Source organism: Cervus elaphus, chromosome 28 (genome assembly GCF_910594005.1).
Source record: "Cervus elaphus chromosome 28, mCerEla1.1, whole genome shotgun sequence".
In the NCBI taxonomy this organism is placed as follows: Eukaryota; Metazoa; Chordata; class Mammalia; order Artiodactyla; family Cervidae; genus Cervus; species Cervus elaphus.
In genome coordinates, this window is record NC_057842.1 from 60,294,874 (window position 1) to 60,753,689 (window position 458,816).

Sequence of the window (458,816 nt, forward strand, 5' to 3'; positions counted from 1 at the left end):
CTATAGTGTATCCCAAAATAATTCCAGAAGGAATTGTCTTTAAATGTTCATACTACTGGTAGGCAGAAAGACGCAGAAAAGTTCAGGGTTGAAAGAAAAATTATGTTGGGGTCTAGATGCCCTGGGATCCTGTTAAAATGTAGATTCTGGGATCAATCAGTCTGCAAGTGGATTCTGAAGTTCTGCTTTTCTGACAAGCTCCCAGGTGATGTTGACACCTGTTTGGGACATTTTCAATAGCAACTCCATTCTCTATGCACCCATCCTCAGCTATTATTAGATAAAGCAAATAAAGTCTTGCAAAGTCTTTTGGGGGCTTGCGTGAAGTAAAAATATTAGTTGATCAAGATATTGCTTAAAAATGGTACAAATGAACCTATTTACAAAACAGAAATAGAGTCACAGGTGTAGAAAAGAAACTCATGGTTATACCATGGGGGAAAGTGGAGCGGGGAATAAATTGGGAGACTGCGTTTGACATACACACTACTATATATCAAATAGATGAGTAATAAGAACCTACTGCATAGGGAACCGGCAGTAAGGAACCCTACTGAACACGCTGTAATGGCCTATATGGGAAAAGAATCTAAAAAAGAGCAGATAAATGTATATGTATAACTGATTCGCTTTGCTAAAAACAGAAACTAACACACTGTAAATCAACTATAGCCCAATAAAAATTAATTTTAAAAAACTGTCTCTAGGTAGAGGCATAACAAGGGCCATCTCTATCAGCAGAAAGAGGTGTCTGAAAATCTTAACTAATATTAGGGAATTTGCAATGTAATCTATCATTTTCTCCGAAGGGATCTACCTTTGAGTCAGGGCTGGAGGGAAAGGAAACTGCTGCCCACAGGCCCTCTGACAGCGCCATGTCAGGCCTGGGGGCAGCTGGTGAGAGACACGTGTTGGGGGGTGTGTCTTTTCTGGCATCCCCCAGCCACTTTCAAATACTCTGACTTCAAACATGTGTCTTTTGAGTCCTGTACCTGAAATAGCCAAAAACAAATATTCATGTGTTATGTTACAGACATTTCAGTCAGTTCCCAAGTGTAGAATTATAACTTAAAAGACTACAATCACCACAGCTTAAGTAACTGTCCATTTCCCACAGTATGCAGCACCAGTGTGTGTGCTAAGTCACCCCAGGCTCCTCTGTCCATGGCACTCTCCAGGCAAGAATTCTGGAGTGGGTTGCCATGCCCTCCTCCAGGGGATCTTCCCGACTTAGGGATGGAACCCGGGTCTCTGAGCTCTCCTGCATTGGCAGGCCGGGTCTTTACCACTAGAGCCACCTGGAAAGCCCATTTAGCACCATGCCTTGCTCAAAGTAAAGCCCTAATAAATATATTTTGACTGAAAGAAAGGGTGAGTAGAAATTTATTCATAGCCCTGGGAGGTATGATGATTAGAAAAACTACTAGTTTTTCATTGGTCCTCATAGGCAAAATTACAAATATAAACTTAATAATTCAATTAGTTTGCCCTGAAAGGATCAACTGATCTCTTATAATTAACTTCAACCTTAAACTTTACCCAGTAGGCCCTGGATTCAGCCTCTGTTCTCCATGGAGAATTTCTTAGGGCTTCCCAGGTGGCACAGTGGTGAAGAATCCACATGCAATGCATGAGATGCAGGTTCAATCCTTGAGTAAGGAAGATCCCCTGGAGCAGCAAATGCAAACCCACTCCAGTATTCTTGTCTGCAAAATTTCGTGGACAGAGGAGCCTGGCAGACTATAATCCATGGGGTCACAAAGAGTCAGATATGACTGAGCGCATGCGCGTACACACACAGGGGTTCATATGGCAAAAGTATGTCACCAAAGACCATAAAAATTTCAATACTCTTAAAAAGCTCCAATGTAGACAGCAGATCAATGAATGAAAAGATGTATTGATCCTTGAAGATCCCTACAATCACTGAATAAATGACATGAAGTTATTTTCATTATGAACAAATTTATTTCAATTTTCCTTTTTTCACTGAATATTGGTTAATACACTGCATTCAAAACACCACCTTTTCTTCTTTTGAAGAAAGAGCTTCAATCCTAAGATGACAGATTTGAAAAAAATTTTTAAATCACAAACCTTTTTATTAAACCTGGGGGGAAATGAGTTATGTTAAGCTAACCCTAGAGTTTTCAAAATGTAATTATTTCATATACAGCTCAGTCACGAAGTTCAGTGAACTTTTTCCCCCCAATCAGTTTTACTGAGGTGAGAGGGGGAGTGTGCCGCTTGATGAGTTTTGACAAACATGCCTCCACTACCATGAAGATACAGAATACACATCTTGTCCCCCAAAGTTCCTTCATTCCTCTTGTGATCAAGGCCCACCAACCCTGACAACTACACATCTGCTCTGTGTCACTGAGGTTTTGCCTTTTCTAGTTATTTATATAAGTGGAATCACACAGTAGATAGTCTTTTTTGTCCAGCGTCTTCCACTTAGCCTGTTGCTTTCGAGATTCATCCTATGTTGTTGTGTCTTTCAGCAGTTAACTCCTTTTTATTGCTAAGAACTATGCCATTGTGTGGATATACCATGAGGGGTTTATCCATCCAGCAGCTGATGCACATTTGGGTTGTTCCTAGTTTAGGCCTATTGTGGACAAAACTTCTATGATATCCATGTAGAGGTCTTGGTGCTGGACATAGCTTTCCTTCCTCCTGGGTAAATGCCTCTGTGTGGGAGTGGTGAACATGAAACGGGAAAGGGTTAGTCGCTCAGTCGTGTCTGACTCTCTGCGACCCCATGGACTGTAGCCTACCAGGCTCCTCTGTCCATGGGATTCTTCAGGCAGAAAACTAAAGTAGGTTGTCATTTCCTTCTCCAGGGGATCTTCCTGATCCAGGGACTGGAGCTGGGTCTCCTGCATTTCAGGCAGATTCAGAGCCACCAGGTAGAAGGCAATGGCACCCCACTCCAGTACTCTTGCCTGGAAAATCCCATGGACGGAGGAGCCTGGTGGGCTGCGGTCCATGGGGTCACTGAGTCGGATACGACTGAGCGGCTTCACTTTCACTTTTCACTTTCATGCATTGGAGAAGGAAATGGAAACCCACTCCAGTGTTCTTGCCTGGAGAATCCCAGGGACAGAGGAGCCTGGTGGGCTGCCATCTATGGGGTCACACAGAGTCGGACACAACTGAAGTGACTTAGCAGCAGCAGCAGCAGCAGAGCCACGAGGGAAGCCAGGACTTGTATGGTGAATATATCAGTTCACTTCAGTCACTCAGTCATGTCCAACTCTTTGTAACCCCATGGACTGCAGCACTCCAGGCTTCCCTGTCCATCAGCAACTCCCGGAGCCTACTTTAACTCATGTCCATCACATTAGTGATGCCATCCAACCATCTCATCTTCTGTCATCCCCTTCTCTTCCCGCCTTCAATCTTTCCCAGTATCAGGGTCTTTTCCAATGAATTGGTTCTTCACATCAGGTGGCCAAAGTATTGGAGTTTCAGCTTCAGCATGAGTCCTTCCAATGAATATTCAGGACTGATTTCCTTTAGGATGGACTGATTGGATCTCCTTGCAGTCCAAGGGACTCTCAAGAGTATTCTCCAACACCACATTTCAAAAGCATCAATTCTTTGGCACTCAGCTTTCTTTATAGTCCAACTCTCACATCCATACACAACTACTGGAAAAACCACAGCTTTGACTAGACAGACCTTTGTTGGTAATATCTTTGCTTTTTAATATGCTGTCTAGGTTGGTCATAACTTTCTTTCTAAGGAGTAAGTATCTTTTAATTTCATGGCTGCAGTCACCATCTGCTATGATTTTGGAACCCAAGAAAATACAGTCTGTCACTGTTTCCATTGTTTCCCCATCTATTTGCCATGAAGTGATGGGACCAGAAGCCATGATCTTATTTTTCTGAATGTTGAGTTTTAAGCCAACTTTTTCACTCTCCTCTTTCACTTTCATCAAGAGGCTCTTTAGTTCTTCTTCACTTTCTGCCATGAGGGTGGTGTCATCTACGTATCTGAGATTATTGATATTTCTCCTGGAAATCTTGATTCCAGCTTGTGCTTCATCCAGCCCAGCATTTTGCATGATGTACTCTGCATATAAGTAAAATAAACAGAATGACAATATACAGTCTGTCTTGACATACTCCTTTCCCATTTGAAGCCAGTCTGTTGTTCTACATCCATAATAAGTGTATATTTAACTTTATAAGAAACCACCAGACAGTTTCTCTGAAAGTGGCTATGTCATTTTGCATTTCCACCAGTAGATTACGAAAGTTCTAGTTGCTTCATAGTTTCACCAAAACTTGGTACTGTTAGTTCGTCTCATATTCGCCACTCCAGTGTGGGTGTAGCAGTATCTTGCTACTTTAATTTGCATTTCCCTAATGACTAATGATTCAAACATCTTTTTTTTTTTTTTTCCAATTGGTCATTCGTATATCTCCTTTAATTAGCAACTGTTTACAATGGTTTTAGAGTAAAACCTCATTTTAAACATCAATGAACTCAGGTCAAGAAAACAAAATATATGCACTCACATTTATGCCACAGAGCTCCTGAGACAATGTCCTCAAGAAAGAAACGAGAGGTTTTATTAAAAAACAGTTAAGAAAACTGGCATGTGTGAATTTCCACAAATACATTTGCTGGTCTACTTAATAGAGAGAGAGATTTGTGGGCTTCCCTGGTGGCTCAGTGGTAAAGAATCTGCCTGCCAATGCAGGAGATGCAGGTTTGATCCCTGGTCCTGGAGGATCCCACATGCCAGGGAGCAACTAAACCTCTGCACCACAACCCTGACCCCACCCCCGCCCTAGAGCCCAGGATCCACAACCGAGCCCTCGTGCCTTCAGCCCGTGATCGGCAGCAAGAGAAGCCACTGCAGTGAGAAGCCTGAGCAACGCAACTCCGGAGCAGCCCGACTCGTCACACCCAGAAAAAAGCCCGCACAACGACGAAGACCCAGCACAGTCAAAAAACACATAATTTTTTTTTTAAAGTTAAAAGGAGATTTTTTTTTTTAAACACAATAGTATAATTTTCAAATGAGGGAAAAAAATTAAATCCTAAATTAAGGAAGGGAAAGAAAATACTTTAAAATGTTGATTGACAAATTTAAACAAGATCAGCTTTGGGTCAGATTTTGATGTAAAGAGAATATAGTGTGGTGGGTTACAGTGCTGGTGATAAAGCCAGTCTGGATTCAGTCCTGGCTCTGGCACATGTGTACTGATAAGCCAGGTCGCTGAGCTCTCGGAGTCCAATGTCTTTATGTATAAAATGAAAATGATAATAACCACCGCAAAGGTTTGTTGAGATAACACATGTAAAGTGTTTAGAATGGTATCTGGCATGTATTAAGTGTAATGTAATAAATATTAGACATTGTTATTCTGTTGATGATATTATTATATACACTCTTGAAAGCATGAGATTGAAATGTGTAGCCACCAAGCTAAACAAACAAACATGAGATTTGCTCTATTAATAGACCCTTTACGAGATTGACACTTGAGATCAATCCAGGTCACCACTGGTGGAATGAGGTCTATTTTCCACCTCAGAGCACGTTTAAGGAGGACTCATTTCTGCAAAATCATCTCCTGTAATCTGCTAGATGAACTGTCCTCCTTTCTGAGAGGAAGACGTCACCTCTTTCAGTACTAAGAAAGAAGACTATGGTTCCCTGAAAATAAAACCATAATTTGATCTTCAACCCCAGTAATTAGCCAGTGGCTCAAAAGGAGTTTCTTTGTAAGACATTCTGTATATGAGGCCAGTCACTTGCTGAAACAGCAGCTTCCAACCTTATATAAAAATAAATTAAAAATTAGTATAGGTTATTAACTATGAATAAATCATAATTAATTATGAGTTTACTTTCAATTTTTATTGAAACATAGAAGATTTACAATGTGCTAATTTCAGAGGTACAGCAATGTGATTTAGTTATACATATATGTAAAAATGTATATATTCTTTTTTTACATTCTCTTCCATTATTACTAGATATTGAGTACAGTTCCCTGTGCATACAGTAGGTCCTTCTTAATTATCTATTTTATGCATAGTAATATGGACACTTTAACCCCAGACTCCTAGTTTACCCCTCCCCCACTTTCGCTTTTGGTAACCATAAGTCGGTTTCCTATGTCTCTGTGAATCTATTTCTATTCTGTAAACAAGTTAATTTGTATCCTTTCTTTTAAGTTACCACATATAAGCAATATCATATGATATTTATCTTTCTCTGTCTGGCTTACTTCGCTTAGTATGATAACCCCTAGGTCCATCCGTGTTACTGAAAATTGCATTATTGCATTCTTCTGTATGACTGACTAGTCGTCCATTGTATGTATGTACCACGTCTTCTTTGCCCATCTGTTGTTGGGCACTTGGCACCAATAATTTGATATTGTATTTAAATTAATACTTCAGTAATCATTTCATTTTCTACCTACTTGTGGAAAATAGTACACATGTATGTAGGACAGTCATTCATTAGATCAAATAAAAATGTTTGCCGAGGACACTTGCAGTCACTCCAAGTGCCCCTTAAGGTCTGAGGCTCCCAGATGGGGAACCTCTATAACAGAACATACATGCAGATTTTCTCAACCTTGCCTCCCCACATCTTTTGTCCAGAGACATCTTCCTGCCCTAAGATTATAACAACTTCCCCAAATGTTCTGTGTTTATCATGCAGAATGTATGTATAGCACATAAACGATTGTAAAGACCTCCAAGCCCAGGAGAGACCATCCAATTTCTTCAAATACTGAATTGTTCTCTTGAGTGTGGTTTCTAGTATCTTCCTTCTGCTTCTAGCAGGATCCTTTCTGTAACTGGTCCTTACTGCTTTCTGTGGGGATGCAGAATGGAGAGACAGTTCCAACTTACTCAGCGAAAGTGCTCCAAGTCCTGAACTCTTTTCTACCGCATGACAAAGATGAGCCTTCTTTTCTGTGAGATCACAGGTGCATCCGTACAGGTGTGAGTCCCTTGCAGGCCCCTGGGAGCTTTGTGGGGCCAACACCACAGAGCTTTGTGGGGTCAGGTGCTATCCATTCACCTACTCTTCACACAGTGGTGGAAAACCAACATCATTAACACAGGCAGGAAGGTGAGTCAGCAACGAACGGTTCTTTCACATCAAAGACCAACTGGTCGTTTGCATTTTTAGTGAATTCCAAAAATCTGGAGTCATTTGAGTCCAACCGGGGAGCTTGTGAGAGCAGGGGTGGGGCAGGGGGAGCAAGGAAAAAATAGAATCAATTAAAAATATGCCTTCAGTGTTTATGCTGCTCATTAGACCGGCACTGAACCAGTACTGGTATGGACTGAATAACTGATACTTTTTATAAGTAACTGAAGAGCTATAAAAAGCCTAGCATTTAAGAAAACAACAAACAGCTGTGTCAAATGAGCAAGAAAACTCTAAAGAAAGAGCCTGTCTGGGTGGCAAGAGGTCACACTGCTTCATGAGGAAGTACTAAAACATCATCAACATTTGCTACCTCCGTGTGTTTTCCTGGCTGTTCATACTACTCTTCCTTCCTCAGCCCCACTTCCCTATTGAAATAGAAAAACAAATGCAGGTCACCAGAATGCTCGGCGATATTTCCTGGAAACAGCATTTCTCTTCTGTGCATCTAACCACGGCTTAGGCGGTGGTACCCACGGGGGGCTCCAGATCGGCAGGGTGCACGAACACCTTGTGTGTTCAGGCTGAGCCTCACTGCCCTGGGACCCCGGGGCTTGGCTCACTTGTGTCTTGAGGTCCTGCCCAGCTGCCCTTCACTTTAACGGAAAATGCCATCTGCAGGTTCCACAGCTAGCAAAAGGCAGCCATGAACCTCCCTGCTTCCTCTGGTAATTATCCACAAACTCAATAATGAGGCCATTACCAGTGGGAGGCAGCATGTAAGGAGATCAAATATATGGGCTTGGGGCTCTGATTTCCAGCTCCAGCACTTACCCCTGGATTGCCTTGAGAAGTTAACTAACCTCTCTGCACCCTAGTTTCCTTTACAGGAATTAGTAAGTCAAACAAAGTTCTCTCCCCGTGTCCTTCAGCTGAGCCTCAGGTGGACTTTTGGACAACAGTCTATGATGACTCTAAGAGGGCACACAGGCTTCTTCCCTAATTTCCAAGTTTTAGATGCTTTTTCTTAATGGTACACAGTAAGTGTTAGTTAGGACAAATAGAAAGTGAATCGTGGGTACAGATGAACCTATTTCCAGGGCAGGAATAGAGATGCAGAGGTAGAGAATGGACATGTGGGCCCGAGGGTGGGGGCAGGAGGGGAGGGTAGGACGAACTGGTAGCCTAGTATTGACATATACACACAGCCACGTGTGAAATGGAGAGTGGGAAGCTGCTGAGCTTCCCACAGGGAGCTTGGTGCTCTGTGTTGGCCTAGATGGGTGGGATGGGAGGGCGAGAGGGAGGTCCTAGAGAGTGGGAATACATGTATACACATAGCTGATTCACTTCTGTGTAAGCAAAAAGCTAACACAACGTTGTAAAGAATTATATACCAATTCAAAATAAATAAAATGCATTACAATTTATAATTTCAAAAGAAAGTGAATAGGAAACTGATAGATAGATCAAATCATATCAATAATTACATTAAATTTTAAGTGGACTTTATTTAAAAAACAGGTGGTCAGAACACATAAAAAGTAAAACCCAACTAGGTATTGCCTATATAATATATACCTTAATCATAAAGGATTCAGATCAGTTGAAGGGAATTGCGTGGAAAAGTATGCCAACAGTAAGCATCAGAAGACTAGAGCGGCTATAATGATATTAGATAAAGTAGACTTCATTACAAATAATTGGCCATAGGAAAAGAGGAACTTCTCATAATTCAACAGAAAGATATAATAATTATAAATGTCTATGTACCCAATAACAGAGCTTAAAATCAGTTCAGTTCAGTTCAGTCAAGAGCTTAAAATACATGAAATAAAATAGGCAATTAAAGGGAGAAATAGAAAATTCTACGATCATAGCTGGAGGTTTTAACACACACACCCACAGCCATTGATAGAATAGCTACACCAAAAAAAAAAAAAAATCCATAAAAAAGTAGAGGATCTGACCTAACTATGAACAAGTATCAGTTATAATTTTCTCTTCCTTCCATTCACATTATCACTCACTTGCAAAGCTGCCAGCTCTGGCTTGCCGCCCCCCCAGCAAGGAAGCCGCTCAGGCCTTTGTCCCTTCAGAAGGCAGAGAAATGCGGATGACATTATGCTTGGAGAAGCTTTTCAAAACTTAGTCTGCAGAGAACCTTCTGAATGCTGTAAGGTGGCTACATTTTTTTTTTCCCTCCTCAGACTGTTTTATATGAACCAAGTCTAGAATCACCAGTCTGTTCCCACAGCCATCCTGCCATCTGCTCAGCTTGACAGCCATTGCTGAAGCTCTCAGGATCCTTCCCTAAGATATCTGCAGTGTGGCCACAACAGATGTTTAACCATCGCATTTCATCCATGCTGCCTGGGGCAGGACCTCCGTGTGAGGACAGTGCTGGAGGTCATGTGGAACATTAAAATCCTTTGAAAGTGTCCACAGCAAAATAATTTACACTTTGACTCTGCCCCTTAGGTGAACTCTAAACAAATACAGCCCTCATTTATCTTTACATCTATTAGCAATTACTCAGATAAAATTGAAGATTGTATTTGAAAGAAAAAAAAAAGACAAAAATATTGTCCTTTTGAAAACTGTGAAAGATAAGGTTGCACCTTAGAAATATTTGTCCCGGTTTCTTTTCTGCCCAAGGCTGTTGTTACCTTGCAGCATTCCATTCCATGGAGTGTCTCCAGAGTAATATATGTGTGATCCAAGGGCCTTATTATTCCAGCTGAACTGAGCAAAAACTTCCCCAAATAAGCAACTGATTTTTTATTCACCTGAGGACGTGGACCTCAGGTAGACCGAGTTTCACTTTAAAAGTCTGCATGCAGAGAATAAGGCATTTCCGAAGCTTGTGGATTTCACATGTGTTGGCAACTCTAACCACCATAAATCTATCCAGCGTCCCATTCATCCCAACAGCCCTTGCTATGCCAAGGCCAGGATTGAGGGTGGACAAAGTCTAGGGAGTATGGATGTGAAACAAGAGCGGACCTTTGCAAAGGTTTTCTTTAAGACCATAATTTAAATAGCCCATTCAGTCATAGATAATGGCATTAATGGAAGTGGAGAAACCATTTCTGAATAATAAAGCCTTCTCTTTAAAGGATGTGCTCCCAACGCAGCATAGCTCCCAGGGAGAAGAATCTACTACTGTTCAAACCCTTTTACCTCCAATCCCATTGGCAACGTTGGTGCAAGCATGCTAAGTCACTTCAGTTGCGTCCAACTCTTTACGACCCTGTGGACTGTAGATTACCAGTCTCCTTTGTCCATGCAATTCTCCAGGCAAGAATACTGGAGTGGGTTACCGTGCCCTCCTCCAGAGGATCTCCCCAACCCAGTGATCCAACCCATGTCTCTTAGGAACAGCCTGATTGGCAGGTGGGTTCTTTAACACCAGCACCCCCGGGAAGCCCGGCAACTTTCATTTTCTCTCCTTAAAGAACACCCCTAGCACTTCAAATGGCAGCACCAAAACGCAGTCAGCTGCAGAAGACTTGGCCACTTGATCACAAGATCTTTTCCCCCTTTAGGATCTCATTCACCTGGACTCTTCCTCATGATACAGCCTGTTAAAAGGGACAAAATTATAAGATCATCCCCTTTTTCAACAGAGTAGTATTCTTGGCTAACCAAAAAGAGAGTCTGGCTCATCCCATGATTAATCTTTCCAATGCTCTGCAAGGACGAATAGGTAAGAAGCACGAGGGTAAAGCATTTCCACGAACACATTTTTTTTTTTTTACTGGAACTTGTCCTTTTGCAAAGCTCTTCTGCCAGATTCCATTAGGAAATTGCAAGCAGATTCATACATCCAAGTGCTTCTCTCTCTCCTTCTCATAAATATATAGACATCACATGGCGGGGAGTGGGGGGGGGCACTGAGTCTCCTGCATGGCATACCCCGCGCGGCAGACGCTCAGGCAAATGCGAATACTCGACTCGGCGGGGCGTGCATATATGCATATGAATATATATCATGTTATTACTCCTTGGCAGTGAGATTCCAAGTAGCTACAGAAAGGGGAGGGAAAAGTCATAATCAATACAGCTGCACTTCAGAATGTCAATTGAAAGCAGACAATGATAAGAAGATGGGCAGCCTGTCCCTAGCAACATGAAAAATAAGAGCCAGGACCACCTAAGGATTGATTAGGGACTGGGCCAAATTCCAGCCCTAAACTCATCACAAATTATGCTAAGAGCTCCCCAGGGAAGGCTCCAATTGGTATTTTTGAGCTACACGTCCCATTCTTTTGATATAGACATCAGGACTGCCTGGGAGACTATCGGAGAATGAAAAGGCAAAGCAAAAAAAAAAAAAAATTCAGGAAGAGTTGTGCTCTCATCCAAATGCTTTCAAGTTTCCAGAGAAATCCTTCAGCTTCTTTCAGACAAGCTGATATTATTATTCCACTTTGTCATTCAGGTCCCCAGTGAAGGGCACAGCCAGCCCATAGAAAGGTAAAGAGAACTGTAGATGAACATGTCAGTGGACAGGTAGGAATGCTGCAGCCTGGCAGAGCCTTCTAGCTGAAACGGGAGGAGAAGTCCCCCCCAAACCTATTTTTCAGGCAATGTACTTCAAGATTTTTTTTTTTCCTTCTTCCAGGAACACTTAGGTCCTGTCTTTTTGCAGACAGAGACATACACTTAATCGCAAGCATATTGCATGAAAGAAAAATGTACAGACCTTCTAGACCCCCAAATACATAGCAACGGTTCCAATTTTCATTACCAGAAATAACCAGAGGAAATGAGAAGCAGGTGTGGGAAGGCTTCCCTGAGCGATGCCAGGGCTTCATTTTAATTCAGTCCTGTATGGCCTGCTGCTGCCTCCCCGCCCTGCTGCTCACATGCTTAGAGGTCAGGCTATTTAAACCAGCCCAATACACTCAAATTTGTTTCTTTTAGACCCCAGCTCTACATGGTTTACCAACAGAATACTGCACCAACTTCTGGCAGAAGCATCACTGTACCTCTTAGGAAATAGAGGCTCTTCTCAGGTGACATGAAATCTTCGGTGGCATAGCTTTGAGGAGCTCAGAACTTATCCAAGGAGAAGCGCTCATACATAAAGCATGGAACTACTTTTGGGTGGGTGGTAGAAATATAAAATAAGTTCCATAGTTCTTCTATTGGTAAACTAAATTTTAATGGAGTATGGACTATGGGGCTTGTTGTTATTGGGAACTGTTGCGATCACATCAATTTCTGATAATGAACTTTGTTTGAGGGTGACCACCTGGAAAAGTGGAAAGTTGACGTAGATCTGAGGGTCTACTTTTTTTTTTCCTTTTCATAAATAACCCACATTTGCTTCTTTTATGTCCTTTAGGCAGCCCTTTTAATTCTTTGAAAATTTAGCATTGCCCACAAATTAAAAAGACATTAGCATCTGCTTTGAATGTATCTATCAGAGACCAAGGCCCACAGAGAAACAATAAGGGCTCATTTAAGGGACAGGATTCCCCTGCAAGTGCCTGTTGCTGTAGGATAACTCTTACTTTACAGCCCAGCTCTGGGATGACCACATGCGGCAACGTCAGAAGAGAGAGGGAAGGCTGGGAATACACTCAAGCCCTGATTCTGCCACTTCCTGGTGGCTGACCTTTGATGAGTAATTTAACCTCTATAGTACTTAATTTCCTAATCTATAAAAAGAGGGGCTGAACTAGAAGATTTCCAAGGTCACTTTCTGTTATAAAATTTTATGCTTCTAAGTATCCAGCCCTCTTGAAAAAAGCTTATCTGGCTGTGCTTGTATGAATTGACTACACTTGGCACTCTAATGAGCTAAGAAAGATCTTAAAGTGACAAACTATTATATCTGATGGTAAGTGTGTAGCCATGATCTTAATGAGTGAATTTGCTCATAATTCACCTCCATGGAAGGGTCAGAGACACAACAGTGGTCTTCAGCTATGGTAGACTGTTTGGGGGCCAAGCCTCAGCAAAAGGTACCACAGAGAAAAGTCAGAGCCTCAACTTCAGTGCTTGAACTCACCTCCCCTGGAATTTCACCCACTGGTTGTCCGAAGAAGGCCCACTATCCCTTCCTAAGCCTTGAATCCAACCAGGAGACAGGCTGTGACTTCACATGTGGATGTGCAGAGCTCCTGGATGGATAGGAATAAACCCTTGATGAAAGGATGGGTAATTATATTGGCTGACCAACATACTTTCAAACCAAAATGCTCATGTTTAGTGTGAGTTTTAGTGGATGGAGGGCCTCACTCCTTCTAAGACCTAAAACTCACCCAGAACTGCATATACTCTTAGATCCACATCTCTGCTCATGTTCCCCTTTAACTGCGGTAATCCCAGTGTTTCTCTCCCTTGACGGCACACATTCACCTGATTTACATGACGGACTTCTAAGTGTGGGAGCCAGCACTGACACAAACGTGCACCCTGCACCCACGGGGTTGGTGTGCCTGGACGCACTCACACGCGTGTGCACTTTCTTTTCAAAGATTATCATCAAAAAATAAATAAATAAGCTCCTTGAACAACCTCAAAGTCAAAGTCTCAAAGTTTTGAAGTGTGGCATTTGCATTGATAAACACCAGTGTTTTTACAGGGTACTGTACCCTGGTGTTTCAAAAAAAACTGTTTAGTTGGATCACTCTTTTCCAGATTAGAGTCCTCCTCGGTTAAAATCGTGTGTGTGTGCCCAGTCGTTTCAGTCGTGTCCAGCTCTGCGACCCCATGGACTGTAGCCGCCCAGGCTCCTCTGTCCATGGGATTCTCCAGGCAAGAATCCTGGAGCGGGTTGCCATGCCCTCCTCCAGGGGATCTTCCCAACCCAGGGATCAAACCTGAGTCTGCTGTGTCTTCTGCATCGCAGGCAGATTCTTTCTGCTGAGCCACCAGGGAAGCCCCATTTAAAATAATTAATCCTCATATATGAAAAACATATTCAAACTTTTTAGAACCCTGAACTTTCCTTCTGAATTTAATAAAGACAATAACATTGACTACTGTGGAACTTTATATGAACCTACTGGGCGTGCATGTCACTTGAGTCATGGCAGACTGTAGCCCGCCAGGCTTCTCTGTCCATGGTATTCTCCAGGCAAGAATACTGGAATGGGATGCCAAGCCCTCCTCCAGGGGATCTCCCGATCCAGGGATCGAACCTGGGTCTCCTGCATTGCAGGCAGATTCTTTACCATTGAGCCTCCAGGGAAGCCCCCATGAACCCACTACTTTTGGAATAAATTATCCCTGGCTGATAGATAAGCAACCGTTATGGGTTGAGTTTTGTACTCCTCCCCCAAATACACATGCTTAAGTTCCAAGCTCCAGTCCCTGGGAATGTGATCTTATTTGGAGATAGGGTCACTGCAGACGTAATTAGTTGAGATGAGGTCATAGTGGAGCACGATGGGCCCCAATCCAATATGACTGATGTCCTTATCCAAAGGGGAAACTTGGAGACAGACACATACAGGGAGAACACGATGTGAAAATGAAGGCAGAGATCCTGGTGTTGCTTCTTCAAGTCAGGAACAGCACCATTTGCCAGCAAAACACCAGAAGCTAGAAGAGAAGCATAAGCCAGATTTTCCCTCGCAGCTCTCGGATGGAACCAACCCTGCTGACACCTCGATCTCGGACTTCTAGCCTCGAGGCCTATGAGACAATAAGCTGTCTGCCCTTTAAGCCTCCGTTTACAGCACTTCATTATGTCAGCCACGGGAAACTGAAACAATAACCAAATTTGGGAATTTTCTCCTCTCGGCTTATTTCTAAATTATCGAGTCCAAATGACTCAAGCAATTTGTATAAGGCTGCTTTGTTCCTTCTGCTAACTGCACACACACAGCCACGTCCGTACACGGAGAGGAGTGACCGGACTTGGCCCTGCTGAGCGCCGCTGCCGGGAATGCCCCGGAGACCGCGCCGTCGCTGCAGACGTCAACAGGGGTGGTGTTTTCTTACTCTCAGTCTTGAATCAGTAAAAGACGGAGGAAAAAAAAAAAGCACACTTGCGTATTCACTGGTTTGGGCCCAGTCATGATTCCTTTAAAGACGCTGCCAATAGATTTTAGTCATTCTCTGGCAAAGGTTTCTCTTCAACCGCACACACTGCATAGTTGCAGAATGACTCGCCACCTTGAGTCATCTAACTCCTTGACCAGTACACGCCTGCGGCTCTCAGCACACGCTGTCTTCAGAGCTGGGTTTTGTTTTGCTCTTTTCTCCCAGAGCTTCTTTCATACTTTCTTAAGGACACGGTAAGGGATTTACTCTGAGTCCTCAGAGAGGATAAATCTTGCTTCCTCAGCAGCCTGCGACCTGGCTACTCATCAAGAACCAAAATGTGAAGTCTTATTAAGCTTTCTCATACCGTGAGCTAAGCTAGAGGTGGCGTGATTACTGCAAAAAAGCAGTAAGTGTGTGCTGAAAAAAAATGCTTTCCCCAAACTGGAAGCTGTTTGCTAAAGAATCTAGGGGAAAAACAAAAGGGAAGATGCTGAATGGTGTTCCAGGAAGGATAGTGGAGTGGATCTCACCCCATGTCACCAGCCAGGGTCCCACAGAGACTCAACCTGCACCACCAAATAACACCCAGATGTTATTTCTATCAATAAAGTTTAAAGAAAATAAACTACCTCTGAGCTTATTTTCGCATGATTTTTTTTAAATGTGTGTTACAGGTATTTTCCCATCCAATATATTATAACCACAAGCTGTTTTGTTCTTTAACCAAGAAGTAATTTTTTTTCTCCAAGGCTGATAGATTGAAACATTTTGAATATTTGTAACATTTTCTTTCAAGAAGAATTTGTATGAGTTTCTGGCCAGCACTTTTTTGAGTTGTGTTTTTTTTTTCCTCTTTCTTCTTCTGTGAGTGGGTTCCAAAATTGTGGAGATAGAAATTGGAGAGATGAAACCATCTACAAAATGAAAAGGCAACCTACTGAAAGGGAGAAAAATATATGCAAATTGTATGTCTGATAAGGGATTAATATTCAAAATAAAGAATTCATACAACCCAAGAGCAAAAACCCAAATAATTCAATTTAAGAATGGATAGAGCAACTTAATAAACATTTTTTTTTCCAAAAAAGATATACAGATGAACAACAGGCACATGAAATGATGTTCAATATCACTAAGCACCAGGGAAAGCCAAATCAAAACCAAAATGAGATACAAATGTATACCTGCCAGTATGACTAAAAGGACAATAAATAACAAGTGTTTGCAAGGATATGGAGAAAAGGGAACCCTGCTGCATGGTTGATGGGAACGCAAATTGGTGCAACCATGATGGAAAACAGTAAGAGGTACCTCAAAAAATTAAAGCTAGAACTACAGTAAGTAAGTGTTAGTCACTGAGCCTTGCCCGACTCTTTGCGACCCCATGGACTGCAGCCCACCAGGCTCCTCTGTCCACGAGATTTTCCAGGCAAGGATACTGGAGTGGGTTGCCACTTCCTTCTCCAGGGGATCTTCCCAACACAGGGATCAAACCCGGTCTCCTGCACTGTAGGCAGATTCTTTACCAACTGAGCTACAAGGGAAGCCCTAGATGATCCAGCAATTCCGCTCTTGGGTATTTATCTGAAGAAAATGAAAATACTAACTTGAAAAGCTATCTGCATGTCCATGGTCACTGCAGCATTATTTACAATGGCCACAACATGGAAACAACTTAAATGTCCATTGATGGATGAATGGATAAAGAAGATGCAATACACACACACTGGAATATTATTCAGCCATAAAAAATAAAATTGTGTCAAAAAATAGATAAAACCTTGTCATTTGCAGCAACATGCTAAGTCACTTCAGTCATGTCTGACTCTGTGCGACCCCATAGACGGCAGCAACATGAGCAGACCTTAAAGGCACTGTGCTAAGTGAAATAAGGTGGAGAAAGACAAATACTCCGTGATCTGATTTAAATGTGGAATCTAAACAAACAAAGCCATGCTCATAGGTACAGAGAGCAGACCAATGGTTGCCAGAGGTGGGAGGTCAGCAAAAACAGGGGAAGGTGGGCAAAGAGATACAAACTTCAAGTTACAAAATAAGAAATCCATAGGGATGTGATGCACAGCATGGCAACTCTAGTTAATAACACCGTATTGCATATTTGAAAGTTGCTAAGAGAGTAGATCTTAATTCTCATCACAAGGAAAAGAAGTTTATAAGTATATATAGGGACAGAAGTTAACTAGATTCATTGTGGTGATCATTTCACAATATACACAAATATCAAATCACTATATTGCACATCTGAAACAGATATAATGCTGTTTGTCAACTATACCTCAAGTTTCTTAAAAAAAGAAATGAAAGAAAAGTTCTTTAAATTCATTTCTGCTATGCTGCTCTATTCCACAGCCAAATATAGGAGAGAGAAAGACAGATCTTAAGTCTATGCTGTAAATGGAGATGCTTTCAGAACAAGGTGAAGAGTGGCTGTTTAATAGTATCATTTATAACTTATATTGGCATGTTAACACACAACTCTCACAAAACCCACTTCACCCTCAACACAGCCCTGAGAACTAGATATACAACCACTGAGGAAACAGAAGTTCCCAAGTTTTTTTTTTCTTTTTTTTTTTTTTTTGTAAATTATTTATTTTAATTGGAGGCTAATTACTTTACAAAATTGTGGCGGTTTTTGCCATACATTCACATGAATCAGCCATGGGTGTACATGTGTCCCCCATCCTGAACCCCCCTCTCACCTCCCTCCCCACCCAAGTTCTATGGAAGGTGTTGGAGCAAGGACTCTCAGCTTAGGGCTCTTCATTCAGCATCCTCTAAGACAACTCACCCTAGACAAGAAGCATAGCCATTTGCCACAGAGAATTCTCCAGTTAACATAGGATCAGACTCCTTTCCACCTAAGGACGGCAAAGTGAGCGACAAAACTTCTTTAAACTTCTCATCTGCAAAATAAGGACAGTGCCACCAATCCCCACAGGATAAGATGAGAGTAAAATCCAGGGGTACCAGTGAAAGAGGGTTAATAAGCCATAAAGCGTTAGGCACATGTTACACAAAGCCCTTTTCCCAGAGCTGTATCAGAGTGAGTAAGGACACTTATTTGAACGTTTGACCCTAGACAAGTTTCTTCATATGTCTAGGGCTCATCCTCATCGGTAAAACAAGAACACGACGAGGACCTTGCTTGTAAGATGATGGTTGAAACACAGAGGAACTGATCCATGCCAAGCACCCAGCACTGGTCACAGCACAGACACAGCAAGTTCTCAGTAAAGCTAGCTTTCACTGTGAAGCTGTTTGTGTTTGATCCCAGCCCTTTACCAGCTGAAGGATAAGCAAACAGCCCCAGTTGTGTCTATCCAGACTCTTCACTCTGATGGCTGTTTCAACCCTATCTTCTCAAGAGACCTATTTGGATGAGTTCCACTTACCCTTTGTTTTGCAAAATTAACATCTCTGGTCCGTGGCAAACTTTCAGCCCCGCCGAGCATGGTTTGCCCTCCTTTTATTCCTACATGGCACAGGGTCTGGTTGGATAATATTTACCCCTGTTCCTGATAGCCAGGGAACAGAACCAACCCACTCCTCAGCTTAGGGCTCCTCCCCAAAGGGCAGCGTGACAATATTACTTCAAAAGTTAGCTGGCAGTTACAGAGCCAAGTTTTTGAACACACAGGAGAATATATCATTTTATGTACTAACTAGGAAAAGTCAACTGTAGCTGTCAGTGAGGAAAGGAATGTAAAAAAGCATCAGGGTGCCTGACATATAATTGGCACTTAAGACAAGCTGGGCTAGAAGAGAAAAAGTAACAAATTGTCTTCCGGATTGGATTGGTGTCTGATCATAACTTTGAAGAATGTTTTCACAGGAAAAGAAGAATAAACACCAAGCACAAACTAATCTTAAAATCTCTTTCGTCTCTGGCTATGAACACTATTCCTTAATCAGGTAACTGCATTTTTCTGTAACTTAGATCATCCAAATGTATGTATATGTATATATATCTTAATGTATTTCCTGAGGGTCATGTAAATTACACACATCAACACTCACATGAATGGAAGCTATTTACCTGTGTTCAGGTATGGTGGCGGTGCATGGGCTGGTTCGTCAGACTTGCTTTCAGGGAATGCTGAAACTCTGAAACGGCCCAGTGATTTTCAGAGGAGAGAAAGTGAAACTTGGAAACTAGATGCAGATGGAAGCATCCTGAAATCCTTGCCATTGCCTTGTTCCTGAGCATTTCAGAAGTCGGTGTGTTCATCCTCAAACATTTCACGGTTCTAATTCTTCCCTCTAGGTGGTCTGTGTTTCAGATCTTAGACTTCCTACCCTATCCATTTTGCTTTTTCCAGAACTTCAGCGTTTGAACTTGTGACTTGCTATCATGGTATGGACTCTTGATTCAGTCAGTGAATGTTTATGAAGTGCCTGCTCCCTATCAATAAAAGGCATTGTACATACAGGGCACTTTATGCACATTACAGAATACGTCGTTGATACTGTAACCCCCCAGGCATCTCCAAACAATGTCGAGGGCCAGCCCTGAAGATATACATTTGAATAAAGCCCAGAACCTTGCAGCCTAATATATAGACAAGTGAGGGATGCAGGCAGATAAATAATTACAACACAACGTGAAAAGTGGAAAACAACCAGACGGTCTGTGGGTTTGCCCCACTTGCTGACTGCCTGGCTGAAATTCATGAGGGGACTTGGGGGTGACGTCTAAGGACCTCCTGGGGAGGCAGGGCACTGAGCCCCAGCCCCAGAGTAGAGCCTGCTCCTGGCCCTGGATGGAAACCCACCCCGGCCGTCTGCCCACATTCCCACAGAGCACGTTCCTCTTCTTTCTCCTGAGAGCCATAGCCTTTCCCTTTAGATCTGGAGGAAGCCTTCCACTGGGGCCCCTCGCCTGTCCCATAATTCCCTCTCTAGTCTCTTTTTTTCTCCCGCCAACCCCACATCTCTCTTGGTGTCTGTGACTTGCTTCCTGTCCCATTATCCAACGCCCACATTCAACGTCCACATTCCAACTCCCACATCACACGGCCTCCCCGATATCACATCGTGTAAACGGCTACCTCCCCGGAATATGGGGAAGTGCGTCTTTTGCACTGTGGGTAGTTAGAATATGTAGCACTGAAAAGATCTGCTGCTGCTGCTGCTGCTAAGTCGCTTCCGTCGTGTCTGACTCTCTGCCACCCCATAGACGGCAGCCCACCGGGCTCCTCTGTCCCTGGGTTTCTCCAGGCAAGGGCACTGGAGTGGGTTGCCATTTCCTTCTCCGAAAATGTCTGACACTACCCTATTTAGATTTTGTATTTTTATTTTTTTAATTACTGTTGTTATTTTTTAAGGCTTCTCATTAGTTACCTAGTTTACACATAACACTGTATGTCGGCCAAGCCCGATCTCTCAGTTTATCCCACCTCCCGACCCCCGCTTTTCCCCCTTGGTGTCCATATGTTTGTTCCTACATCTGTGTCTCCATTTCCGTTTTGCAAGTAAGATCATCTATACCATTTTTCTAGATTTCACATACACGCGTTAATATACGATATTTGTATTTTTAAACTGAAAGCAAACATCTATAGATGAAATATTTCTAAGACAAAGTGTAAGTCAAGGACAACCCAAAAAAGAGCCTTCACGTGACGCTGACCCAAATGAAAGCAGGGGGAAAAGAGAATTACATAACTCTGAGCATTTCCTCTCTGTTTCAAGAGGGATACATTCCGGGGGGCGGCGGGTGAGGGGGCTGGGAATCAAGAAACAGACAGGCAAGAGACAGGCTGAGCCAGGGTGTGAGTCTCTCTCCATGTGGACCCCTCGGGGCTGCGGCTTCTGACGGGCGTCTCTAAGGTTCCCCTCCGCCCCGGGCCGGCTCGGAGGCCTGGGACCCGAGGCCGGGCGGCCCGGGCCCCCTCCGCTCCAGGCCGGTTCGGAGGCCGTGCTGCACCTCTGGGGTGCTGGGGCTGCGCCCAGACTCTAGAACCTGACAGAGAGGAGGCAAACCTCAGCTCCATCACTTACAAGGTGACTTTGGGTTGGTTACTAAACTTCTCTGTGCCTCAGCTTCCTCCCTGTGAAGTGGAGAAGACAGCAGAGCCTCATGGGGTCCTCGTGGGGTAAAGTGAGTTAGCATTGATGGGGCTTCCAGAGCTGTGCTGGACATGTCTACTATGACAACGCCCACGAACCCAAGAGAAATCTAGTTAAGGGCAAAATGGTCTCCTTTATGTGGACATAAACTGTGAAATACCAGCATTCAGTAAATTTAAATCTCAAGTCACAGAATGACAGATCCTAAAGACAGGTCTTTTAAAAGGTGTAATTCCTGGTGATACTGTAACCAACAAATAAAATAGAGGTGCTGAGCTGTGCTTAGTCGTTCAGTCATACCCAATTCTTTGCAACCCCGTGGACTGTAGCCCACCAGGATCCTCTGTCCCTGGGGATTCTCCAGGCAAGACTACTAGAGTGGGTTGCCATGCTCTCTTCCAGGGGATCTTCCCAACCCAGGAACCTAACCCAGGTCTCCAGCGCTGCAGGTGGATTCTTTACCATCTGAGGCTCCAGGGAAGGGCTTCTCGGGTGGCACTCGTGACAAAGAACCCACTTGTCAATGCAGGAGCTGCAAGATCCCCTGGAGAAGGGCACGGCAACCCACTCCAGTATTCTTGCCTGGAGAATCCCATGGACAGAGGAGCCTGGTGGGCTACAGTCCAGGGGGTCACAAGAGTCAGACACAGCTGAAGCAACTAAGCGTGTACACACACACAGCAACACAATATACAGGATTCCGCTGAGCTGTTTCAAGGCAAAAGAGGCATCAACACAACAAGAATAGGTTTGTGTCCTTGCCCTTTTGTGTACATGCCTTTCAGGACTCAGATGTGTATGTGGTTCCAAAAAAATGGCCCCATTGAGATGGACAGACTTTCTCCCCAGATTCCTGGGTTCAGAGAAACTCACAGTTCACCAAGGCAGTTTGCTCAACTCTAATTAGGAATCTGATTGCTGGTTGGCCTTGCACAAAGGACTTTTAATTAGGGCTGAGAACGCTTAGAAAAATCCACTTGGCAAGTCAACTCCCTCCCTCTATCTCTTTTTTAACATCTTGCCAAGATCATAAGGAAAGGGAGAGCTTAATTACAGTTGGTGTATATATCTTTAAGAAAAAAAATACATTAAGTGCTTTAAAATAGGCTCTCTTGGCTCTGTGATCACAAGGATTTTACTCACTTCTTATCCCTGATTGGTCTCATTCTCAGTTACAGATGAATCAGACACATTTTGAGCAGCTTTAAGATTTGCTTTTCATCCAAAGCCAAGTAGGCAAATGGCAGTGAATTCACAAGCTTTTCCAAATGATCTCATAGGTTCCTCCGGCTCCATGGTGGGGGCCGTTTGCACTCTGCGATGCTGTTATCTTAAACACCCCCAGCCTGCTTGTGTCTGAGGGGTGGCCGCCTCGTAGGGCTGGGTGAGGTGCTCCACTCTCTAGAAGGTGAGTTTGAGTACCTTCATAGGTGCATGTGGTCGCAGCAACCTGAAAAAGAAAATAAGCGCAGGGAAGACCCTCAGCCTTGAATTTGGGCCTGGAGGAGCTGGGGTGGACGCGGAGCTTTGGAGATGGATGCTGTCCTGAAATCAGCATCTCTTCACGCATCAGGAGAATCATCCTCTCATTAAGTCTCCCAGCCTGAAAACAGGGGACCCACACTTACCCTTCAATCCACTGGCCCTGGAAGCCAGTGACTTTCTCATTATTTATGTGAAATAGCTGACAGGGCATGGAGGGGTTGAACCCGTGCAATATATGCACAGGGTGACCTTGGGACGTTCCAATCAGCCCCTCAGAAGCATGAGAGGTTTTCCGCCTGAAGTTTGTGCTTTATCATTCCTTTAGTCTCTGCCTTTTCTTTTTCTTTTTTTTTTAACAAGTCTTTGTGCCTTGGTGCTAAGGATCCCTTTCATCTAATCTCAGACACCTGAAGCTCTGCTCTTGAATTACATTTCTTCACTTACTATTTATGTTTGATGCAAAAATAAGAAAGCGAGTGGGAGCAAAAGGCACTGTCGCTTGCCTCTGAAAGGGATCTGTCCATCATCCCTGAGCTCCATCCAGCTCTTTCACACTTTTTCAACATGATGCTTCTGTGCAGATTCTTGACTTTGGCTCCGTAGAATGATCTTAACATTTAGGCACATCCTTCTCTGTTGAGCTCGTACTGATCATGGTCAATAGGAATTTTTAAATCTTCTGCCTTTTGACATAGACAACTGGTGAGGGAGGGAGGGGCCACGTTGCTCTGAAACCGTTCCCAAGCCCTGGGAATATGTGCCGGCTACCCGAGTGCCTTCCGACACAAATATCTTTCTAAGGTCTCGCTGGTTCTGTAGTGGCAGCTGTGGCAAATATATTTCATGATTTTATGGTGAAATGTCACTGGACTAAGAACTCCTTAATATCAAAGAAAATATTGGAGGGAGAACAGCTTTCTAACTCAAGCCAGGTGAGTTTCCAAGATACGGGGCCGATTGATCGCACCATCTGTAGCCTCTCCTGGACATTACTGTTACCCCATCTTGAGAGAGATCAGACATGAATTTACCACCATTGTGTTCTTCTTGCTTTTGAAAATAATCAAGTTTCTGTATTACCTTCTTTCCTAGCTGCCAAGAACACACTCCAGAACTTCACATTAGCTCTTCTGATGAGTTGGAGAGGGAAATGTCATTATCCTTGTTTTACAGATGGAGAAATCTGAGGCTCAGGGAGGCTGTTTTGCCTAAGGTGAAAGTGTTGTTTTAATCCTCGACTTTTATTTTTATCTCTTCAGATTTCTTCCTGAGGGTGGTAATGAGCTCGGAGGATTCATCAGGACTAAACCTTGTCTGAAGACTTGTTTATAAAATTATTTCAATAAAATCCGCAATCAGATTGGCTGGGGCGGGTCTTCAAACCAAGCGGCTTCCCTAATGAGCACAGGGCGGCAAAATCTCGTTACCAGCCGGCTTCTCCCACACTTTGTCAAGGCGGGTGGTGGGGGATGGTAGAAATTTATTAGTAATAAAGACCAAAGCTCTAGGAGCTTTTATATGAGAACCTCGTTTCTTTTTTGTTTCTTTAATTATTTAAAAAGTTAGGTTGGAAAATGGCTGTGCAGCAGCTAATAACGTGACTTCAGAGCAGGGAGGCTGGGCCCGTCCCACTCATTAGCTCTGAACCAGCTTCCTGCTGGCTTTGCTTGGTGAGCTACTGGCTTCTAATTCCTCTTCTTGGGGTTGTGCTATCTGCCCCTCTGATTCCTATCTGTCCCCCTGATTCAACTCACACATTTAAGTTATATATACAGAAGACTGAATTTTCGTTGTAAAAAGAAACCCAGAAGGAGGATTTTTATGTTTCAGAGCCCAGGGCTTCAGAATCCTCATGGGTCTGGGAGCCACCATGGACTGCTGTGGGTTAGGAGTTTGTCTTCCATGTTTTCCATATTTGTGATGCTTTAAAAGATAAGGTCTTTGGTTACTCACAACAGGACAACACTCCTGAAGACAGGAGGCCAAACTATAGACCACTGTGGGGCTGGGTTGTCAAAAGGCCCCTCACTCAAAGACAGGAGAGTACTTTTCAGTCCTAAGGATCCACCATTTCTTGAAATAACTCTTTTTGAGGTCTGTTCATGTTTTAGCATGTTATGATAGCACATATTTCTTTCTTTTTTGATTTAATGTTTGATTCATTTTTATTGATGAATTCTTTGGTGTGGATATATCTAATTTTCTCTCTTCAACAGCTGATGGGCATCTGAATTGTTTCCAGTTTGAGGTTAATATAAATAATCCTACTATGAATATCTGCATACAAGTCTTTGTGTAGATGTTTCCTTTCTCTTGGTGACTCTAGGAGTAAAATTGCTGGTCCTCTTTCTAAATGTCCATCAACAAAATTTAGTAAATTTCAAGTTTTACTTATGTTACTGGATAGTTTAATATACCATAGAAATCACATGTTCTCTAAAACTTTGCAAGAATTCTTATTAAGCCAGCATGACCTGAAGAGTTTTTGAAAGCAGGTTTGTTTTTTTTTACATTATTTTTTGATAACTTTGTCAGTTCCTTCTCAAGGTTATTGGTTTTCTCATATATATAATTTATTTAATGAATTTTAGCAATTCCCACAGAAAATCATCCACTTATCAATATTTTCATATGTATTAACATTATCTTTCACATATAACATTATCTTATTTCATTTAAATCTCCTCTGCAATATGTCAATATCCATTTTCCGTATATTATTAGTTTGTATTTCCTTTTTCTCTAGATTCAAATGGTGAAAAGTATCTCCATTTTGTTAGCCTTTAAAAATATGAAAACACTTGAATCAATTGATTATACTTAACTTTCTAATTTGTAAATTTCTGTATTTATCTTTTTTGTCTATTTCTGTTATTTGGATTTATTTTATTCTTCTATTTCTAATTTTTTAGTCATATGATTAGCTTTTAAATTTTCATTTTTCTGGTTTAATTTTGATGGTATTTGAGCCTCTAAGCATACTTCTTGGTACTGATCTGGCCACATTCCATGAATGCTTATATAAAATTTTCATAACTTTCTAAATAGCTTGCAGTTATAGTTTTGATTTTTTAATGAATACTTATAAAGGATTTTTAAAATTTCCAAGTGGTTGAGTTTAGATATTTTTATTCTTATTTAAATTTGTGAAAGATTTCTTTGTGGTCTTATATATTATTTGTTTTGCTCAGGGTTTCAAATAATAGTTTTTAAAAAGACTCATTTTTTGTTGTTATAGACCAAAATTCAATATTGGCCTATAAATGAACTTTCATAATTGTAGTATTTCAAACTTTGGTGTCCTCTTTTTTCTTGTCAAAATCTGGTAATTTAGGTCTCCTAATGACTTATTATTTTTCTGTCAATTTTTGTTTCTTAATGTTTAATGCTGTGCTTTCATCACATGACTTTTATCATTGTAATATTTTCATTCTGAGTTATTCCTTTTATCAACATTATATACCAAATGAATCCTTTGTTCCAAGGATTGCTTATGACTCTTACTTTTTCTAATTATTTCTGCCATTCATCCTTTTATTTTTATCTGCTTGATTAAGATTTGGCTATTGTTTTATTCTTTTAGCTATTTAGAGTTAATTGTAGCACTTACTGATATTTTTCCTAATTTCCAAGTGAATTCATGTTCATTTCAGAAATGCTGGCAACTACAGAAAAGCACAGACACACAAAATCATTCGTTACCCAGAGTTTTCTCTGTTCGCATCCCCTTCTTTTAACACTGTCTTTGATATGTTCAAAGAACGCCAGAAGAGCCTAGTCAGGGCCTACGGGTCACAGGCCAATTAAACCAGAAACCGGATCCTTCCACAGGCCAGAGCGTGGAGAGGCAGAATTATCAAGAAACGCGCTCCTGTTTCTGCCTCATTTTTTAAAATTCAAAAGCAGCAAATCACATTCCTCTCTTGTCTGCTGTGGGAGCGGAGAAATAAAGTGACTAGATTGCCAAGGGTTCAAAGTAAGCATGATGTGAGGGAGCCAGGCACCTCGGGGCAGGGGCTGAGGGAAGGCGGTTCCAGGGGCCGCCGCTGAGACGGAGGAGCGGCTTCAGGACGGGCCTGGGTGTGCGGCGGTGGACGTGGGTGTCGCTGTGTGTCTGTGTGTTGTGTGTGTGTTGTGTTGTGTGTTGGGTTTGTTGTTGTGTGTCCACGGTCGTTTGTGTTTATGTTGGTGTGGTTGTGTGTTAGTTCTGTGTGTGTGTTGCCGGGGTGGGTGGGTGTCTTCACGTCTGTTTATTCTTGTCTGTATGTGCTGTTGTGTGTTTGCATGTGTGTATTATTTTGTGTGTGTGTGTGTGTGTGTGTGTGTGTGGTTGTTGTTGTGGGGCGGGGGGTTAACAGTAGCAGCAAGGGTTTGGCAGCAGCCGGGAGGTCCTGCTGAGAGCAAGCAGATAGTCAGCTCAGCTAAGTTGTTTTCTTCACAGTCGAGAAATTGGGTCTGAGAGCTGTCTCAAGTCATGTTCTGGCTGAGAAGTAAGGTCCAGAGCTTAAGCAAAAATGTGTCCTACGTCAAAGGGTCTGAAAATAGGTTCTTCAAGGAAAGGTTAAAGGGTTCAATCCCTTTAACCTAAAGGAAGAAAAGATGAAGTGGCTACTTAATTACTGCCATCAGATCCACAAAGATTCTGCTAGAGAGTGTGCAGTGGTTTTCAACTTTCTGTAGAAGACAAGGTGAAATGCAATCCACTTAAAACAATGGCAAGATGAAGGAGTTTCTCAAACAGCAGATTTGTACAGCATGGAAGAGTCTTCAGGGAAAGATTACAGAATTCCCAGCCCCAGCGATCTTTGAAGAGAGATAAACAGCCCTCTAGAATACAGGTGCCATGACCTATAGGAGACCAGCACAACCTCTGGGTCAGGAAGACCTGGGCTAGAATTCTAGCTCTACACAAACCCCAAATATTACCTACCGTTTTACTCTTAGTTTCCTCATCTATAAATTGGGCATAATGACAAAATCTGTAGCACAGACTTTTGTTGGATTAAATCAAATGACAAGCTATATAAATCCCTCAGCCCCATTGCCTGGTACATAGCAGTTACCCAGCAAATGTTAGCTTCCTCCCCCGTTCAGCTAGCAATTGATGAGCAGTTAACCTTGCACACACTCTGATCACTAAAGAGAAACCTAACTCAAATCCATTTACTAAAGATTTAGCGAGCACCTCCTTTATGTAAGGTACTAGGGCAGAGGTTTCACTCCCCAGCATCCACTCGCCCTATCTTTGGTACGCCTCCAACTTTCGTGTGTGGGTGCATGCATCCACCCCCAGTCAGTTTGGTTTTGCTGGAGCTTACTGGGTGACACCTCACCCAGACATTGCCAATCAAAGCACCTGACCGTTCGTCAAGAGTGATTGGTTCAGGAATGGGAATATGACACCATCAGAGGCAGTGAGCCCCAAGGGGCATTACTTAAGTTTGCTGGACAGCAGACTTTAGCTTCTCCCAAATTCTGGGAGACTGAAGCTAGCACACCCATCCAACCTCCTCAAGAGCCTGAGAATTACAACATATAGAAGAGAGCAAAGCTGAGTCTAGAAACCAGAGAGAATCCAGCTCAATCCCAGGGCTTCTCAGCTATCAGTTCAGTTCAACTCAGTTCAGTTGCTCAGTCGTGTCCGACTCTTTGTGACCCCATGAATCGTAGCACGCCAGGCCTCCCTGTCCATCACCAAATCCTGGAATTTACTCAAACTCATGTCCGTCGAGTCGGTGATGCCATCCAGCCATCTCATCCTCTGTCGTCCCCTTCTCCTCCTGCCCTCAATCCCTCCCAGCATCAGAGTCTTTTCCAATGGGTCAACTCTTCTCATGAGGTGGCCAAAGTACTGGAGTTTCAGCTTCAGCATCAGTCCTTCCAATGAACACCCAGGACTGATCTCCTTTAGGATGGACTGGTTGGATCTCCTTGCAGTCCAGGGGACTCTCAAGTGTTCTCCAACACCACAGTTCAAAAGCATCAATTCTTCAGCACTCAGCTTTCTTCACAGTCCAACTCTCACATCCATACCTGACCACTGGAAAAACCATAGCCTTGACTAGACGGACCTTTGTTGGCAGAGTAATATCTCTGCTTTTTAATATGCTATCTAGGTTGGTCATCACTTTCCTTCCAAGGAGTAAGCGTCTTTTAATTTCATGGCTGCAATCTCAGCTATATGACCCAGTAAATCCCAATTTTTGTTTAAACCGGCTGAGTTGGGGTTTTATGTTGCCAAATGTGTCCAAACTGATAGAGACTATGTAAAATATACAAAAATAAATTAGGCTGAAAAGCTTATAAGTTATACATAAGATGTTTACAAAAACAATAATAGTACAGGTCAAGTATTCATTATATACTATTTATCTAGGGCTTATTACATGTCAGGCAGCACACTAAATTCTTTGCACACATTGGTTTATTTAATCCTCACGACAGCTACTTTTATGGAATGAGCAGTGTTTGACTTTGAACTTGAAAAATGGGTAGAAATGGGGTGGGTGTGAGAGGAGAGAAAAGAGGGTAAGCAGAAGAGGGAACAGATGGAGACAGGAAAACACAGGGACAGTTTAGGGAGCAGCTAGCAGTGCTATTTCTTGGGGCCTGGAGAGCAGGAAGGACAGTAACGCGGAATAAGACTGCAAAGGCGAACTGAGGTCAACCCATTGGGAACTCGGGAATGTCGAGGCAAGGAGTCTGTTGTTAATACGAGGTTTTTCAAGCAAGGAAGGAACGGATTCCAATCTGCTCTCACATAGCTTAGATTTACCTGGGGAAAATATTCTGATGCAGGACATAAAGATTGCTCCCAGGTGAGTAGAAAAGGAGAAATAAAAATTGTGGGAGTATTCACAACTTTTACCCTCATCCCTAACTCTGATAAAGACTGACACTTCCTTTTGAGTCAGCAGTCAAATGCTCTCAACTGTTCAGAGTCTAGGTGATGAGAAAAACACAGCAAAGACAATCTGAGATGGTTGGTTGGTCTGTAAAGGGTTTAGGTGATGGGCAAGGGAGATAGACAACAGGCCTGAGTTGGAAGTCATGGGGCTAGAATTTGAGGAAGAAAAAAAGAGAGATTCTTAAGGAGCTATTGTCATCCATACGAAGGAAAACAGGAGGGAGGGTTTTTTGAATGTGGTCTTGTGAAGTTTCTTGAGAGAAAAAGCCAGGGTTTGAAGCACGTCCTCATAATTACTTTTTCACTTCCAGACTGTAGATGCTGAGATATGTTATCATTAGGAGGAAGCGTTTGTTTTAATATTTACTGAAGAGTATCGCTAACTGACTGAAGATGGGGAAGAGGAAAAAGCATTTTGAGTTCAGCTTGAGGGAATACCAGGGATGGGTGCATCCAAGGAACACTACTCTGAGAAGAGGCACCCCCAAAAAAGTGATAACAGAAGGTGTGGGTATGTCAAAACCATATGAGATGTTCCTCCAAAAGTTAAACCAGAATTGCCATATGATCTAGCAATTCCACTTCCAGGTATAGACCCAAGAGAACCGAAAGCAGAGGCTCTAACGCACACTTGTATCCCAGTGTTCACAGAGCACTGTTCACCAAAGGCAATGTGGAAACAATCCAAGAGTCTGGCAACAGGTAAACGGATCAGCAAAATGGGGTATATACAGTGGAATAGTACTCAGTCTTAAGCAAGGAAGCAAGTTCTGATATATGCTACAATGTGAATAAATCTCAAAAACATTATGCTAAGTGAAATAAGCCAGACACAAAAGGACAAATAGTGTATGATTCCGCTTACATGAAGTATCTAATACATGCAAGGGCTTCTCAGGAGGCTCAGTGGTAAAGAATCTGCCTGCCAACGTAGGAGCCGCAGGAGACTCAGGTTCAATCCCTGAGTCGGGAAGATCCGCTAAGATAACATGGCAACCCACTCCAGTATTCTTGCCTGGAGAACCCCATGGACAGAAGAGCCTGGCAGGCTTCAGTCTATAGGGTTGCAAAAAGTCAGACACAATTGGAGCATGCATGCTTGCAATATATGCAAGTTCCTAGAAAATAAAGGGTCTTCCCTGGTGGTACAGTGGATAAGAATCCTCCTGCCAATGCAGGGATCGAACACTGGTTCCCACATGCTGTGGGCCAACTAAAGCCGTGTGCCACAGCTTCTGAGCCCGCGCCCTGGACCTCACAAGTCACAGCAGCTGAGGCCTTGTGGGCAACTGCTGAAGGCCACACATTCCAGGGCCTGTGCTCTGTAACAAGAGGGGTCACGACAATGAGAAGCCCGCACACCTCAGCTAGAGAGGAGCCCTGGCTCTCTGCGATCAGAGAAGTCCTGCAAAGATCCAGTGCAGCCAAAAATAAACAAAAAAAATTTTTTTAATTCCATTAAAAAATAAAGAAGTAGAGTAAAGGTGACCAGGCCCTGGAGGAGGGGAAGAGGAGATGAGGAGTTATTGTTTAATGGGTACCGAGTTTCTGTTTGGGATGATGAAAAAGTTCTGGAAATGGAATAGTGATGATGGTTGCACAATGCTGTGATTATTAAGGCCATTGAATTGTACACTTAAAATTGTTAAAATGGTAACTTGTGTGTGGTGTGTATTTTACCACAATTTTTTAAAAGCCACAGGGGATATAAAGCTATTGATGCTGGATTAAGAAGTGGGGGTTGTCTACTGTCCCCAGATAGAAGCCTGGGTCATAAAGGAGAGCTATCAAGGGTTGTTCTAAGGAGATTGATCAGTAGCCACGAGAGAGAGAAGTCTGGACTGAGGCCAAGCACTTGCCGAGGTTGTGAACTTTTAAACCAGTGTGCGCATGTTTGTTTAGCTGCTCAGTCGCACCCGACTCTTTGGGACCCCTTGGACTGTAGCCCACCAGGCTCCTCCGTCCGTGGGATGCTCCAGACAAGAGTACTGGAGTGGGTTGCCATTCCCTTCTCCAAGGGATCTTCCCGACCCAGAGATCGAACCTAGGTCTCCTACACTGCAGGTGGATTCTTTACCAGCTGAGCCACCAGGGAAGTCTTCAAACCAGTAAGAATGGGATAACTCTAAGAGCCAGACAGGGGAGAATTTAAGGGATTTTTGATAACTGGATGGGGACAGAGACACTGGAGAAGTCAGGCATTTCTCATGACTTAAGCATTTTTTTCCCCTTACAAAATGTTTGCTGCAGTGGTTAATTTCCATTTTTTTTTTTTTTACCATACTAAGTATTTCCTTCCTAAGATTACCTAACTTTACCTTTCTCCACTGCTGCCATAAATAGGATTCATCAACCACAAAGTCGCTAGAAAACTGTCAACCTCAGCCGATAAAGAGCACTCAACCATATGGAAAAAAGTGGGCAGTCATGACTCAGGCAAAGTGACTCTGCTTTTCTGAATGGAAAAAACATTCCACATTTTGGTCTTGACCAAGAATGTCACTGAATGCAACTCTGAGGTCTGTAAATAAACCTTTTTCTCCCCTTTGGTACTGCAATGCTTCCTATTGCATAACCATATGCTTTGACAAAGAGACAAATGTCAAACTCTCACCTGATCATATAAAAGCCATCTTACAACCTGTTTTTCAGGATCTCCCTTTTTCACTCCTTGTGTTTTGTAACCCTACTATTCCAGTAATATTCTAATTTCAATTTCTTTTATATCTTTACACAAAATCCAAGACCAAGTACATGCTTATGTAAAAACCTGAATTCTTCTTACAGGTTCAAAAACAATTTTGCTGCTCCCTCAGACACAGCTTAGAGGTGTTTTATTATCGAAGGGACCCTGGTGTCTCTTAACCACAAATGAAGTTAAAGCAGTTAACCTGTTTACCCCACTTACCGCCCAATGTCACATCATGGCAGAGCAGAGTTTTCAAAGACTGGGAAAGAGGGAGGTATGTTTTGGTAATGAGGAGAAAGGTCTGACACCAAACCAGATTAGTGCCACAGTGAGAGGCTCTGAGCAGATCACAGAAGCAAAAAGACAGAAGAGAGGATGAGGGGCTTGCAATTGATACGATACCTCTGCCTACATCACCCCCATGTTATTAATCCATGCAAAAGGAAAAGATTAGCTGGGGTGTACCAGACTAGATCCCTCCAACAGCTGGAGGTGTAGGTGATGGTCTTCTCCAAGGCATCTATTCACATCCACTGATCTTTGCAGAACTTTGGGGGCCTTATAGGAAAAACACTTGAGCCTTGCCACTTCAGGAAGATGCATGTATATTCATTGCACAAATACTTACTGAGTACTTCCTACTCTGCCAGACACCGTGCAAAGTCCTGGGGATAAAACTGTGAAGATAAGAAGCCTGTCCTTCAGGAGCCTACAGTCTTAGTGGAGGAGACCATAATAAATAGAATAATAAACAAGTAATGTTCATGAGAATTACAATGAACAGAAAGAACAAGAGTGAGGAAGTAAATAGAAACTGCAGCAGGCCACCTCAGATGGGGTGTTCAAGGATGTCCTTAGAAGTGGGCAACATCTGAGCTTGATCGTCAAGGATGAGAGAGAGTCAGCCAGTCTCCCCTTGGGGGAAGCTTCCCAGAGCAACACAAGTGCCAGGCCTGGGAGCACATGATCAAGAGAGATAACAGAACCTGCAGTGGCTGTGACTATGCTACAAGGCGCCTGGCAGAGCTGGCTAAAGCCAGATCTTGAGGCTCTTGTAGGCCACACAGGGGTGGTCAGAAGCCACAGAAGAGTTTTAAGCAGGAGCCCAGGGCTTCCCTGTGGCTCAGTGGTAAAGAATCTGCCTGCAATGCAGGAGACCCAAGTTCGAGCTCTGGGTCAGGAAGATCCCCTGGAGAAGGGAATGGCAACCCACTCCAGTATTCTTGCCTGGAGAATCCCATGGACAGAGGAGCCTGGTGGGCTATGGTCCATGGAGTTGCAAAGAGTTGGACACAACTTAGCAACTGAAGGATAACATGATTTTATTTACATTTTTAGATGATCACTGTGACTACTGTGAGGAAATGGAGGTGAAAGTGGAAGCACATTACTCAGGAAGCCACCATGACAGCCCGGAGAAGTGATGATTGCAGTTCAGACTAGGGAATGGTTCTCAAAGCAGGGTCCCCAGCACCTGGCAACTTGTTAGCAATGCAAATTTCAGGCCCCATTCAGCCCCAGCGAATCCGCATCTCTGGGGTGGGGTCAAACCGTGTGCACATTAACAACGCTTCCAGGTGATTCTTTTATTTATTTACTTTATGTTTGGCGGCACTGGCCCTTCATGCTGCTCTCAGGCTTTCTCCAGTTGCGACAAGCGGCTACTCCCTAGTTGTGGTGTGTGGGCTTTGGACTGCGGCAGCTTCTTTTGTTGGAGAGCATGAACTCTAGGGTTCATGGGTTTCAGCAGTTGCGGCTACTCATCTTACTGGCGACTCTGTAAGGGTCTCTCAATTATTCCTGGCCTCTGGCCTCCTTCACTGCAGTGGGTCACCCCAGAGCACTGCTTTACCCACCATGCCCTGCTACATCATTAATCAATTCTTAATTTATAAATTCTTAATTAATTAATAAATTCTTCAGAATAAAATTCAGCTGATTAGATTGATATTCAAGGTCCTATTTTTCCTAACTTGGGCTTCCCAGTGGTAAAGAATCTGCCTACCAGTACAGGAGATGCAAGAGTTGAGAGTTCGATCCTTGGGTCAGGAGATTCCCCTGGAGAAGGAAATGGCAACTGACTCCAGTATTTTTGCCTGGGGAATTTTTGCCATGGACAGAGGAGCCTGGTGGGCTATATCCCAAGGGTCGCAAAGGATCCGACACAACGGAACAAGTGAAACTGAGCATGCACATTTTTCCTAACTTACCTTCTTATACTTTCCAATATATACCTTACACTCAAAAAAGGCTGGCCTATTTGTAGTCGCCTGGGCATGCATCATGTACAACCACCCACACCGCCTCTGCCCCAATCTAGAATGCCTCTCCTCTCCACTTTCTCTCCAAATCGTTCCCATCCCTTCAGATCCACTTCTGTCCCCACCTCTCTTGGGAAGTCCTCTTGGACTTTCCTTACCCACAATGGTCTCTCCCTTCTCTAAATCTTTAACACCCATCCTGTCTGTGCCAGTCATCTGATGCTCCTCACGCACTGCCTAGCATGACTCGTTTCCTGTCTGTGGGCTTGGGCCTTATCGCATCAACCAGATTGTAACCCCACTTAGAGCAGATGCCACATTCTACACAGTGATTCACCATGATGATTACGTGACCTCTTAGGTCTCCTAGACTAGATCGTGGAGCGTGATGGAGAACACAATGGAAACACAGATAAGCAAGGATATAGCACACGGGTCTCACTGTCTGCCCTGTTCGTGGCCCCTTCTGAGAATCTTTTGCGTCCCTTCAACCCAAAGCAGCAAGTCCAGTGTGAGAACAGCCGGATGTGGCCTGACGAGGCACTTCCGTCTGAGGTTCTGCCTGAAGAGACACAGAGGTGGTCGTCAGCTGGTGGTGCTCCTGGGGCTTGGAGCTCAGGATGGAGGGCTGGACTGGCAGCTTTGCCAATGCAGGGAGCAAGACGGCCGTGCAGAGGAGACTGGCTTAGGTGGGAGGCCAACAGAGACAGCGACTCTGCGGCCCCTAGAAACAGAGAGAGACTCAGCTCCTGTGGCCAGCTGGTTCTCAGGGCCCGTCTGTCACTCAGCAGGAGTGTCCATGAGATCCCCCTTTACCATGTCAGGACATTGGAGCTCGCTGGGATGGCTTTCTGGTTTTTGCCTGCAAAGGAACTTTGGCTGGAAAAGAGGCGGCACAGGCTGATATTAACTCTACCTTCCGCTCCTGCTGCTCCTCCCAGGATGGGCTCCTCAGGTCCTGCCCTTCCCTTCTTCTAGGACTGTCAGAACAAGGCATGATTACTAGATTCCTAGCATTGAAAACCAAGAAGCAATTGCTCAAATGCTGTCAAAAGTGACATCCACGTTTGAGTGACAATGATGGCTTTGGTCCTGTCCCCATCCACTTCTCTATTTTTAGTTCCGCTCCTGCTCTCTGCAATTACAGTGCCTAGCGCTGAAGCAGTTGCCAGGAGTTATTTAACAAGTACCTTGCCCTTCTTTGAAGACGGTGCTTTGATCCTGAGCTTACATCCTCCTCTCAGTAACAGAGACTTCAGAATGTGCCATTTCACAAAACACTGAGCCTCTTCTGGTGTTTTCTTTGAATGATGGGCTTGAGCCCATGGTCTGATCATGGACATTGGAGCTTATCAAAAAGAAATTACCCCAAACGCAGTGTCTTCAGCTATTTTCTCTCTATCTCTAAAATGGGACTAACATGCCCAGGTTTTCTCAAAAAGGCCAGGAAATGAATCAATATAATGGGTGGAAGTGAAAGTATGAAAGTCACTAAGTCGTGTCTGACTCTTTGTGACCCCATGGACTGTAGCCCACCAGGCCCCTCTGTCCATGGAATTCTCCAGGCAAGAATACAGGAGTGGGCTGCCACTTCCTTCTCCAGGGAATCTTTCCCACCCAGGGATTGAACCTGAGTCTCCTGCATTGCAGGCAGACTCTTTCCTGACTGAGTAACCAGGGAAGCCCCATAATGAATGGAAAGAACTTTGTAAATACATTCCACATAGTATCATTTTTCTAATTACCAATGTCCATTTATCTTCAGGTAGATGATTCAAGGTGTAAGTGTTATGTTCAAAGAACTAGGAAACACTTAGAGCTTTGTTAGGCTGCAGGGGCTCCTTGAGTCCCCTACTAAATAATGCTGATGGACATGCTGTAGTGGACATTCTCGCATGCACATGTATTTATCTAATATTGGAATTTTTTACATCAAGTGCAAATTCTGATGGTAAACCCCATCAGAAAATCCTGTGTATAAATTAGGGATCAATCAAGGGTAGGAAAACTGGGGAACCACACCTGCAGGAGAGTGAAGAAAGCCAGATAGGGGAAGAGAATTTGGACTTTATTTCATCACAACAAATGCCTCCATGGATCCCGAGGACACTGGGCTGACCCTGCAGACTTGTCCCAAGCGAAGCCAAGAGGCAGAACTCTGTACCCCCACCTGTCAGTCACTGGGTACCAGCTGACCCCAGGAAGGGGTATCGCCTTCATCTGAGAGCAATTCCTGGGAGGGGCTACTCAGGCCAGCTGTAGGCTGGGGAACGAGCTTGAAGCAGATGCGGAAGCAGGGGATGCAAGGATCTGAGCACAGTGCAACATCTGTCACAACGCGCCAGAGCCACCTTTGCGTCTTTTCATGTGTCAATGACATAAGCAACTCATAAGGAATTCCCTGAAGAAAAGCTGGTCTTCACAATGGTCTTCTTGCTCCAAGGACACGCTGTAGGGAATGGAGCGTACCTCAGACTCCCTGGTATCTGACCCACGGGGCTAACAGGAGAATCTGCGGCAGGACGCAGGAAAACTCCCGACATGACCCTGCGCCTACTCCCCAGCCAACAGCACACACCGCTGGCTCCTTAACCCACAGACTCACGTGTCTCATCACAGGTATTTCACTCCAGGAATGAGGTCCTGGCCTTAGCTCAGCTGAAAGGGTTATTTTGCTTTTCATGTTCGCCATCTCCTCTAGTACATACACCTAAGAGCCGACAGTGTTATTACTTCAAAAAGGCTTATGGCTATTAGCCTGAAATTAAAAGGTATTATCAGAAACAACTGGGAGAATTAAAAGATCAAAAATAACATTTGAAACCTTTGCAATTCCCCCATTAAATGACAGGATGTGCTAAAACTCATCTCTACTCCATTTTGCAGGAGGAACTCCTCCCAGGCTTTCTTAAACTTTTACACAAGTTTATTCCTTGCAACATTATTATTAAACTTACTGAAATATGTTGTAGAGAAATACACCTTTGATTTTTATCAAAACTATGTATTTCTTCTAAGTCCTGAGGAAAGGCATTCTCTCTCACCTAATGAAATTGTAAAGTGGCAGCTCTAATGGTCTCTTTGTCCCGTCTTGCTGTCCCATCTAGCTCAGAAATTAATCAGTTCAAGAAGACGTATTAACTTCCTGGTTAATTCAAAGATCAGATTCCCTGATTTTTGTTCACCTATAATGGACAATGTGTCCGAGTTATTATCACCTAAGAGGATCACCATTTAAGCTTTTCCTGGATGCTCAATTCTTCTTTGTCCATTTGCTAGCATTTTTATCTTCAACCAGGAAAAAAATGTACATTGTCATACATTCGCGGTTTGGCAGATTATAAGTGATCATTGTTCCTTTCTCTTTTTGATGTTCTTCAGATTTTTAAAAGTGAGCTTAACAAGTGCTCTGAGTTTCCACGGTCCTTTCCAGATTATCACCGTCATAATTGCTGATGTGCCTCATTGACAGACAAATAAACATTTATCTTTTCTGCCTGAGTATTAAACCAGTCCCTGCCTGCACTTGTTGGTATGGGTGAATTCTCACCAACGTGTGAGGCTATGAAAGTGACTGGCTGAGAGCATGGATTCTTTTTCTTTTAATTGAAGTTGATTTACAATGTTGTGTTAGCTTCAGGACATGTGCAGTAATCATACCTGAAGTGTCAGCATCCAGCCCAATGCTCTCTTCAAAGAGGGCACTCAGATGTTTATGGTAAATGAATGGATAGTTTAATTGGCTTGGATGTCATCTTTGGGGTGCCTGTGAGTGTGATATACAACATGATCCCATCTGAACTAGAAGAGAATGATTACATCAAGTGACCCAGATACATAGATATCGTCTTTTTCAGATTCTTTTCCCATATAGGTTATTATAAGGTAGTGAATATAGTTCCCCGTGTTACACAGTAGGTCTTTATTGTTTATCCATTTTACTTTATTTTAAAAGAGCGAAGGAGACACAGGTTTGGGGGTGTTTTTTCTGGTATGTTGTTGTTTAGTTGCTGAGTCACTCATTGCACCCCCATGGACTACCGCCCACCGGGCTCCTCTGTCCAAGGGATTTCCCAGGCAAGAATACTGGAGTGGGTTGCCATCTCCTTCTCCAGGGGGTCTTCCTGACCCAGGGATCGAACCTGTGTCTCCCGAGTTGTAGGTGGGTTCTTTAACACTGAGCCACCTGGGAAGCCCCTGTTTATCCATTTTATACAGAGTATTGTGTATAAATTAATCCCTAACCCCTAATTTATCCCTCCCCTACTTTCCCTCTTGGTGATCATACGTTTGTTTTCTATGTCTGTGAGTCTATTTCACTTTTGTAAATATGTTCATTTGTATTATTGTTTTAGGTTCCACATGTTAAGCGATCTGGTATATTTGTCTTTTCCCACCTGACTTACTTCACCCAGCGTGATTAATCTCTAGGTCCATGGATTCTTGAGCTGGATTGCCTGGTTTCAAATTCCACCTCTGCCACTTAGCTCTGGAAAAAAATCACAACTTCTTTGTGCCTTCCCGGGTATAAAATGAGAATATCTATTCACAGGGTTACTTAAAATTTTTAAGTTTTAAAAATTTTAATTAAAACTAAAACTGTTAGAGTTAACTCGGTTAAAAGCAGGGTCTAACATGTGATCTACATATTTTTATACGTGTGCATGCATATGTATACCAGTTATTATTACTAGTGTGCTTATATATACTGGTAATAGTTGTTGTACTAGTATTGCTATACTATTTTTAACAGAAAACCCAACAACACAAATTTAAAATTATTATCAATTATACAGCTAAATTATGGTATCTGTCAATAACAGCACAAAATTTATTGTGACGTAATCATTCGCTTCTATTTCAGATGGGATCATGTTCTATACCACACTCACAGGCACCCCAAAGATGATATCCAAGCTAATTAAAATATCCATTCATTTACCATAAACATCTGAGTGTCCTCTTAGAAGAGAGCATTGGGCTGGATGCTGACACTTCAGGTGTGATTACTGCACATGTCCTGCCTTCCGCACACCGTTCCTCCCAGCGGTCCACAAGCACCAGTCCTCCTGAAGTCAAATAGTGAAACTTCAAGCACATTTTCTTATCTCATATTTATTCTTAAGCAGTCATTATTAGCAAATGTCTTTATATCCGGTCATGAAGCTTCCTCTCAGGTCATTGAAAGCTTAAAGGAGATAGATATTCCACATTAGTGAGCGAGAGGAGATTCCAAAGAAAGGCTTCAGCAGTTGTGGTGGTATTTTTCTACAAAATCATTGTGATATCTCCACTGATACCTTTTTCTAGGCAGGTGCTATATCGCTAGACCCCTTTTTACACATCTGCAACCAAAGAGGACTGACAGAACTAGTCTTTCCCACTCCAGGCTTCCCAGGTGGTGCTAGTGGTAAAGAATTTGCCTGCCAGTGAAGGAGATGTAAGAGACACGGGTTCACTCCCCGGGTCAGGAAGATCCCCTGGAGGAGGGCATGGCAAACCACTCCAGTGTTCTTGCCAGGAGAATCCCCTGGACAGAGGAGCCTGGAGGGCTACAGTCCAACTCCATATCATTCCTTGGATAATGGTTTGCTTTCACAAAATTACTTGTTCACTCTGATGACTCCCTAGTGTTTATTGGGTATATAACTGATTAAGTCATCTGCACAAATTCCATACTTATTACGTGATAAAAAATTATACCATAGAAAGTGCAGGAAATAAAAATATCAAAAGTGGTGTTAACCAAAATTTATAATTGAAAAAGAATACAAAAGTCATTATAGCGCATTGGAACTAATCAGGGACAGGTTTTAAAAAGTGAATTTTAAGCCAGTAAAGTTACATGCATGGACTGGTGATATTAAAAGCAGACAAGGGGGTTGTGGTATCCAACAAGGTACAGAGGAAGGCATTTGAAAATCTGTGCGTGCACGCACACACACACACACACTCACACACACTCCTCTGTCCTTCCCAAACTCATGTGCATGTATCGGCAAAGATAGTCCGGTCAGTGAGCTTGATAGATGGCTGCGGAGCGTGGGCCACGTGGCTGCACGGGAACCCGTGATGGTGTGGTCCCAGCCGAGAATGAACTTTCAAGCTTTCCAGGTGCCTAGAGCCAGGCCTCCCTGGGCACATGGATCCCTGGGTGCCCAGTGGAGCTCTCAGCCATCAGGTGCCTGAAGCATCTGTCCTCGACCACCGATAGTTGAGGTGACTCTCGACTCTGGTAACGCTCTCAGGGCCTGTTGCCTGGGGAGTGCTCCCTAAAACAATCCAGAAAGAATTTCAGCAGTGCCCAGCTGGAAATCGGATGCAGGGAGCTCCTAAGGGGTGTGAAAACTGCCCTCCTGTGGCCACAGTATGGGAAAGAATCCAGAGATACCGCACAGTAAGAAGGCTCAGGTTAAGAGCTCAGAGAGCCAAACATCCTGCTCGAGTGCTCGCCGTAGGCCAGCAGAGCCTGAGAACTCTCTGGAAGCTATGATGAAGGCCAAGAAGCAAATGTCTACAGCAGCAGGCAGACAAGCTGGCGACAAGATCAACGTGGTGCATCTGAGTATAGGACCAGAAAGGCTTCCAGCAATTCCTGTGCGGGCAGACACTGTGGCCAGACATCAAAATCCATGCCTTTGTGCGATCTCAGGACAGAGAGCAAGTTCAAGCTCTTTCAACCAATTCTTTGGTCTTCATAGAACTTCTACATAAAACATCCCTTCATTATCTATATATATACCTGGACCCAGTGGTCACTTACCTTGAGAGTTAAGTTCCCAGGGCTTGGATCAAAGCAAACAAACCAGCATCTCCCACCCTCTCTGCCCCCTAAGGAATTGTCTTAAAAGAATGATCTGTGTGTCAGTGAGCCACGCCGGAGAGTGGCTCATACCTGGAGATGAATCCCGTCCCTCCATTGGGCTGGTCTGATGGGCCAGCCTTTCAGGGACAAATCTATGCACCTGAACCTCCTCTGACCTTGAACTTCCACTCCAAGGCTGCCCCAGCCAGCCTGGTGTAGGAAGACGGAGAAACCCAGTCACTTTGGCATTTTCCCAGCCTTCCTTGGTTAAACTTGATCCTGTATTATCTCTCCGCTCATTCATTCACTCATCCATCCATTCACTTTTTAAAACTGGAATATAAGCTTCCCAAGGTGGTGCTAGTTTCTGCGGTACAACACGAATCAGCTGCATGTGTCCATGCACCCCCTCCCCTGACGCCTCCCTCCCACCCCTCGAGGCCCTCGCGGGGCGCTGAGCCAGGCTCCCCCGTTACACAGCCTTCGCACTAGCTGCCCGTCTTACACGGCAGTGTACAGATGCCACTGCTTCCCTCTCGATTCGTCCCGTCGTCTCCTTCCCCCACCCTGCGTCCCCAAGCCTTCTCCAAGTCTCCACTGCTGCCCTGTAGTGGGTTCATCAGTGCCGTTTCTCTAGATCCTATGTACGTGTGTAATCCACCACGTTTGATCTTCTCTTCCCGACCTAACTCTGTATGACAGACTCTAGGCTCACCCACATCACTACACATGAGCCAGTTTTGTTTCTTTTTATGCATTCATTCACTTAAAGGGCTCATATACAGCACTCACTAAGGGCAGGACACCCCTCTAACCACTTCAGGAATTAGCCCGTTTACCGCGTACAGCTCCCTGTCAGTGCGGCAGCTTCTGCACACACACACACAGAGATGCACACACACACGCACATGCACACACGCACACACACGTGCACACACACACACATGCTCACACACACATGCACACATGCACACACACACACACAAACACACACGCACACACATACACACATGCACACACGCACACACACGTGCACACACACACATGCACACATGCACACACACACACACAAACACACACGCACACACATACACACATGCACACACACGGGCACACACACACATGCACACATGCACACACACACACACAAACACACACGCACACACATACACACATGCACACACGCACACACACGGGCACACACACACATGCTCACACACACATGCACACATGCACATGCACACATGCACACACAAACACACACAAACACACACGCACACACATACACACATGCGCACACACACATACATGCACACACATACACACATTCACACACGCACACACGCACACACATACACACATTCACACATGCACACGCACACACAAACACACACACACATACACGCACATGCACACATGCACACACACACACAAACACACACGCACACACATACACACATGCACACACGCACACACACGGGCACACGCGTACACACACACACATGCTCACACACACATGCACACATGCACATGCACACACAAACACACAAACACACATGCACACACATACACACATGCACACACACACATACATGCACACACATACACACATTCACACACGCACACACGCACACACATACACACATTCACACATGCACACACGCACACACACGCACACGCACACACACGCACACGCACACACAAAGACACACACACACACATACACACATGCACATGCACATACACGCACATGCACACACGCGCACACATGCACACACATACACACATACACGCGCGCACACACATGCACACATGCACACACGCACACACACACACATCCTTTGCCCCTCAAGTGTTTCTACTTCTTTGCCTGTGCCTCATATGTGATCACACATCATGCCCTTATTTATGTGTTTGCATTCTCTCGAACTGGATTAACAGCTCCTAACAGACGAGAATGCTCTGCGGACACTTACCCAAATGCGGGGACTAGCAGGGACATCAACAGTTAAGTTCCCTTCCAGGAAATTGCTGAAGAGGGTGCCACTAGCTGATGCTGTAGCTTCCTGAGGATAAAATAGCTGGCTCCCCTTTCTCTTTTGGGGGGTGTCTGTCTAAACCATCATCACTGTTTCAGGTACTGCTGTTTCCACACACCCCTGCCCCCACACAGGTAACAGCATTGCTGGGATCCCTGGAAAGATGTCATTTTTCCTGTCAAATTACAGGACACTGTGGATGAGGGGCCATAGAGTTTGCTCCTGCATCCAGGCCTGGCTCCACCACACACAGCTTTACCGTGGCAGGGAAATTCTCTTTATGGAGTTCTGAGTGCAGCAGTCTGGCAATTGGGGGCTTGACAAATGTTTTTTCATGATACTGAAGCTGACGTTCAGAGGAACAAAATATTTCCTGGAACAAAGGGGTACATTGTGAGTGAATTCACCTTTTATTACGAGCTGTCGGGCCACCAGATCCCTCTGTGCCCAGCATGCAAGGAAAACAGACCACAAACATGAATGCAGGACGGGACGTGCAGAGACTGGGACCACAGCACCAAACTCCTCAGCACCAAGATGCGTCTACCGTGCAAAACAAACCCTACATTCAATAACCAAGTTGAGGAACTATGAACAGACATGAAGGATTAGGAGCTCACAGCCTGGCCTGAGCAAAAATTCCCAACTGATTCCAAGCTCAAGAGCAAGTGTTTATTCAAAAACACTAATTAGCAGGCAAAATGCGGGTTCCTGAAACAGCACTCTCCAGAAAGTGAGGAAGGATGGAGAACGCGGGGTGGGGGCAGTGGGGGAAAGTAAGACCATTTCCCTAGTGAGAATGATGAGAGAATTGCTTGCTCAAGGGCAAATTTTATGGAAAATCATGATCCAGTGCTAACAGAGGAGAAACCTTTCCAAAGAGTTAATGGAGCAGTTAGAGAAATTCAGTTTCAGTAAATCATGAGGACTGGGAGTATTGATCTGAACATCCTGGTGGATGAAAATATGGAGCTGAGCTGCTGACCAAACTGTATAATAGAACCGCTCTTCCACAGAGGATGCGGATTTTTAGTTGCTGAGCTGATGCCGCAGTCTTGCCCACCCAGCTCTCCCTCTCAAGCTGGTTCTCCTAAAAAAATGCTTTCCACTCCGTCCTGGAAGTTGGTCGACTAACCTCCCGCTCACATAACTGCCCTTCTCATCTCTGATGAGTTCCAAATCTACAACCTCCAGCCCAGGCTCTCATCTGACCTCCAGGGGGACAGTTCCAGGTCTCTCGGGGAATAGGGTAATTCACTGTCACAACGAAATAGCCGCTCACCCTGCCCAGAGCCCTCACCACCAGCATCAACGAGAAAACAAAGCAATCAAATAAACTAATCATTTCAATCATGTTTCCTGTCTGCCAACTTTGAAAATATGGGTTTACCTGCAATCCTCCCTTTTTTCAGCTCCTCTACCCAAACTGTCAATAATATCAGCATTTCACCTTGGCCAGTTGTTCCAGTGATTTCTCTAATTCTGTTATGCCATCTAGAGAATGAAAATAAGAGAATCACATGAAGACTGACCAAAAACCATGTGTGTGGAACACTCAGGGTGATACCAGGCATTTCGTTATTATACACAAGCCAGCACTGGCATTGCAGGAAAATATTTCTTCAATTCTTCCCTCTAGACACTCCACCAGCATCACATCAACACCTTCATTGCCTCAGCCATTGGAGTTTGGGATGTTAAGTTCCCAAGCCTTTAAAGCCAGGAGACTCCTAAGAGAAATAAAGACCAGTCCTTGCTGCTTGCCACAGTCTGGTGGGAGTTAAAAAAAAAAATAGATACCAAGCCCCAACCCCAGACTTACAAAATCTAAAACTTGGAGGGAGGTGTGCCTAGAAGCAGTTTGCTTTTTTCAGCAGCCTCTCTGGGTCTTCTGCTGCAAAGTCAGGTATGGGAACCACTATATAAGACAAGGCTACTGAGTATTCTCATTCTACAGATGAGGATACTGAGGCAGAGAGAAATTAAGAGACCGAATTAAGGACACAGAGCTGGGAGGTAGCAGAGCCAGGAGGATCCAAATCAATGTCAGCACCGTTCTACAGATCAAATGTTATTCAATCTTACAAAAGTAATAACTTGCTGGCCAGTGTTACATGATTATGCTGATCTCCTGCATCAGGCACAATCTTGGCTCTAAGATACCAGAAATAAGAGTTCTAGAGCTCCTTTGGATATCTGGTCAACCTTACAGACTGGATGGACTAGAATAGTACCATGAAGGGAAGAAATGAGTTCAGGCTTGGACATTCATCCACATAGTATTGGAGGCTGCGGACTTCCTTCAAGGAAAGCCACAGAAATTATAGGGGTAAGTGTGGGGACCCAAGGCAGGGGTCCTCCCTATGGGTAAGAGGAGTACCATCTCATCAGTGGGTTAATAGATGGGGATCTATGGAAGAGTACTTCAAAGCCACTTTTCAAAGCTTTATATAGATGCCTGGCCAACTGCATTATATGTTAAATAAGTAGGAACTTGGAGGCATTAAAAATTAATAGGAAGCTGTATGAATAATGAATCTGTGGCAGTGTATAAAATGATCATACATTACCTCCAGGTTAGGCAATGCATCTTGGAAATGGTACAAGCTGTGTGAACTTACAGAGTTTTCACTGGTGGCCTGAGAAGAGGAACAAAGGAGAAGGTAAATGAAATCTGGGCTGAATGAAGGCTGCACAAGTTACTTATGCTTTGAAGCAATGTATCTAAGGATCTCCACATACCCTGTCCCAATCAGAGACATGTACCACAGCCCTGAGCCTCTGAACCCAAATTGCAGAGGCTGATTCCGATCTCCTATGACAGAGAGATCCCTTAGGATACAAGTAAAGCAGGCTATAAGTAAAAGTTACAAGTACCCCTTGGGCTACAAGTAAAGCTAAAGGCAAAGGAGAAAAGGAAAGATATACCCATTTCTTTGCAGCCAAATATGGAGAAACTCTATACAGTCAGCAAAAACTAGACTGGGAGCTGACTGTGGCTCAGATCATGAACTCCTTATTGCCAAATTCAGACTTAAATTGAAGAAAGTAGGGAAAACCACTAGACCATTCAGGTATGACCTAAATCAAATCCCTTATGACTACACAGTGGAAGTGAGAAATAGATTTAAGGGACTAGATCTGATAGATAGAGTGCCTGATGAACTATGGATAGAGGTTCATGACATTGTACAGGAGACAGGGATCAAGACCACCCCCATGGAAAAGAAATGCAAAAAGGCAAAGTGGTTGTCTGAGGAGGCCTTACAAATAGCTGTGAAAAGAAGAGAAGCGAAAAGCAAAGGAGAAAAGGAAAGATATTCCCATCTGAATGCAGAGTTCCAAAGAATAGCAAGGAGAGATAAGAAAGCCTTCCTAAGCGATCAACGCAAAGAAATAGAGGAAAACAACAGAATGGGAAAGACTAGAGATCTCTTCAAGAAAACTAGAGATACCAAGGGAACATTTCATGCAAAGATGTGTTCGATAAAGGACAGAAATGGTATGGACTTAACAGAAGCAGAAGATATTAAGAAGAGGTGGCAAGAATACACAGAAGAACTATGCAAAAAAGATCTTCATGACCCAGATAATCACGATGGTGTGATCACTCACCTAGAGCCAGACATCCTGGGATGTGAAGTCAAGTGGGCCTTAGAAAGCATCACTACGAACAAAGCTAGTGGAGGTGATGGAATTCCAGTTGAGCTATTTCAAATCCTGAAAGATGATGCTGTGAAAGTGCTACACTCAATATGCCAGGAAATTTGGAAAACTCAGCAGTGGCCACAGGACTGGAAAAGGTCAGTTTTCATTTCAATCCCAAAGAAAGGCAATCCCAAAGAATGCTAAAACTACCGCACAATTGCACTCATCTCACACACTAATAAAGTAATGCTCAAAATTCTCCAAGCCAGGAGTTCAGCAATACGTGAACTGTGAACTTCCAGATGTTCAAACTGGTTTTAGGAAAGGCAGAGGAACCATAGATCAAATTGCCAACATCCACTGGATCATTGATAAAGCAAACGAGTTCCAGAAAAATATCTATTTCTGCTTTATTGACTATGCCAAAGCCTTTGACTGTGTGGATCACAATAAACTGTGGGAAATTCTTCAAGAGATGGAAATACCAGACCACCTGACCTACCTCTTGAGAAACCTGTATGCAGGTCAGGAAGCAACAGTTAGAACAGGACATGGAACAACAGACTGGTTCCAAATAGGAAAAGGAGTATGTCAAGGCTGTATATTGTCACCCTGCTTATTTAACTTATATGCAGAGTACATCATGAGAAATGCTGGGCTGGAAGAAGCACAAGCTGGAATCAAGATTGCCAAAGCCTTTGACTATGTATATCACAACAAACTCTGGAAAATTCCTAGAGATGGGAATACCAGACCACCTTACCTGTCTCCTGAGGAATGTGTATGCCAGTCAAGAAATTAGAGGATTCTAACTGTATGTAGTTAAAAATGGACATAGAACAACAGGCTGGTTCCAAATTGGGAAAGGAGTATGTCAAGACTGTATATTGTCACCCTGCTTATTTAACTTAAATGCAGAGTACATCATGTGAAATGCCAGACTGTGGCACAAGTGATGAAGCACAAGCTGGAATCAAGATTGCCAGGAGAAATATCAACAACCAGAGATACACAGATGGTACCACCCTTAAGGCAGAAAGCAAAGAAGAACTAAAGAGCTTCCTGATGAAAGTGAAAAAGTTGGCTTAAAACTCAACATTCAGAAAACTAAGATCATGGCATCTGGTCCTATCACTTCATGGCAAACAGATCGGGAAACAGTGGAAACAGTGAGAGGCTTTATTTTTGGGGGCTCCAAAATCACTGCAGATGGTGACTGCGGCCATGAAATTAAAAGACACTTGCTCCTTGGAAGAAAAGCTATGACAAACCTAGACAGCATATTAAAAAGCAGAGACATTACTTTGCCAACAAATGTCCGTCTAGGCAAAGCTGTGGTTTTTCCAGTAGTCATGTATGGATGTGAGAGTTGGACCATAAAGAAAGCTGAGCACCAAAGAATTGATGCTTTTGAACTGTGGTGTTGGAGAAGACTCTTGAGAGTCTCTTGGACTGCAAGGAGGTCCAACCAGTCCATCCTAAAGGAGATCAGTCCTGAATATTCATTAGAAGGACTGATGTTGAAGCTGAAACTCTAATACTTTGGCCCCTGATGTGAAGAGCTGACCCATTGGAAAAGACTCTGATGCTGGGAAGGACTGAAGGCGGGAGAAGGGGATAACAGAGGTTGAGACGGTTGGATGGCATCACTGACTCAATGGACATGAGTTTGAGTAGTCTCCGGGAGTTGGTGATGGACGGGGAAGCCTGGTGTGCTGCAGTCCATGGTGTCGCAGAGTCAGACAGGACTGAGCAACTGAACTGAATTGAACTGAGGGCTTCCCAGGTAGCACAGTGGTAGAGAATTCGCCTGCCAATGCAGGTGATGCAAGAGAGGTGGGTTCAATTCATGAGTCAGGAAGATCCCCTGGAGGAGGAAATGGCAACCCACTCCAGTATTCTTGCCTGGGGAATCCCATGGACAGAGGCACCTGGAGGGCTACTGTCCATGGGGTTGCAAAGAGTCAGAGATTACTGAGCAATGCACACCCATGCTGGTAATTTTCCATGCTTCCTTTTCATCCTACCAGTATCCAGTTACTTGGTCATCTCCTTCTCTGTCTCTCTCTCTCTCACACACACAAACACACAGACACACACACACACACACACACACACACGCAATGCTGGCATATGCTGGCTTACAGAGTTTTAGATACTATGTTGGCGCAACACGAAACAAGCAGACCAAAAAAAAAGAGCATTTCCTGCAAATTAAAGACAGGCAGAGCCTGGTAACACAGGTGATGGGGTGAACATTTACAAAGTCTGCCTCTCAACACTGCTTCTTTGATGCACTTTATTTTGCCCTAAAGGAATTTCATGGTAATGAAATCTGTACTCAGAAATCAAGCCTTCCTAACTAGAGATACCTTGGGACTGTTTCTTCTCTGCTGTGTAGCTGTGTGTGGCATGACCCTGTTACGGAGTGTGTGTTGGGGTGGGCAGCGGGGGGGGGTGGGCGCGGGGAATGTTGCTATCGATGTATGATCTAAGTCTGCTTTGAAAGCTGATCCCATGGGGTAAAGTAAGATACAGGTCTAATTTGATGAGACAGTAAATTCTGACCTGTCTTGCCTAACAGAATTCTGGTGCTTGTTTTTTCATTATAAAGATTTGGGGTAATAACTTTATTTAGTGCTTGCTTTTCTCCCCCACTGGATTTCTAGCAGAAGTCAGAGATCCCGATTTACAAACAGAGGTTTCTTAAGTACTATTTTTAGAACAATGCTGTACCAGATTTATAAGGGGGGTTAGGGGGAGAAACTACAGTCACTTTCGAGCAAAGTAGCATTTCACTGCATAATAATGAAGCACTAATTGCTCTTTGTCATCACTTTTTATGCAAATTGCCCTGGAGCATTTGCCCAATATGCATTTTACATTTTAACAAAGAAAGTGGAGTCTTGACAAACAAGAATAGTATACCCAAGCAAAAATAAAAATATCAGCTATAAAATAAAACTGCTTAAGGTGCATTCTCTATGGGTATAAATTTTTCTATTATATCATTCCCATTATTAGATCTATTTGACCAATAAGATTTCTTTGAATCTAAAATAGCAGTTTATGTGTCAGGCAAGAAATAAGTTGGTGGGCAAAACCTTCATATTTTGCTCATCATACAATCTGCAATGGAAGTTTGATGTGAAAATTATGTTCCCAGCAGAATTTAAATAGACCAGGTCAAAATCTAGACTGTCAAAAGAATCCAGTTGTGTCAAAGCATTTATAGCAGGCACAAATCTCACTATTTTAGAGGTTTCGGTTATTCTAATGGTCCCTATTTTCATAGAGACAGTCATCAGCGTTATAAAAAAAAAAGAAAAATATGATTTGCATATAACAAATGGGTAGAGAGGTTAAAACATATCTCAGGATGTGTGCGTTCAAATTCCAGTCTGGAGACAGTTACTAGTCACTATCTTGGTGACCATCAGGCAGTAGAGAGAAAAAAAAAGAGAGAAATGTGATTTATAAGATTTCTGAGACCTTCAGAGTAATCTAAAATTCAAACCTGGTCTTCTAGGTCATTATGAAGATATATTTGTCAAGGTAAGAGGATAGAACATATTTTATTTAACAGTCTGTTAGTTTGATCTATACCATTTAAATATTTAAACATATGGTATGTGGCCTCCATTTGTACTGTTGCCCTAGGCTCCACAAATGTTAGAGGCAGGCCTACTTCCTAGAACCACTCCTCCACTTCCAATTCACAAGCTTCCATCAAATCTGGACCTGCTTATTCTGAAAACAGAATACAATTGGCTCAAGGCAACTGATGTCCAGAACTATCACTATGCTATTCGGTAAATTCATACTTTGCAAATCAAAAAATACATTATATGACAAGGTACACTGTTTACAGAGAAAAAGAGGATTTCTTTCCAGATGTACAGCAATGAGCTGTTGCCTTACTAAATGACCATTGTAACGTATTATTTCCAAAGTAGGATAATTCCTGGAATGATAATGAATAACGGGAAGCTTGTTTAATTCCAGACTTCTAAGCCGTTTACAGTCCTAAAGTCATCAGTCCACAGTCCCTTCTTCTGCGCTGGATCCACAAGGTATGAGACACTCACTTTTACAAGCACCCAGGCCCGGAGAAGTATTGCCTAAAGTCACGGCATGAGTCAGGGGGCGAGCGGAGTGCAGAATCGCTCACGGTCCCAGACACCCTCCATTAGACAACCCGATTATGAGATGAAATACGGGTAAACACAAGCTTCTGTACCCAGGAAATGCACTGTGAAGGGCATAATGAATTACTTATGCTGTGTGGTGTATGTATAAATCATATTAAAGCATGCTGAATGGTACATTATCATGCTTCTATTTTGCATTACAAAAGTAACTAATGTAAGCTGCAAAGTGTACTTTTAATCCATTATTCATTTCTAAAAGTAGTCAGACCACTATTCAAGTACCATAAAAGGCTACCAGGATAAGCAAACCTGCTTTTCAATGGATGAAGATGAAACAGCAAGATTTTAAAATCAATTTTAAATTAGTCAGGCTGTATTTATCAAAACTTGTATCAAATCTATGCATTCCCAGTTCAGATGGAGGAATCATGACAAACCATAACTTTTTCTACGCCCCCCCCCACACACAAAAATTCTATTTCTCCAGTCCAGCATCAATATAATTACTTTTATTATGTGTGATTCTCTGATACTGTTTATTTTACCTCATTTTTAATGTTCACACTGGTTCAAAACACATTTTTAGTTTTCCTTCTCATTTGAGTTCAGCTCTGTACACTCTAGTTTTTCCACAGGGGCTGCCCCAAGGAGTTAGCACTTTTTCTACAAACTTTCCCTAACACAAAAGCAAGAACTTGGGGTGTCTCTATCAAGCCCCTAGCACTCCATATAAAGCACCCTGCAAAAGCCTTTTTAGTCAGGGTTCAAAATCCAGGAGCCATAGAAGAAAAGGCTGATACACATTGATACAAAAGCAACATACACAGGAAACCCAAGTGACAAACTAGGAGAATGTTTGCAACCTGAATCACAGAGAGGCCAGCCGCTGAAGGTTTCATGAGTCTCAGAAATTGAGAAGGACTTCCCTGGTGGCACTGGATAAGAATCTGCCTCAGAAGCCAAGCACCACAAAGACGAATAGCTCTCGCTCACTGCAACGAGAGAAAGAACTTGCAGAGCAACGAAGACCCACTGTGGCCAAAAAGAAATAAATAATTGCTTTAAAAACTATTAGAAAGAAAAAAAAGAAATCGAGAAAAGTCCAACAGTCTAACTGAACAAAAGTAATGAACAAAAAATGTACAGAGGGGGAAATACAAATGAAATACATATGAGAAAACTTGCAACATCACTCGCAAAGTTCAATTCAAATTAAAGCTTCACAATGAAACCATTTCAAATTGGCAAACATTACCCCAAGTTTGATCATATAACTGTTGACAGGGCTGTAGGGGAAATAAACACATATGCTGGTGGGACTGCCAATTAGACTAAATCTAGTGGATAGCAGTGGGGCAATCCTTATCAGAGTTACTTGCTTCGACCAGTAATCCCACTTCTGGGAATTTATCCTACATAGAGATTCATCTGTACCCTTATGGAATGATATATATGCAAGGTTACTCACTACAACATGATTTGTAGCAGCAACACTTGGTCCATTAATAGATGTGATGGCTAATTTTATATGTCAGTTTGACTGGGCCACAGGCTGCAAATTATTTGATCAAATGCTATTCTGAGTATTCCCATGAGGCTGTTTTTGGATGAGATCTGAAGCAGGAGATTGAACAAAGCAGACTGCCCTCCCCAGTGTGGGTGGGCTAGTTGAAAGTCTGACAGTACATGTTAGAAACAGTACTCACTACAGAAACACAAATGGGGATGACCTTGGTGAGACCTAGGACACATTAACTAAATAACTGTTATGAATAGATCAAAATGTATTAAATGCTCGCCTTTACATGAAAAGGGAGATAAAGATACATATTGGTAATTGCTTATATTCACATTAAGACATATTGAAACACAAAAGCAGTAAATAAGATCATTTCACTAGGGTCAGAGTGAACCAGGATATATATGCATAAAGGGATGCTTTTTCAGTCCTTTTGCTTTTTGAATCATGTGAATATATTTCTTATTCAAAAGAGCTAAAATAAATTTTAAAATAACTAATAGTGTTTCTTGATCACATCACCCTAACTGGCTTCTTCTTTGGCACTATCACCATCGGAGAGATTCTTGTTTAGTTACTAGTTTCCCTGTTAGCTGTGCTTTAGGACAGAGGTCAGCAAGGTATAGCCCATGAGCCAGTCAACCCACCTCTTATTCTAGAAATAACGTTTCAGCAATAAACAGCCACACCCATTCATTTTCGTATTTCTCAGGCTGCTTTTATGCTACAGGGGCAGAGGTGAATGGCTGTGACTGAGACCATATGGCCCAAAAGCCTAAAATATTTGCCATCTGGCCTTTTCCAGAAAAAGTTTGCTGACACTTGCTCTAGAACTCGAATTCCTTCTTAACAGAATGTGAGGGTAGGGGCTTCCCAGGTGGCAGGTGGCAAAGACCCTGCCTGCCAGTGAAGGAAATGTGGGTTTGAATCCTGGGTCAGGAAGATCCCCTGGAGGAGGGCATGGCAACCCATTCCAGTATTCTTGCCTGGGAAATCCCACAGACAAAGGAGCCTGGCGGGCTACAGTCCAGAGGGTCACAGAGAGTCAGATACGACAGAGCATGCACACAGGCACAAGGGTAGGAGGCTTATTTGGTCTCCACTGTATTCCTTCAGTTCAGTTCAGTTCAGTCGCTCAGTCATGTCCAACTCTTTGAGACCCCATGGACTGCAACACATCAGGCTTCCCTGTCCATCACCACCACCCAGAGCTTGCTCAAACTCATGTCCATCAAGTCGGTGATGCCATCCAACCATCTCATCTTCTGTCATCCCCTTCTCCTCCCGCCTTCAATCTTTCCCAGCATTAGGGTCTTTTCCACTGAGTCAGTTCTTCACATCAGGTAGCCAAAGTATTGGATTTTCAGCTACAGCATCAATCCTTCCAATGAATATTCAGGACTGATCTCCTTTAGGATGGACTGGTTGGATCTCCTTGCAATCCAAGGGACTCTCAAGAGTCTTCTCCAACACCACAGTTCAAAAGCATCAATTCTTTGGTGCTCAGCTTTCTTTATGGTCCAACTCTCACATCCATACGTGACTACTGGAAAAACCACAGCTTTGCCTAGACGGACATTTGTTGGCAAAGTAATGTCTCTGCTTTTTAATATGCTGTCTAGGTTTGTCATAGCTTTTCTTCCAAGGAGCAAGTGTCTTTTAATTTCATGGCTGCAGTCACCATCTGCAGTGATTTTAGAGCCCCCCAAAATAAAGTCTTTCACTGTTTCCATTGTTTCCCCATCTATCTGCTGTGAACTGTATTCCTTACAATCTTGAATAAGGTCTAGGTTGATTTTCCTGATAAACCAACTCTGATCAGTGAACAGAGGCTTCTTAGGGCTGCTCCTAGGATCACCTGAGGGAAGGAAAGGAGACGGGAGGAGGAGGGGGCGGTGGGCAGGGAGCGCGGCGGGGAAGAGTCAAGCACCCCCACCACCCTGCCCCCTCCCCCCAGTCTCAAAGGACTGTCTCACCTGACCACAGTGGCGCTTCTGAAGGTGGAATGACCCTTCAGAGCTCCAGATGAGTTGAGAGGGCTGGGGCTTTCCGGCCCCACTTGGATCTGTCATTGTGTGGGGGCATCCTGGAAAGGAGATATGACTTTCTTTCTTCGGTCGAAACAAATCCTGAAGCAGTGTCACCAGTGACAGCTGTCTGCCGACAGGACTCCCCAAAGCTGGGATGTGAAAGTGAAAGCGTTAATCACCCAGGTGTGTCCAGCTCTTTGCAACCCCAGGGACTGTGTAGCTCGTCAGGCTCCTCTGTCCGTGGAATTCTCCAGGCAAGGATACTGGAGTGGGTTGCATTTCCTTCTCCACAGGATCTTCCCAATAGAGGGATCAAACTTGGGTCTCCCACATGGCAGCAGATTCTTTCCTGTCTGAACCAGCAAAGCTGGGATAATAAGTATTTAATTTGGGATGGAGGAGCATACGACATAACATCCATCACAACATAGCATTCGTCCCTGACAATATGTGAGCAACCGTGTGAGTATGTGAACATGTGTCTTCCAGCGATGACTCCATCTCTTTGGAAAGTCCCCTGGAGTAGATTTTATTCTCGTCACCTTTCTTTGGGTTTTTCAGCATTTGCCTTAGTTTGTGTGTGCTCAGATGCAGACTCTGAAACAATGACTGGCGTTCAAATACTCTCTCTCTCTCTATCTATCTATTTTTATATATATATATATATATATATATTTTTTTTTTTTTTCCCCTTCCTGAAACGCAGGGAACACCAGCAGAGGAAAGAAGTCAGACAGAGAAGATAAGGCAGTTAACCCACTGCCTGTGGCAACAGAGTCATCCCCTAGTATCTGAGGGCCATTGGTTTCAGGACCTACACTAGATACCAAGTTGCACGGAGGGTCACGTGCCTTGTATAAAATAGCATAGTACTTGCATACATCCTACACACATCCTCCATATACTGTATATCATCTCTAGATTACTTGTAGTATCCAGTACAATGTAAATGGTATGTGAACAGTTTCCGGTAAATGTCAGATTCAAGTTTTGCCTTTTGGAACTTCCTGGAATTTGGGGGGATTTTTTGGAATATTTTTTAACCTTAAACCCACAGAGGCAGAACGTGAGCCACGTGTATGGATTACTGCTGCTCAAATCGGGGTTCAGGGAACAGTGGTCATCCAGGAATGGTTTGTCACTAAGTTTACAAACTGCAGTTGTTGTCGATTCCACCTCATTCTGATCCTCAGTTTCTGGGCAGAATTTTCCCCCCATTCACTCAAAATCATTAATTATCTTGAACTTAAAGTTAAGAGCCAATGTCCAGTGGAAAACACTACACCAATTACAGATTGGTAATTTTCACAGTTTTCCAGCAGGTGAAATAGCTCCCATCCCAGACTCAAGTTTTTATCCTTTGAATCTAGAGAGTCTATATTTCTCATTGTAAAACGATGGTTCCCATGGGAACAAAGTATCAGTTTCTCTTAGCAACCACTGCAGCTCCTATAACACTGACAAACTTGGTATCAATATCAAACGACTTTTACTAAGTGCTTACTGTTACTGTAAAGCCAAGCTTACCATAATTTAACTTAAAAAAATCTAAGCAGGATATAAAACTTCATGTAAACTGTAGTATGTACAAAATAAAGTATGTATAAAATACAAAAAGACCTCAGAGAAATAAACTAAAATATTAATTTTTTCTTTCTTGATGAATGTGTGTTCTAAATTTTTGTTTTGTGCACTAAATAACTATAACATCAAAAAGAGAGAGAACTCTAAACACAACACAACATCTGTTAACTCAGAGATGAAGTTGAAATTCATCTTATTAACTGCCTGTTAAATTCATCTTATTAATTCTTTCTTTCTTGATGTCCATGTGTTCTAAATTTTTGCTTTGTGCACTAAATAACTGTAACACCAAAAACAGAGAGAACTCTAAACACAATATAATATAAACACATCTTTTAACTCAGAGATGAAGAGTGGAAGTGTCATTAAGCTCTAAGCTATTGGTCACAGCATTTTCTTCTCTCTGACTTCATGACTATATCATTGGATGAGAGGGTGCCAATCACTTAACCGCTGGCCTTTGGATTCTTTCTGTGAAGAGTGATGTCTAAGTTTCTTTTGACTTCTAAAAGTCAAAAACTTTATAATTTTACTTTTCCACAATAATTATTTGTGGAGGCTTGCCCCAATAGTATTGAAGCAGTTTGCAGGTTTGGGAGAGCATAATGCTAACCAGGGGAATACGAAATAACAAGTGTTGATGCCATGGAGAGAAGAGAACCCTCGTACACTGTTAGTGGAAATGTAGATGGGTGCAGTCATGATGGAAAACAGTATAGAGTTTCCTCAAAAAATTAAAAATAAACCTGCCATGCAATTCAGCAATTTCACTTCTGGGTATATATGTGAAGAAAATGAAATCGCTATCTGGAAAAGATACCTGCACTCCACTGTTCATTGCAATATAAATTACAATAGCCAAGACACTGGAACAACCTAGCCAGCCAAGGTTCACATGGATGGACCTTCCATGCATTAAGTGAACTGAAGTCAGACAGAGAAAGACAAATACTATATAATCTCACTTATATATGCAATCTAGGAAAACTGAACTCATAAGTATTGAAAATAGATTGGTGGTTGAAAGAGGTAGGGAGTAAAGGGTGGGCAAAATGGGTGAAGGAGATCCAAGGGTATACTTTCAGTTACAAAATAAATAAGTTCTGGGGATCAATATACAACAATACTATGTTGTATATTTGAAAGTTGCTAAGAGAGTAAATCTTGAAAGTTCTCATCACAAGAAAAAAAAATTATAGCTATGTGAGGTGATAGATTTTCACTAAACTTATTGTGGCAAACATTTTTCTATATAAACCTGTCTAGATCGTTATTAAGTTTGTACACCTTCAACAAACACAACATAATGTGCCAATTATATCTCAACAAAACTGGAAAAACATAAAATAAATAAAAAAGAGGATCTCCAGGAGAGTTTCTTATAAGCTGATGACCGGGCTGCACCCTCAGATCCTCCACAAGTAGTTTAGACTAGGGCATTTTTATCATGGCTTCCCAGAGGTTCTAATGTAGGTCACATTTGGGCACAACTCCACAATCTTTGCGCAAATCTTGAGACTTAAAAATCATCAAGAAAAGAAACCATTTGGCATAAGAGAATGAGTCTTATGAGATCATCCAAAACTGAGTGGTACAATTGGAACTTAGGGCAGTTGGGGTCCTCAGGTATTTAACTGAGACTCATCTATTCGTTCCAGTCACTCGTTACATTCATCCTAGACCTCAGCTCCATCAGTATTTTGTTCAGTCTTTGAAGCGTCACTCTGCACCACCTGTAACATCCTCTGTGACTCATCACAGAAACAGAACAAGACTGTCCACACGTGGGGCCCGGCACCTGGAAATAGACACGCTTTTCCCTCAGAGAGGAGAACCGCCTCACGCTCTCGAATGGAAACAACGCCTGCTGTGTCCAACGCAATAGCAGCCGCCGACCTGCCACTGGTGATATGAAAGCTCACGATAAAGGATGGAGACAAATGTAAAACAGTTTGTGTAATATATTTAATCCTCCATACTCAGAAGCAGTTGAGAAACTAAACTGCAAAGCCAGCAGGCTTTTACTGGAAACTTTCTTCTACCACGAGTAGCAAACAAGGATCCACCTGTGAGCCAGGAGGAAAAATCTTCCTTAAAGGGGTCATTTCTTGAAGACAAGCAAATTTTACAAATCCACAAGAAATGTCTTTCCCAGGTGTTTACTGCAAGAAGATGGTTTTTAATTTAATAACCAGGAGAAAGCACTCTACGAGCTGTATGATGCTGGGTTTTGATGTGAGGCTGGAATGGGAAAGGTGTTCATGTCTGTTGCTTATTATTGTTCAACATAAGTTCTGTTTACTTAAAATTTGTTTTGCCTATTCTCAAGTGTTTTTACCGAATTACATAACCATCAGGGGTAGATGAATGACCCCATGGCTGCACATCACTGCCCATGCCTGATGATATCAAAGTTTTAATGTATCTGCCAAACACTGCATGGGGGAAAGTGTTTCATTGTTGCTTCTGTTTGTCTTTATATCATTACTGTAAAGTCGGTCGGCTTTTTTTTAAGTCCACAGGTCGTCTCCTGCCTCTTCTGTGAAATGACATCTGCTTGCTTTGCTTTCATTTCTGTTGGCTGTTTTCTCTTTTTATTTGCGTGAAGATGTGCTTTGTGGATTCTGATGTTGGTGCCCGGCCATGGCTCCTCTTTAATGCATCGTGGGTTTAAGAAAACGTAAGGTCTGAAAATCAGTGCATAAAACACAGTGGAGCATAATGAAACACATTTCAAGTGCACCCTTACCTTCACAAAAAGGTTATTTACGTGAACTTTGAAACAAGAGTAACCCCTTCAGCATTTAAAATATCACTAGTTTGGTTATAATTTATTTCTTGATCTGGGTGCTGGTTATATGTATGGGTGGTTAACTCTGTAAAATTTCATGGAGCTGTAAATGCATAAGTTGGTGCCCTTTACCATAAGTAAGTTATATTTTAGTTAAAAGTTTACTTAAAAATTCATTAGATTTATATCTCAATGTGCATACAACTTTTCATGGATGTAAGCCTGCTATAACTTTTGTTGAAGATGGTGCATTAGAAAACTCAGCGAGGGAGGGAAAAGATAACAGAACAGAACGAGCTTCTATGAGTTCAAATGAGGCCACAGGAGGTAAGAAAGAAGACCCAAGTCAAGGTAAAGGGTAACTCAATGTCAACAGGATGGCATGCTGTCTAATACAGCCTTTTTTAGGATAAAGCAAAATGTCATAACTGATCATTTTTATTAGTCTCTTTCATTTAAAGAAGACTAATAAATCAAGATACAGATCGGGGCCATGAAGGTAAAAAATGTCTCGCCTCTGGAATACCATTCCTAAGAGAAGTAGAGTGAAATTACAAAAGACAGGATTTGAAAACTGAACTGGCCACTCCCTTCTCACCTGAGCCCTCGTGTATTCAGTTGTAAAAGGGAAATAATAAAAACAACCATGTGGGGTTGTTATGAAGACTAAGAAAAGCACACACATGAAGAACTCGTCCAGTGTCTGCCTCAAATTATAGTAATTATGATTGTTTCTGTCCCAAGATGTGAAAATTTTAAGGGAAAAAAAAATGTTTCTATTTAGAATTACTTAATTTGTTGAAAGGCAAAATTGAATTTTCTTTTTTCCATGGAGCACTAAAAACACTTTCAGGACCAATATGTGATTTCTATGTGATGCAAGAACGTGACTTGGTGTTTTTCCCTGTTAGTTTTTGAGCATGATGTACAGGCTTCTAAGTAGGCACTGGTGATTGCTGCTTAAGCTCTTAGCAGTTAATATAAACCTTGGATTTACATGGCTTTCAATTTCCTTTACAACAGTTGCCTGAGTCGGGTTTATCACCCTTGTCCTGGTGCACCCAAGAGGACAGAGAAGGTGGAAAGAACAATCAAGCTGGTGAGGCTGTCTTAAAGTAAAAATGTTTTGAGCAAGCAGCAGCTATAATTTTTCTGCCCAAATCAAAATCTCATGAAGTTGTGTTTAGACAGGGCTTAGTTCTAGACCTCAAATTTACTTGTGTACACTTATATAAATACCTAAGGATTCAAGTGGGGCTTTTTTTTCCCCCCATAAATTACCTTATGGCAATCATAGGCTGTTTGGTTAACATCAAGTAGATCTATATCTACAAAAATCTTTCTCAATATAAGCAGGAATCTGAACATAAAAACCCTTTAAAATAATACTGGAGCCCAGATTAAACTCACAAACGCCAGGAGGGTTAATAGGGGTTGAAGGACACCCTCTCCTCCTTCACTCTGCTGTTGTGATTGTTGAGACTTGGTGAACTGGAACGAAATTGACAAGGGGCAAGCTTGTCGTTTCAAGTCTCCCAGATTAAATTGACATCTTGTTTTTAATTTCATTTCCTTTTTTATTTAAAAAAAGAACTTGTTATTCACATCTTGTAATTACGCTAAATAATTTAACTGTCCCAGCAGTCTCTCTGCCTGGTTGCTCACTGGACAAAACACAAATGTGTTATCAAAAATAGCCTCTCAGCCATAAAAAAAAAAAGAATGAAATAATGCCATTTGCAGTAACATGGGCGGCCCTAGAGATAGTCATGCTGAGTGAAGTAAGTCAGACAAAGACAAGTATCTTGTGATATCACTTATATGTGGAATCTAAAAAAACAATGAACTTAATACAAGACAGAAACAGACTTTCAGACAAGCTTACAGTAACCAAAGGGGAACGGAGAGGGCAAGGAATAAATTGGGAGTGTGGGATTAACAGATACTACAGATAAAATACACAACGAGATCCTACTGCCTAGCATGGGGATCGCTACGCAGTATCTGGTAATAACCTACAATGAAAAAGAACTGGAATATATATAACTGAATCACTTTGCTGTACATCTGAAACTCACACAACATTTAAAATCCACTATAATTTTTTTTAATTAAAAAAATAAATAGTCTCAACACAGGCAGCTCAACACAAACATTGATGTTGGCTGAGCAGGGGTCTAAGGAGCAAAGTAACCTGCATCTGGACATCTCCAACCCAGGGCGCTATACAAAACATCACCCAGATCTTCATACTCAAGTTCACTGCAGCTACTGGAAAACAGAGGCAGGAATTGAGTCTATATTTCAAGAGGAAATTATGGGGAAATGGAATTAATCACTGACTTGAGTGAAGATTTGAAGCTAACAGATCTCTGGTTGCTAAACCTTGACTCATTCTCAGCAAGATTTTGTGACTCCAGTTTACTATCGATGACATGAGAAAAACACAAGCAAGCTTTATCTTCTACAATTGTTGTGCCCTTAAAACTTGTGTGAACTGAATTGTGGAAAATAAAATTACAAGCTCTGAATATATCAAGAGAAAAGAAATTAAAAACCAGGAGCGTCATGTGACGTGGACACACGTACAAACATCACTCACAAAACTTTGAATGAGTAAGGTTTGAATTATCTGAGATTTTTGTAATGGAATAAACAGTATGTGTCTATTTCAGCTAAAAAACATGAGTAGCTTTGAGCTACTCATGGTTTTAAATAAACTAATAATAGATTGGAGCAATTTTTATTGCATTTGATTATATATTGGGGCCAGATTTTTCTCTGTACCCTCCTCTTTAGGTGAACAAAGGATGCTGTTACATCTTTTTCATAAGCCACGACAGTTACTGTTGTGGAATACTAAATGTGACTCTAGTGGCCCGGCGGCATTACTGAATCTTCCAAAAGTGCCCACTGTTCCCCTTGGAAATAATGTCATCAGTGACAGGCTGCAACTGAGGAATTTCTGATAAGCAATGAGCACACACCAAGTCCAGGCATATTATGCAAGGGTTTACTCTGTTAGCAGAGACATAGCGGGGCTACCTGTTGAAAAGCATCTGTGAAAAACTTCTGCTATTATTATGGAAGCAGTAGGCAATATTCAAACAGAGGCAACTCAGTCATTTAAATAAATGTGTTTTTAATCATAAAATGTGACTGCTCTACAGACCCGTTTTTTTCCTATTGACCTGTTGGAGATACTGTTGATGAGATTTAATGCTTTAAGGGCAAAGTCTTACGAAAGGCAGCATAGAAGGACACAGCAGTATTCTTCCGAAGCTGTGAATCATTATTTATCTGTGTGAAATCTGATGGCACTTAAATCTGTATTCAAATCACCTAAGCAACAAAAACACAGACTTAGATGACCACACAAGATGTGCCCACCAAGATGCTTCTCCTCTCTGTTACTTTCACACCCCTGCCATTGCTGCCGCTGCTGTTGAGTTGCCAAGTTGCATCTGACTCTTCTGTGACCCCACCAGCCTCCTCTGTCCATGGGATTTCCCAAGCAAGAATACCGGAGTGGGTTGCCATTTTCCCTTCTGGGGGATCTTCCCGACCCAGGATGGAACAAGTGTCCTTCTTGGCAGCCAGACCCTTTGCCACTGAGCTGCCTGGGAAGCCCCTCCATGCCCCCGAGAAGAAAACAAAAACAAGCAAAAAGCAAGGCTGGAAGCTGGAATACTGGGGGCGGGGGAGGCCACGAGTTAGTATTTCAGAAGACAGCTCATTTTCAACATATGAATGTGTTCGAGGTATTGATTACAGCTTAGACCCCAACAGTCCCCCTCAAGACAGGCTGCAACTATACACACGGCTGCTGAAGGGGAAGACTTGGATGACCTTGTTCTTTGGTCACAAGGGCGTCAGCCCTTTCCCTCTCCCCAGCCCCGTCTCCCACTTGGTAATTGTTGATCGGATCAGAGGTGGGCTTCTAACCCACCCAAGGCAGCCATTCTGGCCATCTAACGTCTGGCCATCAACTACACTGATCAGATTTCTTCTCTCACAATGTTGAAATAAGAAAGATTAAAAAAAAAAAAATCTGGAAGGGACCACCCTGGTGGTTCAGGGGTTAAGACTCCCTGCTTCCACTACAGGGAGTGAGAGTTGCATCATTGGTCAGGGAACTAAGAACCCACATGCTACATGGCGCAGGCAAATTAATTAATTGGTCAGCTTTCAGATATATTAAAAAAAGAAGAAGAGTCAGAGCCTTAAAAAGGCAACACTTGCTCCTGAAATTTTCAAGGAATAAAAATGATGGGTATAGAGGAATGTCTTGGAGGGGCCACATGCTGAGACTCAGCTAGGCATGGATGTGACGGCAGGTCTCACCTCCCCACCAGTCTCTGCATTCAGCTGCATTGCCCAATCGTCCTGGGGTTGCACATACCCATTTGATGAGCCAGCGGAGGAGACAGGAGAACAACAGAGGCTGCATCACAGGGAGCAAGCTCAGAACCCAGAGAGGAAAGGAAAACAAAACCAAACCCCCTAAACAATGAAGACACCCATTGGGCTGGAAGGGTCGGCTGGATGATGCTTTGAGAGCTTGGGTATCAGGAGAGAATTGTGGTTTGGGGTACAATCTTAGAACTCTACCTGAAAGCTTGAAGCTGTCTTTCCCAGTCTCCCCTCCTTCCTCCAACCCTTCCCAGGCAGTGGGAGGATGTATAATACAACCCAAGATCACTATCATTTGCCATGGCAACCATCTATCCCCAGATCTCCTGGACCAGAGGAGACTGGAAGGAGAAGACACTTCCCCAGGACAGAGAAGCATAAGAGTGTGTAAGCAGAAACCCTGGGGTATGTCGGAGGGCAGGGCTTGTCCGCACTGCCATGGGGCAGCGTGGGCTACGCTGGTGGGAAACCTCAGTGAGGGTTAAACTAGCAGCCAGCACAGCAGAGGGCAGAGCCTCAGAAGCTGTGATGGCTGATTTTATGTGTCAACTTTATTGGGCTCAGGGATGCCCAGGTAGCTGGTAAAACGTGATTTCTGGGTGTGTCTGTAAAAGGTGAACATCTGAATCAGTAAACTGAGTAAAGAAGCTCATCCTCCCCAATGTGGGTGGACACCATCCAATCCACTTAGGGTCTGATAGAACAAAAGGCAGAGGAGGGGCAAAATTTGTCTCTCTCTAGGAGCTGGGACATCCATCTTCTCCTGCCCTTGGACGTCAGATCTCTTGATTCCTGGGTCTTTAGTGTGTGTGCATATGAAGTCACTTCAGTCGTGTCCAACTCTTTGTGACCCCACAGACTATAGCCCGCCAGGTTCCTCTGTCCATAGGATTTCCCAGGCAAGAATACTGGAGTGCATTGCCATGCCCTTCTCCAGGGTATCTTTCCGACCCAGGGCTAGACCTGCATCTCTTGTATCTCCTGCGTTGGTGAGCAAGTTCTTTACCACTAGCACCACCAGGGCAATTCGGGTCTTTAGACTCTAAGTCAATAACCCCACTGGCTTTCCTGGTTTTCCAGCTTGCAGATGGCAGATTGTGGGACTTCTCTGCTCCCATAACCATGTGAGTCAATTCCTATAATAAATCTATCATCTATCCATCCTGTTAGTTCTGTTTCTCTGGAGAATCTTGACTAATACATAAGGTAAATGAGCCACCTCCCTACACACACCTTAAGGAGGAGCAGAGCTGAGGTTTCGCCACCTGGCAAAAGAAGACTAGGAATAAGGTGACAACTAAGTGGGTGACGCTCCACAAAGATGATGGAGGAAGCGGAGGAGATGAAGGCCAGTCACAGAGAACCAAAACCTCACCTTGCTCCCCCCCACCCCGCCTTAAAGTGACTTCCCCCTTCCCACCACCCACCACCCCCCACCAGGGGACAAACCAGGTAACAGATCTGGTCCCCATGCTCACTCTGACCAAAATAAAAGGCACAATCAAAAGCAGAATAAACCCAATCTGAGAGCCAGGGAGTCTAGAAAGCAATCTTTGGCATTTTGTCAGCAATAAAATGCGAGTTTCCATTTTTAATTTTGGGAAATTTCATATTGCACAATTTACTATGTCTCCTTGAGCTGCCAGTACTATTTGCCATCTATTTGGTATCTGGACCAAACCCAAGCATTTACTGGCAGAGGCTGCTTTTACTGGTTTGGGCTGCATTGCAGATTAGTCAGAAGAACAGTCTCTGAAGCCAGACTTCATGAGTTCAAATCCCACCTCAGTTGCTTGATAGGGGTGCCTCTTAAGGAAAGCACTCCACCCCTCTGTGCCAAGATTCCCACCACCCAAGGTGGTTGTGAAGATAAAGCCGAGGGATCAGCTTTCCTGGCTTGCTCAGGACTGAAGGGCTTCCCTAGGATGCTGGACTTCCAATGCAAACACGGGGAAGGTCCTGGGAAAACTAGGAAGTGCCGGTCACCTAAGGGAGAAATAAGCTATTGCAGGTAAAGCGCTAAAAACAATGGGTGCTCAACAAATATTAGCCACTGATACTAGTGAACTTGCTATGAATGTGACTACTGCAAAGGTCATTGCTTCCCCTGACCTTGGAGGTCTGGGACTAGTGTCCTGGTCTTTTCTGAAGGATAAGATCACTTCCATTTCTCCAGAGCTCTGGAATCACTGGAAACAGAGGCAAAGATGAGGGTGATGTGCCTGGGCTGACAGCCGAGTCTGCACACACAGGGAGGATGAGCCAGACTGCAGCCTCTTCTTCCGGCCTGGGATAATGCCGGAGGGGCCCCGACCCGCCCCACTCTGCGATGGGTCCACCTGAGCCCTGCTGGCTGTCCGGCTGGTCTGCACTGGAGATCTACAGACAGAGCGTGGTCTGCTGAGTGAAGACTTCTAGTTTTTGGAATCAGATTTCTCCTCGGGACAGCCTGAGTCTCCCCAGAAATTCCAAGTGAATTTTGGAAAACGAAAGGACCATATGCTTGCACACTCTGATCTGGCATCCTGGGAGTTTCCATTTCTCACAAGCTCTTCAAACATTTCATCAGTGAGGGGTTTGTGAGTTTCCTCACTGCCTGGTCTCGAATATAAGGCAGAATGATGTACATGAGAGGCACTTTGGTGTAGAGCTTAAGTGTTTAGGGATTCTAGATTGCTTCAGGGTGATCATGGGCAGCTTTTCCCCTTTAAATCTCAGCTCCCACAATTGCCACATTGAGATAATGATTGCTAAGATTTACAAAGCACTTACCATGTGCTGAGCAACTAATATATCTTAATTAATCCTTTAAGACAAATCAAGGGTTATACATTTTAAGAATCCCATATTATAGAAATCTGAGGCACAGAGAGATGAAGTAACTTGTCCAAGGTCACACGGCTTGCAAGGAGAAGAACCAGATTCAAATTTGAGAAGTCTGGCTCCAAAATTCAAACTTTCAACAAAGTGTATTCTGACTCTATGCCCACCTCACTGGCTTGTTGCAAGAAATAAAGTAACACAAAGATGCTTAACATATAGTAAGCATTAAGTAAATCTTCATTTTATTTTTTTTTTCAGGGTAGGGGGCTGAAAAGATAGTCAAGATAAATGGTTCAGCATAATCTTCATCCACATATAAGAATAGACAATGAGTCTACTAAGCTAGCCTGACATTATTAGAAAAGTTTAACTAGTATTTATTGAGCATGTATCCAGTGACTATTGCTACACAAAGAGCTTGGAGTGGAGTTGTGAGTGAAACTAGACACTGTTTCTACACTCCTGAAGATTATTACCCAGAAAAAGAGATTAAAATTGAGTAAATAATTCCACCTGGAAAAGAAGAAAATGAACAATCCAAAAAGGAAATTAAGGAAACAATTCCATTTACCATATCATCAAAAGAATAAAGTATTTAAGGATAACTTAACCAAGAAGGCAAAGACTCATACACCTGAAGACTACAAAATGTTGCTGAAAGAAATTTTAAAAGACACAAATAAATGGAAAACCAACCTGTGTTCATGGACTGGAAGATATAAAACTGTCAAGACGTCAATACTTTCCAAAGTGACTTACAGATGTAATGCAATCCATACTGAAATTTTCAATAGCTTCCCCCCCCCCCCCCAAAAATAGAAATATCCATTCCAAAATTCGTATAGAATTGCAGAAGATCTTGAAGAGCCAAAACAATCTTGTAAAAGAAGAATGAAGTTGGAGGTCTCACATTTCCTGATTTCAAAACTTACTACAAACTTATAGTCATTAAAGCAATGTTGTATTGTCATAAAGACAGACATAGAGATTAATGGAATAAAATAGAGAGTACAGAAATAAACCCTTGTATACATGTTCAAATGATTTTTGACAAGGGTACCAATATTATTCAATGGGGAAAAGACAGCCTTTTAAACAAATAATGTTGGGAAAACTGGATATCTGCATGCAAAAGAATGATGTTGAATCCTTACCTTACACTATATAGAAAAATTAATTCAAAATGGATTAAAGACCTAAACACAAGGGCTAAAACTATAAAACTCTTAGCAGAAAACATAGAGGAAAGCTCCTTGACATTGAATTTGGCAATCATTTTTTGGATATGATGTCAGAAGCACAAGCAACACAAATAAAAGTTTATAAACTGGACTCCATGGATAATTAAAAACTTCTGTGCATCAAGAGACAATCAAAAGAGTGAAAAAGCAACCTATAGAACAAGAGGGAATATTTGCAACTTATATATCTGATAAGGAATAAATACCCAGACTATATAAAGAACTCCCACAACTCAATAAGAAAACAAATAACGTGATCAAAAAAGTGGCAAGGAACTTGAACAGACATTTCCCTGAAGAAGATACACAAAAGACCAACAAGCACATGAAGTCTCAAGGCCACTAATCGTAAGGGAGATGCAAACCAAGCCACAGTGAGATGCCACCTCACACTCCTCAGGACGGCAACTGTCAACACCACGAAAACAAGAACAACAAGCGTTGGCAAGGATGTGAAAAACTGGTACCTAATGTAGCCAAATTCATAGAGAAAACAAGAAGAAGAGTGACTGCCAAGGGCTGAGGAAGGGAAGAAATGGGAGTTGATGATGGATATCATTGGAAGGACTGATGCTGAAGCTGAAACTCCAATACTTTGGCCACCTCATGCGAAGAGTTGACCCACTGGAAAAGACCCTGATGCTGGGAGGGATTGAGGGCAGGAGGAGAAGCAGACGACAGAGGATGAGATGGCTGGATGGCATCACCCACTCGATGGACATGGGTTTGGGTAGACTCCGAGAGTTGGTGATGGATAGGGAGGCCTGGCATGCTGTGATTCATGGGGTCGCAAAGAGTCAGACATGACTGAGCGACTGAGCTGAACTGAACTGAACTGAAAGAGTTTTCATTTTTTAAAATATTGTTTTGACGTGGACTGGTTTTAAAGCCTTCACTGAATTTATTAAAGTATTGCTTCTGTTTCATGGTTTGGTTTCTTGGCCGTGAGGCATGCGGGATCTCAGCTCCCCAACCAGGGATGGAGCCTGTACCCCCTGCGTTGGAAGCTGAAGTCTTAACCACTGTATCACCAAGGAAGTCTCGAGAGTTTTCCTTCAGCAAGATGAAAGGAGTTCTGGAGAAGGATGGTAGTGATGGCTGCACAGAAATGGGAATGTACTTAACGTCACTGAACAGTACACTTCAAAATAGTTAGGACGGTAAGTTTTATGTGAGATCCTGCTGCCGCTGCTAAGTCGCTTCAGTCGTGTCCGGCTCTGCACAACCCCATAGACGGCAGCCCACCAGGCTCCCCCGTCCCTGGGATTCTCCAGGCAAGAACACTGGAGTGGGTTGCCATTGCCTTCTCCAGATGTTATATGCATTTAACCACAAATTTTAAAAAATGCATTTAAAAAGAGGAGTGGAACGTATGTGTAAAGAATGATGCAAAGGATTTGGGTTCAAGGTCCACATAAGGCCACCCTGACCTGGGAGGGAGGGTGGGTGAGAGGTCTCACTAAGCGCAGAGCTGGGTGAGTAGGAGTTTGCTGGGGCAGGAAAGAAGCAATGAGAAAAGCATTGAGAAGGCCTTGTGGGGTGAAGGTGCTTCATTCATTTCGGAGGGTTTATTAATCATCCTTTAAGTACAAACACTTCTTTCCACCTGGTTATTTCTACCTTTTTCTTTTTAAACTGAGACATAGCCTACAAACAAAGATTGCAAAACCTTGAACGAACTGCTCAGTATATGTAGTACCAACACTCTGAATCAAGTAACAGCCAAAAGGAGTATTGCCAGGCTTCCGGCACCCTTCCTGGCCCTTCCCCTGGAGACAGTAGGGGGCAGAGGCAAGGAGACATCAACAGAGAGCTGGTCCAGAGGGAAGGAGACCAAAGCGATGTGACAGCTACATGAAACCGTGATCCTGAGCTGGATCTTGGACCAGAAAGGAAAAAGATGTTGCTGGGAGAGTCGGGGAAAGCCGAATAGAGTCTCTGGATTGGCTGTCAGGGTTGCAGCAATGCGGACTTCCTGATCTGGATGCTGCGTTGTACCGATGCAGGACAGAGTCATTGTCTCTTGGAAATATTCTCTCACGCATTGAGGGGTTGATGGGCATGATGCTGAAGTGAAGTGAAACTCATTGCGATGTGTCTGACTCTTTGTGACTCTGGGACTCTTTGTGACTCTCTGTGGACTGTACAGTCCATGGAATTCTCCAGGCCAGAATACCGGAGTGGGGAGCCGTTCGCTTCTGCCGGGGATCTTCCCAACCCAGGTCTCCCACATTGCAGGCGGATTCTTTACCAGCTGAGCCACAAGGGAAGCCCATGATGCGGAAACTTGCTTTCAAATATTCAGAAAAAGAATAATAATAATAAGTGTGTATGCAGATACCTATAGATAGAAAGGGGGAGAAAGGGAGAGAACACACAAACATGTCAAAATATTAACAATCGGGATATCTGAGCTGGAGGTGATACGGGGGTTCTATGTATTAATCTTGCACCTTTTCCAAAAGTTTGTAATTATTTCTAAGTAAGATATTTTTCAAAGATATTCTTTATGATTGAAAGGAACCCACAGGTGAGGCTGTAGGTAACAGGTGAGATTAGAAAGGAATAGCAACGCTGGCGATCGCTGAATTGGAAAAAGGAAAGTTTGGGAGAAAAGAAATTCGTGGTGTTTCCTGTTGTTCTTTTCAGAGCGAAGTAGGCTATCCTGAAACGAACTCACCGGAGGTTATAGACATTAATACACAAGCACTCGGATTCAGCATCTGTTTGGGTTCACGCGAACTGGTCGTCAGACCTGGGAATCTGGGTCCCTTTTCTGGATCACGGCCCAGCATGATTCTGAGACATATCCCAGACCCACCTTCACACCGCCCTTTCCAGCCTCAGAAAAACGAAGGACGGAGGAAACCTAACAACAGGGTCTGGCTGACGACGACGGCAAATCCGGGCAAAGCTGTAAATCCAGAAGGTGCTGAAGTGAGACTGGAACATACACAGGGACTCGGTGTTTCCATCCATCTGCGAGATCACCCGACGCCCCGTTCAAGTCCGGGCACGAGTCGCCAGGTTTGCTCACACACCCACCCCCTGAAGTGCAGCGAGGTGCTCGCCTGGGTGTGTTGTGCAGGGAGGCGTCTGCAGGGACCGCCTGGGGAAAACGCCGGGGGAGCAGGCCCGGAGCTCGTCGTCCACGCCCGCGCCGCGCCTGGCGCGCACACGTTGGGTGCAGGACAGCTGCGCTGGCCGGCGCGTGCCTGGTACCCGCGTTCAGGTTGGGCGCCCTTGTGTAATTATATCACATAAACAAGTTTGTTTTTTAAAAGCAGACTGAAAGCGCTAAGTACAGCCTATTAGATTCCTTGGGGAAAACTGCTATAGGATTAGTGAACTCAGCTCTGTGCCCTTCAAAAACTCAGAAGCTGGATTGAGAGGGGGGAAAATGTAGAGTGATTAATACATTGGTATTAGAATAAAAGCATCCAGGCTCTCTTTTCGTAGTCATTAGGAAATTGTCAGATTACTTCTGTCTACAACCAGACTTTTTCAAGTTTCTTAAGCAAATATGTAATGATTGGTGAAAATAATCCATTTATTGACCAAAAACATCTTTACCAGGTGGGCAAAGGAAGAGACAAACATTGAAATTTTACTTACTCATTTAAAAAAAAGCTAGGCATCGCAACAAGCTCTGAGAGGAACAAGAGAACATTGCTTGAGTTACTTATTTTAAAAAGGGGAAAGGAAAGCAATATTATTATTATCATTGTTATTATTATTACCAATACTATTATTTTGCTTATTTGAGCTTTGAACTCATCACCCTCTTTCTGTGGGGAAAAAAAACCCAGCTCTCAACCCCAATTTTCTTACTTATCCTGAAGTCTCAAAATTTTATCATTGTCCTTTCTTTGATGATAATCCAGTTCATTTTCAGGTTCCACTTTTCTGACTAGATACCTGCTGACCGCCCATCTGTCCCCCAGATTATGTTTAATGCTCAAAATGAGCACAAGTGTCTGCCTTTCTCCGTCCACCCATTGGCTGCTCCTGCCCACCCAGAGTTCTGGATTCACGCTGTATTTCCTCCTTCATATCCTGTGCATTTGCCTTTATCTCCATCCTTTCATCTCCAGTCTCTTCTTCCACGTAGGTTCTACCTCCATGTCTTTCTCAGTCCCCGCAGGGACCCACATCTCCCATTCATTCTCCCCCTCCCCATGAAGTGGGTCTAGACCCTCCCTGCTGTCCCTCCAGAGTTTTCCTTTTTGTGGGATGCTGTTCCCAGACCCCTCCTTGAGAAGTCCTCCTTGCTATTGTTGACGTGCCCGTCTCTGGACCATCTCCCCTCCAGTTAGCTCCATTCCTGCCCACACCCATCCTCAACACTGCTGGTAGAGTTCCAGCCCTCCTTCCTCTTCACGTCACTGCTTACCAGACTGCTTTTTCCCTCCTCCCACTCCCCAGGATCAGTTCTTCCCTCGGGTTGTCCCTCCCCCTCCCCATTGCCTCCTGCAGATGATCCTTACATCTTGAATATCTCTGAATGTCTTTCGGTAGACCCTTTCCTCTTGTCTCAGTCCCACTCGATGTGTTCGTTTGGGCTCCTATCATCTTGTTCCTGGATCTCTGCTACTGTCTCCAGCTCCTCTGGCCCCTTCACGCTGCCGATGCTGTGTTCTTGTCTAAAACCAAAACTGATTATGCCCCTTTGACAGCTGGCAACTGGTCGTTGAAAGCCACCCAGCCAGGCTTTCCTGAATCTCCGAGCAACTTTGAAGACACAGATAAACTCAAGGCATTTTCCTACAGTGCATTGATTTTAATCAAAGATTTTGAGTGTGGGAGAAAAAATTTTAGTCCTAATGGACACCAAATTATTTAAATAAGAGTTTATAGTAAAATCAACTCCTGTTCATCAAAGAGGCAACAGAAGTTTAGTTGAATTCTTTAACATATAAGAGGAGATCTTACAGACACACCATGCCTGGAGAAGAGCATCTGGCGCCATGTTTTTGTTCCAGGATTCCTAGTTGTTCGCATCCTGTCTCTGCCATTTTACAAGCATGTCCCTGGAAAGTTGAAGAGGCATTGTGCTCTATGGATAAAATTAAATCTTCATGCTTTTGATCCACGTCCACCTCTCTAGTCTTATATTGTGCTGCTGGCTGTTACTTTTAACATTCTACCATTCTTGAACTTTCACTACCCCAGTTTCCCTGCTGAGGATGACCTTCCAACCTCCTTTGACCAAAATCTCCTTGTCCTTCAGAATCAAGGCATCAGGGAATGTATGAGAGAAGTGAAGGCAGGCAGGTAAGGGATTGCTTTCTAACAGATACAAGGTTTTGGCCAGTGAGAGGGGAAAGGAAGGAGAAACCTGTTTCTCAAGAACCTGTCACCATGACAATGGCCCTCCCTCGCTTCAGCATCCGAGGGCTCCTTGCTGGCCGTGACAGCAGGCAGTGTCTCCCGTAACCTTCTGATCGACTTTTCTTGATGGCGTAATGTCTTAACTCCTTCCTAAGACTCCAACACGTGGATGGTTTGGTCAGACCAAATACAGCCTCTGGGGATACTTTGGTGTTGAGTGTCCAGCCACTTTTCGTCTTCTGAATCCTTCCCAGCCTTGATGTTCAACTCAAATTCCATCTTCTCAGTGAAAACCTTCCTGGCTGTTTCAACCCTCATAAAAAAATTTTTTTTCCCTCTTAACACCTACTTCACTTCAGTTCTTATTAGAATTTAATTACACACATCTTGAATTTTATAACTTTTATTGGCTTTCTTTATTGTAGAAGTAATACATTTATATTAGAGAGAGAAAAAAAACAGTTAAGCAAAAAGAAAAACCACTCATAAGCTCTCCTTTAACACTGGCTGTATATCCTTCCACACTTTTTTTCTATGGTCACTTAGGCAGTTTTTCCGCTTTGGGGATCATACTATTTTGCAGTTTTTTAAAGAAAATGTACTAACAAAGCACTAAAATACCAATATACATACTTTTTCAACATCACCTTTTATGAATCTGTGATATTCACTTTTATATATAAGCCACCACTAATTCAGCCAATCCTCTGCTATAGGCATTTAGATTTTTCCTTTTTTTTTTGCCATCATACAAAAAATCTTTAATTTTTCAATAGTATAAATTCTAATAAATATCATATCTATGTAAATAATTTTAAACCTTAATATAAGTAATGCATGAAATAATTAATAAAATTAATTAAATATAAAATCACTACATTTGTCCACTGTTTCATTTGTTAGCTTTGACTTTCTACCTAAATTTAAGTGTCTTAAGGGTAGATCTAGCGTTTTCTAATTTTTCATCTCTCATCAGGACAACAGATATTCAACTGTGCCTGAAGAAGAATTAGTTTATTTCACTTAAATTTTTAGATAATAGTGGCATCAATTCTTCATTGTAATAGAAGATCTTGGGTTATGTTACCATAGATAATGATGTAAGAACATGTTTTCCTCCTAAGGACTATTTCCAGTCCTTCTTAGGAACTGAGGTGAACTTTGGGGGAGGTAAAGATGTGATAAATAAGACGAATGAGTAGTTAAAAAGCAAAAAGGCTGCCAGCTAAATTTAACAATAGCTAGCAGTAAAATTTCTGCATGGTCCTAGTTACTCTGAAAAATTACAGCACTCTCTAGTGTGGAATACATTGATTATTTTTCAAAACTTGTATGAGAGTTTATATGATGAGAAACAAGTCTTCTTGGCAATGTCCTGTCCATAAAGACTCTAGTAGTGACCCTCAAGCTCCATCTGAGCTGCTCAGTAGTCCTGCTACATCGCGATGCACTGGTCCACTTTCCCCTCTCCTCCAACTCCTACACCCTTCTCTTCTCCACCATCAGCTGAGTCCTCACTCCTGAGTCTCCTAAGAAAATGGAATCACCCAGACAAGGACCCCCGGCATCTCCCACCACCCCAGACCAGCCTCCCTGAGCATCCCTGCCTGAGCCGCCTTCTTGCTCTTGCTGGGGGATGAACTGACCCAACCTGACTCAAGAACTTCACTCTAGAAGTTGTCCACTCTCTCTTGACTTCAACAGTTTCCCCTCTTGACTGGATTCTTCTTACCAACAAGGTCTAATTTCTCCCATCACCCTCTACCCATGTCTCCATTTTGCCTTTCACAGCAAAGCTCCTCTAGAGAGTGGTTCACATCCACTGCCTCTACCTTCTCGCCTCCCAGTCTCTCCGAGACTCACTTCAGCCAGGGTGAATCCCTATCACTCCCTGCTGCCAAAGACACCAGTGCTCTTCAGATCATTCAAAGTCAGTGGGGGGGACTTCCTGGGTGGGGTCCAGTGGTTAAACCACTGAGCTTCTGCGGCAGGGAGCGACAGTTCCATTCCTAGTTGGGGCACTAAGATCACATATACCCTGTGGCGCAGCTGAAATAAACAGAAAACAAATAAATATTCAATTTAGAAAAGAGTCGATGGTACGTGCTCTTCAATAAGTCGCATCAAAGCACTGGCACCACTGATTGGCCCCTGCTTCTCGAAACATCCACTTTCACTTGGTTTCTAGGATGCTACGCTGCCCTCTCCCCGACTCTCACCATCGCTGTTTCTCAGTCACCTTGGCCAGATCTTCATTTTATTCCTCTTCTGGCCTCTGAAGGCTGCCCTGCTCCGGGGCTTATCCTCAGACCTCTTCTCTTCTCCACCCACGTTCCCAGACTTTCTGTGTTGATGACACACAGATTTCCAACTCTAGTCTAGACATCTCTTCTGAAGTCTCAATCTCCCATGTTTAATTGTTTACTCAACGTTTTCACTTAGACGTCAACAGGTGTCTGAAGTTTGGTGGTTGGTTGGCTGGTTGATGGTTTAGCCGCTAAGTCATGTCAGACTCTTGCAACCCCATGGACTGTAGCCTGCCAGGCTCCTCTGTCCGTGGGATTTCCCGGCTAAGAATTCTGGAGTGGGCTGCCATTTCTTTTCCAGCAGATCTTCCGGATCCAGGGATCAAACCCAGGTCTCCTGCATTGCAGGCAGATTCCTTACCAACTGAGCCTCCGGGGAAGCCTGACGTTTATTTACTTTCTCCAAATGCAAACATTTGAACTCCTCCCTACCCCATTACCTGTTCCTCCTGTAGCCTCCCCCATCTCACAAAACGGAATTTCTGCTAATCTGCTATTTAGGCCAAAGTCTAGAATTTCCTTTGACTCCTTATTTCTCTCACATCCCACAGCCGAATCATCAGTAAGTCCCGTCTGGTTTACTTTGAACATATATGTAGATTCCATTTGCAGCTATTATTGCAGTCCAAATCACCATCACCCCCCTCTTAGCCCATCTCGATAGCCTCCTAAATGCTCTCCGTGTTCTCACTCTTGTTGTCTCCTCCACTTGCCAAACAAAATGATTTTTTAGGAGCCAAGGCCAGACAGGGTCCCTTCTCTGCAGAAACCCCTGTAAATGCCCGTAAATGTCACCTAAACTAAAAGCCTGGCTAGCTCTCTGGCACGGTCTCCCGCTTCTCCCCTTCCTGCTCTTCTGCATCAGGCACTGTGGCCCTGCTGGCCCTGTCCACCCTGCCTCAGACCTTTGCACCTGCTCGTCTCCACGTGTGAAAAGCTCTCCCCTGAGATAGCTCTGTTCTCTGCTCATTTATGTCTCAGACTGTACATACATACACACACACACACACACACACACACACACACATATATGGTCAAGTAGTATGTTTTTTATATGTAAATATATATATTTGTTTCATTGTCTGTCTCTCTCCCCCACCCCAGTCTCATCACTAGAATGAATTCTGCACGTCAGCTCATAGAACAGTGCCTGCCACAAAGAGGTGGCTGAACAATTATTGAACAAAACACCACTCAAAACTATTCAAATCTCACCAGTTCTTCCAGGTGTTACTTGTGCAGTACTGAGCTGAGATTCTACAGAACATCTGGTTTTGAAATAATAAATCTCAGTCATAATTCTGAGGACTTTGCCCAGTGAGTAGAACTCAGAACTTTCTTAACAGACATTTCCTCCAGTGTTTCGCCTCCCTTTGTCTTTGATTGTCTCCCTCTAAACACCATACTGCATTCTCTCTCATCTGACTTTAACTTTGCCCTGCTATGTCTTGTTCAAGGTACAACATTTCAAATTCTGCCTAAGCAAAATGACTATATCTTCTCCACACCCTCAGATCCTTTAAGAGGGTGCTGGAGGAGGAGAAAAGCAAGGACTTGAGAACCGCTCACTTCTTTCTTCTGTCTTCCTTTGCTCTTTTTGTTTCTGCATATTTCAGTCTTTCCTATTTTATTTTACAAAATCAAGGGGGTTTCTGGGGACAAAGTTTACTGACTTCAATACTATGGTACAAATTACTGTCTCTGGAAATCATATCCTGCCTTTAAGAAACGTACCACAGATGAAGCCCCTATTCTGGATCAGCACACACATCTAATTAGGTAAGAAGAACAGTATATCAGGAAAGGTTGAAAGTTGCAGGCATGGGAAATAAATTGACTTCTACTCAAGTTACCGCCGTGAATATACAGAGGAAAGGACCTGCATCTGGTTCACATCGTAAAAGCCTTAGTGCTCCGAGCAGCATTTCAAGCCCAGGGGATGGCCAACAAATGCTCATGACAATGATGCTGAGGCCGTCCGCAGCCTGACCTCTAGAGCAGTTCTGGTAAAGAGTGTCCAGTTCTTGATTTACCATCTTAATTTTATGTGATTCTGAATATGCTTTACAGGCTTTAATTCAAATTACCCACTTCTGACTTTGAAAATGAAATAACTAACTGCCTATCAGACTTCCAGCTCCTCCAGGGCAGAGATTTTTGTCTTAACCAGCCGCCACAGAAGCCCCTGATGTGCAGTCCTGGACTTAACTTAGAGGTCAATTCCTTCTAATTCCACCTCCCTGAGTGACTAAATGAAACAACCTATCATAGTTGCACCTCTAATTGCTGTCCCATCCCATACTTGAGAATTTCAAACTAAGAAACTTCCCCTTCTGAGTCTTTGGCAAATAGGAAATGACCTAATAGCCTTTCTTGTATCCATATTCATCCTGGACCAGAAACAAGGTGGCAAGATTGGCTTCCATCACACCCCCACCCCCCCCAACCCCACCCTCTCACCACAACCAACGCCAACCCCCACCCTCTCACCACAATCTACCGTGATGCACCCAGCTCCATTCACAGCTGGGCGGACACAGATTGTTTTCAAAACAAATTAATCTACTCCACCCTCCTAGCGATCTTCTCAAGCCTGGCACTAGGGAGAAAACACTGCTTGATGCTACTAAAAAGCAAAGTTATCACATTGACACTCACATGCTTACAAGAATGAGGAATGCAGAAACATCACGGTTCAGAAGACTATAAGCAATGGCCCCGCCAAGGCAGATCATCAGAATTCTGTCCTGACGGTGAGGCCAGGCAGGGACCTCTGAGAAGCCAGGATGCTTTGTCAAAAGGGGCACCAGATTCATGGCACCAGGGGACTGAAGACTGCTCCTACCCCTTGGACCGCTGTTCATCAGAAAACTGGAGATGCTAGCAGAGGAAAATACCCAGTGTGGGTCTCAACCTATTCCAGGAGGCTCTGCAATGCTGCTAGAAAAATTACCTTGGCCCCTTCCGCTTCCTCGCAGCCATTGCTTAGCTTTCCACGCAGACGTTCAAAATGGGGCCTTTGAAAACTCTGCCCTCAAACGAAGGTGGTTCAGAGCAACACTTTGGCTGATATCACAAGACTCCCAGGGCAGCGCTTCGCTGCTTCCTCAGCATATGCCAGTGCCCATTTTACAGGGGCGATTTATGGTCCTTCTCTCAGTAGAGCGAGCCAAAGTTTTATAATCTTCATTAAAAGTCAGCACCACATGTAATAATACAGAATACTGCCTGTACACAAGGGGGCCAAGTTATAGGTGTTCAGGGAAACGTGGCAGAATTTCTCGGCCCTGGCAGGCGTAAAGTTGCAGGCACTAGCACTGTACTAACACAACCCCCTTTTATTGCAAATGTTCCTTCAGTCGAAGTCCTAATTACTTTCTGTAAAACCCTAACCACCATCAAGCTTTCTTCCGACAGGGCAGCCGCGCGCTGGCCTTCAAGTGCAGCAGCAACACCCTGGCGGCCTCTGGAGTGGGCGGCGGGCAGGGGGCTGGACCCCAGCGGGACTGGGGAGGCAGCCGCGAGGCAGGCTCGTGGGTGAGCTTCGCCATCGCACGCGCCCCTTTCCAAACCCTGGCGTGTGGACTCAGAGGCCACCTCGGTGGGACAGGCGGAGGCCCTCCTGGAAAGGATTCCAAAGTCAGTATCAACGTGAGGTCAGAAGCTACTCTTTCTCACCCCGTCTGCTCCCAACAGGGGGACCGGTCAGCTTTGAGGGGCCCGCGGCGCATCTTTTCCTGCCCCTTCTTGGGAAACCGCTAGGCAAGCCCGGAATTCCAGGTCTCGAGGTCCCACTCCCCTTCCAGGGTCTGGCGCCCGACTCTGCCCGCTCCCCACGTGCCACACCAGCCATCACCTCTCCAGCCACCCCTCTCGCCCCCCGTCCTGGCCTTTCAAGGCCCCTGGGCGAGTCGCCGGCCAGGCCGGACCGAGCCAGGCGGCCAGGAGGGCCAGGAGCAGGGGGCTCTCCAGGCCGCGCGGCCGCACAAAGCGGGGAGAGCGGCGGCGGCGTGAGGCGCGCCCCCTCCCGCGAGCAGGCCGAGCGCGCGCCCGCCCCGTGTCCCTCCGCCCCAGCCCCCGGAGCGCCATTCGCGGAGCGGCTTACGCTAGTCGCCGGGCGTACGGCGCCCCAGCGGCCGGGGAGGTGCGCTGCCCGGCTCCCGTAAAGTTATTGTGAATGGGGAGCGGGTGACGTCAGCGCCGAATGTCAACAATGTAGCGATTGAGAGTGTGGGCGTTCCGGGGAGAGCGCGAGCCGCGCGGCGCGGAGCAAACAGCGCCGAGCAGCCGCCGCCTCGCCAGCAGCAGCAGCGGCAGCGCCAGCGGCAGCAGCAGCGGCAGCGGCCACCGTGCACGCCCGGCTGCGGTCGCAGCAGCGCCAAAGCCAGCGCCCGCCGCCGCCCTCGCCACCCCGCCTGCCCACTCCCGCGGCCGCCGGGCTCTCGCTTTCTCCCCGGCCTCCCCTCGACCCTTCCCCTCCCCCTTCCCGCCACTCCCGGGGGGCTGGGGACGCGCTGCCATGTGATGCGCCTCCTCTCCGGGAGCTTTCGGTGACCCCCACCCCTCCCCGATCCGCCGACCGCCGGGAGGGGGCTGCGGGCTGGGAGGACGCGGGCAGGAGGAGACGGAGAAGAACGCAAAGTTCTCTGGCGAGGTGAGTCCGTGGCCCGCGGGTCCCGGGCCCCCGCGGCGGGGCAAGTTGGCCGGGGAGGGGGCGCGGGGGGAGCGGGCTCGCCCGACTGGCGGGGAGGCGTGAGGAAGCGGCGCGGGAAGGGAGCCGCGGCTGCCGGGCGCGCACGCAGCCGCCAGCCGAGCGCCCTGCCCGCTTTGATGGCATTTTCTAGGAACGGGAAGGGGGTGGGAGCTGAGCAGGCGGACGCACGGCTCCGGCCGTGCGCTCTCTCGCCCGGCTGTTTACGGCGGGCGAGGCGGCATTGTATTTTGCTCGCGTCGACGGGTGTTTTGGAACAGCAGGGGGAGGAGGAGCAGAGGGTAATAAGTCAGGCGTGGGGAGGGCGGGCTGGAGGGAGGCGCGCGTCCGCGCGACCGGAGCAGCTGTCAGACCCACGGCCCTGCGCTCGGGCCCCCGGCCCGCGATCGCGGTGCCAGGCCGGGCGGCCTCCTCCCAGCTCGCGGCGTCGGCGCCCGGGGTTGCTCCGCGAAGCTTTGCGCTCGGCTGTCAGCCGCCGCTTTGCGCTCGGCTGTCAGTCGCCGCCGGGTAGCTGAGACTACAGCGACTGGCGGGGTATCAAAGCCCAAGTTTAGGGTCCCGGGAAGAGGTAGCCCAGGGACTCTCGGCGCAGACCTTGGGCTGCGCGCTGGGTACGAAAGCTACGAGCCAAGGACCGGGTCATTGGCATGAGTCCCGGGGAGCTCGAACCGAGGGGCTCGTGCCTTCAGACAGGAAAATCTTGCACCTTCCTCTTCCACGATTCTGCATGAAATCAAAGTGCAACACACACCCCCTCTTCTGCCTGCCTGCACTTCAGTCTGCAAACCCCTTTTGGGCTCCACCTAGGAGAGGAGTTTATCCAGGGGACACCTCTCCACCGCGCCCTCGCAGAGGCGCCCTGTGGGGTCTCGCAGTTTTTCAGGAGCCGAGCACCCATGGAGAGGGAGGCGGTTGGCACTCCTTGGACTACCCTAGCTGCCCGCGAGAGGGGACTCGAGTGAGCACCTAGGCGACCTCGGTTTGGCCGGGGATTTGCAAGAACTCGGGACCGTGGGAGGAAGCGGGCAGAGCCGGGTTTGTGCGTGTGAAAGGGACCGCGCACCCCAGGCTTCCAGGGTCGTGGGCGCGCGAGGTACCTGCAGCACCGTCTCGCATGTAGGCGAGTTTGATAACTTGGGGGGAAGTTCCCGCACCGCCGTCAGATGGTTTTGTCTGTGGCCGGAGAAGGAGCGCTTCGCAATTTGCCTGTCTGGTCACCGTCGTCTCGACGACCCGTGACCCCCGGGAAACAGGGGGGACGAGGCCGCCCAGCCCCGGCAGAGCTGCGCTCTCTCGGCCGCCTGGCGGGGGGAGCGGCGGGACGCAGCGCTCCTCGGCTTTCACCTTCGCGGTCTAGGGCTGCAGTCTCTCACTCCCGGTGTAAATTTCATCTGTTGAGTGTATTTAAGTAAAATGGGTAATTACTTTAGATAAAAATCCTTTCCTGCCTAGTGGGAACCTTGGCGGAGATGATGCCTAATGAGATATTTTGCTTTTGTCTGTTTAGAGTAAAATTAGAGATGTTAACTCTGATAACGGTTTTCTCAGATCATTAAAATGTAACATGTAGGAAAGGCATGTTGAGCTGCGAAGGCTCTGGCTGACATGAAAGCTGTGAGGGAAAGGCTGCCCCTCGGTTGGTGGAGGGGCTGTTTTGGTAAGGCAGCGGCGTCTGGCTTACTATGTGAGATTGCCCCACCCTGCTGCTCCTGAAGCTCACAGCTTGTGAGTACAGGGCGGTTTTCATTCTTACAGGTAATAATAAATGTGAGTCAAAATGACATCTTGTTAGAATTAGCCTTCAGTCTGTAAGAGAGATGGCTAAATAACAGTGTTGCATCAAAATGCTCCCCTGAAAGGTCTGTCAGCATTTCCATTATAAATGCAGTTTTTCAGTTTATAATTTCACCACAAAACTTTTGAGTGGCTGAAATGTTTTTCCCTTCTAGTGTTCTGCTTTTAAAAAAAAGTATGTGATGATTGCCCACTTCCATCCTATTTGCTGTTCCTGAAACTTGAATATCATTCAGATGAGCGTCCCAGATATGGAAAACACAACCATGGAATAAAGAAGTTTTGTTAGAATGTACTTTATTTGTGACGAGTAATATTTTCATTTTGGATTTTGGAAGGCTTTATGTTTGCCATTTGGTAATCATAAACGTGTTAATTCTGTATCTGTCAGTTCTGCAGGTGGATTGAAATGTCAGTTCATGCTGTATATGCCAGGATTACATGGAAGAGCGTTCTCCTCATGTATGTGTCTGTGAGCTCATAGCTAAATTATATGAGCATCTGTTACTTACCTATCCATTTTTTTATGTTACATGTGAAGATCTGCAATAAAGGAGAAGAGGTAAGGCAGAAAGAAAGGGAAGGAGTCAGGGAACCCCTCTCCCCCACCCCCATAACTTTTCAGCATTTCTAGTGTGTGAGAGAAAGCCATTCATTTTCTTTCTTTTGAATTATGCCTTTGACTCAGTGTGTTTAGGCCAGTCCCTTTCAGTCACTCACCTCTGGCTACAGTGTGAGGGGCTTAATTATTTGTAAAGTACTCTGACATCCCTGGATGAAAGGCACTGCAGAAGTGCAAAGTATTGTTATCCTCATATGGAATTTAATGATCCATTACAGTTCATCAGGAAAATGCATTTTGCAGCGATGGTGGGAAATGTTCCCACCTGATAGAGGGTAATAATAACTGCCTAAAAGTAGGGTCAGATTACAGATGAGACAATTAACTCTAGCCATGTGCTCTTCAATTTGTTGCAATTCATTTAGTGATCAAAGTGAGTCGCAGAGAGACAGATGGTCAGGTTCACATCTCTCCTAGGCCAGCCCTTCACTTCTGAGCCCACTGCCTGCACAGGCAACAGGACCTCCTCATTAGTGCTTGTGAACTGTTCCTCAGAATTGGTGATCGAGGCTCCCGGGACGCCGACAAAAGGGCTCAGGCCAATCTGTATTGTTGTGAGCAGTTTAATTTTACTTGGATTAAGTCCTGCTTAGTGTCTCTGGGATGGATCCAGCCTTAACAAGGGAGGAGAGAGATCCTAGTGGCTCTCTAGCTCAGCGGGGCTGGGCTTCACTGCCCTAGTTTTTGTCTACCTCAGATTTCAGTGGGTGCAGTGTCTGGCTTCTTGAAAATGTTGGCTTATACTCAGATACATAAACACCCTCCTGTCTGACTGAGGGGTGGGGAGCAGGACCGGCTTGGTGGGCACGTGACCTGCACCGTTGCCCAGGACCCCTCCCCTCTCAGAAGGACCTCACACGTGGTTTCATCTTCTGCTCTTGTTCTTCTTGAGATCCTTAATAGTTCGCGAACTTGGGGCCCTTCATCTTCCTTGCTCACCGTCGAGGAGGGGGCATGGCGTGGAGTGGCAGGCACCCGCTGCACCATCCCAGCTCCTTGCCATCAGGCGGGAAGCGCTGGGAATAGTGGCTTTGTGTCGCCCCGCTGTCTGATTTTTCTGAGGGAAGCTGGATATCAGGGTTTTGATGTGGAATCCCCTACTTTCTAAGTATTTGCTCACACTTTTTTTAATAACACTGGGCAGAAACATTGTAAGTGCTGGGGCTGGTCTGTAGGCTGCCCACTCCTGAGTTAGCTAGAACGTCTTACTGTTAACATTTCTGTCTTTGGCTATTTCCTAAAGGCTGACACATCGTAGATGATTTTTGAGTCTACACCAAGTGAATGGTTAACTGTGGTCAGGAAAATTGAAAAAGGCAAAAAACCCAAAACGGAATCAAATGAAATCAACACTGAGTCCCACTCAGGGATTGATAGCTTTCTTTTTAACAGAGAATACAATGTGAAAGGCCATATAATTAATACCAAGGGCACCATATAATCCTTTGCAGGTAAATAATCTATTTCTTTGGGTCACTTGCCCTCTATCTAATTGTTATTGACCAGATTGGGTAACATGGCTGTTTAATGCCTAAGGACTCCTCCAGGAGAATTTGACATTTGCCAGCACCCACTAAAACAATAGCTGTGGTTTATTGAATGTTCACCATGTGCCAGAAACAGTCCTGCCTCTTTCCCTGAACATTGACTCCTCATTTCCTTCCTCGACTCCTCAAGGCAACCCTGAAAAGCAGGCATTGTGCCCATTCTACAGAAGAGGAAGGTTCTCATTGGAAAGGATTCCCTCAGAAGGCAGTGTGTGTTGCCCTGGCTGTCTAAAGGTTATTTCCCTGTCCTGTATACACAGTCTAGCCCAGAGTCAATGACTGGGCTTGGCGTTGGGGGTCATAGCATACAGAGAACCCCGTCTCTACCCTGGAGTACAAGGAATAGGGAACAATGTAAGATGCAACATAATCTGTCAAAATCAGTGATTCATGCAGCAAGCACCACATCTGCCTGTCAGGAAGGTTCCAGTGACATAGGACCCTATCAGAGGCACAAGCAGTTCAGAAGTCAGGGCTGGCTGCAAAACCTGGCATTACTCTGGAGAAGAAAAGAAGCTTTTGGCAGAGCTGAAGCCGTGTTAGGGAAAGCAGTACCAAGGCCTTTGGAATGATAGAAAATCGCTCCTGGATTGCCGATGACAGCATATAACCTATTCTTGTCCCATTTTTAAATTTCGTGTAAATATTTACACATTGTTCAAGTCCAAACTGAAACCTGCTATGAATTAAACATTTTGTAAACTCAGATTGCCCAGAATTATTACTCATCTTTTTTTATTTTTTGGTCTGTGATGATATTTAATAGAAAAGTAGTTTCTTTGTCAATTTAAGGCTTTTACTCCCCCCACCTTTTTTTCTTGTTAATTTCAAATGTCAGTTTCCTGAAGACTGAAACTTACTCTCACCATCAGCATGCCACTCAGCTTCCCTGAAGCTGGAAGTCTCAGAAGCACCAGTGTGTCCTTTTCAAGGACCATTTCTTTTCTAAAGAATATGGAAATTGAACCTGGTCCTACTAGTGGCAGTCCTTCAAAAATCAGGCAGGAATGTTGCTTTTGTTTTTCCTTGAGCTACTTTTTTCCAAAATAATAAATCTTCCCAATCTGAAAGCATTTCACGTACTTCTTCATCCTCGTCATTGGAATTACAGCCAAAATGTCTCTCAGTCTTCCCCAGTGACCTCATAATCACGGCTTCTCCAGCACATTACCCTGGTTAACTTCTCTTTTGTTCCTCAGCCTGATTATAAATTGGCCTTTGGTGCTGAGATGTGTCGTTTGCCTCCCTGACCTCTTTGTTCCACTCCTGGTGGAGGACACGGCACCGATGCCCCTGCCAGTGGCTGCCTGGTTACTGGTTCTCTCTCCTGCTTGAGTCAGCTTTCAGCTTCCCTTTCCCCAAGTGCTGCCATCCTCCTATTTCCAGCTTTCCCATGCTTCTCGTGATTATCTTCATTTATTCCTGAGCCAGCAGCTGGCATGTGGACGGACTCCAGCTTAGTGCAGAGGGAAGCATTCTGCATTTCCAAGTCCATTGTCAAAATTCCAGTCTTACTCCGTCCTTTTGTCTCTCCCTTGCCACTTTCTGTGGATGCTTCAGGAGTTGCCTCAGGCTGCGTGTGTCTACCCCGTAAAAGGCTTAGACTTTGGAGTTTAAAGCTGGGAGATCCCAGTGTGGTTATTCCTGTTCTTATCCGTAGAAAACCAAAGTCAAGGTGCCGCTCAGCGAGTTCGCTTAGTCTCCCAGGATCTACAGATTATAGGCAGGTTTTATATTCTTCCATCCTGTATTCTCCTAATTATCGGGAGCTCATGGATGGCATAAAATGGGCCAGGTGTCCAGAAGTGGCATACTTTAGAGGCAAGTGGCTCATTCCTTCACTAAACAGATATTGAGTATCCCTTACATGGCAGATGTAGTGCTGGGTGAACATGATGCTTTTGGGGAGCAAGCCCCATTCCAGCCCTGACCTCATGAAGCACCCCATCTAGTAGGAGGGATGACATTTATCAGATAGCCACAGATGACTTATTGCAGACTCTGACAGGGAAAGTTATTATATGCACTGGAGGATATGCTGGAGGGGGTGTGACCTGGATGGGAGGTTGGGGCAGCCTAGCCCAAGGAATTATGGAGTCAGCTGCCATCTGAACCTGTCTGAAACTAGCTAGGTTTCCCCCTACTCTCCCTGGACTGTAAAGAAGGCTGAGCACTGAAGAATTGACGCCTTTGAACTGTGGTGTTGGAGAAGACTCTTGAGAGTCCCTTGGACTGCAAGGAGATCCAATCAGTCATTCCTAAAGGAGATCAGTCCTGGGTGTTCATTGGAAGGACTGATGCTGAAGCTGAAACTCCAGTACTTTGGCCACCTGATGGGAAGAACTGACTTATTTGAAAAGACCCTGATGCTGTGAGATTGAGGGCAGGAGGAGAAGGGGATGACAGAGGATGAGAGGGTTGGATGGCATCACTGACTCAATGGACATGACTTTGCGTAAACTCCGGGAGACAGTAAAGGACAGGGAAGCCTGGCGTGCTGCAGTGCGTGGGGTCTCAAAGGGCTGGACATGACTGACCAACTAAACAAGAAGTCTCCCAAGCCTATTAATTCCCTCCTATCTGTGGCCCTTTGGAATATTGCATCAACCATGGTATAACCTGTTGAGTCATTTTGGCCAATAATGGTTCCTGTATACAGAGTCCAGAATTGATTTATTTACCTGTGTCTTTAGAACCTGATAAAAACAGAATTAATTGCCAAGAATATTGTTTCCCTACTGGAAAAAAAAATGCAAGTTAGCATTCTTGTTTTGGGCATGTTGAGGGTCATTTGGACAATATTTGAGTGATCAGAACCTGCAGGCATGCCCTCCCAGTTGTCTAATATGCGTGGGCCCCGGGGCGAGGGGCTTTGGTGAAAATCAGAGTCCAGCTGATCAGAAGCCCCTGCCTGTCCCAGACCGGCAGGGTCTCCAGCCTCTGCAGACCCAGGATGATTATACAGACTGTTCTTAGCACAATTTAGGAGTGCAGACAGCGTCTGTTTAAAACAAATGGATTTATTATGTGCTAAAACGCCTCTCTCTCCTTTTTTTCCTATGATAGCTAACCTATGTTGGGAGTCTTAAGTGTGTGTTCTTCATATTAACTACTCAATTCATATAACCACCCGGAGGCAGGTGTGATCATTAAAGACTGAGGCATGGATGTCACTTGGCTAATGAGTGGCTGAGCTGGGTTTGGACGTGAGGTGTCTGATGCTAGAACCTGTTCTCTTAAACACCTGCTGTTCTGCACCCCCTCTTCCTTTTTGCTCTCCATCACATCTCAGAAGTGAAAATATAGGCCATCTCACTCTATTGGATATTTTATTGACATCTATCTGAAAGAAAAAATTGGAAAATAATTTCTCAGTGAGCCTGAGTGAATGCATCCTTTGTCCTTCTCCTTTCACCTAACTCATCTTCTGATAATTGCATTCCTCAGTTCTCAGCGTCCGTCTGAGGATTCAGAGGATGGAAGTGATAACATGCCAAGACACAGGAAGAAGTAGACACAGAACATGAATCCTATGACTCTCTTCCCAGGGTTTTTCTGTAACTCATGCTCCCACCCTCCTGTTAAGTGAAGAATTTGTTTATAGCTTGCTTGCTTTTTTTTTTTTTTTTCTACTGAGAAGGAAAAATTTCATTCAGAACCAATTCCATCAGAGTTCATAATGAGAAATATTAGCTGCTAGTAACAGATAAAAACAGGTAACCTTTGCTCCATCCTAGTTAATTTCAGGAAGAGATTATCTTGCCAGATTAGCATGTTGCAACTCTCAACAGGAGATTTGAATGATTTTAAAGGACTCCGCTAGGCAGTTGGTTTGGTCGTGACCCCAATTACCCCGGGTTTGCAGGGTGACTGTTTAGAATGCTGACTCAGCTGTGTCCTGGGCCGGACGTCCAAGTTGTCATCTTTAGTCAAGCGGCATTATCCTTGGAGCTGCTGGAACGTTTAAGCATACGCTTGAAGCTCAATTTGGGAAATGATCAAGCATATGACTGTACTGTGCTTATTTTTCAGTATTTAGTTCAAATTTTGGAGATGGCTAAATGGGGAGATGCTTAGCGTGTCACTGTTGGAGGTTTTAAGTGATTAAAAAAATCAAGCAGATGAGTGCATAAAGATTTCTATGCAAACAATGATGAGCTTAATTTAAAGCTGCTGATTTAGTGTGAGAATTACTTGCACTGATTTGTAGAACATCTATAGAGGTTCAGGCTTCCATATTATGCAAATGAATGAGCCCTGAAGAGTCAAACTGAAAAAAAAATGAAATTAACTATAAAAGATATTATTACCCATTCAGCAAGTGGAAAATGTAGACTGACTTAGAGTTAACCCTTGCTTCTCATGTGTCTCCTTGAGAAGATCGGTGTTGGGGTGATGACCTTGACTTCATTGGGAAGAAGCCAGGCAGGCTTGCTGTGAGTTCTCCCGGTGTCCACTTTCTGTCCTGACTTCACTCTCTGCTCTGCTTCCTTGAGGCCGCCCAGTGCACTTAACCAGTCCCCTCCTTGACTTTCAAAACCAATCTCAGAAAAGGATTTTATGAAAACTGTCTCTTGTTGTTGTTGTTTAGGTGTGGAGTCGTGTCCGACTCTTGGCGACCCCGTGGACTGAAGCCCACCAGGCCGCTCTGTCTATGGGATTCTCCAGGCAAGAATCCTGGAGTGGGTTGCCATGCCCCTCTCCAGGGGATCTTCCAACCCAGGGATTGAGCAGCAACAACCAAGTGTATTACTTGTTTCTGAAGCATCAGCTTATTAATAGGAGATAAAGTGAAAGAAGTAAAATCCCTAGCGATGGGGCTAGTAGAATCTCATACACTGGTAACCTGGTGATGGCAGGAACTTTCTGAGCAAAGAGGGCGCTCTGTATAAATCCAACCATGGAGACAGAGAATATGGGCAAGCAGATTAGAATGTATAAACCACACAGTAGTATTAAAAATAGGAAGAGCAGATGATTTTTAATGTGATAATACGTTTGTCAGAAAGCATCACCTTTCTCTTGCCAGACACTCGATCTGATTGCATAAACCTGGGTAGCAAGATGGTGTGTTATTTGACATTTAAACGGAGGTTCAGGGGAAAACCACTTGGTCTATAACTAGGAATTTTTGTCAGTTAGTCAGTAGCAGGGAACCTGAAATACTCTATTATCCTTAGATGTTGAATTTTATTTATTTATTTTTTTTCATTTGTTTTTATTAGTTGGAGGCTAATTACTTTACAATATTGTAGTGGTTTTTGCCATACATTGACATGAATCAGCCATGGATTTACATGTGTTCCCCATCCCAAATGTTGAATTTTTAAAAGAAGGAGAAGAAAAAAAAAAGAGTGGATTTCACCCATCTGCCTCCCCACCCTACACTTCTACTGATTACAAATTGAGTTGATAAGTCTGTTTCAAAAGTGACATGCCCCGTGCCATGAGCATGACTGGTGGTGACAAGTGGACACTTGGAGAGGTTGACTGTTCAATGACATTACGCTTTTTTTAATAATTTTTATTTTTTTGGCATGTGGGATCTTAGTTCCCTGACCAGGGATTGAACCTGTGCCCTCGGCGTTGGGAGCACCGAGTTCTAACCACCTGACTACCAGGGACGTCCCAACCCTGCTGCTGTCAGATAGACCTGCTGCCTTCTGAATGCCCGGTGGGGATGAGTCTGAGCCGGCTTCCACCCTGCCCCTCCCCCAGGCAGACTCCGCCGGCAACCATGCTATGTTGAGTTGATGGCGCCATCTAGTGTCAGTCCGGGGAAATGTCCTGCCGTGCTCCCCTTTGATGCTCTGGGGGTCAGGAGGCCCTGCTCTCTGGAGGACGCTGTCTAGCAGGGGGACCGCTCCCTAATTCGTATCTTCTTCTGTCTTAGGGCTGCGTCTGTGCTTTCCTGTGTCTCTGACGCCATTTCTCTCTGGTCTCCTCTGTCTGATACCCCCTCTCTGTAGCTCTTCTTCCTTCCTTTTTTTTTTTTCTGTTCCAACTCTTGGTGAATTTTTTGGAACAACAGCAACAAAAAAATCGAAACTCACAGCCAATAAAAGAGTTTCCTGATGATATGTTATGGCAAAATAGGAGAGTGTCATGCATTTTAAAGTGGAATTAACCACGAAAGGTCATATTGGAGAACCAGAGGGAAACTGGAGAAAGTCTGAAAGTCTCACCTAGAAGACTGCCTCTAAGGAGGTGTTTCAAACAGTCACTCCATAATGTTTTCTTTAGTTTTTAATTGGCTTTGGAACTATTGTTATTCTGTTATTTTCTCTTTTAAAACAAATGTAACCTCTGATTCGAATTTTAAATTTGAGACAACCTTCATGGAATATCCTGAACATGGTGGTGTTTCTGTGTGGGACGATGTGTTCTGAGTTCCGAATAACCCGTTTCCCTCTGGAGTTTTGGGTCCAGTATTCGGTGAGAGAAAGAAGGTGAAAAGACGTGTAGGACCCAGCCTGAGACGTGATTACACCAGGACGTTCGTGGGATCCGAGTTCGTGTACAGGTTTAAGCTCCCACATCAAACAATAAATTTTAAATTTCCACTTGTGTTAAACATCTCGACGTTGTGGGTTTGAAAGTAAGTCCCCTCTGAAAAACAGGAACTGTGCTTGTCTGTTAGCAGTTTTTGTGGTCGATCGGGCAACTATTTTGATTTTTGTCAGAAGGGAGGAAAAGCAGTTAAATCCAGTTAAAATTAAAACTGGTGAAAATGAACTGGCTCGTGCGATTTGAGTGCAGCTGTTCCCGCATCCCAACAGGGAGAGCGAGTTGTTTATTTCCCCTCTTCAGGAGTTTTGGTTGTCACCCCCGCTTTTTGAGCAGCGGCCTCTCTGCGCCGCGTCTGGCCTGTGTCTGCTCGGGGCTGGACCTTGGAAAACAGGAGCGGTGAGGGGACAGAGGTTCCTGTTTGCCGATTTGCATGTACCTTGTTTTTGTTTTTGCCGGGTAGGCGTGTGCACCTCCTGTCTGGAGAGCCGTTTGGCGTGTCAGCAGTTTCCTCGCAGCCGCGGGTGCTGACTCATGCGGCTGTCACAGCCCTCAGCTGGCCCCAGGCCGGCGGCCCACAGCACCAGCGCCGCCTTGGAGAGCACCTCGGCCACTCGCTGCAGCGAGACTATTTTCAGATCTGTGGTCGTGGCCGAGCTGGGTTCCCTTCTCCCTCCATCAACCAGACACAGCTTTTGTTTCCCCGGGGTAGAAAACTGGGCATGTTTCTAGCTTAGTGACTGCTTGGGCATCACGGTATTTCTGGGAAGCCCCCAGAGAAAACCGATTTTTACTTCCTTTTAATTTTCTGGGGCTCTTTATAGGGAGAGGGGAGGGGGGATGAGAGTAAGAGAAAGGGACTCTGCTGTTATTGCCTCCCTAGCACCAGAGGGAACTCTTCTGAACAGTTAGCTGAGGTTTTCCTGGTGTGACCCAGATCTGACCCACTTCTCCCTGTGTCAGTGAAGCGTGTGCGCCTGGACCGGGGCAGTGGGCAGGAGGTGTTCGGCAGCCAGCCCCACTTTGTTTTATGTGGTTCACGTCCTTAAGTAATGACAGATTTTGTTTGTATCTGTTGCATGTTATTAAGGTTAAAAAAAAAAAAAAACTCAAACCTGACCTCGGGTCATTTTAAAGTTGGCATGTGTTTTCAGAAAAGGTTTCGCTGTTTGTTTTTGGAGTTCAGTTCTGCTTATTTTCATCGGAAAGTGAAAATGTTACTTTTTTTGAGGTTTATAAATAAACTTCCTTTTGCAGATACAGTTGATCAGAGCATCCTGAACTATCTTGAGAAAGATGATTCAAGTGAGATCAGTTAGGGAAAGGAAAGCTTTACACATCCTTGTGGAGTTTGCCTCCATTTTTTTTTTTTTTTCAGCTTCAATAAGCATTCTGAAGCAGCTTTGACCAGTAATAAAGAAAAAGCCAAGCCACAGTGACTGTGTGTAACATGATGTTGATGGAAGTTCTTGGTTTCCGCCGATACGAATGACTCATCAGTATCAATAGAATTGTGACTTCTAATAATAACACAGTGCAAGACCTTCAAAACATGTGGTTTTAGCCCGAGCTGTTAGTGAAAGGTTGGAAAATATTAGTTTGAGCTTTTTTTTTTTTCTGATCTCTTGATTTCACCCAAGTTTAAAGTTGTTTTTTGTAGGTGTGATGATCACACTATTGTTTTTTCATCTTACTGTTTTTAGTTTCGTTATGACCAAGTCGCCAAACTCAGATCATTTCATCGTTTAGAAATCTGTGCAGTAAGCATCTCCCGGCGGGGCTGTGTTTTGAGGGAAATGTGGCTGAAAAGCAAATCCTCCCTGAACAGAGAAAGGAAAAAACCGGTCCGGACTCTGGTCCACCAAGCCGCCAGCCTTCTCCACAGCGTCGATTGTGGAGGGTGGTGGGACCGCTGACGAGCTGATTGCAGAGTGAGTCATTGTCGATCCCAAGAGGAAGGGTAACAGAAAATGCGAGTCAGAGTGAGGAGGGGCAGCTCTGACAGGAAGGACGGTGCTGCCCCGTTCCCAGGGCTGACGGGCTGAGCCCCGCAGACCCCGGGCGTCACAGGGAGTTTAGGTGTGCATGTGTCAGTTGCAGCCTCTCTGCTTGCATCTGTTTGTGGGAGCTTTCTTCTGCTCTTCAGCTTTGGTTTGTTTTGCCTGCAGTTTGGCCAGACCATCAGAGATCGCTATCTTAGCTCGGTGAGACCACAGAGGTCTTACCCCAGGACCTTTCCTTTTTGCATTCTGTAGTGAAAGCAACTGAATTTCTAGACTGTGAAATCAGCGCCTACATTTACCTTTATGCAGATTTTTTTCTTTCTGAACACTTCATCTTTAGAAACGTTGCCTCACTAGCTTCCTAGCTGCTAGAGCCAGTGGCCTTTGCGCCTTGCCTGCTATGTTAGCCTTGATCTGGGAAATAGGAAATGCTTTAAAGAGAAACGCAAAATGAGAATGTTGCTAGCTGAAATTTTGCGTCAGTCTTGCCTCTCTCACAGTTCGTTCTAGATGGCTCTTTTTCTCCTGGCCATCTTCTGCGCATTTTTTCTTTTTAATGCTTATGCCTCCCTTTACTCTCTTTACCCTGGTGTCTTGCTCCTCGGTAGCATTTCCTTCCTTTGCCTCTTGTTCTTCGTTCCTCTTGCCAAGTCTTTACATTTCTTTCTCTGTGTGAACACTCACCTCTTCTCGTTTGTTCTCGTAGATTCTTTCTGCTCCTGCCTGCATGCACACACCCTTTCTGACATCGCTCCTAGACAGACCCAGGAGTGTGCGTATATATGCACGCACCCTGCATACATACGTGGACACATGTGCACCAACACAGCCCCCTCCCTGACCCTGGGCTCTTGCTTATGGAGGCCCCGTAGTGCCTCTGGCTGCTCCTGTTGCTCTCTCTTCCCAGAGCTGGGTTTCTGGAAGGGGTCGTTCGGACAAGAAGGGAATTGGAAGGGGAGCGTGCACTGGCTTGCCACCTGTGTCTAAGAATACATCCTGGGAAGGAGGCTGGGTTCTGAGGCCCAGGAAGAAACCCAGGGGAGGCTCTGACCTCAGAATCCAGGGAGTAGCTTCTTGTTGTTCAGTCCCTAAGTGATGTCCGACTCTTTGTGATCCCCATGGACTGCAGCATGCCAGGCTTCCCTCTGCTTCACTGTCTCCCGGAGTTTGCTCAGACTCGTGTCCATTGAGTTGGTGATGCCATCCAACCACCTCATCCTCTGTCACCCCCTTCTCCTGCCCTCAGTCTTTCCCAACATCAGGGTCTTTTTCAGGGAGTCAGCTCTTCACATCAGGTGGCCAAAGTACCGGAGCTTCAGTTTCAGCATCAGTCCTTCCAGTGAATATTCAGGGTTGATTTCCTTTAGGATTGACTAGTTTGATCTCCTTGCAGTCCAAGGGACTCTTTAAGAGTCTTCTCCAACACCGCAGTTTGAAAGCATCAATTCTTTAGCACTCAGCCTTCTTTAATGGTCCAACTGTCACATCCATACATGGCTACTGGAAAAACCATAGCTTTGACTATACGCACCTTTGCTGGCAAAGTGATTAGGAGGAGGTAGGCCTGCCTGAGCATGGGGAAAGCAGGCAAAGAGGACAAGGTGTTGGGAAGATTCTTCCACCAGCCTTGAGTTGGAGAATCCTGATGGGGTGAGAGATGTCTCCGGATGGGGAGTACTCGTGGGAGGAGGAGGCTCAGAACTCAGGGTGTGAAAGAGGACGGGGATCATCGGCTTGCCTCTGGCTGTTAAAATGCCCACAGAGCCTGGTAGGTCCGGGGAAAGTGGCATGAGATCCCGAGGATACGCAGGCTCCCTCTGCGACCTTGAGCTGTCTCTTGCCCCATCAGAGAGGCCTTCCCCGACCCTGTGGAGTGGGGGGACCACCCTCTTTTCCAGGCACCCACTCTTGTCCTTCCTTTTCTCTGAGGCTCTTCTCACCCTCTGACCTCCTGTATATGAGGTTGCTTGTCCATCCGTCTCCCTCACTATGAAGTCAGCTCCACACTCCTGGGTCTTTGTCTCCTTTGGTCACTGAGTAAGTCCAGGGGCCGGAAAAAGTGACGCTACAGGCTGCTCGTTAAGCATGTATCTGTTGAATGAATGAACTTAGCGACTGTCCCTCAAGAATCACGTGTGGCTTCTCACTGTCCATAGAAAAGACTCAGAGTCCTCAGAAGAGCCTTTAAAGCTCCTTACAGTCTGTTCCCAGGCTTCCATTTCAGATGCACATCAGTGTTTTCTTCCCGCTCAACTTTTGTCAGATATCTCTCTAACTAACTTATGTTTTGACTTTGTACAGTCTTATAATGTTTGTGTTATATCTGTTGGTTCTGAAGTTCTCTTAATTTGTCCTAAATTTACTTACTGTGCAAATAGAGAATTACTTGTCGAGGGGCTTGCTCTTTGCAGGGAACTCTGTTAAGCCCAGGTTATGGTGTGTGGAATACGGACCCAGTAGAAAGCATGGTCCCAGACGGTAGGGAAGTTAGTATTTCTGGAGATGACATAGATAAGCATGAAGCATTTGAAGTTCAGTGCACACAGCAGGATGTGATCAAGGGCCAGGATGAATAGTTGAGGTAAGCGTGGTCGGAGTTGGAAGAAAAGAGAGCTGGCAAAGATTGGGCACCAGGACGGCCTTAACAGGAGGAGTTGAATCTGTTTATGTCCTTAGAATGATTGTGGGATTTGCTGAAATGGTCCTAATTACCTAGTTGATATCCTTCGAGATCTTATAGATGTCAGGTTCATCAGCTTTATCATTCCATGTCAGTCACTGTCAGTATACTTTTCCTGACCATTCCCAAGTAAGACCTTCTTAAGAAAAAATTAATGAAGGGATATGAAGGACTCTCAAGTGCAGACCTAGAAAATTCTTCTGTAATAGTACAGAAAGTTTAAAATGTGTGAGGAGGCCTTCACTTTAATTGTTTGAAAGAATGTGAATAGAACTTCAGTTCATTAAGACATGAGGAGTAAGAAAACATGCCCAGCGTGGTTGGTGATGTCTGTGGGACATCTGTGGTACTGTTCCAGCGTGTGTAAAGAACACACAAATTGGTACGAAGAAGCCAGACAGCCCAGTCGGAAAATGATACTGTACATGCGTACACTTGCACAAGCACTTCACCAAAGAAGCCCAAATGGCTCGCTGAATAATGTATGCTGAGTGAAATGACAGCAACACGCCATACACTCTCTCTGGATCGGCAGATGTTCACGTATCTGACATGACCATGTGTTGGTGAGGATGTGCGTGCTTGGAAGGTCTTGTAGATAGTTAGTAGGAGTGTTTGGAGAAGGAAATGGCAGCCCACTCCAGTGTTCTTGCCTGGAGAATCCCAGGGACGGGGGAGCCTGGTGGGCTGCCGTCTGTGGGGTCGCACAGAGTCGGACACGACTGAAGTGACTTAGCAGCAGCAGCCGCAGTAGGGGCATCACTTGATACAATTACGTTGAAGAACAGCTTATTACTGAACCAAGTTCAACCTGTTACTGACTTAACAGTCAAGCAGTCTTACTCCTAGATACACATTTTGGAAGAAGTCTCACTCATGTGCTTCAGGATGGATAAGGAAGCTGCGGTACCTGTGTACAATGGGATATTTGTTGCTGGTTAGTCAGCAAGTCACATCTGACTCTTGGCGACCCCGTGGACTCTCGCCCGCCAGGCTCGTCTGTCCGCGGATTTCCCAGGCAAGAGCACTGGAGTGAGTTGCCATTTCCTTCTTAAGGGATCTTCCTGACCCTTTGAACCTTCGTCTCCCGCTTAGCAGGTGGGGTCTTTACCGCTGAGCCATCTGAGGAACCTGCAGTGGGACATTACTCAGCTGTAGAAAGGAATGGGTTTGAGTTAGCTGAACTGAGGTGGATGAACGTAGAGTTTGTTTGCAGAGTGAAGTAAGTCAGAAAGAGGAAAACAAATATCGTATATTAATGCATATACAGGGAATCTAGAGAAATGGTACTGATGAGCCTAATGGCAGGGCAGGAATAGAGACTCAGATGTAGGGACAGACGTGTGGACACTGGGGAGGAGAGCATGGGACAAATTGAGAAGGTAGCATTGAAATATCTGTATTACTATATGTAAGTTAGCTAGCTAATGGGAAGTTGCAGTGTAACTCGGGAGCTCAGCCTGCTTCTCTGACAACCTGGAGGGATGGGATGGGGCTGGTGGTGATGGAAGGGCAGCTTCAGAGGGAGGGGATGTATGTGTTCCTACAGCTGCTTCATGTTGTATGGCAGAAGCCAACTCAACATTGTAGAACGCTTATCCTCTAATTAAAAATAAATTTTAAGAAAAGAAACACTGACAAGAATGTTCAAAGAAACATTGGCTCATAAGAGCAAAACCCAGAAGCAACCCAAATGCTCATCAGCATTGTATTCCGTTAACTCATTTGTCTGTACTTACCCATTGAGATCCTGTTTGGCTGTGGAAAAAAAAGGCAATAACACCACATACAGGAGGGCGTGCGAGGTGTGTTTAAGAGCAAGGATTCTGCCTGGGTTCAAAATCTGGGTCTCCCACTTGCTTTGTGACCTTGAACAAGTTTCCTAACCTCACTGCCCATCCGTTTCCTTACCTGTACAATGGGGTAGAGAATAGTGTCTGCCTGATAGGGTTGCTAGAAAGATGAAATGAGTTCATATTTGTGACATGATTAGGAGAGTGACTGCCATGTAATAAATTCTAGGTGAGCGTTTGTTAAACAAAAATGCATACATCCATATGGGTTAATCTTAGAAATATGATGTCCAGTGAGAGAAGCAAGACCCAGAATGCATATAGAATGATTCCGTTTATATAAAGTTCAAAAGCTTGCAAAACCAAGTGGATTGCTTAGGGATACATATAGATGTTAAAATTATAAAGAAGATGAAGGCAATGATTGCCACCAAAAAAAAAAAAAATCTCTATAATGGTTACCTCTAGAGGTGATGGAGTAGGTTATGGTAAGGAAGGAACTCTTTGGGGGCTTCCAGGGTCTTCAAAATGTTTTATTTTCTAACCTGAAGAATGGTCCCAAGAATGTTCTTTTAAAATAATTATTTGAAGTGTGTGTGGATTTTTTGCAAATGTATATACTAATAACATATTAGATAATACATTTTTTAACAGATTTTGTGAGTTATTTTCTGAAAATATTTCTGATTTGATCCGTTATTTTAAAATTACCTAAGAAAATGCCAAACCCAAAGTAGCAAGGTGACATTTAGCAGGCATAAATGTAAATTCCTACATTTGAGTTAAAAAAAATAACCTGTTCAAGTACAGAATTTGCACACCTGCTTGATGCTTGTTTCTCTGTAAGACTTTAAGCTGCCCGTGCAGTGTGGCCCTTGCCTCTTACTGAAGGTGGCTTTTCCGTAGAGCCACGTTTAGCGAGCTGTCCCGTTTGGATAGGACTATGCAGTGATTTTTGCTCACTATTCCCAGGCCTGGTTGTCCCATGTACAGAATACTGTGCCCCATCCCTGGGGACTATTTTAAGGAAGATACTGACCATGGATGGAGCATCCTCTGTGACCAAGATGTTTAAGGATCTGGAAACTGGCCACTTCTAAGAGTAACCAAGGAAGTAGGGATGTTTCGTTTGGCAAAGAGAAGATGTCGGGAGAGAAATGGTGTCTTCCTTCATCAGAAGAGGAAATCAGCTTTCTTTGTTGTTCCACAAGTCACATGCCTGCCCTGTCCTGCTGGTGGAGGCAGGTGTCAGCTCCTAGTGGCTGGAGACTTCCAAACAAAAGCTGCGGGCTCTCCTTTAGGCTTGACTAGAGTCTTGGTACCTGACGTGTGGTTCCAGGCCCAGCAGCATCAGCGTCACCCAGAGCATGTTAGCATGCAGAATCTCAGGCCCACTCCACACCTATGGAATCATCATCTGTATTTCTATCAGGATTTCCCTGGGGATTCATTGACACATTAAAGTTTGAGAGGCACTGGCCTAAATGTTTCTAAGATCCTTCTTTGTAATTCTTAGGATTCAGTGATTTTATTTAAAGTATATACTCAACTGAAAATTATCAGTTCATATGTGACATTATTGATTTTAGAACCTTGACTATAGTTAATAATAAGGTATTTTATATTTCAACGTTATTGAGACAGTAGATTTCATAAGAAAAATTAGATTTGTAAGTATGTGTGGTGATGGATGTTAACCAGACTTCCTTGGGTGATTATTTCACGAAATATGTTATGCTTAGTCGTGTCGGACTCTCTGTGACCCTGTGGACTGCAGCCCACCAGGATCCTCTGTCCATGGGGGTTCTCCAGGCAAGAACACTGGAGTGGGTTGCCATGCCCTCCTCCAGGGGATCTTCCCGACCCAGGGATCGAACCCAGGTCTCCTGCACTGCAGGTGATTCTTTACTGACTGAGCCTCCTGGGAAGCCCATTTCACTATTACGTATATATACATACACACACACACACACACACACACACAAATATCAAGTCAGTGTGTTGTACACCTGAAACAAATACAATCTTGTATGTCAGTTATATCTCAATTTTTAAAAAGTAAAAAATAAATGCCTGAGTATGTTACATGTACATAAAGCCAAACAAGTTTTTGTTGCTGAATTAGTTTGAAATTTTTTTGTCCATTTTCCCCCTAAAGTAAATGTAGTGTTGCTTATGTGTTGGGGCAGCTTATAGCAATTACAATATAATAGTGATTTTTTTTCTTTTTAATGTATAAGATGAGATTCTTATTTTAAAATTATGTTAATTTGTCCAAATTTTTCTTCTGTAGTCTTTAAAATTTGCAGAGTGGATTAAGGTTCTGAATACCTCTTAAGAATGCTCAGAAGAGACATTTAAATGATAAAAACATATCAAATTGATTTTGTATTTTTTTTGCTTGTACATATTCCATATTTTGACCTTACAGGAACCTTCGAAGTCTGAGTATTGGTATTGATTCTCCACAGTGCCCTTTATCTTTTAGATACTAGATCTGAGATCAAGTAAAATAGTTTTACCTTTTTCCCCCCTCAAAAGATCATGACTAATTTAAGCTCATTTCTTATTTTCCTTAAAGATTTGCTACGCATCCTTTTAACTGATGAAGTTCAAGTGGAACCCATGATTCATTTCATCCTTTTCCCTTTATGTGATTAGTCATTTATTCTTTTGATGTCCACAGTAAAACTAATACTTAGCATGATAGTCTTAAGATTCCAAAATAAAGAAGTTCTTAAATGACTTACAATCAGATATAAAATATGCTTTACTGTATGGCAAAAATGAATAGGGAAAACTTCTCATGAATAAAAGATGTTTTTTTAGGCCATATAACCATGAGTTAGTTGGCTTAAGCACATATTTCCAGGTCTGTTTTCTTTTAACATGTAGGACAAAGAAACTGTACTTTGATATGTGGCTTAGATATTATTTGGTGATATATGCCATCTAAATAAGATAAGATGACAAATGGCTTTATCAAATGTAAGGTATTATAGGCACTTTATTAACTTCAGCACATGATAATCCAGTTTTCATTTTAATTTAGCAGGGTTTCCCCTTCTTTTCTGGAACTGACTTAAACAAAATCTAAATTCCATCTTAGTGTGAGTCTTTAAGTTTCAATTTCTTTATCCATAAATGATTTTGAATATATGTCACCACAGGTTATCATATTAGTAATTGGGAGGTGGAAGGCTAGACTTTTTTTCTATAAGCTTGCTCACTTGTTTTCTTTATTTGTTCATTCATTCATCATGAATATATACTGAGAACTTTCTGTGTTCAAAGCTTTGGGCTGAGTGCTCTGGTAAGACATAAAATGAATAAGCCAGTCCAAGGTCCAAAGTTATTTGTAATTTATAAATTTATTTTTAATAATTATCATACTTTTCTGAACTTTGGAATGTTTGATTGCCATTTTAAATACTGAGTAGACATGAGATCGATGGTGAACTTGATAGCTGTTAAAGATACAATTGTCTGAAGTATGTACTTCAGTTTTTAGGAGCAAGGTTGAGGAAGAGTCCTGCATATCCATATAGCGTTTACCTGATCTTAGATTTTTTCAGAATGCTTTGCAGTCACATACTCCAGTCTAGTCTGTGCTGTTTCATACAGTCACCACTTAGCTGCATGTGGCTTTTGACCACTTGAAGTGTGGCTGGTCCAAGTCAGGATGTGCCAAGAGTTTAAAATATACACTGGGTTTCAAAGATTTAGTACAAAAAAAGACAAACTACCTCTTTAATAAGAATGTTATTTGCCTATTGAAATGATAACATGTAAGATTAAATAAAAATGTTTAAAATGTTATCTATTTCCTTTTACTTTTTAAAATGTGACTACTAGGAAACTTTAAGTTACATATGTGGCTCACGTTTTATTTCTGTTTGAAAGTGCTGGTCTAGATTCTAAAGTGTAGAGTGATTGAGAGCTCTCAGAGAAATATATCAGAGCTTAACACAGAGTTTTAGAGATGAGATACCACTGACAAAATCCACTTACTCAAAAGAAGAAATCTCAGTCTGCACCTTTGCCCTACTTTGAGACATGCCTGCTTTCCTGATCACACAAAAAGAGCATTGGTAGGGCGAGCATTTTCATATCTGCAATGTACAGAGTATTGAAGGGGATTAAAATAAATATCACACAGGTCCCTTCTCTTAGGAAAAGATCCAGCCTACTGAGGAGACAAGATATGAGCATATGACTTGTTATATCACAGAAAGAGAGAAATAGCTATTCAACACTCTGATCCAAGAACTTGGTGGAAGCACTCAGTGGAAAAGGAAAGAAATGTCTCCGTGGCAGGGAGGGGTGTGTTGGCTGGGCGCTCAAGAGTGGGTAAGATTCCAGTGGACAGAGGGAAAAGGGCATGGCGGGGTGGGAAGGGGCTTGAGTGGAAACAAGCGAGAAGAGATGGAAAAGCACCAGACCATTGAGAGGGCAGCTGAGTCCGAGGATGGAGTAAGTAAGGTGTAAGTAGAATAAATGTTGCGTATCTTTGTTAGAGTTTCCTGGGTGGCTCCAATTATAAAGAATCTGCCTGCAATGCTGGAGATGTGGGTTCAGTCCCTGCATCAGGTAGATTCCCTGGAGAAGAGAATAGAACACACTCCAGGTTCTTCCCTGGAAAATCGCATGGACAGAGGAGAGTGGCAGGCTATAGTCCATGGGGCTTGCAAAAGAGTCGCACACTACTTAGCGACTAAACAACAGCAAATCTTTGTTAGAAAGTCCTTTAAGTAGCAAAATCGGTCATACTGTATTTCCAGTTACATTTATACTTACATTTGTTTATAATCTTATAACTTAAAGAATTCTCAATAATACAGTATCATTTAATATTTCAGGCAACAGTGAAAGCATTTTTTTTGCTAAAGGTACACTGTTATGTCATTTGATTTTTGCTGTTGACTCCATTTTATACGAGCAGAAGAAAGCAGAGAAGCCTGGCTTGCATAATTAATGATAAAATCTTGAATCTGAATTAAGCTCTCTAGCTCAGTTTTGGAGAAGGCAATGGCACCCCACTCCAGTCCTCTTGCCTGGAGAATCCCATGGACGGAGGAGCCTGGTAGGCTACAGTCCATGGGGTCTCGAAGAGTTGGACACGACTGAGCATCTTCACTTTCCCTTTTCACTTTCCTGCATTGGAGAAGGAAGTGGCACCCCACTCCAGTGTTCTTGCCTGGAGAATCCCAGGGACGGGGGAGCCTGGTGGGCTGCCGTCTGTGGGGTCGTGCAGCATCGGACACGACTGATGCGGCTTAGCAGCAGCAGCTCCATTTTACTACGCTGAGCCGCTGTGAACTGCGCGCCTGTAGTTCTGTCTGCTTCGCTGTTTCTGAACTTTATGTTCATGGAATCACGCCACATGCGCCCCTTCGTGTCTGGCTTCTTTCATTCGTTGTTCGTGAAACTCGTTCATGTCATTGCGTATAATGGTCGATCTTGTAATTCTCAGTGCTATGTAGTGTTCCACTGTTTGAATATACCACTGTTTGTCTCTTTGTATAGTTTTCAGTTTTCTGGCCGTTCTGAATGGCACTGCTATTGAACATTCCAGTACATATCTTTGGGTGAACACACAGTGCGTTTCTGTTGGGCATATATTTAGGAGTAGAAGTATAAAAGCAGCTAAATTATTAAACTGTCTTGGAAATGAGGCTAAAATTTGACTTTATGATACTCTTTAGAAGAAAAGTAAAAGCTGCAAACTTTTAAAAAACTAGAGTTGACTTACAATGTTGCGTTAATTTCTGGTATACTGTGGAGTTATTCATTTGTATATATTCTTTTTCATATTATTTTCCATTGTAGTTTACTTCAGGACATTTAATATAGTTCCCTGTGCTGTAAAGTAGGACCTTGTTATTTATCTGTATTACATGTAGTCAAACACCAGACTTCTAATCCTCAAATACTGTATCAAAATAGATATCAAGGCAGCCTTTACAAAAGGATCTAAGGTGTAACAGTTTTTCTGCTTTTAACACATTTTTGGATGGAAGCATGAAAATAGTAAACTTTTTCATCTATATAGAATTTGAAAAGGGTAACCAGGTGGTGCAGTGGTTAAGAATCCGCAGGAGGTTCAAAAGATTTGGGTTCGATCCCTGATTTAAGAAGATCCCTTGAAGTAGGAAATGGCAACCTACTCCAGTATTTTTGCCTGGAAAACTCTGTGGACAGAGGAGCCTGGTGGGTTACAGTCCATGCGGTTGCAGAATCGGATGTGGCTGAGCGACTGAGCACACATACAGAACATATGAAAAGACTGAATTTGTATCACTAAGGTTTCTCTGACAGTTACACTTTTTTCCTCCAAGAGAAGTTCTGGCAGATAAATAGTGGATAATGAAGATGAGGTTTTTACCAGGATGACATTATACTAGGGTATAATGAGCAATAAGTATCTGGATTATGTTTATGGGAGATGAGGAATTCGAGGTGCAGGTAAATGGTAGGAAATTACATCCCAAAATCTATAATGAAAGCTACAGTTCTCAAAACTTTATTGAACTTTCCTCCAACCCTCCCTTTTTTGTTTAGGGGGATCTTCAGGCAATCAAATTTGCATTCTTGCAAGGAAGGCAATTACAAATTCCCCAACCTGTTTTTAGGGGAAAATAAAAAACGAAGGCTGACATCTATCCAGAGGCATCCTGTGTGAAGGAAAGGTAGCTCTAGGATTTGCCAACAGAAGACTTCAGTCTTTGTAGCTTCTTAACGTTAATGGTGATCATCTAAAGCTGGGTGTTTTATGTTTAGACTGACCAGAGTTGTTGAACTTAAATTAACTGGGCAGAGGAAGAAATCTTTCTTTTTTCTGTACTCTGACTCAAGGTGGCCGTAGGTTACAAGGCAAATGGAAATGTAGCCTCAGTGGACAAAGAACATTGTTGTGGTTATTGGTGGTAAATGAAAATTATTTTAGAGTGGAGAAAAGGACATTAACTTAGGACATATCACTTATGGACTGGAAGTTTCGTCCCTCTGTGGCTATGATGGACATCTCTTGCATTTTGTAGAAAGACCATCCTGGTTATTGTCATGTCCGTGAAGTGTGATTACTCCAGCCTCCAACTCCTGTACGTACATTGGGGGATTATGGGCATATGTGTAAAAGTCACATTTTTTTTAATGCCCACTGATGATTTCCTTCGGGTTACATGGTGTGGGTCAGCATTTGAGCTTATTCAGTTTTTCCTCTCACTTTCCAAAATCAATATCAAATGAGAGCATGATGGGGGAATCAAGTTATTTTCAACTCATATTTGAAGAGCAGGTGTGTTCTCTCCTGATTTACACTGCAGGTGCATTTGAATGTAACTGCCTAAAATGGTGATTAAAAAATTATTCAAGTGGAACAAAGCAAAGACTTGTAAACAGTTGCTCTTATTTTTTCCCCCCATTTTCTCACCACTTAAAGTAACGTGGATTTCTGAACACTCCAAGAACCTCTTAACAGTACTGCTCCAAACATGTGAATTACACTCATTCAACAAGATCCAGCCTTTTCATTGGTAGGACACTATCAGGAGGTTCTGGATCTTTTCTTTGTCTAGTCCAGTTCTAAGGCGGAGAACAGTCCTCCCTGCTTTTGAATCCAGTGACATCTTTCCATTCATCATTGAACGCCAGGGGGAGCAGAACCACAGACCCTCCGGAATACCCCTCACCACTGTGGGCTCCCACCCTCTGCCGGGGGTTTGTAGCTTTAGTCTTTCAAGAGCCTCGAATATTTGATGCTGAGATCCTGCACTCAGGTAGCCAGTTCTCAGGCTTGTGTGGGTGTGTTTAGAGGGGTCTCCCCTTAAGCTTGGTTTTAGGTCTTGGTGACCGAATCTAAATAACACAGGTTACTCATCACGAGTTGAAGATTTTCCCCTTTTCACATTGATGCTTCTGATATAATTTTGTACGTTGGCTGATGATGTGTGCGTACTTTGTGGCTGCCGAGATGCAGCTGGAAAGTGTGTGGGGGTGGCCTGCTTCCTCTGAGGCTGCTCCAGGTGGTCAGGTGGGGGCGGCCGAGATGAAGGTACCGCAGTGCTTCCGGCACTTCGTCCTGTGAGATCTGTTCGCCGGCTGCCTGCACCCGGGTCCCGGCTCTCTCCTGCACACTTTATTTTTTGCTGCTTCAGATTCGCCTGACGCTGGTTTATGACTAAGGCGGTGGTTCAAAATTCCCTTTTTATCAATAGCTATGAAGAATCTTTCCAATTACTTTGTGTCGCCATTGCCCTTTTTCTTTTGCTGTGCATTTTCTGCATTTTGTAAGAAAAAAAAAAAATGAGGCCTGAAAAAAGATTTTAGTATCATAGAACAGATAAAGGTTAGGTGGATCGTTTAAGTCCCTCATTAGAGCAAACGTAAAAATCACTTTATGTTCTTCGCAGACTGAGTGTGCGAAAATGCGTTCTATGTTGGAAGCTGTCGGTTATTTAACACAGATACGGAAAAGTCCATTTCAGAATATTGACAGAGGCTCACTAGACTTGAAAGGGGTTCGTTCATTCCGTCCGCCCTCCACATCCATGTCTTTGAGTTTCTGCGTTGCATCGCTGACTCGATGGACACGAGTCTGAGCAGACTCCGGGAAATAATGAAGGACAGTTCCAGTCCGCTGCAGCCCATGGGGCACAAAGAGCTGGCCACGACTTAGCGGCTGAACAACAACAGACCATCCTTGGAGCTGGGAGCAATGTGAACTGCACTTGGGGGGTTTACAGTCTCCCTGGAAGGAAACCATTGTTTATTAGTATACCTGCAAAGGGATGGTCTTATTCATCCTTGGAGAAAAGCTTATCACTGAGATCATAGAATAACATTTCCGGGACAGAGGCTGAGATGCAGGGGTGCAGGACCCACGCAGCAGAGCCCATAGGAGACGCCTCTGGCTCCAGACCCAGCGCTCTGGGCAGTGTGCGCGCCGCCTCTCACGCTTGGTCATTCAGAGAATAACGTGATTTAGGGACATCCAGAAAGTATTCTGGAAGTTCAGCGTCAAGGGCGACGAGGGCAGCCGGAGCAATGGAAGAAGACCCACTGGCTGGGTGGGAATCAGCCCTGAGCCTTAGCCATGGGTAGAATTTGTATCCAACAGCCACGGAGGAGAAAGGGTCTCCCGTCCAGTATAAACTGAGTCAGGGCAGGGGTGATACCGGAGGGGGAGGACGTGTCCGCGGGGGCCGTGAGCAGCTAGCCCTGAAGGAGTGCTCACTGGGCGAGGCGCTATTCCAGGCTCTCTGCATCAGTGAAGCAATCCTGCCCTCACAGCAGCCCTCCAGGGAAGACGCTGTCAGCTCTTCTAAGGGTCATGGTGGTGGCGCTGGGGCTCAAACCCAGCTGTCAGGCTCCAGAGCCTGAGCTCTGAGCACTGTGCTCTCTGTACCCCTCGTTACTAGGAGATGTGGATGGTGGGGAGGTTTTTTTTTTTTTAACTTTTGACTTTGTACTGGGGTATAGTCAGTTAACAATGTCGTGATGTTTCATATACATGTATGCATTCTCCCCCGGGGAGAATGGATCCAGCACAGCCCCCCGCCCCCCCACATCCAGGCTGCCAGGTGACATTGAGCAGAGTTCCCTGTGCGGTAGAGTAAGCAGGTCCTTGGTGGTTGTCCATTTTAAATATAGCAGTGTGTACGTGCCCATCCCAAACTCCCTAACTGTCCCTTCCCCGCTATCTTCCTGGTGGGGCGGGCTCTTGAATGGCCGGGGACAGTGCTGGAAAGAACAAGATGGCAGGGGTGGTGATTGGGAGATCACAGTGACCGTAGTGTGATGGTTGATTTGGGAAAAAAGAAGCAGCATTTTCTCTGAGCCAAACAGGATCTGGCTGGTGCCAAGTGTGTAGCGAGAGACAGAGGGGAGCTTTAACGAATCCGCAGGCCTAGAAGGATTTGAACTGAAGACGTGAAGAAGGCGGTGCAACTTGGGGACTGGGTGGCATTTCTGCTGTTGAAGAAATGAGGGAGATCAAGAGAGAGTCTCTTTCGAATCAGGCAATTGCACGAGGGGAAGACATGAAGCCTTTTGAAAGGGTTGAACGTGCAGTAGAGGCACTAGAAAAGGGGTTCACTGGAGAGCTGAAAATCAGGGAGACGAGTCCAAGGGCGGGGAGAGTGATGAATTGGGGGCTCTGCACAAGGAGAGAGTTGAGTTCCTGGAAACAGATGATTTCTCAGCATGAGAAACCCAGGGCTTTGGGAAGTACCCTCAGTCAGGCGGAGGACAGAGAGGAGCAGCAGTCAAGGGGGACACAGGAGAAGCAGCTAAGCTAGGGGAGAGAGGGAAAATTTAAAAAGCTGCTGAGCAGTGTTAGCTGTTGCAGAGAGGTCAAGGGGACAAAGAGTGAAAAGGGGCCACATGGTTTGACAAAGGGGAAGGCCATCTACACTCTGTACGGTAGGCTTGGTGGAAATCCAGGGGAGGGGAAATCCCCTGGGCTAAGGACTTTGGAGGTCTTCAGCAGACCTCCTCTAAGAGCTAAGTTTACAAGTTAGTTTAGCATCACTGCAGAGTGGGCGCTTTGTAAATAGCTCGGGGCTGCTTGACACTGCTTTTTGTTGCATTGGGCCGTCTGGCCTAATCCGTCTTTCCGAACACCTAATAAATTTGGTGTTCCAATGCATTCGTTCACATAGCATAAGAGTTGTGATGGTGGAGGTGTTTAATTGATCACTGCCCGCTGAAGTCACCGTTGGGGTGCCAGCTCAGTTCAGTCACTCAGTGGTGTCCGACTCTTTGCGACCCCATGAATCGCAGCACGCCAGGCCTCCCTGTCCATCACCAACTCCCAGAGTTTACTCAAACTCATGTCTATCAAGTCGGTGATGCCATCCAGCCATCTCATCCTCTGTCGTCCCCTTCTCCTCCTGCCCCCAATCCCTCCCAGCATCACGGTCTTTTCCAATGAGTCAGCTCTTCCCATGAGGTGGCCAAAGTATTGGAGTTTCAGCTTCAGTATCAGTCCTTCCAATGAGCACCCAGGACTGATCTCCTTTAGGATGAACTGGTTAGATCTCTTTGCAGTCCAAGGGACTCTCAAGAGTCTTCTCCAACACCACAGTTCAAAAGCATCAATTCTTCAGCGCTCAGCTTTCTTCACAGTCCAACTCTCACATCCATACATGACCACTGGAAAAACCACAGCCTTGACTAGATGGACCTTTGTTGGGAAAGTAATGTCTCTGCTTTTTAATATGCTGTCTAGGTTGGTCATCACTTTCCTTCCAAGGAGTAAGCGTCTTTTGATTTCCTGGCTGCAATCACCATCTGCAGTGATTTTGGAGCCCCCCAAAATACAGTCTGTCACTGTTTCCAGTGTTTGCCCATTTATTTGCCATGAGGTGATGGGACCAGATGCCATGATCTTAGTTTTCTGAATGTTGAGCTTCAAGCCAACTTTTTCACTCTCCTCTTTCACTTTCATCAAGAGGCTTTTTAGTTCCTCTTCACTCTCTGCCATAAGGGTGGTGTCATCTGCATATCTGAGGTTATTGATATTTCTCCCGGCAATCTTGATTCCAGCTTGTGCTTCTTCCAGCCCAGCGTTTCTCATGATGTACTCTGCATATAAGTTAAATAAACAGGGTGACAATTTGACACGCCCTTAAAGAGAGCAGTTGAGGCAGAAGACTCTTCCTTGGAAACCATGGTTTAGAAGATCATCCAGCTGCCCACTGCCTGCCCCACTTCCCAGGGCCATAGACTCATCTATTTTTCAGTCTCATTTGATGATACTGTTTGATACAAGGAGTCCAGATAGTGTCATAACACTGCCATACACAGGGCTGCTTTTCATTTTAGGGATCCCTTAGCATATGAAGTTCAACTGATATGAAAGTTACCCAATTGTTTTTCCTAACTTCTCAGATATCCTCGAGATACCAAACTGTGTCATACATCTTCCAATGGCTGTGTCCCCTTTGGTGACAGTCCAGGATTTCCCAGTTTCAGCACTACAGCTGTGAATTTTAAAGCATTTCATCCACCACCATGGCATTCACAGTTATTTTTATTTACACTGCCAAGTTTGGAAATGCACCTCACTCTAGCATTAGTATAAATTTTTTTAGGGAGGAGAGAATAAATTTGCATTTACAAATGATCGTGGTTTTTTTATTTTAGCTTTTGGCTGGAAGCCTATTTGGTTCTTTCTTTTTCCAGCCAGTTTTTCTTGGTAACTATAACTTGGTGCATTCTGCTGTTAGAAAATATGTCTCCGTGTGGAAAGACTTAGGAGCACGTAAACGCTGTCTCTCCCACCCCTCCCCCACCCCTAGCGTAGATTACTGGTAAGTGAAACTTCAAAGAGTCAGCTCTGGAAAGTCAGACCCCACCGCCCACCCCTACCGGCCCCTCGCTTCTCCTTCTTACTGCCTGTCTCTGTCATTAGCATCTTGACTCAGAAGCATGAGGGGGGAGAAAAAAATGAAAGTCAGGTCAACTTTGTTTCTTATCCACAGTTTTGGCAAAAGTTTAATTGTCTTTGGTTGAACTCTTGGTAGTTGGTTTTTGGAGTTGTCTGGGGTTTCATTTATTCTCCAGTTCTCTTAGTTTTCAGTAAGAAAAATTGAAATTGTAGTATAAATACAATCTAGAGTTCATTGTTCTTAATGAGAGAAACTGCTTAATCATTTACTTAAGTTAGAAATCTGTTCTGATTACGCAGAAGTTTTCTGCAAATCAATTTGGTATCTTTTCGTAAGTGTTTGATTGTATTAGCATAGTCCTAATATGTTTAATACAATTTAGTCTTTCACTATTAAAGTTCCTAAATGTATTACTGTGCTTTATCATTATGAATATCAAAAAACTGTGCTTCATTAACCATTTTGTTTGAGTCATGGATGGATGATTTTATAAAATATGATAAAAATGAATTACTAGAAAAATGAAATTAACATCTAAAATCATAAGATTTTTAAAAATTATTACATTTAACAGACATAAAATTAACTCTGGAAAACTGCTAAAAAGTCTCTAAACTCTCCTCCCTGTTTCTGCGTTTGGGGCTGGTCTACATAGATCCCACTTTGAGTCCCACTGGGATGTGATGGAATACAGACAGCTTAGGAGCTATAAGCTGAATCCCTTAACTTTAGGTTATACACTCAAAGCAGGTTTTGATGGGACTGTCGTATCCATATTTCTTACATTTGCATTTTTCACTCATTAAAGTCAAGTGCAGAGAAAAGAATCCTGTTTATTTAAAGTTTTTCTGTGTAAAAATATAGTTGCAGGACAATTACGTGATTGTTAAAATGTTTCAAATGATATAAAGGTAAATATTGAAAAGTTTATTGCCTTTCTTCCCAGTTCTCAGATTATTTATTTTCCTTGCTCTGAATGCAATGTATATACAAACATATGTATATATGTATGCATACATATATAAGATAATTTTTTCTCTGTAAAGATAAAATCATGAATAATACTCTGCAACTTTTTTTACTTAATATTGTGTCACAGCATTTTTCCCATCCATAGTCATAAGTCTAATGCCTCTTTTTAGTATATGAATGTCTCGTGCACCATCAGTTCAGTTCAGTCGCTCAGTCGTGTCCGACTCTTTGCGACCCCAAAGGTGCACTAGGTGCACCATAGTTTCTTTAAATATTCCTCCGTCAATGGCATTCAGGAGCATCCTAGGTTTTTACCATTCCGCAAAACACCACAGTTAAAATTCTTGTACGCATATTCTCACTTACCCACTTTGAAGGATAGATTCCTAAGAGCTGAGTCAAAGATGATGCCAGATGACATTCCAAAAAAGTTGCATCGATGGAGAGTCTCACCAGGAAAATATGAAATACCTGGTTACCTCACTGCAGCTAAAGAGCTGGACTCTTTTCCAGGTTTCCCACTCTGTGGATGAAGAGTGATTCTCTAGTTGTTTTCTTTTGAATATCCTTGATTATCAGCAAGATTGTGCCTCCTTTTGTATGTTTAAGGGCCTGTTGGCTTTTTCTTTTAACTTTGGGACAGTAGGGGGACAACCCACAACAGATTTCATTTTACTGGTCTTTTTAAGTACCAGTTTTTCTGTGTGTGGTGTACGTGGTGATTGGGGTTTATGTTTGGCTTCGTGGGATAGAGGAGATATAAAGATGAAAAAAATACAGTGTTGAATCTTGTTTTGTTTTGTTGAGTTGGCTTAGTTCTCATTTTCTTTCTCTAACATTTTTTTTTTCTTCAAGATCAGCTTACTTACAGGAAATCCGTCTCTGTCTATTTGTGTGTAATGTAAAAAGAGCCCAGGGTGGGGCATCTTTATGGCTTGGCATACTGTACATTGTTATTCAAGACTGCCCAAGGAGTGTGCGTTCACATATGTGTTTTTGTTTTTAATTGAAGTGAATTTACATAACATGAAATTAACCCTCTTAAAGTATACAATTTAGTGTGTACCCATCACCTCAATCTAGTTCCAGAACATTTTCATCACCCCAAAGGAATCCACATACCCATTAAGAAGTCACTCCCAATACCCTCATTTTTCATCCCCTGGAAGCCACTAATCTGCTTCCTGCTTCCATGGATTTACCTTTTCTGGATGCTTCATATAAATGGGGTCACACATATGATATGTGACTTTGGGGGTCTGGCTTCTTTAATTTAGCATCATGTTTCTGACGTTCATCCACACTGTAGCGTGTACCAGCACTTCAGTCCTTATGACTGGATAATATTCCATTGTATGCCACAGATACACCACAATTTGTTTATCCATTCATCAGCTGATACACATTTGGGTAGTTTCCACCTTTGGCTGTTGTGAATAATTACACATGTAAATTTAGACCCCGAGTTAGTCATACAGAGGGAAGTATGAGGGACAAGCAGGAAGGCAGCTGAGAAGAGCCTTCCAGTGGGTCTTTTAGAGCTTTCCCTTCTCTCACTGATTGGTCATTTATAGAATCTCTGGAAGGCTGAGTCAGCCTTGGAGTCAGATTGGCAGTGTGTTTTCATTTGGCTTTAAGCTCAGGGTTAGACCAGAATATAAAGCCACAGAGTGGATTACATCCTCTGGATTTGAAAAGAAACTTAGTTTCAACCCTGGGGCATGGTTGTATATTTCCCCTCCTCCAGGCGATGGTCTCTGTAGCCTTAGTGGATACAGTGACCAAGAGGTAATATTTGTGGCTGTCTCCATGGCCGTGACCTCTGCCTCCAGTTTCTGGCTTGAAGCTTGAGGAATTTGATGACCAGAGAGAGGAATTGTGCTCATGATGCATAAGGGGGCTTAGTTCCCATCTTAGCAGTCTTGGCTAGGTACCTCCCAGCTTTCTCCCCTGTAAAATGGGGTCACTGATACACCCTAGGGTTGTAAAGAGGGTTAGGTGAGATAATGTAGAGTGAGCGCTGCTACGGTGCCACGTGGTCATGCCCGAGGCATGTTCATTTCCCCTTCTCAGAGCTTCCCTGTCCTCTGCCGTCCCACGCCTGTAACATTACGTTCCTCACAGCGCTGTGCTGAGAACGAAATGAGCACGCGTGCACGGCATGGCTCCCAGCACCACGGCTGCCCTGTAAGCAAACACTCGGTGTAAACACATCGAAAGATACCTTACCTTGCAATCTGTATTTCCCATTGAGAAAACACCACCTCGTTGATTACAAGCTATCTAACGCTCTAGGTGGTAAAGATTTCACCTGGGTTTATTGAGTTCTTATGAAGCTTTATTTTTATTATTACAGACATATCTGGCTAATTAAAAGACAACCATGTTCAGGAGAGATGGACTGTAGCCAAGATCTTGGTGTGGGAGTTAGAAGTTTAGCATCATATTAGCACAAACATTAGAGAAAGTTATGCTTGCATCATATTGTTGCAACCTGCCCCCCCCCCCCCCAAAAATATGTGCACAGTGTGAAATCAGCTCTCTAGAAGCTGACACTTCTGTCTGACCTTTGAAAACAGGCATTAGTGCCCTGTTTCGAGTACAGTTTTGGTGTCATTATTTAGAAACCCTGACTTTTACCACGTTCCCTCTCGAAAGCATACTCTGTGAGGATGAAGGCAGTCATCCCAACATCCTCGCCTGTTGCGAGGAAATCTTTCTTGGAACTTCCCTGGTGGTCCAGAGGTTAGGACTCGCCAGTTTCACTGCCCAGGGCTTGGGTTGGATCCTTGGTCAGGGAACTAAGATCCTGTAAGCTGCTTGGTGAGGCCAAAAGAAAAAAAAAAAAGCCTTTTTCCATCTATGCCAGTATAATTGAACGAGAAAGACTGTTCATATTTTGTCAGATATGAAGTATGTTTTTAGTTCCAATCTTTTGTTTCTCTGACCAGGTCTGTACTGATTAGAATAGTAAATTACTCACGTAAGATTTGCACATAAATATCTGAAGAAGCATTCTAGACTCAGCTGAAGTTTTGAAAGCGTTTAAGAATATTTGTAACACTTACCTTTTAAAATTAGGAGATCTAACACGCAGTAGTGTATTTGGCAGATTTGTCCCATGTGTGTGTGCTTTGGATTGAGCCCCAAACCCTCACTGAACTCCCAGCCACATCCCAGGAGCCACAGGGAGATCCTGGACGCAGGATGAGTGACCAGGCGCTCCCTGGAAGGTAGAGACCAGGAGACCCTGAGGCCCCGGAAGTCTGGAGACTTCCGGGGGGAAGTGCCTGGATTAGCAGTGCATTCTTCCAGGCCTCCACCTCCATGCTAGAAGTCACAATCAGTCCCCTCCACACGTGCAAACTGAACCAAGGTTGTGCTCATAGAAGACAATTAAATGTGTCTTCTGTTGTTCCTGACATCTCTTTAGCACAGGGTCCCCCAAATTTTAGGTTTGTGATGCTAGAAAATGGATTTGCAATATGAAAAACTGGTATTCATTAAGAAAAGTAATTTTTTAAAAACTTTTTCCTCTTTCTTTTGAAAAAGTCACACCTAGAGGAAAGATGAAAGAATAATATAAGGAACACTTCTCTACTCTAAGTTTATGCTCATTGATCATTACCATTTGTTGTTGTGTCTTTCTGTATATACTTTTGTGGATATGTACTAGGGAAAGGGACTTCTTTCATAGCTCAGTCAGTAAAGAATCTGCCTGCAATGCAGGAGACCTGGATTCAATTCCTGAGTCGGGAAGATCCCTTGGAGAAGGAAATGGCAAGGCACTCCAGTATTCTTGCCTGGAGAATCCTGTGGACAGAGGAGCCTGGCGGCTGCAGTCTCTGGGGTCACAAGAGTTGGACATGACTTAGTGACTAAACTACCACCACCATTGGGGAAAGGGGCTCATATTTTTAAAAGTTTCATTTGAAAGTAAGTCGTAGACCTTGTGACATTTTAACCCTAAACACTTCAGCATCATCTCTGAAGAATAATAACATTTCCCTCCATAACTACAACAGTATTGTAAAGTAACTCTGTTGAAAACTTCAGACAAATGGCAAAGAGTAAAAAGGGCAGAGATTGAACAATGCTGAGATTGAATTTGAAAAGTGTAAGGAGGAGAAATAGACGGAGATCATTCCAATTTCTGTTTGGTTTGCTCAAGGGTAAATTTTGTATGTACCACTAAGTCACCCATAGATGCAGATTTTCCCTGAGTATTTATTTAAAGAGTTTCTCCTGGTACTCTGGGGCGTTTTAGCCCGAGTTGAAAGCTTTTCAAGGGCTTCCCTGATGGCTTAGTGGTGAAGAATCCTTCTGCCAATGCAGGAGATCTGGGTTCGATCCCTGGGACAGGAAGATCCCCTGGAGAAGGAAATGGCAACCCACTCCAATATTCTTGCCTGGGAAATCCCATGGACAGACGAGTCTGGCAGGCCACAGTCCACAGGGTCGCAACTGTCAAACATGACTGAGCAATTGAGCCAACACTGCCATGAGCTTTTCAGCCTGCAAAGGTATTTCTTTAGTATCGTCAGTCTAAAACTTGAGAGGTCACATCTGCTTGGACTTGGTTATGAGCAAATTTCCAAGGGGATTTGTTGGTGCCAATAATCTGTTGGATTGACAACGTGGGACCGTCAGTTATTATAGTCCATGGTGGTTATTAATGGACAAGAGGAGGAGACATGGTGGTCCTTTCCTGACATTTCACTTAGGTTTGTCTAAAAGCTGATATGCTAGCGTGCTGCTTGGAGAAATCATTTTACTCGCTTGGCAAAGTGTGGAGTTTGATGTCATCCCAGGCTTTTTGCAGAATTTCAGCCTCAGGTTTCAGTTCCAGGTAAAACGCTGCTCTTTTAAAACTGAACGGCAGGAACTAAGTCAAGTGGTTGCTATATATTGTATAAGCATCAGTGATTTGTGTGTTTTAGAACAAAGATACACATTTTCTTGATACCATTAGCTCAGAGACCATTAAATAAATTAAAAGCTTTGTTTGGACTGTGTCCCTGAAAACATCCATCTTTGGCAGGATTTAATATGTTACAAGAACTATGTTTGGGGATTTATTTTTCAAAGTTTAAAAAAGTTATTCCCTAAGCTTTGGGATGGGAAACATGTTCAGCTGTCTCTGTGGATAAGTACTCTGTGCATCATCGTGTCAAGTAGGAGAAAAAAATGTGTTTCCTTTAACAGCAAATGTGTCATAGAGTTGTGTGACCCATGATTTTTCATAAAAAGGTCCATTTTCCGTAAACCCAGTATGCTGAATGTGCTAACTGGCCTCCCAGTGATCAGGCAGGAGGGAGATATGTCCCAGTGAGTTTGAAACTGTGTATTTTATCTTTCATTCCCTTTTTCTTTTTACTCTTTTAGTATTCAGTGGCCATGGAGATTTCTAATTTTAAATTCCTATTTACATATCAAATTTACAAGCTATAACTTTTAGGATAATTTTTTTTTTTAGTGTAATTTTTGTACTACGTTCTGTGAGCAAATTACAACAGCGTTTAATGTAAAATGCACGTGTGGTTCCTTGTGTTTCAAAGCCACGCTTTTCTTTGCCTCATTTAACTGTCTTCTGTTTCCAATTTGTGTGAGAAAGTCCCGTGTGAAATGTGAACCCTGGTTTATACAATTACTGAGAATGAATGCATGTCCCTTGGGATGAAAGCCCTTGAGCTATCTTTACGGTGATCTTATGTAGAATATTTGAGTCTTTCTCCTCTAATGCCAAGTGCTCACTTTTCACATGTAAATTAAAGATGGCACTACTTGAACTTGGCCACCAGTGCGTGCCTATAATGCTGATCAGTGTCATCATGATTTGGGGCCACTCTGAGAATTTTGTTTTAAATTTTATCAGGCCCAGCTTAAGAAGGAGGGTTGAATTTGCTCATCATTCATTCTTTCTATCAGTAAGCATTCACTAAGTGCCTACTTTGTGTCAATGTTGTTCAAAAAGGAACAGGATAACATTGCCATCCCGGAATCACATGATAGGTGCCATGAACCAGTAGTAACTGTATAAGAGCCACTTGAATGGGGGTGTAAGGATGAGAAGGGGGCCCACAGAAGGTTGGGTTAATCAGTAAAGACATCTGTGAACAAATGAATCCCACACTGAATATTGAAAGAATGTATAGTACATTCCCTCAGTTGGACGAGGGTAGCGAAAGGAGCATTCAAGGCAAAAAGTTTGTATAAACTTTGAGAAGCATAGAACACATACCACATTCTGTGAATTTCAGATAGTTCAGGATGACTAGAGCTTGGCAACATGGAGGAAGATCAGGCGCAAACATAAATGGGAGCCTGACTATGCAGGATCTTACCTCTTCTAAGGAGATGGACCTTCATCCTGTAGGCAGTGAGGAACCACTTCTGAAATTTCAATGAAGAATTTTCTTGATCACATTTGTGCTTTAGAAATATTGCCTTACAGCTATGTGGAGATGTGACTATGGGAATGGATTCAGAGGTCCTAGGATCAGTTCCTACGCTCCTATAGTAGTCCATGAAAAGAGTGAGGGAACAGTGGGGGTGGGGATGGGGATTAGGAGCTGATGGTGCCGAGAGTCAGCTTCCCTGGTATCTCAGCTGGTAAAGAATCTGCCTGCAGTGCAGGAGACCCCGGTTCAATTCCTGGGTCAGGAAGATCCCCTGGAGAAGGGATAGGCTACCCACTCCAGTATTCTTGGGCTTCCCTGGTGGCTCAGACCGTAAAGAATCCCCCTGCAATGCGGGCGACCTGGGTTTGATCCCTGGGTTGGGAAGATCGCCTGGAGGAGGGCATGGCAACCCACTCCAGTATTCTTGCCTGGAGAATCCCATGGACAGAGGAGCTATAGTCCATGGGGTTGCAAAGAGCTGGATATGACTGAGCGCCCAAGCACAGCACAGCCTGGAGAGAGAGGAACGGATCGAGGACCGCTCCCAGGCTTCAGTGAGCGCATGGCGACGTCATCAGTGGAGGGGCTTTCGGTTAAGTCATGAGACCAGGGTAGGGTTGAGATTAATGTGAGAGATGGATCAGAGAGAACCACCGATAGAAGCCCTGGGAAGTGGAAATTTCAGGAGGAGGCCAGTAAAAAGAAGCCTTAGAAAGAATAGTCTCCCAGAGGAGGAAAACTTAAAGATAGGATGTCCTAGAACCCAAGGCAGGCGTGTCTAGGAGGAAGGAGTAATCAGTAGTGTTAAGCATTTCAGAGAGGTTGGCAAGGGTTCCGGGATATTTCAACTTGCAGGTTTGTGTGATCCTAGTGAGAGAAGTTGTGGTGTAGTAAAAAATAAGAAATAATAATAAAAATAAATAATAATAATAATAATAATTAATAAATAAATAATAAAAATAAGAAAAAATAGTCCACTCATACAACTCTTGCGAGAAGATGAGATGGGAAGGAAAGAAAGAGGGTCAATGAGCGTTTGCAGATCTTAGTTTTTAATAGCCAAGACATGGAAGCAGCCTGTGTCCACTGACAGACGAGTGGCTTGAGAAGGTGTGATGTATGTATGTATACAATAGAATATTATTTAGGCATAAAAAGAATGAAACAATGCTATTCGCAACAACATGGATGGATTTAGGAGATTATCATAGTAAGTGAGGTAAATCAGAAAGAGAGAAATGTCATATGATACCGCTTACAGGTGGAATCTAAAAAATATGATACAAATGGGGACTTCCCTGTGGTCCAGTGGTTGAGAATCTGCCTGCTGATGCAGAGGACATGGGTTCGATCCTGATCTGAAAAGATCCCACGTGCTACGGAGCAACTAAGCCCATTGCCACCACCATGGAAGCCCGTGCGCCCTGGAGCCCGCGCTCTGCGGCAGCAGAAGCCACCGCCACGAGAAGCCCCTCTCCTGCAGCACAGACTCAGCCACAGAAAGTAAACAAGTAAATTAGTTCATTTAAAAAGCGATGCAAGTGAACTTATTTACAAAACCAAAGTAGCCTCACAGACATAGAAAACAAAGGCATAGTTACCAAAAGGGAAAGTGGGGGAGGGATAAATTTGGGATTAACAGACAATCTGAAAAAGGTGGTGCTGAGAGTTAAGAGTCCGCCTGCCAGTGCAGGAGATGCAGGAGACCCGGGTTCAACCTCTGGGTGAGGAAGGTCCCCTGGGGAAGGAGATGGCACCCCACTCTGGTGTTCTTGCCTGGAAAATCCCATGGACAGGGGGAGCCTGGCGGGCTATAGTCCATGGGGTCGCAAAGTGGTCGGGCATGACTGAACCGCTGAGCATGCTGAAAAAGAATAGGGGTATATATATGACTGAAGCACTTTGCTGTATGCCTGCACCATTATAAATCAACTCTACTTCAATAAGTTTTTTTTTAAACTTAGTTTTTAAGCTTGAAAATCTTAAGCATGTTCACATACGAGAGTAGATAGAATCCAGAAGAGAGAAAGAGGAAGGAAACAATTAACGGAATGATGTCTCTAAGAAGATCTGAGGACATCTTAGCTGGAATGTATGGAGAGATGAGCTTTGGACTAGAGAAGGAACAGCTCTTCTTAAGAGACAGGAGCAGAGAAGGAAAGGTAAGCGTGCGTTTGGGTAAGTGGAAGGAGGAAGGGGAAGGTAGGACTTGAAATTTGGAAGTTTGAGGAATGCGGTGTCCATGACCGTGAGATGTTTACATCTGCACTGGAGCATAAGTTGGCTGGCTGCCCACCTGGTGCCCCTCTGCGGCCACCTCTGCATTGACTCTGGGACCGCCCTGAGCCCCTGGGCTCCTCCCCACCGGCGACATGAGGGTTCCCGTTGTAGCCCCATTCCTTTGGGATGCAAGGTTTTTCCAGCGGGCCATGTTGGCTTGAGAACTCACATTCGCTTGGCCAGACCTTTCTTGGAACTGTGCTGCAGTCTGAGACTTCCTGTCCATCCCTCCTTCCTTCCACTGTCCACGTTGCGGTCCGAAGGACCTCTCACCTTCTCTTGCTCCCTCCCCCCAGCAGATCTTCTGTGTTTCTAACGCTGTCTTGGCTCCTACTTCTCAGGAGACCCAAACTAAGGCAAAAGCGTGGTCAGAATTTGGGTATCGTTAAGATAAAGTTAGCTGCTTGTAAAGATAACCCCCCAAATCTCAAGGTCCATAATGGGTGTTAATAAGTGGCACAATGGGTGAAATAAGTGGCATTCCTCCTGGTTGTCCTTCAGAAATCCAGATTACTTTTATTTTGTAGTTTCTCCATTTCCAGTGCATGGCTTCCACAGTTATTGGGGGTTTTACATCACATCAAGAGAGGCGGAAAGAACATGGAGGATCACACATGGGAGATTTTTATGGACCAGGCCTGTAAATTAGCATCATCACTTTTGCTCACATTTCACTGGTAGATCTCAGTTACATGTCACCAACTAACTGCATGGGAGGCTGAGAAATGTGACATGACCTAGCTGTGTGCCAGGAAATATTATATTTCATGAAATAGCCCCTCTAGGGAACAGGAGGACCAGCTGAGTAAGGGGACCTGATACTGTGAAGCTCAGATGTATACCAAATCCCACAATTACATGATTTGTTTTTTCCTAGCAACTTCAACATTCAGTGACCTGTGGAAAAACAGAGTAAGCAGGTAGATGACTTAATTCAGTGTTGGGAGGTTCTCTTTTTTCAAAATTGAGCAGCTTTTAAAGGAATCATGAGGCAAGTTTCCATTGGTAAATGTGTTTGCAAAGTCTCAGTACTTTTTGGATTGATGGGAGAAAGTCCTGGTCACAACATACATCCCTCTGTGGGTTCCTGGTTGTGTTCTGAGACCTGGACAGCTGGCCAGGATCTTCCTCTTCCTTCTTGTTCATGCTGGGCCCTTCTGAGGCTGAGCCATCAGTCAGAGAGTATAACTTACAGGGAGAGGTAGATCATTTTTCAAAGGCTATCGATCCTTCAGGTGAAACATGTGTCCTGAGTCCTTCTCCGGTGTGGATGCATGGACCCTGCTGCTTGCCGGCATTCTCTGTTACCGGCTCTTCTGGCATATGTAGTACTCCTTTGCTAGTTTTGCTTTTGCTAATTTTGTTTACTGTGTTTCCCGTTTAGAAGTCTTCTCTCTTCTCCATCTCTTTTCGCTTCCGTTTAATCTTTGCTAGTCGGGATCCTAGATGTCCTGTCTTCTCAGGGCCAAGTCACGTGACACCTCTTCCACTGTCTCTCCCCATTTGCCGCAGCTGAGCCCTGCTTTTCTCCTTGGCCCCTCCTGGTCTTGGTTTCATCACTCAACTGCCAGTTGGATGCCTCGGCAAGTAGACACTTGTGTATGAGTCTTTCATCCACTAGGCTGAAAACTCATGGATGTTGGGTGTGCGCATTTCTAGTAAGCCCACCCCTAGCACTGCGTCTTGCACAAAGTAAAATTTTAATAAATAATTGTTGAAAGGAGTAAATCTGGCTGATGCTGGAGAGGCAACAGCAGACAGATAATGAGGTTGAGTTGGGAACATCAGTCTTGTGTGGCCACACATCACTTGAAGAATATAAAGTATTTAAAAAAAAAACAAACCCGAACATCTCAAATAGTGTATTAGAAGAGAGTGAATGGTCTATAGTAATTTCGTGCCTCTCTAACAATGCTAGGGATTCTGTTTCTATTATATACGGGGGCTATACAAAGGGTCACGTTATGGTTCTGAATTTTGTGAAGGTGATTTCCACCCAACTGTTGTTGAGAAAGTCAGTCAATTGATTGGGAACCAACTATCTTTTAACAATCTTGACTTACTTTGGAGTGTTCATGGAGGCAAATAGAGATTTTGGTTGGCTGTAGGGGATCTAAGGTAAGTGAATGCTCAGTTGGATAGGTTTTTTTCTTTTTTTTACTTAAGATTTGTGCAATTTATTCTACATAATTTGCATCTCACTTTAAATTTTTTTGCAAAACTTTAATAAGTTATGGTGATTCTAAAAAACTCTTTAATTAGTAGGGTCATGCAATACATCTAGATTTTAAATTTTTCTTTGAAGGGAAGATTACCTTAGAAAGAGGTCCATGTTAAAATGTTTGGAGAAAAAATGCAAACGGAAGATTATTAATGCTTTTATTTAAAAAACCGTATGCACACCTATGTGTGGGTTTAGAGGTGAACGTAAAATTTCTGGAAGGAGAACAAGTTGTTTATGATGGTTACCTTTGGATAAATGGGGAAGTTTTCACTTTCTTTATTTTAAAATATATTTATTTACTGGCTGTATTGGATCTAGGAAGATAGTTTAGAGTTTGAAACATTACAATAGCTCCTCGGGCCTTTTAAAATGTAGTAAAATACTTGTAAGCGGAAGATAATGAGTTGACAGAAGACCTCTTTATACAGTTAGAATATATCAAGCTGCTGGTCCTCTGCTGTGAATCCCCTAGCATGTTGGTTTTTGTTGGTACTGGACTTTCTTGCTTTTGCAGTTGTACTTGGTTTGTTGTAGGATTAAAGTCCAAGAAAAGAAAAAATAAACAGTTTTAAATATAAGTTACATACTTTAAATATAAGACATGGACAGTATAAGTGATGTAACCATTTTTGGCTATAAGTCCTTTTTTTTTCCTTTATAGCTAAACATATTGCAAATTCAAAGATGGAGAGCAGGCAATTACAATCTGGCCTGAAATCCCCCCTTGTTGACTAAGTTTTCAGGGTGTCACACCATTGGGTGACCCTGGCCTTAGACACAACAGGTTATTTTATCACCACTTATTTTATTAGCATAATTTAGCATATTGATTTCTTAATGTTTGGCAAATAGTGTCAAGTAGTTTTGAAAAGATCTAGGAAGACACACAGTTATTTTTTCAGGAATCAGTTATACTCTCCTTAACTGAGCCTTTCTGTAGGGAGCATTGACTTGCATTTACCAACTATCTGCCAACTTCTGTGCTCAATATTGAGATTATGGTCTATTGATTTGCTTCTCTCTCTGTGTTTCTCTAGTATGTCTTACCTTTTGGGTTTTGTTTCTGGCTCTAGAGTCTTTTACTTTAAGCACTTTTATCTGGTTGTGATTTGTTGCTAAAGTGCCTGCATGTAAATTTTTATAAATGGATATAGATATTTTGAAAGCGATTTTTTTCAGGATGCCAAAACTTAAGAAAAAATTAAATATACATCCCATTGCTATGTACAAATGGTCTTTTGGAATAAGAATTATTTGTATGTTGAAAGCAATGTGTGCAGTGATAGCTTTTAAAAAATTGTTCAGCAGTGATGTTTTCGTTTAATTCCGTGTACATGTTGTGTGGGACCACGGAAGTCCTTTAGGGTGACGGGGGCTCCTGTGTGGCCCGTTTTAGGTCAACTATGAAGTATATGGTGTAGCTACTGCGGTGTTCCCTCTTTCCAGAACACTTGGACTTGTCCATGAGATGTATTAAAAATTGTTATTTCAGCTTGGGTTGCCCTTTCATTCGTTAGATTGGCTAGAAAAGAAGAACTCTGCAGTCCATGATGAAGACAATCTGTTAGTGCAGCCCCAGGCTAGTTCTTGGTGTTTGACTCTTGAAGAGTGTGGCATGCTCCCCCATGCAATCACCAGTTGTGCAAGTGGCAGGAAGTCCCATGTCTTCAGGTTCAACACCATCAGTTGCAGATGCTTCCTTTAGGGGAGCCTCATTTCTTTTTTTTTTTTTAATAAATTTTTATCTCATATTGAAATGTATTTGATTTACAGTGTTGTGTTAGTTCCAAGTATACAGCAGAGTGACTAGTTCTACATGTACATGTATCCTTTTCCATCAGGATTTATCCCAGGAGATTGGACATAGATCCCAGTGCTACACAGTAGGACCTTGTTTTTTTTTTTTTTTTTTTTTGGACCTTGTTGTTTACCGTTCTAAATGTGATAATTCTGCATTTACCAACCTCAAATTACAAATAAGGCATCCTCATTTCTATGTTGCAAATAAAGCTAACAGTTCTCATGGCAGATCTTTAGTTATTTGAATAAAGACAACACCATAACCTCTGTGAGTCTCCTTTTTCCAAGCTATTCATGCTAAATTCTCTTTCAGTCAGTTCAGTCCAACTCTTTGCGACCCCATGGACTGCAGCACGCCAGGCTTCCCTGTCCGTCACCAACTCCTGGAGCTTGTTCAAACTCATGTCCATCGAGTCAGTGATGCCGTCCAACCATCTCATCCTCTGTCGTTGCCTTCTCCTCCTGCCTTCTATCTTTCCCAGCATCAGGGTCTTTTCCAATGAGTCAGTTCTCCACATCGAGGCTGCAGTATTGGAGTTTCAGCTTCAGCATCAGTCCATTCTCTTTAACATTCCTCAGCTGGAGTTCATTCATCATTCTGATCTTTCCTTCTCTTCAGAGTCTTCGGTTTATGAGAAGGTGCCTTAAAATGTAGTGGGAAAAATTTAAAGCCATTCTCCATGAGTAGTTTGACTAGAGCCAAGTATGATGAGATTTGGACTTCTCTGGTCTGAGAACAGTGTCTTTATTCATGCGGCCAAAGGGACATTTTGGCAGCCTGGTCACACTGCCTCTGTTGAATCAGGAAGCTGCCACCTCTATGAATCCACTGGGCAGAACTTCACATTGGAGCCTCCATCAACTTGACTGTATTCATTTGGGCTCATTTCTGATCTTGTAGGAACTTTAGAAATCTTGTTTCTGGCATCCCTGGTGTTGTATTTTCATACCAATAAGTCTTCTGGATCTTTGTGATTCATCAGCAATTGGTGAAATGAGCCAAATTGGCAAAAGACAAGTCATCCTCTGTCCAGGATGATATATCCATTGACTTTGGCTTTAGATAGAGTCTTATTGTCTGTGCCTGGGGAATTTGAATGATAAAGCAGGAAGAAGGCATGCTTTCTAGTCATTCCAAATTTTACGCTTAAGGAAAGAGAGGTTTTTTTAAAAAAGCCAAGTAGAAAATTTAGATTTTTATTAGCATGGTCTCATACATTTTAGGAGACCTAAAAATGTCAGAGGAAACAAAATGGCTTACACCGAAGCCTGGTTATGGCTTTCCCCTTGGGGGGCTCATAGGTGTGGGATGTGGGATACTTGTGGTTTGCCCAGGACTGTCCCAGTTCACACCTGTGTTCTGGATTAATTGACAACATCCCCTTTCACTCTTGAAAATGTCCCCTTTAGACAATACTTTATGTATTCACTCTAATGCTCTGCCTCCACTTTAAAAAAAAACAACACATGATGTTTTTTAACTACCTCTCTTTGGTTTGGGCCAGAGACCTCATGTTCCAAGGAATTTTGATTATGGAAGGTGATGTTATAAAATCTTCATCCAGTTTGGCAGCAGGGGAAAGGCTGTCTGGCACCAAGCTGTATTAATCTTTATGTTATTAAATAAGCATAACTGGCAATCTGAAAATTGGTGCTTCACATTATGTGGGCTTTAAAATCCTGTGGTGGTGATGTTTGTTTAGGCCAGCTACTCCTGTTCTGTTACAACATAATGCTTCTTACACCATAGTTGGAAATTTGATGCTAAGCATGAAATGTTTGAACAGAGTAGAGTCTAAATAAATTATTGCCTTTCTTTCTTCCCTCCTTCCCTCTTTCTTCCTTTTTTCTGTCCTGAAATCTGTGGATCGTACTGGAAAAACAGGTCAGAGGGCATATCTCCTGTCACATAATGTTACCTTTCTGTATCAGCTGATTTATTCTCTGTGTCCTCAGGCTAACCTGAGCAACACCTATAAAGTGTAGAACAAAGTAACTCTCCATTAAAATCCTAACAATTGTTACGAAGGCTCCTGCCTGGGGAGCTTTTTCTCACTCCTGTGAGGTGTGTTGCAAGAAGGGGAAAGTTGCATCTTCATTAGTTACCCATGACTTGATCCAGGTGTCACCTTCTAAGTTAGGAAGAGAGGGGGCAACCTCACACCAAGTGCCCTGGTGACATATTTGGTTTTTAAGGGAGCAAAATTCTGAAACTGGAAGGGTTTTCTTTTTTTATGTGACTAGCAAAATCACGTTGATTAAGTCAAGCAGGTGCTGGGTATGTGCTAAACTAGTTGATGGTTTTCAGAGTACTGAAGGGCTATTTTTAAGGGTTTCTATATTATTCTCAGCCAAGCTGCTGGATGAAAAGTACAAAGGGCTAAAAATATTTACAGTTTCAGTAATGTCTGTTTTAAAAGAAGCCATCCTGTGTGATTTTTTTTCCATTAGTAGGAAAAGCATATTATGGCTTAAAGACAAATGGTCACAAGCAGTTTGTCCAGCACATAGGTTTTCAGGCAAAATAACCATCAGAAGGGCAGTAAGTTGGCCTAGAAACCATCAAGAGTTGAAAAACCAAGTTGAAGAATGAAAACAGATGGGACTATAACTACTTTTACTATCATAGTATGATTACTACTCTTTTCCTGCTGTTAACTATAGGTCCTATTGAAAATAGTATCGCTTATTTTCAAAACTTTGTGTACGTAAGGAAACAGTTTAACTTGTTAGGAGACAAGTTAGATTGCATCTGAGCTCCATCTCTTGGATATGTGACCTTGGATAAGTTGCTTTCCCCCTTCAGTGTATCCATCTGTGAAATGGGGATAATAACAGTGCCTGCTTCCTAAGGTTATTGTGAGGATTAAGTGAGATGTCACTCAGAACCTGATACATAGTAAGTGCTCAGTAAATATTGTTGTCATTGTTGTTCAGTTACTAAATCACGTCCAACTCTTTGTGACCCCATGGACGGTAGAACACCAGGCTTCCCTGCCCTTCACTATCTCCCAGAGTTTGCCCAGGTTCGTGTCCATCATCCTCTGCCAGCCTCTTCTCCTTTTGCCCTCAATCTTTCCCAGCATCAGGGTCTTTTCCAATGAATCAGCCCAGCGCATCAGGTGCCCAAAGTAATGGAGCTTCAGCTTCAGCATCAGTCCTTCCAATAAATATTCAGGGTTGATTTCCCTTAGGATTAACTGATTTGATCTCCTTGCTGTCCAAGGAACTTTCAAGAGTCTATTCCAGCACCACGATTTGAAAGCATCAATTCTTCGGTACTTAGCTCTCTTTATGGTCCAGCTCTCAGATCCATACATGACTACAGGAAAAATTATACCTTAGACTATATGGACCTTTGTTGGCAAAGTGATGTCTCTGCTTTTTAATATGATGTCTAAGTTTGTGATAGCTTTCCATCCAAGGAGCAAGCATCTTTTAATTTCATGGCTGCAGTTACTGTCCACAGTGATTTTGGAGCCCAAGAAAATCTCTCACTGCTTCCACTTTCCCCCCATCTATTTGACATGAAGTGATGGGACCGGATGCCATGATCTTAGTTTTTTAATATTGACTACATGTATTTTTGACCTTTTGAGAATTTGTTTTAGTTTTTTCATTGTGCTAAAAAGCACACAATATCAAATGTACCCTCTTAATAATTCTTTAAGTGTATAATTCAGTAGTGTTAACTATGTTTACATTGTTGTGTAAAGGATCTCTAGAACTTTTTCATCTTGAAAAATTGAAATGTTTATTATTTTTTTGAAAGTTCATTTTCCTTCACAATCAGTTCTCTAGCTCTGTGGGGGTAGCATGAGAATTCAGGCTCCATCAGGGTAGGCGTTTAGGCTATTCTGTTCACTGTTGTCTTCCAAGTGCTGAATCCCCATGCCTGGCCCAGAGCAGGGGCTCAATTAACATTTGCCTAATTAATGAATGAATGGATGGATAGGGGGAGAGAGGGAAGGAGGGACAGGGAACAGTGAGGCTTCATTCAATACACTAGATGTGTTTTTGAAAAATTATCTCTTAAACAATAAACCCATTTTTATAAGTGATCTTTAATACATATGGAAAACTGACTCCTTTCACAAGGAAATAATTTTTAGCAACAAATAGCTACTTCTTAATTATTTATAAATTCTGATTTGGGTAGGTCAGCTTTTCTTAAACTGGGGGGAAAAAAAGTGTACTGAATGGAGACGTGGCAGAAGAAAAGAGGATTTAATTAAATGATTTGTCTGAAATTTGACCAAGATTCACTTTAAGTGCAAACTTTTTTTTTAACTTTCTTTCAGAACTGGCTGCCAGACCTACTTTTTCCTTAGGTATTTGTGAATCATCTTGTTCTTTCTTTTAGAAATCAAAAGTTTAGGTCTCGATCAGTTATTTACCAAAACTGGTGGAACACTCCCTTTCCACTGAGAGTGTGCATCACGTCTTTCTGCATCTTTTTGAAAGCATATCAGCTGAACATCGTCTAGAAATGGCCCAAACTCTGTGGGTGGGAAGAAAGGAAGGAAGAACATGTCTGTCACCTAGAACTTGCCACCTATGGAATAAATAATAGTCTTCATCTGCAGAGTTTGCGTTTAAATTATCTACTCTGCTGGGAAAAAGGTTTTTTGTTGATAGAGGTTATTTCCTTCTGGCTGAAACAGTGTTACTTTTTATTGCGCAACCTTATATTTTGTTTTTATAACATATTTAAAACTTCCAAGGGCTTGCCAGATGGCTCAGTGGTGAAAGAATCCATCTGCCAATGCAGGAGACACAGGTTTGATCCCTGAGTTGGGGAGATCCGTGGAGAAGGGAACGCAACCCACTCCAGAATTCTTGCTTGGGAAATCCCACGGACAGAGGAGCCTGGCGTGCTACAGTCTTTTGTAGGGTCGCAAAAGTTGGGCACGACTTAGCAATTCAAGAACAAGAACAAAATGTTCCAGTGAACATTTTTTATTCTGTATTGGAGGATGGATCTTCGAAAGTGGGCACAAAATGTGCCTCACACAGTGGTCTGCATTCTCCCAGGGAGAGGGCATCCGCACTGCCATGGACTTGGCAGTCCCGGGAGGAAGATGATGGGAAGCCATATCACCTGCCCAGAGTGTTGGGGGGTCCCATCCCAACACAGTGCCTGAATGTAACCAGGAGCAAAAGTACATCTCTCCTTTCAGCTGACAGCTGACATGCCCTCACTCCCAAGTGGGTCAGCTCTAAGAACCTACCTGCCAGTACAGGAGACTCTGGGTTCGATTCCTGGGTTGGGAAGATGCCCTGGAGGAGGAGATGGCTCCCCACTCCAGTATTCTCATCTGGAGAATCCCATGGACAGAGGAGCCTGGTGGGCTGCAGTCCCTGGGGTCGCCAAGAGCCGGACACCACTGGGCAGCTGCGCACACTCTGTTCCCGTGGCAGAGACAGTCGCCCGTCTTCCAAAAGGTGGCATCTTGAGTCATTTCCATTGTGATTCTGACCTCTTTTCTGAAAAGTGACACAGGAAAGGGATCTCACCTCGTCATTCTTTCCCAGGCCACAAGACAGAGCTTACCTCTGAGACAGAGATCATAAACTTCTGAGAGGTCTCCACTGCTGCTCTAAATGGTTCATGTTTTTGTATCTGAATTCTCTGATAGCAGGAGAGCCTCTGAAATCTTGCCCATAGTTTCAGTTCCCCCTTGATTCCGCACCTACAGACAGACAGCAGCGGAATCACAGGCGGTTCCCTGGTTTGGACTCTGAGGACAGGATACTGCTCGTGAAGCAGTCGGCGCATCCTGCCCCTCGTCTGCCCTCCCACAGCTGCCCGCTGTCCGGAGAGCCCAGCCTCCCCTTCCGTGCAGTTCTGCTGACCTGGCCCCCCCGGGACACTTCAGTCGCATCAGGGTGTTTTCCCTTCATTGACCTCTTATTTACCTCTCTGACCAGAGGCCGCTGCTCTTCCTCACCGCTGTGCCTTCTCCTGAAAATGCCACCCCCCCCCCCCCCCGACCAGCTTTTCATTTTTCTAACTCTGGCTCATCCTTTAGGCTCATCTTAATACTTCCTCCAATAAGCCTTCCCTGATTCCCACCCTTAAGGAGCACCCCATCAGTTGTTTATACTTTCCCTCCTTCTATCTTTCTTAGCCTCTTTGAGAATTTTAATTACTTATTGACATCTGGATTTGTTTATTTGATGGTTTTCTCTCCCATTCAACAAAAAGCCCCATCACGGACCACAGCTGTCTGATCTTTGTAACATCCAGTTAGCCCACTTTGAAGCAGAAGGTGATGGTGGTGATTTTGTAACTAAGTTGTGTCCGACTCTTGCAACCCCATGGACTGTAGCCCACCAGGCTCCTCTGTCCATGGGATTCTCCAGGCAAGAATACTGGAGTGTGTTTCCATTTCCTTCTCTCAGGGATCTTCCTGACCCAGGATTGAACCCAGGCCTCCTGCATTGCAGGCAGATTCTTTACCCACTGAGCTACCAGGGAAGCCCTAAGCGGAAGGTAGGAGCTGGTGACTAGAAAGATCTCAGAATGAAAAAGTAAATAGAAGCTATACTTTAAAGGAAAGAAAAATTCCTCTAAGAACAGAAAAGGATAGTTTTGATTACCTTAATGCATAGATGATATTAACATTGCTGTTCGATGGCCCTTAATAAATTAATTCTTGCCCAAATTCATGACTCATGTGCTGTAACCATCCCTAGTAAATGAAACTTTTAAAAAAGTCTCTTTTAAACTATATCCATGTTCTTGTTTATAGTAGTAGTATGCAGGTTGACCATTTATATTTGGTCTTCAACCTTTATTACAAAGTAAAAAAGCAAAAGCATTTTTATACTATGTGACATTTGAAGTCCTTTTCTCATTTGTCATATCAAAAACTTTACTCTTAAATGAGTATCCTGAATTGACAAATCCTCTTTTCATGTGTATTAAAAGGAAACTTTCATACAACTTTAACGTTAGGTTTCTTTTGAAGACTTCCACATGCAGTATCTAACAGGTTCAGTGCAAATCCTCCTTTTCCTGATCAGATTCAGCATAATAGCCACACTGGTGTTTGAGCTGAGATACCCTGGAATATCTGTGTTCTTAGAAAAGTTGGTTATGAAATATGATTTTATGAATTAGATTGTACTGTAATAGACTTGGTCATCTTCAAATAATTCCTTCAGTAAATTAAATCCATTTATATCATCTAGTTTGTCTTCTCTAAATCTGAATTTTACTAAGTACTTATTTTTCTTGAATTGGGGGTTACTCTGCAAAGAATAAGTAAATGAATTATTTTTTCATCTGTATGTTTTATGTGTTATTTTGCTTTGGGCACATGTATATTAGTTAATTCACTACCCTGTATCCGATAGCCAAGAGTGAGGGGTAGGGGGAGGCCCACATAACTGATTTTCTCTTTTGCCTGGAAACTTGTTGGAACCTGTCTTAAGGAGTTCTGAGCAGATGTTGAAGGATGAAACTGTGGTTTTCAGTTTAGCTGGAGAAACTTGGTTTTAGTGGCTAACAATAATAAAAGTGGGACAGTTCTATTTGAAACATATTTTATTATAACTTTTGGAAATTGATCATCTCCACTGTACATACTGCACTTATAGAAGAACAATAATTTACTTTGCTTTATACCTGTTTTGTGCCAGTTATTTATTTACTTTAAAGAGTCCTTTTAACGTGGGCCATTTTTAAAGTCTTTATTGAGTTTGTCCCAGTATTGCCTCTATTTCATGTTTTGATTTTTTTGGCCGTGAGGCGTGTGGGATCGTAGCTTCCCGACCAGGCAGAGATGGAACCCCCACTCTCTACATTGGAGGGTGAAGTCTCAACCCTGGACCGCCAGGGGAGTCCCTGTTTAAAGGGCAAGAAGGCATAGTCAAGGCGCCCCAGGTTTATGTACATTTTAGATTAACTGTAAGCTCGTGATTCCTAGCCCTCACTGTTCTAGTTCAAGTTAGGACCCTCTGTTCATCCTGTTCAGCAGTCTTCACTCAGACTCAGCCTACCAATTTATCACTCGAGTCTAACTTCTGTCACTTCCTTCCCACTCCTCTTCCCTTGATAGCTTCTTGAGCTGTCACCCCTTCTGCTTCTTTGTACCTTGTTATTCTGTCACTGCCAGCCTCCTGTCATGGAACGAAGATCTAGGCCTGAAGATCTTAGAAACAGATTCCTGGAGAGTAGACCTTCAGAGGTTTTTATCAACTCTGTTTCCACCTCCTTAAAATTTTTATTTTCAAATCTAAAATACTAAAAAATTTTAAAATTCAGACATATTTCAGATTCAAACTATTTCTAGCCCCCTCATGGTTCAGTTTGAAGTTCATCTGTGTAGGAATGGAGCTAACTAAACTAGTGAATGTTAATGAACTTGAAAAGATACACTTACCTACTTAAGAGAACAAATTACTTTCAGCCACATAGAAATGTCCCCTTATTTTTATCAGTAAAAATGAATTGCATTGAAAAGAAGAGTTCGCTATCCTTAAACAATGGTTGTTAGTAGTTGATTAAAATCAGTAGTCTGTTTTCAAAGCAAAGGTTATATTAACCGTTGTTCGTCCTTCATGGTTGTTGCTTGGTTAATTTCAGCAGATTAAGGCAATTAGCTGGAGCTGAAAGAACCTGGGAGAGTAGCTGGGGGCTCAGGGGAGATAGTCTTGGGCTTCCCTTGTGGCTCAGCTGGTAAAGAGTCCGCCTGCAGTGTGGGAGACCTGGGTTTGATCCCTGGGTTGGGAAAATCCCTTGGAGAAGGGAAAGGCTACCCACTCTAGTAGTCTGGCCTGGAGAATTCCGTGGACTAAGTCCATGGGGTCGCAAAGAATCAGACATGACAGCGATTTTCACTTTCGCTTTCCGGGGAGATAGAACAGCTCCTACAGAGGGATCGAGTCCAGCAGGTGAACGTGGGATGTGTCAGATACCGTACCAGACCTTGCTTCCTAGGGCATGACGGCATCTGTGAGTCTCAGTCCGGAGCACGCATCTGTATGTGCCTGAGTGTAGGGGGAGAGGAGGTTTCTCATGGGTGGGCAGTAGACACACTGGAGACCCCAGAAACCACAGACACTCTTCTGTCCACGTAGCAAGCAGTGTCCACAAGAATTCTGGACTCACTCATTAGCCAGGGGCTCTTGGGCAGGACCGCAGTTCCTGAGAGAAAGGTTGGCGAAATCACAGCAGAGCCGCTGCTTGACTTCCCTGAGCTTTTTGATTCCATAAGTGGAAATGATAATAGTAATTATCTCATGGGGTTATCTTGAAGGCTAATTGAAAGAATATACATGAAGACCCTGGAGTAGCACCCAGTGCCCAGTAAGTATTTAAATGTTTGCTCTTATTATATTTACATGAAAGTAACAAAACAGTATTTCTTTTTAAATGTCCCACAACTGAGATTTATTATACCTCAATTCTGTTCTTTTAATCAATGAAATTTTATCTGTTATAGGTTGGTGATTTCCAGAGGTGTTTTTTTTAGGAAGGGGTAGGAAACTATTTCACTAGTAAATCTGTTCGTAACAAACAAAAGTATTTAAATGCTGAGAAAAGAATTTTTCATTTTGGGGGCAAATCCTTATTTTTGCTAAGTTCATAGAGTTCTTCCCCAGTGGTACCAAACTGTAAAGTTCATGGGAAAAAGGATGCAACAATTCCCCATAATATTAGGGCAGGTGTAGAAATAAGGGATGAACATTGTATTAAGGCCGTAATGCTATTCAGAAAATGTCCTCAGTGAAAAGATAATGTCTTCTTTTGTTAGCAGGAAAGAAATTTCATGACCTAAAACCAAAATAGCAACAAAAACAGCAGCTCAACAGTCCAAGTCATTTTCAGTGTCTTGATCATTTAACATTTTCTCCAAAGTCTAAACTACAGTTTGTTAAGGTTTTATTGAAATGATACCAAAAAATTAAAAGTCAAATGGAATTATTGATATCACAGAAATCATAATTTCCCTCTTAAGAGTTGTGTAAGGTTTAATAACTATAAGGGATTTTCAAGATGGTCTTCATGACTAGTTACATTTTTTGAGACTGTAAAAGTCAGGTATATTTGCTGACTTATAAGTCAGGGTCCTTATAAGTCTTGCAAGTTTGGTCTAGCTCTGAAAGTTAACTATCCTTCACTTAGATTATAGATAATATGCTAGTAGTGTTTCTAGTAAACTTGTGTTGATAAAATAAGATGCACCTCTGTAGGTGGATTATAGACGATAGACTGGTCCAGCCACTTTGGAAGACAGTGTGGCAGTTTCTTACGGAGCTCATCATAGACCTATGCAGTTCAGCAGGTGTGATTATAGATATTTACACAAGTGAGTGGAAGACTTTTGTCTTTACAAATCCTGTACACAAATGTTTATAGAAGCTTTATTCATAATTGCCCCAAACCGGAGGTCACCAAGGTGTGTCTCAGTAGATGAATGGGTAAACTGTGGTACGTCCATGCAATGGAATATTATTTGGCATTAAAAATAAATGGACTAGCAAGACATTCATTGGTGGGGCTGATGCTGGAGCTGAAGCTCCTATACTTTGGCCACCTGATGCGAAGAGCTGACTGATTGGAAAAGACCCTGATGCTGGGAAAGATAGAAGGCAAGAGGAGAAGGGGACGACAGAGGATGAGATGGTTGGATGGCATCATCATAACAGAGGATGAGATGAGTTTGAGCAAGCTCTGGGAGATGATGAAGGACAGGGAAGCCTGGCGTTCTGCAGTCCGTGGAGTCGCAGAGAGTCAGACGTGATTGAGTGACTGAACAACAAAGCAAGACCTGGAGGAACCTTAAATGCATATTTTTAATGGAAAAAGTCAATCTGAAAAGGGCGTGTACTGAATGATTCCAACTACAAGAAAGGCCAAACTAGAGACATTAAAGAGCAGTGGTTGCCAGAGCCTTGGGGGAAGCAGAGGCAGGCTGGATAGCTGATGCACAGTGGATTTTCAAGGCAGTGACATTATTTTGTGTGATATTGTAATGGTGGCTAGATGACTCGGAGCGTTTTTCAAACCCAGAGAATGATGTAACATGAAGAGTGAAGCCTAATGTAAACTGTGGATTTGGGTGAGTAATAGCAAATTAATATGGATTCATTAACTGTAACCATGGCGCCATACTAAAGTGGGATGTTAATAACAGGAGACGCTGGGAGGGACAGGACCTTTCTGCTGTATAATTTTTCTATAAACCTAAATCTGCTCTAAAAAAAAGTCCACTAATAAAAATATCTTAAAAGTAACTTTAAAAAATTGGGATTAAAAAAAATTGGGATTGACGTATAAACCCAACTATATGTAAAATAGATAATAATGAGAACCTACTGTATAGCTATGCCAAAGCCTTCGGCTGTGTGGATCACAATAAACTGTGGAAAATTCTGGAAGAGATGGGCATACCAGACCACCTGACCTGCCTCTTGAGAAACCTATATGCAGGTCAGGAAGCAACAGTTAGAACTGGACATGGAACAACAGTCTGGTTCCAAATAGGAAAAGGAGTACGTCAAGGCTATATATTGTCACCCTGCTTATTTAACTTATATGCAGAGTACATCATGAGAAATGCTGGGCTGGAAGAAGCACAAGCTGGAATCAAGATTGCCAGGAGAAATATCAATAACCTCAGATAGGCAGATGACACCACCCTTATGGCAGAAAGTGAAGAGGAACTAAAAAGCCTCTTGATGAAAGTGAAAGAGGAAAGTGAAAAAGTTGGCTTAAAGCTCAACATTCAGAAAACTAAGATCATGGCATCTGGTCCTATCACTTCATGGGAAATAGATGGGGAGACAGTGGAAACAGTGTCACTATTTTTTTGGGCTCCAAAATCACTGCAGATGGTGACTTCAGCCATGAACTTAAAAGACGCTTACTCCTTGGAAGGAAAGTTATGACCAACCTAGATAGCATATTAAAAAGCAGAGACATTACTTTGCAAACAAAGGTCCGTCTAGTCAAGGCTATGGCTTTTCCAGTGGTCATGTATGGATATGAGAGTTGGACTGTGAAGAAAGCTGAGCACTGAAGAATTGATGCTTTTGAACTGTGGTGTTGGAGAAGATTCTTGAGAGTCCCTTGGACTACAAGGAGATCCAACCAGTCCATCCTAAAGGAGATCAGTCGTGGGTGTTCATTGGAAAGACTGATGTTGAAGCTGAAGCTCCAATACTTTGGCCACCTCATACGAAGAGTTGACTCGTTGGAAAAGACCCTGATGCTGGGAGGGATTGGGGGCAGGAGGAGAAGGGAATGACAGAGGATGAGATGGATGGATGGCATCACCGACTCGATGGGCATGAGTTTGAGTAAACTCCGGGAGTTGGTGATGGACAGGGAGGCCTGGCGTGCTGCGATTCATGGGGTCGCAAAGAGTCGGACCCGACTGAGCAACTGAACTGAACTGAACTGTATAGCTCAGGGAACCCAGTGTTACATGGTGACCTAAAATGGGAAGGCAGTTCAAAAAAAAGAGGGGACTTATGTTTACATGTGGCTGGTTCACTTTGCTGTACGGTGAAAACTAACACAGCATTGTAAGGCAACTATGCTCCAAAAAAACAAACAAAAAGTCCGTCGTCAACTATAACAGAATGGTATCCCAACAGGCAAAATCAGAATAACCCTGGATGTAACTTTTGTTATGGAATCTGCCCCTACCTTATATCTCTGGTTATTTTAAAAAAAACTTCTTTTCATTTAGCTCACATTTTATGTCATTAGCTAGTAGTGAACGGGCAGTTACAAAGTAGAAGGTAGTTTTATCGTTTTTGTATAGTTCCCTGTGGCAAACATGTCCGGTGGTGGGGGCAGGTCAGGAGCAGAAGGGCTTTCCCGCACATGGCTGACAGTTCCCTTCTTCCTGCCTGTACCCCAGCCCTCTTTTCTATCTTTAGCTGGGTTCCACCTGACTATTGACCGGGGGGGGGGGGGGGGCGGGTTTCCCTGGTGGCTCAGATGGTAAAGAATCCACTTGCAATGCGAGAGATCTGGGTTTGATCCCTGGGCTGAGAAAATTCCCCTGGAGGAGGGCATGGCGACCCAGTCCAGTATTCGTGCCTGGAGAATCCCATGGACGGAGGAGCCTGGCGAGCCACATACAGTCCATGGGGTTGCAGACAGCTGGACAGGACTGGGCTGCTAGGCGCAGCACGTGGACAGCAGACAGAACCTGTGGGGTGGCGGCTCACTGTGCTTTCAGCATGATGCCTCTATATTTATTTTTACACTGTCTCTTTTAAAACTCACATTTTGTAGCTGAGGCGAGGAGACCCCTGAGGAGGGAGGGTCGGTACACATGCAGTCTGACTGGAATGACCCCTGGAGGAACATGAAGGTATATGACTGTCCCACCCCGCCCCCCACCTGCCGTGGGAGTGGGTGAGAAGCGGGGCTGTTGGAAGAAGCTGGTCTCAGCCCGGGTGCCGTGGGAGTGATCGGATAGCAGGACCCAACTGGTTCTAGCTGGGGTAGATACCACCACCCCACAAACCAGCAGCTGCTGTTAAGTGTTATCTCAGCCCTTATATTATTAAGGGACATATGATTATCACTTATGTGTATGTATTATTGTATTTTATATTATATGAGAATCATATGTGCATTTAGCCAACTCTTAATTTCTGGCCTCATAGAGAAGAGTGATAGAATTAAAATACACTATCTATTTACTTTGAGAATAGCATTAAATTATGAGCGACTGAACTGATTTTAGTAGGAATTAGCAGCAATGGTTGATTTTGTGGAGACCATGGTTTTAAAAGTCAATTTGCTTTCTAATTTTGTGATAAATATTCAAGAAGTTTGAACTGTGTCTCCTCTTATTTAAGAATTTTGAATTGAATCACAAATATATCTCTTCTTATTTAATTTGTGATTCCGATAAGGTTCTGTTATAGTGGGGGATGAGAAATAACACTTTTCCTTGTGTTGTTTTTTCTTAACGTAAGAATTTTGTGAAGCAGACAGTAGCAGAGAGTTTTACAAGTCTTGACTCAGTATTATGGATTTCATCCTTGACCAAAGCACAGGATTTTGGAAATGTTTGAAAAATTCATCATCACAGAAATTATGTTTCAAAATCATATAATTTAAATTTTTGAATACAGTTTTCCTCCTTGAAACATAGAACTTCCCTCACTGATCTTAGAATTACATTACAACCTCCTTTACCTTTATTATGAGGCAAAATACACTTTCAAAGGGATTAGCCTATGTTAAACTTTTTAATGTTTAATAAAATTATTTATAAAAGCACAGTATTTTTCATTTACTCCAAAATGTTTTGAACTAAATTTCTTTTGACCTAGTACATAACCTAGTGCAACTAGAACTTTTTAAGGTTACAACATACCTGTGACCTGTAAGATTAATTTTCAGTTCTTTATTGTCCTTAGGATGTCTGCAATAGTAGTAGAGGTTTGTTCTGGGATTGATTCATATATTTGTTACTCTAATCATCCCACTATTTCACTAATGTTTATATGGTTATGTTTCGGAAATAGAATATATGTGTATGTATGTGCTTATTTATTTATGTATTTATGATAGAAAAACAAGCATGACCTTTGATCCCACGGGAGATAACCATCATCTCTCAGTCATATGGAAGATAAGGTGCATCTCTTAGTCATATTGTAAGATTTACATCTTAGTAGTTGACATAAATGTGTGCTTATTGCCAGAGATTACTGAAATATGTACATCCATATGTACATCGTTTGGAAGCAAAAAGAAAATCGTAATGTTTTATAGAGTAGCTGTATCTTTTTACTGTCTCGCCGGGACCTTCCTGGAATTCCAGAGCTGACACCTGCCTGGTTCAGGCTCACCCATGACATTTTCAGTTGATCTTTCACTTGTTTTCTTTTCTAGTTGACCTTCAAACAGAAAGTTCATAGCCTCTTCTCAGCTGTTAATGTGATTTACTTCTGTCTGGGAGTCAGGATTGTTGCTGAATTCATTGTTTGAAGGGGACTGAGGTTCTTGGTTTCACGCCAGAATGTTCCCTCCTAACAGAACTAAATCCACCAACTCCAATGTCAAGGATTCCTGGGTCTGTGGCTCATGAACATGTTAGATTCCAGGTCAAGAGATTGTTAGGCTGTTCCTGGCATATCTCATACATACTGGGTTGTCTGTTGGTTATAAGCCAGGTATCATTATAGCACTAATCAGCAAACACCCTGGTCACTGGCTTTGAGTTGGAAAAATATAGTGCAGCCACTAACGTGCTGTTCCTTATTAAAGGCAGCATTTGAGTTAGTGATTGTTTAGCTTCGCAATTCTTATCTTTGTATTAAAACATATAATTTTTCTTTATTTTCAAAATGAGGCATGCCAATGTGTGCTTTTCAGGGTCCTGAGGCACACGGGAAGTACATTATTAAATATAAGTGAAAAAGAGACATCTGATGAGCCCTGCGTATGGCGAAATTACAACTCTTAGTCCAGCGGGGAGGCATGAGGTCATTGCTTCCCACACAGTGAAAAAGAGTTGTCTTGCCATGGAAAAAGGGTATATAAGTATGTTTAATTAAAAGCAATTTAGCAGACTCACAGATGTAGAGAAACACCTAGTGGTTACCAGGTGGGGAGAGGTAAGTGGGAGTGGGCAAAATAAGGGAGGGGATTATGGGTTACAGACTCTTATATTTAAAATCAATAAACTACAAGGGTATTTTTAAAGTTATTTCTTAATTGGAGGAAAATTACTTTACAATGTTTTGTTGGTTTCTGCCATACACCAACGTGAATCAATCATAAAGCTCCTCTGTCCCTGGGATTCTTCAGGCAAGAACACTGGAGTGGGTGGACACTTCCTTCTCCAGGGGATCTTCCCTACCCCGGGGATCGAACCCCTGTCTTATTTTATGTAAGGCTCCCTCTCAGCCTCCCACCTGTGCCTCCATCCCACCTCTCTAGGTCATCACAGCACCAGGCTGGGCGCCCTGTGTTATATACAGCAACTTCCTACTAGCTGTTTATTTTATACATGGTAATGCGTTTTAAAAAGCAATTTAGCAGAGTTATTGTCTAGTTAGCTGGCGTGGAGGACATTAGCAGCAATGGTTTTAAAGCCTTCAAGAGCCTCTCCCAAGCAAGAGCACACTGGTTGCCTTAGGGTTCTGTCTTTATGCCTTCACCACCCTCACTTCAGTATGAAACAAGATGAAACTGTGCAAGGGCAGAGAAAGGTGTTTTAGAATCAGCTTATTAAGAATGAATGTTTCTTCATGGGTACTAGTAACCCAGAAGGAGAACTAGTATAAATAATTGTTAAATGTGTAATTTCAGGTGGACACCAGGCGCCGTGCTGTTGTATGGCTATGCAAATTCTCTCAGAAATTTAATATTTTATCAAAAGGCACAACTCCAAAACCGATACCTACCGGCTCGTTTCTATGGTAACTACTATTGAAATATGTCTAGCCAGTATGTGTCTTTCCATAATTTTTCTCTGAGAGTTTCAGGGAGTTCATTAATTTTACTTTCCTAACACTGACTAGATAGAATAAGAGAGAGATATAAATATGCATATATTTTTCAATGAGGATATGAGACTATTGCAAAATTCCGTTAGATTCATATAGAATATGACTACATCCTTACACATAAATATTTTTGACTAAAGCAGAAGTCCATTGTTTTGTAAGTTTACTTAAACTAGTGGAACCAGGTAAGTGCTGATTTCTAAGAGAGAGATGATTCTGGCTTCCTCAGTATTTTCTCGTACTTATTGGTGGAACTTTCAGATTCAGCACTTGGTCTGGAATGACCAATGTCCCTTTAAACTTAAGCTTCATTTGCCTGTCTCTACAAGACCCACCAGGCCATGAGGCTTCATTTAATGGAGTTCTGACCTGGATTTAATTAACCTTCTTTGTGGCCCTTCTTCCTGGCCAGAGGTTGTTTGTGGAAGTCATAGCTTATTTCTTTGAAAATCTCAGTATTTCCCAACAGTGTCACTCAGAAAAGCTGACTCTAAGGCACCCAAGGACTTCCATCACATTTTATATTTAAGATAAAATGTACTATTGATTTGTTTTGAGAACTTCCCCACCTTTTTGTCAAGGCCTGAGCATCACAAAACAAACAGATGTGGTCAGGTAGTCTTGTGACGTTGAATGTGTGGTCTCTGAGAATATGATGCTTATGGCTGGGCTCCTGACATCTATCTAGTTGCATTCAGAGGGAAACCATTTTGGAAGGTAAAGTGGCAAGAAATAGTTACTAAGGAAATGCGACTACCCTGGGCCAGACAGTAGGGGGATCTCACTCAGCTCACAAGGATGCTGGGGAAGCCAGGATGTCCCCGAGCTTGTTCGACATGGTCGCCCCTGATGATGTTTGATTCCTTTGCTGAGGAGGAATGAGTGTTTAAGGCAAGGCCCTTTGTTTCTGCTTCCAAGTTCTAGGCTTCTCAGGGAAGGGCGTTGCCACTCCTGGGTCATGCGGGATGCTCTGGCCGTTCACAGATCCCATTGCTGTCCTGTAGACACATGTCATCTTCAATCTGCTTTTAACTGAAGTATCATCGATCTGCGGTGTTTTGTTCGTTTTCTGTGTACAGGAAAACGATTCCGTTCATGTATCCTTGTTCAGATTCTTTCCCCGTTTTAAGTGATTCCGAGACATTGAATGTAGCTCTGTGCTATACGGGAAGCCCTTTTTATCTGTTTTATGTATGGTAATGTGTACCTGGACTTCACTGGGGCTCAGGTGGCGAAGGATCCGCCCGCATTGCCAGAGCTGCAGGTTCGATCCCGGGTCAGGAGGGCCCCCTGGAGAAGGGCGCGGCAACTCACTCTAGTATCCTTGCCTGGAGAATTCCACGTATCGAGGAGCCTGACGGGCTATCTGTTAATCCCAAACTCCTGATTTAGCCCTCCCTTTCCCTCTTGATAACCATGAGCTTGTTTTCTATATCTATGAGTCTATTTCTGTTTTGTGAATGAATTCATTTGTGTAATTTTTTAGGTTCTACGTATAAATGATATCATATGATATTTTGTCTTCTCTGTCTGACGTACTTCACTTAGGATGATCATCTCTAGGTGCATCCATGTTGCTCCAGAGAGCACTACTTCATTCTTTTATGGCTGAGTAATATTCCATTGTGTATATGTTCTGCATCTTCCTATCCATTCCTCTGTTGATGGACATTTAGGCTCTTTCCGTGTCCTGGCTGTTAAAATCGTGCTGCAGTGAACACTGGGGTACGTGTATATTTTTTAATTAGACTTTTCTCTGGATATATGCCAGAGAGCGGGATTGCGGGATCATATGGGAGCTGTAGTTTTAGTTTTTTGAGGAACTTCTATACTACCCTCCATAGTGGCTGCACCAGCTTACATTCCCACCAACAGTGTAGGAGTGTCCGCTTTTCTCCATACCCTCTCCAGCATTTATTATTTTAAACTTTTAATGGTGATCGTCCTGACTGGTGTGAGGTGATGCCTCACTGTAGTTTTGATTTGCATTCCTCTAATAATGAGCAGTGTTGAGCATCTTCTCATGTGCCTTCTTGAAATAGCCAAACAGTGACAGGCCCACAGTGTCTAGTGAGCTGAAGAAGCAAGCATAACTTCACAGAATCCAGGTCCTCCCGTTTTCTGGAATCCCAGAATCTTTCTCTTTTGCTTCATCTTGTATTCTCCCTGTATTCAAGCTTTCCCACTTCTGTTCTAGGTAAATGCAGTAAACTCTCTACTCCTCCCAGTTTCCACGGTATGGTCCCTTCATTCAGCTTCCATACTGCCCATCAGGGTGATCCTTTCTAAAAGCAGAACTGAGTCTTGTCATGATTTTCTTACAGTCTTTCAAAGACTGCTGTTACGTAGAAGAGCACATTTTCTTCCCAGGGGACCTGATAGTCCAGAATGTCTTAAGACTTACATACCTTTCCAGTCAGCGTCTTTGTCCTCCTCCAGCCCTCCTGTGCCCTGGACAAACCTTTGCTGTCCCAGACGCTTTGTGCAGAGTGCATGGATTTGCATGGATTTCTTCTGAGTCACACTCTGCAGGCCTGAGCTCTCCTCGTGCCCCGGGTACAACTCTGTCCTAGCACTGTTTTCTAGTGTTCGGTTGACTGACTGACTTTCCTCTACTCTCTTAAGTTTCTTGCTATGTTTTATCCAGAACCTAGCCCAGCAGAGGTTAGGGCTCAATATAAGTTTATTGTATGAATGAATGAATAAATGAATTAGTGATTATACCACACACAAAGCAGAAATGGAGAAACTCCTTTTAATGAGTATGTAAAATAGGCCTGAGTTGCAGTTAATACAGATTTCAACAAGAGTGAGGCTTGCTGGTTAATCAGGGTGATCACCCTAAGGACATAGCCCTGTGGGATAAAAGACCAAAATCAGTTTTTATTGGTTTTAGAGAGATGTGATTTGCAAGAATTGCCTTATAATTAAATTGATGACAGATGAATTCATAACTGAGATGTCTTGACAGTGAGAAAGAGGGCCATCGGGCAGTACAACTGATGAGGGTCATTTGCTCAGGCCGTATCCTCTTGGTCAGTAAGTTCACTCAGGGGACCAAATGTTGGAGCTGGCTAAGTTCTAATATGAGGAACTGAACTCTCTCTAATTGTCCTTAAGGGATTTTCCATCAAGCTGGATTATCTGGAAGAATGATTCTTTTCTTATTGACGATAAGTAAGTCTGGATCAGTGACTTTTATGCAGTTTTTAATAGCTGTCAGAGTCACTCTTCCTGTTTAATCCTGACAGCTAATATTTATGGAGGGCTTCCCTGGCGGCTCCAGTGGTCAGAGACCACCTGCCAATGCAAGAGACTTGGGTTCGATCCCTGGGCTGGGAAGATGCCCTGGAAGAGGAAATGGCAACCCACTTTAGTGTTTGTGCCTGGGAAATCCCATGGAAAGAGGACCCTGGCAGGCTACAGTCTATGGGGTTACAGAAGAGTTGGACACCACTTAGCCACAAAACAACAATATTTATGGAATGTTTGTGGCTGCGTGTCAGGCACTGTTCTAAAGGCTTTATCTAAGTTGACTCAATGCTTAAAACCTTATGATGAAGTTACTATTGTTAGCTCCATTTTTACAGACTGGGACACTAAGACAAAGATGTCAAGTGATTTATCTAAACAGACCTTGTGAAGGGAGCTGGGATTTGAACCCATGTGGTCAAGACACCAGCCCCTATGCTGACCAACCTCTCTAAGGATGCAGCCAGTCTTTCTTGTGTCTGCTTTACATACTTCATTTAATTCTCATAGGAACTCTTGCAAATGAGCTGTATAACCAAGCTGTTTTTGGCTGTGAGCTGCAGACTAACTTGAGTGAGAAAGCTTTAACTGTGTCCTGTAACTAAGCTGTGTTTATGTCGTGTGACCGGCTGTGATGTTAGGTCTTCCAGTGGGTGTGGAAGGGCAGTTCTTCACAAAGGAAGAGGAATCAGTGATGGACAAACAAAAAAAAAATCACACGAGGAATTGGAAGCTGAGAGAGGTTAAGTAGCTTGGCCAGGGTCACTCAGCTGGGGAACGGCAAAGGTGAAATTCGAAAAGTAGGCCCCCTGCCTCCAGGACCAGCCATTCTGTGTTTGCTCTGATTTGTATGAATCTGTGCATTTGCCCATTCTTCTTCCACCCTCCATCTTCAGCAAGTTCGGGTAGCCTTGGTCAAGATATCTTTAAAAAAACAAAACAAAACATTTTATTCTGTATTGGGGTATAGCTGATTAACAATGTTGTGATGATTTCAGGTGAATGGTGAAGGGGCTCAGCCAATATACATGTATATTCTCCCCCAAACTCCCCTCCCATCCTGGCTGCCACATAACATTGAACAGAATTCCCTGTGCTGGTCAGGAGGCCCTTGTTGATTATCCTTTTAAAATATAGCAGTGTGTCCTGTCCATCCCAAGCTCCCTGACGATCCCATCTGCCCTGGCAACCATAAGTTTGTTCTCTAAGTCTGTGAGTCTCTTTCTGCTTTGTAATTCGGTTCATCTATACCATTTCATTTTAGATTCCACATATAAGGGGCGTCATACGATATTTCTCCTTCTCTGGCTGACTTATTTCACTCATTATGATAGTCTCTAGGTTCCTCTATGTTGCTGCAAATCTTGGCCAAGATACATTTTCTCTGCTTAATTTTAGCTTTAAGGACACATAGTGGTCACCTCCTGTGAGCCTGGCTGTTTCCCAAATGCAGTGTGCATTGCTTTATTGAATCCTGAACTGGCTTTGAGGATAGTTATGTGAACAGTCTAATCATTTTACTACTTTCCACTTCAGAGAGTGAATTTTTTTCTGACCAGGCCCCAACTTCTAGAGAAATCTTTACTGAAGCCCTGTGACCAGACCAGAGCTTTTTCAGGCGAAGGTTTATGCAAAACATTGGCCTTCATGGAAATTTGGTTCTTGCTCACTTGGGTCTCAGTTCATGAGAATGTTCACCAACTCAAGCAGCAGGTCATAGAGATAAAAGCACAGGCGTGGAAGGGCAGCTTGTGACCTTGCTGTCGCCTTGCAGTCTACTGTAGAGATTCTCAGCAGGGACCTCTTTGGAAGATGCTCTGTACTTGGCACATCTCACTGTGTTTATGAGGAAATGGCAGTATTTCTCAGTGTTTGCACCACCTCTGACTGACGCTCTGATCCTTGAGGTGTTTAGCGTTTTACGTGAGCTCAGCTCTACATGAAAAACAGAGGAAGCCACAGGAAACTGCTGCCTGTATTTCCAGGAAATGTAACTGCCTCGCCTGCTCCCTGATCCTCACAGCCCAGAAGACCCTGCCGGGGGCAGCGGCGTCTCTGATGAAGGCGGTGATAAGGAGCTGGGGGAATGTGCTCACCCTTTGCTCTGCCAGCAAAGCTTCAAGAAGACTGGCTCTTCAGACTCGAGTTCATGCTCAATCTGGTTTCCTAAGCACTCACCCTCTGAACGTGTAAATGCTACCCGTGAAGTGAGATAGAATTCCACACCAGACCTCTCTCTTTTGACTCAGGGGTGGTGCCTCCTGACTGGTCCACAGGAATGGGGGCTGGCTCTCCCTCTCATCACACAAAAATGAAATAATCCTGGGAAAGAGTCTGTTCGAGGACTGGGGAGATTTCAAGAACATGAGGTGATGGGCTCGGAGGGCGTTACGCTAAGTGAAATGAGTCAGAGAAAGACAAATACTGTATATCACTTATATGTGGAATCTACAGAAAAACAACAAACTACTGAATATAACAACAACAAAAAAGCAGACTCACTGATACAGAGAACAAACTAGTGGTTACCCCTGGGGAGAGGGAAGAGGCGAGGGCAAGATGGGGGTAAGAGATTAAGAGGTACAGACTACCATGTGTGAAATAAATAAGCTACAAAAATGTCATATACAGCACAGGGACTATTTTATAATGTTTTATAAATATTTACAAATATTTTATAATAACTACCAATGGAGTATAACCTTTAAAAATTGTAGATCACTGTATTGTAGACCGGTAACTTATAATATTAAACATAGACTATCAGTTCAGTTCAGCTTCTCGGTCCTGTCCGACCCTTTGTGGCCCCGTGGACTGCAGCACGCCAGGCTTCCCTGTCCATCACCAGTTCCGGGAGCTTGCTCAAACTCATGTCCGTCGACTCGGTGATGCCATCCGACCACCTCATCCTCTGTCATCCCCTTCTCCTCCCGCCTTCAGTCTTTCTCAGCATCAGGGTCTTTTCCAATGAGTCAGTTCTTCACATCAGTATTGGAGTTTCCGCCAAACGCCAAAGTATTGGAGTTTCAGCTTCAGCATCTGTCCTTCCAATGAATATTCAGGACTGATTTCCTTTAGGATGGACTGGTTGGATCTCCTTGCAGTCCAAGGGACTCTTGGGAGTTCTCTAACACCACAGTTCAAAAGCATCAGTTCTTCAGTGCTCAGCTTTATTTATAGTCCAACTCTCACATCCATACATGACTACTGGAAAAATCATAGCTTTGACTAGATGGACCTTTGTTGGCAAAATAATGTCTCTGTTTTTTAATATGCTGTCTAAGTTGGTTATAACTTTTCTTCCAAGGAGCAAGCGTCTTGTAATTTCATGGCTAGTCACCATCTACAGGGATTTTGGAGCCAAAAGAAAAAAAAAATCTCTCACTGTTTCCACTTTTTCTCCTATTTGCCGTGAAGTGATGGGACTGGATGCCATGACCTTAGCTCTCTGAATGTTGAAGCCAGCTTTTAGCCAACTTTTTTACTCTCCTCTTTCACTTTCATCAAGAGGCTCTTTAGTTCTTCTTTGCTTTCTGCCATAAGGGTGGTATCATCTGCGTATCTGAGGTTATTGATATTTCCCCTGGAAATCTTGATTCCAGCTTGTGCTTCATCCAGCCTGGCATTTCATATGATGTAATCTGCATATAAGTTAAATAAGCAGGGTGACAATATATAGCCTTGACGTACTCCTGTCCCAATTTGGAACCAGTCTGTTGTTCCATGTCCAGTTCTAACTGTTGCTTCTTGACCTGCATACAGATTTCTCAGGAGGCAGGTCAGTTGGTCTGGTATTCCCATCTCTTGAAGAATTTTCCAGAGTTTTTTGTGATCCACACAGTCAAAGGCTTTGGCATAGTCAATAAAGCAGAAGTAGATGTTTTTCTGGAATTCTGTTGCTTTTACAATGATCTAATGGATGTTGGCAAATTGATCTCTGGTTCCTCTGCCTTTTCTAAATCCAACTTAAATATCTGGAAGTTATAGTTCCTGTACTGTTGAAGCCTGGCTTGGAGAATTTTGAGCATTACTTTGCTAGCGTGTGAGATGAGTGCCAGTCAAAAGCTATGGTTTAGTCAAAGCTATGGTTATGTCTCATTAAAGCTTTGGTTTTTCCAGTGGTCATGTATGGATGTGAGAGTTGGACTATAAAGAAAGCTGAGCACTGAAGAATTGATGCTTTTGAACTGTGGTTTTGGAGAAGACTCTTGAGAGTCCCTTGGACTGCAAGGAGATCCAACCAGTCTATCCTAAAGGAGATCAGTCCTGGGTGTTCATTGGAAGGACAGATGCTGAAGCTGAAACTCCAGTACTTTGGCCACCTGATGCGAAGAACTGACTCATTGGAAAAGACCCTGATGCTGGGAAAGATTGAGGGCCGGAGGAGAAGGGGGAGACAGAGGATGAGATGGTTGGATGGCATCACTGACTCAATGGACACGAGTTTGAGCAAGCTCTGGGAGTTGGTGATGGACAGGGAGGCCTGACGTGCTGCAGTCCATGGGGTCACAAAGAGTTGGACATGACTGAGTGACTGATCTAAACTGAGTTGAGTGCAGTTGTGCGGTAGTTTGAACATTCTTTGGCATTGCCTTTCTTTGGGATTGGAATGAAATCTGACCTTTTCCAGTCCTGTGGCCACTGCTGAGTTTTACAAATTCGCTGGCATATTGAGTGCATCACTTTAATAGCATCATCTTTTAGGATTTGAAATAGCTCAACTGGAATTCCATCACCTCCATTAGCTTTGTTCATAGTGATGCTTCCTAAGGGTCACTTGACTTTGCATTCCAGGATGTCTGGCTCTAAGTGAGTGATCACACCATTGCGGTTATCTGGGATCATTCTCTTTTTTGTATAGTTCTTATGTGTATTCTTGCCACCTCTTCTTATATCTTCTGCTTCTGTTAGGGCCATACCATTTCTGTCCTTTATTGTGCCTATCTTTGCATGAAATGGTCCCTAGAAATTAGAGATACCAAGCGAACATTTCATGCGAAGATGGGCACAATACATAGACTGTACATCAAAAAAATAAAGATTGTGTGTTGTATTGTTCTTAGTTACTCGGTCATGTCCAACTCTTTGTGACCCCATGGACTGTAACCCACTAGGTTCCTCTGTCCATGTGGATTCTCCAAGCAATAATATTGGAGTGGTTTGCCATTCCCTTCTCCAGGGGATCTTCCCAACCCAGGGATCGAACCCAGGTCTCCTGCATTGCAGGTGCATTCTTTACCATCTGAGCCATCAGGGAAGCCCATAAAGATCATGAGGTTACACTGAATAAGAGTCATTCTTTAAAAAATGATGATAAGAGATACACAGTACTACATGTAATATAGATAACTAATAAGAACCTATGGCATGGCACAGGGGACTTTATTTAATACTCTGTAATAGCCTATATGGACTTCCCTATGGCTCAGCGGTGAAGAATTGCCTGCCAATGAAGGAAACTCGGGTTCAATCCTCAGGTCGGAAAGATCCCCTGGGGAAGGAAGTGGCAACCCACTCCAGTATTCTTGCCTGGAGAATTCCGTGGACAGAGCCTGGTGGTCTACAGTCCATGGGTTGGCAAAGAGTCGGACACAGCTGAGCGATTAAGCAGCAGCAGCAGCGATGACTCTATGTGGGTAGAGAATCTAAGAGAGAGTATGTGTATGTCTGTGTGTAGCTGAGTCACTTTGATGTACAGCAGTAAGTAATAGAACATTGTAAATCAATTATACTTTAATGTAAATTAATTGAAAAAGGATGGTAATGACAATAGTTAACGTTTTCGTGTGTGCCAGATGTGTTGCTTAGGACCTATGTGTGTTATTTAATTTAATCCTCACACAAACCCCAGTAGGGACTTCCTCTACTATCCCAACTTTCAGATGAGGCACCTGAGACTCAGAGAGTGTTTAATATTTTGCTTAGGATCACACAGTCAGTAACTACAAACCCAGGCCTGTGTCATGCCAAGCCAACACTGTAAATAGCCGAGTAGGTGCTCCTGGACGTGGAGCTGGCCTGGCGGCCTGTGTGCACTGGCAGATGCGGGCAGACACGGTCCATCCAGGCAGGCGGAAGACTTTACCAAGGACAGGCTTCACTGTGGGTCTGCCACGGTGACACTCCCATGGAAGAAAGGAGGGGTCCGGTAGTCCAATAAATCCTTTACCCCAAGGTCTTCTGGGTGCCGGCCAACATCCTGAGTGCAAGCAACTGAATACAAAAGGCTGGCTTGTCACTTCGTCATGGTCCCAGCTTCCTAGCACAGCTCTCTTCTCTGTTTTACCTTATAAATTCACATTGTGATTAAAACAAGTATAAGAAATTGATGTTGTTTAGCTTCTCCGTGAACTGAAGCAGATTTTTGTTTGAGCATGAAATCTCCCATCTCACGGATCCATAAGAGGCTCTAGAAGAGAAACACCTGTAAATATTTGAGGCTTAATGAAGGCTGTCTAGATAATAATACCTCACATCATTATAAAAAGGTAACATCTGGGGCTTCCGAGATGTCGCTGGTGGTAAAGAACCTGCCTGTCAATGCAGGAGACATAAGAGACGAGTTTGATCCCTGGGTCAGAAAGATTCCCCTGGAGGAGGGCATGGCTCCCCACTCCAGTGTTCTTGCCTGGAAAATTCCATGGACAGAGGAGCCTGATGGGCTATAGTCTATAGGGTCGCAAAGAGTTGGTCACAACTAAAGCGACTTAGACATTTGACTCCAAAATACACCCCATTAAAGCCAATGACAAAAAGCTGGAAAATGAGCCTAGGAATTAACAATAATAAAAAAAAAAAATCAGAAGATCATTTATGGTTTGCTAGAGACATGCCGAGAGTGTGGTTTTGAACTTTCTGGCAGCTGTTGTGAAAATGGAAAGAGACGTGTAGTAGAAATTGACTTTCAAAACCCAAAGGGAGAAAAGGTCTTACAGAATTTTAGCAGAAAAAGAATTTGCACCTCCACACAGGTAGTGGTTAGTGTTGGTTCAAAGTTGTTGGCAGGCATACAACTATACGCCTCTCTGCATTCTGCTTACTTTTAGGATTAAACGCCCATGCAGTGTGATGTATTTTATGTCTACTTCTGGATTACTTCAAGACTGGATAATCTGGTTTGTGTATCATCTATGCCTTTCTGTCGCTTTCCCTCTGGGCCTGCTGTTCATCTCCTGGACATTTCTTTTCTCATCAGCAGAATGCTCAATGATAAGCAAAGAAAATAAAAACAAGCAAACAGCTCTAGCAATCAGCTTGGCTACTTACAGAGGAGGTTTTAATGTTTTTTTAGCTAATGGGACTTTCAGGAGAGATCTTTCCCGACTGTCTTAGAACCCAGTCTGCCGGTGTGTGAACTCAGTGAACCCCAGCTGGGCTCCAAGTGAAGACAGACCTACAGGGGAAAGTTTGACCCCATTGTGCCTGAGATAAAGCCACTCTTGGGGAATTGACATAGAGCAGAAAAGGTGGAAACTTGTGTTCATCTGCAGGGGCTGCCGTAACAAAGCACCCCAGGCCGTGCAGCTAAAACAGCAGAAATTTCTCTTTCTATATCTAGGCTGGAAGTCCTAGGTCAAAAGGTCAGCAGAATGGGTTTCTTCTCAGGGCCTCTCTCCTTGGCTTGTAGATGGCTGAAGATCACGTGGTCTTCCCTTTGCCTGCATCTGTGTCCTAATCGCCTCTTCTTATAAGGACACCAGTCAGATTGGATTAGGACCCACCCCAGTGACCTCATTTCACCTTAAATACCTCTTTAAAGGCTCTGTCTTCAAATACAGTCACATTTTGACTTACCGGGGCTTAGGATTTCAACAGTTCAACCCATAACAAAACTGTCGATTAAAACAAGATGTTACGTTATCTATTTCAACAATACGAATCTCTCTCCTCCTTAGTTGTAAAGAATCGAAGGTCTTGCAAGGCACCCTTGTTGTAGCTTTCTGCCCTTGAAAGGCTTGGATCACAGTCAGGGTTTCGTGTGTGTGGGTTTTCTCTTTTGGATCAAATATACTGTGTCTATTGAAAGTTTGAAGATCAGTGCATTTCCTTCTGTTCAGAAAATAATAATGCCAAGCTTTCACCAGAGTTCTTTTCATCTCCAAGGCGCTCTTAAATATTGACTAATTAAGTAAAAATGGAGGAATTCTGGCTAAATAGCCTTTCTTTGAGGACCAGTCTAGTGGACTTGGAGTACATAGTGATTTGCAGTATCTTTGAAAACAGAAGCAACTAGAAATCTTTTATTATTGGCTATAACAGTAAGTGGCATGTCTTATTATGTTTAGCAACTGACATATCAAATTGTATTTTAGTTGGTTGTTATACATGGAGTAGTAGGATATGACTAGACTGAAAATGAGAATTTACAGCCCTGGGACACGGGGTATCTGACATCTAGGGGTTGCCATGACAACTCATCAGGGTGTTGCTTTGTAATCTTTTAGATTAGGCTCCAGCCCAGGGTCACTGGATTGGAACTGGAGAGGGGAACTGGTTACTGGACGTGAATGTTGTACTTTTAATAAGTGGTATTTGAATTTGCGTTTTGGTCACGTTGCTAAGATCAAGCAGAAATGACTTTGAAGGAATATTTAAATTCTTCGGAACTGAGACAAGGTCACATTTGTCAGCAAGAATATTCAGATGGAGTGGTCTGAGACTCAGAAGCTGGAAGACAGGATTTCCTGTCCTTGCTCAGTGGATAAAAGCTATGCAAGTATTCCTTAATATATGTATACCGCTGAACAGTTCTGTGCCAATGAAACACTGGGAAATTAAAACTTTTTTCTAATTGTCTTATGTTAGAAAATTGGAACCGAACATCCCCGAGAAAACAATTTGGCCGCAGAGCAAATCACAGCTGCTTTCTAGTGTTCCACATCCTCCATCTCAGACGGAAATGGCCTGGAGGGTGTGGAATTTGGATCAGGGAAGGGAATTGGTCAGAGTGAGGAAGGAAGCGGTGGGGAAACAGGGCACCACGTTCCTCACCCCTCACACTGGCCTTGGCCTCGGGTACCGCGGCCTCTCAGACATGCTTGTCACCAAGGATGCTCCATGGAAGCCACCCGGAAACTGAAGGGCTCTGTGCTGAAGTCAGATCCCGGTTCTGCCACGAAGAGTGTGACCTTGGACACAACTCGTTTCCACTCTGGGCTCCCCCTAGGAAATGAGGCGCTGGCGTTTCCTCCGGCTGTCGAGTTCTGCTGCTCATCACCACTTGGGGAGGGGCAATTTGCCACATTTTTCTTCTTTGCCATTAAACCCACATTCCTATCATGTCTTTGCAGCACAAGTGGTTAGTGGGCCTCCAGATAATGAAGAGAGAGCAGAAAGGTTCCTCCCCACCCTCATATATTTTAGGTTTTATTTCTGTAGCAAACGTTGCCATGCCGTGAGGAGAAGATGAAATCCCAAACAGAAGATAGCCAGTTCCAGTAAGTTTTTCCACCATCGCTATTGTCAGCATCAGCCTAGCTAATATTTACTGAGCACTTCTAAGTGGAGACAGTGCCAAGCACCTTATATTCATATGCCATTTAATCCTATGACAAATAAACGTATGTGTATATATATGTGATAATGTAAAATTGAGCATTTGCTGTTTACCAGGTATCATGACAGATCCTTAACAATAATCCAGTGAGGTCAGTCAGTTAAGCTTCTTGACAGAAGTGGTGTCATCCGTTAGCTTCGTTTTCACAATTAATGAAACCGAACCCAAACCGGTAACAGGGGGAGCAGGGATTTGAACCCATGTGGTACGGCCTCAGAGCCCTTTCTCGTAATCACTCTGCTGTGGTTCTCCACATTCATATGGCACAACAGTCAACTGGAAAGCTCTTAAAATCCGTGGATCCCCAGGACTTCCCTGGTGGTCCAGTGGTTAAGACTGCCTTCCGATGCAGGAGATGCAGGTTCAACCCCTGGTCACGGAGTTGAGATCCACATGCCTCATGGCCAAAAAGCCAAAACATAGAACAGAAACAATACTGTAACAAATTCAATAAAGACTTTAAAATGGTCCACATTAAAAAAAAAAAAATCTTAAAAAAAATCTATAGGTCCCTGGACCCCATTCCAGACCTCTCAGGATCTGGGGTTGCAGCCTACATGAGGGTAAGCTGATAAGCACCTCAGGCTAAGAACCCCTAGTCCCAGGTGAACCACTTGGGTCCTTTGACTGGGTATATGTGGACAGTCCCACATCTAACTGGTGACTGGGCCGAGGCCTTGCATCCAGGCTGCTGACTCTGAAGCCAGGTCACTTGATCATCTGATGAGTAACATTCCAAGCGTTATTGTTGCTCTCAGGGCCTATACCTACCTTCATGCCTGGTTTCCCTTCCTAGTCTAAATCTCGAAGCCTCAGGTTCGTTGAGGGACTCTCATATGTGACTGGGACTTTTCCTGGTGATCCAGCGGTTAGCCCTCTGTCCTTTCACTGCAGGCAGCATGGATTGTTCGATACCTGATCAGGGAGCTAAGATCCCTCAAATCGTGCAGCGTGGCCAAAAAACAAACAAAACAACTACAACAAAAACAAACAGAAAGCCTATGTAGTGGACCACGATATGAAAATCAAAGAAGATGAAACAAGGGGGTGATTTCCCACTTAACAGAGGCAGCTACCCTGGGTTGTTTGTAATTTATGCTCATGCTCACTCATGTTCAACTCTTTGTGACCCCGTGGACTGCAGCTAACCAGGCTCCTCTGGCCACGAATTCTCCAGGCAAGAATACTGGAGTGGGTTGCCATTTCCTCCTCCAGGGGATCTTCCCTATCCAGAGATCAAACTCGCATTTCCTGAGTCCTGCATTGGCAGATGGATCCTTTACCACTAGCGCCACCTGGGAAGCCCCAGCTTTGGACTGTAGCCATTGCCTTCTTTAATGTCGGATGCTGTGCTCTGCCACGAGAGACTGGGACGGTGGATCCAAAACCGTGATGCACATTGGAATGACCTGGGGATCTTTAAACACCATGGATGCCCAACTCCTGCCCAGACATTCTGATTTTATTAGCATGGAATGTGACCTGGGCAGTGAACTTTTAAAAAGCTCTCCAAAGTGATTCTAATGTGCAGCAGTTGGAACCAGTGGTTTAAGAACTTGGTCTGTAAGTTCGCAAGGGTGTTGACTGTAGAATCACCTCTGTGGCCTGACTTGGTGAACTTACTTTTTACCTCTGACAGTGTCTCTTTTGCTTTTTAGCCAGCAGTAATTGAGATTTAATTCTGCTCAGTTTCCCTACCTGACTCCAAATTCTACCTCTCTGTCAAATGATGGTTTCTCTCTCCAGAAGTGGTTCTTATGCTTAGGCTCATGGAGTAATACTGGTGATGTGTCTGTGAAGTGTCTTTGTAAGGTTCTCAGCCTCACTGGACTCTCTTATTTTCTTTTTTTCTTTCTTTTAAAAAGATATTTATTTACTTAGTTGGCTGTTCTGGGTCTTAGCTGTGGCACTCCAGATCTAGTTCCCCGACCAGGGGTGGAACCTGGGCTCCATTGGGAGCATGGAGTTTTAGCCATTGGACCACCCGGGAAATCCCTGGACTCCCTTATTTATGAGATATAATTTTTTCTGAAATTGTTTTACAGCCTGAAGCATTTTTATGATTTTAATATACATTGCTTTTGTCTTCCAAGAGTAAAATAAACACCTTTTCCACATAGTGCTTTATAATAATAAACCACTTATGAGTCTTTCCTCAAAACAGTTTGACCATCATGGGAGACAACTGACATGCCTACAGTGCTTAACAGTTGACAAAATCTTACAGACAGAAATATGGTACAAATTTTCTCCTTACGGAGTTTAGAAAAGTTTGATTAACTTATCCATTGGAAAATACAGTTGGATTAAATAAAGAAGTATTAAAGCAGAAGGGTGCGTTTGTTCACAGGTTTGCAAATGTACTTGATTAATCTGGAAATCCATTTTGCAGTGGGTGCTGGGTCTCAAACTGAGGTTTTTAAGGCAATAGAGATGTTGTTTGGTAAGAGGAGACAGATAGGGCTTCCCTGGTAGCTCCGACGGTAAAGAATCTGCCTGCAGGAGACCTGGGTTCAATCCCAGGGTTGGGAATCCCTAGAGAAGGGAATGGCTCCCCACTCCAGCATTCTTGCCTGGACAGAGGAGCCTGGCAGGCTACAGTCCATGGGGTCGCAAGTGAGTGGAACGTGACTGAGCGGCTAACACACGCAGGAGATAGGTGATTTGCAAGTGCAACAGATTTTGGCAAAGGCTGGGAGACAGAATCCTGCTAGGCGGTTGGGAAAGGTATAAACTGGGTGTGGCAGGTGATGAGAAAGGCTTGCCAAGGTGGGGCTAGTTGTATGAGATTTCATAGCAAGAATACTTGGGAAGAGCTAAAAAATATATGGTATAGTGGAAGGAGTTTCTGTTTTCCTTTGTGTGGTGGTTGAAGTCCAGTTGGTCTGTAATCACGTTGGTGCTATGGATCATTGAACAAGGCTGGCCATTTGGATTGGTTTTCTTGAGGGTAAAGCTTTTGAAATTAACCCTGCTTCTTGAGGTTGAAAATTTCCTCATTCTGATGTCTTGTCTATGTCTTGCTGCTGTAATCCCCGAGACGAGAAAGGGGACTTAGGGATGCCTCTCTTTTGAAAAGGAAGGGTTAGCAAAGGCGGGGACTGTCACGGTTGTTTCTCTTTGTTCAGGACTTAGAACTTGTGAGCCTGTGGTTCCACCCCTCACTTTGTGAGCTGTTTTCCTCCGATATTTCCTAATTTTTCCCATGACGTTTCAGCCCGTTTCTTCACAAGATTGTAAGGCTTGAAAGACCCCTTTGTTTTACAGAGTGTGAGCTGGTGCACATTTGCTGAGCTGGTCGGCTGGGGTCTGTGTGTGGGTGGGACGTGGCTAGTGGATCATGCAGACTGGAGGGTGTGTAGAGTGTATTCCTGACGATGGCAGACACTTTCTGCTCAGCAGGCGTCTAGGGAGGGCCTTTTGCTTCATGGAAGGTGCTGCAGTTTTAAAATATTTTCCACACACTATGTTTTTTAACTGCGCTGATTGAGAGAAATGGGAGGCTAAGGGAGGTTCTTGATGGTAAATCAAATGAATGAAGGCCTTATCCAAACTTCATTTCATGTTCAGATAAAAGCAAACTTTTGTTCTTATAATGCACACTCATACACCACCACCACCCCCCAACACACACAAACACACTGCCGATGTCCTGCCTGTGATTTATGTGAGCTCTGATCCATTTTCATCTTCTCATCACCCTGAGCATCTATTTAGAATTGCAGCCATCCTCTTCCATCCCATTTCCAATTCCTCTGACCCCAGTCAATTTTTTATTGCTCCTACCACCTTATATTCGTGCCTGGAGAATCCTGTGGACAGAGGAGCCTGGCAGGCTACAGTCCACGGGATCACAGAGTCCAACATGACAAGTGACTTAGTACGCATGCACCACCTTATAACAAAAGTCATTTATTACATTTCTTGTTTGTGTTTACCGTTAGATTCTAAATTCCATGAAGGTAGGGGATTTTGTCTGTTTTCTTCATGGATGTATCCCAAGTCTCAGGACAGTGCCTGACACATGATAGGTGCTCAGTAAATACTGCTGGGTGAATTAGTGAATGAACAATGTTGATGAGTGAGTGATGTGTCTCAGATTTGAGTCATAGCCTTTTAAATTCTAATTTACTAGAGAATCTTAATGCATTTTCTGCGGTTTGGTTTTTCAGCTTCCCTACTTTTTTTAGGATAATGAGGAATGGTATCTCCTCCCAGCTGCAGTATGGGAATGATCTGATGATCCTTATGGAGTAGGGGCAGAGTATTGCTCTCAGATTTACTTTTTGATCTTGAAGGCCCTGAACTAACAGTCTTCAAACTCTGGTCTGCAGAAGTTCCCTGGAGATACTTAAGGGGGTGTGCGAGCATTTATTTCATTTGCATTTTATTTTTAATACATTTGAGCATTTTTTATAACCTTAATTTAAAAACATGCACACTTAAATGTGTTACTTACATGCCAAATTTTAACACATTGAGACCATCGACACATTGAATCAGACTGTCAAATTAACCTTGAAATTGAGTGTTTTCTGCTATCTTGGCTTATATTTGAACCTGTTATAAAGGAGTTGTCGATAAGTCTGTACCATGTCTGTACCAATGTTTTTCAGATTCCAGCGAGGTCATAAATTGAACAAGTGAATTCCTCCGGTTAGATAAATACAGCGTGGTCAGTTACATGCCAGGCAGGGCTAGGGAGTCTCCTCTGAGTGTAGATTTCTGGGTGGGTAAGTGGCTAGTTATATAATTCTTCTGAATTCTGTCTAGAAAAGTGTTCTGACTCAGACCCTTCCAGGCCATCCCCTTGCCATGCCGGGTCGGCTGTCCTAGATCCAGTGTCATCCCTCTCCTCTTCCCTGGCCTGGACCCTGGAAGCAGCCTCAGCAGCCTCTCCGAGACCCAGTCTTCCCTCTGCTTCTGGTCTCCTTTTGAGACACATCCCAGCAAGGCCATTGGCCGTCACTGCCTGCACGGTCATCCGCAGACCCGAGCTGTTCGGGACAGTGTCCCCTGGCTGCACGTGGCTCGTGAGCTCTCAAAATGTGGCCAGTCTAAGTTGAGATGTGTCACAGGTATAAAACCATGCCCTATTCTAAAAAGACTTACATATGACTAGAAACTAGAGACAGTCGTACTAAGTGAAGTAAGTCAGGAAGGTAGAAACCACATGATAGCACGTATATGTGGAATCTGAAATGTAACACAAATGAACTTATCTATAAAACAGAAACAGACCCACCGACCTAGAGAGCAGACCTGTGGTTTCCATGGGAGCGGGGGAGTCGGGGAGAGATGGACTGGGAGTTTGGGGTTAGTAGGTAAGCAAAAAGGTCCTACTGTGTAGCACCAGGAACTGTCATCAATATCCTGTGATAAACCATAATGGAAAAGAGTATTTAAAAAAAAAAAAAGAATCTTCATATATGTAAAACTGAATCACTTCGCTGCACAGCAAAATTAACACAACATTGTAGATCAACTATACTTTAATAAAAAATTAAAAAATAAAAATAAGAGTATAAAAATGTAATATATCTCAATTTTTATATTGAATACATGTCAAAATGGTAATATTTTAGACCTATTGGGTTAACTAACATATCATTAAAATTAATTCCTTCTGTTCCTTTTTATGTTTTTAACATTACTGCTGGAAAATTTGAAGTTACGTGAGTGGTTCACCTTAGGTTTCTGTCCCTCAGCGCTGGTCTCCACTGTATCATGACATTTGAAGTTTCTAATAACTTAGGCTCAGTTCCCTTTTCAGTCTCAAATCCCAGTCCTTCTTCCCCTCCTCAGAATTTCTCATAACCCCCAGCACTCACCAAACCTATTTATACTTACGGGTGGTGGTTGTTGGTTTTTTTTTTTTTTTCCACATTCTGTTCCTTCATTCTGAGCTTCTTTCTTTGTTAGCTGTAAAATTCCTACTCAGATTTTTAGGACTTAATTGTCCCACGCTGCTGAAGTTATGCCCCATCTACCTAGACGGAATTAGCCACGTTTCCCCATAGCAAGCGTTGATACCTCCATTACTGTGATGGTCTTGCTGTGGGGCCATGAGGTGTCTTCTTAACTAGGCTTCTTCAGGGAGAAGGCTGCAATTTATTCCTCCAGTGACCCCCTGAGGGCAGTACCTGGTGTGTACTAGACATTTAATTGACATTTATTAAATTAATTTATGAATTAATTTCACCCCACTGCACACACTGCTGTTTTCACATGCATCCAGCCTTGATCATCTGAACCATTAGCCATGCAAACACTTGAATGCAGAGGTGGAGAGCTCTGGACCTCTCAGTTGATCAGTTTTCAGACTTTGATGTTTAATGAAATGGCCTCTTTGGTCTCACTGGTTGACTTACAGTGATTTAAAAAATTATCCATTTGAATTTATGAAATCCATGGATATTGTATAGACATACAAATGACCACTTACTATTTCGTTTAGAGAGGTTTCATATAAGATTTGGCTTGATTGAAGATTTCACTTCTAAACCAAGTTTGAAAGCCACTGTTCTAATCCCAAATCTCATTTATATTGACATTCCAAAGGTTTCATTTTAATTTTAATGCAGTGCAAGTTCACACAGAGCAAGACTTTTCAACTCTGGCTGCCCAATACCTACAGCTGGGAAGCTTTCAGAAATTCTGATGCCCAGGTCCCCCTCCTCCCCCAGCCCCAACAGGGATCCTGGTAGAATTGGACTGAGAGCATCAGTATTTATGAAAATCCTAAGCAGTGACTTGGCCAAAAAGTTCATTTGGGTTTTCCTATAACCTCCCAAACAAACTATTTGGCCAGTCCAATACTTTGTAATAAATTGATTCTGTGGTGCAGAGGTAAATTATGAAATTGTTGAAGTTGTGAACTGGTCATTTTTCTTCCTTTTTATTAGTGATGTTGTGACGATGGTAATTCGTCTTAAGTGTGTACTATGGTTTGGGGGTGAAAAACAGCATTTAATTGAACCCAACTTCTATGGACAGTTTCTTAAGGCTTCTGAAATTGAAAGTTCCTTTTCTATCATTTTCTAAAACCTGCGGGCAGCAGAATTTTAATGTCCCTTATTGGGGACATATTGGGGAAATAGCAAACAAAAGGCGTATTTCAAATCACGAAACGAGGATTGACAAGGACAGTGGGTGTAAGATGTCTGTGCGCTCAGGTAGTGGCCTCCTGACACCCTCGTTAGCCTGAATTAACAGTGTTCCCCTGACTGAACCTCCATAGTACTGCCACACTGATAAAATCTGGCATTCTGCTTAATCACTTTTTAATGACACTCTTCCTTTTCTTCTTGGTATGTGAGAAGCCAGCCTTTTAATTTTTTTAAAGTGTGGGAAAGAATTAACTTTCAGTTCCTAATTCAGTAAAATGGGCTGGTATTACACATATAATTCTAGTGGGAACAGGGGCAAAATTTATCTAATTTCTGCTTACCACTATCTCTTCTTAAACTGAAAAATAAAAAAAAACAGTTATAAACTACCTGAAATCATGTAAAGGAGAAAATCTGAGATAAATACTTGGGAGACGTTGCAAGAAAAGCGCCTGAATTCCGATAGTCTGTTCCCTGTTACGATTGTGTTCGATGAAAATGCCAATGTCAGTAAGCATAAGTTTTGCAGATTATCAGTTTGTTGAAAAAGGCTGTGGGCTCTTATTCTTCTAAGGTGGCATCTCTTTCAGTTTAGGCTCCATAGGGGAAAGAAGAAAGAAAAATACACACTTGGGGTTGAATCCTTGAGGGCAGAGAAAGGAGCAGAGTCCTTTCCTGGACTTGGTCATTTGTAGCCCGCGTGTCTTCTGGGTGAGACTGATGTCATGAGAATTGAATGCAGAGGCAAACTTGGGGGGGGGGGCGGTGTGTGGTGGTTAAAAGCCCAGAATATGGAGTGAGTGTGAAGGGCACCACAACCACCCCTGGATCTGTCAAGAATGTACCTATTTTTAACATCCTGGATCAAGTGTCAGCCTCAGCAGGAGTGAGGAGGGTAGGGACCGCGTGGGGCGGAGGTGGACGGGAAGCGGCCTCTGGCGTATTTGCAATACAGCCGTGCCTTCTTAATGGCTCGCTGCCGCCAGGTAAAGTTTTCTTTGCACGTGATGAATGGCAGAGAATTCTTTAGCCGAGGGAACCGAAGGAGCTGGGAGGCGGAAAGGGGAAGGGCAGAACGGAACAGAGAGAAAAAGAAACACCGCCCCAGAGGGAGATGGTCTGTGCTTTGCAGTTGCTTGTGTGGATAGAAACCAGATGGTGAGCTGGAACGGTGCTCTGCTCCGCGAGCTGGGGAGCCAAACATATGGTTAATGGTCGGGAGAAACAGCTCCTCGAGCCAGGGCTTTGCTGACTGCTTCATATTACAGATTGTTACACTGTGTCATTACATTGCCAACCTAAGTGCTTAATACCCACTGCGGGCGGGCGCTGGGCATCCACTCACAAGAAAGACTTTGAGCTCTGTGCTGGCTCAGGATATAGAAGTGACATCATAGGGAGGCTTAAAATGTCTGGTGTTGGGAGGTGGGAAGAAGGGTAATTTTGTAGTGGAAACAATATTTTTTTTTCTTTTCTTTCCTTTTTTTTTTAAAAGAGCCAAGCCTTCATGCCACCAAACTCTACTGTTTTTCTGAGGACCTTTTTGTATGAGTATCTCTCTCTCTGTCTCTCTCTCACACACACAAGTCCTCAGGCAAAAATCTAACCCCAGTCCCTGTCCCCCCACTTTCACCTGGACACCCCATCCCTGGCCTTTGCAAGCCCCACATTTGAAGTTTCTGTTTGGGGCGCTTTGGGCCACAGCAGGCCCGCGTTATCTAAGGAACTGCTGAGCCCATTCATCTGCTTTTCACGGCCCGCTTCCTTTTATTTTTAGCCAAATCCGTCAGGCCTGACAGGCGGGTAATTCGAGCCAGAGAAAGGGCAGCGCTCCAGGTCCTTTCCACAAAGCAATTCTTCTCCTCCCTCCTGGGAGGGCTCCAGACTTGGCCTGCTTCAGGCAGATGGATTTGTTGAGTCATGTGAGATCATTTACACAAAAACACAGTGAGGCAATGGAAATTGAAAAAAAAAAAAAAGGAGGGTGGGGGCAGAGGAAAGAGGAGGGGAAGGCCGGGGTGTGAGCTGGGAGCAGAGGAATGTGCGGGGAGGCAGCTAGATGAGGAATGCCTAGATTCATTTGTGTATAAGGTAATGTCTCGTTTACACTGCGGGTGGAGCCAGGCTGCAGAGGCGCCTCCAACCACTGGCCTGTATTTACATGAGGAAAGAGGTGTAGGGGAAACTTCTTTTTTTTTTTTGGCTTAATTTTTCAAGCAACACCCACCAAACAAAGACCACACTGTTGAGAGCCTTGGGTTCCAGTAGCGGTAAACTACCAATGAGATGGTTTACAGAAAAGGAGTTTGCTCTGTGATGTAATACAAGTTGGCCTTGTCCTGGTTCCAGCATGACTGAGGCAGCAAGAGAGGGAGGAGAGGAAAATTGGAATGGGAGTCTCGGTTAATGGTTTCCAGAGATGATTTAGCAGGGCTGGAGTGAGCGAGGGAAGTGGGTTATGGTGGAGAACTACTCCAACGTGCCCCATAATTGCGGTAGGTAAAATAAAGTCATTACGGTGGCTTCCCTTGCTCAAGAGTCATTGAGCAATGATTTTGAAATGCCAAGGAAGGTATCACTTTTTCCCTACCAAGGTATTCATTTCCCTCTTGCTTCTGGAACATGAAAAAAAAAAGAAAGCCCAACTCTTACATCATGGTCAACAGTATTAACATTTAGTGAATCAGTTTTGTTTACTGTTTATACCACAGGCCCTTAAAACATTCCATTAAGAAACTGTCTCCTGCTCATTCATGAATTTTTTTTCCTCCTTCTTCTGATTGGCTTACATGCAGGCACTGTGTTTAAAAAGGGATTTTTCTTTCTTTCATGGGAATGAAAGAGTTCGTGAGAGAATGATGACTGGGTTATGGAAACGTACATTCTTACATCAGATGCAATGAAAGTGTGCTATGTAGAGGAAAGGGGGTGTTTTGAAACAGGTACAGAAAATTAGAAATGGGAGAATTTCAAAATAAGCATGCTGATTATTTTCATCATGAAACCTTTCTGCAATTCTGCATTTATTTAGTGTCCTACCATGCAGCTGTTTTTTAAACCTTCCTAGAATGTAGGTCAATATCCCCACGGTTCCTCATATTTTTGCTGGTATTATGAAAGTTGAAGTATTTTGCCATTTTTTTTCCCCCAGCCCTACATCTACTCAGGTTACATGTACGGTTTTAGTGATCATGGAGGCGAGCTCAGGAATTCCTTCCATTAGGGCTCACCAGTGAACCGTGATGGTAAGCGCAGAGATCACACCTTCACCTGAAATAAACACAGCACTCACGTTGATGCTGATCATGTCGTCTCAAATCCAAGCTGCTCCACTCTTTTCCAGGCAGCTCTTGATGATCTGACTCTGCATAGTTACAGGGCAGTTTTCATTTATTTTACTTGAAGAAAGAACTGGTGAATTTTTGTGGTGGTTACTTGTGCACATTTTGACTGCGTGCTCCCAACGTTATTGGAATGTGATTAAGAATGGTCACTCTTTTAAACCTACCCATATCCGCGAGTGTTCCCTCTACATCAGAATTTCTCAGTTTCATCCCTGTTGACTTGTTTTTTTCCCTTTTGAACTTTTAATTTTGTATTGTGATGTCAACAATGGTGTGATAGTTTCATGTGATCAGTGAGGGGACTCAACCATCCATACACATGGATCCATTTTCCCCCAAACACCCCTCCCATCCAGGCTGCCAGATAACATTGAGCATAATTCCCTGTGCTATACAGTGGATCCTTGTTGGTTATCCCACTCTTGACGTTTTAGAGCCGACAGTTCTTATTATGGGGGGTGTATTGTGCCTGGTAGGATATTTACCAACATCCTTAGTCTCTACCTGCTCGATGACGGGCGCACCCTCCCCCAGTCGTGACAGCCAAGAATGTCTCCATGCACTTGCAGTTCAGAACCACTGCTCTGTTCTTAATTTTGGTTTGTAAGTTTACCCTCTTCCTTCTGAACCAAGCATTCAGTTACGTCTGAGATGACATTAAAGAGTGTAAAATCATTTTTTCCTCTTTCCATTTATTCTAGAAGTGGGAGCCCCAGGTTGGATAAAGTTTTCCAAGGCTCGGGCAAGGGTATTTTAGGGAAAAAAATTTTCCCACCAAACGATGTAGAGTTTTGTTCCATGAGACAGCCTCTCTCTCGGGCTTGCGGCCTTAGCAGGTGGAACCCTTCAAGGCTGAGCTTTCCCAGGGCCGTTCAAGAGCCAGCGGCTCCGCTGACTGCGCCTGGCGGGGTGGGGTTGACAGAAGAAGAAAGGGAGCGTCCCCAGCTCAGGGGCTCTCTGCAGGCTCACCTCCTTCCTGTCCAGCCCCAGCACGAGGGGAAGAGGCCGGCCCTCAGTTCTTTCTTTGGAGCAGAGCAGACATCCTCCCGGCGCAGTGGCTGCGGTCTCTGAAGCTGGAAGTCTCGTTAAGCGAGGAATGCAGCCCTCTCCCCAGGCTGAGGCCGGCATAAATTTCCTCTGTTTGTTTTGCGAGGACTGGTGTGGACTGCTGTAATGAGATCAGAGGGTCCCCTGGGGCCGAGGCCTCCAGGTCGGCGGCTGGAGCCGTCCTCCGCGGCTGTTCTACCGGGGCTGTGGTGGGAGAACTCGGCGCCTCTCCAGGCCACAGTTGTGATGTGCGGAGCCAGTTGCGCCCTGGTCGCCTTCCTCGTCCTCTCTGCCCCTCTCTCGCTACCGAAACGTCAGCGTGCGGCCACCCAGTTCTGGATCATTGGAAAGTTAACACCAGGCACCTTCCTTCCCCCAGACCCAGGACAGACTTGGCCGGGTGTGAAGAGCGCGGGGCGCTGACTGCTTCCTTGGGGGTAGTTTGCTGCGCTGCCGATGCTGACGGGGAGCATGGGTCTCAGTGTTTGACCCGATCCTTAAGCTCTTCCTCACCCAGCGTCACCCTGCCATGAGGAAAAGTCAGGCTGTGAGTCATAACGAGACCGCATCAGCTACAAAGAACGTATTTCTGGCTCTGGCCTGAAGTACAGCCAAATAGCCACTGGATATGACAGAATTGAGGTTAGGGAAGCCCACATGGGGATTTCTGGCAGAATGGAATCCTGAGGTCATGCAGCCTGGCCCCCTTCTAACTCCCAGCCCCACTCTGCCTACCCCCAGATCCTTAGGTATGTTGGAAATTGGAAATAATAAGTGCCTCGTGAGCTCAAATCCACCTGCAATGCAGAAGATCCAGGTTTGATCCCTGGGTCAGGAAGTTCCCCTGCAGAAGGAAATGGCAAGCCACTGGAGGATTCTTGCCTGGAGAATTCAGTGGACAGAGGAGCCTGGCGGGCTACAGTCCACAGGGTCGCAAAGGACTGGAGATGACTGAGTCACTCAGCGCGGGCCCAAGTTCGAAGGCGGGAAAGGGAAGTTCCCAGATGGGAAGCATTAACGCCACAGACGGGGCCATGGGTTCCAGGGGCTGCAGTGGGTGACTGCACTCACACCGGAACTGCCGACCCAAGGCGGCAAGGTGCGCCCCCCAGAGTCTGCGTGGGGCTCTCAGGGTGAGTGTTGGGGGCACGGCGTGGGGAGATGGGCACCCAGCGTTCTGTTGTTAGAAGGACTCTGGGGGTTCCCAGGTGCGCTACCTGTGAGGTGTAAGAACTTCATCCATTCTGATGACACTGAACTCATTCAAGAGCATAGAAAGCCCAGCACCCTGGGAGAACAAACATTCGGACATCGGGCGCCCTCATGAAGAACAAGCCACGCGGTGGAGAAGCTGGTGTTCAGAGGACAGAATTTGAGCCTCAAGAAAGCAGAAATCAACAGTGAATCCTTGAGATTGCTTTCGACAGGTGCCGGTCATGCCAAATTGAGCTTTCTTCTGAGGATCAATGAAAGCTTCTTCCAAGACGAACAAGGCATCACACTCAGTTTGGCTGGCTAAACAGATGGGTTTCAGATGTAAGCACTCGCCCCTAGTAAGACGGTCGCTTCTCACTGACTTATCCTCGAGGTATTGTTGAGAATATTTCAATCCCTCAGTTGAAAACCTTTTGTTGGAGAGATAGCTGATCCCCATGAGCTTCTGGAAAGAGATACTTTCAGAGTGATTTCCCGTGTCTTTGCTTCCTTTTCAGTGGGTTATTCTGAAGTCACCCACCGACTAGGCTTTCTGTTATTTTCGCTTCTTACCAAATCACAGGAAATGTGTTTGTAGGAATTGTTCAGCAAACGCCCCAGAGGAGAGGGAAGCTGAGATTGTTGGAAGGTCACTAGGATTCTTTCAGAACAAAATCAAAGAAACCTGGATCAGTCAGTCATGGTTAGTAAGCTTTTGTCCTGGATGAATACAGGTCAGCCTTCTCCATCCGAACTGGACAAGTGGACTGGGGATTGCCTCAAACTCTGGCCAGCCACCAAGTCCACAGCAGGCACTGACATGCACTGTTGGCAAACATGAGTTGAGGACGCTAAAATTAAGGCATGACTCTATTTATTAGTAGGGTGATGAAATCTCTTACATGTAAGTTTTTTCTTCTGAGGCATACAAAGAGTACCCAGATAGTACCCTATTGACCTAAAAGTGATGCCATGCTTCTCAAGAGAAAACTCTTCAGGATTGCATTCTTAAATTTGAAGGTGTTTTTTCATTTAGCCTCACAATATTCTGGCCAAGTCAGGAGTAGATACAGATTTTGACATTAAAGCATCAAAAGAACATAAATTGAGAGGGAAAAGGCTCTGTTGGAGCTAGATTTAAGGAAGATCTTCCTAAATGTTTGCCACCAACAGTGTAGCCTGCTATAACAGAATACCATAGCCTGAGATGCTAAGCAGCAGTTTATGTCTCACAGTTTTGGAGGCTGGTGAGTCCCAAGATCAAGGTGCCAGCCCGTTTGATTCCTCGCGAGGGCTCTGTTACAGACAGCTGACTTCCTGCTGTGTCCTCAGATGGTAAGGAGAGGGAGAGAAAGAATGCATGCACACATTTGAGCTCTCTGGCATCTCTTCTTATAATGGCACTAATCCCACAGTGGGGACTCCACCCAAATATCATCACATCGGGGATTAGGCAACCTATGCATTTTGTGGGGGGACACACAAACTTTCAGTCTATAACATCATTATAATTAAAATTTGCATATATTGAGTGCCTACTGCATGTAGGGCGGTGGGATAGATGCTGGTTACTTGGGAATAAAACAGACAAAATCTCTTCCCTTGAAATACTTGTAATCCAGTAGGGTAATTGAGAGGTAAACACCTCCGTACACTTGCAAGCATAATGAGATGATGCTGAATGGTGATGGGAAACAGGAAGAGGTGAAGAGCCTCATCTTTGTTAACATCATGCATCCAATGCTTTCTTCATGTTACTCCATTCAATTGTCAGAACAGGCTTAGGAGGTATAAAGAATTTCCTCAAATTTTGCAGGTGAAGGAATAGAGACGCAGAGGTGGTTAGTGCCAAGAGGCAGAGTTGATACGCAGACTGACGTGGTTCCTGAGCCCTTCCTTGCCCACTCTTCCCTGGGCTCCCTGTGCCCAGGGAAGCCACAGCAGTGCATCCCTAGAGGATCAGGAGACAGGCTGGGGCCATCAGCCTTGGAGATTTAAAGGAACAAAGAATCCCCCAACCGACATGAAAGGTCTCCAATAATAGACACAACCTGACCCACCAAATCCAACCCGTTCGGTATTTCCAAAGTATTAATATAAACTGCCAACATTGAAAAGGCATATGCTTTCATGTAATCTCTCACTGTTTTTGTCTTCCTTGAATATCAGAAGCTCTGGGGCCATGTGCCTCATGTCCCTTGTTCCTGCCTTCCTGGAGCGACACTTGGCAGATTCTCCAGGCCACCTACTCCTTGTTGTCTGTCTTCTCCTCTGGCCCGACTGTTCCCTCATCTCATTCTTTCTTGACAGCTTTGTTGTCGTTCAGTCATTCAGTCATGTCCGACTCTTTGTGACCTAATGAACTGCAGCACGCCAGGCTTCCCTGTCCTTCACCATCTCCCAGAGTTGGCTCAAACTCATGTCCACTGAATCAGTGATGCCGTCCAACCATCTCATCCTCTGTAACCCCCTTCTCCTCCTGCCCTCAGTCTTTCTGAGCATCAGGGTCTTTTCCAGTGAGTGGGTTCTTCTCATCAAGTGGCCAAAGTATTGGAGTTTCAGCATCAGTCCTTCCAATGAATATTCATGGTTCATTTCCATTAGTATTGACTGGTTTGATCTCCTTGCTGTCCAAGGGACGCTCAAGAGTCTACCCCTTAAGCATCTGAATTTGTGTCCTCTGGATTAAATAGCCCCACCCAGGCTGGAAGTAGGCTGATCCAGGCACCCCCCTTGGAAGCTTTTCTGTATTGTGCCTTTAATTAAGATATTCCTAAATTACTTAAATTGCTCTTTTATAGAGTGTTAGCCCTGAACTTGGATATCCTGACTTAGGATTAGACTACGGGAACCCCGGCATATGTGCCAGCAGTATTCACCTGAAAGCAGCAGACACTCTGCCCCTTGGCGCTGTCCACTGGCATGCTGCTACTCCTCATCTGGCTCTCAGGGCAGTTTTTTGTGTTACCGGCAGCGTCTCTCTTCTTTATATTCCTTTCACTTCTTCTTCCTTATCGGTTTCCTGTTGAACTATATAGCTCATATGCCAGTTAGTATTTCAGAATATTAATTTTCAGATTGCCTAGCCTGCCCTTGGATGAGAAGGCTCCTGATGATGCTTGGTGGCCTGATGACTTGGGTGCTGTGTTTCCCATGGCACAACAAGGGAGCAAGGCAGGGTGGCCAGCACCGGCCTGTCTCTTGGGGCAGAACCAGATTATAGCGTGTTTGCTGCCTGAAGCTGGGGATGGCAAAAACAGAAGTCTTGCAGAGTCAGAGCTACGTGTCTAATGTAACCTTGAGGCTGGACAAGGACCTTCAAGATATTTCTCAGGAAACGTTGCTCTGTCTTTTCAGGAAGAACGGACGGAGACAGCCACTTGGAGAGTGTGTGTGCGTTTAGGGTAGAGGACGGGTCTATTTGCTGTTTCACCTTTGGATCTTTTAATCCCAGCACCAACACCGCTTATTGTGGAAGGGAGTGTTTGGACTGTCTGTAATAAAATGGTTTTACATTTTCCAGTCTTGCACAAGGATTCCTCTTGAAGGTTGTCAAGACTTTGTTTCAGACGTGTGTTAATTACCCCAACCCATGAAATTGACTCCACTATGGTGGAGGATATTAGGGATATTTCTCTCATCTGTTAACGTCATTTCTGACACTCCTAAGTCCTAGATTTAGAGAATTTCTCCTAGACTCCGACCACCTTGCCTGCTCTGCCCTTCTCTCCAAGCACCCATTCATCTTTTTATCCCCTTGTTCCCTTTCCACATGCTCTCGGGTCCTCCTGCTCTGGCCCTTTGCTCAGGCTCCTGGATTCAGCGGTGGCAGGGGAGGGACTGGAGGCCTGATTCACAGGCTGACCTCAGGCTGTGTTGTATGTAAAAGCCAGTGGGGACTTGGACAAAGTGAGGCATAAACCACTGGCTCATCTCGGCGTGTTTCCTGTAGGGAGTGCCAAAACTCCCCAGCTTTGAGTAATATCAGAAAAGACTTCTAAAATGAACATCTTGGTAGAGATTGAGGAGTTGGAATGGGGAGAAAAACCCAGCTCATCATATTCCATTGATTTCTTATTGGTATTTAATGTCACTGAAGGTGTTAAGTCACTCAGTTGTGTCCGACTCTGTGACCCCATGGACCGTAGCCTACTAGGCTCCTCTGTCTTCGGAATTTTCCAGGCAAGAATACTGGAGTGGGTAACCTTTCCCTTCTCCAAGGGATCTTCCTGACCCAGGGACCAAACCTGGATCTCCCAACCTTGCAGGCAAATTCTTTACTGTCTGAGCCACCAGAATCATTGATTATTGGTAATAAGTATTTGCTGCATTTTCAAGGGCTAAGAAATGGTGCAGCGCCCACACACAGCCATATGACATGGTTGAGCTTCTGTTTAGAGTAGGGAGGAGAGAATGAAGTTGGCTTCCATCCTCACTGGGCCTCTCCACGCCACTATCAGTGATCCAGTTTAGCATACTCTCCTCTGTGGTAGGTGGAGATGGATGGTAAATAAATAGTGGTGAAACAGGTAGGCCCGGTCTTCACTCCGACTCCCACTTGCTGACACCCGAGCCCTGAGAGTGTCCTCCCGGAGAAGCCCTAGGATGTGGTGCTGTCTCCAGGAGCCTCAGGACTGGCTGGTGAGGGGCTCGGCCATACCGCTGAACCTGTCCCCGAGGCTCTTTTGCTCACCTGCCCTTTGCTTTTTCTCCTTTTCTGTAGCCCTCACCTTCTCTTCTCATTCTCTTTGCTCTCGTCTTCTTACATGTGCCCTGTCTCTACCTTCCTGCTCATCCACACTTGTTAACCCGCCTGGAAAGATGAATTGCAGCTCAACTAAGCTCTTAAACGCCTGAGGTTGACCATGGGCTTTGTTTTGCTGCTTGAACCAATCCTGTTAGGAGTGACTGAGTGGAAGTCACACACTGGGATGGCGTTTCTTCCGCTGCCCTTGAGAGGCATCAGCTTCTTGAACAATTAAAAAGAAACATTGAAAAATAGAATAAAAAAAGAAACGCTCCCTTAATTCTACTGTGGTAACTCTGATATCTTTTCCCTGCATGCTTTATACTTGAGTCAGTCTTATTTTTTAAGCTGTGGATTTTTCTAAGCTTCTTCATAAATTGAATTGGCTATAAACAACCAGGTTCTCTGTATTTCAAAGGAGATTGAAATAACTTGATAGAATAAGGCTAGTCTTTTCCGATGCTGTCCAGAAGCAAACTGATCCAATTTCTAACTCTGTCATTCGTTTGCTGAGGTTATTTGTGTTAATTGTGATCTTTTAGTGTCTATGTATGTTTTATTGGGGGAGGTTCTTTTATTTGTGGTCTTTGAGCTTATTTTAACTCTATAGTGTTTTTAAATGAAGTCACTTCCAGCACAGGGTCTACTGCCTACTACAGCATGACTAAGAAAAATTCTTTTTCCTCTCTGCATCCAATTTCCTAATTAGGAAAACTACCACCCAGATTGATCCCAGTACTGAAGAATATAAACATGCATTGTACAGTTTTGAGCATTGTATAAGGTGTTCTTAACAGTACTTTTTAAAAAAAGATTTCTGATCCTGGACATGGAAAGATTTTCTTCTTCTAAAAAAAATCCTGAAGGCCATTTGCAACGTTTATCAACATTGTTTTTAAGGCCCTCCATTAAGAGTCATGACATCACTCTCAGCCCTATGAGTGAGAGCAAAGAAAAAAAAAATCTGTTCATAATATTTATTAAGAATTTTCTAGGTGATTAATATTTCCCTTGGAGAGGTTTTATTCTGACTTTGCTGTAGAACCGATATACATGAAAACGATACAAGAACACTTGGCAGGGGTGACGGACAGGAGAGGATCCAAAATTAGTTTACTGCAAGCTATGTAAGCAAGTTCTCAGGGCATGGGGATGGTGGGATGATTGGAACTGGGTGGGGCTTCCTTGGGGAAATTATGCTCAAGAATCCTTGTCTGTTTGTTATTATCTTCTTGTGCCCACCTTTCCTGTGTTGATACCAGTGTGTCCCTTTGAATGGAATTGTGACATCGGGCATCTCTGCCAGGTTTTTGAACAAATTTCCCAGTTAATTGTTGGGCCATAGTTTTTAAACGGATCAAGTACATAATGTCAAAAAGGAAATAATATGTCTAGATTTCTCTTTAAAACCCCGAAATTCATTAACATCTGCTTCTAGAAATTCAGAGAGATAAATTACATGCAGAATTTTCTTTCAGTCACTTTTAAGCTCGGTTAGAATTAGATATTGAATTTTCTTGGCTTTGAAGCAGTGATTACCCAGGTCTCGTGTACAGCTGAGGGTGCTTTTGGATGTATTTAGGCTACAGAGGCAGCATTCCCGGGTCTCTCGTGTTGTACATCATTGTTAAAATATGTTATTGCTATGACTGAATGTAATATTTTCTTTGGAATTTATGTGTCTCAAATAGCTGAGGAGTGATCGGTCTCCTCTCCCTGTCTTCTGATTTATAATAATATTGTGTTTGCAGGATGATAATGTGCGTGGAGTAAGGGTTTATCTTTTGAAAACGTGTATTGCAAAATCACTTCTTTCTTAGCAAAAGATGTTAAAATGGAGAATACAACCTTGGACTTAAGTGCCTTCGACTCAGTCAGCAAACATGCCTCATGTTGTCCTCCAACAGACGAAGGCTGGCTGCTAAAGACTAAAGGTGATGCTGGGCCAGTGGGATTCTGCGTACTTCTCCCTTCTCCTCTTGAATGTTTTCTACACTGTTGTTATAATTAAAAATGATATATTTTTAAGACACCGCAGTTCTGCTTGAACCTCGAATTCCAGGCTTTATGGAAAGATTCAGATATATAAATCCTTCCTAGCTGCAACCTGAAAACATATAGAAATAAGGTGATTATAAGGCACCTTACAATGTTTTGTTCTCTTTTCAAATCTTCCCAGAAACATCTTTCAAAGGAAAAGGCTACCAATCCAATTAAGTGGTTGAATATATTTTCTTTATTTATTTTTCCTTAATATTTGACTAATTACGAATCCTGGAACTGAACAAGGACCATTGTGTTTTAAAATATAATTCAAATGAATTAAAAAACCTACCTAAAGAACCAACAATGTGGATAAAAACATGGACCCTGTTTCCCATTTGAGGGGATGTTGGGCCATCTGCTTTATTTAGGCCATGGAAAACAGACGTCCTCTGGTACACTGCGTCTCAAAAAGCTCCATGGGAGGCTCTAGCTATGAAGTCCTGACAGTGGGACAGTCAGGCTCCAGCAAATGCTGGTCTGTTTCTTGGTTGGTTGGTTTGTTTGTTTGTTTTCGTTTTTACCACATCATGCAGCATGTGAGGTCTTAGTTCCCTGACCAGGGATCGAACCCATGCCCCCTTCAGTGAACGTGCAGAACGTTAACCACTGGGCCACCAGGGACGTCTCAGCTGGTCTGTTCCTTTACTCCTTGTGGGCTGCTTGGGTGGTACTGAGATTTGGCACGTTCGCTGCTTGTGTGTTAGAGCCTGTCGCTTCCCAAGGGGACTGAAGGCTGCACGCGAAGCCCTGATGTAACCGCCCTCTCTGGCTTCCTGGCCACTGTATGCTCAGCACTCAGGGCACAGTAAGCACTCAGAACACAGTGGTAGGATGAAGCCCTGATGTAACCGCCCTCTCTGGCTTCCTGGCCACGGTATGCTCAGTACTCAGGGCACAGTAAGCACTCAGAACACAGTGGTAGGATGAAGCCCTGATGTAACCGCCTTCTCTGGCTTCCTGGCCACTGTATGCTCAGCACTCAGGGCTCAGTAAGCACTCAGAACACAGTGGTAGGGTGAAGCCCTGATGTAACCGCCCTCTCTGGCTTCCTGGCCACGGTACGCTCAGTACTCAGGGCTCAGTAAGCACTCAGAACACAGTGGTAGGATGAAGCCCTCATGTAACCGCCCTCTCTGGCTTCCTGGCCACGGTACACTCAGTACTCAGGGCTCAGTAAGCACTCAGAACACAGTGGTAGGATGAAGCCCTCATGTAACCGCCCTCTCTGGCTTCCTGGCCACGGTACGCTCAGTACTCAGGGCTCAGTAAGCACTCAGAACACAGTGGTAGGATGAAGCCCTCATGTAACCGCCCTCTCTGGCTTCCTGGCCACGGTATGCTCAGTACTCAGGGCTCAGTAAGCACTCAGAACACAGTGGTAGGATGAAGCCCTGATGTAACCGCCCTCTCTGGCTTCCTGGCCACGGTACGCTCAGTACTCAGGGCTCAGTAAGCACTCAGAACACAGTGGTAGGATGAAGCCCTCATGTAACCGCCCTCTCTGGCTTCCTGGCCACGGTATGCTCAGTACTCAGGGCTCAGTAAGCACTCAGAACACAGTGGTAGGATGAAGCCCTGATGTAACCGCCCTCTCTGGCTTCCTGGCCACGGTACGCTCAGTACTCAGGGCTCAGTAAGCACTCAGAACACAGTGGTAGGATGAAGCCCTCATGTAACCGCCCTCTCTGGCTTCCTGGCCACGGTATGCTCAGTACTCAGGGCTCAGTAAGCACTCAGAACACAGTGGTAGGGTGCATGAGTCTTCTTCGCCCCGTGCATCCACAGTCACTCAGGGCATATGATATCCAACTCTTCCTTGGATCCTGGTGAGCCTGGTGTCTGCGGCCTCAAGACTCTTGATTAGACTCTCTAGACCTGCACCATCCATTATGGTAACCACTGATATACATGGCTATTTACATTGAGCTTTAATTAAAATTACACAGAATTTAAAATTCAGCCCTCAGTTGCACTGGCCACCATTCAAGTACTCGGCAGCAACGTATGGCTCGTTGCTACCATATTGAACAGGCATGGAGCCTTGCCATCGTGGCAAAAAGTTCCCCTGGACACAGGACTGCTCTGAAAGATCTTTTCTTTGTTTGTGATTGCAGTGCAGCTGTCTGCTTCAGGAAGTGAGGTCAGCAGAAGCAAGGAGAATCTTTAAGAGCTGCCTTGCGCTGTGACATGTCTGATTCCTTGCTGCAGTCCCCACAGCATGAACAAGGTAAGAGGCACTTTGCAGACTCATCCTTTGTGTCTTCTTTATGGTACCGTGAATTTCCCTGGCTACGTGATGTCTTTCTGTGGTGTGAGCAGGTTGTGTCTCCTGCCGGAAGCATTATGGAGGTTGGCAAGCAGTGTCGACAGGCAGGGTCACAGGCTGCTGGTGATGTAGCCTTCTAGAGGTGTGAACTGTGTTTGTCGGAGGCCTCTGAGCAGCCAGACTATCGGTTGTTAGTATAATTGTCTTGGCGTGGATGTTGGAAGACAGAGGCTCTAGGGCCAAGCTCCCTGGGTTTAAATATCAGCCAGCTTTGAGGAGCTTGGGAAAGTGGCTTGATGGCTCTGTGCCTCGGTTTACCCATCTGTAAAATGCTGATGATGATGGTTTGTAACTCGCAGGGTTGTTTAAAGGATGAAATGAGTTGATATGTGTCCAGTGTTTAATACAGCCCGTGTCTACATTATAAGCTGCTGCTGCTGCTGCTGCTAAGTCACTTCAGTCGTGTCCAACTCTGTGCGACCCCATAGACGGCAGCCCACCAGGCTCCCCCGTCCCTGGGATTCTCCAGGCAAGAACACTGGAGTGGGCTGCCATTTCCTTCTCCAGTGCAGGAAGGTGAAAAGGGAAAGTGAAGTCGCTCAGTCGTGTCTGACTCTTAGCGACCCCATGGACTGCAGCCCACCAGGCTCCTCCATCCACGGGATTTTCCAGGCGAGAGTACTGGAGTGGGGTGCCATTGCCTTCTCCAACATGATAAGCATTTGATCAGTTTTTGCTGTTGTTGTCTTGGGTGTTGGGGACACTGTTGTCTCTCAGATAATGTTGCCAGCGAGCCTTAGGTGCAGGTGGCGCCGGTGGTGAAGAACCCACCTGCCACTGCAGGAGACTTAAGAGACATGAGTTCGATCCCTGGGTTGGGAAGACCCCCAGGAGGAGGGCGTGGTATCCCACTCCAGTATTCTTGTCTGGAGAATCCTACGGACAGAGGAGCCTGGCGGGCTGCAGTCCACGGGGTTGCACAGAGTCAGACACGACTGAGCGACTCAGCACGGCCTGGCAGCAGCAGCACGGCCTGGCAGCATTTGCATTTATTCCTTGACTGATTACTCAGCCCGCAGTGATTGACTACCAGAGGGGCACTCTGGGGAAGAATGATGAGTGGGGCCGAGGTCCTGCCTTCAGCAGGTGACAGACAATTTAGGGCCGCTGTGACCGGTATGAGGTGGGTACCAGCAGCTGGGGAAGCACAGAAGAAGCATCTCTCTTTGAGGAATCTGGAAAGGAGCGTACAGAGGAAGTGACGTCTCGAGTTGGATTCTGCATGCTACATGGTCATTTCTTGGGCACAGAAGTATGGCAGGGCGTTCCAGGTAAAAGAACCCGCCTGTGTAGAGGTGCAGAAGCTTGTGAGCAAGTCTGCCATGCGTAGAGAACAACAGAGTTTGTGTGGCTGTAGCAGGATTCCTCAGCCTTGACACTCTTGATGTTTGGATCAGGAAGTCCTTTGTCGTGAGAGGCTGTCTTTGGTGTTGGAGGTGTTTAGTAGCATTCATCTTCCTCCACTTCAGTGTGACAATGAAAAATGTCCCTACACATTGGCCGGTGTCCCTTTAGGGAACCAAAAAGGCCTGCTTGAGAACACCTGCCCTGGTGGAAGATGGCAGATAGGAGACCAGAGAAGGACGGAAGGGTTGCATTCTGAGAGCCCCTGAAGGATTTAAAACAGGGGAGAGACAATTTCAGAGACTGCAGCAAGAGGTAACCATGGGAGTTGGACAGTGATTTTAGGTGATTTGGTCTTAAAAACCTATTATGGGACTCCTAGACTTTAGAATGCTGAAGCTGAAACTCCAATACTTTGGCCACCTCATGCGAAGAGTTGACTCATTGGAAAAGTCCCTGATGCTGGAAGGGATTGGGGGCAGGAGGAGAAGGGGACGACAGAAGATGAGATGGCTGGATGGCATCACCAGCTTGATGGGCATGAGTTTGAGTAAACTCCGGGAGTTGGTGATGGACAGGGAGCCTGGCGTGCTGCGATTCATGGGGTCGCAAAGAGTCGGATACGACTGAGTGACTGAACTGAACTGAACTGAAGACTTTAGAAAGCCCATGTAACTTGTTGAGATTCTTTTGCTAAGGTCCCTTTTCCAGAGGCAATTTTTCTCATGGCCATTGTTTGGCCTTTTTATGGGCATGGTTGCTTTACCCTGTCAGAAGAGACCAGAAAAAAGTAAGCCATTGTTTTGGGGGTTTTTTGGCCATGCTGTGAAGCATGTGGAATCTTAATTCCCTGACCAGGGATCAAACCCCTGCCCCCTTCCCTGGAAGCACAGTCTTAACCACTGGACCATCAGGGAAGTCCCAACATATTGTTTTTTGAGAGATTTTCATTTGACTGAGCCAAGCCAAAGAGAAAGAAAACTTTGCTGACCTCTCCCCCATTTGGCTTCAATACTTAAACCTTTTTTTTTTAATCCGTATTTTTTTAAATTGAAGTATAGTTGCTGGGATAGTTGGATGGCATCACTGACTCAATGGCCATGAGTGAGAAAACTCAGAGAGACAGTGAAGGACAGGAAAGCCTGGAGTGCTGCAGTTCACGGGGTCACAGGGTCGGACTTGACTGAGCAACTGAACAACCACAGTAGTTGCTGGACAATGTTACACAAGTGACAGGTGTACAAGGTAGTGATTCAAGACCTTTAGAGGCTATGCTCCATTTATAGTTGTTATAAAATACTGGCTATATTCCCCGTGTTGTGCAGTCTATCCTTGTAGCTTATCTTATACCTAATAGTTCACATCTCCTACTGCCCCACCCCTGTTCTGCCCCTCCCCCTTCCTTCTCCCACTGGTAGCCACTAATTTATTAGTTCTCTACTTATGAGTCTGTTTCTTTTCTGTTATATTTGTTAGTTTGTTGTATTTTTTTAGATTCCACATATAAGTGAAATCATACAGTATTTGTCTTCCTCTGACTTGTTTCACATAATGCCCCCCGACAGTCTTTGAAGAGTGAGCTTTGGAATCCTGGAAGATGTTCTTCCCCAAGGTCAAGATTGGAAGTGGGGGAGGGAAGGCAATTCATCATGGTGGTCATTGCAGACCTTGGCTTCTATCATTGACAGTTTGATGTAGTGAAAAGCTAAGACAACTCTTGGGAAATCTCAGATTGGCAAGCACAGTCTGCTGTGACAGCCCTGCCCTGAGTTTCTCCAGGGCAACGCAAGACCTGATGTCATGGTTTGGCTCTTGACACACAGCCGGAACCAGACTCAGAAACTTCAGAAGTCCCGGTAGGTGTGTCGGTGGCTTGAGAGGTTATGTTCTTGCCTGAATGACCCAGTGAATGTTTTATTTTATGTTATTTTAAGTCAAAGTGGTGATTAAGCATGATGTGTAACCTTCATCGGTCAGCATTTTTCTTATAGTTTTCTTGGCATAAGACAAAAAAAATAGGTCACCCCCTGGGAAGGAAACAGACCTTGGCCCAAGTAAAACTAGACAGTCACCTCATCAGTTAGGATATTTGTTAGAACATTGGAAACATTTTTGAGGGTGTGACTGATTTTCTAAGTAGAAATGTTCATAGAAAGTTGGAGACATCTGAGTTGTAAGTTTTCCACTTCCTTGGACATACACCACGTGATCATACTCCTCCCTTCCCATACCCCAGCTCGCTTTGTGACACTTTAACTAGGAACATGTCTGGATAGAGCGGGCCTGGGACATCCTTGAGTCCAGGGCTGCTCCTCTGAAACACCGCAGCAATTCTGATCACCATTAGGCACTGACAGCTCCCTTTTGGGCCAGTTGGAGACAGAACCCTCTAGAAAGCATAGGCATGGCTGCAAGGCATCAAAAATTGGCAGTTTGTCTAACTAATTTAACGGGGATAATCCGATAGTGAACCACTGGCAGCCAGATAGGGCCTTCGTTCCTCACATTCTGGAACCTTCTCTGTGGGCCCGGGTCTGGAATGCACCTGCCTGGAAGGGATGCGCTTCTGGCCCTCTGGTAGCCAGCAGGCTGGTAAGTACCTCAGTGCTGGCAGAAAACAGAGGGCATTCCCAGCCACCACAGTCTCACTGTGAGCTTAGGGCCATTTCTGGAGCTGCTGTACATGGGACGTGTCAGGTTGATACCCAGCTCGTAAGCTTTATACAGGGTGGATGCCCTTACGTCTCTTCACCTTTTCAGTATTGTAAACACACTTTAATGGTTGTACATTTCTGGGCTCTGCGCTCTAGCCTTACATTTAAGGAAACTGTGTATGTACAAATTTCCCCAGGGTGCTCATACTCCCTGGGCTTAGGCAGACTTGCAGACTATGTTTCCAACTTTCATGTTCTCCTTGGAGCTTTTTGCAAGAGCTGACTTTCTAATCTTTTGTGTTGATCAAAAACTTTATAATTGGGATTTCACTTTAAATTTGTCCAACATCTTTACCCTTTCTACTTTCTTGGTTATCCTCTTATTAATATATATAAATATATATTATATTTTACTATTATAAATTTTGCCCACCAGAAGGATTATTGTTTTGTGTTTATATCTTTTATCTATATTTTGTGTTTATATGTGTTATTTGTATGTGTTGTCCTGCTGTCAAGAGAGGATTTTAGCCTGTAACTTAGGAAATCGTAGCCAAATGAGAGGTTGGACAGAATGGGATCTTGTGGACGTAAACTGGGCAAGGTGGTGTGCATTTAGGACATGCCACTATGTAACACAGAACCACACTTACAGGAACAAAGTTCTTGTCAGAGCTCTTGAAAGAGCTCTCTTCCTAGAAGCAACCTTGGAATTATGATCCTAAACTCCTTCTCTCATGGTTATCATTCTCAGGAAGGCACATCACATGATGTTCTCTGCCTTGAATTTATGAGGACACCCCATCTGATTGAAAAATAATTGATTTTTCCATTATTGCCCAGAATGCTCCTCACTCTACCCCCACAGTGAAAATGAATCTTCTTAGAACTGTTTCTTCCTTGTCATGTTCAGATAAGGCTAAATCTGACTGTTACTGCCTAGACATGCGCCATGGCATCAAGTGGAGGAAGGTGGTATCTCTTCTCTCTCTTGTTGGGTGCATGCCACTATTTTGCTTACTCTGCCCGACATAACTTTTTCTCTGAATATTTTCCAGTCTTCAGTGCCGTATCCTACCGTGCCAAGTTTGGGGCAGTTTCTCCCTTACCCGCAAATCGGTATCTCTGCAGTTGATAGAAAAGTAACACTGGAAATTTCATTTCTGCCTTCCTCTAGAGTTTTTCTCACTTTGCCACTTCTTTATATAAAGTAGTGAAGTCCAGGACTCACACCCTTGGGTTGTCCCATGAGGTGCCTGGCAACACATAAGAGCATCAGGTCCTTCATCCTTCAGCATATTTATCACGTACGCGCTGCGTACCGTGACCGTGCTTGCCATTCACCAGGGAACAAAACAAAGGTCTTGACTGTCCAAAGCCTCCATTCTGGCCAACGTGAGGAGTTGTCTCACTCCAGAGTTTAATAAGCATGCACCTGATGTTCAAACTTTCTCCATTTGAAACTTCTTCCACCTGAAGGGCAAGTTAACAGAACTACTGGACGCCGGATAAGGGCTTGGTGAACAGTAAATGTGTAAGAGCTCTCTCCGCCCCGTTCTAGGACGCACTGGGTGATCTTACCCAGTGACCAGTCTTTATTTTATGAGTCTCCACTGTTGTTTTTCTGAAGGCAAATGGCCAAATTCCCGTCCTGGCAGACTTTGGAGAAACGTCACACCTTCAAAAACCAGTGACACAGAAAAAAATACAAATACAGCTTAAATCATCTTGGAATAAGGAGGGCCTTATTAATATCTAGTGACAGAAATGATAGCGGAAGAAAATGTATTTGTATAAAACCTACAGATGTTTTTCCATCAGAAGACATTCTGAACTATCCTAACACACAGGAGACTAGCCGGGCAACATACACAACACATATACAACACATGTGTCAGACAGTTAGCTGACTTATGAAAAACTCTGGAGCATTAGGAAGATGAGTGATTCCTTTAATAGAAAATGGGAAAGAGCAGAAAGATAAAGTCAATAAAGGAAGAAATGTGATCAGCAAATAATTTACAAGAAAGTACCCAATCCCAGAAGTTATCAAAGTAAGACAAATTAAAATGATGAGGTGGTATTTTCTACCTATACAGTCGATGAGATTATATTTCTGCCTATACAATCGAGGAGGATTTATAACAGTTACTCATCAAAGGCATAGATAGGACTGACAGCCCTTTCTCATTCACCATTAATGAAAGAGCATGTTTCTCAAGGGGACTTCGTGTGTATCAAAGCCTCCAAAATACACGTACCTTTTGGCTCAGAAATTTCATGTCTAGAACTCAATGAAAATTGTCATAGATGTGTGTAAAAATTTAGCTAAGATTTTCATTAAATATTATCATAGTGACTTTAAAAAAATAATAACCATGGTATATCCAGACAATAAAAATAACGAGGGGTGGAAGAATATTTAATGATATAAAAAGATGTTCCCAATAAATTGTGAAGAAGGCAAGTTATTAATACATAACAATATATACAGTTTGATCATTATTTTTTCTTAAAAGATGCCCTTCTGCCCACAGCAAAGAGATTGCAGATAACAGCAAAGTACTAAGGGCATTGTCTTCTTTTTGCTTATATGTTCTAAATTTTCTTAAGCAATATGAATTCTTTCCTAGTAAAAATAGTATTTTGAAATAAGGCATGCAGTTATCTTTAAGATAGAGACTTCACTAAATATTAAAAATATATATGATGAAGAAGACTTTGCGGTGGACTTCCCTGGTGGTCCAGTGGTTAAGGCTTCACCTTCCCGGGCAAGGGGTGTGAGTTCAAGCTAAGATCCCACACGCCTAGATGCCAAAACACCAAAACATAAAACAGAAGCAATATTCAGTAAAGACTTAAAAAAAATGGTCCACATTAAAAAAAAAAAAAAAAAAGACTATGAGGATTTTGCCCAGAATTCTGGCAGTGTTTTTCCCGAGGACTGGTATAAGGTATGCATGTTTCTTATTTAAGAAAATATCTTTCTGTGAGAAGAGACACCTGAGCGCTGTCTCCCCTAACCCCTTCACACGGTGAGGAAAGGCCAGATGAGGATGGCATCATGAGAAGTGACCGTCTACACGCCAGGAGGGACGTGCTCACGGGGAACCAGTCCCACTGGACTGGTTTGCACAGTCTCCATAACTGCAAATATCAATGGCTGTTGTTTAAAAAAAATTTTTTTATTTTCAAGTTTCTTGCAATTAATATTTATATGTATGATTTACAATCAGAAAAAGCAGGCATTTTACAATAAATACACTTTTAGCTGTTTTGCATTTGAGGTACAAGTGGGTGAAAATATTTAATGGCAGATAAAAAGAGAGAAGCATTGGTCAAACAGATCTGAATATGGAAGTCATTCTATTTGACATATTACCAGGAAGGAATATTTTAATGTACTAGCATTTTAGAGGCAGTAGTATATTGAGAAGGAAATGGCAACCCACTCCAGTGTTCTTGCCTAGAGAATCCTATGGACAGAGGAGCCTGGTGGGCTGCCGTCCATGGGGTCGCACAGAGTCAGACATGACTGAAGTGACTTAGCAGCAGTATATTGAGAAATGCTGTAGAAAAGATACTGTCCCTTGATTCAGTGGCTATTACATCCTCTTATTCAAGATACTGCTGAAGTGCCAAGTTTAGACCAATGGTTTTCAAGCTGTGGTTTGGGGACCCTGGGGTGCCCACTTACTGGCCACCTGAAAAGTCAAAACTATTTTCATAATAATACTGAGACATTTTTTGCTCTTTCCACTGTCTCTTGAGTATATAGTACAATTTGAGAGGCTCCATGACCTGCTATGATGTCATCCCCCTGATGGCTGTTGGTGTGTTTGCTTGTGTTTTCCTGTTCCAAGAATGTCTCCATTTTAATTTTTAATAGGATAAAGTGTGTGAGTCACTCAGTCATGTCCAACTCTTTGTGACCCCGTGGACTGTAGCCCACCAGGTTCCTCTGTCCGTGGAATCCTCCAGGCAAGAATACTGGAGTGGGTTGCCATTTGCTACTCTAGGGAATCTTCCCAACCTCGGGATCGAACCCGAGTCTCTTGCTTTGCAGGCAGATTCTTTACCCTCTGAGCTACCAGGAAGCCCCACATTGACAGAAATAACTGACCTGAACAAAGGCTGTTTAGGGTCTGCAATCATTTTTAAGCATATCTTCAGATAGGAGCCTAGTCTGTGCTTGGGTCCTGTATTGGGCAGTAGTTACTCTAAGAAGAAGGTGGTCCCTGACCCCTGGTCCAGGAGGGCCCTTGACATCGTAGCACATCTGTCCTCACCTTCTGCATCTTTACGGAAACATTGCCCTTGTTCCTTATTTTTAAAACTTTACTTTGTGGAGTTTGGGAGGCTGCGTGAAACTTTGTTAACACAAGGGTGACATGTAAATTGAGTTCTGCTGAATGTGAGGTGTATGGGAATGGTGAAATTAGACCTCCACTCTCTTGCCTTTGTACTGCACTGGGCAAGTCTGCATTTTTAGGATGAAAACAGGAATATAATTTCCTTCTGGGAGGTATAGGAGTGTATATTTAAAATAAACATAACCTGTACAGATGAGCCTATTTGCAAAGCAGAAATAGAGACAGAGACATAGAGAACAAATGTATGGACATCAGGAAATGGGGGGTGAGATGGGTGGGAGATTGAGATTAACATATACTGGGATTGACATAGATGCACTATCGATAACTATGTATAAAATAGATAATTAATAAGGACCTACTGTGTAGCACAGGGAACTCTATAATCAGTGCTCTGGGGTGACCTAAATGGGAATAAAATCCAACAAAGAGTGGTTATGTGTAAACACATGGTGGATTCACTTTGTTGCACGGTAGAAGCTCACGACGTTGTAAAGCAGCTAGGTGTGAAAGGGTCAGTTGCTCAGTCGTGTCCGACTCTTTGTGGCCCTGTGGACTGTAGCCCACCAGGCTCCTCTGTCCACAGAATTCTCCAGGCAAGAGTACTGAGTAGGTTGCCATTCCCCTCTCCAGAGGATGTTCCCGACCCAGGGATCAAACCCAGGTATCCCACATTGCAGACAGATTCTTTACCATCTGAGCCACTAGGAAAGCCCATAATACCCCAATAAAAATTAATAAAATTAAAAACATAACCTAGTGGATGGTCAGCTTGGCATGAAGTAGGGAGGAGACAAACTTGGAATTAACTGAGTATGTTTATGCTTATCTGTCTTTAAAATGCGCGCATGTCTAGAACTTGTGTTTGTAAACATATGTAAAACAGACCTGCTCTTTGAGAGCTGCTTCCTGAATGATGTGGAATCCGTGCCTAGACTGTCCTCACTACCGGGGAAGCAGCATCAGTGCCCAGGCTCCCTCTCCTTTCTGCTTCACGAGGAACACATGTTGGCCTCAGGCGTGGGGCTCACCTCTGCCTCTCAGAGCAGCACATGTTGGGGCAGTGGTCTGTGCCTGCTCCTCTGAGCGCGTATCTTTATGGTCTGGGCTGTAAGTTGAAAATTTGAAACTTTCTGTACAGAGAACGTGGCTTCAAAGGAAGGATGCTGTGAGAGCTCTGAGACCAAGGTCCCCATGGCAGTATTACTGGTGGCTTGGCAGTGTCTCGGCTTGAGCGGCAGGCTTCAGCAGCCTCACTTACCAGCTCCCCGTCATATCAGAAAAGAGGAGGGAGAATCCAGACAGGGAGGAGGGAAATTAAGGCTTCAGACTGGACTCTTGGTTTAAGACCATCCCAGACCCAGAGCAGGAAAAGGAATACATTTTGACATGACTGCAATCTAATTTCAAGTCTAAGAGGCTAAGCTGTGAATCATGATATAGGCTCTTTGAAATGTGGCCACAGCTGTTGTTGTTTGGTCACTAAGTCACATCTGACTCTTTGAGACCCCATGAACTCTAGCCCTCCAGGCTCCTCTGTCTATGAAATTTCCCAGGGAAGAATCCAGGAGTGGGTTGCCATTTCCTTCTCCAGGAGATCTTCCCGACCCAGGGATCGAACCCGCGTCTGCTGTGTTGCAAGCGGATTCCTTACTGTCTGAGCCACCAGGAAAGCCCTTGGCTGCAGCTACTGACCATAGAACTGTTCTCACTCGGAGGAAAGAGGATGCTCGGTCTCACTTGGTCGTTTTTAGTGGCAGTTCACACACTTTGTGATTGTCATTTTGGGAATCTTAGCATCCTTATTTCTTGAGGGTTTAGAGAGATGTGCCTAGGATTTTCTTGATTACAAGTTTTGCTTCTTTTTTTTTTCTTTCCTTAACTGACGAACTGCCCTACCAGCCTTCACGTCGAGCTGTAATTGAATGTTGCCTGAACCGCGGGAGTCTTGTTCAGCCTCACCGTGTGGGACTGAGCCCACAGTCGCATCGTTAGCCGGGTCCTTTGGACACGTGATGTGTGCGCTGAGCTCTTTCTTTGATCTGGTGGTGACTGGGCCCCTGGTAACAGAGAGGTCAGTGGATCCTGGCCCTGGGCATCGTGTGGAGGAATGCCCTGACATCCTTCTAAGCCCTCGGCTCTGCCCCTTTTCTCCTGGCTTTAATGGAGACAATTAAGTTACATCCTATTTAGCTAATTGGTGATTGGAAACATGACTATTCAGTTGATCTGTGTCTTGTCTGTTAGAATATTAATAATCCTCTTGCTTTGCCTGATTTTGTGAACACATCTCCACCAGGGCAGTCACTGTGTAGGAGGGGAAATACATAACAGAGAGTTTGCTTTCAACCCCAGCTTATTAATTTGAGTACCTAATACTTCAAATTGCTTTTTATCCCTCCCTTTTTTGTGCTATGGAGGCCTTATAATGTGGAGTTGTTTGATGTTTTTCCCACTTCTTGTTATCTTTTATCTCCATAAAAATAAGCCTGGCACTACTGTCTTCTGTAAGATGTTCTCAGAGAGCACTGCTTTTGAATGTATGTACGTCCTTGGCTTTGTTTTAAAAACCTCCTACTGTGTGATAAAATCGATACATGTACTATCTAGAGGAGAGGTGCCTATTCTGAGTAGGTAAAACTACATAATTTGCAGAAACTCCTCAGTTAATACTCAGAAGACATGTATTTCTTGTTTCTCATAAATGACAATATTTAGGTTTAAATGCAAACATTTAGGTTTAATTAATCATAGTTTATATGTTCTTCTGGTTGATTTGCCTTTTTTTTAATGAAATAGTTTTGTAATTTTTTACACCCTTAGACATTAGTAAAGTGGCATTATCTTGAAAGGCTAGCCTCAATTAGATATAAACGTGAGCAATTAATTAAGTTAGCCAGCACAAGCCACGGAGGTAAGGTGTCATCACATGTCAGTGATCGAGGAGCACCTGTTAATTAGAACAGTAGGAAAACTGCAATGAGTTATGGGAGGAAAAAAACAATAAAAAATGATGGGTGAAATTAGCAATATCTGCATTTCTTGTTATTTCTTAAATCCAACCCGTAAACAATATGTTGTGACAGCTCTAGGATGGGATTATAGCATTTCGGGTGAGGTCTGATGATGGCTGAAAATAGACGTGTATTGAAGATCAGAAGAGGAATATTAAACAATTGAAATTTTGTGAAAGACTGATGCCGTTTCATTGTAATAATTTCCCCAAAGACACATTAGTAATGCTGCTAAATACAGACTTTAATAGACTTTAATAATGTGTACTTTAGAGGCCTGATACACAAAGGAATAATGTATAAAACATTCATTATGGAAAATTGCTACCTTTTTTATTTAATAGGAAATCTGTTGAAACAAAACCATTGCACTGCCTATGGCATTGTGTTCCTGGGTGCGAGCAGCCTGAAGAATAATTGCCACCTTCTCTTACATTTTTTCCATCTATTCTAATCAAGTTGCCATCATATTTACTTCTTTGTTCCCTGAATGAGATTAGATGGGGATTAGAAAAAGAGGACTTGCATTGGATGTACCCTTGTTAACATGTGGTCCAGCCTCTCCCTACGTGTGTAATCTTGGTCAAAGACCTTACCATCAGACTCCTCTTCTTCATTTACACACCGGGGGTCGTTCTGCTTGCCTTACAAAGTCAAGGTAGGAGATATGAAATGTTGGCAGGGCGGAGGCTCCATGGAACAGGCACCCAATAAAATGCTTCCTATTCTGATTACTTTCTGCATCTGTTTCTCTTTGCATTTCTTGTTTCTATGGGTGACCAGTGGGTGGGGAGAGCAGCTTGGGGGTCGAGAGTAGAAAAAAGCAATTAAAAAGAAGCCTCCGTAAGCAGCTCTGTCGCCAAGCCCTGCATTGGATTTCAATTTGATTTTAATGTGCTGCTGAGAGAGCCATGCTGTTGAAAAAGAGAGGAGAGTAAGAAGCAGATGCTTTTGGAAGAACAGTAGGGCATTTATCTCTTTTAATGAGATAACATCATTAGAGTGACAAAGTGCAGCGAATCGATACTCGAAATGGACTTGTGCTATCCTTCCAGAGTGCGGTGATGGTTCCCCTTCATAGCCGAGAATCTGCTGAATCACGAATTCTGTCTTATCTGTTATTAGAGCCCCTGACTTTGATCTCACAGAATAGATCCACACCTTTGGAATCTGCCCAGGAGTAGAAAAACAGGCTAATTGGATAAATGAGAAGAATCCAGGGCGATTTATAAGCTGCTCTGTCATCAGGGAGCCTCAGAGGAGGCAGGTCGGGCTTTTTTGCCTTTGACTTCTATCCATGGCTGGGCATCCTCGCCCGCTCTCCTTGCTCCCCGCCTGCTTCCTGGTGTCAGAAGCACTAATCACGTCAGGCTGTGACACCGACAGCCCTGACATTCACAACAAAGAGACAGGCAGGGGCGACGGGAAGAGAGACCTTGGAGCGGGAGGGTGAGGAGAAGCAGTAGGGGAAGGACTTTTTTTTTTCTTGCACGTAAAATCCATCGCTGCAGCATCACCAACATTTCTGGGTAGATTACACTCAAGGAAAATAAAGGAAGAAGCAAGGTGAATTCTGATGGAGATAAAATTGGGCAAGGAAGATTTTTTGCTACTGTTTTTCCCCCTCTTCTCTTAGATTTCGTGTGTAGTTTATATGAGAGTGACTGAGGCTATGATGTCTTCTCATCAAGAATAAAAAGGTCATTGAAAAAATTTCCCTCCTGGGAGTTAGGAGTTTGGGATGAACATCTACACCCTACCGTAGTATATAAAATAGGTAAACAACAGGACCTGCTGTGTAGCACAGGGAGCTATACTTAATATCTTTTAATGACTATAGTGAAAAAGAATCTGGAAAAGAACATATGTGTGTTTGTGTGTGTGTATAAATGTATAAGTGAATCAGTTGGCTGTGCACTTGAAACTAATGCAACATTGTAAATTAACTATACTTCAATAAAATTAAAAAACTAAAAAAATTCACCTCTTCCATTATCCTAGCTTTTCTCTTCAAGACAAAGTGGAGTTGAATCTTAGTAGGAACTGTGTGCTCTCTGTGAGTTTTCCTTTTACTGCCAGATTCCCATAGTTAAATCTGAACAATGACGACTCCAGGAAAGGAGTCATTCGTGAGGGGTGCTTTCTGACAAAGCTGATGAGGGGATGGGCTGTTTAGTGTCATCCTCTGGCCATTTACCCTTGGCCTCCCCTGCTCCTGCCCGCCGCAGGAAATGCTGATGCCTGGACAACCTGAGCTTCCTTGGTTGTCCAATGGTTATAACACCAGACGCCACTGCAGAGGGCGCAGGTTCAGTCCCTGTTCTGGGAACTAAGATTCCCACATGCTGCACAGCCAATAAATAAATAAATACAAATTATTTTTTTTTTAAAAAAGAAATACCAATGTGCTTGGCAGTTTGGAGCAGGCTGCCTATGGCCAGATCTTTCAAACACCTTTGAGTCTCCTCTCTCCCTTGGGCAACTTTCTCCATTTGGCATCCTTCTGGTGAGTGGTCTCCAGTCCATCTGGGATCAGTTCAGGACCTGGAAACCTGTGGCCACATCTCACGTGTGTTTGGAATCCAGATGCTATAATCTAAATTGAGCTCTGAGCTCAGGCTGAATCATCCTAGCTTTTCTATAAACAGGAGAACCCAGCTGCCAGCTCAGCTTTTGAGGTATTTTGAATTACAACTCTATGTCTTAGCAAGGATATCTGTCCTTTCACTTTTTCATGCAAGGGAAAAAAAAATAATAATAAAGGGAAACAGTGTATTGATTCCATGTTAGTTACCCTACAACAAAGGAAGTACATTTTTTTGGTCTACAGTTGAGGGAAGAAGGTGTTACATGGTGACATCTCTTCAGATTAATTAAAAATAATATTAATAAAGAACTCTGGAAAAAATTGAGACCTCATTTTGCAGTATTTTGTTCTCAGTACCCAAGTAGGATTTAACACACTTGGGCTACTTGGGAGAAATGTTTCTTTGAATTTGCAAAATAATTGTTTTAAGTGAATTATAGCATAATTTAAACCTTTACATTGTGGCTTATTTAAAATTCTTGAGAAACTTCTACTTCTACTGGCAGAGGAGAGTACATTTGTACCCTGGGGAGGGCTTGGGGGAATTACCCCCAAGTATCTTCCTGTAAACTCATATTTTCTGTGAAGTTCCCTTTTATCCTAAACGTTTACATGGATGTTACGTTGTTCTCTGTGTTCTTTGGTTTTTTTATGTAAAAGAACTTTAAAAACTACTTGCCAGTTAAATTATTAATACTTAATTAAATCTTAATATTATTAGTAGATAAGTTCGCTATTATTACAAATAAACCCTCAATAGCCAGTGATTTGGCACAATAAAAGTTTCCTTTCTTGCTAAATTCTGACCGATTGTAGGTATTTCTGATAGGTAAAGTGCTTCTTACTCGGCAGTTATTCAGGAATCCTGAACCCAGCCTCCTGCCTCGTTCTGGCCTTGCAGTCTGTACTGGGTCTCTAGGCTGCTGTTAGGAAGTACCACAGCCCGGAGGCCTTAAATAAAAGTAATGTATTGCCCCACAGTTCTGGAGGCTAGGAATCCAGGATCAAAGTGTCGGCAGAGTTGGTTTCTTCTGAGGCTATGGGAGAAGGATCTGTGCCAGGCGTCTCTCCTTGGCTTGTAGATGGCTGTCTTCTCCCTGTGGCCCTTCGTGTCGTCTTCCTTCTGTTCCCGTCTGTCCAAATTTCCCCTTTTTATAAGGACACCAGTCATGCTAGGTTCGGGCCCACCCTCTCTTGATGTGACTTTATCTTAACTAATCACACCTATAATTATCCTATTTCTAAATAAGGTTATTTTCTGAGCGGCTGGGGGTTAGGACTTCATGAATTTGGTGGGGAAGAGAGGGTTCAACCCATAATGCCATCTTTGAGGCTAATGATTGTCTGCGTAGATGGTGGGAGGGAGAGAGAGCATGAAGAAGGAACACTCCTTAACCCCATAGCCCTGAAGTGAGTCCACACTTTCCCTTCGTATTCCGTTGGTAAGAACTAGTCACGTGTTTCCTCCTGAGTGCAAAGGACCTGGGAAATGTAGTCCCTGGCTGAGTAGTGAGTGTGCTAAGTGGTTCCCGGCGGAGGCGTGCGCACAAGAGCCACCCATCTTTCTAGGAAAGAGTGTCATGTATATCCTGGGTCTTCCACTGTTCCTGAGAGCCAGCCCATCCGTGGGCACAGAAGGAGATCGTATCCAAGTTCGAGAAGCCCATTCTAGCACAGCTTAGAACACTTTCCAGTGAACACTCCAAGTATTTATATGTAAATGGGCGCCTCAGCTTGCTTACTCTTTTGTTTTCTTAAGAATCTAATGTATTCTCAAGGGGATTTTATTTATGCTATTAAAGGATACGTTTTCCTCTTATGAGACTAGTAAACTCCAAAATAATGAGGTTTTACTCTTTGCCAGAAGTATAACTTGTGGTTAGAGTGATTTCTTATGGTACAGTGACTTTTTTTTGTTACATATTCTATTATTACTGAAAAATGTTATGCATCCAAGAGGGAGAAAAGGATACTGTGAGTGCAGAGGACAATTATATAACCTGCTGTGCTTATCTCAAATGGCTAGACTTTAGTATTTAATTATAAAAGTCTTGTCTTTCCTATCAGATTAGTCATTATTTCAAAAGTTGAACGTGGGTTTTGTCAGTGACTAAGTAATTGCTTTGTATGTTCCTCCGCAATTACAGTAAGAAGTCATGAATCCTCTACATTTAGAACTGCTAAAAATTATTTAGATTTGCCTGTTGAGTAGGTTTGTCTAAAGAAGGACTTGGGAAGAAATTTCCACTGTGAATTTTTGGCTTCTCAAAGTAATTTTTAAGAAATTTCACCTGAAAAAGATAGTGATAGTAATTTGAAAAGGATAAGTAGGTACAGTTTGAAAACTTGGTAGGTAGTGTGAAAACACATGAATATTGAACCATAATATTTAAGATTTTCATTATGAAGTCCCATGTCAAGAAAACATTCTCTTGTTGTTTTATTATTTTGTTACTTTAGAACACTGATGTTATCTAATGATTTAAAATCATCAGTGGTACTATAGATTTCCTTTTGATCAAAAAACCTAACAGTGATACTTTAGAAAGATAGTCATTTGAACAGTAGCCTTTTAATTTTCAATAGTTATAGTTTTTAATATGGCAAAATAAACTAACACAAATATTTGAGTTGTTTTAAGCATGAACTGATGTATCATTTGCTGATCTGTCTGTACCTCAGTACAATATTGTCTCTGCCTTTAAGCTTCCTCTCCAATATATTCAGTTTTGTACACTGAGGTCAACTCTTTTTAATGCCCAGCTCAAAAGCCACCAGTATCACAAAGTCCAGTAGAAAGAGAACCCAGAAGAAAGAGTGAACTAAGTCCTCGTTCACTTAGACGTCATGAATTCAGATTTTGGATTAGGATCTAGGATGAAGTTTATCCTTTGTAGATATTTGATTAATAATTTAACTGTTAAATCAGTACCACCTGTTTATATATAGCAGATCCAGTATTTGAATTTGGATTTTATTGATTCCAAAACCCAGGCACATTTTCATTCTGTCACATTGCCTCATAGGAGAGTATTTGAACTATATTACGTGGATTTGCTAAGCTAAGAGTAAATGCAACATCCCAGGATGAATGTTTCAGTTCTTGAAAGAACAAGTCTTTTGCAAGTGAAAAAATTAATATAGTGGCTGGAAATTAGTTTCATCTGATCATTAAAGCAACTGTAGAACTTTTACTTGCTAACACTTCAGTAGACTGCCACTTTCTAAATAAAGGAACAGCCTCAGATTCAGGAAACCTCTTAAACATCCCATGTGTGACTAACTTGGGCTTCCCTGGTGGCTGAGTGGTAAAGAAACCCCCTGCCAATGCAGGAGATGTGAATTTGATCCCCGAGTGGAGAAGATCCCCTGGAGAAGGAAATGGCAGCCCAGTCCAGTATTCTTGTCTGGGAATCCCAGAGACGGAGGAGCCTGGCGGGCTACAGTCCATGGGGTCACAAAAGAGTCGGACACAACTTAGTGAATAAACAACAGCATGAGGCTAACTTAGAGTTCTTTGAAACTCGTGTTGATTTCCTTAAAACGGCTTTCTAATTCATACTGTCACACTTGCTCACCTTGATAAATGCGCCCAGGTTATGGAGGTCTTATTGATTGGCTGAGACAAACACAGAAGAGGCAACCTTGAACCACAGGTAGGCCTGCCCTGAGGGCAAGACCAAGAAAGCCTCACTATTTCCAGTGAGAAGGTCAGCTCAAGCCCTCAGATAAAAGGAAGATATATTCCTCTGAAAACATTTCACCTTTTCACCTTTTCTAGCAACTTGATAAGCCCAACTTCTTATGAACAGGTTGATTTAGAGTTTGGAAGGGTACCTGCATCATTTTCCATTTTATTCCATTTGCTCCCTTCACAGTCTCTGCTATGTGACTCTGGCCAAGTCACAGCCTCTGTTTGAAACTTGGGGCCTGCATGTATGAGATGGAGCCGTGGGAATACATAAGGAGTTGTTCGCCTGATGTTTTAGCCTAACTTGACTTCAGGGGTTGTCTGTAAAATATAGGAATTGAGTCCGATATTTGATGTGCATATGCATTCTTCTGAAGAGAGTGGTTCGTAGGTTATTATATCAGATTCTCCCGGGCTTTAGCACACGAAGAAATCAAGAAGCCAGATGATCTTGGAACTCTGTAGGGCCTCTAGCATTCTAGTTTTCTACAAATTATCTGAAGCACAGGCTGTCCTGGGCAGAATAGAGGAGAAAATGAATTCATTCTGTCTCCCTTCTGCAGTGTGACCTGGAAAGGAAAACCTGCAGTGCTTTTATTATAGGCAAGTGCTCTTGTCTTCTCCAGGATGAGTGTTCTCTGTACAGTAAACGTTCAGTATATATTTTTGTGGAGAGTGACAAAATTCTGTTATTAGGAGAAGAGCAGAAATAGCCTATTAGTCTGACATGAGTGACTTTTTGATGATCAATGAGCATTTTTTTTTTCAAACCTGAGCATTTCTTGTAGTTATCTGCAATGGGTGTTTAAAGAATCTTTTGTATTGGCACGTAACTTACTTGGAATCTCAGACACTTGAAGAGTTAGTAAGGATGTTCAGAGTTAAGAGGTTGGTTCCCAGCAGTGAGGAGGAGGCGGAGGCCCAGAGGTGTGGGGGTGTCCAGCCGTGCTCCTGCTGCATTTCTCTGACTATGGTTCCTACAGTGTGGTAAGCATGCCATCTTGCCAGAGAGCCTTCTCACATGGTTCATGGCTCAGCAGATCAGCCAGCCTGAAGCAAGAGCCTTATTGCTCAGCAGATAAACAGATGAGAGAATCAGAAGAGCACTCTGGCACCTCCCCCTTTGGGTAGGGAAGAAAAAGAATTAAGCAGCATTCCCTGGCCAGCTGTGCAGTTTGAAGCTAATGGAAGTCTGCTCTTTAATGTGACTCATGCAATTCACTGTATTGACACGATACACTATTCTCCAGAAAGTCCCGATATGATTAAAACAGACAAACAAAAACATTATTTCTTGACTACTTGGATCTGCCTTTCGAAAAAATCAGGGATGTTAATCTACATTATTACTTCTAGACAAAAACTGTATTCCTTTTTCTTTTTTTTCTGTTGGTGGGTTTTTAAAAATTGGCTTTTGAGTCCTTAATATAAACGTCTATGCGTGTGTTTTACAACCATTGACTGTCAACTTTGGTTTAAAGTTTAAGCATCTTGGCTATTTTCTTTGGAAACTTTGTACAAAGAGAATAATCATATAGGCCACAATAATATTATTTGTCTTCAAAGTTGCTATGAACAGTCCTTCCTAAGATTTATTGTCTAGGCCGAGTCCACAATTCAAAATCCAGAGCAGGCCAAATGTTCAGAGCTAGGCTTTGGAAACTGATTTAATTTATTTTCTAATGCTGAAAACATACTCAGGGGGCCTCCTTCTGCTTTATTTTTTCATTGTTAGGACCACCAGTCCTTATTATAGGTATTTAATATGAAACTTTCATGATGATAATCACTTCAGAGTTGTTTGAGCTGGATTGGTAGTATGAAGCAATCATATCAAAATTTTCAGCAGGAACAGAAAACATGGTATAAAATGTTATTACCTGTGTTCTTTGACGTGGTTTCTCAGGATAGGTTTTTTACAAATTATCTGTGTCTCGTTCAGTCGTGAGTGAGCACACCGTGTGGCACGTGGTTTGTGCCATGTATATTTATGTATTTTTGATAGATATAAATAAATTAGTGCCCAGGTACCAAATAATGAACACCCTCAAAATTTGAATTTCAAGGAACAGTGGCAGAAAATATCATCACTTGAAACTGAAACTTTCAGACATCAACAGAAAAATGACTGAGATTAGCTATGTGTGAAATTCCCAGAAGGTAATCCACACTCACATCAACCCATGGTTTGTCTACCCACTTTTTGATATCCTTTCAACAGAAATAAAAATAAATGTAGATACTTCGACAAGTGAACACACAGTGAACAAACAAACATGGGGTGAATAACCTGACACCAAATGTTTCTTGAGATGATAAGAGTGTGAAGGTATCACCTGGGAGATATTCTTGCCAAACGTGTCATCAAGCCTCTAGACTTCATTCCACTTTAAAGGAAATACAAGGGGTTGAGAAGGAAGTTAAATAACCACTGCAGGAAAACAAGGAAATCAGTTTTGTGGGAGAGTATAAAGATAAATGTTTCTGACTGCTTCAAAAGCCCATGTCATTAAAAAAAATAATAAGGTAGAACTGGGACTTCCCTGGTGGTCCAGTGGTTAAGACTTTGCTCTTCCACTGCAGGGGGAACAGGTTTGATCCCTGGTCAGGGAACTGAGATCCTGCATTCTGTGTGGCATGGCCAAAAAATTAATTATTTTTTTTAAAAGGGGGAACTACTCTACATTAGAAGAAACTAAAAAGCCACAAAGCCAAAAACAAAAACATGTAGACAATGTTAATTAACCAATGTTTTGGGGATTCCAGCATGTTCACATCAGAAGCAAGCAGCTAGATGCTGCTCTTTGTGTCAGCCACCAGCAAGAGTTGGGGAACCTGAAAACTGTGTATTATAGACCCACTGGCAGCCCTATGTGGCCAGTACAAAGTTTTAAGTCTAGAGGTTTAAAAATCATCAAGGCAGGATGACCCGACTCTCTCGCCACCCGCTTCTGAACGTCACAGTTTCCCAGCACTGAGACCCCTGGCTCCAGTATTGGACCCCTGACTCTGCCGCTCCTCTTTGTGACCTCAGCTGGGGCCCTGAGCCTCTCCAGGCCAGAACCTCCTTGGTTCCAATATGTACACAAAAGATATTTCAAAGGTTTGTTGTGAGGCTGAAATGAGACCACTCATGTGAAAGGGCCTCGGACAGGTCTTGGCCCATGGTAGGCTTTCAGTAAATGTTTTAATTTAAAAAATAATAATCCTCTGGCCCCAGTATTGTGCTCTTCTGGGAAACTCTCTTTCTCTTTGTAAATTGATAAGTAAGCATTCCAAGTCATCGGTCAGCTTGGCTTTTAGGACTTTGGGAGGAACGAGTCATCTCAGTGTGAACAGATGCGAACGATTTCTCTTCCGTGCAGAGCTGAGTCCTCGGTGGCCCTGGCCTCCTGGTGACCCATGACTTGATGGGAGTTAACCCCCCCCCACCAGAAGAGGCCTCCGCTTCACTCCTGCAAGATGGGTGTCAGTCAGGACTTCGGAGGTTGGGTTGAAAACTCTGGTGTTTTGTTTCTTTTTGACAGGACCAAAAAGCTGAGAATATGCATGGACTATAGCAAATGGGAGAAATATAAATCCCACTCACAGTATATTTTTCAGATGCTGTTAACTGGGTTTATTTTTACTTTGACAGATACTTCCGTTTAGGGGGGTGCTTTCCACAGACAGACTCTATTGTGCAATAGAAAATTCGGTAAATTTTGCCTCTAGATTTCCTCCAGATCTCTCAGGTGACCACACCCAAGCCTCAGCATGGCTGTGTTTTCAATAAGATACTTGAGTTATTACTTTAGAAAGTGACCTTCGTTTCTTCCCTCTGGAGGTTTTTGTTGGCAGTTTGTCATCTTTTTTTTTTTTTTGGACATCAAGCTTACTATAGGGAAAGACCAGCCATGTATGTGCCACAGACTGAAAACTGGCGTAATTGTATCTACCTGTTACTTGATTTCACACTTCATTGGCTCCCTAAAGTCAGCATGTCCTTCCTGGTTAAGAGTTTTCACCCTGAGTGTCGTCAGACCTGCGTTCAGATCCCAGCTCTGCCACAGAGGAGCCTTGAGACCTTGGGTGATCTCCCTGACCTCTTCTGAACCTACTATCACTTCTAAAATACTGATGAAAACACCTAACTCCCTGGCCTCTCGGAGGATGATGTTAGATCGTGCCCATAAACATTTACTGCTCAGCATCGGATGAGCACTCAGTCACTGTTCGCCCTTGTGATGGGTGTGAGGGAAGGGGAATGGCAGGGTTCTCAAAAGCGACTTCTGTTTCAATTCAGTAAGTGCCTGGAATTTCACATTTGCATCTCTTTCATGATAACCTTGAAAAGAACTGACTTATTTGGGCCAAATTTGATATATTGTGTTTTAAATTTCTAGTAAGAATATCAGCTCTACAGACGGACAATCATCTGTCTTCTTGTGGGCTATTGCACTAAAAAAGTAAATAAAATAAAAAACTATTGTTTGTAGACAGCGAGATATACCCTGAGAGTGACTTCCAGTGTTACAGTAACCATGCTCATATTGGGGTGGGGTGAGGTGGGGAGTCACTGGCCAGCGCTCTGATGGGGCCGAGCAAACCCTGTGAGTGGAAGCTGCCCTGTAGATTTTGGCTCCCGAGTTACATGAGTGGTTTGACTTAAGGGTGTTTGGGTTTGGTTTTGTTTTCTAAGTGGAAAAACTCTTTTGTGTCTCTCTTTTCTATTAATTCCAGAGGCTGAGTCAGTGGTGAGTCCAGTCGTTGAATTAATATGGAAATCATACTCTAAGCTAATGCTTAGGATTACTCCCATTATGTAACACTGAAGTGGGCTGGAACAGAGAAAATTCCAGTACCATTTCTTTCTCCACTTTAAAGATGGTAGAGCACCAATCTTCTCTATGAAAGTACATGCTGCATATAAATTTTTAACAAGGATTTTAAAACAGGAGAAAGGATGTGTTCTTATTCTGTGTGCCTCTCTGGGCATCTATAACATTGAGGAATTTTCCCAGCTGCTCGCAGAGTGAACGACAACCAGGTGCATTTGCATAATCATCATAAAAATTATGTTCTGCTGCATTTTTCACGGAGCAAAACTTTGCACAGAATTAGGCACAGCCTTTGCTCTCTGGGAGTTTAAATGTAAGACACAAGATACCAATGTGTGTAGATATTTGGACAAATTTGTGTTAACATTTTATAAACTTTTCTATTTTGTACTTTGACAGCCTCCCCCAACTCATGTAACTCCTGCATGGGTATCAGTTCATCCATAGGATAATGTTTTTTTTGTTTTTTTTTTAAGATTAGAGAAGTTCTATTTTTCTTGATTACAAAGCTAAAACAGGTTCCTTTTAGAAAAATTGGAAAATAAAGTATAAAGAAAAAACACAGTGACATGTAATTCTGTCACCCAGAAAAAACTACCCAGTGGTATTTCATAGGGACATTTTTAATACCTCTTTTAAAATATATCTATATATTTTCTAAAACTGAGATCTATATATGCAGTTTTGCTTTGGGCTGTTTTCACTTGACGTATCTTTGCATGTTTTCATATTATATATTTTTAAAAATTCACTTTGAGTGGTGTTATACTATTAGAATAATTTTTTAAAAGTTGAGAATCCAGCTTCTGGACATCTGAAACAGTCATTTCGTGGATTAAAAAGTCAAAAGATCACTCTGACTGTTCAGCCAGCCCATCCAGACCTGTTTCCGAAACAGCCATTGTCCACCTTGAGTGGAAACTCGGCCGACTCTGCGTGTTTCCTCGGGCTGGGCTGCTGCTCCGCGTCTGTCTCTCCCTGCTGACTTATCAGCCCCTGCGCACACATGCACATTTGTTTATACCAGCCTTCCTGACATGCAGTCGCAGCGTGGGGTTTGGAAAACTGCCCGGCTGCATACCATTCATGCCGGCTGATCTTCAGCTTCTGGTAACTGAACTGGGTACTCTGAACTCCTTCCATCTCTAAAGAGCTCACCCTGAAGTGCCGCTGACCGCAGAGCAAGTGCGCTCCCAGACTCTGAGGGCTCATATTCATGCCCGCCAAAGGAAAGAGGGGTCTTGGCCCAAGCATTGTGACAGGCTTGGAGGTACTTATAAAAATCATCAACACTCTGTTTACCACCCCCTCAGCCATGCCATAAACCAGTGGTCCCCAACCTTTTTGGCCCCAGGGACGGGATTTATGGAAGATAGTTTTTCCAGGGACTGGGGCGGGGTGGTGGGGGTGGCGTGTGGTGGTTTGGGGATGATTCAAGTGCATTACATGTATTGTGCGCTCCGCTTCTGTTATTATTACATCAGCTCCACCTCAGATCATCAGGCATTAGATCCTGAAGGTAGGGGACCCCTGCCATAAACAGCTGCTTGAATTCATATACCTTCAAGCTTAAGATGATGTTTTTTGAAGTACCTTGGAAGCAGGGGGAGTCTGAGGGGACTTAGGAAGAGTGAAGGAGATGGTCCCCGCCTCGTGGAGGACAGATGCACCCCCTGTGCTGGGCTCACCTCTTATGTTAGGAAGTGTTGCGTGTGCCCTGAAGCCATCCCTTTCTGAACACTCCCTGTGGTCCTCCCGCCTCCCCCCAGGAGCCCTGTCGGTTTCTCTTGGAGAATAAGCATCAGAAAAGAAAACTTTGTGGGGCTCAGTGATAGAAAGGGAATGCGGAGGGCAGATGAAAGGACATTATGCGAAGTAGAAAGATTGCCTTGTATTGGATGAGGTTCAGAATCTTTCCATGAACTCCGCACACACTTTTTTCTCCAAAGAAAGACTTGGTACTCCTTTCCATCAAATAACCTTCTGTATATGCAGGGATCTGAAGAGGAAATATTCACAATAACGACATACCAGGAAATGGGGGAGCCTAGACAGAGAAAAGAAGTTAAAGTGACATTCATTCTGTTTACAAATACCTCCGCTGAGCATGTTTCAGCAGTTAATCAGAGCTTTCTTGCTTGGCACTTTCTAAAATGATATCATTATCTAGCTTGCTATTTCAGCAGTTCCAGGAATACCTTGCCTGTGGGTCAGGGTACTTGGTTTCATATAAACAACTCATAAGAGCCTTTTATAATTTCAGAGAGACAAGCAAAAAGAGAAAAAATAGCCCCACAAGTTATGCAGACAAAAAATAAATTGGCGAGATTTCTCTCCTAATACAGACCCTGGGAGAAGGCATCCTCTGCTCCCTCTCAGGGTTAAATGTGACTTATTTGTTTCCCCCTCAAACTGTGCTGAGTTTAATCTCTCAGTAGACTGAAGCACCTTTGGAACTCCTAGGGGGAGGCCAGGAGGTAGGTCCTTAATTGCTTCATGGATGATGTGAAGTCTTGGAATGGAATCTAGCCGTCACTCGTTAACTAGCTTGGCTTATTAAACCTTGACAGCTAACAGAACTGAGCCAAACTTCCTTGATTAGAGGCGGCTCAAGAGCAGCAGCAGTTGGTCCAGTTGAATTGTACTGTAGAAGGAGTTACTGTAGTACCTCCACTTCATCTATTTGAACTTCTCGTGAAATCTCAGGAGGACAGATGATGATTTGCCAAATGCTTTTCCGGCTTTCATTGAGGGCAATAGGAATAAATAGGTGGCCATTTTCTTAGTTGGGATACTGATCACTATTATTGAAGGAATCACTGTTATACAAGAATGGCAAGTTTTTGTTCAAACTTTTTGGCTTGCTTGACTCTATTTATGGTAGACAATAAGGGATATACATGTTATCAAGTACATTCTGATTCCGCAGACCTTACTTCTCACAGCAGGGACCTACAATCAGTCAGCGTTTTCAGGCATGGACATGTAATCACGGCATAAACTCAACAAAGGATGTTCTGCTGCACAGCCAGCGTCCGTATAAATACACATCACGTCGACTGATTTGCTCTTTGCTCCATACCACAGAACAGATAACGTCTCTGAAAGTAAATACATTCCAAGTGTTAATACAAACATCAGCCATTATTATTTCTCTGAATGATCTCACCCCGAGTAAGTAAAGGAGGGTCTGAATTAGTGACGAGCATTCCATACGTGAATACATATGTGTGCATACACACACCATGCTCCAAATGTGATTTGACACCTAAACCCCACATTTGAAAGGGTGGTAGCTTGCCCTGCGGTTGCTGAGTTAGGAAGAGGCAGGAAGGAAGCAACACCTGTCTGAGTTATCTCATGTTTCCTGGTAGAGATGTAGTTAGAGATTATCTAAAGGCAAGGAATTCTTAGCTATGTTCACAGAAGACTGCAGGTTGATTTGCCTGTGTGATGGACCCTCTTACTAATTCACCTTGTGAATTCATAAAATCTCAGCTTCACAGTTCCATGAAACTGATATTTTATTGAAGGCCTATGATACACCAAGCACCATGCTAGCCACATGGTGAGAGTGAGAAATGGCACAGAGATAAATAAGACATCGTGCTCCTGGTCAGCTCCTGGAAAAAGCAGCACCTGAACCCATCATCAAAGGCTGAGTGAGAACTGCTGGGGTACGCCTGTCCTCAGTGGTGTGGGCATGTGGAGGGGGAAGCACTTCCGCTTGGAAGAGGCAGGAAAACCTTGATGGAGAAGATGACATTGAGCTACATCTTAAAGAATGCGGAGGAGTTTCCCAGGCAGAGAGAAAGAGGAAGGGGATTCCAGATAAAGGAACACAGGCCTGGAAGAAAGAAGCCTTGTTGCTTATTTAGAGATTGTGAAGATGTTTCCACTTCTAGTTTATTTGGGTAGGAGGGAAGGTGTCTTTGATTCAGAGCTGCACCAATCAGTAAGGATCTTGTAGCAGTGGTGACTAAAATGATGTCTATGGGATAGAGGGTTGCCCTCGTAATCCACCACAAAAGGCTGAGCTCTGGCTACACTGTCTGCTGGGTCTAGTGTTCCAGCCTGGAAAGGAGAGCTTCAGAGGACAGTTGGTGGTTCTGAAAAGAGCTCTGGAGTGAGGACAGATCGCAGCAGTGGGCTGGATCCCTCTCTTGAAGCAGCCCATCGCAAGGCCGGTGAACTTGGCGGCGTGATCCCCAGCCCCGGTGGACCAGAGTGTAGTTGCCTTGCTAGTTGTGTGGGCCGCAAGAGTGGTTCAGAGGCCAGGCCTCGTAGCCTCAGAGACTTAAGGTGCAATTCTTGGCTCTTCTGCTGTTTACTTAGTGTGGGATTTGGGGCAAGTTTCTTTCCTTTCTTTAAAAAAAAAAAACAACCACCAACTCTTGTATGTCTATATACTGCAAGTGATTTCCTATTAGTGCATGAGTGTGATAATAGCACATACACTTTTTAGTTTCCCATTTTTGAAGTTTTCCTTTTTGAACTAGGTCTCTCACTTCCTTATTCCCCCTTCACCCACTTTAACTGTCCAGGTAGCCACCTGTATTTTCTCATATTAACATAATCAGTTATATAAATACACAACCATACAAACACACACACACACCAGCACACATGTGGGAGCAGGGGTGAGAGTTGTCCCAGAAGTGAAAACATATCGTATGGAGTACTCTCAAAGCATTAGTGCAGTTTTAAGTTAATAACTTTAGGATTATAGTTGCTATGGGTTTCCCTGGTGGCTCAGATGGTAAAGAATCCGCCTGCATTGTGGGAAGAAGGAGAAGTGAAGTCGCTCAGTCGTGTCCGACTCTTTGCGACCCCGTGGACTGTCGCCCACCTCTGTCCATGGGATTCTCCAGGCAAGAGTACTGGAGTGGGTTGCCATTTCCTTCTCCAGGGGATCTTCCCAACCCAGGGATCGAACCCAGGTCTCCCACATTGTAGGCAGACGCTTTAACCTCTGAGCCACCGGGGAAGCAATGTGGGTGACCTGCGTTTGACCCGTGGGTCGGAAAGAGCCCCTGGAGAAGGGAGTGGCTGTCCACTCCAGTATTCTCGCCTGAAGAATCCCATGAACGGAGGAGCCTGGCCGGCTACAGTCCTGTGGGGTTACCAGGGTCGGACACGACTGACCAGCTAACACTGTAATTGTTGTACACTTACAAAAGAAACCATGGAACATTTAATTATTTGCATTTATTTTACTTTGTCAACTTTGATTACAAAAATTTGCTCTTCATTTTTTGTGTGCAGCGGTTTCTGTTAAATTGAATTTTAATAAGAACTTTAAAATGTATTTTAAAATGTTCAGTGTTCAACCTTTCATGTTATTTTTGTAAGCATGTAGCATTTATACTTTTGAAATTACTAAAGTTTAAAAGCCCTACACTAAGACTTTGGGAACTCCTCATTACATTTTCTTACACCTGCTTTTTCTGAAAAAGCCACGTCAAAATCTCTTCATTCAACTGATAAAATTCTAGTCACTCTTTTAGGGGTTGCATAATATTTTATAGTGTAGTTATTATAATTTATTCCACTGTTACTCTGCTGATGGATATTTACCTTGGTCCTGCCTCCCACTTTGCTGTTGTCAACACTGTAATCATAAATATCTCTGTACAAAACCTTCCAAAGAAGTTTTGTTAGTACTGCGGCGTTGTTTCCCAGGAATGGGACTGCAGCGTTGAAGAATGGAAGTACACTTGGCCCTTGAACGGCATGGGTTTGAACCATGTGGGTCCACTTATGCTCAGATTTTTTTTCAGTTGTAAATACTACAGTATTATACAATCCATGTTTGGTTGAATCTACAGATACAGATATGAGGGAACCCTAAATACAGAGGACCAACTTTAAGTTAAATTCGGATTTTCTAGTTGCCTGGAGTGTTGTTACCCTTAACGCCCAAATTATTTGAGGGTCACTGTAATTTTTTTTTAGGGTTGTTTTGATGTGGATCATTTTTAACATCTCTTATTGAATTTGTTACAATATTGCTTCTGTTTTATGCTTTGGTTTTTATGGCCGCAAGGCACTGAGATCTTAGCTCCCCTGACCAGGAGTTAGACCCACACCCCCTGCATTGGAACGAGAGGTTTTAGCAACTAGACCACCAGGGAAGTCCCAGTCCATTGAAATTTTAATTTTAATGGTATTTCTGTGAATGGCTTTAGTTGATTAATAAAAATGTCCTCGGTTTTAGATTGTTTGAAAAGAACATTCAGATGCATTATCTTTGATGTTCACAGTGACCTTTGAGGTAGGCAGAGTAGATATTATTATCCCCATTTTACTGATGGAAAAATAGAGGCACTGAGAAGCCAAATGGTTTCTCATAATTAACTCAGGTGACGAGCACCTGATTTCCACCTAGAGCCAAGTCTCATCCTGACGAAGCCCCGCACAGTCATTTCTTTACCTGCGTGTTTGGTTTTGATAGATCAATTAGGTGAAAAGTTTCTAAATTGATTGAATTCAGAAAAGGCCATACACCTTTGTTTATGCCACCAGGAGAGGGCAGTAGTTGAAATGCAGTTATTTTCCTAAATATTCACACCCCCAGCCTCTTTTAAGAGCCATATATTTTTTTTTTTTACACATTTGTAATGTCTTAATTACAGTTAATAAACTTAATAAAGTTTGAGTTTGTTGATCATTGGAATCTTAATTAAGGTTCGATGGTTTACATTTCATCAGTGATCCATTTCCTCTGATTTTTCTTTAAAGTTGAAACACACAGAGCATATGCCAAGGGTTGTGAAAGAATGAATATTGTTTCCTTGGTTCCCGAAGAACTTCTGTGTTATATATTCTGGGTCTTATTGACTGTTCAAATTCCATTTTGGCAAATTTACTGACTCTGTGGTCTGGAGCAGTTCACATAGCACTTGGCTTCCTCACCTGTAAAATGAGGGAGAATGCACCTTCCGCCTACGGCTGTTTTTCTCTTGACATGAAGCTCACAGCAAGGGATCGGTAGACACATGTGCAGGGGTAGTCCTCATGGAACTAGCCTGACCCTACTGATCAGGAATTCGTTAGACACTGGCCACGTCTCCCAAACATACAAGGGGTGGGATGTATTTTTTTAAACAGTTTTCATCTACACCATTGCCAAAACGCCATTCAGCTGCTCAGCATTTTGTGCCCAGAGCAAGCCCTGATACAGCTCCCTAAGTAGAAGTGAAATTATAGGAAGGCTCATGGCATTTCTAGGTACCACTTTTTTGAGTGACAAGTGTGTAAACCACAGTAAAAACTTTTGTTCCTTCAAGGGTTTGATTGAGAGGAACAGCAAAAAGAATTTTAGTTTCTCTTCCTCCAAGCGAACATTGTTTTTTTAGCTGTCGTTTTTTGGGAGACGGGAAGGAGTGGTTACTTAAAACCAGTAGTGTGTGTACATAGGAGTGGCAAGTATAGTTAGTATTTACTCGCTGTAACTTGTGGACAAGACCCCATAGACGTGACTGGGGAGACATCTGTGAACTAACAGACTTTTTTCCCTTTGAAAATGTTAAGAATCTTTCTGTTTTCAGCAGAAAGAGCTGTAGAATTCAGCGGTTTGTAATGTGATGTCCGAGCGAGGGCTGATGTTTAGATGTCGTGTGTTAATATCCGAAATGTCATTGTAGATAATAGTAAGGTGGTGAGGTAAGTGGGATGAAGCCAGAAGATGCAGTCACAGCTGACATTTCATCCTCTCTGAGGTTTGTGAAAAGCCCACACTAGCTTTGCGTTTCCCCAGGAAGGAGGGCGGAGGTTTGGTTGCCATCACACCCTGCACATTACGGAGAGCGGTTACAGAAAGTGTGTCTTTGACTGACTCTGACATGCTGGTGCGTAGCTCTTCTCTGGTCTGCAGCCCTTGGGAAAAGTGAGGGTCCAGGTGTCTGCTCTGAGCTGAGAACCTAAGTGGACACTTCTCTGACCCTGCCCAAAAGTGGCTTCTGACGTCCTTTCTTCAGCAACGGTTTTTCAGTAAAGGAAGCGATGTTTCAAGGCCAGTAACTTGGAGTACCCAGATTTTTGATCCACAAGCCTTTCTCACCAGCTTTAGAGGGTCAAAAGAGTGAAGCTGCGATGTGCAATCGGTTGTGTGTGGAATCCTCCCTAAGGAGGAGAGGGCGGCCCAGGGACCGCCGGGGCCAGCCCTGCGTCACAGCTGACAAGCGGCAGAACCAGAAGTCCTGACACCTCCTCCAGGGTGTTCCGTCCGCCTCACGGGGCCCAGGGTGGCTGGGCGTTCACAGGGCCCGTACCACGACGCCTCCCCACGGGGCGAGGTGCTGGCCTCAGCAGTGGGGTCCCGGAGCCCCGGGTTCTCATCAGAAGCCCACCACCTCCTAACAGGAGTGTCTCCAGGGGATGTAACCCCTGCATCTCAGGTTCCTTGTTTGTAAAAACGGGGCTCACAGCAGACTTCATTGAGTCATCGTGGGAGTTCAGTGTGATAATGTGTAAAAAGCTGAGTAAAGACCTGGGTATACAAATAAATGATAACGTTAGTGGGGGGAGTGCTGGGCGACACACTGGAGATGTTAAAGAAAAATAAAAAGATAATCATTCATGCATTCAAGTCATTTGCAGTCTAGTTGGGAAGATAGGTTTAAAAAAGCAGCAAGTGTTCAATGGAATGATAGCAACGAGGTGCATGAGGAGTGCAGACAGGAGTGGTCTGGGAAACCTTCGGAATGGAGCTGTTTCGCAGATTTTCTGAAGATGGATGATGATTTTTTTCATTTTATTGAAGTTTTAGTTCAGTTCAGTCGCTCAGTCGTGTCCGACTCTTTGCGATCCCATGAATAGCAGCACGCCAGGCCTCCCTGTCCATCACCAACTCCCAGAGTTTACTCAAACTCATATAGTTTATTTAAAATGTTGTGTTTAGTTTCTGCCGTATAGCAGAGTGACTCAGGGTTATACATACATATATTCTTTTTCATATTCTTTCCGTATGGTTTGTCACAAGATGCTGAAGATAGTTGCCTATGCTATACAGTGGGGCCCTGTTTATCCATCCACTATATAATAGTTTGAAGATGAATAATAATCTTGAGGCAGGCAAATATTTTTCAAGAAGGAGCGAGGAGCATACAGTAGGCTAATGTACGGACCCATAAAATAATATTTTAATATCAGCACATTAAATTAACGCTGCTGCTGCTGCTGCTAAGTCGCTTCAGCCGTGTCCGACTCTGTGCGACCCCATAGACGGCAGCCCACCAGGCTCCCCCGTCCCTGGGATTCTCCAGGCAAGAACACTGGAGTGGGTTGCCATTTCCTTCTCCAATGCGTGAAAGTGAAAAATGAAAGTGAAGTCGCTCAGTCATGCCTGACTCTTCGCGACTCCATGGACTGCAGCCCATCAGGCTCCTCCATCCATGGGATTTTCCAGGCAAGAGTACTGGAGTGGGGTGCCATCGCCTTCTCCACCAGCCAGAAAGGACAATAGAAAGGGGACCATATTCTGAATGGCTTGGAGGCTGCTCTGTGTAGGGATGGGTCAGCACTGAAAGACTTGAAAGCTAGGAAATACATGGTGATGTGTATGTTCTGTAAAGATTGCTCGGAGGGCAGATGGAGGATGAATTGCAGGAGGGGAGATTACACAGGCCGTTGGGAGATACTGAGGCATTGGGTCTGGCTTGGGTGACTGGACCCCATCACCCAAGACTTATTTGGAAGGGTTGGTAATGAGTACCATTTGGAATATTTTGTGTGGGTTATCCAGATGGCTGGATCATCAATATCATTTTAATTATACTGGCAATTTAAAAATTGTATGAGAAGGGAAAATATTTTCAACTCTTTCCGACATGGATCTCCTATTATTTTGGTCTGAACAAAACTCTTTAAAAGAATTCTTTAAAAGAAAGGATCAGATCTTTTCCAGTGAAAGTTGTTTTAATATAAGAATTCAAGTCTTTTTGGCATTTCTTAATAGTGAATGTTCTTTCCTTAGCATGTGGTCATTTATTGCTTTTCTTCTGTTGTATGCGGGCAGTTGTGAAAACACAGAGATTTTGCTATGTACCTTTAAAATCTGTCAAGACAGTGGTGATCATGTTGCAATCTATATATAAATATCAAGTCATTACATTGTACACCTGAAACTGATATAATGTTACATGTCAATTATACCTCAAAAATAAATAAATTTTTACTTATTTGTGAATAAAACAGCCAAGAAAATAAATAGCCAGTCTAGAAAAAAAAATAATCAATCAAAAGAATTTCTTATGACTTTGGTGCATTTAGAAAATCATCATGTGAGTGAGGACTATCAACTTCCCCATAAATGAATTTAAAAATAATAAATATTAATTATAAAACTTAGATATAGAAAAATAGCTTCCTTAATGTCTGTGTTTTCCCACTTGAAATAATATTACAGTACATTTTGGGGGGGGGGGTCCACCCCACTCTGCCTGTGGGATCTTAGTTCCCCAACCAGGGATTGAACTTACACCTCCTGCAGTAGAAGCAGAGTCTCACCTCTGGACTAGCAGGGAGGTCCCTACAGTTCTTTAAAATGCACTTTCTGAGCAAGTTCACTTGGGTTCACTTATTTATTTGAATTAGGAAGGATACAACACATAGAGAAGAGAAAGCATGGCATATTTGCACATTTTAAAGAAGAAAATGGAGACATCCACATTTATACTACTTATCTAAGAATATTATCACTCTACTATCGAAATCCATATGTACCTCTCTCCTGTTGTATTCTGCTCTCCCCAGTTACTTTCCTGGATTTGGAGTTAATCACCCTCCTGCTTTTCTTTAGTTTTACCACATAAGTATGTGTCTCTAAACATTGTACTGTATTATTTTAATCTTTATGTAAATAAAATCACACTGGTTATTTTGTGACTTACTCCTGCCAGAACAGTATGTTCTGAGATTCATCTCTATAGATGTGTGTAACTTCTTTAGTTCATTCACTTTCATTGTTGTATCATATTTTATTGTACTTTTTATAATACAATTTACTTAGCCATTTCAGTGTTGAAGGGCTCTGCATTTTATCACGTGTATGGTAACATTATTGGCCTCCTTATTAATGAAAATAGTTTGTAGATTCTTTAGGATTTTCTATTTAGATTATTATATCACCTATAAGAGACAATAGCTTTGATTTTTTTTTTTCCCTTTCTGATTTGTATAGTGTTAATTCCCTTTTCTTGGTTTATTGAGCTGGCTAGAATCTCCAGAGTTGAACAGAAGTGATAATAAATAGCAGACTTTATCTTTTCGTTGACTTTACAGGCAATGATTTAAAGTTTTACCCTTGAATTGAACCAAACTGAACTGAAATGATGCAGGATTATTTTGTGATACCCTTTACTCGGCTGAGGAAGCTTCCTTGTATTCCTTGTCTACTCAGAGTTTTAATCATGAATGGTTTTTGTATTTTATTGAATGTTTTTTCTGCATCTTTTGAGATAAGCATATACTTTTTCTTCTTTAATCTGCTAATGTGATGAATAACACTGATTGATACTGAACTAACCCTGTATTATGGGGCTAACTCAGACTTATTGCATGGCTCATTCTGTTGTATGGATATTCTGTTGCATCAATACTGGAGTGGGTTGCCATTTCCTTCTCCAGGGGCTCTTCCCCACCCAGGGATTGAACCCAGGTCTCCTGCATTGCAGGCAGAGGCTTCACCCTCTGTGCCACTAGGGAAGCAACTCAGACTTAGGCATGTTATTTTTCTTTATAAATTAATGTATTTGTTACCTTTTTTTTTGCATTTATGTTTACAAATAAGATTGTCCCATGGTCAGTTTCCCCTTGAGGTTATGTGAACTTTGTTGTTCTACATTTTGAAGATATTGTTAGGCATGTGTTTCTCTGGTGGCTTAACTGTTTTTATTACTATGTCATGACCCTTTTCATCTCTTTGCCTAATATTAATTTTGTATGGGTTCAGTTTAGTTAAACCAGATTTTGGGGCAATTGTGTGCAAATATCTTTCTCCAACTTCCTTTTTTCAAGGATACAAATGTTTTAGATTCGTCTTTTGTAAATCACATAACTAGATTTTGTCTTTCTTAATTAACTGTGTGTGTTAGTCTGTCAGTCGTGTCCGACTCTTTGTGACCCCAAGGGCTGCAGCCCACCAGGCTCCCCCGTCCATGGAATCTCCCAGGCAAGAATACTGGAGTAAGGAATAATTTATATACAGTAAGACTCAAACATTTAAAGTGTACAATTTGGTGAATTTTGACAAGCGTGTAAGGCATGTAACCAACACCACAATAAAGATACAGATCATTTCCATCACACCAGAAAGTTCCTCATGCCCTTTTTGCAGTTTCTTTCCCTCTCGTCTAGCCCCAAGAAACCACTGATCTGCTTTTTTTTATCACTCTGCTATGGTCTTCTCTAGAATGTCACATAAATAGGATCATACCGTATGTAGGTTTTATGGTGTTTGACTTCTTCCGTTTAGCATAAAGCTTTTGAGATTCATCCGTGTTGCAATGTTTATCAGTATTTCATTCATTTTCGAGTATCATTCTGTTGTATGGATATACCATTTGTTTCACCATTTACCAGTTGATGGACATTTGGGCTGGTTTCAGCATGGAACGATTATGAATAAAGCTGCTGTGAACATTCATCACAGCTGTTTGGGTGGACATGGTTTCTGTTTTTTAATTCAATCAGTCTTTGTCTTTAACAACAAAACAATATGATCAATTTTTTTGTTTACAACATTGCATTGATTACATTTGTATTTTCAGTCAAAATGTAATAATGAAGTGAATTTAAATTCGTTTCAGTCATCTCATTTTTGCTTTCTGTTTGTCCTGCTTTTTCTGTTTTGTTTTTTGTTATCACCTCTGTCTGAATTGAGTGAGTTTTGCTTTGTTTTTATGCTTCCAAGGTTTTTCTCCTGCTGGTGTGACAGTTGCGCATGCTGCTCTCTTTCAACGTTTACCCTGGAGATGTCAGTATTCTGTTTAAATTAATGAAGTCTGACTCTAGATAGTGTCTTCCCTCTTCTCCCAAGCAGTTTAGGAATCTTAAAACTCTTTAGTTCTGATCATTCTTTTCCAACCTAATATGCCATTGTTGCTCAGTTTCCAGTTTCGTCTTGTTGTTTATATTAGGCATGATTACAATTTGTATTTAGTCAGCATTTGTTTTATATTGCCTATGTTTCTATCAATTTAGACATACGTCTACTGTTTTCTTTGCTTACCATTCCCTTTCATCTCAGATCACTTTGCTTTTTTCTGAAGTATGTTTGTTAGAAGTTTCTATAATTTTTTTTTTAAATAAACTTTCTTATTTTTGACTGAAAATGCCTTTATTTGCTTTTATTTGTGAAAGATAGCTTTGCTGAGTATACAGTTCCATGTTTAATATTATTTTCTCTCAGTGTTTTTTTTTAAGTGAAATAACACATTTTTATTTTGTTTCAATTTGATTAATTGAATAATCCTCCCCCATATTAAGTAGCCACTTTTATATTCCAAATTCTTTTGTTTTAAATTGTATTACTCTGCTTACTATTCAGTTTAGCTAATTTGCCTATTCATAACCCATTACCACAATGTGAAATTATTACTGCTTTACAATACAGTTTAATATCTTTTTTCAGAGTTGTATTAGCTTATAAGACAGACTTGAGATGGTCTCTGTTAAAGAATAAATTTCTATTTCTAGCTGAAAATTTTATATTGAATTAAGATCTATAGGTATTGTTATAAAATATTATGGTCATACAGAAAGAGAGGTAGTAAACAGCATCTCAGAATTAAGATTAAAAAACATTTTCTCCAGATTCCTCCTCTTCTCTTGAGAAATCAAATATCAATCTAGTTATCACTTACTTATAGATAATCTGCTTTGTCCTTGGGCTGTCCTGAAGATATGTTTTGATAATGGCGTTCTGCAGTTTTTCAGGGCTTTATCTGGGTTAAGATTTCTTTCTATTTAGCTTCCTTGGAATTCATTTGGCTTCCTGAATTTGATGATTGATAGTTCTGGAAAATCTCAAGTATAATCACTTCTAAGTCTCTCTTTCCTCTCATTTTCTGTATTTTCCTCCATACTACCCCCACCATAACTTTGCATCTTTTTTTCATCTCGCTACAAGATTATATGTAATTTCTTTATATCCATCTACCAAATCACCATTTCCCTCTTCAGCTATATCTAATTTGGTATTGAACTCACCCACTGAATCTCTATTTGTAATTATTTTCATTTCTAGAAGTTACTTTTGGCTCTTGCTCAAATCTGCTTAGTTATTTTTGATATCTTACTCTTTTTCATAGTTTAAGATGCTGTTTCCTTCCTCTAAACACTAGACACATCTGTCTTATATTCTGTATCTGATATGTGCAGAACCTCCGTTCTCTGAGAGTTTGATTCCGCAGTTTGTTTTCCCTTCTTGTCCATGGTGTGCATGGGCTTAGTCGCTCAGTCGTGTCCGACTCTTGCGACCCCATAGACTGTAGCCTGGCAGGCTCCTCTGTCCGTGGGATTCTCCAGGCAAGAATACTGGAGTGGGTTGCCATTTCCTTCTCCAGGGAAGCTTCCCGACCCCGGAAACGAACCTGGGTCTCCTGCATTGCAGGCAGGCTCTTTACTTGCTTTTTTGTGTGTTTTGAGATTTTTGATTCTGAATTCAATTAACTTGGAACTCTCTGTTTGAAGACTCTTTGAAATGTGGATTTAGTTCATTATTCTACAGGCCTTGAATTTGCTTCTGGTGTATGTTTGGGGGCACTGCCATTTTAGGGCTTTTTTATCCCAAATGTTTGTATTTGGGAGAAGATATGTAATTTCTGATCCCAAACAGTGCAAGAGTGGGCTTGGAATTTTCTGAAGAAAGTTTTTCTTTTATTTCCCCGCCTCTGCCATGGCTAATGCTTACCTTTTCTTTCTTCTGCTCCTGGGGAGATGTTTTTTAAACTTACCCACGAAGGTTCTCACATTGCAGGGGTATGGGCTTCAAGCCCCACACCCTTTGTGTGCCTTTGGCTTGTCTCCTAGCCCATGGACACCCTGGGGCTAACTCATGACTCCAGGGTACATGCCACCTCATGGATTACTTACCTTCCTGGCTTCTAGTCTCCTTGTTATTGCCAACCTTTAGTACTTTCTTGCAGTTTAGCCACATATTTTTAAAGTGTTTTTAATGCTTATACCAGTATTTTTAGGTGTTTTACATAGATTTGCCAAAGTTGACAATCAGAAGTCCTCTTGATTTGAAAGTTGAAATGTTTCCCAGAAGGGGAGAAATATTAAATTAATTAGATCCTGTAATCTGTGAATTTTACTGGAATCAAAGATTGACTTTGATTTTTACTTTCGAAAAAGTAGTAGTTGGTTTCCATAAACATTAATGTTCATTTTTTAAAATTCCTGCTGAAATAGAATTATAAAAGATTTAAGAAACAGTTATTTGTTCACTTCCCTGTCAGCGAGTACTTGTTGAGCTTCTGTGTTTTGGAGGGCGGTTTTAGGTGCTGGGAGTACATCAGTGATTAAAACAGACAAAAAGTCGGCCTCTATTGAGCTTACATTCCAGTTGGAGGAGACAGACAATTCACAAGATCAATAGGTAAAGTATGTATAGTTGAACCCTGAACAACTTAGGTGTTAGGGGCACCAACCCTCCCTCCCCCACAGTTGAAAATCTGTGTGCTGCCATCTCTGCCTCAAAAGCAAAGGAACTGATAAATGACTAACTCAAAGGCAGGAAACAAACAGTTTTGATAGAATCAGAACTCAAACCCTAGTTCTTTTGATTCCGCATACTGTGATCTCTTATTGCACACAGACTTTTCCCCACACTTAGTTAATTCAAAGATTTATAAAGTGGAAATGCATACTATGTTTATTGGGAAAAATCTGTATCTAAGTGGTCCCACACAATTCAGACCTTTGTTGTTCAAAGATCAACTGTAGTATGGTAAAAGGTGATAAATGCTGTAGGGAATGATTAAGCCGGTAAAGGAGGACTGGGAGATGGTACTCTTCTTCATTTTTAAAAGAATATATTTAAGGTCAGCAGGGGCCATTGCAATTAAAGAAAAACAAATGTTGTATATTAATTCATGTATGCGGAATCTAGAAAAATGGTATAGATGATCTTATTTGCAGAGCAGAAATAGAGATGCAGACATGGAGACCAAATGGACAGACACGTAGGGGCCGAGGGAGGATGGGGTGAATTGGGAGATTGGGGTTGACACGTATACACTTCTGATACTGGGTATAACATAGGTAACTAGTGACAGCGTACTGTATAGAGGAACTCTCCTCACTGCTCTGTGATGACCTCCCTGGGAAGGCAATCCAGAAGAGAGGGGATATGTGTGAACGTGCAGCTGATTCATTTTCTGTCCAACAGAAGCACACACGCCACTGTAAAGCAACTATGCTCCAATTTAAAAAACTTACGCAAGAAGCTAAACACTCTACTACTGCAGCATTATTCATTCTAACTTAACTTTGTAAATGTTAAGTTGAAAATGGTGTATACATTTGTAGATGTTCCTAGATTGGAAAATAAGTTGTTTTTTTAATAGTTCATTGGTCACTTCTGAAGTAAGAAAGGAAATGATTAGAAAATATTAGCCACAAGAAAAGTTCAACGCCAAAACTTTTAAAATTCTCAGGTTTTAAAAATAGCTTTAAACCGGAAAATGATCCTTTATACCCATCAACCCCCACAAGGGATAAAACAAAAGACTCACCAACAGCTAAATACCAAAGGAGGCTAAATATCTATTGCACTTAACTCACTCTGGTTGGTTTTGAAAGCCCCAATGGGCGAAGTTATAAAAGGCCATTCATTTCTTTAGTGTGAAAGCTGATGAACAGGGCAGAAGTAACCAAAAGGGAACAAAGAGAGCCGTGGGGAGCTTTGAAGACGGCGGCGGTGGACACCAGGGTGAAAAGCAGCAGGCAGGGCTTTACAAGGAGCCCCGCTAATCCGAGAGGAAAGCGCCGCAGACGGGAGCAGCGCGTTCGCAGTTCAGTTCCCACGAGAGCGGACCAGCTCTGTGACAGGCACACCAGCTGAGGGACAGAGAGTCTGTTGTCGCACAAGTGTAGTGGCTACCTGCAGGAAGCGGGGTGAATGTCTGGGTCACTGTCCTGACACCGGTGACTTCGTCCACCCCACCCATGCAAGTTACCAAGTAAGGGTTCAGAATCGTAAGAGTTACTGCAGGAGGTTATTCAGGAGTGAGCTTTCTCTCATTAAGGCATCATCTGAGACTGTCAATTTTTTACTTACTGAAGTAGTTGATTTGCAATATTGCATCACTTTCTGGTGTATAGCAAAGTGATTCAGCTATGTGTGTGTGTGTATATATATATACACTCACTCTTTCATGTTCTTTTCCATTATGATATATTATGGGATATTGAATATAGTTCTCGGTGAAACAGTAGGTTGTTTATTTTATGTATAGTAGTGTGTATCTGCTAATCCTAAACTCCTGAGTTATCCCTCTCCCACCTCTTCCCTTTGGTAACCATAATTTTTTTCTGTGCCTGTGAGTCTGTTTCTGTTTCATATATAAGTTCAATTGTGTCATATTTTAGATTCCATGTATAAGTGATATTATATGGTATTTGTCTTTTTCTGACTTACTTCACTTATATGATAATCTCTGAGCCTATCCATGTTTACTGCAAATGGCATTATTTCATTCTTTTTTATGGTCGAGTAATATTCCATTGTGTATATGTACCAATATACCATTCACCTGTCAATGGACACTTAATAAGACTTTCTATTTTTAATGTTTATGCTGAGACTTTTCTAAGAGCAGAAAATTCAGGCGAGCAGAATATCTATCTTTTAAGAACCAAAACATACCTTTCATGGAAGAAAAGAGAAATGTATGAATCAGAAAGCAGTCCTCACCAAATGCCTAACTGGCTGGGGTCTTGATCTTGTACTTCTCAGGCTTGAGAGCAGTAAGAAATCAAAGTTTGTTGTAAAAGCTAAAGGGGAAAAAAAAACTTCTGAAAATATGTAAATCAGTTTAATGATTTTTCTCATTGTAAAAAGTCACAAGTGTTTATTGGGAAGGAGTCAGAAAATCTTTTTTTTTTTCTTTAATCATCCATACCCAAGAGAGGGCTTCAGCTGGTAAAGAATTTGCCTGCAGTGCGGGAGACCTGGGTTTGATTGCTGGGTTGGGAAGATCCCCTGGAGACGGGAAAGGCTACCCACTCCAATATTCTGGCCTGGAGAATTCCATGGACGGTATAGTCCGTGGAGTCGCAAAGAGTTGGACATGACCGAGTGACTCTCACTTTCATACCCAAGAGAAATCAGCTGCTAATACTGTTAGGCATGTGCCGTTACCAAGCCGTGTGCCATGGTGCACAGGGACAGCCCAGTGAATTCATGAGGGTGCCCCAGGTTATTTTCCATCCTCAAGGGACACCCATCTGTTCAACGCTGTTTTGAGGTTGCTCATGGCTTCAACATAAGAATGTGCCACGTTTCTAATGATGACATCATATCTTTGCAAAAGAGGGTTTTCAGAGACTGCTGAGTTTTTTAATGACAAAGTGAGCACCATGTGAAAACCAGCGTGAAACAAGAAATGCAGACAGTGGCGTCCACATTGAATCTGAAGTTTTGCTTGTCCACAAAGAATCTGAAGTTTTGCTTGTCCAGCAGGTGTTCCCATTCCGTTGATAAATCATTAGGAGGCTATTTAAGAAAGAATAGTACTTTCAATTTATGTGGGTTATTTTTTCCAAATAACTATTAAGTTATTAGGACATAAATACTTACTAAGTTGTTTAGACTAGCTACTGAACAAACAGCATTGTTGAATATCTGTTGGAGCCTGGAGGCACTGTTAAAAAATTATCAAGACTCTGAGAGCTTCCATAATCGTTTGGGAGCCTCTAATATATTTCCTTCTAGATGTTTCCCTATGTACACTGTACATATTCTTTAAACTTTTTTTCATTTAACAATATCTACTGAAAATCTTTGCATTTCAATAAATATGGGTCTGTATCATTATTTTCAAATTTTAATGGCATAATGGCTTTCTGTTGTTTGACTCCATTATTTTATTTATCAAACTTGTAATTTGGAATTAAGCGGAACTTTACTTTTATGATATGGTGTGGTCATCCCCTTTGTACATTTTCTTTGTTTATATATCCATTGATTTCCTTAGGCCGGATTCCTAGGAAGCAATTTACTAGGTCAGACCGTGTGTACTTTTTCATGCTTTTGATATCCAGAAAGAGAGGGAGAACCAACTTGCCCTTTCAGAGAGATTGTGCCGATTTCTCTCTACCAACAGTCTGTAATACCTCAGTGAAGAGGGCAGCATTAATATATCTATGCTATCATGTGTAAAATAGATGGTGGGAAGCTGCCGTGTAGGGCAGGGAGCTCAGCTTGATGCCCTGTGATGAGCTGGAGAGGTAGATTGGGAGGATAGGAGAGAGGCTTCAGAGGGAGGCGGTGTGTGAATGCATGTGGCTGATGTATTACGTGATGTTGTACAGTAGAAACTAGCAACATTGTAAAGCAATTTTATTCCAATTAAAAAAAAATAGCAAAAAAAAAAAAAGAATACCTCAGTTTAAAGAGGTCCTATGGCTGATTCTTGTTGATCTTTGGCAGAAAACAACAAAATTCTGTAAAGCAAATGTCCTTCAATTATAAAAATAAATGAAGTGGGAAAAGAAAAAAAAAAACAGAAGTGAAGCATTGGAGAACTCCTAACCATAAGATTTGTGAATCGGTCAAGGGTGTTCCTCCTCCCCACCAGTTAAATGAACTTAATGCCGGTGAAAAAGCTGAGGAAGTGCATTCTGGCTGAGAGCTTTTGGGATCCCCAACAGACTGAAGTTACAGCTAAAGTCAGAGGTAGCTGAGAGCAACATCCAGGCAGATGCCCACTTAGAGAACAGAAAAACCACTCGTCAGGAAACTTCTTCAGCTTTAGCTTCACTATCTAGTTTTTCAAAACTAGGTAAGTCATACCACACTGCTCAGCTTTCACCCTACCTCTGTGGGCCAGAGGCTAATGACCAGAACAGACATTGACATCAGCAATTTTTTTTTTTGAGGGGACGGATTTCAAAGTATTTTGACAGTCACATGAAGTCCTTCGTGTTCCATGGACCACAGCACATATAGTCTCATCTACAGCCACCTGTGTATCACGTTTTGAACTACGTTCAATTTAGACAAATAAGCTAGTATTTTCAATTATAAGTTACCAAGGACAAAATGTATATTATGTATTCAGGCTCTATCATGGAGGCACACACACAAAAATGTGATACATTTTGGAAGTATTTCTGTTTTAAGTAACCTGGAGCCCTTCATCTTCCCGGGAAACTAAGCTGTGTAGGAAGACTCATTCCTGGACCTCATGAATGGCTAAGACTTTGGTAATTTTCATGATGGCCATGTGTATTACCTTTTTAAAAATTAAAACATTATGCACCTTTGATCTTGATTTAGAAAATGTTTAAACAATTCAATTTGATAATTTTATAAATATTCCTATTAAAACAACATTCTCTATTAAAGCTATTTGAAAAATTCGTGCTTAAATGCTGCTGCTGCTGCTAAGTCGCTTCAGCCGTGTCCGACTCTGTGCGACCCCATAGACGGCAGCCCACCAGGCTCCCCCATCCCTGGGATTCTCCTGGCAAGAACACTGGAGTGGGTTGCCATTTCCTTCTCCAATGCATGAAAGTGAAAAGTGAAAGTGAAGTCACTCAGTCGTGTCCAACTCTTCACGACCCCATGGACTGCAGCCTACCAGGCTCCTCTGTCCGTGGGATTTTCCAGGCAAGCGTCCTGGAGTGGGTTGCTGTTGCCTTCTCCTCGTGCTTAGATAGCTGACTCTAAAGAGATGAGTGGATTCTTTCAGGCATTCACACTTTACTCTTATCAAATTGAAGTAAAAATTAGTGTGGTAAGATGGTAGTTAAGTAGGATGATCTTACTTAAAGCAGAAATTTTGATACAGAAAAAATAAAATCTGTATTATAAATCCTAATCACTTCATTGCCTTTACCTGATGCCTTCAATACATACCTGTGTTCACTTGTATCAGAAGAAGTAAGAAGCCTGCTATGGTATGTTCATCTAACAGTTGCAACATGGAGGCCCTTTCCCTCTTTGCATAGATGGAGAATATCTGAATTGTTGGAAGCCGTCGTGGGACTCCACAGCCACAGAGTATTTCCTTTTAAATCCTCACTGGCTGTCTCTCCCAAAGTCTGGTGTGTATGTCAGCTTTAATAGGAAGCCAATTGTGTTGAGAGGTGATTTTCTGCCTTTGTGATTGGTATGGTTAGGAGAAATAAGATTTTCAGGAGTTTAGGAGAATTTGAAGGCTATATCAGTTACTTTTATTTGACCAACATGGTTCTCTTTTGTTAATTAAAAAAAAAAAGTCGAATTGCCAGTCTGCTTCCAGAGCACTGGACGTGTGTACAGACTTAAAGACACACATGTCCACGAGTGTCCTAGTGTACTATAATTATGTAACCCTCATCTGTCACGCCCAGATCAGAGTTTCTTTCAGACAGTTTCTTAACCCTCTGGTTTTAAGTATAGAATATCATGATCATTCTTTGTTTTTTTGTCCATAGGGAATGAAAATCTGTGTTAAAGGACTGATCTGTCATTTCTGAGTTTTTGAATATGACCAGGAACATTATTTCGTTAAACCCACATCATTTTTATCAGATATTTACCAAATTCATAAATTATCTGATAGATAAGAGCATTAATAACTGCTGTAAATCCAGCCCTTCACACTCATTCATTCATCAGCCAAGATTTCTGGAGCTCCACCAATTCTGGGCCCCAGAGATGAGCCACACAGATATGCTTCCTGCTCCTAAGAAGTTTGTGATTGAATTGGGAAGTTTTCAAGAAAGCTGGTGGCTGAATATAAATGAAGAAGTGCTACAGAGATTCGGGAAATCTTTTAGAGCAGAGTGCCTGACTTCTGATAAGCTTCCTGAAAGGAACTTCTGGTTTGTCTGACTATTAAAAGTCAGAGTACTCCTTCTGTGAAATCCAAGTGTACATTCTTCTGGCCAGATGCTCCACATTTTCAGAGCTGTGACTGACAGCCAGATGCTAGCTGGTTCCTTGCCTTGTGGTCCACTAACCACAATGGGATATTTGTCTGTTAGACTTAGTAATAAAAAGGTGAGATTTTAAACATTCTGCTTTTTCTTTTCTTTTTCTCTGAATAATGTCAGCTGATGATACTAGGGCCATATTGCCTACATGTAACTTGTTTGGTTTTTGAGTCAGCCCTTGAGTGACTTTTTAATCAGTTGTGTAGCTATGGGTAATCATGATACTTTGTTTATTCAAATATGTAAATAACCACATGTGTACGTTAATGTTTATATTTATTTAGATGAATTCAGAAGTTAGTCATCTGTGATTTGGGGCAAATATGAGTGGTGGTATCAATTCTCCCATTTGTCAGATTTGGTTAACAGTAGCTGTATTTACCTAACAGATTAAATATTTAATGTTTATGGAACCTTTGTGTTTCATTAGAGGTATCATTATTATGGTTGTTCGTATGATTTGAGAATCATTAGTACCAACCATAGATGAACACAGCTGCAGAAAAGATCACATTTTCAGACAAATCATGACTCACTCAGATAGCTTTAACTTTTTTGGATCCAAGACTTCCATTACAGAAGTTTTAGGGTCACAGACTCTCAAAATATCTCTTTTGCTTCCTCCCAGTTAAGATCATCCACTTGTCAAAAGGCTGTGTGATAATTTGGCCTCTTCTGGGGAAAGCCTGAGATGAGAAATCCTTTCCTAAGGCCCAGTAACTGGTTTGATTCAGGACTCCATCTTATTTATTTCCTCCTTGGGGTTCCTTTGTCTCAAGAAAAACCAAGTCTGAAGAACTGTACTCTGGCTAAAAAATAGGTGACTTTTTTGGAATGCTGCACAAAAGTTTCTAGTGAAGAGGTGGTGTTTGTCTTAGTATCCTGACACTCTGCTTTTGAAAAGCTTGCAGTACCAAATTCCCATGTGGTTTATTTTTAGCTTGAGTCTACTCTGCTAGTAAAAATAAAGCTATTTTTGTAAGTGCTACTTCTAGTACTTACAGCTACATTTGAAAAGAAGTCACAGAAAACAGTCCAGAACTGGGTGCAGTGCCCAGATTGTTGCAGAATTGTGTTTTGCATAAATCTTTTTATGATGGCTGCATTTCAGCTATACCAGGGGGTTCAGCTCACATGATTCCACCCCCGGCACACACACACACACACACACACACACACACACACAAAGGGTTCATGGCCCCTTCCGTAAAGTGCTTATTTCATTTGTGTATTTGTCCAGTGTGTGTATGCTGGCTGTCCTTTATGCATTGTCTGCAGCCTCAGTTGCACACACAGACACTGAATAAATCTCTATGATGACGAGTCCCCTTAAGAGACAACGGATTGCTCTTTTAGAGAGTTGTGTGTTTCTATGGCAACTCCTTTCTAAAACTTTGAATTTTATCCATATATATTTTGCAGATACCAGAAACAAGCTTATGTTTAATTTAGAGACGCTTTGAGTTTTGAAGAAGAGGAAATTGTAGCTCCTCAGCAGATGTCAAGAGCATGCACCCTTTGTTTGAAAGCTTGTTGAAAAAAAAATGATGATTCTTTTTGTGCTTGACACTTAACCAGAGGCCAGCGTTCCATTCAGACAAGGTTTTATTGTCAATTTTTCATGCTTCTTACAGTAAGAGTCACACAGAGATGTGCAACTTGACAAAACTAAAAAGGAGCCGAGTAGGCACAGTATTTTGGGGTCTGTCCCCACTTCTCTCCCCTTCCAGTTCTGTCCATTATGACGTACACTGAATTATATTTACCCTCATCATGCACTTCCTTTTCTCTGTGTTGCCACAGTATCTATGGGCTCTCAGTTACAGCTACATCCGAAGGTTGTGTTCCTTTTCTGAGAAGGGGGCCATCTCCATGGCTCAATGCTTTGTGTTTGTTAACAGTTGGGATTCTGGAAGCAATATGGCTGTTTTCCTGAGTGATCAAATACCTGTATAACAGCCATTTCCTAATTTTGCAGGACAGTTCAGACACAGTAGTTTGTTGGGTCTTTGAGGTCTGCATGTATGGATTTCGTTTGCTTTCAGTTGTCTTACTTTGCTTTCAGGGCGTTTTGTTTCCTTTTTTCACCCTCTGTGTATTTTCACTCTTTCTCCTTTCTTGCTGAAACACAGATTTCCTTTTCTTCAAATCAGATCAGCTGCGTGACTGGCGCTGCTTTGCCTTTTCCACATGTGCTAATTGTTCCCTGGTTTGTTTTGTTTACTGTTTTTGCAGACCTGATTTGCCATAGTCCTTGCCTTTCATTCTACCAAACCACATCATTGATTTCCCAGTGGGGAAAAGACTGCCTTTTCACTGCGTAATTAGTTATCTCATTTCAAAAGGACCAAGTTTCTCTGAGATGCCTTCGTCACACTTTAAATGTCTGCTTGGGAGGATGATAGCCCATTTAGCTACATGCTCATCAATGTGGTGGAAGAAACGCATGGTTAGTCACCATGGAAATTCTGAAATATCTGAAGGGCAGAAGATGGTTAATTAGACCATTTATACTCAGCTATTGAGAGATTATGAGTTAGTTTATGGTGATAAGAAACCAAAGTAAGAAATAATATTTTTCAGCCCCATGAGGAAGTGGTAGTGTTGTTTATTCCTTAGGTGTATTTTCATTTGCTGAAGGAGGACTCTCCGCCACTTTATCTCAAGTAATTTTTGCGTGATCTCTTGCTAAGTAAGCCAGCATGCCCCCAAAAGGCACAGAGGTAAACTGAGTTCTGCGTCTCACTGCTGCTACCTCTCCAGGATATGGAAAGAGAGTCAAAGCTAGACTCTTCCCTGAAAGTGCAGGATGGAGGTAAGATTGCCCCTTAGCGGGCTCCCTCCATTCCCAGTGCTTCTGGGTCTTCCCGCACCCTCAGATCACCACCCAGCTCTTGTTACTGCACACCATGGTGTGTCCCAGGCAGCCTGGCCTCAAGGCCACCGTCTTCCTCTCCGTCCTTTTCCTGTCTTGGCCTCTTTATTTCCTTCGTTCTCAGTCACAAGCAAGACTTCCCTGGTGGCTCAGTGGTAAAGAATCTGCCTGCAATGCAGGAGAAACGGGTTCTGTTCCTGAGTCAGGAAGATCCCCCAGAGCAGGAAATGGCAACTCACACCAGTATTCCTGCCTGGGAGATCTCATGAACCGAGGAGCCTGGCAGGCTACAGTCCACAGGGTTACAAAAGTTAGACATGATTTAGGGACTAAACCACACCATCAGTGGTAGAACCTACACTTCTACTGCAGAAGGCATGGGTTTGATCCCTGGTCAGGGAACTCAGATCCTGCATACCTTGCAGTGTAGCCAAAAATAAATCAACAAAGTGGGGAAAAAATTAGTTACACCTGTGTGGCTTCACCGTTCAACCCAGGCTTCAGGTCAGCCCAGGCCTTGTCTGTCCCCTCACCCCCTCCATCTGGCTTTCTCCTTTGGGGCTACACTAAGCAACTAGAAATACTCACTGTGAAAGGACAGGGAATGGCCATTTAATATTCTCAAAGCAGCCATGCCCCAAGACATTTTAGAGCCCTGTTTTGTGTCAAACTTGATGTGAACAAGAAAGGTCTAAGATTTTTACAGTTTAAAAAATGTATGTGTTCATATTTTTTTATGTTGTATACGACTCAGATGGTCTGGCTCCCCCCTTACCTCCTCAGCTCCTTCTTGCTCCAAGTTCGCTCCCCCCAATCTGCTGTCCATCTGGGGAGTGGTTTCTGAATGTGTCATAGTCCATCCTTCCACTTGGCCACTCCGTGTGGTCCCTCTGTCTGAAAGGTTCCTCCAGCCCCTGTCTCCAAACCTCAGTGTCCCTTCTTCAGGGAGGCCTCACCTCCCCCTTATCTAATCTAGGTGCCCTGTTAGAATACCACGGACCTTTCCAGCAGGGCATTTATTACAGTTGTAGTTTTATCTTTAATCGGCATGGTTATGTCATTAATTTCTGTCTCTGCCGTTATCTCTAAGCTCCTACAGAGACGCCATTCCTTGTCACCGTGATTCCAGGACCAGCACAGGAGTGGACACCCAGTAGGCACTTGGTGACTGCTGTTGAGTGACCATCTGCTCACATCTCTGGGGACCACCCGGTGGGCACTGGCCTCTTTCTCGCTAGCACAGACCTGGGTGAAGTCTGTACTCTCTTCCAACTGCTCTCGGGAAGCAGGCCCCAGACCCAGTCCACCCCCAGGGGAATTTGGGGTTAATCGAAGCAAATCAAAATACAGTGATTCTCCTACATATGAACCTGCAAGTTATGAACTTTCAAAGAGACGAACGTGCGTTCACATGTCCAGTCGCTTAAGTTAGATCACGTGACTAGTGTACGTTGTCACATGCATGGTCCTCTACAAGGGGTTCTTTACATAAGTACTGTATAGAGTACGGTAGTACAGTGTCTTTATTTCAAGACCAGGATGTCTGGAAGCAAGCACAAAAGCGGCAGTGGTGTAGCTGGTGCTACTCTACTTTTCAAGGTACTGCATTACAAGATTAAAAAATATTTTCTTTAATTTTTTGTGTTTGTTTTTCATGTATTATTTGTGTGAAAAGTATTATAAACCTCTCACAGTACAGTATCATGTAGCCAGTTTTGTTAGTGGTTACGTAGGCTAACTTGGTTGGACTTAGGAACAACCTGGACTTTGGATACACTCTCGGAATGAAGCTTATTTGTATGGCGGGGACTTACTGTAGACAGAAAGATGTAAAGAATCTAGGTCCTTGACGATGTTGGTGAGCTGCTAAATAAACCATCTCCACTGTATCCAGGCAACTCTGTTGTATGAGATAGAAGGTCCTCTTATTGACTTAAGTCAATTCAGATATTTTCTATGTCTGAAAATACCCTGATATAGAATGTTGTGAGTGAATGAACCCACCAGTAATGATCAGCTTAATCTCACATCTTCCCAAGTTGGTTTGTAGTTCAGTTTTCTCTTCATTTCCCAGCACATAGAGTGTTGGGCTGCTGCAGTGAAGATGTCAGCCAGTATTGACCCCCGTGACGTTGCTGTGGTCAGTCCTTCAGTCCCGTCTGACTCTTTGCAGTCCGTGTACTGCAGCCCACCAGGCTCCTCTGTCCATGGGATTGTCTGTCCCGGCGAGAACACTGGAGTGGGTTGCCTTTCCCTTCTTCAGGAGATCTTCCCGAACCAGGGATCAAACCCGTATCTCTTGCATCTCCTGCCCTGGCAGATGGACTCTTTACCACTAGTGCCACCTGGGAAGGCTCAAAGCCCACGTAACGCCTCTGTGTTTAGAAAAGGGTTTCCTTCTGCTAAATGCCCCAGACCCTGAAACTGAACTCACGGTGTTCTTCACCTCTCACCCTCTGACTCCACACTCTGTTCATTGCCCTTTGGGGCAAGCTCTTCTTGAGGGAGGAGGAGACTCAGGTTAAGCCATACCTAGCCGTTTCCTGTTTGTGAACCCTGAAGCTCTTGAAGGGTGCGGGCAGGTTTGATGGAACCTGTCTGTGTTTTCAGACGCTGAGCTGGTTCTTTCCCTCCGGCCGCTCCTCTCCTCGGCTCCTGTACCAGCCCTTCCCTCTGGATGCTGCGTGGTGTCTCTCTGTGTGGGGTGAAGCTTTCAAGTTCTCCCCACTCTGTACACGCTGTGACTTTTCTGGAGTTTGGCAAGTTGTACTTTAGCTCCCCTCCCCCAACACACACACACACACTTCTCCATTGTTACAGAATGTTTCTACACAAGAGAGGAGTTCTGTCTGTTTCTTAGCGTTTTTGTTGGTGGTGGTAAGGCAGAGATTTACATGATCCTTGAAAATTCCATGCCTGGTGGGCAGAGGAGCCTGGCAGACTGTAGTTCATGGGGCCGCAAAGAGTCAGACAGAACTGAGCGCGCACGCACACACACACACACACACACACTGCTTTCTTTTGTAAAGTATTGCATGAACTTATTACTGATTCTTTTTAATGTTTTTTATTGTAGTAAAAGTCACATGATATAAAACATACTCCTTTAACCATATTTAACTCTGCAGTTCAGGGTCACTAAGTACATTCACATTTTTGTACATCTCTCACTATCGTTCCTCTCCCGTATTTTTCACCTTCCTAAACGGAAACTCTGTCCCCATTAAACACACACTCCCCATTCCCCCTCCCCACCCCCTCAGCCCCTGTCATCTACCAATTGTACTTGCTTTTCTTAAACCAAAATAGGAATGATCTGCTTTGGCCCACCACCATGAACAAATAACACATTCTCCAAGGTTCAGAAAATAATTGTAACCATTTCAAAAGGCTGTTAGGAGAGGTATACAGTGAAAGTGTTTTGTATGCCTGGGGAGGTGCCGTACAAAGTATTCCTATTGTAAGGGTGTAAAGACAAACCCTGGTGAAGTATCTTTTCACACTGCCCAGTACCTACCTGTTCCCTCTTGACCCCCAGAGACGTGCAGAGCTGGTCATCCGTGTGGCGTCACGTACAACAGGGCTTAGTTACCCTGGAGCCTTTAGCATGAGTCAACTGCTGCTTCTGATGGCAGAATGCACCTGCTGACCTCTGAATTTGATTCTTTTTTTAACCTTGGTGATTTATATTGAAAAATATATATGTTCCTCGTAGGTAGTGATAAGGCAACTTCCTCATCTTGTTACCTGAAAAAAAGACTTTTTGCAGTGTTGCTGGTTGATCTGTGTCTTGTTCTGATTCAGTCAGCTGGCATCTTTGCACACCTGCTGTGTGCCACATAAGCTTCCACATCCAGGTGTGAATAAAACAGACGAACATTTCTGCCCTCTTGGAGCATATATTCTACTGGGTGAAAACAGAAGTAAGCAGTAAACAAATAAGCAAATTCTAATACGTTTGGAGATTATGTGTGTCCGTGCATGTTCAGTTGCTCAGTCGTGTCCAACTCTTTGTAACCTCATGGACTCTAGCCTCCCAGGCTCCCCTGTTCGTGGGATTTCCCAGGCAGGAATACTGGAATGGGTTGCTGTTTCCTTCTCCAAGGGATCTTCCCAACCCAGGGATTGAGCCCGTGTCTCCTGCATCTCCTATATTGGCAGGCAGATTCTTTACCGCTGAGCAACCGGGGAAGCCTGTTTGGAGATAATAATTGCTATTAAGGAAAAAGAGCAGGGCAAGAGGAGTGTCAGCTTGGGGACAGGACAAGGTTGAAGTTTTAAGTTAGGTGGTTAGGCGGTCAAAGCAGGCCTCTTGTGTTTTTGGTCTTTGTTGTTGTAGTTTTTACAGAATGTTGTAATAGTTTAATATTGCAAGTGAATTGTCTGCATAAATTAAATGTCTGAAATGAAAGTCATTCAACTGAAGACTAAATCTGGTTGCTAAATGCTTGAGAAAGCATGGGATGCTGAACTGGCCCTTGTCTGGAATTCTCAGGTTCTCTTAGTTTAGTGTCCTTTTCCAAAAACAGTTTTTATTTTACATAGTCTCCTAGGAGAGGGTATCTCTGATGCCTGCTGCCACATGTTTACACATGTGTTAAACCTAACAAGCCATCTTTCCTCCAAGACCAAGAGGCTTGTCCACAGCGTTCCCCTTCAGAGTTCTAAGAAGGCTCCCCTGGTTGGTTTTCCAGGCCATAACAGTGATGGGATTTGCAAGCCGCTCCTGGTTCTCCATGCAGGCCTGCAGTGAGTGTACCCTCTCCCCCGCTTGGCCCCTCCTCCCTGCACACAGCCTTTGTTTCCCCCCAGAAGCAGCTGAGTCTTGGGAGGGGCTGGCCCATGGCTCCTCCCATCATCGCTCTGGGGCAGGACCACGTCAGGATTGCGCTGAGTTTTGCCTCCGGTCCAGTACTGAGTAGGACAGTGCTCTTTACAAGGTCAGCTGGAGTTTAGGCCATCAGAGTGAGCGTACTCTGAGGGTTGGCAGGCGTCTTTCCATCCCCTGCCTGGAAGGGAAGTTGCTCCCAGCCACTCACCAGATTCAGAGGGTGTGATGATCCATGGAAGCGAGGCTAGAGCCTTTAGAGTGGGCCCTCCGGGGGGGCTGGGTGGCCACCCTGGCTCATGGCCAGGTCTGAATCTGCCACTCATATTCTGAGCGGTGCAGTGCCGTTCTGTCACCTCCTAAGAAACAGTGACCTCGAGAACGTCGCATCCTTTCTTTAAGCCTCAGTTTCCTCATTTATAAAACAGGACAAGGACTTCCCCGGGGGCTCAGTGGTAAAGAATCTGCCTGCCAGTGCAGGAGACACGGATTCGATCCCTGGTCTAGGAATATCCCACATACCACAGAGCAGCTAAGCCCACGCGCCACAAACTATTGAGCCTGTGCTCTGGGGCCCGGGGACCGCGGCTCCTGAAACCTGGCCAGTCTAGACTCTGCTCAACGAGAGAAGCCTCCGCAGTGAGACGCCTGCCCACTGCAACTAGAGAGTACCCCCCGCTCTCTAAAACTAGAGAAAAGCCGAGCAGCAACAAAGACCCAGCAGAGCCATAAACAAATAAATGTATATAAAAATAAAAGGAAATGATGAGTTCCCAAATTACTTCAAGATTATTTCCACTTCTTATGTTTTCGAGGACACTATTAACTGTCCTTCTTCTAAAAATTGGCCTTTTTTATATGATGAGGCTCTTCTCCTCTTTACTCTTTATCCTTCTCGACTCCCCATGAATGAGTCTTATTCATGATTCACCTGAAATACTGAGGTTCCATTGGTATCTCTTGAGTAAGGAGTTGGGCTGTTGGCAAAAACATGTTGTGGCCCAAAGTCTGTATTGCAGAAGAGACGGGGGAGTGGAACTGCATGTTCTTGTTGTTTTAGTATTATTATTTAGTTAGAAAAGAATCTTTAGCTTAGAGGTAAAATGGCCCAAAGCCATATAACATATGAGACTCTAGAACTGGAAGTCACTTCCTTGGAATATGATTCATATCCTTGGTTATGAATTGATACCAATATCTTATGTGAAATGCCTATACTCTGGAAAATTATACTATTCTAGATATACAGCTAATAAATATACCTGTCTCTCAAAATAAGATTGGAACCAGTTCTTCTGTCTCTAAATAGGGACATAGCAATGTGTATATTGCTGGGATTCCATCTTATTTTTAAGATTTTCAAGAAAGGAGATGTCATTACTTCTCTCACTAATCTGTTCCACTGTTTAATTGGGTCAGATGCCAGAACACTCTTTCTTATCTAACTTAAATCTCTCATGCTGTAGCTTAAGTATACTTTCTCTCACTCTGCCTAGGATATTAAAAGCAACTAATGACCATTATTCATAATAATGTTCATAAAATCCTCTGTGTATTTGAAATGTTAATACTGTAACTGACAGCAAGCATAACTCCCAAATATCAGTTAATTTTAAAATAGAGAAGAGAGACCAGCTCGTAATAAATGTAGATGACATACTAGTGTTTAATTTTGATGAATGAGTAATACTGTTAACTAATGTGACTTAGACTAAATGAAACACATTTATCTATTAATTCATTCACTTAAATATTTATTAGGCACCTACTTTGTGATATTGTGTTATATTCAGAAGTACCGGAAAAGGATAAATCATGGAATTGAGATGATTTCAAAGAGAGGGATTTTTTTAAGTAGAACTTAGGCATATTCCTCAGAATGTGAGGATAGAATAACCCAGCCTTAAGAGGATAACTCTTGTTCTATCTAATGAACCTGTGATATTTACAACCATGTCTTGAGGCATGCCTGAAAAAAAAAGCCTGCTGATTAGAGCAGGCTTCGCTGGTGGCTCAGTATTAAAGAATCGTCCTGTCAGTGCAGGAGACGTGAGCTTGATCCCTGGGTTGGGATGATCCCCTGGAGAAGGAAATGGCAACCCACTGCAGTATTCTTGCCTGGGAAATCTCCTATGGACAGAGGAACCTGGTGGGCTACAGTTCATGGGGTTCACAAAAAGTTGGACACAACTTAGCGGCTAAACAAGAACAATCATTGCAGCATTTCTATTCTTTTTACAGCTGCCCCATTACTAAAATCTATAGTAGGAATCAAAATTCTACTCTCCATGGTCCTTGAGCCCTCCAGTTAGGTAACCCCTTCATTTCAGCGTTAATGTTGAAGAGATCCCTGTGTCTTTCTGTGTATATTTGGCCATGTGTAAGCACCAGCCAGTGTAGGACTACAAGAGGTTTATCACTGGAAATAAATTACAGAGTCATGGAGCATGAAAATGATGTGCCCAGGAATGCAGAACACCGGCTTACCTTCTGCCTCCTTCCTTTATCATAGACAGCAGAGGCACAAAGGAGCAAGAGATTTATTCTGAAGCCATTTGACGCTGACCAAGCAATTTATAACAGATGAAATGCTGATTTATTGCTGTGAAGAAAATAATGGGTGTTCTTGCCCAAATGCCATTAATAGCTTTATTGTTTCAAGTGCAAATTATATTCAGCAATTTGTTCATCTCCTTTGGAGGCGAAGTTGAAGTAATTCAGTGTAGGCTTTCAGCAGAAAAAGGACAAAGTAATTAGCAAATGGTAAAAGAATTCATTCACCAAGCTTGGCTGATATTTGAATTCTCTGTCTGAACTGTAAAGACATAGAAAACATTGCATTTAAAAAATACAAGATGATACAAGTATTTGTTTAAGACAGAAAAGCCATAGCCGGGCTCTGTAGAGAGAAGAATACCGTCTTCTGTAGGTGCTACTGTTGGTGTCTGCTATGTGGTGATTGTGCTCGTCCTCAGACAGAAGACAGAACTGGAAAAACAAACATTGCCCCTGCCCTTAGGGGCCTTACTCTCTGATGGCAAGAATAAAATAATTCAAAATTAATTCAAATATATAACAGGAGAGTATCAGTATTTCAAGAACGGTACACTTGAAGTGTTTCCAAGGAGGAAAAGATGGCATTCAGAAGGTGATATTGGAAGTCAGTTTTAACAGATGCCTAAGATTTCTGTGAAAGTGTTAGTCGCCCAGTGATGTCCAGCTCTTTGTGACCTCATGGACTATAGCACACCAGGCTTCCCTGTCCCTCACCATCTTCTGGAGTTTGCCCAAGTTCATGTCCATTGAATCGGTGATGCTCTCCAACCGTTTTCATCCTCTGCTGATCTCTTCTCCTTCTGCCCTCAATCTTTCCCAGCATCAGGGTCTTTTCCAGTGAGTCAGCTCTACGCATCAGGTGGCCAGAGTATTGGAGCTTCAGCTTCAGCATCAGTGCTTCCAATGAATATTCAGGGTTGATTTCTTTTAGGATTGACTGGTTTGATCTCCTTGCAGTCCAAGGGACTCTCAAGCTTCTTTTATCCACCACCACAGTTCAAAAGCATCAGTTCTTTAGCCCTGAGCCTTCTATGGTCCAACTCTCACATCTGTACAAAACAGTTGGAAAGATCATACCTTTGACTATCGGAGTTTTGTCAGCAAAGTGATGTCTCTGCTTTTTAATATGCTGTCTAGGTTTGTCATAGCTTTCCTTCCAAGAAGTAAGTGTCATTTTTAACTGAATTTTTAACTTTATTCAGTTGAGACTCGAATAGTCATATGTAGTGAGTGGCTGCGTTTAGAAGTATCACCTAAATCTGAAAGTACTAAACAAACTAATAGGAATCGCAAAGTGAGAGTTGATTCTTGTGTTCGCAAATGCCTGTTAAACTGCTGAGACTTGCTTGTAAGTAAGCCGGTAGGCTTGGTTGCTGATCACTGTAGTCAGAGATAACCACAGAGAGGGCTGTGATCCTAATCAGACTCTGGTGAGGTGATCAGAGCAGTTAAGAAAGGAAGGGAGGAGAGTATTTCCAGTAACCCTGCAACAAGAAGACTCCTTGAGGCTTGATGGAGAGCAATCGTGTCGTGGTTTCTGCAAGTAGCTAATAGGCGGTTAAGACCTCCTGTTAAATGGGATCTGGACTCTCGACTGTCCCTTTCCCAGGTCAAAAGAGAGGAGGTGTCGCACTGCCTGCTATTCTGTTTGCCTACCAGTGAGAGCCAGGATAGCACTGTTATTATGTAAGGTCACAGCTGAGGACTCCCGGGAGTTCAAGGACAGCACTAATTGGAACTCCGAGGGATGTATTAGAAGGAAAGGTGCACAGATTTCTTGGTGTTTGTAAGGGTAGGATAAAAAGACATTCGTGTGCCTATAGATCCAAAACTAAGACTTTTTAAATAGCACTCTTTCCCTTCTCTGCATCCCTTTGCCCTGTTTGGGCATTGCTGGCCTTTCCAGTTCCAGGAATATATCTCTGGATGGGGAGTTTGTGCGGGGCTTGCGGCCAGCTGCCCCCACATCACTGACTCACCATTGAGATTTATGATGCCTTTGAAACTCCAGGTGCCTCTGCTGTTAAGTAACCTGTATGAATCGGGGTCTCTCTCTCAGGAGATAAAGGAGGCAGATGTGTAGCACAGTAGCAAGAGGAAGGATTTTTAGTCTGTCCAGAGAGATCACAGCTGTTGGATGGCTAGATCCATGCCCAGTGCTAATTATTTTAACTTCAATGTTCTTATCTGTAAAATGGGAGTGCTGGTATTTTCAGAGTTACTTAGAAGATTACATGAAATGACAGGAGCCTTGTATGTGGAAAGCGCTGGAAAAAATGTTCATTCCATGTGCCTTACTGTACCTCTAGTCTCCTAATTTTCTTAAGTTCCCATCCATTATTGTTCCAAAACCCAGTGTTATGTGGGACTCTCAATTCTGTTAAACCACGACTCCCAAATCACACACGCACATCCCTCCCACACTCTCTGCCTTGCGGAGCAACTTGGAGCAGCCTTGCCCCCCTCTCTTGCGGTGACTTCTGTAACTCCTGAGTGCTCCCAAGGCCAGAGCCTACCTGTCCTGTATACCTTGGTTCCCCGTCTCCCAAACGAAGACAGTGGCGAGGGGAGCTGAAAGCCCTTCAGCTCTAGCATTTGATAGGTTTCTGTACACAAGACCACCACCTGATTTTGTTCCTTTTTAAAAAACATTTGTTGATTTTTCTCTTTATCAAAACCCACAACATTTTTTAAAAATACATTTTTAGGAAGAAGCAAGGAAGGAAGGAGTTAAAGCATTCTTGATCTTACCATCTCTGGAAACTCCTGTATGCATCCTGGTTGTGTGTGTGTGTGTGTGTGTGTGTGTGTGTGTGTAAAGACAAAAATTTAATCATTTCCACTTTTTGGTAACATCCCTCCTAAATGTCATCATTTCTTGAATATTTTTTCTGCATCACTAAATATTCCTCTACCCCATCACTTCAAATGCCTGTCTAGAATGCCATGTTTGAATGTATTCTGATTTATTACCAGACGTTGAGGTTGTTCTCCTTTTTTTCCACTGGTATGAACAAGGCAGAACATTATAGAAAAAGCAGCAAATAGCAGCCTCACACATACAACCTTTCACGTATCCTTGAAATGGAATTACCAGATCAAAAAGCATGCACATTCTTAAGGGTTATAGTACCACATTGTCAAGTTAGCCTGCTGAAAGGATGGATCTGTTTTCTCCTCCCATCAGGGCTCATAAGGCTTGGACCACTTGATTCCTGATGGAACCAGTAGTCCTACTTGGGGGGAAGATGAGAGGAAGAGAGAAAGAAAAATAACGCTTTTTCCTACTCATGTCTCCTATGTTTTTAAGCTCTCCTTGAATAGGACGTCTCCTTGGCTTGAATGAGATTCTTATTTATCACCCACTAGTTTCCTCTGCCTCCTCTAAATTGCCACCTTTAAATCAACACACTGTTCCTTTGAAGTGTCGACCCTCTGGGAAAAGCCTTTCTGCACCTCTGTCTCATCAAACTGGAGAATCTCATCAGAGTCTTTTTCTTTCATCTCATCTCATTCTGCAACAATATTTTTTCTTTTCTCTCATACTGCCTTTTTGATTTACTGCTTTAATTTGGCATGTGGGTTCTTTGTATCACCATTCTGGATAATTCATGCCAGTCTAGGTTGAAAATTCTGTAAAAATTTTGTGAAATATTCTGTGAAAGATGTCTTACAGATTCAAAGGATGGCCAAAGAGAAAAAGCTGAGCGCTTGTGGCAACTACACAACTTATCTTGTGATTCCAAGGGCTCAGGAGAAGACTACTTTTTCTTTAGCTGGATAAGGATAAGCAGTTTTGTTTTGTTTTTTTTTCCTAATCGATTTCTCTGGGACGTAGATTGTGGCTTCAGCAGGTTGATCAGACCACATTCCACCATTTTTAAGGATGTGAATACACAGGTTCCTTAGAGGAAGAGTCTGGGGCTCAGGCTTGTACGTAGAGAAAGACCCCAGCCACCTCCTGCCTGGGATCCAGGACCCCGGGAGCAGCTGGGGAGAGACGTAGCACTTTTCTTAGCGCGCTGCTTCAGCGGCTTGTGGGAAGGCTTATGGTGGAGCGATCTGACAAGCCGTGAACAGCAGATCCGAGAAAAAACGTGAGATAATTTAATTGAGGAGCTTGGGGAGAGGACAGCTGAAGAGCAGAGAGCAGGGACGTGGAGAAAAAGGGCTTCTGAGGAAGGGATAAATTATGAAAGAGCCTTCTGAGCACAGTATGAAAAAAGTGCTTCCTCATTTCTCTGGCAGTTTGGGTCAATTTCCTACCCTCACATACTTTGCAAAAAAGGAAATAATTTATTTTTATTACTGCCCCATTCTCATTATGGCAATTTTTAATATCACATATAGCAAGCCACCCATTTCTGCTAACTTCCTCTTTTTTCTGGGTTTGGTATTTACTATTTCTGCTATATTCTGCCATTTCGGGAAAAAATCTTTTTTTGTCATTTTCTTTTCCTTTTTTTAAGTAGCGGTAGAAATGTGAGACTGACAAGCTATGGTGCGTTCTCTTTGAAATATCTTTAGGTAGCTACTGGAGGTCTCTTTATTTCTTCGACTGTCATTGGCTCTGAATTCTGAAATTTTATATCTTTATTCCCAAACAACTTTTTTGAGCTTGTTTTATACTTCATTCCTTATTGTTCACTCTGATTCACATTATTTAAACACCATCTAGTCTTTTACTAAATCTCAACTAATAGCCTTCCTGGGTGCTTGAAGAACAACAAACAGAATTAAAAAATGGCTTACCTGGAGATTTTAAGGTATTTGTTTATTCAAGTTGAAATAATTCATTTACTAAATTTTTCAGCTTTCCATTTCTTTCTGTGTTGAGACCAGTTGTTTACTTAAGAATGACTGGCCATCTAGTTTAGAACAAGGTTTTGAAAGTGTTCCCCATCAGCTTTGGATCATGGCATGATTAAAGCCATTTTAGACACTTCCATCTTTACATTTTATCTAGAAGACTTTACACACTGTAAATGACAGAATCAGTGCCTCAGTATAAAATCATCAGCTTCAGTCCTTGAGGGAAGATTCCACTGGAACAAGGATTACCACCCCCCCCTCACCCCCAGCACACACACCCCCCCACACAGGATGGATCTGTTTTCTCCTCCCATCAGGGGAATGTTAAGAAGTGTTCCCTGTGCTATACAGTAGATCCTTATTAGTTGTCTGTTTTATACATAATGGTGTGTATATGTGAACCCCAGTCTCCCGATTTAAGTCCTCCCAACTACCCTGTAACCATGTTTGTTTACTACATCTGTGATTTTATTTGTTTCGTAAATAAGTTAATTTGAACCATTAAAAAATTTTTTACTTCTTAAATTTTTTATATTTACTTCTTTTTAATTTTTAGCATTTTAATTTATCTATTTTTAATTGAGGGATAATTGCTTTACAACGTTGTGTTGGTTTCTGCCATACGCAAACATGAACCAGCCGTAAGTGTGCATATGTCCGCTCCCTCCGGACCCTCTCTCCCACCTTCCAGCCCCTCTCACCTCTCTGTGTTGTCACAGAGCCCTGGTTTGAGCTCCTTGAGCCGTACAGCCAATTCCCACTGGCTGGCTGTCTTACACACAGTAGTGTTACGTTTCCATGTGGTCCCCTCCACTTGTCCCGTCCTCTCCCTCCCGCCCCTCGTGCCCATGGGTCTGTTCTTCGTATCTGCGTCTCCATCGCTGCCCTCCAGATAGGCTCACCAGTACCATCTTTCGAGATTCCATGTATGTGTGTTGATGTACAATATTTGTTTTTCTCTTTCTGATGTACTTCACTCTATATAAGAAGCTCCAGATTCATCCACCTCATTAGAACTGACTCAAATGTATTCCTTTTTATGGCTGAGCAATATTCCATTTTACATATATATACACACACACACACACCACAGCTCCTTTATCCATTCATCTGTCTGTGGACATCTTCCACGTCCTAGCTGTTGTAAATAGTGCTGCAATGAACACTGGCGTACAGTGTCTTTTTCAATCATGATTTTCTCAGTGTATATTGCCCGGTAGTGGGATTGCTGGCTCATATGGTAGTTTTATTCCTAGTATTTTTAAGGAATCAGATTCCACATGTAAGCAATATGATATACATAGAATCTGATGTAAAATTTTTAAAGCGAAGTTCGAATGTCAGACTCTTACTTAAGTTTCATTTGTTCCTAATTCCATGATTGAGATTCCATAGTTGAAAATTTGTTGGACGTCAAAGAGAAAAAGTCACGAAATGGCTCAGTCAGTCACTCAAGGACTTGTCAGTTTCCACCAGTTTCTCTCGAGCTGCCTTCTACACACACCCCATCTTCTTGCTTAAACCTCGGTGGTTTCCCTCTATATGCAAATCATTCACATCCTTGTGGAAGATGACACTCTTTTTTCTTGGGGTTATCATTCCTTGCTATTGAGTGGGTCAAATGGTTCAAATTAGTCAGAGGGAGACTTAAATGATGAACTCATATATTTCAATATGAATTTGATTTTAAGTCCTGGCACATGGGTCATATTTAGGAGAATGTCACTCTCTGCACTTTTGAAAGGATATACTTGCAGAAAGAGACTCTCTAGGGACCTTCAGGAAACATTATCAAGCATTTTCCCATCATCCTGAGGGAGCTTGGATTGTATTTTAAGTGTTTTGCACTTAAAAAGTTTTCCGTGTGAACCAATTTTGTAGAAAGCTGACTGCATACTGGTTTTGTAAACCCCTTTCCTCCTCACCCCGCATATCTTCCCAAGTTTATCTCCAAGTGCTTCCTATCACCCAAGCACTTAAACAAGATTGCAGACATTTTCATCTAAGCTGGTAGCAGTTAATTGCCTGTCTTTGTCTGCATTTCAGCACTTAATACTATTTTGACAGGGGTTGCATACTCTCTGTCTTTCTGGAATTTTTTTAAAGTGCTCTTATGAGTAATTTGAGAAATTCCAAGTATAGATGAGTTGAGCTGTTCTTTCCTTTGTTGGTTTTTTTTTTTTTTTAAGACATTTAACGAGGACCCACTGTGTGTCAGGTAACAGGTCTCCTCACTCCCACAAACATCGTCTAGCTTCCTTTCTTCTCCCCTTGGCTCTGCACCCCGAGCCTTCCCTGTAGCCTCACAGTGGGGGTGGGAGTGGGCTGAGGCCAGGGGGTCCAGGAGCAGAGAAGAAAGGTCGTGCTGTCTGGGCGTCGGTCCATTTTGATGGGTGATTCGGTCTGCGGCCTCAGGGCATTGCTTCTTCCACCCTCAGGGGTCTGGTCGGTAAAACTGGCTGCCTCTCGGCAGACGTGATCTGTCACCCAGCATGGCGGTGGCCCTCGGGGAAGTTTCCACATGAGTTTGTTTCTGTTCCCTTTACACAATCTGTGTTTGCTCACCTGCGCGGGAGGTGAATGGGAGACTCGGCTCACCCAGCGGAGTGTGTCAGGAAGGATTACCGATCGCTGTGTGGTGGCTCCCCGAGAATCTGTAAGACGTTGGTTTTATTGCTGTCCTCAGTAGGGCTTGCTCGCCCAGCCAGAGTTTAAACGCCTCAGGCCTGTCGTCCCAGAACAGCGGTGTTCCTGGAGGTGCCTTCCCTAACCTGAGGCATGAGCCTCCCTCGGGCGCAGCAGGCCCGGCTGAGCGTCCCTTTCCGGCCGGGCCCCGCGGGCCTCTCCTGGGCCATCTGCGGACGCCCCCGTGCCTGCCTCACCTCAGGGCGAAGGGTCGTTCCTGCGCTTTGCTCTTGACACCAGACTTTCACTTTTCCTCCCTTTCTTCCTTCGTTCCTCCCTCCCTCCCTCCTTTTCTCCCTGTCCTTCTCCTTCCTTCCATTCCTCTAGCAAACAATTACTGAGCACCTACTGAATCCCTCACACTGTACAAAGTCCCAAGAATCCAGAGTCAAGTAAATAAGACTTTCCTTTGTGTTGTTCACAAGTGACTCATGAGGTTTTCCCCAAAGGCAAACCATCGGTACCTGTTTTCTTAAATGAAGGGGGAAAGTGGTATCTTTAGCTGAATCAGCTCCATGTTTCTAGATGGGATTGCCCACAAATTTGTTATCAGGGAATAGGGTCTAGCAGGGAGATTTTTCAGGACACTGTTCATTCATCAAATATTTATTAAGTGCTAAATGCGTGAGTTCTGTGTCAGACACAAGAAATGTAAAGCTAGGTGAGACATGGTCCCTTCCTCCAGGCTCATATTGTAACCAAGGAAAGAGCTCTATAAAGTGTATGTTAGTGGCATGATAAGAGCCCAGAAGGCTTCCCAGGTGGCGCTAGTGGTAAAGAGCTCACCTTCCAATGCAGGAGACGTCAGAGACAAGGGTTTGATCCCTGGGTCGGGAAGATCCCCTGGAGAAGGGCCTGGCAGTCCACTCCAGGATCCTTGCCTGGAGAATCCCACGGACAGAGGCGCCCACAGGTCCCACTGGGCGTGTGAGGTGACCCAGCCTGCCCGTACGCTGCTGGCAGAGACGTGGACGTGATTAGGGACGGGATGAGGAGCGTGAGCTGAATGAAGACCGAGGTTTCATTCACGACCTGTTCAGAGCGCCTGAGGCAGTGCCTGACACCCTGACGCCTGATAGGCTCTCATAAGCGCTTGTTGAGGAGTGAGCCCTCAGTCAGGGCCTTTAGGGGGTGACATGGGAGCGCTTCCCAAAAAGCTGTGGAAAACATTGCCCAGCAGGAGAAGCACATTCTAGACGGGATGTGAACGGGAATGAAAGGAGGAGCCTGGGGCAGAGCGTGTGGGGCGGGGGGACCTCACAGGAGCAGCAGGGTGTCCCAGGTGGCAGAGTTGGAGAGATGATTCTAGAAACGGGAGTCGGTTTGAAGGCTTTGGCTGTTCTCCTGTTGGTCAGCAGGTCAGAGAGACTTGGGTGGTTTTTGAGCAGTGAAGTTATCCCAGGGGGAGGTTTAGAACCCCTGCCCTGGCTGCCTTGCCCTGCACAGGATATTCTCTTAAGTAGGAGGAAACTGAGAGAGGAAGCCTGAGGGAAGGTTGAGGAGGGGTCCAGCCAGGCAGCCTGTGTGAAAAGAGGGAAACAAATTTGGGAGGAACCGCAGGCCCATTCTGTATCATAGAGCAGACGAGGGGGGTTACAGCTTTTAGGGGACTCCCATCCGCCCACTGACCAGCTAAACAAACTCCTGCCAGTCACTGTATCCCCCAGAGGCTCAGGGATTGTGTACCTGGTAGGATTGCTGTGGGAATTATCTGAGAGGCTGGTGGTCTCAGCACCTAATGTGGCTCCAGCATAAAAAATAACCAACATTTCCTGAACTCAGACCAAGGCTTTTCCTGTGCTTACTTAGGCCCCACAGTAACTTTGTGAAGTAGCAAGGGTTACCATCCTTACCCCACAGATGAGGAAACCAAGGCACAGAGAGCGTAATTAACTTTCCCAAGGTAGCTCACCTGGTGATGGGGGGGTTTGAACCCGCAGGCAGGCTGCAGTTCTGGATACCTCGCTGCAGGCTACACTGTCTTCAGGTATGATCCATTATTGTTTGTCTTCATCAAACTGTCTCAATCCTCAGTCCTGGCTTCCTGACTGTGGAGATTTTGAGGGGTTTGCTCCTTGGAAGAAAAGCTATGACCAACCTAGACAGCATATTAAAAAGCAGAGACATTCAGTTACTTTGCCAACAAAGGTCCATCTAGTCAAAGCTATGGTTTTTCCAGTAGTCATGTATGGATGTGAGTTGGACCATGAAGAAAGCCGAACACCAAAGAATTAATGCTTTTGAACTGTGGTGTTGGCGAAGACTCTTGAGAGTCCCTTGGAGAGCAAGGAGATCCAACCAGTCCATCCTAAAGGAGATCAGTCCTGGGTGTTCATTGGAAGGACTGATGCTGAAGCTGAAACTCCAGTGCTTTGGCCACCTGATGCAAAGAACTGACTCATTGGAAGAGACCCTAATGCTGGGAAAGATTGAAGGCAGGAGGAGAAGGGGACGACAGAGGATGAGATAGTTGGATGGCATCATCGACTCAATGGACATGAGTTTGAGCAAGCTCCGGGAGTTGGTGAAGGACAGGGAAGCATGCTTCCTGCATGCTTCATGCCCTGCAGGCATGCTGCAGTCCATGGGGTCGCAATGAGTCAGACACGACTGAGTGACTGAACTGAACTGAACTGAGGAGAGCTGGGATGTCCAGTACCTGATCTTTTGATTGTCTCTCTCCACACTCCCGTGACCTGTCCCTGACTGGTTCTCTTAGGACTCTGTCCAGGCACAGAAACGAACCTCATCAGTGAAAGTCTGCTGTGAACCGAGGCGGAGAGGGGGCAGTAGGTCAGTCAGTTACTTTTCTAAAAAATACATCTACATTTTAACTAACTTGCAATTAGATGAGTGACCAATTTCAAGCCAACGGGGAATTATTTTTGAACTGAAATCACACCCTTTGGCTGATTCAGCCTGCCTTTGTTCATGTCCCAAGTGTTGCTTACAAAATGTTTCTACTATGCTCCCTTTTCTTTCTTTTTTAATTAATTAATTTGTTTTTAATTGGAGGGTAATTGCCTTACAATAGTGTATTGGTTTCTGCCATACTTCAACATGAATGAGCTGTAGGTATACACATGTCCCCTCCCTCTTGAGCCCCCCTCCCACCTCCCAGCCCATCTAGACTGTCACAGAGCATAAGTTTGAGCCCCTGTGTCCTATAAGAGCTTCCCACTGGCCATCTGTTTTACATACGGTGATGTATATGTTTCAGGGCTCCTCTCTCCACTCGTTCCTTTTCATTCTTTTTTTTTTCCTTTTTTAAAAAATGAATTAATTAATTTTAATTGGAGGATAATTACTTTATAATATTGTGATAGTTTCTGCCATACGTCAACGTGAATCAGCCACGGGTGGACATGTGTCCCTCAGTCCTGAACCCCACCTCCCACCCCACCCCATCCCCCTGGGCTGTCCCAGAGCAACGACTTTGAGCGCCCTGCTTCGGGCATTGAACTTACACAGGTCATCTGTTTTACATACGGTAATATACATATTTCAGTGCTATTCTCTCAAATCATCCCACCCTCACCTTCTCCCAGAGAGTCCAAACGTCTGTTCTTTATATCTGTGCCTCTTTTGCTGCCTTGCATATAGATTCGTTGTTACCGTCTTTCTAAATTCCATATATATGTGTTAGTATACAGAATTTGTGTTTCTCCTTCTGACTTAATTCACTCTGTATAATAGGCTCCAGTTTCATCCACCTCATTAGAACTGAATCAAATGGTATTCCTTTTAATAGCTGAGTAATATTCCATGGTGTATATGTACCACAGCTTCCTTATCCATTCGTCACCGATGGACATCTAAGTTGCTTCCATGTCCTGGCTATTATAAACAGTGCTGCGATGAACATTGGGGTGCACGTGTCTCTTTCAGGTCTGGTTTCCTTGGTGTGTATGCCCAGCAGTGGGATTGCTGAGTCATATGGCAGTTCTATTCCCAGTTTTTTAAGGAATCTCCACAGTGTTCTCCATAGTGGCTGTACCAGTTTGCATTCCCACCAACTGTGTAAGAGGGTTCCCTTTTTTCCACACCCTCTCCAGCATTTATTTTTTGTAGACTTTTTGATGATGGCCATTCTGACCATTGTGAGGTGATACCTCGTTGTGGTTGTGATTTGCATTTCTCTAATGATGAGTGATGTTGAGCATCTTTTCATGTGTTTATTAGTCATCTGTATGTCTTCTTTGGAGAAATGTCTGTTTAGTTCCTTTGCCCACTTTTTGATTAGGTTGTTCATTTTTCTGGTATTGAACTGTATGAGTTGCTTATATATTTTGGAGTTTAATTCTTTGTCAGTTGTTCCCTTTTGTTCTTAACACTATTTCTCTGATGATGATATCCATTCTAGTTCATTGAAGAAACTTTAGAATAAAGAGAAGCTAACAGAAGAAAGTGTAACTCTCTCAGAATAATCTTCCTACACGGCAGTAACCACTAAAGACTTTATAGAAATTGTCATTCTTTTTTTTTTCTCTATATGTACATGAACTACATCTGAATATAAGGCAAGAAGGGGGTTTTGTTTAGCTAGATATTATCCATCTTAAAAGTGCATATTGTCTTATCTTCAGGTTCCTACACAGTCTCTCATATAATGGGCATTCTCTTTATAATTGTATTTTGAACAACAGGGTACTATTTGGACAAAGACTTGTTATCCTGAAATCACCCCATCAGTGCAAGGTTTAGGTCTTTGTAGAAATCACGTGGTTGAATTGCTCTAAAAGTAAGTGATGAAAGCATGACCATCCTTCCTGAAAACGTGACCTCACAGGCTGGGTTGGATGTCATCAAGAACAAGTCTTTAAATGAGCACTTTCAAGAGCAATGGAGATCACATACAGATCAAATGATAATACCAGTTTTCTTAATAGGATGCAAATGTGTATTTCTCACTTAGGATCAAATTTTCAGAGACAGCATCACCTACTAAGTCACAGATTCTATCACTGACAATGAGAAGTATTAGATGATTAGAAAGGAATTCTACCAATAATGAAGACATTGAGATGAGTGTATAACACTTGGACAACACATTTACATAAAATATGATTTCAAAAAATTTTACAAACCAATCAGTTACTCTATATGGATGCAACTTGTAATATGAATATGATGTAAATATCATATTTTCATTACATTCCTAAAAGTTTATAAACTCAAGTTAGCAAAACTTTTCTTTACCAGTTTTTGTATTCTCATTGATAAAATAGAAGATCTTTTATTTGAGGCTACCTTATATTCAGGTATGTGTGGTAATATATGTTCTTTGATTTTTAAGCAAAAAATAGGATCACACTACATGTTTTGTTTTGTAATTCCTTTTTATGCTTTATATGGTAGGGCTTTCCTGGTGGCTCAGGACAGTAAAAAAAATCTGCCTACAATGCAGTAGACCCAGGTTCAATCCCTAGGTGGAGAAGATTCCTTTGATTGTGACTGTTTTCCATGACTTAATCTTTTTAACCACCTCCTCTCTAATGGTTACATTAGAATGGCTGGATCAGCATTTCTCAACCAATCCCCTCTTGTTAGATGTGGAAGGGTTTTTTCCCGCTTATTTACTGGTATAAATAATCTTGATAAATATCTATATATATAGGTCTCTTAAATATATCCATGGCTATTTTTCTGAAGCTAAATTTCTAGAAAGGAAATTGCTGGGTTGGAGCCTTAAAAAATTTTAAGGTGTTTAATATCGATTGCTAGGTTGTACCAACCAGTAATACTTTGATTATATTTTAGGAAACTATTTAATTATTGTCCCCTTGTGACAATGTCTTAATTAATTCTTAGTAGCTCTTTTATGAAATTATTTTTTTGCTGTCCAAAATGTTTGTTCTGTCTCCCTCCTTCCTTCTTCACACCTCAGGCCACTGGATTAGTATTAAATACAGGTTAGAGGATTTCATGTCTATTTTGTTGTCCAAAGCTATTGATTGAAAATATTTGCTACCACTGGGCTCAGTGAGATGTCTCTGCAGCACCACGTGATATATTACCCCTTCCCCGTGAATGACATTAAATCATTAGAAAGCATCACTGAGTCCTATGAGATCGAGGACCTATATGACTTTTCTTAAACTCAGAAGAATGCTATTATTGCACTTTACCATAATAGGGCTTTTTGTTTCCATTTTCACATGCTGCTGATCTTTATATGATACAGCCTCAGAAAATAAGGAAGTTTGCAAAGCTCTCATTATATCAGAGAGAGATTGCTAGTTGGCCACCAAAGAGCTTTCTTTTCCTTGCTCACCAGTTACCTGAAAGCCACCCTGCTACAGGCCAAAAGGCATGTTGGACTTCCCTGGTGGCTCAGATGGAGACCCAGGTTCGATCCCTGGGTTGGGAAGATCCTCTGAAGAAGGAAATGGCAACCCACTCCAGTACTCTTGCCTGGAAAATCCCATGGACGGAGGAACGTTGTAGGCTACAGTCCATGGGGTCGCAAAGAGTCGGACACATCTGAGCGACTTCACTTTCACTTTCTAAAAGGCATGTTCCCCAGCTTCCTTGACCATGTGGCTTGGTTATGTCCAATGATATGTAAGAAGTGGGTGTGTGAGTTCCAGGAAGTCTTAAAAAGGATAGGTCACACCCTTCTCCACCCCTTTCTCCATCTTCTCCCTTGGAGCATAAGTGTGATGGCTGGAATACCAGCACCATTTTGGACTTAGAGGAGGAGGAGGACCACATCATAGGACTGATGGAAAGGAAAGAACATGGTTCCTGATGAAAGAGAAACCTTCCTGACCCTGATTTCTTTTCTATGAAAGTAAAATAAACTTATCTGCTATTTAAACCCCTATTTTGGAGGGTCTCTTTTACCTAGAGTCTGGCATAATTCTATCTAAAACAGTGATCTTATCAATTTTATGACCATCTGTCTTCCTATTCTCTTTCCCATATTCATTTTCTTATCTTATTAACTAAAAGGGATTCCTTAACAGATATAGGGCCCCCCAACCATGTAGAAGTACAATGGGTATTGTTCATATGGCAAATAAGGACAGCCTCAGAACACTGCATTACATAATCGTATTTCCTGTGTTCATTTACATGTGCTATTTGAGGCTGGTTGGTTTGTTGAATGCCCCCTCCCTTCCTCCTCTTTTCCCCAAGAAAAGAAGCGAGAATGGTCCATATGCAGAACTCACCAGAGCACAGCTCTATCAGAAAATAAGAGGGGTGTCAGCCTCCTGGAGTATGAGGAAGCAGTTTGCTGAAACGGAGAGCCCCAGGTAGTGAGCCTGCAGCTTCACGGGACCTGCCACCCTGACTGTGAACCAGCTGCAGGCTGCATTTATCTACCTCCACCCTCACTTTTCTTACTAACATTATCTGTGAGTGTTTTTTTGGGTTTACCCAGCTCTTTCACCCAACAGTTCAAGACACACAGCATTTTTACACAAAACATTACTATTACAAAGTTGAATCAGGACTTCCCTGGTGGTCCAGTACTTAGGACTTTGCCTTCCAATGCCGGGGATTAGAGTTCCATCCCTGGTCAGGGAGCTGAGATCCCGCATGACTTATGGCCAAAAAACAAACAAAACATAAAACAGAAGCAATATTGTAATAAGTTCAGTAAAGACTTTCAAAATGGTCCACAGTAAAAAAAAAAAAAAATCATTAAATAAAAAAAGCTGAATCATGAGAATCATGGCAAGAAATAAATAAAAGAAGATAGAAAAATAAGAAAGCATGTAGAAAGGAACGAAGATCAGAAAATTCCAGATTTCAGTCACGGATGTACAGTAGCACTGTAAACAAGACTTTCTTAAATCTGGTGACGTAGCAAGGACATCCTTTGATGCCTCTTTTTCAGTGAAGTCACCTTAAAAGCAAGCAAGGAAGCCGAGTAGGCATATCCTGTTTATGCATCTTGTTAAGTGTGTGTGCAGGGGAAGCCGACGAAACCTACTGAGTGTTCTGTCAGAAGTGCAAGCCTGCTCCCATCCTGGCGCCTCCTACTCAAAGTCAGCAGGATGAAGTTCACCCCACCGGTCTTCCCTCCCTTGCTTTCTTATTAGTGGATCATGTGGTACCTGAATTAATACAGTCACTGAAGTGGCTTACAGACACTGTGTTTACTATGTCCTGCTTCAGTGTGTTTCACTTCCTGATAGCTTTCCTAATAGCTCTGTTGAGGGTTATTACTTAGTGGCAAGGGGTTGGTGGAGCTGAAGGGGTGAGCTTAGAAACCACGCTTTCTTAGATGAATTAATATGTTCTAGCTCCTAGGAAGTGTCTTCTGGTGCGCTTAATGAATTCACCTCAATTATTCGTATTGGCATGTAGTCTCCAGGCAATGGTGTGATTTTTCAAGGGTTTTTCAAAGAAAGGCTTAAGCAGATTCTTTTTCTCCACCTGTTATTATCCTTGTCTGTGTGTCCCTGATCCTTTAAACTGACTTTCACTGTTCAGTTCGTGTCTGTGTTTCTCGCTCTGATTAGATCTAATCTCAAGCCTCTGGTTCTGAGAATGTGTGTCCCGGGCTTCATGGCATCTGTCCATGGAAAGTTAGAGCAGAAGTCGTTACCTCCTAGACTATCAGACTCAGAGAATCTCAGAAGACATCATCACCTCTTACACTTTTTTTAAGTTTTTTTTTTTTTTTTTTGATGTGGACCATCTTTAAAAATCTTTATTGGCTTTGTTACAATATTGCTTCTGTTCTATGTTTTGGTTTTTTGGCCATCAAGCATGTAGGATCTTAGCGCCCCAACCAGGGATCAAACCCACATCCCCTGCTTTGGAAGGCAAAGTCTCAACTACTGGGTCACCAGGGAAGTCCCCACCTCTTACATTTTATAATCTCCTCCCAGCAAGGTGGGATCCTTTGTCCCCATCACAGAAGAGTAGATTTAAGCCTTGACCACCTGGTCCTTCCCACTGCCCACCCCACCTGGCTTTTTGAGACAACAGTCGAAGCTTATTAAAAGTCTGGGCATCAGGTCCTTCCTGGTTGAGAATTGTCTTGGAATATATCATCCTGATGGGAAAGAGCACTGGAGAATTATAGAATCCCAGAGGCTTCTCCAAGATAATTCACTTTCAGCTGTTCTCAGTAAAAGCCACATAAAAATGTCCAACAAATCATAGAAAAAATGACCTCATGCAATAGTGTTTAGCCATAAACTGGACTAAAAAATCTGTTGGTCCAGAGAGAGAACCATGTAGAAGATCTTTTCAAAAGTTCGACAAGTAAGAAAAATGGGGAGGATAAAGTGACAAGGTGTCCAGTTTGGTTCCCATTGTCTTTCTAGGAAGGAGTCAAGAAATGGCGTGGATTCTATTCTCCTGGCCCCAGCCTCATTTTCAATTTTCTCGGAATATGTTCCTTTGAAGTTCAAGCTGATAGATTGATGGCATCTTTATAGACAGTTGAGAGCCATCCCGTTTCACTGAAACACAGGTGCTTTTCTTCACTCCAGCAGGAGCATCTGAACTCTCTCCTCAGGTATTTGCAGAGAGAGAGAGCTGGTCTACCTTGGGTGGTGTGTGCATCCCCTGTGTGGTTCATTTCACTCGCCTGGCAGCTGAGGAGGAGTTTAATAAAATGTTACTGTGCAAATCCCTTAGAGGATATTGTGCCTTGGGTTTGAATGGGCACGTGGAGGTCAGACCAGCCTGGTCCTCCGTCTGTCTCTGGCAGGTGCTCTCCTTGTGGCTTCACTCACACAGGCGTTGTGTGTGGGTCATGGTGCTGGGGTCACAGGATGAGTTGGTACACAAGGACTGCCTCACTTTCAGAAGGGGTCCAGTTAGTCTGCAAGTTCCTGTTTTAAATGGGAATCTGGTCTAGGTTTTTGCATATGTGTCAGCTCTGTGCATAAGGCCAAGTCTTTCTCACACACTAGTTTCCTTATATCCTGTTTCTTTGTGGGACACTTAAATAACATGACTTAGTACTCATTTTGTTGCTCATGTTGCAACCTGATTTTTTGGCTCACTTTGTCCTAGCAACCTCTTTCTTCTGCTTTTTGCTGCTTCTGTAGAAGAAATTTAGTTATTTTTTTAAAAACCTTAATCTTTAGATTTTTATAAGAGAACAGTCCTGGTAGTATGAACTGCCATTTGCAGTTATTCTGTTCATTGCTATCAGCTTTACTTAATTTTGCCAGCCATGTCCCCTCTCCTTCCCATTTACTGTAGCCATCATCTGTATCACCTGTATAGTGGGGTACAAAGGGGTATGTCAGTAAAGGAACGTTGACTTTCAGGGTGCCTTCTATGTGTAAGGCCTTTTATATACTGAACCCTGATCACAACAAACATTTGAGGTAAGAATTGCCAAACCCACTTTGCCGGTATGGCAGTGGAGGCCAAGGAGAGTTAAATGACTCGCCAAAGGCTTTTCATCTCCTACTGCAGTTGATTGGGCTTCGTTGGCGGCTCAGCAGTAAAGAATCTGCCTGCAATGCTGGAGACACAGGAGACACGAGTTCAATTTCTAGGTCAGGAAGATCCCCTGGAGGAAGGCATGGCGACCCATTCCAGTATTCTTGCCTGGAGAATCCCAAGGACAGAGCAGCCTGGTGGGCTGCAGTCCATGGGGTCGCAAAAGAGTCGGACACAACTGAAGCTACTGATGATGCATGCACTGCAGTTTATTAGGATTTGCAACTGGATCTCTCCGACTCCAAAGCGAGGTGCTTCCCCCAGGGCCACGTTCATGTAACAATGCCTCTTTCACCAGTCCTATTTGTCTGTAGTAGAACTGATCCTGATAATGTTTAAAAAAAAAAAAAAAAGCATAAGAAAGTAAGATAGGTACCTCTGGAGGTGAAGAAATGCGGCCTAAGCAATAGCAACAGCAGAATGATGTGAGGGTTACAGCTTGGGACTGTGTTTGCAAGACTGGCTGATCACAGGCAGGAAAGGGGGGCCCTCTTTCTGGGTGATACCTTTCGATGAGTAACTAGCCTTAGGGAAATTCAGGAAGCTTAGGGGAAGTGATGAGAGAGCAAAGAGAAGGGACAGAGCACTGAAAAGCAAGCAGCAGTGAAGATGAAACGTAGTGGGGATCAGCTGGCTGCAGCCAAGACAAGAGACCCCAGTGGAGGGGGCCTCAGGCCCAGGGGAATTGATGGGAGCCTGTAATGGAGACTCTGCATCATCACTGCCCCATTGGCCGTGAGACCCAAGCCAGCACCTAAATGTTTGGTAAGTGAGGGAATCAACAGGAGGAGGGTTGCAAGAGAAGGTAGCAAGAGAAGATGAGGCTTCTCCGTAATCTTGATTGTAACATTTCAAGGTGGTTTGTGACCAGAATTCTGATCAAAATTAGACATTCAGTAAAACTTGGAGAAAAATGGTAGCCTGGGGTCACGGGTGCAGAAGCAGCATCATTTTCTGAACTCGTAGTGCACATTTTCAAGGTCTGATGTGAGAGAGAGATGGGTGGGTGGGTAGGGGGGATGAGAAGAGGACAGAGCTTCACTGTGTTGATGATGAACAAGGCAGAAATGCTGTTTTGGTTGGCTGTGTTGGATTGGAGGACAATGACAGCAACAATACAGAAAATGTTTGTACAATAGGAAAACTATATTGAAGAAAAGCAGGGCTGCTTCCATAGCCTTCATTCCTTAATTTCAATCTCATTCTTGCAAAAATGTGGTCACAGCATGCTGCCTGAGAGATGATGGTATTCCAAGGGCATCACCCCATTGGGGGAGGAGACAAATGATTCAGAAGTAAGGGTACTGTTGAAGTGATTGTACACGTGTCAGTCTCAGGACCTATTTATTCCACATTTCATACCATCTACTCCTTGTCTGTATCTGTCGTATATCCCAATAATTCATTTCTAGAAACCCAAGGCCCCAGATCTCCAGCTTGTCCTCCTAACTAATCTGATAGGGAAGAAATGACCCAGCTCTTTCTCACTCCCTCAAAGGCCTTGACCGAAACAAATACCAGCTCTTTGCACAAGACTTCTATTCAGCCAGAGCACACAACTTTCAGTTTAGACATAAACTCATCTAACAAGTTCCTCTACCCCCACCCCCAACCCTTCCCTTCAATTAAGAAGACCTGGGTTCTGTAACATAGAAAGTTTCACTTTGGAGGCCAGCATTCTGGAGATGGTTTCCACTCAGATTATTCTCCGTGCACTGCCTATCCTGCTTCATAATTATTGCTCTCCCAACAAAATGTTACCTCAGAGCCCTGACCTGAACTGTGAGCCCAACTCCACCATTCATTCTGGGTTAACACCTGCCTCGTTGAAACCCTTCCACCAGAAAGGACTCCTCCCTGTCCATCTTTTGTAACAAAAGAACTACTCTCATTTCTCTCCATGCCCAGGTTGATACTGTCCCCAAACAGGTCAGTGATGGGCACCATCAGAAAAAATATTGTACAACATGAAATGTGCCCTGCTATGCTTAGTCACTCAATCATATCCAACTCTTTGTGACCCCATGGACTGTAGCCCACCAGGCTCCTCTGTCCATGGGGATTCTCCAGGCAAGAATACTGGAGTGGGTTGCATGTCTTCCTCCTAATCCAGGGATTGAACCCAGGTCTCCCACATTGCAGGCAGATTCTTGACCATCTGAGCCACCAGGAAGGCCCAAGAATATGGGAATGGGTAGCCTAACCCTTCTCCAGGGGATCTTTCTGACTCAGGAATTGAACCAGGGTCTCCTATATTGCAGGTGGATTCATTACCAACTGAGCTACCAGGGAAGCCCCAAGATGCAATATATCTAAATAAAAGCTGATTAAAGATGAAGGCATGTGTTTAAAACGTTTAGGGAAAAAATGCATTTCTGTAGGGGAATTGTTTCATTTCCTCCTCTCCCTCCCTCACATACTGAATTGTAACTCAACCTTATAGTTATTACTAGACTTAACATCAATAAGGGTGTTTGGCAGTGTTGTAGATTTCCTGACAGCAGAAGTACTTAATTCTGAGTTCACTGAATTCCGTTGTGTCATCTACCCCGAGGGAGCTGGTGATGTCTCTGCTGAGTTTACTTTTGCATTTCATTTAGATTCCCTTCCTGAGTTCTCCTAAGGACATAAATAAAAAGAAGTCTTTATTTACTGAAGTGGCTCTCCATGGGTTGTGAATGAGGAGGAGGAGAAGGGATAGGGTAGGCAAAGATGATACAAAGAAAGAGAAAATATAGTCTTTTGGGAGCCATGAGAAATTCAGCTGAGGAGAGAAGAAATTAATGGATTTGCATTGGAATAGCGTTAAAGCGGTAAACATTATAAAAGAGGTGACCAGGAGGTACACCGCTTATCACCGAGTGACTGGTCAGGGTTGCACGTCCTCCTGGAGAGGCCAGAGCTGCCTCCCTGGAGGAAACAGGCCTTACCTGAACCTTGGCAGGTACCCAGATAAAAATGGGCATGGATGTGAGCAGGGGATGAGGTTAGTGCAGAGCGAAAGTGAAAAATAGGATTGGGGGGGCAGCTTGCTTACCGCATTGCTGAGGGCCACGAATGCAAGCTGAGTTTGGAGTTGCCCCTGGAAAAGGTCATTGTGATAACGTGGAGGTGGTGTCCCAGACAACTGGTGGGAACTGAAGCCAGAGGCTCAAGACTAGTCAGGAAGTTCTTGTGAAGGTGTCGCCATGGCTGGACAGACCTGAGGAGTGGGAAGGACCCTGCACAAAAGTGGTAACGGTAGGAGTAGAAGGTAGAATTGGAAGTAAAAGGCACATATCAAGGGAGTAGTCAGTGGGACTTTGGTGAATATTAATGGAGTCAGGATGGAACAAGAGAGAGAAATCAGAGAAGACCCAGGGCTCTGAGTCTGGATTCTTGAAAGCATGGGAGGTAGAAGCATGGATGAAAGCATAGGAAAGTGAGATGTGTGTATAAGGCTGTTATTTATAAGGCAGTCTTGTTCTGGTGCTTCGATTAGATTTGCTAAAGACCCTGTAGGGGGCTGGGACCCCACTAGAAGAATAATATTCTGCCTTAGGAAAAAATAGATGAAGACTAAGTCAGGTTGACCCATGTTACAATATACATACCTGTTCACCCATTGTTTGTAGCTGGAACTCATAGCCACTTGGAGAGGAGTATAGTTTATCTTCTTCAACTGGGCGAGATGTCTAGGATTGAGATAACTTCCTCTCCTAACCACTTACCATTCTATCATAACCATTCTTTCTGCTAAGTCATAGTAGCATGTTTTCATTTACTTTTTAGTAGCCAGCAATGTGCCTAGTGGTCATTAAGCCTGGATGTGGCCGTGTCCATCATCAACAAGGGTAACATCACTCTTGATATCGTGGCATGCAAGTAATGCCAAGGAGAAGCAGTCTCTGAAGCTCTGTTTCCGTTTAGGAAAGGCGTCCCTTTCACTGGCTGGCGTTACAGTAATGAGCATCGTTTCCCAGTTGTGAGCGAAGGCAACTTGCTCGGTGTACGTGGACTTGGCACTGTCTTCCGTGTGGCAGCTGGCCCACTGACCTCATCCTTTGGATTCCCCATTCCTGTAGTGGAACCAGCACCACAGAAGTGAAATGCTGTATTTTCCAGAGTCACCCTACATGTGATTGTTTGTTTACAATGACATAATGCTTTAAACGTTAGTTCATCCCTCCCAAAATGGCCACAAGTGTGGTGGTTTGAAGGGTGAGCTCATGGGGAGGAAAAGGATGCAGACTGTCTGTAATAAAGGGTTCGATGAATCACTGCGGACTGTGCTTCTGGAGCTCACCTATCTATGCAGAAGTGTTTGCTGAAATTTAGGCCGTTAGAAGCAGAAAGTTTAGAATCCTGATGGCTGCCCCTGGGTCTCAGCAGGTCAGTGTCTTTTTCAACTACTTTGGGAGAAGCTACTGCATTTTGGAATTGTTACAGAATGAGGAGTTGACTGCCCAAAGGTGACTCTGGTTTTTGAATCCAGTCTGCAGTGTGCCAGGCATAAGTGTCATCACCAATGAGAAAATGACGCCTCATAAACTTGTCCAGTTCAGCAGCTGACATGCAGGTCTCCAGGCAGCCTGTGAATGTGGAAAGGATCACCTACTCTGAATTCACTGAACGTTCATGTCTGTCATCCACATCACAGAATCCATCTTCATGTGTTGGCTTTTGGGGTCAAACTTCCTTATTACTGGTAGAGAAAGAAAGAAAGAAAGAAAGAAAGTGAAGTCGCTCAGTTGGGTCCGACTCTTTGTGACCCCATGGACTGTAACCTTCTACATTCCTCCGTCCATGCGATTTTCCAGGCTAGAGTACTGGAGTGGGTTGCCATTTCCTTCTCCAGAGGATCTTCCTGACCTAGGGATTAAACCTGGGTCTCCCGCATCATAGGCAGACACTTTACCATCTGAGCCACCAGGAAAGTCACTACTGGTAAATGCCAGTATAATCAGCTAGTTGCTTCTTCTCCCTTCTCCCCGGTGGTCATTCTGAGAATCTTCTCTTGGATTTTCCCAGGTCGGGCTAGTTGGTACCTATGTGAAGGTCAGTCTTCTGCATGCATGCGTGCTCAATTGCTTCAGTCATGTTTGACTCTTTGCGACTCTATGGGCTAGCCCACCAGACTTCTCTATCCATGGGACTCTGCTGGCAAGAAAACTGAAGTGGGTTGTCATGCTCTCCTCCAGGGGATCTTCCTGACTCAGGGATCAAACTCGAATCTTCTGTATCTCCTGTATTGCAGGTGGATTCTTTACCACTGAGCTCTGGGGAAGCTCGGAAGGAATAGTATTTCCCACCAAAAGACTGCAGTAATAATAACATCTAAGCAACCTGTGTGTCTGAAAACATTTTTCATGTTCCTTATTGAATACTCACAAACAACTCTGTGAACCGGGAAGTATCAGATGAACTCTACAGATAAGAAAATGGAAGTTCAGAGATTAACTTCAGGTCAAAGAACTAGCCAGGTGGAGGGTCAGGATTCTAACCAGACCTGTCTGCATTCAAATTCTATGTCCTTACTCCTCCACATTCACATGAGAAGGGGCTTTTGTATCCAGGATATGGCTTCTGGGTGTTCCATCATGGTAAATCAGGATGCTGACTGGAGCTGGTTGTTCACAACTTACGCTGGTTTACACTGGGCTGACGGAGAAGGCAATGGCAACCCACTCCAGTACTCTTGCCTGGAAAATCCCATGGATGGAGGAGCCTGGTAGGCTGCAGTCCTTGAGTTCACGAAGAGTTGGACACGACTGAGTGACTTCAGTTTCACTTTTCTCTTTCATGCATTGGAGAAGGAAATGGCAACACACTCCAGTGTTCTTGTCTGGAGACTCCCAGGGACGGCGGAGCCTGGTGGGCTGCCGTCTATGGGGTCGCACAGAGTCGGACACGACTGATTCGACTTAGCAGCAGCATACTGGGGTGAAACCACTGAAGATGATGGAAGGATACTGGTTCCAGACTCAGTTGCTGTCAGTTCCACCTCTGTCACTTTTTGTTAGCTGATGTAGCCTTAAGCAAGTTACCTAATCTCTTGGAGCCTCAGTATCCACCTTGGAAAATGAGAATAACAGAACCTCAGGCTCTTAAGGTTTTGGAGGTGGACCTCAGAGATATTATGGCTTTGGTTCCAGACCACTGCAACAAAGGGAACAGTGCAATAAAGGAAGACACACGGTTGTTTTTTTTTTCATTTCCCAGTACATATAAGTTATGTTCACACTATACTGTAGCCTGTTAAATGTGCAATAGCATTATGTCTAATAAAACTTTGAACATACCTTAATTAAAAACTACTTTGCTTCTGAAAAATGCCAGCCATCATCTGACAACACAGGGTTGCCACCAACATCCTATTTGTAAAAAAGACAATATCTGCCAAGTATAATAAAGCAAAGTATAATAAAACTAGGTGTGCCCGCATCGGATGAGTCTCCGTACATAAAAGCAGACAGCGCAATGCCCAGCAGAGACGAAATGCTTTGGCGGTGTTAGCGCTGGGTCAGCATCACCATCATTGGTGGGACCAGTTCTTCTGACTCATGCCTTTCACCATCAGACCAGCCTCTTGCTGGCTACAGACTTAAACACTTGAATACTGGGCCTGGACTCTTCAGGTTAAACAGACCACTTTGTCCTAGATCTCCAGGCACTCTGAGATCCCTTCTCTCCTCTGTGTTTTAAGACTTCTCTGTGCATCTCATCCTCCAACAGGAAGACCACCAACTCAAGGTATACTCTGAGACACCCCCAAGACTTAGGGGGATGACTACTTTATCCCACCAGTCATTTCTTTACTAAAATGACTCTCTCCTCTGCCTTCTTCCTGATACCAAACCGAAGAGGAGTTTCATGATGATGAAGAATGAGAGGGAGGGAGAGGGATGGGCCAAGGAGGGGTGAGGAGCAAAACTGGAGGAGCTCTCTGGGGACCTCTGGACTGTGGCTGGGGCAGTAAAGACGGGGGTGGGGGCTTGTGTGAAAAACGTCCCTGGGGACTCAGAGAATATTCCCCACAGTTTTCCTTTGGGTCAGCTCCATACAAACTTAATTTTCAGCAGATATTAATACATAAATGTAGCCTGCCTAAAGACTTGCCTTGCCTAGTTTTGTCATAAAGAGCAATTTGTGATCCCAGGAAGCACAGTTTCCATTGTTCCCCAGTATCCATAGGGGGTTGGTTCCAGGACTCCTGCAGATACCAAAATTCACGGATACTCTAGTCCCTTGTAGAAAATGGCGTATTATCTGCATCTAACCTATGCACATTCTCCTGTATATTTTAAGTAATCTCTAGACTACTTACAGTGCCCAACACAGTGTCAATGATATGCCAATAGTTGCCAACACATAGCAAATTTAAGTTTTGTGCTTTGTAGAACTTTCTGGCATTTTTTCCCCAAATATGTTCAACCTGTGTCTGGTTGATTCTGGGTGGTGAACCTGCAGATCCAGAGGATCAGTTGTAATAGTCTTCATTTTCCAAGCCACGTGACTCCTCACGCAGAAGACACTCTGCCTGACCGAAAAAAAATCTTCAAACACAACACCTTGACCTCACAGCGCGGCGCTGAGCCAGCCAGAGTCTGTAAAACATCAGGGGGAGAAGGCCAAGTATTTGCTGTCCCACCCAGCTTCTTTTTTCACTGGAAATATCTCAAGTGGCTGAAGATCACTGAATCACACTGTATTCTTTCTGACTTTAATGTAAATGATCTGTGAGCTAGTGAATGGTATCTCCCCAGCCTCCTTCCTAATAAGTAAGAGTGTTGTTTTAATCTTACGGTTACCGAAGGGGAGGGAAACCTGGGGCTCCTGCCTTGCAGGCAGGTTCTTTACCACCCCTAAAGGGGAAGGAGGAGTATGGAGAGATGAGGAGTTTGTGAGTCACATATACGCACTACTATATAGAAATTGGATAACCAACAAGGACCTGCTGTATAGCCCAGGGAACTGCATTCAGTATTTTGCCATAATCTATAATGGAAAGAATCTGAACAAGAAAAGATATATATGCATGTGTGTGTGTAACTGAGTCACTTTGTGGCACACCTGAATGTAACACAACCTGGTAAATCAGTTATTTGTGCCCTGTGAAACCTGAGGAGGTACGCTGCACCAAGGCTAGTGCTACAGGGAGGGGCTGGAAGGGAGAACCACCGCCGTGACCAGTTGTCACCGAGGCTGCGTGAGAGGCTCGGCACCCCCGCATCCCCTCCAAACGAGGGCCCACCTTCATCTCACACCCCAAGCCATCACCCCCAGAGTGGGCCGTCCTCACCTGCAGGGTGGCATTCAGCCTCTCAGACACAGCTCCTGTTTTTCTTGGCTGTTGTATGGGCTGGAAAAGAGGGAAAGTGTGTTGCTTTTTTTATCTAACAACTTATAACCGTGTCAACACATAAGACAGTCTGTCAAAGCTTTCTTCTCGGTGTTGCCGCTGTGAATTAATTTGGAGCGGCACTTGTGAGCAGTAAACACTTTGGCGGCATGAACAACTCTTTGTGCGGGAGGAGTTGTCAGCAGCCCACTGTCCGCGTCCCCACCCTCACCCCGTAAGCGGGGAAGGGAACAGAGATTGCCTCTTCCCCGGCCAGTCGGGTTGACTGGGGTAGGAGGAGCAGACATTGGCCTCTCTGCTCATGTTGTGATTCTGTCTTTTTTGACCACCGGGCTGTCCGATCCTCAGACTGCAGGACAGCCTTGGTGTGTTGAGTTGAGAATCTGCAGGACGAGGCCTGATCTGCATGTTCTGATCACGTCCAGCCAGTGCACGATGTCTGACCCCCATTTTTTTCAGTTGTTTCTGAGCCAGGAACCTGTTCTACACCCAATGAAGTGCACACAACTCTTCTCTTTCCTCGAGAGTGAACACTGGGATAGAGGTGTTCCTTTTCAGAGGCAAACCCACCGTTTCGCCTAAACCAGGCATCTGGCTGCCTCTTACTGTTTTAGAATTGGTTCTAGACTGAATGGTCCACATCAATTTTGCCCTTAAATTATGCAAGAAGGTATCACCGTTGAAGAGCAGGACAGAAAGACTCAACAGTACATGTGCCAAACACTGAGAGAGATCTTTCACAGTTTTTACACTGTATTACTCTGAAGTTAAATATTCTTTTTGAACCTTATTCACGGAGGTAGAATAGTCTCTCACTTCACTTAGGTCATTGCGCACACACACTTGCATGCCCAGTTGCTCAGTCATGTCAGACTCTGTGACCCTTTAGACTGTGGCCCACTAGGCTCCTCTGTCCATGGGATTCTCCAGGCAGGAAGACTGGAGCAGGTTGCCATTTCCTCCTCCAGGGGATCTTCCTGATCCAAGGATCCAACAAACATCTGCATTTTCTGAATTGCAGGGAGATTCTTTGCCTCTGAGCCATCAGGGAAGCGCCCCCCCCCCCCCCCCAGCCACACACACACACGTATATGTGTATATATACTTATATTTATGGAATGTTCACTATGACTCTTTTTCTCTTTGTTAAAAGGCCTTCATTTTTTCTGCTCTTTGCATCCCTTGTCCAAATACCCCCGTCTGCATCAGGCAGCCCCCGGCCCTCCCTGCTGCTGCCTCTGACAGGAGTGCGGGGAGTATCTTCCAGTTACAACAGTGAGCTTCCTTGCTCTGACCCACATTTTGGAGCTGTGTTCCAGAGTTCCCTGTCCCTTTAAAACCTGGAAGAATCTATTGTGCACAACACGCCCATTCTAGTGGCTATTGAAATCTATTTTAGGCTGCATGGTTCTGAAGGCTTGTATGCTTCGTATGTTTACATAGGACCTGCTGTAGAAGGTCAGGCTTAGCTTTTTATCCGAAAATTCCTTTCTTCAGGCTTTATAGTGGGACCCACTTGCTTTTACTTCCTGAAATGTGGTGACTAAGACCTCTGTCAGACTGTTCACATCCCGCGGAGTGGGGTCTGAATGCTTTTTCTCCCCGCCACCCCCTCCCCAGAGCCTGGCACATGCTCTTACTGTTCATGAAAAATACTCAGTGAATGAAGGTGGCCGTTTTGTCACCGTCCAGTCTATAAGTGGAGCTGCGGCCAGCACAGGATGGCAGCGGCAGGGGAGGTGGGTTTTCATCTTCGTGACCATGGGGCTGTCAGACCTTCAGATTGGACCGCGGCCTTCGTGTATTGAGTCGAGAATCTGCAGGATGAGGCCTGGTCTGCATGTTCAGCTCCCTTCCAGCCGGTGCATGACGTCTGACCCCCATTTGGCATCATCGTCAGATAGCAGGAGATTTCCGGGGGCCGCGTGAGAAGACCCCTGCTATTTGTTAGGGCTAGAGGGTCTGTGTACCAGGTGTGAGTCTGTGGAGGATGCCTCTGTGACAGAGCAGGCAGGGAGCCTGAAGGCAGCACGTGTCCTGTGGACTGAAGCCCGGTCTGTGCCCTGCTCACGTCCAGCCCATCCACCACCTCTGACCCCCATTTTTTTTAGTTGGTGCCAAGCTGGGAATAGTTTTACACCCAGTGATGTGGGTACAGCTGTTCTCTTTCCTAAAAAGTGACCATTTGGAGAGGAGTGTTCCTTTTCAGAGGCAAACACTGTTTCTCCCGCCTGCCCAGGGGGAGGTTTGCTCAGTGTTCCTGACTCTTAAGGGAGATACTAGTAGGGAATCCATATCATGCCAGCCTCCAAAGGGTTAACTAATGATGCCTTTTAAATGGGAATCATCTTGAAATGTATGTAACATAAAAGGCAAATGCAAAATACTTAAGTGACAGGTGGCATCGTTTGAAAAGGATGTGGGGGCTGATCCCAGAACTGCGATGGTACACAGCTGCATTAATTTGCCTAATCACTGGATTGCTATAACCAGTGTCTATAAATAAACACACAAACTAATCTTTTGATTATCCTTTTTATGGCACGTTCTCTGCTCCCTTCCTTCTTTTTCATCATCTTGTCTTTTCATTGTGATTAGAGAGTATTTCAAAACTCTATAATTCTGCAGATTCTTCTCTAACTGCTATTTTAAACAACCAAAACTACCCTGGACAGTTCACAAAGAGAATGATACAGATGGCCAATAAATGTATGAAGAGATATTCCATTTTTTATCGTTTCTAGAAAAATACAGGAAAATATCAATGAACTGTCATGTTTAAATATCAGATAGGCAGAGATTAAAATTATTGTGATGACCCCTGTGTGGCTGGTGTATACTGTCTGTGCTTTGGTGCAGTATTTGATGAAGGCATCTGGCATTATGTTTCCAAACAGTAAGTGTGCCCATCATTTGATTTATCAAACATACTTATCGGGATTTGCTCAAAAATAATATTGGCAAGACAGAAAGATGTGTTCTCAAGGATTCCTGTATCAAGAGTGTTTGCAGTTGTATGAAAAAACGTGAAAATAGAAATCATAAAAAGGGGACAGATTAAATAAATTCTGGTACATAAAGGAATATCACATACCCATTAACGAAGATCATATAGCTCTTGTGTTTTTTACTAAGGACAGATGTTTATAACACCTTGATGTGTGAAAAAAGCAAGTTAAAGAACAAGTGTATTCTTTGACATAGTATGTTGTCAGTTATGTGAAATCAATGCTTCTCAAATACTTATATGCAAACGCAGGTTCCAATTCAGAAAGATTGGGTTGGTATCTGAGATTCTGAGCCACTGTCAAAGCTGACAATTCCCCCACTCTTCGCCAGTGCTGCTGGCCTGTGGACCACACTTGGAGTTGTGAGGTTAAACTGTACACATAAATCTGTGTGCCAGTAAATGCTGGGGATAAATGTGTGGAAGATGGTGAATCTGGGTGACTTATACTTTCATCTTTGTGCTTTCCTATATTGTTTAATACTTTATAATGCGTCTCTATCGGCTTTCCATACACAATAGAATGGATTTTTAAAATAAAAACTAGCCTATTAAAAACATTAAAAGATGCTTGCTCCTTGGAAGAAAAGCTATGGCAAGCCTAGACAGTGTATTAAAAAGCAGAGATATCACTTTGCCAGCAAAGATCTATATAGTCAAAGCTATGGTTGGAAGGCATCCCCGACTTGATGGACATGAGTTTGAGCAGGCTCCGGGAATTGATGATGGACAGGGAAGCCTGGCATGCTGCAGTTCATGGGATCGCAAAGACTCGGACACGACTGAGCAACTGAACTGATGGTCTTTCCAGTAGTCATGTATGGTGGATATGACAGTTGGACCATAAAGAAGGCTGAGTACCAAAGAGTTGATGCTTTCAAACTATGGTGCTGGAGAAGACTCTTGAGAGTCTCTTGGACAGCCAGGAGATCAAGCCAGTCAATCCTAAAGGAAATTAATCCTGAATATTTATTGGAAGGACTAATGCTGAAGCTGAGGCTCCAATACTTTGGCTACCCGATGGGAAGAGCCAACTCATTGGAAAAGACCTGATACTGGGAAAGATTGAGGGCAGGAGGAGAAGGGGGCGACAGAGGACGAGATGGTTGGATGGCATCACCGTCTCGATGGACATGAGTTTGAGCAAACTCTGGGAGATGGTGAAGGACAGGGAAGCCTGGGGTGCTGCAGTCCGTGGGGTCACAAAGAGTCAGATATGACTTAGCGACTGAGCAACAGCAACATTAAAAACGTGTCTATTTTTTAAAAGTTGGCTTCAGATTTACCTCTCCAGCATTTAAGGGAGGGGCACAGCATCTAGGCCAGTTATTCTTACAAAGGCTAGGTTATCAGAATCACATGGAATACTTTTCAAAAGCACAGTATCTCAAATCTGACCTCAGAAATTCAGATTCAACCATCTTCAAGTGGAGAAATCAGCATTTTTAAAAGTTTGCCAGGTGATTCTGACACAGACCAGATTTGGCCACTGATCCAGGCTTCAGATTCTTAAACATCAGATTTGGGACTCAAGCATGCATTTAGAAGAGGTTTCCACCCTCTGTCCTGCTCACTTCAGTCTTCAGAATCATGCTTTTGATATTGACACATAGACTTCTCTATTTTCCAGGAGCTGTTGCTTGACATTTTCCCACCAGTCTCCTGATAGGCTTTCCTACCAGCCTTCTGTTAATATATCACTTTCTTCCATGAGCAGGAGGATTCTTCACCACTGGCGCCACCTGGGAAGCCCAATATGTTACTTTCCTGTAACAAAAGATCACAAACTGGGTTGCTTCACTCAACAGAACTGTGTTCTCTCACAGTTGTGAAGATTGGAAGTCTGAAATCAAGGTGCCCCACTTTTTTCCCAAGGCCTTAGAGGGGATTCCTTCCTTTCCTTGTCCGGCTGCTGGGGAGGCTCTGGAGGTTGCAAGGCAAATGGCTGCATGCCTCCAACCTTGGCCTCCATCTTCACGTGGCCTTCTCCTCCGTGTCTTCTCTTGTCTCTTGTAAGGACAGTTGTCTTGGATTTAGGGCTTACCCGATTAATCTGGGAGGATTTTGTCTTGGGATCCTCAACTTAATTGTACCTGCAAAGTCCCCTTTTCCCAAAGAAGGTCACATTCATATGAACAATTCCAGGAGTTAGGACATAAGCCTCTCTTCTTGCAGGGGCCACAGTTCCACCCACCACATCTTTTAAGTGGTTCAACAACAGTTTTGAAATTAAGCAAAAGATTCAAGATTTACCATTTTGTTTTTCTCTGAGGTTGAGTCTTTGGTTTTATTTCCCTTTTACAGGTAGAGCTGTAGGAAGTTCTTCCATGAAAAAAAACGGTTGCCACTGGCAGTATCTACACTAGCGATTCAGCTGCCTAGAGAGCTCAGGGCCATGTCCTGGTGGGTCTGGGTCCTTTTCTTGTCCAGGAATCTCCCAGCCATCAGAGGGCCTGGGAAAGCCGGGTACACCCAACAGCCTCTGAGCATATCCACACTGCTTGCCTGCACTGTGGTGGAAATGCCATCCAGCATTAATCCGGGGATGTGGAAGTCAATTAATGTTTACTGAGGAATAACCATAAGTCTATGGGCTGTTGACCTGGACTTTGAACTGGGTCAGAGCCAGTTTTGCCCACCCCCACTCACAGGGAGAAAGGTAAAAGTAAAGGCTAAAACGAGACTAACCATACATCCCATCTTACTGCTTTCGAGTGGTCCTTTCCTGTAAACCTCTTTTTGGTGGTTGTTGTTATTCTGGTAAAGAAGGGTGACCTATGTTTGATACTGAGACTGACACAGACTTGTCTTTCTGATGTTTCACTAACTTGATTTCTTTGTTCAGTACAAGCTACAGGTTTCTCACAGTGGATTTCTCAGTTGAGGAGGAGGTTTCTCAAAACTGCTTTGCCAGTGTCCAGTCATGCACAGCCCCTGGGCATCCCCAGTGAAGTGCTTTGAGTCACAGTCCCTTTAAGACCCAGACAGAGATGTGGACTTGGGTCATTTCCCAAAATATACAGGAGGAGAACCAGATTAGTAAAAGGGAACCTTGTTCACACATGGGAGGGTTCTGCTGCCCCAGAATCAGCCTTTACATATGAAAGATCCAGCTCTGTTACTGAGAGGTTCATGTTCATTGAACCCCAATGAAACCAATTTTACAAATAAGTAGGTGTCCTCATGCCAGAAACAGAGATGCAAAAGGCAGAATCAAAATTGCTAGCTAAATAAACAACACATGAGTGAATTTATTTGACCTTCTTTTCTCTTCGCTTCAGGATACCTGAAATTTATATACACATGTTTTACATGAAAAAGAATACCAATATTGCTTTTAAATAAGCAAAGAATTACCACTGATAAAATGTTAGACAATAAAAAAGAAATCAGAAAAAATGAAAAGAAAGAAATCAGTAAGAGCAAAAAGAAGAAACTCCATATTCCTAGAGATTCCTGGGACTGTTTGTACAGTTGTTGTTCTAACCCGATTGGGACCACATGTTTTCTTATTAGTTGAAAATCTGGGTGAACCACTAAAAAAAAAAAGAAAGAAAAAGATACTGCATGACTTAAATAATGTATTTAACTTAAAGATGCACATGAACAGTTATTTGCCAATCTGATGTAAGCTCAAGGCCTTTTCTTGGAGTTTGTGTACACTGATTGGAAATTCTGTGTCACCTTCCCCATATGTAAGCACAAGATTTTCATGTTTATTCTCTTTAAAGTGGAAGAACTTTTTAAAAAATTATTTTTGGCTTCGCTGGGTCTTCATTGCCATGTGCGGACTTCTCATTGTCGTGATTTCTCTTGTTGCAGAGCCCAGGCCCTAGGCACATGGGCGTCAGTAGTTGGAGCTTGCCGGCTCTAGAACGCAGGCTCAGTAGTTGAGCTGTGCGGGCTTAGTTGCTCCGTGGCATGCGGAATCTTCCCAGACCAGGAATCCAACCTGTGGCCTCTGCATTGGCAGGCAGATTCTTATCCACTGTGCCGCCAGGGAAGTACTAAAGTGGAAGAATTTTTAGACACTTGCCATACAGTCTGAGTGCAAAGTCATTGTAAATGTTTACTTCTCCAGTCTTCCAGTTATACTATACATGTATAATTCAATAGCAAATTTCTTTCAACAACTTGCTTCTTTCGATTTCACTAAACTTTCAGAAAAATAGCTTTGAATTTTCACACTCATCTTTCATTAGCCGACATGATATTTAAACATATATATTGTTGCTGTTTCCGTCACTAAGTTGCGTCCAACTGTTTTGCGACCCCTGTGGATTGTATATAGCCGGCCAGGCTCTTCTGTCCATGAGATTTCCCAGGCAAGAACACTGGAGTGGGTTGTCATTTCCTCCTTCAGAAGATCTTCTAAATCTGGGGATTAAGCCCTAGTCTCCTGCATTGGCTGGCAGATTTTTTACCACTGAGCCACCAGGGAAGCCCCCAAATTACATGTATGTATTATTTCTATACATGTATATTACACAGTTATTATAGAGTAACATGAACAGTGGCTTTAGCAGTTTAAGCATAAAGTTCCCAGGAAGGAGCTGAGTGCTCCGGGATGCCAGAGGGCAACGTGAATCTTTCATTTGACCCCTGTGTCAGTCAGTATATTTTACAGAGAATATGGAGAAGGCCAATTTATTCATCCAGTCAACTAAGGACCATCTGTCGAGAGACTTTCTACTGGATCTATTCTGACTTACTCCAAGAAACTCATCGGTTTATTCAAAAAGCAAGTAGCCTTAAAATGGTTTGAAGAGTTCTCTGCCAAACACAGGGACCCACTTAAGAATATTAAGATCCATACCAAGACTCAAGATATTTGAAGAAGGTTTATAGTTATGCAAATATTTGGCTTCTTCTGAAGGGCCAGTAAATATATCAATGAAGATATTGTGAAATAGGCAAGCTTTGTTCTGAGAACCTTGAACTTAAAGAGAATTGGTTTGCCAAATGGTTTATTCTGATAAGGTAGTGTTTTTCTTTTAATTTCAAATGTGTGCAACATAGTAAGTGCTCAGAGAGCTTGATGCTTCCTGAGGTAGAGAAAGCAGTATTTCTGTTCCTGTTTTGTGGACCAAAAACAAACAAACAAAAACAGACCTAAAGGCTGTCTGTTCCATGAAGATGGTAATCATCATGAATTTTCCATTGTGATGCCTGATTTAAATTCTTTGCCATCGTCGTGGTCCTCCCCATTTTTAGGGTGTTTAGTAAGCCTTATTGAGTGAGCTCTCTCCAAGGGGCATATCTGTTTTGCCCATTGATATCAGCAGTATCTGGAGTACGTGGTTGAATGAATGAATGAATGAATGAGTCACACAGTTATCAAAAGATCGACTTGTGCTTAGAGCAAGGTCTTCTGACTCTTCATCCTGTGTCTTTTTATTACCGTGGGATCTAGTGCTGTGCTGGCTTTTCTGGGTTCTGAATGTTCCTGAGACCTGAGCAGGACCCATTTATCAAGTCATAGACAGATTGTGACAGTAATGTAAAGCAAGATAAGCCACTCCCAATTTTAACCGACATATTGTCTCAATAACAGGCAAGTCATATATGTTTTCACACATGTCTGGGAGTTTTTAACTGAGGCTTCATGATTATCTAGAAATGTCCAAGTTAGTATTTTCTTTTCAAGGTAAATGAACATCACACTTTAAGAGATTGTTTTTGACAGGAGCTAAAAACTACTGAAAGTGTCAGTCAGTCATGTCGGGCTCTTTGCAACCCTGTGGACTGTAGCCCACCAGGCTCCCCTGTCCGTGGGATTCTCCAGGCAAGAATACTGGAATGGGTTGCCATTATCTTCTAAATATTTGTTATTTAAAACATTTTAACCCATTAGTAAATGCTAATTATATCTTTCTAGCAACTTTTGCAGTTATTGAGTAATGTCCAATTGTGAATATTTTCCATAAGTAATTGGTTTTCCAGCTGGTAGATAATATTGTATATTTTCAGAAAGTTGTTTCCACAGCTGCTCATCTCTTCTGTATGCTGAAATTTCAGGCTTTTAATTTAAATTGATAGCTCAGTAAACCTACATCACAAATCCAGTGATTTGTTGAGCATTTGTCTATGATGTGTGCCATATTTTAAATAATAAATTTTGGACATTGAATTAATGTATGTAAGTTTATTTTTGGTATGTGTGCATCAATCTTTTGTAGGCTTTTCATCAATTCTTCATATTTTAGTTATTGATTGAAACTAATGTAATGAAGTAAAGCAAGTGAGCCCTGGGCCCACAGGAGACCCTGGAATGACCATGATTTAATCACCATCACTAGACGTGGCTATATGTGCATAACAGTTCCAAACAGTTTCTGTAGCATGTAGATAACAGTTCCCAAATGTCATGTCCACATAGAGACTCACAGGTATCCCATAAAGCCTTACGTGTAACTAACATTTTACATTTTAAAGGATGTCATGTCACTTGTTTGTACGAAGAGTAATTGGTGGTGGTGTGGTCTTCAAATCATGTCCAATGCTTGTGACTGCATAGACTGAAACCAGCCAGACTCCTCTGTCCATGGGGTTTTCCAGGCAAGAATACTGGATTGAGTTGCCATTTAAAGATAAAATAGTTTATTTACATAAAACGTTCTGAACATTTGCTATGTACCCGGGACTAGGCTCAATTTTTAACTTATATGTATTATCTCCTTTAATCTTCATAAAAATCCTATTTGCTAAGTACCACTATTGCCATTTTATAGTATTAGATTTAGAGGAATTAAGTAACTTTCTCTGGATACCTGATAGGCAGTAAATTGTAAAGCTTGGAACCAAACCCAGATCTGGTTAGACCCTGGAGCCCATACTCTCAATGACTCCTATGCTGCTACCTCTTGGCTACCTGCAAAGAAGAACAAGTGATCCTTTGTTTGGTCCACTTTTCCTTTGGATACTTACCGTGACCTTCTTGGCTTAATGTCAGCTTTTCTTAAGAGTGAATGTTGGTCTTTCCATGACAGATTAATCAAATGCATATCTTTTGAATTAATGAGAATATATTAACATTAGCAGTTTAGTGACAGCTCTTCTATACTGATCACTGATATTAATAAAAGGCAAATCACATTCAGTGAAATTATCAAAACTCATCAGCTGTGTGGCCGGATCTTCCACAGGAATAAGAATTTGGATACAATAACACGGGCTCCTAGAAGGCTATTTTAATCATTGGAAAATAATTTTTCCTAACTTATAATTCAGGTACTTGCATGAGTTATTTACTCATGGAATGTCATGACCCTTTCATCTCGTCTGTATTCTCCACAGAACAGAAAAGAATGGTCAGTAGCAAAGAAAAGTCAGCTGTGTGAAAACACTGCTCCTCTTCTCTTTAAATAATAGATGCTTCTTCTTCAGATTCCTTGGTTAGCATTACACTCCTGGAAAATGTCCACAGAATGTCTTCAAAAATACTTGAGGGCTTATTAGCTTGAATTTTAAATGCTCTAAGGAACTTTACATTGTCGGTTAGACTTAACTATCCTTAATTATAGCTGTATAATAAATGAAACTGTAATGAATCATAAAAGAAAACTATTATAGTCAGTAACAAACAGTACAGAGTACTTTAATGTACAACTGTAGATGCTGGAAAACACAAAATTGAACTAGGAGCAAGAGGAGGTGAAAAAGACTGAAGAAGGAAGGGCCTGAACTTAGAGAACCATTGTGTGTTACTGCTTGGTATGAGAAACACAAAATAACAGAGAGGTGCACGTTTGTTTATAACTTTATTTTTTTATTGATGACTGTGCTGGATCTTCATTGCTGTGTGGGCTGTTCTCTAGTTGCGGTGCCAGGGCTTCTCATCTCAGTGGCTTCTCCCGTGGACCCAGGCCATCGGGTGCATAGGCTTCAGCAGTTGCAGCATGTGGGCTCAGTAGTTGAGGCGCACAGGCTTAGCTGCTTCACAGCATGTGGGATCTTCCCGGATGAGGGATCATAACCTGTGTCTCCTGTACTGAGCCCCTAGAGAGATGTATGTTGATTAAAAATACATGTAAAGACTAGAAAGCTAAAAGCAAGAATGTTGAAAATGGGGCTGCAGCCTGGCGGCCAGCAGGCCAGGTAGGATTTCCAGGGGAAATTGCTATGGAAGCTAAGGAGGTGGCACCCCAGAATATATGTATCATCTTCCTAAACTGGTTAATAGTGGCATGGAAGATCCATTTGAGATCAAGCCCTGAGCCTTTGGAGTGGGAACACTGACTCCCAGACCCTAGACTACTGGAGAACTAAGCCTCAGTTCAGTTCAGTTCAGTCGCTCTGTCATGTCCGACTCTTGGCGACCCTGTGAACCGCAGCACGCCAGGCCTCACTGCCCATCTCCCGGAGTTTACTCAAACTCATGTCCATCGAGTCAGTGATGCCATCCAGCCATCTCATCCTCTGTCGTCCCCTTCTCCTCCTGCCCCCAATCCCTCCCAGCATCAGGGTCTTTTCCAATGAGTCAACTCTTCGCATGAGGTGGCCAAAGTATTGGAGTTTCAGCTTCAGCATCAGTCCTTCCAATGAACACCCAGGACTGATCTCCTTCAGGATGGAGTGGTTGGATCTCCTTGCAGTCCAAGGGACTCTCAAGAGTCTTCTCCAACACCACAGTTCAAAAGCATCAATTTTTCGGTGCTCAGCTTTCTTCACAGTCCAACTCTCACATTCATACATGACCACTGGAAAAACCATAGCCTTGATTAGACGGACTTTTGTTGGCAAAGTGATGTCTCTGCTTTTTAATATGCTATCTAGGTTGGTCATAACTTTCCTTCCAAGGAGTATGTGTCTTTTAATTTCATGACTGCAATCACCATCTGCAGTGATTTTGGAGCCCCAAAAAATAAAGTCTGACACTGTTTCCACTGTTTCCCCGTCTATTTCCCATGAAGTGATGGGACCAGAACTAAGCCTTGGGAGTATGAAATAGTGAGAACTCACACAAAGGAAACCACTTGAATACAAGACCCGGCATCACCCAACCACCAGTAGCACCCTGTGCAGGACGCCTCATCTAAACAACAAACAAAACAAGAATACAAACCCAATCATCCGCAGACAGGATTACCACCTCAGCCTTGCCCGTCAGAGGAAAAACAAACAAACAAACAAAAACTCAAAACAAACAAAAATACGATAGGGTATTGTACCCTGTACAAGCTGACACAAACCGCTGGACCAGCCTTAGGAGGGCAGAAACCAAAAGGACGAAAGAACTCAACCTTGAAATCTGGGAAAAGGAGACCTCAAACACAGTAAGTTAAAAATAATGAAAAGGCAGAGAAATACTACAGAAATGAAGGAACAAACTAGAGACACAGAAGTCCAAATAAATGAAGAGGAAATCAGCAAACTACCTGAAAAAGAATTCAGGATATTGAGAGTAAAGATGATCAAAAACCTTGAAAACAAAATGGAGAAAATGAAAGAATCAATTAATAAAGACCTAGAAAAATTAAAGAATAACCATACAGAGACAAACAACACAATTACTGAAATTAAAAAATACTCTAGAAGGAATCAATAGCAGAATATCTGAAGCGGAAGAATGAATCAGTGAGCTGGAAAATAAAATGGTGGAAATAATTTACAAAAAACAGATTAAAGTAAAAAAGAATGAAAAGAGCTGAGGATAGTCTCAGAGACCTCTGGGACAATATCAGGTGCACCAACATTCGAATTATAGGGGTCCCAGAAGAAAAAGAGAAAAAATAAAGGGTATAAGAAAAATTTTGAATACATTATAGTTGAAAATTTCCCCAACATGGAAAAGGAAATAGTCAATCAAGTCCAAGAGACACAAAGAGCCCCATACAGGATAAACCCAAAGAGAAACACACCAAGGCACATACTAATCAAACTAACAAAGATTAAACACAAAGAAAGAATATTAAAAGCAGCAAGGGAGAGGCAACCAGTAACATACAAGGGAAACCCCATACAATTAACAGCTGATCTTTCAGCAAAATCTCTTTAGGCCAGAAGGGAATGGCAGAATATATTTAAAGTACTGAAAGGGAAAAATCTACAATCAAGATTACTGTACCTGGTAAGGATCTCATTCAAAATTGATGGAGAAATAAAAAACTTTTCAGATAAACAAAAGTTAAGAGAATTCAGTACCACCAAACCAGCTTTACAGTAAATGTTAAACGGACTTATGTAGTCAAGAAATACAAGAGAAGGAAAAAGAGATACAAAATCAACCTCAAACAATTAAGAAAATGGCAACAGGAACATATATATCAATAATTACTTTAAATGTAAATGGATTAAAGGCTCCAAGCAAAAGACACAGACTGGCTGAATGGATACAAAAACAAGACCCATATATCTGCTGTCTACAAGAAACCCACTTCAGACCTCAAGACACAAACAGACTGAAAGTGAGAGGATAGAAAAATATTTTCCATGCAAGTGGGAAGCAAAAGAAAGCTGGATAGCAATCCTCATATCAGACAAAATAGACCTTAAAATAAAGAAGATTACAAGAGATGAGGAAGGACACTACACAATGATCAAGGGATCAATCCAAGAGGAAGACATAACAATTGTAAATATCTACGCACCCAACATAGGAGCACCTCAATACATAAGACAAACACTAACAGACCTAAGAGGAGAAATTGGCAGTAATACAATAATAGTAGAGACTTTAACACCCCACTCACACCAATGGACAGATCATCAAAACAGAAAATTAATATGGAAACACAAGTTTAAATGATACATTAGATGAGATGGATCTCACTGATACCTTCAGGACATTCCATCCAAATGCAGAAGAATATACTTTCTTCTCAAGTGCACGTGGAACATTCTCCAGGATAGACCACATCTTGAGTCACAAATCAAACCTCAGTAAATTTAATAAAATTGAAATTGTATCAAGCGTCTTTTCCAACCACAACGCTATGAGACTAGATATCAATTACAAGAAATAAACTGTAAGAAACACAAACACATGGAGATTAAACAACACATTCTAAACAACCAACAGATTACTGAAGAAATCAGAAGGGAAATCAAAAAATTTCTAGAAACAAATGACAGTGAAAACATGACAACTCAAACCTGTGGGATGCAGCAAAAGCAGTTCCAAGAGGGAAGTTTATAGCAATACAGTCCTACCTCAAGAAACAAGAAAAACATCAAACAAATAGACAACCTAACTTTACACCTAAAACTACTGGAAAAAGAACAAAAAAAACCCCAAAAGAAATTATAAAGATCCCAGCAGAAATAAATGAAAAAGAAATCAAAGAAGCAGTAGTAAAATAATGAAACTAACAGCTGGTTCTTTGAGAAGATAAACAAAATTGACAACCCTTTAGCCAGACTCATCAAGACAAAAGAGAGAAAAATCAAATCAACAAAATTAGAAATGAAAAAGGAGAGGTTACAGCACACAATGCAGAAATACAAAGGATTATAAGAGACTATTATGAACAACTATATGGCAATAAAATAGATAACCTGGAAGAAATGGACAGATTCTTAGAAAAGTTTGATCTTCCAAGACTGAACCAGGAAGAAATAGAAATTATGAACAACCCAATTACAAGCACTAAAATTGAAACTGTGATTAAAAAAAAAAAAAAAACTCCCAAAAAACCAAAGCCCAGACCAGATGGCTTCATAGGAGTATTCTATCAAACATTTAGAGAAGAGCCTGTCCTTCTAAAACTCTTTCAAAAAACTGCAGAGGAAGGAACATTTCCAAACTCATTGTACGAGGCCACCATCACTCTGATACCAAAACCAGACAAAGACAACACAAGAAAAGAAAACTATAGGCCAATATCACTGATGAACATAGATGCGAAAGTCCTCAACAAAATTTTAGCAAACAGAATTCAGCAGCACATCAAAAAGCTCATAGACCATGATCAAGTTGGGTTTATTCCAGGAATGCAAGGATTCCTCAATATACACAAATCAATCAATGTGATACACCATATTAACAAATTGAAAGATAAAAATTTTATGATAACCTCAATAGATGCAGAAAAAGTCTTTGACAAAATTCAGCACCCACTTATGATTAAAACTCTTCAAAAAATGGGCATAGAAGGAACCTACCTCAACATAGTAAAGGCCAAATATGATAAGCCTACAGCAAGCATTATTCTCAATGGTGAAAAACTGAAAGCATTCCCCGTAAGATCAGGAACAAGACAAGGGTGTCCACTTTCACCACTATTATTTAGCACAGTTTTGCAAGTCCTAGCTGTAGCAGTCAGAGAAGAAAAAGAAATAAAGGAATCCAGATCGGAAAAGAAGTAGTAAAGCTCTCATTGTTTGCAGATGACATCATACTGTACATAGAAAACCCTAAAGATAGTATCAGAAAATTACTAGAGCTAATCAGTGAATTTAGCAAAGTTGCAGGATACAAAATCAATATACAGGAATCACTTGCATTTCTGTATACAAACAATGAAAAATCAGAAAGAGAAATTAAGGAATCAATCCCATTCATCATTGCAACAAAAAGAATTAAATATCTAAGAATAAACTTAACCTAAGGAGACAAAAGAACTGTACACAGAAAGTTATAAGACACTAAGGAAAGAAATCAAAGATGACATAAACAGATGGAGAGATAGTTCATGTTCAAGGGTAGGAAGAATCAACATTGTGAAAATGACCATACTACCAAATGCAATCTACAGATTCAGTGCAATCCCTATCAAATTACCAATGGCATTTTTTTCACAGAGAAATTTCACAATTCATATGGAAACACAAAAGGCCCCGAAAAGCCAAAGCAGTCTGAGAAAGAAGAATGGAGCTGGAGGAATCCACCTTCCTGACTTCAGTTATACTACAAAGCTACAGTCATCAAGACAGTATGGTACTGGCACAAAAACAGAAATACAGACCAATGGAACAAGATAGAAAGCCCAGAAATAAACCCATGCATCTATGGGTACCTTATTTTTGTCAAAGGAGGCAAGAATATACAATGGGGCAAAGATAGCCTCTTCAATAAATGGTGCTGGGAAAACTGGACAGCTACATGTAAAAGAATGAAATCAGAACACTTCCTAACACCATACACAAAGATAAACTCAAAATGGATTAAAGACCTAAGTGTAAGACCAGAAACTGTAAAACTCTTAGAGGAAAACATAAGCAGAACACTCGATGACATAAATCAAAGCCAGATCCTCTATGACCCACCTCCTAGAGTAACAGAAATAAAAACAAAAGTAAACAAGTGGGACCTGATTAAACTTAAAAGTTTTTCTCAGCAAAGGAAACTATAAGCAAGGTGAAAAGACAGCCCTCAGAATGGGAGAAAATAATAACAAATGAAACAACTGACAAAGGATTAATTTCCAAAATATGCAAGCAGCTCATACAACTCAATACCAGAAAAACAAACAACCCAATCAAAAAGTGGGGAAAAGACCTAAACAGACATTTTTCCAAAGAAGATATATAGATGGCTAACAAACACATGAAAAGATGCTCAGCATCGCTCATTATTAGAGAAATGCAAATCAAAACTGAGACAAAAAAAAAAAACCCAAGAAACTAAATGAGATATCACCTCACACCAGTCAAAATGGCCCTCATCCAAAAGTCTACAAACAGTAAGTGCTGGAGAGGCTGTGGAGAAAAGGGAACACTCACTGTTGGTGGGAATGTAAATTGATACAGCCACTATGGAAGACGGTATGGCGATTCCTTAAAAAACTAGGGGTAAAACCACCATATGACCCAGCAATCCCACTCCTAGCCACATACCCTGAGGAAACGAAAATTGAAAAAGACACAGGTATCCCATTGTTCATTGCAGCACTGTTTACAATAGCTAGAACATGGAAGCAACCTAGATGTTCATCAACAGATGAATGGATAAAGAAGTTGTGGTACCTGTATACAATGGAATATTACTCAGCCATAAAAAGGAACACATTTGAGTGCGTTCTGATGAGGTGGATGAACCTAGCACCTATTATGCAGAGTGAAGTGAGTCAGAAAGAAAGATAAATATCGTATTCTAACACATATATACAGAATCTAGAAGAATGCTACTGGAGAACTTACTTACAGGGCAGTAATGGAGAAACAGGCATGGAGAATAGACTTGTGGATATGGGGAGGGGGAGCAGAGGGTGAGATGTATGCAAACAGTAACATGGAAATTCACATTACCACATGTAAAATAGATAACCAACGGGAATTTGCTGTCTGGCTCAAGAAACTCAAACAGGAGCTCTGTATCAACCTAGAGGGGTGGGCTGGGGAGGGAGATGGGAGGGAGGTTCAGAAGGGAGGGGACATGTGTATACCTACGGATATAGGGGCTTCCCTTATAGCTGAGTTGGTAAAGAATCCACCTGCAATGTAGGAGACCCTGGTTTGATTCCTGGGTCAGGAAGATCCGCTGGAGAAGGGATAGGCTACCCATTCCAGTATACTTGGGCTTTCCTGGTGGCTCAGCTGGTAAAGAATCCGCTTGCTATGCGGGAGACCTGGGTTCGATCCCTGAGTTTGGAAGATCCCCTGGAGAAGGGAAAGGCTACCCACTCCAGTATTCTGGCCTGGAGAATTCCATGGACTGTATAGTCCATGGGGTCGCAAAGAGTTGGACGTGACTTTCACTTTCATGGCTGATTCATGTTGAGGTTTGACAGAAAACAACAAAATTCTGTAAAGCAATCATCCTTGAATAAAAAAATAAAAGAATGTTGAAAATGAAGTGCAAGAATTAGGAACAATCACAGATATTACAGAAAAGAGAAAAATCAAAGCTAACCACATGCATATCGTCTAGAATTATCTCTCTTGTCTTTGGTAGGATTCACACATTAGTCCATTTGTTCATTAATACTATAATCATTCTTGAGTACCTGTAGCTCGGGCTCAGAGATGAACAGGAGAGAATAGTCCTTGCCATCGAGAAGCTTAAAAAGGAATGGACATTTAAGTGAGTGATCATCTGGGGAATAACAAAGTCCGTGACTGTAGAAGTGTGGGACGCTGTCAATTACAAAGAAGCAAACCTAACCCAGATCAGGGAGGGGGTCTGAAAAAGTTCCCAGAGGAACTCTCCAATCTGACACATGAAGGATGAGTTAGCCAGGTCAGGGGGAGGGGAATGAATGACTGTGAATCCTGGGTGACAGTGCCTGGTGCAGTCAAAGAACCGAATTTCAGGACAGCTGAGGAACAGAGCAAGGGAGGAGCAGGAGCGAAAGAAGAGACTTTGGAGGGAACTGCCTTAGAAGCTGTAATTGAGCTTCATCCTAAAATCAGTGGGAAGCAGGGAAGTGATATGGTGAGGTTTCCATGTTGAAAGATGACTCCCTACATTGTAGAGATGACCTGGAGAAGAAAAAGATTGGCAGCAAGGAGACCAGGTTGGGGAATGGTGAGAGACAATGAAAGCTTGGACTCTTGCTTCATCTGCTGAAATGGAGTCAAGATGACGGATGCTCTTAGAGCAATGATGTCGTGAGAAGACAGAGTCTGGACTAGTTGTAGCACATTACTTCTCTCTGGAGAAGGGAATGGCTACTCACTTCAGTATTCTTGCCTGGAAAAATCACATGGACAGAGGAGCCTGGCAGGCTACAGCCCATGCAGTCGTAAGAGTTGGACACAACTGAGCAACTAAACCAACACCACTCTGTCCCCTTACTTGCACATGATTATTTTGCAGTATGCAGAGGTCTTTCCTTTACCACCCATTGTTACATACATGCTTGCATCCAGTCAGCAAATATTAATCACCTGCTGTATTCCAGATACTGTCCAAGATGGTAGGCATACAGCATAGCACAGGAAACAAGATTCCTACTCTAGCGGAGATTCCCATTCTGTTTCAGGAACACAGAGTGTATACCAGTAATCCTATTCATCCCCAAGGTAATTTCAGAGAGTTATGAGAGCTATCCGGGTAATAAAATGTAGCAATATGTTCAGGAGGAGGACAGTTATAGGGAAGTGTGCATAGGAAGGTCAGGTAATGCCTGATGTAGGGAAGAAGGACCTCACCAGGCTAAGGGCAGGGCCTTTCAGGCCAAGGCAAAAGAAGGTACGAGCACTGAAGCAGACAGAAAGTGGATGGTGGACTGACCTGCGGACTGAAGTGACCGGAAAAGGGGGAAGAAAAGGAGGATGAGTAAGAATGAAGACAGAGGACTAGGCAGGGCTTGGTAAGCCTGAGTAAGAACCTTGGATTCTATTCTGAGAGCAACGTGAAGTCACAAGGAAAGATGTCAAGCAGGAGGGTGATGGTAGGGGATGTGGTACCAAGAATTCTGTTTCAACCATGTAATACTAGACATGCAAGTTGGATAAAAAAGTTCAGGTGCTGAGTGGGTAATTGGAAATGGAAATCAGAGAGGAAGTCAGGACAAGAAAAAGAGATTTGCAAGCCTTCAGCATATGGGTAATAGGAGCCGTAGACCTGGCAGTGACTAGTTGGAGAAGAGAAGTCCGTGGTTGTAGCCTTGGACCACACTGACGTTTTGAAGGGGAGTCAGCCAAGGCTCTGGGGTCGGGGGTGGGGGGGCGCTCATAGGTGAAGTGAGAAAGCCAGGGGAGTAACCAGGACCATGTGATGCTGCTGAAGCCACAGGAAGAGGTCGTTTCACGGAGGAGCTGGGCCACTGAGTCAGGTGCTGCTGAGACATCACAGAAGAGGACAAGAGAAGGTGAGGTGTGAAACTGAGAAGACTGACCTCTTGGGGGCTTTGATAAAAGCAGCTTATTTGAGGTAACACAAAACCTACTTAACACAGGCTCAGGATGGAATGAGAAGCGAGACTACGCCAACAAGTCTGAACAACTCTTGAGGATTTTCTTTCCTTTGAAATGGGGGCAGAGAAAGGGAGTGGTACCTGGTGAAGTTATGGAACCCACAGAGGATTTGAAGATGGGAGATAGTAAACGTGCTGCGATGCCAGTGGTCCTGGAGAGAGAGACATTGATGTCACAGGAAGAGGAAGGGTAAATTCAGGGACAGGTTCCTTAAGTGAGAGCATGGGTGTAGGACCCAGAGCTCCAGAATAGGCGTTGATTGCTGGTAGGAGGAGGAGGAGCCGACGGGATGCCCAAGGACGGGGCTCATCACCTCTGTGTCCTCAATAAAGAGACTGACAGTAGAAAACAGCCAAGACTGCAGATACTTCTTGGGAGACCCTAAGAAAAGAAGGGTCTAGATTTTCCCATTTGTTTGGGGTTTTTCCCATTTGGAGAGATGGCAGACATTCTCCATCTTTGGCCCCGGACTTTGGGTCTTTTCCTACAGGCTGTGGGGAGGGAGGAGCCCAGCTGATAACCAGGTTGTATGTTACACTGGCTTCCTCTTTCCTGATGTTCAGTAATCAGACTGCCTCCCAAAAGCCAGGGGCAAGGGGGAATTGGACAAAGAGTGTTGGTGATTTCTTGGTAGTTCATGGTCAGTAAATAAACCATGAAGGTGTAACCCTGAGTCCACTCATCTGATAAGACACTTCTTGACCTTTCCTCCTTAGGCCAGTTATAAGAGAAAGCAGCTCTGGAGTTGAAATGTCTCCTTTCTCCTTTTAGCATTGTAGGGATCCGCAGCTGGAGCAGGTCAGCTTAGTCAGGGCTGTGTTCTATCCCAGGCAAAGGCCGCCCATCTTCCCAGAAGGATATTTTAAATATTATTCTTGACAATGGTTGGTGAAGGAAATGGAAACTTTTATTCTATTATTCTTGCCTGGAAACTTCCCTGGACAGAGGAGCCTTGTGGTCTACCATCCATGGGGTCGCAAAGAGTCAGACACGACTGAGCGCGCACACACACTCACCCCGTCAATGGTAATGAGTGCCAATCATTCCCTTCATTATCTCAGGTTAGTGACACATGACTAACTCTGTGTCATCTCAAGACATCCCCCAGGTGAGGGGGTGGTTTCAGAAAAAAAGGAAGTGAACTGTGTCTGGTTTCATTATGAAGCTGGGACCTGTATCTATCCTTATGCCGCCTGGGCAGGACACACACAGCGCAGAACAGAAATCTTGAAATCTCTTCCATCACTAAACATCCTCTTGTCTTAGATAGTTCTCAGTAGGAGAAATAAGCAAACACGGTAAATATTTATTCTGAGCTTCCTTTCCGAATTGACCAAGCAGATTTCAGCACAGCATACACAGGGAGTCAGTTCCTAAAGGTCATCTTGTATTGAGTTAGTTTTCATCTTGACTGCCCTCTGCTTTGTAAGCTTAGTACAATTTAAGGATTACAAAAAAATCTCTCGAGCACAGTTCTCTTTCATGTGTTCTTTTGTTACTGAGGGGATAAGCAGAAGGAAAGAATTTAAAAAAACAACAACAAGGAATTCAAGCTGAGAGAGTTGACATTTAATAATAGAAATCAGTGTCAAGACCTATGGTTGTATCCAAATAAAGAAATCAGCTTCACAAATAGAAAATTCAGGACATAGAAGGCAATAGCAAAATGTGAAAAATTCTCATAAGACTAACTTTCCACAAGCTCAATCTGTCAGTGATGGGAAGAAGCTGCCCAAAATGTTAACGAAATTGTGGTTTGCACTATAGGACTAAGAAGAGGGTAGATAGTTCTGTCTACTCATCACAGTTAAAATGATGCTGAATTTGAGATCACATTTTGGTGGATATATTGGCAAATGTATTGTTTATTGCATGGTATTAGCTTTAAATGATTGTTTTTTAACGGAGAGCTTTTTTTATTTTGAAAGACAATGGCTTGAGACAACGACAGAAAATTTGAAACCATGTCCCAAGTGACATTTGGAGGAAACTGAAAACAATTACCTGGAGAAAAGACTTGGGGTAAAAAAAGAAAGATGGATCCATGCCTGTTCCCTAACCTGTGTGTGGGTGTTATTGCTCCGGTGACCCTGGAGGGCAGACCAGTATTTTTAGGCTATAGGGAGGCAGATTTGCCTGAGAGAGAACTCTAATGTTAGATGCAGTGATGTTGTGCCTATAATTCCCCAAAATGGAACTGACTGTTTCAGAAATAGTAGCTTTCTTCTCGCTGGAGATACTTAATCAGAATCAACCACTTGGTGGTCAAGCCTTTGATGGTGGCTTATACCATCTGGCCCTTAAAATGCCTCTCAGCTTGTGATAGTGTTGATGGGTGTTTATTTCGTGGGGCATGTAGGTTTGCTTTTCATTAACCATCTACTGGATTAAAATAATGAGTTCTGCAGGTCAAGTGAGAAGAGCTGGCCACTTCTCCCATGCTGCTGTTGACACATGAGGATAATTTGATGAAATAAATATCTATGAAATATTTTAGTGTTTTTGAAACTTTGGCTGCAAATTATGAAAAGGTCTTTTTCTGGTCAGTCCTTATCTCAGGGAAGAAAAGAGAAATCATTGACTACGGACTGAGCACAATGAGCTGCCACCCTATTTTCCTCTCCCTCTTCTGAAGATGGGGTGCTTTAGCACGGAGCTCTGGAAAGAGCAGAAAGCCCAGAGTTGGTGGAGTTCATTAACTCCAAGCAAAAATGTTGGTGCAATCCATTGTTACTGTGATAGACGGTAAACCTTCAGGATTTTGAAGCTTTGAGCCCCAAATTTGGGAATTTAAAATCTAAAAATAAGAACTTTTAAAAACAGATGTTGATGATTAAAACTAGGAAACTTGCCCCATCCTTCACTTTCCTTCTCGTTCCGTTGGTAACAGTAGAATTACCACCCCCATCCACAGATAAAAGGACTAAAAAAACAGGAAACAACATCAAATAGTTTTAAATTACTTTGGGAAACTCCTGAAAGTGGGTGTAACATGTACGGGCCTTTAAAAATGAATCATATTTATGCATTTGATGTGCAGCTACTTAATTGCTTCTCACCGTTCACCCCAACGTTCACTGGTGTTTGTCTCTTCCCAACTACGCGTGGTCCTTCCTTGATGTGTCTTAACTGCTGCTGGGTTTGTTCCCGCTGGTACCATCAAGTTGTTAAACTCGCTGCTGGTAAATATGTTACAAAGTATGTATGAAGAAAGAGACCACAAGAGATGAAAGAATCTGGGTGATTTTTTTTTTTTTTAGTGAAGATTTTTCTCAGTTAGCCAATAGCAAGATCCTAATGTATTTGGCTGCAGAGAAGCGAGATGGGAAAAGATTTAGCTACCCAGGTTCTGCATGATTTCTCCAAAACAACAGTGAAGGAAACCTTTGTTGCATAAGCGCCTTGATATTCTGAAAGCCCCTTGCAGCCACCTCAGCTTCCTCACCCAGGGGGTCAAGTGTCTGCAACATCAGGGTGTGTGACCCCCAGTGCCCCCCACAGGCTGCCTAGTCCTGATCTTGGTGACCAGGGACCCTGGCCCTAACCTGAGTGCAGCTTGGGGCAAGGGCACATGTGAGACTCACGTGCCATACATTTAAAGATTAGAATGTTCTAAATCAAGCTCATAGCCTGGGTGTATGAAATGTGTACTATCCTTCACCATGATACAATGACCTTTCAGAGGCCAGCTCTGAGTTTAGAATTCACAGTCTCCTTGGAGTTCCCATCTGGAGCGTGGTGGTTCAGGGTGAGCTGGTGCATGCCCTGCTCCTTCATCCTTGCCCCTTGTCCTCCCATCCCCCAACTGCATCCTACTCTACAGGGGCCTGGATGCATGCACAGGGACCCCCCAACGCACTCAGCCAAGGTATATCTGCATTTCCTTAAACAGTTGCTACTTGGCTGTTTTTATTTTTTTTTTCCATTTATTTTTATTAGTTGGAGGCTAATTACTTTACAATATTGTAGTGGTTTTTGTCATACATTGACATGAATCAGCCATGGATTTACATGTGTTCCCCATCCCGATCCCCCCTCCCACCTCCCTCCCCATCCCCCCTCTGGGTCTTCCCAGTGCACCAGGCCTGAGCACTTGTCTCATGCATCCCACCTGGGCTGGTGATCTGTTTCACCCTTGATAATATACATGTTTTGATGCTGTTCTCTCGAAACATCCCACCCTCGCCTTCTCCCACAGAGTCCAAAAGTCTGTTCTGTACATCTGTGTCTCTTTTTCTGTTTTACATATAGGGTTATCGTTAACCATCTTTCTAAATTCCATATATATGCGTTAGTATACTGTATTGGGCTTTATCTTTCTGACTTACTTCACTCTGTATAATGGGCTCCAGTTTTATCCATCTCATTAGAACTGATTCAAATGAATTCTTTTTAATGGCTGAGTAATATTCCATGGTGTATATGTACCACAGCTTCCTTATCCATTCGTCTGCTGATGGGCATCTAGGTTGCTTCCATGTCCTGGCTATTATAAACAGTGCTGCGATGAACATTGGGGTGCACGTGTCTCTTTCAGATCTGGTTTCCTTGGTGTGTATACCCAGAAGTGGTATTGCTGGGTCATATGGCAGTTCTATTTCCAGTTTTTTAAGAAATCTCCACACTGTCTTCCATAGCGGCTGTACTAGTTTGCATTCCCACCAACAGTGTAAGAGGGTTCCCTCTTCTCCACACCCTCTCCAGCATTTATTGCTTGTAGACTTTTGGATAGCAGCCATCCTGACTGGCGTGTAATGGTACCTCGTTGTGGTTTTGATTTGCATTTCTCTGATAATGAGTGATGTTGAGCATCTTTTCATGTGTTTGTTAGCCATCTGTATGTCTTCTTTGGAGAAATGTCTGTTTAGTTCTTTGGCCCATTTTTTGATTGGGTCATTTATTTTTCTGGAATTGAGCTGCAGGAGTTGCTTGCATACTTTTGAGATTAATCCTTTGTCTGTTTCTTCATTTGCTATTATTTTCTCCAAATCTGAGGGCTGTCTTTTCACCTTGCACTTGGCTGTTTTAGCCGTCATACAGGTGGAGTAGCCCACTCTAAGGAGGATGGAGGGACTTCCCTCGTGGTCCAGTGGTTAAGACTTCTCCTTCCAATACACGAGGTACAGGTTCCATCCCTGGTCCAGGAGCAAAGATCCCACATGCCTCATGGCCACAAAAACATAGAGCAGAAATAATATAGTGACAAATTTAATAAAGACTTTAAAAACGGTCCACATAAAAAAAATCTTTTTAAAAATAAAATACAAATAAAGAGGATGGACTGGGGGAAAGTCCTGCATTGATGCTGGAAGCTCACTTGGGTGGGACACTCCGAGGCACTGAAAAGCAGGGAGGGTCATGGGTTTGAGGCGGGGTCAAGGGCAAGGGTCCTCGGCCTGGCTTCCGGAGTTGTGCTGCCCGTGGGGGAGCCCTGTGGACCCTGCTGCACCTTTGTTTCCTCGTGGTGGCGATTACTTCCCTCCACACAGAGGCAGCTCCTGCCTGGACTCCCAGGGTCAGGGTGAGTGGGTGCATCACCCGGAGGTGCCCTGTGCTTCTGGGCATGGCAGGCGCAGGGGCGGGCTCAGTTCTGAGGTTTCAGGAAAGCATTTTGCCTCAAGTTTGTGGGTCCAGCTTCTCCTTCAAGCTTTGTTCTTTTCCTCTTCTGCATCCTCTCCTTGCCACGCACACCTGCATCTCTACCTCGGGACCCAGATTTGAAAACTGCTCTTGTTAGCAGACTCACAGACATAGAGAACAGACTGTGGTTTCCGAGGGGGAATGGGGTAGGGGAGGGATGGAGGAGAAGTTTGGGATTAGCAGATGCAAACTGCTGTATATAGAGAATGGATAAGCAACAAGGTCCTACTCCACAGCACAGGGAACTATGTTCAATATCCTGTGATAAATCATAATGGAAAAGAATATATATATGGGCTTCCCTGATAACTCAGCTGGTAAAGAATCCTCCTGACATGCAGGAGACCCTGGTTCAATTCCTGGGTGAGGAAGATCCTCTGGAGAAGGGAAAGGCTACCCACTCCATTGGGCTTTCCTGGTGGCTCAGCTGGTAAAGAATCCACCTGCAATGTGGGAGACCTGGTTTCGACCCCTGGGTTGGGAAGATCCCCTGGAGAAGGGAAAGGCTACCCACTCCAGGATTCTGGCCTGGAGAATTCCATGCGGGCTTCCCTGGTGGCTCAGATGGTAAGGAATCTGCCTGCAAAGCAGGAGACTTGGGTTCCATCCCTGGGTCAGGAAAATCTCCTGGAGAAGGGCAAGGCAACCCACTTCACTATTCTTGCTGGGAAATCCCAGGGACAGAGGAGCCTGGCGGGCTGTAGTCCATGGGGTCGCAAAGAGTCAGACACAACTGAATGACTAACACCTGTCTTCACTTCATGGATAACTGAATCATTTTCTGTACAGCAGAAATTAACACAACATTGTAAATTAACTATACTTCAACTCTCAAAAGGCTTTTTAAAAAACTGCCCTTGTTTAGAGTTCATCACCCAGCCCCTCCTCTTGCCCTCTATAGAATAAGAGACCTTCTCAATAAAATTGCAAGGAATTTGAACACTCCATGGAAATAAAATCCCAAGACCCTTGACACCTGAAGGTTATAAATTAAAAGTCCCGTGGGTTGTGTGCTTCCCAGTTTGGCCACATTCTCAGTCACTGACCAAGCCGCGTCCCCTCTCCACGCCTCTGTCTGCATCTACGAAACTGGAATGGCAACTCATGCCTGCTTCTGGTACTTCAAATGGATGCTTTCAGGACAAATTTCTAAGTACATATACAAAGAGCGCGAAGAGCAATCAGAATAACTCATCACACCCCTTTCCCATAGAACTTCATCTAACTCTCCAAGAGCTTTTTTGTATTACCAAGAAATATGATTCAAATTTACCCTAAGTTGTCAGAAAAGCGTGAAATCTGTTTCTAACAGATGTTCCCCGTGCTCCCCCAAATGTAAACATGTTTGCGAGATGATCGTAAGACAACCTGTTTACGCAGGGAAGTAGTTAAAAAAGCAAACACCAAAGCATCAGCCAGAGCAGTCATTGTGATCAAAGTGCCTCAATTATTAGGGTGTAAAGGGAACTGATGACTCAACTTAGCACCACCGCGGTCTCCAGATTTCAGTTTCATAACAAGAGTTTCTTTTCAGGAATATTCTTCATTGACACACAAATCCGATTTTCTTTCTAAAATGTTTCTCGATTTTTGTCAAACCGAAATGACAGGATCCCTTCAAAAGATGACTTCAATACCCGTATCATGCTCACATGAGAGTCATGTGGATATCCTTGGCCATGGAGAGCTGGGGTTTTCACTTCCTGGGATCTTGGTGCCCAGAAAAGGGACCAGGTCTTCTGCCCAGCGACTCCTGGCTCGCAGCTCCTACACCTCCCCAGTTAGTCAGACGCAACACAGAAAGTCCAGACTGCATGGTGGTAGGAAGTGACTTTCTGAATCAATCAAAGTGTGATATTTTGATCCTTTCACATGCATGGGTATTCTGGGCAAGTGCATGTTTCAATGAGTGACTCATGGATCAATATGCAAAGTAGGTCTCTGACTGCTGGCTGGCTGGCTGGAAATAAGTTTTTAAACCTGAAACAAAATGCAGTCCAGTAAAGAATAAAATTAGAACTTGTATCAGGTTTAGCAGTTTTTGGGGAAAATAATCACCCCTGTCCCCCAAAGTAATGTACATCGGGAGTGTACAAAGTAATGTACACCCTTCCTGAAGTGGAAAGGTGTAGGTAGACGTGTCTCTGTGAAAACCTGTAAGAAGTCTCGCCTAACAGGAAGGTTCTTTTGTAAAGGTTCATTCAAAACTCCTTTAGGATGTGGTCTCCTATTGAAGCGAAACTTTAAATTCTTTTACTCTGGGGATGGTGACGTCAGACTCTGTGGCATTTTTGCCTAATGATGTCCACTTGAATAGACAGACCTAAGGGGCCAGGCTGAGGACTTATTTTTCTAGCATCTCTTCTGTGGAAGTGGGTTCATGTTTCACCGTGTATCCTGCAGTCTCTGCGGTACAATCATTGCGTGACTGTCGGCAAGGGCAGGAAGGCCTCCGAGACTGTGGCCCCCAAGGGGAGGACCACCCAGGGAGGAGGGACTGCTAGTGTGGGCTCTTGGCATTTGCACTTCGATTTCAGTGCTGGGTTTCTGTGCGAACATCTACCTATGCTCTTTCAGAATACTTAAGACTCCAATCCACGTACACACCAACACACACACACACACACACACACAAATTATTATAATTAACAAACAAGTTTAGGATTGTGGGATAAAAGGTATTAGGATAAAAAGATCAATGTACAAAAATCAATGTTATTCCTATAAACGAGCAGTGGAACACTCTGAAAATAAAATAGCTCTCTTTACAACAGTATCAAAAAAAGAATGAAATGCTCAGGAATAAATTTAACAAAAGAAATGCAAGATTTATACACTGAAAGCCACAGAACACTAGAGAAAGCAATTAAGAAGACCTGAGTAAGTGGGAGACAGCCACTGTTCACGGAGCAGAAGACTTGCCGTTGTTAAGATGGGAATACCACCAAACTGATAAACATATACATTCAGCATAATCCCTATCAAAAGTCCAGGTAGCTCTTTGCAGAAATTGACAGGCTAATTTTTTTTTTAATTGGAGTATTGTTGATTTGCAATGTTGTGTTAGTTTCTGGTATACAGAAGAATGATTTTATATATATGTATATTCTTTCCTATTAAATACTACCAGACATTGAGACAGGCTAATTTTAAAATTTGTGTGGAAATGCAGGGGACCCAAAATAGCTACATCAGTATTGAAAAAGAATAACAAAGTTGGAGAACTCAGTTTCTGATTTCAAAACATACTACATAGCTACAGTAATGAAAACAGCATAGTCATAGGATGGACAGTGGTATAGAATCAATAGTCTAGAAATAAATTCTTAGGTTTGTGGTCAAAGTTTTTCAGCAAAGATGCCAGCACTATTAGATAAGAAAGAATAGTCTTTTTTCAACAAATGGTTCTAGAATAACTAATATTCACATGCAAAAGAATAAAGTTGAACTCCTACGTTATACAACATACAAAAACTCTGATTGGATCATAAATGTAAGAGTTAAAACTATAAAACTCTTAGAAGAAACAGGAGTAAATCTTTGTGACCTGGATTAGGCAACAATTTCTTAGACATGACCAAGTACAAGATAACAACAACAACAAAAATGTATAATTGTAATTTCATAAAATTCTTCTATGCTTGAAAGGAAACCATTAAGAAAATGAAAAGAAACCCTCAGAATGGGAGAGGATATTTGCAAAACACGCATCTGATCAAGAATTTGTATGCAGAATATATAAAGAATTCTTACTAGTTAACAGTCAAAAGACAAATAATCCAATTAAGTAAGGAGCAAGAAATTAAAATAGGCATTTCTCCAAAAAAGACATGCAAACGGCCCACAAGTGCATGGAAAGACGCTCAGCACCATGCGTCCCTGAGGCAGGCTCAGTCGTGCCTGATGCTTTGAGACCCCGGGGACTGTAGCCCATCAAGCTCCTCTGTCCATGGAGTTTTTCAGGCAATAATACCTGGGCGGGTTGCCATTTCTTCCCCCGGGGGATCTTCCCTCCCCAGGGATCAATCGCCTTGGCAGGTGGATTCTTTACCACTGGTGCCACCTGGGAAGCCCTGTTAGTCATTAGGGAAACACAACTTAAAACCACAATGAAATAATCACTTTAGCCCACTAGGATGGCTGAAGATAAAAAGAAAATAGTAATAATAAGTGTTGGCAAGAATGTGGAATAATCTAAACTCATATGCATTGCTGATGGGATTGTACAGCTGTTTTGGAAGACAGTTTGACAGCTCCTCAAAATGGAGATGAGTTTGAGTAAACTTCTGGAGATAGTGAGGGACAGAGAAGTCTGTCGTGCTGGAGTTCGTGGGGTTGCAAACAGCTGGACACGACTTAGTGACTGAATGACAGCAAAGTGTTAAATACAGAGTTACCAGATGAAATCCTTAAGATGTGTTATATATGCAGAAAGAGTGAGATTTATTTTAAGGCATTATCTGAGAGTCCCTTGGACTGCAAGGAGATCCAACCACTCCATCCTAAAGGAGCTCAGTCCTGGGTGTTCATTGGAAGGACTGATGCTGAAGCTGAAACTCCAGTACTTTGGCCACCTCATGCGAAGAGTTGTCTCATTGGAAAAGACGCTGATGCTGGGAGGGATTGGGGGCAGGAGGAGAAGGGGATGACAGAGGATGAAATGGCTGGATGGCATCACTGACTCGATGGACATGAGTTTGAGTAAACTCTGGGAGTTTGTGATGGACAGGGAGGCCTGGCGTGCTGCGATTCATGGGGTCGCAAAGAGTCAGACACGACTGAGCGACTGAACTGAACTGAACTGATCTACCATAGTCATGAAAACTGGCAAGTCCAAAATCTGCAGGCTAGGCCAGCTAGGGTAAAGACCCAGGGTGGAGCTGATTTGCACTTCATGTCTGAAGCTGTCAGAATTTCCTCTTCCTTGGGAGAGATCAGTCTTTTTCTTAAGGCCGTCAACTGATTTCACCCATTTTATCTAGTGTAATTTACTTTACTCAAATCTACTGATATAAACGTTAGTCTCATCTAAAAATTACCTTCACAGCAATATTTTAACATGCTTGGCCAAATGTATGGGTACCATGGCATAGCCAAGTTAAAAATAAAATTTGTCATCACACTCAGTATTTACACTTCCAGGTATATTTCCTAAAGAATTGAAAAACATATGTCTACGTATATCCAGCTCTGCATCATTTATATCATTTATGATAGCCAAAAAGTGTGAAGAACCCAAAGGTCCATCATCTAATAAATGAATCAACAGAATGTGATACATACACACAATGGATTATTATTTAGCCATAAAAAGAAATGGACTAATAATACATATTACAACATGGATGAAGCTTGAAAACATTATGCTAAGTAAATCCAGATAGAAAAGGCTGCCTAGTGTATGGTTTCATTTATATTAAATATTTCATTTATATGAATAGGCAAATCCATAGAGACAGGAATTAGATTAGTGATTGCCAAGGGCTGGGAGTGGGAAGGGGGTCCAGGAAGGAAGAAATGTGCAGTGATTGTTAATGCGTATGGGATCTCCTCTTAGGGTGATGAAAATGTTCTGAAATTAGATAGTAGTGTCAGTGGCATGCACGTCTCCAGGAATAAACTAAAAGCCATTGAACTATGCCCTTCAAAAGTGTGCATTTTATGGTATGTGAATTAGATCTCAGTTAAGTTTAAAAAGATACTTAAGACTGCAAATGTAAGTGGTCTTGACTGCACAATAAACAGCATCAAGCATTGCTTCTAGAGTGGACAATGTATGCTGGGTCTCATTAATGAAGAGTTAGACGGGGAACCGGAGAAGACAATGGCACCCCACTCCAGTACTCTTGCCTGGAAAATCCCATGGACGGAGGAGCCTGTTGGGCTGCAGTCCATGGGGTTGCTAAGAGTCGGACTCGACTGAGTGACTTCTCTTTCACTTTTCACTTTCATGCATTGGAGAAGGAAATGGCAACCCACTCCAGTGTTCTTGCCTGGAGAATCCCAGGGACGGGGGAGCCGGGGGGGGGGGGGGGGTGCCGTCTATGGGGTCGCACAGAGTCGGACACGACTGAAGCGACTTCGCAGCAGAGGGGGAACATGGGAACCACTATATACTAGGCCCCTCTGTGTCTCCCAGGCGGCACAGTGGTGAAGAACCCACCAGCCAATGCAGGAGACACAGAGGCGCGGGTTCGATCCCTGGGTCGGGAAGATTCCCTGGAGGAGGAAATGGCAACCACTCCAGTATTCTTGCCTGGAGAATCCCGTGGACAGCGGAGCCTGGTGGGCTACAGTCCACGGGTTTGAGAAGAGCCAGACACGGCTGAGCACAAAACAGCCTTCTGTGTCTCAGGAACTGTGTTTATCAGCTCATTCAATCATCCTTAAAAAAAGAAAAAGAAAAAACATATAGGTTGGTATTATCATCCCTATTTTTTCATATTAGGAAATTGAGCTTTCCTTTAAAATAGTTGGCCGGGGACTTCCTTGACGGTGCAGTGATTAAGATTTCACCTTCCAGGTGGGGTGATTTGGGAGAGTGGCGTGGACACACATACATTACCATATGTAAAGTAGACGGCTAGTGGGGATTTGCTATATGATACAGGGTGCTCAAACCTGGTGCCCTGCGGCCACCTGAAGGGGTGGGATGGGGAGGGAGGGGGGAGAGAGGTTTAAGAGGGAGGGGACGTAGGTATGCTTGTGGCTGATTCATGTTGTTACACGGCAGAAACCAACACAACATTGTAAGCCAGTTATCCTCCAATTAAATAGAAACTAGAATTGTTTTAATGGTCCACATGAAAAAATATGTTAAAAATAATAAAAAATAAAATAGTTGGCCTAAGTCTGTCAATTTAGTAAACTGGGATTAGACCCCCATCTGTCTGTCTTCAGGCTTATAGTCTTCCCATTGTACCTACTGCTTCCATAGGGGAAACCCTGTCCCAACTGGGCCGAGACTGCAGACCCTGTTGCTTTGAACCATGGACAGGTGAATCCCACGGGGCAAAGGGATGAAAGGGACAAGGGTGCTTTTAGAGGAAAAACTAATAAATACAAAAGTCAAGATTGTTACTTTTATAGTAAAGAGAGAATATGAATTTTTTTTTTTAATTATAAGAGTTCACAAAGGACCAAGAAGGAAAGAGACAGGATGGAGGGGAGAGAGCAGGATTTATGACCACAAATCCAAGAGCAGACCCCAAGACCGTCCAGGGAAAGGCAGGTCCAGGAGAGACTGGGAGAGGTCGAGTATTCCCAGAGCAGCAGGCTGGCTTGGGAGAGGCACGGCTGTGTTCGCGGTAACTGACCAGAAGCCTGGTAGGGGTGCTCCTGAGACCAAAACAAGAAAGGCCATTTTTCACCGAGACTAGACTGACACCAGAGGAAGTCACTTGGGATGCTCCAGCGGCCAGGATCCAATGCAGAGACCCAGGCACGAAGGGAGCTGTTGTTGAAGCTCATTTACAGCAGGGGTTTTTAACCTGGGGTCTGTGGATGCTTAGGCTTCCAACGGCCCTTGAACCGCTCCTGTTACATGGAAAGGTTTTGCGTTTATTTGTGCATCTTTTTATGAGGAGAGAGTTATTAGGTTTTTAAAGGGCCTGTGATGGGCGAAAGGTTTTAAAAAATCAGCTTCAGTGTTTCTCTTAAAGTGCCAGGCTCATTTTCTGGCTGTGTGATAGATTGTGTGAAATGGTCTGGCACTCCTAATTTTTGGAATAAAAATGAATTCTTAGTGAATGATCTCACTGCCTGCAGTGCTGTCTGATTCTGTCCTGGCATTTGATAGAACTTGTTCGGGGATTAGGTAAGACAGGATGTTGGTACATTTCAGGTCATTAAACCAAGGAAGGCAGAAAAAAAAGAAATCTTGCTAAGTATATTGTGGAGTTGAACTAAATGCTGAGTAGCTAAGAGATGTTCTTTGTGCATTATGCCTACACTTTTGAACCCTTAAGAGTAGACTGAGGTGGTGGAGAAAGCTCCACTGCATTAAGAAATGCAATGCATTAGTTAATGCCTGTCTTTCCAAGAAATATTGTTTTACTTGTCCTTTTACAGAGGAGGTGTGGAAGGTTGTGGTGTTCTAGGTTGTGTAACATTTTTGTAAGTGGATACAACTAGTATGAGCTTCCCAGGTGGCTCAGTCCTAAAGAATCTGTCTGACAAGAAGGAAACAGTAGCTAGATCCCTGGTTGGGAAGATCCCCTGGAGAAGGAAATAGCAACTCACTCCAGTATTCTTGCTTGGAGAATTCCATGGACAGAGAAGCCTGGCAGGCTTATAGTGCGTGGGGGTCGCAAAAGAGTTAGACATGACTTAGAGACTAAACAACAACAATAGTGTAGATCTGAGAGAAACAGCAAAAGTTGCCTTTTCACCTGGTAACCAGCATTCTCACAGTTCTGGTTTCAAGACTAGGAGAATAATGAAAAATATATTACAGGAGACCTCATGTGTATGAAAGGTTTTGTTGAATGGCGTGCTGCCATCCCCTCCTCACTACCCAAAAGGTTATTTTCCACCTGTCTTTTCCTTCAGCTTTTTTCTGGTGTGCCCTTTACTAAGTTGACTGGCAGCCCCAGTCAACACACATGCCCATGTCTACTCCTGCAGAGAGCTTAGTTACTGACTGCCTGATTTCCTGGATGTCTTTGACCTAACAGTGGAAAATATGGTACATGAGCCCTAAATGCCACTTCAGAATCTGCTTTGGGTGTTTTTCTATGTGGGCATTGTCAAGATCATGATGTTCTTCAAAGATCAGGACCCAGAGGAAGATACTGCGTGTACATATCTTCACTGCCATGTCTCATGATAGAGGATAGGTGTCCATGCTTAGAATTCACTTGGAGAGAATAATCTGGGTCATTTTAAAATAAGAAGCCTGATAGTATTTTAAGAAACTGCAATATGAAAAGAGTTTTTAATTCTAGTATACCTCATGAAATGTAACCATTTTAGTGCTAACAAGCTAATCGGCTTTTTGCAAAAATGTCTAAATGGCTGAAGGACCTGCGGCTTTGTCACTTGACTTTGACAGTTTACTGGTAGCACGTGGAAAAGTGGACCTGTTTGCTTTGGGGAGAGGGATGTAGTTTCCGCAGAGTGCAGTGGACAGCAGTGTTGCGGAGGAAAGGGGTGAGCTTTGGAGTCACACTGGCATGGATACAGATCACATGTCATCCCCTCTTACCTCCTCCAGTGTGACCTTGGGCAAGGCACGTTGCCTCTCTGAGCCATGGTTCTCTCATTCACTCGGTAGGCTAATAATACTCATAATATTCCTAACACAGTTCCTAGAATGTGGAAGTTTTGAGTCATTAAAAAGTATGATTATTACTATGCTTAATGATAGGTCAGTATTTATATTCTAAAGCTACAGAAACCCCCGGTATATTTTGGATTGGGTATTTTCCTTTATAGTGAAGTATAGTTGATTTTTTTTTTTTTTCGGGTATACAGCAAAGTGGTTCAGATCTATTCTTCTCAGATTCTTTTCTCTTATAGGTTATTACAAGATACTGAATACAGTTCCTTGTGCTATACAGTAAATCCTTGTTGGTTATCTATTTTATATACAGTAGTGTGTACATGTTAAGACTCTAAATTTAACCCTTCCCCCCGTCCCCTTTGTTATCACATTGTGTGTTTTCAACACTTGTTTCTTTTTAGCTGCTTCTTTTCAGAATTGTCAGTGGCAAATTGTTCTGACTTCACTATCCTCTTAGGGGTGGAAATCTGAACACGCTCTCCACTATATTTTGGGAAGGTAAAACCTTGAGAATCAAAGAAGTGAATTTTCTAACTGGGGTTCTCCAACTAGAGTACCTTGGCATCTGAAATGTGTAAGTGGAAACTTTCAGAAATGTTTTATCTTAATTAATTTTCTCCATCCTGTCTGAAGTGGCTGCTCCCCAGTTCTTTCTCTGTTGCAGAAAAAAAAAGCACATTTCCTCATATCACCTTCCCATGCCACTAGAACAAAACACAAAAGCCACAAGACCTATGATTCAAAGGTCTTCTGCCTCATACAAGTGACTGTTGAAATTCGGTTTGAAATGTATATTCAAAAAAAAAAAACCTCACCTCTGTAGTTTCTTAAAAAATTAACGTCGATGGACCCCTTTCTTTTCAAAGCCCTTCTGGTCATAAAATAGTACGTGAGTACTGTCTTTAGTGTTTCTGAGGATGAATATGGGCTCCAGGACCGCTCACAAGTTAGCATGTTTATCGCTAAAGCTGTCACCAAATTTCTGGTAATATTTTTATACAGCATGGGACCAGCAGAACGTTTGAGATTTAACCTTTTCCAGCAGATGGTAGTCTCAAGATGGAATTTGTAATTTTAGAATTAAGTTTTGAACTCTCGTCTTGTTTTCTGACCACTGTAATTTCTCTTTCTATTCGATTCAGAGGGAAAGAGTGATGGAGTGTGTGTGTATCTGTGTAGATGGACATTATTTATTAACCTTAAAAAACCAATACTGTGACTTTGCACAGAAGGACCAGAGTGGCATTTTGAGGCTCCTGAAAGTCAGATTGGCTCAATGGTATCATCCAGGTACAATCCCATTGTGATGTGAGCAAAATCAGGTTATTTAGCCTGGTGACTCTCCTCAAGTGAAATAGTATAAATACACTGGAGATGATTAGCTTAAAAACACTGTATCCCAGAGCATAATATCTCTGTCCTCTTAAATTTTGGCAGACCTGGATTCTGGTTCAAATAAGAGCAGAAAACAGCTCTTGAATATTTTGTCATGTTTTCTTCTTATCATTCTGAATCCCAGTAAGGTAGGAAGAGGTGATCAGGAGAGGAGAGAATTGACAGCTGGACGCAGGAAGCAATATTGGAAATTGGAAAATCATTAAACCAAACCACTTTTATGTTTCTTAGAAATAATGTAGCTGGTATTAGATTTGGTATGTAGATAAAAATATTTCCACCTGGAGTTGCCTGGGGGGAAGCAAAGAGGGCTTTGCTCATCAAATCTCATTCAAGCCACTGTGAAAATTTTAGCTAAGAGTGGTTGTAGAGTAAAAGAATGCAATCAGCCTTACTTATACAAGAAGTACCTTCTAGAAAACCTGATCATTTTACAGCTAATGGGAATAACTGTTCCCTTGCCCACTGCTTGCAGCTGGAGACCTGCTTGTACTTTTTTATGACTATTGCTATAATTAAATACCATTTACTTTTTCTTAGCTGAAGAATGCAGGTCCCCCTGACTTTTTCTTCTAAGTGAATTTAAGTTTGTGCAAGAGGGAATTTCTTACAGATAATTTCCCTTCTCTGGGATATGTGACTTGACTTGTAAGTGAATGCACAGTAACCATTCAGATGTCCCTTTTTAAAACTTTCCCCCAGCCTCTCTAACAGTAAATATGAAGAAACGAAAAGGCAGTGCTTTCACGCTTAGTATAGCGTTACCATATCTCCTCACCCACCTTTTCCTAAGAGCAGTCTGGTGAACCACGGCGAGGTTTCGTGAGGTCTTTGGACATCAGTCTAGTTGAGAAGCAACCATGAGAGCAGGAAGTGTCCGTGATGATCTCACTCACCGTTGTTTCAAGACACCTAAATGTACCCAGGAGGAGGTCAGTAAATGCTTGCTGAAGAGATGATTGAGTGTTGTCCTGTGAGCTTCTGGGGTCCAAAATACTGCCTAGAAAGCTAGTGCATGAGGCAGCCTAGAGCTGCACTGTTGAATAAGGTGCCCACTCACCACGTAGGCCTCTTTAAATGTACATCAATTTAAATTGATTAAAATTTAAAATTCAGTTCTTCTGTCTCACTAGGAACTTTTAAGCTCTATGGAGTTCTTGAAAGTTCTATGGAGAACCACTTTAGACACCACAGATACTGAATATTTTCCTCATCAGAGAAAGCTGTGTTTAGACAGCCCTGGTAGAGTATCATTAGCAGAAGCCAAAGTTAGTGGCCCCAGCCCTTCTGAAGTGAGATTCCCATGTAACCCTGATGTTCCCTCACACTGCAAAAAGTAACCCTTTTAGATCTCTCCTCCATACTGTAGGAACTCAGTCAGGAAAGGTGGCTAGCCCACAGAGGTGCCATCTCTTTGAAACTAAGAGTCCAGCAACAATAGGGCTGTTTGCCAGACTGACATTCCCAGGGGTCTACACGAATTTGGCTACGCTGGTTGTTCGAATAGTGAAACATTTTACCAGCTACTACAGAGCTGCTGTTTTAAGCTCTTCCAGGACCTCCTTCCTATGCCCCAGAGGCCCTGACTGTTCACCTAGGATGTCCCCAGCCTCCCCTTAATCCAGCAAAATGAATTAATGCCCGTCCCGTCCCCAGGGGTCAGAGGCTGCTCACAACCCCATCCCAGTACTGCAGACTGTTTGTTACCTGTTGACCTTGACTTCAAGGGGAGACTGCTTCCTGAGAGTCATTCTTAAGGGCGCCCCATCCCTACCATGGCCAAGTCCCTGATCACAGAACCATTAGTCTCAAGAAGAGTTTTAAAAGCATTTTATTCAACTTCCTCATTTTACCGAGGAAATCACGTCCAGAGTTACTCAGCGCATTTGTGGCCATTTCAAAGATAAAACTCTCCTAACTCAGTTTTGTTCTGTTTTGGGGTTGGTTTGTTTTTCGTTCCTTTGTTTTGTTTTTGCTGTCTCTTCCTGTTGTCAGTTTCCTTAGCTGTGAAATGGGGATCAGTATCTTTATACCTGGCAAAGTTGTTAGTAAAAAGAACAGTGATACCCAATATTTTGTGTATGTGTTAGGAGTTTGCGAAAACTCTCTTGTCTGCCGTCTCATTCGATCGTCACAGGAACAGGTGAAAGGCATTGGGCCCAGAGGCGATGAATGACCTGCCCTTAATAGCAAAGCTCCTCTGAGTGGCAACCCTCTAAGTCTCTTAGGGCTCAGGAAACTATAAACTCTCTCGTAAATGTACGATAACAGAACCACATGGCATTAGAAGTTTTTAAGCTTGTGGTATTTTGCAGTTCAAGATTCAGTGACATTGAAAGTGTAATTTTATTCAAGCAACTTCTTTTTTTTTTACTTTGATAATATGCCAATTGCACAGACTTTGGTTCAGCATTAAAACAGAAATGAGCTGCTCCGAAGTACATTCTTTAAATGAGAGAATCCAAATTTGTAATCAGCTTTAAAAATGCAGTTGTGTAGTTTGAGTAGCTAAAGAGCTTTTAGTAATCATTTCTGTTACTTAATGGTGGCTTTTTTTTTTTTTTTTTTATTCTCTTTCCCTCCCAAGTAATTAGGCCCTTTGGAAAAAACAAAGTATGTTCTTTGAGGGTGAGTGGTCATCTCCTCTCAGTTCAATTCAGTTGTGTCCGACTCTTTGTGACCCCATGGACTGCAGCACGCCAGGCTTCCCTGTCCATCACCAACTCCTGGAGCTTGCTGAAACTCATGTCCATCGAGTTGGTGATGCCATCCAACCATCTCATCCTCTGTCATCCCTTTCTCCTCCTGCCTTCAATCTTTTATCATCATCTTATTTTTCTCATCCTATAGGCCTGGTATACTTAGAAAATAAATCGTATACCCTATTGTAGCAAAGAAAAAAAATCGCTTAGAAGTCCTTCTACCCACTTGACACCTAATTATCAGGAGAATGCTATTTTAAGTATAAAGAAAAGCTTCAGTGGAGGAAGTGGTCCACTTCTTGATACATCTTGGGTCTTTTGATAGATTTGATGGAAGCACCCCTTAGTTTTTGAGAAGATTGTTGAGATCAATTTAACTCACTCCTAAAAAAAATTAAATTTATACCCCCTTCTTTTTCTCTCTATGAACTGCAGGCATTATATAGTGTATACTAAACTATGCAGAAACTAAGTTTCTAGATGAGGGCAAGAGTGGGTGTTATTTCATTCCATGTAACAAAAAAAATCTCTCTTCCATTTTTTTTAATCAGTGTGTGAAAATGGTGGCCTCCACTACATCAATTGTAGTAGTAAATGGCAACTCGCTCCAGTATTCTTGCCTGGAAAATTCCATGGACAGAGGAGCCTGGCAGACCATATAGTCCATGGGGTCGCAAAGAGTCAGACATGACTGAGCGCGCACACATACTCCGTCAATTATCCTGCAAGGTTAACTACATAAAGGGTAGAGAGAAAGAAAATTTATTAGAAAAGGCCATAAATGGAAAGAAACTTGGGATTGCGAGCTCTGCTTTAGCATTACTAAACTTGCAGTCTCACTTGGGAAGGATGTGTTTGTAGGTTTGGTGGTTTTTGAAAGTGTGTGTGTGTCTTCGTTCTTCTCTGTGTGAGCAGACTCTCAACTCTCAGCTGTGCTGAGATACAGCCTCCCTTCTGTCCATATAAAACCTGGGACGTGTTTGCAGTTACTTGGACTCTTCTTGTGTTTTATACTATTTTCACTGCTTCCTACAGATAGTGCTGGAGGTGTTGACAGAAAAATGTCTAAGGGTAGCATTTGGATTGATAGCTTGACTAGGAGTCACTGAGTCTTTGGATTATCTTGGAGTCATTCAAGACATTAGGCTTGATCTTTGACATTGCAAACCTTTAATTCCTCCAGACTTACTAGGGGAGAAGGGGGAGTGATGAGCAAGCACATACTTTCGAACCTCACCATCACCAGTTTCTGTACCAGGGCACTCAGCATTACGTGAGATAAAGCTTGTAAGGCGCTCGGCACTAGAGTCGACACATCGTGAGCACTTGGGAGGGTTAGCCGTGATTACTGGCTTGTCTGATTTAATTTTGTCCTCACATCTCTTTCTGCTCCCTGATGGCCATTCTGAAGAGCAGTCAGATGTCCGAGAAATGGGAAAATACCAAATGCACGGGAAATGCAAGGCTTTGGTCTTCCAGAAACAGAATTTATCAGTGCACAAAGAAAAATGAATGTGTTTTTTTTTTTTTCACGATGATGTGTCGATGACTTCCATACTCCCTCCACGGAAGAGGGGCAATTCCTCTCTTGTCCAGATCCAACTCAGTCCCATCTAATGAGGGCCACTTGATGGAAAACTTACCTTATTCCCATTTCCCTCTTTATTATGTGAAAAACAATGAGCTGCTGATTATCATCTCTGTGAGAAAGAAAGTACAGTCTAAGTGTGGTTGTCCCTGATTAGAACTTTGTTAAGGTGTGTGACGGGCAACTGGGTTTCTCCTGTGCCTTCAGTAAAGAGGGTAGCTAAACAAATGAACCAAAACTCATGCTGTGGCAGGAGTGGAAGTTGGTACAGCTTTTCTGAACAGTCACCAGGACCCTCAAAGCTCGCTCCACTTGACCCCACAATTCTTTTTCTAGGAATCTACCTAGGAAGATACACAGACATTCAGGCAATTAGGGTTAGTGATATTCAGATACATCTGTCAAAGTGTCATTTGCAATAACAAAAGAAAAGAAAACAATATGTCATTCCCCAAGTGAGATAAGTAATGAAATAAAACACTTTTCTACACAGACATTGAAAAGCATGTTTCTGAAGGATTTTTAATGACTTGAGGAAATGCTCACATTCATATAATATTGAATTAAAAAGGAGAAACTAAGCTCTGTTTTTGTATATCTGAAAAGAATACCAGTCCACAATCCCTTATCCCCAGTTCTGAATGCATTTGCTTCAAACATCACAAACGTCTCTTGGTGACTTGTTTGGTAGAAAAATCTGACCTGAACTAATGTGAAGTTTTGTTTTATCTGACCAAATAAGAATATGCATCTACTTTGCTGCAGAACTGTCTAATATGTGTGATTACAGAGTGCTGCTTCAGATTCTGATGGGGCATCATACAGTAAATGGTAGTTTAGCATCATAATACTCTCTAACACCAAGCAGTTCTGAACTCTGAAGTGTATCTGGCCCAGGAGTTTCATTTAAGGGGTCATGAGCCTATACAACAAAATATCATGAATGACTTATCAGTGTCAAGGTTGCAGTGCATGTTTATTTTTTCTTGATTCTTTTCCATAAAATTTTCAGGTGTTCTAGAATAAGCATGTATTAATTTATCCTCAGGAAAAAATAAGGACTGTTATTTTCTAAGAAGACATATTTGAGGTATCAGAGGATCATCTCATTTCAGTTGGAATCCACAAATTTATCACTTACTTCAAATTTATCACAACTCTTTCTGTTGTTGTTTAGTCGCTAGGTCGTGTCCGACTCTTTGTGACCCCATGGACTGTGGCCCGCCAGGCTCCTCTGTTCACAGGATTTCCCAGGCGGGAATCCTGGAGTGGCCTGCCATTTCCTTCTCCATTGTTTCCTGTATCTTCTTGTTAATATAGCCAGGTGTGTCTTTTGAACCAAAGTGTTCTGATGTATTGAAAGAAAACATTCAGGAGATGAAATAGAGAGATAGCTGACTGGGTATGTCCAAGCTGCTTTGGGGTTCAGAGGAGCACCCAGTGAGGGATGCGTTTCACCCGTGGTGAGCCCTGGCATCGACACCTGCATTATTTTATCCAGTTCTGTTTGGCTGGACCTGTCCTGAGGCACAGGACGTTAGCGGTCATGAAATCGGAGGATGGGGTGTAGCAGATTGCAGGAGCGAGGGGACGATGTTAACGTGCAAGGTTTCCTGTGCTAATGGACAGTCTTCCTCCCCAACCAGGTGGATGCCCGCTGACCTGGCGCAAGGCGGCCCCACAAGGTTTTGGGGTCCATGTCTGAATGGATTGCTGTAGCCTTCTCTTCTCTCCCTTCGCCCAGTTCCCTGCATCCTAAGACTCGAAGCCAGCACGGGACCTGGAAAAATTACATGTAAGTTTTGACTAAGGTTTCTTTCCTCCAACCACACAAGGCTAAGAATTTTCTGAGATGATAATAACAAGGGGTCTTGAGAATTATCATTGAGGAAGGGAACAGGGGTTAGACTCTGCCTGTGGGTGGTTCCCTAACTTGGTGGATCTTAACCACTATCATGCTTCAGAATTGCCTGGACGGCTTGTGAAAGTCCAGCTTGCTGAAGCTCATGCCCAGACTCCTGGATTCAGGAGATCTAGGGGCCTCTGAGAATTTACTTTACTAACAAATTTCCAAGTGATGCCGATGAGGCTGGTCCAGAGACCCCACTTTGAGAATCACTGCTTTAACTCAAGTGTGACTGATAAGAGGAATGATGAAGGTAGAAACGTGTATGAAACTGAAATGAAGACATTAGTGCTGTACTTAATACATGAACTCAACTCTCAGGAAAGAGACTTTTAGGGCCTTCTCAGCACCGTCGCCTTTGAAAGTCCATCCAAGTAGATGCCATTATTCTGTGCCAGCTCAACTCCAGAGGCGCGGGTACCAGCCGTTCTCTGCCCTTGCCTTTCAACAGGGGTGACTGACAGTGCTGGTAGCAGGCTGTGGCGATGGCCACCGTCTTTCCCCATGGGTCTTCATCATGCTTTGAGACATACTCCAAAGGGAAAATCTTTTTTCTCCTGGGCTAGAAAATATATTGTCCCCTTTCAAAGTGAATCATCCCAGTGTGATCGTTCCCCTCATACTCTTAAATGTGACTTGATTTGCAAAAGGCAAATGTGAAGGAAGGTGAACTTCTAATCAAAAGTCTAAGCCAGCAAAACCAGTGTTTTGTGGGCTTTTATGTTCTCAGGACTGACATATTTGGAAGATAAGCATCTTTCTGTGTTAGCTTTGGGACAAGCCAGTCACCTCTCTGCTGAAGGCAAGAACAATTTAGTCCATGTTCATAGAATAAAGTAGAAGAGATTGACTCAATAACTGCACACTTGGATATATGGGAGCATACATGCTAATGTACACATGTACCTGTGAACCTGTATGAATTTTGTATGTTTCTAAGCTTTCAGTGTAGGAGTTCTCACAACATGTTGTCTTTTGTTTCACTGAATCAATGTGCGTGTGAAAATAGTCTGAGTGATGCTGTCTAGGAAATGTTTAAGAAATTTATGGGCGTTTTGAATCTGTGGATAAGCATGGTGGTTTATAACATTTTACTTGATATGGTTTATGTTATCATTCAAAGCAGCAATTAGGGCTTACAGTTCTTTTATTATAACTCTCTGAAATGGAGAACAGTCACTTAAAAAAAAAAAAAACTTTTTTTAATTGAAAGTAGTCACTTTTTTTAAATAAAGTGATTGAATAGCACCAGAATGGCCAGCATGATTTGGCATTGCTTTCATTTTACAGACAAAGAAACTGATTATCAGAAAGGGTTAAAATAATGGAAGGAAGGAAAGAAGGAAGAAAGGAAGGGCTCCAAGAATCACATAGAAAGAAGTAGCCAAGGCCACCTGTAAAATTTGAGGGTCCCTGTACAAGATGAATATGTGGAGTTGCTTGGGAATAGTCACTTTTAATAAAGCAATTCCAAAGCAGATATGTAATGAAGGAGCATTACCTTCTACCTAGATGTTAACAGAACCCCAGATTTAACATGGGGTTAAATGCACTTAACAGATTTAAGTGCATGCATTTAAAATAAAAATCACAAAATCAGAAAAATAAGACCAAAAGAGCAAGAGGTGATGAAAGAGTTGTAGAAGGAATTAATTCAGAATTGTCTTCTGGGAGCTGCCCAGAGGGTAACAGGGCTGGTGATCGGGCTGGCAGAGTTGTGAGCGAGGTAATTACCTATGATCACTCTGCCCTTACAAATGATAACGTCTCTGTCAAGCATTAATTTGTTATACTGCACCACATTCTGGGAAGTTTCAGTTTATGAAGTGTGTTCACCATGAAGTAGAAGAAATGGGTTGGATCCAATGTTCCTTCATCTCCCTCCTGCTTTCCTGCGCTGGCATCTGTGAGTGTACATGTTTACACTTGAGGTTTCCCTGGTGGATGACCTTGGGTGTCAGTTTAATAACTACAAGGCAAGCCAGGATGGGTAGCAGGCGGCTGGGACCCGTTGGGTGACTTGGAGCAGAGCCTCCTGCTGGGCCTGGTGCCCACGTCCTGGCCCCCTCCCTGCAGCCTTGGGTGAGGCAGCCAACACACCAGGTGCCCGGAGCACCTCTGTGAGAGTCATGGGGACGCCCCTGGTGGTCCAGTGATGAGACTCCACACTGTCAAGGCACGGGACGTGGGTTCAATCCCTGGTCAGGGAAATAAAATCCCTCATGCCATGTGGCGTGGCCAATAAGTAGATTTAAAAAAAAAAAAATAATGTCTTGGCAATTCCCTGGTGGTGTAGTGTTTAGGACTCTGCACTTTTCACTGCCATGGACCTGGTTAAAAAATAAATTAAAAAGTAAAGTTTGAAAAATGAATACTGTGCATTTGGGGGCAAGGAGTATATGGGACCCCATGGTGCTTTCCTTTCAGTTTTGCCGTCAACCTAAAACTGCACTAAAATAGTTATTAATATGAGAAACTGAACACTAGGCAATATGATGATTCCTCAGAAAATTAAACGTAGAATGACCTGACCATGTGTGTGTTTTCAGTCGTGCCCAGCTCTCTGCGACCCTGTGGACTGCAGCCCGCCAGCCTCCTCTGCCCGTGGAGTTCTCCCGGCAGGAACACTGGAATGGGTTGCCATTTCCTCCTCCAGGGGACCTTCCCGACCCAGGGACTGAACCCATGTCTCCTGCATCTCCCACACTGGCAGGTGGATTCTTATCACTGTGCCACCTGGGACGCCTAGAAGGACCGTATGATTCTGCAGTTCCTCTCCTGGGTGTATACTTAAAAGTAGTGAAAACCGAGCTTTGAACAAATACTTGTGCATCCATGTTCATACATCATTATTCCCAATAGCCCAAGGTGGAAGCAACTCATTCAACCACGAATGAAGAAAATGTGGAATACACATACAAGAGAATATTATTTAGTCTTAAAAATATGGAATTCTGGCACATGCTCCAACATGGATGAAACATGTGATACCAAGTGAAATGAGTGAGACACAGAATGACAGATACCGTATGATCCCACTTAGGTGATGTGCCCAGACTAGTCAAGGCCATCGGAAGTGTAGAAGGGCCTGGGAATAGAGGGGAGAGAGAAGCTAGTGTTACCGGGTACAGAGTTTCACTTTGGGAAGATGAAAGAGTTCTGGAGATGGATGGTGGTCACGGCTGCACAGTACTTTGAACGGCTTCCCAGGTGGCTCAGTGGTGAAGAACCTGCTTGCCAACGCAGGAGACACAGAACCTGTGAACTCGATCCCTGGGTTGGGAAGATCCCTTGCAGAAGGAGATGGCAACCTGCTCCAGTATTCCTGCCTGACAGTCCCATGGACAGAGGAGCCTGGCAGGCTGCAGTCCATGGGGTCGCAAAGAGTCAGATGTGGCTCAGCAATTAGAACAACAACTCCATCCGCTGAACTGTACTCTTAAAAAATGATTTAAGTGGTAAATGTCATGTTGTGGATATTTTACCACACACACACACCCACACACAAAAATACCCTGACTACCAGAATTTACTTTCCTTCTGAGAATAGCGGCAGAACACTAAGAGACCCTCGGCAGGAATGCTCTAGTCTGAGTAGGCGGAGGACGCATAGGTGTCCGTGTCCCTCACACCTTCCCAGGCACCCTCTGGGCAAAGGTGAGGGCCTGCAGAATATTAGACTTCAGTCTCAGGAATGGGTTTTCTATCGGGACAAGGACAAATTTGTCCGAAACCGCTAGGGAAATTTGCCATCGATACCCATCCCCTCCACTAAAAGCTCATGTGCGCATGCAGGAAAGCCGCTTTCCTGGGCTGGAGGGGATGAGCACACCCGTGTGCTCCTGTCGGGGGACTGCTGCAGGTCACGTGAATTATGCCTTCACTAGTGAGTCCGGGTACCACCGCCCAGGATGCCTGAATAGCGGAGGCCGTTGACAGGTCTTAGCCGTGGGGGCAGACCTGAAGACAGGACCAGGACTTGCCCCAGAGTGAAGCCTAGCAGAAAGTAGAAACTTGGAAAGAAAATTAGTAGCAAATAGCTCTCCTGCAACAGGGCTTCTCACTCTAATGCCTGTTTGACATCCTCCCAGTGAAGTGTGGCTTATCCCCCATCAGCAAATCTCTGTAATACCAGATATTGTTGCACCCATACCTCACAGAACAGCTGTAGCAGTAACATGGAGGCCTGCGAGGAGCGAGAAGGATTGAACCCACTGAGTTAGTCCATTTGGGCCCTAATTTGGAGGAGGGAGGCGGATTTTGCATTTTATCCTCTGTTTCTAGTGAACCAGCCTTGGAGAACCATCAGTGAGTTGTAATTCCTAAAGAGCAGTACAGAAGGATTCATAGTTTCAGAGAGCTTGGAAACTTCTGTCCTGAATCATCCCGCATCCTCCTAAGACATCAGAATCATTTATACATATGAGCATGCTTGTGTGTGGCCTTCATAGTTTCAAAGAGCTTAGAAACTTCTGTCCTGAATCGTCCCACACCCTCCTAAGACATCAGAATCATTTATACATATGAGCATGCCTGTGCGTGGCCTTCCTCGGTGACTCACAAGGTTAAGAATCTGCCTGCAATGCAGGAGACCCGGGTCTGATCCCTGGGTTGGGAATCTCCCCTGGAGAAGGGAATGGCTACCCACTCCAGTATTCTGGCCTGGATAATTCCTTGGACAGAGGAGCATGGTGGGCTGCAGTCCATGGGGTCGCAAAGAGTCAGATACAACTGAACGCCTTTCAAAAAGATAATAATAATAAATGCATGTGTGTGAATTATATACATAGATACATACATAAATGTGTATGTATGTGTTTGGCTCGAGGAAAAAGTATAACCAAAAAATAATTGAAATAAAATCATCAAAGTTGAAGTCCAGTAGATATAAATCAGCCCCTCATTTCCAACCCAGACATTCCAAACCTGCTTAGAAATACTCTCCCTGCTTTTTGCTTAGGTGCTAGAGAACAGGGCATAGCAAGAAAGGTTTTGGAGTCAGTTGCTATAGGGAGCTGCTAAGACATCAGACAGTTGGAATGAAATGTTTTTATGGAAAAGAAAATTCAGGGGAGCAAGTCTTAAGAGAGGAGAAGTAAATGCTTTTTCATCTTTGACATCACACGTAAATACTGGCACCCTAAGCTTGAGTTGAAACAACAGGGATATAGATTCTAATCAAAACAAGTTCAGCCCCAGGAGTTCAGAGACCATGATTTTTAGATGGACACCCTGACACAGATTGTCTACAACAGCCCCCAGAGGGAAAGACATGAGCTAGAGAAAGCCAACAAAGACAGCCTTTGGGGGCTCTCCTGATCGACTCTTAGGGCTCCGAGAATCAGGTGTACCTGGATACAGGCACTGAATTCATATTTAGTGATGGCTCAGCTACCTGGAACCCAACTAACCAGAACCCTGAATTAACCAGCCTTGGTACTTCCCACCGCCACTCCACCCCCACCCCCTCACACCCCACACCCCACCCTACCGCACAAATCCCACTTCCCTTTTTCAGTGATAGAGATTCAGAAAACAAGATAGCTTTGGTTTAATAAAGTTAGCAAATATACCCTGGAGGATATTTGTAGCTGATGACACTGACCTGCTGAATCACTGAGAACGGTTAGATCCTTTATAAGTAGAAAAAGAAACTGCTTTGAAAAGATTTTGAACAGAAAGCATTTTCTAGCTGTCAGTTCCCCAGAAAATTGAAACAAATCAAAAAAGATCTTCTTGTCTTCAAATAATTTAGTTAGCTTAGATTTTATGGTACCTATTTTCATGTCTTAATAATGATATAAACATATTGACTTAGGATAGAAAAATATACCATTCATTTTGTTCTTGAGAAACCATGCAAGTTTTGGCGTTTACCACCTTTCCAGTACCAGAGTTTAAATCTCAGATAATTATTTTTATGCTTATTCTGTTTATTCTAGTTGGAGGCACTCTAAAAGTTGTGATGTTAATGATAAGAATGTTATATAAAATAACTTCATGAATATATATATTTAGCTCTTATTGTCATTGGGGAACCATTGGCATAGTTTTGAAGCCAATTCTGTTTTTTTTTTTTAAAGAATGTATGTGATTCTTTGTAACATACTGGCTCACAGTCATGTTCTGCTCAAGGCACCATCAGGATTAATTTTCATTGTCTGCACATACACTGATGGTGCAGGTGGTGGTGATGTAACCAGTGTGGTAGTAGACGTGTCCGAATCTGAGAAGGTGCTCGCTATGCGTTCCCGACTCAGCCATGGAGGTGGCAGAGCCGCTCGCCAGATGACGTCCGTTGTAGTGCAAGCAGTTTATCAATTTCTTCTAATCATTTCCAATGTGCTGCTTCTTAGAAATAGTTTGTGTGCTCCTTCTTGGATGTGCCTTTGCGAACAAAGTCACAGTGCTCTCTGAGCCATGATTTAACCCAAGGGAGAGCTACCCTCTTCCAGAGACACACCCCTTAAACTGACCACTGTGAGGTCCCTGGCCCCTGGAGCTCTGGGGCGGCTGGAGCGTGCCCAGACCGTGGTCACAGTGAGGAAGGACGCTGTTGCGAAGCTCTGTTGAGGAGCAGCATTCTGAGAGTCCTGGTCAGGCTTAACTAGAAGATATAATCTATTGTTTCCAGCAGATTTTCCCTGTATTTCATGTCTGCTTTGTCACCAGCCCAGGTTACGATAACGATCCCATGTATTAAGTGTTCTCAGTGACTAGAAAGAACAGAATCAGAAACTAATGAATTGTTTCCTTTTATCAAAATAGAGTTAGCTTTACTTTCCCAATTATGACAGTAATACAAGCTTATGAAACAAACTTTATAAAATAGCAGAATAGAATAAAGAAAATAAGTCACTTTTAATCCAGCTATCCAAATGCAACCTACCTGTTAACGCCTACTTTTCTGTGTTTTTCCAGACTTTTTTCCTTTCGTTAACCGGTTCCAAATTGACAGTCAGTACTCTGGACTGCTGACATCCCACAAATTGGTGGGATTCAGAAATGATAACTTTGTTATCATTTTATAGGACAGTGATCTCCTGGTTCCTTATTTTTCTCCCTTCAAATTACATTCCTCAACTCTTACAAGAGCAGATACCTCTGTAGACTCAGCATTGTGTTTATCAAGTGGAAATTGTTATTAACTTTTTTTTTCCATTTCTGGATTCTGTCAATGAATGCAATTTTTGAGTGACCCTACAAGATCCTAGTGGGCCTTGGGAATGATAAAAGAAAGATTTGATGTGGTCCCAGATGGTTTTAGTGTTATATCAATTGGTTGTGTTCTCGATAGGTAAAAATTTGCAATTGATACACCATAAGACAATTTGGCAGAAGGGGGAAATGTTGATGAGCCGGATTCCTCACCCCTATTCCCCAACCGTACTCCAGACAATATGGACTCCAATAAAATTCTGATTTTATATTCAAATATAGCCCCTTCTGTGCTGTGAACCAGAGGGTTTTCCTTTGCATCATTTGTCATTGTTGTTGTTCAGTCACTAGGTCGTGTCCCACTCTTTGCGACCCCATGGAGTGCATCACACCAGGCTTCCCTGTTCTTCACTATCTCCTGGAGTTTGCTCAAACTCATGTCCACTGAGTCGGTGATGCCACCCAACTACCTCATCCTCTGTCACCCCCTTGTTCTCCCGCCCTCAATCTTTCCCAGCATCAGAGTCTTTTCCAGTGAGTCGGCTCTTTGCATCAGGTGGCCAAAGGATTGGAGCTTCGGCTTCAATATCAGTCCTTCCAGTGAGTACTCAGGGTAGATTTCCTTTAGAATTGAGTGGTTGGATCTCCTTGCTGTCCAAAGGACACTCAGGAGTCTTCTCCAGCACCACAGTTGGAAAGCATCGCTTCTTCGGCGCTCAGCCTCCTTTATGGCATCCCTCTTCGGAGAAGCGTCTGTTCAGCCCCCTCTGGCGTGGTGTTCAGCCTGTGGTGTGACTTGCGCTGAGTATCTGCGTGCTTCCCTTTAGAGAGAGGTCAGCTCTGGATCAGGGTGAATCCTGACTCTTTGCCAAACTTAGGAAGGGCTTTGAACACTGAAACAAAACCCAGATTAAAATGAAGGGGATTGTTAAAGGAGTTGCCTGAGGAAAGTTGTGGGAATGTCATCCACGGACATTAATGTCAGTAGAATATTAAGTGTATAGTAAACAGCTGCTGGAAGAGATTTTATATTTCAAAAGTGATCTGGGGACTTCCCTGACAGCCGATCCAATGATTTAAGACTCTTGTGTTTCCAGTGTGGTGGAGTAGGGGTGGGGGGAGGTCAGATTCAATCCCTGGTCGAGGAATTAAGATCCCACATGCCACGCGGCACAGCTGAAAAATAAAAAATAAATTTTTAAAATGATCCATATTAGACATTGTGTGTAATGAGGTCTCATCATCCTCTGTACAAGCCTTAGGTTCTTTAAAAGCAGTTTTTTCTAGGTTCTTCCCTCTGCATGCCTTCACATCCTTTGTGTCCTAGTATATAATAGGGATACAGTGTGCTTTGACTTGAGTTAAAATTTCTGTGCTGTGGCCCTTGCGTGACAGATGAACGAATGTGCTGAGCGCAGGGTGTATTCTGCTTCCTTCTGACAGTAGTCGAAAGATGCCTTCTTCTGATGACAGTCGAAAGATGCTTTGGTAAATTGTGTGGCGCGCCCGGGTCGGGTACCAGTGTGGGAAGTGGTCTGCAGTGCTTTGATGCTCCCTTGGAGAAGGAGATGCTTGTGTGGACACTGAGAACTCAGTTCCCTACCTTCGGTTTCGGTTTGACCTCCTCGCTCCCCTGAGTCACGGCGTCCGCTCATCAGCGACAGGCACGTCCCAGAAACCTGAGACGGTCCCTCGGACTGTTTGTGACACTGTCTCTGAAATTTCCCGTGACACCAACAGCCAGCATTTGTCGTCAGACTTCAAAAACTTTGAGTTGGTTTGCAGTTGACATTGAGATTAACTTTCTCTAACCTAAACCAGTGAAAACTAAAACACTGCTCACCACATAAAAGTTTTGCTTTCGCTGCGTTCAGACCCCTCCCACCCTGTCACAGCACAGTCATTTGGAGTCTAGTGTGGGGAGGTGTGGTTGTACCTCGGTCGTGGATGACCCACTTTTTCGTAACACTTAATTACCCGTGTTTTTAGAACAGCAGTCAGAGACCTGGTGAGAGTGGACTCTAACCCCTCAAAGACTTTCCGATCCACCTCATCAGCACTGCTCTGGGAAGAAGGTGTGAGCTCTGCAGGGCGCGAGTAGCTACCGGGGATGACAGCATTTCCTCTAGTTTCTGGATAATGAGCAAGCGCGCAGGTAAAGATGCCTTTCTCGGTGTTGACTCTTTTCGTGTCTTCATGATTTGGTGGAACCGACTTTTAAATATTAATCCCCGTCTGCCTGTGTTTGCTACTGCGCTTTGCGGAGGGTTCAGGGGAACAAGCATTCAGATCGGTGCCCTGGGACTTGAATAACTTAACTTTTCATGAAAAGTCTAAAGAGATGGTGATCAAAAATAGACGCTCGTCTCTATCCTGTCTATGCCCCCAGAAACATCCTCTTCCTCAATTTTTTTTTTTTCTTATTTGCTCTCAAGGTGGGTTTTTTCAACATCAGCAGCTCCGCTTGGCAGCGAGGGTTCATGCTTGGTGAGCTGAGGGCTTGCGGGGTGAGTGGATGGGACAGACAGAGACAAAAATGCACAGAAGGGAAGGGAGATGGCAAGGAGATGCTGTGTCCCAGGGAGCGCTGGCCCTCAGCACCCCAAGAGCAGATTTAGGATAAGCATTATTGCTGTAACTTTGGCAAGATCATTTCTGACAGCCTGCTCTGTTCTAGAAACGCTTACGTTTCTGATGTCCCTTTGTTCATTTGAGAAACTATTAAAACACCGTCTTTGTTGCAAAAAAAGATGTTGTAGGTATCATCTGCCTGAATTTACAGAACCGTTTGGGGGTATGTTTCTTTGCTGGAAGCTGGTTGCCAGGCGGCAGGTGACGGGGTGGTAGCGGTGCCTGGCGGATCACACTTGCCAAAGCACCGTCTGCCCTGCCACCGCGGAGTCTTTGAAAATGCCCAGAGATAAGTCAACGTTGTTTTCCCTGAAAGTCCTGATACCGAAAAAGAATGAAAGTACAAACACTAACTGGAAAAAATGTCACATATTTTAGCCACTTTGCATCCCTTGTTAGGACGAACCCTGGGTTGGGTTTTTTTTTTTTTTCTTTTTTCACATTTGTGGACTTGTGCGGTAGGTGGAGCAGTGTGGGTGGCCCAGAAAAAGTAGCGGTTAGAATAAGATTTTCCATTTATTGCCCTTTTGTGCATGGCTAAAAATAAGATTCATACAAATCAGAATATGTAATGCAAGCACAATCACTCTGTTAATTCTGATGACTGGCTTGCCCGCATCTTTGCATCTGTCTGGTAAGTGGTGCGTTGGGGGGAATAAATGTGTCTCTCTAAGCAGCAAAAAGTCGGCCACGTTTGGGCACTGTGTGTCTACCTGTGATAGTTGATCAGCATTTTCCCCTCCTGAAGAAAGAAAGACACAACTCATACATAAGCAAATTGTGTCGGCGGAAGGTTGCAAGAAATAGTGACAGGATCCTTGAATCATTGTTTGAGAAGTAATTGCCTTGTTTGAAATGCCATTTTACAACATCCATCTCTTTGGCTCGATGTTAGAAAGTCGTGTCTTGTAGATCCAGAGAACAGCATGGGAGGATCCCTTAGTGGTGCTGCAGAGAGATTGGAGGACGTGTTTGTTTGTGTAAGGACAGGGTGTTGTGGGGGTGGGGGCAGGGATGGGCACAGACCTGCTCTATGCACAGATGTCGGAGGGGCAGATAACCAAGTAAAAACTCCCCTTCATCTGCCAGCCAAGTCTCCTGCAACCACAGTAAGGGGTAGCGTGTCTGTCTGTGGCTACAGGAAATACCAGACAGAAGTGGTGTCAACCTTCGCAGGGAAATTCGCAACTCCGTGATCCCAGCCATGGTGCTGTCCCCCTGCTACTGGCTGAGTGGCTGTGGCATTTCCAGAGAATGAGGGTGTCTGCAAGTGAAGAGTGTGTCTGCTGAAGCCTTTCAGTTTGATGTCACTTGGGAAATAGGATGAGTCAAGAGGACAGTCATTCCAGAAGCCTCTGGAAACTGAAGACTGCAAATCATATTCCCCACTGGTTGTCTGCAGGCCCAGCAGATGGTGAGGAGGGGTGGTTAGCCTGAGGCCAGAGCTTTGGGGAAAAGAGGACTAATCAGCATCAGATCTTCACTTAGCTACCTGTTGACCTCGATCTCTTTGTTGAACCTCTCCTAGGCCTGGATGTCTTTAATTAAAAACTGGAACAGGAGGAGTGCCTACCTCAGAGGGTGCTGGTGGGGAGTAAATGAGATAACGTCCTTGAAGCACAGAGCCAGCACTCAGTAAAAGGGGGGTGGTGATGCTTACTCATACCGTTGCATCATACGAATGTGGTGGAGAATTCAGGGCATTCGGCGGCTCCCCGCTCTGCTTGGAGGACACATTTGGGAATTAAGTGAATACAGGATCGTCCCCTTGTTCATTGTTTCTCAATAAGAAGGCGACAGGTCATTTACAAATCATTTGGTTCTTCATAGGCTACCACTGTTACTTTTGGGGTCTCGGGTTTTTATTTTGCTCTTAAATTAGCGCCATGCAAGCCCCTCTTTCATCTTAAGGTGAGCACTGTGTCGAGCATAAGCAGTTATTTTTGCCTTCCCACTCAATTTATTTCAGCGTGACTATTTCAGTTCTGACATCTGTGCACATTCTCTGTAATACCTGCTGAGGTACATCATGAAAGAGAGAGTGCTAATGTTGTAATCAAGGAAGGTTTTAAGTATTTCAGTTGGGAATGGGCAAAACTTGAGGAGCAATTAGCTTCCATGGTGGTAGAATTCCCTATAGAAAATGTCACATCTGTTGTCATTCTGGTTACTGATCAATCCTGTAGATAACCAGATGCTGACAAGCAGAAAACAACTACTGTTGCTTCTTTTTAGTATTCTTTGCAAATTATTTTCTCTTGAATGTAATGTATATCTAGCCTTCTAGGAGTCTTTTTATGCCCGCCAAAGTTTTTCATTAAGTAAATACATTGTGTATTTCATAATCAGGGCATCATTGTAGGTATCACTTAACCTTTTTGGTCAACCTTTAGTATTACATGTGAAGAATTACATACATCAGATTACATATATCAGATTCTTCAGCTTCCTCCATGACCTTCCTGGGATGCAGTTTCTTCATTTATCAAATTAAAAAAAGGCATTATGACTGCACCCTGACTTGGCCTCACCAGGGACCTGACAAGAAGTGATAAATGAGACTAAGAAGCCAAGGGATTAAAACACGGCACAGGTATAAAGCAGTGATGGCTTGGTTTTATCAATTGATGTATTTTTCTAGTTTTAAAAATTCTCCTCTCCAGATTTTCCTTTTCATGATCTGTCCTACCACTTCAGTCATGGGTACAACCTTTGCTTTGTAGTATATATGTTAGCATCATCACTGGATTTTCTGGGTTTTTCATGCTAAGGACCCTATCAGTCCAGCGAACTGGAGACATTTCTCAGGTCAACTAAATGGGCAAAACCTCTCTTTCATTAGAATGGCACCCAGGGAACAGACTTATGAATCTGGTGGGGCAGGAGTGGGGCGGGGGGGAGGTTGCCAGTGGAAGGATAGGGTGGAATTTATGGAGAGAGGAACATGGAAACATGTATTACCATATGTAAAATAGATAGCCAATGAGAATTTGCCGCAGACTCAGGGATCTCAACCCGGGGCTCTGTAACAGCCTAGAGGGATGGGATGGGGGAGGGAGGCGGGAAGGAGGTTCAAGAGCGAGGGGACATGTGAATACCTATGTCTGATTCATGTTGATTCTTGACAGAAAATAACACAATACTGTAAAGCAATTATCCTTCACTTAAAAATAAATAAACTTTTTTAAAAAGAAGGATGGTACCCAGATTCTTTCAGTGCATCCAGACAGTGCTGCTTTTTCCACCTTTTTTTTCCTCCTTCTGTTGAGTGAAATGGAAGAATGCTTTTCAGGCAGAGCAAATCATTCTAGAAGACTAGCAAGTTCCTAGCATCACAGATAGAGCTTCCCCCACCCCCCCATGAACACACACACTCCCCATGATCTTTGCCTGTCTTATTGTACTTTGCCACAGACTGAAGTTTCTGTAAAAATGGTAGGCAAAAGGAGGTGATAAATTAGGCTCTGGGTCTGATTTCCTCCCACACCTTCGTAAGGGATGAGAGAGATTCTGAAATTCATCTCATTGACATACTGCCTGCTTCTTCCTTCATAACAGCCAGTGTTAACCTATCCTTCCTGTGCAATTTGAGGGTACTGGCCAGGCTGGGCTCATTATTCCTTTGGTTGAATAATGTAAAGCATTTGCAATGGAGATTTGCTCTAATGATGTATTTTAAGTGCATGTCCATGTTGTTGGTTTAATGCACTCAGTCATGGAATGCTTTAGAGTTTATTGCTAATGGATGAATCCTCAGGAAAATCGGCATTTTCAATCGGATTGACATTTGGAGTGAGAAATAGAAATCTAATGAGAGCATTTCAACCAAGGTTTGTAATTAGGGCTGAGTGGAGTAAATTTGTCCATGCACACCCCAGAAGGGCACCGTGGAAGGTGAAATCGCTCACTCTGAGCGAATGAGGCACGGGGGCCGATGGATCGGTGTCAGGCCACGACACTGTGGAGTATGAATGATCCTGTCGCCAAGTGCTGCGCGGGGCATCGAGGGAATTCCACTCCAGTAAATTACGTTACTCAGACAGACCTGAAGGCATTGTGCTGGGATGAGAGGAGGGAAGGGGAGGCTGTCAGCACCAGCGGACGATATCACAGAGCTGGCTGCAGGGGTGGACGTCACCGTTTCCATTGTGCCTGGAGATTCTGTGTCCTCCTTTGTTAATTAGCTTTCAGAGGTTACAAGTGGGTACATGTGAAAGCACTTGTGTCTCCTGGGGTATAGGTTTCAATTGACCCCAAGGGAGTAAATGCAAGTTAATTTGTATAAACTGGTTAGTGCTGGATTCTCTTAGTAGCTGGTGATACTACATGTTCATCTATGATCTAGCCCTTGTCTTATCTTATTTTGGGGCTGATCCAAAAATATTGGGTTGGCCAAAATGTGCGTCCAGGTTTTTTGATAACAGCTTATGGAGACCGAATGGAGTTTTTGGCCAACCCAATACATTAGGGGGATGTAGCCATTCTTCTATCTGTAATAGTGTTTTATTTTCCCCCATCCCTGGCTTCATAGAAACATGCATTTCTTTCATCCTCTTCTAACACATCTTTCCTCTCATCACCTTCCATCCCTAAGGGCAACAAATTGTACCTGCGCCCAGCATTTCATTTCGTGAAAGAATTCCAAGTGAAGAACAGTTGATTCCTCGAGTGCAGTTTGTGGCACCCAAAAAAAAAAAAAAAAAAAAAACCACTATTTTTTCATTTCTTCTGTTTTCTTTTATTCCCCTGCAGTGAAGTGAGGCTTCACTTTTGGGGGAAAATATTAGGAGAAGAACATAAGAGCATCAATTATGTGGCTGCCTTCTTGGTCACGTTGGAGGTGTTCTGGGTACTTTGTCCACTTTGACCTCCAGTGCCAGCTCTTAAAAAAGCCAGACCAAGCGCTCGGGAGTTACACTGTTGCCTCTTCATCGGAAAGCAGATGTCCTCTCTGAATGGATAGATATTAAAAACTACATCCATTCTGACTTTCTTAAATCCATGTTACACTTTGTCTTTAGTGAAGTAAACCTGATAAGCATCTCTGATACTCTGTTAACAAGGAGAATGCATGATATTGTACGGAATGTCTCTAAAAGGCTTCCAGACAGCAAATTTTGAGCAACCTTTGTGAAACAGAAAACGCAGATAGCAGTGAAAATGTCTTGAGTTTGACTTTCATTCTTTCCGAAATAATACTCCATCAATATCAGGGTATCGCAATTTAGTCTTTATTTTGTAGCCATCGTTGCAATCTTATTTTGTTCATCCAAGCATAAAACTTAGTAAAACCAAGATACTTGGAAAACTAGTTTTGAGGGCGGGTAGGAGAAACTTTGGTTAATGATAAGATGGTTGATATTTCTGTTTTATGTAAGGTACCACCACTTTAATGACATTTTTTTAAAATGTTGTTAGTTGATGACTCTAAAGTAATCATTGAGTATAAAAGGCATGATATAAAATGTCCTAGCATCATGTGTTATCCTCAGCACACAAGGACTGGGCTTATAGAGGTTGCTTTGTTTACTTAAATGACACAAAAGGCTGGGACTATATGAGGAGTAAGAGTCTCTCCCTAAATAAACTCCCTAGAATTTTCCCGTCTTTGTATTATGTCTATTTTGATGGGTAGTGTGTACCTTACGTCTTCTATTTTCTTCTCATCCATGCCATCATTTGGGAGATGCCAAGTGTTTCGTTGTTGGCCCCAATAACACACGTATGGCGGGTTTCTTTGTCCCGGCCTGTGATGCAGCATGCTAGCAAAGTACACTTTTTGAGTTTTTCTGAATTGAATTCTGATGGAAGGTGTTTAACAGTACCTAAAACATGGCTGGTTTAGATGCTCCTCCCATCTGTAGAGGTTCCTTTGTTCCTGCCTACTTCTCCATGTCTGATTATAGTCTCTCTCTCTCTCTTTTTTTTTTTACATTAAAATTGGAAAGAGAAAGGGGGAGCTCCTTAGGAGAAATAGGTCTGTGGAGAATTGTGAATCCTCATTCAGAAGCTATTCTTAGTTCTGAGAAATATAATGAACTTGAGCTTTGGGTCCTGCCGCATCTCCCATGAATGATCTTGCCATCGTCACCACCTTGCCCCTTGATTATGTTTTCCCCAAGGACTACTGGTATCTTTCCTCTAATATTCTGAATGAAGCATCTCCCAAGGAAAACATGTCTTGGAAGGAATTGGGTCCTGTTGTCCAGCAGGCCCACCTCTAAGTTTTCGGGATGATATTTTTTTAATTAATTTATTTATTTTTGCTGTGGTAGGGCTTCACTGCTACAAGGGCTTTGCTCTAGTTGCAGCCAGGGGCCTATTCTCCGGTTGCCATATATAGGCTTCCCATTGCAATGGCTTCTCTTCTCGCAAAGCACCGGCTCTAGGGCATGCAGGCTCCCGTCCTTGCAGCTCCTGGACTCGGGAACACGGGTCTGATAGCTGTGGCGAACGGGCTCAGTTGCTCTGCGGCGTGTGGGGTCTTCCTGGATCAGGGATGGAACCCGTCTCCTGCATTGGCGGGCGATTCTTTACCACTGAGCCACCAGCGGAGCTTGGATGATTCTTTATCATTATTTATTTATCTCTGGCTGTATTGGGTCTTCGTTGCGGCACACAGGCTTCTCTCTAGGTGTGGCGCTTGGGCTCCAGAGTGCACGGGCTCCATAGTTACGACGCTCAGCCTTGGGTGACCCACAGCATGTGGGATCCTGGTTCCCCAACCAGGGACTGAACCCCCATTCCCTACACTGGAAAGTGGATTCTTAACCACTGGGCCACCAGGGAAGTCCCCTACTGGGTGAGTCTTAATTGTTCTATGGAGTGCATCTATCCTGCATTACCTTGAAGTCTGCTGTGTCGAAGAAACTTTTCCAGAGATCTTGATTTCCTTGTCAGAAGTCAGCCCATTAATGTTAGCACTTCACTTAACAGGATCGTTATGGTGTTTCCAACTGAAACAGCTGCCACACACTCCACGTTCCCTAGTTCCCAGCACTGCAGAAAAAGAGACTTTTGTTCTGACTTGATGAGGAAAAAAATGCAAACAACAACACTAGCCCTACCACCAGAGATCCTATGAAGACATGTTCAAATGAACAATAAGGCCGTTTGTTCACAGATGACATAAGGATGTAAGAATTTAAACAATAAGACCTCTTGTGAAATGTGGCAGAATATGCCCCACAAACATTGTGAAGTTCTCTGTCTCAGGGAAGCCAGTTTTTACACAGGCTTCAAAAAACCCATTAACGTATAAAGCACCTTTTAAAAGAAAAGAAAATCACTTGTCTCGCTATAACATTAAAGCAATTTCTGTTCCGAGGAAAGCTAAAATGCGTTCATTTATAGAAAGTACATGCACTGTAATTTATAAAAAGTATAGTACTGTACTAGGGAGTATAGTGCCTCTTCCCTCCTTGGCCTGAAATGCGAAATCCATCATGCGGTCAAGACCTCTCTTCCTTTGAAGAATATTTATTTCTTCAAATGAAAAAAAAAAAATCCTTAAATCGCTTAGATTCAAGATGAAGTTTGCTTGACAGTAATTCTCTTAAATTCTCTAACATCCATATGCTTTTCATTTTTCTCTTCTTCTTCTGGGACCCCTCTGTGGGCAAGAGTAGAGACACAGACGTAGAGAGTGGACTTGTGGACACAGCGGGTGAAGGCGGGGTCGGGACAAATTGAGAGAGTAGCATTGAAATATATACACTACCGTGTGTAAGATGGATAGCTAGTGGGAAGCTGCCGTATCACACAAGGACCCCAGGCTGGTGCTCTGTGACAATCTAGAGGGGTGGGTGGGAGGGAGGTTCAAGAGAGACCAACATATATATACTTAGGGCTGGTTTGCATCATACAGCAGAAACCAGCACAACGTTGTAAAACAATTATCCTCCAATTAAAAATGTTTTTAAAAATGAATTTTGAAAAAGAAAAAGCCCTCTGACATTGGTGGAACATGGGGAGGGAATAATTCTGCTTTAAAGAAAAATTTCAATTATTTTTATCTGAACCTTATCCCCTTTTTTTGCCTTGCACTTTTAAGGAAGGTTTGGTGTATTTGTAAACCCTAACAGGACAATGACAGAGAAATGCAGAGATTTCCTTGTCAGCTTGGATCAGGATCTCTAATGATGTCCCTGACTTATTCCTATCTTGATGATTCTGATGCTTAAAATGTGACCTTCCTACTTCAATAAAGAAAAAAAAAATGTTACCTTCCAGGAAAACTCAGAGGGGAGGAAAAAAACACAATTTAACTGGCCAGAGCTGCTCATTGAGCTGACTTAGTATTAAACTCTAAAGATTTTCAAGTATTTGCAGACGGATATATATACAGCATCCTTGCAGAATCCTCCTAATTGAAGAAATGTTTCATCTCTATCTCTGTTGACAGAAAAGATTGCCTACTGATAATTGCTTTGCTTAAGTGTCTGATAATATGCCAGGAATGAGAGCATTCTGTGTTAGGTCATCTTTAATTATGCATGTACCACCTGTCAGCTCTAAATCTACCAGATTACATCCTCGTGAAGTCAGTTTGGGGATGGTTGGAGGGAAGCCGGGGTGATCGCTTTTAGAAACAACAAAATTAGAGAGGAGTAAACATGGCTTATAACCCACAGTTTTTTTTAAGGAGCCTCACTCATCCTCATTGTTCCTGGGCGGGAGTAAGCTCTTGGTGCAACTGAAAGACGTTTGAAATCTCGCCCAAGCTACCTCGAGTGGCAATAAATTGCTGGGTGAGAGGGCGGTAGTCCCATCTGTTGCATTTCCTTTTTGCTCCCTCTCGTCACTGTAAATGAGCCAGGGAAAAGCTCAGAAACATTTTTTATAAGCTATGTGAGGACAGGAAATATGTTAACGATGTTAGATTTCCTACATTTCAGGTTTTTTTTTTTCATTCTGTAGTTGGTTGGCTTTTTTTAGAAGGACAAATGTGGGTTGGAAATAATGCTGTTCCCCTCTGTCAGCTTTTGGTAGTTTTATTCTCACTTTTCAGGGTTGTTTGGGACTTTCTGGTAGGATGTTTAGGGTTCTTTTACTGAGGGTTCTGTTCCCTCTTCTATGCTTTGATAGCATCGTGGATTTGTGAAGAATGTTCTTCTTTGTTCACCTGTCAGAGCTGACAGGGAAGCCTTGAGATCCTGTGCGCTCCCTCCAGAGGAGGAGGTTGGATTCAGCGAGGGGCTGAAGGCGGAGAAGGGATAAGTGGACAGAAGCAGCAGGTGCGTGTGATGATACAGCTAGCCTGACTGCTCTCCAACCTCAGGAAACTGCCTCAGCAAGAGTTTGTAAATAATAAGCTTAGCAAGAATGTGGAATCCTGAAATGCATTATTCCACACCCTGCTGCCTAGAGGCACTGAGGAGAAACCAGATCGGCTCATAAACAGGGGAAGACCAGCACCCCTGTGTTCTGTCAGACCCTGTGGTCCAGCTCATGGCCCTGAAGGACCCCTTGGCTGCCTGCCTATACTTGAGGCACCACTTTTCTGAAAATACATTGGATGGAGGACAGAGACCCCATGAACAGGGATCAGGATTGGGAAAGCCATCAGAGAGTGTGTCTTATAACCAGTGGTTGAGGGAACTAAGCAGAGTCAGCTTGGAGAAGGGAACAAGAAGGAGACACACAGTCACCGCATTGAGATGCACAAAAGACGTGATTATTCCAGAAAAAGCAGAACCAAAAGGTGCAAGCTATAGAGAAAGTGATTTAGACTCAGAACTAGCACTACCCCACACTGAAATCAGTGGCTCCGTTTGGAACAGTGAACCCCTTTTCCACCTCCTGTTGCTAGAATAAAAATCGTTATCTTTTAGGACCATGTTATGGGGTCGCAAGGAGTCGGACACGACTGAGCGACTTCACTTCACTTTTTGGGACATGTTATAGACAAGATACAGCGATCATGAGCTTGGGCAAACTCCAGGAGATGGTGAGTGACAGAGAGGCCTGGTGTGCTGCAGTCCCATGGGATCAAAAAGAGTTAGACACACCTGGGCAACTGATCAACAACAGCAATAGGCAAGGTTAGGGCTCCCGCTGTGGCTCAGTGGTAAAGACTCTGCAGTGCAGGAGATGTGGGGGATACATGGGTTTGGTCCCTGCATGAGAAGATCCCCTGGAGGAGGAAGTGGCAACCCACTCCAGTATTCTTGCCTGGGAAATCCAATGGACAGAGGAGCCTGGCGGGCTACACAGTCCATGAGGTTGCAAAGAGTTGGACAGGACTGAGCGACTAAACAACACAATAGGCAAGATTGCTGCGCTGCCTGGCAGCACAAACCAGATAAGCGTAATTTTATTTTGCAAGCTCAGAATCCCCGTTCCACGCGGTCACCATCAGGGACGTGAGCACCAGCCTCCACACGGTACCTGGCTGGTCTGGTGCTCGGCCTTCATCTGCCCACAGGTTACAGGCTGAAAGTGGGGATGGTGTCAGGGCCAGGGAGCTGGCTCCTTCCTCTGGGAGCCTGTCCAGTGAAACAGAAGGAACCCTGGATCGCATCTCAGTTCCCACGCATCCTGGCCTCTTGCTAGCTGCGACTGTGTCAATGACTCCATCAAAGCTTGGAAGCCGCCTCTTCTTGCCAAGCAAAATAGAAATAATAAGTATTTGCTTCCCAGAGTTACCTGAGGCTTCAACAAGGTAAAGTGTCCGGTGGGTGCTGTCCATCGGAGGGTGCTTGCTCCACCACTGAAGACGTCCGAGCTCGGGGTTGTCACAGGTACAAGGGACAGAATGGCCTTCCTCGCAGAGTTGCTGAGAGCTGGACAGCCAAATAAAACGTCACATATAAAAATAGAACGGCCCATATAAAAGGCCCCAGCATGGTGCAGGTGTTCAGTATTGTCAGCCTCACTCTACTCTCTGGACCTGGAGGGACTGGGAGAGGGCGTCCTTTCTCACCCACGTCTGCTGCTCACATCCCCACCAGGTGCTCTTTGACCTTCTGCAGAGACCTGGCCTGAGGCTTGGGCCCCTACTGTTCCCTTGTCATCTCACCCCCGAGCCACCTTCTCTCCTCCTGCTTTCTTCTTCCTCCTCTATTTCCTTCTCTTCCTAATCCTCTTCTTGTCTCCGGCTAACTTCCCTCTGCGCATTCTGGGTAGGATCGTTTTGAGGAGCACAAACTTGCAAGTACTTTTCTCAGTCATATTTTTGTTCAAAACAAGAGGTTTTAGGTAGCTTGGGTGGGGGGACCTTTTTCATTTTCTTCTAAATTTGCTTGAGCTTTTTTTTCTTTAGTGTTAACATTTTCCCCTTATCCCATCCCTTGAACTTGTGGTCACTCACTTGCCAGACACAGGGTAACTGAGTATCTCTGGACTTGGGAAAGTGTCCTTCGCAGTGAACCTAACCCGTATATTAACCCAGACAGAGCAAACTGCTAAATAAATAGCCCCAGGATGTCACTTGCATCCTCTTGGTCCCACCGTGTCCTGTGGAAAGGGGGTTGATGGAACAGAAAAGTCAAAAGGCAGCCGAGGTAAAGTTTCAGCCATTTTACTGAGTCAGAAATTGGGGCCCTGCCAGATTCAGGCATCTTGTCCATCTATTCATCCATCTATCCATCTATTCATCCATCCCCCTATCTATCCAGCTGTCCATTTATCCATTCATCCACTAAATATTCAGGAAACAGGTCCTTGTCTAAGACCCAGCGTAAGATCCTGGGCAGACATGAGGCGGGTGATTGGATTCCTGCCCTCTGCCTTCCTCTGCTATTTGAGCAGGTGGGATAGTGACTCTTTTCATCTGTATTTCAGTATTCCTGCAGTCCTCTTGATAGGTCTAGTTCAGTAAATGCAGGAGTGACTGTGAAAGTTGTATAATGGAGGGAAGGAAAGAAGGAAAATCCTCAAAGGAAGAAAGGAAATTGTATTATATGTAGTGCCAGGCATGTAAATCGCTACACATGCTAAGTGCAGTTTAATGATTGCAATGAGAACCCAGGGAAACATCACTGCATATGGAAATTTGAATAAAGTTTCCAGGGAAGTGATGCTAATTATCCTCATTTTTGTAGAAGTCAAAATGGAAACTGTGCATTCTCCGAGTACATCCCCCAGAATATGCATTCCTCCTGATTTTTCTCCCACTAAGTGATGTTGCTTTTTACTTAACAGAAGACTGCAGCTTAAAAAAAAAAAAAAACACTGCAGCTTTAGCCCTCCAGTCATTTCTGGTTTTTAAATCAGAAAACTGAATTCTTTCCCTTTTAAGGAAAGCAAAGAACAGTCCGCTTCTCCCCCACCACACCCAGGCACCTTTTACCTGCAGTGTTTCTCTGGGGCCATTGACCTGTGGGAGGAAGGTTGCTCTTACCTCTTGGCTCAGCCTGTGACTCAGCAGCTGCCAGATGAGGCGCCCGTTTCCCCCGCACCTCAGCATCTCCACGGGCGGGGTGGGAGGAGGCCCGCTGCCCGTGCGCACCCCTGGGTTGTCCCGACAGTCATGCGAGAGGAGATTGATACAAAAGCGCTTTGAAAACGCAGGTGCTGAATATGTAAAGAATTTTATTGCGAAATGCAACATGTCGGCTTGATTTTTCACAGTACATTTGTGTCTTTCTAAAGACACAGCATAACACCTGAGGTCATTTGCTGTCTGCAAGTTTGTCAACTGCCAAATTCCATTTCAGAGAAGCTTGCGGGGCCCTAAAATAGAAGTCATTTTCCTCCTTTTTTCCCCAGAAAGTTCTCAGGACCTTTGTGTTATTCACAGGCGTGCAGGTGATGGGTGATGTTTTTTCATAAACCAGTGCAAAGACATTTGAGCTGTAACTCCCCGCCGCCCTGGGTTTCCACAGTACTTTGTTCCGTTCTCAGCGCCCGCCCTCAGAGGCCACGGTCAGGCAGAGGATGGACAGCACACACGAGCGACTGTGGCAGGTTGTTGGTATTCAGCCCCACAGTTGTGTCTGGCTCTGCAGCCTCACGGACTGAAGCACACGAGGCTTCCCTGTCCTTCACCAGCTTCCGGGGTTTGCTCAAACTCATGTCCACTGACTTGATACTTTGTCCACCTGATGCGAAGCGTTGACTCATTGGAAAAGACCCTGATGCTGGGAAGGATTGGGGGCAGGAGGAGAAGGGGACGACAGAGGATGAGATGGCTGGATGGCATCACCGACTCGATGGACGTGAGTTTGAGTCAACTCCGGGAGATGGGGATGGACAGGGAGGCCTGGTGTGCTGCAGTTCACGGGGTCGCAGAGAGTCAGACATGACTGAGCGACTGAACTGAACTGAACTGAACTGATGTCCACTGAGTCAGTGATGCCATCCAGCCATCTCAGCCTCTGTCATCAGGTGCCAGTCTACTTGATAGTCAAGCTGGGAGTAGGGGCGTATCTGGGAGAGGTAGACTAGCCTTTTAAGCAGAATGAGGAGAAAAAGGAGGACGCAGTCAAGCATCCTTAGTGCTGTCCTACCATATAACATCGTGTTTGTCTTCTCCCTCTTATATCACAGGATCCTGAGGACAGGGACTTTCTGATTCATCACCACTGTATTTAGTGATGTGAGCTTACAATTAATAGGTCTTAGGGAATGGCTGCCTGAGCAAATATATTCTGTATGATCTCATAAAAATTTCAATCTCAAAATCAATGCACCCATTTGAAACAAAACTCAGTAACTTCATTCTATATGTGTATGTGGCATTTTGGGCCTTTCCAGCATTTTTTTTTTAACTCTGGGGAAAAGAAAACAAACAAACGCTGACTTTAGGAGGAGTTCTAGAACAGTCAAAATAAGGAAAGTGATTTTCTTTACACTTGAAGTATGAACCGAATGCAGAGAGACTTCCAGAAACTCTTTGCAACAGGAAAAGTGGCTGCTAGGGGGCCTGTTTCCACGTATAATCAGGTTTCCCTTTTGTCAGGTTTAATTAGATAACAGAAATTCCTTTTACCCAGCAATCTATACTGTACAGTGATTCAAACATTATACTTATTTTATTACTAGATTTTCCCATTATTTACTAAAATTCATAAGCTCTGTTAGTGCAGAAGTATTTGTCAAATTCTTTGATGTATCTCCAGGGACTGTAAGCTTCCTAGTCATGTAGTAGGTGCTTAATAAATGCAGGACACCTGTGTTTGATTCCTGGGTCAGGAGAATCCCCTGTGAAGGAAATGGCAAGCCAATTCAGTATTCTTACCTGGAGAATCCCGTGGACAGAGGAGCCTGGTGGGCTTCAGTCCATACAGTCACAAAGACTTGAACATGACTGAGCAACTAACACCTTCAATAAATATTGCCCAAGTGAATGAATAGCCGACTGTGTCAAGTCCTATGGTAGATTCTGGAGGCTCGAATGATGAATAAGGTATAGTCTTTGCCCCCAAGAACCCCATCATCTAACTAGGAAGACAAACATATGAAGACAGTCATTATTGGAGAGTGGAAAAGTAATGACAAGCTATGCAAAAATTATTTATTTGTTATTATTGTGGTTATTACCTTGAAACAAGAAGGCTCAAAGAATTATCAGTTTTTATCTCTCGATCTGTCCATTTGTTTTACTAACCTTTGTCCTAAGTTACCAGGTTTCCTGGGTGGTAGACGCTCGTGATAACCTCCAAATGCAATCTGTGCTAAAATTTGCACTTAGAATAAAAGTTCAAATCAGACTTCCAAGGTCAAAGTCAGTGGCCATGTAAGCACAGACATTGCTGGTTTGTAATTGTTTTTTCTAGCATCCTTCCCAGTCCAGTTTCCCTTGCCATCCCTCTCTCTCTCTCTTCCCTCTTAAAGACTGGTGTTCCGTAGCTACCTGAATTTCACCTACCACCTGAGTGAGGACTTGACTGTAATCTGCAGGCCCAGCTTCTCTCCAGTGCTTCATAGAGAACAGCCTTCTGGATGTCATGCGTGCTCTGTCCAGACCGGGATGCATTATTCCACCCTCCCATTCCTTCTTGCAAGAGTAATCCCTTCATTTCCACCTAGCTGACAAGCCCATGAGTCATGCTTCCCTTCCATGCTCTCTATCCAAGGAATCGACTCTGCTTTGAGTCGCTCAGATCCAGGCCTGTCTGCAGCCCAGCGCCGCAGGCCTCACCCAGCCACCTCCCCTCTCCTGTCCTCTGTTGTCCGCAAAGAAGTGGTCTTTCTGAATATGAACGTGAACCCATACATTCAAAACCCCTCAACACCACCCATCACCTCTCATAACCTCTTGCATGTCTGGCCGCTGGAAATTTCTCTTGTTTTACCTCCTGGCGCTCCATCTTCACGTCTGAGTTCCCAGGCTTTTTCCACGTTGCCTGGGTTCCGTGCATGTTTGCTGGATGAACCAATAAGCCCAGAGCTGAGAGGAGGAAGACCACTTGTGTGGGAAACCTGGCAAGTGAAGGTGGATGGAGGAATCTGTGTGGCATGTCCAGGAGAGGCGGCCAGGGGCTCAGAGCTGCGGAGGTGGGGATACAGCTGGGACGCACACACACGCACGTTCACACCCCACCCTTGCCCTCTGGCCACACCAGACATTTTAGTGTTTCTCTGCTAGCCTGTGGTTCACAGCTCCACACCCTTGCCACTCTTTGGACCCTCTGTCGGTCCCCCACCTGGCAGACTAGCTCCTCCGTGAGGGGGCCCCTAACGCAACCTCCCTGCAGACAGTCTTTCAAGCCCAAAGGGCCGTGGCTTGACTACCACCCTTATACTTCTTCTAGCTTTGGTAGATCTCTGCATTCCTTAGGCTCACTCATCCCGCTGCCTGCTGGACTAGTCTGCTTTCTCACTCCTGGGTTTACTAAGTTGTCCTAACTGAACATGCCTGAAATCCACCCTCCCCTCTGCCACCGAACTCATCTTCCTAGATACCACCTTGGCCCTTTGTTCTGGGAACGTTTGGTTGACACTCCCAGGTCTGACTTTCTGGGTCCTTCGTGTTGCCTTCTCACCTGCCCTCCCCACCCCAGCAGTCTAGAATCACGTGTCCAGCTGCATTATTCCTTCCCCTGGCTCAATGACCTGGGGCAGAGGAGGCAGACTGTGGCCCACAGGCGAGCCACCTGTTTTTTAAAGTAAGTTTTTATGGGAACACACCCCCACTCAACACAGTCCTTAAACTCCTCTTCTCTAGATTCCTTGCCGTTCTCCGAATGCACACTGTGCATCTTTGTGTCCATTCTCAAGTGTGACTTTTGAGACACTTCTCATCTGCCGAGGCCAGGTGTCATCTCCTCCATGCTGTCCCCCTGATTGCTCCTATTGGAAGCTCCTCTTCGGCACTCACAGGGCGCCAGGCTTGGACCATAACTCAGAGGGCACATGTCACACACTGTTTGGTGTTTGACCCTGCCTCATCCACCTCCTGCTTTGTATCCTCCTGGAGATCAGGCTTTGAGTCTTATGGATTCGCATTTCTTTCTGAATGCCTTTCACAAGGGAGATTTTCAGTGAAAGCTTATTTTATGAATAAATGAACAACTGACATTTTACCATTTCCAGCACTTTATTTGCCACATTTCTAAGAGGCCATTGATTTAAATACAGTATTTTGTGTATCACTAAGAAAGAAAAAAATACTAGGGAAGTGCAAGTCAAAACTACAAAGAGATACCGTGTTAAACCTTTCAGAGTGGCTATCATCAAAAAGACAAATAGCAAGTGTTGGCAAAAATGTGGAGAAAGGGAATACTTGCACACTGCTGGTGGGAATGTAAATTGGTGCAATCACTATGGAACACTCAAAAAAAAAAAAAAAAAGCTACCATACAATCCAGCCATTGTACTTTTCGGTATTTACTTGAAGAAAGCAAAATACTACTTCAAAAAGATATATGCAACCCTACCTTCATTGCATTGATGCTTTTGAACTGTGGGTTGGAGAAGACTCTTGAGAGTCCTTTGGACAGCAAGGAGATCCAACCAGTCCATCCTAAAGGAAATCAGTCCTGAGTATTCATTGGAAGGACTGATGCTGAAGCTGAAACTCCAGTACTTAGGCCACCTGATGTGAAGAACTGACTCATTGGAAAAGACCCTGATGCTGGTAAAGATTGAAGGTGGGAGGAGAAGGAGACGACAGAGGATGAGATGGTTGGATGGCGTCACTGACTTGATGGACATGAGTCTGAGTAAGCCCTTGGAGTTGGTGATGGACAGGGGGGCCTGGCGTGCTGCAGTCCGTGGGGTCGCAAACAGTCGGACACGACTGAGCGACTGAACTGACTGAACCTTCTCTGCAGCATTATTCACAGTAGTCAAGGTGTGGAAGCAATCTGAATGTCCATCAGTAGGTGAATGAAAAGATACACACTCACACTTGAGATTGCTCAACCATCAAAAAAGAATGAAATCGTGCCATTTGTGACAACATGGGTGAATAGGGAGTGTGATGCTGAATGAAACAAGTCAGAGGAATATCAGCGCCATACGATCTCACTTACACGTGGGATGTAAAACACCAGAGAAGCAGGACAGATCAGAGACAGACTTGACACAGAGAGCAGACAGGTGGCTGGGGAGGCTGGGCAAAAACTGGTGGATGGAACTAAGAGATGTGAGCTTCCAGTTATAGAATAAGTCACAAGGATATTTTATATCACATAAGGAATATGGTCAGTGATACTGTAGTGATGTGTGGTGACAGACTTGTGATCATTTCATAATGCATTTGGCGGTTGGATCACTATGTTGTACACGTGAAACTGACATAATATTGTATGTCAAGTACACTTCAATTGAAAAAGAGAAAGACTATAGCAAGCTATCAATTTTAAGATGTTTCCTAATTTTAAAATATTATTATATAGGAAAATCTTAGTAAAATACAGAATAGTAAATCCAATTCGGATAGATGTAAGTATCAAATTAGATATTTATAAAACACTTAAATGTGCTGGGCATGAGAATCTCACAAAAACTATATAAGAGAGGTCAGTGGGTAGTAGTATTCTTATGTTGCGGAGGAAAAAGTTGAAGTTCAACGAGGCTGCAACGCATATACAGAGTAAAACAAATACTGTAAATGAGGGAGCCAAGTCTTGTGGCTGCGTCATAGCTCCCTTCCTAAAATCACCTGTGGATGTCAAAACCCTTAAGCCAGCTCTAGGCCTGATTATCAACATGTACCATTTTCTTTCTTTTCAAATTATATGCACATCGGTTGACCTTTCAGTTTGTTTTTCCCAGCTGTATTGTTTTGTCATGTTACCCCAGGAACATCCTGTTACTTGACATAACATAATGTAATGGGATGTGATATTTCATGCTGCTTAGCAAAAATTAGAATGATTGTTGGATGCTTAGATTTTCTTGGGTAGTAATTAGCAGACAGAATCTCTCTCACACACACCCCCAGAGGAGTTTCTCAACCATCCATTAACCTCATACTAGTAGAAGGCTTTCCAAACCCAACACTTCTCTTAATTAATTACTTCATCTGACTACCTCCTTTTGGATTTTCACAAGCACTTGCCGGAATATACATTAAGACATAAAGCAGTTTTTGTTAGTAAGTTTAGGTATTTGTGACACTTTGGAAGGAGTTGGTATGTGCAGATTTTGACTTACAGAGATATCAAACTAATTTTCCAGAATAGGGACATTAAATCTCTTTCCTATATATGTCTGGTTGCATTTTCATTTTATTTGGACAACTAGGTGAAATAAGAAAAACGCAAATGGAAGTGTCTCCCCAGATTAGCAACAACTGGAGAGTGTTCACATCTTGGCAGAGTCAATTCAGCCTTTCATCCGTCCAAGGGAGATGTGTTGAAATTCCCCCACTGTTCTCAGGATTACTCAGACTTTGAGTAGCTTGTTGATTTCTTGTCACTGTGCTTTTAAAAAAAAGCAGTTGGAGAGAGGGAAAGAAGGTCAGGAAGACTTAGTCAAATGATATAAAATAAGCTCTGTGTGGGAAAATTAAGAGAAAGGGATTGTTTGGCTTGGAGAAGAAATAGTGAATTTAATTTCTATCTTCAAATACGTAAGAAGTTTGTTTTTTGTTTTGTTTTGTTCTGTTTTTGTGTGTGTGTGTGAAGAACGTAACAGTCCAACTACATACCCTTAAGACTACTAAGCACAAATTAAGAGGAAATGGACTTCAGTTTGTGTTAGACACATTACATGGTGACAAAGTTCTAAATGTGGTTTCCAAGGGATACCACAGTGAAGGAGGTGTGCGTCCTAAGACCTTTAGGATTTACTTGCCTAAAGTGGATCAAATTAAATTTGATTTGAGCTAATAATTGAGTTAATCTCCTCTTTTCATAACTACCCCAAACAGCTTTTGGGTAATGATTATCAGATATTGCCCTATAGCTTCTACTGCTGAAACATGGGTAAACTTTAAGTTAGGATATAGCATCCCCTCATGGTTAAGATTACAGTCCCCAAGTCCTTGTACAATATATATAAGGACTAAACTTTCTGTCCTGCAGGTCATGTGCATGACTCATGTTTCATGTCACAGACATGTTCCATGGGTCACACATTAAAAGACTTTGGGGCATTTGGGCTTTTCAAAAATGTTGCTCCTGAAAAATATCCCCTTTCTTTTCTGGATGATGAGTTTCTCCCTTGTACTCAGTCTTTCCCATGGACATGTTAAATCTTTAATATCACCCAATGGGGGGAGAAAAACTCTCTTCTGCCAAACCCTCCTCTAGCTTCTACGTTATTTTATTGCTCCCTTTCACATAAAATATCTTGAACTTCTTGCCCATAGGTGTTATTTCTACTACCTCATCTAACCCTACTACTGAACCACAACTGTTCATATCAAAGCCACCAATGACCTCTTTGTTGCCTCATTTTTCTCAGCCTCTCAACAGTATCCAACACAGTCAACCACTCCCTTCTTCCTAAAATTCACTGTTCTTTGGGCCTTCATGAGAGCACCTTCTCCTGGATTTTTTCCTTCTCAATTGCTACTGCTATCTTCTCCTCCATTCAGCGTCTGCATTGATATCCTAGGGCATAGCTCTGAGCCTTATCTTTTCTCTCTCTTCAGCCTCACTTGATATTTTATCTGCTTCCAGAACTTCATGGTACTAACTCCCCAGTTTATATCTCCAGTTCTGATTCCTTCCTTGAATATCGGATTCATATGTTCAGTGGTATACCTGACATATCCACTTGGATGTTTGATAATCATCGCAAACTTAACATATCCAAAACAGAATTTAGACTTCCAGTTTTTTCACACATTAAGATCTTGTGTGTATTCAGATATTTAGTCGTGTCTGACTCTTTGTGACCCCATGGACTATAGCCAGCCAGTCTCCTCTGTCCATGGGATTCTCCAGGTAAGAATACTGGAGTGGGTTGCCATGCCCTTCTCCAGGGGATCTTCCCAACCCAGGGATCAAAGCTCGGTCTCCCATGTTGCAGGCAGATTCTTTATTGTCTGAACCACCAGGGAAGCTCAAGGCATAGCCTAAACAATTAAATAAAAATAAAAGAATAGAAATGGTATATAGTTTCGAAGGCAGTTTTTTTTTTTTTTTTAAGTCAAGCAAGGATAAAAACTGAATGAAACACAGAAAAAGTAGGGCAAATAGAAATCAAAAGTATATCAGCTGTCACAATATATGTAAATTTTCTGGCTAAAAGACAGAGTTAAATTAAGATTTTATAAAATAATAATTCAGCTCTACAGTATTGCAAAACCCTGACATGGAAGGACAAACTAAAAGGATGGAAAAATATATTTCAGCAAATGGTACTCAAAAGAAAGAGGAGTAGCTTTATTCATACCAGTCAAAACAGACTTTAAGACAACATCATTTGCATAGGGAACTTTATTCAACATCTTGTAGTAACCTTTAATGAAAAAGACTATGTATATATGTATAACTGAATTGCTTTGCTGTATACCAGAATCCGCGCAGTATTGTAAATCAACTATACTTCAATTTTTAAAAAGTGAAAAAAAAAAGACAACATTATTAAGGTAAAGAGAGTACTACTTATTGATAACAGTTTTAATTTATTGAAAAATGTACAACATTTCTAAAATAGCCTCAAAGTATAAAAAACAAAAGTTGATAAAATTGCAAATAAATTTCTTATGTCTTTCTAAGTTACTGCTCAGTGAAGCAGATGACAAATAATGAGTAAAGATGGAAAATTTAGACTGCACAATTAAATAGTTTGACTCATGGACATGAGGACTTTGCACCAAACATTTACAATACATGTATTCTTCACAAAGAAGAGTTATAAAAATTGACCTCACACTAAGCCACAAAACAAGTCTCATCAAATTTCCAAGAATCACTATAATAGTGATCACATTCTCTGATCATAATACAATTAAATTAGAAGTCAGTAACTAAAAGATAACCCCCCACAAAATCCCCCCTATATTTGGAAATTTTAAAGCATTTCTAAATAACTCACTGATCAAAGATATCATAATGGAAATTTTTAAATACTTAGAATTGAATGATAATGAAAATATTACATGTCAAAACTTGTGGGATGTAGTGAGACTTGAACTTAGAGGAAAATTTATAGCCTCAAGTGCTTTAACCAGAAAAGAAAAAAAAGTAAAAATTAAAAAGTGAATTTTGAGAGGGTAGAAAAAAGATGGAGAAAACAAGGGAGGATGAATAAAGATGGGAACAGAAATTAAACTGAAAATAAAAATATCATTTAAGGAATCAAGAGACCCAGAATTGCTTCTTTGAATGGCGTTCATAACAGAGTTTTGTAAAAGGGCAGAGAGTAAATATTTTTGACTCTTGGCAGTACAGTCTGTCATTCAGCTCTGCGTTGTAGTGTGAAAACAATTACAAATATGCAAATGAGGAGGTGTGGTTCTATTTCAATTAAATTTTAGTTACAGAAACTGGTGGCACAGTTTTGGCCTCTGGCTCATAGTTTACTAACCACTGAACTAATATAATGGGAAGACTGATATGCAAAAAATAATGGCAACGCTTGGCAAAGTGGTTGGATATAGTATCAATATACAAAAATTGGTTGCATTTTAATACACTAAGAATACAGAAAAATAGCTTTTAAAAGTTATGATTTACAGTAACAACAAAATATTTAAGTACCTAAGAATAAATCTAGCCAAATGCATTCAAGACCTAAATAAATTTGCTTAAAAATCAATAAGCTTATTGTCTCATTCCAAGACCAATGGTTTTCAAATTTTTGGTCTTAAGACCCCTTTATACTCTTTTCAAAAAAAATTTTTTTTATTGAAATATAGTTGATTTATAGTATTGTGTTATTTTCTGCTGTACGGCAAAGTAAATTAGTTGTTTGCATACATATATCAACTCTTCTTTAGATTCTTTTCCCACATAGGTCATTATAGATATTGAGTAGAGTTCTCTGTGCTATACACTCACCTTTATACTCTTAATAATTACTGAGACTCCCAAAGAGCTTTTGTTTATTTGAGTTTTACCCATCTATATTTACCTTATTAAAATTGCTTAAAGTATTTATTAGCTAATTTTTAAATAACATAATAAGCCCACTACGTGTTAACATAATTAGCATGCGTTTATGAAAAAAACTAAATCTTTTAAGAGAAAAAGAATAGTGAGAAGAATGGCATTGTTTTATACTTTTTCATATCTCTTAAATGTCTGGTATGTTAGAAGACATAGAAGATAGTTGGGTTCTAATATCTGTTTCAGTATTCAATCCATTGTTATATGATGGTTTGGTTAAATTAGATGAAGAAAATTCCACCTCACACAGATGTGTAGTTGGAAAAGGATGAAGTATATTTTCAGAGTCTTTTCAAACAGTTGTGGATACTCTTTTTTGATACGACATCAAAAGTTGACAGATGGTAACTTCCTAAAGGTTAGTTGCCATGCTGAATCTAAAACCATATCAATGAACTTTTCATATTCTGTTATGTTAAAATGCATTGGTCTGCTTTGCATATCAATTGGATCTATTACCAAAGCATGATTTCTTAAGTCCATGATTGGCTATTTGGAAAAGAGTGGTTTACTGAGTCATACAGATCTTCAGAATGGTGACACATTTCATTTTACAATGTCCCCAAAATTCACATGTTAGAATTACCACCAGTATCAAAAGAAAAGTATTAAAGTTTGAGAAGCTAGTAAGCTCATAGTAGCAGATACACATTTTCAAAAATTCTGATTTGTAGAAGCTTGAATTTTCTCCTTGGCGGCAAGCTCTGCCAGTTGTTTTCCTTGAAGTAACAGCTTACCTTTCTCATTCTCAAGAAAATACCTGCTAGGTATCTAAATCTGAATAACCGTAGTTTGTAAGGCGATCTTTCAAGTAAAAATGTTGTTCCATGAAAGTTGTCGTTCAACTTGCAACTCAGACAGTCCCACAGATATTTTTCCTTGACATAGCAGTCACACCTCAGTGGCAACAGAAGTTCTTTTGTTATACAGGATGTTAAAACGATGTTACTCAGGTGTTGAAGTTTAATGTAAGTTTAATGCAAATAACAATTCTTACTGCTTGATCAAGAGCATTCTTCAGTGAAACTAGCCTTGTCTTACTGTGCCCGCCTGGCGCTGGAGAACTGACACCGTGGCGTCCACTGCCTGAGTCCTGCTGCGGCACCAGCAGTTTCACCCGCTGTTAAATTTGCACCATCGACGCAGATGTCAACCCGTGGAGAAAAAACAATAGCGTCTTAGTGTTATTATGAAAATAGTAGTGACTTCGTTGATTTTCTGAAAGGGTCTCAGGATCCCCAGGGGGTCCACAGACCATCTGGGATCAGCTGCCATAGACCTTCATGTGGCTGTCTCCTTCGTATCATTCAGACCTCAGTTTAGATGTCATGACCTCAGAGAACCCTAGTCTGTCTAGCCCCCAGGGACTCCCTAACATAGCACTGTATTTTGCTTTTATCAGAGCACTTATCACTACTTGATAGGGATAAGTTTATTCATCACTATTGAACTGTTGTTTGTTTATGTGTTTAGTATCTGTCTCCCCCGACTGGAATATAAGGCCTGAGAATGTGGCAACCTTGTCTGTCATGTTCAGTATAATAACTGTGTCTCCAAAACCTAGAATGGTGTTTGGCACCTGCGCATTCAGTAGATGTTTGAGGCGTGATTGAGTCCCATTGAGATGGGGCACAGGGAGCTGGGGGGATCCTCACCATTTCTCACTCAGGTGGCCTCATAGCTGCAAATAGCTATTTTGCTTTTACTCTTGGTTCTGTGGATAATAGCAGAAGGAATTTCTGAGTTCTGCATTTTACATGTATTAATTCAGTCCTCACAAGAACCCTGGAAGCTGTTTTATTCACCCCTTTTCATAGAAGCATTGGAAGGTCAACAAGAACTATGTTAAATCAAAAGATGTGATAAGAATTAGAGCCAAAAATTGAAGTTGTATCCATCAGCTTCCTCCCAGGTGAAAACCGGCAGCTCAATGGATGCACGTTAAGACCTACTCAGAAGAATCACTCAGAGGGCCAGGGTTTCAAGAACTGCCTGCCAGTGATGAGGCAGTAGTCATTCAGAAAGTGTGTTTGTTAGAGGGAATTTTTTTAATAATTAAAATTGAAACTCTGAAGTTATAACAAATGAGCAGCAAATTTTCAAAATTAACTTCCTTGTACATTTTAGAAATGTTTACCTCAAACTTTAATTCCCAAGAAACCGTGTGTTTCTTCTGTTCTTGGCCCCCAAGTTCATGAGCTTTCAGAGAAACTGTGGCAGATGAGCATGGAGTTCTCATGTTCCATGCACACCAAAGATCTCTCCTTCGCCCCGTTTTCTGTCTGGAACAAGGGTGCAATGACATGTGATGACATACATGTCAGCCTGAAGACTTAGGCCTCACCTGATCTCAACTATTTCATCTTTACTTCATAGATTATGCCACAGAGAAACTATGAAGTTTTAGGGGTCACGGAGAAGTCAGCAGTGAACATGGAATATGAGCCAAGTCTTCTATTGTCTAGACAGATGCTGTGTTCGTTACAGGTTTTATGTATAATCTTTAATACCAAGGAGAGACTCACCAAGAATCTTTCAAGGGAGCTTCTAGACCAGCTCATTAGACGCCGAGAGATATGCAACCTTTGACAGTCAATTCCCTAAGATTGTGTTTGCTAGCACTGAGAGTTATAACTGTTAAAAAATAAAGTAGGGCACCAATGTTCTGAGTTCTTTTTATTTTAGAGGCTGCTTGTGAGAATTTAGGGCCATTTCACCTGCAGGGGTTAGTGGCGTGACTACAGTAGAGACTGGCAGGCGTTTCTCTTCCACTCTGTGGATCTGAGAATCCGTAATTATCTACTAAATTAATTCACCCTCAGAATATGACTGAATTCCTAGGACCATCAGAAGAGATCATAAGTCAGTCCGAATTTTCTGAAAACCAGTTTAAGTTCTGAGCACACGAAGGTGCTCAGCTTGACCAAGGAAACTGGAGGATGAGAAGAACAGAAGGGAAGGAAGAAGTGATTTGTGAAAATGGAGTGCCCAGTCGGGGGTTCTGACCCCAGAAGAGCCCTGTTACTCAGGAGACGGAGGGAGGGAAGGGGGGACCTGTCTGGAAGAGCCTCTGCTGGCCTCAGTCTTTCCTTGGGTGGGTCATGAGTGTGCCAATACAGTTCAGGCTGACTCTGGATTCTCACCAGCAATGGGAGAGGCACCTGTCTGTCTCCACCTCAGGTCCTTCCCACTACCCCAGCCCCGGTAACTTCCCCAGAGCACCCAAAGGATAACGATTCATACAAACAACCAGACCAGTTTGTCAAGGCCTAGGCTTGGCCTCTGCTAATGACTTGCTTGATCTTGAGGTCACCCGTCCCTTCATTCTTATAATTATGGTGTAAAAACCAGTCTCCACGCATCATCCTTGAAACACAACAAGTGAAATATTTGCAAAGTGTTCAAAGGGATCTTCTAATGCGTTGTTTTCTTGAGTTTTTAACCCAAATTCCCTTGAGGGATGACTCACTTCTTGTGTACATCCCCACTAGCACCTCAGTGTCTTTAGTTTTTGACCGAAGATTAACTTAGCTCAGGAAGCCTCTCTCAGACATGTGTCTCCCACTCCCAGGGCATGCCTGCCATGGAGAGTGACTAATGTGTTTCGTATAAATTTCTGCTTTTCATAGTATCTGCTTATCCTGGGACTGTATTCGATTCATTATAGAATTTTTATTAACTTTTTTTTTTTTTTGGTCTTCAGTATCTGTTAAGATTCTGCCAGTGTTTGAAGAGTCTCTAGCTTCTGAAGTGGAAGCACTAGCCTTAATAATGTAGGGCTGCTGGAAGGACCTAGGGAATATCATACTAAATGAAGTCAGTCCAACAGAGAAAGACAAGTATTCCATGGTATCACTTATATGTGGAATCTAAAAAAAATTGATACTGTTGAATCTACTTACAGAACAGAAACAGACTCACGGACATAGAAAACAAACCTATGGTTTCCTCGGGGGAAAGAGAGGGGCGGAGGGATAAACTAGGAGTGTGGGATTAACAGATACACACTACACATAAAGCAGATAGACAACAAGGACCTACTGTATAGCCCAAGAAGATAGATATGTATATATACAAGCTCAATCATGTCCAACTCTCTGTGAACCCGTGGACTGTAGCCCACCAGGCCCCTCTGTTCATGGAGAGTCTCCAGGCAACAGTACTGGAGTGGATAGCCATGCCCGTCTCCAGGGGATCTTGCCAACCCAGGGATCGAACCTGGGTCTCCCGTGTTTCCTTCATTGCAGGCGACTTCTTTACCCGCTGAGCCGCTGGGGAAACCACACACACACACACACACACACACACACCCCTTAATCACTGAGTCGCTGGGGAAACCACACACACACACACACACACACACACACACCCCTTAATCACTGAGTCACTCAGCCGTGTCTGACTCTTTGTGACCCTGTGGGCTATAGCCTGCCAGGCTCCTCTGTCCATGGGATTTTTCAGGCAAGAACACTGGAGTGGGTTTCCAGGGATCATTGTGCTGTGCCCCTGAAACGAACACAATGTTGTAAATCAAGTATACTTCAATTTCTAAAATGTAAAAAAATAAAAAATTTAGTGTCTTTAATGTAGGGCTGCCCCCAGGCAGGCAGTATATAGGTGATAGCACAGACCATCTTTGCTTGGAGATGCTAATTATCAGGGTCATATTTTCATGTTAATATTAAAAGGCATAGTCACCTGATACCGGAATTCCCTTGACTGCCATTATTAATCATGCCTAAATTCACCTGTAGTCCTAATTGGAAAGATTCTAGTATTTCTAATCAGTCCGTTTCTGAATATGTACGAAGTTGATCTTTTTCACCGGGGCATCTCTCTAGGTCAGTGGAGAAAGTATTCAAAAGAACCCGTTGACTCTCCTCTCCACCAGCCTCCTCCACTGTACCTTCTCTGTTAATATCACTCAAAGGCCAACCAGAAAAGTCTGGTGCTTTTTCTACTTTGCTCCTTAGAAATTTTCACAGCAAATACCTCTTGTAATGCCATCTGTTTTCATATTTTTAAATGTGATTATATTCCTATGAGCTGAGGAGCTATTGGTTTAGGGTAATATATTTGAAGTAACCAAAAAAATTTGGTGGACCCCCGGACCTGCTTTTGATTTCTGAGGAATACAGCTTCACTATCTCAAATTCTACAAAACTTGTCCTGGGTTTATGGCAAAGATTATTTTATCTTCATTGCGAAAAATTGTTTCTGCCTGTTTTTTCAGTAGAGACATGTTGCACATGAAAGATGTCTGTAGATGTTGGATTTGTTATCTTTCCTCCCCTTTCTAATTGGAAATACATTGTGTATACCTGTTAATATCTTTTCTTTCTGGAACTACTCACTCCTATTGATTCCAGCCTGTACTTCATGCTATGACAGGGTGCTGAGTTCCCAAGCACCTTGAAGAGGGTTAACACACGTTATCCACCTACTGAGCAATGGAAACTTATTCCAGAGAGTTCTGTGATCCACTTTGTTTCCAAATAACTTGGGCCACAGGCTGTATTTCCTTGAGAGTGCAATGAAAAAGTCTGAATTGGTCCCCTAGACAGGGAGAAAACTTCACCTGTGTACTCTTCTCTCTCTCTGTGTTATTTCTTTGCCCAGTTTCTGCAGGGTCAGGTTACATGACCCTGTTAACATGTTCTTGCACACAAACTTGCTTATCCATTCATTCAGCTCACACGAGTTTACTCCCTGGATGATCTCATCTAGTACTATAGCTTTTAAATACCATCTCCACCCTAGTACCTCTCAAATTTATATCTCTAGAATCAACTTTGCCCTGAATCTCAACCTATATGTTCAGCTGCTTCTATAAAATCTCCTTAGGGCTGTCAAACAGTGCTATCCCCATGCTTAGCATTTCCCAAACCAAGCCTTGTTCTCCCCTCAACCCCCGCCCCGACACCTGATCCTCCCCTGAGGTTTCCCATTTCAGTGCATGACCGCTCCATTCATTTGGTCACGTAAGCTGAAATCCTTGAAAGCATCCTTAACGCCTTCTCTCACATCCCACATCAGCAGGTCCCATCAGCTCTACCTTCCAAATATATGCCAGGCCCACCCACTTGTCACTGCTTCTCCTGCTCCCTCCTTAGTCCAATCCATCATCCTTGCTCACCTTGGCTGCTGCAAGCGTCCCCCCGACATGCTTCCAGTCCAACCCCACCACAACCCACTTTCCACAGAGAGGCCAAACTCATCTTTTAAAAATAGAAATCAAGACTTCCCTGGCGGTGCAGGAGTCGGGAGTCTGAGCGTCCACTACTGGGGGCATGGGTTCAATCCCTGGTTGGGAACTAAGGTCTTGCATGTCTAATGGTGTGGTCAAACATTTAGAAAGGAAAAAGAAATCAGATTCTGTCACTTGCCTGCTTTGGCTTCCCATAGCACTTAGAATAAAATCCAGACTCCTACCCCAAAAGCATGCCTTTCACTGCCATGACTACCTCGGCAGCCTTCTGGGCACACCTTCCAGGCTCTGGGTAGCTGTTAACTCTACCAGGCAGCTCTTCTCTGAGATACCTGGATTGTTTACCCTCTCACTTCATTTGGAATCTACTTCAGTGAGACCCTCGGTGACCACACTGTCTAAAGCAGGACCTCTGTTCTCAGCCTTCAGTTCTCTTGCCCTGCCTTATTTTTCTCCTCTGTAGTACATTTGATCAGGAATTTATTTCTGTGTTTGTATTGCTATATTGCCATCTACCCTAGTAGAATGTAAGTTCCTTGATAGGAGCTTGGTAGGCTTTGCTGGGCTCACGGCTGTGTCCTCAGGCACCTAGGACAACACATGACATCATGTACTGTACACGGGGGGTGTACATTCAGTATTGAGTGAGTGAGTGAAAACACGTATTGAGTAGCCAACTCTGCTTCGGATGTTATGCTGCAGGAAAGGAAAAAGAAAGCATGGTTTCTGCCCTTGAGGGACTTGCCCTGGGTGGCAGACAGACACAGAAGTAATTCTGTGATAGTGATATGACTAGGGAGCTGGGGAAGCTGGTGCAAGAATCCCTCAGCTGTGCCCACAGGAGTCGGGAAGTAACCGGAGGAACGGACATCTGAGATTTTTCTTGAAGGATGAGCAGGTGTTTGGCAGAGAACAGTAGGAAGGGCAGGTGATGTATGGAAACTTAACATACAACAGCATGGAGCTGTGATAGGACCAAGATCTTGAATATGACCAACTGATTCAACTGATGGGAGAGTTGTGTGAGAGGAGTTTGTACCCTGAGCTTTCAGCAGGCAATAATTTATTTCAGTCACAGTCTCCAATTAATCATATGAATAGATCTTTATGAAAGCTCATTGGATCATCTTCATAGATGCTGCAAAGATATTGATGTAATTCAAAATCCATTTTTCATTTAAAAAGCACTTTATAAAATAAGAAATGATGGTATCTCCTTAACATGATCAAGTATAGGTATTACACCTAAAATTGAGCATCATGCTTGAGAGGGAAGTACTAGAATCCATGTTATGTCAGAAAGAATGAACACAAAGGCGCTTAACATTGTACATTATTTTGAATGTACTATAGCCCATGCAGTGCTCAGTCAGTTTAGTTCAGTCGCTCAGTCGTGTCCAACTCTTTGCGACCCCATGGACTGCAGCAGGCCAGGCTTTCCTGTCCGTCACCAGCTCCTGGAACTTGCTTAAACTCATGCAGTACTAGAGACAGAAATTAAAAGCATAAAAAGTCAGAAGGGAGAAGTCAAACTGTGTTTGTAATTTGCAGGTGATAACAATTGTGTACTTGGATTGGGTGCTTATTTCTGTGAATCAATTGAAAAATTGTTGTAAATGATAACAGAACTCAGTAAAGGTGGCTGAGTATCAATTTATTATGTGAAAAATCAACATTCTTCATGTACAAGATCAACAGCTAGCTATGATATAATGGTAAAAAAAGATCTTACAACAGCAAAAAAAGAAAAATCCAAAAATAAATGTAAATATACACAGAAGTACATTATGCATATAAACACAGATATTGAGTTTCACAAACAATCTGTAAGATATAAATCTTTATTCTTATAAATAAATGAAATTTTTTCATTCCCCTGAGATGCAGAGGAAAAAAAGATATAAATAAGTGAAAAGACAATTCATGTTCTTATAAAGAAAATCTCAACATCAGAGATTTAACACAAAAAATAACAACAGAATTGTTTGTAACCACACAAGCTGATGCTGAAGTTCATGTGAGAAAAAAATGTTTTTAATTAGGAATAGTCTCGAATTTTTAAAAAATGAGAAAAAATTGCTTTTCAGGTGTCAAAATATATTACAAATATATTTATACATTTGAGTCAGGACGTTAATTAGATAGGTCCATGGTGGAGTATGGAGTCCAGGAATAATATCAAATACATTTGAAAATTTAGGTTACATTAAAAAAGCTGTCTCATATCACTGCAGTTAAACTGGACCATTCAATAAATGGTGCTGCAATGACAGTAATAGCTCTCTGGAAAAAATGAAGTTTGTTGAAAACAGAAAGAGACACAGATTTCGAGAACAAGCGTATGGTTCCGGGGGTGGCGTGGGGGAGGATGGGGGAAGCGATAGTTGGGGAGTATGGGATGGACAGGTACACACCACTGTGTTTAAAATGGATAACCAACAAAGACCTGCTGGGTAGCACACGGACCTCTGCTCGATGTCACGGGGCGGCCTGGATGGGAGGGGCGTCTGGAGGAGAACGGACGCGTGTACCTGCGGCTGGGTCTCTTCACCGCTCACCTGGGACTGTTGTAGCATTGTCAGTCATTGCTTTGCTCCCCTGAGCTCTCTCAGTGGTGTCCGACTCTTTGCAGCCCGTGGACTGTCGCCCGCCAGGCTCCTCTGTCCCTGGAATGTTCCAGGCAAGAATGCTGGTGTGGGTTGCCATTTCCTCCTCCAGGGGATCTTCCTGAGCGAGGGATCGAACCCGAGTCTCTCGCATCTCCTGCATTGCAGGCGGGTTCTTTACCACTGCGCCACCTGGCAAGCCCTGATCGACTATACCCCAATACAAAATAATAAGTTTAAAGAAATGAAGTTTGTTGATAGCTAGTATTTTATGAAGGTGAAAGTCGCTCAGTCGTGTCCAACTCTTTGCAACCCTATGGGTATAGTCCAGGAATTCTCTAGGCCAGAATACTGGAGTGGGTAGCCTTTCCCTGCTCCAGGGGATCTTCCCAACCCAGGGATTGAACCCAGGTCTCCCACATTACAGGCGGATTCTTTGCCAGCTGAGCCACAAGGGAAGCCCAAGAAAAATACTGGAGTGGGTAGCCTATCCCTTCTTCAGGGGATCTTCCACACCCAGGAATCAAAACAGGGTCTCCTGCATTGCAGGCAGATTCTTTACCAACTGAGCTATCAGGGAAGCCCCAGTATTTTATACTAAGGTAAATTCTAACTGAATTGAAGACATGCATTTAAAAGAAACAAAACTGGGCTTTGCTGGTGGCTCCGTGGTAAAGAACCCCCCTGCCATTGCAGGAGACACAGGTTTGATCCCTGGTCCGGGGAGATCCCACTTGGTACAGAGCAACTAAGCCTGTGAGCCGCAAGTATTGACCTATGCTCCCGAGCCTGGGAATCACAACTACTGAAGCCCAGGTGCCCTAGAGCCCATGCTCCAAAACAAGAGAAGCCCCCACAGTGAGAAGCCTGCATACCGCAACTGGAGAGTGGCCCCCTCACCACAACCCGGAAAAGCCCTGCACGGCAGTGAACTCCCAGCACGGCCAAAAATAAAATCAAGTTTAAAAAGCCTAAGAATACTGTAAGAATTTAGGGGGTAACTGTTCATGTCCACAATTGGGGAAAGCTTTTTAATTTATCGTATACATGCTAAAAGCCTTAAAAAGAAAGCCGTAAAATTAATCCAATTATATGACAATGAAAAATTTTTGAAGGGTAAGTACCACTGCATACAAAAGTAAGTGACAAACTAGGAAAAATATTTTTCAAGTCATTATAAGAGAAAAGGCAGATTTCTCTACTATATAAAGAGCCTCCATAAGACACTAAGAAAAAAGACCATCAATGCGACTGAAAAAGAGAAGTTTAACAGGGAATTTACTTCTGAGGACGTATAAGTAGCTGCTCATAGATGTATTACATATACTAAAATGTATTTTTAAACTTTAAAGTGCTTTTAAGCTTTAAAATGAATATATTTTTAAATTTTAAAGCTACAATGAGATGTTATTTACCTACCAAAGAGACAGATTTTTTTCCTTTCAGTTTGATAACACTATCTATTAGCAAGACTGGATAAAGAGGTACTCTTGCATATTGCTGGTAGGAATTTAAATTGGTACAATCTAAATGGAGAACAGTTTGGCAAAATCACAACTGCAAAAGATTGTATCATTTTAATGCTTACCTTCCCATCAGCCTTAGGGGGAAATATATGGATGTGCAAAATTACAAGGTTACACATTGCAGCCTTGTTTATAATAACAAGTCAAATTGCTATGAATAGAGAATTGGTTATATACATTATACTGTGTTCTCATAGTTGAATTTTGGTTGTAACCAAAAAGCAAGGATGAGGAAATTTTCTTATCTTGGTATGGGTGAAGCTCAAAATATATTTTTGAGTAAAACAGCAAGGTACCTAATAGTGGTATGTTAGGTTTTGTGTAAAAAAGGAGAAAGAGTTATCTATAAATGTATATATTTTTGCTTAAATAGACATAAGATTCTTCTAGAAAGGTATATAATTAACAGGAGATGCCTCTAAGAAATGGAACTGTGTGGTTGGGATGGAACGATTTAGGAAATTTGCACTATGTACCATTTGTACCTTTTGAAATTTGAACCAGCCAAAACAAACCAAAAAGTTTTAATACCATTTTTTAAATCATCATCAGAAGAAACAAGCGTTACAAAAGCATGGATGAATCCTACAAATATAAAATCAAAAGAAGCCAGAAATACACATGCCCCCCTCCCCCGCCAGAAAAAAATGTAGTATATTTTCCCATATATTCAAAGCTCAAAAGGAGACAAAATAAATCTATGGTGGAAGAAGTTAGAATGGCTGTCATCCCTGGGTGGGGAAGGTCCCAAAAGGGCATGGCAACCCAGTATTCTTGCCTGGGAAGTCCCATGGACAGAGGAGCCTGGCGGGCTACAGTTCGATGGGTTGCTAAAGAGTTGAACATGACTTAGTGATTAAACGACAACAACAAATGTCTTGGCGTGGAGACTGATTGGGATAGGGCAGGAAGGAGACTTCTGGGTGCTGCTAGCCTTCTTGATCTGGGTGGTGTTTACATGAGTAATTTGAAAAAATTCACTTGAGTGTACTCTTATGGTTGATACATTTTTATGCCTGTGGACTGTGCTTCATTTTTTTTTTTAAAAAAATACCAAAAAGGAAAAAAAAATCTTTAGGATTAGTTTCAGAAGCCTGCAGTAACAAAATGCCTCAAACTGATGTTCTTAAAACTACAGAAGTTTTTATGTCTCATAGTTGCTAGAAGTTCAAAATCAAGGTGTCTGCAGGGCCATGTTCCCTCTGAACCTTGTAGAGGAATCTCTGTCTTTGCCTCCTCCTAGCTTCTTGCTGGTGCCTAGCAATCCGGGACATTCCTTGGCTGGTAGATGCATCACTGTAGTCTCTGCCTGCATCCCACGCAGTGCTCTCTCCTGCCTTTCCTCGGAGTCCCTTTTATAAAAGCACCACCGCACCCCAGTGGGGTGGGGCTGGCATTTAGTCACTCAGTCATGTCTGACTCTTTTGTGACCCCATGGACTGGAGCCTGCCAGGCTCCTCTGTCCATGGGCTTTTCCTGGCAAGATTACTGGAGTGGGTTGCCATTTCCTCTTTCAGGAAATCTTCCCGACCCAGGGATCAAACTCGCGTCTCTGCATCTCCTACATTGCAGGTGGCTTACTACTGCTGAACCACTGGGGAAACCCCACCCCAGTGTGACTTCACCTTAAGTATTTACATCTGCAGTGATCCTATTTCTAAATAAAGTCCCTTGCTGAGGTACTGGAGGTTAGGGTGTCAACTTTTTGTTGTTGGACGCAATCAATTCATAACAAGGGTTAATGGAGAATTGTTAAAGAATGTTGGAGTTTCTTTAGAAGTCTGTTATAATCCCATTTCAGTGACTGATTTGTGAAGTGTACCATTGTTGAGCCCTTTGGTAAAGAAGTAACCCAGTACTTTGTCTGCTAAGGGTATCTCTCCTTGGGAATCATTCAGCTGCTGGAGGAAAAAAAAAAGGCCTAGTCCACTCACTGCCCACTGACAGGTGAAAAGAAAATAAACAAGGAGCTTTGGGGGGTCCTCTGGTAGCCTCCTTCTTGGTTGTAACGTTCTGTAGAACTAAGGGCTGAACCCTAATAGATTACAGCTCGGCACGCAGTGACCATCCATCTTCATCACTAAGCAATAACGCCGATCTGGAGTTGGGCAATTTTTAAAGGCCTCCTCATTTTTCATATTTACTCCAAGGATCCTACAGAACCCTCAGTTTTCTATGGGTACGCATTTTATTTTTCTATCGAAGAGTCAACCAGTTTCCAAATGAGTAACAGACCCAGAGTGCGGTGTGTGGCTTCCCTTTTGGTTGTACATCCAGATCACCCTCGAGATATAATTAATCCTGCAATTCTCACCACCACTGAAGTTATTTTCCTAGTTTAATGAAACGATTATTTCGTTGTCACTGGTTTCTAGTGTGTGTTCAAAAAGTTGGTTAGCCAAAGGGAGGAAAACAGAACAACATTAAGCTGCTTAACTGTTGAAGGAGGCTTTTAATCGTTCAAAATTCAACCATTCGAGGACAGATAAAATTTGTCTCTGCTAGAAAAACATTAGAATAGTGGTTGCCTTAGGCAGGTGTGGGGGGATTAACGGGGATGGGGAATCTTTCTGGGGTGATGATTATATTCTGTAGCTTGATAAGGTTCAGATTACACAGTTATCTACATTTATCAAAACTCAGTGAGTATGAAATGATTTGTACATTTCATTGAATGTAAATTATACCTCAGAAGAGAAAAACTATAAACAAATTTTGAACTCTAGCAAGTGATATGTCTGTTAAAGTATTTAGGGGAAAGTGCGCCAATGTTGGCAATTTATACTTTGATATGCACTCTATGTGGATTGACAGATGGATAGAGGAGTGGATACAGATGCTTATTATAATGTAATAGCATAATAAATGCTTATTGCAGCATCTAGATATGGGTATATAGGTGTTCAATGTAAAATTCTTTACATCTTTACACTCTTCTTCTACCCACCCCTTATTTTATGTTTATCAGCCCTGTGAAAATTAAATGTCAAGAAAAGGACCTAATTTTGGAACAAAACATTCTCTCCATACTCTTCTCCATGACCCCCTTTCCCCTTAATTTTTTCCAATACAATATATTAATAGTAGAAACCTAGGAGTCAGAAATACTTAGGTTCTCCTGTGTCTGTTGCTGAATAGTTCTATGATCTTGAGTAAATTATTTTGAGCCTAGATTTACACTATTGTAAAAGGAGAGAATTCAATCAAATGATCTACAAATCCCTTCTAGTTCTGGAATGAAACTTTGCTTAGCTTTTTTTTTAACGTGTCTTCCTGTATTATCTTTTGGGCGATCAGCTGTAATGAAATCTTGAATCCAGACCCTGGCATACTCTAGAAGGAATAAATCCCTTTCCCAACAAGACACACACCCTGCTAAGAGCTCATTTTAAATAATGCTAAAGATTCTAGTCCCGGTGAATATTCCGTCTGCTCCTCCATATTAGCCAGACTTGAAGTTAGTCGAATATTTAAGGCATTCAGGAGAGGAAAGCCATGATGTCTTACATCTCTTTCAAAAATATCAGTGAAAACAGAGAAGAAAGTGATTTTTCTATGTGTAGATCTGTATGTTTTGTTTCGCTTGGGCTTCTCCCTAGGTGAAAATTTCATTTAAATACTGATTATGGAAAGAGACTATCAATTACTAGCCAGGTATTTTCCTCAAGCCCTGAAAGCAAGACAGAGTAAATATGCCTGTTGGGATGTGTCTATTTCCATTCTCAGGGTATAATAGAACTCCAAGGAAAGAGCGATTTGGTGTGTCACAATACAGAAACAACCCAGAGAGGTTAATTTGATAAACCTTTGAATCTCTTCATGTGCTACTTACTCAACTATATTACCAAAGACAGAGACTCAGCTTTCATCATGTGGATTCTTTGGCAGGTCTAACTACCTGAGGAGTAGTTATACAGACATAGTCATGCCAGATGTAAATTATATACCGATTGTAGTTGTCTCCGTGTTCTATCTTTTCCATAGCTTCTGTCTCTGTGTTTGTGTATTCTGGCCCGTATATCTACATATTTTCTCCCTTCACTTCACTGTAAACCAAATGAGTAGTGGGACTGCTTAAATAATGAAAGAGGCTAATTATCAAGGACTTGACTTTACTAATGCACTCAGGTTGGAGATGTTTTTGGTGACGAGAGCATGGGCAGGCCATCTGATTTGGTCCATTATTATATTTTCAGTTATCTTTGGTGCTCAGAGACATTAATATAGCTGAGGATGACACAGCAAATTACCACAGCTCTCTAACCTTTTAAATTGCCACTGTTGTAATCTGTAATTATAGAAATCAGTGTGAGGATTGTGGCGCTGCATAAGTATCTTTCTTGATACTTTATTGCTGAATGAATTATTAATCAGAATCAGTCTTGTATAGTATTTGCCGCAACTCTGAAGAATACTGTATAATTAAATTTCATTATTCCTATTTTTGTGCTAATGTTTTATGATGTTGTAATTGATAATTAATTGGCCAAAAATTCACACAGTGCTTGGGAGTTTCAGGTGGCTGGAAAATGTTCAGCATGCTGAGTTCATTAACTAAGTAATGATCATTCTGTAAAGATCATACAGTCCAGTCCTATCTGATGGAAAAACTTTTGAAATTGTTATATTAAATCATTAAGCTTTTCAGTGTTTCTTTAAAATAAAGTAATAACTGTGAGCACATATGAGTAATTAAGAAATCTTAATAGATTTCAAATCTGGTCAGTTTTAAGTCATCAGATGTTGATTATGACGATCAGGCTTAATACTCTGGATTCAGGTGGTATGCTTTTCTGTGTGTAAGTTTCCATTCTAATTAAGCAGCCAGCAGTCCCCATATAACCACAGTTTTAAAAAGAGAATAACAGTGCTACAGCCTGAAAAGCCATTTCCCTCTGCCTTTAAAGAGTATAACCCACATCTTTATAGACCAAGTCTGCTGTAATCTTCTTTTCCAATTGTCCAAACTGTTAAATGGTTTTCCTCCGCACAGACACAGAGAATTTAAAATCTGAAAGGATTATGAACTTTTCCTTGACTGGCATTCTAACGAAGAAATCCTGGTGTGAGTCTCTTTTGGTATCCTTTGCAACCTAGGTAACCAGCCAGCGTTCAGAATCCAAGAATGTCTTTCACTCAGCCTGAGTTCTGTTGAAAAGAAACATTGTCAGGCATTTTATGTGAACTTCTGCTGTGCCATTTTATTTGACTTTTTTTTTTTAAAGAAGGTAATACTTTTTTCTGGTTTTCAAGTGTCTTCTTTAGAAACATACAAGTTTAAAAAAAAATAGGTGAACATCTTTTTCCTTTCCAAAGAATTTTGAAGGCATTGTGATAGGAAACTTTACAATGCATGTGCTATTTTTCAATCAGTTCTTTTCTAAGCTGGACAGAAAACTATCCACCGGGGACTGTTCTTGGGAATTGCTGGGCAAATACACCTCTACTTTCCCAGAAGGATTATGAGTGGTTTATTTTCACATTGGTTGCCTTGACTCCAGTGTCTTACCACTCCAAATGATAAATTATTAAAGAGGCGTTTGCCATCAGACCGCTGTGAGTGGCAGTAAGGCGCGTTCCTGTAGCATCTGGGAGCACGTTGCTCAGTGGCCTTTGTCCGATGCTGGGGTGAGCATCAGAAACCTTGCTCTTACTGTCCTCTCCCAATTGCAGACCCTCCGGAGCTCTGCGCGATCCCAGGGCAGCCAGTAGCCAGGAGGTGAGCCTGCTGAGCTCAGCCATACTCTCAAAACACAGCCCTGGGGATGCAGTTGAGAGTCCTGTGTGCACATCATCTCTTGGGGGCTTGGCGGCCTGCGTACTGCTGAAAGGGAGGGCACCACGGGCCGTCTCTTTGGCGTTTGAGAGCAGTGACTGAATTTAGAGAGAAAGCAGAGCCATCGTGCTTTTGCCAGGCTGGAAGAGCTAAACAGTGCTCTGCGGGGATCCCCGTCGTGCAGACCCAGTGGGCAAAGAATGTGTTTCAGGGAAGAACCTGCCTGCCAGTGAAGGAGACATTAGACATGTGGGTTTGATCCCTGGGTCGGGAAGATCCCCTGCAGCAGGGCACGGCAACCCACTCCGGTACTCTTGCCTGGGGAATCACGTGGACAGGCGAGCCTGGCGGGCTGCAGTCCATGGGGTCGCAGAGAGTCAGACGTGGCTGAAGTGACCTAGCAACACACACACACACACAGGAAGCGCAGTGCCGTCCTCTGTAACAACCCAGGGGGGTGGGGGAGGGGGAGGAGTGGGAAGGGACGTTCAAGACGGGGGGGGATATGTGTACGCTTATGGTGGACCCATGTTTTTGTATGACAGAGGCCAACACAGATTGTAAAGCAATAGTCCTCCAATTAAAGACAAATTAAAAAGAGAAAAGAATATGTTGCACTGAAAGCCTGGAAATAAAACACACTTAAGCCCCTTGCACTGAGAAAGTCTGCAGATGTTAGCTTTTCCTTTATTGTGTCAACCTAGGCTTTTCCTATAGCTTTTTTTAAAATGTATTTTTAATTGAAGGATAACTGATTTACAGTATTGTGTTGGTTTATGCCATACATCAACAGGAGTCAGCCATTGGTATGCACATGTCCCCTCCCTCCCACCCTCTAGGTTGTCACAGAACTGCAGTTTAAGTCCCCTGAGGCGTACAGCACATTCCCACCGGCTGGCTGTCCTACAGATGGTGGTGTGTGTTTCCATGCTCCTCTCTCCTTTTGTCCCCATAGGATTTTTACCTTCCCAAGGTACTCTAGGTGTGTACCTTGGCGGTTATGGCATTGGTTTCCGCTAACATTCACATTATTCAGAAGGGACAGAGTTTTCTGTGGATAAATAGACAGGCAAGGCAGCCTGGTGGCCCAGGGAAGACAGACAGCTCCAGAGAGCATAGGAAGATGTGAGAAGAAGCAGGTTTGAAGGAAACCTCGCCCAAAACAGAAGCAACACCAAGTGGGGCGGGAGGACAGAGAGGCAGGCGGGAGGATGGAGAGGCAGGCAGCAGGCTGGGCTTTGAACAGGTGGTCAGGGAGGCCTTCCTGAGAACGTGACACCTGAGCAGAGACGTGACGGACGTCAGAGAGTGAGCCAGCACATTCACATCTCAAAACAGCCTCGTGGGAAGCCGGTTTATCCTCCTTTCATGTATAAGGAGATGAGAACTTACATGAGCTGTGTCCGTCCTCCAGCTCTGGGAAGTGGCAGGGGACCTTCCTGCTTCGTAGGGCTGCCTTGAATGAGCTGCCCGGGGGGTGAAAATCCAGGTTCCCACCCCGCTCCAGTTACCCTAAAGCCACACAGTGAACGAACTCTTGTAATTCCCAGAGACAGGATGGCAGCTAGGCGAGTCTAAGTTCTGTAGGCAGGACAGGAAACAGGAGATGCTGCTGTGCAGAAGGGACCAGGGAGACGCCCCCTACCGTGTATAAGTGAGGGAGACCACCCGGACCTATGGCCAGCACCGGAGCTGGGTGCAGTATCGTTCTGGTTCTGCGGCTGGTCCGGTCTTCGCTGCTGCGTGGGCTGTGAACGGGGCGGTCCTCCTCCTCACTGTGGCGGCGTCTCGTGGCGGCACACTGTCTCCACGTCACGTGGGCTTCAGTACTTGCAACTTGTGGGCTCCGTAGTTGAGGCTCCGGGGCTCTAGAACACAAGCTCAATAATGTGGCTCACAGGCTCACCTGCTCAGTGGCTTGCGGAACCTTCCTAACAGAGAGATCCAGCCTGTGTCTCCTGCATTGGCAGGTGGATTCTTTACCACTGTGCCACCAGGGAAGTACTGTATTCAGTTCACTTCAGTTTAGTCCTCGTAGTGTCCAACTCTTTGCGACCCCAGGACTGCAGCATGCCAGGCTTCCCTCTCCATCACCAGCTCCCAGAGCTTGCTCAAACCTATGTCCATTGAGTTGGTGATACCATCCAATGATCTCATCCTCTGTCGTCCCCTTCTCCTCCCGCCTTCAATCTTTCCCAGGATTAAGGTCTTTTCCAATGAGTCGGTTCTTTGTGTCAGGTGGGCAAAGTGCTGGAGTTTCAGCTTCAGCATCATTCCTTCCAAAGAATATTTAGCACTGATTTCCTTTTGGATGGACGGGTTGGATCCCCTTGCAATCCAAGGGACTCTCAAGAGTCTTCTCCAACACCACAGTTCAAAACCATCAATTCTTCAGCACTCGGCTTTCTTTATGGTCCAACTCTCACATCCATACGTGACTACTGGAAAAAACACAGCTTTGACTAGACAGACCTTTGTCGGCAAAGTATTGCCTCTGCTTTTTAATATGCTGTCTAGGTTGGTCATAACTTTTCTTCCAAGGAGCAAGCATCTTTTAATTTCATGTCCTAGGAAATAAAAGCAAAAATAACCAAATGGGACCTAATTAAATTTAAAAGCTTTCACACAATGAAGGAAACCACAGGAAAGGTGAAAGGACAACCCTCAGCATGGGAGAAAATAATAGCAAACAAACCAACTGACAAAGCATTAATCTGCAAAATATACAAGCAGCCCATGTAGCTCAATACCAGAAAAAAAATTTTTTTTAAAATAAAAGGATAAGCTGTTGTCAGTCTGGGAATGAAGAGTAGATGGAAACAGTTGGCGTGTTGAGAGAGAAGAGCTAATTTTATTGGCCACATACTGCATACTGAGAGTGAATTAATGAACAGACACACACGTGACATGTTTTCACCCTCATGCGCCTACCGGGTGGGTGTTCTTTATCTACCCTTTTTGTACAAATCAGAAGAATGAGGCTCAAAAGAGTTTCGTGCTGATGGAGGCTGGGCGAGAAATGAGTGGCAGAATCAGGATTCCAGGCAGGCCGGCCGGCTCCTGAGGCCGTGTCCTCCACCACTGCACCGTCCTGCTTCTCTGGACCCTGCTGATACAGTGCTTCGTGCTTGCCTACTCTGTACTCCAGGAAGTGCTCCGGGCACTTTGTGTTTGTGCTTGAGCTTGCGTGCTCCTCATGACAACTGGATTACCGATGAGGGATCCTCACAGAAAGCTTCTGGTCAGTATGCAGATGCCGGCAGACTGGCTCCAAAGCCTGGCTGGCCACTGCTACACCCAGTGTCTCTCAAGACGCAGGAGGGTTCTGATTTGTATGAAACATGCAAAAGGTTTCAAAGAGAGAAAACTGGGAAAGCCTGTCGTAGAAGGTGGACTGTTCAAAGCTCATCCTTCTAACAAGCATTGATGGGACGGAATCTTTTGGAAACTTTCTTAGATGAGAATCAGTACAAGCCTCCCTCCATCTGCCAGATGCCTTCTCTTGGCATGAGTGAGAAATATATCAGGGTTAAGTGCCCAGCAGAGCAGACACTGTTGATATGAATAATATAATCGTGTACCGCCATAGTTATGTGTAGAATTAGTCAGATGGTGGTGAGGATTTTTCCTGATGCAGAGTTCTTTCTGCTTCTCAGAAAGCTCTCAAATCTGTTGCCCAATTCACGCTCATCATGGATGTTAGAGATGGAAGGCTGCAGTGATGTCATGGTCAAAGTTGCCAGAAAACACCAGATCCCACACATTATTGCATCATTTTCTCACAGGCCATGGATGGAAGTCAGGCAAATTGGGCTTTGCCCAGGTTTAACTAAGCAGGAGAATCTAGCAAACAAAGACACACCTCACTCTTCATGCAGTTTGGGTTTGCCTCGATATAAGAAACTCATTCTGTGCAGAATTACAGATTTTTTATAATGTACAAAGAAATTCATTTTCCTTTCATAATTATAGTTTCCATTTGTGGAGTGTTTACTATAAAACAAAGACCACCTTCAATAACCTATTGAACTAGTTGAATAGCTCCGTACAGTCAGTTGCTGAGTCGTGTCCAGCTCTTTGTGACTCCGTGGACTATAGCCTGCCAGGCTCCTCTGTCCATGGAATTCTCCAGGCAGGAATACTGGAGTGGATATTCCCTTCTCCAGGGGATCTTCCCGAACCAGGAATCAAACCCAGGTCTCCTGCATTGCAGTTGGATTCTTTACTGTCTGAGCCACGAGGGAAGCTCGAATATCTTATTGATTCATCTCATTGAATCTTCACATTGTCATTTTGCAGGTGGAAAAACCAAGGATCACAGAGTCTAATTGGGTCCATTAATTAATGTACCCAATGTCCCACAGCCAGGAGGAGGGAGAGCAGAAACTCCAATGGAGGGCCCTCTGTCTAGGGTTGGAAGGAGAAATAGGAATCAGGTACACTGTGGAATCAAGAAAGCACTGAGACAGAAAGAAAAATGCTGTCTGCTGTCATTTATACGTAGAATCTGAAACATACAACAGCCTAGTGACATGCAGAAAGAAGCTGACTCGCAGGTACAGAGAACAAGCTCTGGTGGTCACCAGTGGGGAAGGAAGGGGCAATAGGAATAGGGGAGTCAGTGATGCAAACTGCTAGGTATCAAATAAGCTACCAGGGTATACTGTATAACACAGGGAATATCGCCCATATTTTATAATAACTATGAATGAAGTGTAACCTCTGAAAATCATGAATCACTGTATTGTACATCCATAATTTATATAATATCGTACATCAGCTATACTTCTATTTTAAAAAGAGAGAGAACGTACCCAGAACCCAAAACAAAAAGGGAAGAAAAGAAAGTACTGAGTAGTCTCTTCCTGCCTGGTACTCCTGGATGCTTCTGGATGCTTCTCTGGTACCATCTGGTCATACCCCTTCCTTTCCATTTGGACAGAGGGTATTTTCTCCTCCATGGCAGTGCAAATCTGACTTTTTACAATGAGTGAGTTAGAACAAAATATCTTCCTAACAGACTCTGCTGTATCTGAGGCATATCTTTCTCATCACGCTGAGAAGCTGCCAAGGACAGGACAGGGACTTAGAAAGCTCCAAGCACATCCTTTCCCCCATCTCTCTTCACTGACCTCCTGCCATTCCCGCATCCTCCCAGGAGAGCACTTCACCTGTGTGTTCATATTCCAGCTCGGTTTGATCTCCTTCTTGGTGACAGATGGTCCAAGTGCTTTTATTACCTGATGTGGGATTTAACAGACTGCCAAGCAATGGTCGTAGCTTCATGGTTTTAATCATTTTGAAATGGAAAAACAGGAGTGAGGGTGCCCGGGCTTTAGTGGAAAATCCACTGACCATTTCCAAAGGGCCTCCCGAAAGGACCCTCAAACCAGATGACTCCTGTGCCCTGATGCCTTGATTGGGTGCTGCGGCCATGGGTGCCGAGTTTTGTTTTTAGTTACCAGCTGAATCATCTTGCAATATGAAATTCATCCATGCCAGCCTGCATCTCTGCAAAGACGGCAATATTTCAGAACAGAATCACACTGTCCAAAAGACCCCAGTACATGAAAGAAGCAAGTTTCCTCTTATTCAGAACCTTTTCTGTGAAAGCTGTCTTTCTACCAAGCCACAGAAACTCAGTTCTGTTTTCTTTCCCACCTGTAAACAGCATACCCTCTCAGGAAGCGGAAAGCCATTGCTAGAGATCACAGGGATGAACAGCCACATAACTGTAGATGTTCTTTATGTATGTTCTTTCTGTCAAAAGTGCATATGAAGGTGAGCCTGCCCTCACTCCCTGCCCTGAGAGAGTTAGGATTGATGATTCCTTCTCTAGCTAGCACTATACTTCCTGATCAGATGATTTTACCTTTGGCAACTTACACGTTTTAGCACCTACAAGCAGTAAGTAGCCCAGAAAACTAGTCCAGGAAACAATAGCTTTGTTAACATGGTTTCTTCACATCGATAACCAAGCCCAGCGCTGTCACTGACCTGGTGGGTAAACTTCTGAAATGAATAACATGGTTATCTATTGAAATGAATTCAAGGAGCAACATTTTTAAATGATGACACTTAAATATTCTTTTTTCCTCTTCTGTTCCCTCTCTCTCCTTCTTCATCCCTTCTTTCCTTCCCTCCCTCTCTCTCCCTTTTCTTTCTGCCACCCCCTTAATCAGATTTGAAGTCCACTAATTACCGAGTTCAGTTTTGTGACAGTCTGAGATCTGACAGTGATGCTAACGTTGGAATTAGACAGACTCGCAGGCTCCCTTTGTTTCTGCATTTGACTATCAGTTGTCTTTTCTTAGTCTCTGATTCTCTGTTGTGAGTTTTGACTTGGTGCTTCTCTAAGACAGAATAATTTCTGTCAAGTTCTGGGAACTCCCCTCCCACCCAATGGAGAAGTTTGAGAGGGGGGGATGCGCGCCCTGTGTCGAACTTGCTCTGGGTACAAATCTGCAGCACCTTCTATTAAAACGTAAAATGATCCGTTGAGTCATCCTCTCTCTGGTTTGACTCAGATGCTTTATGGAGCACTTTGCATGTCATTTCTCTGTAATGATTTCCCCATGGAGAAGGGCGTCTGATAGAATCCAGGCAGACTGAAGATTGCTCTGAGTCAAATGGATCTTTTATTCTTTGAGTATTAACCCTTATCTCTCAGTTTCCCATTCTTGCGTTTTCCCTGAAGGAACCTTAATGAAGTAAATAGGTTCCACCACCCTCATTTAGCCTCCTAATCACTGTTCATAATTTCTTCTCACATTAGCAGCGTGAGGCTCTAGGGTCATATTTCTCTGGCTGGAAGGGAACACCAGGAGAGAACAATTCACACAGATGCCCTGATAGAGAAAAATGGAGAAGGGAAATGACTTCTTTCTGTCCTCTAACTCCTAATGTGCAAGAAGCAAATGCTAATAGGAAGCAGAGATTGATGTATGAGAAATGAATATAAATGGAGAACACAGATACGAAGAAGTAGGAGTGGAGGCAAACTGGAAGTGACAGGGTGGCCAAGGGTAGGAATGGATCCACCCCAGCGGAGTAAATGGGGGCTTCGGCTGCACCCTGAGCTGCGAGCTGGCCACAAAAGAACCAAAAGCAGGCATCAAAATACAGAAGAGAGGAGCAGAGAAGATGATGGCAGAGTCTCATGGTTCCGGTCTACCCATTCCTAATTCCACACTTCCTCTCTGCTCACACTCCTCCCTTACCCCCACCCCACCATCACCCAAACCCCACTGACAATAATTGTCATTTTTTAGGTTGGAATATGATTGCTTTACAGTGTTGTATTAGTTCCTGCTGTACCGCAGTGTGAACCAGCTATATACACACATATATCCATTCCCTCTCTAAGCCTCCCTCCAGGCCCCCACATCCCAACCCTCTAGGTCATCACCGGGCACCAAACTCAGCTCCCAGGGCTCTATGGCGGCTTTCCACTAGCTGTGTATTTTACACATGGGGTGTATACAGTGGGATTCCCTGGGGGCTGCGAAGGTAAATAATCTGTCTGCGATGCCGGAGACCCGGTTTGATCCCTGGGTTGGGAAGATCCCCTGGAGAAGGGAATGTCAACCCACTCCAGTGTTCTTGCCTGGAGAATATATCAGTGCTTCTTTCTCAGTTTGCCCCACTCTCTACTTGCCTTACCCCTTGGGGTCCACAGGTCCATTCTCTATGTCTGTGTCTCTGTTCCTGCTCTAAAAATAGGTTCATCGGTACCACTTTTCTAGAGTCCATATGTGTGTGTTATTGTACGATATTTGTTTTTCTCCTTCTGACTTACTTGACTCTGTATGACAGAATAATTGTGTATCTTGAACAGTCTAGCATGGAATCCCTTTCCCCCATTGATTTCAAAGCATGTAATTCTTTCATCTGCTTTTTGAAATGACAGTGTATGTCCTATGTAATTACTAAATCCAAATCATAGCCTCCCCCCTGATCCCCAAAAAGCCTGACATCACTGTTGTGTCACCTGACATCACTGGGTGGGGATTCCAATAGGCGGAGCTGATGGACACCCCACTTGATTCCAAAGCTACAGCTTCTGAGAACCTGTCCTGCACACCGCAGCCCTCTTTGAGGGGAGCGGGGTGAGAGGAGAGCAAGGTGTCGAACCGTGGTTCAGTCCCCGTGGGCCCTGCATCCCACTGATATGAACAAATTGGCCCTTGATTCATCCTTCCTAGGGTGGACTTGTTTTTAAGGAGAAAAAGTTCAGATTGTTTAGGGGAAAGTCTTCCTTCCTTATTCAGCTTTCCCAAAAGTTTTGTGGTGGTATTTCTCCATTCCAACCAGCTATGTTATTTTGAGCATCTCCAACTTCCAAAATAAAAAAAAGATCCCCCCCCCCAAAAAAAGATTTTTCAAGACTGTACTTAGAAAAGCTCACATTTCAAGTTTTTCTTAAACTTTCTATACTTTCACAGAACCATTGAAATTAAAACTAGAAATATCTTGCAGGTCACCTAGTCCATTTCCTCATTTTATAGATAAGGAAGTGGAAGTGCATTGAAGTGATTGGGTTTTCACAGAAAGAAGATGAAACATGAGATCTCTGAAAAGAGGCTTGTTCAGAAACAAACCTGTTCTCAGATGTCTCACCACCTCCTGAAGGGCCTTATCCCTGTATTCTGCCCATTTTTGCAGATTCTTATTTAAAATGTCCAGCTAGATTTGATTGCCTTTAAGGTCCCTTCAGACCTTAAATTGTAGGTTGTAAGATGTGTGTATGTATTTTTCTTTAAAACACAAGGTCCACCCCAGGACCTTTGTAGTTAGTCAGTGAACTTAACTACAGGGAACTTGAGCTGTAAACTCTTTGCTAAAATCTTCCATTTAGAGCGAGAGGGCTCAGTGGTGAAGAGTCTTCTTGCAATGCAAGAGATGCTGGTTCGATCCCTGGGTCAGGAAGATCCCCTGGAGTAGAAACCCATTCCAGAATTCCATGGCAGGCTCCATTCCGTGGTGTTGCAAAGAGTCGGACACAACTGAGTGTCTGAGTACATAATCATAGGATTTTTTTTTACTGATGAAATACAATGTAGAAAAAGAAAAGTGCATAAGCAAATATGTAATTCAATAAAAAAGCAAACAAATATCTGCCTATCACTGATGTCAAGAAATAGAACTCTGTGGCAGCACCCCTGAGACCTCCCCAGCACCACTTTCCAACAAGTCTCTCCCTTCTGTGTCTTTTTCTTGTTTCTGTTTTTATTTTTTGGCCCTGTTTCACTGCGTATTGGATCTTAGTTCCCACACCAGGGATTGAACCTGTGCCCCCTGAATTGGGAGCATGGAGCCTTAACCACTGGACCACCAGGCAAGTCCTGAGGCCTCTTTGTAGTTTCACCACCTAAGTGTGAATCCATGGATGCTGAAGTGTTATCTGTTTTTGGACTTGATGTCCATGGAATCCAAGCGTGTTGTTATTTTGTGCCTTGCTTCTCTAGCTCAGTACTCTGTGTTAGGTTTGTGAGATTTGTCCATGTTGCATATGACTCTAATTTGCTCTGTATTCTTCCATTAAAACAATATATGCATATACCTCAGTGTGTTTATTCATTCTGCTACCAGCTGACATTGCGTTGTTTCCATTTAGAAGCTGAACAACACTGCTGTGACCACTCTTGTCCAGAGTTCTGCTACAGACATGCAGAAGCATCCCTTGTGTGTAGTCTCGGAATGGAATTACTGAGTGACAACCTTCAACTTCATCCAGTTCAGTTCAGTTTAGTTCAGTCGCTCAGTCGTGTCCGACTCTTGGCGACCCCATGATCGCAGCACACCAGGCCTCCCTGTCCATTACCAACTCCCAGAGTTTACTCAAACTCATGTCCATTGAGTCGGTGATGCCATCCAGCCATCTCATCCTCTGTCGTCCCCTTCTCCTCCTACCCCCAATCCCTCCCAGCATCAGGGTCTTTTCCAACGAGTCAACTCTTCCCATGAGGTGGCCGAAGTACTGGCGTTTCAGCTTCAGCATCAGTCCTTCCAATGAACACCCAGGACTTATTTCCTTTAGGATGGACTGGTTGGATCTGCTTGCAGTCCAAGGGACTCTCAAGAGTCTTCTCCGACACCGCAGTCATTATATGATGCCAAAGTGTTTCCCAAAGAATCTGAACCGGTGGTCAGTGTGTGAGTCCCTGTGGCTTTACATCTTCACAAACACTTTATTTATCTAATTTTCCAGTTCTTTCCAGTATTGTTGATACGTAGTAAATCTTTAGTTCTTTACTGCCTTTAGATTATTACATACCATCTGCTGCCAACATTCTAGTATTTCTTCTAGCTCAGTCTCTGTATCATACTGTGCCTCTACATATACTTTACTTTTTTTTTTTTCCTGTGAAACCATAGCATGAATGTACTTCTGTTTTTGTTTGTGTTTGGCCAAACACAAACTCACAAACACCACTCAGCATGCGAGATCTTAGTTCCCGGGCCAGCGATGGGACCCACACTCCCTGCAGTGAAAGCGCAGTCTTAACCACTGGACTGCCAAGGAAGACTTTGAGTTTACTTTTGAAAATGGAAATGCTAGTCATTGTCACTGATATTATGTTACCCGACAGTTTGAAAGTTTCGATTCTTTTTTATTTGGCTCTGTTTATAAGAAGTAAAACAACAACATCAACAGCTAAAATTACCCCTCCAATTGGGGCCTGTTATGATGGTTCCTAATTTTTCTCAACTGCACAGTCAAAACCATTGTCACAAACCATATCGGTAAATTGAACTTCCTCCTGAAAGGTCAAGGAAAATGGAAGTTTATGTTGAAGTAGGAGAACCATTCAGAGCTATTAAGGATTTGATGATACAATTGTAAGTGCTTCCTCCTAATAACGGCCTTAAATTTCAGTTCCCAGTACACAGACAGATGGAGTGTTTGAGTAAATAAAGAACATGGAATGTTTTAGTGCTCCATGTCAGGCCCTCAATGTAGCTATCTAAAGGCATTAGAAACATTAAGTGACAGGCACTGCAGTTTTCCATTAGAAAATGCCAAAATTGGATTGCTTTCCACTTTAAGTAAGAAGTTTAAGTCCTGATGCGATTGAGAAGTGTTTCCAATCCCGAAGTAATAACTTCGTAATTTTAATGGCACAGTGCACTCTAAAACTTCTATAGACTTGATAACTTTCTTTTATACAAACTAACCCTTACAGTTCTGTAGTTAAGTGACTTTTAAAAAATGCTTCATAAGAGCAGAAATTTACTCAGCAAATACTAAATAATTTAGTGTTTGATTCACAGAAGTGTTTACTTAATGCACTGTTTCTAAGAGAAGTGTGGTTGGAATTTCAAGTGAAATGGTTTGTAATTTGGTCTTTTTCATTACCTGCAAGGCGTATTCATGTCTCCTCTTATGAAACGTTGTAAACATGACACATTATCTGAAAAACTTAACATTCTACTTTTTTGTGAATTGCAACTTTTCAGGTTTCCCATTGTAGTTCTTTTTCTTTTCTTGGCTTTTTGATGTAGACTTTTACCTTCAGAACTAAGTGTTAGACATTTTAATTTCTGAATATGACCCAATAGTGAATGAAGAGTGAACTAGAGAGTTAAGAAGTGCGTCTGTATTCATTAACACTTCATCTTTGAATGATAAAGAGTTGTGGTCTGTGTAGCTTTTTGAGAGGATGAGCATACTCTGATAAAATGATACTAATTATCTTTTACTGCCAAACCATACGATAAGATGATTGGGTTATATGTGTGTGTGCTTGTGCAGCTGGGGGTTTTTTGGCCTACAAAAAGAAGAATGAGATCCAGCCAAAACCCAAATCAGAACCTTTGGAAAGCTTCCTTACAATCTGATTTCAGCTAATGTCTGCACACTTTAACACATTGTCTAATGCTTAGCGTAAAGACTGGCTGTCAGATTCCTCTATGCTATTCTGGGCTGTTACTCACTACAAAGTACTCCATTCTTAGATCCCATGGGGCCTGCTACAGATTTCAGGATTTGCTGCATTAGGGGGGAAAATGTGTTTCTATATTGGTACGGCAGGTAAAAAAAGAAAACTTAATAAAACATAATGCATTGATAGGAGAACCAGATTTCTGATTGGCATTGGTCAGTCCAAAACAGGAAAATGAGAATTCCTAGAAGAGCACCAATAACTGGGGCATGAGAAGGGCTGACTGATTTCTAAAAGAAGAAGAACAGCAGCGTGTTCCATTATGCTTGAAGAGGGGCCAGCGGGGAGGGGTATGATAAGCTCTGGTAGGAATGTAAAAACCAAGAGGCGCAGAGTGGGCTTGGCATGGCGTTGGAAGGGTTATCCAGGAATAATGCAATAAAAATCAAGAAAATCCTCAGACAGATTAGAGTCTAGCAACGGCTTCATGGGAATGATAGATATTTTTTCCTTTTTGTTATATTCACTAGTATGTTGGTTTTTTTTTTAGATTCCACATACAAGTGATATCAATACAGTATTTGTCTTTCTCTGTCTGACTTATTTCACTTAGCACAATATCCTTCAAGCCCATCTGCTGCTGCTGCTAAGTCACTTCAGTCGTGTCCGACTCTGTGTGACCCCATAGACGGCAGCCCACCAGGCTCCCCCATCCCTGGGATTCTCCAGGCAAGAACACTGGAGTGGGTTGCCATTTCCTTCTCCAAGGCATGAAAGTGAAAAGTGAAAGGGAAGTTGCTCAGTCGTGTCCGACTCTTAGCGACCCCATGGACTGCAGCCCACCAGGCTCCTCCGTTCATGGGATTCTCCAGGCAAGAGGACTGGATCAAGCCCATCTATGTTACTGAAAATGGAAAATTTTCATTCTTGTTACATCTGAGTAGTATTCCATTGTGTGTCTGCATGTGTGTGTGTGTATATATATATTCTGGCCTGTAGAATTCCAGGGACTGTATGTATGGTCCATGGGGTCACAAAGAGGCAGAAACGACTGAGTGCCTTTCACTTCACTTCACTTCATACATACATATATGCTTTCTTTATCTTCTCTTTTCATCTGTTGATTGACTCTTAGCTTGCTTCCATGTCTTGGCTGTTATAAGTAGTGCTGCTATGAACATTGGAGTGCATATATCTTTTCAAATTAGAGTTTTCTCCAGGTACATGCCCAGGAGTAGGATTGCTGGACCATATGGTAGTTCTGTTTTTAGTTTTTCAGGGAACTTCCATACTGTTTTCCATAGTAGCTGCACCAATTTACATTTTCACCAATATCGTAGAAGGGTTGCCTTTTCTCCACACACTGTCCAGCATTTATTATTTGTAGACTCTTGTGTCTGTGTGCATGTGTTTGTTTTTTTTAATTTATTTTTAATTGGAGAATAATTGCTTTACAATATTGTGTTGGTTTCTGATACATCAACACGAATCAACCATAGGTATACATATTATTTGTAGATTTTTTGTTGATGGACTTTCTGACTGTTGTGAGGTGATACCTCGTTGTAGTTTTGATTCGCATTTCTCTAATAATTAGTGATGTTGAACATCTTTTCATGTGATTGTTGGCCATTAGTATGTCTTCTTTGGAGAAATGTGTATTTAGACCTGCTGATTTTTTTATTGGATTGTTTGCTTGTTGTTGTTGTTTGATATTGACTTGTGTGAGATTTTTATATGTTTTGGATATTAACCCCTTGTCAGTCACATCATTTGCAAATATTTTCTCCTATTCTGTAGGTTGTCTTTTCATTTTGTTTTGTTTTTTTACGGTTTCCTTTGCTATGCAAAAACATTTAAGTCTAATTAGATCCCATTTGTTTATTTTTGTTTTTATTTCCTTTGCTTTACGAGACAGATTCAAAAACTATTGCTATAATTTATATCAAGGAGTGTTCTGCTTGTGTATTCTTCTAGGATTTTTATGTTCTTACATTTATGTCCTTAATCCATTTTGAGTTTATTTTTATATATGATGTGACATTAATTTTATAAAGAGTAACATTTTAATAGCATTCTTTCTCGTTTCCCTAGCACCACTTACTGAATGAAGAGACTGTCTTTTCTCTATTGTATATTCTTGCCTCCTTTATCATAGACTAATTGGCCATAAATGTGTGAGTTTGTTTCTGAGCTCTCTATTCTTTTCCATTGATCAGTGTGTCTGTTTTTGTGCCAATATCATACTGTTTTGATTACTTTAGCTTTTACTGTAGTCTGAAGCTAGGGAGCATGATGCCTCCAGCTGTGTTCTTCTTTCTCAGGATTGTTTCGGTAATTAATAGTCTTTAGTGTTTCCATAAAAATTTTTAAATTATACTTTAGATCTGTGAAAAATCACCTTGGTATTTTATAGGAATTGCATTAACTCTGTAGATTGCCTTGGGTAGTATGGTCATTTTAACAGTTTTAATTATTATATCTTTCTAGCTGTTTGTATCATCTTCAGTTTCTTCCATCAGTATCTTTTTAAAAATACTTAGTTTATTTATCTATTTCGCTGTACTGAATCTTTAGTTGAGGCATGTGAATTCTTAGCTGCAGCATGTGAGATGTAGTTCCCTGATCAGGGATCTAACCCAGGCCCCCTGCTTTGGGAGCATGGACCACCAGAGAAATCCTCCATCAGTATCTTACAGTTCTCCCATTACAGGTCTTTTACCTCCTTGGGTAGGTTTCTTCCTAGATATTTTATTATTTTTGATGCAGTAGTAAATGAGATTGTTTCCTTAATTTCCTGTTCTGATTTTTCATTGTTAGTGTACAGAAATGCAACAGCTTTCTGTATATTAATTTTGTATCCTGTGATTTTACTGTCTTGATTGATGAGTTCTGGTAGTTCTCTGGTGGCATCTTTAGGGTTTTCTATGTACAGTATGTCATCTGCAGAAAGAGGCCATCTTACTTGTGAGCCGGAAGCTGAGAACCCACCTGCTGCCGTGACCTCATCGCTGCCGATGGCTGTTCTGCCCGTTGGCGGGCCCTGGCCCAGTCCTGCTGCATGGCAGGCAGCCCCACTCAGGCCTCAGAACTCCACACTGGCTTCCCAGGTGGCATGTTGGTTTAGTTCATATTCCCTTGCTCAGCCATCCCTAGAACAAACCTCTGGGCTAAGATACCTAGGACTAGAGGAGCTGGTGGCATCAGCTCCACATATTATGCTAAAATGTCCCTCTAGGTTTGACTTCTCCATTTCCTAATGGTAACTTCTCTTCCAGGATCTTGTTCCCTCCATTTCGTCCAGGATACCATGGTCTAGCCTATCAGGTCTTCCTCACCTGAAACCTGTGTGAGCAGAGGTTGGGTTTCTGGTTCCTCCTCTCCCAGAAGGCTTTTTTGTTTGTGTTTTATGTGTTATTTGTGTGAAAAGCATTATAAATCTATTACAGTGCAGTACCCTATAACCGACTGTGTTAGCTGTGTACCTTGGCTAACTTTGTTGAACTTAAGAACAAATTGGACTTACGAACATGCTTTTGAAACGGAACTCATTTGTATGTAGGGGACTCACTGTTAATGTATTTCCAAATAATATATGCATCAAGGTAGAAACCAAAATGAAAATTAGGAAGTATTTTGAACTGAGTGAAAATAAAAGCTCAACATTTCAAAATCTGTGGGGTGCTGCTAAAGTATCTAGAGTGAAATGTATGGCATTTAAGTTTTCATTAAAAAAGATGAAAGATGTTAGATCAGTGAATTCAACTTCCACCTTAGGAGACTGGTAAGGAAGAGCAAATTAAACCCAAAGTAAGCACAAGAAAGGATAAACTACTGAGAGCAGAATTCAGTATAATAAAAAACAGAAAGTAATCAAAGTAAGCAAAAGCTTATTCTTTGAGAACATCAATAAAATTGATAAACCTCGAGCCAAAGTGATCAGGGAAAAAAAAGACATGACACAAATTTCTAGTATCTATATTTCAAATCCTGAAAGATGATGCTGTGAAAGTGCTGCACTCAATATGCCAACAAATTTGGAAAACTCAGCAGTGGCCACAGGACTGGAAAAGGTCAGTTTTCATTCCAATCCCAAAGAAAGGCAGGACAAAAAATGCTCAAACTACTGCACAATTGCACTCATCTCACACGATAGTAAAGTAATGCTCAAAATTCTCCAAGCCAGGCTTCAGCAATACATGAACCGTGAACTTCCAGATGTTCAAGCTGGTTTTAGAAAAGGCAGAGGAACCAGAGATCAAATTGCCAACATCCACTGGATCATCGATAAAGCAAGATAGTTCCAGAAAAACATCTATTTCTGCTTTACTGACTATGCCACAGCCTTTGACTGTGTGGATCACAATAAACTGTGGGAAATTCTGAAAGAGATGGGAATACCAGACCACCTGACCTGCCTCTTGAAAAACCTGTATGCAGGTCAGGAAGCAACAGTTAGAACTGGACATGGAACAACAGACTGGTTCCAAATAGGAAAAGGAGTATGTCAAGGCTGTATATTGTCACCCTGCTTGTTTAACTTATATGCAGAGTACATCATGAGAAATGCTGGGCTGGAAGAAGGACAAGCTGGAATCAAGATTGCCAGGAGAAATATCAATAACCTCAGATAGGCAGATGACACCATCCTTATGGCAGAAAGTGAAGAGGAACTAAAACGCCTCTTCATGAAAGTGAAAGAGGAGAGTGAAAAAGTTGGCTTAAAGCTCAACATTCAGAAAACTTAAGATCATGGCATCTGCTCCCATCAATTCATGGGAAATAGATGAGGAAACAGTGGAAACAGTGTCAGACTTTGTTTTTGGGGGCTCCAAAATCACTGCAGATGGTGATTGCAGCCATGAAATTAAAAGACGCTTACTCCTTGGAAGGAAAGTTATGACCAACGTAGATAGCATATTAAAAAGCAGAGACATTACTTTGCCAACAAAGGTCTGTCTAGTCAAGGCTATGGTTTTTCCAGTGGTCATGTATGGATGTGAGAGTTGGACTGTGAAGAAAGCTGAGTGCCGAAAAATTGATGCTTTTGAACTGTGGTGTTGGAGAAGACTCTTGAGAGTCCCTTGCACTGCAAAGAGATCCAACCAGTCCATCCTAAAGGAGATCAGTCCTGGGTGTTCATTGGAAGGACTGATGCTGAAGCTGAAACTCCAATACTTTGGCCACCTGATGTGAAGAGCTGACTCATTGGAAAAGATCCTGATACTGGGAGGGATTGGGGGCAGGAGGAAAAGGGGACGACAGAGGATGAGATGGCTGGATGGCATCACCGACTCGATGAACATGAGTTTGAGTAAACTCCCGGAGTTGGTGATGGACAGGGAGGCCTGGCGTGCTGGGATTCATGGGGTTGCAAAGAGTTGGACACGACTGAGCGACTGAACTGAACTGAACTGAGAGGGTGAGAGGTGCCATTGGTACAGATTTTACTGGTATTAAAGGAAAATAAGGAAATATTATGTGTAACTTTATGCCAATAAATTTGACAATAGTTTTTGAATTGAATTTATAATTAAAACTCCATGCCCTAAAAAGTCTATGGGAGCTGATAAGCAAGTTAGACAAAGCTGCAGGATACAATATGAATATGCAAAAGTAATTTATATATCTATATACTGGTAATGAAAAATCGGAAATGTAAGTTAAAAACAAAGCCATTTCTAATTGCATTAAAAATATTAATATCCAGTTGTAAATCTGATGTGACCTTGGTTTGTGCAAAGGACTTTTAGATATGACACCAAAAGCATGATCCATTAAAGAAAATTGCTCCCTGGACTTCATCAATGAAGACTTCTGCTTTTTGAAAGACACTGCTAGGAGAATAAAACGACAAGCTACAGACTTGGAGAAGACATTTGCAGATCACATATCTGATAGATATAAGATATCTGATAGATATAAGAGCTTTTACAAAGAACGTTCAAAACTCAGTAGTAAAGAAACAACCCAGTATAAAATGGGCAAAGAATCTCTCCAGAGAAAATGTATGAAAGTGAGCATGTTAGTCGCTTGGTCGTACCTGACTCTTTGCGACCCCGTGGACTATAAGCCCACCAGGCTCCTCTGTCCATGGGCTTCTCCAGGCACGGATTCTGGAGTGGGTCGCCATTTCCTTCTCCAGAGGATCTTCCGACTCAGGGAGCGAACTCAGGTCTCCTGCACGGCAGGCAGTACCATCTGATCCACCAGGGAAGCCCCAACGCATCACTCGGTGTGGGACATGAACCCCCGACCCTGAGATTCAGGGTCTCAGGCTCTACCGAGAAAATGGATAGATGACAAATAAGCACACGAAGGATTCTCAATATCTTCAGTCACTGGAGAAAAGCAAAGTGAAATCACTGAGAGATGCCACAGTGCACCTATTATAACAACGAAACTTAGAGAGGCTGGCCATACCTCATGGTGGCAAGGATGGGAAAGAAGTGAGCTGTCATCCATTGCCATCAAAGTGTAAAATGGCGCAGCCGCTTTAGAAAACGGGCTGTTTCTTTATAAGTTAGACTTACACGTACCAAATGATCCATCAGTTCTATCTCTGGGTGTTTACATGAGAGAAAGGAAGGCTTACATTCATACAGAGATTTATATACTCATCCAGAGGAGCTTTATCTGTAATAACCCAAAGCGGAAATACCCAAGTATCCACCAGTAGATGAATGGATGAGTGCAGGGGAGAGATTGTTAAGGGATGTAAAGAGACTTGGTGGTGAAGAATATGTTCAGTGTACTGATTGTGATTATGGTTTCAAAATCCATAGATTTTGGTATTTGCAGGCAGTCCTGGAGTCAATTCCAGTGGATACCAAGGGACTACTGTATTCGGAGAATACGTTTTGGGACTTCCCAGGTGACACTAGTGGTGAAGAACCCACCTGCCAACGCAGGAGACGTAAGAGACACAGGTTCCATCCCTGGGTTGGGAAGATCCCTGGAGAAGGAAATGGCAACCCACTCCAGTACTCTTGCCTGGAGAATCCCATGGACAGAGGAGCCTGGCGGGCTACAGTCCATGGGGTCACAAAGAGCTGGACACAACTGAAGTGACTTAGTATTGTTTCACAGTCGTGAAAATCTGCCAAAATATGTCAAGATTGCATGCTGTAGGCTATGCAATTTTATGGTGTGTTAAAACTCTTTAAAAAGTAAGTAAGAAGGCCTTCTCTGGAAGTCTTGTAGTTAAGACTCCACTCTTCCACTGCAGGGGACGTGAGTTCAATCCCTGGTCAAGGAACTAAGATCCCAAATGCCAGGCGACACTGCCAAGAAATTATTTAAAATTTTTTAAATGAAATAAATAAGAATAAAGCCAAAAAGAAAGTGAGACTCACTATTGAAATTCATACTAGTGTAAACATTACTGGAAAATTGTTGCATGCTAAGTCACTTCAGTCATGTCTGACTCTTGTGACCCCATGGACTGTAGCCTGCCAGGCTCCTCTGTCCATGGGATTTTCCAGGCAGGAATGCTGGAGTGAGTTGCCATTTCCAACTCTAGGGGATCTTCCTGACCCAGGGATCAAAGCTACATCTCTTACGTCTCCTGCATTGGCTGGTGGGTCCTTTACCACTAGCGCAATTATTAGGCAAATTAAATAGATGTTTAAAATTTGTCAGTGGACACTTTTTAAAGCAAAGAACCCCTTGTAAAAGTAATCTTCACCATTGAATATATCTTTCTCTTGGCTCCTAATGTGATGTACTGTACTTCCTTGAAGAGAGTGTACATGCAGTCTGCTGGAGCGATGATAGCACACTTCCACTTCTTTTCTAGAGCCTTTCATGACAGTGGTAGGGTTATGATAACTGTGCTTTGTCTGACGTGGTGGAGGGCAATTGCGATAGGTAAGTGGCTACATCCACTCCATCATACACAGTCCGTTTCGTTCCCATGTTAAATTACGTATTGTGATTAGATGTTTAACCGCTTGGCATCTTGGCCAAATTTTAGCCCAGAAACTTAAACACGTGCTTCATCAAGGCAGCATTGCCAATACTTCTGAATGATTCATTTCCTCTTAACACACAGTTCAGTTAATACTTGCACTGGGACTCAGTATGTGTGAAAGTTCCCTTTCAGTCCACTAACAAAATCAAAACTACCAAGTCTTAAAGTGGGTATGTGTTTTGAGTGTTTGGGGTGTTCCATTAAAAGACCTGGCTTTGTTTCCATGGGGTTTTAAATGACGCAGTAAGGGGAGAGGAGAAAAGTCAGCCATAGAACACAACTTTCCAGATGTTGTATGAGTTCACGGTGCTGACTGAGCAGAAGATGCTAACGGGCAGGTCTGCGCCTTCCAGCCTGGCTCGGTCAGGGCGGGGGCTCACAGGAGGGCAGCATCCTTCCTCGCCGTCTCTCTGACTCGGGGAGCCGCGCTGACCCGGGCTGGCTTGCTCTCTTTCAGGGTGTGAACGGCATGTCTGTGGATGAGAAGCCTGGCTCCCCCATGTACGTGTATGAGTCCACAGTCCACTGCACCAACATCCTCCTGGGCCTCAATGACCAGCGCAAGAAGGATATTCTCTGTGACGTGACCCTGATAGTGGAAAGGAAGGAGTTCCGGGCCCACCGAGCCGTGCTGGCCGCATGCAGTGAATACTTCTGGCAGGCGCTGGTCGGACAGACGAAGAATGATTTGGTGGTCAGCTTGCCCGAGGAGGTACCGTACTTTGGTTTGTTCGCGTGGCTGCCGATAGAGACCTGTTGACTGGGAGGTGGACCTGGGAGGTGGGCGCAGCGTCATATCCCCGCTCGCGGGTTGATGATCAAGTTACCCACATGTTAGGTTTGTGGCTGAGCCGGTTTCTATTTGATGCATTTCAAGTCTCGGAAGCATGAATCTGAACCTCACCTGTGGCTCGCAGCCTCTCGTAGTTTCTAATTCACTTACTCTTGGGTTTTGAGTCGTTGGACCGAAGTTTAGTACAATCCTAGATGTGGGATCTGAATCACTGGGACTGTTGCTATGATTTTTCTCTTTCAAATGGTTGAAGGAACACTTGACTTCCCTTGAGAGTAAAAGAATGAAAGTATTCACAGCCCCTTCCTTGCCCAGGGGGCAAAGTAAAAGCAAGCAGTTGTTTTCACAGTTAATATAGTAAGATTCTAAGAAATGTAAACTTTGCTTTTCTCACCATTGTTGAAAATACCCTACTCAGGTTTCTTAATTACTTTGGGGAGTCCAGTCACTTCTGTACCTTGGGGACACTAGTGGACGCACTTGCTCTGTCCAGAGATGATACTCAATTGACTAATTTGAGCTGCCAGCACTCAAAAGATGGGCTTGATGCTGACATACCATTAAATTGGTCACCCCTTGGAACTGCCTGTGCGGTTTCTCTTCTTCCATCATCCTGACTGCTCTTCATTTTTGTGGGATAAGGGTACCAGTGAGCAGCCTTAGGCTTTGTGTTCAGGCCAGAATCCTTTCCTGGGCACCACCACCACGAGGGCCACCGACAGTTGCCCAGGCTGTGCACTGCACAACTCACAGCCATAGGCGTACGCAGAGAGCCCCGGAGCTGTGCCACGACCCTCAGAGCAGCTCTTCACAGCACTCCTAGGAGAAGCCAAGGACCCAGCCACCCTGAGGGAACGACGGGTGCAACTGGCTTTGCGTCCCAGAGGTCCTAAATCCAGTGCCTCCAGAGGCCTGGACATCATATAAATGAATAAAGCAGGTTGTATATAAATATGGGCTTCCCTGCTGGCTCAGACGGTAAAGAATCTGCCTGCAATGCGGGAGACCTGGGTTTGATCCCTGGGTTGGGAAGATCCCCTGTTGAAGGGAACAGCTACTCACTCTAGTATTCTGGCCTGGAGAATTCCATGGACTGTATAGTCCATGGGGTCACAAAGAGTCGGACATGCCTACTATATAAGAAGTAGGCAATGGTGAGGCAAGCATCTGCTCTGCAGAAAGACATTCAGGTTCAACCTAAGAAATAAACGTTCACACTGCTATATACAAAATATAAAATAGATAAAACAGCAAGGAAGCTAGGGGAGCTTTATTGATACTAGTCAAAATAGACTTTAAGACAACATTATTTGCACAGGGAGCTAGATTCAATATCTTATAATAACCTATAATGGAAAAGAATCTGATAAAGAATATAGATACATATATATTCCTATATATAAGTTTGAAACACTTTGCTATACACCTGAAACAATTTAAATCAACTCCTCTTCAATTTTTAAAAGTCGCTCTATACCCCCCTCCAAAAAAACCCAAAATAGACAGGGAGTCAGAGGGATCACCAGATCCAGTCCCGTGTTAAGCAATGTCTGCAAAGCAGGAGAGTGGCCAGCTGGCAAACCGAGGGTGATGCAGCAGTTTTACATGAATATTCTTTGTAATGTGCCCGTGTGAAAGGCCCCATTACTCCTCACACCACTGGCAAGAGGATAACTAAGAAGGTCCCAATACAAGATGCCAATCAGTTGAAGGTCATGTAATCGGGGCTGGGGTAGGGAGGGACGTTTATGTGCCAAGTGACGTGGGAAGGCCGAGGAGAGGCAGCTGCCTGGTGACTAGTGATCCTGAGCTGGACTGTCCTCGTCTGTGTTACTGGGCAGCTCCTTAATCCATCATGAGGTGAGAGGATAAATATGTAAAAGTCTCCATTTAAACTAGTAGGACTTCATCAAATGTAAGACTCTTTCTTCGTCTCTCGAGGGGCGGGTGTCAAGAATGCCTGTTGAATTTACTTTCGCTCTAGAATTCTCTGAAAATATCTGACAAGAATCCCACTTATCCACAACGGTTTTGGGGAGGGGGTGGAGTTTACAGTTAATTTACTATCTGTATCTGTTTGAGAACCACCTAATTTATGTTTTTTACTGCTTTTAAAAAGTTAGATTATCTTAAAATATATTTACAAATGAAAACCATATTTACATAATTTCGTCTCTCTTCCATGACTGCTGACCACATCTTAAAACTCCCTGGACCCTGTACCTTATAAGCTCTGGCCTCCCCCAACCCCAGTAAGCTCTGTAATCCTCGTCTAGTCACTTAACCTCTCCGAGCCCCATTTCTTACCTGTAAAAACCCCTAAAATTCTGAAGTCCTTAAATTATGTATCAATACAATGCCAAGGCAGTAACACCTAACCTACAGGTTTCTTTTTAGATCAAATCCCTGATGATCACTTGCTTCCTTGGCACTGGGCACTCTCTGAAGTCAGAGGCACACTGCAGAGATGTCACACAAAAATCTGCCGTTGGAACTTTTCGGTTGCTTGTGTTCCAGTTAAGTGAGAATCTGCTAAATGCTGATTTTCTTCTTTCTAGTCGTGTGAAATGATTTCTGCCCCTGCTGCATTTCCAGATCATTAAAACGTTCTGGTTATTTATGTGCCTGAAACCTTCAGATATAACTAGACGTTTTTTTCCCTTCCTATGATATGTGAATTCATATTGTCAGTAACCCAGCCCTAAGCATCTCGCTGATGGGCATGCAAGCAAACCCCCATGGTGTTTTCCTTTGTGGGTCTGTAATTTTTTCTGAGACCCCCCTTTCCGAAGCCTGTTCCTCTGCTCAGAGCCCCCTCCTGTGGCCCCAAACACCGGGCGTTGTTTTCTCTCCTTGTTGGGTGCTCACTGCAGGGTCCTTGCAGGCTGAAAGATCATTGTCCTACTTAGCTCAGTGAATGACTTCATAGAATTTGAATTAAGTGGTGAATAAACAAACATCACGAACACTACCTTGAAAAGTAGCTGCCTGGAACTCACTGGCATTTGGTTCCTATGATGTAAGAAGAAGCATTTCATTAGCTCCTTGGAAATCTTCATCATCATCCATCCTGGTCAGATCACCTTCTGGCCCTTGTCCCAGCCTTGTTCTCACTCGTCTCACTTCTGTGCTCTTGGCCGGCCAGCCTCCGAGCCTCTCATGGACCAGCACGGCCAAATCCGAAAGCTTCATCTTTGGCTGGGAAATCTCCAGATAGGAACTGCTACCCGCCCCCCTCTGCCCTGCTTAGTCGGCTTAGGCCCGACCCGGCTCCGGCCTGCACCTGCTGTCCCCTTGTGCGATTCTGACCCCCCGGCCCCCGACGGGCAGCGCCGATTCCTGCAGAGCTGAGCCCACCACAGTGCCAGGGCAGTCTCTCAACTGAACGGGGCCTCCTGGAAGTTAAAGAGTCAAGAAATCGTCCTACTCCCCCCCGCCCCCACCCCTGCCAAAATGGGATGACAGAGAGCCCCTAGGGTTTGTGTGAATTGAGTGTTGGCTCCTCATTGAAAAGCACATCCAGGACTGTGTGTTAGCAAAGACTAGGGGATAAGGCGTTGTCTTTAGTGCTTTCATTCAGCGATGAAACAGATCATCTGATGCGTAATAGTCAGCATATCTCGAGGTAAGCGGTGAAGAGAGAGTGGTTGATGTGCCGAGCATGGCAAAGCTGTTCTTGCTCTGTCGGCAAGGACGTGGAGAAAGGGACACCTTTGTGCACTGTGGTGGGGATGTCGATTCATAGAGCCATTGTGGAAAATAGTATGGAGGTGCCTCAAAAAATTAAAAGTAGTAGAAGTACCATGCAATCCAGCAACCCCACTCCTAGTCTACATCCAAAGGAAATGAAATCACTCTCTCAAAGGGCTGTGTGCACGCCCATGTTCATTGCAGCATAATTCACAATAGCCAAAATCTGCAAACAGCCTGAGTGTCTGTCCACAGATGAATGGATAAAGAAGCTGAGGTCTGTGTGTAAATACACACATACATACGCACAAGAGAATATTATTTAGCCTTTGGTAAAAAAAAAAAGAAAATCCTGATGTTTGTGGCAACATGGATAAACATGGAGGACATTATACTAAGTGAAATAAGCCAGACCGAGAAAGACAAATATTACATATTCTCACTTATTTGTGGCATCTAAGGAAAAAAGTCAAACTCATAGTAACAGAATGGAACAGTGGTTACCAGAAGCTGAGGGGTAGGGCCAAAGGAGAGATACTGATCAAAGGGTACACACTTTCGGTTATAAGATGAATAAGTTCTAGAGACCTAATGTACAGCATGGTGGCTGTAGCTAATAATAGCATATAATATACTTGAAATTCACCAAGAGCGTAGAGCTCAAGAGTTCCCACCACATACCCAAAAATAAAAGACAGCTGTGGGAGGTGACAGATAATGTTCATTTGTTTTCAGTGGTGATCATTTCATAGTGTACACATATATCAAAACATCTCATTGTCTACCTTAAATGTATCCAGTTCTCATTTGCCATCAATAAACAAACAAACAAGATGGAGACAGGTTATTGCCAAGGCTCTGGTACCTTTCTCTGGGCTTGTTTCCCGGCTTCTCTCACTCTCCAGAGAAGGGGAAGTTTCCCCCAGGGAATGGCAGTAGGGTAGGCGTATGTACATATGGCCCCTTCAGGCGGACCTTAGGTTTTCCTAAGTGTCAATGTATTTCAGACTTCTGCTCACTCACTGTCTTTATCTTTTGCTTTTCCCGTATCTTTCAGTGTCTCTCTCCCTCCCAGTGTTTTGTGACAGATCTTATTTTGATAGTGCTCAACAAAAGGGAAGACTGACCCAAAAGGATTCTGAAAAAAAAAAAAAATGGCATTTGTTATGAGGTCTCCACCACAGGGTGCAGTGAAGAATGTCCCTGTGTCGTGCTGCTGGGCCCAGAGGCCAGCAGGGAAATGATGGAATCTTCTTGTCTGAAAGTTTTTAGAGGCGATGAAAGCCGTTAATGTTCCTGGAGTGGCTTAGGCCCAGTTTTTTAAAGAAGCAGTAAGACAGGCATGATTGTCTTTGGACAGCGCTTTCAGGATGTCATACTGCAGAAGGCGCTTGGTGCTGCATGGGCAGACGATGCCCACAGCGTTCCGAGCCCGAGCGTGATTCTTGCGGGGGTGGGGGGCGTCTCTGGAACGTGGCCTGACCAAGAAACGCAAAGCACTCCCCCACCCCGAAGCACAGAGCCAGCCCTGTGGCGTCCCCTCATTTACCGCCGAGACAAACCTCTGAAGTCGAGCAGGCCAACTTTAGGAGCTGAGGAGCATCAACCATGAGGGGCTGGGAAAACCACAGTCGGGACGTTGGCTGTAACTACACATGGGGTCTTGCGCAGGCCAGTCAGCCTCCTTGAGCTTCTGTTTCCTCATTCATTCATTCATCCTGTAAATGTTCATCAGAGGCTGTGCCGGGAGACGGTGTTCTGGGTGCTGGATGAGACCAGGGGACACAGCAGAGCTGGCATTCCAGTAGGAGAAGGAGAGAGAGGAGAGAAATAAATACGGCGTGGACTTTGTCAGATGCCGCCGGGGAAAATAAAACAGGGGAGGGGGTTAAGGACCAGCAGGGGTCAGATATTGCCATTCTGAATAGAGTGGCCAGGAGAGGCCTGATTGGAGGATGACTTTTCAAAAATGTATTTGTTTATTTTATATTTGCTGCATCGGGTCTTAGTTGCAGTACGTGGGAGCACATGGGATCTTAGCTGCAATGCGAACACTCCTCTCTTAGTAGTGGCGCATGGGCTTAGTCACTCGGAGGCATGTGGGACCTTCGTCCTCTGCCTGGAAATCGAACCTGTGTCTACTGCCTTGGAAGGTGGATTCTTAACCACTGGACCACCAGGGAAGTCCCTGGGGAATGATTTTTGTATAAAGGCCTGAAGAAGGTGAGGGAGACAGCCATGCTGAGCTGTGGAGGAAGAGTGATGCAGGGGGAAGGGATAGCAAGGAAGAGGCCCTGGGGCGAGCACGGCCTGGCCTGTTTGATGCACAATAGTAACGTGAACACAGGGTCCGTGGGAGGTGGCACAGCAGAGAAGAATCGGGGACAAGCAGGGCACATCACCTTTCCTTGGAATGAGCTGGGAGGCCAGTGGAGGGTTTCACAGGAAAAGATAACTTTGACTGCTGGGTGAGGATAAATTGAAAGAGGACAAGGGCAGAGCGGGGAAAGCCTTGAAGATGCTGAGGCAGCAAAACCAGGCCTGACATGAAAGCCCAGATAGCTGCGGAGTGGTGATCAGTGCTAGATTCTGATAGTATTTTTTTTTTTTTTTTAATTTGCAAACATCTGTTTGTTTGGCTGCGCGGCTTGAGGGATCTTAGTTCTCTGATCAGGGATCAAACCTCGGTCCCGTGCAGTAGAAGTATGGGGTCCTAACCACTGGACCACCAGGGAAGTCCCTCTGGTAATATTTTGAAGGTAGAGCTTATGGGATTATTCTGTAGATTAAATACAGGGTGAAAGAGAGTTAAGGATGACTCCAAGGTTTGGGTAGACTGTTGGGAGAAGGAAGTTGCTGTTACCTGGGATTGGTGAAAGCCTGAAGGAAATAGGTTTCAGATGGTACGGGTGGGGCAGGATTAGGAGTTCTGTTTTGTACATAGTAAGTCTGAGATGCCTATTAACATCTAGGTGGAGTTGTCTGCCACACAGTAAGGATATACAGGTGTCCGATTCTTTGAGACCTCATGGGCTGTAGCCTGCCAGGCTCCTCTGTCCATGGGATTCTCCAGGTACGAATACTGGAGTGGGTTGCCATTTCCTTCTTCAGGGGATCTTCCCTACCCAAGGATCGAACCCGGATCTCTTGCATCGCAGGCAGATTCTTTACCATCTGAGCCACCAGGGAAGCCCTTTCAGAGTTGTCTGCTACACAGTAAGGATATACATGACTGAGATTCATGGGAGAAATCTAGCCTGGAGATAGAATTTTAATACCAGAGTATTGGGGATATTGAAAGTCCCAAGACCACATACAAATGCCAAATGAATAAGTATAGACAGAAAAAAAAGAGAGAGTGGTCTTAGGATTGATTCTTGAGTCTTTCCAGAACTCAGAGGTCAGAGAGAAAAAGAGGAGGCGATAGAGTAAACCAAGAAAGAGCAGCTATTGAAGTAGAAAGCAAAGAAAAAAAAAAAAGTGTAATGTGTCAGAAGCCAGGTAATGAAAGTATTTCAGGGTGAAGAGAGTGATCAACTATGTCAGATGAAGTTGGTAGTGAGCTAAAGTGAAGGCTGAAAATTGACCATCCAGTAATTTGGAAGCCATTCATGATTTCGTTGAGCATTTGGGAAAGCAATAGGGCAAATCCAGTTGGGTTCTGTTCTAGAGAGAAGAAGAGAAGTATTTGAAGAAGCTCATGTAGGCTACATTTTTTTTTTTTTTTTAGCCTTTGTTTTAAAGCGAGTAGAGAGGTGAGCCAGAAACTGGAGGGAAATAGAGTCACAAGAGATTTTCTTTGGGCTTTTGTTTTCAGGAGGGAGAAATTCCAGCACACTTGCCCCCGAAGATAAAGATTATCAATACTCACTCATACCCAATTTTCCTCTCTTTCGTGCACACACAGGAAGACCTCATTCACAGTCAGGAGTGCTGGGTAACCAGATCCAGCCAGTAAGAGGTGAGAGGAAGTCACACGTCACTTCTAGCCCGAGGCAGTTAAGAGTAGGCCTGAGCTCTTCCTGTCCTTTTGTATCCGTTGAACTGGTGTCAGCGAACTCCTAGGTGGTGGAACCACAACCCAGATTCTTGAGTCACTGTTGGAGGAGAGCCATCTGACTCAAATCAGACTGAACACGAATGAGGGATTAACTTTTCTGTTAAGGCATTAAGACTTGGTGTTTGTTTGTTTGCACAGCAGAGCTCATCTTGACTCATACTTGGGTGGATAGGAAAGTTCCAAAAGAGAGAGAAAACTTGCTGATATGGGAAACATAAGACTAGTCCCTAAAAGAATTGCTCTTGAGGACTTGAAAGAGGGTAGGATCTCCTGAGCAAATGGGAATACTCAACTTAGCAAGGTTCATCCTTCAGAATTGATGGAGTTGAACTGGATGATCCCTGGATACCTAGCCTAGGCGACAAGTTGATGGTCGTTGAATTTTTCGAGGTTCCTACTGGAGGGAGAGAAAAAAAAAATCCTGTAGGTCAGGGAGAGAGGCAAGATGTTTGGATTGAGAGGTAGAGAAAGACCAGGGAGATGGAAGGCAGATTGGTCTGGAAAGGAGAGAATCATTCGGCTTCAGAAGAGATGTGAGCTCACTTCTCTTCTCTTTGAAAATCCTCCCTGACCTTTTGGAGGTGGTCTTATGAGAGTTCACAGATGACAGCTCAAGAGCTGTGGAACCCCTTGGGCTATTTGATAACCTAGAACACAGACAGCTTGTAGAAAATGTAGATCACTATTCTACAACCATTTCAGAAGTATCTTGAAAAAAATTATTTTCATTTAATGACCTCAATGTCCATGTGTGTACGCAGGGAGTAACAATACTGGGCAACAATTTGCCTTTCAAGTCTGCTCTTCAGATTAATGAAATGTGATAAGTTAAACTTCTTGGAAGGATGGTGCTATATAGACAGTAGGTGTTATTATTCCCCTAGAAGGAAAGCACAACCTTCTCTGATGAAATGACTCTTAGCTCAGAGTCCTCATTAAAAGCTGTGGTGCAATTTTCCAAGTTGCATTAGTGAGACTTGGCAGCAGATGAAAAAAAAAACGAATAAAAAATAAGTCAAAATATCCCAGGTAACTACTTGCTGGCAAGTAAGAAGTTTTCAAGTCCTAGAATCATGCTGATAATTTTGAACTGCCTGAAGGCAGAACATATTTATAGTTACACAGAGGTGACTTCCAGCCCTGAAATCTGGGCCTCCGTCTCACATGGGGGTGCAATAAAAGCAAAGCCACAAAATGGGGTGCTAATACTATTGTGATTCCATCTCTGAAGACTGCTTAGTGGCACTGCTACAGAGGTAAGGAAATCTGGGGTGAAAATAGCCACAGCAATAGCTAATTTTAAAACTGAAATAGATAAGCTATTTCCAAACCTCTTACATTTTCTAAATCCTGAGGCCAGTAAGTCCTATTTAAAGAACTTTAAGCAGAGATGTGTTCCTCTTTTGGCATAGTAGAAGGAGTTGAGTAGACAAAAAACTAAGACCTGTCTAAGAATTATTTTTAAGTGACCTGATTTCAAAGCCATTTTTAAGACTTTCTTTGACTATACCTATTTCCCCCTGTATAATGTAGGATGAAAACAGTCATCAACATTTTAAAATAGGTCCATTTATAAAACCTTTAACAGTAAAGTTGTTTGAAATTTTGTAGAAGTAGTTTCCAGTGTATCTATTCATTTTAAAACTCTTCTCTCTATATGAATTAAACGTCCGGTACATTTCTTTCTTTGCCCTGTTATGGAATCTCTTAGCTATTTCAATTAAAATCAGTAATAGCTTTAAAGACAAGAGTTCAGACCTGTAAAGTTCTTCACTTGATCAGGAATCAGAAGTATTATTTTTGTCATATTTAATCATAGAACCCAGGCCTTTAACAGGATACTTAATTAAGCTTTTAATTCATGATAAGAAGTTAAATAGCACTTGGGAGGGCTTTTTCAAAATTATTTCCACTTCCCATCCAGCTTACCCCCCCAAAAAAAAAAGAAAAGTGTGATAGACGTAACAGCTGTCAGCCAGGGGTATTGTAGGGCATGCCAGCATGAGCTGGCAGCAAGCCATCGTCCAGTTAGCACGGCTTTGTCGACGCAGCGTCATCACTCTTGAGTACAGAGTTGAGTCACTCGTGGTGTGGTGGTACTTCAGTTGAGCCAGTGCTTCCTCGAATAGGTTTCTTGCTCACTGTTATTACCTGCCCTCCTTTGCCAACAAAAGTGCAGGACCATTTAGACTGAAAGCCGAACAGAAGAGAAACATTGATTATAGATCTCATTTCTCTTTGCTTCCTGAAAACTGAGATTGCAATTAAACAGTGAAAGCATGGTGTGTTTTTTAAATGAGTTACAAGAAAATACAGTTTCCACACCAAAATACTCAAGAGTTGGAATCCAAGAATCGGTTTTGATTCTGTCTTTTCTTTGGCAGCTCTACCATTTGGCACAAATGGGAGGATATCAGTAAAATTACCTAATCATTTTAATGGATTCACATTCCATTCAGAAACTTGGAATGTCCCCAAACGTCTTCAGGTTTCAGCTCTGTCAGGGTGTCCGTGACATTTCTGGAGGTGTTCTATACAAGCAGACAGCTTTGGGAAGGGACCCTTCTTACGGTGAGAACACCTGGAATCTTGGTTGGACAAGCTGTAAACCAGGAAATTGATTCAGAAAATTCCTGAATAAAAGGGAACATATCCAGGCGTTGTAGTGGTATGTGGTTTTCAGTAGAAAAGGCTGTTCTTAGAAACACGGAGAAAGTGAAATCGTTGTTGGCATTCATCAGTTAATACCTTTCTGCTTCTTTCCTTGTTTGTTTGGGTTCTTAAGCAAATCATAGGCCAGACAAAGGAGTAGATTGGTTTTGCTTTCAGGGAGCAAGTAAACAATGGCACTTTTGGTTTCCTGGTATTTCAGAAGTTTTTTTTTCATTTACTTGGTACGCATAGTAAAATCTTTCATTGTGCCATCGACTCCTCAGATATGTTGACAGTCTCTCTCACTGACGTTGGCACCTCTTCAGAGCTCACTGGTGATGCAGTGAGCTTTCCTGTCTGAGCTGGACTTCTGTGTGCAGCCTGGCAAAGGCTGTGTGTGAAAAAGTGAGCGCGTTCAGCACCCTGGGTGGGATGGAGCCAGGCCCTTGATGTGAGCACGTTTCTTGACTGATTGGCAGCACAGAGAACTGGCAGCTGTTCCCAGGCAAGCCGAAAAGTTGGCCCGGGTTTGGAAAAAAAAGGCTGGGGTTTAGCCAACAGAAGATTCCTGAGTTTAGAAGGAAATCAAAGGAAGGATATGGAAGGTCACAATTACAGGCCTCCAACTTGTTGAAGTAACAACGATTTCATTTTGTCTTCTGCTGCATAGAGAAGAGTATTAAGTAAATGTCATCGTTACTCATTTTGTCCTGATTCTTTATTTCTGAGTCTCCATTTTTGTTCTCTTGGTTTGTTTATGTTTTTATTTCTCCAGATGCAAAACCGAATGACAGATTATTCTTCCTAAAAGTAGTATAAGGATGATGCTCTTTGCAGAGGTGGCATCAGCAACCAGAAAGAAGTAAAATAAGCAGGTCTCAGAGCGCGGCCACATGCACGTGGGCCAAGCCGTGTCGAATGGCACCAGTTGGGATGGAGTTACGTACCCTCTGACTTCTCATGACTTATCTCCTATAAAAGAGAAGGGTGGGGAAAACAGGAATGTTCCTAAAAGGCCAGGAAAATGTCTGCCGAGAGAGAAGCTCCTCAAGGGTCTCGCTCTGTAATGATAAGCGGTCTCGTACCACATGAGACACCGTCACATTTGCTTCATTCTTCCTTCCAAGGAACACCCTAGGCTATGTGAGAATATTCTTTCTGCCAAGCAGAGCTCTTCTATCCCAGGAATAAAGTGGTACCCTACAACTAGGAAGGTGGGAAGATTAAAAATGTGGACCACCATTATTCAGAGGTAAGAAATATGCAGGGTTCTAAGAGAAGATGTTTGAAGCACACCTTTTGTAACTCTGGGGATTTGGGTGGCAGGAGACTTAAATCCTTCAGATTTGTAAGATATTCATGGGGAGAAATGAGATGACCTTTCCAAGTTCTGTTCAGCAGTCTCTCCTTGACTCCTGTTTGAGGCTATTATGGTAGACGTCGACCAGATGTTCTTACTTGCTAGCAGAAGAAATAGTATCCTGGCTACATGTTGGGCATCTTAGCTCTCTTCAAGATTTTTATAATAGTGCAAGATGCTGGACACTGGGGTAGGGTAGAAACAAACACAGAATTACCTCCAGAGATGTGTGTGTGTTTAAAGGACAAACGGGTCCTTTAAGCCTTTAAGATGGCTTAAGTACAGTACTTCATAGAAAAAGAGAATGGACTTGGGGGTCTTAACTTAGAAATATCAAATAAGACCATCTCCTCCAAAGAGCTTACAATATATTAATAGTTGAATAATCAAGGCAAACCATAGAAATCAAAAGGTGTGAACAATTCAAAAGCATTTGTAGATGCCATGCCACGCCACGTGTTAGCCATTGTTTTTGCTGCTGAGGTTCCGATGGGGTGCTGGGATGGGGTTTTCCTTCCATCTCCTAAAACCAACTCTCACACGGATTGATCAGACTTTCTCAGGGAATGAGAAGAGAGAGATCCTTCAGGAAAGGATGCTGATATGACAAAGGTCCCAAAAGAAGCAGTAACAGGGCCTTGAGGAGTCATCTCTGAATAGCACAAAGGGTACGTTTGGGGAAATAATTCAAAATAGGGTCAGATTCCGTGGGGCCTTCCTATGAAAGAATAAAGTTTAGACAAAAGAATTTAGTCTTGATTGAGTAGCCAATAGTTGTGAGCCAAAAAGTGAGCCCAAATGGAACATGATAAAAAGGAATTTAAGGAATAGCTGTCTAGCAGTGGAATGTTGGATGGATGGGTTCCTAGACTACTCCAGACAGAGGGCATGGTCAGAAGGCTCCCCTGGTCCCAACATGAACCGACAGTGGTTTGTGCCTGGTGATGAGCTGGGAGATCCCGAGAACCGAGTGTGGGACTCATCAGTGGAGAGAGAGGCTGTCCAGCCTTCGTGTGTATCTATGGCACTTTATATATTCACAGGGCACCAAGAGTGCACAGCTGGTGATACCGATATGAGGAACATAGGCCCATGGGGCGGGGCTGAGACAACTGGGAATTGCTGACCCCTCTGAGAAAAGAGATGGCTTCCCTGGTGGCTTAGAGGTAAAGAATCTGCCTGCCAAGCAGGAGACTCAAGTTCAATCCCTGGTTCGGGAAGATCCCCTGGAGAAGGAAATGGCAACCCACTCCAATATTCTTACCTGGAGAATCCCATGGACGGAGGAGAGCGGAGGGCTACAGTTCACGGGGTCGAAAAGAGTCAGACATGACTGAGCAACTAGACAGCAACAGCTGCTGAGAAAAGAGAAGAGAAAAAAGGGCCAGGGCCAAGACCGAACCCCTGCCCCGAAACTCTCTTTGCTGGTTCCTCCACTAAGAACAGCCTTCTCTGGATGGCAGGTTTTAAGTTTATCTTCGTTTATTTGCGAAATAGTTAAGCCTCAACAGTTTATCGGACTGGGGGTACCTATGGAGGAGCTCCCTAAATGACCTTTCAGGGAGTAAGCCTCCCAGGTGATACTTGAGCATCACTCCTTACATAGCACGGATGGAGGCCCTACAAGAAGACACATACGAATGAGTTCTGTTTGAGAGTGTGTTCACAGGTCCAGCTAACTGTAAGTCCAACAAAGTTAGCCTCGGTACCCAAGTAACGCAGCTGGCTATATAGTACTGTGCTGTAATCGGTTTATAATGCTTTTCACACAAACAGTATGTACATAAAAAACAAACACAAAAAATAAAATGTTTCTAATCTTACAGTTCAGGACCTTGGGAAGTACAGGAGTCCAGTACATCAGCTGGCATACAGGGACTGGGATCACATGAACAGGCAAGAAGAGTTACTGATGGGAGGAGAGAGAAGGTGGGAGACGGTGGAGCTGAAGGACCGTCAGCAACAGGAGACGGAAGGCGTCACTCACGTCTGACGTTTGATGGCACAGATTCTGGTTCCTTGCTGGAATCAGATGTACGTTCACAACTTTGAAAGTTCACGACTTAAAGTTTTGTATGTAGGAGTCTTACTGTACTGAATTTCTGGAGGACAGAGCCTCTAGAAATACCTCAAGGGCGTTTGTAATCCAGTGCCACGTATTTTAAAGTGTTAGGAACAAATTCAGAAAAGGTGTTCACTTATGGTTAAAGCCATTATGATGAATGTTTGGTGGACATTAGTACAGTAGCTAAGCAACACAATAAGACACAAAGTAACAACATACACACTCTCTACACACAAACCCAGGCAGGAATCAGTCTGAGCATCACTCCTGGTGAGTCACCTTGGCGTTAGATGTCTTCTGATGATATCCATGAAATACACACCCTTCCCGACGATGTGTTCCGTGTGCAACTTGACCTCATAAAACCTTTAGATATAATTTCCAGTTAGAGGAAAACCGATGATTAGAAAAACAAGCATAACAACAGCCTGAGGGAGCAATGGGGCAAATCCAGAAGGTGGGACGTTCTGCAGGACAAATGACCTGATTTCTTCAATGAGTCAGTGTCATAAAAGTGGGACTATGCTAAATTAAACAAGAGTTAAGGGATTTAAAAACCAGATGCAGAATATGGTCCTGGAGTGGTTACTCATTTGGATAAACCAGTTATAGAGAACCTTTGGGGGGAAATTGTAGACATTCAAATGTGGTCTGGATATTAGAGGAAACTTCCCTGAAATGGAAAGTTGGTAATAATTAGAAAAGGCAGACCGAGAAACAATAGGCCCAGTATGATCTTAGTTTGGTTAAAAAAATACAAACTGTGAGAGTGTGTGTGTGTGTGTGTGTGTGTGTGTGTGTGTGTGTGTGTGAAGGAGACAGAGTGCATGTGCTAAGTGTTAAAGAGTGGTCACCTGTGAATGGTGGGAACGTGATGGGTTTTGTTTTGCTTCTCTGAATTTCCAATTTCCTACAGCATACATTACTTCATTTCTGCAATAATAAAAAGGTCATTTGAACAGTTCAGTGGATAGAAGGGAAGGAGGGAATGAAGATCAGATGGAGTGTGGAGCATAATGCTGGAAAATGTACAACTCTGCAGTATTGTATTAATGTGTGATTTCACAAGTCCTTTGACCCCATCAGGTTTCTTTCTGGAAGCACCTTCCTTCCAGCTCAGGGCCCTCCATGCTCCTGACTAAGAGACTAGAGTCCTCAACTTGGACCAAACCACAACTTGCACTCACTGTCTCATTAGTGAAATGAAAATTAACCCCAAAGGCAGTAAAGGGAATAGATTTCTTCTAGTTCCTTCTTTTTAAAAGTTTTAAGCCCTTTTTTCATATTTCAATTTACCTTGATCATTGAAACTTACAGATGCTCTTCCTTCCTGTATATTCTCTAGAGTTACTCCTCTGGAAATTACTAGTGTTATTTTCAGTGAAAATAGCGCAGATGTTTTCCAAGACTCTGACCGTCTGCATCTCCAGATAGAGAAGGAAGTTCTCACTGTCTAGTCAAGTCTTGTGCGACTTTGAAGGATAAGAATCTGCCTGCCAAGGCCGGGACACGGGTTCGATCCCTGATCTGTGAAGAGTCCACATGCTGAGGAGCAGCTACACCCATGTGCCGCAACTACTGAACCTGTGCTCTAGAGCCTGCAAGCCGTAACTTCTGAGCCCACATGCTGCAACTGCTGAAGCCCGCACCTGAAGTCTGTGCTCCGCAATGAGAAGCCCCCACAATGAGAAGCCCGCATACTACTAGAAAAAGCCCGCATGCAGCAACAGAGACCTAGGGCGACCACATAAACAAACCAAAAGGAAAAGAAGCTACTTCCATCCTCAGCCTGGCTTTGTTCAAAGAAGACACCATAAGGCCATCCCCGGATCCTGGAACGCCTGGACCGCTGAGGGCCCTGCAATAATGGGATGGTTTCCCTCCTTCATGCCTGAAGTCTGCAAGAAGACAACTGACACGTGTGTGACTGAGATTTCAGGAGCGAGCCAAAATAGAAAGTGATGCTCCAGTGGGTCTGCACCTGTAAGGCTCACACTGGTGTTTAAAACGACTTAATGCAAACTGCTTCCTACTCTGTGGTCAGTGGAATGCTGGTTCTTCCTTACTTCCTCCCCAGGAGCCTCCAGAAATGTCTTTCAAGTTTTTTAAAAAGTGATTTTCTCTGAAGTCAGTCTTTAGCTTGTTTTCCTGGGAAATGTATAGCTCTTTAACTCTTCTAGTATCCGAGTATTAGTCTGCTCAGACTAATTAGTCTGCCGTAACAAAAATACCACAGAATGGGTGGCATAAGCAGCAAATTTATTTTCTTACAGTTCTGGAGGCTAGAAGTCCAAGACTGAGGTGTCTGCAGGTTTGGTTTATCCTAAAGCCTCTCTCCTTGGTTTGCAGATGGCCACCTTCTCACCGTGTTCTCGCATGGATTTTCCTCTGTGCACAAAGAAAGAGAACCCTGGTGTCCCTTCCTCTTCATGTAAGGACGCCAGTTCTGTTAGCTCAAGACCTCACCCTTACAACCTCATTTAACCTTAATTACCTCCTGAAAGGACCTGTCTCTAAATATGCTTATCTGGTGATGAGGATTTAAGTGTATGAATTTGAGGAGACACAATTCAGTCCATGATGACCCACTAAAAAAGAGTGGGTTTATCATGATGATGTCTGGTAGAAACCAACACAATATGTAAAGTGATTATCCTTCAGCTTTTAAAAAATGGGTTTTAATGAGTAACAAAGCAACGGGGATGCAGGATTATCCATGTATCTACAACCATGCAGCCGCATACAGTGCAGCTATACAGAAGAAAAGGTCTTCGTGTGCTGATATGAAATAATGTCCCGGATATATTTTAGAAGGCAAAAGCAAGACGCAGAAGCATGCATACACTGGATATGGTATGCTTCCTTTTGATTAAGAAGCAAGGGGAAATATGGATATGTATTTATAATACATATATGTATAAAATATAAAAGAAATGGAACAGATAAACAAAAGCTATGAAAAGGTGGCCTCGGGAAAGTGGGCTAAAACAGAGTGAAAGAATTTAAGATGCAAGTAGCTTTTCTAAATGTATCTTTTTATTTGGTATTGACTTTTGAACGATTTAAATGTTTTATGTAATCAAGAAATTGAAATTTAATAAAAAAGATGAAAAATAGGGAATTCCTCAGTGGTTCAGTGGTTAAGACTTCATGCTTTCACCACTGAGGGCCTGGAGTTCAATCCCTGGTCAGGGAACTAAGATCCCATAAGCCTCACAGTGTGGCCAAAAAAAAAAAAGATTAAAAACAGCAAACTCTAAAGTTTAAAATAAATAGAAAAAATGAATTATGTATATTAAATTAGTTAACTAACCACACAACAAAAGAAAAAATTAGATTAACTTTTGAACATAGTTTTATGGCTGGACATCCTCTGTGAGACATTCTTCAAGACAGCTGGCCTGAACTTTTCAAAAGTGTCACTACCATTAAAGACAAAATGATGGGGTCAAAGAAAATTAAGTGGAACCAAATGCAGTAAGTGATCTTAATAGGCTCCCAAACTGGAAAAAAAATCTATGAAGGACATCCTTGGTGCAATTTAGAGACTCTGAGTGTAGACAGTATAGTGTGGTTTATAACACTGTGCCAGCATGACTTTGCTTGGGTGGAAATTGGTGTTTTGGTTTTGTAGAATATTCTTGTTCTCAGGAGATACATGCTAAAGTTTCTAAGAATGAAATGTTATGATATACTTTTGAATGGTTTTGGAAAGGTTTGAATGGTTATGTGGTGGAGTGTGGGTGTATCTATGTGTATAGATAGATAATAAAGATATAGAGAAGAGATCACATTTTTTCTTTTGCTTAAAACACCAGAGATATTAAACAGCTTCAGGCACAGTTCGATCAAGGAGAGCACTCAAATTTAGCAAAATTTAAAACTGTTGGTGAGCGGAAATGAAAGGTATATGGACGTGCATTTAATTTTCTGGATTAAAAAAACGGGGGAAAAAAATAATGGCTTCGGATCGACTTTGTCATAAAGGTGCTCCGTTCAGTAGAAGTGTTTACTGAGCGTCTGCTCTGTGCCAGGCTCTGTTCTGAGTGCTGGAAATGTAGCCGTGAGCAGGACAGAATAAGTGGGGGCTCTCATGGGCCTACATTTTAATGCAAAAGACAACTAAGAGAACAGGTAACTTTAGATTGTGCTGAGTGCTGAAAACAGAATAAAACGAGATGATGTGCTAGACAGAAGGAGATGTGGCCTTAGATCGGGTGGGCATGGAAGTCTCTCCAAGGAGGAGACTTTGGCAGTGAGCCCTGAGGGACCAGAGGGAGCCGTTCATTCATGGACCAGATTTGCACGGAGCACCAGCCATGTTGCTCTTCTCTTTGCCCAGTGTAGCCGGGAACAGAACACCCTCTGCCTTCCCAGAGCTTGCGTTCCCGTTAGGGGCCACAGATGAGAAACAGGACTACGTAAGTTGGCGGTCAGCATTACAGGGGAAAATAAAGCAAGGAGCCTAGTGGTTAGAGAGGACAGGAGTTGAAATTCTGTTGTGTTTCATTTTGGCATTGCAGCTTTTAAAAATTTTTTGAAGTATAGTTGACTGATAGTGCTTCAGGCATACACTGAAATGATTCAGTTATACATACATATGTATATATATATAAACCCCATATATACATATTATTTATGTATATATATGTACATATACATTCTTTCTCAGATTCTTTTTTCATTATAGGTTTTTATAAGATACTGAATAGAGTTCACTGTGATGTACAGTAAGACCTTATCTACTTTATATATAGTAGTATGTATTTGTTAACTCTAAGTTCCCTATTTATCTCTTCCCACCCCTTTCCCATTTTGTCACCAGAGGTTTGCTTCTATGTTTGTGAATCTATTTCTGTTTTGTAAATAAATTCATTTGTATCGGGTTTTTTAGATTCCACATGTAAGTGATATCATATAATATTTATCTTTATCTGACTTACCTTACTTAGTATGATTATTGCAATAATGCTACTAATGGCATTATTTCATTCTTTTTAGTGGCTGAGTAACATTCCATTATACATATGTACCACATCTTCTTTATCTGTTCATCTGTCCACGGACATTTAGGTGGCCAGCTGAAATTCAGAGGGGGCTCACCAAACAGGTGACTTAACGGAGACGAAGTCTGAGCTGGCCTGTTGAGAGGAGACAGCGCGTGGAGGGCGTGATGGTCCGTGTTAGTGACTTTGGCTTTTACTCAGTGAAACGGGATCCTTTGAAAGGTTCTAGAGAGGACAGTGGAGAAGGAAATGGCAGCCCACTCCAGTGTTCTTGCCTAGAGAATCCTAGGGACAGAGGAGCCTGGTGGGCTGCCGTCTGTGGGGTTGCACAGAGTCGGACACGACTGAAGCGACTTAGCAGCAGCAGCAGGTAGGAAAGTAACATCATCCAGCCTGTCTTTCTGAAGGATGGCTCTGGATGCTGGGTTGAGGATGGGCTACAAAGGGGCAAGGGCAGAAGTAGGGATACCAACTAAGCATTGGTAGGGATACCAACTAAACAGCTAATTATTGCTTCAATAAGTCAAGCGAGGGACTTCCCTGGTGGTCCAGTGGTGAAGACTCCATGCTCCCAATGCAGGGGGCATGGGTTCGATCCCTGGTTGGGGAACTAAGATCCCATGTGCTACACAGTGTGACCAAATAAAAAAATAAGAAAAATGAGTAATTCAAGCGAGAGGTAGTTTGTCGGTGGGTGGTAGCAGGGGAGGAATGCAAAGGCTTGGAATCCGACTCTGTTTGGAAGGTGAAACTGCCAGGACTTCCCACTAGCTGGTTGGAAGTGGGATGTGAGAGAAAGAAAAGTATTCAAGATGACTGAGGTTTTGGCCCTAAGAGCCGGAAGGATGGGAGTTGCCCTGAACTGAGGTGGGGAAGAAAGACTGCCTGAGGAGCAGGTTTGAAAGAGGACGTGAGGGGCGGGGCGGGTGAAAGGCAGGGCCCCGGGGCCATCAGCAGTGAGGCCGAGGGAAACGCAAAACACTGAATATCTACTGAGAATCTCACCGCCGGCTTGTGCAAGGATAATTGAGGTTGCCTTGGATACATCTGCTCATAGAATTGTCTTTTCATTTGCAAATTAACCTGTTGGTCACTTGAGTTCCATCCACTCAAATGACAGGTGATCTCCCAGTTGGTGCTGCTACTTGCCTCTCGGAGTCAGGCTCCCAGGTGGAGATGCTCCTGTGTTCTGGACGCTGGGGGGATGTTTTGCTGGGAAAGGGGGATTTTGTGCTGAAGATGTGGCTCTGTTCACAGTGACATGTGCGGCGACGTTGGTGGGAGTGGCCCTGCAAGGTTCAGCCAGAGTGTCACAGCGCTTCCCAGACATTTTTTGCCAGTGACCCCTTTGACATGTGACTGAATTTCACAGACTGCCTTTCAGTTTTAAACCCAAACTTTCCTTCCTTCTGTGCCCTCCGCCTGCATCCACAAGGGACACACATTCTAAGCATATTTCGTTCCTCAAGAGCAGGCTCTGGCAGCTCAGAGTCTATTCATTCACATTCCATGGCCTCTTCTGCACTCCTTCCAAGATTCCGACAGAGGCTACACTTAAAATAATGAGGCTTTATTAATTCAGATTCTTCCTCCCCCAGAAAGATGCTGAGAACTTTTCATGGGAATTCTTGAAGAATCGTTGAGATCTTGTGGACTTCAGAGAGTGTTCTTGAAAGCAGGACTCTTAGAGCACCTTCAGAAGAGGTTTATTGATGGATATGATGGGCCTTGAACCCACTCTGCTTAGGAGGACCCTCTCTAAGTAGCTGTAACATGTCCAGCCCAAGACAATACTCCAGGGACCTCCCTTTCTAGCCAATGCCAGAAATAGAATCCAGGGTGAGTTCGCCCTCTTCCTGTCTTTCATTGCTTCCCTTCCCACCTCCCTTGTTTATTTAAAAGCCATATCAATCAAAAAAAAGCCAGCCACAAAAAGACAAATAGTGCATACTTCCACTTAAATGAGGTATCTAAAGTACTCAGATTCATAGAAATGGGATAGACTGGTGGGTACCAGAGGCTGGGTCCTAGGAGGTCAAAGGGAGTGGTTTAATGGTTACAGAATTTCATATTCATATTTTTAAGGTGAAACTGTCTGGAGTTTTGTTTTACAGCAATGTGAATATGGCTGTGACTTAACATGGCTGAACTATGCCCCTGAAATTGACTGAGATGGTAGATTTTCTGTTAGGCTTTTTTTTTTTTTAACCACAACTTTTTAAAAGCCAAATTAACAGCATTACTTCCCCAAAAGGAAAAACATACAACTTCTAAAAAGTGGAATGCCTTCAGACAGAGAAAACAAGCAGAGTCCAAGGGGTAAGGCTTTTATGTTATAACTGTGGATGTTTCATCAATTTTCTGGATGCATGTATATTTGTGTGTGTGTGTGTGTGTGTGAGCACTAAAGCATTCTGTACACATGCGTGGGTCTCCCAGACGTTATTATCATTACATCATAAGAAAAAAGACATGAGAACCACCCCCGAGTTACCCGGGCACATCCACTGGTCCGTCCTCTGCTAGGTTTAACATTGGTTAGTAGTCTAGTTCCACTCCACATGGGGGCAAATTTCTATCTAGTTCATACTGTTCTTACTTACTTAAAATGCAGTTGTCTTTTGGTTCAGAAGTTCCTGAAATTCACCTTCCTTCATGCTTCCTGCACACTTGGGCCCCTTTTTCCAATCAGTTGTTGAACTGGATAATTCCCTGAGTCCTAGGCCATCTGACCTCCATTGGCTGCTCAGTCTGTAGTAGATTATTTTTGGATTTTAGAATTCACTTAAATTCTTTTGGGAAACAAAATATTAATATATGATATTGTTTGTAATTGTAACTTGCTTTGAGTTAAAGGAGATTTCTGAAAGGGCATGATCATCTTCCCATCCAAGGCTTTCTTCCTTGTTACTTCTTACAAAACTGGAGCGGCAGCTTCTGAACCAGCGACGCCATCTGTCCTCAGAGGCCGGTGCCAACTTCACAACCTGAGGCCCAGTTCAATTGTTCACCTCAACTTTGTGTCCAGAATTCATGTTAGAATCGCTAATTAGATTTTAAAAAAAAGATCACAGACCTGAGAGACCCATGGAAGAATTTGCATTTGTGAGGTCCTAATCATCAGAACAGGAAATGAACGTCTAAGCAGGATCTGGAACAGTGGCCTCCAGGACCTCCGCTCCCTTTGCTTCAGGAGCATCTCTTTTCCCTTGGCCTTGGGTTGCTGGCACAGAAGTACGTTCTCTCCCAAGTCGTGACGATCCCTGATAGATTACAGATGTTTCTTGATTATCAACCATAAGTAAATCACAGTACATGTTGCCATGTTTTAGAGTATATCCCTCACCTCTTCCCACTTATTTCATTGCCTCATGTCTTCCATCTCTTCTATCAATACTTGTAGTCATTTATTCTGGTTTCTTTTCCACTCATCAGAAAAGATGTTGAGATTGCCTGGTTGAGTCCTAAAACCCATCCAAGAGATTACTGAAGAGGAAAGGCTTTGGGCTATTTTCTCCTGACATTTTAACATGTACAGAATGGCAGAGTGTGTACAGGTTTTATGATATTTTCTAATGGCTGTTATTATGTCAAGCCCTGAAAAAATACAAGATGGGGCTTGCCGCTATCCATTCAAACAAAACTGTGGTTCCGTGTGACAGACTCCATTTGCTTCCCTGACAGGTCTAAAGAGAAAGGGCTTACTTGTTCAGCAAGGGAAGTCATGCCTGGAAATAATGCCTGTGTAAATGTCTCGAAACTCAGACTGCTGAGTCTGCACTTATTTAATTTCCAGGTTCTGCAACTGTATAGTTGAATTTTTGTTGAGGAGATATGAAGGTCTTTGAAAATTTACATACTTAGGAAATCTGACTCCTTTATTTTTTTTTTAATACTTCCTTTCATTGCATTCTGTCAAAGCGCCCTGTGTTCTCTGCAAATTGTTCACAATCTCAGCAGACTGGTTGGACTAGGTCAGAATTCCAAACTAGAATAGCTTGAAGGATGCGTCGTTCACAGGCTTATAGAGGACCTGGGGAAGTTTAAGAAAGCTCTGGTTGTTGTGCTAACTCACAAGTCCATGTACTTGGCCAGTGGTACCCAGAGTGAATGAAAACACTACCCAGCTTGTCTTTGTTGCTTGTCAGTTTTTGCAAGAAATGTGTTGTTTGTCAGTGTTCAGGGAGCTAACTAAGAACCTTACCTGCTTTTTCCTTTCTTGTGGTAGAAAGTGAGGAGTATCAAGGATTGAAAGTTAGAAGAGGAGGCATGTCAGAAGGCACTTAGTCCGACCTCTGACCCACTTTGGCATCCTTTTATGATACTGACGTAGGTACCTCTCCAGCCTCTGCTGAGACACTTTTAGCAATAGGGATCCCACCACTGCTTGAGAGCCGCCTCCCATTTTGTACAACTGTGATTACTAGAAATTTTTTTTCATTTTTAGCAGAAATCTACTTCCCTTTAATTTTCATCTGTGGCCCTATTTATGCCCTTGGCAATGGCAGAGAACAAATCTCACTTCACCTTTCTACGATCACTCATTAGCTCTCTGAAGACAACTCTTGTTGTCTCCCTTTCTCTAGGTTGAACATCCCAGGTTCCATGGCCACCAGGGACATAGATTCAGTGTTCATCATGATGCTTTTCAGTATGGCCTGTTCTTTTAAAAAAAAAAAAAAAAACTTCTTTAAAATTATGAAAGTATGACATTTACAGGAGACTTGGGAAATACAGAACAAGGTAACATATAGTTCCACTATGTATTACAGTTTTTTAAGTAGATGAATTAAGATTTTTAGTTGCAGTTTCAATATCAAACTTTTAAAAATTAATAGGATGAATATACAGAGGAGTAAAAGAATATAGTGGTCTGGTCTTTTCTTAACATACAGCACAAGGACTGAATATGAAAGTCTTGGTGTGATCTGAACAGTAAAGAATTGAGGGAAATTGTAACCCCATCTCTGCAATACACCTCTTGATGTAGCTCTGGTTGTTTGAAGTTTCCTGGCAACTCTGTCACAGTCCTGACACGCATCATTAAGCCAGAGCTCTCCCATCCTTTTTTTTTTTTTACAGAGTTAACACTTTTAAAAAAAATAGTTGGTTTATATTATTGTGCGAAGTTGACTTTTTAGAGTCCAGTATAGGAATTGAGATCTGTTTTTGTTAAATTGCATCCTTATACATTTACTCCATAGTATCAGCCCATGGTCATCTTTTAGGGTCTTGCTCTGATTCCTAGAATATCTTACCAGCTTATCACCCAAATCTTTTCCAAGTCAGAGATAGGAGTTAAGCATGACAGAGTGGGCAGAAGGCTAGGTCTTATCACCAGATAGTTTCCCTCAGGTTGAAGTTGACACTCATCTATCACCTAGCCAATGATTGCTTAATTTTGCTATCTTCCAGACCCCATTTTTTCATATTATTGAAAGAGTGACCTAAGATATATGTCAGCCGCCTTTACTGAAATCCTGAGATGCCATTTCTGCTGCATTCTCTGAGCACAATCCCAGCAAAACCAGAGATGAAGTTATGTTGGCATGACTTGGCCCTAATGAAGCTCGACTCATCTGCCACTTTACTGTCTACGTTTTGAGTGGGTGATGGTTTGTTTGCCAGACCCAGAAAGATCAAGGATACTATTCAGATAGAATTCCAAGACTTAGTTTTACTCACTATGAGCACCAGAATTTTCATCACGTAAGTGGGAAGATTTAAAAGTGCCTTGTGAACATCTGGATTGAGTGATAGGGAAAAACATCAGGGGAAAAAAATCCTCCCTTGTGTATATACATTATAAAAATGAAAAAATGAAAACAGAAGTCACTGTAATTCTTGGGGGAGTGGCTGATAAAAATTAGGATATGATTTTAAAACTGAAGTGGAGGCTGGTTATTAGGAAAAACAAGAAAACAAAAACTGAGTTCCCGAAGCCCATGGTGTTACACATCTCTGTTTGAGAGAAAACAGGTTGAACAGAAAGACGGGGAGAAGGCAATCCAATCAGGCAAGTCTAGGAGTCAGTGGGAAGGGCTTCTTAGGATAAGATGCCTAAGCCAGTTCCTCAACCGTGGAATGGGCTTACAAATGCCACAGAATGAAATACAGATCAAAAACACACACCAGGGCGGGGGGGGGGGGGGGCAGGGTGCAAAAAAAAAAAGTAAAAACACACACCAAAGTGGAGGAAAGGGAACTCTGCTCCATTGTTGGTGGGAATGTAAATTGGTGTGGCCACCATGGAAAACAATGCAGAAATTCCTTAAAAAACTAAAAAGAGGGTTTCCATGTGATCCCCCCACCCCTCTCCCGGGCATCTGTCCTGATAAAACTATAATTCAGAAAGATACATGCACGCATACGTTCATAGCAGCACTGTCTACAACAGCCAAAACGTGGAAGCAACCTCAGTGTCCACAGACAGATGAATGGACAAAGAAGATGTGGTGCATGTGAACAGGGGAATACGACTCAGCCATGAAAAGATGAAGTCATGCCATTTGCAGCAACATCGATGGACCTGGAGATTATTGTGCTGAGTGAAGCAATTCAGAGAAAAGACAAATACCATATGATATCACTTACGTGTAGATTCTAAAATATGACACCAATGAACTTGTCATTTTAAAACAGAAACAGCCTCATGGACATAGAGAACAGACGTGTGGCTGCCAAGAGGGATGAATTGGGAGTTTGCCAGATGAAGACTGTTACGTAATTAATGGATAAATAACAATACCCTACTGTATAGTGCAGGGAACTCTATCCAGTATCTTGTCATAAACCATGATGGAGAAGAATATGAAGAAAATGTATATATATAGATAACCGAACCACTTTCCTGTGCAGCAGAAATTAATGCAACATTGTAAATCAGCTATACGTCAATAAAATAATTTTTTAAAACAAAATAAAAAAAAAACAACACACACACACCAGAAAGAGCCGTCGTGACAGAGCTCCGCTGTGCACAGCCCCAGCCCGTGGAGCCCACCCCCTCCATGCAGGGGGCTGAGTTCAGTCCGCCTCCAGCATCAGTCTCCCTTCCTGTCTTTCCATTTTCCTGTGTGAGCCTTTCTCAGAGACCAGGTTTCTGAGAAAGGTGTGAGAAGCCCTGTGGTAGCAGGACTGGGCCATGCACCCAGCAGCCCGGGGCCCTCATCCTTCCAGCCCCTTCGCCGTCTTCCTAGAGCTGTTGCTTCCGTTCCTCATGCCCCTCCTTTGCAGCATCAGAAATCACTGAATCCTCAACAACACTGCCGTGGAGTTATTTTTGGCTCTCTTCCCGCCAGCCCTGGTGTCTGCCGCGCGTCGACAACCATTAACAGCTGTTCGAAGGGGCTTTCAAATCCCTGGCTTCTTGCTGAAGTGCTTTAGCACCAGTTTTCTGTGAGCTCAGCCCCACTGGAGAGGTGAGACAAACATGGCAGGAGAGTTGCGTGAAATGCCCGTCCTCTGGGGAGGCAGGCTCCTCTTCCTTTCGTGCAGGAAAGCTGAGCCTCTGACAGAGACTGTGGCGGCATCGCCCAGCTGGGGGTCTGTGCAAACCACCGAGCCCAGATGGTCGCATGCGGCGGCCCCGGAGGCTGCCCGGGTCCCTCCCGGGGGCGCCGTCAGCTCTGAGCAGCCTCAGTGTGAGGACGCCAGCGTCCCGCCCTCACGGCCTGCAGCCTCTGCGCCGCAGCGTCAGGAGTCCTGGACTCGACGCAGAGCAGATGGCCTGTCACCGCAGAGGCTGGAAGCTGCCACCCGGGCCCCCCGAGGCCACCCACAAACCCAAACCCAGGCGTCCCTGGAGGGCAGTGCGGCTCCCACCTGCCTCTCCCACTGCAGAGGACTGAGAAGGCCGCAGGAGACGTGTGGAAAGCTCTGTGCTCCGTCACTGTGAACGCATTTGTTCTCACCAGCCCCAGAGAGGACCCCGATATTTCTGATCACTGATTTATTTTTATTGATTGATTGATTTTGGGCTTCACTGGGTCTTCCTTGCTGCACGAGGGCTTTCTCTAGCTGAAGCAAGCAGGGGCTACTCTTTGTTGCAGAGTGTGGCCGCCTCATCACACTGGCGTCTCTTGTTGCAGAGCGCAGGCTCAGTAGTTGTGGCTCACGGGCATGTGGAATCTTCCAGACCAGGAATTGAACCCATTCCCCACATCGGCACGCGGATTTCTAACCACTAGACCACCAGGGAGGTCCCCTGATCTGATGAATGCTTCGTGTCTCATCAGATCAGGGGACCTCCCTGGTGGTCTAGTGGGGTCACTTTTTACCACTTCACTCTTTAGAGCGGTCAGGAGCACCCCCAACCACAGGGGAGTTGCCTGGTGTCCCAGACTGGAAAACACAAGAGGCTGTGTCCAGTATCCCCCACCTTAGCACTTAGAATACTTATTCAGCCTCCTAATCCCAGGATTTCCCATCCTATGAATATTTGTAGCACAGCTTGAAAATGAAATGATTTCAAGTGATATGTGAAGAATTTGTTTTCAAAATCACTGTTTATTTTAATGACATATTCAATAAGTGCAACTCACATGTTAAACCTGCGATTTCACAGATAGTATTGCTTAGAGTGAGTTTCGTTCTAAGCTGAATTAAATTTTTAAGTAAAGTGAATTGTGTTAGAGAAGATATTAAAAACTGTGACAGTGGGTCATGCGCAGTTTGGGAGGCGCTCCATAATTCAGTACATTTTGTCTACTAGTCCTCTTTGTTTTGTGCAGTCCTGCCCCCAAAGAAAGCCCCAATGGCATTTTATTGGGAACACAGGTCATGCATATTTTTATAAGTTTTATATAAAATATAAGGAAATATGTGCTTCCCCGATGGCGCAAGAGGTAAAAAATCTGCCTGCAGTGCAGAAGATGCGGGTTTCATCCCTGGGTCAGGAAGATCCCCTGTAGAAGGAAATGGCAACCCACTCCAGTATTCTTGCCTGAAAAAATCCCATGGACAGAGGAGACTGCCAGGTTACAATCCAAAGGGTTGCAAAGAGCTGGACACGCCTGAGCACGCGCACATACACATAGACACATAAGAAAATGTAAGGTTTTTGCATAACGAACATTTAGATGAAAATACTTTTTGTGTGTGTTTTTTGGTCATGTGATTTGTATATTTCCTGCAAAACATCCTAGCACTCCTGCATGGATCCCTAAGTGTCTGTCCTACTTCCCCTCCTGTTTCTTTACCTTCCTCTCGGTGAGGGTAGAAAACGACCCTCTCCCTGACGACTGCTCTGAGCTGAGAATTTCTTCAGAACTCACATAGGTAACTTGCACTTATCCTATCTGAGTTCTGAGGAACTACACCTCTTCCTCCCTCTCTCCTTTTCTTCTCATGTTTCAGCTCAGTGAAGTTCTAAAGAACGTCTGTTTGGCTGTTGTGGACATCCTCGTAACTTAAATACAGCTTCCCAAGAATGAATACGGGGAGTGATGCCCTTGATGTCAATAGCCCCGTTTTCTGTTGTTAACGTGTAGAATCGGGAGAGGACGTGGCACGGCAGACCATTTAGGCCCAAATATAAAGCACCTTGAAGGCCGCGCTTGAAGGGCTTGGGTTTTATTCTGCAGGAAGCAGGCTGACAAGCTGTCATTAAGAAGATGAGTCAGGCAGTGGTACAAAGGGAGGATTGAGAGACAAAGGTACAATGGCCAGGTTGTTGCGGTGGCCTAAGCAAGAAGTCATGAGGCCGTGAAATTAGGTGTGTTTGTTGGAAAAGAAAGAGATGAGATGACTTTTAAAGCCCAAAAGGAAACAGAAGAAGACCTCACATTGCGTCATAGTTTTCACTGATCCGTTCGTCAACTTGCTCGTTTATTTTGTCACTTGTCCTAGGTCAGTGCTGTCCAACAGCGTCTTCTGCGGTGGTGGACATGTCCTTCTGCATGCTGTCTGTGTGTGGTACATATGGTAGCTACTAGTCACGTGGGGTATCAAGCGCTTGAAATGTGGCTAGAGGGACTGAGGAACTGAATTTTTCATTTTATTTCATTCTAGTTAGTTTTAATGTCAACAGTCACACGTGACTGGTGGCCACCAAATTGCACGGTGCAGGATGAGTTTCAGGAGTCATGCCCGCCTTGTCTGCCGTTCTGTTCCTCAAGCCCAGAGCAGTGTTTGGCACAAAGTAGATGCTCAATAAATATTTGATGAATGAACCAGTAAAAAGAAACCCTATAAGGAAGGATTATGTCTTATTCAAACGAATAGACTTTATGGAAAATTTGGCCCCCACTTAAAGCAGGAGGAGGAAGATGGCAAGTTCCCATAGACATTGAAGATATTTCCCAAAGGTTTAAACTGAAGCTCCCAGCGTGTGCAGGTGGAGTCTTATCATAAGTGAACATCAGCCATGTGGTGGGAACATCGAAAGCTAGGCTCTGTGCTGTGGTCTCTACCTTCTTGGTCTTCATTTCTGGCTCTTACAATGCACAACGCCCACACTCTTTCTTGAAATATGTAAGGGTTGGTAATCAAAATGGAAAAAATAGATTTTAGGGGGAATGAGAAAAAGAAAATGTGTTAGAGCTGGTTTGTTAGAATGGCTGTAGAGGTGGGGGAGGTCACATGTGATCTGAGCTCAGGACTCAAGCCCAGCAAACCTGGGCAAGTTGCTCAAACTCTCTGCACCATTTTATAAATCTAAAATGAGAATAGAAACTGTCACATTTCACTTCCCAGGTTGTTGGGAGGAAGAAGTGGCATAAAAATATATAATGACAACATAATCCATAAATTTCCATTCAGATGTTTAATATTATTTATTTATTCATTTCTTTGTTTACTTAATTGGCTGTGCCAGCTCTTAGTTGCCGAACTCAGGATCTTAGATCTTTGTTGCGGCATGCGGGATCTAATTCCCTGACCAGGGATCAAACATGGGGCCCCTACATTGGAGGCAGAGCCTTAGCCACTGGACTGCCAGGGATGTCCCTCAGATATTTATTATAATTTACATGCACTGGGCCTATAGCTGAATATATGTCTGAAAGGTACAATTATATTAAAATACAATCTGGCAGTGTGCCTTTCAGAAAAACAAAAATAAGAAGTCACCAAATTTGAGATATCTATATTCAAAAAAGGATCTAAACCATCCAAATAGAAAAAAAGAGTTGTATATCTCTTATATTAAAAAACAAAACCCTGGAAAGTTGATACCACAGCCTCTTTCCAGTAGCTTATGATTCAGTAGTGCTTTTTGCCAGGAAGTTCCTGATCCAGTGGCCACCTCCCTTCCCCACTTGGCCAGGACCACCTCCCACTTCCCAGTGCAGCCCTTCACACCCTTCCCTCATCTTCCCTACCCTATACCTTCATCCTCTGTCTTTGGCCGCAGTCCTAGCAAAGAATTTAGACTCTTCTCTGCAGGAACTGATCCTCCCAAACTTATAACTTCAGCAGTCCCTGTAACCTCCTATTAAGAAACATCTCGAAAGCAAAATAAATAAAAAGGAAGGGACTTCCCTGGTGGTCCAGGGGCTCCCAATGTGGGGGGCCTGGGTAGATCCTGAGTGCTACAGCTAAGATCCAGCAGAACCAAAAAGAACCAATCATCTCCAGCCACCTGAGTCCCACAGGACCACCACTGTCCCTCCTAGCCCTGCCCCATCTGCCTCTCTTTACTTTACATGATTGTAGCAAGAGTTATTATCATCCATGTGTACTCACCGTCCATGGACACAGAGTCCTGTCAAACCCTGTCAGTCATTTCCAATTGACCAAGGTGGATCAAATCACATGCCTTCTGGAGGTAACAGCTACTTACACGAAAGGCGCAAGATTTGGTCCATGTGTCGGCTCTCAATGCTATGCCCCAGTTGCAATATTTTTAAAAGAATTCCTATTGAAAATAATTATAACATTGTCACTAGATTTTCTTGTAGTACATCATCCCATTTCTTCCAAGACTTCCTTGAATATAACCTCCCTTCTCATCTTTTTGTGACTTTATTTCTCAGAGTTTAATATACTTATGTGAAATAATAAGAGGGTATAATAATAAGCAATTTAAATAAAAGTCTCATCAATTCAGGGAATCTAAACATAAGTTTCCAGATTTCACCATCATATTCCCCAATATTCTTCCTCATTGAGAACATATTCTCTTTCTAATTATAAAGACAGGAATCCCTATAAATCTTACTGGCTTTCATCTTGTATTAAATATGATTAGACAGAGAACATGTTCTCAATGAAGAAAAATATTTAAAACAGGAATCATTATAAATCTTACTGGCTTTCATCAAATACATGGACTTACCTGGTGGCTCAGATGGTAAAGAATCCACCTGCAATGCAGGATACATGGGTTCGGTCCCTAGGTCAAGAAGAACCCCTAAAGAAGGGGATGAAAAAAATAAATAAAGAAGGGAATGCCTACCCACTCCAGTATTCTTGCTGGAGAATTCCACGGACAGAGGAGCCTGGAGGGCTATAGTCTACAGGGTTGCAAAGAGTCGGACACATCTGAGCAGCTAACACTTCCATCATATATATGCTTGAATAATTATTTTCTATTTTGCATTTAGGGTGTATCTTTGTTTTCTTCCCCAAATAGTACCATCTATTGAGCCTAATCAGAATCTGTCATCTTTAAACTTTAGTTATAATTCAAACTTCTCCTTATGCTTAACACCACAAAGAATAAGGCCATTCTACCCCCGTCATTGGTAAAAATACTGAAAATTGATAGGTCTGTATAGCCAGTCCACAGTATACCTGATTGTATTAACAAAAGGGTAAAACGGTAAATATGCTAAAATTATACAAAATATAACACAGAATGAAAAATAATATATTTTAAAATCTTGTGATGTTAAGGAAAAAAAGTTATACAGACTTCGTAAAAAAGAGAAAGCAGCAGAAGACTCTGCACCTTTGGGTGGAGGCCAGCAGTGTTCCTCGGCTGCACGGTTAGGTGACCTTCCTACCGAAGATCTGGGTCCTCCACAGGTATCCTCAGGGCTGAAAGATATTCAGGAAAACCCACACCCGACCCTTCTCCCTCTGGAGGGTGGCCACTCAGGCATGGTCCCTGATAGAAGGGTTAGCCCCGGTGGTGTAGCTGTGTTCCCAGACCTGGCGCTGTGAACGGCCTTACATGACGATTCCCATTATAGTCATAGACCAGCCTAGGACAAGCGTACTTATAAAGTGTTTTTCTATACAGTGCTGCATATAGCCAAACTTACTGCCCCCTTCATGAGTAAAGCCAGGTTGTGTGTTTCACTTTTCGTTTTACCAAGGCAGGAGTCCTCCCCTGAAACTAGGGGAGTTTCCTAGTATTCAAGTGACATGACTATGAGAAGAATCTTCACATTGACACTACTTGAAACATTTCCATCGTTTCGAGCATTGGTTGACGCAAATGCAGTTCCATTTTTTGGTGGCCCGGTAGCTAAGGAAAACAGGCTTAGGATAGGCGGCTTAGATAAACTGTGTTCTAGAAGTTTGTTGAGAAACTAATTGTTTGGTGGAACTTCCCTGATGGTCCTGGGGTGAAGACACCACCCTCCAAGGTAGGGGGCACAGGTTTGATCTCTGTTCAACTAAGGTCCCACATGCCGTGGAGTGTGGCCAAAAAAAAATTTTTAATCTCTTTTTAAAGAAATTAGTTGTTTGAACCGCTGAGAGTGTCTTTTATCTTGGAAACAGAATACCCTTTTATCTGTGTTACCTTTTATTTTTTTAAATTTATTCAGTGGATAGATGTTTATCATCATGCAAAGAGAGAAAGAATTTATTTCTATGATCTACGAATAAGTGAAGGGCTGTACCACTGCGAAGAAGTAGTAGATAATTCAAATGAGAGATGGTCTCATGGAGGAGAGGAGGTGTGAGTGGGATTTCCATAGGCAGGAAAAGGCCCTTGGAGTTCAGTGTCCCTGCATTATATGTGAGTCACACCTTTCTATATTTCTGTCACTGCAGTTTGTACATTGCATTGTAGTTGAATTATTGCTTGTCTGTCTCCTCATTTGGGCAGTAAGATCTTTGTGCAAGATTTCTGAGTGGTGATGGTAGTGGCAATGCTATTTTTAACCTGCAAATCAGCCATCTAGGACGATACTCACGTGGTGGCCGTTTGGTTAACATCATGACGGGTCTCCTTTAGGAAAGTTTCAGAGGCAGGAAAATATGTAGTGTGTATTAGGTGAGAAGGAGAGGAAAGACTGGAACAGAATTGTTGAGAACCAGGGTCCTGAATGCCAAAAGATGATCTCACTGGATTCTAGTTCTGATGCATTTTTTTAGCCACGCCTAACTTCTGTTGGTATTGTTAATTTTTTTATGGGAAATTCCTTTGGAGTTGCAGCTAAAGGACCCAGTGCTAAGGATACAGGAGCTTCCTCTGGGAAGGGGCAGAGATCTCATTAGCATAGCAGTCATTTACTGTCTCTGCGGATCTGTATGAATGAGCCAGCAGACCCACCTCACCAGCCACCCTAGGAGGTTACAGTTGGAAGACAAAGAGCAATGTCTCTGCTGAGCCTTCCTGAGGGCTTGCCTACCATTCACTTTGAAGTTCAGCCTATTCATAAAGTGAGGGCTGTTTATAAGTCAGGGACAGTGTGTGTTTTATGAAAAATGTTTTCAATATCAGATTCCCTTTCTTCCTGTCACTCGCACAAATATACGTGAAAATGTTGGCTTATCTTTTTTTGCATTAGCAATTTATGACTTTCCCTCCTCCCTTTACGTTTATTTTGTTGTTTTGGTTTTTTTTAAAGACTAACCCAACCTGGCCAGTAAATTTAGGTTGGAGCTACAGTCACTCCAGCTGATGGCAAACAGCCTGGAATCAGGGGCTGGGGCAGCCTCTTCTGGGTAGCAGCCGAGTTCACTCCTCAGGCTTCGGTTTCGTCACTATAATTATGAGCGAGAAGCCTAGAGTTAATTACAATGCATGAATGGGAGATATTCCTGGACATATTTGCATTCATGACTTGCTGGTAGTTCCTCTGTGGAGGTCTCCATCCTTGTTTTTACTGAGCTTTTTGGCAGTGTTTCTGCAGTTGGTGTGTGAATTTTTATGATCTGTTGCATGTTATTCATACAATTTCCTGCCCGGTAATGGTATCAGTTTTCCAGACGCAGAGGAACACAGACTAAAACCCAGGAGCCTGCATTAGCATAAAATGTCCCAGTTCTGTCAGTTTGATTAATTTGTCTCTTTGTCTCCACTCTATATGATAAGTGCTATTAATGGTTGCAACACTTCATATGTCAAAGTCTTTCTTCCTAATGACTTGAAAATGTGGTTTATTTCCCCCCTTTTTGTATTATTTTTCTCATTTAGCATTCTACTCGAGTATAGATTTATGCCGTGCTCTTTCATTATCTTACTGGTTGCAGCGCTGGAGTGATTACATATGGTGTAGAGTATGCGTAAAGATGTGATCCCAGGGGCAGCAGCTGCTGATGCAAGCTGAAAATAGATCCAGCGTGCGCTCAGCACTTTTCCCAGAGGCCTTTTATTTATTAGAAGCAGTCTCAGTACAGGACAGCTTGGATCCTCATTTAGCAAGATGACTTTTTGCCTTTCCCAACACTGCAATGACTTTGCTCTATTTACTGACACTGCTGTGTAATTTTTTTTTTAACTGCCTTGGATCTCAGCAATGACTGAACCTAACATAAATTGTCATATAATCTCTGTATATAATGAACTCAAGAAACGACAGGCTCCATTTGAAGTAATGAAGCTTGACAGATCTAAGGTTTAAATTAAATAATCCTATTTGTAAGACAGCATTTGTACATGGTACAGTGCTTTAAAATGAATTTCTATTCTTCGCTAGCACTTCCTACACCGTTTTTAGTATTCTCCCCTTCAAAAGGACTTTTTTTTTCCAGAAAGAAATGCATTGCCAAGCCAACAGCTCTTTCATAAGGAAAGAATAAGATGAAAAAAATTTTTTACCCATTTCAATCACTGAACTGGAACCAGCATCATTAATGATTCGAGATGGGTAGTTATTAATCCAAGCTGTCAAATCCAAATAGCTCCGACTTTTCTATCAGCGCAGAACATCTGTGATGGAAATATAATAGCAGAATTTAGGATTAAGATAATAGCTAACCTTCTGCACATGTTTTAGGTTCAAATGGGTATTTTTCAATAAAATCGAAGAGTCCTGATAATGAATATACGTAGCTATTTTCTGAATACAGCCAAGAAGAACTATTTTGTAATGTCATTCTTCTCATTGAAAAATGTACGTTAGGACAAAGAGGAAGTTCGCTGTACATACTAGCAGGTGACATCAAGAGGGTCATTCCTCACTGCATGATACATTTTCCCACATTGCAAAAATAAAAAATAACATTTTAAAAAGTTTATAAGCAGATGACAATTTAAGAGTATTACTTACTGGCAGAACCTAGTCATCTGATAAGGAAGCCTTAGAAAAAAGAATTTATAGAGAGCAGAGCTCGTCCTGGTGAAGTTGTAAATGTAGGAGGCAAATTAGTAAATTTGCTTTTTGCTACTTTATGTGTGATTTTACTGCCCCAGAACCAAGCAGCTGTCAGAGAAATAGGAGGGGGCGCTGTTCCCCCCTTAAATTTGTCGTCGCTCTCAAACAGTCCCAGGGTATTCTGTTAGGTAACAGCGGTTTTATTAATTCCATGATCAAATGAAAGTTGCATGGGGTAAACACATGATTTCCTGCTGAGCTGGGTTAAGAATTAAAGCAATGATTCATGATAAAGAAGTACAGCATGATTGTTTCATTTTAGTGGGTTTGTGACCCATAATGTTGTTGAAAGAGCAGTAATTCAAACCATTCCTCAAACAAGCGAACAAAGGGGCATTTCGGCTGAGTAAGAGAAGCCCCCGTTTTCCTGCCCACAAGCACAGTCACAGGAGAAAGGATAAGAAGGGCACATTCCGTCAGTTCTGATCACTGGGATTCGTCTGCTCTTTCAAGTTCGTTTGGGAGTTTAGGCTGCTAATAGCCTGTGTTGCTATAACGAGGATAGATGCCTGCGCCCAGCCTTAAAGATGCCCTTGGTTGAAATAGATGGAAGGCAAGCGGGAGCTTGCCTGCAGCTACCGTGCCAGCTTTTTTATTTTTTACTCTTTTTATTTTGTCGTCTTTTCTTTCCCTCCTGTCCTGCTTCCCGCTCTCACATACAAAGAGCACCGAAGCTTTTCTCCAGGCTCATCCCTATTCCCTCCATTGTGGCACAGTGATGTTACAGCTGACTTCATTCTCTGGTGGCCTCCGAACAGTGGGTGATCTTGCTTGCTATGGGAAGAGTGATACTCAGGCATGACAAAATGAATTAAGGGTGGGGTTTAAGTATTAACTCTTCATGTCCTAGATCTTGTGGCTCTAAATCAGATTCAGTGCTGTTATAACTGGGAGAGCGTGAGCATTTATATGTATGTGTGTCTGTCAGCAAAACCATGTTTGATCAATTGAATTGACCTTTTTTTTTTTCTCATGAAACACATCGACTGTATCATGAAACAAGTCACCCAAATGAAAAAAAAAAAACATTTCACATCTTGACAGATATTTCATGGGGACCTCTGAAGGCTGACATTTCCCTTCTGCTGCCAGAGCTGAAATGAGGAAAAAACACTTTATTTTTGATAAGTGGGATGCTGTGTTTTTTCTGAACCTTTTTGCCTCCAAGATGTCTTATGAGAGTTGTCTCAGTTTGGGTTAAGCTTCCCAATAAATGATGGAGAGTCTGAAGGGGAGGCTCTTGGAGCTAGTGATATAGCCAGTGGTTTGTAAACCAAAGACTGAAGGAGGAGGAAATTCCCTGATGGTCCAGTGGTGAAGATTCTGTGCTTCCACTGCAAGGGGCATGGGTTCAATCCCTGTTCGGGGAGCTAAGATCCCCACCATGTGGCCAAAAAAAGAAAAAAGACTAAAGGAAGAAATATATTAACAGATAGGGGCCAAGGAACTTTATTGAGTACCTATTGTGTGCCCAGTGAATATGAAAATAGTTTGAGCGATATAAAGATTTTAGTATCAGAGGAACAAAAGAAGAAGTTCAGTGGACTTACATGGCTGGCTTTCTTTTAATGGAAACACTGTGTTTTGTATTAGGCTATAAATATTTTATATAGAAGTGTTTGAATAGAAGAAAGAAAAGGGGAAAAGGCAAAAAGAAAAAACTAAGTTCAAGTCTCTCTAAAGAGTTAATAACAAGATGGGAAAATTTCAGTCACTGATAGAACTAAATCAGCCTATTTTAATACCAAAGTGTGCTTAGTCATGTCTGACTTTTTGCGACCCCATGAACTGATGCCCTCCAGGCTCCTCTGTTCATGGAATTTTCCAGGCAAGCATAGTGGAGTGAATTGTCATTTCCTTCTCCAGAGGATCTTCCCGACCAGGGATCGAACCTGCATCTCTTGCATCTCCTGCGTTGGCAGGCAGATTCTTTACCACAGTGCTACCTGAGAAGCACAATACCAAGAAATGTATTGTTCATTTTCATTCCTGTATTCTATTAGCAACATTTCTGCCTCTCCAAATCCTTTTGAAAACAGAGAAGTCTGCATCTGAAGCTTTGCCAGGTCTAGGGTCTGCCTCACCCAGAAAACATCTTCAGGAAACCCAAAATCAATGGGATTTTTATTCAGTAGATAACACAAGCCAATTTTGAGTGTGATTTAAAACTCACTATATAAATTCCTCCTGGCTTGCTTCAGCTATGAGTGTCCTCTATTTTTTATTGCCAACTCTTTCCGTAAAACATACATCCACTCCACTTTCCACACTTCAGATTTCAAGTGGAAGAGAGCTATTTGAAGGCCTACTCTCAAAACTGACTCATTGGACCTTGTAGACTGCTTTAAAAGGTGCCATGAGTATAGATGTATATGCACTTTTTTTTTTCCTTTTTTTTTTTAGCTTTTAACTCTTTTTTTTTTTATTGACATATACTTGATTTACAATATTGTGTTAGTTCCAGATATCCAGCACAGTGATTCAGATATATAGATAGATAGATATTCTTTTTTCGATTCTTGTCCCTTATAGTTTATTATAAAATACTGAGTATAGTTTCCTATGCTATACTGTAGGTCCTTGTTAGTTATCTGCTTTATATGTAGTAGCCTGTGTCTGTTAATCCCAACTTTCTTAATTTATCCTTCCCCCGCCCCTTTCCCCTTTGGTACCATACGTTTGTTTTCTAGGTTTGTGAGTCTCTTTCTGTTTTAGAAGTAAGTTCATTTGTGTATCTTTTAGATTCCACTCTATGTTCTTGCTTTTTGAAAATGATCTTTGACTCAAAAAAATTACAGCATTTGCATTTATGGGCATACAGTTACGCAGTGAGCTTTTTAAAGGCATATCGCTCTAGTTTTGGTTGTGTCCTGTTCTGAAAAGATACATATGCTTCATTAAGCTAAGATATATTAGCAAGGCCAGCAGGTGATAATGGGACAGTAATTTTTTACATATCCATTTTGACTTGGTGTACTTAACTGGCAGCAAGGAGAAATATTAACGGATCTTGCTAGCACAGCGTGATCCACGGGAAGTGGGAAAGTCAAAGGAGTGTTTTTCTTCTCTGCTGTATTGGAAATCATAAACACTTGGTCTTAAAAATCATCTGAGCCAGCACTAAGGAAAAGGGCTAATTTTCTCTTCGGTACATCCCTCGTGTCTAATATACTGTTGATGGTGATGATTAAAAATAACCCTTGGTGAGCATTCTCTGTGTGCCAGGCACTGCTTCATGCACAATATATGTTTAACTCACTGATGCTATGAGATTGCTGGGTATTATCCCCAGAAGCCAAATGTGGAAACTGAGGCAGGAGAGGCTAATTAACTTGCCCAAAGATCGGCTCCTAAATTAAGGAGCCAGAATATAAGCCCTGGCAGCCTGACTCCAGAACCCGAGTTCTTAACCCCTGGTCTCAGCGATGACAATAGCAATCTTCATTAAAGATGCACATGCTGGGCTTTTATCTGGTGGGAAAATAAGCCCTGGGGTCACAATCCAGTCAGCTGTAGACAGGGAGACAGCAAGTCCCTCCAGCCCTTGTTCAAGGTTTCCCTGGGCCACGTAGAAATTACCATGAACTCAGCACTGGAAGTTTGTCTTTACACAAAAAATAATGAAAAGGATGCTGAAAAGTGACAGCAAAGAGAAAATGCCCGAACTCTGAAATTTTCATGCTTTTTCTTCACTTTACCCATTGATGACTCAATTCACACCACTTGATCACAAAAAGATCTGAATATGTAGGTCACCTTGGCTTACATAAGGACCTGCCTTTGCAGCCTCAGTTTTGAAGCACTAAAGGCGTAAGATACAGCTAAGACAACAGCTGCATAGATTTTTATAATAACCCAGTGTGGTCTGCAGAGTAATGCTCCCTGCAAAGACGGCTACATCTTAATCCCCCAAACCTGTGAATACACTGCCTTACATGGCAGAAAGGCCTTTGCAGATGGGGTTAAGGATCTTGAGATGCAGAGATTTTCCTGGATTATCCAGTTGGGTTCAGGGTGATCGTAAGAGTGCTTATAAGAGGGAGGCAGAAGGGTCAGAGTCAGAAAGTTCACTTTGCGGTCTGAAGTCCATTCAAGTGATGATGGAAGAAGTTATAGGGACTGTCGCCACAGAACTGGTCAGCTGCTCCCCAGTTACCAGCAGACTCAATGGCCAGGAGGAAGGTTGCCTTTTCCCCATCTGTGACCATTGCTGTTTTCTACACACCACCTCATGTTATACTAGTCTGTCTCTCTGCCATTCATCTTTATTTAAATTTTTAAATTCAAGTTCTGTAAGAGCTTTCAGCTCCTTCTCATTGCCAGACCAGAGTGATTGATTGGGCAAGTTGGCTGTTTTAAAAAAAAAAAAAAAAAAACCCTACATCATGCAGCAGCTGAGATATCAATGGCTGTCTTCCCTTAAAGAAAGCTCTAGGCTACAGAATTCGGAGCCACATCCTCCCTAATAATTTATGACTCTGAATCCTAAACTACCTTTGGTGACTCCTGCAAACCTTAATTCCTGCTGGAATCGCCACTCAGAAAAAGTGTGATGTGTGTCCCAAGCAGCTTCCGATTGGAACCTTACGGTCACTGATGCGGTGTCCAGATTGTGGCTTTGGTGAGTGAGTGAGAAGCCCTGGGAGCCTCTTTTAATCATTCTCAGTCCTGACTTGGGTCCTCACACATCGCCAGCTCTCCCTGCTCGTGGTCCCTCTCATTTGTCCACACCCCCACACCCCAGCATCCCGCCCTAGCTGTGTTCCTGCCACCCCTCACGGAGCGCTGGGTTCTCTCCTGTGTCTGCAGGATCCTCCAGTTACCTTCGCAGCCTTCAGCCCCTGTGTCACTTCCTCAGAACCAGATGTCTTCTCCCAGCCCCTGGGTACACTGGTGGAGCATAAAGGCTCTCCTCCATTCCAGCTCTTATTTAATATCAGGCTGCTGACCTGTCTCTGCCCCATCCGCCTAGAATCTCAGACCAGGGCCCTTCCTTCCTTATTTATTGTTCCCCCAACTCCTGAGACTGTGGAGCCATGGGAGGTGGGCAGTATGCCTTAGGTAAGGGACAGAGAGGTCTGTGCCCTGCGTTGCCAAGATGGTCACCAGCCAGCATCCCACAGCGTGAAGCCCGAGGGAGAACGCCTGAGCTCATTGCCGTGTCCCAGGTGTCACACTCCCCAGCTCGGACACCTCCTCCAACCAAGGACTGTGGTGCAGCTGGGGCCCACTGGTCTCCAGGTGAGGCTGGACGCTCGCCAGGCTGACGCAGGTGCTCCCACATCACTAAGTGGCAAGTGAACTCACACGACCCAGGGAAGGTGCCGGCTCTAAGGTGTTATTGAAAAGTGAAAGGCGAGTGTTAATCGTTCAGTTGTGTCCAACTTTTCTGCGACTCCTTGGACTCTATAGCCCACTGTCCGTGGCTCCTCTGTCCATGGATTTCTGCAGGCAAGAATACTGGAGTGGGTTGCAATTTCCTTCTCCAGGGGATCTTCCCAACCCAGGGATTGAACCCGAGTCTCCCGCATTGCAGGCAGACTCTTTACCGACTGAGCCACCAGGGAAGCCCAAAGTGTTATTAACATATACAAGTAAAGTGCATTAAGTCTCTGAGAGTATTTATTTCGCTCTTCCCCTTGGAGCCGAAGGAAATTCAGCACGCAGGAGAGAAGCCTAATCAGAATGAATCCTCCCTATGCACATACAGACTTAGTGGTGGACCCCACAACAACAGATATAGCAGTTGATGAAATAATGTTATCATCCAGGATGAACGAAGAGCAAATGAAATGGCCTTTTAGGTTTTCTTTTGTTATGATTGGCTGGTAATGTTTTCGGTGTGGTGAACAAGTAACAGATCCCAAATTCCCGTTCCTTCCTCCCTGAGAAGTACACCGTTCAGATTCCACATTTATTTGTTGAGGCAGCTGGCTTCTCCTTGCCTCATTCTCCTTCTCCGACTTGCCCTGAGACCCAGATCTATACCCCTCTTGTGTCCTTGTGCTCCCTCTCCTGGTCTTTTCTATTTTTCAGCAAGACAGCGTTCCTGAAATGTGTCCCCCACCCACCCTGGTTGCCTGGAGGGGAGAAAGGAGCCAGCCAGCACCGCAGGGGTTGTTATAAGATCCGTGGGGGATCACAAACAGCGTCGTAGTTGTTTGCAGTCCAGCTTGATGAAGTGAGAAAGGGCCATACTGGGATGGACAGGAAACGTGCCCAGCATCCTTTTTGAGAAATGAAATGCTTCTCCAGGAAAAAAAAAAAAAGTGTAATAAAAAGCACTTGATGGTACATTTTTGAAAAACATGCCTCCCTAGAGATACACATATACATGTTGTCTGTGCCCTGCCGGTTAACGGTGCTAATTACCTAATTATCTGGTCAGGTGGAATAAAAACCCCCTTTGACATTCTGTTCCTTCCATATGCCAGAGGAAGTGTTTGGTGTCTGCTCTGCGACCGTGGTGAGGAGCAAACTGGATTCCCTTCCCACTAAGAGCAAGGATGTCGAAGGGTCTGTGCCGCTGGCCGGCGCGGCGCTTGGCTTCAGGGGCAGAGCTGGGAACAGGGCGGCTCAAATCCCTGCCCCAGAGCTGGCAGGACGGCATGCCCTCAGGACGGACCCTGGGCTTCACAGGGCCTCCGTGATACCCACTGTCCCCCGGAGCGCCCTGCGAACTCTGATCCTGCCCGGCTTCTTTTGCTGATGGCAGTTGCTTCTTAGACATTTCATCATTTTATCTCATTACCTTATATTCTTTTTTTTTTTTTCCTGTTTGACTTTCTGAAATATCTTCCCCACTATGTCGTTTTCCCTCCTTGAGTATGTAAAAGAGGATTTTGACTTTGCTTCTTCTCAAGTTGATCTAGACGCTCCCTCCCATCCCCCAGATGTGGAATCCTACGATTCTCACTTAGCATCCTAAGAAACAGTGTGGCTCGTCCACGTAACTCTCCCAGCCTCCACGTTCAGACCAGCTTCCCGCTCCTGCAGCGATGGTATGCAGGTGCCCCCCGAAGCCCCATCTGTTGTGTTCTGTGGTTTTCTATGCACCATCGGCCTCTCTTGACAGATCATTTCTGTTTCTACCTTGGCGTCCCTTTTAGGAGGGCCAGCTGACGTTTCATGCAGATGGGGTAGAGGGCCCCGGTTTCTCTCTGGCAGACAAAGGTGTGACATACAAGACGCTGGTGGAAGATCTGTTTTTCTCGATGGCCACGAGGCCATTTCTGACATCTGCCGTGGTCATGATCACAGTGTTCGGAGGGCATGGGTCGTGTGCGCTTCTGTCCTCCAGCCTGCCCTCATTCAAGTTTAATGCTAAAGGCTATCACACAGCCTGGCAGACCCATCCTGCTTCTAGCACTTTCTGTCATACCGGGAGTTTGGACAAGGTATAGTTTAACGTTTAATTACTCTCCCCAACTATGGATAATGCATCATGAGTTCCTCCAGGGTAAGACTGTCTGTTTACCTCAGCACCCAACACAGCAAATGCTCAGGTAAATATCTTTGGATTGATTATTGTTGATACTATTGATTATTGTTGATACGAGACACCTAGGATGTACACAGAAGTCCTCATGACCCCAGTAGTGCTCTGTGACCTACCAATTTCCTATCATTTAACCTTTTGTGAATACTGTATCATCTAACGGAGGTGAAAATGTGGCCTTTTGTGAATTCCTTTAAAACGTGTGATGACATTATTGGCTTCTGAAAAGAAACAACAAACTCTTCTTTACAATGCAGATATGTTTGAGATTTTATTAGAATACATGTAGATGACCCAGAAAAGCAGACCTTTAGGAATTTCTTATCGAGACAGCCATGACACTTTTGCAGCCATTTGGATGGACCTAAACCAGTCCATCCTGAAGGAGATAAGTCCTGGGTATTCATTGGAAGGACTGATGCTGAAGCTGAAATTCCAATGCTTTGGCCACCTCATGGGAAGAGTTGACTCATTGGAAAAGACCCTGATACTGGGAGGGATTGGGGGTAGGAGGAGAAGGGGACGACTGAGGATGAGATGGCTGGATGGCATCACCGACTCGATGGGCATGAGTTTGAGTAAACTCCGGGAGTTGGTGATGGACAGGGAGGCCTGGCGTGCTGCAGTCCATGGGGTGGCAAAGAGTCAGACACGACAGAGCGACTGAACTGAACTAGAAGATGATCATACTAAGTGAAGCAAGTCAGAAAGAGAAAGACAAAGACCATATGACATCACTTACATGTGGAATCTAAAATATGACGCAAATGAACTTATCTATGGAACAGGCAGACTCACAGACGTAGAGAACAGACTTGTAGGTGCCAAGGGAGAGGGAGGTCGGAGAGAGAAGGACGGGGAGTTTGGGATCAGCAGATGCAGACTCTTACATAGAATGGATAAACAGCAAAAAAGGTCCTACTGGACAGCACAGGGAGCTATATTCAGTATCCTGTGATACACCAGAATGGAAAATAATATGAAAAATAATATGTATATACACATGTATAATTGAATCACTTTTATTACAGCAAAAATTAGCACATTACTAATAAAATTTAAAAATTTTTTAAAGGCACAACATTCAGATAGCAATGGAAAACAGCACTCATGTACTCATGTGATTGAATGCCAGAGCTGGGGGTCTGTGGGCAGCAGCTCTTGTCCAGAGTGTGTGTGAGGGGGTGGGCATCCAGTTTAATTGCCACCTCCTTCACAACGGTTTCCCTTGGCCTTGCATTCCGTACTGAAGGACACCCTGGCCCCTGTCCTCCATAGATTTCACGGGGACAATGGGCATCACAGTAAAGCAATGTGAAGAAAGGACCCGGGCAGTGAGCACAGCTTGAGCAAATGCTAGAAGGCCGGAGAAAGGCTGGCGGTCAGGCGCAAGAGGATAACTGGAGATGAGGTTGAAAGGGAGGGGAGTCGTTTGGGGGGCGTTTGGGGGGAATCTGGAAGGTCAGATGGAAGAGCATACAGTTTGCTCTCTAAAGCAGGTCATCGCTACTGGAAACACAGTCCATGTCAGGGACATTTACCCAAAGACTCTTCAGCCTCCCTGGGATGGAGGACCCAGAAAGACCATCAAGGTGCAGGGGAGCGGAGAGGCGGTGTCAGCAGAGAGGACGGGAGAAGTGGTGTGAGTTCTCCCTTTTGCTTTCGGTCTCAGTATTTTTACCACGAAGATGACCCTGCCCAGGGGTTCTTAAGCCCTGGCCTCCTACACTTGCTAAAGAAATGATCGTGCCGTCCAGACACCTGCTAGCATGGCTGAGGCTTTCACAACTCCGCTGGACTGGAGGCTGCTGGTCATCTGCTGTGGGTGAGCTCTAGGGTCCTCACTCACAGGAGCCAAATATTTCCTGCTCTAATAGAGCAAGGAAACCGGAGGGCTTGTTTTCCGTTGTAGTCTGATCTCCAGCTTTGAGGACTAAAATTCCGTCAAAATACTGGAACACCCCCAAGTATGGTAGGTGCCTGAACTCACATCCTTAAAGGTATATTTTGAAATACATTGATTCGCCCCAAACAGCTGTTATCCTTGAGATTTGGTGTCTCTCAGAAATCACAAGTTTGTTTTCAGGATTCAAAAGATATCTTCCTTTAGAGTAGAAAAAGTTGTTTCCCTGCTTAGGAGCTCTAAGTAAAGAGGTCTTTCATCACAGTTCCAAGCCACATTCAAAGTCGGTGGCCCAGAACAGCCTCCAAGGGGCATTCTGGATGCACCTGTGGCTTATTTCCTTTTCTCACCATCCTGAGTTAGCGTGAAAAGTGTGTTTCAGCCCCACAGAAACTGGACACAGCCTGCCAGTCATTGGTGGAAATTTCTGCCTCACCTGCTTCAGCAGCAGGGCCACCAGAGATGACTCCACCATCCAAAATAGGCCCTAGGGGACTCCCCAGGTGGTGCAGTGGTTAAGACTCTACATACTGAATGCAGGGGCACAGGTTCAATCCCTGGTTGGGGAATTAAGATCCCTCATGCATGCCAAGTGCAATGGCCAAAAAAAAAAAAAAAAGTCAGAAGAGGCCCCTGCCTTCATGCTCCATAGTCTCCATCCTGGACATCCCGCCCTTCTCATAGGAGGCGTACATCCAGGACCGTTGATGTCATTTGCAAGCCTGGTGCCCTAGTTCCCACGGGGGGCTGTGGAAGGCTGCAGGGCAAGAGCCCAGTCGATCCAGGCAACAATGGCAGCCTTGGCCACACTGATGGATGGACCTGGCTCCCTCTTCACCCCCTCCTTTGATGATGGGACTCACATGGAGATAAGTGAGAACTGGGGGGGAGTAGCTGAGTGACAGACTTGACCTCACGCTCCGCTCTAGGAGTGTGGGTGTTGGTCATACTGATTTCTGCAGCCTTGGTTACCTCAGAGCTGTGTGTTCTGTCTGCTAGTCCGTTAACTCCGGGGCAGCCACGGTCCGCTCACATACGGACGCTCACATACGGAAGGCTGTGGCCGCTGTTTAAGTCCTCACAGACCACAGATGGCGCCTGCATCGCATCAGCATTGACTCTTCTCCATTGGCAGAGCCCGCTGTGGAAACAGGAGGAGGGAGGCGAAATCAGGAATACACAGTCTCTTTGGCAAAACGTCTGGTTCCCATATATGCGTTTACCCTGGCTTACTGTACAGCCTTGGAAAACCCAGTCAGCATGTCTTGGCTTCTGTTTTAGGGTGGATAGTAAAGGACTTAGATGGAGGAAACTAAAGACAGTAGAAATACTGTCATTGCTGTCATCTAAACCATACTCGTAAGGCAAAATCTGTAGCTTTGTTCCTTCTGTAAGCCACGGTAACACCCACTTTCATTGCAAATGGAAAAGCTCTGTTTGAAAAGATGATACACATCTTTTTAGAATTTTTAGTGTTTGTGTCTCAAAAGCCTTTCAGATGTATTATCTGAATTTCTTCAGTATGTCCCTATTTATTTATTCCTATTTTGCAAATGAAAGATGGGCAGTACTTGCCTAGGTTGTCAGGGTTAGATTATTTTCTCCACCAAAGACCAGTGATTCTCCCTTGGTGGAACCGAGTCTTCATGGCGATTGGGGTGTTAGTGGAATGTAAAACCCACTTGCTTCCAGAGGTCAAGAAGAAAATAGCATTTTCCATAAGAGAGGTGTGATCTGTCGGTTCTTCAGTTTTTATTTCAGATGGAGAATATGACTTCAGTTCTTGAAAGAAAAGAAAAAAATAAAAATTCCCTAACCAGGCATGACAGATGTCTTCAACTGTGTGATGGATGGTCATGTGAAAGGAGGACTCAAGTTGTCTGCTTGCCCTGGCAGGCATTACCAGGGTTAGTTCAGTTCAGTTCAGCGAATAGTTACTGAGGACCTCCAGTGTGGAAGGTTCGTGCTTTAAACTGAAAGTGGGGGGCGGGGGGAAGGGACAAATATCCTGCTAATCTCATGACACTGATTATTGCAGAAGCAAGCGGGTTTGACATTGATAGGAAAGTGCAGAGTATTTGGTGAATGACTTGATAAACCAAGGAGAAATGGAAGACAGAAGCAATGCTTATTTGGGTGAAGCAGGAGTAATTAAGAAATTGAACTGGAGATTATTGCCAGAGTGATAAATAGAATTTCTTGGATGGCTCAAGTAACCGCGCGAGCAAAAGGGCATGACGTGGAGATGTGGCCATGAGCAGGAATTCTTCATTCAAATGAAAGATGTGACCAGCTGGGCAGAAAAGCAGAGCAGCAGCGTGTATCCAGAAACTGTAGGCAAGTCGAGAAACACGAGGGCAGGGGCCTTCTGGAGAGAACTAGGAGGAGACAGGAGAGAAACAAAATTGACCGTGTAGTAGGAGCTCCTTATGGATTCTGGAGTCAGAGTGATCACGGACTCCAGGTTTCAATTCCCATTTACAAAATTAGGGCAAAGGAGACGCATGATACAGAACTTCAACTGTCCAAGTAGCTATCAGAATTCTCTTCAAGTAACAGAATACCTGAGCGGTTATTGATTTGCCCTGATGGTGGTTTCACCTTTAGAGGGTAGACAGGTCAAGACTAGAATTGCTACTTTGGTCCCAATACTGACTAACTAAAAGGAACTGACAAGGGTATGCATGAGAGGACCCTTAGAAGAAACCATCATTTTAGAGAACACGATAGTCAACAAGGAGGTTCTTCACAGTCCGTAGTTATTCCAAGACCTATTTTTATTTTTATTTTAAAAAGCACAACATGAATTTACCATCTTAACCATTTTTAAGTGTCCTATACTAATGTCCAGTAAACATCTTACTTTAAAAATAGTCCTTTTTTGATAGTAGCTATCCTAATGTGTCAGACGTGATATCTTACTGTGGTTTTGACTTGCATTTCTTTCATGGTTAGTGACCTTGAGCATCTTTTCATATGCTTGTTGGCAGTTTGTCCATCTCCTTTGGAAAAATACCTATTCAAGTCCTTTGCCTTTTGAAAAAAACAAATTATAGGAGTTGAGTTATAGGAGTTCCTTATATTATTGATATTAACCCCTTACTAAATATACGATTCACAAATCTCCTCTCATTCCATAAGTTGCATTTTCACTCTGTTGTGTCTTTTTAAGATTATGTATTATTTGGCTGCGTGGGCCTTAGTTGCAGCCTGTAGGATTTTCACTGAATCATGTGAGCGTTTTCATTGCATTGCACAGACTCTCTAGCTGTGGCATAGGGGCTTAGTTGCTCTGTAGCATGTGGGATCTTAGTTCCCCAACCAGGGATCAAACCCACGTCCCATGCATTGCAAGGCATGTTCTTAACCACTGGACCGCCAGAGATGTCCTTCTGTTGTGTCTTTTCATGCACAAAAATTTTTAAATTTGATGTGGTCCCATTTGCCTCTATTTGCTTCTGTTGCTTGTGGTGGTGTCACATCCAGGAAATTATTTTTGCCAAATCTGGTGTCATGAAGTTTCTGTCTTGTGTTTTCCTTTAGAAGTTTTCTGGTTTGGGGTTCACGACCTTTTGAAATTCTTTTTTAAAATAAGAGAAATGTAGAAATTACGCCTATGCAGGGAAAAATGACTCAGGACGGCTCTGAATGTCCAAAACAAAGTTCAGATGAGGACCTTTTTTATTTTTTTTTTCTACAAAGGATGGTAATCGTGCCAGCAGTTCTCTGTTTTGCTCAGATTTTTTTGAACGGTAGGAAAATATGAACAACGATGAATAGGTATGCGTGCCAAGTCACTCAGTTGTGTCCAACTCTTTGTGACCCTATGGACTGTAGCCTGCTGGGCTCCTCTGTCCATGGGATTCTCCAGGCAGGAATACTGGAGTTGGTTGCCGCTTCCTCCTCCAGGGGATCTTTCCAATCCAGGAATAGAACACCTATCTCTTACATCTCCTGCATTGGCATGTGGGTTCTTTACCACTAGCGCCACCTGGGAAGCCCATGAAAAGGTATACAGGACCTGCAAAACAGTATCAAGAAAACCCAAGCTCAAAATGAGTGGAGACCTTTCAAAGAGGGAGAGAGAAAAGAAATGTATTGTCCTGTGTGGAGCAAAAAGATAAGGGGGCCAACAGCTGCTCCTTGGGGCTGACCATTTAGTATTGAGGATGACAGAGAGCCCTGAATTACCTCTATATTGTATGTCATAGAGAATGTTCAGTAGATGGAAAACTGAGAAAAACTCGGAGAAAGAAATGGAAACCTCAGGTAGAAGAAAACACCTAAGCTCCCAGTCTGGATGAAGTCTCCCAAAGGGCAGGAAAGACATAGTCATAATGATGGTACAGCTTGTTAAGGTCAAAATCTTTAAGAAACTGTGGAGCCCAGGAAAACATGGGAAGTCTGGAGGGGAAGATACGGCATTACAGGTTTTTAAAAAAGGAAGAAAGTGAATCTTAAAAAGTTTTCCTGGAGAACAATTTATATAATAAGAACAGTTTCTGAATGTTGACATGGGTGTTCACTCAGGTTAAGAAACCAGTTTTGCAAGATTAAGATGGACATGTGGCTTATCGGTAGCAAATGCTAGGGGGAAAAAAAGCAACAGCAGCTCAGAGATGGTCATTGGTAGCACCATGAGTAACAATTGACAGTGAAATAAACCTTCGCATTCATAGAAAATAGACTCTAGACAGAGGGAGTTGGTAGTTCTGTCCTCTGTTCTAGTGACAGCATCTGCTCAGTCCAGGTATCTTGCTGGAGATGTAGTCAAGCTCAAGATGTTTCAGAGGAGGGCAATGAGGTGGGGAGGGGTGCTGGTAACTGGTTAGGTTTCAGGGATGGGTTGCTGCTGCTAAGTCGCTTCAACGTGTCCGACTCTGTGTGACCCCATAGACGGCAGCCCACCAGGCTCCTCCGTTCCTGGGATTCTCCAGGCAAGAACACTGGAGTGGGCTGCCATTTCCTTCTCCAATGCATGAAAGTGAAAAGTGAACGTGAAGCCGCTCAGGGATGGGAATTTTGGCTTAATAGGAAGAGCTCAGGTGGCGTTAGTGGTAAAGAATGTGCCTGCCAATGCAGGAGACTCAAGAGACGCCGATTCAGGTCTTAGATCTGGAAGATCCCCCGGTGTAGGAAATGGCAACCTGCCCCCACATTCGTGTCTGGAAAACTTCATGGACAGAGGAGCCTGGCAGGCTGCGGTCATGGGGTCGCAGAGTTGGACACCACTGGGCACAAGAAGAACCATTAGAAGGCTCTGCTGAGAAACTGAACTTCTCAAGACTGGAAGCTTTAAAAACTGCTTCGTGTTATCTGGTTGAACATCAAATGGTTGATGGTTGGCTTGAAATGACTAGAGGGGTCTAGGAATGAAAACCAAACCTTGACTCAAGAAAATTCTAGCCTGTGAAGATCACTGGTTTCCTGAAAGAGGGGAGGGGGTCATTCAAAGGGAAATTAGGTAATTTTTAAAAATCTTTTAAAAAATAATTTTCTGTTGGAGGTGGTTTTTCAAATGAAACTGTAAACCTCAATGCAGGTTTTACTACTTGTTTACCAGTGAGTAGGATGCTTTTCACTTTCATTTTACACTGAAAAACGTAAAAAGTTACTACGATTTTATACCTATTTTAAGATCTACAGTTATACTGAAATTGAATTTTTAAAAATTACTCCATGAGCTTCATTATATCATCTTTCAGAAGAGAGACTTTCTGTTTTCATTGTATGCTTTTAGAGTAAATATGAATACAGTACCTTCTATTTGAATCACCTGTGACTCTTGCCAGTCATTTAGCTGGGAAACATAACTATCAGGTAACTGAAGGAGAAAATAATTAAGGCCACACATGAAGGAGTGAGATGAGGAGGTAAAACCACCCCGGTGAAGTGAGGGTTCCGCAGGGCCAAAGCATTGGCAGTTTCCAGGAAAAACGATAATGAATGTTTGCTTTCCTTCCCTGTTCTCTTCACCCAAATACCTCAAGGGCACTTTCAACTGTTAGGTAGCCACCAAATAATTTGGAGTCAATGGACACAGGCAGGGGTCACGTGACATGCCCCCTAGACATTAGCCTTATCAGGCTGCCTTTCTCATTTGGAACAAAGCTTTGGTGTAACATGGCCCCCCACCAGAAAGGCATTTCTGCTTTGATGCCTTCCAGATGCCAAGAACTGAAGCTGAGCTGAGCTTTGCTGATTTATCAAATTCCTATGTGATAGAAGAGCTCCCTTGATTTACCAGGTTTCATCAGGCAACAAAGGGACTTAGCAGTTCCTGTCCTTCTTCAGGAGAAATCTAGGCACTGAATCTGAATCATGTAAATGACGATAGAGCCAAACGTGAGACTCACCCTTCTTCCTGCTGGGGAAGTACCACATCCAGTTGGCCAGACTCCTTTGGATAGAACTGTATAAAGGTGACTGTTTTAGAGAATGTAATAAAGCCTACAGTCCCGTGTGTCCATGTGAAATATCGTTTCTTTTCTGGTTCACTTCAGAGAAGCAGCAACCGTATGAAAGGAGCAGGAGGATATTTAGAATGGGTAACCACCGAGGCCTACTGTGCTGCCCAGGGCCCCTGCTGAGTATCATGCACCGCCTGCCTGGGAGGGGCTTTGGGGGAGAATGGATGCGTGTGGACTTACAGCTGAGTCCCTCTGCTGTCCGCCTGAAACTCTCACAATATTGGTAACTATACTCCAGTATAATATTTAAAAAAAATTTTTTTTTAAACGAAAAGAGGAGGAGAGTTGAACTCTGCATTCAGAAGGCTTTAGTGAAGCCCTGGCTGGCCAGCCGTGTGACTTTGGGGAAAATCCCTCACCTCTCTGGGCTTCCTGGTCTGTAAACTGGATGAAGATTGAGTCAGGGAAAGAGAAATTATGCCTGATGTTTCAGACAGAGGGGGCGTGAGACAGGGAATCGGTGAGACAGGTGTTGGAAAACCGAAAGAACAGGAAGTGGAAGGAGACTCAAGCCAGTGACTGATGACGGCAGGTCGCGGCTCCCACTCCCAGGGCTGGAGGGAGAGAGGCGGCCTCTGAGCGTGCGGGAGGGGCTGCGTCCCGGAGGAGACCACCGCTTCCAGACGCCCCACCAGGGAAGGGAAGAAAAGGAGCCACAGCTGCTTTCCTCCCACCTCTCATCTCCCACCAGCGCCCCCTGTGGGCAGAATAAGTCACCGGACAAGGGAGCCTGCTTTAAAAGACAGCTTAAATAGAAAGCTTAAAAACTAACCTAGCTTCAGCATTAGAGAAGGAACCATAAAGAGAGTGGGCATGATTGTGGTACACAGGAGAGTTGCTAAGAGAGTAAATCCTAGAAATTCTCATCATAAGGAGAATTTTTTTTTCTTTTTATTGTATCTTATATGAGAAGATGATGTGTTAGTTGCTTGGTCATGTCCAACTCTTTGTGACCCATAGACAGCAGCCTACCGGGCTCCTGTGTCCATGGAATGCTCCAGGAAAGAATACGGGAGTGGGTAGCCATCCCCTTCTCCAGGGGCTCTTCCTCACCCAGGGATCAAACCCAGGTCTCCTGCAATGGAGACAGATCCGTCACCCTCTTAGCTACCAGGGAAGCACGGGAAGATGATGTTAGCTGAACCTGCTGTGGTCATAGTTTCACAGTACATGTCCATCCAGCCATCACACGTACACCTCAAACTTATACAGGGATGTCTGCCAATTCTTTCTCAGTGCAAGTAAGGAAAAAGCGAAAGAAGAGTGGATGTGAGTCTGAAAGCCAATAGGCAGTAATCAGCATGTGAGTTTATAATATCAGACTAAAATTAAATGATAGAAATCAAAGTTAGTAGTTTGGCCAGAACTATTGACATGGTCTTGTTACCTTTGTATTGAAGTAACACTACTGGGACTTCCCCGCAGTCCTGTGGTTTAGGACTTTGCCTTCCCCGTGCAAGCGGTGCAGGTTTGATCCCTGATCGGGAAGCCAAGATCCCACATGCCTCATGGCCAAAAAAACCAAAAACATAAAACAGAAGTGATATTATAATAAATTCGATAAAGACTTTAAAAATGGTCCACATCAAAAAAAATCTTTAAAAAAGTAAAGTAGTACAACTACTTCAGTTCATAGGTAGGGATGGATATATAGATAGATTTGGTTCTGATATAGACAGTTTCTGAATAATTTTCTGTTGAAGTTTTTGAAATTAAAAAAGCTTGTATTAGTTCATTATTTAGGAAAACTATAAGATGTATTCAGTACATTTCTGTAGACCCTTGCAGAAGAAATCATAGCAGCAACATGGATTATTATAGGATTCTTCCTCGAGAATTCCTGGGAATTAGTGTCTGGATCTGTGAACTGACTCAAGTGTGGGATCATGACTCTATGATGGAGACTCAAGCAGGACTCTCTCCACTGAACCTACATGATCTTCTTTTCTTTTTTCACCAATCAAAACGTTTCTTCATGGGCTGACGGTATTTCAGGCCAAGGTACCCATAACCTCGAGAGTCACTTGACCTACATTGATGATCCCAGTAGCTATGTCCCTGAACTCTTGGAGTTTGACTCAGATGGAGTTCACTGGCTCTACCCTCGGATGACATCACCCCCCTGAGATCACCATTTCACCAGCTGGGCATAGACAGCAAGTGTATGTTTATAGGGCCAGATCATGGGCTTCTGACCTACGTCATTGCCTAGGGTCCCATGCTCAGAAGGACCTTGTCATCATCTTTTCAGATTTTTTAAATTTGGATCTTAGCTGTATGATGCAGGCTCTTCACTGCTATGTGTGGAATCTTCATCACCACATGTGGGATCGTTAGTTGTGGCATGAAGGTTGGGACATGCTGAATCTAGGTCCCTGACCAGGGATTGAACCCGGGCCCCCTGCACTGGGAGTGTGGAGTCTTAACCACTGAACCTCCAAGGAAGTCCCACCATGTCATTCATCATCTTGAAGTTCCCAACCTCCAAACAATAAGACCAAGCTTCCACTTCGCACTCAGCCCTGCAAGTCTGATAGCCAGTCCTGGGCTGGAAGGACGGGTGTTATTAGAGACACAGGAAAGGCCTCACTGAGAAAATGGCATTTGAAGAATGAACCAGGCCTTTCTTATTGTGATGAACTTCAGCTCAGCGTTCAAAAGGTCATCTCTTCTCGGAAGGCTATGGGGACACCCTTAGCGATTACTACCCCTAGCTTGGTCCTGCCTCAGCAAGCTGCAAATACCTGTTACATACTTACATTACATTCTAGACGTTTGTACTGAACATCTGTCTCTGGTCAGTGAAATGTTAGCTTTTTGGAGAAGGAGACTATATATTATTCATTTTTGTAATAACAGCAATAATAATTGCTGTTACTCAATGCTAGAAGCTGTTCCATGGGTTTTACTACAAGCCAGGCACCATTGGTCTTACAGTTGGAGAAACTGAAGCATATAACAATTAAGTAAGCAGCTCAAGTTACCTGGTACATTGTAGAACTGGGATTTGGATGAAAGACAGCTGGTACCCTCAGATGTCACACAATGCATGGGCAGTGCCCCTATGTGGTCAGTGAATGAATGAAGGAATAAACAAACAAAAAAACCAGTCAATGATTAAATGATCAGATAGAGTCTCAGGGACAGATTTACAAACAGGAGAGGAACTTTATATTGTGGCTGGAAACCCCAATTCAAGCCTGCACAGGAGAGAAAAGAATAGATTAAAAAATAGATTAAATAGATTAATAGATTAAAAAAACCCACCATATGAAATTATATACTTGTAGATATAAATCAACTTGCTTTAGTTTTTGTATTGTTACTTTAGGAATGGAAACGGATTGATTTCTCTGGCTCTATCGTTAACTAAATATTAAAATAACCAGAAGTTCTGTTGAAATAGTGAGGTTAATTGAACAAACACATCCTGAATGTAGTATGCTTGTATAGCATGCTGCTTTGGGGAGACACATGTGCTAATATGGATATTAATTTTAGAAAATTAAGATTCGAAGCGATGCTTCATCTCTAAATCAGTCTTCAGCCTGCAGAACGGGATGCAGCGTGGTGCGGGGGCGGAAGGGAGGAGTGAGTTGTCATCAGAGCTGTTCTCGTTATTTGACAAGTGCCTTGCTGTGCAAACACAACCCAAGTCAGTGTTTTCAAAAACCGATCAGCAAAGCTTGTTACCTTCTCTTCCCCGCTCCGGGAGTGGAGGAGAGATCCAGCTTCACTGGGATGTAATGTTGCCGAAGATAAAAGAGCCCGTGTTTTGTGAGGCTGGGATTATGGAACCTTGGGCACGTGCCACCCCTCTCCTGGGGTGCAGTCCCCGGGTCTCCTGACCCAGCTGATCAGCCTGGGGCGGATGGGCTCAGTGCTGCAACCGTGAATGTACTGCCAGCAGCAGCTGAGGAGGGACATCCTTGGTGGTCCAGTGGTCAGGCCTCAGTCTTCCAATGCAGGGGGCGAGAGTTTGATCCCTCATTGGGGAACTAAGATCACACCTGCTATAGAGTGCAGCCTTAAAACTTTAAAAATTAAAAAGAAAACTAAAAGAACCATCAGAGGAGACCTTCATCACATGGCTCGAGTATGGAATGCTGTTCATGTCTCATAAAAATTCCCAAACCCTGTTTTCAATTTATGCCTGCAGCCCAACTGCCTGATCGCTATAATAGTCTAGAGCAATGAAAGTGTTGAGAAGTTGCCTTTCACCAGCTCTGCCCAGCAGCACACGGGGCACATTCTCAGAGAATAAACCCCCCAGGCCTGCTAACAGCCCCTAAGCGTGCCCTCTGCTCGCCACGTTTTCATCACTTCCTCTTCCTTTCTTCTCCAGCAGAGAGATCGGACATCAGAACGCTGGGGGAACAAAGGGTGGAGGCTCACGGCTTCCGTGGGTTACATTTCCAACCCACGGATGGCACGTGGGTGCACACCACAGGGCACACGTCTGGTGCTCCGACCTTGTTCTTTCAGACCCAAGACGCAAGGTCAGTGCTGCTTGCCTCGTGTGTGCCAACTGCTGGCTGGGGTCACAGCCTCCTCGGGGGACGCAGAGAGTCGGGCGAGGTGGTCTGCGGACCTCTCGTGGACCTTGGGCCCACAGGGCACACCCCACTGTGCCCAGCGTGTCAGCCAGTCTCATCTGTAGCAGTGTGTATTGCACACCATGTGATGGAAAAAATACTGTTCAGAACGATCCAACAGCCAAGGAGGACTTCCCTGGCAGTCCAGTGGTAAAGACGCTGCACTTCCACTGCAAGCGACATGGGTTCCAGCCCTGGATCGGGAACTAGGATCCCTCATGCCTCGAGGCACGGCCAAAAAAAAAAAGAATTAAAAAAAAATGATCCAACCTAAATATTACTTTCAAAATGCGAGACTGTTAGCCCAGATGTCCCTAATACTGTATTTTGCGTTTGTTCATCTTTCCTTTAGACCATTCCTGACTAATAATTTTGAGCCTAGATATGTCTGCTTCCCTTAGAGCAGTGGAACACAGCTCCATTAACACCAGTGAGCTGGGACTGGCTTGCTATTTCTCGGTTACTTCATTCCACTGTAATTTGGTGATCATTACCTTTTTAAATAACATTTTTATGGGTCATTAGTTTTGTGTGTGATTCCTCCTACCCCCATCTTATTTTTCCCATTATCAGAGCCTTATTTCTTACAAATAGAGCATAAATAACAGTGCAGGCTTGTGGCCCAGTTTCACAAACATCCAGCTTCACGTTGGTACCTGGATATTTGTTTTCTGAGGACAGTGTGAGGTTAAATGATTCCTGAAAGTGGAAAGACAGTGCGAGCTACTCAAGATGGGGGATGAACCCATACTGAGAAAGCCTCTGCCTGTTTTAACACTGGCCTGCATGCACCAGAGATGGGCTCCTGGGAGGCATGGGTGTTGCCGTTCAGAAGGTACCCATTGTATCAAAGCAGCCCTTGACCCAGATCAGACCATGTGTGCGTGTGTGTATGTGAAGTTGTTTCAGTCATGTCTGACTCTGTGTGACCCTATGGACTGTAGCCCACTAGGCTCCTCTGTCCATGGGATTCTCCAGTTGCTATACCCTGCTCCAGGGGATCTTCCCGACCCAGGGATGGAGCCCAGGTCTCTTATGCCTCCCTCATTGGCAGGAGGGTTCTTTACCTCTAGCGCCACCTGGGAAACCCAGATCCGACCCTGCTGGAGGCAATTCAGTGCACTCCAGGTGTCCTGCTTACATGTGTTCAAGGGATCATACGGACCTCAGCCATCTCCTCTTCTGAACTGGTCAGGATCTCTCAGCTGACAACTTATTATGTCATCTTGCGACAGCCCTTCCATTGGTTTTTTGTTTTTGTTTTGGCTACACCGGGTCCGTTTCGGCACGCTGGATCTTTAGTTGCAGCATGTGAACTCTTAAGTTGTAGCGTGTGGAAACTAGTTCCCTGACCAGGGACTGAATCCAGGCTCCCTGCATTGGGGAGCTCAGAATCTTAGCCACTGGATGCTCAGCCCTTTCAGTGTTAACATGGTTGCTTAAAATTAACTTACTGTTCATATATCTCTTCTTCAAAGCTAAATCGTGAGTGTATTAAGGACAGTGCTGAGTCTTCGATTTAACCATTCCTCATAGCACTGGTTGGAATCCCAGCTCTCCACTTACGAGCTCTATGACCTCGGATGCATTCCTTCATCTCCTTGCTTCTCAGTTTCCTTGGCTGCAAAAAGCACTGCAATCCTGCCTGCCTTCCAGGACATTAGGAGAACCAGCTAGAGTGGTGCTAGGTAGTAACAGGAGCTTGGTGAATAATAATTGATTCACTAGACAAAACCCTGCACACAGAAGCTGAACAAAATGTAGCAGAATTGAAGATAACAAAACATGACTTAACCTCATGGGAGGGAAAAGCTAATTATGGTCGCTAAAGATTTCATGGTGAGGACACCATTTCCTCTGACCTGGGCTTGAATGACAGTTTACAACCCTGTGTTTATTCTTGACTTGTTCGTGACCATGTGACCATCATTTCAAACTCGTCATGTCTCCTGAAACCAAAAGGATTGGTGAACTGGTTTGGGATGTGGAGACTGTGCTCATTGGCATCCCTGGCCCCACTCCTACATTTAAGCAACAACCTGGCCCTGAGCAGAGAGCTTCCTGCAGCTCCTTGCTGCTCTGAGGCAGGCGGTGACTCCCAGGACTGATCTAGTGATACCCATGGATGTCTCTTAGCTTCTTTAGGAATCTTCTTTAACGCAGTCATAATGGGGGCAGTGGTGCGGCTTACTGAGACCACATCAAGATTTAAAAAAAAAAAAAAAATGGGGATGAGAATGTAAGGAGCGCTGTATAAAAAAATAAATACATAGCATTGAGATGAGTTTCCCAGATTTCCCATGTAATGAGCGCATCTGCCAAAACTCAAGATGTGTATTATCCACTCTGCAACTGGCAGATTGCCTTGGGGGGGAGCAGAGGATACTTCCTGATGAAGGAATCAAATCTGTCATGATTGTGCCACTTTCTCTTTGTGGTGGAGCCGTGTTACAATCAAGAAATGGGTCCTGTGACACTCTCAGCAACCTTCTTTGGTTACTTATCAATATGCACTTCCTTACCTTACACCCCCTTTTAAAGGTTCCTGGGAGAAAAGTACATAAAACAGACATGTGCTGAATCTGTTGCCATGTCAACTTAGTAGAACAAACGTGGTCAGATGTGCTCCCTTTCGATATGGGCACTAGTGGTGAGTGAGTGAGGGAGAGTCACTCTGTCGTGTCCGACTCTTTGTGACCCCGTGGACTATACAGTCCATGGAATTCTCCAGGCCAGAATACTGGAGTGGGTAGCCTTTGCCTTCTCCAGGGGATCTTACCAACCCAGGGCTCAAACCCAGGTCTCCCACATTGCAGGTGGATTCTTTAACAGCTGAGCCACAGGGGAAGCCCACAGTTTCTAGGGGACACAGCAGATAAGCCCCCCGCCCACTGTTGATTAGTTAATTGGGATAGTTTGTTGGTTGATACAATGCCTTTCTCCAAAAGCAATCTGAGACCAAACTCACCAAACAGACTGTGTTGTCACTTTCTCGACACTGTAGTTTTATGTTAGGGGCTCAGTCGAACTTCTGTCTGACATATTCAGTAATATACCAGCTTTTAGCAGATATTTAGAGACCCTAGTTAGATTCAGGGTCACAAAGAGAAATTAAAAAGCCCCTGATCTGAAGAAACTTTGTTGTCCACTGGTAGAAAGACACAATTAAGTACAATAAAAGGGAGATGGCAGTGATTGCCTTTGTAGAACTATAATGTGGGTCTTGCAGTCATGTGTTTTTGTGGTAGATGTTTATTGAAAGTATTTAAAAAATATTAACAGTTAAAATTCCAGTCATCTCTGTATCTAAGAAATTTACCTTATGAGGCATTCCCTTAGAATGCAGTGATATAGGGACTTCCCTGGTGGTCTAGTGACTGAAACCCCAAGCTCCCAGTGCAGGGGGCCTGGGCTCAATTCCTGGTCAGGAACCTGATCCCACATGCTGAAACTAAAGAGCCCGTATGCCACAACTAAGACCTGGTGTAACCAAATAAATTTTAAAAAGACAAGGTGCAATGCTATAAAATCAGTGCTGCCATGGAGAAGACCGAGTTATTTCCTTGCTCCGGCCGTAGGGACTGAGAGGATGCTGGCATTCGATCTCTAGGAGGTCTGCAGAGGGCCGCCAGAGGAGCGATGTCTGAGCTGAATTTTGAAAACAGTTTCAGGTCCTCACAAAAGTCTGGGCTCTGTGTGCTGTGCTGAATTCTGTCCCTGTGGCAGTCATCTACCAAGCCTGCTGGTTTATCTCGCTCCACATTTATTCCCCTAGCAGAGATTTTTTAATCACTGCTACTATAGCTTCCAGCAAGGACCCCATGACCCCTGCTTTCATTTGTTTTGTACACGTGATTCCTGAATGTGCCTCCCTTCCCTTCCTTATGGGGTCAGCAGTGCTTGCAAGAACTTAGAGGACGCATGGGTTTGTGTGTCTGTTAAGGGCAAAGAGTCGGACACGACCGAGTGACTGAACACAGACACACACAAGGAAGCCTGCCCTGACCCCCAGGAGGTTTCATCCATTTCCGTCTGAAAAAACAACTGGCCTTAGGCAACGTATTTCTGACGAAGTCATTCTGCATGCTTGTGTGCATGCACGCATGCCCGTGTACACACGCTCTGCATAAATAGCGCATTCCCGATCTGTGCACAATGACATGGATGAGCAGCACATGACAGGAGGCTCAGCCCCTGAAGATCTACCAGGAAAGAACACAGCTGCGTGGCAGAGCTGCTGCTTGTAATCAGGGAAAGAACTGCCCATGTCCCGTGCCATTCAGCAGCTTCAGCCACTTAAATGACAGCCAGTTTGTTTAGCTTTGTAACACCCTCGCGCCAACCGCCCCCCGCCCCCCCCCCACCGCCCCGTTTTATGGGCCAAGAGTTAATTTCTTGTTGAGAACACTGCTAAGGACTGTCATCTCTGGTATCATTGTTAAGATGGGATATGACATGATGGCTGGCAAATCTCAACTAGAAACCATGATGAGTGAGCAAAAAAACAGGAGTTGCTTTTAATGTCTCTTTTTAACTTTGTAAGTGAGCAAAAAACTATTTTCAAAGCCCCATGGACTTTCCGGTTTTTAACAGGGCCATATTGCCGGTTTTGCAGTTGACAAGAAAATTATAACGCTTTCTTTGGCTCAGGAGAGCTGTAAGAAGCATCGCAGCACTCCTGATGGACAATGGCTCTCAACAGGATGGATGGGGAGGGAAATTAATAGGCTTCCCATTGTTACCGTGCATTTTTGCCAGGATATTTCATTAGTGTAAACACTGAACCCGTTGTCATCTTGTTTAGCCACTTGACCCTGGTGATTTTCAATTCTGTGTGGCGTGCACGAGACAGGCCCTAATTACTGGGAGCCGAATCATTGCTGACCCAGGACGAGATTAACTGCTCCTTTGCAGTCTTTATCCTGGGACATTAGCGCTGTCTGGTTATCTTGCTTCAGTTGAGAGATTCGGGACAATAGCAGTGCTGATGGTAACGGTTGGCGATTTCCCTGTTTGTTTTGCAGGTCACGGCCAGGGGGTTTGGGCCGCTGCTGCAGTTCGCCTACACCGCCAAGCTGTTACTCAGCAGAGAAAACATCCGCGAGGTCATCCGCTGCGCCGAGTTCCTGCGCATGCACAATCTGGAGGACTCCTGCTTCAGCTTCCTGCAGACCCAGCTTCTGAACAGCGAGGACGGCCTCTTCGTGTGCCGGAAGGATGCGGCGTGCCAGCGCCCGCACGAGGACCACGAGGACAGCGCCGGGGAGGAGGAGGACGAAGAGGAGGAGACCATGGACTCGGATACGGCCAAGATGGCTTGCCCTAGGGACCAGATGCTTGCAGACCCCATCAGCTTTGAGGCCACCACCATCCCAGTGGCAGAGAAGGAAGAAGTTTTGTTGCCCGAGTCCGACGTGCCCGCGGACACCAAGGAGAGCTCGGCCAAGGACGCGTTAACGCAGTACCCCAGATACAAGAAATACCAGCTTGCATGTACCAAGAATGTCTATAACGCATCATCACACAGTACCTCAGGTTTTGCAAGCACATTCAGTGAAGATCACTCTGGCACCAGCCTCAAGCCGGGGCTTGCCGTGGGGCAGATTAAAAGCGAGCCGCCCAGCGAAGAGAACGAAGAAGAGAGCATCACGCTCTGCCTGTCCGGAGACGAGCCTGACGTCAAGGACCGAGCGGGCGACGTGGAAATGGACCGGAAGCAGCCCAGCCCCGCGCCCGCGCCCGCCCCCGCGCCGCCTGCCGGGGCCGCCTGCCTGGAGCGGGCCCGGGGCGCGCCCTCCCCGTCCTGCCTGCGGTCTCTGTTCAGCGTAACAAAAAGTGTGGAGGCGTCCGGCCTGCCCGGCACCTCTCAGCAGCACTTTGCCAGGAGCTCAGCGTGCCCCTTTGACAAGGGGATCACTCAGGGTGACCTTAAAACTGACTACGCCCCCTTCCCGGGGAGTTACGGACCGCCCCACATGGGCCAGAAGGACGCGTCCGGCTTCGCCTTGGGGTCGCCCCTCAAGGGCCCTGGCCTGGAGGCGCTCTGTAAACAGGAGGGTGAGCTGGACCGGAGAAGCGTCATCTTCTCCTCCGGCGCCTGTGACCAAGCGAGCCCCGCGGTGCAGTCGTATTCTGGGGTAAGCGCTCTGGACAAAGACCTCTCGGAGCCGGTGCCAAAGGGCCTGTGGGTGGGGGCCGGCCAGTCCCACCCCAGCTCGCAGGCCTACCCCCACGGGGGGCTGATGGCGGACCACTTGCCGGGAAGGATGCGGCCCAACACTAGCTGCCCGGTGCCAATCAAGGTGTGCCCTCGGTCGCCCCCGCTGGAGGCCAGGACGAGGACTTCCAGCTCCTGCTCCTCCTATTCCTACGCAGAGGACGGGAGCGGCGGCTCGCCCTGCAGCCTCCCTCTCTGCGAGTTCTCCTCCTCGCCCTGCTCCCAGGGAGCCAGATTCCTTGCCACAGAACATCAGGAGCCAGGCCTGATGGGAGACGGGATGTACAACCAGGTCCGACCCCAGATTAAATGTGAGCAGTCTTACGGAACCAACTCCAGCGACGAATCCGGATCGTTCTCGGAAGCAGACAGTGAGTCGTGTCCCGTGCAGGACAGGGGCCAGGAGGTAGGGAACCCACATAAATTCAAGCATGTGATCCACCCGCAGTCCTTTATCTGGACTCTCCCCGCCCCCCACCACTGCCAGAGCGTTCTTGTTTGCCAAGATTAAAGCTTTACAGTTAAGGGACCGCCTCCCCCATCCTCCCCTGGTGGCTCAGTCGGTTAAGAATCTGCCTGCAATGCAGGAGACTGCCTGCAGTTCGAGAGACCTGGGTTCGAACCCTGCGTGGTGAAGATCCCCCCCTGGAGAAGGAAATGGCAACCTACTCCAGTATTCTTGCCGTGGGAAATCCCATGGACAGGCCACAGTCCATGGTGTCACAAAGAGTCAGGCACAACTGAGCGACTAAACCACCCTCCCCAACACACACAGAGGCAGGATGCTTCCAGGTGATTCAGAATTAACTAGTTTGCCCTAGAAAGCACTTGAAGTTTGATCGAGATTTCAGTCCTCAAAAAGCAGAGGCAAAAAGCTTAGTGGGAAAAAAGTCCGATGCCTGAAAGCGTGTGCAGGTACTTCAGATCCCCCCCTCCCTTCTCTGCCTGCTTTGAAAGGATGCCATACCTGTCACCCTCATCCTTGCCCCTCGCTTCTTCAGTGAGAAGAAAAATATAAAATTGCTTTCAGAATTGACTGATTGAAACTGGAGAGATTCACAGTAAGCCCATGCTTTCCCAGCATCTTTAAGTTTCCTTGCCAACAGGGACCCTGGAGTCATCCCTTGTCCATTGTGAATGCAGGTGATGGACAGCTCACCATCCATCCTGGCCCCAGTATCACTGAGGAAGAACCTCTGTCGGTTGCACCTGACCGTATCACGGGTCATTGCCCAGGTGCCCCCCAAACGGTGAGAGTCATTTTAAGGAGCAGTGGGGTTGGGTAGCAATTTTCGTCCACACTAAATGTGAAGTGCTTTCTAGGTAAAAATTCCCAAAGGCTCCATCCATATCTTCCCAGTGCTGGGAGAGGAAGCAGGTACAACGCCAGCCACATCGTGAGCGAGACTCACGTGGCCAAAGAGAGAAAAGAATGGACACCGCAGGTGCTCCCCCTTCCCTTGGAACACGAGAAGCCCCCAGAAAGAGCTGAGGGTGTCTGTGTCACGATCTGGTAGTGACTGCCAGGGACCCCACGTGAGAGGGCCACCTGTGTCTCAGAGCAAGCCCAGTGCCAAGCCCCTCCTGAGAAGTGCATCTCCGAAAAACACAGGAGGAAATGAAGCGTGACCCTCATTAGGCCAGTGCCCTTCATCCACGTCTGCGCTCCCTGGATGTTAGCCTCCAGTAAAGCAGGGACGTTAACCCAACCAGACAGCAGAAATGCCACACGGGGTGAGCTGGCTTTTCACAGAGCCACGTGCAGTTTATTCAGCCCTCTGTGAGGTTGGCAAGAAGCACATGAAGGGTTTAGATTGGGCATGTTTTGTAAACAGCTTCCAAAGCTCCCTGGACCAACTACAGACATGCCCTGTGGTCACTTGCTCGCTTTCTACCTAGCCTGGTCCCCACTGCTCCGTTACTGCCTAGCAGAAATGGAAAGAGAAATATACTGAAAGGATTTAGTTTAGCTAAGAGACAATAAAAAGGAAATTTGAATGGGAAACTGTTTGAGTACACTGTATCCCCTAGGGCTTGGAATGGAGGCTTGGGCTCAGTGTCCCAAGCCAGAGTCACATCTGCGTCCGTCACCTGAGAAGGTGGAGGTTTGGTGAGAACAGTTGAAGTTTGTCTTCTCTCTCTCTCTTCACTCACTTCTTTCTCTCTGATCACAGCTTTTAGGAGGCTTTCTTTTTTTCCCCCTGAAATTATTCATAAGCATTCCTGATTCAGAAGCCCAGTCACTGAGTCCACTGGCATAATGATTTCTCTCTCTCAGGACACGTATCTCGCGAAAAAGACAAATGTCTCTCAGTCTTTCTTTCTTTCTTTTTGTCTCTCTCTTAAGAGGAGCCCCACCATTAACTAAAAGGGGTGTGTGTTCATGACAGCTGCATATGTCCAAGGACCTGTCAGTTCAGAAAAATCTCCTTTTATCTCTCTTACATCCCCAAAGAGAACTTGAAGTCAGTCTTGAAACTGAATGCTACCAGGGGCACAGGTATCTTTCCTGTGTTGAGGCTTTATCACTTGTCTGTCGTAGAACTTTGCAGGGTTTGTGTTGTTTTGGCTTCCCTGAGTCTTAGATGTGGCATGTGGGGTCTTCATCATTGCGGTGGACGAACTTCTCTCTGGTTGGGGCGCACAGGCTCAGTTGATTTGATTCGCCAACCAGGAATTGAACCCAATTTCCCTGCATCAGAAGGTGGATTCCTAACCACTGGACCATCAGAGAAGTCCTTATAACTTTTCAGCTTTAAATGAATCAGTGAAATGGAGGAATTATTCAGCCTACACAGTAGTCATGAACAGGACTGATCTCCCCTCAAAAAATATACACTATTTTCAAAAATATTTTTATTTTCACTTTTAAAAAATGAATCTGTTCTTTACATTCCTTAACAATCTCAAAAGGTATTTTCCAAATTTCGGTGCCATTTCAGGAATCACATTTAGCCCCCTCTCAGTAGTCCATTTTAGGTAAAATTGCTATAGTAAAGTTAAGGTTTTCCCAGTTTGACCTTCTCATTCTCCTAGAAAAGTAGAAGAGATTAGGTTTTCCCAGAACTGTCTCAGGAACTGAGCATGACTGCTCCTCTTGGAGCTAATCGTTTGCTTTGGGGAGTTTCTTTGACCCCAGTGGAAGTGTGGTCTCCAGCGGTATCACTGAAGGCAAACCCTTCGCAGGGTGAATATAAATGATTCAGAAGCCAGCATCTCTTGGGCTGATTCTGCCCTGATCTGCTGTCATGCAAGGTGCCAGGTGACTTATTTTCCAAGCGGACAGAATATTCTGATTTCTGGTTACACTGTCTTTACCCTCCCATCTCATCAACGTTGACTTCTCATCCTAAGCATTCCCCAGCTTCAAGGAAAGTTGAACTAAGCATAATATTGTCCTTTATCAACAACCATCTTTTTGAAGTTCCTTTTTTAAAATAATCAAGCAGAACATACCAAGCCTGTAATGTACCAAATTTATCAGGCTTTCTCTGTGCCTACAATAATATATAAACATATTCACCTGTCTATGGGTTTGGGCTTTATTTTAATAGCATTTAGAGGATCCTGGTGGGCTACAGTCCATGAGGTTGCAAAGAGTTGGACACAACTGAGTGACTAAGCACTGCATAACACACATTTAATTACTAAGCAACTTGCTTTTTGCACACAGCTGTCTGCTGCGTACATGCCCCTAGGTCAATTGTGTAGGGTTAACACAAGCTTCTTTAATATCCTTGGTTCCTATACATCACAGCTGACTCAGTGATCACCTCTCAACAGACATTTCCATTTCCTGTATTTCCCTCTTAACAAACATTGCTGCAATAAACCTGCTTGTGAACATATTTATTTAGTGGTGGTGCTTTTATTTTTGTGAGTTAAAGTTCCATAAGTGGGTTAAAGGTTATACTCATTTGTTAAATACTACCTGTTTACTTTCTCAAAAGGTTGTAGCAATTCACACATCCTCCAGCAGAGCTGACGAGTGTGTCCATTGCCCCCTGTTCTTGCCAGTTGTAGCGGTCATCAGTCCTTTTATATTTGCCAATCTGATGGACAGGACATGATGACTTCTAATGCGGTTGATATTTTTCTTATATGTCTTCATCATTTGTATTTTCTTCCCTGGACTTGCCATTTGTCCATTTGTGTGTGGGGGGGGGGGGGGTGTTTGACTTTAATGAGTTTACAGAATCCTTAATTTAAGACTATTAATCCTTTCTTATACATGTTGCCTATATCCTCTCCTAGTCTGTTTTTTTAAACTAAATTTTTGGTCTTTATCATAAAATAAAAATTGTTCATATACATGGAGATTTGCAGGAGACTCAGGTTTGATTCCTGGGTAGAAAGATCCCCTGGAGAAGGAATTGGCAGCCCACTCCAGTGTTCTTGCCTTGAAAGCCCCATGGACGGAGGAGCCTGGTGGGCTCAGTCCACGGGGTCTCAGAGTCAGGCACGCCTGAGGAATTGAGCACAAGCACAAATCTCGAAAAATAATTACAGATTTTAGGTTTAATAATTGTCAAGTCATTTCAGAACCATGACCTTTATCATTAAGTTTCTTGAATTCTTTGTGTTATTTTTTAAAATTTTTATTTCTCCTAGTCTATTTCTATAGTATATTTTTCCATTTAAAAAAAATTTAAGTTTTATGTAATCAAGTGATTAATATGTTTCTTCATGCCTTCATACCTAAAAAGTCAACATGGGAATTTTTTTTCTCACTTCCAATTATGAAAAAATGAATAGATCATATAAAGTGAAAAAAGTAACAGTGTAGGTAACATGGTCCTAGTTTACTTTATAAATAAACACATTATAAACAATAAAAGCAGTATAGATAATAAAATGAAATGGGAGGCAAACTTGGAGAGAGGGAATATAGAGAAAGATTTATTTCTGTTAATTCCTATAATGTTTGATTTCTGTGCACGTATATCACACAGGTTTTTTTTAAATTAAAATACAATTGATGTACCATAAAATTCACTCTGTTAATGTGCACAATTCAGTGATTTTTAATGATTCATAAAGTTGTATGACCATTACAGTGTCTAATCCCAGAATATTTTCATCACCTCAAAAAAAGAAATACAATATCCAGTAGCAATCACTTCTCATTCCCCTCTTCCCTTACCCCAAGAAATTACTAATATACCTTTGTCTCCAGTAGATTTGCCTATTCCAGACATTTCTTTTCAGTAAAATCTAGCCATGTGGGCTTTTGTGTCTGGCTTCATCCCTTAGCATGTTTCCTGAGTTCCTTCTTGCTATCACTGTATCCACCTGGCATGTTATCATTTATTTGTTCTTCACTCCTTTTTATTGCTGAATAATATTCCACTGTGTAGATACACTAATTTTGTTGATCCATTCATTGGTTGAGGGATGCTGGGTTATTTCCATTTTGAGGCTATTACTGATTATGCCACGAAGAGTATTTGTGTTCAGGTTTTTTGTAGACATATATTTTCAATTCTCCTCGTTATATACCTAGGAGTGAAATTGCTAAATCATATGATAACTCTAAGTTTAGCCTTTTGAGGAAATACTGGGCTGTTTTCCAAGGTAACTGAGCCATATTATATTCCCACCAGCCTTGTATGAGGAATCCAGTTTCTCTGCACCCTCATCAACATTTGTTACTGTCCTTTTTTTATATAGTCGTTCTAGTGGTATGGTACCTCATTGTGGTTTATAGGTTTGCTTTTAGAATTTGAAAATTATTGAAAAGTCACAAGCATGTGCCAAGTAGTAAGAGTCTTAGTGAATAGTTTTGCACCACAAGCATTAACTGTAGATTTTAATAAAGAAGCAGCAGGAAGACAGTTTATTTGCACAGTCAAAGGCATTAATTAGTTGGATTTGTTTTATTAACACCTTTCATACCAAGAGTGGTAAAAGCATATGAGGGTGCTGTGTGTACGTGTATGCTTGTGGATGTGTGAGGGCAGGCAGGAGTAAGGTCCAGAACAAACCCTGAAATGTTATAGAAAAGCCATGTCTGACTCTTAACTCTTCCACCCAGATGTTGACTTCCAGACATATGTTGGATATAAAAATTTTACAGTTGTTTTTGTGGCTTGTTGAATCAGGAATCTTTTTAAAAGTAACTATAGTTGGTCTGCTTAATAAAAAGAAAACCATTCTGGGCAGTGTGGATGTCAGCCACATTTCTAATGAAAACAATGTTTTCATGTTGTCTAGAAAGACTCTTAGCATCTGGAACTCCAAAGCATACCCTATGACCCAAAGGAGAAGCTATGTGACAAAGAAAGATGGTGGACGAACTGAAACACTAATGCTACTACTAATGGCAACTACTCCTGCCAATATTAGTAACCCTTCACAATTATCAGGCAGTTCAGACTTTTCAAAGCACTTTCTCCATCTGTTAGCCAATTTTTTTCTTCATGGCAACCCTGTAGGCTAAGTAGGGCAGATGTTGAATCCCTCTGACTCCCAGATCCTCAGAGAACTTCAGGACCGAGAAGGAAAAGACTTGCCTGGGATCACACGGCTCAGGAATTGTAGCATCACAACTAAATTCTAGATGTCCTGTGTTTGTTCCAGAAACTGGACCGCAAGATCAGAGGTTAGGAGGACAGTTGTGTGAGAAGCTTGTCTCTGGCAGAGGAGGTTTTGTCTTTGGCATCTGCCCGGCTCAAAGCTGGCTGTCCCCAGTCAAAGAAGACTGGAATCGTCAGCCCACAGGGCATCTTGCTTCATCCCCAGACAGCTCACAGGGATCTGAGGGATTTGCGAGAGCATTAGCGTTAGGGACTTTCCCGGAGGTTCAGTGGTTAAGACTCTGAGCTTCCATGCAGGGGGTTGTGGGTTTGACCCCTGGTCAGAGAACTATGTCTTACATGCCCCGCGGCATAGCTAGAAAGTTTTTTTTTTTTTTAAAGAGCATAAATGTTACAAGTTTTGGAGAAGATCCTCAGGGTATTGCTAAAAGGATCCAATTCCTGCAGCTTCTGCCCAGCATCTAATATTGAAACCAAGAAAGGAGATAGGATTGAAGCTTGACCCCAGTGGCTGGTGCTTCTAGTTGGGATCTCTAGACGAAAGAGGTGCTTCTTTTCGCCTTTTTCTGCAACATTTGCGTCTCTGTCCTGCCTCTCCAGTAGCCCCCGTGCAGCACACCAGAGTCATCAAGAAAGTGAGATGTGTATTGAGAGGCGCGAGCTCATCACCAGCCTGTAACAAGCGTGCAGAGGCGGCAAAGGTCACGGGGAGGCCCAGGAGAGTCGGGGTTTGGGAGTGGGAATTCTTTTCTCTTCTTTGGCCTCGTAACTGAATTTGCTGCTGGAGGTTATACTTCTCATCCAGTTCTTAAATGATATTTTTGTTTCACTGGAAGAGAAGGGATGTGGTTTGGGCACTAGAACCCAGGGTAGGTGTTGGCAGGAGAGATAAAGGGAACAGTTGATTTCTGTCTGGTGAGAAAGAAGCGCCTGCCCCTGGGGTCTAGCCGGCGGCATCCCATGGTCAGGCCCCGGAGGAGGAATAGTTAAGCTTCATTCACTGTCCAAATGTCACAGCCTCTTCCCACTTTTTGTCAGCCCTTGGGGCCAGAGGTTACCTGCACTGCAGGGGGCCACTCATTTCACCTTTGGCTCCAGAGCTGGAGCCCCCGGGAGTGAAATCCCCGCCTCTGGTTATTACTGACCCAGCCCAGAGTGGGTCCCGGGTGAAAACATCCTCCACCGTGGTCCTTACAGGATGAGACAAGCCGAGATGCTTCTGACAGTCAGAGTGAGTCTCCACTGAGAACCCAAGCTGGGGCACCACCTGTCCGAAGAGACCACGGGCCCCCCAGACCCCCTGGGCCCCCACCCTTCTAAAGAGCCTGGTCCGCTTTCTGCCTCTGTGCTGAGCCTCATGCGTGACTGACCACTGAATGTGGCTGCAGGCTGGCCGCTTAACAGGTGGTGCTGCTGGTTCACTGGACTTTGCATTCCGTCCCCTCACTGTTCATGAGGGTCCAGGGTATGAAAACTAAGTCACCTCCAAAGTGAAATCCTGGAGGAATCAGTGGGTGGAGGGACAGTAAATAAGATGTGAAGTCCTGCTGGGTCTATTTGGGTTGGAAAAGTTTGCTGGGAGAAAGGCAGGAGGGCCTCGGCCCTCTCGGTGTCCAAGGCCAAGTCACTTTCGCTGACTTTTGAGCCCATCTGGGGAATAGGTGGGTGCCTGCCAGCCTGGGAAAGGAACATTTCCCCAGCCCCTCAGTGGGTCTGTGGCTGACATGTATCTCCAGGGAAGACGCCGTCAGTTTGGAACTTCCTACCCTGAAATTAGCGAATAGCTGTGGTGAGGTTCCTGCCTCGCCTTTCCAAGAACAACGTCAGGGGCTTCCCTTTGGTAGTTGGGGTGAGCCCTCCCTTTCTCTAGGGGTCTCAGCACTCTTCAGAAAGAGACCAGAGTGGTTGGGCCTGGGGGGATTTTTTTCACATGGAAGAAAGTCTACAGTGGACAATTTTCCTTTGACCTCTTTGTAAAGCAGCTTGCGTTGCAATAGCTCCGCTGAAAAGTTACATGGCCTTTCGCTTCAAGGACTTTGAAACCAGCATTGTTGATTTTTCCTCTTTACTGTCAAGCTCGGTGCTATTACCATAGTGGTTTTTTTCATATTGGCTGTCTGGAGAGTGTTAAATACAGTAACCCTTGGTTTAGAAGGCCTTGAGACTTTCCTGTGGCCTGAGCCACAGGTATATATTCTGTCTGAAAATAAGCAAGCACTGTCTGGAGCATCAGCTGAATTGCTTTGTTGTCAGCAGAGGGGGAGACGCCGTGAGGCCCAATGTCACCCCCGCTGTGAACGCACGCCTGCTGCCTGGTGTGGGGGACATCCGTGTGGCCGACAGACAGGCCTCTGTGCTGCGTAGGTGCTGTCCAGGATCTGAGTCTGTTTGTTATCCAAGCATAGAAAAGGGAAATCAAACATTCTTTCATATCATTCTAAGCCCTGTGCAAACACAGCCCGTGGACAAAGCCCTTTGCCGGCCCATGACAAGGAGCTGTTTGTGCTGACCGCCCGTCGTTAGCAGCCGGAGCAGGGCTGAGCCGATGGTGCTTCATGGGCACTGTGGTGATTTCTGCCCTCCTGAGCTGGCATCGGACAGATGTCATGGGGCAGAGGTCGCCCTATGGAAGTTCAGTCAGAGCACGCATTGGGAGCCTTCAGCAAATGCCACGTCTCACAGGCTCAGAGCTAGGAAGTAACCTGACTGAGCCATCACACCCAGCCACAGGAAGGCAAATGATCATTTAGTAGGATTGCCTTTGTGCCAGGGGATTAAGTAACCACAAATGTCCAGACTCACTCAGGGTCTGCCTGCCTCTGATGCAGCCAAAGCAAAAGCCTGAGCTCAGGATTAAGGATCTTCCTCTCACTCCCCTGAACGACCCAGACATGACCCCGTAGGTTCTGAATACTAAGGGCCACTTCTTCACCAAAAGGATTTTGATCCATTAAACCCAGAACGGCCTGTCTCTTCCTCTGGTTATCCAAGTTCACTCGAGTCGACTTGTTCCGTCGGCTAACGCTCCGCCGTCCGGTACCGGAGGCACGCGCCGCACGTGGCTGCTGAGCCCTGGAAATGAGGCTGGTCTGAATGGGAGGCACACCCAAGTGTAAAACACGCTTCGGGTTTTGAAAACGTGGTATCCCCCCAGAAGTGAAATACCTATTAATTTCATGCTGATTCCTGTTGATAATATTGCAGCTACATTGGTCCTGTTCAATATGTTATTAAAATCAGCGTCACCTGTTTCTTTTCACTTCCTTTAACGTGGCTCCGAGAAGGCGTAAGAAGCCCTCTGGCAGCTGGCGTTGTTTGCATTGGACAGCGCTGGGCCGGTGCCTGAGCGACGTTTGGGTTTGTAGCGCCATCTGCTGGTATAGCCAAAGCAGACGCTCGCGTTAAGCAGGCGCTCAGCCCCTGAGCTGGGAGACACCGTGTCTTGGCCAAGCAACACTCAACCTTCCGCTTCCAGAAGCTTCTGGACGGGACCAGAGCTGACTCCTGAAGTCTCTGCCTCATAGGGAGTCCTGAAGGGCGCAGTGGCAGACTGCTGGAAGGTGCAGGTCTGTGTTCTCTGTCTCGTGGGTGCTGAGGAAGCTCAAGAACGTTGGTTCCTTTTCTAAGAAATACTTCAAACCGCCACAGGGTTGTAAAGAAGCCTTTAGCAGAATATAAGGACACAGATCCATCTCTGAAATGACTAGTGTTCTTTCTTTGGAGGATGCTCACCCTTTCCCTTGATTTGCAAGAATTTGAAAGTGAGACTCTTGCTGCAAACAGTATCTGCATCGGTGGTTTGTTGCTGTGTAACAGATCATCCCAGGGCTCCCCAGGTGGCGCTGGTGGGAAAGGACCTGCCTGCCACTGCAGGAGACGTAAGAGAGGTAGGCTCGATCCCCGCGTGGGGAAGAACCCCTGGAGGAGAGCATGGCGACCCTCTCCGGTGTTCTGCCGGGAGAATCCCGTGGACAGAGAAGCCTGGTGGTCTGTGCTCCATAGGGTCGAAGAGTCGGACACAGCTGAAGCGACTTAGCACGCACCCATGCAACGAATCACCCCAAAACTTTGTAGCTTCAAACAATCATTTAACATCTCTCGTTGCTTCTGTGGGTCTGGAATTCAGAAGTGGCTGATCTGAGCACGCCTGGCTCAGAATGTCTCATGGGGTTTAAGTCAGATGTTGGCAGGAGGCAACCTCTGGAGGTTTGCCTGGGCCTGAAGGATCCTCATCCAAGGTGGCTCATTCATGGGACTGATGAGGTGACGCTGGTTGTTGGCTGGAGAACTTGGTTCTTCTCCACCTGGGCCTCTCCACAAGCTGTCCTGAAGAGAGCACAATCTTAGATAGCGGTCCCCAACCTTTTTGGCACTAGGGACGAATTTTGTGGAAGACAATCTTTCCACAGACTGATTGTGAGGAAGATGGTTTCTGGATGATTCAAGCTCATTGCATTTATTGTGCCATCTATTTCTAATCAAATGCTGCCGCTGATCTGTCAGGAGGTACTGGTCCACAGCCTGGAGGCTGGCCCTGATCTAAGAGGCCTAAGAAGATACTGTGCAGCTTTTATGATGTCACCTCAGAAGTTGCATGGATTACTCCCACTTCATTGTATTGGTCAAAAGGCAGGAACATGCATCCCACCTTTTGACAGAGGAAGGTCAGCATCACATTGTAAAAGAAAATGTGAGAGAGTGGGCCATTTTATTTTCCCTAAATCTATAGTGCCTCATGGGTATATCATAGCACTGTGCAACTAAAAAGCATGTCCCATTTTGCAGATGAGGAAACTGAGGCTCAGAAAAGTATGGTCACCAGCCTGAGGTCTCACGTCTGGCAGGAAGGAACAAAAGCCAGTTCTAACTCCTCGATCACAATGATGTAGCCTTGCCAGGTTCTCTCCCCATGTCTGTCTCCCTTACGCTGCTGTAACTGCAAATCACACCGACTGTTTCATCTTTCCAGCATCCCCAAGGTGTACAGGCTCTCTTAATTCAAGTGTTTTAGATGATTCTTCAGATGATGTCTGTCTGTAAATTGTTACTTCACTGAGTTGAGGCTCAATGGGAGTGGGTTTCCACTAATTGTAGAGCCCTGCTTACAAAAATGCTGTGTCCATGACAGTGTATACATTTTCCATTGTTTCCATGCTGTTTGCTTCTGAGATCTCAGGAATGATAACCACACCATAATCTGTGTGTGCTCACATTCTGTTTGACCGTCTCTTCCGTCTTGTTTATATTTGAAACAGGAAAGAATCATCACTGCTTGCTTCAGTCATCTTCATAGTACTTGGTCATCATTAAAAAGGAGATTTTACCGTTTTCTGATGTTCTACTCGCCAGCATGAAAACGATAAAATCCAGCTGCCATAATCATGTTCTGTTATTCTTGGTTGCAGGTCAAACTTCCATTTCCTGTCGATCAAATCACCGACCTTCCGAGGAATGACTTCCAGATGATGATCAAGATGCACAAGCTGACGTCGGAGCAGTTAGAGTTCATTCACGATGTCCGCCGGCGCAGCAAGAACCGCATCGCCGCCCAGCGCTGCCGCAAGAGGAAGCTGGACTGTATTCAGAACTTGGAATGTGAAATCCGCAAGCTGGTGAGTCGGCCCGCCCTTTGCTGTCAGCAACCTGGAATGATCAAGACTGATGCGGAGTTTCAGTAGCAGAGGCCAGACAGGCAGAGAGACGGGCCACCATTCAGGGACATTCGCATTGATTTTTAAAGGCGTTCTTAACAAGAAATAATAGCTTTACATCTGTAATATATGTGTGGCTGTGTGATTGTGTGTCCGTGTTTTATATCTTAGCCATTTGTATGGATCACAGGGGCAGTCGTCCCTGGGCGTCCTCAAACCACCAACCTTCCCTGGTGGCTCAGCTGGTAAAGAATCTTCCTGCAATGCGTTCGAGCCCTGTGTTGGGAACATCACCTGCAGAAGGGAAAGGCTACCCACTCCAGTATTCTGGCCTGGAGAATGCCATGGGCTGTGTACTCCATGGGGTCACAAAGAGTCGGACAAGACTGAGGACTTTTACTTTCACTTTCACATTCCCATAGAGGTGCTTTTTTTTTGAAGTCTAATTGATTTATAACGAGTTTCTTTGTACAGCAAAGTGACTCCGTTATATATATTTAGTTTTTCGTATTCTTTTCCATTATGGTTTGTCATAGGATATTGAATGTAGTTCTCTGTGCTATATACTAGGACCTCGTTGTTCATCCATCCTATGTATGATACTTTGCCTCTGCTAATCTGAAACTCCCATTCCTTCTCTCCCGTAGAGATAATTCTTCTTATTTTCCATTCAGCGTGAGCCGAGAGCTAACATTTAGTGCTGTGTATGTGGACCAGGTATTTTTCTGGTCTCTTTCTGTAGCTGATCACGTGTAATCCTCACATCAGCCCTATGATTTAAGTACTACTTTATCTCCATTCACAGAGGAGGAAACCAGAGTGCAGAGAGCTTTGGTAACTCCCCACTTTGTGATGGAGCTTGAATGCAAGTCTGGTTGTCTGATCCCAAATCTTGTCATTGCCCTGCTTTCTCCTGCCTCCCACGGAGGGGTAGGTTGGGGCAGGACGCCAGCCTGCCACCAGGGGCGGCTCAGCCACCTGATCTCCTGAAGCCCTTCTCAGCCCTGGGGTCCTGAAGTCTGCACCTTCTGCCTCAAAGTGGTCATCACCTCTTCCCATGCCCGGGAGTCTTTTGTCTCTGGGACTCATCTCTGATCTTTCAAGCCTCCGCCTCACTCAGAAGTCTGCATTCCCTTCTGAATCAGCAACCTTAAGCTACAGGAAGTAAATCCAGGTGGCCTCTGGCTCCTGACTGTACACTTGAAGGCAGTCGGTACAGCCTCATTCAGCGCATCCTTCCTGCTGGCCCAGTCCTAGAAAGGCATCCCAGGAGCCGTGTCTGCGGCGGCCTGAAGCAGAGGGAGGCCGCGCACTGTGGTCGGGACCTGAGTGTGGGTCCTCAGGCTACACCTGACGGTCCTTTGCCTCCTGGTGGGCCAGGGTCCTGACGAGAACCTCAGAGCAAGATGGGACATGTGAGAGTGTAGGCTCAGCTCAGGTCAGTCGCTCAGTCGTGGCCGACTCTCTGTGACCCCGTGGACGGCAGCACGCCAGGCCTCTGTCCATCACCAACTCCCGGAGTTTACGCAAACTCATGTCCATCGAGTCGGTGATGCCATCCAGCCACCTCATCCTCTGTCATCCCCTTCTCCTCCCGCCCTCAATCTTTCCCAGCATCAGAGTCTTTTCCAATGAGTTAGTTCTTTGCATCAGGTGGTCAAAGTACTGGAGTTTCAGCTTTAGCATCAGTCCTTCCAGTGAACACCCAGGACTGATTTCCTTTAGGATGGACTAATTGGATCTCCTTGCAGTCCAAGGGGCTCTCAAGAGTCTTCTCCAACACCACAGTTCAAAAACATCAATTCTTCGGCACTCAGCTTTTTTTATAGTCCAACTCTCATATCCATACATGACCTTGGAAAAAAAATAGCTTTGACTAGACGGACCTTTGTTGACAAAGTGATGTCTCTGCTTTTTAATATGCTGTCTAGGAAAAAAAAAAATATGCTGTCTAGGTTGGTCATAACTTTTCTTCCAAAGAGTAAGCATCTTTTAATTTCATGGCTGCAGTCACCATCTACAGTGACTTTGGAGCCCCAGAAAATAAAGTCTGTCACTGTTTCCATTGTTTCCCTATCTATTTGCCATGAACTGATGGGACCAAATGCCATGATCTTAACTTTCTGAATGTGAGTTTTAAGCTAACTTTTTCACTCTTCTCTTTCACTTTCATCAAGAGGCTCTTTAGTTCTTCTTTGCTTTCTGGCATAAGGGTGGTGTCATCTGCATATCTGAGGTTATTGATATTTCTCCTGGCAGTCTTGATTCCAGCTTGTGCTTCATCTAGTCCAATGTTTCTCATGATGTACTCTGCATATAAGTTAAATAAGCAGGGTAACAGTATACAGCCTTGACGTACTCCTTTCCCAATTTGGAACCAGTCTGTTGTTCCATGTCCAGTTCTAACTGTTGCTTCCTGACCTGCATACAGATTTAGATTTCTCAGGAGGCAGGTCAGTTGGTCTGGTATTCCCATCTCTTGAAGAATTTTCCACAGTTTGTTGTGATCCACACAGTCAAAGGCTTTGGCATAGACAATAAAGCAGAAGTAGATGTTTTCCTGGAATTCTCTTGCTTTTTTGGTGATCCAGCAGATGTTGGCAATTTGATCTCTGGTTCCTCTGCCTTTTCTAAATCCAGCTTGAACATCTGGAAGTTCACGGTTCATGTACTGTTGAAGCCTGGCTTGGAGAACTTTGAGCATTACTTTGCTAGCATGTGAGATGAGTGCAATTGTGCGGTAGTTTTAGCATTCTTTGGCATTGCCTTTCTTTGGGATTGGAATGAAAACTGACCTTTTCCGGTCCTGTGGCCATTGCTCAGTTTTACAAATTTGCTGGCATCTTGAGTGCAGCACTTTCACAGCATTATCTTTGAGGATCTTAAATAGCTCAACTGGAATTCCATCACCTCCACTAGCTTTGTGCGTAGTGATGCTTCCTAAGGCCCACTTGAGAAACTTTGAATAAATGTTACTTGTTGTCTGGACTTGTGGAGACAGTGGGAGAAGGAGAGGGTGGGATATGGACCAAGAGAGTAGCACTTACATATACACACGACCATGTGTAAAACAGACAGCTGGTGGGAGGCTGCTGAATGGCGCAAGGAGCTCAGCTCAGGGGCCTGTGACGACCTACAGGGGTAAGATGGGAGTGGGGGGCGGGATGAGGCTCAGAAGGGATAGGATATATGTATACGTGTAGCTGATTCACGTTGCTATGCAGCAGAAACTAACGCAGGATTGTAAAGCAATTAAAAACTAAAGAAAAAGTTTTTTAATGTTACCTGTTCTCAAGATAGTCCTGGACGTCATGTTTTGTTTTCTTTTTAATCTAATTAACACCCACCAAGCAGGAAAGATTTACGCATGTTCAGTAGCTGCCATCATCTACATGATAAAGGCCAGGTTCCTCAACAAGATGCGCTGTGCTGTCTGTGACTCAATCTTCCCCTCTAGCGTCACCTTCCACTCCCTCCCTGGAACTGGACCCCCAGTAAAATCAAACTGGGTGCATTTCCCCCAGCCCCAGCTCCCGCTGTTTCCACCTCTGTGTTCCTGCGTCTGCTGAGTCTCCTCCACCTGGGACAGTCCTGGACTGTGTTTTTATGTGTCTTTTGTTCCTTAAGAGTCAGGTTGCTGTCTCCTTCTAGAAGCCCCTTTGCTGAGTCTCTGGTGAGGCTGAGTCTCTGTCCTCAGAGCCCTTTCTGATGTCTGACTTCGTATTTACCACATTAGTCTTGGTTATCTGTGTATCTGTCTGTCTCCTCAATCCCAGCCCTAGACTGTAGATTCCTCATGACCAGGACAGTCTTGATGATCTCTGAGTCTCCAGTGCAAGCCCCTGAAGCCTTTCAGGAAATGTCTGTTGCCCTCAAATGTATTGGACATTGTGACTGAGTCCTGGACTTGAAAATTCCTTCTTTTTTCAAATTTTTCTCTAATGTTCTAACAACAACAACGACGAGGTTTCCCAGGCGGTGTTAGTGGTAAAGAACCCTCCTGCCAACGCAGGAAATGTCAGAAATGCAGATTTGATTCCTGGGCCGCAAAGATCCCCTGGAGGAGGGCATGGCAACCCACTCCAGTATTCTTGCCTGGAGAATCCCATGGGCAGAGGAGCCTGGAGGGCTACAGTCCATGGGGTCGCAAAGAGTGGGACACAACTGAGCACACACATGTGACAACAGCAACAAAAATGTTTAATTTAAGCCGACATCAGGAAGCCAGACACCGCTGCTGGTGAGTGTGGGTCTTCTGGAAGCCTGCTTGGCTTAGTTGGGTACTCAGGCGAGGCTGGGCATATGCCTGTGGTAATGCTGGCCCTGCGCTCTTTTCCAGACACAGGAGTAAATCTAATCACCCATGTTTGAGAAATGCCTGACTTTTTGTAACTAGCTCTCTTCTCTGTGTACCTGTGTAGTACGGGACAAATTGAAAACGGCTAAGCCACACACCTGGCAGAAACTTAAAGCTCTGTGCTGACATTGCTCAGCTGAAACCGGAGGGCATCTCCTAGTTCTCCCCTGGCCTTTTTGGAAACCCCTTAAATAATGAGCTACCTTCCCCGCGGAATGTGAGCGTCACATGCTCACCCACAGTACACCTGTGGCTTAAAGCATCCTGCTCTTAACCGAGGCCTGGATTTATACGGCCTTTCCTGCAGAGAGCCAGAACACTGCCAATTGCAGCATTTTCTCCTTTCTAGAAAGTGGCCCAGGACACGTTGCAGGTTGGTGGGCCTGGAGGGGTAGGTGACTTGGCCAAGAAGATGCGGCAGAATTGAGACTGAGTTCCTCCCCGGAGGTGGTGTTGCCTCTCAGTTTGCTGAGTTGCGGGTCCAGGGAAGGAGGTCCAAGTTGCACAGCGACTGGTGTAAGATGTCCTTTCCTCGGGAGCCCTCCGGATGGGTTTTATTCCGTCCCTCCGCTTCCGCCAGCCCCCTGGGGGGCGGTGTCCACAGGCTGGTCCCACCCACTCACTCCCACTGGTCTCCCGCGGCGCTCACTCTGCTTTTGCAAACTTGCAAAATGTATTTCTGTCTCAAGTTGCACTTGTACATCTGTTTATTTTTCATCTCTAAAGCATGTTTTCTTGATAAATTTATAAATATTTTAGCAGGTGCCCTTTCCCCGTGTAAATCTCTATCTCCAACACACATGCCCACACTGCCTGCCAGATTGCATTCGTGTTTCAGCACGTGCAGCTCCCGGGTAGGAGACCCTGTGGCCGTGTGTTTGCCTCGCTCTCTCTTGCTGAATCTCTGCCTCTCTCTGCCCTCTTCCCTCTTCTCTCTCTCCTTCCCATCCTCTCTCATCCACTCCTCAGCCCTCTGCATACCCTTGCAAAGGGTCAGGACTCACTTCACACCCCTTCAAATGTCCAGTTTCTCCGTCCATTTCACAGCTGTGCGTCTCAGGGAGATTCCTTACGTTCTGTCCTTACACAGATAGTTATGACCACATTCACCTCTTATAGGGTGATGAGTTTTAGTAACACCGGAGTCTATATGGCATTTTCTCCAAGGAGAACATCTCAGAACCCTGGGCTAGTACACTAAGCCTGTCTTAGCACCTGTGTGAGCACTTTCCACGCCCAGAGAGACTGGGTACTTGAGACTCACTCCACAGTCCTCAGCCGTCCTCAGAGGACCCACTGTGTTCAGTCCGTCGGCTGCAAAGGCCAAGAGCATGCTGATGTCGGATGAACCATAGGAAACTGCAGCGGCTGAATTTTTTTTTTTTTTTTGCCATCTTCATGGTGTTTTTTTTTTTTTAATGGACTTGCTTTTCTAGAGAAGTTTTAGGTTCACAGAAAAATTGAAAGGAAAATAAGAGTTCCCACCTGCCCCTTCCTTCTGCTCACTCACCGTCTTCTCAGGGTGGTGTGCTTATTACAGGGGGTGAGTCTGTGTTGATCAATTGTAATCACTCAGAGTCCATGATTTACCGTAGGGCTCACTCTTGGTGTTGTGTGTTCTGTGGGTTTGGACAAATGTGTAATGACATGTATTCGCTGTGACAGTCGCGTCGAGTAGTTGTGTGCCCTAAAATCCTCTGTGTTTCAGTTATTCTTACCTCCCTCCCCAACCCCAGCCGCTGGCAGACACTGATCTTTTTGTGTCTCTGTAGTTTTGCCTTTTTACAGAATGTCTTATAGTTGGAACTGGTCAGTTATTTTTGACCTTCAGAAATCAAACCCTAATATATCTGGGGGAGATTTTCAACTATAAGGTTGGGAACTGAGAGTTTTCCAGTTGATTCTCTTCAGACCCCAAATACCAGGCAACTGGAATCTTGATTGTCTCTGGTTTTCTGGTGGGTGGAGACTTTGCTGGTCGCTTGGCCAGGGGCTTCCCTAGTGCACAGCTGATAAAGAATCTGCCTGCAGTGAGGGAGACCTGGGTTCAGTCCCTGGGTTGGGAAGATCCCCTGCAGAAGGGAAAGGCTACCCACTCCAGTGCTCTGGCCTGGAGAATTCCATGGACTATATATATATAGCCCACGGGGTCACAAAGAGACGGATGAGACTGAGCAACTTTCACTTTCACTTTTTTGGCCAGGCCTCAGAGAAGGATGAAGAGCTGCCGCAGGGAAGGTGTCAGGGACGCTGGCACATCTCTGTGGGCTGCTCAGAGGGGAGACGCCGAAAATATGGGTCCTGGCTCCCTGGATAGGGAGCTTCTAAGTTTCTAGATTCTGACCTAGTCATTCATGAGTGCATGCATGCCAAGGTGCTTCAGTCATGTCCAGCTCTTTGCAGCCCCGTGGATTGTAGCCCACCAGGCTCCTCTGTCCATGGGATTGTCCAGGCGAGAATGCTCGAGTGGGCTGCAGTGGCCTCCTCCAGGGGATCTTCCTGACACAGGGCTCGAACCCACGTCTCCTGGGGCTCCTGCATTGCAGGCAGCTTCCCTACCGCTGGGGCACTGGGGAAGCCCCAGTCCTTCTTGAGTCACACTCTAATGTAGGAGGCGAAAAACTGAAGCAGGACCCCCCCACAGAACGCAGGGTCTGCGCTGCTCCCGTTCAAGCTGGATCAGGTCTCCTCTTTTCGCTGTCTCCTCCAGGTGTGTGAGAAAGAGAAGCTGCTGTCCGAGAGGAATCAGCTGAAAGCGTGCATGGGAGAACTGCTGGACAACTTCTCGTGCCTCTCCCAGGAAGTCTGCCGAGACATCCAGAGCCCCGAGCAGATCCAGGCCCTGCATCGGTACTGCCCCGTCCTCAGACCCGTGGGTCTTCCCACAGCCCCCAGTATCAACCCCGCGCCCCTGGGCGTGGAGCAGTGCGCGGCGGGGGAGAGCGCGCCCTGCTGCTTGGAGCAGGGGGCGGCGGCCCCCGGCCCCCCCTGGGCCCCCAGCAACGCCTCGGAGAACTGTACTTCTGCTCGGAGGCTGGAGGGCACCGACCCAGGGGCCTTCTCTGAGCGAGGGCCTCCCCTGGAACCCAGGAGCCAAACGGTGACCGTGGACTTCTGCCAGGAGATGACTGATAAGTGTACAACGGATGAACAACCCAGGAAAGATTACCCCCAGTGACGGCCTGCCTGCGAGTTCTCAGCCCCGTCCCACACAGCTGTCCTTGGGTCAGCCTGCAGTGCTGTTCGTCTGTCGTCTGGAAGAACCGAGAAGGAATCTGGTGCACACTACAGCGGTCTTAGCAGCAATACTGTTTCTTAGTATTCTCTCCTCCCTTCGAGCAGGAGCGACATATAGTTACCCTCACAATGGTGCTACCCCTTGTTCAGGCAAGGGGAGACGACAGTGGCAAAGCTGTCTGTCTGTGGGTTCATTTCAGTCTTTACAGGGATGGACTAACACCTCTAGGACCCAACCGCGGATTTCTTTTCTCCGTGGCCCAAGTCACAAAGCCTATCTCAGGAATTTCTTCTGAATGTTCAACTTTTTTCATGGAAGACAGCTTCTATACACATCAAAGTTTTATAGCTAGACTGTACATAGTATATATATAATATATATGAAATATATTATCTCTCTCCATATGCAAAAGTCCTGCATGCCTCAGTTTTCTCCTCCTGAAACTGGAAACTTGGTTTCTCGTTTATAAACAGGTTCCAACATTCCTCTTTTGTCTCTGATGCTAGAACCGGTTCGTAACTGTTAACCTGCTCATTTTTCTTGCTTCACAGTTCAAGTTGTGCTTATTTATGGACAGAATTCAGTGTTAGAAGCTTTCTTTGACATTTTATTTCAGACCTTTTATTTCTTGTTGGTTTGGTTTGATTTGGGCACTCTCAGATGGTGCCAGTTGAGTATCATGGTTTTTTGGTTTTTTTTTTGCGGATACTGTATAGTCAAGGTCAACTTTGCCACTTGCACTGAGTTTTGGGTCAAACGTATTTTCTTAAATGAAGTTGTCACTTCAGTATAACTCAAGTAAACTGTATATTCTTTGCTCTTCAAAAAGTAAAACAGCTAATTAAAAAAAAAAAAGCACTCAGGTGATAATTATGTAGGAAAAACAATCTTGCCAAATAATGAATTCATCCTAGGATGTAGACAATAATCTGCTTGAATATTTTTATATTTCACCTCCTCCCCACCTTTTCCTAAGCAAAGTTAAAATGCAGAGAGTTCAGAGTTGATGTTCAGATTTCTAAGTGGGGAAAGAGTTTGGACATCTCACTGGAAAGTGCATTGAAACAGCGGGAATCGTGATGTTGTACCGGAACTCAGCAGGCTTTGGCTCCTAGATACCAAGTTAGAACTGGTTTCTCAGTCCGGGAGTAAGTCCCATTCATTTCAGCACTGCCCCAGACCTCTGCCTGCTCTGGATGTATAGAACAGTAGGAACTTCTTTGAAGGACTTAGCTGCTTGGCCACCCAGCCCAGGACCTGCCTCCCCTGGGACTCACCTGAGGGGCTTTGCATCACTGCCCTGGGGGTCCCACCTTTTTGTGGCTGTCCTGGGGTTGATGTGGCGGGCCCCGCCCGAGTAGGAGAGAGCAGGGCAGTTGTAGCCTGAAGTCTGTTCCTGGCGCAGACAAAAGCATTTCTTTCTCCCTTGTTTCTCCAAATGCTTTAAGTTGCATCCTGAGGTTTTCCCACCAATTCTCTTGGTCTGAAGGCAGATTTCATTCTGAGGCTTTGGATACAATGCGTCCAGGAGCCCTCCCTGCCCCTTAGCCCCACCACGCACCTCCCTACTCTCTCCTGATGATGATTTCCTTCTTTTGCTGCAAAACTGGTTGGCTTGCAACCCACAGAGAGCGGCTTCCCTTGGCTCAGGGGGCGTGTGGGCCCCTGGCTGCGTTTACAGGAAGGGGTGCAGACCCCTCGAAGCCTGTGCTGGGGGAGAGGTCAGCCCCCCGCTCCTGTGGGTCCTCCAGCTCGGCTGCGGGGAGGAGTCCCGAACAGTTTAATGTGGGGATGGGGTGGTGGGCTGTGGGGACTAGACGGTTGATTTTGTTTCTTCATTTGTGCCATTGTTTGGACGATATTAAAGCTGCATGTGAAAGGGGAAATTAGTATATGACGTAGGCGAAACGTGAAATCATAGTAACATATGTTTTAGTACTATTAACTTTTTTCTGTACAAATATTAGTGCTAAATGTTTAAATATGTATGAATGCCAGAAATTTGTTGGTTCATGCGGTAGGTTAAAAAAAAAAGGCTTTTCTTTGAAAATAGTTCCACTTTTAGAACCTGCCTCTGGGCTTTTGTTTTTTCTCGTCTGTGTGTGTGTGTGTGCGCGTGCATTTGTCTAAGATACATTTTGCTCCTGCTCTGAGTCGAAGCTACGGTTTCTGTTGTGGCTGTTGGAATTTCTTGGCCTAGTTCTGTGCTTCTCTGTGAGGTTTGCCTTTGGGGAAGACGGTGACAGCTCTGATTTAAACTCAATGTGAATGCCGTGATCCATCATAGGTGTGTGTTCTGGTGGAAGAGTTGGCTAAAAGGTGTTTTTTTTTTTTTTTTTTGGTTTTTTAACTCTTGTTGCCTTTTTTAAGTGACCTCCTCTTCTTTTAAAAAAGGAATGTTTTCTGCTCATATCATAACCAGGTCCAAACTGGCTCATTGCTGTCAATGACCCTGGTACCCACTCATGTGCATCTGGTCGTCTTGACCCCGTTCTGAATGCCCCCCCCCTTTCCTTTATCCTGCACTGCTGGCTTCCAGCTGGGGAGGGGGTTTCCTGTATATCTCTCCCCCCAACTCAGCCCATGGCCTCCTCCGGCCAACCCCTGCCTCGAATGTCTTCCTCTTTGCTAACCACACCCTCGCCACGCCTGCCATGGGAAGCAACCAGTTAAAAACACTGCTGGAGAAACTGTCTTTCGATTTCTTGGAGATTTGAACAAGTTGTTGGAATTTGGTTCTCTGTCCACCAGGAACAGCGACTGGCTTTGTTCAGTTGACGCGACGTGTCTGTGTCTCTTACTGGTCTGAACCATGTGCTTGTCAAGATTATTTCCAGGTTGATTCAAAGGGAGGACTAGCTGGGCACCATGGTCCAGGTTGCCTCAAGTGGAGTTTGAAAACCAGCCTGTCTCCTTTTCCTGGGATCCATTAGTGCAACCCAAGTCTTTTATGAAAGAGAAAAGCAAGTAAACAGCACGGAATAGTGTTTATGTGGAATGGTGACGTCTAGTTGTACCATTAAGGTTCTATCCTTGCAGATATAAAGAGCTCCGGCATTTATATTCCAGCCGTGAAATGTGCAGGAGGGTCCTTGTGACAGGCAGTTGTGTCTCCCAGTGGCTGGGGTAGGCGTGGGCTGCTGCAGCAGGGACAGTAGAGGTGGTCCTGTGGCTACTTAACATCTGCCTGAGACTAGTCCTCCCCTCGCATCTGCCTTTTTTCTACTTGTGTCTCCAGACAACCTCACTTCGTTCAGATTGGTCCGGCTTGGGCAGGTGCGTGCTTTGCTGTATATGTCTGTTTCTCTGCGTTATCTGGGGGTGCCTTGAATAAAATAACTTCACGACATACTGATTCTGGAACAAACCATGGCAAAAACAAACAAAAAAGAGCTGGAAAAGTGACTAGGCCACCTGCTCCTCCTCTTCTGGGTTCCCTTAATAATGACTCAGGCATCAGAGGTGATGCTGCCGTAGGGAAGGGTATTTTGTATCGTGTACAAGTAATTTATTAACTGTATTTCTAAAGGTATGCTGCTCTTAAGATGCACTATGATTTTGGATTTAATCCTTGTGTTGCTTTCCCAAGGAAGTAAAAAAAAAAAAAAAAAGCTGATGATTAGTATGTCAGCTGCCGCTTCTTGAAAAGGAAGGCAGGGACCAGCGACAGAATTCGCGTGAGGGGACGTCTAAAAACCAGGTGGACACTCTGAAGTCCAGCGCTATTGTCAGGAGGTCTAAACCTACCCTTTCTCTCTAAATGCTTTATGATTGCCGTTAAAGAAGAAGAAAGGAACAGAAAAAGGTGTGAAAATATACAGCTTTGAAAACCCCACTTGCTTCTTCAAGCTGATCCATCTGCTAGATTATGTAGCATAATCCTCTCAAAATGAGTAAAAGCCTGCAAAGCTCTTTAGACTTCCTATGGGTTCCCTAGCTCTATACATTATGCCCCATTTCAACTAGGAGCCACTTAATAAATGACTTCAAACTGCACCACTAGTACTTAACATTTGTTGGAGGAGTTGCTGATCAAGAGGGCAAAAAGAATGAAGTTTTGTCCTCAAATCACTATAAATAGGCAAAGAAACACAATTTTTTTTTTTAAAGAATAAAGCTATTCACTGGATCATGAGTTAGTCTTTCTTCCCCAAATTGAGGATTTTGCTGTGGGTTCCATTACTGGCAAGTCAGTGCCCAGTGGGAAGCCTGTGTGGAATTGGAATTCACCCGGGCATTCTGTGTGCCTGGAGGCATTCTGTGTGTAAGCTGTGTGTGCCGAATACTGCCCAAGCTAGCTCCTGACCCAAGCATCAAAGACGGATGCTGCAGAATAAAATATATTTGTACACAGATAGTGTGTGCAAGCAGTCTTTGTACATAGAAAAGACCTATTGCGGCAGATGGAGGATAAATTATTTGACTGACGGTGCAAAAACATTTCTTGCAAAGAAAAGTAAGTGTGTAGTATTTTCCTAAACTCCACCTTGGGAGATGGTATTTATAGCAAAGGAGTATCAGTGCATTTTCATTGTCATATGACAAGGATGCCGCCATGGTGTGAAGAAAACCCACTCGGCAGCAGAGGCCCACTTTCATAGCTCTGGTTTCCTGTTGTGACATGGTGTGTGCGTTTCACTTTCCAGCAATGGACAACCAACCTTGACTTTCCTTTCCATTCCAGTGGACTGACCTCAGATAACACAGTGGCCTCCTTAGACACAGAAGGGCACCCAGAGTGTGCATTTCAGGTAGACTCAACTGCAGCACCAGACGCTCCTGTGGGGACAGGAAAGGGTGAAGGGATTTGGACAAAGAGGGTTTTTCTTCCTCCAGTTTGATGCTAAGTCTTCTACCAAAACATGCCTGGAGGCAGAGGGGTGATCTCCACATGAGTCCTAACCATGCATTGTGCATGTGTGAATGCTGAGAGGCCCATTCATGCCCTGACCTAAAAGACCTGCCACTTCTATTAAGTGATCCGGACGCTTCCATGGGCGTTCAGGAGCTTCGGGCGCTGGTCAGACACGGTGAGCCGTTTGAGGCAAGGGCCACCTCTGCTTGCGAGGTCCTGTGGGCCCGTGAGAATTTGTTCCAGAACCAGTCTAACGCAAGTGCACCTCCAATCTATGCCTTACAAACTCCAGAGGCCATGTTCAAAACAGGGTTTTCTCAGTGTATGCAAGGGGCGACTGCCCCTCTCCTCTTCCTCCCCAGGTTGAACAATACGGACAGTTTTCACACATATCTACCTGTATAACCCTCTGTACCTCTCATAACTGGTCAACGACTGTAACAGGTTACATCAGGTGTTTTTCTACATACTTTTTACACAGATTCTATGCGATTAATGTAACTTAATTCAATACATCATTTTGTTGTACTAGTTCTTAGGCTTGTCTTTTTATTTCCTAAGTGATTGTGGTTTTTTCTTGTGGTTTTTATTGTAAAAATGAAATGGCTGTTGATGCTTATTCTCTGTAACTAAGAATTTTTACCTTTTTTTGGGGAAAAAAAAAAAGCATTGCTATGAACTAATGAAACTTCATTTACTCATTGTAAATACACTATTGTGCAAAAAATAAAAATTCACTCAATTGAATTGCTAGTGTTAACTGAATTTTGTCTAGACACCATTTCTGTTGATGAAATAAAGACATATCATTACGCATTGTAAACTGATTTTCTCTGATCCCTGTGTTGGAGATTATAGAGCCAGAGGCTTTCAGAACTGTTTCCTTCGAGAGAGGCCATGCCTCTTCCTTGTTTGGACCTTTACCTGCTACCTGATTAATCTGATAAGAAATCTTAAAAATGTGATAATGTGATTCTTCAACTCTCAATTTTAAAAATCCCGAATGCCTTTGAGAGTGGACAAAGGCACTAAACCCAATTTCCTGGCTTTGATATTGTGCTGTAATTATGCAGAAAGTCACCATCAGGGAAGCTGGGTGAAGAATATTGTTTCTTACTAGGGCATGTGAATCTACATCTCATAATAATAGGTTTAATTGAAAATAAAAAGTTGAATGAATGCAAATGGGGAAAAGGAAAAACCAATGCCAGGTACAGTGAACTGCAGGGCAGAGAGTTTATAATTGTGGTTAGGGGAGAAATACAGCTAAGCCAGAGAAGAATATTTGATCACTTGAGTCTGAATTTTGTTGTAAAAGGAAAACGAGATACTGAATGGCGGGCAGCCCAGATGACCTGAGTACGCTGGACTCATGAGTGGTCTGGCAGTGAGGATGGAGTCGTGAAGGCAGGAGATAGCAGAGCTGCTGGGCTCTGAGCTTCTGGATGCGCCCAACTCCATTAGCCAGGTGGGAAAACGGAAATTACAAGCTGCCAAACTCCACTCCCTCCGTGGGCTCCCCACTGAGGCAGAGCCTCAGGGAGCATCTTAACAGGATTAGCAAATATTCTCTGTTGTGAAATCACCATGGTCCAAACATCTCAGGTGTCAGTTCAGTTCAGTTCAGCCGCTCAGTCGTATCCAACTCTTTGTGATCCCACGGACTGCGGCACGACAGGCCTCCCTGTCCATCCCCAACTCCTGAAATTTGCTCAAACCCACGTCCATTGAGTCGGCAATCTCATCCTCTGTCGTCCCCTTCTCCTCCCACCTTCAATCTTTCCCAGCATCAGGGTCTTTTCCAATGAGTCTGCTCTTTGCATCAGGTGTCAGAGGTTAAGAAGAGTCCTTTGCCTGAAGGCATGAAGTTATTCCGTCCATTCTGGGGAAAGGGTGGGCCATGATCCCAAAATTCTCTAGGAAAACCTGTTCATTTAGAACCAACAGTCATTTGCACTTTCCACCTGACTTTAGTGCTTGTCGCAGGGAATGACCACTGTGGTTTGATACAGAATAAGGCTCTTACATCCTGCAGAAGGGAAGCATTCAAACACCACCCAGCCCCAGATGGGCAGCAGTCGTTCTCTTTCCCACACTGTTTTCTTAAAAATTAATTAACCTGGCTGCATCTGGTCTTGCGGCACGAAGGCTCTTTCTAGTTGTGACATACAGGGTCACCTTTTTGTAAATTGTGGCATGTGGGATCTACTTTTCTCATCGGGGTCGAACCCGGGCCTCCTGCGTTGGGAACACGGAGTCTCAGCCACCAGACCACCAGGGACGTCCCTCTCTCCCCTGCTTTGAATGTGCACCTTGGGCGTGAATCTACTTCTAGAGCACAGTGAGGGGTCTCATTCTGCCTTCTCCCTGCCAGCAGCTCTGTGGCATGTTGTTTGGAAAAAACCGAGCTGTTCTTGGAAATAGTTCTAGAACTTCTCACTCTTCTGCAGCTCATCACCCCAGCCCCTCAGTTAGGGTACATTACCATGACCGTACTCCGCGGCTCCCACAAGCTTGTGACGGGGTCCAGAGTGGAGTGGGCTTCCCATTCTCTGCACTGAGCACCTCTGTCTTCCTGGCATAAATAAACGTCATGCTTCCTGGTATCAGGAAATCAAGGTCCAGAGAGACAGAGAAAGCTGCACTTTCCACACCCCATTATGAAAGTCTTTTTCCTTTCATTTGAATTAAGAGCATCATCCCTTCCGTCCCCTCCCCCACCCCGGCTCCTACATATCTGGTCCCTAGAGTTTCTCTGATGGAATAGAGTGCCTCCCTGATGAACGCAGAGTGTCAGATCAGCTGCAGGAAGTGTGGCCAAGCAGGACAGCGCGAGGCTGACCCCAGAGGTCAGGAGCCCCAGCTGGGAGCTTCCGATGCACAGCCACGGCCTGACCAAGGGCTCCAGAGGGGATAGTTGGGAGTTTCTCCTGCCGTCTGAGCTCACAGACATACAACTTTTATTTCGCAGATGCCAGCTCTCTCCTGGGTTCATTTTTTCTGATCCCAGGCATCGATTATTTTTTCATAATAGATGAAAGTTCTAGAAGCATGTTCTGAAACAAAATGAACAAAATAGACTCAGAAGGGCTGGTAAAAGCTAGTCTCACCCACCCACCCATGACTCTGTGTGTGTCACAAATATCCCAAATCCAAACAAAATCCTGTACAGAAGATAGTCCCCTCCCCACATCACCCCAGAGAAGAATGTCCAGGTAAGAGGCTCTGTTCCCTGACAGCATCGCAGCATAAGATCTGAATCCCACCTGCCATCCCCTGCTCCTCTTCCAGCTGTGCTTGTGTCCAAAATCCAGGTCTAAAACTAAAAGGCCAACCTTTTCCTAATCTCCATCTTTGTCCCCTCCACAACTAACCAGAGTTCCTGACTTTGCATTAATGTGGAATGGGAACATGGATCCCAATGTAGATGATTCATTTTGTAATCATCTTTCCTAAAAATGTGCTACACAGGCTGACTGTAACGCAGGAGACCTGGGTTTGATCCCTGCGTCAGGAAGATCCCCTGGAGAAGGGAATGGCCACCCACTCCAGTATTCTTGCCTGGAGAATCCCATGGACAGAGGAGCCTGGAGGGCTACAGTCCATGGCTCACAAAGAGTTGGATATGACTGAGTGACTATCACGTTCACTTTCACAGGGAGAGCAGGAAGCAGCAATGGGGAGAAGGAACTTGGGTTGGGTCAGACAAGTTTAGGATAAAATTCCAGCTCATTCACTCATTCAATAAATATTCATTTATGTTCCTGCTGTGTCCCAAAGACTGCGGTTTAATTGTATAACTTGGACAAGTTATCCTAATTGTATAACTTGGACAAGTCATCTACTTCCTTATTCTTAAATGGCAATAATCACAGGGTCACAATGAGGAAACCCATGGCAGTGTCTAGACCAGAATCAGGGACTCCATAAAATGGGAGACTTTCGCCCTCTTCTTTAGATTCTTTGGCAACTGATGTATTATGGAAAACTTGTCTAGTAAAAGGTTCAATAAATTATAACAATCGAAACATCCATCTAATTACCCGTGTTGATAATGCTGTATCAAAAAAGACCTTCTCAAATGAGGCAAATAACCTAGAAGTCACAGAGATTTTAGATTTAGTACAATATTAAAAGTTTAAAGACACCATACACAGTGATAAGATATAAGCAGACTGGGAGAAAATCTTAAAATACGTACATTGACAAGGCATTAATATAATACCATAAAATAGCTCTTAGAAACCAGAGGAAAAACAAATATCTCAACAGAAAAATAGACAAGGATAATTCATGATAGAAATACAGATGGTTAATAAACATATGAACAACCTTACTAGTGATCATGGAAATTAAAGTAAAACAAAGGGAAACATTTCTAGTTTATCAGACTGAGGGTGGGGCTAGATAATGTCTGAGTGTGGAGAAAAAGTGCTAATATGCTGGGAAGAGGATAAATTGGCATAGTCCTTCCTGAGCAAAAATTGGCAGCATCTATCAAAATGTAAAATATGCATATGCCTGTTAAAACCAATAATTCCATTTCTAGGTACCTATCAAAGTATGTATGAAAGATTCATTGCAACATTGTTTGCAGTAGAAAAAAAGTTAGAATGGCTAAATTGTCATCAAGTATCTATGGTTCACCTATTGTGGAAAAGCATGAAGCATATACAACTGAGGAATCTCCGTGGGTGCTGAAGTGAAGAGTTCCTGAGACATCTCATTAATTAAGCAGAAGCAAGTGGCAGAGACATCTCTATAGCAGGATCACATTTATATTTTTGAAAACATATAAAAAATATATGTGGACATATATTTGTATTCAAAGACAGATTATGACTGCAGTGAGGGAGGAAGGGGATCACAGCCTGTGCTGTTAACAGTGATGGTCTCTGGTGGAGGGAAACGGGAATTGAGTCCAGGCGAGAGGGAGAGGTGAACCCTCACATCGTCACGTTCACATTTTACTCGGTGTTCTTTTATCCTGATTGAATGTCTTTCAATGAACATGTATAACTTTAATTTGAAAACTAAGAAGAAAGGAAAAGCCTCTTCTTTCAAACCATTAACAGTAGTACCCCTGCAGTGAGTCACACTCCCCTCTTACCTGAGCCCCGTGCAAGCCTCCGAGCTGGTCTCTCTGACTGCACGCTTACCCCCTGCCTTGGGCCATTTGCGCTGCTATAAGAAAATACCCTAAGCTGGGGAGAAATGTAGGGACTTCCCTGGCGGTCCAGTGATTAATAATCCACCTTCCAGTGCGGAGAAGGTGAATTCGATCTCCGGTTGGGCAACTAAGATCCCACATGCCTTGGAGCAACGGAGCTCACACACAGCGACTACTGAGCCTGCGGCCACAGCCGCAGAGAAGCCCAAGTGCAGAGTGAAAGGCCCCGCGCGCCTCACGCAGCCGAAAATAAACAAACGTGTAAACACAGAAAGGATAGAAATGTGCTGCTCATATTTCTGGAGACTGGGGATTCTAAGACACAGGCGCTGGCAGATTCAGTGTCTGGTGTGAGCCTTCTTCCTGGCTCGCAGATGGTCATCTTTTCATTGTACCCTCACATGGTGG

General features: G+C 43.5%; 1 protein-coding gene across 2 annotated transcripts; it reads left to right on the plus strand.

Moving 5' to 3' along the window:
• The first annotated feature begins 79,414 nt into the window (after positions 1-79,414).
• Positions 79,415-453,981, plus strand: BACH2 (BTB domain and CNC homolog 2). Of its 2 annotated transcripts, XM_043889800.1 has the most exons (8): positions 79,415-79,915; positions 173,894-174,006; positions 297,321-297,469; positions 366,254-366,508; positions 427,409-428,972; positions 429,745-429,851; positions 440,543-440,749; positions 447,856-453,981. In XM_043889800.1, exons 4-8 carry the CDS (start codon positions 366,266-366,268, stop codon positions 448,321-448,323), a joined length of 2,589 nt encoding a protein of 862 aa, XP_043745735.1. In that variant the 5' UTR covers positions 79,415-79,915; positions 173,894-174,006; positions 297,321-297,469; positions 366,254-366,265; the 3' UTR covers positions 448,324-453,981. The 2 variants fall into 2 exon arrangements, with proteins under 2 accessions (XP_043745735.1, XP_043745736.1); XM_043889801.1 differs by lacking the exons at positions 297,321-297,469; positions 429,745-429,851 and having other exon boundaries at positions 79,416-79,915; positions 427,409-429,007.
• Positions 453,982-458,816: the final 4,835 nt, after the last annotated feature.

Bases quoted from the DNA above. Each gene is read 5' to 3' on its own strand.
- BACH2 (XM_043889800.1), top strand. From the start codon at position 366,266: ATGTCTGTGGATGAGAAGCCTGGCTCCCCCATGTACGTGTATGAGTCC. The intron at 428,973-429,744 runs GTGAGTCGTGTC...TTGTGAATGCAG, and splicing joins ATCGTTCTCGGAAGCAGACA to GTGATGGACAGCTCACCATC. The intron at 440,750-447,855 runs GTGAGTCGGCCC...TGTCTCCTCCAG, and splicing joins AATGTGAAATCCGCAAGCTG to GTGTGTGAGAAAGAGAAGCT.